The 509,765-nt window shown below is 40.7% G+C and overlaps 36 protein-coding genes, 3 long non-coding RNA genes and 1 pseudogene across 73 annotated transcripts; 19 read left to right on the top strand and 21 right to left on the bottom strand.

Annotated features, from left to right (window-relative positions):
• The first annotated feature begins 37,091 nt into the window (after positions 1-37,091).
• Positions 37,092-43,726, top strand: fgf16 (fibroblast growth factor 16). Its single transcript, XM_044204505.1, has 3 exons — positions 37,092-38,238; positions 39,856-39,959; positions 42,184-43,726. Exons 1-3 carry the CDS (start codon positions 37,935-37,937, stop codon positions 42,427-42,429), a joined length of 654 nt encoding a protein of 217 aa, XP_044060440.1. The 5' UTR covers positions 37,092-37,934; the 3' UTR covers positions 42,430-43,726.
• A 1,555-nt stretch (positions 43,727-45,281) lies between these two features.
• atrx (ATRX chromatin remodeler) lies at positions 45,282-77,335 on the bottom strand. 5 transcript variants are annotated; one of them, XM_044204502.1, is made up of 34 exons: positions 77,115-77,335; positions 75,449-75,510; positions 75,243-75,292; positions 75,006-75,127; positions 74,823-74,903; positions 74,540-74,649; positions 74,361-74,428; positions 69,727-71,720; positions 69,210-69,282; positions 68,741-68,883; positions 68,494-68,655; positions 68,258-68,375; positions 68,049-68,148; positions 67,591-67,758; positions 67,065-67,206; positions 66,821-66,930; positions 66,327-66,473; positions 65,989-66,166; positions 65,350-65,487; positions 65,082-65,257; positions 64,870-64,987; positions 63,480-63,610; positions 63,133-63,227; positions 62,860-62,999; positions 61,853-62,003; positions 61,596-61,696; positions 60,640-60,748; positions 60,332-60,509; positions 59,710-59,901; positions 50,777-50,926; positions 48,954-49,070; positions 48,102-48,197; positions 47,765-47,893; positions 45,282-46,917 (listed from the first exon to the last, which is right to left on the bottom strand). In XM_044204502.1, exons 2-34 carry the CDS (start codon positions 75,503-75,505, stop codon positions 46,693-46,695), a joined length of 6,069 nt encoding a protein of 2,022 aa, XP_044060437.1. In that variant the 5' UTR covers positions 75,506-75,510; positions 77,115-77,335; the 3' UTR covers positions 45,282-46,692. The 5 variants fall into 5 exon arrangements, with proteins under 5 accessions (XP_044060437.1, XP_044060436.1, XP_044060435.1 ...); XM_044204501.1 differs by having other exon boundaries at positions 68,494-68,652; positions 77,115-77,326; XM_044204500.1 differs by having other exon boundaries at positions 77,238-77,279.
• Positions 77,336-80,913: 3,578 nt separating this feature from the next.
• Positions 80,914-96,725, bottom strand: kif3a (kinesin family member 3A). 5 transcript variants are annotated; one of them, XM_044205505.1, is made up of 19 exons: positions 96,538-96,725; positions 95,693-95,966; positions 95,308-95,452; positions 94,546-94,630; positions 94,284-94,389; positions 90,692-90,831; positions 90,351-90,548; positions 89,948-90,122; positions 89,750-89,848; positions 88,535-88,615; positions 86,678-86,686; positions 85,983-86,139; positions 85,639-85,819; positions 84,769-84,879; positions 83,522-83,647; positions 83,359-83,412; positions 83,152-83,220; positions 82,896-83,026; positions 80,914-81,914 (listed from the first exon to the last, which is right to left on the bottom strand). In XM_044205505.1, exons 1-19 carry the CDS (start codon positions 96,541-96,543, stop codon positions 81,866-81,868), a joined length of 2,196 nt encoding a protein of 731 aa, XP_044061440.1. In that variant the 5' UTR covers positions 96,544-96,725; the 3' UTR covers positions 80,914-81,865. The 5 variants fall into 5 exon arrangements, with proteins under 5 accessions (XP_044061440.1, XP_044061441.1, XP_044061442.1 ...); XM_044205506.1 differs by having other exon boundaries at positions 86,678-86,683; XM_044205507.1 differs by lacking the exon at positions 88,535-88,615.
• Positions 96,726-98,180: 1,455 nt separating this feature from the next.
• On the bottom strand, positions 98,181-113,753 carry sh3rf2 (SH3 domain containing ring finger 2). Of its 3 annotated transcripts, XM_044205807.1 has the most exons (12): positions 113,501-113,753; positions 112,762-113,176; positions 108,632-108,928; positions 107,017-107,112; positions 105,503-105,904; positions 100,451-100,572; positions 100,107-100,277; positions 99,985-100,016; positions 99,742-99,867; positions 99,342-99,646; positions 98,918-99,222; positions 98,181-98,785 (listed from the first exon to the last, which is right to left on the bottom strand). In XM_044205807.1, the coding sequence occupies exons 1-12, from the start codon at positions 113,533-113,535 to the stop codon at positions 98,605-98,607; spliced, it is 2,487 nt and encodes an 828-aa protein (XP_044061742.1). In that variant the 5' UTR covers positions 113,536-113,753; the 3' UTR covers positions 98,181-98,604. The 3 variants fall into 3 exon arrangements, with proteins under 3 accessions (XP_044061742.1, XP_044061740.1, XP_044061741.1); XM_044205805.1 differs by having other exon boundaries at positions 99,742-100,016; positions 113,501-113,751; XM_044205806.1 differs by having other exon boundaries at positions 99,742-100,016; positions 113,400-113,516.
• A 14,343-nt stretch (positions 113,754-128,096) lies between these two features.
• LOC122880657 (BTB/POZ domain-containing protein KCTD16-like) lies at positions 128,097-139,411 on the bottom strand. Its single transcript, XM_044205990.1, has 2 exons — positions 137,608-139,411; positions 128,097-129,351 (listed from the first exon to the last, which is right to left on the bottom strand). The coding sequence occupies exons 1-2, from the start codon at positions 138,428-138,430 to the stop codon at positions 128,900-128,902; spliced, it is 1,275 nt and encodes a 424-aa protein (XP_044061925.1). The 5' UTR covers positions 138,431-139,411; the 3' UTR covers positions 128,097-128,899.
• A 3,703-nt stretch (positions 139,412-143,114) lies between these two features.
• Positions 143,115-167,135, top strand: nr3c1 (nuclear receptor subfamily 3, group C, member 1 (glucocorticoid receptor)). The gene is made up of 9 exons (XM_044204820.1): positions 143,115-143,425; positions 144,030-145,243; positions 158,406-158,566; positions 158,812-158,928; positions 159,064-159,345; positions 159,910-160,054; positions 161,002-161,132; positions 161,618-161,775; positions 162,345-167,135. Exons 2-9 carry the CDS (start codon positions 144,030-144,032, stop codon positions 162,495-162,497), a joined length of 2,361 nt encoding a protein of 786 aa, XP_044060755.1. The 5' UTR covers positions 143,115-143,425; the 3' UTR covers positions 162,498-167,135.
• Positions 163,199-168,981, bottom strand: LOC122880071. The gene is made up of 2 exons (XR_006378826.1): positions 168,238-168,981; positions 163,199-167,452 (listed from the first exon to the last, which is right to left on the bottom strand). It is a non-coding gene; the product is annotated as an uncharacterized LOC122880071 (long non-coding RNA).
• A 194-nt stretch (positions 168,982-169,175) lies between these two features.
• Positions 169,176-171,870, top strand: fgf1a (fibroblast growth factor 1a). Its single transcript, XM_044204665.1, has 3 exons — positions 169,176-169,513; positions 170,454-170,557; positions 170,739-171,870. Exons 1-3 carry the CDS (start codon positions 169,348-169,350, stop codon positions 170,937-170,939), a joined length of 471 nt encoding a protein of 156 aa, XP_044060600.1. The 5' UTR covers positions 169,176-169,347; the 3' UTR covers positions 170,940-171,870.
• A 154-nt stretch (positions 171,871-172,024) lies between these two features.
• ndfip1 (Nedd4 family interacting protein 1) lies at positions 172,025-180,999 on the bottom strand. Its single transcript, XM_044204663.1, has 8 exons — positions 180,768-180,999; positions 179,044-179,137; positions 176,027-176,166; positions 175,807-175,894; positions 175,278-175,402; positions 174,993-175,059; positions 174,757-174,865; positions 172,025-173,508 (listed from the first exon to the last, which is right to left on the bottom strand). Exons 1-7 carry the CDS (start codon positions 180,801-180,803, stop codon positions 174,759-174,761), a joined length of 657 nt encoding a protein of 218 aa, XP_044060598.1. The 5' UTR covers positions 180,804-180,999; the 3' UTR covers positions 172,025-173,508; positions 174,757-174,758.
• Positions 181,000-181,750: 751 nt separating this feature from the next.
• gnpda1 (glucosamine-6-phosphate deaminase 1) lies at positions 181,751-184,687 on the bottom strand. The gene is made up of 7 exons (XM_044204662.1): positions 184,369-184,687; positions 183,968-184,095; positions 183,262-183,363; positions 182,976-183,158; positions 182,634-182,818; positions 182,202-182,376; positions 181,751-182,059 (listed from the first exon to the last, which is right to left on the bottom strand). Exons 2-7 carry the CDS (start codon positions 184,089-184,091, stop codon positions 181,998-182,000), a joined length of 831 nt encoding a protein of 276 aa, XP_044060597.1. The 5' UTR covers positions 184,092-184,095; positions 184,369-184,687; the 3' UTR covers positions 181,751-181,997.
• A 598-nt stretch (positions 184,688-185,285) lies between these two features.
• Positions 185,286-193,201, bottom strand: hspa4b (heat shock protein 4b). Its single transcript, XM_044204648.1, has 19 exons — positions 192,875-193,201; positions 192,211-192,268; positions 191,871-192,011; positions 190,817-190,939; positions 190,404-190,503; positions 190,118-190,251; positions 189,787-190,031; positions 189,595-189,671; positions 189,306-189,457; positions 189,008-189,114; positions 188,783-188,916; positions 188,288-188,472; positions 188,081-188,176; positions 187,508-187,663; positions 187,270-187,395; positions 187,036-187,143; positions 186,827-186,946; positions 186,413-186,574; positions 185,286-185,828 (listed from the first exon to the last, which is right to left on the bottom strand). Exons 1-19 carry the CDS (start codon positions 192,979-192,981, stop codon positions 185,622-185,624), a joined length of 2,538 nt encoding a protein of 845 aa, XP_044060583.1. The 5' UTR covers positions 192,982-193,201; the 3' UTR covers positions 185,286-185,621.
• Positions 193,202-193,971: 770 nt separating this feature from the next.
• LOC122879981 (cytochrome b-c1 complex subunit 8) lies at positions 193,972-196,358 on the bottom strand. Its single transcript, XM_044204666.1, has 3 exons — positions 196,207-196,358; positions 195,136-195,307; positions 193,972-194,153 (listed from the first exon to the last, which is right to left on the bottom strand). Exons 2-3 carry the CDS (start codon positions 195,287-195,289, stop codon positions 194,059-194,061), a joined length of 249 nt encoding a protein of 82 aa, XP_044060601.1. The 5' UTR covers positions 195,290-195,307; positions 196,207-196,358; the 3' UTR covers positions 193,972-194,058.
• Positions 196,359-197,133: 775 nt separating this feature from the next.
• On the bottom strand, positions 197,134-200,735 carry gdf9 (growth differentiation factor 9). Its single transcript, XM_044204649.1, has 2 exons — positions 200,231-200,735; positions 197,134-198,870 (listed from the first exon to the last, which is right to left on the bottom strand). The coding sequence occupies exons 1-2, from the start codon at positions 200,733-200,735 to the stop codon at positions 197,930-197,932; spliced, it is 1,446 nt and encodes a 481-aa protein (XP_044060584.1). The 3' UTR covers positions 197,134-197,929.
• LOC122879969 (septin-8-A-like) lies at positions 200,617-217,228 on the top strand. Of its 6 annotated transcripts, none has more exons than XM_044204655.1 (10): positions 200,617-200,748; positions 210,022-210,136; positions 210,307-210,502; positions 211,112-211,298; positions 211,387-211,548; positions 212,049-212,145; positions 212,348-212,516; positions 213,810-213,942; positions 214,046-214,233; positions 216,510-217,228. In XM_044204655.1, the coding sequence occupies exons 1-10, from the start codon at positions 200,734-200,736 to the stop codon at positions 216,562-216,564; spliced, it is 1,317 nt and encodes a 438-aa protein (XP_044060590.1). In that variant the 5' UTR covers positions 200,617-200,733; the 3' UTR covers positions 216,565-217,228. The 6 variants fall into 6 exon arrangements, with proteins under 6 accessions (XP_044060590.1, XP_044060591.1, XP_044060587.1 ...); XM_044204656.1 differs by lacking the exon at positions 200,617-200,748 and adding an exon at positions 206,705-206,848; XM_044204652.1 differs by lacking the exons at positions 200,617-200,748; positions 216,510-217,228 and adding exons at positions 206,705-206,848; positions 215,437-216,414.
• On the bottom strand, positions 204,903-206,689 carry sowahab (sosondowah ankyrin repeat domain family member Ab). The gene has a single exon (XM_044204658.1). It carries the CDS (start codon positions 206,687-206,689, stop codon positions 205,298-205,300), a length of 1,392 nt encoding a protein of 463 aa, XP_044060593.1. The 3' UTR covers positions 204,903-205,297.
• Positions 217,229-217,799: 571 nt separating the features above from the next.
• ccng1 (cyclin G1) lies at positions 217,800-222,189 on the top strand. Its single transcript, XM_044204661.1, has 6 exons — positions 217,800-218,073; positions 219,410-219,673; positions 219,769-220,022; positions 220,415-220,493; positions 220,677-220,787; positions 221,005-222,189. Exons 2-6 carry the CDS (start codon positions 219,410-219,412, stop codon positions 221,194-221,196), a joined length of 900 nt encoding a protein of 299 aa, XP_044060596.1. The 5' UTR covers positions 217,800-218,073; the 3' UTR covers positions 221,197-222,189.
• On the bottom strand, positions 221,393-224,731 carry nudcd2 (NudC domain containing 2). Its single transcript, XM_044204664.1, has 4 exons — positions 224,300-224,731; positions 223,652-223,700; positions 223,396-223,547; positions 221,393-222,554 (listed from the first exon to the last, which is right to left on the bottom strand). The coding sequence occupies exons 1-4, from the start codon at positions 224,486-224,488 to the stop codon at positions 222,471-222,473; spliced, it is 474 nt and encodes a 157-aa protein (XP_044060599.1). The 5' UTR covers positions 224,489-224,731; the 3' UTR covers positions 221,393-222,470.
• Positions 224,732-224,832: 101 nt separating this feature from the next.
• On the top strand, positions 224,833-232,732 carry gabra6a (gamma-aminobutyric acid type A receptor subunit alpha6a). Its single transcript, XM_044204659.1, has 10 exons — positions 224,833-225,197; positions 225,274-225,380; positions 225,503-225,570; positions 226,004-226,224; positions 226,329-226,411; positions 226,525-226,668; positions 227,521-227,673; positions 227,778-228,028; positions 229,813-230,057; positions 231,781-232,732. Exons 1-10 carry the CDS (start codon positions 225,139-225,141, stop codon positions 231,800-231,802), a joined length of 1,353 nt encoding a protein of 450 aa, XP_044060594.1. The 5' UTR covers positions 224,833-225,138; the 3' UTR covers positions 231,803-232,732.
• A 142-nt stretch (positions 232,733-232,874) lies between these two features.
• Positions 232,875-266,261, top strand: gabrb2a (gamma-aminobutyric acid type A receptor subunit beta2a). 2 transcript variants are annotated; one of them, XM_044204651.1, is made up of 10 exons: positions 232,875-233,045; positions 233,161-233,261; positions 233,691-233,758; positions 246,971-247,191; positions 255,694-255,776; positions 259,875-260,012; positions 260,232-260,384; positions 262,214-262,458; positions 262,922-263,062; positions 264,202-266,261. In XM_044204651.1, the coding sequence occupies exons 1-10, from the start codon at positions 232,972-232,974 to the stop codon at positions 264,556-264,558; spliced, it is 1,581 nt and encodes a 526-aa protein (XP_044060586.1). In that variant the 5' UTR covers positions 232,875-232,971; the 3' UTR covers positions 264,559-266,261. The 2 variants fall into 2 exon arrangements, with proteins under 2 accessions (XP_044060586.1, XP_044060585.1); XM_044204650.1 differs by lacking the exon at positions 262,922-263,062 and having other exon boundaries at positions 232,876-233,045.
• Positions 266,262-269,079: 2,818 nt separating this feature from the next.
• atp10b (ATPase phospholipid transporting 10B) lies at positions 269,080-288,392 on the top strand. Its single transcript, XM_044204647.1, has 21 exons — positions 269,080-269,645; positions 272,444-272,648; positions 272,981-273,066; positions 273,377-273,483; positions 274,537-274,668; positions 274,903-275,030; positions 275,323-275,575; positions 276,426-276,625; positions 278,033-278,197; positions 278,917-279,460; positions 279,620-279,720; positions 279,809-279,935; positions 280,057-280,241; positions 282,738-283,005; positions 284,222-284,298; positions 284,383-284,508; positions 284,605-284,805; positions 284,968-285,048; positions 285,188-285,292; positions 285,598-285,785; positions 287,363-288,392. Exons 1-21 carry the CDS (start codon positions 269,236-269,238, stop codon positions 287,655-287,657), a joined length of 3,984 nt encoding a protein of 1,327 aa, XP_044060582.1. The 5' UTR covers positions 269,080-269,235; the 3' UTR covers positions 287,658-288,392.
• Positions 288,393-288,769: 377 nt separating this feature from the next.
• Positions 288,770-295,762, bottom strand: fbxl3l (F-box and leucine-rich repeat protein 3, like). The gene is made up of 5 exons (XM_044204660.1): positions 295,625-295,762; positions 293,652-294,012; positions 293,243-293,365; positions 292,850-293,021; positions 288,770-291,106 (listed from the first exon to the last, which is right to left on the bottom strand). Coding segments are annotated over exons 1-5 (1,302 nt in total). The 5' UTR covers positions 295,627-295,762; the 3' UTR covers positions 288,770-290,462.
• A 3,351-nt stretch (positions 295,763-299,113) lies between these two features.
• atp7a (ATPase copper transporting alpha) lies at positions 299,114-313,676 on the top strand. 2 transcript variants are annotated; one of them, XM_044204630.1, is made up of 23 exons: positions 299,114-299,213; positions 300,738-300,868; positions 302,146-302,650; positions 303,273-304,049; positions 304,269-304,481; positions 304,586-304,749; positions 305,001-305,162; positions 305,353-305,429; positions 305,950-306,172; positions 306,331-306,564; positions 306,691-306,782; positions 307,373-307,500; positions 308,197-308,351; positions 308,440-308,574; positions 308,801-308,995; positions 309,200-309,382; positions 309,495-309,708; positions 309,867-310,013; positions 310,138-310,280; positions 310,666-310,869; positions 311,151-311,268; positions 311,374-311,476; positions 311,621-313,676. In XM_044204630.1, the coding sequence occupies exons 2-23, from the start codon at positions 300,749-300,751 to the stop codon at positions 311,892-311,894; spliced, it is 4,566 nt and encodes a 1,521-aa protein (XP_044060565.1). In that variant the 5' UTR covers positions 299,114-299,213; positions 300,738-300,748; the 3' UTR covers positions 311,895-313,676. The 2 variants fall into 2 exon arrangements, with proteins under 2 accessions (XP_044060565.1, XP_044060564.1); XM_044204629.1 differs by having other exon boundaries at positions 299,129-299,429.
• Positions 313,677-313,755: 79 nt separating this feature from the next.
• sfxn1 (sideroflexin 1) lies at positions 313,756-327,257 on the bottom strand. The gene is made up of 11 exons (XM_044204637.1): positions 327,112-327,257; positions 325,166-325,335; positions 324,874-325,044; positions 324,383-324,481; positions 324,181-324,256; positions 323,732-323,817; positions 323,408-323,535; positions 323,184-323,233; positions 322,844-322,893; positions 320,967-321,014; positions 313,756-316,437 (listed from the first exon to the last, which is right to left on the bottom strand). The coding sequence occupies exons 2-11, from the start codon at positions 325,327-325,329 to the stop codon at positions 316,341-316,343; spliced, it is 969 nt and encodes a 322-aa protein (XP_044060572.1). The 5' UTR covers positions 325,330-325,335; positions 327,112-327,257; the 3' UTR covers positions 313,756-316,340.
• Positions 327,258-327,917: 660 nt separating this feature from the next.
• Positions 327,918-331,496, bottom strand: LOC122879960 (serine/threonine-protein phosphatase 2A catalytic subunit alpha isoform-like). Of its 4 annotated transcripts, none has more exons than XM_044204640.1 (8): positions 330,769-331,496; positions 330,510-330,689; positions 330,120-330,329; positions 329,787-329,960; positions 329,615-329,704; positions 329,099-329,260; positions 328,849-328,967; positions 327,918-328,703 (listed from the first exon to the last, which is right to left on the bottom strand). In XM_044204640.1, the coding sequence occupies exons 2-8, from the start codon at positions 330,600-330,602 to the stop codon at positions 328,631-328,633; spliced, it is 921 nt and encodes a 306-aa protein (XP_044060575.1). In that variant the 5' UTR covers positions 330,603-330,689; positions 330,769-331,496; the 3' UTR covers positions 327,918-328,630. The 4 variants fall into 4 exon arrangements, with proteins under 4 accessions (XP_044060575.1, XP_044060574.1, XP_044060573.1 ...); XM_044204639.1 differs by lacking the exon at positions 330,510-330,689 and having other exon boundaries at positions 330,769-331,078; positions 331,169-331,492; XM_044204638.1 differs by lacking the exon at positions 330,510-330,689 and having other exon boundaries at positions 330,769-331,492.
• Positions 331,497-333,549: 2,053 nt separating this feature from the next.
• On the top strand, positions 333,550-337,198 carry atp5po (ATP synthase peripheral stalk subunit OSCP). The gene is made up of 7 exons (XM_044204646.1): positions 333,550-333,659; positions 333,944-333,994; positions 334,103-334,213; positions 334,489-334,618; positions 336,362-336,474; positions 336,663-336,749; positions 336,927-337,198. Exons 1-7 carry the CDS (start codon positions 333,633-333,635, stop codon positions 337,035-337,037), a joined length of 630 nt encoding a protein of 209 aa, XP_044060581.1. The 5' UTR covers positions 333,550-333,632; the 3' UTR covers positions 337,038-337,198.
• Positions 337,199-337,477: 279 nt separating this feature from the next.
• si:ch1073-44g3.1 (uncharacterized protein LOC797133 homolog) lies at positions 337,478-339,511 on the top strand. 2 transcript variants are annotated; one of them, XM_044204644.1, is made up of 3 exons: positions 337,478-337,733; positions 337,891-337,912; positions 338,014-339,511. In XM_044204644.1, the coding sequence occupies exon 3, from the start codon at positions 338,017-338,019 to the stop codon at positions 338,683-338,685; it is 669 nt and encodes a 222-aa protein (XP_044060579.1). In that variant the 5' UTR covers positions 337,478-337,733; positions 337,891-337,912; positions 338,014-338,016; the 3' UTR covers positions 338,686-339,511. The 2 variants fall into 2 exon arrangements, with proteins under 2 accessions (XP_044060579.1, XP_044060578.1); XM_044204643.1 differs by lacking the exon at positions 337,891-337,912 and having other exon boundaries at positions 337,480-337,733.
• A 223-nt stretch (positions 339,512-339,734) lies between these two features.
• On the top strand, positions 339,735-354,404 carry nsd1a (nuclear receptor binding SET domain protein 1a). 6 transcript variants are annotated; one of them, XM_044204626.1, is made up of 25 exons: positions 339,735-339,884; positions 340,747-340,931; positions 341,095-341,161; positions 341,541-342,400; positions 342,836-342,977; positions 343,154-343,326; positions 343,408-345,271; positions 345,440-345,564; positions 346,285-346,516; positions 346,726-346,829; positions 346,948-347,007; positions 347,111-347,335; positions 347,465-347,557; positions 347,671-347,794; positions 347,908-348,108; positions 349,222-349,401; positions 350,142-350,298; positions 350,387-350,592; positions 350,741-350,853; positions 350,954-351,223; positions 351,322-351,438; positions 351,562-351,703; positions 351,816-351,922; positions 352,058-352,262; positions 352,886-354,404. In XM_044204626.1, the coding sequence occupies exons 4-25, from the start codon at positions 341,558-341,560 to the stop codon at positions 353,686-353,688; spliced, it is 6,486 nt and encodes a 2,161-aa protein (XP_044060561.1). In that variant the 5' UTR covers positions 339,735-339,884; positions 340,747-340,931; positions 341,095-341,161; positions 341,541-341,557; the 3' UTR covers positions 353,689-354,404. The 6 variants fall into 6 exon arrangements, with proteins under 6 accessions (XP_044060561.1, XP_044060560.1, XP_044060557.1 ...); XM_044204625.1 differs by lacking the exon at positions 339,735-339,884 and adding an exon at positions 339,926-340,048; XM_044204624.1 differs by lacking the exon at positions 339,735-339,884 and adding an exon at positions 340,510-340,666.
• Positions 354,405-355,567: 1,163 nt separating this feature from the next.
• slu7 (SLU7 homolog, splicing factor) lies at positions 355,568-362,396 on the top strand. Its single transcript, XM_044204631.1, has 15 exons — positions 355,568-355,728; positions 355,931-356,099; positions 356,854-357,007; positions 357,093-357,173; positions 357,294-357,458; positions 358,050-358,115; positions 358,236-358,367; positions 358,579-358,676; positions 358,756-358,823; positions 359,838-359,977; positions 360,593-360,754; positions 360,855-360,956; positions 361,069-361,146; positions 361,346-361,471; positions 361,587-362,396. The coding sequence occupies exons 2-15, from the start codon at positions 355,939-355,941 to the stop codon at positions 361,764-361,766; spliced, it is 1,713 nt and encodes a 570-aa protein (XP_044060566.1). The 5' UTR covers positions 355,568-355,728; positions 355,931-355,938; the 3' UTR covers positions 361,767-362,396.
• Positions 361,926-367,007, bottom strand: LOC122879964. Its single transcript, XR_006378818.1, has 2 exons — positions 366,872-367,007; positions 361,926-363,920 (listed from the first exon to the last, which is right to left on the bottom strand). It is a non-coding gene; the product is annotated as an uncharacterized LOC122879964 (long non-coding RNA).
• c1qtnf2 (C1q and TNF related 2) lies at positions 363,217-365,856 on the top strand. Its single transcript, XM_044204642.1, has 3 exons — positions 363,217-363,358; positions 363,706-363,963; positions 364,622-365,856. Exons 1-3 carry the CDS (start codon positions 363,331-363,333, stop codon positions 365,260-365,262), a joined length of 927 nt encoding a protein of 308 aa, XP_044060577.1. The 5' UTR covers positions 363,217-363,330; the 3' UTR covers positions 365,263-365,856.
• Positions 366,944-387,230, top strand: ccnjl (cyclin J-like). Of its 4 annotated transcripts, none has more exons than XM_044204633.1 (6): positions 366,944-367,236; positions 367,962-368,069; positions 373,331-373,541; positions 382,580-382,879; positions 383,011-383,170; positions 383,656-387,230. In XM_044204633.1, the coding sequence occupies exons 2-6, from the start codon at positions 367,992-367,994 to the stop codon at positions 384,179-384,181; spliced, it is 1,275 nt and encodes a 424-aa protein (XP_044060568.1). In that variant the 5' UTR covers positions 366,944-367,236; positions 367,962-367,991; the 3' UTR covers positions 384,182-387,230. The 4 variants fall into 4 exon arrangements, with proteins under 4 accessions (XP_044060568.1, XP_044060567.1, XP_044060569.1 ...); XM_044204632.1 differs by having other exon boundaries at positions 366,945-367,236; positions 367,959-368,069; XM_044204634.1 differs by lacking the exon at positions 366,944-367,236 and adding an exon at positions 367,303-367,321 and having other exon boundaries at positions 367,959-368,069.
• A 7,015-nt stretch (positions 387,231-394,245) lies between these two features.
• On the bottom strand, positions 394,246-396,936 carry LOC122880177 (gastrotropin-like). The gene is made up of 4 exons (XM_044205031.1): positions 396,780-396,936; positions 396,506-396,666; positions 396,291-396,380; positions 394,246-396,143 (listed from the first exon to the last, which is right to left on the bottom strand). The coding sequence occupies exons 1-4, from the start codon at positions 396,844-396,846 to the stop codon at positions 396,084-396,086; spliced, it is 378 nt and encodes a 125-aa protein (XP_044060966.1). The 5' UTR covers positions 396,847-396,936; the 3' UTR covers positions 394,246-396,083.
• LOC122880757 (gastrotropin-like) lies at positions 394,401-395,083 on the top strand. Its single transcript, XM_044206185.1, has 4 exons — positions 394,401-394,467; positions 394,554-394,717; positions 394,820-394,909; positions 395,030-395,083. Exons 1-4 carry the CDS (start codon positions 394,401-394,403, stop codon positions 395,081-395,083), a joined length of 375 nt encoding a protein of 124 aa, XP_044062120.1.
• A 2,101-nt stretch (positions 396,937-399,037) lies between the features above and the next one.
• On the top strand, positions 399,038-410,752 carry LOC122880174 (NACHT, LRR and PYD domains-containing protein 1 homolog). Of its 4 annotated transcripts, XM_044205029.1 has the most exons (12): positions 399,039-399,456; positions 402,355-402,399; positions 402,874-402,917; positions 403,014-403,129; positions 403,365-403,428; positions 403,823-403,887; positions 404,123-404,337; positions 404,435-404,685; positions 404,791-404,913; positions 406,101-406,230; positions 406,365-406,403; positions 407,102-410,752. In XM_044205029.1, exons 1-12 carry the CDS (start codon positions 399,210-399,212, stop codon positions 407,380-407,382), a joined length of 1,620 nt encoding a protein of 539 aa, XP_044060964.1. In that variant the 5' UTR covers positions 399,039-399,209; the 3' UTR covers positions 407,383-410,752. The 4 variants fall into 4 exon arrangements, with proteins under 4 accessions (XP_044060961.1, XP_044060964.1, XP_044060962.1 ...); XM_044205026.1 differs by having other exon boundaries at positions 399,038-399,456; positions 402,358-402,399; positions 402,874-403,129; XM_044205025.1 differs by having other exon boundaries at positions 399,043-399,456; positions 402,874-403,129.
• Positions 406,840-410,776, bottom strand: LOC122880176 (annotated as a pseudogene).
• A 540-nt stretch (positions 410,777-411,316) lies between these two features.
• LOC122880175 (alpha-1A adrenergic receptor-like) lies at positions 411,317-424,418 on the bottom strand. The gene is made up of 2 exons (XM_044205030.1): positions 421,897-424,418; positions 411,317-412,527 (listed from the first exon to the last, which is right to left on the bottom strand). Exons 1-2 carry the CDS (start codon positions 422,867-422,869, stop codon positions 411,962-411,964), a joined length of 1,539 nt encoding a protein of 512 aa, XP_044060965.1. The 5' UTR covers positions 422,870-424,418; the 3' UTR covers positions 411,317-411,961.
• Positions 424,419-435,902: 11,484 nt separating this feature from the next.
• On the bottom strand, positions 435,903-476,864 carry LOC122880173. Of its 2 annotated transcripts, none has more exons than XR_006378852.1 (3): positions 476,635-476,864; positions 472,765-472,935; positions 435,903-436,050 (listed from the first exon to the last, which is right to left on the bottom strand). It is a non-coding gene; the product is annotated as an uncharacterized LOC122880173 (long non-coding RNA). The 2 variants fall into 2 exon arrangements; XR_006378853.1 differs by lacking the exon at positions 435,903-436,050 and adding an exon at positions 467,690-467,825.
• On the top strand, positions 462,071-466,214 carry LOC122880171 (hepatitis A virus cellular receptor 1 homolog). Its single transcript, XM_044205024.1, has 6 exons — positions 462,071-463,785; positions 463,973-464,311; positions 464,386-464,442; positions 464,652-464,731; positions 465,346-465,439; positions 465,597-466,214. Exons 1-6 carry the CDS (start codon positions 463,743-463,745, stop codon positions 465,683-465,685), a joined length of 702 nt encoding a protein of 233 aa, XP_044060959.1. The 5' UTR covers positions 462,071-463,742; the 3' UTR covers positions 465,686-466,214.
• On the top strand, positions 472,244-477,714 carry LOC122880170 (Down syndrome cell adhesion molecule homolog). 2 transcript variants are annotated; one of them, XM_044205022.1, is made up of 15 exons: positions 472,244-472,457; positions 472,556-472,912; positions 473,210-473,338; positions 473,451-473,618; positions 473,714-473,784; positions 473,995-474,241; positions 474,373-474,459; positions 474,583-474,669; positions 475,113-475,187; positions 475,393-475,521; positions 475,656-475,820; positions 476,204-476,256; positions 476,858-476,960; positions 477,043-477,073; positions 477,182-477,714. In XM_044205022.1, the coding sequence occupies exons 1-15, from the start codon at positions 472,397-472,399 to the stop codon at positions 477,237-477,239; spliced, it is 1,821 nt and encodes a 606-aa protein (XP_044060957.1). In that variant the 5' UTR covers positions 472,244-472,396; the 3' UTR covers positions 477,240-477,714. The 2 variants fall into 2 exon arrangements, with proteins under 2 accessions (XP_044060957.1, XP_044060958.1); XM_044205023.1 differs by lacking the exon at positions 475,113-475,187.
• Positions 477,715-504,188: 26,474 nt separating this feature from the next.
• Positions 504,189-508,384, bottom strand: egr1 (early growth response 1). Its single transcript, XM_044204924.1, has 2 exons — positions 507,673-508,384; positions 504,189-506,783 (listed from the first exon to the last, which is right to left on the bottom strand). Exons 1-2 carry the CDS (start codon positions 507,881-507,883, stop codon positions 505,459-505,461), a joined length of 1,536 nt encoding a protein of 511 aa, XP_044060859.1. The 5' UTR covers positions 507,884-508,384; the 3' UTR covers positions 504,189-505,458.
• Positions 508,385-509,765: the final 1,381 nt, after the last annotated feature.

Genomic DNA, 509,765 nt, shown 5'->3' with positions numbered 1-509,765 from the left:
CTATGCAAGTTTTTATATCTGCATCAAAGGGTTAGGGTTACTGAGGCTAAATGCCAGTTTGTGTGAACATCAAGGTACCCAATTAGACTGGTAATTAAACTTGTTTGAACATAGACTATGTGTTTTTATGGCTCACAGTTATCTTTGTGCGTCAAAAAAAGAAAGCCAAGCAGAAACAACCTGATCTCATGCCAGGAAGACCAACACAGCTGATGTCACTAGGACTGATTTCTGTTTATGAGTGTGCGACTCTCATCTTTAATATACCCCATTAATTCCTCCTCCATCCCTTCAGAGAGATGCTGCTTGATCCACTTACTCCTTTTGTTTTGAGGATTTATGATATGCCGTCATCCCCTGACGTGGCTGTCCAACACAATGCGTAACAACTAGTGTAATAGTCTCCCCATTACTGAATGCTGTGAAACTTTTCATCATGTCATGGGACCCCAGAGTCACTGGAGCATTGAACCGTGGACTTAACAGCCCAGCAGGACTGTTGATCGCAGGCTTCGTAGAGAGGCTTTGTGTGCTTCACACTACCACCTGCTCTTCCCCTTTTACGTAATGCAGACTCCCTCTCTGCAGTGCCTTCTGGGATAGGGGTGTGAGGTGAGCTGCACCCAATACTGGCCTCCTCTCTTCCATCACACATGTTTTCTCCTCTCTTTCTCTAGGCCTGCTCCTTACCCTGACATCTTCTCCCACTTCAACACATTGTCTATCGCTGGCTCTCCATCCAATTCCTGCTCTCTCTGCGCCCCCTCCCCTCCTCCTCTGCCTTTCTCTCTCTTCAGGCAACAGTGTCGGCAGCTGGGTGGTGACAGCTCCACTCTCATTCAACCGCTCACTGGAGGCAGGGAGCGGCCGTCCATCCATCAGCACGGCAGCAAACCCCTCCACTACAAAGCCATTGTGACTAGCAAAATAGTAACGGCCTTTTAATCAAAACATTTACCCCCGTGTAAAAGCAAAACACAAACAGCTCATATCAGCAGGTTGAGGCAGACTCCTCGTCTCAGAGATGTGTGTGAGCGGAGCGTGTTTGAGGTGCATTCCTTGCCGCCCTGGTGGTAGTCTACATAAACAGACAGTAGGGGCTGGAGGAGCGCCTGTTTGGGGAGAAGTCATGCGTGGCTGCAGAAAAGTGCGAAAGGACCCTGGTTTACAATGTACCACCGTGCTCGCTTACTAACTGGCAAGAGGCGCACAATGGCCGACACAATCCGGTGTTATCTGAGTTTGCTCTTGAGCTGCTGCTCACTGTTATGCCTTGAAGATGAAGTGGCACTTAGAGTGTGCATTTCATTTGACCCCTGAGACTCTCATGTCATGCAGTTGTGCTCTGCAGTCACGGCTGGTTCAGGGAATGCTGATGATGCTGAGCACTTGGGAGGGTGATTCATTAGGGAGGTGTGTGTGTGTTTCCGTGTGTGGGGGAGCAACAGGGCTCATGTGTGTGTGTGTGTGTGTGTGTGTGTGTGTGTGTGTGTGTGAGGAAGAGGAATGGAGCTATTGTTTGTTTTGTGTGTTTGGAGACTGTATGTTTGTCTCTACTTTCTTTTTTTTTGCAACACCGCAAGATGATGCGGTATTGAGTTTGATAGGATTTCCATTTCATTCCCTGCATGCTTCAGTGTCTGGACGGGGAACTCATCATGTGTGCATCCGTTTGAAGTCAGTATGGAGCACATATTGGAAAGTCTGCATTCATCTTAACATATTGTCATTGGTGTGCGTCCAGGTGATCAAAGAGTCGCTGTTTTGAGTTGCCTACATTTAGACAAAAGGTATGTGTGCAAAAATCAGACATGAGCAAAGGAGTAATTAGAGAGACAGACCAGCACAAGAAAACACAGCTATGACTTCACAGAACATGGTCACACACATCATTTGCAATTTAGCTTAACACAACACAGAAAAAGACTTAATGCATTCTACCGTTAACCTATTAACACCAATGCATTGCCCTGAGAACTGTCTAGAAACTTGTTTTGGTGCATTATGCATGTATGAATAAGTCCCATTGGAATCCGGGAGAATAATGCATGCCTTTTCTGCATCTTTTACGTCACACAGCCAAATGTTCTGACTCTGAGGACGACCGCAGAGCCTCAAGGTCTGGTTCTCACCCCACTGATGGATACGGCGGACTACAGACGTCTGGAAAGCTGTTGGGTTAGCGTGACATTAGCAAACGGCACACAGCGGAGCAGGAGAAGCCTTTAAACAAGGCTATATTTCTGCCTGGCCTCTGCTCATATTCACACTTAACAGCAGAACAAACAATGACAGGGCGGGGAGGAATTGCAGACACCTCACCCAGCATGTGTGAAAATAAATCTGCTCAAGGGTGGAGACCTGTGTGTCTTCAACAATCATGGAAATTGCAATGGCCATGCCACGGAGGAGGGCTATATGCATTTTAATGAAGGCATTTCATTACACCGTGTGCGTGTCATGCACTCGTGGGCGATTTCTGTATCACATGCTGCCTTGAAAACCCGCGTGGAGCTCTTTTCATTGCCTTGATGTAGACAGGATCTAAACTGAAAACGTATTTCATCAGTATCATTGTTCTTGATCTCTGCACTTGTCATCAAACAGATTAATTGCATTTTGCCAAGTGATAAAGTAATACATTGTGTCTATCCACAAGGCAATATTTGGAGTAGAACATCAAAGGGAAATTGTAGCAGCTTTGTCGCTTTCAAGGGCGCTTTTGAAAGCTAAAACACTGCCTGTGCTGTCTAAGCTTAACCACCCCTTCGCCACTGAAAATACCTTATGGAAAATCTGATCTGGAGATAACCCTTTTCTCCTCAGAGATAGCGAGAACAAAAGGCCATCCTCCTACTTAGACTCATTTCATCACCTCAGGTTGACTTTCCATAAATACGATTGGTTGTATCAATGTGTGTTATTTGGCTGAGTGAAAAGGAAGTGGTTGTTAAGTGCCATTGGTGAGATACAAACAGAGGCAGGGGAAAAGAAAGAGTACAGCACTGGACACACAGCTGGAAAGTCTATCGTCTCACAGGTTTAGATGCTGTTTGCCTTGTATTGTACACTAGCCTCCAGTATCCCCCAAGGACACTTATCTGTGGCGCTGCCCTCTTTCAATGAAACACAGACACAGTCACAACATACACAATACCACACACAAGGAAACATTTACTGATGAGTACAACCCCCCTTTGGATGTTTTGCTGCAGGATATGAATTTAAGTAGGTGAAGGAAATTAGAATTTTTCCTCCCCTGCTTGTATCAAACTGTTGAGACAGAGGCAGTGAAAACACATAACAGCAATAACCAGAACACGAATATGTGAACATCCCTTTTTCCCATACTGCCTCAGAAAACAGATTACTCACTGATGGTGCAGCAGGGAATAGACTGTGGTAGACAGTGGAAGGCCTCATTGGGTTCTGATGATCCAGTCTTACTGACGCAACCATGTCAGGTTCACTTGGGACCAAATCAGTCTTCTTCCACCATGGGTGTCTGTCAGTCATCCTCATAAATACACACTGCTGTGCCTATATACACACACACAATGACCTTTATATATCAGTCAGTCGCTCTCAGGATTAATGTTATGGAACTATTACAGCATACATAAACTTTAAAGACTTATTGCCTACTGTATGAAAGGCAATAATGAAAAATCCAGGTGGTGCTTGGCAATAATCAACAAATCTTATTTTCTACCTGTCCTTCCTTTGATGGTCATCCCTCACTTTCCATGTTGCAGAGTTCACACCCACCTGAGGACATGGCCCTGGTTGGAGAGAGGACAGAGGTTAACTCAAGTGTCAGCACTCTGGTACCAGATGTGCACAACTCCATCAGCGCCGGATCACGCAAAGAACTGAGCTCTGACAAAGCAGTAATGTGGCATTAAGAAAATCTGGGTGACAACAGCTCATCTGTCTCCTGCTATGGTAGCTTACAGTAATTTATGAGCACCCCATTTGAACCATACACAAATTAATGCTTTCCAAGATTACATGCTCATAAATATTCTGACAAATGCCTCGAGCACAGAGGTGAACCCATCAGTGACAATCATTTACATTTCAAAGGATGCAAAAATACTTTAATGGCTTATTTCTTCTTCCCCCTCTGAAAATTTGAGTTTGCGTTGACTGTTTTCCCAGTTCTTCATGGAAAGGGTCTGGAGTTATCATCGCGGAGGAGATTCCTGAGCAGATACTTAAGGGAATCTGTTTCCATGCTCCAATTTAACACACAGGGGCAGAGAGGCAGACTGCTAGAGTGGAATACATAGAACAGAGAGAGATGAATGTGGGAGGGAGAGAGATGAAGAAAAAGACAAGATGGCGGAGGAGTAATGAGAGCGAGGAGCAGACAGGAGGGTAAACAAAGCAAAGGTAAAAGAGATTAAGAAGATAGGTGAATGTGGGGGATGCTGGCAAAGAAACATCCAGGTATAAGGAGCAAATAGAAAGTGTATGGGGGTGGAAAGGGGCTTATTGAGTTAGTAATGAAGTCAGAGCTCCCAGTACTTGAGAGAAAGCAGCCAAAGGTGGCAGAGTCACTGAGTTGTAAACCACATTAAGGAAACCCAACCACTGCATTTAAAGCCCCCTGATAGGAACTGATGTGTTTTCATGCTCCAGGTTACCAAAACAAACGGGATGACCATGTTTTGTTCTGTTTTGCAAGGAATGTAACAGATGCAGTCTGGAGCTGCAGGGGGGCTGGTTGGTAGTCATAGCACATGTTGTTGACCTTGTCTGCAACCCCAAGAAACCTGGACCGGTCGCTGTATCTGATAACATACATGCCTTTGAAGTACAGACAGACAGACAGACAGGCAACCGTGCACGCTGGGCAAATGTGCCATTTCAAATCACTGCCCATGCCAGCGTGAACACTTCATTAGCTGACATTGCTTATAAAAACAGAAAATAATACATAAACCATGTGTCTTGCAAGTTGTTACTCATACTGTTCAGAAATGTCCTCCCAATTTGTACAACTCTGCATCACGCCTGAGGGTTCACTCTGTGTAATCAGTTGTGATGATAGAAATGAATACCAGCAAAAACCTGTCTGTTGCCATTATAAACAGCAATTTATTGTTTCATTTGATGCCGTTTCTGAATTTTGGGACTTTTTTCCCTCGAAACAAAGAGTCCATTCAGGGAGATGGCAGTTTTTGTCAGAAAAAGAAAGAGGTGGACAAATTAAACAAGACTAAGAGTCAACAGCCATGCTAGCAGCTCTGTGAGGCTGTACTTTGGCTCATCGGTTGTTGTGCTGTGCTTTGAGCTAAATGTTAGCATGCTTACAATGCTGACATTATGATTTTTAGCAGGTATAATGTTTACCATGTTCACCATCTTAGTTTAGTGTGTTAGCATGCCAGTGTTTGCTAATTAGCGTTAAACACAAAGGACAGCTGAGGCTGATGGCAACGTCATTAGTTTTGCAGGTGTTTGGTCAATGGTTAAATTTTGATCTGATGATAGCGCTAGATGGAAAGTTGTTGAATCACCAAAATTAAAACAATTTATCCTGAGGGGGATATGAATGTCTGTACCAAATTTCATGGCAATCCATCCAATAGTTCTCGAGAAATTTCACTAAAAAACAAACATTTAAACCTCATGGTGGCGCTAGAAGAAAAGTCAGGGGATCACCAAAGTCAGTAGGATTCATCCTGTGGGGACCATACATGTCTTTACCATTTTAATGGCAATCCATCCAATAGTTGTTTAGATATTTCAGTCTGGACCAAAGAAGTGGGCGGGCAGACAGACGGACATTTAATGTGGCTAAAAATGTGTTTATTAACATGTGTAAGATTCTTATGTTATAAATCATTTAAACATTTTCTGAACGAAAATCTTCCACCACTTTAATTGACCTAACATTGCCACAGGACAGCTATAAATTAATGAGTAAGTCAGTTCATCCCATATTTGTCAGTAAGTACAAAGAGTTGTTTGTTTTTGTCAACAGCTTCTTTTATCAGAAGGGGAAAGCTGGTTTCATTGAAGGTCTTTCCACTGATGTATTTTAAACGCTCCATCTTTCCATTGGCAGTGTCATGCAAACCCTGGCAGCTGACTTTGTCTCCCCTGCGTTGGATCCAGTGTTAAAGTCCCACTGCCGTCAGGAGCCACCGGCCAGACCGACAGCTGCCTGGAAAGAGAGTCTCGTGGGTCCAAACAGAACCTTAGTTTGGGTCCTTTGGGTATCAGCATGACTGTAAATCCTCATCCAGTCTATGATATCCCAAATGTTTCCAGTGCACACAGATACATTCACTCCCACAGACTGCAGACTACACCTACAGTGACCCTGACGCCTACTATGGCAAGCCATTCCAGAGACTATTACAAATTTGACAACATAAGTAATCACTGTCGAAAGAGTACAAACACAAATACTTCTTAATGTGTGTGTGATTCATTGATGGGAAACAGTAACTGAACGGGTAGAAACATGTTTCTCTTGGATAGTCATGTAGGGTTAATATTCTGAGCAACTGTTGTACGTCTGGCTTGGATTGAATTCAGGCTAAAAAGAATAGTACTACTGTTGTTTTGCTTCAGCTAATCTTCAGCAGATATTTGTCATTAGTTATAGTGTTAGAGATCAGTTACCTGATGTGGAATATATGCATTTGTGCAGAGTTGTACTAATGTAAAATCACACTACCAATGGATGTTGTTCCCGCGCAGACAAAGATATGCATTGTATATACAGCAGTGTTTCTGTTTCCATGACAATAAATTCAACCTGCCCACATGTCATCAGGTGGCTGATAATGGACATGTCTTGTAATGATGATGTCACTACCGCCATACAAAGGAGAGCTGCAGCATTAAATGGAGTGTGGAAGAGACGTCTCATTCGCAAAAGAGCTCTGTGTTGAGTTAGGGATTAGGGGGAATTAGAGTGCCAGTGTCACCTCCAAATAGTTCCTCCATCTTTTAAAGTCACATAAAAAGTTAAATCTATGCACTTGGGCAGCAATGAGAACTTTGTTACATTGTATTTTCCATTTAGATTCAATAGCCAAGAAAAATATGGCATAACCAGCAGTGCTACATCAAAGTCAGGGATTGCAAAGGGAGGAGAGGGAAAGCGACTTAGAGGGAGGAGGGGTATGGTTCATACTGCTCCTGTGTACCCCACTCCCTCTTCCCGCCCTCTGGCAAGTAACAGGCACGCACTGCCTCAGTGCACCAGTGCTGGAGCTATGAGCTGGGACGGCAGCCTAACTATTTAGCCACTGCAGCCATACACCCTTCACACTTGACACTTCTCCCTGCAGTCCCTCAACACATTAGCATAACAAACTTTCCACTTGAGGTAGTTCTCTTATAGTTCTCTTTGGATAAGCAGGGTCTTTGAGGAATGTCTGTTTTCTGGTGGTTGGACGGCCACTGATGGGACAGCCTCTAAGGTCTGTATGTGTCACTGGAGGGCTCTCATAAAGTCCCAATTGCTTGTGAAACAGCCTTTCATGTTAACTGGCTCAGAGCAGTGCTTACTGGATCTTTCATGTTCATGTTTACAATGGATCACATGACTTCTTGTATGTGAATAGGGGTCGCTCATAGTGACAAAACCACAGAGAATTATCACTTCTTTTTAGTGTCTTTCAGCTCATTGCATTGGTTTTCCGCTTCAAAACTTTACTGTTTTGGTTCACTCTCACCGCTGTAATAGCGCAGCTTCTGGCCACAGCCAACGAAAAGGCTCAGACAAACACACTGTTGACTTCTTGCCAAGAACCGACAGACAGACAAAGTTAGCAACTAGCTGGTGAACACAGTGGAGCATTTAGCAGCTAAAGAGACAGATATTTCCCTCAGGAGTTGGTGGAGACCAAAAACAGAGCTAAAAGGAGAGCAACTTGCATTTGGCAAGTGGCTAGAAACACAACTCCAAATGAATGCTAATGTTGCTGCGATTTGCTGGATGTTTAAATAGACAACTGTTTGCCAACATGTTACCAAATAAACTTAAAAGGTGATGATAATATGTCAGTGTTATGTTAAAGCTTGTTTCCGCTGCCCCCAAGTGGACAAAAATAAGTTGTTGCAGGTTTAAGTAAAGTGCAACTTAGTGTAGTGACTAAATGTCACTACTTATAATGACCTGGTTGACAAAGAAAGAAAGAAAGAAAGAAAGAAAGAAAGAAAGAAAGAAAGAAAGAAAGAAAGAAAGAAAGAAAGAAAGAAAGAAAGAAGAGCAACACTCACAGCTGTCCAGACAGCCTTGCTCAAAGGAAGAAGGATTACGCCTGTTTTGAATCTAACAGGCACTCATATCGTCTGCCCTTCAAAGACAGCACTTCTGCTGTGTCTAAAACATAGGAAGACACACACATACACACACCTCCTCCTCCTGATACATATAATACAGCGAATAAATTGCATCTTGTACCCTTCTGTCATGAATGTTCTCTTACTGATGCCCTCCGTTTTGCTGTTGCACCTGCATGTGTGTGTACCTTCCACTGTAACCTTGACAGATAGAGATGAGGGTGTGTTTTGTTTCGTGTTTTGGAGGGTGACAAAATTTGAACTCTGCTGCACGCTCTGCTGTGAACTTTTGTGTCTGGTCGTGCCGAGGACAGCTGGGGTCACAGCACCGGCCAGATAATCCCCATCCCTGCGCGCGGCTAACGTCTGTGTTTGGCCCCTAATAGAAAACAGACACCATTAATAGCAGATTCCTGCCCGTGATTAATGATATTGATTCAGTTTCCCAAGCCTGTGTTTTTCTCCTTCTGAAATGTTTCATCAGTGTTGCCATGGCCAATTAGTCTGATTGCTCTGTGCTGGCATCAAAGACCGGCTAGGAGAACGGGCCTGATGGGTCCTGGGCTGAGTGTTCGACATGCACAAGAAGGACTGGAAAACAAGCCTGATGTCTCTCATTAGAACCTTTCTCACGTAATCAAACAAGACTTAAGGAAAATGTCAGCTATTTCAGCTATGCTTTTACGTCTGCTTGCATAAATGGTTACAGGGACTAAAATCTGCCATAAATAGCCACCAGGGGATTGAGATAGGAGAGATCTCCGGGATGCAGAGGCACAGAGGTACAGAGGTAGAGGGATGAGAGGTTAATGCAGGAGTCCTCACAAATCACCTTTTATTATGCAAATTCAAATGTGCTATGGTTGATTGGGAGACATTATCACATGACTGGGTAGATTAAAATGGAACATGGAAATCTTTTCATAATTAAATACCTCATGAGGAAATGTCATTCAAAAAGCAAATGTCATTCAACAGGGGATTTACAGATGCAGCACCAAAAGGACAAGTGGAAACAATCAGTGTCTGAACCAGGAAAAGACTGACCAACAGCAACAGCATTCTTCCTTTCTCAACTTTCACATTGTCCTGAGTCACTGGACCAGCCGTGCTTTAGGACACCTGATACAGGTACACCCTCTCTTCCATGCATCATTTTCCTATTCCATTCAGTTCGAAATGCGTCACAGACATGAATGTTATAAAAACAATATTTCATAAGCTGGGAAGATACAGCATGATATGATGCCTGCCGATTTGGCCTTGATAACTGATTTTATTGTCATAAAGTACCAATCCAATATTGGGGCTCTCTTTTCCGCAAATTTGAAATCTGTATACCACACAATGCATGGAAGTGGGTGGCCTGCCATGACTGGATTGAATGAATGTAAGTTCCTCATGAAAAGAATATGGATGAATATTACAAATGGGGAAAAATACTGCCAATAAAATAATACAATAAACTTTAAAGCTGCTCTAATCAATATCAACAATGGATCAAATGACTAATGCTGAGTTCCCTTCAGCTCCATGGAGTGTTTTAACATCTTTCTACTCAATGTTTTGGGTTTTACTGCCCACAGCTTTATTGTTTTGGTTCACTCTCACCGCTCTCATTAACCTCGTTTCCAGCAGCAGCAGGCAGCTTTTTTCAGCAAAAAAGCTCTGATAAACCTACTGTCAGAGAAATAAACAGCAGACTGACGAAGTTAGCAAACAGCTAGTGAACATAGCAAAGCATTTAGCGGCTTAAGGAGCAGATATTTACTTCAGGAGTTGGTCGAGACCAACAACAGAATTTAAAGGAGAGTGAATATTGGACAACTTCAAATTAATGCTAATGGTGCTCTGTATCTGCTAGATGTGTATATACTGTTTGCTAACATGTTCACCATATCTACTTAAGTGTAAGTGTCGTGTTTACAGCTTGTTTCTCCTGCCGTCAAGTGGACAAAAAATCTGTAATTGCAGATTTAGGTATTAATACTGTAATAGTGGTGCTTACAGTGGATCATTTAGCTGCATAGAGGTTATGAGTTGCCACATTCAGTGAGTCATTGCCATTGTCTTTCCTTCACTTAATCACATCCAGTCAAATATTAAGCAGATAAAATGCTTATGGTTTTTTATTGAGTTGAGTTAAGTGTAGGGTTATCAAAACTTTTCTACTCTGACATGATTATATTTGACACATTTTATGGAAAAATGCATTTCAATCTCACTATCACCCATTATGCTGTGATCACATATTTTTTCTTATTTTGATCACTTCTTTTTCTTTCTCCCTCACTGATATTTTATTTACTGATCTCTGTTGCTTCCCACGACTTGATACGAGATTTTGCTTCTGTAATGTGTAACCAATTAAACAGAATTACCTTAGCACACAAGCTGTAGCACATGGCTCATGAGCTGTTTCTACTGGCTTTGTCGAATGTGACTGAAGAGCATGTTTGGTGTGTGAACAGCGATAGACAGGGGAGGCGGGGACTGTATGAAGGGAGGTTACTGTAGATGTTCAAGGATAATTCAGGCTTGAGAGAAGTGGGCTTTTACATGTTAATTTAAGAAAAAATCAAAATCAGTTACAAATATATAAGAGCTTGGGATAATTTTGGGGTTGTGTTGTTTCTTATACTGCATCTAGCTAATAGCCCCCAAACACTGGAGACGACCAAATCTGCTGCTTCCTGCCAGAATGATCTGTGCTTTACGGCCCAAGTGGCAGCAGAGAGCACTTTAATGGTGCTGACATTTGTGCAACATGTGGTTCACAAGTAACATATCAGAAACAGGAGCGGGGAGGGGCAGGCGCTTCCTAAAAGTAAAATGGTGCACCGTCATGGTACAGCGGCTCCCTCTGAACACGAGGACTGCATCCTACTGAGCGAGTCCAGTGTTTGTTGCACACCGTGAGCCCAAGCTGCTAACAAGGCTTTATCGATTCAGTAATGACATTCCCGTCCACTCTATCTCCACAGGGTGCCCCACCCTAACTCAATCCAGATGAGCTCCATCATGTCATACTTGGAGGGGAACCAATCTTACATGACAGAAGTGGGTGGGTATTTCTATACTTCTGATAAAAATGGGGAGAGTAGGAAAAACATTTCTAAAGGGACACTCTATTAAAGAAAAGGCATGAGGCCTTTTCCACAGCTGTTTTGCACATTGGCCTGAGTCAATCGCCGCAGCTGGTAATGGAGTGATAGGCAGTGTGGAGGCTCGCTCCACTGAGGGCCATTTTACGCTTTTCAGGGTGTTGAAGAAGTACACTAGCAGGACCGCACACACTCACAGCTTTTTGTTTCTCACACAAACGCAGACACTGTCCAAAAGAATCAAAGGCAGAAAAGAACTGATACATAAACATATGCTAGACACTTAGCATTTCAAAATACATCTGTAAAGAGTAACTTTAGTAACCCCCAGAAAATCTTGTTTTTCCTGACATCCAGTGGTTTAACATCTCACCTTGCTACAGTGACGTACAGGTGTACTCCAGCACCCCATGACATCACTGTTGGACGTGGTTACACGTGCAGGTACAGCACACTTCTGACCACAACCAACCAACCAACCACACCAACAGGCTTAAAATTTTCAAAAGACCAGTAAAATTCTGCTTATCAGCCTGTTATTAAGTTACTCTTTAAACCTGCAACAACTGATTTTTGTCCACCTGGGGGCAGCAGAAACAAGCTTTAACATAACACTGACGTATTATCACCTTTTATGTTCATATGGCTAACATGTTGGCAAACAGATGTCTATTTATACATCCAACAGAGACATAGTAACATTACCATTCATTTATAGCTGTGTTTAAATCCAATTTTCACTCTTTTAGCTCTGCTTTGTTCTCCACCAGCTGCTAAATGCTAAACTATATTCACCAGCTAATATAAAAATATTGATAATAGTTGCTTTAAGTTGAGCCTTAAATAAACACTTTTTGGTCAGAGAGGTGAACTTATTAACTTAAGCACAGAGTAAAATGACATCACAACAAACATTGCATTGTTTTCAGTTTCCAGCTGACAATGAGGAACAAGGTTCAAATATTTTGACTATCATCACTGTTCAGAGATCAGTGACACACTTTTCTTTTCCATGACTGCTGCAGCTCCAGTCCATACAGTCCATACACCAGCAGTTAGGTCTGAGCAGGCCTCTAACAGTTCAGCCTGCAAACACCCCAGACAGCCTGATAGGCCGTGTGGACTCGCTCTGTCCACCAGTTCCCACAATTTAACTGCCTGGCGTGCAAGAAAACTCATTACACGAATCTGTACTTCAAAGTTCATTTGGATTCCAGAGCTTCACGCGCACTGATTGCCTCACTCCTACATTAGAGTCATGAGCAATACTAAAACAGGCTGTAAAATTACAATGTGACTGTAATGTTTAATGCAGTTTCTGGTGTTTGCTGTGCAGCGCAAGACTTAATGTTTCCTTTCCCCACAGCCAAGCCTTATTTCAGTGCATGCTCCAGTGATCACTTTGCATTTACACTCAGTGGTGCTTTGTTCCAAACACAGACACACATCTAGAATCATCTGTGTCACATGTAATTAAGTGAGCAGATGGAGATGTAAAATCAATCAACAACAACAAACAAATGGGCCCGGGTTAAAGCAGCAGAGAGTTGCTGACTGGCCCCCAGGGGCCCAGTACACCTCTGTTGGTGCTTCACCATATTTGGCAAGTTTTGCGTGTCTCTCTCTGACTGTATAATATTCTTTCTTTTGCACAAAGCTCTCACTTTCTCATTCTCTTGTTACAGTGTCTACTGTTAATACTAATCTGTAAGGGTTTATAAACTGTAGTTATTAATGGTTAATATAATCATTTACTGATACTTTATAGAACAGTTATAAGTTATAAAGAAGAACACTTTTGCCAGGTTGTAGAAAATCCTCATCCAGCATGACACTTGCTTTGTCTTTTTAGCTAGCTCTTTAATTCTTTAGGAAGACCCCTTAAAAGGACTTAACACATTAACTAAATACGTTAATGTTAATTAAGTTGTTAATAGATGGATTTTGGTGGTACAACAGTCCATTTGAGGATACTTTGTGATGGGTTTAAGAGTTAGCTAAAAGGACGAAGCAAGTGTCATGCTGGATGAGGATTTTCCACAGCCTGGCAACCCAAAAGATGTCTTTGGAAATAGCTTGTAACTGATCTATAAAGCATTAGTGAACGATCTATTAACCATTGATAAAGGCATAAGTTACAGCTTATAAACCCTTTATAAAGGGTACCTTAATCAGAACGTGGTACCAAAACCAGCCTTGTTTACAGTACAGTTTGTACATTATCCAAAGCATTTAAAATGGTTGGAAATTGGTCTCATCCCTTAGAGAACCATGAGATCTGTTAACTAAACCAAAAGTGTGAACATCATACCAATTGAACATACAAGGTTTTCAGGAATAATAATAGCCTATATAATATAAATATTATATAATAATAATATATATAATAAATAAATAAATAATATATTCATGGACACACACTGATTCTTTCTCTCTGCCTCTCTCACTATCTCTCTCTCACACGCACGCACAGTTGCTCACACAAACAGCATGAATCTGCGGTTTCTTATTGTCTCTGTATTCACCTTATGATGGAGGATTTATACAACTGCGGCTATTTTGTTTGACTTTATTGTGCCCATGGGAGCACTTAAAGTCAATTAATATACTGAACAATAAACAGCTTCACACGGCCATTTAAAAGAAGACGCCAATGGCCTTCATCAGCCCAGCACATAAAACACCTAAACAGTAGGTTTCGCAAACCACTCTGACTTCTCCTGAGCAAAGCAAAATAACAGACAATTATCTGCTGAGGTTAGTCAAGGTCCAAGGGTTCACTTCCAGTTTTCTCTGCTGCCAAACACTAAGACTCTATTAGTTCACACCTTGTAGTGCAATGAAACATGCTTGTGCTAGTTTTACGGGTTTTGGCCAATGGTGCTCTGCATCCACACTGACCAGTAAAAATCTCAGAGTGCACAGTGGAAAGTCAAGGTAGTTGGCCCATGTGTGCAATCAGACAAAGACAGTCAGGATGGGAGAGATACAGGCACACCAAGCACACAATAATGTCACAGAGCGGAGAAATGAATCCATGGAAAAGACGCATAATCCTCATTACAAAGGGTTTGGCGTCTCTTTTTATGACACATGTGACTGGCGAACAATTATGTATTCTCTAATCCCATCAACCAGTCAGCAGCCAGCCTTCTGGAGGCTTAACCTTTGCGGTAATAATGGAATCCCCCGATCAAAACAGGAACATGTCAGGTTCCTCTCTCTCTCTCTCTCTCCCACTCACACGCCTTTCACGCTCACTGTCCTTATTACGTTACATCAAGCACCAGTCTGACAAATTAGCACATGCATAGACCAGTACGTGGAGAACAATTCATGTATCTATGTGAATGCACCCGAACAGGATAATAGTCAGGAAACAGCTTCTCATTTGTCTTGCAGGATTGGATTTGTTCACAGCTCTCTGCTTTTATTTATTTATTTATTTTTTGGTTTCTATGGCCACAGATTATTTGAGACATTTCCTGTCAGAGTAATAAGGCCATCAGTGAGTGTCTTGCTTTGTTTTAAACTGGAGGAGGAGTGAAGAAAACGGGAAGAAGTGAAGAGGTTGGCAGCAATGGCGGAAAGAAGACACAGTAAACAATAACACACTGATGAGCCCCTGCACAAGATGAGGATATGTGCTGTACACATCCTATGCGTGCATCTGATAGTCTGCACCAAAGTGCACGCATGAGTGTATAAGGTGCATGTGTGTACAGTCTTCCAGAGTCGTTAAGGATGGGGTTCGCTCGGTGACCCCGTACAGGGCTTCTCCAGCAGCTTGTCAGGGTTGGCGGCTCCTTCCCTGGGACCTCTGGCTCTCTTATCCAAATTGCAGTCAAGCTTCAAAAATAAAGAGCCCCTGAGACCCATTCGCCTGAACAGACGAACCCTGCACCGATAGTGCGTCACAAACTCCACATTGACACTTTCATGGCCGATTCTTTATATATATATATATGTATATATATATATTTTATTTTTTTTTATTTTATTTTTTTTACCAGGGCTTTGACCTCTGGAAGATTTTCACAATTGTTTCCTGCCTCATCCCCCCATTACAGTTGTTTTGTTTTTCTGTTTCTCACTCTTGATTTCTATGGTGACAGTGCGCTTCCCAGGAATAATGGAGGCTGGGGGATTAGGAGGTGTGAAGGCGGATGGATGGCTTTCTCATAAATAGGTAGGAAACTCCTGGAGCTGGGTGGATGGGGTCAGCAGATGACATGTGACATAAGCTCTGGCTCTAATTGGAGACTTTTCTATCACTCAGAGGTACAGAGAACCAGGAAACATTCACACAGGAGAAACACAGGCACCCTCTAGTACAGACCTTCATATCATCTCATCTGAACTAAAGGGGCCACTCTGAAACACCACGTAATCCCTGTTATAACCAAACATAAGGAATACAAATATGAAGCTGCACACACACACACGAACGTATTAACACTGACACACATCTCCTAAGCTCCTACAGGTAATGACATCATCAGATGCCACTTGCAGGCTTCATCACAACGAGGCGCCATGCTGACAGGATCCCATCCAGTGTAGCTCCAAATGGCATGGGAACCACACACACCGCAAAAGCCTCAAGTCAAAACACATCAAAACACTCAGCGCTCACACATGGGCAGCAGAACGGGAGGTCGAACAGAAACAAGCTTAGTGTGTTTACAGTCTGATTCGACTTGTTTGGAAGATAAGTTTGGGCCATAGGTGGGTTCACAGCGATGTTTCGCTGCAGTGTGCGGCAATTCTAACACGGTGTAATGAGGGAGTTGGATTTCGACAAGTGGTTTTGGAAATGCCAACCTCTGTGGTACAGCACTGTTGGCCTTTAGAGAATGAGAGACAGAGAGAGTGTAGCTGCTGAGTGTGTGTGTGTGTGTGTGTGTGTGTGTGTGTGTGTGTGTGTGTGTGTGTGTGTGTGTTTCTTAGAGAGCATTCGTGTGTTTGAGAGCCTAAAACATCCAGTGGCTGCTGCACTCCATACTTGCCTGACCGCGGTAACCACAGGCGAGCCACAGCTAAGCCTCCAAAGCCAATTAAAATGTTATGAAGTGGAGTTCCCTTTATTTATTTATTTATTTATTTATTTATTTATTCCTCCTGGCAGGGAATAACCAGACAGTTACTGTAACTACACAAAACTGGCTGCGAGCGTCAGGCCTCCTCCTCCCCCTGTTGCTGCCTGTGGGAAACATGTGAGTGGAGGTCCCTCTGAGGCCTGGCGGGCAGACCAAACCTCCAGATTTTTGAACAAGCCTCCTGACAGACTGACAGCAGAGAGGAGAAGGCGTACGAGCCTGGCTGCCATGAAGCAGACATCAGACTGAGGCTACAGGAAAGGCCCCGCCGCTGCACTGAGACCGACCTACACGCTGCATACCGAACATATTGCGCAGTGACGCATGGTGCACTGACCACGTAACCCTGTGCCGTCAGAGCTAAAGCCTGTAAGCACCTGTGTGTGCGTGTGCATTGTGCAGGAGGGAATCGCCTCCCTTATAAAAACATCCTGCAGGTCCAGCTGAACACACAACGGAGTCCCCAGCAGCCCAAACCTCCACACACTGGGCTGCATGGCAAACACCCCAGGAACACACACTTCTTCAGGCTTCACACACATCCCCACCCTTGTCCCCCCAACTTCCCCCAAGGGAACCACAACCATGCTTTTCCCAGGCTTTGCTCATATCGTGTGTCACAGGTGTTTAAGTAGAGAAACAGCGGCGAGGCTTTGGAAATACTCCCGCTGCCGGTTGCAGGCGTGAGGGAACATGCTTGATATTGCCTTGACAACAAGTTTATTTCTTTGCTGTTTTGCCAGCGCCTCGACAAAATGCCTCTCCCCAGGGTTTGCTGCATAAGTCCACATACAACACCAACACCCTGCAGATGACAAGGCATCACCTGAAGTAATACCCAACTCCTGATGTAATCCACCTGGCCTTTACAGCACGAGTGTGTCTCTGTTACCTGTGTGTGTGTGTGTGTGTGTGTGTGTGTGTGTCTTGAAAAGAGGAAGAGCTCTTTCTTATTTCTTACCCTGTTGTTGACAGTGTGTGTGTGTGTGTGTGTGTGTGTGTGTGTGTGTGTGTGTGTGTGTGTGTGTGTGTGTGTGTGTGTGTGTGTGTGATAAGTGACTCCTGCACTGCAACAGGAGGGATTACAGCTGATTGTGTCCACTGTCTTCTCTGGGAAAAACTGCTGTGAAATGACTCCTTTGTCTTTCTCTTCTCTCTCATACACACACACACAATCCTTCAGGGCACCTCCACCTCCTGACTGAGGAATGTTTTTCTCGCTCACCCATCAACACAGGGAAATTGTTTGTGCACACGCAGGCTCAGGAGAGACAGCTCGTAGAATACCTGTGAGCAGGAAGACAATATCTCATGTCTTAGCAGGTTGAGGAGACAAAGTAAACAGCGAGTAAGCACAGCAGGAACATGACAACCTGTTCCTAGATCAGGCGGAAAGTTCCACCGCACACACATCATTTTCCATCAGTTAATCTAGATTGCTATCAGAAAAGATCAAATCTTCAGTCATTACCACTCCCCTTGATATGGAAGATGCATAGCATGGAAAAGTCAGCTGCAAACCAAATTACAATGCAATGGAAAACCCTTTTTTTCCTCCACATGTAATTGCTGAAAAGACATGCAACTTGTTTCATCTTCTCTCAATCACGTATCAAATTGTGTTTTCTGGTAACCACTAGAGGCTGTAGTTTGCTCTGAAGTACGATTTGTCAAAATAAACAAAACACGCCCAAGGACGAGGTTGTGAGAAGGATGCTCTGAAAGGAATGAAGGAATTCAGATTGCATGTTCGGAGAGAAAAATCCAGCTTGAGCAAGACGCTCTGTCCTCCGCTGGGTGAAGAATGATGATGTTAATGGTGCTCTAGTGGGATGATGGATGTGTGAAGAATTGTGTTCCTCTAGGGCCCAAGAGGTGTGCTTCCTCACTCTCCAAATCCTCCCCAGCCCTTTGATATCATGTCTTCCCTGCAGCGTGTTCGACCCTGGCAAGAACACCAACACTTATCCTCCCTTCTGGAAGGAGTGGGAATATGGTGGAAACATGGAAGCCAGAGAGAGAATGATTCCCACAGATTTGAGGTGCAACCTTGAAGAAACACTCCTGCAACAGCTAAAACCAGACTGAACTGTATGCTCTTCTTTCTTTTAGATATTTAAAAAATATATATTTACACCCTCAGGGTTTTTTCATCCCACCTGTGCATTTTCTTATGTTATTTTATGTTTCTTCTCTTTTGTTTTATTTTATTATATGCACAAATAAAGAACTAAAGAACTGTAGCACGTGTACATTTCTGTCAATAAAGATACCACTGATGAAAAACAGTTAGTGTCTGAGGAAAAGTCAGAACAAATCCTGATGGATTGTAAAAGTGCCTGAAAAAGGGGGGAGTTCTTTGGGCTTTGGAAGGAATTAGAGATACTCATGTCTTCCAAAAACAGCTAACAGTATGATCCAGCAAAGACATAAAGTTGTGTGAGGAGCTGAAGACTTCATGTATAATTTGCTCTGCCTTGTCAATGTTCCACTTTTGATTTAAAGTTCTTGGATATGCAGGGAATCTCAAAGAGCAAGTAGCTTTTTTATCAGAATATCGAGCTAAACCTTACGTCTGCACTTTGACTTATTTCCCATAAATAAAGATAGATACCCATGGCAAAGCAGATGTAACAGCTCATATTTTTTTCACAATTATCAAAGGGGGCTGCAGACTACAGCGAGGGAACAGGGGGCGTAATTCACTTCGGAGCAGTGCATGCAGACCATCTCATATCACAAAACCTCTTTGATCTCCTGCGGTAAAAGAGGAAAGGTCTTTCCTTAGCTTGAAAACACAAACAGTGGCATTCTTTCCAATCGAGTCTACTGTATGTGCAGGCGCATATTTGTTTTCCCTTTTCCCCCTTTTTCCCAATCCCAATCAATTCTTGATGGAATTACTGCATTATTCCATGGAAACTGCCGAACATGAGCAGGTGTTTCAGACTCTCGAGCTGATTGCCAGACAGAGCAGGCCGGGGTGCAGCTGACTGTTAGCGCTAATGTGAAGTGACAGGGCCTCTGAAGCCGGGGAACAGAAGAGAGGATCATTCTACGTTTCAGAGCTGCTCTAATAGTTATCAGGTTAACCACAGGTTAAATACAAATCAGAGAAAACACTTAGATCCAACATTAGTTTTTTTACTTGACAAGTTCAACTGCAATTGATTAAAGGGTACTGCATTTCATTGCTGAATACTAAAAGAAATTATCATTGATGTATAGCCTCAACTGTATATCATATTGTTCATTTTATACAGATTTAACATTTGATGCAGGGCTAAATCAAGATGAAAGAACATTCTTGGATAAGGCTGCAATAATAAAGCAACAAGATATATTAGTGATATTTCATCCCTGAGTATACTGTGCTGAAGATAGTATAATTTGTCAAGATAATACTCTTTATAGGGTATAAATTAATGATGGATGCTGCTTCTCCTTTGTGAATAATGTAGCCTCTATGGCACACATTCATCTGTTTTATGAGCATTACAAAATATTCACAAATAAAATGTCAACCAAAAGATATTTTTCACTTTGTATGCTTTCCCATTTTCTATATTTCGGTTTGACTCTCCTTTATACAGCGATGTCAGAGACGTGAGAGTATCAACTTAGACTTGACATTTGCCCCAGTGCAGCAGGTGTTTTTAAAGCGGGGAGACACGCCATAAATCCAATGAAGAACATGTTCACAGGCAAACAAAATGTCATCAATCCGACCATCTACCAGGTTTTCGATCGAAAACAGAAACCAGCAGGAATCTCGCTCACATCTGTTTCTTGTGACGCCAACGGACAAAAGTCATGAAATCACTCACAGAAGAGGCGGAGAGGGATTGAGGGAGAGAGAGAAACAAGAGTCAAGGTGGTTCCAATTAGAGAGCTATAGATAACCCTTCATTTCTTTGAGGTTTGGCCTCGATGAACAAATGTTAAATTCACACCATTGGTTAATAGAGTCTTCCTTAATGAAAGCAGATACCTCTATCAGTCCTGGACATCATCAGCTGCAGGCTGTTTTTAGCCAGTATCCAGCCATGCTGACAGGATGAAAGGTAAACACTGGGGAGGGCGCACGCAAGGCCCAAACCTGTACTCCCTGGGCTGAACCTCTGACAGAGAATAACTGAATGACTGCCATGGCAGTCTGGACGAGGAACAGAGAGAGGACCACATCTGTTAGGCTCATGACTGGGCCGATCCACACCGAGTCTGTGCCCCTACGCAGGAGCTGAGACTAAAAGCAAAAGTCAGAGCCACCTTCACACTTCTTCCACACCTCGCCCCCTCATCCCAGCCCATCCACTTCAAATAATCCTGCATTCATCTCCCAAAAACATGATATCCCCCAATAAAAACCATGCTGTTTTTAAATCTTACTGACTGGTCACAGTGTCCAGACAATGGCACCTAATATTGCACCACAGAGCAGTCTGCTAAAAGACGACAGCACCACTCAGTTTAACTTTTTGTCAGCGTTTTAATATTCCGAGGCGGAGGACGTATGAGTGAAACCTTATGGGCCAGGTGCATCCGCAGAGCAGCGTCAGAGTCTCTGATTGAGACACAGAGAGAGGAGGCAGACAATAGACGGGCTTTGTGAGGACAATGAAAAATCCATGTGTCCACGTGGGCATTTTCAGACCCCGGGGTCAGAGATGTAAAGTTTCATAATGCCGTGATCACTCGGCAAAACCTAAACAAGCCTGTGATTTTAACATTGCTGCTCTCCACCTTCTCTGGAAAATGGCTTATGTCTGGACCTCTGGAATGTGTTTATAGACGGCTGTCCACCTGACAAAACCATCGCCAGATATATGAACTACTGTCACCAGTCACTTCAAAGGTTATGCTCATATCTTCCGAAGAAGCTGCCGCTGTGTGTGTTCTGTCTCCATCATCCTAATACTGAATTCAACAGAAGGAAATGTACTTAATACCACAAACAGAGACCACCAGGCCTATTTCCTCCTGTTTCCCACAACATGTCAAAGTCGCCCAGTATCAGGACGTCTCTTTATTGCACTGAATGTTCACTTAACCCCTACCCCGAACAGCAATTGTCCAACTGTGTCTTAGCAACTTTCTCCACATGTTGAAGCGGTGTGTGATACTCTGCATTTAAAGAGTTTGGAGGGTGGTGTCTTTTTGTTAGCCTTTCCAAAACCAAAAATAAAAGAGCAAAAGTGTAAGGAATTCACTTAACAGTGTTTATCTGCTCTAACATAAGCTGCAATCAAAGCTAACCAGCTTACTACCTACAGTAGCATTACCAAGCGTTACTTCCAAGGCCAAGGAACACGCCATAACTAACTACGTAACATTATTTTGTGGGTTAGGCTACAAGTTATGTTATTTTTTAAAAAGCCCCACTCACAACTAGCACATCCATAGTGTAGAATTTCATCACTGTGTGGAAGCTGGTCCTGGATGCTATCCGAATTTAGGCTAACATTAGCCTGTCCTGCTCTTTATTGGATTTGAGAAAGTTTACACTCCAGAAACCCCCACAAACGTTATTCAAGATAATATTGAAAATACGAACAAGTAGCCTATGTAAGCTAAGCAGCCAAACAGGGTTATAATAAAATAAAAGACTGATCTTAGCTGTTACATTTTCCTTTCATGCTTGTAATACCGAGACTAGCTAACTAACTAGCTCTACACTGCAATACAAGAACAATGTTGTTTCTCTGTTTCTGTGACTTCTACACGGATCATCTGCTGGTAAGGATGCTGACTTTTTGCCTGAGACATGCAGCTTTTAGCTTGATATCATGTATGTAGCCGCCAAGTGCATATTCAAGATCCCTTTTACAAGATTCTTAGTCAGCCAGTTACAGTGTTTGCAACATGGAGCTAACGTTAGCTTAATTAGCTAGCTAGCTACAGCTGATAAAATCTGCCAGTGAAATTTGTTATTTCAGCCAGCAAAATCAGCTAGAAATGAGAAACCTGCTTTTGTCTACCCCTGTCTGAAATGACGGACCCATTGTTTTAAAAACTACTAAGAATTGCTAGTGGTAAACCTGCGTCCGTTATAACTGTAAAGTGTATGTGTAATTCTGAAAGGCGTAGCAACAATAACTAAGTGGGGTGAAGCTTAACTCTCAGTCAGTTACACACTGGATCCTGGTAGGGAACAAGTTATGCACAGTGAATATCTAAAGAAAGGAAATGTTAATCAATCAGGTGTTCAATCATTGTCCCCTTTTCTCTCAGTCACTTCAGCTCTCTGAAGATATGGCAGTTTGTGAGAAGCACATAATTCTGAGGCGCAAAGGACTATTTCCGTCCCTCTCTTTATATACAAAGCTGCCTGCAAGTCCTCTATGAAATCCAGCTGTTGCCTTTACTAGAGCTGAGAGACTATTATTAACTATAATTAATAACCTCACTTGTGCCTCACACGCCAGTAAGAGCATGTTAAAAGTCAAAATACACACAATGCCATGACAAATAGTTCCATATTTCATCCATGATGTTGCTGTTTTGATCTGCAATGACCAGCAGAGTCTCATATCCAATCTGGTGTGGCTGGCAGCGAGTTAATGTTGTGTATTTAACTTTTTTGAAACATCAAATGAAGTCGATGATATCAGAGAATGATTTAAGTCTGATGTTGTCAGACTTTCAGAACGTGAAAAGGGCGGAGAGACCAAACCACTTGTGGACTTGAGTGTCCTTTTCAAGTTTGGAAAAGCAAATATGCACAAAAACAGCAGAAAACATACACATGTACCTCATCTCTATGCCTTAAATTAGAGTGTGACAGCTGTTCAAAGGAAATGGCTGCTGTCTTTTCCCACTGACAGATTTGAACCTGCACCCCCTGAAACCACAAAGGGCAGTCAGAGTGAGGGTTTGATTCCAGCTCAGGATTGTAAAATAGACTAAAGATGAGGGCATTGATGAAACGGGCATTCACTACTTAACAGTGTTAAATATTCGCCCACTAGAATCACACATCAGGTCACAGTTTAATAGTTGGATATTTTGGGAAATACACTTATGAGAGTTAGATGAGAAACCACCCTCATGTCTGTATGGTTAGCTTAGCTTAACATAAAATATTTAACAGACAGATGTCAAAGTAGCATCAATTTTCTCATCTAACTCTTGGCAAGAAAGAGAACATGCATATTTCAAATATTTCCAAAATGTTGAGCTATTCTTTTAGTAACTTGAATGACTGATGCCTCCTAAAGCCACATTTTGGTGGTGCAAAAGAGTAAACTAAATGCAATTTAATGCATAGCAAGTTCTGCTCGTAGCTAAATGCAGCACTTTGGGCTGCATCTTTGCATGAAAGTAATAAAAGTTATTATTATAATTAGAAATATATTCATTTGTGATCCCAGAAAGAATTCTGCTTCAGATGCAAAATCTTATCCCAATCTTAAACACTTAAGTAACAAGCAGACAAAGACCATAAAATGTACTGTTCCAATCGTTATATATATATATATATATATATATATATATATATATATATATATATATATATATATATATATATATATATATATATGCTGTCAAGTGTATGTGATTAACTTAATTTGATTTATTTCTTTTTGATGTGAGATTTGGGTTTTTTTTATCTCAACAGCTCAATAATTTTTCTAATCCTTTAATATATTATGTTTTTTGTGTTACCTCTGCAAATAAATAAACTAAACTTTCAGTTGGAAAAAAAAACCCTAACCCTCTTGGAGCAAAATGGAAAATCAGAACAACCGAGAGGTAAACCAAAGAGCCTTTGTTCGACCACAGTGTGTCTGATAACTACTTTTATCTTTGCCCACATTTTTCCCCATCTAATCCCCTGCATGTCGACTCAAACAAGGAAATGAAAACTTCTATTTGATTCCATAAATCCATTTGGCACGTAAACAAGGCCTCCTCTCAGTGTGTGATCCCAAAGAGAGGCAGCGCCTCATCAAATTACCACAGCTATTCATACCTGCCTCCCCTCTACTGGAAGGATTTAGGTAGAAACCAATCCCATCTTTCCTCAACAATCTTCAGTCTCTCTTAATTGTCCACTGTTTAACTGCTGGATTAAACAGCATCAGACACACAGCCAGCGGGAGTGAGATTAGGCTTTCTGTAAACGAACTCTAATAAAAACAACCTAAAAATGCTAAATTCTCAGATATTTTACCTTTGATAGTCTTTAAACTTTAGTCTCATACATTTTGTCTCTTTGTCTTCATCTCTCCATATATTGCTATTTAATTCTCATCACTGCTGTTTCTCGGTTGTGCTATATGAAACTTACACCAGCCAGAAGGATGGAAAATAAATTTTATAAATCAGTGCACAAAGTTTAATTGTGGATTACAACCGCCTGTTAACTGAGATAAATGTCTCTAATGGAAGCAGAAGAAAGACACTCTTAAGGCAAACTTAATAGCGTTTTTTTTTTACTGTTTGAACAAATTATAGATTTACAAAGCTTAACAAGACCTTTACAAGATGCCCCAAACTCGTGTTTTGTTTTTGTTTTTTACGTATTTAATGCTGTTTGATTTTTAAACCAAACACTATCAAATTTGGGTTCAATTTGTTCGACCTGAATAAGAATTTCATCGTTGGCCTTCATGAGCTGGCGACGCCTAGTTGCTGCTCCCTAGAGTAGAAACACAATCAACCGGTGTTGTCCAAAGATAATCAATGAAATTACTGCGCTTGTCATTTCTCATAACAAGTAAGAAGTAAGAGGGACAAGTAGCCATGAACCAAGCACCATAGTGTCTTTGCAATAGCAACAAGCAAACATCATCTCAGCTTGGCTTCGCTTGCTGACTCAGAAATAATTTATCCAGTGTGTTACAAGAAAAAAAATTGACAAATATGGGGTCAAACAGGTCTTTTCAGCATGAATCAAAATGCCTGCACTGGGTGCATTTTTTAAAGTTATCATTCTTAATTTTGACACATCCTCCGCTTGTTCAGCGCGGACTACAGGGACGGAGCAGCAAACGTTTTGGAAGAAGTCCTTTTCTGTGGGAGCTGCACAAAGTTCGTGTGAGTTTGAGGACAGCGAGTACATCCTGGTGTCCTGCAGTGCTGAAGTTTCCTCCTGCTCAGAAAATTTATTACCTTACTACAAGAGACCTACAGCTTAGCGCTGCATTTCTGTCTTATTCATGTTGCAGACTGACAGTGAGTGGAAAATCATATCTGGTTCAAACAGCTTCACGATATTGCGAGGCCCGAGGCCTGATGTTAAAAACTGAGTGTAATCAGTGCTTTGGCATTGTTATCCAATCCAAAACTACAAACATGTACATTGTTTTTTAATCATGTGAAACTGAGTACAAGATGGCATTTATGTTTGTTTGGCTGCAAACACCTAGACTGATTAAGCCTTTGTATGAGACTCGAACAACAGGTGTCTTTGTGCATATAAGGCTGCAGCGGGCAGAGAGCGGCCAGAGCTTAGGGTTTCACTCTTTGAAACTGATATGGGTGAGCTGCTTTTCTCAGGCCTAACCCCAAATCTGCTGTTGATGGACAGACCACCCAACTCTCAGCTCTTGTAGGCGCACAGTGGGGCCGCTCGCAGCAAAGGCAGCCCCCTGTCATTCTCCTTTGGGGAGGAAATGGATCAGCCGACTGTTTGTCAAGCACACTGTCAGGGTCTCCTCCACAATCAAATGGCCAGATTTCCTAAACGACGGCATTATGCTAACGGATATCACTGGAATACATGCAGTGCTTTACAAACCCAAACCTTTACATCGGTCTTAAGATGCCTTAAAATGTGACAGCAGCAGCACCAACAGAAAAAGTAAATTCCTTGCTCTTTGTTGAAGTACAGAAAGGTACCTCGTAGGAAAAATAGAGACAGTGTGATCAGTAAAAGTAGAATCCCCAAAGATAAATGACATTTTTATGGTGATCTGTCCCTTTCGCCTCTCCAGTGAAGACCATGGTTTCTCTGTTTCACTTTATTGTGGGACTTTATAGGAGGTTTCTGCCCTGTATTCTGATCAGAATAAAGATTCCCCCAGGACGTTGCAGTGCCAGAGCCGAGGATGCCAGAGCCATTGGTCAGAGGCAAGGGCCGGGGGTTAGCCTCGCTGGGCTGCTCAACTGACAGCACGTCGTCGCCAAAAGTGGACTCAGACTGAGACAAAAGATTCACACCCATCCTCTTCTCTCCAGAAGGATCCCTTCCCTAAAGTCTGATCAGTCACAGGGCGAACAAAGCCACCAAGTGCACTTGGTTTTGGTCTGTATTCTGCTTATTCCTAAATTATCTCTTACATTTGTATATTTGTAGCAAATGTTCACATATACTGGAGCAAAAAATATTAGGATGGAGGTGGGAATTTAGTTCTGGTGCGCCCCTCTTCTTTCCCTCAATAACAAGAGGAAAGGCTCGAGAACAGCCAAATGTTGAGTCAAATCCTGAGCCAAAACGAGCCGCTTGTCCTGGCACATCACACCCTCTGTCTTCTTGGACACAAACCCTGAATCTATCTTTCTCCCAGATCTTTTTTTCTGTCAGAAGACATGTTGCTACATACGTACTCACACCGTGCGCCCAGTTTTGCAAAAGGATACAAGTTGTGTTTGGCTGGTGAAGGGGGCAACCCTGTGTAAATCCAAATCCTAAACATATGTCCCCCCTGCTGGATGAGATCTGAGATACTGATCATTACTTTCATGGCTTTTCTGGGGTGAGCTCTTATGAGGGAACCCCTCCCCAATTAAAGTGGGGCCCCATGTGTCTCTCTAATCAATAAAATAGGAACCGGATCGAATAGCTCGGCCAACAAACAACACTATGTAAGCCACACAAATTAAAACCTACCCTCAAGAGGGGAAAAAACACAATAGCTGGCCTCTACTTAATGCAGTTTATGTCAAAATAAGTATATAATCCATATGCTTATGAAAGTGTGAGATGTTACAAATATTGAGAGCTTGAGTTGAGCCTTGAATTGGTGACTTTCCTACAGTAATCCAGCATCTCTGCTCTGAAATAAATCAGTCCATTGCCACATAAATCATACAGCATATTTAAAAATGGGGTTGAGAAGAAATTAAGTCCATGATTAATTTATTCTGTGGACATTTTTGTCAAAACGCTTACTTCATCCTACACTTTGTTCATTACTCAAACACATGTGGCTGACAGGTGCCCCATCTGTTAAACGTTGAGTAATTCCAGCAAAGAGGAGCAAATGGAGAGGAGTGGAGGATAAGGTACTCTATCTTCTATCTCTGATGACATCAGGGCTCTGAGAGCTTGTTAGAGATGGAGAGTTAGAGCGGCGTTGCTCGGTTTCTACAGACAGTAATCCAGCCCACCGCTGTCAGTGCCCTTTCAAAGCACTGATTACTCCATTTCCAAGGGCCTAATCTCTGTAAACAATCTCTGTTTTCATTATCTTTTAAACTGATTAGCCCTATGAATATAACTTTCCAGCGCTGGACTCAGACAGAAAAAAGCTCTGCCATATTGATGCCAGCTGTAGCTGCATGACCTTACAAGAGAAATAAAGCTGTGATACAAACACAGATAGAGGAGTGGACTGGGGGGGACATATGTGACTAAGACGTGCTTGAATAGTATGACAGACTTTGAATAAAAAAAGATTTCCTGAGGGAAAATCCTTAACCTCCTTGTGGTTTTGCACAATTTGCAGCTGAATATTATAGTCAAAACCTGGGAATAAACAAAGCCTCTACTATTTTCTCAGACTAGACTGACAGTTAAAACACAAGTGCATAAAGAGGTTTTTCGGGTTACTCTTACTACTATGTATTATCTTTAATTGCAGTGCTTGGACATGCAAATATTAAAATTAAATCTTGATTAATTTCTCTCTTATCTCAATGTCCTTCGTGCCATTGGAAATGAAATGTTGCTTTCCACCCCATCCTTTTTCTCTCCCCTCTTTCTGGACAAAGTGAGGTAACATTTGCCAGCACATGTCTCCATCTGTTAACAAACACTTCCAGTATGTTGAGAACAACATCTTGGCCCTCTGTCTCCTCCATCAGGATGTGATGAACGCAGTGCACCTGTCTCAGCCTCCAGCCTTGTTTCTGGCAGCGGAGAAACTGTCTCAACCTAACAACTATTTGCCCCCGTAACATCAAAGACGGAGAAGTTGAAGACTTCAGATGAAAACAGTGGGTTTCTGTGCTTTCTTTTCCATTTTAGCCTCCCAATACAACTCATCAACAATGAACCTGCTGCCCCCATTAGTTAGTTTGGCGTTTCCTCATTTGCCAAAAATCACTTTAAGTCAATTAAAACATCTCTGGTAGAGGAACTGTTTAATGTCAATGAGCACGCGAAAGACATGCCTTCTGTTAATCCTATTTGGTAAACAAACTTTAAGCATTCACATGCACAGGCCCGCACAGTCACCCCAAACTGTAAATCACTCTAGACAGTAAATTACCTCCACTAATATACCAGATCTGAGTGTTCACTTAAGTCAACAATAGAGGGGAGAATAACAGCAAAACTACGTCAGAAGCTGAAGCAGCCTTGATTACAGAAACTGAGAAAGAACTCATCGAATCACGCCAGGAGAGTCAGCGAGTTGGATTCAGCTCTGCCTTTTTCATCGTGACACGGAGGAATGCTTAAGAATGAAAGCAAAAAAAGGACAACCTGCGTCACCCCACTCTGAACTCCCCACTTTAATTAACTAATGTATCTCCATTTGTCATAGCGTGACATTGCATGATTCTGAGGCAATCTGAGATGTTGGCTGGGCTATGAAAGGGAAAAACATCAGCACCCTCTACTGACGAGCCGGCCAGCTTCAGGGTCCCAGCGGACTTTGATTTCATTTCCTGTGATTTGCATGAAGGTTGCTTGTCTAATTATCATCTTATGATAATGCTGCCACTGAGCTGCCTGCTAATGAGGACCAGATCCATCCTCTGAGCTAGAAAACTCTGTGCTGTTTTGCATCATTTAAGTGATTGTGACTTTTAATAAACCTTAAGGATTATGAAAATGACAACAGTACGCTTAAGTGTCAGAACCACACAAGGGCTTTAGGAGTTTGTCCTAAATAAGTGGATAAATATAGTCTAAACACACTTCTTTCACTGTTTCTAGCAACCAATATTTGGCTTCTTCTTCTTAGGGACTGTACAAAAATTATTAGGGGAAAGGAGGTGTGCTGAAGGGAGGGTAGTCAAAAAATGTTTCCTTAACCTTTTTCTCAACCCAGAGTTTTATTTTATTCTCCTTTATGAAATTTATTTTATTTGACAAAGATCCTGTCATAATTTGGTGACAATTGGTGGCTGTGTGAAAATTATTGTTCCATTAACATATTAAGGTTTAATTGGGTTATCTTGGTAGTGGTAATCCACTTTTAGTTATTAATGGTGAAAAAACCTGTACCATTTTTATGCTGTTACATTATTTTTAGATATTAAGGTGATATCAAGAGGGTCCAAAGAAAAATGCTGGGAGGGTCTTTCTTTTTACAAAGAGAAACATAAGATTCGGCCCCTACTCCAATAATTTTTGTACAGTCCCTTAAGCACTCTGATAGATGAGTTAAATAAAATTAAATAAATGACTTTAACTAATGACTTTACTCTAGGTATCCACATATCAAAGGCTATGCTGGCTAAAATAGAAGTGCAAAGCATTTTATATCACCACACATGATTAGTGAGAAAGCAAATATAAACTCTGATTCCAGGAACGGTTATCATTATAAATCCTTCCCTCCCACATCTGCTTGGACTAGAGGGGACAATAAGTCAGCGTAGCAGGTAGAAATTTTTGGGATATATTTGGCTTTTCTGTGAAAGGGAATGACTAAATATAAAGTGTGGGGTAAAGGTTTGCGTCAGCACCGAGATATTCTGAGATACGGGATGCCTGGCCTTTTTCATCTCTGTGTAACTGAACCTGCATCAGTATGTCACTGTCTCCTCGGCTTAACAAATTAGTGTGTTTGATTGATCAAAGTTTATATGAGAGCGCGTATTTGATTTCAAACAGTGAGGGGAGAAAAAGGAGGGAGGAAGGGAAAGAGGGGGGATGTAAATGTATAGACACAAGCAGAGTGAGAGGGCAAAAGCAAGGGAGGGGTGAACGAAAAAGAGAGACTGAGCAGCTGGATTGCCATGTAAATAGCTGTGCAGAAAGGTAGGGTTGGGCTCCGTGCCAAAGGCTCTACAAAGGGCTTCTAACATCTGTTTGAGGGTAGATTCCTGCTCTGTGTTGTTGTAAGAATAATAGTCTCGCTCTGAGGGCCTGTTCCCTCATCAGACAGGATCATGATCACGCATATACACTCTCTAACCCTGCAGAGCTGAGAAACACAAGTCGAGCTGTTATTGATGTTATTACACCGCACCTCAGTCATCAGCGTGGATGGACAGGTGGAATATTGTTCAGATAGTGAGGGCTCCTTTCAGCTAGTCATTGATGAAGCAGGAGCAGACTAATGTAAGACTGCAGTTAATTAGACTCGTTATCCAGCATCACTGCCTGTACAATCCTAAAGATGTCCATTCATTGATGAATCGGTGGCTGTGACGATGACCAGAAGAATCAGCGAGTAAAAAGTTCAAAAACCCAATTTATATTCTGGATAAGTAGGAAGCTCACATCATGAAATACAGCATTTAGTGTGTCAGCCCTCTGATGAAAACAGCAAAACCACAAGTTTGGAGTACGGATAATTAACTGCTAAACCAAAATGTTGGAGACAAACTTAAAATATTCCTACCAAGGTTTTCCCATCGAGTAAAAAAAAAACATAGTGGGACATCTCTGTTGGTGTGTCATGACAAGGATCTTTTTCCCTCTCCCAAGAACATATGCAAGCAATTTGTACAACAAATGTTGGTTTTAGACTGTGTTCCTTGCATACTAGTGGCTTCTCAAAACCTGCAGAACCTGGAGGGTTCCATTCGTTAGTGCTTGAAAGCAAATCAAACAAATTAATTAACACTATCTTTACATGGGGTGGCCAAGGAAAGCAGGCGCTGAAATGTTACACCATTACCTAAATTCGCATGCATCTGTCTGTGTCCCCCTCTGCGTACCCCCCAGCGCACACAGCGCCCTTGAACAAGGCCGAAGGACCACCTGTGTGAAAGAGGAGACCCTCTCTGTTATGTCTCTGCTAGGGAATGAAATAACACGGAATCCAGCTCTGCAAATAACTCACAGTGAAGATCATTTTCCACATGCTGCTTGACAAAAGGTAAAATAAGAACAGATGATGTCCTTTTTCTCCTCTCTTCTCACTGGGAGTTTATAGCCCTGCTCAGCAGCTACACTCAACAGTCCTTATACTTTGTTGTGCTGCCCTGCCAGCCAGGAGACGCAGGGGTTTGACCCCTATGGTGGCCTTGTTAACCGGGTGGTATGAGATATGAGGTCTCATTCCTAATAGCCACTGACATCCAGTCAGCCGTTTTTTCATGCCCTCACTTGGCTGAGGTTAAGAGGGGTTTGAGGAACCTGATCCCAGATCTGATGATTACGTGTGAGCCATCAGGAGCAGCAGGAGGCCTCCTTCTAAACTGGGCATCCATCACAGGAGAGGGAGGCTACAACTGGCTCCACTATTAAACATATAAAGTAATTATTGTAGGTGATTTCAATATTCATGTGGATGTTGAAAATGATAGCCTTAGTACTGCATTTATCTCATTATTAGACCACCTCTCGACCTTGTTCTGGTATATGGCATTGAAATTGAACATTTAATAGTCTTTCTACAGAATCCTTCTTTATCGGATCATTATTTAATAACTTTTGCTATTACTGTACTACACTCCATTAGGCAAAAACTGTGAAATGGCATTCCAACAACCTGGAAGAATCTCGTTCAGTTTGGCAAGATAGTCTTAAAACATACAGGAAGGCCCTCCGTAATGCCAGAGCAGCTTACTACTCATCATTAATAGAGGAAAATAAAAACAACCCCAGGTTTCTTTTCAGCACTGTAGCCAGGCTGACAGAGAGTCATAACTCTATTGAACCATGTATTCCTATAGCCCCCAGTAGTAATGACTGCAAAAATCAGGCAGATCCTGTCTCAAAACGATGCCGAAAAATTAGTGCATGCATTTGTTACTTCTAGGTTGGATTGTTGTAATTCCTTATTATCAGGCTGCCCGAATAAGTCCCTTAAGACTCTCCAGTTGATCCGGAATGCTGCGGCATGTGTGCTGACAAGAACTAGGAAAAGAGATCATATTTCTCCAATCTTAGCTTTTCTGCAAAATCCAGAATAGAATTTAAAATCCTTCTCCTTACCTACAAAGCTCTTAATGGTCTGGCACCATCATATCTTAAAGATCTCCATCCATCCATCCATTTTCTACTGCTTGGTCCCGTTAGGGGTCGCGGGTGACTGGAGCCTATCCCAGTGACTTTGGGCCTTAGGCAGGGCACACCCTGGACAGTGGCCAACTCGTCGCAGGGCTAACACAGACACAGACAAGGACAGACAACCATTCACTCACATTCATTCAATACGGGCAATTTAGAGTTATCAAATCAGTTCCGGAGAGAACCCACGGTAACACGGGGAGGACATGCAGACTCCACCCAGAGAGATTGTGTGACGTTGGTCTGGTCCGGGAATCGAACCCACGAACCCACGATCTCCTTATTGGGAGGCAGGAGCTTTAGCCGCTCTGCCACCGTGCACCCCTCTTAAAGATCTCATAATACCTTATTACCTGACTAGAACACTGCGCTCCCAGAATGCAGGGTTACTTGTGGTTGAGTCTCCAAAAGTAGAATGGGAGCCAGAGCCTTCAGCTATCAAGCTCCTCTCCTGTGGAATCAGGTCCCAGTTTGGGTTCAGGAGGCAGACACCATCTCCACATTTAAGAGTAGGCTTAAGACTTTCCTCTTTGATAAAGCTTATAGCTAGGGCTGGCTTGGGTGAGTCCTGAACCATCCCTTAGTTATGCTGCTATAGTCCTAGACTGCCGGAAGACTTCCCATGATGCACCTCTTTCCTCTCTCCTTCTCTCCCTCTCCACCTGTATGCATATTTATCCCATTACTGCATGTTACTAAATCGACACCTCTCTTCCATAGTTCTGTGCTTTCTCTCCTCTCTCCTTCTGTCACTTTGAGCAGGTATTTCTGCCTCCGGAGCAGCAGAGTCTGGATCTGTGGTTGTGGGCCACCTGCTGCCCCCGTGTTCCTGCTTGACAACTGCTACTACAGTTGTTGTTATTGGCTCTGTTACTAAAACTGACATTATACATTATTCTTCCTATAGCTGTCATTCCTATTATTATTAATTTATTAATATTAACACTACAATCACATTTCTACTATTTTAAAAATTCTAGGTGGTATTTACATAGTGCCCCCTCCCCACCAAAAAAAACCTTTCTCTCTCTCTCTCTCTCTCTCTCTCTCTCTTTCTCTCATTTCTCTCTCAAAACCTAACATGGCAGTGGCCGCCCACCATTAAGCCATTAAACCTTGGTTCTGTCCAAGGTTTCTGCTTCTTTCTTGAAGGAAGTTTTTTCTTGCCACTGTCGCCAAATGCTTGCTCATGGTGGGAATTGTTGGGTCTCTGTAAATAATATTATAAAGAGTACGGTCTAGACCTGCTCTATAGGAAAATGAGATAACTTCTGTTATGAATTGGCGCTATAAAAATGAAATTTTATTGAATTGAACTATAACCAGCTCTGTTTCACATTCTTCAAAAGCAGAAGATAAAATGTTTTGAGCATCTTGTTGATGATTTTACGCAAATAATATGCAACAACATCACAGAACATGCTTAAAGGAATTGTTTGACATTTAGAGAAATACGCTTATTTGCTTTCTTGCCGAAAGTTAGATGAGAAGATCGATACCACTCTCATGTGTGTCAAATATGAAGCTACCGTCAGCAGCTTAGCTTAGCTTAGCATAAAGAGTAGAAACAGGGGGAAAGCCCGATGGCAAAAAACACATCAATCAGCACCTCTAAAGCTCAGTAATTAACTCTAGGAAGTTGCCAGAAGAAGTAACGAAGAAGTACGAATTAAACTGACTTAATTATTTAGAGATGCAGGTAGGATAATTTTGTTACCTTCTGACAGAGCCAATTTAGCTGTTTCCTCCTGTTTCCAGTCTTTATGCTAAGCTAAGCTAACCGACTTCTGGCTTCAGCTTATATTCACTGCACAGACATGAGAGTGATATCACTCTTCTCTAACTCTCGGCAAGAAAGTGTATTTCCCAAAATGTTTAAAGTATTTCTTTAACTTAAACAATGACCCTGAGAAATACAGACATGCACCTCCAGCGTACTCCATAATCGAATCAAACACATCCTAGTCTGTACAACATACTGGCTTTATTAGTCCAAGCAGACCTTTGCTCACCCCTCTGAAGAGGACACATATGAAGTTTGTCTAATCCAAATAAACAGGTGAGGCACTTATTAGCCCCCAATTCCTGCTGCAAGTGTAACTTCATTTTCAATTTCGACTCTCCCGCTGTGACTCATGGGAGAGCAACTTCAAAGCTTCAGCCATGCACTTGGGGTCATTATCTTCATTTCTATATCCTCTGCAGGTTCTCAGCATATGGGAACATTTTAACTCAGATTTTTTTTTTGTGTGTGTCTGCAGCCATAAATCTGCCATGTCAACTATAAAATACAGCTGACCAGCAACAGATGTAGCTCTAATAGCTACCAAAAAAAATTAAATCAAAATTTACCACCTCTAGATTTTTATTCTAACACTTAATAGCCTTTAAGATTGATTTCAGTTTTGTTCACAGGAGATGGACAGTGAGCGAAAGTCAGAACATGCTCAAGAGGAGGGACGAAAAGGGGGTTAGGTGTTTCCTTTTAATTTTCTATTACTCTGTTTCACTTTCTTTCTTTCTCCCCTTCTGTCTTTTCTTTAATCCCTCTCCTTCCACCCTTTAGCTGCGACGAATCCTCCTTTCATCCACTTCTGCAGCGAGGGCCCTGGTGTCTGTTTGCACAAAGCCTGACCATCCCTGACTCCTCGTCAACCCCTTGCCCAATTCATCAAGCAGAGGCCCATAGGCATTCATCACCCCCACCACCTTTCATATCCCGCACCAGCTGAAAGCCACTGTCCCTCCTCTGACTTCAATGCAGCCACGACACACCCGTAAGATTTATAGTGGCATAATTAGTAGCAGTGAAAAAGGCCTGCATGCTTTGGAGGGTCAGTCATACTGTATCCCACTCAGAGGAGCTCTGAAAGCCAGTCACATCTGCTTCAGAATAGATTGCACCGCCACCACAAAAGTTGATGAATTAGCCAAAAACAAGAAGCCAAGAAATTTATCAAAGCAGTGACATCAAAACAATCATACATACTTCGGGTAATTTTAACATACTATTTGTCACTATTCATGGGAGCGAGACGCTGTCATGAATCCCATTTCCCTACAGGGAGGCTGCTGCTGCTTGTGATGAGCAGCTCTGAGGTGAGAACTCCCCCTCAGGATGGGGGTTTCCAAAAACAGCTTGAAGGAGGTCTAAAATAACATGCCTAATAGTTAAACGGTGTTATTGATGTAATCATGCCCTCCCCTCCCACCCATCCCGCTGTCACTGATATCTCAAGAACAGTGAACTAATTAAAACACTCCTGGAGTTTGTTTTCATTTCGATCCTCACACAGAAATAAAGTCTTCACTAAACAGCTGCGTTTTGTCTTTTTTTCCTGAGAAGCCACAAGTTGGGACCTGTTGCCCCAGTGTGCACGGAGGAGATGCAAAATCCCCATTCAATCATAAATTACACCCATTATTCATTATTCCTGTTGTGGCTTTCTCTGTGTTCTCTTTCATGTGCATGATGGCACAGCTCACTGTGCACCTGAAATATCAAAATGTTTGACATCAGTGGAGGCACTGTGGCTTCAGCTGACAGACAGAGGTGGAGATGACGGTGAAGGTGCTAATCAGTGGTGGAAAGTAACTAAGTACATTTACTCAAGCAATGTACTTAAGTACAGTTTTGAGGTACTTGTACTTTACTTGAGTTTTCAAATGTTGTGTTACTTTACACTTTTACTTTTTGTTTCACTATACTTATTTCATGGCTACAGTTAGTAGTTACGTTTCATAATATTATTTTACACACAAAACATGCAATCATCTTTTTAAAAAATGTTCTAAAAGTTAAAATTAGTTAGCTACTTTTAAAGGATCTGAACACTACTTCCTCCACTCGGACTGATTCAGAGAGGACATTTGTTTGTAAATGATGACAGTGAAGTAGTAGAATATATACCTGTATATCTTTCTTTTCACAGTGTGTGGTGCTTACTCTCCTGTTTTATGTGGCTCCATAATTACTAAGCAGCAGAGGTTTTGTGAAGAAGCAGCAGCTTATTGAAACTTTACACAGAAGTCAGGAGGGGAAATCAACATTTTGGAGAGAGGTTTATAAAGAAACATCTAAAATGCTTTTATGAAAGGACCTGTGATGACTCCAAACGTTCATACAGTCTCTGCACCAGTAGTGCCCCCCCCCCAGTAGTACAAGTGGTTAAACTGCTGGTTTGCTGGAGCACTTGGCAAACGTTGTGCAGAGGGGCGAGGAAGCACCTGCTTCCAACAAGGAGGTGGAGAAATGCTCTCATGAAAACGTCCAACTGCAGTGGTTGGCACTGACACTTCTGCAGGAGGTCGGATTGCTCTGAGATTATGCACAGGTTATTTTGATAATCTTATGGGGGAAACGTTTGCCTGATGCTTTGTGGTTTTCCTTTTTCTTTTATTTTCCAGGAGAGGCTATGGTGTGATCAAAAACCAGTCAGAGTAAATTATGGATTGCCTTTGGGGTGGAGTGGTTGTTACAGTTTATGATAGACGTAGCTTTTCGCCTTTGTGTTTCAACAATGATGATCTTTGCCTCTGCATCTGTATCGCATTTTAATGCACCACAAACTGTTGCCAGAGTTTCCTGCCCCTGGATAGGCGATGTGGTTTTATCAGACAGCCTCGGACAGCGATCAGGAGCGCAGGAGCTCTGAGAAGATACTTCTGGACTCGGATTTGCTAAGTCGGAAGATAGGTACAGCTTTCTAAGAGAGCAGTGACAGAAAGGTGTAGACAGCGGCATCATCAGTGGTAAAAGTTGGACTGAAAGTGCACGTCCAGTAAGGAAACTGATGCGCGTAAGAAGGGATGCCAGCCAGGCGTGGCTTGTGTTTGAATATCCAATGTGAGAATGCGTGGGGAGTATGTATATAATAGAGTCTTTCCATCTGATAAACACAAATATCAAACTGATGATTATAGCAAAGGACGATAAACTGAATTTAAACTGAAAGGACGCTGCTGATTTGGAGGAGCACGGCGCGCTGGGTACGCTTTATGCGTGCATGGACCGGACTTGTGTAAACTTTTTTTCCCTCCTTGAGTCACCGTACATTTTAAATGCCTTCGCTTAATTTGACAGCTGTGCACACAATGGGAGAGGTCGGGAGTTTTCTGGGGACAATCGACTTGGATTTACAAAGCTTTCCTGCACTCGGGAATATGCCCTTACCGGAGTCTCCAGTGGGCTTGAATGAGCGGCTGGGGCAGATTGAAGGGAGGCTGCAGCGGGGGTCGCCGACAGATTTCGGGCACCTCAAAGGGATCCTGAGGCGGCGGCAGCTCTACTGCAGGACCGGCTTTCAGCTGGAGATATTCCCCAATGGGACTGTGCATGGAACAAGACAGGACCACAGCAGATTTGGTGAGGGTATTTCTTTTGCGTTTCACTTTCTTAACTGTAAGAAAATCGAAATATTAAAGATTTTGTTACGTAATTTGTCTGCATCAACTGACAGAAACAGGCATATAGTTTGATTTACCATCAACGACTTATGATAGGCTACACAATTACTGACAGAGAGGTCAACGCAAAAGCAATTATCAATATTACAACATTTAATTGCAGTTTTGGGGTATTTACGAGGTCACTGCTCCCTATGTAATATATCTTGTACTATCAATTTAGAACATTTTAACTGCTGTCACTCTAAAGGTGGGTGAAGTGAGTTTAATTAAAAGGCTTTTTCCTGCCGCACATCCCCAGTGAGTACTCATTCGTGCGTCACTGTCACCTGGGCACAGGAAAGCAGAGCCACACACCTTTCTCTGGCAATCCCCGCTGCGCGTGGGGGGCAGGTGTCTCTCCTGGAAGCCACAAACAAGCCGCGCGTGCGCGTCCCGCAGTCACAGAGACAGCGAGCCCGCACGCGCCCGCAGTTCTGAGGATTTGGTACCATTAATGTAAATGGGGCGAGGTGCGGCTAGCGGGAGAACGCTAAACAAATGAGGTCAGAGGGCAGATACGCACATGTCTCGCGCCTCATATACATGCTGTCATCTCACAGGTGCAGGCCGGCTCGCGCGCTGCGGAAAGAGCGGAATAACCCTAAATTAAAGCATGACCAAGGCGGAATTCAGGGAAGGTTTAATGTTCAGACTTCAGCCAAAACAAGCCGGTTTACAGGGATGGGTGGTCCGCGTGTTTGTTTCTGGCTTCACTTAGCTTTTAAAATGCAAGGTCTTTGTCAGAGCTGAAAGCAAGACATGGCTTTGATTAGAGGGATATGAAACACACACTTCACTCCACAACAAAATAGAGGGATGTTCTCTGTCATCCTCTGGCATCAGATGAGGTCGGCGAGATGGGGACCAGGTGGCTGTAAACTGGCCTCTGCCAGTCAACACAGCCAGCTGGATCCTCTCTGACTAACCTCTGCATCACAACAGCCAATAGCTTTTAATTCTACCGGTTGTTTCCCCGCCTTTGAAGTGCAAGTTCACTTTACTGTAACTTCCTGTGAGTCAGCAGCCCACTAAACAACTTAGCCACATCTCAGCTTCATAAAAGTGACTTTTCAGTCTGTTTTAGTAGCCACTTGGGAAGTCCCATAGTCAGGATGAACACATTTATAGACACCACAACATATTAAGATTAAATGTATGTTCTTTAGACCAGACTACAAAAGCAAGCTAGAAAATCAAAGAAATCTTTATCTGGTGCTGTTCTCATCCAGTCCATGCATTTGTCTTTTCTGCTATAATCAATGAAAAAACAAGTTATTTAGTGGCCTTAAAAACAGCATTTTTTTTCAATTGTAGAATGGAGATGCAAGATGATGCTTTGTTTTTTTTCTTTGAACATATAGGAATAATAGTGACTAAAAAGGCATATTGCGGGACACAAGATGACAATAAACAATTTGCAGAGCAAATCCAGCCATCTGGTCTGCTGTCACATAAATGGAGGCCACTTGTTGCTGTGTGTTTGTAGGCTTTCCTGACTGGTTTTGTGCATTGTGTGTGCATTGTTTGACCTCAGGTATCCTGGAGTTCATCAGTCTGGCAGTGGGTCTGGTCAGCATCAGAGGGGTGGATGCTGGACTCTACCTCGGCATGAATGAGAAAGGAGAGCTCTATGGGTCGGTGAGTCAACACCCCCCACCACCACCACTACCATCACCTTTCATTCACAACCATGCAGCCCAGGGTCTCATTCACAACAAGTCTGGCACTTGATACGCATGACTTGTTTTCCAGAATACACTGTTTTCCAGTCATTCTCAGAAAATGAAACTATTTTCTCTTCTGACAATATATGCCAGTAACTGAGCTATCAAAAATAGTTTTCAGTAGCAATCTAAGAGACAGTTTGTTATCAAGGTTCCCGTACGTGGCAGATGGGAAAACCACAGTGAGACAAAACAAGTATGTGTTTCTTTTACAGAGTCTCACACTCTCCGTCGCATACTTCCTTCTCCTGCTGCTTTCCTTCAGCCTGTTGACCAGAGAAATTAATAATAAAGATAGTAGATCCAATAAATTATGACTTTTTGCCCATAAACAACACTGGCAGCAAAGAAAAGGGGGGAAAAGACCTTTATACTTGTTTTCCATGTGAAGGAACTCAAGGAAAAGCAGATTTTTAGAGCTTTAGAGAGCAAACCAACCTCTTCATTTAGTTTTGAGATATGCAGAAATATTTACATATTTTCCCAAAGTGGAGGCAGGATCGTTTGCAGTCACTCTGGATGTGTGCTGTGGGTGAATTTGGTGGAGATTACCTCTCTGTGCACAGCTGGACTCAAGTTTGTACCGCAGGGTTAAATATAGAAGAAATATCTTGTGCTTTTCCACAGTGAATTTAGAGCATCTAGTTTTTGTTTTTTCATCCTGGCTTACTTTGTCTCACATGTTTTTAGTATCTGGAGACAGAGAGAGAGGAAAGGGAAGAGATAAAGACAATGAAGGGGAAGTATGTGAGGGTTACCTGTATCAGGTGTCCCAGGGCATTACCTGAGGGCCTCTCAGGGCTCAGACTCCCCCTGGCTCTCAACATTTCGAACAGAGGCTACTTTTAAGCACAGCCATTGTGTTGAAAGTGCAGATACTGTTACTGCGTGCTATCAGAGTCTGGCATCCTGGAGCTTTGACCCTGGGGGAGGGGGCGGGTGATGGTGGGAGGCAGTGATTTGTGGGGGGGTGGGGGTAATTGCACACCTGACTGAGTCACCTGACTGACAGAGGGAGCGATGTAGACACGTCTGTCTGAATCCGAGAGGCCAGGAGGTGGAGGGGGGAGGGAAACAGGTAGAAGGGTGCTTCCGTCCCACAACCACCAGACCTTGACGAGCTTTTGATCCGATGAGGTTTGTGTGTGTGTGTGTGTGTGTGTGTGTGTGTGTGTGTGTGTATTAGGATGGAGCTGGCCCAGTCATGCGCCCTCGGGGCCGTGTTTACAGACAACAGCTTCACCACACAGCCGCAGCCAAGCAGAGCCTGACAGCCAATCAACAAAATTGCTGCTGGAATAAAAAATGACACTCTTGCACAAACACTTGCTAGAACTATAACGTGTGTTAGTACAGGCAGAGATTGACTGATTGCTGTGTAGAGAAGCTACGTCTTCTTAGCCAAAGAACAGTTAGTCCAAGGGAAAGAGTGTTCAGGAGGGAGAATGGGAGATAGTGACTGTTTGGGACACCCTCAAAAAGGGTTCATTATTGGCCCCTGGTCCTCGGTGATACCCCGGACTCGACTGAGGTTCGACCCTCTTGCAGAGTAGCCGAGCCGCCGCTGCATGACTGACTGGTCTTGGCAGGAGAACAGCTCTAACCCTCTTTTTGTTCTCACACACTCAGCCAGCACACTCTCACCTGCTGAACCCACAGCCATCGCTCATGCTGCACTGTCAGCGACAACCGAGGCTTTGAGAGCTGCTGTGTGTGTGTGTGTGTGTGTGTGTGTGTGTGTGTGTGTGCAAGAGAAGATTGTATGCCTGCTCGCTGTTCTTCTTGCATCACAGGGAGGGAAATCATTCTCCATGCACAACGAGAGGTTAACAGGTCTGAGGAATGAGTGTGAGGCGTAAGGTGAAAAGCCGCTCCTAATGAGTCATAATGAGCACCTGCCTAAGTGAGTTTCTACTGGTTCATTTCAGCTTTCAGGCGCAGTCCAAAATAGTTAATGAGATACATAAACTAGTACATCAGGAAGGGTGGAATCTGCATGCAAAGTGGCATCATCCATCTCAATCTCAGCTGCATTTTTATGTCTCTTTAATCTTGTTGCAAATAGTCTTCTCATCTCACTCAGTGCCATGTGAGCAGGACTTCAACATATGATAAATTAGTTTTTTTCTTTCCTGCAGAAGAAGCTGACAGCAGAATGTGTGTTCAGGGAGCAGTTTGAGGAGAACTGGTACAACACCTACGCTTCAACTCTGTACAAGCACAACGACACGGGACGCTTCTACTACGTGGCATTAAACAAGGACGGCTCGCCCAGGGAGGGCGGCAGAACTAAAAAACACCAGAAACTCACCCACTTCTTACCCAGGCCGGTGGAGATTGAAAAGATCCCTCAGGCATACAGGGACGTATTCCAGTACAGGTGACCAGCGCTTACGCTTGGAGAACTGATTACAGTGGGAGGAACGGAAATAAAAGAAGAGGAGAGAGGGGGTGTTGTGGATATTTTGGACCTGGTACAGAACTGTTTACCCTCAACTCCCCCTGAGGTCACAGTGTTTGCGCCTCAGCCCACTGCCAAGCACGTACGGCACTGACATAAACATTGTGCATGTTCCTGGATGTCGCTTCTTTGCCTCTGCAGTGGGCTTGGGACCTCAGAGAGGAAGGGGAACGTTATCTTGTAAAACCACTGCGGACACGGACAGAGGAGGCCTGCATGACTACCCAGCTGTGGGGCGATCAGGACGATCAAATGAGGTGCCATGTTTTCTAAATAACCACTTTTTAAGGGTAAATGCATCAATACTGAAGCAGCATGCAACGAAAAGTCAAGTCGTGGCTCTGGAAAAAAAATGAATGGTTGACTATGAGGACACCAAGAAGAGACTTTTAGGAGGTCCAAATGACGGAAAGCACTGCAGATGTTACATTGTGCATTTGTCACGCACTATACACAGTCATGGTAAATGTAAGAAAGGGCACATTCCACAAACACAGAGATAGACAGGAGAAGACGAAGGGTCATCAGTACACAAACTATGTGCCACGTGCAGGTAAAGTGACAGGTTGGGATAGTCAGGTACTAAAGAGTCTGTAAGGACAATGTGAGGCAGAACTGGAGTTTTATTATGTTGTCTTGAAAAAGATGAAAGAGGGGAATAAAATCTCTAAGATGAACGTGTGATAGATGAAAGAGCACTTACTGCACATCCCCAGTCCCAGTTGTAGGCTCACTTTGTCTCCTCATCAGAGTCTAACGATCTCATTCATCACATCTGAAGAAAATATCAAGCAGCGTCTTGTAGGAATTGTACGCAAAACAAGAGATTAAGCTCGCGACAAAAGCACTTCTCTGACTGTGGTTGTAAAGAATAAGTGATGGGCTAAAAGGATGGTGACTTGTAATGTTCAGAGTGTCAGGAACATTATTAAAAATGCAAGCAGCTGAGGTGTACATATGGGTGATCCTATTTATGAGATGTACAATATATTTATTTTCTACATATAAAGTATAAATATAAATCTATATATTTATTTATTGCAAAGACTTTATTTTGTAATGAACTTGAAGTTATCTGGACTGTAGATTCTACTGAAATGCCACAAAAAAAAAGAATAACTGCAATGAACATGACAATAAAATTGTCCTGCTATCGAGAACTCATTGTGAGAGACTATTTTTGCTTGGATAAAAATCTGATGTACCAATTAAAACCAGATATAGAATCTATGTGAATGTTGCATTTCTTTCCTTTTATTTTCAGCCATGCTAGCAACAACTGTGGGATGGATTGCCATGAAAGTTTGTACAGACATTCATGGTCCCCAGAGGGTGAGTTCTAATGACTGAGTTTTCCTCTAGCGCCACCATAAGGTTAACATTTGTGGTTTTCACCTGATAATGAACTTAGCAACATTAAAAAGTAGCTTTTATTTGTCTGGACAGAAACACTTTATGCTTTGTTGATGAACAGTACTGAAAGACCATTATTATGCAGCACGCTCATTATTATTAAAATACCTCAAATGTAATAAGTTTAAAAGCAATGGCGACATGGCAGTTTGTTCTGCTGTCCAAAAGACAGAGAGAGAACATTGGGTAAAAAGACACAGCAGATTTTATTCCCAGAGAAGAGCGCCGATACAACTCCATGCCAATTTGCCCTCATAAACCCTTTACCAAGTAATGTGCACAGGCCCTCTCTGTCTCCACAAGGTCTTAGTCAGCCTACATCCACCGTACAAAATCAGATTCCTTATGCAACTGGATCCCAACTCCTAATTGGCTTTACACATCAGCATGGATTTAGAGCAGTCATTGGTTGTTCATTGCAGGGGCCTCACAGACTCCACTGTAGTGTAGTCAATGGACAGAAACAGCTGCCTGCACAGAGAACCAGCGGGGATGTGCTGCAAACCTGGAGTGGTGGTAATCTGGGGCTGAGAGGGGATGGGATCAACATTTCAACATCTGCAATAGTTGTAATGTTTCTCCACTGGCAGATATCTGTAAGCTGTGAGAGCAAGCTCCCCTGGGGGGGAGGGAATGGAAAAGTCAAAGACATGCAGGGGAAAACCCTGGCAGACTGAGAAATGAAAACAATACCGGGAGAGGGAAAAATAGATGAAAGATTGAAGGGAGAAGAGTGGGACAAAAGGCACTTAGTGCTATGGGTGTGAAATACAGGGACACTGCATCAGGATGTATCAACTATCTGCTTTCCGACTGTTAAAGGAATAGCTCTAAATTTTGAGGAAAAAAACGTTGATTTCTTGGCGAGAACTACGGTAAACAGCTGGGCCCAGGAGACCGCTAGCTTAGCTTAGCATAAAGACTGGAAGCAGGAGGAAACAGCTAGCCTGGCTTTGTTCGGAGGTAAGATAAATCTGGCTACCAGCACCTCAAAAGCACACTAGTTAGCATGTTATAACTAATTTGTTTTTTCAAATTAAAAAAAAAAAAAGTCAAGTTGTGGTTTTACTGGGCACAAAAATTACTGGCCAATATTTTGGATTTCGCATTTTTTAGACTCTCAAATATCAATACTGGAATAAGTCAAAGATTTCACCATCAGTTGGGCTGCAGATACGTTATCATGGAGCTGTTCAATAAAAAGTTTGTGTAAGCTCTACAACATGAAGAAGCTAACCAGAATGACCAAATCACCTACAAACATCCCCCTTTATAAATTCAGTCAGTGCAAAGGAATGCACTGTAAATCACTGGTCACTATTCCAGTTCTAAAACAAACAACAAATGACTCAAACACAGGAGTTGCTCATCCTTTTGGTCATTTTATTAAATGTTATATTAAATACAAGATAATAGCAGATCAGATTCATGGCAAATCATGTCGGTGTATTTGCTAACATAAGAACATTCTTAGAGGAGGGCAAAAAAGTTTCTCTACATTTATGAAACACACCTTGTGCAAACACAGGAGCCAACTAGAGACAACAGGTGTCTCTTTGTGAGAAATGTACATATTCCTCATGATTAACAGCTACACCAGTTTAAGCATTTAGAAGCAAAAATGTGCCAAAGTAAAATACAGGTAGTCTGGGGGCCTGCCTGGTGAGACTACAGTGTCCAGAAGGCATTTCTCACAAAGCAGAGGAAACAAATCAGCCAGACATAATAAGATTTCCAGTCTTTACTCTCTCAAATCCATTGTGAAACACATTTCAAACTTTGACAGGCAAGTAAAGGGAAAAGTTTTGGGCCCTGTGATACCCGGCTGAACTGGTTGTTGCTTTGTGAGACCCAGTCACTCACCCAAGCTTGGGATCAACACAAGTGGAACATAAACAATGAACAGGACGCACAGTGCTATGCTAGACAACACGTGACAATGAGAATGATGTTACAAAAAGGTCATAGGAACCGGCAGGCAGTTTTGAACAACACAAGCATTCCATTACCATGTTCAGTGACAACTAATGTAAACACTTAAAAGCATAACAGAAAAGATTCTCAACAAATCTCAAAACTTTACAGAGCTTTTTTTAAGGAAATGAATATAAGGCCATATTTTTTTTTTTAAATAAATTTTTTTTTTTGTTTTTGTTGACTTATCAATTTCTTCTATCTCCCAAAAAGAGCAGGACTTTGCAGCACCATCAGCTGTCTGCTTTGCTAGATATTGGTGAAGGAATCTACTGGGGCTAATAATCATAAAGAGCTTTACATCAGAGCCCTGTCACCAACGACGCTGGTCCCGCTCAGGTTTAGTTAGGTATTTAAAACAGTATAAAAAACTGAGTTTAAATAATAAGGAAACCCTCTTTTAAGGGGAAAACAATACAATGCTTAAAAGCATTGGGGGTAAAACATGTCTGTCTTTAAATACATGAAAAATTAAGATATAGAACTTGAATAACATTGAGGCGGTATATACATTTTTTTTTCTCCTGTTGAAATTTCTAAGACTCCGTTCACACAGTCATTTATACATTATATTCCACCTTCTCTCAGTGAACTACAGAATAAAGAACTGGGAGTCTATCCCACTTGAGGCCCCAGTGGACAGCAGCCTAGTCTCAAAACTACTCCGTCCTCTGCTTGGTGCATCAGTTTGCTTTGAGCTCTGAGCGGTCTCACAGTGTGTTTGTTACAGAGAACTGGGCCTCGCTTGAACTGGGCCACTAGGAGCCGGCTAGCTGAGTGGGTGTGTGGTCCCTCTGACCTACAGGCCCTTGGAGGGCCCAGGATTCTTGCCCATGCCTTGATGGGAGCCCAGGCCGTGGAGCTGCTGGTAAAGCCCCAGCAGGTCCATCTGGCTGAGTCCACTGCCTCCCATCATGCCGTTCTGCAGGGCCAGCTGGTTCAGGTACGTGGCCTGGTTAGCCATGGCCAGCTGCTGCTCCTGCACCTTCCTGTTGGTGATCAGCTTCTGCACGAACATCATCAGCTGGGCAGACACAAACATAGACAGACAGTTAAAAAAACTAAAGAATGACTACTACAATTAAATAAGTACCAGCTGAACAACCAAGAACTCACTGTCCAAAGCACATGTGAAGATAACAGACAAGAAAAACAAAACTATAGTCATTGAAAACTGGTCAAATATGACAGAAATGTATCACCAATGTATAATGTTATGGCTTATTGAATTATTAAACTAAATTCTGGCAATTTTTAAGTGTATGTATGACGCTACAGCTTGAAGCACTACACTACACTACCCAGCACTACAGCTTGATGGTAGAGGTCAAGTATAGCGGTGTCTCAGAGATGTAGTGAAAGTTAAATAAGAGCCGGTAAGGGGTCAAGCTGAGCTTCATGCAGAAAACACAGATACTACTACTGCAGTTACATTTATTCAGCTAGGACTGGACAATACATAGTAGCTGTGATGTGCAACTAGGCATCAAGATGCAGGTTTTGATAATATGAATAAAATTGTTGCCCTTACTTTTAACAGACTGCATTACATTCAGGTTACACAACTTTCTGAACTGAGTGAATGAACAAATGCTTCTACCTGCTCGTTCATGATGTTCACATTACTAATGATTCACATTCATTCACATTCAATTACATTTTGAATGTGTACACATCTCCTTTAAGCACCATTAATAAAATATTGTCATTGAGAAGTATTGTGATAATTGATTTTTTCCAATATGACCCAGTTTTACCTGCTACAATTTAATTTTTATAATAAAATAGCCAAGTTTACTGGTAAAATGGCGACAGCAGATGTTGTCTTTTAGTTATCAGCTACTGTGGCTCGTACACAGAGCAGTTCTTACCGTCTGCTGCCTGGTGAGAACATCCCTGTACACGACTTCCCTGCGTTTGAGCTCCAGCTCCACACTGGCCTGTCGACCCAGAGCCATAGACTGGACCTGATTCTCTGTGAGTGATGGGTTCTCCTTCCACTGTGGGGAGAGAGAACAGCTCACACACCTCAACCACCATTACAACTGTAATAACTTTACTTGTATCATGTTACAGTCCAGTGACAGAAAGGGCACTTCATTAAAAGCACTTCTTTTGATAAATTAAGATTCTTGCTCAAAGATCAAGATCATCTTCATTGACTGAAGACTGATTTAGAAGCGGCGTTGCATACATTTCGACACTCACCACTCTGGCAATAGTATCTTCCAGTGACTCTCGTGATAAAGTCTTCAATGCATTTGTTGCTTCAATGACTTTCTGCCGTCCCTGGTTTATAAGGTCCTGAACACAAGTGAAAGACAGAAAACATGAAAGGAGAAGCAGGTGAGCTTTTCTCATTTGCACCATAAGCAAATATTTACTACTTGTCTTCGTGTAGTACATGGATGATTATTAAACCCGTTTTAAATCAATATTTCTGACAACATTGAATAAAATGAGTAATGTCAATACGCTCATAGTGACAAACCCACAGAGAATTATCACCAACTTTGCAGCTCAGTTATTTTAGCTCATTGTTTTGTTTTTATGGCCCGCATTTTTACTGTATTGTTTAGTCTCACAACTCCCAGCAACACCTGTAGGAAACACCAAATACCAACAAAAAAGCTGTAACTGATTAACTCTGCCCAGCACCAAATGACTGACAGGCAAAGTTAGCGACTCGGTGGTGAAGAAATATGCTTTCAATGATACCGCTGCAAAAACATAATTTCTCAAATGCCATGATTACAAGGACAGAAGCCAGTATACAGTATTTTTATACTCATTTGACTTCCTTATTGAAAAACAAATTGCCTCTTGGACTTTCTGTCCTCTCCCTCAGTCAGATGTGCCACTGTGTACAAATAGCTGCTGCCCCAGACATGGAGTATTACAAACTGTTGGGTGGAGGAGCGGGGCAGAGCCGGGCACGTTGGCTACTAGACTGTTGTCACAATTAGCAGTGGGGTCTGAGGAATGTGGGGCGCCATGTCGTGGGGGGAGGAGATGGGGGAGTGCAAGGCAGGAGAGGGGCATGTGGAGCTCATTACTTACCTCCAGCTGTTGGTTGGTCATGGAGGCCAAAGCCGCCACATTGTAGGAGAAGTAGTTGGAGCTGCCCATGTCCATCTGGGAGTATGTTGTCTGGTAGTTGGTCCTCATGGACAGACCCTGAGAAATGAAATACAGAGACAGAGGGGGAAGCGAGGAGACAGAGGTCCCCCGACATCCAACAAAAACACGATTAGTACACATCAATTAGGCACGTGTTAAGAGCCACCAAGGGCATGATGGGAGAAACTGTATGCCGTCACTGTGGTTGACCAGAGATTGACCACCTGATAGTTCACTTTGCCTGTCAACCTCATTCAGAAACTGGTCCAGCTCTTCACTTGATGGTCAGTTAGTAATCTTGACAACAAAGCTTTCAACTCTTCACACATATAACTTGTTTCAGTCTACAAGAGTAACAAGTTGCCTGGTATCATCTGGTATTAAACATAGTGACCTGAAGTAAACAGTCTTGTCCCAGTAAAGGCCAGCAGGATGCCGATGTTTGTGTGTAATTGAGCCTCTGCTGCAGATGGTTTTCCCATGCCCTGTAATCTGGCCATCCGGTGTGTGTGTGTGTGTGTGTGTGTGTGTGTGTGTGTGTGTGTGTGTGTGTGTGTGTGTGTGTGTGTGTGTGGTGGTGGTGGTGGTGGTGGTGGTGGGGGTGGACGTCTTTGGACCTGGTCAGAAACATTAAACAGTACAAAACCACCGCAAAACCACAACACACATGAACGCCTGCGCACACACACACACACACACACACACACTTCATTTTTGGGTTTGCTATTAACAAACAGCCACTCTTGCACTTCAGCTGCATCCTCAGATGCTCTGCAGACTTCATACATCTTCAGACAGAGACACAAAATCTAGACTTGACTTCATTTCCAAAACTCAGCGTCTGAAATCTAAATTTATGACATGAGCTTCACTAAGCTCTGTACCAAGATGAAGTCGTCCCAGAGAGACCGAGGGCTCCTGGGTTCAGTTTAGTTTTGGGCGCCTGATCATGTTCTTACAGTTTTTCCCATTTCTTGAGTTACAAATCTGATATTCATACACATAGCTTTTCCTGGCCACCACCGGCCAACCCTTAAGTTGTGAAGACATTAGCAGAGGCCGGGTTACATTCCAGTTGATTCCCCTACAAAGCTCAGAGTATACAACGTTATACCGAACAGCCTCTTGTGGATGAAAGTGGCTACTTGTGCATCTTTACTATATGACAGATTGCAGTGATGCGAACGCAATTGAAATTCTCACATTCGACCTCAGCGCCACTGTTTTTCCAGCGACTGGGAACCCTCTGTTCTCTTGAAAAGCAGAGGAGCTCTGAGGGAAAAGCCGCTTAAGGCACACAGAGGGCAGAGGAGGGAGAGTGTGTCGGAAAAATAATCATTAGAGTGAATTAGAATCTAGGATTACACGGGGGGGAAGGAGACCTGCTCCTGCTCTCTTACAACATCAGGCCCCCCCATACACTTCTCCAAATAAACCCCACTAATTGCCCATTGATTTGTCCCACAAGAAAGGAGAGGGAAGAGGAGGGGACAATGGGGGAGGTGCAAAAGGAAGAGAGAGAAAAGTGAAGAGTGAAACAAAGAAGAGGAGTCCCTAACCCTCTCTGGACCTACGTACTTAAGAGTAAGTAGCACTGACAGTGCTTGGACATCCTCTCAGTGATTTGTATAGCAGATCACTAGACTCATGGTGGGCCAAAATGACAATCACAGACGGGGGGAATGACACAAGGGCTAAGTTCAGTGTGTGTGCGCCTTTGATTTTGGAAGCATGCACATCTGTGTGTTGTTCTCCTTGCCTACCTTTTTCTCTGCTTCATACTCGGCCCAGGCAGCCTTGCGATCCTCCTCACTCAGGGCTTCCTCCTCCTTGTGGTCCAGCAGAGAGTCGTGCTCATGGTAGCACACGATCTGGTCCTTATTGTTCTGCAACATCTCAGCCAGGAAGGGATCCTACAGCCGGGAAAATGACAAAAAGAAAGAGAGGGTCACGGTGGGTTTAAAGTCATCACTGGAGGGGAGGAAGAAAAGCCACACTGGCCGCCTGAGTAATGGAGGTTACGTATATTCAGACTAGCAGCATAAATCCAGATTGCAATCAGATTGCTTTTATCAATTGCTATTAATTAAAGGATAGGTTCACACTTTTTCAAGCAAATACATTCCAAAGTTTATCTGAAGTTAATGAGTTATCCGAGTCATCAAAGTTAGACAAATTAAGTGGGTATCTTTTCGTTTTGTTCGTTTTTAGTAAAAAAAAAAAAAAAAAAAAAAATCCCTCTTTTTGTTACTCTCTTTCCACTGCAGCTAAACAGGAAAACACTGTCCAGATAAACATAAAGAGGAAATGTTGTACTAAAAAGACAATCTTTGGAAGATATCCACTTAATTTGTCCAATTCAGACTGCTGAAGCCTAATAGATTCAGATAACTGTGGATGAACTGTGATGTTTTAAAAATAGTTCTCTGGGCACTTCTGCCTTCATTCAGTGGTCACCAGTAGAAAGATGACAAGAAATGAAGGGGGAGAGAAGTGGGATGACATGCAACAAAAGGTCCACAAATCAAACCACTTTGCATTCAAAGTAGCTTCCTTGCACCAAACAACCACCACAACAGGAAATCTGCACAGAAACTACACCTCGCTTTGGTTTGAGGAGCAAGTTCTTTATCTAGCCTGCAGCTAGCAGTTTTGTATTAAATTGAAAAAACGCACCAGGTAGCGTATGGACACCTGCATTGTTACTGCAGCAAACAATACAAACACGTCAACACGACCTGAATACACAAATCCAACCTCATCTACGTTCTAACAGTTCTAATGCTTCAATTTATGGAAAAAAAGCTTGGATTTGCCTGAAAGAGGATTAAAAGGACATGTATATAAACCAAACAAAAATAAATAAATAAATCAAGGGTTTTTCAGGGCTCTGGTTTCCATGACTGCATTGTTATTGAAAACAATACCTGAGTAAAATTAAGAGAGCTGGGCCAGGCACTGCTCACACAAACATGGTTTAAATTACTCTCTGCAGCACGTTTGCTTTTCTTTGTCTCGACTTCGCTTTACATTAAACTGGAACTTTGCGATCTGGAAACAACGTCACACAGAAGTTGCATCATTAACCTCCACACGGGCCAATTCACAGGGGGCCTCTGCTCTCCTCCCCCGCCCTTCTCTGTCTCACTTTGAACAGTGACAATAGCTGCGTTTCCACCCAAAGTACCTGGAACTTTTATTCCCAGGAGCTACTTTTCAAGTAACTAAAAGGTTCCTTCAGCCCGTTGTTGTCTGCGTTTCCACCACGGTCTGAAGACCCGCAAAGATTAGGCAAATTACACCCGGAGGTTACACCCATCACACAGCTGCATAACTCTATTGTTTTAACTTATTAAACACATCACCTGCAATTCAGCATAAGGGTCTTTGCTTATTTTAACCTATGCACTCGCACCTGTTTTAAATACTGAGCTTACCGGTGTATAATGGTGAATTTGAGAGCCACTGCTTCCTCAGAGTGTTGTTAATATTAGAATATGGTAATACAAGCATTACATGTCTTTTTACATATATAGAACCACTATATACACATTTGTTTCCACAACTATTTATTTATCTGCAGAAATATGAATGTGCAAAATACAGCATGTGCTTGTGTGCTTCAGCAGGAGACATGGGACGAGGGCTGCCGTTGGTCGCAGGAGTAAACACACTAGTCTCTGCAGCCTGCAGTTCAGTGTGCCCGCCCGTTTTATCTGAAAAACACGGTGAAAAAAATAAAACAACAGTTGTGTCTCACTACGACATTAACAAGATATAATTTTGTATGATTGATTAGCTAAGCCTTGACTTAACGACTTAACACCACAATTCTACACCATGAGCGGTTAGCATTAGTGGTTGGCTTTAGCATGTAGGTAGCGTTAGCTTTTAGCTAGGATAGCAATAGCATGACAACAGTTAACGTTATAGCATTTAACAAGCAACATACCTTCAACCGACTGGTCATCCGTTTGTGTCTTCCACTATGGCTTCCAACAGCACAGAAGCTGAGCTGCTGCACCAGAGAAGGCTGGCCTATGACCCAGCAACGCATCGATCCAGACGGTCAAACCATTCCGCCGGTCGGAGCTCGACCAATCATATGTTCAGCACAGCAAGCCCCACCCCGAAAGTTCCTGTACTTTTGGAAAGTACTACCCCCCGAGCAGGGACCTTTTGGTGGGTAAAATAATGTCCCCGGAACTTAATTTAGACCCTGGTCCCTGCGGTGAGTTCCTCCAAAAGGTTCCTAGTCCCTGGGGAAAGTTCCTGCGGTGGAAACGCAGCTAATGAGTGAAGTTGCAAACAAAATTAATCATAGATGTCACTGGTATTAAGGAGGGAAAAAGACCAAAACAGAAACACCAAACTATGATATTAAGCAGTGATTGCAGCCCTGTATTGAATAAACAGAAAATAAACACCAGACCAGATGCAGTGAAAGTGGATCCCTAAAAAAAACAGGGGGGGTTGCAAGAAAACTACACAATAACCTATTTTTAGGCCTCAGCACTCCAGAGAGTGACAGATAAGGTGGCAACAGGTAGGAGCAGACAGGGCCAGAGAGCTTCACACCCGCATACCCATCAACCTCAAACACTGGACCTGGACCTGATTGTGCGCCTCATTGACACATGTTTATGTTTCCCAGCCATCGCACTTAATCAGGACAAAACCAGGCCACCCCTGAACAACCAGACATTTTGGAGCAGCGGAACAGCCAGCGATTCAACTGCTGCTTTGCTCTCTAATTAGGACATAAAAGCACAGAAGAGCCTGTTGGCCTGACTCAGATAAAAAGGCATCCTTTGTGGTTTGTACTGCCAAAATACATGAGCACAAGGTGAAATAAAGGTCAGAGTAGATGCCAGCACAGGCACTTACATTGGCACTGGTATAGATACAATATGCATGATTATGACTACACTGTATGACAAAGTCCAGTGGTGACTCAGTGGTGACAAAGGATTGGCCAGTGGCCACTCAGAGGTTCATCTGGGCAAGCTGATTTGTCAGTCACAGTTCCCCATTAAAGATAATGAATCAACAAATTTTGACCTCTCTGCTTTGCAAGTTGCCTGTTGTCCTATCTAAAGGAGAAGAGGGATGGCAGGTATTTAAAACTATGATGCAAAAACAAACAAAACTTCTCTTCTGCATCCTGGAATTAGAAATTTTAATTGTTTGAAAATGACAAACCAATTCCAGCAATATTTTTGCACAACTTGTGGTTGATTCCTAATTAAACAGATTGAGCTGGATTATGTTTAAATCAGTGACAACTACAGCCAACAGGCACAAGTCCACAACAAGAGCTGGCAGCTTCTTGCCTGTTTGCTGGCATAAACAGAAACTGTCATACTGTGAAAAACACGCAGGTCACTCACCTCCTCTGAAAAAGCCATAACCTGCTAAAGACAGACCAGACATGGGAATTTGTTTTTATTTGTCAGTTAATGCTAAAGTTTAAGCTATGTATGGGGGAAAAAAGCTGCAATCAGTTGAACATGTAGAAAGCGTAGGTTTTATTTAAATGCATGAAAGAGGAGAACTTTTGACTGCCGACCGGGTAACGGGTCAGTGGAGCTGCAGGTCAAATGACAGTACTGACGCTCCCACTGGAACCAAGTGCATTCTGGGATTCCTAAGTAATCCCCACAGCAATGGCACTGGGGTGGTCCGGTCCATCTCCAATCCTGGTGCGCTCAGTGTGTGTGTGTGTGTGTGTGTGTGCCCCGAGCCATTACTAATGATTGTAGGTAAACTGAACTGGGCTATTGTCCTCCTTATGGAGCTGCATGGTAAGCCTATTGCTTTACTTGTGGGAAGAGAGAAAGTCAGAGACGCTGGGTGGGCAGATGCTCAGGAAGAAAGAGGTAAATTACCCCACTCAACGTTTTTTTACCCTCTTGAGAAAAAAAAAAGTGGGAGCAGGGTGAGCATTTCTAAAATAAAATCTGTGAAGGATTTTTGGCATTTTGCATCACAGAGTGTGTGTTTGTGTGTTCAGATGTAATAATGGAGATGGATGCCCATGTCTGAGGATAAGCTCAATACTTTCTCCAGTTTAGACCAAAGAATCTCAACAGATTCAGTCTCAATGAGGGCTTGATAATCTGTGTAAAAAATGCCCTTTATTCAACAAAGGGTCTGCAAATGTGCGTTTAATGTAAAGCTAGCTGGAAGTCTTGGCTTCAGCTGACTGCTAAACAAGGCAAAGAAAAAGGGTCAGCAGAGCAAAAATAAAAAATCTTAGTGTAAGAATTGGTATACTATCACACAAGGCATCCAACATGCATGACATTTACCACTGTATGAAGCCCTTTCAATTCTTTCCATTGAGAGAATTTATTCTTGTACATGTATATATTATGAAAATGGCTACCCTGCCAGCAGTCCATAAATGATGTAAAGCAGTTTTCCAACTCTGCAGCTCTCACATCAGAAAGATGAAAACTTGGGAGTCGACATAAATGGGCCTCATGTAGACTTTACAACTTGGCACAGGCACCAACGCGTACTTTACCAATAGACTTTAGGTGGCGCTTAACTGTAAAAGGTCTGATGTAATTAAACACCCGCCTACATTAATAGCTCTGGGTTCTATGCAGGCAGGAGTTTTGGCCGCTTTATCAGATATTTTCTCGAGCTGAGAACATTCTCAACCATGTTAACCCAATTTCCTGCACCTAAACGGTCACTTATTGTGTTGATAATGCTTTAACCATGCTTCTACAGTAAACGATTTATTTTATTTCTGTCATTGCCACAACAATGAACCTCTACTTAACAGAGAAAATCACCACACAGGAGGAATTAAATGCGCAGGAGAGATGAAAGTTGGGGAGATTGGAAAGATGGGAAGGGAAAACAGACTTTTGATTGGATTCCAACATAAAAAAGGAAAATACAGAGTAAAGGGAAAGAAAAGAGACATAAATGAAGAGGAAAATGAACCTTAAAGTGGCAAAGTGACAGGAGATACACAGTTGTCCGACTATAGCAACTAGTTTCTGGCTGTGACTATGTCTGCCATAAACTGCTTTTGATGCACAGGTGCGTTAACCATAGCAACAGACAGGGTCAAGACAGGATCCCGACAGCAGGAATGCGAGTGGCTGAGATATTTGTAATACCTAAACATAGCCAGTCAAAACTCTCTCTTCCCCAGCTGCATACAAGTAATACACATAACCCTAGTGGCCTGCTTTAAACAGTTTCTCTGCAGAAAAGCACTTAACTACAGGCGCTGTGCCTGACATCAGGAGGCCACTCCTGCCCTCAGGAACACATTGTCTTTACACCCTCCAGGGCCTGCACAAGTCAGAGGATTTATCTAGATGTCAGTCAATTAACAAAGAAACAAAATCACGCATGTCACAAAGGGCTAAACAAAGACAATAAACATACCACATTCCTATAAAAACAAGCCTCAGCCAGCATCAGTGGGGGAGTGTATTTCTACGAGAGCTCGTTACAAGGGCCAGCCAGCTGGAGCTGGACGGGCAGGTCAGGAGGGATTCACAGGGAGTCAATTAGAGTATGATGGTTGAACTGTACTGGGCAGGAAAAAAAGTCAAAACGTGGAAATCTGTTTCTGAATAAATCTGAAGTGAGAAGCAGGCTGTGCACTAATTGTAATAGTTGATCACAAAGTGTGGAAGAGGAGAGGTGGCAAGGTGTTGCCCAGTTCCAATTCGATGTAAAGGGCTGTTCCCCACAGTCCTCTCTCTGGCCTGGTTTGGTCATTTCTCAAGTGATGTTACACAAGTAAAGCAATATCACATAAATGTGATATAAAAGTTGCACATTTTCAGACAGTCTCTTCAGGAAGTTATTCATAGTGTTGTATTCATTGTACATGTGAAAAGTGACAGAAATAGTTGTGTAAAGAAAAGGAAAAAAGAAAACTGGGTGTGAATGTCGGATTGTTGGTTTCAGAGAAGTTAAAGAAATGGTCGGACACAGCCCCACAGACAGTAAAAACTTCTTTCTACAACCATCTTATTACATGTTGAAGTTCAACAACCATACAGAGATTGATCATAGAGGCAGAGATATCAATATCTCCACAGACAAGTAGTCTCAACAGTCCAGAAGGCAGCAAATAAGGGACATGCCTCTCGTTTTTTCTCAGCAGCAACTGAGACAATTCGTGTCTCTTGCTGTTACTATCATTAGTGTTCTCTCCATCCTGCAATGCAACAAGCCCAGGCATGTTTTCGGAAAGCTGGCAAAAAGCATTCTGGGAAGTATGAGAAACCGCTTACCCAAGTAGATATAGACAGGCAGGCTGGGGGTGGGTACACCAAAAAACTAATTTACCACCCTTTCATCACAAAATAACCCCTGTAATCCATTGAACACCACTGACTGATGATATATAATGCTTACAGAGTATTCAAGGGGGAATTTTCCTTTAAGGTCAAAGTGACTTCCTATTCCTAATGAGACAAGCATGGTGTGGCTTATTGGTCCAGTCTACACTGTGGTTCGAGTGCAGCCTCCCCACAGCCTTTCAGTGTACCTGACAGAGCCTAATGACCACTGCAGCTATCACCTGCTGAGAGCACATACAGTGAGATACGCCCACAGCCTGCCAGCTTGACCCGACAGTGTACAATGCAGCAATATTTGCAGAGAACACTGCAGAGTTGTATTCCAAAATTACCATGTTTACTTCCCATTGTACATGTGGTTGCATGTTAGATGGAAGAGACAAGTGTGATGAACAGGAAATAGGTGAGGGTGTCTCAGGATGGGTGGGGAGTCAAAATCTCATGTCTGGGCTGCGAGGACCTTCTTTGTCATTAGGGGGGAAGTGCTCCTGTTTCCTTTGTCTCCAATTAGTTTCTCTGAAGAGTGCAGAAACATCTTTAAGAGAGGGGTTTAAATAATGACCCTTCATCATGCAAGGTAGACCAGAGGGAGAAAAAGAAAAACAACTTTACTGAGCTCGCTTTGAACATTTGGAGGCAGAATGGCGAGTCAGGGCAACAGATGGTCGTGATGATGGTGGGGCAAAGACGGGGTGGGGTAATGGTGGATGGGGAAGAGAGTGAGGACATTAGTAAGGACATAGGGGTAGGATATGAAGGTAGGATATGAGGTGAGGGTGGTGCGAAAATAACCATGGCAGGACATAAGCAGGTAGAGCACATAAAGGTGGACTGAAGAGGTAGGTGGGAGTGATAGAGAAAAGACAACTCTGTAGTGAGTTTTTCCCCATACTGCAAGGCTTTACAGAAGCAAAAGATGAGACAAAAATAACCAACTCAGCTTCTCGAGCATAAATATCAACCACTGACTCTGTGGCCTGTGTGACCCGAGTTTTAAAGCAATATGCCCTCTCTGGCTGAGAAAATAGCACTTCCCAGTGTGAGGAGTTTAGGAGAAGAAGAACAAAACTCCCTCTGCCGTGGCTCGAATCATTCTCTCCTTCTGTGCAGAGTGTTGTTGGCTGAAAGTGATGGAGGGTGTCTGACTCATCTTCACATCATTCCAGACGGCAAATTCCTTCCGTAATACTGCAGTCCTGCTGCCACATCATAGTTAACCCCATGGCCATAACAGGTCGGCTTGTTAAAGAGCTTGTCAGCCTCTCCGTCTTTAATACTGTGTCACATAAATGTCACTGGGCTCATTACAGATCATACACATCTAACAGGCCGCGACTCAATGAACACATCTTTCCTCTTCAAATCTCCAACTGTGCTCCGCTGCACTGGAAGTAGGCTACTCCCGGTTTAGAGGAATATGGAAGGTGAGAGCAATGATATCAGCTGCCTGCTGAATGGATTCATGCAGTGCTCCCACCTGTTAATACCTATGAAGGGAATAGCGATAAAGATCTTTTGACAGTGTAAATGGAAAACAGATTTTCCATTGAGGTGCACTGAACGGCCCCTCGACTGTCCGGTGAAAGAGCAAGCAAGTTGGATATACAGTGTTTCTTTTATCCATTCTGTTTACAGACTTCTGCCGAGTAACCCAGGTCAAACCAAAACAAAGAGGTAAAACCACTTAAGATGATCTGAATAAACCCAATATACTGCAAAAAGGCAAGGAGTGGAAAAGGATGGGAGTAATTCAAAGATCAACAGAGAAGGAATGAATGAAAAAAAGAAAAAAGAGGAGAGCAGGTTTATAGCTGGGCAGCAGCAGTGTTGCAATGAGAAGACTATTTAGTAAATAGCAGTAAACAGACAAATCTGTGCAGCTGTGTAGGGTTGGATGGCCCATGTAAGGGCTGTGTGTTCTTATTAAACCCCAGGGGGCACAAATAGTGACACAGCACCTGCATTAAGGAGAGACGAGGCGAGCGCATGATTATGAAAGGAAATGAGAAGAAACAGAAAGATCCCGGAAAGGCCAAGCAGGATACAAGCTGGCACTGAGTCTAAATAACAGTTTATCACTGAAGTGCTAAACTTCAAAAGGAAGAACATACTACTTGGTGCAAGTCTGGAAAAACAAGCTTGGCATTTCAAATGGCATTCTGTGCCATGTTTGTTGAAGGAAAAAAGACTATTTTACTACTGTTAATGGGTTTCAGGCTGCTTTTCTGCATTTCATTTGGGGATCAGTTAGATGATTTATCTAAATTTAACTTACAAAAATATGCTTGGTTTGAACATGGAAGCATATTTGAACAATCTATGTACATGCATGGCATACACATATGCATGTTTACCTTAGGGAGCAAGGGTGTGGCTTTCTTGCTCTTCTTCTCTGAGGGATCATCCAGCATGTCTGGCTCAAAGGTGTAGAGCTCGGCCAGCTCATTCGTCGTGAAGTGCCTCTCAATCTGCTGCTGGTCCACCACCCGGAATGACAGAGACTGTTTGGTTACCTGCCGGTCATAAATCTTCTCCTCCATTGTACCCTGAAAGAAGAGAATGAAATGAGAAGACAACAAGAACGACTTTACTTAAACATCAAGCGATACAGAAATAAACAGTACGGGTATTGTTTTGCCCTGCATTAGTATTACAGCCAAGCCTCACTGAAGCCACAGAGACTTACTACATATGCATGTTACGGAAACCTTTCCAACTGGTCATTTTATCACAGTTTGATTGGTTACTTACATCAAATGATGCACATTATTTCTAGATATGGATGTTCTGAAACTCATGTTGTGTCAAAAAACACAGTAGATTTTACATGAGCTGTCAAAACTAAACGCTAAACTTTCGAGGGATCATGATTAAGCACCAGAAATGGTGATCACAGATGACATGTTTGGAATCATCTCTTGGTAATTAATGGCCAATCAAACAATCTACAGAAATGACCAAAACAGATAAGCTCACCTGGGCCAGGAATCTGTATACATAGACGGTTTTAAGCTGGCCAAAGCGGTAGACTCTGAAGATACTCTGGACGTCATAGGAGGGGTTCCAGGAGGCATCGAAGATGATGACCCTGTTGGCGGCCACCAGGTTGATGCCAAGAGAGCCGGCTCGCGTTGAAATTAGAAACAATCGACCTCTGGTAAAGTATAAGAGAGCGGGAGATAGAGGTGAGTTAGTGCTTAAAAATGCACTATGGAAGCATTTACATTTTAAGCATCAACAGTGAAAAATCTCCTTATTGTTCTGTGTTGTTTAAATTAAATTACCTTGTGTTACTGGTGTCATTAAACTCTTCAGCCCACTTCTTCCTGGTGGTGGCGTTAGTGGAGCCATCCAGGCGATAGTAATCAATGTTCCTGAACCACTTGCCTTCACCTTCACAGACATGTTACAGTTAATAAATCTGCTGTGACTATTCAACATCCACATCTATGCTCCACAAAACCTTCAAAAACACACGTCACCATCAACTAGGCCTTTTCCTTGTCAAAAGGACTAAGTGTGGGTATTAGCAGACAGCAGATAGATGGTTGTGTTGGTTAGAGGCCAGCTGTGTTTAGCCTTCAAGATGGCCAACCCCCCTACCAGCCTTCATAACCAACATTTCAGTATGTTTCCAATTACGGCACTGTGATCTTTTCATTACAAATTACAAACCCTTGAGCAAACATTTTTTTGTGGAATAAAAAGTCAAGGTCTAATCATTTTCAAAATGAAAGTAAAAACAGCTGCTGAAGTTTAATTAGGAACATGACCTTACACCAGCGGCGGTGTGTATGTGTGCGTCTGTGTGTGTTTAAGGGTAATAAGCACACTGGCACGTACAAGAATACATGTTGCATGCGGGCTGTCTTACGGGTGTGAAACCTGCATCTCCATATGAAAATACTTCAGCCTTCTCCAAAGCTAATGTTAGCATTTTTTTATACTTCACACAGTTTAGTCAGTTCAAAGACTACAGTGTAAAACCACAAAAATGAACCTCGGGACAGACAACTGGGCTCCTTGAGCTCCATAAGTCAGTAGCTGGCTTATAATATTAAACACTGCTTCTGTGATTTTAGCACATCATGAAACCAAGAGCAGCTTTTCAAATCAACATTAAATATATAGGAAAGCTAATCATAGGCAAGTGTAGGATAATTCAGTGAAGTAAGGTTAATACATTGACAGGCATGTCGACTGAGTACAGTGAGAACGTCAGACTGCACTAAAAATGTACCTTTATATGGAGAGATTTTTTCTTCATCTTTAGCTCTGCAAGACAGCTCTAGGAAATCCTCAATCAGGTCCAGAGAGATGAGAGACTGACTGAACACCAACCTGAGGACACATGTGGACAGAAGACACACTAGTGTCACTTTACCACAGCGACATGTCACTCTGTGATTAACCCAAACACTTTCCAGCAACACTGCAAACCAACTGCATAACAGAAAAGGCCAAAAAGATTTTATTTGCACATACAGAGACACTTACACTTTCTCATCTACTTCCTCTGCCATACGCAGGATCTCAAAGAGGAGCATCATCTTTCCAGAGTGCTCCAGGATCTCAGCGTCAGTCTCAGTGACAAACTCCTTGTGCCAGTCAGGAGTGGGACTCCCTGGGGATGAGCCAGTGGCCTGAGCTGTTTGTGATACACAAAGTAACAGATTAGTCTTCATGATGTCAGTACAGTTTCGCAACAACAAGCTGTAACAAAGACAAAGTTTCACTATTACATATTTCTCTCCTACACTACAGCTGTGCAGTGTGCACAGATGTTAGTTGCCAAAGCAAGAATGTCATTAAATATTTCCCTTTTATTCTGTTTTTCATATGTTGATACACTCAATCAAGTTCCATGCATTTCAAAGTGACACCAGCTTAATAATTTTTCTTAACATTACAGATGTAATAATACAATGACATCTATAATATAGTGACCTTAGAATCATCGCAAAGACAGCTACATTTTTTGTTTTACCTGAGTTTTTGTTTTTCTTTAGGCCACACTCAAAAGGCATTTGTTTGGATTCGGGGTGTCATTAATGGACTCAGACCAAAACTGCTTTACTGGATCTCCTTTAACCCTTCAGAACCACAAAAACTGAATACAGTATTTAGTTCAAATTTTAAAACATTACACTGCTTATTGTTGTTATAAAACTGGTCCCTGAAGTCCGCAATTTGTGTCCAACTTCTGGCTGCCAGGCTCAATCAAATCTATATATTATATTTTTCAGACTGTCGAGGAACAAAAATTGAGCTTGTAATAAGTAGGCTGGCTTCTTCAAAGTTACTATCCATAATGACACGTGGAAATAAGTGGTAAAAGGCATCATTTGTTTTTCAAAGAAGGTGTGAGACCTGTGGTCTCTGTGTTTAAGAGTAATCATACTGAGCAGAAGCGAAACACCCCAGATATTCCCATACATGCAGTTCTGGTACCTCTAATACCCAGCCAACTGCCCATAATGTTCCCATATGTATAACAAACTTACGTTCCTCTACAGGCTCTTCCCTTTTTCGACCCTCTCCGTTTCTGCCTCGAGAGCTGGTGTTCCACTCCTTGATGACCTCCACGTCATCACTGTCCGAGTCATCAGATGCCTTCTTTTTTCCCTTCCCTTGCTTCTTTTTCCTATTAGGAAGGAGGAATGGTGGAGGAGACAGGGTCAGCAAGAGTAACAGATGCAAGTGAGAAGGGCAGTTAAATGAAGTCATTTCTGCATGAATGTACAACAAGGGGAAATGGAAGTGAAATCGTATTTTACTTTTGTATCTTTTCATCCTCAGAGGTCAGACTCATGGAGGACTCTTCTGTTTCTGAAGCAATGAACTCGTCCATACTGTCCTCGTCAAAGAAACCCTGCAAGAGAGTGCACTCGCGTGAGTCTCGACTGTGCGACAATATAGGTCAACCAAACTGAGAGCTGGATCGTGGGTAGCAGAAACGATGCATAAGGGGAAAATTATGCTGCAGTGGCAATACGTGTGTTGTTCTCCCCTGGTGCATGACCTGTCAGCACTACGTTTCTATTGTTTTCCCGCAGTGTGTGTGATTTGCGCTAATGTATTTCCAGTTTTTGAGTTAGTGTGGTTTAGTCTTCCCCAGCCCTACCCTGTTTTCTTTACTGATGTAGTCCAGCTGAAGGCACCAGGGATGGGTCCAGATTCTGCTGAGCATCTGGAAATCCTGGAAGAGTTTGGTCCCCGCGCGGCCCCGGCCCCCCTCCATAGCATTCCCCACACCTGCACACAAGGGAAAGAGTGTGAGGAGGAAGATGGATGTGTGTTTGCATTATGTACTTGACAGCGTGCCCTCAATCTCTTCATACATACAGACTAGTGTGGAAAATGTAGTGCAACAAAACTTGAACATTGATGTCTGCCCCCTGACCACCTGACTATGGACAAATTGGAGTCATTAGTCATTTTTATTTACACAAAACAAATCATTCCAAAAACCAAGTGTCAGCCATTCTTTTGACAGCAATCTCCAGTCTAGTACTTGTCTAGTTTGATCTGTTCAATCAGTGGATTTATGAACTGGAGTGAGTGGCAGCTGCTGAAATGTTAATGTTGCAACTGCTCTGTGTGCTGGCCTGCATTGACCCAGGGAGGTCAGAAGTTACGTTAGGTTTTACATAAGCAGCAGCAAAAGGAGGTAACATTCACAGCCACCCCCCCCCTGCAGACCGACTGGTGGTCTTGGGTCCAATGACACCACTGTGGAGGTCCAGAGCCACAGTCACAACATCAGCACTGTGCCCTGTGGACAACCTGGCCTAATGAGCCACAGCACATACCACCAAACCTCCATCACTCCTCTTCTTACATACAGACTCTCCTGTTCTTTGTTTTCACTTTTGGTGTAAAACTTCTGGCCCCTCCTCCATCTAAATTTCTTTCCCTTATGCCCCCACATTCCCCCCTTTTACCCCTCACCCTCTGTTCCCTCTCTCCCAGAGCTCTTCATTAGGGAGACGTGGGAAACTGGGCTTAAACCCTGCCTGCGGCACTCTGCCAGCTGCCACTCTTACACACACACACACGTACGTCCTGGGCCACATTCTGAGAGAAAAGCCCACTAAACGACTTGACAATGCAGCACGAAAAAGTGAGAGACCAGAAAGACCTTCCATTTATCTAAAAACCTTGTCTGAGTAAATGACATCCAGTCAAGAGCACTTTTAAGAGAAACAAGACTCCTGCAGTAAGCAGTAAGATTTAGCCTAGTCCTAGACCACGTATGTTTTCCAGTGGAATTCTCAATTGAATTTTGTTTTAGTCTACGACTAGGCTAAATCCCTGTCTGGGCAATCAGACCTGACCTTGTAAAAACCCTGTTAGCAGCCCCTAGAGGCTCTGCTGTTCCTAACACCCAAATAGATCAGAGTAGTTTGAACCAAGCAAGCAAGTGCCAGTGTGGCACTGCCTTTCTCAACAACCTGAGCTCATGTGCAACAAAAACACACACAAAAAAAGCTTAATTAGATCTTGGTTCTCACCTGTGAAGTGCTCCAGGTAGTATCTGTAGAGTTTACACTGGATCGGAGTCACTCTGATCGACAGCACATACTCGTGTTTGGGAGGCAGAAACTTGGTAAGCGCCGTGTAATCTTTCCTCTGTGGGAAGCAGAAATAAATCATTCTCTTTAGAGGAAACGAGAAGGAGGTCAACGAGAACCTGAGTCAATAGTTTTAACCAGGTTTTTTTTACCTGAACACAGCCGGCCAGCATCTCATAGAGGATGTGAGCCCTCTTCTTCATGATCCGGACATCGTGTAATGTGGAGTCGGCACACTGACCGTTCTGGATGGGGTTAATGAAGCGGTTCCTGAACTCCTTAATTGACCCAAGCAGGTTCTCCTTGATGAAGTTGACCATGCAGTGGTCTGGTAAGGAGACAAAGATCACAAGTTTTAGATACACCCACAACCACACAAAATCTTAGTCTAATATCATCTATATAACCAGACTGTCTCACATTCAACAAGGTTGTTTTGCAGAGGCGTTCCAGTCAGCACAATCCTCCTCCTCGTCCTGATAGAATTCATCGCCTTGGACACAGCAGATGCCTCGTTCTTCAGAATGTGACCTTCATCGCAGATTACCAAATCTGGACCTGGTGAAAGTAAAGGAGAAAAAGAAAAGGTTGTCACAGGTGGAAGTACAACTGGAGACTTATTTGAAAAAACATAATTGCTTATTAGACGGTATGAGCTGGTAACAGGTGTAACAGCAGAGTGATGCCTTTTTGAGAGGTCTTATTGACTTCTTTCACACTCTTTCAAGCTTTAATGATCAATTCAGCTTTATTGCCAATATTTTAGGCCAATTCTAATGTTTCCAATTTCTGAACTGACATGCATGCACAAAGAACAATATCAAAATCATTACCCCTAGCAGGCTCATGCAGATGCAAACATATCAAATTAACTAATCTGACTAATACCATATATGGTGTCATTTGTACATGAATGTATAATGGATGCCAGATGTGAATTTGCAATAAAAGTATAACAAAATTCCTTTGAACTAGTCATGCTCTAATGAATCATCACTTTTAACATCTCCATCACAGCTGTCCATCTTTAAAACACACAGGCATTGCACAGCACTGTACCTGGATCTACCAGTGTCTTCTGAAAGGTCTCTTTGAGCTTCTTGCTCTTGATGTTCCTGCCCTGTGTCAGGTTTCGGTACATCTCGTAGCCAATGATCATAACGCCCCCCATCTCTTGCCATCGCTGGAGGGCGTATGCTCGCTCCTGTGGCCTCTTTACTGTGGCCAGCTCAGTCACCTGGTAAACACAAGAGAGACATAGATTAAAAAAAGGAGTCATAAATCAGGGGTGTGATGAATGCACACACACACACACACACACACACACACACACACACATCCCACGGCACCGCTGTCAAATAGGAACAACTTAAGAGGTTACAAAAGCAACTCCTTACCTCTAAACTCTCGTCATCCTTCATTCCTACTTGCCACTTCTCAAACTCGTTGAGCCAATTAAGGACAGTGTTCAGGGGACAAACCACCAGAGCTGTGGTAAACTCGAGCTTCTCACAAAGCAGCAAAGTGTGAAGGAATGTTACCACCTACAGGGCAAAAACAGAACTACAGTCAAACATAGTTAGTGTGATACACACACACACACACACACACACACACACACACACACACACACACACACACACACACTGCAGACACCAATTCATTCATCAGGGTTTAACAGGCTCTAGTTGGCAGTTTACATACGAAATTCTCAGTTATTACATGTACTAATCGCAGGTTTGTGACACCTAAAAAATGTTGCATTAGGCTTCAATTGCCACAGTTTTTACAAGACTGCCAGTACCTGAAAGTAAAAGTCAATCTGAGCCAAGTAACTCTAGCGTTAGCAGTAAACACTTTCAAAGCATTTTGTATTTAGTACTTGTTTTACCTGCAGAGTTTTTCCCAGGCCCATACAGTGGGCGAGGATGCAGCCGGAGCCAGCAGACTTCTCAATCTTCTTTACAGATTCACAGCAGCAGTCCCACATGAACTGCACCCCTGAAACAAAACACAAACACAGAGGGGCTGACATTAGTCCGGAGCATCTCAGTGTTTCACATACAGGCTTGTGTTGGCTAATATTGCGGTTCAGTCATGTTGATTTTTTGTGACTGAATTCACTTTGTCCTTACCGTCAACCTGGTGAGGTTTGAGCTTTGTGACAAGGTTCCTGTGCACCTGCACCAGTGGCTCCTTGGTCTCTTCATCCTCATCCAGCACCAGCTTGGTGGTGATAGGACAGGTCACCTGGGAAGACTCCTTCACCACAATCACCTGAAGAAGGATCAGAGGTAGAGAGAAGCCATACAAAAATATGTCAGTTTCATTTTGAAAGAAAACTGTCTGTAATTATACTGTATGATTTAATCTCTTCTAATTAACAGGAAAGCAGACTTCATTTTAAATTGATACATTTTAAATTGAATCACGATTCAACTGATCACTGATCAGAAGCCTAAGACAATGGACTCTAATCAGACCTATGCCACACCTTTTCTTTCTCACACTTTGATGAGTACATTTTGGCGTTTAATTACTTGAAAGAATGAGGTCTTGAACATTTTACCCGGCATGCAGTATTATCAGGAGACCACCCAACCCTAGTGTTGAGAATATGTCAGCTCAGGGCTTTGACCACACAGCCCGTTTCATTTTTACCTCTCGAAGTTTCTCCCTGAGTGCTTCTCTCTCAGCTATACGTTTCCTCCTCTCCTCCTCTTCTTTTAGAGCATCTCTCGTCTCTGTCCGCAACTTGTCGTCCTTGAGGATTTTGCGGATCTTTTTGCGTCCTTTGCGGTCGTCTTCATCTTCATCTTCCTCCCCGCTCTGTGGAAATTAACATTAAGTTCAGCCCTCTGATCTTCAGCCCTTAGGAAAAAAATTATTCACTTCCTATGATCAGTAGCCAAGCAACCCTATGATTAATTTGTGCCCTCAATAATCTTCACAACACACTCCAGGGGTAAGTTCAAATAACATTTTATGTGTGCCATGCATGACTTGACTAGTAAATGTTATGTGGGTCCAGCTCCTCCACCTGGCAAATCCTACCATGGAAAAAAAGAAACTTTGGGACCGTTCAAGACTGCTACCAAGTGTTCTGCATTTTAAAACACCTTCTCATTGCTGGAAGAGGAATCCTGAACTTTGATCCTGCGTCGTTTCTTCTTCTGCTTGTAACTTCTCTGCTTCTCCTCATCCTTCTTCTTTGCAGCTCTACAGAAACAAAACACAATTCACATAAGAACGAGCAGCAGAGATCAATCCAGATCCAGTGGCAGTAATAAATTACTGTTGTTGATTGGTTGGAATTCTCTTTTCTCACCTGGTCTTTCGCCGCTTCCCCTCGTTCTCTGATTCACTAAGCTCCTCGCTTATCCCTGACTCTGCACTGGACTCTGACTCTTTCCCAAAGTCTGAGTCTGAAGAGTCATCGCTGCCCACTGACAAAAGAAAAAGACAAAGAAACAAAAGTCACTTGCCGGTCTCACAGAGCTCAGAATATTTGCACCCATATTGTTAGACATGACAAACCGGGCAAATGAAACATTCGGAATTAACCTTTCTGCCCTGACTTCTTGCCGCCCTTGTTCTTTCCTTTACTGACAGCTTTCTCCTCTCCTGATTCACACTCACTCAGCGAGAGTTTATGACGAAGCAATTTGTGGCGCCTGCCACGCTTTTTCACTTCGACATCAGAACTTGAGTCTTCTGAATCCTCTTCTTCAAAGAGACAAACAGTTTGAGACAGTACACAATAAAAGAGGCTTATTAGAAAACAACTGGGTATATTCAGCAAATATGCTACCTTGCTCTTCTTCATCCTCATCTTCTTTTTTAACTTTCGTGGAGGACTTTTCATCCTCATCTGCTCCTTCATTATCAGAGGAGCTCTCTGCTCCAGAAGAGTAGTTGGATTTTATTTGTGCGAGAAGCATTTTCTTCGCAATCCTACAGGAGAAAGGAGGGAAAAGACACAAAAACAGACAGTCAAAACGGGGAGCGGGTCTTCACATTAATCACATAATATAAATGTGCTTCTACAAAAAGACACATGTTAAATAATTCCTTTCTTGAATCATGTGACTTATTAAACAAATCATTGACTGTCCATTGAAGTGATTTTCTGCTCCTGCAATTTACTATATCTACACAGCAATTTACAAGTGGAATATTACAGGAATGTGATATCAATTTCGATTTTTAACTTTAACTTACAGAACTAAGATGTTAAAAAAAATTATCTAAAAATAATCTATATATCTGTTATATAGTACCTGTTTTCAGGATCATCATCATCATCATCTTCACAAACCCGAGAGACTTTCTCTGTATCATCCACTTCATCTCCTACACAACAAAAAAAGCACACACTGTTAATGGAAGAGCAAGTAACTCATTAAAGGAATAAAATTAAATTTTAGGAAATATGCTTATTGGCTTTTTTGCAGAGAGTTGCCTGGCAAAACGTTTACACTTCAGTTTTGTACAGCTTAACCAAATGTTCGTGAGTGAGCTTTCAAGGTGCTGGTAAGCAGATTTCGTGACTTTAGGACAGAGCCAGGCTAGCTTTATGCTACGCTAAGCTAACAGGCTGCTGGCTCCAGCTACGTGTCTGCTTTACAGGTATAGTGTAGTATCATCTTTGCATCTAACTCCTGGCAAGAAAGTGAATGAGCGTAGTTCCCAAAATGTTTAATCTTCCTACAACTTATGGGCAGGTTGGCTAAATTGGGTGATTGTTAGCCAGACGCTAAGCGCCACTAAACAATTCAAGTAATTAAACCAAATTACCTGAGGATTGATGGAAAGGTCCGCCATCTCCCACAACATTATCCTCCACAATGGGTTTGATCTTTTGTGCGTCACTGTCCTCTCCGGAGTCACCTTCACCTTGCTGCTCCTCCTCCTCATCCTCACTGGAGGATGACTGCAGCTTGGAGGCTGATTTGGGGCTCCTTCCCTTGCGCTTCTTTTCATAAGACCTTTTCCGTTCAGCTGCCTTCCTCTCAGGTGAGTTTTTGTCTTCCTCTTTTGCTTCATTTTGTTTCTTCACACGACTAGATCTCCTCTTGGCATTGCCCGTTTTACGCTTTGTCTCCTTCTCCTGGTCAGAGTCAGAGTTCAGGGAGTCTGAGCCATTCTGTTTCCTCTTCTTGGACGTCTTTTTACTTTTGTTCTCCAAGTCTGAATCAGAGTTTTCAGACTTCCTTTTGCGTTTGGACGCTTTGTCTGTGTCCTGTGTGGATGTGTTGTTTAGTTTGAATAAACGCTTTTTAGCACTTGTGCTTCCCTCTTCCTCATCTGTGCTGTGGCATGCTGCAGCTTTCTCTATCAGTATGTTAGGAACTTCGTCCGAGTCAGAATCCACCATCTTTTTCTCTAAAGCCTTGGTCTGTTTCCGATCCTCTTTTTTGGTGTTACTGGATTTCTTGGAGGATTTGGTCTTGCCCTTACTATCTTCCTCTGACTCCGAATCAGAGGACTCTTCCTTGCCCTTATTCTCAGCCTGCTTCCTCAAGGGAGTGGTCTTTAATCTACTAGAGCGACGGCTGGGTGGTGGGCTGTCTGTCCCATCTACTGTATCAGAAGCATCGGCTTTCTCCTTGCATTCTTCTTCTTTACACTTTTTTGCAGTCTCTTCATCTTTTTCTCTGTTTTTAGACCTGGAGGACCTTGACCCACATGTTGTCACGACTGGCACAGGAGTCAGTTTGACTATGAGGTTCTTCACCTTGGGCTGAGGGCGTTGAGAGTCTGTTGAGTTTCCATTTGACTTTGTATCGGTGTCTGTGACCAATTCGGTGTCAGTCTGTGAGAGCATGTTGGAATCTGCAAGACTCTCCACCATCTGAAAAAGCTCTTCGGGAACCGAAGGAGGCACAGACATAATGTCGTGATCTAGGGACATTTCACCAGCTGACACTAGCCCATCATCACAGACTTCAGTTTTAATTGTCTTTTTGGTTACATCAATTTCTGTTTGGTTGTCTTTCATTTCAGTCTCATCTGACACTTGATCATTGTCCACGTCCTGCTCACTATGCTGGTCCCCGACCAGCTCTCCATCCAGCTCTCCGACCGGCTCCTCTGCTGCGTCTGCCTCATCAACTGCATCTGCCACAATATCCACATGGTCGTTTTCTACAGACGCCACAACATCAGTGCTCTTTCTCACAATATGTTGCTCTTCGTTACCATTCTGCAACTCCATGTTTCTGAACTCAGGCCCCAAAGCTGCCTCCAAAGCACTATGGGCTTTTTTCAAATCGGCAAGTACGGCCTTGAAGGCTTTCAAATGCCGATACCTAATAGATACCTTATCCCCCTGCTCCTCGGCTGTCTGCTGGATGAACTGGATGAACGTATTGTTCAGACCAGTTGTAGTTTCAACAAGCTTTTTTGCTTTCTTTATAAGTTCTTTCGGTACCTGCAGTTTTTTGTAGGAGAATGTCATGGTCCCTGAGCCTTCGATGTGTTCTTTTCCATTGACAACTGCTTTGTGCTCTTTGACTGCTTTGTTCTTATGTCTCTTGCTGTCACGTTCCTCAGTTTTATCTGGTTTTCGTTGCTTGTGTTGAACAAGTTCTTGTTTTTCCATGATACTGTGACATTTGGAGACCAGATCCTGTAGGGGCTCTGACCTGCAGACATAGCAGTGCCACTTTGAGTTTTCATCAGTAATGACTGACAGCTCCTTCCTGCCCAGGTTGCGCAGGATGCACTTCTTGCAGAAGGCGTTGTTGCAGTAGTCACAGCAGATGAGCTTGCCACCTTCAGCACACCACCTGGGGAGGAAGATTTCAACAGAGTTTTAGGACATAAAGCAAATGAGTTCTTCAAAACCTTAAACAGTCACACCTACTTATACTAAGGTTTACACTATTATTGGTACTTGGATAAGGATTGTGCTAGTTCTTGCTAACCCTCTACTTAATATTTTTCAATTTTGGCACAACAGATACGTACTGACACTCCCCCACAGACTCTCTGAGCCGCTAACATTAGCTCAGCTAGAACACAGGTACCACACAGAAACTTTTATAAAAGGGCCATGAATGTGCTTCTGACTGTCAAAGCTCCAGTGTGTTTTCAGCGTGGACTCAGAGTCTGACAGCAGCTGCTCATGCAGGGTATATGCAAATTTTTTAAGTACAAATTTAATAACTTTTTAATACCTCTAAAAAGGAAAAAATAATACCATTACCGCCGCAAAAGAAATCGACAAACTACACTACAGTATACACCATTATTGAGTTATATTGAATTTAAATGACTGAAATAGTAAGTGCACATTAGTTAACATAACTACCTTCCCATTAACGAAAATAAAACTATATGGTGGTAATTTGATGAATGGTAGCTGAGCAAGAGCAGCAGTGGTGGAAGTATTCAGATCCTTTAAGTAAAAAAAGTATGAATACCACACTGTGAAAATACTCAAATACAAGTAGAAGTAAAAGTAAAAGTTTCAAGAGTAAAAGTACTCATTCTGCAGTAAAATGTTCCCTGTCAGTGTTTTACTAATATATCTGATGCTTCTGGATTAATATTACTGCTGCATTAATGCATATGTTGCGTTTTACTTCTGTAGTTGTTTAAGGTTGAACTAATTTTAACTACTTTATATACTGTTGGGTAGTTTAATCTACAGCAATGCATCATTTTCTACGAGATCATCATATGTTTGTGGCGTCGCTGTCCTGTGAGGACCACGTATCTCTAAAAAAAAAAAAAAAAAAAGAAAAAGAAAAAAGCGGCATGAAAAGAAAAGACTCAATTGAAGTAGAAGTATCTTGAATTTGTACTGTACATGAGTAGCCTAAATGTACTTATTTACATTCCACCACTACAGAGCGGACATATACGCAGTAGATAAATCATCTCTAGTACATACAGCCAAACTACCAGTAGCAACGTATAATTTTGGGGTGCTAGCATAGCGCTTGTGCTTTTGAGATTTCATGTGAGAATCCGTGCTTACCATTATCCCAAGTTTGAATGTTTTGCGACAAAGTTCACATCGCGCCTCGTACAAATCTCTGGAGGTTCTTACTGAATTTGAATTTGCCCTTGGCTGAGCCTGCATTGCTTGCTCGCAGCGTTGTGTTCTTGGTGTTTTCCTTTCCCCCCGCTGCAGCCCTCAAATCAGATGCTGGATAAACATGTTGTTCTCATATGTTAAAATGAGGATCACAGCCTGTACACAAGGCGTACTACCGCAACCTACCACGCGGAGTGTACGCTACCTATTTAACATAGAAACAAATAGATATTAGACGTTGTGGAAATGGTCATTGTTGTGAGATATAAAATACCGGTAAAATAAAACAAAAAACTGAAGGAAAAAAAATAGAAATGCTCATTCATTCCGCCTCAGATCAAATTATTCCAGACATTTTAAGACCTTGAATATCAAAAACTAAATTTAAGACATTTTAAGACTTTAAGGATCCGCCGGGACCCTGTCATGGCTAGTTAGCTGTCTGTCGCTCACTCTGGTCAGTGTCTCCTTACTTCCTATGGCACACATGAGGCCACGCCCACCACTACATTGTTTGTCCTGCAGTCCTCTGCTGCATTTTTTAAATATGCTGGGAGGGAGCGAGCTAGCAGAATTTGGGGGTAAAGTTACACTAAATATTCATCTAAAAACTAATCATCAAAGAACAATGGGGGGGAAAAAAAGGGTCAGAAATATTTCTCCAATATTTCATCAAAGGTTCTGTATTTGTATCCGAGATTTTTAACATTAACATAGCAGCAAACAACTATTTTCAATGTAAAGATATAGTGGAGTAATGGTGTCCTGAGCAGAGAATGACATCACACTCCCTCAGCCTGTGTCGTTATCCGAGCTTCTCTGTTCATTGTTTTGGTAGCTGGTCCGGCCACGCGTGCATGCAAGCCCCTCCCAGTGAAAACGTTGGCTTTGTGGTGAGCGATATAACAGCTGGTTCTTTTCTCATCTAACGCAGGCAATTAAGGATTTATATCAACCAAACCAGAGTTTGATTGTTGGAATAGTGGAAAGACTAACAAAGATGATTTTGGTGAGTTTTATTTTGTTTCTGTCCAGTTTGAATGAAGTGTGTTTTACGATGATCTGCAAGGTAAAATTGCTGTTTTTCTTAATGTAGTCTGGTGGGCCATAGCACCCATTTTTTGGGGCTGAGATGGTGGTGCTCTAGTGTGACATTTAGTGGCAGTGAATGCTGCATACAGCTCCTTTAAATGTTGCTTTCAAATGGGCATTCAAATCATAAGCCGCCTGCGTCATACACTTTGAATACACAAAAAATGCCCAGTCAAGCCTACAATGTTAGAATTCAGAATGTTAACTTTTTACTTCTATTGTGTATCTTCTTGTCACTATGGTTTAACATATGAACCATAATGTTTCATTGGTCTTGTGTAAAATGTTGTACCTGCACTGCTCATCCATCCCATCAGAGTCTCTGTTGATGTCATCACTTGTGTAATACTTGTAGCATGACTAGAGGAAGAGGAAATAATGCAATCACTACTAGCTCATGAATGGAAAGGCTGAAAAATGGCAGTGTGGAACTCATGAAAATATGTGAAATGTATATTTGAACATCCCTACCTTGCAAATAAGTACTTTGAGCACAGGATGCTCAAACACAGAGTTGCGCTGAAACTGGTTCACTTGTTTTCCACAGGCAGTGCAGCTTACCTTCTTCTGCAGGCTATCATCTGTGACAAGGAGGGAAATTTACAAAAAAAATAAATAAAATAAAAATTCAGTAATCAGTTTTTTCCGCACACATTACTTTCAGGCTATGCAGTTCAGTTACATTAAAATTGTATGCATGCTGACTTTATCAACATACCAAACATATAGTTTCCAAATAATGAAATGAAATCACCTGTATGTTTCTGTTTGAAATCCACTCTGAGCTTCATGGCACCTTTATTTTCATTCCCAGCTGGCCTCATCACTAAAGTACCTAATCAGAGGCAAAAGCAAAAAAGAAAAGTCTCCCAAAATCAGCATCCTATTCAGCATCAACAATATATTGATCAAGACCAAGAAGTATCTCCGTTCATACCTTTAGATACGCCGCCTGTGTTACTGTCTGAAGGATTGTCAGAAGTGGCACCTGCATTTTCACTTTCGGCCGAGGCGTCTGATTCATTCAGTTCAGTGTGCTTAGCTACAGTAGCAGGCTTCCTAAAATGAGTTAGCACATAGCTTTAATATTTTAAGCTGTGTCTATGAGAACTCTTGAGAACATGCAACTGCAAACAAAACATTAACAGCCACATTTAAGAAAACTACTTCTCACCTCTTGTTACGAGAAAAAGAGGGCTTCATAGTTTCTGTTGAGCTACCAGGCTGGCAGGAATAGAGGATTTATTTTAATAGCTTAACAATTAAGAACAAAACACACCAAAACAGTAAAATATGTGCCTTTTAGGATAAGTTTCCCATATTGTCAACATACAGAGATCAAAACACATTGTTTGACTGCTTAAGAGGCTGCATACTTACCTCCTCTGCTTTTTCTGCCATTTGGTCTAGGTTTGATTCAGAAGAAGGCAGACTCATTTTACCTGGTGAGACATTTTAAGATGCGTTTCCCGATGAGCATACTGGTAAATAAAGATGTTGTATCTGAATTACAGAGATTTGAGTTTGAAGAAAAAAAGACATATCTACATGTATTACTATTACCACACAAGATCCACAAGAATGCTGTGTTATTACTGTCAAGGTAGTGCAGGTACTGATCAGTACTTGATATTACAATAACACTGTTTCTGTAGTTCCATTGTTGGGGTTTAACTTTTCACTGTTTGTGTATTTCATTTATCTCAAAGCAGCTGAGCTTGAGGCTTTTTTCCCCCTCCAGGGTGTCTGGTACAAGACACAAGTCTTCAACTGACTGACAAGCGAGAATTACACACATATTGTATAAAGACTGATACAAATGTAACAGGCCAGGACAATAAAACAGGAAATAAACAGCAGCAGTTGATGAAATGATTGCCAAAAATCCACAAATTTGATCTTTTCCTAAAAGACTATTTTATAATTTTTCACTATACAAGACAATTTCATTAACAAAACAAAGCTATGTGAACATTTGCTATATGCATATAATATGTTCAAGAATAATTAGTAACTAATTACACAGAGGTATATTCCCCTGGAAGTGAAACCAAGTGGACATGATGTCTCCAGACAGTTACTGGCAATGTCAAAGTTACAGACAATGTTTGGGTTTTTCTTGTTAGTCAGTAGGGAAAAAAACTCCAATAAAACTTCACCAAATTCCGTCAATTAACTGTTAATAAGCAGCACTATTAGATAATTTGTGTGATTATATTACATTGTATTGATGAGTGCGTTACATACATTATTTTACGTGCATGTAAATTACGTGCATCACTCCTGAGACAGAGACACCGCTGTTTATTTTGCGTCATCATAATGTGCAGATGATATCGCTGTGAGCTGTGTTGAGCTATCAGCAAACAGGCCTAAAATGTATCCAAAATCCTGCGTCAGTCGAATAAAAAGAGTCCACTGGCATAACAAGCAGCGCACGCTTCTGTATCCTCAACGCAGCCTTTCCATGTTTTCACAACACAGGAACTCCTGACTATCAGGGATGCCAAGTTTAGGCTTGCTAACATTAGCAGGGTTAGCGATACCCGGCGATGGAGAACGACTTCTTTTCACTGCCCCACGTTGCCCTGGCAACATTGCAATCTCGACAGTGCATACAGGGTCCAATGCATGGGCATGCACCGAAAAATGCATCTACAGGCCTCCCCTCTTTCTGACGATACCATGGCATGAACCAGCGCGCTAACCGCAGCCTGGAACTACCTAGCTAGTAGTATCCAAAGCAGCAATGCAACATTTAGCTAGCTAGCGACAATACAAACCAAGTAGTTGCATTTTTACAAAAAAGCGTCTTTTTTTAATTTTAGTTACTTTGACAAAAATACTGGAATACGCATATGTACGTCTGAATCTGCGTGTGTACGAACTTAAACATTGCCGGCTGCGCAGCAAATAGCTACAACTCAGCTAGCCTAGCTTCCTAACTAGCAATAGGCACTCATGGCCCGGTTCGCCGCTAGCGAATGTAGCAGTAATCAATGCAAAATTGACTTGTCTAAACAAACAGGCTAAACAGTGTCCCTACCTGCTTTTCACCGTCGTCATTTCTTGGTTAACAGAGACACGTTTTGTTTGTGGTACGGGTGGCCCAGTTCAATCCAATTTGCAGATCTACGGTGGTACGGAAGCAAGAATAGCCACTGAATACCTAAACAACTCCGGTCAGGGGAGACAAAGCAAGGGGACCATCTTGCCGGATGGCTGTGGACGCAGTAAAATGGCGCATCTAGCCTAAATCCTGTGAGCTTTCCTATTGGCGGACCGCTTCAGATGCTCTCCCGCGCTGAGTGGTCCAGGCTCAGCTGAGCTCATTGATTCGTGCAGCGGAGGAGAGAATGATTATTTTCTCTGGGAAGTACAGCGCTGCTGGCTGTATTTCGATTTCATTAATTTGCTGATACAGTGAAAGGCGCGCTGTTTTGTTTCTTCATCCACGCTGTCAACATGATGTTGCAGTATTAATAGATACATAGCATCACACAATAACAACATAAGCACACAAAAAAAGGATAAACGCGCAAATAACCAGTGGTGAAAGAAGTATTCAAACCATTTAATAAAGTCAAAGTACAAATACAACAATTTAAAAATACTGGGTTACAAGTAAAGGTCCTGCATTCAAAATCCCACTTGAGTAAAAGTATTATCAACAAAATGTAGCCTACTTAAGATAAATACTATCTTAAAATAAAAGTACCCATTATGCAGAAAAATGGCCCTGTAACTGACAGTATATTATTAGATTGTTAATACTGATGCAACAGCGTGTAAGTAGCATTTTACTATTAGCTGGTTTAAGTTTAGCTAGACCTACTTGTAACTACTTTTTATAAAGTTGGGTAGTGTGGTCCAGTGAATCCCAACTTAGGGGTTGGACTCAACACAAAGGGTCACACGATACATTTGGCATGTCTTTAGATGATTAATGAAGTAAGAAAGAAGGAAAAAACAGAGTTCTGCTGTACACATTTGCGTTCATGTTTTGGAGTTTGAACTAAATCTTTGCTGAGAAGTCTGGAGGGGAAATGTCTCTTTTAGTGGACCTGCTAACAACTCATAGACACCTGAAACATCACAAGTAGCCCCAACTAAACACTGCTTTTCTGCAAAGGGTCACAAGCCAAAAAGGTTGGGAACCACTGCTTTAATCTTTAGCAATGGATTATATTTCATAAGCTTTTACGCTTTTTATGAGAAATAGTTTTCAGAAGTTTAACATTACAACTTTCTAATTGCACAAAAGTAAACAAACATAATTATTTGGAGCATGTCTGCCTGTCCTGTGTGGCACTGGTACTTCTTTAAATAAACTGCACTGGTGTGAATATTGTGACTTCTAGACATTACAAATATTGCCTGAAGATGGGGCTCTTCTTCAAAGGTTGAAGAACCCCAGCTGGGGTTGAAATATACCACAGTAGAAATAGTCAATGTAAAGTGTGGAGATGTGAATGTGCTAGAGTGTGCAAAGATATGAGATAAAACTTCCATCATATAAAACAAGTCAAAACAGAGTCACTCTTCTGCTTGTCTTGTCAACAATTAGTATTATAACAGTGAGCCATGTTTCCAAGTTACTGACTTCTCCAATGATCAGTTTTAAAGAGTTTACCTTCGGGGATCAATAAAGTATTTCTGATTCTGATTCTGATCAGTCAGCCAAATAAAATAAATGTATTTTTAATTTATCATCTGTATTTTAAGAATGACAGATGTCAGCGGGTGTTTAACTAAAACAGCTGTTGTGGGGTCTTATCACCCAGAGTAAAAATTAAACCAAAGCAGATAGGAATTGTTTGTCAGTCACATTTTCCTCTTCCTAACAATTAAAATAAAGCTGAAAGCATGACTCAAAATATTTCCCATGTGCCTACTCAGCGCAGTCATTGTGACATTTAACCACAGGTGTTACTAACAATATAAATTACATTAATAATGTCTGCATGCTGGCTCACTGTCACACACTTTCATAGAACGGGGTCATCATTCATTTCATCATTTCCACCTGCGCTTTTCTGCTGTGACAAGTCAAAATGTAGTGTGAAAAATGTCCATAAGCATTTCAGTTTAAAGATACACTTCATAGTTTTTCACAGTGAAATCATAGTATTTGGTTATTAGATGGTTTGTTATTCTCTGCTCTGTGTTCATTTCTATTTCTACACATTAGGACAACCTTCATAAGATGTTAACACAAGGTGATGACCAGCAATTCTTCAAAAAGAGTTTTGCTGATTAGGGATTAACAGGTAATTCCAATCTTTACCTCAAGTGGAACATTTGATAGTAAAACAGATACACATCATCCTTTATTCCTTATTTGGTATCTTCCTTCTCTGACGTGTCTGTACATTGCGGTCTCAGAGTGTGAGCTTGATGACTATAAGTATTAGCAGTAGTAAGTGTGTAGGGTATTCAACTTTTCTGCTCAACCTGACAGTGCTGGCTCACAGTCTCATTCAAAGACATGAAGAACTTTAATATTCAAAGACTTGCACTGGTGGCGGTGATTGTGATGGTCTGCACAGAATCAAGCGTAGTAAATACTAAACACTTGCTGAATCTAATTCATGAAGAAGCAGAGAATTTGTCCAAGCAAAGTGTGGATGAGGTAAGAAAACAACAAAACTACACATGGTTTGTTTCTTTGTTTGTTTTATAACATACTGACATTCTTATCTTGTCATTAAAGCTGCAGAATGCATACATAGCAAAGATATCAGGAGGTGTGACCATTTGTGTGGTATGTTGGAAACATTTTATAATTATTGATTATTGCACACAATGGCATTTGACATTTGTCAGACATAGTAGATGTAATTTCCACACTTTGCAGTGAACTTGTGAACTCCTCAAGATTAAGCTTTGCTGGTTTCTCTAGATTAATTCAGTCCTAACTCCAGTTTGTTGGACACCAGTACTAATTGTGCCTTTCTCTTCACAGAAAGAAATCTTCTGTATGGCTGAGAAGGCTCTGAATGCTACCACAAGCATACAGTTAAAAACTGAAAAACTCTACCGCCACTTGCACGCGTACAATAACAAGGTAAAAATGAATTCAATGTGATTGAACATGCTTTTTTTGTCCTCAACCAAACCAAAATTCATAGTGACTCTAAAAGGCCTCTTTTCTAACAATGATTATGGTCTATAGTGTCAAATATGTTGTGTATCATTTTAGTTCTGTGTTCAAATAGATCCTAGTGCACCTAAAATTTAAATTTTCAAAATGATTTTGTTTCAGACTGGGATTACCAATTGTACCATTGACTGCAACGTGACCATACCTTTTAAGAAATTTTTGAGTGACATCATCAAGTGTTCAGCGAACGGGAGTCACAATATAAAACAACCCACGACCACATGAATTATTTGGAGTGATCATATGTATTATTTAAGTGACACCTTTAATATACATAAGTTATTTTTATTTATTGTAAAATGTAATATTTATTTTTGTAGCATTTGTATTTATACAACAATAAATTATAATGTGACAGTGGTTTGTTGTTGAAGTCTCTTATTTTTCACAGCCTGCCTGCTTATAATGTTTTAGGTATCAGCAATCCACCCTTACCATTTAAGTAAAACTGTTCAGTCAACCAGCTGTTTTACACTGAAGAACAAGACTTTTGAACAAGAGGCTACTTTTTTAAGATACTAATTACTTACTGGGTTTAAAAATTCTCCAACAGTAGAAAATGCAATTAAAAATAAGCTGTTTATGGCTGTTACGTGCCATTTAAATTTTTTTTCAAAGCACCAATATACAATTAGGAATATCACTGATTTAATAATGAAACACAGAAAGAGCAACAAGAATGTGAGATAAAACGTGTAAAATAATTTAATAAATAAAATATCCGGGGGTTTGGTGGATGTAAACATTTGACATACATTATGATACAAAATAAAAGTCAGTTTGCCTCCACATAATAAAATTTTATGATCTCCACAAAAGCCTCATACTGGTGCATTATACTAAGGCATACAGTATGTATGGTGCATTTCAATATAACACAAAGTGTTCTAAATAAAAAGATGACTTACTTAGAATAGCAAATGGCACTAACATAAGAGCTGCATGCATGCCCCTATGCTTCTGTCCTAAAAGGAAAAAGTATAAAACACACTTTTCATTTACATACTTGATACTACATACTATCTTCTCCTTGTTCCCACCACATTAGCCATTAGCATATATTAGTTTCTCTCCATGTTAATGATTTCTTGTGTTCAGTGGAAAGAAACATGGAGGCTACAGCTTGTGCTGTGAGTAGAATAATTAGCTTGAATTTAAGTGAAAATGCACCCTTAATTAGAATTCAATTATAATGTATTCATGTCAGCATGGGCCCTTTAATATGAATCAGTTTCTCACATGTAACAACAGAAGTTACGACTTAAATCAGAGAGCTGGTCATATTCAAAATCAATGATGTTTCAAGTGAAATAGGTTTTATGGTAAATTCCTGCTTACATAAAAGAGTTTAACTTAAACAGAGGCTGCGGCCGCCGAAATGCGTTCCAAAGCAACATTAAAATGTTGGACATCCTCAAAGCAGTCTTACTATAATGACATACAGGTCCTCTTAGCCAAGAGGTCTTAATCCTATCATAGGTGCAGCTCCTTCACATTTAAAACCTTACCAGCTATACAGTGTATTTAGATAATCTTTTAAATAATGTTCAACAATAAATTCTTCAAACTCAACTACTGACTTGTTTTCCTAAAGTAACATGAAAGTTGCAACCAAGCTCTCCTCTACGCCGTCTTCACTGCAGAAGGGATTCGATCACAGCGTCTGGCTTTGCAGATCTTTTCCTGTGTGGAGATGGGTACATGATAAATGTTATCAACAACTTAAGGGAGCTTTCAGCGTCCTCATTTCTCAGAACAACAGTATATTATCATGATAACTCTTCATATCGTCATACTATAAATAGACAAATTATACAGTGCAGCCAAACATCGACAACTTATAACTTGTCTGTTTACTCGTAGGAGTATTTGATGTAGTCTACAAGTTGAAATGGCGAGGAACTAAATTGTTACTAGCAAGTAAAGTTGCCGAAAACCAGCTAAGTGTGTGAACACATTATCCCAGAATCAGGTTTTTGCTTTAATTTACACTTCACTTCATGTGTCTTAGGCAAATCAGATAAAGATCTGATATGAAAAAATGCAAACATGAAGCATTATTGCAATTGTTTAAAGCCCCTGAAGTGACATTGAAATTACGCTGAAATCAGCCATCTCTCGCCCTGTCACTTGATAAGCAATGGCAAAAAAATAAAAAAATGCATGAAGAAAACAGGAGGCGTTCAAGTGCTGTTGTAGCATTCATGTGATCTCTGATCAGTACAACCACTGAATGATCTGTATGGGGGAGGGAGCGGCGTCAATGAGAGCCTGTGACGACTCGCAAGTCATCCATGTGTTTGTTAGTTGAGGGATAATTATGAGCTAGCCTGCAAAACAGTTATTTTTGCAACTTAACTACTAAACCAAACAAGTTATTGTTCTTCTTGCACTTTTTAAAAGTTACAAAACAGCTTCAGGTGCATAACCACCAACTCAAACTTGTGATCTGAGCAATACATACCTGTATATGCGGACAAGTGTAAATGAAAGTGCATTAAAACACATCAGCATAAGAGATTATTGAAATGACAAATGTAAATGTTGCCAAAGACTGATGGAAGAAACAAGCTCTGAAAAACTACACGGCGAACTGGTATATTAGTAATGCTCAACAGGATGTGGAAATTCAGGCTGTTTGCAGTCTGTGTAAAAGTAGATTACCTTCGCCCAGTCTTGGGTCGACCAGTCTTGCCACTTTTAGAGGTTCTGGGTCTCTCTAGTTTCATTAGTGACTGCCGCATGCTCTCCTCTGTGTAGGCCAGATACACATGGGACAGATCCACCTCAAATGGCTGCAGGAGGCAGGGACAGAAGAAGAGTGAGGCCAACAATACAACGATAGAATCTCCTACCAGAGACTGTCATTACACAAAAATAATCTCAGGCAGGAACAAACAAAAATGTACAAAGAACTCACATCTTTTTCTTTTTTGTCTGGAGCAGGGGTCTGTTTTCTCATATTGTTGCCAGTGTATGCCACACATTTCTGAAAGACATAAGATAAAGTACAAAGACACACATTACGGAGAGGTAGTCCTTAACTCAGAGTTTCACCTTTCAATTGGTGTCAATCAAACTGCAAAATGCAACGTGTGTATGCATGAGTTATGCAAAGTGAGCTCACCAGCTGCCATTCTCCAATGTCTTCATTCCAGTGCACATAATTCTCTATCATCTCCTACACAGGAAAACATGAGAAAATATAAAAACTAGAAACAAGGACAGACATTGTCACTGATGCAAAGCCAAAGCCCAGTAGTGCTACAAATGTAAGTATACATACACACCTGGTATTCCTGGGGAATAAAGTTGTCTATGATGAGCATCTGGAGCCGCAGCTCTCGACTCAGCTGGCGGATATTCTCCAGGAGGCCCTCGATCTCTCTGTGATGCTCTTGCTGCAGATCTGCCATCTAACAGACAAAACACAACAACCACAGTGAATTTGTTATGGTCCCCTGATCAATCAAAACTAACTACAACCATGGGTCAAGTTTCATAACTTATCGATTTTAAGTGGTAATCCTTAAGATTTACTAGTTACTGGTGGTAACAGCAAATGCGGTTTAATACTAATGTTACAGCTCCCAGAATTCTAGAGGCAGCAAAACAAACTATTGTCGTTTTAATAAAGAAGTCAGGCAATAATTGGCCTTTTCCCATCATACTGTAAGCAACCGTGATCTGATTTTATGGTGCACACGGCAGGAGTCTGTGAACAGCGAAAGTGAACGGCACTGGTTACCTGGCTGAGAAGTTGGAGGTGTGCAGCCTGTCGCCTGCAGCTCTTCCTCTAATAGCTCACTGTGGCTGCTCCTGACTGTTCCATTACTGCCTGCAATATTTCAAACTGATCCGCTGTCAAAAATTGCTGAAAATGACCGTTGTCTTGTTTTGTAGACGCATTTTTGATGAATGATAGCGGTCAGTGTCAAGCTCACTGAGAAACACATTGCATTTCCTGTGATATCGTAGAAAAGGTTTCAGTCGTAGTCATCTGGACACTGTTTTCATAATCAAGACGTTTCGGCTCCCATCCGGAAGTCATTCTCAATTGTGAATGACTTCCGGATGGGAGCCGAAACGTCTTGATTATGAAAACAGTGTCCAGATGACTACGACTGAAACCTTTTCTACGATAGAACACTCCTGGACGAATGAGGGACTACACCGTCTTATTTCCTGTGATACTTCATAATAAAAGTCAACTCGTGTTTCGCCAGTTAAATGTTTTTAATGTGAAGCTGAAGCAAGTGGAAATGTTCGGTTTGCATTAGCAGTAACTTAATACAGCATTTCGCCCAGTTCGTCTACCAGCTCAATCACCATTGTGTTACCTCATTCGGCGATAGACAGTGACTTAACAGACATTTATTTAAATGAAAATCTTCGAGATTGCCAGATTAAGCTCTGATTAAAAAACTTTTCTATAGGAATTCAGTCTCTCATAACAGTCTTGGGGCAAACCGGCTGCCCTGACAGGGACTGTTAAATATATGATCTCTCTCAGTGTCATTTTTTATGTTATGCTTACTTCTGATTTGGCAGCCATCAGCATCGTCCATACTTTCTTCAGCTTCTTGGTCTTTCCTTGAGCCTCCTCCTGCAGGCTAGTGTACTTCTCTTCTATGTCCAGACGTTCTTGCTGTTTTAAGGTGAGAGACAGAGAGAGGGATCAGTGATTATGCAGAAGCGGTCTAGCAAGCTGTAGTCAGTGGTCATGACTATGAAGAACCTATTTAGATAAAAGGCAGAGGTCAAAATTATGTATGTCTTAAAACTGTTTTTGAGCATAAAAGAAATCGTTTTCAAATTCTGACACTTGCATCACTTAAAGTGAAAGTGCTTCTTTACATGAGAGATAGTGAGAGAGTGACTAGCTTCTAACCATATTTTGCAACCACAATGATATAGCCACTTCTGCATAAATCAAGCATATAGACTATGTCTGGTGTTTCTTACTCACTGTACCGCATGGCAGAGTTGTAGACAGCTGATGTTGCATGTGTGGCTGAAGATGGTACTACTTTAATTTTGGAAGTAAAATTTTTTATGCCCATAGAAACACATTTATTTATTTTGGTCAAATTGTTAATTCAGTTGTTTACTAAAGAAACAAACAAATACAGCATTAAGCATTTAACTCCAGGGTGATCAGTAGACATATTATTTGGTTTCAACTTTAACTTCATTACAGTTACAGTATGATAGTGGTCGGAGTTTTCAATATGATGTAACCAATGCTCACATTCATGTCATTATTTCATTTCATACTGCAGCACGAAGTAAGCACTCGTCATCAGCTGATCCACTTGTATTGAAGTGAAGTATTTGGTAGTCGAATTGCTTTTTGAAAAAAGTTTATTGTGCGGATCCAACCATGCTAACTGTCATCTAGTCTTACCTCTTTCTCCTCCAGCTCCTTTCGCAACTGCTCCGCTCTCCTGCGACGTTCTTCCAGTTCATTGTTGGACTCCTGCAAAAGCTTCTCCTGCTCCTCAGCCTTGGCCAAGAGGTCCACTCCACCCACGATCACCTTCTTCTCTAAGGCTGACAACTTCTCCAGCAGAAGGTGATGCTCCTGCCTAAAAGGTTAGAGGTAGATAAGGTATTATATCAGCAGTTATCACATTACCACATCGCCTACAATTAAAAAAAACATTACATATTATTTGATTTGTATCATCATGAATACCACATCTAAAAAGTTCATCAAAAGTACAAATATGTTTTTTTTCATGGACTCACTGGGCTTTAAGAAGGTCCTTCTCCCTTTTCTCCAGCTCTGCTCTTGCCTTGTTCCTCTCCTCCTCTTCCATGTCCAGCTTGGCCTCCAATGCCTTTCTTTCCTCTTCAATCTTTGCCTGCATCTCCACCATCTTGTCTGGGGAAACCTTCTTCCTCCCTTAAAAGAGACACACAGGGAACCATACTGTCTTTAATTGACAGGTTGTTTTAGATGTATCTTCCCATACCAAGTACTTGTCAGTGTATAGGTTAGAATGCTTTAAATGCAGATAAATTCATTTTTAATCAGCATTAGTATTATTTAATATGTGCGGTTTTAGTTCATAAATGTGTACTACAGAAGTCCAATTCCAATCTTTTTTAATGGAGGAACCTCAGTCCAAACAGTGACTTGCCAATGCACAGTATTAAATAATTATTGTTAGTGTAAGCAAAATTTGAAAATAGGGGAAACTATATAAAGTTTAAGATTCTCTTAATGCCATGGTGGTTATGAAGATGGAGAACATGAGACCCATGGGTGTCATATATGGACAGACAAAAAAATGTTAACAGCGATTATACAATAATCTGTTATCTGATTAGTCAGAGTTAGTGAAATAGCTACTGAAACACACAGAGGCCGTCTGGATAATTTTGCGAGTAGAGACACCATTGCTACAGGACAGCAGGACTATGTAGATTCTTACACCAACCTCTTTCTTCTTGAATTAAGAGAGGTGTATAGCAAGCCAGACAGGCAGCATTTGTACCAGGAAGAGGAGAGAGAGAGACAAAGAGCAACACATTACAGAGTGATCTCAAAAATCTTATGACTCTACAGAGTGGACCACCACATATGGGACAAGGAGTGGGAGAAAGACTGATCAAACAAGTTTCAGTAATAATAAAAAAAAGCCGTAGGAGAAGTGACAGTGAATAGACATGAGGCAAAAAACTAAAACAATCACTTCACATAGTGAAACATGATGTGGGTGAATTACGTCTTTGAGGTACTGGAGTTACAGATAACACAATAAAGCCTGGCAGAGGTGTAAGCTGAAACTGAGGATATGAAATTGTCATGCAGAAACAGTCTATGACATCAAAACTGTGGTTATTTAGGTCACACCAGGAACCTTTGCAATCATTTTCATGTAAATCCTAACAATATTTGGGACATGAAAATTCAGGAGTGTAATCAGTCGCAGTGGGGGGATCTGGACTGTGAGCCAATAGGAGTGGCAGAGACACAGGGAAAGTATAAAGCCCCTTTCACACATGCATTGTAATTCATAAATGATCCAGGAAAATTCCCTCTGGCAATTAGCCTACTTCGGATCTTAAACGGCTCAAGTGTCAATTAAATGAACAACATTAACAGAGAAGGTTACCATGAAGTTTATTTACTTTGGCTCTTGAAAAACTCTTCAGTGAATTCCTGAATTAATAATGCAATGCAGACTAGAAAGAGATCACATGCCTCCTTCTAATTAGGCTGAACAACCTTCTAAAGTTGTCACTTTAAAAATGTTTAATTTTAATAATAGAAAATATGTAGCAATTTCAATCTGCATTTGGATCTGGATCTGTATTATAACACATAGTGACAGAGAATTATAAGATACATGTAACAAAAAGAAAATGTTAAGAAAAAAAGGGTTTTCTGATGTTTAATTAAATACACATTTCCATGCAGGCTGTATATAACTGTATTATAATGTGAATCATGTGCACCCTTCTTCAGACAGCTATGCAATTTCACATACTATATAATAAGTACAAGGATAAGAAATTAATTAAGCTTAAGAGAAAGGAAATACTACAAATGACTCAAGCTGTAGAGCAGACATCAAGTCATCAGGAAAAACCCCTACGAAAACCCCCTACATACACTACACATAAAAAAATAACACTTTAGTCAAGTTTCTCTCAATTTTCAACTCTCATGAATTGTTGGAACTGTTTACCAAATATAAACAGAAAAACTGTTAAAGCTACAAACAGCATGCAAATCAGGAAGTAAAGAGAGAAAAAAAAATGTTTTTAATGGAAGCAGTCTGGCTCCTGACAGAATTTATAAAGTAGACTGCAGAATTCTCTGTTATATTTAATTTATGCCAAATTGATCAGGAACATCTCTCGAGGGGAGCTACCGGGTGTTTTGACAACTATTGGAGATGCTTAAGTGGGGGCAAGTCTCCCAAAGCACTGCCTGAGGTGAGCAATCAAGTAATGGAGATAAACAGCCAATCAGCTGCAAAATATGCTTTCTCATCATTTAGACTGCCTGTACAGTATGAGATCTGATACATTCTTCATCCTTGGTGTCATTATTTGTAACTTGATATCCTTCAGCAGCGATGCCACCATGGTGAGAAGAAAACCTGGATTGTTGATTGAAGCGACCGACTCAACATGGAATTTTTCCGTATAAAGGAGCTCAGCATAAACGCCAAAAACTCTGCCTTATATTTATATTTTAATCCAGCAATTTTACGGGTGTTATGTATGAAAAGGGCTTAAGTTTGTGGACAGGTGGGTTGGTAGAGCAGAGTCCTGCTCCAACTCACTATTCTGAGGTTTGTCCTCAGTGGGCAGTGGCACTGAGGAGGAGAAGGCAAATTCTGAGCTATCGCTGCTGCTGCTGCTGTCTGGAAAAGAAGCAGAGGAAGCACCATTCTCACCAAAGCCCACAGAGAGAAACAGGTAGAGGTAGAGACAGGAAGCTCTAGGAGCTGTTGGTTTGCAGAGCTTAAAGCAAAATATAGGTGCTTTATGTAGGTCTAACAAATCAGGCAGCTGTGGGTCCACGCATGCAAATTACAGATACAGCACCATACTCACAGAAGCTGAATTATTTTGTTATTATTAATTCAGTAACCTGATACTATAGTACTGGAAAAAATAATAAAGATAACTGGAAAATATAAAGAGACCAACATAAAAAAAATCCTAGACCATGGCATCACAGGAACATTAGTGTCAGTATTGCAACAAAATGATGACTTAGGCCCTGATCATACAGGCTGCGGTTTTTGCAGTGTGAGGTGTCTTTTTCCAGCTTTGTGCGCAGCTACTGCGCCCTGGGCGCCTCGCGTTTTTGCAGCAGCGCTCTGAATGCCTTGAGTTGAAAAAACTTCAACTTAGAGCAGAAAAGCGCCCGACGTCATTTGCATTTTTCTCCCCATTGTCCAATCGGATCCGATTTGTGAATTTACGTCACAGCAAAATCCCGGTTAGGTTAAGGACAGGTGATTCGGTCGTTGCCTAGCAACAGTAATAAAAAGAAAAAAGCAGCAAGCTGCTCATTTTTCTTTCTTTCTTTCTCTTTTTTTTTTTTAAATTGTAGGCTTCAACAACAAAAGGCAATGTGGTGCGCCTCACATTTTGCAACCTACAAAAAGCGCTCTGTCTGATCAGGGCCATTATGATGCTTGTTCATCAGTATTTAACATTTTCCACTTAAAAACAGACAAGAAGAAGGTGAGAATACAAGGGGAACTCCTAAATGACAACAGCAGTGTGTTTATGGAAGCCTGTTAACAAAAAGTGGAGCCTAACTAGTGACTGATAATGAGGAACTGAATGCTGACTCAAATTACAATTAACATACTGATAAGAGATTAAGCTAGATATACACAAACGGATGTATACCCAACCATTTACCAAACCGCAAATTAAACCACTACATGAAATAACACATCCCAGAAGGCTTATGAAGATTGTGTCAGCAGATTCTTCAGTCATTTGCTTAATCTATGTGTGCATAAATGACAACTTCTTACCTCTTCTTCTCCTGCGGCCTTCTCCTGCCTCCCCTCCTTCATCATCACCTTCATCCATCTCTTCTGATCCACTACCCTCTGAGCCAGAGATCTCTTCACCTAGAATTACGCAAAACAACATTTTAAAACGACATGAGTCAGTCTTTACAAAATACTTGTAATCCAAACAGCACAATCATTTTTTGTGCTGTTCATTACCTTCCACCAGTTTCTTCTTTAGCTCCTCAATCTCCTTCTGAAACTGCCGCAATAGGGCATCTTTAGGATCCTCATTGATCCTGGCTTTGTTTTTGATGTTTTTAGCCCTATTAGCGTAGCGCAGGGTACTGATGGTCTCATCATAGTTATAGTCTGCAGGGCCTATATTTGCACACTGGTGGGGAGAAATATGTCATTTAAAAAGTGAGGCAAAAACTGTAATGTCTATGTCGAAATGTATGTCTGTATGTCAAAATGCTAAGAATTTACAAATGCTGAGAAAAAGTAAATTTTCACATTTATTGCTCTCTGAAATGAAGCTTTTGTTACTTAGAAAAACACCTCAGTTTAAAAAGTGTATTTTTGTGCAACTCATGCTTCTGTTTTCAAACATTCACTCTACCATCATGGTCTTGGAGTTTCCTCCTAGTGAATCCTGCAGCAGACGGGTTAGTTTAGAGTTCCTGTAGGGTACGTGTGTGCTCTTGCCATCCACCAAGGCAGAGATGACATTACCCAGTGTGGAGAGAGAGAGATTGATCTTTGTTGCTTCCTTTAAACGCTGACCTGTGGCTCCAGTCTTGCCCTGTCTCTCTGAACCCTGGAGAGGTAGAGTGGCAGATTAATTGGTGTTGGTTTAGATGGATTGTGTGCGATAAGGCATATATTAGTTGTATCTGTATCATTTGATTTTCTAGGAAGTAGTTTATTTTTACTCAGAAATTTCTGGCCCCAGATACATACTGCAAGATCAACCAGATGAAGTTTTCCCATGCGGACATGCTGGTTTCCATCCACACCCTTCTCACTGCACTCGATAGTGATGGTGAAGATAGCATGAGAACGGGAGCTGTGTTCATTCATGTTTGTGGCACCGACAGACCCTAAACACAGTGAAATAACATTTGATCAGGCAAGATGACTCATATGAGTATGTATGACGACATACTTATGTACATACTATTTTAGCCTGTCACAACCCGGCTCAAGGCTAGACAAAGGAGGACAGAACATGCAAGAGTTGTAACTAAAAATAAGTTTACATTACATAACTAAAGGGAAATTAATAAAAAGACAAATGAAATACAACAAAATCAAACAGCCAGGAAGCCAGGAGAGAGAGAGACTGGCTGACTGTCACCAGCTTACAGTATATCTTTGCAGTCAGACCTGAGCTGCATCTCCCCAACGACCCACCCCCACCCACCAGGGTCCTGGAGGGAGAGGCCAAGGCTTTCCACAAGGATATAGAGTAGCCAGCCAGTGTGAAAAAGTCATGGGAGGACCATCATGGGAGGACAAACCCCTACATGGGATGTACCACCGGAACATAACTGAAGTGGCTGATATCAAGAAATCCTACCAATGGCTAGAGCGGGCCGGACTGAAGGACAGCACAGAGGCACTCATCATGGCTGCACAGGAGCAGGCCCTGAGCACCAGAGCAAGAGAGGCCCAGATCTACCACACCAGACAAGACCCAAGGTGTAGGCTGTGCAAAGAGACCCCTGAGACAATCCAGCACATAACTGCAGGGTGTAAGATGCTGGCAGGGAAAGCATACATGGAGCGCCATAACCAAGTGGCTGGCATAGTGTACAGGAACATCTGCACGGAGTGTGGACTGGAAACCCCGAGGTCAAAGTGGGAAACACCTCCAAAGGTGGTAGAGAACGGCCGAGCCAAGATCCTGTGGGACTTCCAGATTCAGACTGACAGAATGGTAATGGCGAACCAACCCGACATTGTGGTGGTGGACAAACAGCAGAGGAAAGCCGTTGTGGTTGACGTGGCAATACCAAGTGATGGCAACATCAGGAAAAAGGAACATGAGAAACTAGAGAAGTACCAAGGGCTCAGAGAAGAGCTGGAGAAGGCCTGGTAGGTGAAGGCGACAGTGGTGCCCGTGGTCATCGGAGCACTTGGGGCAGTGTCCCCCAAACTGGAGGAGTGGCTACAGCAGATCCCTGGAAGAACACCAGACATCTCGGTCCAGAAAAGTGCAGTACTAGGAACAGCAAAGATACTGCGCAGAACCCTCAAGCTCCCAGGCCTCTGGTAGAGGACCTGAGCTCGAAGGATGAGACCACCCACGGAGGGTGATATATATATATATATATATATATATATATATATATATATATATACACACACACACAGTGGTGTGAAAAAGTGTTCGCCCCCTTCCTGATTTCTTATTTTTTGCATGTTTGTCACACTTAAATGTTTCAGATCATCAAACAAATTTAAATATTAGTCAAAGATAACACAAGTAAACACAAAATGCAGTTTTTAAATGAAGGTTGTTATTATTAAGCGAAAACAAAATCCAAACCTACATGGCCCTGTGTGAAATAGTGATTGCCCCACCTGTTAAAACACTTAACTGTGGTTTATCACACCTAAGTTCAATTTCTCTAGCCACACCCAGGCCTGATTACTGCCACACCTGTTCTCAATCAAGAAATCACTTAAATAGGACCTGCCTGACAAAGTGAAGTAGACCAAAAGCTCTTCAAAAGCTAGACATCATGCTGAGATCCAAAGAAATTTAGGAACAAATGAGAAATAAAGTCATTGAGATCTATCAGTCTGGAAAAGGTTATAAAGCCATTTCTAAAGCTTTGAGACTCCAGCGAACCACAGTGAGAGCCATTATCCACAAATGGCGAAAACATGGTACAGGAGTGGCCGGCCGACCAAAATTACCCCAAGAGCGCAACGACAACTCATCCAAGAGGTCACAAAAGACCCCACAACAACATCTAAAGAACTGCAGGCCTCACTTGCCTCAGTTAAGGTCAGTGTTCATGACTCAACCATAAGAAAGAGACTGGGCAAAAATGGCCGGCATGGCAGAGATCCAAGACGAAAACCACCGCTGAGCAAAAAGAACATCAAGGCTCGTCTCATTTTTGACAGAAAACATCTTGATGATCCCCAAGACTTTTGGGAAAATACTCTGTCGACTGACGAGACAAAAGTTAAACTTTTTGGAAGGTGTGTGTCCGATTACATCTGGCGTGTGGTAGTGTGATGGTCTGGGGCTGTTTTGCTGCTTCAGGACCTGGAAGACTTGCTGTGATAAATGGAACCATGAATTCTGCTGTCTACCAAAAACTCCTGAAGGAGAAGGTCTGGCCATCCGTTCGTGACCTCAAGCTGAAGCGAACTTGGGTTCTGCAGCAGGACAATGATCCAAAACACACCAGCAAGTCCACCTCTGAATGGCTGAAGAAGAACAAAATGAAGACTTTGGAGTGGCCTAGTCAAAGTCCTGACCTGAATCCTATTGAGATGCTGTGGCATGACCTTAAAAAGGCAGTTCATGCTCGAAAACCCTCCAATGTGGCTGAATTACAACAATGCTGCAAAGATGAGTGGGCCAAAATTCCTCCACAGCGCTGGAGAAGACTCATTGCAAGTTATTGCAAATGCTTGATCGCAGTTGTTGCTGCTAAGGGTGGCCCAACCAGTTATTAGGTTTAGGGGGCAATCACTTTTTCACACAGGGCCATGTAGGTTTGGATTTTGTTTTCCCTTAATAATAACAACCTTCATTTAAAAACTGCATTTTGTGTTTACTTGTGTTATCTTGACTAATATTTAATATTGTTTGATCTGAAACATTTAAGTGTGACAAAAAATAAGAAATCAGGAAGGGGGCAAACACTTTTTCACACGTATGTAACAAACGGAAGTTCCATTACATCATATTTTATTTTTAAAACATGATTTGGGGCATCTGACATTAAAAAAATACAAGTGTTCCACGGCATTTTAAACGGTAAAATTACAGTGTGAGGCTGAGGAATAGCCTACATTTTCCTCATATGACACAGGCACGTTTCTCTATCATGCTCGCATTGTTTTGAAGTGGAGGCTAGTGGTCATAAAATGTACAATCGCAATTTGTTAATCAAATTTGATTAGAATCAAATGTATATGATAAAGTAGCCAGCTGTTTGGCCGGCGCTTATGGAATACTCCTGAAAGGCCTGCTCAGAGGGTTGTCACAAGCTGAAATTCGATTTCTTGAAATTATCTTTGCACTTAAGTATTTTTGCACATAAGCCCATTGCTTAATAGTTTGCATACATTTTATTTTAAATAAAGAAATAATAATAAAAAAATGTATGTACATCAATCAGCTGAATCCTCACAATGTATATAATGTGGCTATATTTCTACTTCTTGCAAGCAAGGAGCTTCTTATTGTCTGTATCTGTCTTTTACCATGTATCACACAAATACATATCTCAGCGAAAAATAAAGACCAATGTGTGCTTTTGTGGGTAGCCGTTCCTCTCTTAATGCCATCGGTTATTCTGCTTACGATTTTTGTGGCCAAGCGTCATAATCCTGTCCATGTCGTCAGCATTGTTCACAACATAACCAGAGAGGTCTTTGATATATACGCCAACATCTGGTCTTTCTTTCACCTGTGATGAAAAAATAGAGCATTGTCATGGAAAACTATCAGCATCAAAGATTAATGCAAGCAAATCTATTCAGCCATTTTCTGCAGGTTTTCCAGTTTGGAAAAATGACTGTAGTGCTCTTTATGATAGATTTATTAATCACTGAACTCCTTTTACCTCTAGCCTCTGCAGTTGGTCCTTGCCCAACAAGTCCCGCACTTCCTCATTGTAAATCTCCAGGTATGAAACACGGACCAAAAATCTGTGGAAGTTAAATGTGTATTCAAAGTCATGTTAAATGCTGAAATGTAAAACTACAAATGGTAAAATAGGCCTTGTAAATAAAATGTTTCACTCATAACTTGTGCCCCCTGACAAGAGTTGTTTACATGGGAAAAAAACTGCCTCCCATTACAATCTAATCAGAATAATAAATTATCTGAAAGAAATTCACTTCATTTAGATGAAAATGTGTTCTTCAAATGCTTTGTCCAAATACTTAATATGTTCTGAATATACATGAGCTCCCTCACTTGAGTAAAATTAGAAATGCAGAACTCTCTCCACCAATACGCGTTATTTACAAGTTTGCCTTTCTCAGAGAGACCAGTGATGGTTTTACTCGCCTTTAATTCAGTAAGACTCATAACAGTACTTTCAGATGAAACTGTTGCATCAGTACAATCCCAATGCAGTTTACCAAAAAGTGTCATGCTCTTTCCACAGATTACTTTATTTCAAAAGGTTGCTTGTGGTGGAGAGGACATATTAGAAAAATAAACCAGACATCATCATTCACTTTATTTGGCGCTAATGTAAACACTGGGAATTGTAAGCTGGACTAATTATCTGTGGAAGGAAAAGAAAAGCGTCTTATTTTTTGTGTAGACAAAATATTTTTTGCCAATTTTGCTAAATGCTGATTGATTGCTTTCTTACCTTGTGTCACCCTCTGCCTTGGCAATGTGACCAAAAATATGAGCAAACGAGTTTGGGATTATCCCTCTAAGTTCTGGCACTGCCCTCACACCCTCCATAGTGAATGTTTTTCCTGTGCCAGTTTGTCCATATGCAAAAATGGTGCCTGAAATGGACAGCAGAGAATCAGTGCCAGTATGGGATATTAAACGTAAAGTAAAAATAATTCATAGTCGTTATCATATTATATTACAGTTAATAATGAAAATACAAATTCGAGGATTAGATTCATAAGAGGCTACAAAGTGCATGTTAAGTCTCATGGTTGATGCAGTCATTACACTGATGATGCATATTTTACAGCAATGGTTTATTGATAATTATGATAATGTCACATAAATTTTACCATTGTATCCCTCTAATACTGAGTCAATGATGGGGCGGGCTGTGAGATTGTAGACATCCAGCTGTTTGCTGTCTGTTCCAAACACGGTGTCAAATGTGAAGGTCTTGGGAGGCTCCTGAGGAGTCTCGAGTTTGTTAACTGTTATGGTTCCACGAATCTCGTCAACAAGGACGGCCTGTTTGTGGCCCATCATCTTCTCTTTCTGGTTGAGGGGGCGACATCTCACCACCACCTTGACGTTATCATTGATCTCAGGTTTCTCAAGCTTATTGCTCTGGGGGGAAAACCGGACCGTAATAAAAGACACAATGGTTATACCATGGCATGTAAGCTAATATGTAGTAATAATTAACTAGCAAACCTACAATTTCAGTTAACCAACATGGACATAAGGGCATAACTGTTAAGCTGTTTAAAGTGAATAACACCAAGCAGTCAGTGTGCAGCTAGCTTGCTAAGTGACTCGTCAAAATGTTGTCAGAAGCTAGCTAACGTTAGTCAGTTCATCGTTATCTGTTATGCCTTTGCCGGGTTGCTAGGCAGGCAAACGCCACTAACGTTGACGATAACGTTAGCTAACTGACTAACACAATAGACGGACAACGGCTAATTTGGAGAAGTATGTTCTGTGAAACCCCCACATTGTTAACACGTTATGCTAATTATTTTGTGGTGACTGGTAAAACCCAACGTTGGCAACAGTATACCATTTCCTTGTATCCTACACGAAAGGCAACTGGTAAGCTAACGATGCTAACCGGTTAGCATCACATCAGTGAGGTCGGAGGAAGGGAGGAACCCCTTTGCAAACAAAACAAAAAATGCTAACAGGCGTAGCGACTTACCGGCATAGTGAGAATGCAGAGAGGCGATTATAGTAAACGTATACTGACAATTAAATGTTTGTAAAGCTTTGTTCATCTGATTATAGGTTACCCGAAGAATTTAAATGCCAGCGCAGTGCCCATATCATCAAATGCTCACATCCGATCCTTGTTGTCAGATCTGTGTCAAAGTGCGCATGCGTTGGGAAGGTTTGGAAGGTTGGGGGTGCTGCAATGTAATAAATGGCATCATTGCGTTCATGTATTTCATATATCGGGAAAACGGACATGCATGGGCAGAGGTGGGAAGTATCAGCATACCTTTACTGTAGCACTTACTGTAAGTGATTCAGTGCAGTGGAATAAAAGTACAAAACTCCACTACATGTACATACACCTGATGGCCATGACCCGATTTACAGCAGGTTTGGACCCCAGTGAAAAAAAATGCTGGGTCCCCATTAACCCCCATACCTCCCACTCTCTGTGCATTGTGTATGACATTCCTATGCTGGAGTACTGCCTGGCCCCAAGTTTGCTGTGTATTAGTTTGATTATGCACATATTCATTTGGCACAATACTGAAATATTATATAAAAAGTTCTCGAAACTAGACTTTTGACTGATAAATAAACCGATAATAAAGTTGGCCATACGGATATTAGCTTATTGCAGATATATTGGTATCGTGTGGCAGATCAACTTGCAACAAATTGCAGTAAAGAAATTCCAAAGAAATGATCGAGTTGATTTAGGAACAGTGTCAAGATTACATAGTTTTTCCCACAGAAAACACTGAAAAGTAATTTTTTTCGACTGTTACATCTCCCACTCAGTTCAAATCGTGGTCACAACTAAGTAAAACATTTTCTTATGTTTATGTGAACAAAAATAAATATTCACATACAAGGTTACCCCCCCATATTGATATTAGCCTCAAAAATCCAGTATCAGTCGGGCTCTAATTTTAACATAGGGAACCTCTTCAAGACACATTCAGGCAGGACCCACCTTAAGCCTTATTATGTTAACTGATGTTATGTTAACTGTGCTTTAGTGGTGCATTTATCACATTTTTAAAATATTTAAATGACCACATACCAGTCGGCAAACAGTGTACCAGAGGACCCCCAAGACACTTGTAGGTAATCCAGCCTTGCTGATGGCTGTAGCCGCAGGTTTCAGAAAAACTCCCAAAACATAATATTAATTCATATTAATCACGGCTGTTATGGACGCAGTTCTGATCATAGACTCTCGAGTCCAATCATATCAATGCGCAGAAAGAAGTCCTGTGGCAAAAAAAACGTTTTAAAATAATTTTTTAAGTTAAAATTAAATCACTATTTGGTGTCCAATTATTGAGTTCTTTAGTAAGTATCCGTGTAATAACCGGGATAATGTACAGCGAGCCGGTCAAATTGCGAAAGGGGTTAATTTCGCAATAATGACTCCCCAGGAGCCTTAACTCAGCTGCAATATTAAAATAGTTCTTGCATGAGTATTTTAACATGCTGCATGAACAGGTAGACCTACTTTTACATATTTTCATTTGCAGTTGAAGTTTCAAATGCTGGCCTTTTGCATTTAAGAAAGGATCTCTCCATTATGGTATTGTTGTTAGTTAAAGGATTACACATGAAGCAAGACACCAAACTACTAACTTTCTGGAAGTATAGTTTATTACCACATAAGCAGTACAGATATTTTACCTTATATTTTCTCGAAATATATTTAAATATAGTTTGTTTTCTTTGCGGGTTTTGACAAAGGCACTAACCAATGCGTGTAACATGAGTATTAAACAAGGAACAGTCATTAGGTGGGTTTTTGTGCAAAATCTTATAATAGTACATGTGTAACAAACATGCACATACGTTGAAGGACACACAATATATGTTTAATTTAACCACACTCTCATATGCACTCAGGACAAAAAATAAACACCTTCTTCGTAGGATAGTCATTTGGCAGTATTAACTGTTGGACCTCAACACGCATCTTGTTGTTCAGCAGGTCAGTCAAGTCATTTGGCAGTTTGAACACATGGAATATAGAAATATACACTATTACAGTAGTAGTACACAGTCAGCTGAGCCTCTCGAGGGCTTGAAGAATACTGCTATGAAATAAGCCTGTACGTCCACTGCTCTCCTGAGTAACCAGAACCCGTCCATCAGATCGAGGTCTGTGGACGAGAACGAGCTCTCCTTGAAGCAGACTGAGCTCTGAGTCCGTCTGGGTTAAATGCGTAGTGGTCACTCTGTGTCTGGGGAAAAAAGTAAAAGACGCCAGAGGTTTTTGTCTAGTCCGTCAAAGCAATAAAACATTTTCAAGTCTACTTTGGCTGTCTGATAATGAATCTGCTCTTTATTTTCAAAGACATACAAATCCAACGTACCTGCTGGGGCTGAACTGAGCTGACGCGGCTGATAGCGACGGCTGTGACGATATCAGTTTCTGCGGGTTAGAATTTAGATCTGAGATGGTTGTTTCAAGGCCTTTCCTGAGAATAGGAACTTGTCCTTCTTTGAGAATGATCCCTGGTCCGTCTCTTCCCAGGGTGAGCGATGGGGCCCACACTTCCAATGGAGGGGGGCCAGGGCGGCAGTTGGAGGGAGCCTGATTTCCTGACGACCACGAAGAGGTCTGACGTCTTGGAGGAGGGGAGTCTTCATCTGTGAGGAACCGCACTGACTTTGCCGCCTAGGGGAGTAAAATATTTACTGTAAGGCACATGCAGAACAGTGATCATAGGAATAGTTTAAGAAAAATAACAAATGCAAGCTCATGTCTCTTGTGAGAAATCATCAATATGACATTACCTTGTCTGTATTATTCTTGTGTGAGTCAGGTCTGACTAGGATTGAGTGAGGCCCATTGGAAGGCTGTCTGTCGTGCTGAAATGTTGCCTCATGTGAAGCAGTGAAGTCCCTGTCCTTAAAGACTGCAGCAGCAGAGGGCGCTGCTGGCTCACTCATCCAGCCCAGTGGTCTTCCAGAGTTGGACAGGATGCTGCTGTTTTTCTTCCTCTGCAGGGCAGGTGAGTAGCCGGACGCCTGAACTTGTGCAAAGTGCTGTGAGTTGGACGGGGTGTTCAAGTTGGACGTATGGGATAAATGGTTTGAGCCTGAAAAAACATTTTAAAGACATTATTTGACAACCTGCCAAAATCTCTAATTTAATCAAGCAGTTCGAAGATAGATGTGGTTGTTTAACACTCACCTCTATGAGGGTTAAAGACACGCCTCACAGTGTCCCAACCTTGTGCACCCTCATAGAGGGACGGTCTTCCAGCACCAGCGGATGACATTGCATGCTGTGCTCCATTTGGCACAGATGGGACCTGTCCTGTTGAGTATATCTTTCCATCAGGGTTTACCCTATCAAGAGCAAGGACCACAGCAGGATTCTTGGCAGCTGTGGGTTTCTTTCCAGCTACTGTGTTGTACTGTGAGGACGCGCTACCTGCTTTGGTCTCCAGGAGTCTGGCCGAGGTTCTGCAGTGAGGCAATGAGACACTTTAGTACAAACTGAAGAATCTACTGTTTATCACTTGTTATTGTTTATTTGACCCAAGATCCTCTCACCTGAGCACAGGCGAGATGTAGTTGCTGGGCAGAATGCCCACTTTGCCCGTTCTGAGCGACAACCCACGCAGCCAGCCTTCTTTGAACTTTCCGTACACTCCCACCATCTCTCCTTTCTTCAGCTCCAGTTCCTCTGGCTGTCGTGGTTTGTAGGAGTACAGGACGGCACACCTGAGCAGTCACACAGAGGGTTTGTCTATGTTACTACAACACTTTCTACAATATATATCCAGATTATGCTGCCTATTTTATGAGTATTTGAGCGTTTCTTTTTCTATATCTATCGTGCACCTGTGATCTGACATTATCATACCATTAATATAGTGTTTAAAACAGTGACTCACACACTGATGGAGAGCTGCTGCGTGGAGGGGTTTTTGCCGTCTGCAGAGACAGAGGACATTTGGGGGTTCACCAGGGCCATAGAGATGGTGGGTGGAGTCTCACTGGTCATCTTCTTCTCTCTCTATTGGGATGGATTCAAAATGATCATCATATGGAATGCAAACGGTGATGCATGGCACATTATTTAAGAACACAATATGAAAACAAGAGTCTAAAGCAATGATTGTCATTCATGGCAAAAGTGTTGAAATGGTCATACAGATACTTGAGAACTGTGTTTGGTGTTAGATTGAGATTCAGTGAAAATACAGATGTCATTTTGTTTTTTTTACTTCATTTATATGCTGGTTTATATCCCTTTATCAAAAGGACAAGAACCGACTGCTGTTATTAATGTCAGCTCTAAAATGATTGGCAAAAAAACAAAGAACCCTAGTACAGCTTAATACTGAACAAGTCCTCAAAAAAGCATATAAGATTATCAACGACCCCGCACATGTCCTCTACTTTAAGCTAATGCTATCAGGAATGCGTTTTAGATCTGTATAGACTGAAAAATGCACTTTTGATATTTATTGATGTACTGTAATGCGCCTTTGTGGTGTTGGATATTGTTGGCCACTGCCATTAATTCCATGTGTATTTTAATTATTTCTAACATTGTCATATATTTTTTTTTATGTGTGTAAATGAACTGTCTATGTGTACTTCTGATTGTAAACTTGCTTGCCTCAAATTGCCCCTTGAGCAACGAATAAGTACTTTGAGTTGGATTTAATTGAATAATTCGGCATGCCAACATGCTCACAATCACAATGCTAACATGCCGATGTTTAGAGGGTATAATAATGTACCATGTTCAGTGTCTTAGTTTAGCATGTTAGCATGCTAGCATGTGATAATTACAAAAAAAACACAAAGTACAGCTGAGGCTGATAAAAATTAGTTTTGTAGGTATTGGAGAAATTAAAATTTTGACCCGATGATGGCAGTAGACGAAAAGTCAAGAGATTACTAAAGTTATTACAATTTATCCTTCACATTAACGTGTAGGACAATAATGTGTGTACCAAATTTCATGGCATTCCATCCAAAATTGTCAAACTGCTGGAGGAGCTAGAAGAAAAGTCAGGGGCTCAGAAAAGTCATTAACATTCATCCTCTGGGCATCATAAATACATGTACTAAATTCCACATTATTCCATCTCATAGTTGTTGAGATATTTCAGTCTGGACCAAAGTGGTGGACCGACCAGAGAATTCTGTATTAAAAAGACAGTAACTTTAGAAGAGATCTACTTGATTTGTCTCCATCACTTACATTGAAAGCATGTTAGGAAGGGATCTTTTAATGGCCAGTATGAGCAGGAGGGATGATTACAGCAAGCAAAAACTTTGTTCTTAGCAAACATTTTAAGCTATGTAAAATACAGTAACGATAAAAATATATATAATGGCCCGACAAATCTTCATAGATCCAAGCTGAGAGCTAAGAAACTCTGACAGTCAAGCAAGTCAGCAGGCTATCAGGACAGGAGTCAGGACTGACAAAGATAGTGACTAGCAGGAAGTGACACTGAGGTGTGTCTCACAAATGTTAACGCCACACTCTTAGCCTCCACACCTGGCTGCAGTACACCTGTCCACTTCACAATGTAGCTTTTTTTTGACAATTTGAACCTCTTCTGGAAACACCCAACCTTCTTCTGTCGTGATGATATCCACTCCGACGGCATAGGCTCACACACTTTAAATGACAATGTATTCAACGCTGTTTTGAATCCTCCCTCAACCTGACTACCTTTTACTGCATGCCCTCAATAAAAATAACAGTCACGACTATCGGAATACTAATAATCTTATATGCTTGAATAACACTGCTCCATCTCTGCTGACTAGCTGTATCCCTGCTTAGCTTCCCTCTTCCTGTAACTTAATTATGTTTTGTCTCCTCAATGTGAGGTCTCTCTCAAACAAATTTATCATGTCCAACAATATAGATTTTTTCCTGGTCACTGAGTCATGGCTGGATCTAGCTGATACTGTCACTCTTAATGAAACCTGTCCCCCAGAATTCTCCCACCTCCAACAGCCAAGACTGTCTCGCCGTGGAGTCAGACAGTCATTTTTAGAAACTCATTTAAGTGTGCCCCAATAGTTTTACAACCTTTGAGGTTTAAGTTTTGTTCCTTTACTCTTGTGTTTTAATCTACAGACCTCCAAAACTAATTTCTGGTTTCTAATTTCTGAATTCTCTGAACTTTTATCAGTCGTCATGCCCCAACATGATAGAGTTCTTACTGCTGGTGATTTTAACATTCATATCTGTAATCCCACTCCTTCGTCTTTTACGCCACAGCGAATCATGTGCCTCCATCTAACCCTGTCCTCTGCATCCTCTTCACCCACACCAATTAACTTCATGTCCTCTCTCACTACATGTCACTACATCTCACTATATTTTCCTATATCTGATCACAAAGCTATATTAAAGATTAAATACATTAGAGATCTACTGCAGCCCTACTGTATGTCACCAGTACAGTAGGTCTCTAAGGTTGTCTGATCAGGGTTTGTTGATTTGTTCCTCGCTCCAAGTTTATAACTAAAGGAGACTGTGCTTGTGGAACTCTCTCCCTTAACATCCGTGGACACCTTTAAAAAGCTTCTCAAGACACACCTGTTTAGACGTGCCTCTGCGTAATTTTTTAGTAATTTCTATTTAAGGTATATTGTTTTTACTCTTCTTAAGTCATTTTTTTATGTTTATTGCCTTTTTTTATTGTGAAGCACTTTGTGATGTTCTGCTCTTGAGAGGTGCTATATAAATAAACCTGCTTACTAACTAATCAAACATTAGAATAATTGCTGATTCATTTCCTGTCAACTAATCAATTAATCAACTAATCATTTCAGCTCGATTATAGTCAATTCACATGGTAACTAATTACAAATAAGCTTTTTGTAACGACAATATCAGGTTTTTTGGTGTAGCAGTGAAGTATGATATGGAATTTAACTTTTGGTTCATTTCCATCCTTACATAATGATGCAAATATTCCCACTAATACGCATTATTTCATCCACAGTTGGTGGGAAGCCGCATCTCTCTGTGAAACAGTGGAGCCAGAGGTGAGAGCTGATGGGACGCAGCACTAAGAATAGCACACACGCTGTCTTGGTCAGTGGGGAGCTCAGCCTCGGCTTTAGGGACAGAGCCCTCCGCTCCTTTAATAAGGGAAGTGCGTGGCTTGTCTGCTATTACTGGCCCACTGATGTGAAAGTGAGTGTTACCTGCTTAGTGAAGAGGAAGGAGTTTGAAGGCAGGGGAGAGAGGGGTCTGTTATGTAACCAACTTCACCAGTGACTCATCATCATCAGCATGAGAGAGATAAGCAGACACACTGAGGGACTCTCCAAGCCTCCCACTCTCTACATCTATCTCTCATTTTTCCTCCTTGTGTTTTGCCTTTTTGCATCTCACACATTTCGTGTTCTGTTTCTCTTCCCAGCTCTACGCCATCATCAGTATTTCCTCTTCCTGTCTTATCTCTCCCATTTCCTGCTTTCTTAAGTCTCCTCTACCCCCCCTTCCTTTCCTGGTTTTTCTTCGACCTGCATGAGGCTTAGCATTTTTATGCTCTGACATGTATAACTGCAGGGTAGAGCAGTGAAATTTGAACTGAATTTGAAGGAAATCATTATCTCAGGGGGCAGGGCACTTGGCAGCAGGTTATATCATTAAACCTTGCAGAGGCTTTTATGTTGCCAGTGCAGTCAGGCACTAGCTGGCTATGACTTTATGCAGTATTCACAGTATTTTATTAGATTGTTTCTACTGTAAATGAATGGCAACGTGTCCAGCTAAATACATAAAATTGTTGATATGAAATGTATCCCTCAAAACTTAAGCTAAGGTGATTAGAGCTAAATAAATTAATCTTCTTTTAGCATTTTCACAGCATGTTATTTTACAGTGTTTCTATCATGTTGCTTCTGATGGTCATCTAAACATATCACAAAAAATAAATAAAATGCCCCAAAATAATCCAAATATTGTTTCATGGAGATGTTCATCATCCATCCATCATCCTGCCATGTGATACAGGCTGTATGAAATATGCAGCAAGTATCATGTTGGTCACATGAAAAGAGTGGATAAGAAATTTATCCTGATTGCTTGAGACAAATGACAATTTAGCAAATGTTCCTAAATTATAATCAGAGTTTTAATTCATAGATGCCAAAGGCAGCCCTGAAAGAGCCACAAGAAACATTGAAAAAACAGTAAAAACTGTCTGTTTCAAGAGTGTTAGTAACTTTGTCACACGCACTCTTCTTGTGAGTAATTCAGATGACATGAGAGCAGTAGGGTGAGCTCGGTGTTTCAGTGGCACTGTACTTACATTTGGCCTCTATGCGTTTTACACATTTGTCATTCTATCAAATGTTTAATTCAAATGAGCTTTCCTCTTTTCTCTCCAGCTGTACTGTTTTGCCTTTCAAAAATAAGACAGTTACAAAACTTCCTCAAGTACTATATCTATATCTGAGCTGAAGAAAGAAAAGAGGACATACACTCAGTCAGACTGACATTCATCACTGAGGGGAAACCCTGGCTTATGTCCCAGGACTCTTGATTAAAGACCTTTCAAAGTTTCGGTCCACTCACCTCCAGTCCTCACGCCTTTCATATCTAGCCCTTTTCCACATCTGCATTGTCTAAATGAGAGCCAGTTAATAATGCATCAGCCAACATAAGGGCGATGCCTCTCTCTCGTTCATTCCTTAAGCTTAGTGTCATAGTTCCCTCCCTGTACCCCTGAGGACAACTTGATCCCTTAGTGACTCAAATACAACACATCAATTATCTCCCAGAAAACCGGCATGCCTTTTTTTAACCACATGTTTTCTGTTAAAACAAAAAAAATCACTGCCATCAAAACAAAGCCATCACAATTTAGCTCAAAGATTATGAGAAAGAGGAATCTGATAACTTTATCTCATTAGTATAGCATGGATAAAGGCAGATATGTTAACACATGACTCACCTGTAACAGGTGTCTGGTTGTAGAGTCAGAGTGGCGTCTTATTCGCTGATAGTTCACTCTAGAGGGGTGAGAGAGGCCCCGGGCAGCAGGATGCACAGAGAGGCGGTGTGACAGACCCTGACGGTTGATGCTGTTGAAGGTGCTGATGTTGGTCGTCTCTGCTTTGGTAGTCTGATAAAAGTTGATGCTGCTGGCTGCGGGCTGTTTCCGCTGGTTAGAGAGGGGCAAAGCATTGATGATGGGTGTCTTTGCTGGGACTTGAGGGACTCCGTAATGGGTGGTCCTATTGGATATGTGAGTGGCCTTGTCTTTGCCCCCACTCCCAGTCCGATGATGAAATTCTGCTGAGTCACTCCCCCTCCGATTTTTTCCTTCTAGCAGTTTGGCAGCCAGTGAGTTTGGCTGAAGGAGATGAAAACAAAAGAGAAACCATAGTGAAAGTCGGGATAAAATCCTAACACAGAGAATAATCAATCCTCAGTCAAGAAAATCCTCTCCAACTCGCTCCTACCTGCTACTAGCGCCTGTCAACCTCTGCTCCTGCTGATCAGCGAAACGGCTGTCTAAATACACCTACTTATCACTACTCCACTCACCCCTACAACTTGTTGGACAGGCAGGCAGGCAGACAGGAGCATGAGTACCAGCCAATGAGCCAGGAAAGGTTGACTGGTGCTGAGAGAGGAGCTGCACAGACAGGCAGGCAGACAGGCAGACAGACATGGCAGGGTTAATGCTTTCACTCCCCACGGTGATGTGCTGTTATGCCACCCAAGCAGAGAAAGCATTACTGTGTCTTCACGCCTGGCTGCACGACACAAGAAGAGGCAGGCTCAGAAAGGAGAGGGGAGAGGATGAAAGAACAGAGTACGGAGGTAGAAAAAGATGAAGAGCACCACTGAGGCGGCGCTTCAGGAGAAGACACGGGTGGACAGGAGACGAAGGGAGACGTAAGAGGAGGAGAGGACTAATAAGGAGGAGGAGGAGGAGAAGAGAAACCAAATAGAAGGAAAAACTATAGCAAAACAGATGACAAGTGAGAGAAGTAAACAAGAACTGAATGAGGCACCACATTAACCCCACTGTAGGAACAAATACAATTTTCCCCGGCAGGGATGAAGTTAATTCCTTGAGGCAGAAAGTACAGAGGAAAACAAATGACAGTCAGCTAGCTAAGCAAGCTCTGAAAACCTGAGTAAGCCACATAGTCACACACTAATGAGCAGCTGCAGACACAGCAGGGCTTCAGAGATTAGCTCTCTGCCTCAGCACTTTGCAGCGCAGGAGTGACATTTACAGATGAATCAAAGATTTGAATGAAAATCAAGGTAGCGCCCTGACAGTGACCTGGAATTAATGATATCCAGCAATGACATCTATGGTTCAATTCATTACAAGAGCTACACCATCAGACCAAAGTACCAAACGGCAGGTGTCAACCTTGATCACGCTGAAAAGGCCACAAGCCACATTCAAACAATGAAGGATGGAAGAGAGAACTAAGAAGAACTCACCTCTATAAACTGCAGAGGGCAAATTCCAACTTTCTCCCCGAGCTTGGCTTCAATCCAGTGTTCATCCACCCGTCTGATGACAGTAAGGATGTCTCCCTGTAAACCAGAATAAGTAACAGACACATAGAGAGAGAACTTAGACAAAGTGCAGAAAAGGTGAGAGGCAGAGAAACCATTGGAAAACGAAAACAGGATGCCAGGTGCTTATAACAGAGTGTGGTCGCCCTGGAGACTGAGCACTCAGCTCAGAAAAAACTCAGAGCCCTGCGTTTTTCCTGCAGCATGTGACATCAACTCCCTTTGTGTCTGCAGGCCCGGTTCTTTCTGCGGCCAGCCTCGCTCTAAAAACCATTGGACCATCTGCATTAAAAACTGAAGAAAAAAAAAGCTGAGTGCTAGTGTGCTTTAATGGAAAGCACCCAAGTACTGAGGCCCTTATATAACTGCCTCAGAAACCCAGGGTTAGTAACAACCACTGCAGCAGAGGACTGAGCCTCCAGCTCCACAAGTCTCTCAAAGCAGTGAAAAGAACAAAAAGCAATGACCATTATGTATTAGTACTATTGGGAACTTCCTCTGCTATACATTATCATAGACTACTACAAGTTAATGTCCAAAAAAAGTGATGCTGAATGTGTTAAGTGGCCATTTTTCTAATATTTGTGCATGTGGTAAAGCTAATATGCTAATCTGCCAAGGACATCAGATATTTGAAATATTATAAAAAGGCAGCTAACAATTGTTTTCAGAATTGAGGAATCTATCCATTAAGTTTTCAGTAAATCAATACCATAGGCCAAAGTGATGTCTTTACATTCCCAAACTGGTCTGATCAGCAGCCAGAAAGTAATAATTTATTATGATATTAACCAGATAAAGCAGGTAAACAGGTAAATATTTTAGAGCTGCAACGATCAGTTAATCAATCAGTCAATCGACTGAAAATGAATCTGCAACCATTTTGATAATCGAATAATTGTAAAAGTAATTTTTTAAGCATTTTTTTAGGCACATGTAAACATTTTCTGACTTTCTTACTCTTTCATGATAGCAAATTGAATATCTTTCGGTTTTGGACTGTTCGTTAGACAAAACAAGACATTTGAAGACATTCACCTTTGACTCTGAGAACTTGTGACAGGCATTTTTCACACTTTGCTCACTTATAGAAAAAACGATTAATCAGGAAAATAATAATCGATAATGAAAATAATCTTTAGTTGCAGCTTTAAAATTTTTGGTATTTTTTTCTCTATACATGATTGAAATGAGCACTAGCAGCATCCCTAAATGTTCTAGCCAGGGTTTCCCCAGGTAATTGTTTAGCAGAGGTTGTTAGCCACCCAGATCCTGATGCATCTCGTCTTAAGATCAATTTAGTTAGCAGATGATGGCCTAAACAATAGCAACACTCATTACATACAGTATAATTAAGTTGAACCTTTGCTCTTTCCTCCTGAAGGTTACTGTTAAGTTTAATCATTTCCTTTCTGCATTAATCAAAGAGTAGGAAACCCTGCAAGTATTTTAAAAGATCAAGTGTACATAAAGAAGACTGAACCCACTGAAAATAAACTACTGACTGAACACAGCAGGAAAAGCTTGATAGTCAGACCTTGAGGAAGCTGAGACAATATTTACTGTCTTCCAGATTCATTCCTTCGGGGTTAAAGTTGTGCAGCGCTCTGCAGAGAGCCGGAGGTTGGGACTGCTGGAGGGGCTGCAGCTGAGGCACCTGGCTGACGGCCTGCAGCGTGCTGGCAGTGACAGACGCACCACTACTGTCAGCGGCGTTTCCGTGGTGCCAGTTCTCATCCACTTTGTTTTTCGGGGTGATATTGTTACTAGGCGTGAGGACCAGCTCTCCTGACGAATCACCTTGCTGGTTACGCATCAAAGCTCTGAGAGCAAGCTGAAGAACAGACGAAAATCACATATCAGCTACTGTATGTTCAAATGAAGTGGTGGATTTATTTTACATGATGATGCACACAATGCTGGTGAAACACAATGCTATTTATTTTGTCCTTAACCGCGACACACTGTGTACAAGGTTTGGTTAACAAGAGACAACAGGCTGAAACATCTATAAAATGCTCCGGTCCAGACCCATGTTACAGTCAGGATAAGGGACAATCAGTGTGTCTCATTTAGTTCAACACACTCTGGTGTTTGTTTGCAGGACATTTGTTGATAAGAGTGCAAGGTGACAAACCTCTTGATGTTCCTAACAGATAATTTTCTGCTGAACAGACATAGATGTGTGATGTTCTTATCCGTTATCTCTATATGCAGATGTGTTTAATATGACACATCCTTTTCCCCTTTTAAGATGATATCAAGTATTGACTCGAGCTTTACTGTAAATGTCTTTTTTTACACTTTTTCAGTGATGTTGAAGGAAAACAGCACAAGAACACCCAGAAAAACTCAATTATTTTCCGCAATATTTCTAATATTATTTATAACGTTTATTACAGAACACCCAAAAATCTCACTGAGCAATACTGCTTGGGAAAATCATGAAGTTGCTTTATATAAACAGATTTGAACAGATGTTTTCAGGAATTTAAATAACAACATCTAATAATGCGTACACATAAATCAGGTTCCTCCTCCTGAATGTATCTGCAGAGCACTATGTTGTTGTTTCTTTTAAATGAACTGTTGTGAAAGGACAATGGTGGAAGACATTACAGGACATTACATCGTTTTGCACTGGAGATTTCTGAAGTATGTGTTTAAAACGGCAGAGTGATCACAAACTCTCCCTCATGAACTTGGCTGAGCTGTTTGAACTCTGCTCGAACTCATGCTATGGATAAGGTAGTTTACAACAAAGTAAACTCTTAGACGCTCTGAACAGTTTATGCACAGGACTACTGAGAAGACAGGTCTCTGTGTTTCTCATCACCTCAGAGAATAAAACATCAGCATAAAATGAAAACTGCGTAATGATTTATTGACTGAAGTATGATCCTTACATCTCTGTTGGGTTTGAATTAGGTGACAGACCTGCTTTATACAGACAAATGATTTTTAAACATGCACCAAAAAAAACACTCGCTCCTCTCACTTTGTCAATTTCTTTTAAGTTGTATTTTTATATAACTCCTTAACATCCTGAAAATAAAATGAGACTGAATGACAGTTACATTTTTTGAAAACATAAAAGACTCTCAGGGTTAATACCTAAAAACTGAAGTCTAATTTTATTATCATCCATGTAGATTTTTTCTGACAATAATATACACCTGTAAAACAGTAATACTGAACAATAATCAAATATTAAAAACACTAAAAGAATTCCCCAGGGCAGCTGTCTAGGACCTCTCCTATATTCCATATTTACAAATGATCTGCCATGTGTATTAATAAATGCATGCATGGGTATGTATGCTGATGAAACTACACTGTATGTATCTGCAGAAAATACCAAGGAGCTTAAAAAAATGCTTCAAGAAGAGTTGATGCTGGTTTCTGAAAACAGGCTGAACATGAAGGTTGAACATCTCAAAAACCAAGAGTCTAATATTTGGCTCCAGGCAAGCTCTAAGGACAGATCAAGAGATTTGCATCTCTTTGCAAGGGATAGATACTGAGCAGGTTAAAGAGGCCAAATTGTTGGGTGTCACACTTGAGGGAACGCTTTCATGGTCAACTCATAGCAGATTACTGTTACTGCTAGTACTCAAAAACAAGAGCTTAATAAGATCCAGCTCACTCAAAACAGAGCTGTCTGCCTTGCACTTTACTGCTCAATGAGGGACTGTGTGGAAGGAATGCACGCCAGGCTGTCACGGATGAGGGTGGAAGAGAGACTGGCATGTAGCCTGGTCCAGTATATAAGAAACATCTGTGCCTTAAGAGAGCCTACATGCTTATATTCACAGCTAACACACACCAAAGATAGACATTATTATAGCAAACTAGCACTACATTCAACTCAGATTACAAGTAATGTAATGAAACTAGAAACTAAGAACAGCAATTATTCAGAAAGGAATCAGTTTAGGCTACGTATGAGATTCTGTATGCAAAGGTTGATTACACTTGTGGTGCTAACTTGGGCAATGCTTCACTGTACACTAGTAGTATTGTGTATATATTTATACTATATATACACACCTATCTTACTAACTCTATTTGTTTTAACCATTTACCGTTGAGGTGACTATGAATGTAAGAGAACCACTATTCTCTCATATTTTTATTTCATTTTGTTTTGTTGATACTGTGGACTATCTATAATGTGATATTTGAATGTCTTGTTGTATTTTGTGTGGACTCCAGGAAGAATAGTTGTTACTGCGGTAATAACTAATGGGGATGCTAAATAAATAAATAAATCAAATGGCAATGTTAATTAGTTTGAGATATTCATCCTCTGCATAACTTTTACTGTATCTTTATCAATCCTACACCTATTGCACTGTATAGTAAGTGTTTAAAGTTATAACAGAGCTCTTGTGTCTGAGGACAGGGAGAAGAACTATTGGGGTTCTTTATGATGTGAGAAGCAAATCATCCTTCTGCGTCTTAAATGCACCTGTAGAGTCATGATAGACACCATTCGTACAGGTCTGAGGGGATCTCATCACTTTGGGCCCGGGGTAACAATGACTCACACTTTGTCAGAGGAAACATTTTGGTAGATAGATCACACTGCTTTTATGTTTCACACAATTTCTTACTCATCTCATAACACCCAATGCTTATTAGGTGAAAAATCACACTTAAGTTTGGTGAACTCCCAGTGGTGAGTAAGTAATTCAGTAGGTCAGCGATGAGACAAACGGCCCTATTCTACGAAGTGCAAAGGAATAAATCAATGAGACAACATAGGCGAGAAGACAATAAATATCACATGAGTCAATATGAATGTCAGCCGTCAGATCGCAAGACTGAGATTTTGCCATACTGATAATACCGTGATAGCTCTCCCTTTAACATGTTTGGGTGCATTAGGACATTGTGGGCAATATTACAAATCAATGAGCAGACTACTTTATGGCAATATTGGATTTTTTTAAAATGATTTGAATCAATGTGATAAAAGTACTTTGATTTGTCAGATATTTTGCTGGATTAGCCAAAATGGTGATTCGTCCATTAAAAGCTTCTCAATTGATTTTCCAGAAAATGTACAATATCATATATATATATATATATATATATATATATATATATATATATATATATATATATATATATATATATATATAAAAAAATAAAATACTGTACAGCAGCAGAAGACAGAGGCTTCTGGCGTGGGGACAGCTACTCAGCCTGGGATTTTGTATTGCTGTTGTGTTTTGACTTTGTGTCTATTAGTAGTCTTGATTTAGTGTCTTGGTTTTTGTATGTCTTCATGTTAATAAATCCCACAGATTTGGTTGTCTTCATTTCTGTGGTTGGTTTGGGTCAGTGGTGGAGTGTTGTTTGCCCCATAGGGCCGCCTAAGGGTGGGGCGTAACAAAACCGCTGAGCCAACAAATCAGTCTATGTTGTAAGAGAGAAATCCCTTTGCACAGTTGCACGGTGTAGTGTGTTGTATGGTTTTCTTATAGTGAAACAATTATTGCAGGTTATGGTCATCAATAGATTGTGTGATATCAACTCAATGTATTGTAACAGAAACAAAAACTCAAATCATAATTTGCAAGACCAAATAAATTGTCACCCAAAGTAGAGACAAAGTTTGGTATAGCTATGCAGAGCGTTAGGCTGGGGTCGTGCACTGACCTCATTGTGCACTTGCTTCTCTCTGTGTTGACCCTCCTGCTGTTGCTGACCCTCCCCGGCCAAGGACAATGTGTAGCGGGCTGTCTGCCTGTCCCTGCTGGGCCCCGGTGAGCCCTGGAGCCCCTCCAGGAGCCGCACTAGCAGGAGGTTTACAGGAAGCTCCTCCACTGTCCTGCCCGGGACAGGAGTGTGACACTCCGGGCAGAGCAGCTGGGAGTGGGCTGCCTCCTGCCTCTGCAGGCAGGACATGCAGAAAGTGTGCTGGCAGGGCAAAACCTTGGCCGACACATCCAGCTGCTCGAAACACAGAGGACATTCCAGCAAGGCCGTTAAAGCCAGCTCCTCCATTTTAAAAGGGCCACCTCTCTTTGGGACTAGGGCTTCTGGTACATCTGAAACACTGTAATCCACCATACTGGGAGAGACAAGAATGAAAAGCAGAAGATTCAATGGCAGAAGTTTATTCTACAATGAAAGAGTTACAACATTACTGATCATAGTCCTCCTTTACTGTATAACAAACAATAAAATAAGACTCGAAGATACCACCATAACTTCAAATAGTTTGATAAGGTGGAACTACTAAGATAAGACGCTTTGTAAACATTACAGCTGCTCGCTTACAGGTGTCAGCTCACCTGGTTACACAGGTAAGACAGCAACAGGAAATATCCGCAGAAGACGAACTATTCCCATATTTGCCTCAAAAACACCGAGTGCAGAAACATGTAGTACTTACACATGTATCTGCTGACTGCCAGAGCGATATTCCATGAACGAGGTTAGAAAATGCGTAATTTTCTCACCGCCGTCGCCATGACGCAGTGCGCTGAAGACGGGACGGTACGACGCAGGACAGGCGCGCGAGCTTTACGTTAGTGTCACCCACCAACTCATGCCAAAAATTATGACGACATGAAACACACCTGTGGAAATAAGACTTAAAACAAACTGGTAACAAGAGCTCAGTCACAAGCAGGCTAATTCATCAGGAACTGTATCGGATTTCAGTGTCATGTCTTTAGCAAAGTTAACCCTTAACAGCTAATCAGCTCTTGAACATACAACGTCGTTAACGTTAATGGCATCCATGGCAATGTGATAAAAAATAATACACATAGGTAAAATATTTATAAAAATGTCGTACATTTCAAGACAACAGTTTAGTATTTGCTAAACTAGTTCTTAAATAAGGATTAATTTAAACAAATTTTGAAGGGCTATTTTACATTATTTAAATACCTCAATTGTTAAGTTCTGCTCCCTAATTCAGTCTGATAATGGTTTAGAGATATTTATATATCCTTATTTCTATAATTGTTCTGTGAGTAGCCCCACTTTTATTGATTCAAACGTGTAAGAAAAGGGGAAATAAAAGCAGAGCAGTGTTTACAGCACTGTCATGTGACATGGTCTCCCTCTGCTGGTGCATTCACTGACCGGCTCTGCCGCTTCACCTTCAAGTACCAGCACAGTCCACATCAGTCCTACTGGAAACAACATGAGGAAAATAAAATAAACCTGAACTCTACCAGACAGCCATCATCCTCCATCACTTTGAACATTGGTGAGAATATGAGCCTTTGCTGGACATGCAGAGCACTCACAGTTATTGCTGGAGATGAAATGATGGTGCAGAAGTCATAATCACTGGTTTTATCCATTTGCTTTATTATTGTTTGGACTTCATTTGCACATTCCAAACTCCCAAATTCCCTTTCTTGCATCCCGAGACTAAATAATTTATCCATATTGGCTATGTAACGAAAGTTCAGGACATCTGTTTCAATTTTTTAAACAAGCATGAATATTTCATCTCTTTCTTCACGTCAGCAGAACTCTGGGAATTCTAAAAATGTGCATAATAGCTTTTACAGAGAGAGAGAGAGAGAGAGAGAGAGAGATTAGCCATGACTTATTTACATGTTCATATCAAAGCTGATACAGGCCCTTCTTCTCCGGCCTCTCACAGTTGAATGGCTCTGGCAGAGTAAAAGTGAGCCTAAACAGGACTTGATTGTAGTTCATGTCTGGATAATGTTTTGTTCTAGATTGAAACGTAACTTCTTGATGACTGAAGCGCTCCCATCTGTGAGTGATGGATCTTCTGTCATCCAATCAAAGACACAGAGGAGGGAGTGGGGTTGTTTTGCTGCTCAGAGGAAGTCAGTGCATAAGTGCTTATCAGCTGCTTACAGCCTGACGGTCAATCCGTCCTGCACTGAGGAGCCTCGGATGTTGTGGGATGAGGGACCATGTTTGATGGTTCTGATATATGGCCTATCTGATAGAGAGGGAAGGGTCTCCCTGGGGATAGCTCTGAGCTCGGTGTGCTGTCTCTCAGAATATCATGGCTTGTCACAAGTTTCTGTATACGGAGGAGTGCCTTCTTCTCCAGCTTTCATGTTTTATTTAAAATGCTGTCTTACTCAGAGAGTGCTGCTAACTCATTGAATGTGATCTGTCTCAGCATAGCCTGTCCCTCTTTTTTCGGGTCTCTTTCTCACCCTCTGTCTGCGGCTGTGTTTGATCATTTCACTGTGGTATATGTGCAGATGTGCTTCACGGTGAAAGAGGATGTGTTTCGGCAGTTTAATTTGAACAAGGAGTCAGTCAAAATTCATAATCCTTGTGCAGCAGTTTGATGAGGATTAACCACAAATTGAACAGCACTTTAGGTGCATCAAAGCCACATAATTAACTTCTCCCTTTCAGAGGGAACTAATCCTCCACCCAGAACTTAGTCACTGTCATAGTTGCAGCAGTTCCCAGGTGCTGATTAGGTGACTCATTTTTGTTGTTTCTCTTTCTTTTCTGAAAGATGTATTGACTAGCTTCAGTAAAAGCCAGTTTTCTCTCACAAAGTAAACATGTGAGGTGGGGCTGCAGTCTTTTTCTGTGCAGGAAAAACACAGAGCTCTAGTCTAACTGGTTCAACCGGAACATCTTCAGTTTTTTGGATAACCGTTTGTGCACCTTATATGCAGGTGAGGTGTCCAGTCCAGCTGACAACAGAGTGAGATCTTAATGGCCCGCAGTGTGTTGTCACTCTGGGTCAACTGACTCAGTCATGACTCCCTGAAAGCCTGGGAATGTAATTTAGGCTGAAAATGTATGCAGAGCAGCAGCAGCCCTCCACCAGATGCTTTCTTTAACATCCATCCATAAAGCATCTTAGCAATTCTTCCACCCACAGTTTGTTCTGCCTGGTCCTCCTCTGCCAGCAGATTGAATCCTATAAATATTTCATATTTGATAAATAAATGAAACAACCTCTTTTTTTACTTCTGGGTAGCGCACTAAGTTGCTCCCCTACCTATGTATGCAGAAGCTTATTATCGCAGCTCTGACATTGCCATTGCCTAGATGAGGTTTGGCTCCTGGATATTTTCGGGTTTTTTTTCAAATATGCATCAGATGCATCCATTCTGCTGGTAACAAAAAAAATGTTTTTTCAATAGTAGGTGCTGCTGTTCAGCTGGGAGCTATTATTGAGGTAGATTTAAAGATTTCCTAAAGCATTTCATGAATTAAATATTTTGTGACCATAACGGTGTCAAAGTGTCTCAGTGTTTCTGTAGAAAAAGAATAAATAAACCATTCTGTCTTTTCTCAAGAGCCTACAAAAGAAGGTACATGCATTTCTGCTTTTCCAGGAGGTACCAGAGTGACATCTTAGCCCATCATGTCATTAATGACCTCCCTTGACTGTTGGGTCCCTCCATACATTAGTCACTGGGGACGTATGCTATTTACAGCTGCCTTGCTTGTCAGACTGCGGGCGGTGTGCATCAGCAGCACTCTGGGTCATGTGACTTCATGCTACACCTCACCTTTGTGTTCATGTCTAAAAGGAACTCAACCTAACTAAAAACACAACCTGAGGGAAAAGGGGAAGAGGGGCGGGACTTGAGCTTTGAGCAAATCGCAGCTAAAACACCTGAGCCAGAGTAAAGTTTAAGCTGTTGCATGGGTTTTTTTGTCTACAGGAACGACGGTGCTGAAGTCTTCTGGTGTGCAAATGCTCCAGCAGCTGTTTGAGTTGGAGATGTGCATGAGGGAAACTAAAAATAGGAACACACACCTCTGAGCCAGCTGCCTCTTCACTGCCTTTGGGACTGCCTATGCGTCTCCCCTCTCTCTTCTTTCAGTCTCTTACTCTCCTCTCCTCCTGCTTACAGAGTGGCTGTTGTTACCTCTCTCTCTCTCTATTTTCCTACTTTTCTTAGTCCCTGAATCAGGCCTTGTGTGTCTGGCCAGTTCACGAAAGACCTGAAACGGTACACCGCTTCCCCTCACTGTGCTCCATTATCCAACCTGATGGGAAACTAGAACACTGTGGCACAGTACTGAAAAGGGGAAGTCTCTGTCCCATAAGTCTTGGATCCAATTATTTGAGAAGCACACAGAAGTATTTAATCCATCCCAAATAAAGATTATCTGGTGGTAAAAGGGATATTAATATCAGAAAATGTGCATTTGAAAAGGATCCTGGAAAAATGGATCCTAAAAAAACATTTTTGTATTCCGAGGTTGGCGGGACATCAAGCATGCCTTGGTGCAGTTGGAGCTAAATCTTTGTACTCTGTTCCTGCTTAATAATAAAAACGCTTCTTTCCATCTCAACATGCAAACTTCTCATCTGATATCTCATCTGATATCTCATCTGACAGTGGTCATTTTGGCATTTTCCATAATGTTTTTGCACAATAGTGTAAAAGAAAAATGCTGGCAACATGAAAAGACCAAAACTAATAATTAATTAATTCAACCTATTCTTTTCTGTGTAGCTGAAGCCTGAGCTTTTTCCTCTGTTGTCCAAAAACTATTCACTATTACAGCACCATTTAACTGGTGACATGTCCCTTCCAACCATATCACCAGACAAGAACGTCAATTATGGACAATTCTGCAAAACACCAGATTATATTTAATACTAATCTTGCTTTTTGTAATATCTGCACATGGCAAATACAGTATTGTTAATATTAGGGAGAAAATGGTTGTGGTATGTTTGGGGTTAGTAACTAAAACACTTGGGGAAAGATCACGGTTCTGATATATAAAAACACAAAAGTTAATTCCAAGTCGGAACTTGCTACACACCCATCCACCACCATCCACACCCTTTCTTTCACCTCGCTACATGAAGGGCACACCACTTCCTGCGTTGGTACTGAATGTTGGCATTGGATGTAAATCGTGAGGCGCAGAATCATCCAATGTGGATGTAATTTGTAGGGATATTCAGCCGGTTCCTTTATTACAAAGAACGTTGGCACTGTAGTTTATTTTGAGTCAATCCCTCACAAACCGTCCTGGAACCAAATGTTTATTAATCCACAGCTGAAAATAGTCCCCAGCAAATACACAATTTTTACCTGTTGAGTAACATTTGCTAAAACCTACAATATCCAGCCTTGTAAAAATGAAACTATACATTTGTGACCAGTTTTTAAAGATTTATGTCAGGAGGAACAAATGGGCTTGGGACTGAGTAGAGTAGGGAAGTCTGAAAGTATTGAGAGATGGACTAACGCATTGTTGTTTTTTGTCTTTTCAAAACATTTGTATCTTTTAAGTAGAGCAACATGCCAAAAGGCTTTTGTACTTGCAATTCTGCAGAGCATCAATTCAAAGACGAAGCAGCATTACAGACAAAGATTTGGCTCTTTTCCATGAAGGACAAAAATCAAGCAGGCCTGTCCGCATGTACGCTGCTTGGCCTATGAATAAGAAAAGAAGCAGCCTTTATTTGTCGTCCCTCAAGACTCTGCGAACAGGACAATTCTCTTTCACAAAGTAAACGCAGTAACATGATTATTATGGCCTGCCGCATGTGTGCGGATGATAAAAGAAATTCATATCTGAAATGACTGGCCGAGTTTCCTTCACTCATCTCCTGTGGAACAAACCCCTTCAATCACACCCTTTGATGTGCTTTTGTGTGTGTCTAATTCCCATTCAGTAGGCAGATACATGTGTCACACTGTTTGCTCTGTATCAATTTTGGTAAAGGACTCGGAGCATTCAAAATAGGTTACGCAACCTCTTCCTTTCTCTCTCTGCCTCATCGTTATTCATGCACATCCATTACAAAAACACATCTGTGATACTGTTACTGTTCAGGAAATTACCTGTTGGGCCAAACCTACATGATGGACGATTGGAAAAATGAAGGTTGAAGATACAAGAAGAAGTGAGTATATGTGAGTATATATATATATATATATATATGGTGTATATATATATATATATATATATATATATATATATATATATATATAAAATGTTCAAGTTGAAAATATTAAAATACTGGTAAAGCTCTTCTGTCAGTCAAGCTTCTCTATCCTGTGACATTCTTCGATAAGTGGCGGATGCGGTCATGGCAGTGATGAAAAGTGTGTCAGAAGTGATTAAGGTGACACTGAATATCTAGAGGCCAAATCACGACTCCTGTTAAACCGTGGATATAATCTGTATGCTGCACAAAACCAAAGAAATGTCACTAGTCCCTTGGAGGGGTTTCACGCATTTGTTCAAGTCTCTCTCTCACTCACACACACTTAAACAGAGGCAATAACTGAATACTGTTTTGTCATATTCACTTTCTGTCATGGTTTGAGTGTTTTCTCACTGTGTATTAGCAACACCATACGACTGAAACATGGATTTCTAAACACTGTATGTGTGTTATTTTCCTCAAGACCAACTACATTTTGATCCTGTAGAGAGCGAGGAGTCCTTTATCCTGTATGTAAGTCTCGTCTCTATTTCCTCGAGGAGCTCTGATCCTGCTTGGCCAGGTCTCTAGTCTCCTTTATCTAAAGTTAATCACACAGCAGACCTGTCCCTGACTCATGGCTGGCACCCAAACTGTGGATTTGTCACACACACACACACACACACACACACACACACACACACACGCCCCTTAACGCACTCGTTTCCTCTTCTTTCACCTTGACTTCACTTACTTGAGCCCGACGTCCTGACTGTCCAGATGTTGATATTTCTCCCAGCAAAATGAGACTTGAGGCATTAAAATAAACTATAGACAGAGCCGTAGAATAGATTTAATCAGTGTTACTGTTGAGGCTAAGCTTTGGTTCAGCTGTATAAGAAGCTTGTAGGTTAAAACCACATGAGTAAGCTGTTTGATTGTGGACTGTGATAGACTGTGGGCCGTCTTCACGAGGGTGACTAATTAACAGTGCCCTAATTTGGAAATCAGTCATTCTTTGGTCTATAAGCAGGCTGTGATTTAATACCATAATCAAAATCAAACCCAATCACCCAGGCTTTCAGGGTCTGCAGGATTATTTTTGAGTTTGTTGCTATGGCAATCAAATCCATCCCATCGTGGCATTTCCAGAGTGTAGTGAAGGATTAGATGGTGATGTCAGACATCTGTGTCAAATCCTTCTCCAGCTCATTTCAGCCATTTGTCATGTTCTTAGATGACAGATGACAGCCTGACACTAGCAGAGGAAGTGAATGTACTGCAGCTCCATGATGAGTTTCAAACTCTTGTTTATACCCCACTTCCTTTTTCCGTCTCTTGGCTTCCCAGCCCCCTGGAGGTAATATGGCCTTTGAGGTAAATACCATTTGTTTTGTGGTGTCCCTATGATGGCTGAATAATGACTTGAAGTATGTGGCTAAATGAGAGTCTGAGGCCGGGGATGGGAGTAATCTCGCCATTCTTTCTGAGCAGTGACACAGGCCAATAGAGATTAATGAGAGTGCAGGGGTCTTAGCACTTTCATTGCTACAAGAAAAGCAGCATCTGCTCCGGTCTGTGTTGTTTACACTTTTACACTCACAAAACAGCCATTTACTGGCCCTACGACACTACACAAGTCTTGATGAAAAAGAACAGAGTACTGATGATACTGTAGCCAGGATTTTAATAATAAATACTCAGGTCAGGAATCCAAGTCCCCCCATTACAACCTTACCATCCCTCACCCCTCAGAAAATTCATTGGATTTTTAGCCATGCTAGCAGCATTTGGATGGTAATTTTGGTCTGTCGATCCACCACTTTGGTCCCGTATGAAAAATCTGGATGGAAATTGAGCACAGACATTCATTCTCCAGATGATGAATCCTACTGCCTTTTCCTGTTCTGCCACCAGCAGGTTCACACTGATGGTTTTGAGTGAAACGTCTCCACAGATAGTGGATGGATTGCCATGAAATTTGCTACACACATTCCACTCACGTTGAATTGTATGAACTTGGTGATCCCTTAACCTTTTCTCTAGCACCACCCTCAGGGCAAACATTTAATGTTTCCAATACTTTACTATTATGACCAAATACTAGTAAAACTAATATTCCCATCAGCCTCAGCTATAGGACACTTTGTGTTTAGTGGTACTGTTGCCAATGTTTAGCATAACACCCTAAACTAAGATGGTGAACATGGTTAGCACTGTCACTGTGAGCATGTTAGCATGCTGGCGTTAGCATTTAGCTAGTCAATGTTAATAAATATTTCTTTCTTTTCACAGGCTTTATTTTGACCCACCACTACAAACACTGGGATATTCATGTGCAGAATTTACTCCCTGAATTTCATGTTTTCAGGCCCGATATGCTTAGCTGATATGTTTAGTGCACTGTTGATAATCACAGAGCAATGGTAGCAGGTCAGCCGATGTGGATGCAACATTCCCACCATCTGTCTGTAACATTTAATCTCTGGAAGGATTAATCTGGTACTCCGTGGGTAATATGAAGGTTTTTTACATGCATAATACCCCTCAAAAATACATCCTGCAGACCTGTACTGGAGGGTGACAATGAGGTAATTACTTCTCCAGAGAGAAGAATGCTGTTTAATGAGTGTAGCTGGGAAATAAATATATTTGGCATTAATATGCGGCTTCTGTTGTGTGGTGCTGTACACCCCCCATCCTTTAAAACAACAGATTACCACTGAAAATATATTGGATTACATTCAAAGAATTGTGACAGACTGAGAGACAATCTTCCTCACTGTGGGTTTGTGTGCCACATGATAGTCACCTCCCACCTCTGAAACCGATTTCAATTACAGAAAATTCATCAGATGTTTTTGTGAAAAGTCCGATCCTCCAATGATGATTTTTGTTCTATCAGTGAGTTTTAAGGAAGTCGGGTGGAGGATTTGTTTTGTTAAACCTGAAACCCCTCTGTCGCCTCGGAGTCAAAGTGAATCCTCAAAATTAATACTGCAATTATTTCCTTATACAGTAATAGCTGCGTAATGCATTCAGAGCAGGGTTTCTCCCTTGGCCCTCGTTAAAAGGCATGAAAGAAATTAACAGCGAACAGAGTCTTTATCTCGCTTATATGCTAAAAAGGGTTACACATATGGAAAAGTGCTCTGAAGCTATTTGAGGATGTTTTATAAAACAACGACACCTCAAGGTATGGTTCAGGCATGCAATTCTAATTGCATAGCATTGGGAAAATGTTGGGAGGAATTAAGACAATGTTCCCCTACTGATTATTTAATTAGCTGAGTACAGCACATTTTGACTGTACAAAATCTGGCTCAACAGAAAAGTGATAATAAGTGTATGATAACATCCTGACAAACTCCATCATAAAATTCAAAGTACAAAAGGTTCTTCAGCCTCCTAACAGACAGATATGAGGTGAGTAAGTCCTTGTCCATTCTCCCATAACATCATAACTGTTTACCTGTCCTGCTGTATTCATTGTCTGATATCACAGCTCACAGATAATCAGTGATTATTTTCCAGATTTATGATACAGTGTCCTATAGTATTTTATCCTCTGCAATATACTCTGTACTCTTCCTTTGATTTATAATAGCCGCTGCCCTGCTCCGCAGCACACACCACTGTGAGCTGCTTCACACTGTGGAGTAGCAGCGCTGATCAGTAGCCCTTGGAGGTGATTTATGAGCAATGGGATTTCCGGTCAGAACAGCTTAATTGAGCCTGTATATTTTCCAGAGCAGTCCTTGAGAAAAGGATAAGGTAATGAGGGGGAAAATGACGAGTGGAAGACACTTTGGCTGTAAATCAGCCTCCTTACAGCTGCTAAGAGGAAACGTTTTAAAAAAAAAACATTAAGTACAGCTGCACAAATTCTGTGGAGCTTCAAGTTCACTTGACTGACCTCATAACAAGGCAGTGGAGTGGCTTCTCTATTGCACCCTCATTTCTCTGCCTTTCTTTACCCACTGGTTGACTCTTTGTCCCAGGGGGAGCCCAGGTGAGCATGTGTGGGTCCACTCTCCTCCACTCCTTGCTTGATATTTTGCCCAGTTAGGAGCTTTGCACCTGGATTCAGAACCTTGTTTTTTGTGCAATGCAGGAGGCTGAATGGATCCCACAGGGAGTTGGAAGAATATCCAAGAATGTGTAGAGCTGCACAGATAATACAGATAACTAGCTGTAATGCTGACAGTGGTTGTCTAAGGAGGTGAATGATGATGTGTTCGGTATTGTACCTCAGTGCTGGCGCCAGAGCAGTGAGCTGAGGGAGGAGATAGGGCGCCAAAGGAGTGCAAGAGTAGACTCACTGTGGACTCAGTGCCTGCTGAAGTCAGCACTATTGACTGACACCTGTCACTGCAGTTTATAGATATATATGTGTGTGTGTGTGTGTCCGTAGTGATGAGAACAGGGCTTCTGACTTCCTAGGGCCTAATTTGAGGGAAAGCCCCTATAGTTTTTGGTCCTCAAGTGTGTATTCATGAATAAATAAATAGACTCAGTTGCCAGGCCTGCAATAAATCCCACCTTCTTGATATTAATTTCATTATACTGTGAGGTGTTTCTAATATATTGTTTACCCTCACTGATATAAATCAGGTGGACAAAATATTAGAAATAGGCTACCTTTCAGTATAGTACAACACAGCACCAAATACTGCAGCTTCCAAAATGATCATACAATTGAATCAACACCTCTCTAAAACAGTATCAACAAAAACTGAACATTATAATCTTCATGAAGGGAGGACCGTTGTATTGCATTGCTTGCATTAGATGTAGCTAGATGTACCTGATAAACTGGCAGCTGAGGATACTGTATATTACCATTTTTTTTACACTTCTAAGGGTTTGAAACCCTTTTTTATAGTCTGCAAAATTTAACCAAATCTTGGACTACCAGAAATGAAAGGGTTGTTTCACCCAAATTTACCAAAAAAAAAAATGTTCTCACTTACTTGTAGTGTTATCGAGCCATGCAGATGTTTGGTTTTACTTGCCCAGGTTTTGAGATCTCCATCTCTGAGATTTCGGTTTTGTTTGTGGTGCTCACAGCACTAAAAATCAATAAATCACATCTCTTTTCAGAAGTCAGTCCCTCGTTATCCTGAATAATAGTTTATGGGGACTAGTTTTTCAGTAGAAAGTAGTTCCAAAGAAACCAGTTCACAGAAGAGTTTGTCGATTCTCCAGAGTAACTAGGACACTATTTTTGGAAAGATATGTTTCTGTTGCATTTTTAACATATAGTTTTCAGTGCTTTAAGCAACACAAACAAAAGTCTATTCGCCTTTGTTGTATTGAGGTGGCAGCAGAAATCTTAGAGACAGATATCTCAAAATCAGGACAAATAAAACTAAAACTAACAGCATGACTTGATAACACCACAGGTAAGTGAGAATGTTTTTTGTGGTTTGGGTGAACCATCCCTTTAAATTTGGACAGCATGGTAATGGAAGCCAATTAGCACTGTCAAATAAAGTGTTTAAAAGTCCAAATTTCATGAAGGAATATGTCCAATAACCAAAAAGTACACAAATGTGAGGGTGTGTATTTTCACTTGTTGATAACAGTTAGTCAAAGGCAGAAAAATGGTGAGAATGGATTTGGCAGAATCAGGCCAGAGTCAGACCCCAAATGTGCTCCAAGGCTGTAAATTGGCTCCCATTTCTCTAACTATGTCCCTGCAGGCTCCTCATGAAGAGCACAAAATATGTAGGTTTATGTGTAACCACAGCTCAGAGCACAGTGTGGCTTAAAAGGCAGTAAAAAGGAGAAATTGACCCTGTTAACATCATAAAAGATAACATGAAATATATGTTTTTAACAAATATATAAATAAAGTTACATGAATTGGAAAACTAGGCCCCAGAGTTGTGATGCTAGAATGTAAATGTTCTGCTCTGATTATCTAATTATTTTCCCATTTAAAAAAATATTTAATAGAAGTACCTTCTGGGCAACCAGTTTGAGTCATTGTCAGATTTTCAGTGAGCCAAAAGCATTTGCAAATGATCATTATCTGTCTTTTTCCTGTACTATAGCATAGTCCTAGGAATATTCTTCTTTGCCACCATGATGAATAAATATGCAAATAACAAAGATGTGAACCTCAGGATAAAGAACTTAAGTCTCCCAGTTAGTCAGCCACATTTCCGTTCACTTCCCTGGTGTTTATAAAACTCTGAGATGTCAGTCATCTAAAATTAGATGAGTGAGCATAAAAAACGTGTTGGTCTTGGATATTTATGGCGATGCGCTGCAGGCAACAAGACCTCTCCCAGTAAGAGCCTGGGTATTTTTTCAGAAGAAAGAGATAAACTGCATATTTCATCTCTCTATTCCAGATGTCAAGCTTAGCAGAAATCATCCTGCGCCCGCCTTGATCAAGCCAGACATCTTCCACATTGCAACAACACCAGTTATCACCTCGGATTTATAACGTTAGGGAAAGTGAATTACAGTCTGTTATATAAAACAGAGCCTAATCCTTATATTCATTGTGTGAAAAATTAAATCCTGTTTGCTTGGTTTTACATCATGCCTCTATTATTCCATGTGTGAATAATAGTCTTTTCTGGTCGCCTAATATCTGATAAGCAGGGTAAATCTACCACTCTTGAATCCATAGGCTTTGCAGTAATTTTCTAATACAAGGGCAGTAATTACTCAAAAGAAAGCTGTTGTGGGAAATGCAAGGCCTGCAGGCAACCCTGCCGGATAATTGAGGGCGGTTAGCGGTGGCAGTGATGTTTTTTGATTGAAGATTTAATGTTACTTTGCATCCTAGAGGAGGATGTGGGTTATCGACTGTCTATAAAGACGCTAAGGCCAGGGCCAGGATCTGAGACTATTGATCTGTGAGAAAAGCAGAGTGGCAACGGCTGCTTTCAGGTGGTTCTGTGGGATAGGCCAGCAAGGTCACCTGGGCCAGGCCAGACCACGCAACACTGTGACGTTGTGTATATTTGATATGCAAAAAAGATTAATTGACTTTTCATTGGGGTATTAGGATTCTGATCGTGCTAAGTGCGAGGTGAAATGCCTTCCAAAGCGGATCTGGTTTTCAAAGACGGGGAAAGGGGCATTGGATTTCAAACTGAGAGACTTCATGCTGTGTTCTTGTTGAATAGAGGCTGAGAGGAAGAGATATGGGTCCGGGCGCAGAGTGGCGGAGAGGAAGAACGGCCACTATATCCCTGACAAATTCATTATGTTACAGTCCCCTTCCAGGTTTTTGCTATTTTATTCTCTGCTGGGGTATTAAGAATCTAATGCCCTTTTTTATGAGTTTCTGGAAGTCCATTCACATCCTAACCCATATTGCTTCTTAGTTAAATAGCAGTTAAACAGAGACTTTAAAACACCCTGAGATTATTTAAAACTTTCTTTTTGTAACATATTGGTGTAGGCTGATGTCTTTTCTGACCAAGATTATAGGTTTCAGTTGGTATTTATGCCTTCGCTGACAAAGGTAGAAGGGCTACAGGGGTACATGCCTTATACTTCTAATCTGATTATTGTTATATGCATTTCTGCATATAGAGCAAAATGTATCACCAAGCCCTAACAAAGCTTTTTAGTTCAAACTTGGAGGACACTCACGGTCTCAAGAGAGAAGCAGTTCTTCATCTATCATCACACGGGCTGTTTTTGGGGTTGCAGCGATATGGTCCCCAAGCCTCGCTCCCTCCTGATGCAATGTGGCAACACTGCAGAAATCTCTTCCCTAAAAATAGTGCTTTCTATAAATGGTGCTTATGATGCACAGCTATGGTTCTCTTCCCATTTCCTTGCAATCCTCTCAAGAGGATGAGGCACACATTAAAATGTCAACAAGGAAGGATCTATTTCACTTCTTAAATGACGGACAGTTTTGAGGGTTGGTTGGGGTTGGTTGGCTGGTGACGGTGGGTGCAACACAACACAAGACCTTTTGTTTTCAGCCCAGCAAGACTGTCTTTATCTGGAAAATCCAAAAAATCTCAAACCAAACTATTGTGCTAACAACATGCAAAATCCTGTCGCCTCTGACTGGAGAAACAAGGGAATATGCTGCTGTCCCCTACAGGAACATTCTGGGATTTTTCAACCTGGGTCTTGTGCTCATAATTGTGGCCATTTTGACAATTAGGTCATGTTAACTTTGCACTCGCCACTTCCGTTGTAGAAATTTGGGAGATGCGGCTCCAACATATATCCAGTGAAGCAGCGCAAGCCTCCTAAAGCTTCCCAAATAAGCTTAAATGAGTAAACACAGGAGTTAACCACCTGAATTAGCTGTTTAGCTAACTGCATATAAATCTACTTATGGGGCAACCAGCCGGCTAACCAAGCAAGATTAGCTGTTTGGTTAGTCAACTAGTTAATCTGCCTTAATATTTATTACTTATGATTTTATGTATAGAATGATCCTACTTTATCATTTCTAACCGGACCATAAATTATTATAACTATTGCCAGCAGATTTCATCAGATTTAGCTAGCTAGCTAATTACGCTAACGTTAGCTCCTTGAGTTGGTTGAAAAGGCCGTCTCCAGCTGCTGACACCCTGTACACAACCTGTAACCCCACAAAATGATATGTTAAATTCCGGTATTTTTAAACCTGGGCCCTATTTTTACACATTTTGTTGTCTAAATGACTAATAGGTACAAAAAGTTCTGGAATTGGTCCAGCAGATCGCCTCAGCCAGCAGCAGCTACCTGGGCTGCAACGTAATCCTTGGGGGCAATTGCAGCCATCAAAAATGTGTCCGCTTAAAGTGTTTGTTTTTGCCCCTGATAGGCTCAGATTGTTATTCTAAGTGTCTGGCAGCATTATGGAAAGGATCCTTACAGAGATAGACCTTTTTGTGACCTCTGACCTGTGCTGCCTGTCAGAAAGGTGAAGGGTTATCTGGCTGTGGTCAACACCTGCTGAAGGAAGTGACACAAACGGCGTTTCACAGGTATTTCCGTGCCTAGTTATGGTTGCTAAGCTATGATTGGACAATCGCTGTTCGGGGGAGAGGATTAGTGAATGGTTAGTTTTGAGAATAAGACCCAGGTAAATCTAAATGTACTGAAGGTCACAAAAAGGTCCACTATGAATAAATACAATTCTAACCCATTTATTAGCTTTTTTGCACACTTACAGTCAAGGATTAGTCAAATATCCATTGGCATTATATACTCTACCTACACAACATCATCTATCCAACACATAATGACAACATTGGACGAAAAGTTTTACAATGGCAAACAAATCTAGGCAGTGCTTTCCTCATTTAAGTTAGTCTCAGTCATAATACGCTTTTACCCATCACACAAAACAGTGAATTGAAGTTTGTTTGATATTGCATAATTATGCTAAGGGTGAAATGACATGCAGTGCCATTATTAAAGCCTACTATAAGTATATGTGTTATCAGTGGAGTAGTAGTGATATTCCATTGCTAACTCACAGCACCATCTGGGCACATCCATTGTTAAAAAACAGCTATTGTGGGCAAATGCACATGTGATAGGTTGATGAACTGAAATGATGTTGCCCCTGAGGTTGCGTTGTTGCTTCAACTAGTGATAGTAGCTTTTAGTACACCTGGCTCCCGGCTCTCTGAAGTGAGAACAGGGTTAGTGATGTAAGCCCCAACAGGAGTAACCTGATTTACACATGTGCATATCATACACAACACTGTGCATACTTTACAAATCAAGGACTCACACTGCCTTGTACTTTGTGTGCTCCGCTAGTCATGCTGGCGGGAAAGTGGCCATAGTTTTGTTTTTTTCTAATACAGTATGTGTCTTAGAGGGTGCAGTCTATTGCCTATGCAGTTAATACTCTTCATTGATGTTGACATGATACTACCATCTCTTCTTCTCTTCCTTCTTTCTTCTTCTTCTTCACACTCATATTTAGAGACGGTACTTTCTCAGGAGCTCTGATTGCCACATATACTTCCTCTCCGGAAAGTGATCAGGAATCCTAATTCGCCGGAAGTCCTGGATGCATTTCTCCATCTCCTGCTCTGGAGTCAGCTTCTCCTTGTTCGCTTTCCTCTTTGCGGCCTCTCGTTCTCGGACCCCGAAGGTTCTCACGCGAAGCATGTCAGTCTTGCGGCGCATCTCTGCCTGCTGCAGCATGTGCACTGGTCCTTTAGGCATGGGACGGTCCAGTGTCTGGATGTTGGACTGGCGTCTCACGGGGCCACAGATCACGGTTCCTTGAGGGGAACTGGCCTCCGACTGGGTCTCAGAACAGGAAGTGGAGAGCTCGTTGAAGGAAGTGCCGCTCTCTCCCTCACGCTCGCTTTTGTGGCTCTTGCAGCAGCAGTCACAGTGAGAGGACAACCACCTTGAGGGCCCACCTAGAAAACACACACACACAAACGCATTTGTCAGTTGTTTTGACCAGGTGCAGTATATGCAAAAATGCACTGTAAACTAATGTCCCAGCTGTCTGGGATTCAAGCTGTAATCAAAAGAAACAGTTGCAGTGATCAAGCAAATGCTGACAAATGCCTACACAGCAGTTTCAATGTCATACAAATATCTTTAAATGAATATCAGATGAGTGTGTGTGGGTATTTAGGGGGGTACAGATGTAAGAACATGCAAGTTGTTGGCTTTGACATTTAATTGCTGAATCTCAAAGAGCTGGTGGGCTGTGCATATTGCTTTCTCCGATAAGAGCTCAGTTCAGTACATCTCCCTAAAAGACCTTTCCCATTTCCCAAGGCAGGGCTTGTCTCGGAGCCAAAGCAATCTGCTTTGCAGTCGCAGTTTCTTATTAGAACTGTAACCTGACTGCCTTGTATTAAGAAGGTGGTGTATTATTTTTGTGTTTTCAGATCACTCAGTCAAATAAGTTGGCAAGGTGCTTTCTACCTTTAGGGAGGCAACAAAGTAGAAAAAGCAGGTAAACACATAGTATAATTTATCTTTGGTGGTAACCAGGTAGTGGAGTGAATAAATGTACCTGCAGGCCCTGCAGGTGTCCTGACCTCCTGTCATGAAGTTTGGATGAGAAGTAAGCCAGGTAGAGGATTTCAGCGGTCTTCATTTTTCCTCCTGTACCTACTTCTTGCATCATCTCACATCCTCCTACACTGCTAATTATGAACCAGAAAAACTACTGTACTGTACTGTACTGCTTGCCGGCTTGTGAAGTGATCAAGTAAAGACAGTAAACACTGCAGCTGTCTTTCATTTCCAAAAATATCCCTAAACTACGGTCTCATTTAGATGTACTAACAGGTAGAAATGTGCTGCTGCTGTGCTTGCTGTAATGAAAACAACAGTGCATAAGAAATAAACTAATGCACACAGACTGTAAAAACTGTAAAAACTCTTAATGGCTTTTTTCCAATGTGATGATACAGACTCAATAGCAATGATATCTCAGAGGGAGCAATAATTTGTCCATTACCTCCTTCCAGTGCATGCACCAATTTATACTGAACAGAGTTCAAGGGGGATTTTAACCTCTCTGAGCGCACTGTAATAATGGCCTTATCTCTGGTGCGATGATTGCATTGAGCTGATAGTGAGAGAGTCACTAACAGCTTTTTAATGGCTAATCCATGAGTAAAGAGGCCAATCAGCGCACCAATTTCCCCCCGCAGAAAATGAATCTAGCTGAATCCGGCAGCACCAGGCAAATGGATGCAGGCGCTTTAGTGAGGAGGATCAAGAGGAGGGAGGCTGAGCATTGTTTCTAAATGGATGGATGCTGTGGTCCAGGGGGGGCAAACCCGTTTAGGAAACTAGCCAACACCCAATAATAGCATCATAAAATTTTCAGGCCATGCAGGAGAATGAATTGTATTAAAGCCACTGACAGGCTGAGAAGCACCTGGGCTTGCATTTTGTTTTATAAAACAATTTGGACATGGAAATGGCTGTTGCCATATAGCCTACAATGCAAAAACAAATCTGTGTGTGTACGAACGCAACCACAAACTGTTTTGGATAAAGCTGTGTCGTGTCAAGCACTGATGTCCCCTTCAGGAAACGACTAAGAGCCTTGTCAGGAAACACAGTCATTCTGGGGTATAAACAAGTGGGTGTGTAAAATACCCTTTGGTATCTTTTCAGGGAAGCCATTGATTGCAATGTGTTTTTCTCAGATCTATACAGCCTGTCTGAGATCACATTCCAACCACATTAAAAGACTGGGGCTGATCCTCAGACCTGACTCCGGCTGTGTCAGTCTGTCCACTTCTCATAAATAACATAGGGAGGGGGCGTTGAGTTCTGCACAGAGACATGCAGGCGTGTCTCACAGGGTGTCCTCAAACTCCTTTCCATCTCTAATGAAAGCAGGGATGTTTGTCCTCGTGCCTGAGAGAGGTCAGAGCTTTATGGAAATTAAACTGCCTGGATATTAGAATAAAATGACACGTTTTTAGCCATTAAAAGGTTTTAAATGGCAGAAAAGTAGGACGCGATGGGGAATGAAGGCAGAGGGCTCTGACAAACTCAAATTCAAATGTCAATGGGTTTCCTGTCAAACATTAGTGTGTTTGTTGTGTGCCTCTAAACTGACTCATCAAGGGTGTCTGATGATTATTCCTTTAATGGCAGGGCAGCACTGTGCTTCAGTTGTAATCTGAGAGATGCTTGACACGATCATATGCTCAAGTTTGAGAAGCAAAAACTAAATAAAGAGGAACAATAAAGACTCATCACTCAGCAATTTCATGTTGTTATTGCACATAACCAGGAGGCCATAACGCAATTTATTTCAGATTTGGACTCGAGTGACCCAAAGCTGCTTTTCAAATTTGAGTCTCAGCAGTGATGTGAACTGCGCCCTCAATCTAAATAAATGAAAATAAGTTTTGAACACAAAAGCTGCCAGAGTCAGACAAAAAAACACTTAACTTTTGAATTTGAACTTTTCTGAAATAAACATACTTGCTTTTTCCCCCCAAACACAACAAAATCCTGTGAGTGGTGTGAATCATCTTCAAATGCTTCAGTTGCTACTTGGTTCTAGTACAATAATATTCTCTGGACTTTGGTTGTGAAACAAACAAAATAGGGAGAAAAAGAATTGAGTATCAGCCCTGATTAGCTTGGTGAAAAAAGCTATATGTATTAGGGGTAATACTGCCTGACAGGTTAAATATGCATATTCATTCAGCCAGCCAGGGAGTTAAGCTCATATGAGTAGAGACGCTCTGATCTTAGACACACTCTTACTTTCTCCAGCTCACATTGCCAGTTACACAAATATTTTTTTACTCTGCCACTGCCTCAGGAAGAGTGTAGTTTACATGCTTGTTAGCTCACAAATTAGGCCAGCGTGTCCTTGCAGCAGAAAAAAGGCTTGTCTTGCAAAGGCAGTGACCGTTTTTACAGGGCGAGGGAAATCCATTTCACCAAGATAGTCCTATTTGCTGCAAACGTATCACTTTAGCAGTTTGTATCCAGTCGTACTGGCCCGGCCCCAATTATCTGCTTTCCATAAGGACAATGACAGCTTCACTGGCTGATTGTTAATGACATGCAGATGCTGTCTCCTCCCAGAGTCAGAGGGTGGCTGCCCGCTGAGCGTCTGCCTGACAGGGAGATGAATAAGCAACGCAGACAGATTGAAATTCCTATATTAGCCTCTCCCTGTAGGCCTGTCTCCTGACCCAGAGCCACACCCGTCCACTGCACAAGGCGGGGAGAAAGCAAGAAGGTGTCCTGCGTATTCACCAAGCTTCTGTCATCACCTAAATGATGCCTCAAGAGGCTGGAGGAAAGATGGGGGGGGGGAATTCTGGTGCCTCGCCCCATCAAGTAGGTGATATTAAAAGAGTGACATCTAAATAAAGTACATGTAACACTAAGCTCAAGCATCAGATCCTCTTTGAATTTCTCCATCACTAACTCAAAATGTAAAAATTCTTTGGAGGCAAACTCCACCATGTACAGTAGATCCCCAACCATGTTTTCATTGGCTCTTTACACAGGCTACCTTGTACCCTCAGAAAGAGCCATGCTGACCTCTTGCGTGCCAACACACGGATCCCCTGTCTTCAGAAAACTCTCAGCCCCGCCCATATCGTGAGTTCCACCATGCAAGTAGCCTTACGTGTCTCTGGAGGAATTCCGAAAGGTGTTAGATGTCAGACGGTAAGAGCTGTTATACCTGTTCTCCAACTGCTACAGAGTGCAGATGTAGGAGAACCAGGGTAAAAAAAAAGAAAAAAGACAGTATTCAAATTATGGCAGGAAAATGCTATTAACGAGGTTCTAAGTCTGTGTTTGTTTAAAGAAACATACTCAAAGTTTGGGTGGGTAATCCATCGAAGTCCATATTTAGTATTTTTTTAATATTTGTCAAAATTGCATTATCAATCATCTTGGTAATGAAGTTCCTAGGAGGGACTGTTTTGAAAACTCTCCTTGTTGGTGCGTTCAAGGACACTCCCGACATCTGTGATTTGTGAGTCAGCAGTCATACAGTGTATTGTTGGAAAATCAAACCCAGAAGACACTCAATAAGCAAGAACGGACAGTGTGAGAGGGTTACTGTGAATTATCTTATTCTATGCATGAAAGGGTTATTATTTAGAACCTGAGACCCAATTTGGGAATGTTATAATCCCCCCAATCCCTGCTTGTAACTGAGTTATTGTGCAACAAAAACTGACAAAAAAGAGAAAAAATAATGAAATGTTCATTATGACAGATTGCCTATTTTATGCATGTTCATGTCTCTGCAAGTTCATTTTAATACTGTAGTGAGATGAAATGGAAACTAACGGCTGCATCTAGAAATCAATATAGATTGTAAGATTGTCGTAAGATTTAGAAAACAATCAGTAGTAATGTGAAGAATACTTTTTTTAGTCATTGACCTAAAACATGAAAAACCACCAGCATGGTCCTTCAAAATTCAGTGCATGCTGCTTCAAAAAATGATTGATTTAAAAAAATATATTTTCCTTTTGCATCTGCGGCTTTTCAATAATATCTGATTTACTCCCAAGGTGAGCCAGATTGTCTACTTGCACTGATGTAGTGCACAAGGTTCTGCAGCCACTGTGAGAAATAATGGCACAAGCACACACCCATGCCTTACTTCTGACCATCTTTCTGCCCGGCTGCTCTTTGAGATGTGTATGAGTTGTTCATGGGAGCACCATCCATCTCTTGTAAGCACTGCCAATCCATCCAGACTCTAACCAGGCTCTCCGGGAGCTCGGGGACGGCCCAATCTCTGCCTCCATTACCCCAGAGCAATTGATTACTTTCCCCTCCGTCTCTCCCTGCCGCCTCGTGGCCATTGTTCAGGACCCATTATGGCCACACATCATCTCATTCACAGCCCAAATGAAGACTGCACAGTTACATTAACAGAGCACACCTGGCAAGTATAATTCTCCATCTTTACTGTGCGTGTCTTCCATTTTGACAAGGCACTTTCAGATGGAAAAAGATGAATGTCTCTGATGTTACGTACCAGACTTACTGTTCAGTGATGATTTGCTCTGCCACTGTGATGTGGAAACAGTAATGTCAAAGCAGGTTATGATGTTATTTTGTCCATGAAGACATTTTCATCTATGAATTGACTGAAAGAACCTTTTCCTATTTTAGAATATGACTTATATTTTAAATTGCCTTTAAAATAGGTTTGCATTTATCTTTCTAAATTGCATCTCCATCCTGGATGACTGGAGACGAGGAAATATTTTGGGATCACAGATTGCTTTTAAATTAGCCCACACTCTCCTCTCTCCCCAGAGATAATTAGCAATAAGTAGACTGGTCCCAAACGCCAACTGGGAGGTTAGAGTTGTAAATCACTATAGCAATAATGTTGTCACTGCCAATCGAAAAAACGAAATGTCCCTATCATGCTCAACGGCCTACATTTCTGCTTGACAAATAACCTGACAGGATCATCTACTTACGGAAGCGCATTTCTGCCATTAAAAATAAAAAGGAAAAAAATGCTCAAGATATGTTAAAATTTTGACTTACTCTCTCATAAGTTTGACTTTTTTTCTCATAATTTTGATTTTGTATTTCATTATTAAGATTTTTATCTAATACTTTTTTACTTTTTTATCTCATAATTTTAACTAAGTCAAAATTTTCACTTTTATCTCATAATGTTGACTTTTATCTCAAAACGCTGACTTATTCTTTTATAATTTTGATTTTTTTATCTTGTAATTTTGATTTCAGTAAAACCTTTGACTTACCATGAGCAGTTTTTCATGACTAACTTTTCATCTATTTTTGGGCTTCCATAGCTATATGATGCTGCAACCAGCTGATCTTATGGATTTTTTGACCAAACCAGCTTCTGTTCTCTGTCCCGTTCACTCTAATGTGTGCTGGTTATCAGTTTTGATAAATTTCTCTCTGGCTCAGTTGTTTATTCAAAGAGTGAACAAGTCATACCCGGTCAAATGCAAATTATTCATCATGGCCATCAGGTGCAAAAACTCTTGTTCATGATGAATGCCATACACTGCGGCCTCCTGAGGAGAATGCCCTTTTCCTGAAAGATTCATTTGTTTTAGTCTGTGAAAAAAACAATACCATAAATTCTACTGAACAGGAGTGGATGACAATAATTGAGAGTGGAGTGTCTTAACTTTATGAGGGAACGAGTCCCCTGACTGTTAATACAATTGATACCACGCAGTAAAATGATGAATATCTACTGTGGGCATTTTGGAAACTGGAGTCCACACTAATACTGATAGTCAGTGGAGCCTGTACAAAACAACTGACGCATTTAACAAGAAGAGCAGCGTGGATGACGCTAAGGAACTGACAGGCTGGAAGAAAGTCTCTCAATTTGTTTACTGCGCTGGATTGCTCTTTTTACACTCTACACAAACCCAGCCTCCCTGTTTCACTCCATATGAGCCTGTGATTGGATGGGAGGGGGGTAACAAGAAAGCCGTGAAATGTTCTGCTGAAAACAACAAATAACAATAAAGCACATCTGTTTCGTGCCCACCCCAAAGGTGCACTTGTCTACATGCATTCTTAGTTTAGGACTACCTGCCCTAGGCCAGCCAGTGTTCCACATTCAGAATCAGGTTACAGTATTAGTTCTGAAAGTGGATGCGGGCCGCTGTGCTGCTGTGAAGCAAGGGCTCTCACGCCTGTCTACCTTTGATGTGTCCATTCATCATCCCGACTAGGCCCCTGTCTCCTAATGCTCGCTACATATATGTGTGTGTGTCCTCTCACTCTCACCTTGTCTTCTCTCTTTTAATGAAAACCCAGTCTCTTCCTCGTCTTCTGTGTCTTACCACCAAAAATATTTTCCCTCTCCGCTCCCTCGGACCCAATGAACTTTCCTGTCTGATACTTACTTTAATCTATTTTTGCTCCTCGCTCCCTCTCTCTTCTTTCTGCCTCAGTTCTTTCTCCCCATGGCCAGGTCTCATGCAACTTTTACTCCCTCATCCCTCCTGCTCAGCTGCTCTCTCCTCCATCTGCTCGCCTCCCTCCTCTTCACTTCCTTTCAGCTCGCTTCCTTAAATTCCCTCTCTCTCTATTCCTTTCCTCTCTGTGCTCTTCTTGCTCTGAATCTCCTTTCCATCCATGCTGTACTTACTGCAGTTTCTCCCCTGTCTCTTCCCTCCTTCTCCTCCTGCTCATCCTTTGTCCTAGGACAGAGTCTATTTATGGGGAAGAGCGTGAACACCTACAACATATGCTGTGCTCCAGAAAGTTGAATGACTCAGGAAAATCCTACCTGGCTGGATGTTCGTGCGGGTCAAGGCAGACCCCTCTGTTATAATTAGCCTGTATTAACAACACTATTGGTAAATCATTAGCAAACCATATGTCATGTCTTCCTCAGCTCTTCACCTCCAACCTTGACCCACCAACTAGGGTTTCTTCTGCTCTTCCAAAGGGGTTATTCAGATTAATGAACAAAGTGCTTTTTAATCGGCCATATGGTCCAACTCCTCCCTCTGCAAAGAGTGGAATGAACCATATTTGCAGCTAATTAAGGCATTTGCTGACGAACAAACTTTGTCTTCAAGTAAAAAGCAAAGCTGGTTCAAGAGCAGCATTTACATGAAACGTTGCTGCCCACTGGTGCTATATTATTCATAACCCCTCAAAATCTGAGCAATAACCCGTGTTTACTCATGACGTGTGTGTACTTGAAGTGTAGCAGTATTGTGACTCAACTCCCTTGTGGCCCGTGGGCAAGTCTGCCTCTTATCTCGGACCCAAAAGAGAAGTTTAAAGTCAGCCACTGCAAGGGATGCAAAGATTCAAGAAGGATGTGCTGTAACCCCAGCATGCCTCCAGGTGGTGTGAGCTAACACACACCAGCTTCTGCAGATCACCTCTAAATGTAGACCATTCCAAACTAATTTGATGGGTTTTATTATAAGCTATGTGGATAAACTTTTTTTAAATGAGAAAAACACCCTTTCTAATGGACATCATGCAATACCATACTGATGTGCCCAGAGGCGGGATGTGGTTATATGGGGGGAGGGAGGGGCACTTATTTTTAGTTTACATTGGCCGGTACTGTTTGTGTATAACTAACTAACTTACTTCTGGAGGTCAAAGCCACCAGTTTATCTCACATCACTTCTGAAAGTGTAGAGTAGAAATAAATCTTCACTCACGGTAGAAGATGTACTGTGCGGAATTGGACCAGACCCTATCATCCGCGTAATGACCGATGGAGGACGCGGTCAGGGACGAATTGCAGGCCACAATGTGAAAGCCGCTCTCTGACAGCATATCAAAAGCTCTCTCCAGGTGCTTGAACTTAAGGTAAAACCTGCAGGTGTAACGGTCCGGTGGTCTGTCCGAGTCCCTGTTCTCATTCAGGGCGTCTCCAAATACCTCTTTCGCCAAGCCAATCCTGCTGCTGATGAAGATCCTCGGTAACTTTTTGGCCTTGGCATCAGTTTGACTTTCCCTGCCTCCCCCGGCGCAAACGCCTTTGAAAGCGACCGTGATGTAGCCATACCTCCTGTCCAAGGAGTAAGAGGGGTAAAACCTCTGGTCGCTGCTCTGCGACGCATCGTCCAAATCACTGTAGTACAAGTCGTCTGGAAGTAGTTTTGAATCCTCGGATGACAAAAGTTTGGCCAATTCTGGCAGCTGGAAGTATTCCGCCTCTCTTTTCAACCTTCCTCTCTCGGGGAAGTGGTCAGGGAGGACAACTTGCTTGTCTCTAAGGTAATCCAACACATACCGAAACAGAAAGCCATCTCTGTCAATAAAATAACGCCCTCTAAGGTCCCGGGACAAGTCATTTGAAGACCCCTTCTTGTTAGAGAACAGCTTCCCAAGTAAAGAATTTGGAAAGCTTGTCAAGGTGGCATGGCGAGTGTAATACACCTGACCACCCACGTTTAGCTCAATAACGTCCGATGGAGGGTTTTGCACTGAGCCTTGCTCTTTTGCAGGTTGCGTTTTGCAGTTTTCGCTCAGTGCCATGTTTTTGGGTTGTTTTTTTGTTTTTGTTTTTGTCAGATCTTGCACGAAATCTCAGGCTCGATCTCGGAGCGCAAACGTCCCAGAAGTTCAGGGTGTGGGATGCAGCTGCATGGTGTAGATGCACTCAGACCCAAAGCATAGTCTTGATTCAAACTGCAGTCCTTGCATCCACTGTCTCATGACAAACAATCCAAAAGGTGTGCCTACAGTAGATCATTTAACCCCATGCGTAAATGTGCCTGCCCACGGTGCACCCTTTTTTGAACAGAATCGATTATCATAACCACTGAGCGCATCATGTTACACACATCCACTGTGATGGGTCATTAGTGTGACTTCAAAGAAATATAATCCTCACTTCACTCTGAAATTTCCCACCATCAAAAAAGCAAAAACATCTTTTTGGCTCAAGTTTTCTGTGGAAAGGTTCACCGTCGTGCGTCTGGCTTCTACTTCGATCACATCAGTCCATAGAGAAATTGAAGAATGTGCGTGCTTCCCATCATTCGGCTACTAAGCGTCACTCCTGACAACTGGGATGCTGAAACATGCTCCGAGGTTGCTCGCAGTGAGGAGGATGGAAGCGGGACTCCTGTGCGCACCCATCTCTCCAAACTGCTGAGTGCGGAAGCGTTTGGTCCGGCAGAAGGTTTAAGATAATGTTGCTCCAAGCTGTGCAAGAGAGAGGAAAAAATCGTCCCATGAAGTAATGTCTTACATCATCTTAAAGGAAAATGACATTTGCAGACGATCGACATAACGCGGACTGATGTGGGTGCATCTGTGCAGTTTTTCATGAAATTCTGATCTAGCCACGGGTGACGTGCAGCTGGCGGAGAGGATTCAGGTCTAATACAGTTTTAACATCCAGCGTTGCGGATTTTAATCCCTTCTTCTGACTCTTCACAGAGGCTTTCGCATTTACATTTAACGCTTTTAGCTGACGCGCTTACCCCGAGAGACGGGTGAGGGGTTAGGCCCCATGCATGTGTCTTGCTCAGAGACTCATCGGCAGTGACAGCTACACGTGAATAGAGCTGGTGATCTAACTATACTACTAGGCTACTCTTGAACTCCTTTTCTACCCAACTGCCCATAATGGCTCAAACTTTATATGAAATGAGCTAAAATCAAAATGACAGTTGCACTGTTCTGCATCCTTGAACCTCCAGGCAACCGAATCACTTCTCTCACTCAGAACACTGTGGCTGAATATAAAAAATGATCCCTTCCTCATCGATTTGACCGAGTGAATTCCTAATTCAGCACATCAGCAGTATAGTTTACGATGCACTGGTTAATATCTCTTAATATTACACAAGTATGTGTTTTGATGCTAGATGAACATAGTGCATCAATATGAGCTCCATTTTGGTATTCCCCCCCATAAAGTGCATGTTCCTTGCAAACTCAGTAAGATGAACCCACATTAGTGAGTAATTTTATTCTGGATTATAGTAGCAGGAGGACAGGGGTTTGGGACTTGTGTGTTAATGCTCAGGGCCTGCTCAGTGAATTTGTCATAGAGCCATCAGTATACTCCACAGTGAAGCCAAGTAGTTTAGGGCAGAAAATCCAGTTTGGACGAAGTGAGATGCAAGGCTGAATTTAAGGCTTGACAATGCATGTCATCATCCATATATGCAGTTATATATAGGTCACAAGCTAGTGTTGTATGTAAGGTATACAACAAAAGATATTTGTAGACATTTACCTGAAAATATGCATTGAAAGGTGTTTGGTAGTCTGAATCTGGGAGACTAAAGGTGATAGAATCGTATACTCATGGACCTGTTTGTTTTACATATGAAGTATAAGGTCCCTCATCTCCACTGCCCACATCACATGGAGCCACCAGCAGCACTGACACTGATCTGGGTTTCAGACTGTTTTGTACCTCGCGTTTGTTTTTCAGCTTGTTTGCTTTTTGTGTGTTTTGAAGCCACGTTGTAATAAAATAAATCAGAGGCTTTTATTGCTGCAGTGCTGGGAGAAGGCATTGATGATGGGAGAGCACCCTTGACTCGTGGTTTTGAGGAGGCAGCGGTCACGCTTTACCCTGTTAATTCAGAGTATATTGTGCTGGAGAGGGGTTGCTAAGCAGCCACCGGGGATTGAGTGGGATTCAAACAGTGGGGATTTAGAGCTACAGTGAGCATACCACTGATCTCTTTTTCGGTGATGTGCGGTTTCGCTGCTTACATTATACATAATATTGTAATGTTTTGTGGATTGTGTGACCTTAACAGTGGAGCAAATGCCCCTGTAGATAGGAAAAACAATCTAATATCATTAGATGGTGATAATCGAGATTATGGGGTTTGTTTGCTTTATTTGTTTGTATACTGCGTATGTGAGTATATCTCTGGTGTTTGTATAACAGTAAGACTTAGAGTTCATTCCCTGCCCCTTGCTTGGGGATGATTCTCTTCCCATATGTGCTATAAACCCTGTTTATTATTCATCTCACTCATCCTCCCATTAGAGCCAATTTCCCTACCTCCTGTCTTCGCTTTATTTCCTGTTCGTGCTCTACTCCCAGGTTAGATTCTATCTTTTGGAAGGGTTTGAATATCACGCAACTTCAGCATGAATAATGTAAGACAATATGGGTCCCAGCTGAGTGCGAAGTAAGAAAATCAGTATGTGCTGTAACATTAAATTGACAATTGTGGGTTTTGCAAGCTTTTGCATTATAATCTGCAGTGTGGCCTGGGCAAAAATATTAAGAAATTAAGACATTTTGAGGCAGGACAGGTTGTGGTGCATCTGCAAATCTGTCAAATAACAAATGGTTTCAAAATTAAGTTCTAAATCTCAACAAACATGTTTACGATTTATGATGAAATGTTCATTGATAGATTTTACAAACAAGCCAGTGAATGTGATGTCTTAGTTAATGTGAAAATGTACTCTTGTGCCGCCTTGAAAGCAACAAATAATACAGGCCCAAACCTCTCTGCAGAGTTATTATCCCTATGCACACAGTAATAGCCTGTCTTACCCTATTTCCTCTTCTCCCTGGCACTTTTCAGCCAGATGAAAGAGGCAGAAGAGCATGTCTTGAGAGACAAAATGTATTTTGCAGTTTTCTGGCTAAATCATAAATGATGAAAAGGTGCAGCAGGTCCTGATAAGTTAAAAATCACTCTAACCTCCCTTCTATTTGAATAAAGACATTCTTTGCTTCATACTATCTTTAAAAATGCACATACAGATTGTTTCCTTCCAAACAGTAAGGTGAAAAGGTCACCGATCACAGCTTACTGATTAATAATCGTCCAATAGGGGTTTATTGTTTACTGATGCTGCCATTTCACTGACATTGAGTGTCCTCTTGAGCCCCTAGAGGCAGTACAATAAGTAGACCAACAGGGAACTTGTAGTCTCAGAAAATTAGTTATTCATTTTATTAAATATTTCTGGTAATCATTCATAACTCATTCGTAATTCATTCGTAACTTATTTTAGTCAGGAAATGATCATTTGCACAAAGTTTAATAAATTAAATAGCAGTAGCAAATGGATTGTTTCGAATAACAAGCATTTCTTTAAGTCAAGGGCAGTGTTAAACATCTCATATTATTGCATACATAGTTACAGCAATACTCCCAACGCCATTGTGTTGCATCCTGACTGAGACATCGCAGGCTACAGGCCAGCGTAGCAAGGCGTGAGTTGCTTCAGTTTACTGTAGGACAAAAAGACAAAAGTTCTAACCTACAAATAAACACTAGATAGAAGTGTGACCTAAGCTGTTCTTGCATCCACGTTTAGACCCAACAATCAATTGCATCAGATTTGAACGATCATCTTGTGATTTAATCATAATTTATTTGTCTTTTTGACGTGGCAGATCTATAGGTGACTTCTTTTGGTCTTTTTCACAGCTAGAAATAGAAACCACCTTCAGTTCCACTGCCCAGCCCACAGATCATCATCAGCACATTTTGGATAACTACAGTGTCCATTCATAATTTTCTCTCGCTGTCCTCTGCCTCAGATGTCTGTCTGCCTGCCTGCCTCTTTTTGTCAAAAGCTCCATTAACAGCTGCAAGACAGTGGAGCCCCCACGCCGGGCAGCTGAATGAACAATCATGTAAGAGGAGACAAATGCTGACGTTTTTGATGAGCACTATGTGTTCATGCACTAAGATAGCATTACAAAATTGCACTGGAATACATTTTTGCCAAGGAAATGTGAATATGTAGCATGTCGTACTGTAATTATTGCTTTGTATTCGGTTGATTAATTGTCCTCAGATTTTATTTAAAATCCTCAAAGAGAGTATTTGTATATATACACTGTATGTTGTTGGTCATTATTGCTTTTTATATACATGCATACATATACACTTATTTTTTCACCCACTTGTATGTACATAATAGTTCTATGTTTATTTTTGATCTTTTTTAAACTTTGTTGTCCTCGTTTTTAGCTGTATGTCTATTTCTATCTTCCTGTATATTGTTCTGTGTGTAAGTACATTGAGAGCAACTTAAAACCGGAGTCAAATTCCTTGTATGTGTACACAAACTTGACCAATAAAGCTGATACTACTTCTGAGAGTTTGAGCTTGAACTCCAGCACATAACAAGCTGCAGTTACCCGGCACGGCCAGCAGGTCGCGCTGCATGTTGGAAACGGGTCTGCCATGGGCCTGGCTTGCTCAGTTCTCCATTTTGTATGTTTTTCCTGGAGGTTAGCGCCTACTTTCCTAATGGCTAGCTGCGAATCACCGTAGCTCAGCCAGTTAAACGCAGTTTGCATGGCAGTGTACAGCTAGGTCGAACTGCAAGACTGAAAACTCATTAAACACACTCAGCTTGGCGTGTTTCAGTCGTTTTATCAAGCCATGTAGGTAGGATACGACGCGTGAAGAGTAACATTTACAAACATTGAGTCAGTGTTGCGTGTTGTTGACTGCCACTTTCAACCAAAACAATGTTGACAGACGACCTGTGGACACATACCTACGATCAGTCATTTCAAGGGTAAATATGAGCTTTTATTCAGATTTGACTTGATATAAATGTTAGCTGAAGACAAATACAGCAATGTAGAACATTTAACTATGTTGGCTAGCAGGCTAACATTACTGTCAACGACATTGGACCGAAATGCGGGCACGTAGCCACTTTAACTGTTAGCCACATTGCTACCTAGCATGCCAACAGTTAGCAGTGAGCTAAAATTAACATATCTTATATTTGGGTAGAGTTTACGGCTCTCTGTGTGTGATTTGTGTTTGAACCCGTGTTATGTATGTTTACTTTAGGTATAGTGTATAGTGGCTTTCAATGCGGTCATGTGAACACTTTGCTAATTGGAATAGCTAACTGCGTTAGCTTTCTTTAACTTTGTTAGCTGTCAAGGGCGCGCAGGGGGGCATGTTTGGCAACTTTCCCCAGTCTTATATTGACCTAACGTTCGCTACTAGCTTTCTGCATGTGCACAACCTGAAACCATTTTAAATGGCATCGCAATAAAGCGGCAATAGCTGTTCAGCACGTCTGATAACCCCCGTGTAGTGTGTGTGGTTGCTATTTAGCCCTGTCTGTTAACGCTCTCTGTCTGTTTCTCCCCCAAAACAAAAAGATGGATGAAGGAGGAGTGAAGAAGATAACATATAGAAGAGATGACCATTTAAGCAAATTGGTCTACACAGAAAGCCCTGAGGAGGGAGGTCTGTTGAAAGTGGCTCCTCACAGTGCCATGTCCGTCACCTCTGCCACCCCTGTCATTCTACCATCCAGCCCGTTGATGCAGCCAGGACAGGTGCCTAACGGCCTCAGCAATAGCCCCCTTCCAGAGGAGCTCACCTCCACCTCTATCACTGCCATTGTAGGCCCCTTGTTGGAAGACCCAGAGCCCAGGGGCCTGACCAAAGATCAGAGGCCTCAGCAGCAGTTTGTCCAGACACAGACTTCCACTACGTTTGGCCGTCAAACCTTGAGGGAAAATTTGGCCCAGTTGGAGGCCAGTATAGCAGACATTACACAGTCCTCCATGGATTCACTTATTGGAGGATCACATCCTAACTTCTTTCACATGAAAACAGAGGATTTCTCCATGGATAAAGGAGACCAGGACCCCATTGACCTCGATCGTGCCTTTGAGCACACTGGGAAAGATGTGGACGTGAACCAGAAATTGTTCAGTGACAACACTCTGGACCTGCTCCAAGACTTTGAGCTCACTGGGTCCCCCTCAGATATTTATTTAGGGGATGATGCCTTCCTGTCCTCTCTGGCAGACGAGTCTCTGCTTGGGGATGTTAGCTCAGACAGGGACATAAAGCCCTCCATGGTTGAGAGCATTAACGGCAGTGAGGCAGTCTCTGTGGCTCTCAATGGCAGCAATATGACAAGTCCAGATCAGTCCAGCCCTAGCATATCCACCACTACCTCCTTAACCCCTACAACCACTATGTCTACATTGGTGAAGAAAGAAAAAGATGCTGGCTTCATTCAGCTCTGCACCCAAGGTGTGATCAAACAGGAGAAGACGTCTGCAGGCCAGAGTCATTGCCAATTGAGTGGCACGTCCTCCACAGACATGTCCAACTCTAACCCCATCTCCATCTGTGGGGTCAGCACTTCAGGAGGACAAAGCTTCCACTTTGGAGTCAACCCCAGCAGCAATGAAACTCAGCAGCAGAACGATCAGAAGCCAGTGTCCAACCTGTATCTCCCATTAACGACCATTGGTGGGCCCTGGAACAGAGGCCAGGGTGTTGGGGACAACTTGGCAATGCACAGGCCCAGTGAGGCTTTCTCAAGTTCTCACTCTTACCCCACCAGCTTTGCCAGGTAAGAAATGTAGGCAGACCACTCGGCTGTGTGGTCTGACCTCACCTTTCCTTTTAGTCTTACTAACTTGAGCTTATATATTTATGTGGTGATCCCAGTTATGTCTTATTTTATCCTCCTTTGCATTACCAGACATCTGATGTTCTTTGCTCAAAGAGCAGACGTGCTAGTCCTCATCTTTGCAACAGAGCTGTGTCCTCCAGAATATTTGAAATAAGCCTGGTCACGAGCTTCATGCACACAAATTCTAAAATCCTTGTGCTGAAATTAGTAATTTTATCAATTAGTTGATCAGCAGAATATTAATTAATCAATGACAATTTGGGTAACCGATGCTGATATTTTCTGATATATATTTTCCCATAATACAGCTGCACAGTGCACATTTTGCCTGAAGAAGGCTTGTATTACAATTAGTAAAGCAATCCAATTTAGTTGACTTATGATAGGCAGCTGAAAAGCACTATATTAAGAAAAATATATCCTGCATCACAGCTTTTCTTGAATAGTTTTTGTATGTATTTTGTATCGAGTCCTTGCAGTGTTTTTTTTTGTTTGTTTGTTTGGGGGGTTTTTTACAGACAGGACAGACACGATCACTCTTAAAGTGATCACTATAAGTGGATGATTATTATAACCAAACCTTTTTGCAGATTACCATGTAATTGACATTTGTGTGTTTATTACATGTATATAAAGTAATGAAATGGATAGCTTCGCTATTTACTGAATTTTATTGACTGTTTCAAAATACAGTACAGCTGTTTCAAACGCTTTTCAAATTACTGTACAAATTTAATTATTGTGTATAGTTCAAATACACTATACAGTAATACATTACAGTACTTTATATAAAATATAGCTTACTGTAGTTCAAATTGTAATTAGTCTATAGCCTAAAACAGTATTGTGCTCTTTTTATCCAAAATGAACACTGTAAGCGTGCTGATGGATTACTATAAGCAAATTATTTACACAGCATTCACATAGGAATGATTTAGTCCCAAGCTTTTTGATCCATATAAGCGGTTGATCATTGTAACCGTGATCGCTATAAGCGGTTTCCACTGTAGTGTTTAGTATTCATGAATAGAGGAGTAATTTGGGCACAAGTTGGACAGCTTTATCCTCATCATGAACATAATACTGTTTAAAATCACCTGAGAAATGTCACTGAAATGTCAATCTGAAGAGGTTTTTGGCTCACTGATGCTTTCTAACAGGGTAGATATTAATTAAAACTGCTGGCTGCTGATTGTTTAATGCCGCTTTATGGTTCATATGTTTATTACCTTGTGTGTTAGGAAATGGTTTCAGTGTTGTAATTGTGGTGTCTTTGACAGCTCATGTAACCTGAGTGCAGTAAACAAAGGATAAGAGAGAGGGCTTCATATATCTGAGACCAACCTATTTAAAAATGTCTTGGTTAGCCCCTAATTTAAAGATATTACTTGGGCTTTAGTAACTTGTAATGGATTATTAATCAGTGCTGAAAATAATTGTTAGTTTTTCTGCGTTGTTTATAGTTCAACTGAGGCATGCTCTGTTATCTGGTTTCACAAATGAAATACTGGCGATTCTGGATAACCACTCTCACAAATCTGGTTTTCAGCTGGTGGCGTTGGTCCAGGATTTTCCAGTTTCACTCAGTCACATGCATCATCATCAGATAAAGCACAGGATATTTAATACATGATGAAGTTATTGATCCCTGTGGGAAAATCGGGACACTGCAGTAAACAAAGTAAAAGATATACTTTATAATGACTAGAATAGAAGAAAAAGATAGAAGTAGTAGAAAATGACACAGTTGTCAAATGCCGGAAGGAGTCATCTATACATTTGTGCTGAATTATTTGTAGGGCTCTGCATTTCTCACATGCTAAGTAGACTGGATTGACAGAGTACAGGAAATGGTAGAAATGTGTATGTGATATGAGATATGGATATTACAGTGCTGTAGTCAGTGTGAAGATTCACTTCCTTATTTAAATTAAAAGGCTAATTGGTGCACTTTGTTAGGGCACAGTGGGAAAACCTTTTATTTACACTATCATCTCAGTTGTAGTTCATATAAAGATTACAGATTTCATCAAGTGGCCTTGTGCACCTGAGCTGCACTGTCAGTTATATTATACAATAACTTCAGCACAATTAATATACAGCAATATTCAGTAAATGTAATATATTACTGATAGAAGCATCTATAGCTACCTGCTATTCTTTAAAGTCCTGTTTTATAGCCACAGTAAAACACATTGTGGGCTACAAACCTCTGTACCTACTGTATTTCTGACATTTATTTTTAAATCTCTTTATTGAACTTTTCCAACATGACTTTACTCACATTACATTACATGACGCAAATCAGAACACACAGCACCATAGCTTCTATAAAAAGAAAAAAGGTATATCTGATATAATGGGAGTGATATTTTTATCCATTTTTGTGATTGTGTCAGAATGGTAACTCTATTTTTCCCTCACAGTTGATGGATAAGGAGGTGGACATTTTATACGTCTTGATAAGCCTGAACAAAACTGCTCCTTGCAGGTTTGGTTTGCGGTGTTGGTTACCATGCCAATGGAGCTTCATATTAAAATCAAGCCATTGTCCTGAGACAAAAAATCCTGGTTTGACCCCTAAGTTAGTTAGTTAACCCACTTGCTTTGTGAGACAGGCTCATGAACTCTACAGGATGTGGCTGCAGCAATAAGCACCAAGATCTGGAGAAAGGATGTGCTGTTTAAAAAAAACAGGGGAATTCCACTTTTATCCAGACATTTAATTATTTTTCTCCCAGACTGGACAAGCCTGAGCATCAGTATGTGTGTTTATGGCATTTGCCAATTCCATTGTGTTTTCCTTCTAAACCAGATAGTTTTTATTATTTTTTTTTTTTTTATTCTTAGTATGTCTTTTACTTTTCAGTTTAACGGCATGTTGGCTCTGCTCAGCCTCTCATGGAAGTATCCACTCAATGGGGGTTCATAAGGTCGTTTTGGGCAGATCTCTTTGATCCTCCAGTTGCATTATGCCAAAAATAAACCTGAGATGTACGCTGTTTTCACTTGAAGCAGATCTGTCCCCAATTTGCAGCGGAGACAGTTAATTCAACAATAGGGATGAATGAATTGTGGCCTTTACAGAATGGTCAGGTTTGTACATTAAGAAGGAAATTCTGTAGTAGAGAAAAGTGAAAAGGCTTCTTGTTCCACTGATTTACTCACGTGATTTTGCTGAATCTTAATATCTGTGAGTATCAAGTCACAGTATTTGGACTCCACGCGGCCTCACAAAGTGTCTTTTGTACAGTTATTACTTTGCTGCCCTGTAGTTTTATGGGCTCAGCTGTGACCGTCTGATCCAGTCATGAAGTGGCTCTATAGAAATTCTTCAACAACAGTGGTGTGACAGAGTTGCACGTCTTAGAGGATGTTTTGTTTGCAGTCACGCCTGTCTGCTTCACAGTATCTGACAAGGAGTGATCATCTCAAAGATTGGCACGCAGAAGTGCATCATGTCAACAAGGGCACAGCTGTGACTGTGTTTTTATTGATTGTGCAAATGATGATTGGTACCATCTTCACGACAGACATGAGATGCACCTCATCTTCTTTCACATGTGGCTTTAATTGCCTTGTCTTTGTGTTCTTTAGAGGTGTGTATGTGTGCGTGTGTTTAAACAAAGGATTATGTTTGTGCATGTGATTTGAGCCCAGATAATTTTATGTGGGTATTAGCTTGTCTGTGTCTAAGTTTAGCATTTCTCTGTGTGTGTCTCTCTAGTGAGCAGGAGTTTGTTTTTGTGCAGAGCCTGTTCGCCTCAACCTGTGTGACATGGTGGCTTTACGGTAGTTGAATGCTGGGCTGTGGTGGCTCTGGTTGTCACGTGGTTGGCATCAGGTCTCCAGCTCCTCACGCAATGGTGCTGCTGCTGCTTCCTGCTGAGGCTCATGGCACGGAGTACCTGACCTGCCGTACCCCCACAGTTTGCTTCTTTCTTTCTTTTTTTTTTTTCTAAAACCAGTTCTCTCACCAGTGCTTTCCATAACATGTCTGTTTATTTGATGCATCACAGTTTTACAATCTGACTCAGTTTTACGATCTGACTCACAAACAACCGGTTCTCACACAATGAAGAATGCTTCACCTTGAGAAATGCGCCACTTGGTTCCTATTTTGGGAAATACACACCCTCATGGTATGACAACTGGTTTTGATGTGGCATGACCTGATTGAGTTGCACTGAAAGGAAATACCTGCAATGAATGGAGAACAAATGCAGAAACATTATTCCTCTGGTAGATAATCACAGCTCATTTAGTAGGCCTGTGTTATGTAACCTTTGTTTTTAGTGGTATTTTCTCCCTTGCCTATGATTGGTCCAGCCCGTAGAGGGGAGTTCAATATGTGGGTCAGATGTAATGACTTAGCCATATATCCTGCTGCTGACTTTAGCCTGTGCCCCATTTTGTTCCTTAGGGCTCTTTGACAAAATAAATGTTGTGGACCATATGATCTATAAAAACGTAATTTATAATGCACACTGTAGCAGGGCTCCAGGGTGCGACTAAACATTTTCATTGGTTGCGACTGAAAGTTTTTTTAATTTATTTTTTAAATTTTTTAAGTATAAAAATATTTTTTAACAAACACCAACTGGGTGTGCAGTAGAGATAGGTAACGAAACCCGGTAACCCGAAATGTATTTTCTGCAGCCTGTCTCTAAGAAACATGTCCTGTGCCGTGACAGGCGCATGGCCAGCAGAGCAGCCCCCCTCCCCGCGGCATTTCAGTGCTAGACAGTGGCAAACCGAAGCAGTAAGGAGTCAGAAATGATAATAAAATGAAACACTGCTTATAATATAGCCAAAGAAGAGCTGCCTTTTACTAAATGTAATTCCTTAAAAACATTTATCTGCACATTTTATTCCTGTTTACAACCATTTACATAATGTGTTAAGAAATTGCTAATCTGTATGGGAACTGACAAAAAAGGTAGCATTTAAAATGTGTTATTGGGTGCGCCTAAAGTCAGTTATGTGCTGGTGCACCTAAATGGAAAAAATTAGGTGCACCGTTAGGCCACCAATGTAAAAAGTTAGTCTGGAGCCCTGTGTAGGTTACTGGAATTTCTTGGAGACTTTTGACTCGATTGTGTGTAATGGAGAAACGTTTGCAGGAGTAATAAAACTGGCTCACTGAATAGAGCTGTTCTCACATCTCACATTCAGACAAACCAGTATTGTTCAGCATCTAGTGTTCTCTTTATGTGCATGTTTGTGAGTAATATATGGTTCAGGTTTTCACACAAATAGGTCATTCATTCAGGCTTTCACTGAAGTCATTTCAATGGAGATTCATAACTTTAGTTCAGTTTTTCTATTTATTAATCAGATGTAACCATTCATTCTCTGCTGAAAATTAACTAGAGCTGAAACTAAAGCTGCGATTTAAAAAATAAACAAACAAAAAAACAAAGGTTTTCGTTCCACCATCACAAGGCCGTGTATGACGATTGCATGGCTAAGAACCCGACTACCAGTGTGACAAGTAGGCCGACTACCACCTGGCAGGTATCACTGACCAAAATGTTCGAGAGCATAACTCCTTATGAACGAGATTCAAAACATCACTGTGAAATTACCCAGGCAATAGCAGAGTGCATAGCGAAAGATATGATGCAAGTGCAATCCACATGTTTACATATTACATATTTACAACAAAGCTTTGAGTTACCAAAATATGTTTAGAGTGGCAGAGCCATAGTCAGTGTGCACTTTAGTTTGTGTGATTTGTTAATGTAACTGACTGGAGATCAGTAAGACTAATTTATTTTTCATATATTAATTTTCACACCAGGTCTGTTGTTCTGCAGTGCTTTGCTGTTTTTCAGATTTTAGTCATAATGATTATATTATGTTTACACGGCTTGACGTTATCAATATTCTACTGTGATTGAAGGTGTTTACAATTCAATAGCTAAATAAAGATTCATATCAATTAATCTCATTTCACTATAATATGTAGGCCTGGCCTACATGAAAGAGCGGTTTATATGTTGACTGTATCCAATGTTGTGTTGGTTATACTATAGAATGATTTATTGCTTGTGTATAGTGAATAATACAGAAGATAAGTAACTTATCTTATAAAAATCACTTACTGAATATTGGTCTAAAAAATCACAATTTGATTATTTCCCCACATTGTTCAACGCTAGCTGAAACAAGTAGTTGATTAAATGATCAACAGAAAATTAATCAGCAGCTACTTTTATCAACTTTGCCTAGTTTTAGCTTTTTAAATGTGAGTATTTTCTGCTTTTCCTTATCTTATGTAATTGTAAACTGAATTTGGGTTTTAGACTGTTGATGGGACAAAACAAACAAATTTGATGAAATTGATGAAAAGAAATTGTGATTTTCTGACATTTTAAGGACCAAACAATTCATTGATTCAATGACAAAATAATGGGCAAATTAATCAATGATGAAAATGTTTGTTAGTTGCAGCCGTCATAGTAACTGACCGATAGACCGAGTTAAGCAGCAACTCTGGCTTGCTGGCTCGGAGCCCGCCGTGCATTCCGACCTGGGCTGAATGAAGCGGTGCCTGGGCAAGTTGAAGAGCACATACGACAGTGTCTTCACTAAGGTGGTAAAATTCCAAAGAATTTCACATGTGGGAATATTGAATCAACTTTGGAAAACTGCTATGACTCACTGCTGAGTAAAGGCCTTTTCACATTATGTATTAATGAACAGGTTCATTTTGCTGCTGCAATAATAATTATTATAATTCATAATTTGGTCTCCTCTTCACGTGTGCTACCGCGTCTCATTTTGTTTTGTTCATTTTGCGTTGTTTTTTTCATTCCTGGCGTTTCACGCTAGAAACGAGCCGAACCATGGTTCAATTTGATCCAGATTGAGACCACCTCTTTTTGTCGGACCAAGGTTCGGCTGTTTGGTCTGGACCGTAGTCCGGGTGAGGTCTCACACCTGTAATTTTGATTCTGATCAAACTGAAAAGTCAGAAAGTCTGGACCAAACGAGGTAGGTGTGAAAGTGCCCTAAAGCTTAGGAAGAAAACCACTTGAAAATAATATAGTTAAAGTTTCCTTACTTCTGTCACAGCAAATCTCATCATCTTGGTTTCCTCGAATCCTGCATAAGATAAACAACTTAACATACTTTAGATGCAATATTACATAACTATCTGTGTAAACTTCGTTGACAGTACTCTTGTTAATGCATTGTATTGATGAAATGTTGGCATGAATCCTTCCCTCAGGGACAGCTGCAGTGCCTGCAGGACTTTGTAACAACTTGTTGAATGTGTGAGTTTCTTCATGACAGGCTAAGCTCAGTAGTAGAGCTGGGTATTTATTCTGTCTCAGCTTATAATATAGAGCCTTAGCAAACCATTGCAGTTACCAGAGTGATAGGCCTTGATTGGGGGCCTACGACTGAAGTAAAAGTGGTGTCTGTAACAGCTGTCAGATGTATCAGCTGCACTTTGGTTCCTGGTTTGATACATGAGTAGTTTATGGTCTTAAGTCAATTTATATATAGCTATGTATTTATATAAAGCTTATATTTAGTGTATGAATAGTCTGAGCTCTCAGTTTTAATCTTAATCTTTGGTCATAATCGCTATTCAGTGCACAGTCTTGCTCTGGCACACCCCTCACCTCTCTTCCTCACACGCCCGTCCTCTGTCTCTCTTCGTATACTATTTTTGCTTCCTGCAACCATGGGCTGAGACCTTGACTGTCAGCAGAAGCTTTCAGCTGCTGTAAATCACCTTTTATGATTTTGCTCGTGTGTGTATTATGCATGAGTGTGTAGGTGTCTGCATCTGTGTGCATGTGGGTGTGTCATGAGTGCTGTGGCAGGCAGGCAGTCAGACCACAGAGCGCTGCCGTGAAGCTCTCACTCTCCTGACCTACTTTCCCTCCCGCCTGCCCACAGCTGGCGCAGAGTGAGCGCACCAGATCAAATGCCAGCCATTCCAGTCGCTTTCGCGTTATTACCGCATTCCCCTGTAACCACAGTTTTGATTTTTTTGTATTTAGTTTTTGTTGTGTTTTGACACTGAATAGGCTTATAGAAATACCCCATATTGAGGTTAAGAAGATATAGTTAAGTCTGTGTGTGCCTTTCTTCTTACTTTTGTGTATAGTTGTCAAGTCAGCAAAATCAAACTTTGGGAGTGGGTTCCTCCCACATCCTAGTTGGATCTACTAGGAGGTATTACGGTTATGCACACATTGGCAGCAGCAAGCCTCCAATACATTTTACAGGCCAGGAAGCCGCCTCCCACCTAAACACAGTCACTAACTCCTATTATGGAAACTAACATGGAAACTAAAATCCTTTGGGGTTATTTTTCTTGCACTCAGCCATGGGTTAGGTTTAGTCTTCTCCTCTTGTGTTTAAAGCCAAGCAGTAGCTGCTGCTCTGGGCTACAAAATGTAGCTGTTATTAAAATGGGTTTGTCAATACAGCTTAAAGGAGGAGACAATCGCTCCTTGCAGGCAGTGACATGTAAGAGTATCTGTATCTCTATGGCCTGTATTATGAACCAAAACAGTGGCCATAAAAACACTTGATGTCAATGTAAAACTGCTCCCAAGGATACTATAGCTCCACTGTATTAATTTTCTGTGGCAGCATGGCTTATATTTAGCGAACTAATGTCATGTACATTCTTTCGAGGGCACACGAGGCAGATATTTTAGAAAAGTCCAACCCAGTCTTTAGCCAATCAAACCAAGTCTGTCCACTCCCTCACAGAAGCTGTGTTGTTGCTGCATGCAAGAATGATTCAGAGTGTGCAGACCAGTTCCCCTTTCTATTTTGGTGGCTTTTACCTCGGGGGAAGGAGCACTTCCTGCTGCTCTTCCCTTCCTCTCCCCTTTTCACGCTCAGTTTTGATGAAGATGAGGAGATGTTTGTCCAGTGTTGATCCACATCAGTAGCAGTGATGATTATTATACAGAAATCAGGTTTTAAGCATGCAGCCACCCAGACAGATTTTTATTTATTTAGGAGGCCACATGTCAGCCAGAGACAACCAGTTGAACAAAATAATTGTTCGTATTTTCTTCCGAGCTGACTTGTTTGTAGTGGCTGGGCCTGAAGTAGATCAAGTAGGATGATGTAAACTAATATGTGGAGTAAATGTACAAGCACAAAATGATCTGTCACACCTCAAAAGAAATAGCTGGGCATTGCAGTGATATAGCTCAGCTGATCGTCTGAGTTGACAAAGAGGCTGAGGTATATAGAGCAGGGGCCTGCCAAGCTACTCATGACACTCACGGCTAAAAGGGGATGATTAATTGTTAAGTAGGGCACTGGGCCACCGGCATTACCGTAAGTACATGAAGTGGCTTGCATCATTTAAAACCCAGGCTGATTGATCACACTTCTACTGACTGGTTAACTTTCTCAGCACTGCTCTTGTTGAAGTCGAGGCCCATCTTGGGGTGTCTCTGCCTTTGTGCTGCGGCTGTGCTCTGGCCGATAGTAAACTCTGAGGGAATGCGAGAACTTCCTGTCGATGGCGAGCACTCTCTTCAACAGATGGTTTCAGAAAGAGGAAATTCGGTCTCCCCACAGTGCCATGCAGCATTGATTGGTTTGTCTGACAATCCACAAAAACAGATTTGTAACTTCTCTTCTCTTATAGTTAAATGTCATCAACTGATTCCAAATAGAGTTTTGAGAAAATCCTGAAAAGCATTGACTTCAGGCTTACTTTGTTGTTGGAAACATATAGCGGCTGCAGTAATTGGCTTTGACCCAGTAGCTTAAATCCTTTTGGTAAAGCTGTCCTGCTGACACCATCCCAGTGGACCAGTGAAGGACAAACTGGTTACCCTTCCACACCCTCTGACATCATCATCATCATCATCATCATCATCATCGCTCTGGACTCATAAGCCTCCTCCGTCCGCCCTGTTGGTCACCACACCCTCCTTTTGGGACGTGAGGGGATTTTGTTTGTGTGTGTGTGTGCGTGCTCTCTTACCAGTGTGCTAAGGAAACCCCGCATAAATCTGTGTGTGAGACAGATGGCATACTGGTTACATCATCTAGGCAGCACAGCTTTTGTGTGAATTGTATTTATCATATGACCCTTCATCCAGGCTACTGCTGTTTGTATTTACTCCAGTATTTACTATGATTGACTGGCGACCTGTCCTCGGTGCACCTCTCACCCAATGTCAGCTGGGATCGGTTTCAGCCCCCCACGACCCTTCAGATGATCCAAGTGATTCGACCGACAAAATTCGATTCGGGCAGCTTCCCGACGATTAGGGGGCAGCCCTAGTCTGCACTAACTCCTGGCTCTAAATCTGGCTCTTTAGCTGCTAAATGATTCACTATGTTTACCAGCTAGTTGTTAACTTTCTCTGTCTGCTGTTTTGTGTTGGGTGGTCATGTACAGTGGGTTTTTAGAGCTTTTTTGCTGTAAACAGCTGCCGGCTGTTGCTGCAGAAAACGCTGATGAGATCTGTGAGACAGACCAAATTATAAAGTTATGGGCTGTAAAACCAAAACAGTGCGCTGAAAGATGCTAAAACTGCACAGTCAGGCGATTTTACTATTGGATTATCACTAATTAGCAACCTCTTTCACACACACAGCCATTTGATTCATTATTAATATAAAAATAATGATTATTGCAGCTTTAAGTCCAGTAGGTTGTTGAGTGTCCCACTGGAATACTAATACTTCAATACTCAATAAGGTTTAATATTACTTTATGGCACTACCCATAAAGTAATATAGCAGTAAAAATGCTTTTAAACTTCTTTCTTACTTGTTTCATTAATCATACATACCATGGTGCAACTTTATTTATGAATTTTAGATTTCTTGGTGAACATTTTCATTATTTATGATTCTGTGGCGAATTGATCCTAACAAAACTGTTGCAGGACCAAAGACGACACTGGTGGAAGTCCAAGAACAAAACTTAAAAAGGCAGTTCATGCTCGAAAACCCTCCAATGTGGCTGAATTATTACAATTCTGCAAAGATGAGTGGGCCAAAATTCCTCCACAGCGCTGTAAAAGACTCATTGCAAGTTATCGCAAACGCTTGATCGCAGTTGTTGCTGCTAAGGGTGGCCCAACCAGTTATTAGGTTAAGGGGGCAATCACTATTTCACACAGGGCCATGTAGGTTTGGATTTTGTTTTCCCTTAATAACAACCTTCATTTAAAAACTGCTTTTTGTGTTTACTTGTCTTATCTTTGACTAATATTTAAATTTGTTTGATGATCTAAAACATTTAAGTGTGACAAACAAAAAATATGAAATCAGGAAGGGGGCAAACACATTTTCACACCACTGTATAAATATTTCTAATGTTAATTTTGATCAGGTTGTCCATTTCAAACAATGATAAATTGTGCACACAATATGGGGTGTGATTTTGTTTATTGCTTCTGTATGAAACATCTTGGCTGTATCTACCAAACTGAACCAACTCTCACAGCTGGACCAGGAGGGTGCTGTTCAGTGAGCACCCCACTTTGTGGTGTAATCAAAAGATTTGAAGGTAAACACTCCGCGGTTTGAATTTCAGCTGTACGAAACAATGCAGAGTGCAGTCAAAGACACTCAGGAAATAAAAGCCCACAAACTATCAGCACACAGTTGTATTGAAGAGGTACATGGACTTATTGACCACAGTGTGTTTTCATTGGTGCTCAGAAAGCTCTCAGCCCTATCATGGCTAGACAGTCTCCTCTGAGGTCTCTCCCTGATGGGTTTGTTTTATCCGGCTGCTGAATGCTTCTGGGCTTGATGCTTTGATGTTTCACTCAGGTTTTCCCATCCTGCTACGCCCACTGACTGCTGGGCCCTGGCCTGCTTTCATGCTAATACCCTCATGTTGTATAACTAAGAGTGCACTTGGCTCCCTGGCTCAAATCTGCATAAGTGTGTTAGTGTGCAGTGACAGTTCAGAGCAGCTCTATTCAAATAAAGTTTGTTTTCATTGCGGTGGCAGACTTATGAACACACGGACAGACAGACACAGTTGTTGCACGTCTCAGGCCCAATGTCCTCTCAGTATGGTGGGCGTTGTTGTTGCTGTGGCCACTGGGTTAGAAAGGGGGTGTGGACCTCTGGCACATGGATGCTGCAAAGTCTGACGTCCTCTAGTGGTAGTTTTGAAAAAGTGCATCTCTAACCACTGTTGACTGGGTCTGGAAACGTTTGTGGTTCACTCAAAGGAAGAATGGCTGTTTTATGACAACCACTGCATTTGGGATGTGACCACACATCTTCAGATAATTTAGGCCTTAAAGGCCCAAACGGGCACAATGGACTCACTTTTCTTCACTCTTGATGATGGGAAGGAACAAATGCAAAGTTGAGAAAAAAACAAGCACAAGGAACACATTGACTCTGATGGGAGTATATGTATGTGTAGTCTATCTGTGTTAGTTGGTTTATTTAAAGTTTTAGTGCAGAGTTGTAAATATGAACTACAGCTGAACTCTCAAACCTGAGAGGATGCTTTCAGGAGTAGAGGTAGGCAGTATAAATGGCAGACTGTAGACATACAGTATTTGTCTTATGGATTTGGCTAAAATGTCTCTGCAGCCTTTTTGTGAAAATCATTTTAATGCAACACTTTCCACAGACAAGTCAAGATTATTGTCAATGTTTTGTCTTTGTTGGTAAAATGTACAGTATGTTTTTATGGTTAAAGGTGCCCTGTGGAATTTTCTTGTAAACAAAAGTAATGTTTACATTCAGTGTTAAACACCAAAACACATTGTGTGTATCCTTGAGGTCTAACAAACATGATGAATGCTTTTCCTTCCTCATAAAACACTTACAAAGCAGATTTTTCCTAAAAGCTTGAAATCCGTATGGTTTACATCCATGTTTACTAGCAAGCAGTTTTCTTCTTTTCTGCCTTTGCTGGCGCATTGCTGCATATCTTGGCATTACCACCACCTGTAGATCAGTGCAATAGTATGCACAAGACAAACAAAATGGGGACCTACTCATAGAAAAACAGCTCCATAGCGCTACAAGAGGTCAAAAAGTCCATAGGGAACCTTTTAAGAGAGACCGAACACCCCTGACATTTCTCTGCTCTTTCTCCACCCTCTTCCTCCAGTGCTATCTCCAGACAGGAAGGTGTCACCGCTACATCCTCGGCACAGGGAAAGAGTGGGACTCATAAAATCTGCCTGGTGTGCTCTGACGAGGCTTCAGGCTGCCACTACGGCGTTCTCACCTGTGGCAGCTGCAAGGTCTTCTTTAAGAGAGCAGTGGAAGGTACAAAGCTATAAGACATCATTATTTCCTCACTGATTGTATTCATCGCCTGTGATAGTCATTCATCACTAATCTGTGTCACTTAAGTTTGCTCAAATGCTGGAGGCATTATGATTTTAAGTTGGAGGCACGATCATTACAAAGTAAAGGACTGTGATACAGCTAATTAGTTTTTTTCCCTGGAGTGTTTTGCCACAGCAATGAAGGTAAATTACAGATTAATCTTCCTCTTCTGTGCACTTCAGGGCAGCATAATTACCTGTGTGCTGGGAGGAACGACTGCATAATAGACAAGATCAGGAGGAAGAACTGCCCGGCCTGCCGCTTCCGCAAGTGTCTAATGGCAGGCATGAACCTGGAAGGTACATATTAACCACACAGATAATGGAAAACTGTTTTTCCTTGAATTGGTTTAGTTGCTCCTGTCTCCTCCTCACCCTTTGTCTATATTTCACTTAACTCTTCCTGCATGTTCATCCCTGTTTTATCTTCTGCAGCGCGCAAAACCAAGAAGTTGAACCGCTTAAAAGGCGTCCAGCCGAGCAACCCGCCCGAGCTGACTCCTTCTCCGCCACTTGAGGCTCGATCCCTTGTACCCAAGTGCATGCCTCAACTCGTTCCCACCATGCTGTCCCTGCTGAAGGCCATCGAGCCAGACACCATCTACGCCGGCTACGACAGCACCCTGCCTGACACCTCCACCCGCCTCATGACCACCCTCAACAGGCTGGGTGGCCGACAGGTCATCTCTGCTGTCAAGTGGGCCAAGGCTCTGCCAGGTTAGTAGTGTAAATTCGTCCTTTGCAGTCGGTGTAGACTTTGTATGGTGAGATGAATGTAGTTTATATTGGTGAGTTTGCAAAGTGAAGGATGTGACACATTGAGGTTAATCTACAGCTGCAACAAGTTTCAAAAGAAAAGTGTCCATTATTTTTTACTAGTTATTTTTTGTCGTAACATTCAACACAGATATGCCATATTGCCATTGGTCTTCTCTTTCTGTAATGCCATGTATCTCGATCTGCTCCATCTGGGGCTAAGATGACGCAGACGCACATTTGGAGTGAAATCTGATTAAGGTGCTCACTTGGACAAATAAGTTAAAAGAATTGGGTAAAATGTGGTTGTGTCAACCAGAATCTGCTTCTACAAAATGTATGTGATATTTTTTGTTACATAGTATCACCTGCTTAAGATTACATTTTTACTGGACATCTAAATTATTTACTGTATTTTTATTTGGTTACTCTTTGACTCTCATTGTCACTTTCACCACCAGACCCTCTCGTACATTGTGACTGTATTGGAAGTCGGTAGAAGTTTTTCCATGTCCTTCCCCTCAGGTTTCAGGAACTTGCACCTGGATGACCAGATGACTCTGCTGCAGTGCTCCTGGCTCTTCCTCATGTCTTTCGGTCTGGGCTGGAGGTCTTACCAGCAGTGCAATGGCAACATGCTCTGCTTTGCACCAGACCTCGTCATCAACGAGTATGTATCAATCCATTTTCAGTCTATATATACGTCTAACCCTTGTTATTTAATTTGTTAACAAAAGTAGTACTACACTAATGTGTCAGTATTTTGTGTTTTAGGATTATTAACTACATACATCTGTTTGTTTATGCATATCAGTGCAGCTCTCTGCTCTGCGCTGTGTGTGTGTGTCATATCTCCTGAGAATCAAACAGCGTCTGTCAGCTGTCATCAGTAATCAGTGTTTCATCCTTCTTATAGACTCTGTTTGTAAACAGCGCTCTGAGTGTAGCGAGCAGTCGGCACAGCTACCGTGCTTAGGGCTGGAATAGGCCTTTTGCTTCATAATCACAAGCTGAAAGTTAATCTGATCATAATTAATATCTGATGATGTTATGTTCTCTATTTGTCAGTCAGCCTCCAAACAAAATTAAACTACAGTCTGTTTTTTTTTTTTTTTTTTTTTAGCTTGTTGCATTTGATTATGGCAGCCTTGAACCAATCTTTCTCAGTTTGATAGTATTCGACAATTTCACTTTTAAGGTGGTTTCATAAATAATTGCCAAGAATCTGGCCCTGGTGTTTTAATTAATTTTCTGTTTACTCTGACTCTAATTAAGGAATGAAAAAGCAACTCCTAAGCGCAACTCAAGAGTTTTTGCACAAGTTTGTCCCCACTTTTCACCCACAGTGTCATCACTGAGATGACACTCATCTGAAATATGCATTCTCAACCTTCTACTCTAACAAACTAATAGACTGAATCTCATGTCTGGAAGAATGATTTAAAATAGGATCCACAAATTGTTAGCTGCAAGACCTTGAACATTTAATCTGCAGAGATATTACGGGGAGCTGCTTCATCTCCCTGACTGAGACTGCACAAGCAGCCCCATAAATCACCTATGACTAAAGGAGAAACAAGAATGTGCTGTTTAACCATTTCTGCCTAATTCCACCAGGGAGCGGATGAAGCTGCCCTACATGACCGACCAGTGTGAGCAGATGCTGAAGATTTCCAGCGAGTTTGTCCGGCTGCAGGTTTCCCACGACGAGTATTTGTGCATGAAGGTCCTGCTGTTGCTCAGCACAGGTCAGACAGCTGACCCACCCCGCGCACCTTCTTCCACCATCACATGTCCAACGTGGTGCTGTGCAATCATTACAGAAGCCATTACTCCAATCCAATACTGTCCACAGATGCTGAGAGATAATGTTGATGTATGCACAGGACAAAACATAACATCACAGCACTTTCCCAACTCATTAACTTAAACACAGCTTATAGTCGACACAGCCCTCATCGAGGTGTGCTGGCAGGTGTGTGTCCTGCAAGTGCTTTGTGCTGCTAAATATTATTGGGAGTGCATCCTGAAAATGACCTAATGTATATTAATCAGTTTTAGCCCTTCACAGCATGGACATGATCATTTAAAATGTAAACAACGTCCATCCTCCTTTTGCAATTTAAAGCTGGAAGTTTTATGTGTGTGTATTGGCACGAACAACTCCTCTGGTACAGTACATTATCCTTATCTCTGTCCCAGAGGCTGACCTTTAGTTTCCCCTCTCCCACAGTGCCAAAGGACGGCTTGAAGAGCCAGGCGGTGTTCGACGATATTCGGATGTCGTACATTAAGGAGCTGGGGAAAGCCATCGTGAAGCGCGAAGAGAACTCCAGCCAGAACTGGCAGCGTTTCTATCAGCTCACCAAGCTGCTCGACTCCATGCACGAGGTAAAGAGATCCAGCACACAGAGACAAATACATCCTCCTACATCAGCATTGCTCGTTATCATATCATAATAATAATAAGCTATCAAAGCTATCAAAGAAATTATTCCTTTGGTAAAATAATAGGGAATGACTTACACCTGCTCCTGTGGAGGTGTGCATTTTAAGTTACATCTTAACTTTACGTTGCAACTAACTTATATGGTGTAGCCCAGTAAGTAACAGTAATAAACTCCCACTCTTGATCACAGACATTACACACTAAGATAAGTTTGAACTTACACATCGCAGGTTTCCATGTTGTATTATTATCCACTTTCACATTGACCTCAATAATTTAAAACATGTTTGCATAGCCCAATGGGATCCTTTGCATATATGATGGAATTTATGAAAGGTTCTAAATGATGGTTGTAGTTGAAAAGTATGTACCATCTCACTAGCAGTACATCAGTTATATCACATTCTAACAAAAGGTTTAACAGTATCAAGATAGATTTTTCATTTAACATTGAATGAGTGTGTTTTTATGTAAATTGTCCACTAATACGCTCTCCTCTGTGTGTCTGCAGATGGTCGGTGGACTGCTCAGCTTCTGCTTCTACACCTTTGTGAATAAATCTCTGAGTGTGGAGTTCCCGGAGATGTTGGCAGAGATCATCAGCAACCAGTTACCAAAATTCAAGGCCGGGAGCGTCAAACCTCTCCTCTTCCACCAGAGATGACTTTGCCCGTAACAGACACAATGCCTTAAAATTCCACCATATCATCACCCCCCCCACACACACACACACACACACACACACACACACACACACACACAACACCCCGCCCACCCCCACCCCCACCCTGAGGAGCGACGATAAAAGGACCCGAGGATCCGAGGCGAGGAGTGACTGATGTTTTTGGGAACAAGTATGCAACTTTGTGTAGTGGCTTACGGGTCTGGAGGGAGAGAGCGGAGAGACTAGAGATGTTAGTGTAGAAACCAGACAGCTAGGGCAGAGGTTTCGTTTTGTTGAGAAGTATTGTACAAGTAGGAAGTGTTTGTAAGATAAAAGATAATCACAAAGACAAGTAGGCTAACCATCCATGTTGTCTCAGGTTTCTTACCTTCAAATACAGAACGATACCTAAAATAGATAAAACAAATATCTATGTACAGGTTCTGATAGTATTTTCTACATTTTCAAATTGTAACAGTTTATACAATTTTCCAGGTCGTCGTTACCTGGGAAGGTAACAAAGCTTAATTAATAACATGCTCTTAAGTAGGCTTTTAGACTGTATGTTCCTGTTTAAGTTTTTATAGGAGGTTGTAACAAAATGTTTATCAGTCACATGGGAAAAAAACTGTTTTGCAGTCATTTAAAAAGCATATTTCATTGCTTTAATTGATACTTTGGACGTTTGAACAATTCTGTTGGATTGTTGATCGACGTGCACCATTCAAAGGATGATTTCTCCCACAAGCCGACCTCTTCCAGGTTTACACACATCTGTTATAAAAGGGAAAAAAATATGTGCCTTTTTAGCTTCAAATATCATCTTAGCCATTTCTTCCGACCTGTCCAAGGCATGCTTCTCTTTAACCCATCGTGGTCTACCTTCATCATACGTTGATTGTACTTTTTATGTTACATGCAGTTGCAAGTCTTCCTTTTTTTTCAATGGCTTTAGAAGTGGCAGCTGAGTCCATTCTCCGTGTGTAGAAATGATCCTTATCATTACGAAAGAATATTCAAAGCCCGCACACTCAACTCCTCCAAGTGCGATTCGAGTACTTTGTACCCTGCTAAAGGCTTTAAAAGACTGAAGAAAGACTGTTATGCTGTGCCAGTCTTTAATATAGGACTTTAGATGGAAGTTAACCTTTTCTGTTAGGAAATAGTCCAATGTTTATTTTAGCCCCCACTCCTGCCCCAATAGTCTAATAATGGAATGTGATAGATACCTGCGTCTACCAATCAGAGAAGATGGGGCATATTTTATTGTGTTTGCAAGATTGTCATTTTTAATTAATCAGGAAAACTAATTTGTAAGTTCTAACATGGCTCAAACTGGTTGGAAGATAATAGCCCTTAATTTATTTTTAGTCTGTTTTGTAAAACCGACAAACAGGCAGTCATGATTCTGCCACTGATGATCCTTCTTTGACAGTAAATCCATGCTCTCAATTAGCATCTAATTTGCATGATTAATTATTGAAAGCCTTTGCATTTTTGCTTTGCTGTATTTGTTAAAGGAATAGTTTAATATTTTGGGAAACATGCTTTCTTGCCGAGAGTTAGATGAAGAAGATTGATACCACTCGCATGTCTGTATGCTAAATATGTAGCTGGAGTCAGTAGCCAGTTAGCTTAGCTTAGCATAAAGACTGGAAACTGGGGGTAAAAAGCTAGCCTGGCTCATGCTAAAGGTAACACAACCTGCTTACTATCACCTCTGCAGCTCAGCAATACACATATCTTGTTTGTTTAATGAACACAAAAACTTTAGAACAACAATTCTGTGTTTTACGGGGATCATGTGTCTGACTATTTCGTAGCCAGGACCAGTTGCCAGGCAACCAGCGGAGACTCCAGGAAGTTACTGGTCCCTTAACGCTAAGCTAACTGGCTTCTGGTTGTAGCCTCATATTTAGCGTACAGACGTGAGAGTGGCATCAGTTTTCTCATCTAACTCAACAAGAAAGTAAAGAAGAGGATTTCTCAAAATGGCAAAGTATTCCTTTTAAAATGAACGGTTTGTATGATAGACAGCTTGTGTATACAGCACTTTGGATCAGGCATTGGCAGATTCATCACCCTTTAAACCTCCCACAGCTGCTGAAAACCTTTGACCCCTTCTGTTTAACCCTTCTGCTCCTCAGAGGGAAAACCAGAAAATATGATCCAGTTGCACCAAAATCTGTGAATAAAATTGTGTTTTTGTACAGTAATCAGTGAGGCCCGGCCCTCAAACACTCCGCTCTGGCGGCGTCTTATCATTTTTCCAACCTAATTCTTGTCTCATTTGTGGTCTGATAAACAGTAAATTCATCAAATTCAGGTTAAAAACAACAACGCATTTGGTTTTTGCAAACGGAAATGATGTAGAGCGCGGAAGTGCGATACGGTCAGTGGTCACTCAAGACGCATTATAATGCCAGGTGTGAACTGCCATACTTGGAGCTGTCCATTTGTGATCGGGTCACTCAAGATGCATGTTAATCCCAGGTGTAAACCGGGCCTATGTGGCTTTAGTACATTTGCATGTTTGTTTGTCTGTTAGGTGGTCAAGCCCCAATGTTTGAAAGCACTGTCGACTCAGAGTCACAGTGAAAGTGCAGCGTCACTGACTGGGGAGGCAGGAAAAATCAATCCTTTATTCTCTGGGAACTATTTCAGTGCCAAACTCCCATTTTGTCTGTTTTCAGTGATGCTGAAAGCGGGTCAGTGTTTGTATCAGAAGAGGAAACAAGTCTCAGTATTTAAGCGTATAAATGTATACAAATAGATTTTAAAAAAGGTCCTGAATTGTCTGCGCTTCAGTCCACTGGATTGAGATCATTGGGTGATAACTGAGCTGTATTTGCAACACTCACAAAAGTGTTGTGTGTTTGATCACACAGAATAATGTAGGTCTGTCAGTGTCCCTTTATCTGTGTTGTGTGTAAGTGGGAATTTGAAATGTGCTGCAACATTTTCATGTGCTTAGTTTGTTCATCAGTGTGTTTCATGACCCTGACATGTTTGTGTTTAAAGCACAAAATAATCCAGGTTTTTGACATGAATGTGAAACTTAAAGAGGAATTAATTTAGTTTAAAAGAAATGCTCCTGACGAGGTGATGTCCTGCCAGTTTAAAATAACTGGAGAAATATGTCAAGCGACTACAAAGGCCTCACAGGTGCATTTAATATGGAAAATGTCAAATTGTTCTGCTGTTGGTCTGTTGCTAAACTATCCCAACAAATATAAAAGCACTAATTATACATCTTGAACCGTGCTCAGGTTGTTCAAATTTGATGTCTGATTCACACAGTATGTGGTCCATGTTTAGTCGTTTGTGTCCTGACTTGAAGAACCAAAAGCATTAAGTTTGGATTCCCAAAATGTGTCTGCTTCTGTGATTTATGGTGTTTAGTTTTTTGTTAGGAAAAAAAGTTCACTTGACAGATTAGGAAAGTTTCAGGAATGTGCTGCCACGGTCGTCATTCATAACCAGGCTCAGAAAAAGGATACTTTATTTTTCTTTCTGAGGTTTATTCAGAATAGTTTAAAACCACCTTCATTAACTGCATAGTGGTTACTCATGGGTTACTTTCACATTCAGTGTATCCAAATCGCTGCTGCTGCTGCTGCTGCTGTTCATTTAAACAGGTATAGGTATACACACACACATATATATATATTATATATAATATATATAAAATTGCACACTTGCCTCTTGCTCAAAAATGTATCCTAGCTTACGTTCTTGTACATTTTTGAGGACAACTGAATATGCAATAGAAACGACAGATAATCTATCACCATCACATAAGATGTGGTTCCTTTTTTTTTTTTTCCGTTCCAGTATAAGCTATTTGCATACAGGAGATTCACATTTAACTTTATCTCTGCAGGCCAGATTTTCAGGAAAAGATACACTTAGTCAGTAATAGTCTACCAAGACTGCACAAAAAAAGCCTATTTTTTTGTTTGACTACAAGGTGACCAAAGCAAGTACAGACAAATTCAACGTATGTCAGTGTAAACTAAGTAGCTCCTACAAGACAAATGTACAGTTCGTTTGTTTTGGTTTCGTTGTTTGGTTTTTTAAACACTTTTTTTCAAATTGTGTAATACTGTGAATAGGATAAGAGTCAGTCTTTTTCACACACGACCTGTTTGTGAAAGTAATCAACCAGCTTGAATCTAAAAAGATTTGCACTACCCAAATATTGTTTGAAAATCTATTTTGTATAAAACATATGCAGACATTAACTTTTGAGAATTATCAAGGGCAGATCATATTTCACTGGTATACGCTTTCTCAAAAAAAAAACATTAGTTTTGCTCAAATTTTTTTGAATATGTACATATAATCCATTGTAAAGAAAATGTGGTGTATTTGTCTCCAAATAATAGTTTTTCTATACCCACCCTCTGTATTATTTCTCCTCTGTAGTGTGACTCCTGTTGATCTTATTCTCTATTGATTAAAGGTCGCACTGTATGTCTTTGTGTGGTACTTCTCAAAACAAGGAACTGTATGCTCATGTTTGCCTTGGTAGTAACTCGATTATTCTGAACAATGGAAACGGAAAGCTCGTGTGAGACACTTTTCATGATCACACCAAGCACTTGTTCATCAAATAAATGCGCTTTTCCATTCTGACACCTGGTTTATTGACTGTTGAAGTTTGCTGAACTTCTCAACCTTTATGTGTGGAGAGTTTGTGTTCAAGCTTCTTGTTGTCATGACTTTTTAAATGATCATGTTTAGTGCAAGTATAGTTAAAATGGCACGAATGAGGATCAGGCAGCAGAGCATTCAAACACTGGACCCTGATTAGCTGATAGCAGCAGCTCCTCTAATTCAAATGAACAAAGACTAGTTTTGACCTTAGTGGGTCTTCATCAGGGTTCAAATGAAGTACACCTGCTGAGAGGGGTCACGTGATGATGAGGAGAGCCAATCAGAACCAAGTCCAGCTGTAAAGTAGCAATACCAGTGTAGAAATTCTCTGTAAGTAAAAGTCCTGCATTAAAGATTTTACTTCAGTAAAAGTACAAGAGTATCAGCATCATGATATACTTAACGTACCGAATGTAAAAGTGCTCATTATGTGCAATGTCCCAGTTCAGTGTAATATATATTATTGTATTAAATTTATTGATGCATTAATGTGTTCATCACTTTAATGATGCGGCTCATAAAGGTGGAGCTAAATTTCATTTTACAGCTGGGTAGCTTGTTGTGACTTTTCCCCAGGATCAATAGAGTTGTATCTTAACCTATGATAACACATTAAAGTGAAGTAAAAATTACAATATTTCCCTCTAAAATGTAGTTGAGTAGAAGTATAAAGTAGCACAAAATGGAAATATACTCATGTTCAAGTGCCTCAAAATTGTGCTTGAGTCACTTTTTACCACAGAAATAAATGGACATTAATAAACTCAGCCTACATTAAACCATTGTTAAACCAAAGTTACATCATAACAATGTTTTTGTTAAACATCTTTGGTAATGTAGACGTGATGGGGGGAAAAGTCAGAATCAACCACTTTCTGACAAAGTCTCATAAATGAATAAATGAAAGGTCAGCGTGGCTTCACAAAGGTAACATATCTCCCTGTTTTCTGAACTTGTGGAGGAGCTGTTTAAAGTGTGAGTTCACCTAAATCACATAGAAAGTGTTTATTTGCAGCTGATGAAATGGTTTTAGTTTTACTTCCAAACATTTGAAAGTGTGTTTTCTCAATCAGATTCTTACTGTGAATGGTGGGTCCTCCACGAGCACACTGTTTTCTGCCAAAGTTATAGCCGTTTTGGTTCGTTCACGTGAGAGATTTCAGGATTTGGGTTTTGTTTTCTTCCCCTGTGCTCTTCTCACTGATTTGCAGTAGGCGGGGCTAAGGTGCGGGAAATGTGACGTCACGTACCTCCGTGCACCAATCATGATTTAGCATTAGAATCTGATGCCAGTTGGTCGGTTGCTTGGTCACTGTCAATCAAATCTGATCGAACCACACCTACACAGCCCTGACGAGTTTCTTCACCTTGTTGCTTATTAACTCGTGAATACTTATTGTTAATGAGAAGCCAAGTTTTCAAGGACTTTAATCCACTACTAAAGCTTCTACTGCCACCTCAATATACTGTGCTGCAGGTAAAGGGAATGTAGTTTCCTAGTGCTCAAAGAAAGCATCCCGAAATTACAATGAAAAACTCCCCAGCAATTTCTCTCGCCAGAAACAAGGTCTCTCTTTCGTCGTTTAGTTTCAAATTGTTCCTAATTAAAGCTTTTGTGGCCGGACATTTGAACATCTGGCGTCAACACCATTATCCAGGGTTTGCATCCCATCTCGAGTCCCATCACTGACTTAATTATTATTTTACCAACTTTCTCTTATCTTAACCTAAACCGTGTCTTAACCACTCTGTCGTTACCACCTAGGACATTAGGAATAAATGACTAAAATTGTAATTGTAATATTCATGATCAAAGCTACAGGCCTGGCCTGTTCTCCTACTTATTGCTTCTAGTGTTGTTTTTCCTTGTGATGAATTACAGAATTATTTTCAAATGAGTAAATAAAAGAAAAATACAAAATAATACTAATAACACAACATTACTACACTTTTAAAAAAAGTTAGATTTGAGGTCTGGATCACACTCCTCACTATTATCCCAGTGGGAGGTTGAGGCCAGGAGGAGTCGGGGACGCGCATCCAGCTGCCTGTGTGATCTCTGCGCTCGTTCACGAGCATGTAAACACCTGACCGCTGCAGGAGACAGAGTCGGCTGATTATTTTTCATAGAAAACCAGGCTCCTCTGCAAACCCTCCTGTTGATTGCACAGCTGTGTTTCCTCCGAGCAGAATGGCGGATGAGGAGGCGTTTGTATCAGAGGATCAGCCTGTGGACAGCGGCCTGCTGCGGGACTACAGGCGGCGGACTCGCCTGTACTGCATGAATGGCGGACATCACCTCCAGATCCTCCCCGATGGGACAGTGCGGGGCCAGAGGGATGACGGGGACGTTCACAGTAAGACTGCTGCAGCACACAGCGCATTTTACATCCTGGTCAGGCCTACAGCTTGATGCGTTCACTTCCTTAACTGCAGGTGTGTCAGATTCAAAGACCAGGAAAAGAGATTTTAATATAATATAATGGGAATATATGGCACTTGGCTTGTGGCGCCCAAAGCGCCAAAAAAAATACATTTGAAAAACTCAACAGCAATGTCTGTTTCCAGAAATCATGACCCGGTTACTCAAGATGACCATTAGATTTGTTGCGAGCAGTGAGCACTATTTAGTTCCTACATGAATATATATCTCCAAAACTCAGCAACTCACACCAAAACAATGTAGTTGGATAAACAGCACTACAGGGAAGAGGAAAAATGTATTTTTGATTTTGGGGTGAACTGTCCCTTTTAACTGCACGAGGAATAAAATGCAAAAGCACTGTCTTTATCAGTCCCCTTACTTGCATACTGTGATATTTTGTACAGATTTATTGTTGTATATTTGCATTTTATGTCATTTATTCCATCAAACATCTGCCCAGGGACAACAGATGAAATAAAAGCACGGTTGCCATTTATCCTTTTTAATTATCCGTTTTATACTTGAGTACGTCCGTCTCAAATGCTGGAGAGACTGACTGACATTGAAGACGTCAAGACAACAAATGTATTCAGTCACAAGAATAACAGGCTGCTCTAATATTCATTTGGCTGTCTAGCTGTCATTCATTTAGTCATTCAACTGGAGAGCAAAGATTTTAAATTGTTTAAATGTCTTCTGTCCGTTCATCTGTCAGCTGACTGAAGCTGAGAGGAAACAGCAACAATGTCTGAACTGACACACAAATCTCAGATCTGTCCTTGCTGTTTTTCGCTGGCCAGAGAAGGTGACCCATGTTTGTAGAAGTGTATTTATAGGTGTCAGCTGTTGCTTTAAACTTTTCCTCTTTTCAGCTGTTTTAAAGCTCAATGCTGTGGACAGAGGCGTAGTGGTCATCCAGGGAACAGAAGCCGAGCGATATTTGGCCATGAGCGATGAAGGGCGATTGTTCAGTTCAGTGAGTATCTACAGTAGCCCTGATGATTTCTGTGACAGTAAATAAGTACATTAAATTGAATATGAAGATGAATACAATCTTGATCTAAACTTTGGTGACAGCCTTTTTAAACTTTTAACCTCAAACCTAACAACTAAAGTTGCTGTCAGCTGTTGGTGCTTGTTTTGTGTTTCTCTCTCAGCCCACAGTAACTGATGAATGTTACTTCCTGGAGAAGTTGGAGGAGAACCACTACAACACATATCTATCTCAGAAATATCAGGAGGGCAACTGGTACGTGGCTCTGAAAAAGAACGGAAAACCTAAACTGGGTCCAAGGACTCACATTGGACAGAAGGCCATCTTCTTTCTGCCCCGACAGCTGCACGACTCCGGGGAGTGAAGACACTCGTCTCCACACACAGCGATACCTCAACACAAACGGATGTGAAGCTGCTCCAGGTTGGACTGGTTTCTGTTGAAATACACCTATTTCACCATTTTAGTTCATGAACTGGGACCAGAAGACACGAAGAAGTGGTGTGACGAGGTGCAGGCAAGACCAAATGTAGCTCTGATGCATTATTAGGGGAGGGACCAGCTACTGTTTCGTCCAAATATTAGTCTTAATGTGCATGTCATCTTCTTGTTGTTCACTAACTCAACGTCCCATTTTATTTGGCTTCTTAGTGCACAGAAGAAAATGTAAGACACAAAACAAGAAGACAGTCTCATCAACAGACACAGCAACTGAGCCAACTGATTTAATCTGAATTAGTGGTTCTCAGACTAGAGATGATTTTGTTGGATGTAGAAAGTACAATAATATTCTATAATATATATACTTTTTTTTAAAAACTCTGCACATAGTAAAGCATAGTGTTAGCACATTTTTTTGTATCTAAATAGCTTATCATCTTAAAATTGTTTCCAGATGTCAGTGACATTTGGTGGAAAGTCAGGCCAGAGGCAGGAAGTAACTCACCATTGTGACCAACAGTTGGAAAAATATTACAAATGTTCCATTTTCTTGTAAACTACTGCACTTGAATGAAGAATGACACATGTAAACCATTGTTTGAAAATTTAGCTGTCTTGGTGGAGGTCATGTGCTCCGTTTTCTGCCTTGCTCTCAAGAAGTAACGCCTCGGCAGATTAGAAGAGAAAAATATCAATGAACAGCTCGAACGGGGCTGTTAGGCCAGTCACTGCTCTGTCACAAGCTGAAAAGGTAAAAGAACTGTTTCATATTACCAACAGTTACACTTTGCTGCCACTTGGTGCCACTAATGTGTAAAATTGTACAGTGAATCATTAAACATACATACTGTAAAGGCTGTGGCTCTGTTGCAATCTTGAGGCACACATTTTAATGTTCATGCCCAGATAATGTAATATTTGTAATGGTATGACATTACATATCATCAGAGCAGATTTGACCACCAAAGCTCGATGTCACAGCAGTCAATAATCCAGACAACTGAGAAATGACGCATTAAAAGTGACATTTATTTAACACTAAACGTTTTCTGTACAGTTTCATATCAATAAAACCCCAAGGCTGCAGCTCTACATCACATAGAAATAAGCATGATGGGAAAAAGCCACGGCAGAAGTATAAAGTTAACTGATGAGGCAAACAGTCCAGTTTGCGGGACCAGACTAAAATCCATATTAATCCTTTCCATTGACAACAGTTGTAAGATCATGAAAAAACTGCATTATCCTGACATGACGTTTCCTCCAGAATGTAAAACAGAAACTCCTGCACCACTGCATCATTCATTGCTTGTTTTACATGTCCGAGACTTAAAATTATGATGGGAACATCCTCTGGGTTTTATTGGTTATGTTTCTAAAAGTGCACCTGCATACAACATTCTTTCATATAGTTTACCCACAAGATAGCTAACATCTTACACCTTATGAATCATTTAAAAAAAAAAAAGAAAGAAAGAAAGAAAGAAAGAAGAAAAAATAAAACAGATTTCCCTTCCCCATCTGTCAATTAAATCTTAAGGCAAAAACCCACCTGAAAGTGGAATTTGAGTTATTTTTATGCTCTTAGATAATTTGATCCAAATGTGTGAGGAGTGAGATCATTAACAGCTGAAATCCAGACAGCCAAGACTCTTGTTTATAAGCACAGAGCTTTTCCACTGACAAATTTTATTTCCAGGGTGGATAGTTTGACCTGATTTAATGTACAGCAAAACATTTAACAGGCAAAACCATAACTTCTGACACATGGATGTAATTTTGCTGCGCTCCACTGACATTGCATTCGAATCACAAGCATGTATGTTTTATTATGACAATGCCCTTACTGAACAGTTTCTAACAACTTAAAAGCAGCGGACAACACTGCCCCCTCCTGGCTAAAAAGGGCAACACTACTTAAAGCCAACAGGTGAGTGAAATATGTGGTAATGTGTATATCAGCATTAACAGCCTAATGAAAGCTTGCTTTTTAAGTGTATGTGGTATCTAAAAACAGCCTATAATAGTCACAATAAAACCATGAAGTAAGATTAGTGCAGATTACAAAGTGTGTTGCATGCTATGGCAAGTCTACAGTGTTGTATTAATTAATACCTGTTGGCTTCAAGTGTCGCCAACATGTAACTCTCCCTATTTATTGACCTTAAGGGCAGATGCATGCTCGTTTGCTACCATCAAATTATATAAGGCATTACTTTACATTACAGACAGATGTAAATAGCACTTAACATTCGCCACTAATGAGTACATTGAGGGACTATTACTGTTCACCATTTTCCATTAACAAAGTTTAAAAAAAAATAAAACAAGTGATAGAATTCCTGAATATTTTATTGAGAGTTGTCTTCATCTATGATTCGTCTGGCCGATTTCTGGTTTAGTGTCTTCACTTAAAATTTGAACCTCTTCACAGAGTTGCTGCTTGTGTTGGTCATGTCCAGTTCTTCCACATCCAACATCCTGAATTTGGGCTAAGAGAAGACGTACAAATTCAAATCTAGAAGTGGACCATGTCTTCAGAAATATTGGTTTAGTAATCGAGGATGTGTGGTGCACATTAATAACTCAGACTTACAAGATTAAGGCAACACTTTAACTTTAGGAATTTTCCTGGCAAGAATTATTAATACTGGCTAAAATAGTTTTTAGCTTAACACATTTTAAATCATTTCTTGTCAATAAAATATGTAACAGTGTAAAAGACAGACCAACAAACTGATCAGTTTGCACCCTCAACTTCACAATGGATCACGTTTGTTATCAGCGACCTGTGACATCATCTTAATGTTAAGCTGTTTTAAGGCAGCATTGTATAGAGGCTGTGCACCGTTTGGCTGCGCCGACATGCTGCTTGTTATGTAGCAGGAAGGGCAAGGAAAACCGCTTACTCCGCCATCTACATTGAAATCGATGCTGCAGAACCAGAGATATCGTGGCGCCTACATTACCCACAATGCAACTGAACTGATTCGAGTGTGTTATGCTAATAGCAACTATTGAAGCCTTGAGGGCTATCCTCAAGCAGAGATGAGGACCAAGCCACAAAAGGCTTTACACAACTTTACATACATACAGACATAAACAGACTGATGTGTAAAATCAGCGCAGTTCCCCTTTAAATGGAGTGCAGGTGACTCATTAGGTGGCAGGTATGATGTTAAATCTCTATCAGCTGATAATCAAACAGCAGCAGGTAGGGGAGATGCTGTGGTACACTTTAATCTTTTCACAGCGAGTGTTGCCAGACACACTGCAGTACCTTTTCAATTTGGAGTTAGCCAGCAAAAGCCATTTCGAAATATGTGTTGATTAGTCTGTATTGCTTGGTTTACATGGTATTTTGTTTATTTGCTGCACAGAGCCGTCGATTAAAGTTGGCATAAGTGGCATCATGTGCCAATTTGTGTGCAAAACATCCAGATACTAAAGCCCAGTGTAATGGGCCACTCAAGAATATGTTTGATACAGACTCAGAGAGTTGCCATACAGTGATGGTGACCCTGAGTGGTTTATTTAGTAAGAACATTTTTAATGCCATTTGACACTTGGGTGGTAAGTAATGCCAGATATTTTATTTATTTTTAAAACCAGGTAAACAGTTCAATCCCATCATCGCCTTAATCTCATCATCACTGTAATTGGAGTCCTGTGTGCATGTAAATATCTCCAACAACAAACATGGATTCCATGATGGGTGTGACCAGATGAATACACCTTACCTCTAATAGATGAAGAGTACCCTTGTTCGGGGAAGAGTGGCATAGGTGGGATCAGCCAGTTTACGCACTCTGGAGTAGTTAACAAAGCCTCTGATGAACAGCATGAAGCCTGGAGGGCAAAGAAAAGATATGTAATGCAAGAAGTTAAAATCATCAACGTAAGATAATTACCAAAATGTAATCGTGGGAAATAACAGGAAATGCTATTTGTTTATAAAACAATGTCTCTCACTTACCCAGGGCCAGGAACACCCACCACAACCAGTACTGCCCATCAAAGTAACCAGGGAAGTAGGTAGAAAACTGGAAGAAATATAAGATAGTACCTGTTAGGAGCTGTACATTGATTCCAACCACTGAATCAACCTATAAGACACGATCCCAGAAAGTTATCTTACACCATTTTTAGTCTTCCTGTAGAGTAACACAGATAAGAACTAGTAATCCCACACCTTCACACTACTGACCAGCCATTTAGCAGCCGATCTGCTAGAGGTGAATATTCACTAAATAGCTCTTACCCTGACGATAAGAACCCATTTGATGAGGGACAGGCCGAAGCCGGAGATGGCTCCATATCGGCCGGCGGCTGATGTGGTCAAACAGAACGACAAGAAGAAGCCGATCCAGTTGAAGAGGAATGCCACTGGTGACAAAAAAAGAATAATTAATGAAAAAGACAACATTTGGTAAAATAACACAAAGCTGCCATGGACCACGAACCTATAAATAGGTCATTTTTAAAGCATGACTAATAGACTGTAGGAGATTTTTTAATCAATCACAGATGTCAGTTGCTTTGAAGTAATCAGACTGGCTGGCACACATTCTTCTTCTCCTCAATCTTTTGCTAGAAAACAAACTTGCCAGTGTACTGGCATTTGCACCCAGTTAAGTCTTTAACAGCCGTTGAGAATATGCCAAATAGCATACCAGATCATATATATAAATAACTAATAACCATCTTACATAGAGCCGGCTCTATGCAAGTGAAACTGAAAGTCAGTTTACTCTTTCAGACAACTGCTGAAATGCTAAACGAGTTCTTACTGAAGAAAGTGAGCATGAAGATGCCGTCATTTCCTATTCGCAGCTGGTCAGCATCTTCGAAGTCATCCCTGGCCACAAAGTCGTCCTCCTGTACCAACAACAAGAAATATTCAGATATATTACAATAACTTGTGTTTACCTATGTTTTCTTTTGATGTTTTGTTTGAAAACTCTTAGTAATTTAATAACTTAGGAATATTTCTAAATTAGATCAATGTACCGTGACTCTTCCAGTGACCAGGGGGATGGCTGCCTCTTCTTTGCTTCTCTCAGCTTCATCATAGGAGGGCAAAGTGGTGGCAACACTGTAGGATGGAGGGTTGGGAAATCTTCCTCCATCTTCCTTGTATTCAAAGAAAGCTAAGCAAGAAAATGTGACGTTATTTGACTAAAAACTATGCATTTTACATAATTTTAGACTAGGGCGGGGTTTAAAAAAAATAAATAAAATCGATTTTCCGATTCAAATCGATCTTCATTTGAATGATCTGATATCATGATTCATACAATCAGAGATCGATCTTCGTGTCCAAAAGCTATAGCGTTTTTTTCCCTGGCAGAGAAGCACTGGCAGGGTGCTGGAGTGAAGCACTTGTGCAGTGAGAGAGAAAAACGCTGCGCGTGGGGTTTTTTTCTATGACAAGCAGATTGACATTAGCTAGGTAGCTAAAAAGAGAAGAAACACCCAGGTCAGGAAATGGTGTTTACTTTTATTTTTTCGATGTATGAGGCTGGGATGTAGCCGGTTTCCCCCAAGCTGCAGCGGGACCTCGGCCACCAGTGTTAGTTGCTCCTCTCCAGGAGAAGCTTTCTCCAGCCGCGAAGTGCAGCGAGTTGGACTCTGCGGATCGGAAGGTGTACCAAGGGTGCAATACTGGCATACTTGGGGAAACTTTACAGATTTGGCTGCTTTCACGCGCTGTGCTGCTAGCTTGGTGAACTCTTTCTCTGAGCTAAAAAAGCACATAGATGCGCCGGACGTAAAACGAAGGAAGTTCATATACGTATAAATGTGTTCACAAATGTATAAATGCGTAGAAATGTTGATACATAACCATGTGGTATTGAAGCATGAAAAACACTAAAATTCTACAACATATTATGCTAACTTACATGTATCATGGAGGTTTTGTGAGTTGAGTGAAAATCTGCCATTCAGGTATACAGGTTCCCAGGCTCACCTGACTGACTGAGTGAGCAGTCATCAAACAATCTACGTCTAATCTTTCTAACAATATGAATCTTTTTTCCCCTTTCCGTTATAGGTGATTTAAAGTGTAAGTTCTTAATGTAAACATTAATATTTTTAATAATGCACCAGGTTAGAGGGTTCCTCGTACAATTTACAGCATTAGTTCTCTGAGAATCTCTTTCATATCCAAGCAAAATGGTATTACTGAAATGTCCCTAACCGAATCCATATTGAATCGAATTGGGACCTTGTGAATCGGAATTTAATCGGTTCGGGAAATCAGTGGCGATACCCAGCTCTATTTTAGACTATCATTACAATATTTATAAAGAACACACAGGTTGTAGTTTTTCACATTAGACTCAGACATTTGTAGGAAAAATGTGAAACAAATATGCTCACTGATAAAGTCAGCGTGATGTCCTGAAATAATCCTTCACATGATATTCCTGACATCAAAATACTGAGTGAAGTTTAGTAGAATGAAGAACAGACAAATTAGACAGCCACAGTCTAGGTAATTAATGGGAAACACTGTTAATGTTATTTATTGAAGTTAGATGGCATTTCAGTGTTAACAGTGATGTTTGACCCAAAAAAACCTGATCAACATTTTTCATTAGTTTGGAGAGCATCTCCAGCCACAGTAAGTGTGCCATATTTAGTGTTTCATCGCCCTCACTATAAAGCTGGACTTAGTAACAATATATCCATTTAAAAAAAAAAAACATTACATATTTCAGCTTTATGCAAAAGTGTAGCAAATGATAAAACATGGGTTGGACTAAATTTAATTCCTCCCAAACAGACCTATAATTTATAATTTTGGCACATTGAATAACAGCAGAACTAAAAGTTAACTAATGTTGGCTGATTTACCAGCTGCAATGAAGGCCTGATTGCTGACAGACAATACTACTTACTTTCACTTCCTTCTACGTTCTGTCCCATATAAGCCAAGCCAAGACTTTTACCTGCGTGATTTGGCAGCTATCCGGGACGCTTCTTTGTGTTGTTCAAACATAAACAGCACTGAACCAGATCAATGGCCCTCACCCAGGAAAGGCTCAAGGCTACACCCACTTATGCAACATGTTGACCTATGCCCTCTTAAGAAGTGAGATTTGAAGCATCAGACCTTTCTAAAAGGGCCTGCACACAACCCTCTACATTATTCATTATAAGGCAAACAGTGTAGGACAAATTAGAGCAGAAGATTGACAGAACTATAACCACTTATTCAAGCACTGTACTTCAGCACACTTGAGTTATGAGGCATTGGTACTTTAAACATTTAAACATTTTGTGAGATTTCAGTGGGAAAATACTATAACTAAAATAAATATTTGTACTTTTTACCCTTGTTTTGAATATTTCTCTGATGGCTGTAGTTACTTTTTACTTTGCAGAATAAGGTTTTAGACGCAAAACATAGGATGAGCTCGTAATATTTGAGGCACTGTTAGAGTTTAAAGTAGTGAGAAGTATATGCAGTTGGTAAAACAGCTTCAACATTAAAATACTCCATAAAGGTTGGGGCTGTGATCATATAGGACGTGTCTCTGGAATGCAAGGCACAGCTATTAGAGAAGGTTCATACTTTGCAAGAATAATGTGACACTGTGGAAAGAATTATTCTTCACACTGATTACTTTTGTTTCTTTGCACATTTCACTGCAGTTACTTCTACACTGTGACTGCTTATGGATGCAGGACTTTACTACTTGTACTGTATGTACATAACAGATCTATGTTCATGTTTACCTGTCTTTGTTGAGCTTTGTTTCCTTGTTTTAAGCCATATGCCTATTTCTATCTTTCTGTTTCTATTCTTGGAACTCTGTGTAAATACAGTGGGAGCAATAAAAAATTCAAATTCCCTGAATGTGTACACATACTTGGCCAATAAAGCCGATTCTGATTTTAACTGAGAATTAATATGTAGTGGCACTTTTACTTATAGATTTAAATATTTCTCTCACTTCTTAGTTGTGCTTGTTCTGAGATATCTGACAGTATCCGATGGAGCTGTGAAGGTTCCTAACCTGCATTTGCTGCAGCAATGCTGCTGTAGGGTGGTGGTGCGTCCTGGGCAGGACCCTCCTGGGATGACTGGGCGGGCTCCTCCTCATTCACCAGCTGAGGAAATGTAAATAAATAACACCACAACTTGGGTAAAACCTAAATTACACCTTTTAGGACAACTTTTCTTGCTGGCTATGATGAATGAAAACGATCGGAGTACATAGAATTTCGAAAGGAAACAATATTGTAAAGTTAACCTCCAAGTATGATTGGGCAATAGGCCCGTCACAATAACTACTTTTGTTCAAAGAGCAATGAACTTGTAAGCTGCCTGAGCCCCACCCATGGTGAAACTCTGAGACGATGAGAGGACAGGAGCAGCACGACCAGAAATGACAGCAAATCAAGTCTTATAATGTAGGGAAAACCCTGCTGTTTATTCTGGCATCATGTTGGTTAAAATGTTGGTGACATCCTTATCCAAATAAACACACATGTAAACACAACAGGCAATATCATACGATATATGGATATAAACCTGATCATTTCTGCTGACCTCGATAAGTCGATAAAGTAATTATTGTGACAGGCCTTATGGGCAATATGACGATTTTTATATATTTCGTAAGATAATAGATATTTGTCAACTGTTGCCATGACATTTATACCGTGTGTAGGATTTCTGGTTGTATTAGGCCATTACAGACAATGTTGCAAATCATTGAGCGGAACTGCTTTCTGGAAATACTGAATGTGCAGGATTTTTATATCAATGTGACTAAGTTCCTTTATTTGTCAGACATTTCATTCTCCTAAAAACGGACAAGACCACCTGTTTTGAATCTGTCAAAATTATCTCGTTTGAATTTCCAGTTGACTATATATATGTATGTATAGACAGACATTGAAATTGCAATGTGAAGTTACAAGAAGATTTTATCCATGTTGCCCACCTCTACCTACCAAGTACCTCTTGGTTTGCGCACCCCACGTCAATTTAGGCCATGTATTGAACAAGCACAATACAGATCGACTGGAGGTGCTTCAAGGGAAGACATCCTTAAAAATTGTGCCGACTCTAACAGTACAGTAGCACTGATGTTGCACTTGTGTAATGTAGGCTACTGTGCAACAAGTGGTCATGTTAGACATGTCTGCAACCAAACCTGTCTCCAAATACGAAGGGTTAGCTGCACTGGTGATAACTCAGTCACCTCTGATACATCATCATAACTACATAGCCCCAGTTAAACGATCAACTGTGCACTCATGATTTCACATCAGCATCTGCATATATGTCGATAAAGGAGCAGGCTGCACCTTCACATTAGTGTTTTAATCCTGTACTGAGAGGCTGGACTGGTCACTGATCCAGGTCCGTCAGGTAGTAGGAGGGTTTTGGTCCAAGGCTAGACACTACACAGCGTTCCTGTTCAGGCCAGCCAATACTTGCTAACGTTACGAGTAACTAACTAAACGCTGCTAAAAGAAAATAGGTCACATACGCTTCAAGTTATATGTTATATTACGACCATTCATTTAAGTTTATTTCAGTGTGAGAAATTTGGTTTGATATAAGCTTAAGATATGAATCGCCAACTCAGGCCCGCCCGTAAACAAATGACGGCTGAGCTCGTTGTTTTCCTCTCGGTGACAGGCTTATGTTGACCAGCGTTAGCTGACAGGGCAGCAGCTAACGCTAGCGGTTAGCTACATTTTAGCGTGCCAGCAAACTGTTACATACCTCTTGATATCTGACGTTGCTGTTTTGTTCTGCCATTGTGGAAGAGGTGTGTAATATTCAATAAGTCCCCTTCTCACTTCAGCTGTGAAGATGTGTTAAGTAAAAGGAATCTCGCCAACGAAGTAGCAAAGTTAACGTTGCCTCCTAGTCGGCCATCTCCTTCTTTCTCCCCCTCGCCCCCTGACGCCCGTGAGGTAGCAGGCTCTGATGCTGCCTTCAAGTGCTGTCGGAATATTGGACTACAAGCACATGAACGAGTAAACCAGTATGCACAATGTAAAATATAGTCCGTTACAAGTAAAAGTCCTGTATTCACAACGTTGCTTAATAAAAAATTTAAAAAAAGATAAATATTAACAAAATGTCCTTCAAGTATCAAAAGTAAAAGTACTCATTATGCAGAATAGCCCATTCCACAGTGTTATGTTACTGTTTGTTATATTATTGTATTACCAATAATGCTGGGCTGCGTTTTAATGTTGTAGTTTGTCAAAGTGTAGAACCTTACTTTACATAATTTTTCATTAACAATGCATCATATTTTATGAGATGATCATAAAGTTTGTTTATAAAATATTAAACTGCAAAGTCACCACTAACTACAGCTGTCAGATAAATATAGTGAAATAAAAACTACTATATTTACCTATATAGTATAGTTACTGTATGTGCTTGAAGAAGTATAAAGTAGCAGAAAAATCATATTACGCTAGTAAAATAGAAGTACCCCGTAATTGTACTTAAGTACAGTACTTGTCTGAGTAAATATACTTAGTTATATTCCCCCGCTGACAACAAGGACTCTGCGCTCCTCCATTTCTCTTAAACATACCATGAAAACAGCTGAAAGGGACATTTTCCATTAATGCCAACACAAAACTGTAAGAAGCTTACAAGGAGCACTTAAAGGCAACATCTGTCATGTGACAGGAGAAACTGACTGAATACTAAGCACTATCACCAAACATACAGAGATACGGAGATAGAAAAATTAAATGCACTTTATTAAAAAGAACAAATGAGAAGCAAAGCTGTATGAACAATCATATGTAAACCTGAATAACCTGCGCAACATCAGCACCTGATTATTTCTACAAAGATTAGTTTAGGTTAACACCAAGCACTGCTTGATGTCCACAAATATTATCTCCACGAGAAGATAAAGTAATCATTGGAGTGTTTTTTTTTTTTAAAGATGCCTCATGAATCCACAGTTTGGAAAAGATCTCCTCAGTTCTTTTTTGGCTCTGAGGAAGGTGGCTCCACCAGCTTGTTGTGCACATGCATCATCCCTAAAGAAAGAACAATAATCAGCATGTTTTATATGATTCATGTCTGTTCTGCAATTAGTTTTGCTTAATGCAACCTGGGTGGCAATTTATTACAAGTCAAATATAGTAACTTAAGCACTGTAGCTTTGTGATTTAGTCTCACCTTTGAAGTACTTTACAGTTTTGACCCGTAGTTCCAGGGTGGCGTCTTCGTCACAAACAAAAACAGTCTGCGGGTGCTGCTGGAACGCAGACACTGTCCACATGTGATTCACGCCTTCCTCTATAGCTTTGTATAAAGCAAATGCCTTGTGTGCTCCAGTGATGAGAATCATGACCTGAGAAGAAATTGAAAATGTGACCTGTGGCCTGCATGACTGAGCAAGAGAAACTTGCAATTGGTGTTTTTTGATGCGTCAGGAAGATTACAAGATCATTGAGCAATGCACTGTTCTGCAACTCAAGTTCTGACAGAAACTAATGCGGATTCCTAACAAATAGTATATTTGAGATTTTGCAGAAACATAAAGCAACAGAAGCACAACACAGAACACAAAAACAGGACAGCTGGTTGACATTCATCTAGGCATCTAACCTCTTTTGCGTCCATGACAGTGCCCACTCCCACAGTCAGAGCCATGGTGGGCACCTTTGAGAGATCCCCATCAAAGAATCGGGCGTTAGCCATGATAGTGTCCTTTGCCAGGGTCTTCACCCTAGTCCTGGAAGCCAGGCTTGAACCAGGCTCATTGAAGGCAATGTGGCCATCTGGTCCAATACCTGACAGGACAGGAGGAGTAGTTTGAATTGCACTGCCACTTCAACAATGAATGCGAAATCACTTGATAGCAGAATGAGATTGAGCGCAAATCTGAAATGTGTAGTCACAGTGTAGTTGGTAATAGTATATTCATTATCAGCACTGTGACCTCCTGACCTCCGACAAAGAGCTCGATCCCCCCAGCAGCTGTTATCTTTTTCTCAAAGGCTTCACACTCCACTTGCAGGTCAGCAGCATTGCCATCTAGGATGTGGGTGTTCTCTGCTTTTATGTCTATGTGCTTGAAGAAGTTATTCCACATGAAGGAGTGGTAGCTCTCAGGGTGATCTCTGGGAAGTCCTATACAGGAATATATGACAGTTTCTTATGCAAGATCACAGCTTTCAAGAATTCCTCAATGTGTAACCATTTTATGTGGCAAGAAAGAACAGTGAAGACTTACCTACATATTCATCCATGTTGAACGTTTTTACATACTGGAATGAGATTTCTCCATTCTTGTAATACTCGATCAGTTTCTTGTAACAACCCAGGGGGGTGCTTCCTGAAGACAAGCAGGCGCTTACAATGCAAAAGTAACAGAGAGGAAACTAACAAAGCAGATTTACTCAAGTACTGTACTTATGTAGACATATTATTTTGAGTCACAGTACTTGAGTCTTTCCATTTTGGGAGACTTTTTACTATTACTCTTTCAGAGAAAACTATTGTATCTTTTTACTCCACCAAATTTATGTGATGGCTGTACTGGCTCTTTGCAATATAAAGTTTAGTTTCACTACATGCAAAAGATGTAATGACACAAAATATGATGTACTGTACTCCCAATCTGCATGGAGAAGTACGACAAGATAAGTTTGACAGTTTTTACACATCCATGCATCGATATTTTAACTTTCTGCAAGAATGTATGTACTATTAAATTTGTATATATAAAAAGGTAATTCCTTGTACACATTTAAATATAATTTGAACATTTTTCCATTACTTAATTATATAAGTACACGATGGCTATTTGTTTTCCGACACTGAATCAGCAGATGTGGGGGAAAATATTGGTAACTTTATCAGTTTTACACACTGTAAAACAGTACATCCAGCACTAAATTCTGAAACACAGCTGTACGGGGTTTCCAGCTCCTACTTACCTGTGGGGAGCCCCAGGGTGAAATATCTGTCCGGGCGAGGTTTGAACAGTAAAATCTTGTTTCTAATGTACTTTGCAGCCCACTCGCTTGCCTGGTCGTAGTCGTTGAGAATGATCAACTTCATCGTGCTGGAGGAAAAACAACGAAACAAGAACGGGTTGCTTGTCGAACGAGCTCAGCCTCGAAGTAAATCAGGACGAAACACACCTAAATCAGACTTTAGACTCCTCAGGTAACTATATCATCCAGCAACAGTAAAATGAGATCACTGTTCAGGCATTAGGGTTGCTAAACAAGCTGTGACAACTTTGACGCAACCGCGCAGTGTAATGAAACCTTTCACAGTAGTATTGGTGTCCTAATAAAACACAAAGAAAATAGTTAATTTCGTGCACCCATACCTTAGAGTATATGTAGCTTTTACTCGTAGCAGACAGGATCTGGGTGGATCATGTGATTCCTGCTGTTGAATGCAAACAGCGCTCACCGCGGAGGTGACGTCTACTGAACTTGTGTTCCTCTCTTCGGCTAATGTTAGCCAGTAAGCTAGGTAACTAGCTAATTTAGCTTGAGAAATGAAAACACAAAGTCCCCGAGGGCTTTTTATGCATCCTTAATTTACCGAAAACTGTTCTGTTGAATGGTGGTTTACAGCTTTTTTTTTTTAAACATTGCAGTCCCATGTCTAGTTACTTAGCTACACGTATCAAGAGAGCAAACATTTAGTCTTTAACCGAAAATCATTAGTTTTCCTAGTGGAACGTTAACAGTGGTTGCTAAGCGACATAAAAGGAGTACATTTTCAGTGTAAATGCCTCGTAACGTTACTTTTTCAATAATCCTCGACTCTCATTGAATCCTTGAACTCAAATTATCAGGTCCATATTTTACCCATAAAGTTACCTACATATTCAATAAAGAACACCTGTTACTAATTAGAATTAGAAATATTGAGGTCACGGGCCCCATTTACACCAGCACCACCTAAACTCTTAAAAATGTAGTGTACTTAAAATACAAATTTCACATTTGTTAATTTAACTGTTCAATTTAATTTAGTGTAAATTCAACTTATTTACATTGATGATAAATGTTTCTCTAATTCTAAGCCTCTTTTAGCTTTTTGCCTAAAAACAGTACAATTTTAAGATATTGAGTCTAAAACGATATCAGTATCGGTCATTAAAAACCCAACATGCGTAACATGTCAGAACTATGACCAATGACATGCCCTGTGTCTTCAATGGTAGCTACCTGAAAGCAATAGCTCTGTGAAGCCTGGAGTATCTTTAAACCAAAGTAATAAAGATGGTACAAGTGATTTTCAATAACTTTATTAAAACCATATTGTGACACAGACCAGAACACGTACAGAGCACACAACAGAAATAAATACCATCATGTGTACAGCGTTCATTGTCAAACAGGCTTATTGCGGCTGGCTTTTGATTTATGTCATCCAGAAAGAGAGAGGGCATGCTATGTCATCAGAGAGATACCACCAGGAGCTGGGCTAAGTGTGCTAATCACCCTGCTTTTAACTGAAGTGCAGTTCCTGAAACACTTAACCTGCTCTGATATACACCCAGGCTGCATCTCAATCTGAAACAACCAACTCCCGTTCAGCTTTTCATATGGGAGGCGTTAGGCTGCTTTAATCAAGGTCCATGTCAGGCTTGTTTTCTGTGGTTTCTGAGGTGGGGTTGCCTGTTTTCTCGGTCGTTCCCTTGTCTGCAGTTTTTTCCTGGGGTTTCTCCTGTCCGTTGACAGGCCCGTTCTGCTCTGCAGGCGTGTCCTCCTTGGGAAGCTCCACCTTGGGTTTGGGCTTGGTCGCAATGGGGTTACAAGCGGTGAACAGCTCCTGGAAAATTACACAAAGAACACAACATGTAATATTGATTTTATTAAAAGAAATACAGCTGTGTGGGGGATCTACCAGTTGACCCTGGCCCAATAAATAATTGCAATATAGGCACCAAAGTTACTCGTGTTCCTGGCAGATAGTTGACCTCAGTGTCTCATGTTTCAACACTAACATACGTGATGAAAAAGTGGTAGATTTCTTTAACAACATGTGCATGAAGGAGTAATAACAGCTGAATGAATGCTACATGAGTAAAGCTAGCCATCTGATGAATGTTACTGAGCATATTTGAAATTACTTTACAACAGCATAGAGCAACTTCACGTTGGTCACCCCAAATAGCAACATATGAATTTTCAATTCACCATTTCAATACCCAGATATCCTGCAATGGAATTCTTAGGTTTAATTAATCACTTTTTGGGTGTCACCAGTTGCCAGACACAATACCAATTTAACAATGGCTACAATGTGTATTTAATGGACAAATCTAGCTTAAGCAACACTCCATTTTAAATTTCCTGCATTCTAGTCATTTTTCTCAGTGCTTTGGTATAATGACGTTCTGAGTTGACACTCACCCTTGTTTTAGCTTGAATGTCTTTTACTTTGACAGAGGGATCCACCGCCAAGCTCTGTTTGCTTTGTTGGTTCATGGCGCTGTTCATCCAGATCATTGCATCGTTGGTCAGTTTGTCCACTTTGGTGACATCTGCCTCATCTAAATGGTCGTACTGCTCCTCCTGGAAATCAAAAGCGAAATAACAAAAGTGTTAGTGTTACTAATTACCACAGGCATTTTACTTCTATTTGTAATGATGCCTTCAGTTTGTATGTGGTGTAAAGATTAACAGGAATAGTCTAGATTAATAGTATTCTAATGTAATTTTAAAGGATACCTAATAAACATGCGTATATGAGATAAAGGCTGTTATGGGGAAAGAAATAATAATTAAAAATGCCTAAATTAACTTTTAAAAAGCCTTTAGTTTTACCTTCATCTTGTATGCTTCAACAAATTTCATATACTGCTGGATTTGTTTCCCCAACTCCTCAAATGCTTTGGGTCTCTCTTCAGCCTCTGTAAACCTCTCCTGGATTGGCTGGCCAAGTGTCTGTAACGCAGTATACATGTCGGTTATCGATTGCTTGACATTTTGATTTCTTTAGAGAGAAAAAAAGCAATTACTATAGCAATAATTACCTTTAACTCTGCCAGTTTGTCAATGTACACCTGTTTGGGTTGGTCCTCCCCATCTTCATACAGCCAGTTTTCAGTATCCTCCAGCTTTAATGACAAAGCATCTCGGTCCTAAGAGTAAAAAAAATATTTCACAATATTTAAAGGAAAGCCAAATCTGTGGTACAGTGATGACAAGGTGCTAACTTTGTAAAGAAATAATTATGATCACTAAGTCAGAAGTGGCTTTTTACTCACAGACTCACTGACAAACTTCTCCAGCAGCCCATGTAGTTTGTCCCTCATTTCGTACACATACTCTTCTACATAATTCTTAGCATCGTTCCTCTCTTTCTCCAGCTTGTCCTGCATGATCATCTTACCCTAAGGAGAATCCAAACAGCAACTGTTACCGCAAAACACTTCAAAATAGATCAAGTAATTAAAGATGACAGACAGTCAGATGGTTGGATTTAGTGACAGAAAGTTTAGTTACCTCATTTTCTACAAAAAGGTTGAGCATGTCATCTGCTAGCTGCCACTGTGGACTGTTTTCAATCGGAAGCTCCAGCACTTTTGTTTTGACTTTAGGCTTTTTGGCTTGTGGGGGCTGGTCGGACTTCTTCTCGCTTTTGCCTTCCTCTGTGGCAGTCTGAAAGGTAGCAGAGTAAGCAATAAGATTCAAAATATCACCCAAAAAAGACATGCATTGACTCAGCAGTTTATTAGTACACCTGTACAATCTAATGAAATCCATTGCATTAGCTCTGCATTAAACGCATCTTTGTGAAACATACAAAGTTTAGTTTTTGTTTACATTATGTCAGAGAGGTGCTGATTTAATTCTTCATTTTTGAGGCCTTAAGTAGTGGTATTGTATTATACGGCACCATATTGTGTTTCAAATGTCTAACCCCAATTATATACAGGAGGATGAAAAATTCAACATTAAAAGATTCTCAAAGATAGATTTTTATTGTGGGCTACTGTACTGTACTTGTATCTCCTTGTAAAGACAATCTAATAAACTGGTAACGTATTTGTTTTACACAAAAACTGAGCATCTTACCTCCATCTCTTCATTCTCACGTGGCGTCTTCTCCTCCATTTCTTTCTGACCCTCTCCCTGACCCTGCTGCTCATCCTGATCGGTCTGCATCTTGCTCTGCAGAGGAGTAATAAAAACCTGTTTTTAGTCTCAAAACACAAGTACAGATAGTAGTACACATACTGATCTGGTGCTCAGTGTAAAAGGACACTTATTAGGGTGAAGTACCTCTCCATCTTTGTCATTGGCCTGTTCTGTTTCCATGGGTTCCTCTGTCTCATCAGACTTCTGCACTTCAACCAGGGAGGCACTGGACACACTGAAGATACCATGGATGTTCACCCGCACCTTGACTTTCACCTTGGAGCTCTCCCCAGACGCCTGTGGGACAACCTTCTGGATCAGGAACTGACCTGTAAGGAAGAAATAAAACCAGAGTAATAACAGAAATTAAGAAGGCAAAACAGCTTTAAGGCTTCTCCTAATGCTATTCGTCTTGGCAGGTGAGGTTTTGCTTATTAATTTGATCATGTTAATCAACCCAGATATTTTTCTCAGGATTTTTCTCAGCGCTAAAAGGAGAGTGAATACTAGACTCTCATTTGTCAGGTAAACAGAACTATGACAGGATGCTAATTTTGCTCTGTGTCTGCTGTTTGTGTAGGTAGGCGTCTTTCTATCCCCTAGTGGTCAGAAATCACTTAGGAAGCTGTAGTTGCTTACCAATAGTGGGATCAGGGTAGGGCAGCTCATTAGGGCAGTTGTAGTAGGCCTCCAAAGAAAAAGGTTCCTTGCGGTAGAAGGTCAGCACTTTGGAGAAAGGTGCTGCGTGGTTCTTGGGAAATACCTCGCAATCACTGCAACAAATTAATATTTCATAATAATTATTACTTTCAATAATGGAGAACAGACACAGTAGGAAAATTATCAAAAACATTTTTTTTTTACCTCAACCCTTCCTCTGCAGCAGAATGCCACTTCAAGGAGATGGAATAGGGAGCAACGTCTGTGATGGAGAATTCACGCACTTTGAAGGCAGGTGACAGTATCGCACACTGTGGAGACACATCCAGTATTTCAATGAGAGCTGCAGTCATAATAAAAATGTAAAATCTAAAAACAAAAAACATCCCTTTCACATTATTTTCAAAACATTAACAGATGCTTATTCAAGCGCTGATGTGACGATTGTCTAGTGAGCAATGGGAGGGGCGGAGACCGGCTCTAAAACCAAAGTGTGATATACCTGCAGAGCACACCCTCTGGCCACGGCTTCGTCAGCATTCAGTGTGGTGCTTAACTCCTTCCCAAAGAATTTGCTGATTTTCTCTTTGACGACTGGGATCCTGGAAGCTCCACCCACTATCTCTACTGCATAGATGTCTTCCTTTTTCAGTTCTTATGGAACACAAACAGAGTTTTATTATCGCACCAACTAATGCACTTGCACACGTTCCGTTCTTTAAAAACAGAATTAATAAGAAAGATAGGTAAATAAAGTGAAGTAAATCACAACTGGGGAAAATTATACTCACTGGATTGTTCCAGGAGACTCTGCAGTGGAGACTCAACTCGGGCCAAAATGTCAGCACTCAGCTCTTCAAACTGAGCCCTTGTGCAAGAGAAAAGGCAAACATGACTTAACACTTAAAAGGACATTTAAAAGAAGACACAGCAGATATGAACCATGGATACTAAAAGCAACAAATTATTTCTTGTTGGTCTACCTGTTCAGTTTTCCACTGACATCAATGTCATTCATGAAGCACTCAATGTTAAGCGGCAGGTCAGAGGAGTTGGCACTCATCAGTTTTTTAAGTTTCTCACACTCCTGGTAGAGCCTGACCAGGGCCCTGGGCTTTGACTTGACATCAAGCTTGTACTTCTTGCCAAATTCCTCACAGAAGTACTTCACCAGTACCTCGTCAAAGTCCTTTCCTCCCAACTCTGGGTCACAAGCCGTAGAAAGGATCTATGACACGACATGGAGAAGAGGAATGAAACAAAGTCTCTCACAGATTGATAAAGAATGCACAGTATGTTGATTGGGCTACACACCTTGAGTTTGCCCTTATTAAAGGCACACACAGATGTCTGGTATCCAGAGTGGCCCAGGTCCACAAACACCACATTCCTGGCCTTCTCCTCTGGAGCAGGGAGATCCTGTTTATAGATCCCATACGCCAAAGCAACTGGAAGGAACATTGGTAAATTATTAATGAAGTAAACAACTACTGGAATCAATGTCAAAGTGTGCATTTTATGCCTATTGTTAGCCACAGCCACAGTTAGTACAACAATCACAAACATGCACATCCTTGCCCAAAAAACACCTAATACAGACCTGCAGTTGTTTCATTCATAAGCCGCAGGCAGTTGAGACCAGCAATCTGAGCAGCATCTACCACTGATCTCCTCTCAGCATCAGTGTAAAAGCAGGGAACCTGGCCACAATAGAAGAGCACTTGAAATAGATATAGAATATTTAACTTCAAGGCCCTGCACACTCACACAGGCGTTTTCAATTAACCTGCTTGATTAGACCTCTAGTCAGGCTGAAGTTGAATGGAGCTATGCTGGGAATCAGCAAAATCTGTGTACTAATAAACACAGGTGTACAGGCAACATAAGTGCAACACTTGTGTGGGTGGAGCATTTAATCTTTTATATGCTGGAAAAAGGACTACATATTTTGCCCGTCTACATATCATGTGCAAGGACAGCATAAAAAGCTGTACTGTAATATGTAATACTTACAGACACAACACAGTCAGCCACGGGCTTCTTAAGCGCGCTCTCTGCAGTCTCCTTCAGCTTTGTCAGCAGCATAGCGGTGACCTGTTCAATGCTGAACACCTTCTCTTCCTCCATGTACATCACCTTTAGTAACAGTCAAATTGTCAGATTATTACAGTGCTCCAGATGATTTCTACTATGCCGGCTCAAAATTGATGTTCTGCACAGCAAGTGACTACATGATAATGGGCCAATAAAACATAACTATCTACCTCAATCTCTAGCCAAATGTAAAACATTATTTAACCATTAAATCTAACAATAAATCACATTTCCAAACATGAATAGTTTGACTTATTTGCTTCAGTTTACATTGCTTGTAAATAATGTTCTCTGGTACCGACGTCTCAGTCTTAACAGCATCCCTTATACTTCCACTGTATCATCAATGCTACATTTCAAACTTTATCTCAGTTCAGCTTGTGATGTCACACACAAGACATTTCACAACTTATTTGCCATGTCACAGGTGTAATAAAGTGTTCTTCATCTACACATTTCTAGTGCTTGTTGGCATTAAAGCTTTTTTTGAAGAAACTCAATTAATAAGCACCAGACTTACACCACAGAACAGAAAACTAATTTGGTCTTTCAAACACAAAAAGATATTCAGGCTTGAATGAAAAAATAAATGATAAACCATTTTAATTAGCAATATATGTAATTTTACCCATTTATGGGACATGTGTCATGCTGTGTAATGTGATTTGTATGTCTATTATTTTATTATCTTTACTATATTAACATTTTGATATTATTGTTAAAGTGCGTTTTCTTTGTATCTATCGTTGGGACAGAATAATGGTTACTTCCAGTGTGCTGTCTTCATAGATTACCAGGTGTAATCAGTCTCTTTTACTTATCTCTGCCTTGATGAGTGAAGTCGAAAACAGTTGTTGTTTTAAACCCAACTGAACTTTTTTCCTCTTGCTCTAACACAGTGACTAAGGAATGTTTCTTTTCGCCAGCCAAAAAAGTATTTGGCAGGTGAATGTTCTTTGTTCTTCTCTCTCACCTTGATGCCAGTTGTTCCCGCAGGCATTTGTGCAATGTCGTAGACCAAACTGTTTTTGAGGCGCTGCACATAGGGATCTGAAAATGCCCTGCCATGAAACCTCTTGAACCCTTGGACTGTGTTCTTGCAGTTTGTGACGACCTGTGAAAAAAGAAATACAACTCACTATTAAATAATGCACGCCTAAGCAAATCATGCATTGGATTTAATTTGATGTGCGCTGTACCCATGCCTAGTACTGGTCATGCTCTTACTCAACGCACTATGGAAACACTGGTTCCTCTTTTGTCAGGTTAGTGATCATGTATCCAGTGTCCCACCACGTCCCATGAAAACATACCTGGCTTTTAGCAGCTGCACCGATCGATCGATTTCGGGGTCCAAAAGAAACACATGCTCTAAAAACAGAAAACACAATTCAGTTCTCTCTTCTACAGCATGTTTTACAATAATGCAGCTCCGCATAGGGTTGATGTATCCAGTAATGATATGATAATTGATTGTGATGATGACGATTTCACCTAATAATATATTTTTAATGTTTGCACGTATGAATTCTATACTCCTTTATCGGTTTCTGCTATGGACTATGGGTCTGAAAATGGATTGATGAAGCCGTTTTGACAGCCAGGATCCGGCCTCCTCCCATCATGCGCTCATTCATGCCTGCAGTAAATAAAATCCATCACCTGACTGGGCAGGTAATTTATTAGTCTTGAGTTTATCTCGACGACATTATTGTACTAAGACACCACAAGAAGCATTTCGCCATGTGAAGCGGTGCCGGGATTTCTTTATACTCACAATGGTTTCATTTCAGCTAGCATTAGCTTTAGCGCTCACATGCCGTTTCCTGTTGTGAAATCTATTAGCATGCTAACTAGCTACGTAGCAACGTTTGCTTCACAGATGAATAAAAGTGGATTCATTCACATTCTGTACCTGCTATCGGCGCAGATAATACAACGCAGAGCATACTCAATAATGTGCCTAATCGTACTTACGGTGTACATCGATCGCTGTATTCATTAGCGACAGTTTCAATCCCTCCGGCTCTGGCTACCGCTACATAGCAGTTCATGAACCCGACGTCAAATCCGACAACTGACATCTTCGCTAGCAAACCAAACAGTGTATAGTGCAGTAATTACAAGGAAGAACAGAGATACAGTTCGGTGCTAAAGGTGACAGCAGCAGCTACAGTGGATTTCAGTCAGCGGACGGTGATCCACCCTTGTTCTTGTTCCATGAAGCTGAGTAGCAGCATGCGGTGCGCCGGCAGATGCGTGAGAGCGTTCAGGAATTTTCTGTCTGTCGCACTGACCAATGGCGTCCGACTGCGGAGCACGAGACCCTGTTGTCGGGCGCCACCCAGAGGCAAAGGAAGTCAATACAGCGGCGGCTTTATTACTGTAAATGTGCACATAAAGCTGCCATTTCAGTTTCTTGCCCATATTACTACACCACATCCGTTATAATGATCTAGATCTGCTTTCGGTTACCTGCTAGTGTTGTGGCTCACCAACTTCCGGTAGCCTACTTCAACACAACTGCCCCATTCACCTCCATTACAACTACTGCAGATAAATGCAGATGCTTATCATCACTTGCCTTATTGTCTTAAATGTGATTTTATTTGTTAGACTCGTGACAAAGTTTATGAGGACTGTCTCACCAAGGAAATATTAAAGAATTCAAATTGGCTATCAATGCCAAACTCCCATTAATTTACATAATGTGTCAGATGTCAGAAAATCGGGGGAAATGCCCATCACACTTTCCCCGCCCCAAGGTGGTATCTTCTTCATGTTCAACCCACAGTCCAAAACCCAACAATATTCAATTTACAAAGATATAAAACAGAAAAACATAGCAAATCATCACATTGGAGATGTTGGAACTACTAAATCACTGGCATTTTTGCTCAATAAATGACTTGAGCAATTATCAAAACTGAAGGCGATTAATTTTCTGTTGATCGACTTATCACTTCAGCACTAAATTTGTATTATAACTTGTACAACTGTAGCACTGACTTGACTCCCACATGAACATTAATCCAACCACAAACAGATGGCTGAATGAAATCATTCAACACTGATTTTCACATAAATATTTTCATCTTTATTGGTGAAACATACAGAGCTGGAATTAATAACAGAGGGCAGCTTTCAGAAAGGTGAGGAGTTCATTCATCATTCTCGAAGTCAGCAGGATTCTTCCTCTTGCCCTGCTGATGGACACTGTTGCCCCAGCTGTATGTCAGGTACATGAGAATCATTGCTGCAAAAGCAAGATGGTAAGACAAATTAGCACCAGGAAGATCACTATATTTAATTGCATTCAGCCGCACCTTACTGTGCAGTAAAGGCCACGAGTAAACTCTTAAAGCTGGAATGCAGGACTTTTACATATAAAAGAACGTCCGTTACATTCAAGCCCTTGCCAAACGAGTTCACTCAATGCTGATCATCGGAAGTGATGTGCTCAAAGTCAACCAGCAATGACTGATTTGCCAGAAATCTAACTGGATAAAAAAAAAACTAATTCTTTTTTTTAAAGGGGGGAGCAACAGTAGTGACGGAGTAGGCTACAGCAACTAGGTGTATGGCAGAAAAACTTAAGAAGCGTCCAAGAAAAGTTTCTGATGCTCCAGATAAAAAAAAAAAAAAAGACAGATTACAGTCAACAAAAAAAAGCGCTCAACGGCGAGGCTGGGTTCGAAGCAGGTAAAAGGCCTATCATATGACAGAGCACGAAGGAACTCCAGGGACTCGTTATGATGAACCTAGACATTAGGTGACGATATAGTTTGACTAGAAAAAGCAAGCTTCAAAACCTGAGATCCAAAGCAGACATTGCTCACAGGTTAGAAAGAGTCAAAACTGGCCAACAGACCACTGAAATTGTGCCAAATTAAAGTAATGAAATTGTGAAGGGCCAATAAATCATTCTCAAGACAAATTGTTTAGAGCTGCTCTCTATATTTTGAAGAGGCACAAACAAGTTAAATCTTGTGCAGAAAGGGCAGAGGATAACTGTTGGGCTACAGATCCCAATGTGGAAATACTGGCAGATAATATGACAGGCCATTGCAATGTTGCAACTCAATGAACAAGACTGCTTTATGGGAATATTGTACTTATTATATCAATGTGGCAAACACATCACAATATGTATCAATATCACAGTATAAAATTTAATATACAGTGATATAGGATTTTATCGATATAATCCACTCTGAAAAGGAAATGTAAATACTCACGGGGGGCAACTTTGAAGAAAGACGTTGTGAACCGTCTCCACACATTGGGGATTCCCTTGGAGAAGTAGTTGGGGAAAGCCCTCTGCTCAAAGGGGGACAGACTGTATGTGATTACATGCCTGATCTTGGCCAAGTCTCCGAAGTGGCGGCCCATGTTCACCAGATAGCTGATCTGAGAATGACATTTTCAAAAGGGTAAATTAACTGGCAGCCACACGCATAAAAAATGTTTTCATGATTTGCCAGCTCTGTGCGTCTTGGTAGTAATAGGCAAAGCTCTTTTCAGTGCATCTTAGTAAAAGCAATTTAACCACCCTGATATTTTAGTGTGACTATTTAATAAACACCACTTTATTTCCAGCTGAACTATTAGGGCTACTAAACCATTTTAAGATACAAATGCAGTTTGCTGTTTATTCGGTCTGTTTTCATACAGAACTGGCAAGCAGCTTTAATAAGTCTAGCAATAAAAACAAGCTTATATATGTAAAAAGGGCTCTGAGTGAGACTGATTTTTAATAATGATCTTTAGGGTCGGATTTCACTTTGCGTGATTGGCTGGATATTACGTAATCGGCTAGATATTACGTAATCGTACGTGTTATATTAATTGCACTTGTTACTTAGCGACTTGTTTTAAAGATGTAGTTAGTTAATGACTGTGTTAAAATCAGCTAACCCTCTCTAACATGTCTTTTTTTTAAACAGAGGTTTCCCTTGAAAATACACGTAACGTTACAAAAAGCTTCCATGAATCAATTGTAAGGCAAGTACATATTCTAATGAAATCACAAAACAACAACCCTAAGCAAGATATAAGAGCACAGGACGAGCTAGGCTGGTTAGCCATGATAGCTAAATGTTAGCATCGTCAGCTAGCTTAGCTGCTAAGGTACAAACAGTCCTTGAAACGTTTCCTTGACTGGCACGTTAACGTGGTCGTTTAATCGAAAGAGGCCAAAATTAAGTCACTTCTATTACAATAAGGCAGATATATATACACCCCACAATCCGGCGATAAAAGCTAATAGAAGCTAAACTACACCGTTAAAGTATGACATTGAAGCTTACCGTGCTTCTGCTCAACTGTGTTTCCTAAAAACGTTCCGGTGTCCTTACTTTTTATTCAAGCGTCGGCTGGCTGCTCACACTGAGGGCGTTACCGCCCCCTGCCGGACTGGAGTCGAGCTACAGCTGGGGGGCTCTTCGGCTCGCTCTCTCTCTCTCTGTGTGTTATTACGGAGCCCCCTAAAGGTCATGGAGAGATTTTTTTTTTGAGGACTACTTTTGCATTCCCTCGCAATGTGTTTTGCGTTACCTCCGCTCCACTATTCTTGGAAATCTATTAGGAACTTGTTTAATGTGAGTTTAGACAACAGTATGCAAATGACTACCATCAGAGACTTTAGAGAACAGGTAAAGGTCACAGAAAGCCTTGAGCTGTAAAGTCATAGGGACTGAGGCTTCTGAAATGCTTCACAATTTAGCTCATATATTATGGCCTACTCATATACCACTTGGCCAAACATGTGGCCTTTTAATTAAGATTACCATGATGAATTATTATTCTACTAATTTTTCTATTTGTGCCTTCCTCAGAGAAACAACAAAAAAGCGAAGAGGGGGGACAGCATCTACAACCGTGGGGATCTACGGTATAATGCCAAAACTAAATCCAGGTACTTTTCCACAATATGGTCATGACCATGAATGAAAACATGCTTTTATCTGACCTTCAAGCCCCCAGAAAGACACAGTGATATATGTCAGAAAGGCATCTGAACGGGGGAGTATTGTCAGTCCATTTCTGGCAAGCATCAGACAACTCTTTCAGCACTATCTTCACTGATGGGGTCCCTCACACACAGTCTTACTGAAAGTGGAGTCTAGTGTGTGTAGCCTAACGTGCCTAATGTCTTTCTCGTGTTTCTTTAGTGCACAAACATTGTCCCTGTGTGGTATGAGCATGTTCAGCCACCTGTATACACACAACATTTATGCATGTTATTTTTTTATTTTTCCAACTTTCTAGAGAATCTGTCTACATATTTTCATTCTTTTGAATATTACTAAGCTGAGCACAGACACACAGTGAATTCATTCAATTTGCATAAATAGACATGACATGCATTTAGTCACATTCAACCAGTACAACTTCACAAGTGCAGTCAATTCATACGTATGCACTCACCAGGGTCATAAATACACACTGAAACCTTGACAACTTTCATTCTGGACATTATGGAGACAGCTGCCATTCAGACAGCTGTCTGTAATCCCCAGGAATAAAACGATATGTAAAAAGGTTTGATAAGAGTTTGAGACTGCTTTTTCCATATTTTGTCCAGAACAGGGCTACTTAAAACTTGCCAACTGTGTTAAATTAAAGAATAATGACAGACCACCCACCCAAAATAAGTTAACAAAAAAAAAAAAAACTTAAAAAAATCATACAAAATCATACAACTCATTTTCTTCAAGTGTGTCAGATTCAATACTATGTTTCAAATAGCAAGTTGAAGAATAGGATGCACTGGCATCCTTTGTCATACCTTAACAGAAAGGAAATAAATGTCACATCTCCACATTTTTCATTTGGATAAAATACTTTTTGTTTAAGTAAACACACCTGCTCTAGATCAAACTTCTTTCATGCACAACGATTTTATAAATTCATGAAATCACTGAGCCTGGCCACAGTATCTGATAGTCCTCCTGTGATGATTTGAGGAGGTTTGTGGTGATGTTCCATTCAGCCTGTAGAAAAGGATGAAAGAAGAAAAGACATGTTGGCTTAGCGACATGTGCACCTGGTAGCAACCATGTCTTCAAACTCCTTGTAGACATAGGAGCCATCCTCTTCAAAGATCATGACACTCAGGGGGCTGTAATGGGAGGGAATACACGAGGGCCTGGGCACAGAGGAGTCAAGCTTCTCATAGATGATGTTTTGCACCATGGTGTGGACAGGTGAACCGTAGATGAAGCCCATGGTCCTCGGGCAGATGCCTCTGCAGTACCTGGGGTTGTACTTTGGTGGAAAAACAATCCAGTGATCTAGTTTGAGCTGGCTGAACCGCACCCTGAAATCATACAAGGCACAGTCACTTGTCGGGAATTCAGAACTCGGCAGCAGCTCAGGCAGGTGGATATCCAGACTTTTATCCCCTCGTTTGCTCTTTGAAGATCCCCTCTTCCCTCTCCTCTTTCGCCCAATCCTCTGATCTGCTTTGAAAACCATCTGCTTGTGAACTGTGTTTGCTGCAGTGGCTGGCTCTTGACCTGCTTTGGCATTGACCAGTAACATCTGGTGGCCGATTTTGCTGGTGTCATTGAGATAAAGAAGCAGAGGAGGGGACCTCAGGGTGAACTTCAGTGGGCTTTTGCACCCATTACCTCTGGCTCTTTGTTCCTCTGGGCAGGTGACGTTGATGAGCAGGTGTATATTCTTCTTCTGAAACTTTAAGAGAGGCTGGAGAAACGAGGTGACGTCAACCTCCACCCAGTTCCAACTGCTCCTCCCGTTTGAGCTGGCTGTGAAGTTCACTGCGTGGTGGACCTCAGGACACAGCTGACACTGGTTTGAGTGCTCCTGCTCCTTGATACTCAGGTAGCACACGGAGTTGACAGGTGCTGCACAGTCATGGCCAAAATTGTAAAGCAGGGCCGACTTCAGAAGCTGTTCTTTTCTTCTTACTTGATCAAGGCTGTAGGAAAGATCCTGCATAAAACTCTCTGGAGGAGAGCACAAGAAAACATAAGGCACTGTGTCACCATTGCATGTCAGCCTCACAAAAGAAGAGTCATGACACAAATGTCCATGTACTCATCATTACACTTTATTTTAATTAGCCAGAATAAACATGATTTGATTTTGAGATGTCATATTTCCCTCTTCTAACAACTATTCAAAAACTGCATAAAACAGATAATTTATTAATAATACCAAATGTACTCACTTAGCGTTTCAATATTGCAATCAAGTTTTAGTGTAGAGTTTTTACAATCTCTTTTCTAAAATATATTTAATATGAAAACTTAGTAAAAATAGGAGACTCATGATAAATGGTACTGTTGAGATAATTCACCAATAAACCAGTTATTTGGCTGTTTAGATAAAAATCACTGCTCACATTTAATCTGCACTGTTGGAACAATGTTTTAAACAACACAGATTTGCTCACTTTAAATATTTTGTCCAATTTCCATGTGGTGATGAAATATTAGATTAGACATTTTTGTCCTAGACTGTGCAACATTTTGTCAAATCTGTTAAAAGGACCAAAAGACAAGCAGCTTTTTGTTTGAGTGCTGTAACATGGCACATGTATGATGCATTTCAGTCTGGCACATCAGTGTCATTATGACCCCACTAATGACTATAGATTAAGCCTGCTGTTGGGCCCCTATTCACCCTCCTTCCACCCTGTGCACTGTGTACTCCAAGTTTAAGTACAGTGAAAATAGACTCCACATTGCAAACCCCACAATAACTCCTATGCTGGAATAACACTACTTTGCCCCCCGGTTTTCTTTGTCATGTCAAGATTGTGGAAATTTGACTAAACAACTTAATTTATCTGCACCATATCTGCACATAATAAACAAAATTAAAAAGGTTGTCAAACTAGGTTTAGCTAATAATGCAGGACCCTCCTTTCATATTGTTCATGAATGATGCAAATTACCTAACAAATATGCAGTTAATTATATTACCAAAACCAGCCAAAGTACAGTGAATCTGGGGCTTTTGAGGTCCCTGGAAGTCTGGGACCCCTGAGCAGTTGATAATCCAGCCTTGCTCCACCACAGCGTTGGAAAAAGTGACTTTTTAACTTTAGTTAGGTTACTCTTTACCTTTATATAGCCTATAGGGTGCTATAGACAACAGGTCATAACATTGGAGTTGTATTTTTTTCAGCTTTTTTCTTATATCCTATGACCTCCTTTTTTGTGTCTTTGGGTGTTAGATTTTTAGAGAAATTACTATTTTATTCATTTAATTTGCCATCGAGCCTCAGCACTGTAAATGTTATATTAAAGTGTGTGTATGGTCAATGCACAGTCAGCTGTAAAGTCTGTTTTACTTACTCACCGTTATTACTTTGTGCAAGACATTCATCTTGTGGCTTGATCAGGCGGACCGTGTTGTAGATTGTATTCCCGTCCAAACCCCCCTGCACTCTGGAGGACTTCTTGTAAACCTCCGTCAGATATTTCATGTACCTGTGCTCGGGTTTCATCTTTCTCTTCAGACCTGGGTTCCACGTCGACCCTCCATGCTCTGACAGGGCTTTGAGCAGCGGGGAGAAGATGGTGCCGTAATGGTACGTGAAGTCGCCCAGGTTGTGCAGCGCATTGGAGGCAGCCAGAGATGATCTAACTAGCGGAGATCTGCAGGTGACCAGCAGCAGTAAGACAACCGTGAGAAGATAACGAAGGGCAGCTGACATCAGCATTTGTTTTTCCATTATAAACAACGAAACCAGTCCAAACTTAGAGAGACTCTCCGCTGAGAGCTCGAGGTCAACAGGACCACGCACGTGCAGCCGCTGGGATTCAACACGGCGCAGGTGTTGGCAATCAACTCTATCACTCATGTTAGTTTATCAGGTAAGGACATGTTCGTTTTCAGCCACGTTATGAGTCATCAAAGCAGCAAGAGGCTAGTTTTGAATGACAGCACGATTAAGTTGAAATAAACAATGCTGTATCCTGCATCCCTGATTCTCATCACATAGCCTTTGGTAAGCGTTTTAGGAACTTTAATGTAAAACTAGAAATTAAAAAAGCAATTTACAGCTATAGTCACAATAAGATTTAAATTAAGATGTACATATATGTATATATCTATGATCAGTATGCAAGATTTTACGTCATGGCCTTTCAAAAAACATATTTAACGCTAAACATGTTACAAAGACTGTTAATTATGCCCCTCTAACACTAACTAAGCTAGCTAAGATAGCTAACGTTAGCTATCAAATAAAGTACGTTAAGTTTGGTTTAACGTTATTATTTATATAAACTGCACAGACATAAAGTATGACTAGTGTAGATAGGTTAATGCGTTTCTTTTGGAGTTTATTTTTAACCCTCAGAAGCTAGATAATGTCAATTAACAGCTAGCTAATTTAAACTGTACAGTTAATGCCAAGGTGCTAACTGGCTATCCTTAGCCAGTGTTGCTAACTGATGTTAGCCATGTATAATATGTATGTTAATTCTCAAATTTATTTACAGCATTAACTGACAGCTTTAGAAAAAATAAACTTGTGTATTGCTAATGGGGTATTATTTGTTCTAGGGTAACAGTTAATGATTTCAGATGATTACCAGATGTGTAAGATTGGCTCACAAGGTAATAATAACGTTATACTAAAAGTCAACAATGTGCCATGTTCATTCTGGAAAAAATAACTAAATAAAGTGTATCTACTTTAAAGCTGCTGTCCACTAGAGGGCAGAAATAAGTTTCTAAACAAATACACAGCATATCATAGCCTTGGTAAATTGTACTGTACAGGGTGTATGACGTTTTATGACATAAATAGACATGGGTCATTGAAAGTGCTTGCGTTTATATATTTTGTGCAAGAATAGAAATTGAAGTTCTTTTGAATTTGTTTTACTTAAAATAGCATCACTAACAGCACAGTTGAGAAGTGTTCACACATTCAAGCATCTCTCTCTTTTTAATTGTGTGAGCTTCTGTAAAGCCTGTTAGCTCATTCTCAGTGTTGTAACAGTTATATTAACCTTGATCTGTGTCTCAAACTATGCTGCGTTGGGTCCTTGAATTAGAGGGAATTGGGCCTGGAGTATTGTCTATATGGAGCATGTAAAAGGATCAGTTTGGACACATCCAAAGTCAAGTGAACGTGTGATTTCTGTTTTGTCAGGTTTCTGAGAGATGAAGTTACCAGTCCCTTCTCTGCTTATAGTTGTGTCTATTTTCAAAGTGAGACAAAAAAGCTGAGCCTCTGGAGGGGACTTTAAAAATTTGCAGAGTACACAAAATTACTACAGAGTGTCTTTGTTTGAAGAATTTGATATCAAACACAGTTCACTGTTAATGTTTTGAAACTCAGCTGTTATCTGTCTTGTTATCTTGCCCTTTGGGCTTGGCATGTACTGTATACCTACATTTACAATGATGAACAAGTCACTACTATATTTTATGTGTGTGTATATATATATATATATATATATATATATATATATATATATATATATATGTGTGTGTGTGTGTATAAATAAAATGTTAAACAGTTATAGATTCTTAAAAAGTGTGTTAGCTTGCCACTACAACATGCACATTACTAGACTATTACAGACTGCACTTTGTAGAACGAATTGTATTGCCAAATGTACTGGAAGTAACAAATATACTAACTACTTGACTAAACAGTTTTGTTGCACACTGGAGGTTTTGCTTATCTTTGGCAGTTTGCACAGTATGTACCGAGGTATGTGGAAAGGCACACACTGCTGTAATCTTATCGTGACGATATGTTGTAATTTTACACAATTTTGTTGTCCAAATAAATGATTTCAAGAAAATTATACTTAAAAACTAACAAAATCCATTATTTTTGTATTGAAGAGGTTTGTCTGATGTTAATGCATTGTTTGTTGCAGTGAACATCAGTTTGATTATTTTCTGTGATATTATGTACATTCATCAATATCATATAGATGGAAAAAAAAATTCTACTAATATCATCATGACATCGATTTCAACCATTTCAGCCAGTTTTAGTGGCTGCACATATAAAACTAACCATTTTTTCCTCAAGCTCATGTTACACATTATCTTACTTAAACTGCTTTTGTACTTTGCAGTCTTTTAACAAACATCCACATGGACCAGTTAGTTAATTACCATTATAGGTCTCCTCACCCAATGGATAAATATTATCAATGACATGAAAAGCTAAAATAAACCTCCTTGCAGCACTGCTTCAGTGACCATTTAAACTGTAATGGTAATATTAGCATGCCCCGCCCTCTACCGGCCTGAAATATGACGAGCAAATAAAGGGACAACATTTCCCATCGTCTGTTAAAATCATCTAAGATAATCTAAAAAACCATGTAATGTGATTTATTTAGAGGCACTGACTCAAAATGAAGAAATGATCAAAAAGAGTTTGTCTGTTCAGCACTAGTCAACCACTGAAAAACAAAATAAGCCAAGATAGTACAATAAAATCTTGTCAGCTAAAGCAATGCTCATATTGTGTGGTGGAAATAGCTGTAATTGGTCCTCATGTTGTGGCCTCTGAATTTGTGTTTACTATAATGACTTTGCTTTACTTCACACCAGTAAAGTTTAAAGTACCCCCATTATCATGCTAGCAGCATACAGCTTTTTGTACAGTGGTTGTCAGGGTAGAGTTGGATAACATTGCCATTGATTTAATATTGATTGTTGATTTGAGGGGATGAGCCATTGTGTTGATTGTATGGTTTTCCTGTAATATCATCACAGGACAAGTTTAAATGTTTAGCCCCACTGTTTGCAAGGTTCTAAAAATAACAATGCCATCCAATACTTTCATATTATGAAGGGTAGCTAACTGGTCCTCTAGAGACCACTAATTGGGCTTTAAACTGGGCCGTGTGTCAGTTCCACACCATATACTAATACTAGAATATATAACTAATCTGCATATTATACCGTTTTAAAGTAGCTAGTAGTATACAAAACATTTAGGTACTTTTCCATTTTGTACTGACAGGAAATGATACAAGACCTGGACCACACTACACTATTGTTGGACAATCTTTGATGTTTGCAAATTTTGTGTGAACCGTTAAAGACACAAAGAGACATAGGAAGCCTTTCTGTGGTAGATTTCCTTTTATGATCATTCAGTTGTCTTGCAGTATTAAAGAAAGGTTACTATGTTGAAGAGCTGTTGTGAGTGCAGCTGTCCTTTGTTGGGATCATTATGCAAGCAGCTTCTTTTCCAGATAACAAGACAAAGGACATTGTTCTGACACTGTTTTGCTTATGGCTTCATTGTCTGAGCTCCAACTATTTTCATGTCATCGGGGGATTGTTTTTCTCTGGGTCAGTTAAGGATAAAAAATAGTGTTTTAGTGTTGTGTAGTGAGTTTAGTGCTGTTTTAGATTACTGTTTTCAAACATGATCTGGGAAAAGAAGGCGATTCATTCAGTAATGACAAGATGAACATTAAAATGTTTTTGAATAGGTTGGTTGTTAGTTTCCCACTTATTACTTGTATTTAGCTGACATCCTTTCTAATCAATACTAAAATGATTGATTACTGTGGGGTATTGGGGGGCATGTCTTTTTTTTTTTTTAACCACATCAGTCCAGAGAATGAAGCCCGTGTTATCCCACAAAAGGAGGCCTCTCTCATCCATTACAGCTCAAGTTCACAAAGAGATTGATAAAGGAGACATTCCACCACCCCGTCCAGTTGCCTGCTTTGCATAACTGGTCCCACAAAAGTCTGCTTTGCTTTTACTGAAGTTGAGAGGTAGCTTCTTCAAAATGTTAAAACCTACCACTATTTTCAGTATTTTCTCTGCACTCAGTTTGCTTTGAAGAACTTTAACTGATTTAATTTTGATGATCAGAATATCATAAATATATAATGATCTGCTGTGCACAAAAGAAATAAGCATTCTACATCAACAACACAATGGCGTGTTTCACACCAGTGCAGCAACTGTTTCCCAGGTATGGTCTGCTTTCATATTTCCTCGTACTTTAAAGTCATGGAACAACAGGTAACTTCTAAAGATTTATTACACATTAGGTTATGAAGGTATGTATGACTGTCACTGATTGTGTTGTTAGTAAGAAAAATAAATTAAATGGGTTCTATATAACATGTTCATTGTTAATACATGGAGTTCAACTAAAGAAAAAAAGATGATTAAATTATAAATACCATTCATAAATAGTACATCCAACCATGATACACAGTACAAGAGAGATAAAGCCTGCAATAGGTACTGAGAAAGACGCATTTCTAGTTAATTTATAGACTTTAAGTGATCTAAAGGAGTATCAATAATGGCTTAAGTTGTTTTATATTCACATAATATACAAATAGGACCATATGATCTCTTACAATTTAAATATTGTCCATCTCACAGCTTCTTTTGTGATCCATGTCATTCTCACCAGTCATGAGCGAACTTAGTTGTTGTCTTTTGTTTCTTCCCTATGTGAGGCTGGAACAGTTTACTAATCGTGTTGAAGCCTTTCGGGTGCTCTCTGTATTCTCCATCTTCTGTCTTCTCCCTGTACTTGCTCTGCTGCAGTCCTCCCAAAAGTGCTCTGACCTCAGCTGACACACCTTTGCCCAGGTAGTGGAAGGCCTTCTTGCCATCGTCATCTCTTTCATTTACATTGGCTCCATAACTTTGCACGAGCAAAACCATTACTTCAGTGTGGCCGTGTATGGCTGCGATGTGCAAAGGCGTGTATCCTCCGTGTGCTTTGCTGTTGATGTTAACGTAAGTGCCACTTTTCCTGGGGATATTCATGAGTTTATGTATCATGTCGCTGTTGCCGTCCTTGGCAGCCCAGTGCAGTGCTGTGAAACCTGACATGAAGTCTTTCTTCTGTGCCAACCTTGTGTCCTGCAGCAGCAAACCATAGATTTGTCCCCACAGTCCAGCAGCACACTTTACCAACCACTCATGAGCTAATGGCTCCAGAGGCACAGACTCTGAGTACTTTGCATCATCTCCCTGTCTTGTGGTCTTGTTTTGGGGCCTCACCTGGGGAAAGCCTGGGGGTTGCATGTCCTCTCTCAGTCTGCTTTTCCAACATTGGGAGTCACTTAGTGGGTCCTTCTTGCAAGCTGGAAAGCTTAGATTTGGCACTGATGGCGCAGAAACTTTGGTTACCAACGGGATTGGGTTGCGTGAAGTTTTCTGCTGATGCACTTGGGACAGTAATCCCTCCTGTGTTACTGGTGCAGAGTCTCTCGGTGGGGATTTTACTGCTATGACAGCGAACACAGCTCCAGATGTCCTCGTTCTGCTCGCCTGATCTCCGGAGATATTCAGGACTTTGACAGTGGTTGTGTCCGCACTACTAATGCTTTTTGAAAACGGCCTCCTTTCCTGCATACTCCCCACATGCGTATGTTTGGCATCACTATAATACTTGTCATTTATGTTTGAGGGATAGCACATGTTATTGTTCTCAATGTCAGAATAAACCATCCTGTCTGCCTCGGCTCGATGAGGAGATCTGTACGAAAAGCTCGTGTTTTGGCTCGAGAAACTGTCATCCATCTGCGTTTTCTGCGAGGCATCATGCGCCAGCTCCTTAACAAAGTCCTGATACCGTTTCTTCACGACTACAAACTTCACCTCGTCGATCTGTTTGACCACGGCGACGCTGTTCACCAACTTCTTGAAAAGGTCCCTATTGTGCTGCTTTTCCGCGGGATCACTGCAGCTGATTTGACTCCTGAAATTGTTCAGCAGCTCCGAGTTCTTCACTTTGCCTCCGTGCTCCAGTAAAAAAGACAAAATAGATTCTTGGGTCAAAGCCATTTTGTCCTGCCGTGGATGAAAATGCGAAAAGACAGTACAAATAGTTTAAGGGATGACCTCCTCGCTGCCCGTGCTCCCCTCTCTGTTGTCCTCCACCAACCTGCGGCTTCCGGCGCCTCTCCAACCAAAACCACCCGTTTTTTATTATGGCTCTCCCCGGTAAGGGCTGTTTAGGGGCAGTGCAGACTCAATGTTTTGTCTCGTGGTTACTGGATCAATATCAAAGCTGCTAAAAAAAAAAAAAAAAAATCTTGTTTGTATTTTTATTTGTATGTTTACATGTAGAGAAAAAAAGGCCATGTAAAAAAAATCTGAGTCAAATGTTATAAATTATACTAGAGTAGAACTATATTTGTATGTTTATTATATCTTGAGTTTAGTTTAATACAGCAACTTCATTTTCTATAACACTTGTTTATTTTTATATTTAATATATTTTGTTATTTAACCAACATTGTGTCACATTATATATGTGGATATTCTCCTACCATAAATCTTCATGCCTAAATGTTGAATCTTTTGCGACCTATGATGCTAAATAAGGTCCCCAAATTGAGAAATCTTTTCCAAGGCTTAGAAAAACCTTTGAATAGATCTATGAGAATTGATTTATTCAAAAAATGATCACTATTCAAACACAACAACACAGCAATGATACGTTTATATGAATGATACAAAATGGATCCCAACAAGATCTTGACAATATTCTGGAAAATCCATGTAATTCAGTGTATTCAGCACTTCTGCTGTTGTAGCCTGTCCATACTGCAGTGGTGCAAAATACTGAGATTTATTTTTTACTTAAGTAAAAGTAGCAAAACCTCAATGTTACAGTACTCCATTCAGTCCTACATTCATAATCTACTTGTAGAAGCATATAAGTATTGGAAACAAAATATTTACGTATTAATAATACTAGGGCAGCCGAATGGCCCCTGTCAGACGGTTCTGTTATATCATTAGATTATTACTAATACATGTGGCTGGTAGAGTGAAGCTAATTTAAGAAACTTTATATAATTTCAGGTAGCTTCATATTTTACATGTTGATTATACATTTTGTCTTCAAAATTAACTAATAACTGTCAAATAAATGTAGTGGAATAGAGAGTACATAGTGTCAGAGAAGATATATAAAGTAGCATTTAATAGAAGTAATATTTTGAAGTACAAGTATCTAATTAAGTACAGTTACTTCCCACCACAGCCCGACTGCTCAGCTGAGTTCCTCTGTCACCGGGTTTGCGTTGCTAGGAGACAGCTGGTGTCCAAGTGTGTAACTGTTGAATGAACTTGGACTCACTTGAAATGTGAAATTATTATTATAATATTTTTAATACTGAAAACCCTGGGACGTGGAAAGTGGCTCTTCATACAGTTTTAAAAAAAACAACCTCTGAACTGAAAATGGAGAGAAACTGTTACAAATGAATACTATACTATTTCTGTGCTAGCTTGTCGTTTACCATGGCAACAACTACAAACCCGGGGCCTGTCTGTCGAAGCAGTTATCTGAATAATGCCTGAGTTAAAAAAAAACAACAACTAATGGAGCTTGCACTAAACTCCTTCAGAGTTAGAACAAGGGCTAAAGCTATTTAGAGCTGTTGTAATGTCGCCCTCCAGCACCGAGGGGGTGTTGCCTCCAAGTGGCCATATTGAAAGGAGTGTGAGTCTGTCCCTGTTAGATGTGCAGAGCAGGTCTGGCTGAAGACAGATAATTCCTGCACACAGCCACTTCTGACGATGGCGGCCAATGAGGTAGATGTTTTCGCAGTGAGTATGCTGATGTACTGTCTGCGGGCCTGCAGTGACTAATGATTTGCTGTCTTCAGAGTAGAAATACGAATTAAACTAGCTAACCCATAGCATTCAGGTGTATGTGAGAGGAAGGTAAGGAGATGTGTGCCGAGAATGCAGCCGGATCGCTGCGGTGTTGATGAAGCTTGTTATGCCTAATGAATCGGGATAAAGACGGGTTTTCAGATACGGTTGATTAAACAGAAAATGATGCATCGTCGCCCCGTGGAGACGTGCAGGAAAAAAAAGCGCACTTCAGCATCCAACTGTCCTGCATGAAACAGCACATCAACACTTCGCTGTTTACCATGTCAACACCTCTGACAGGTGTACACAGGTGCTGAACTGACAGGACGAAACTGTGTTTCATTCAAACGCTCGGTCCGTTTGAATGAAACACGGGACAGCAGGCAGTAAGAGGTTAAGAGGATAAACTTAAGTAGCAGCCTCTTCACGTGGTAGCTAGCTCCTCAAGAATCAGCATCGCATTGCTCAGCGAAAATATAAGTACGTATCAGCCAAACGTGTAATTCGTGGCAGTGTGTTAATTAAAACGCCATCATAGCTTACAGTACGTGCCTGGTATTTAGTCTCCTGTTTGCAGGATGCATTGCAAATGATAGAAGACTTTGTTAAGTTAAGGTTGTGTGTGTGTTTGTGTAACTGCGAAGGGGAGTTATGGGTACCAGGGCAGCCAGCAGCTTGGATATCTTCCCACCCTGTGAAATAACATCTAGATAAAGAGCTCATTGTGTGTGTGTGTGTGTGTGAGAGAGAGAGAGAGAGAGAGAGAGAGAGAGAGAGAGAGAGAGAGAGAGAGGCAGAAACGGATGATTGTTGTATTGAACACATCCTGGTCCTCATGTTGAGCCTTTTGCAAGATGCCAGTATCCCAGGGTGAATCTGGTATAGGAGGAATGAACTATCTCCCAGCCTATACAGCCAGGGCAAAAATACATTCTATATAGTATGCATTATTATATACAGATTCAAAGGCCTTTCATGCATTTTCAGTGTTATATCAATGACTGTGGAAAGTATAGACAACACGATTGTTGGGAAATCTGTGCAGTGAGTTGAATCATATTTTTATTAGCTTGAATCAGGCCTCAGACTTGAAACACGGTAACAGTTGCAACATTAACAATCGCTAATCGATTAGTCGTTAAACAGAAACATAATCGCCAACTACTATTTTGATAACCAATTAACTGTTTAAGTCATTTATCAAGCAAAAAGGCCAATTTTTTCTCACATTTTATTTCTGTTTTTAATAATTGTAAGTTAAATATTTTGGGCTCTGAAAAAAATGTGATGAGGGATGACCTCATTTGCAAAGAATGCTTTTAAGCTTGAAAGCAGAATGTGGGGATGGGATCTGACAGAAGGACTTGTTTAACCATTATCTCACCATTTTATAGATTTTTGTTGTTGTTTTGTTGTTGTTGTTGTTTCCTATGATGAAATATTTCTGAAATGCAAATATTTTATTCTAATATATTGTTCGCCCTGCCTGTTTCCAAATACCTCAGAATGAAGAAAAGCGAATCCTGGAGCTCGGAGGCCATGTGGGGTTTGACAGTCTTCCAGATCAGTTGGTCAGCAAATCAGTTGCACAAGGATTCTGCTTCAACATCCTCTGTGTAGGTATGTCTGAATCCAGGAGGAGTTCATAATCCAAAGTTAGCGCTATGAACGTCACATGCATTAATGTGGAATTTGGAGCATTAATGCATCCCCTAGTCTTTCCCTCATCTCTGTTCACCATGTGTCATTTTCTCTCTTTTTTTGATTTTTTTTTTTTTTTTTTTTTTAAGGTGAGACCGGGATAGGCAAGTCAACATTAATGAACACTCTTTTCAATACATCGTTTGAAAATGAGGAAGCCAGCCACTATGGAAGTGAGGTACAGCTACGCCCACAAACGTATGATCTGCAGGAGAGCAATGTCAACCTCAAGCTGACCATTGTGCACACTGTAGGGTTTGGAGACCAGATCAACAAAGAAGAAAGGTACCGATTCTTGCAGATGTTTGTTTGACTTTTAGTCAGTTTGCTATTCAGACTGAAAAAAGGATGAAAAAAATGAAGAAACTGTCCTGCACAAAGGAAGAAAAAGATAGAATGTTATTAAAATGTTTTAGAAAACTTGTTATAGAAATCTTCAGTGCTGTTTTGATATTTGATATATTGATCTTTAAAAATTCACAGAGCTAGCTATAGAAATTTCTCTTGGTTAGATCATCTCCAGCTATTAATCATTCCCCTCACTTGCTCTGGTACTTCAGCCAACACACTTACACAGTATGGAATTGAGGAAGAGATCTGGCCCATTTCTGGCATGTGAATTGTGAGGGAAGAAAGGGAATATGGGAATGATTGGTTGAACTAATGCAATCTCAATAGACATTTGAGTGCTGCAACAGCAGGGAGTAAAAAAAGCGGGCATTCTTCGCTGCAAGACTGTAGTTGCAGAGTTTGTAACTAGGATACAGAGTTTGAAACTAGGATACTAACATGCCTCTCAAACAACAAGGAAAGCGATGTAAAATTTATTGTTCACACCTGTAAGGATAAAATAATGACGCTCATCTTTTATGTCTGTACTGTCCTTCTGTGCAGCTATAAACCCATTCTTGAGTATATCGATGCCCAGTTTGAAAAGTACCTCGAAGAGGAGCTAAAAATAAAACGCTCCTTGTTTAACTGCCATGACACAAGAATCCACATCTGCCTGTATTTCATCGCTCCCACCGGACACTCCCTGAAGTCCCTTGATCTCGTCACAATGAAGAAACTGGACAGCAAGGTGACCACAGAATCTGGTCTCTGTGTCTTTCAGCAGTTAATGTCACTTGTTCTTCAGTCTGTCACTCATATTGTGTTTTTTCATGCAGGTGAACATCATCCCTGTTATTGCAAAGGCAGACACGGTATCCAAGAGTGAACTGGACAAATTAAAGATCAAGATTATGAGTGAGCTGGTCAGTAATGGAGTGCAGATTTATCAGTTCCCTACAGAGGATGAAGCTGTTGCAGAGATCAACTCCTCCATGAATGTGAGTACTAGAAACACACAGACACACATATACAATACAATACGATACACGTGTGTGTGTGTGTGTGTGTGTATATATATATATATATATATATATATGTAAGATAGCATGCATTCTCACTTTCTCCACCACTGTATTCTTACTAAGCCCCCACCCATATTTTGGTATTGTAGCACTTATTGGGGCATTAGGCCATTTTATTAGTCTGGTTCCAGACCTTTGAATTGCTGCCTGCATTTTTCCAGCAATTCAAATAAAATAGACATACTAGTAATAAAATAAGTGAAACAGCCTGATTATCACGCTACCATTTTCTGATTGGTGTTGTAGAAAATTTAGTAAAAAGAACTGAAGTACAGCACAATATAAGGCCACACTGAATCCATAGTTGATATATATTCAGAAGCATGTTGTAATAGCAGAATGCGATTCTGGTTATGACAGCAGTAGTATTATTTTTAACCATATTTTTGTAACAATATCAGTACTATATGTTACAGACTCATCTTCCCTTTGCTGTGGTTGGAAGTGTAGAAGACGTTAAAGTAGGAAATAAGATGGTGAAAGCACGACTGTACCCCTGGGGATCAGTACAAGGTGAGTCCGCTGAATTGATTTGACACGCATCATTAAAATCCCCCAAACAGTAGAGTTGTTAAGTCAGATGCCTACTGCTGAACTATTATTCGTTTTTCACTTGCTATATAAACATGATTCTCTGTTTTTATGAGTAGAGTAAGCACCGAGTTCACTCAGTAAGTGCAAAAGGTTAAATGATCAAGCTTATTTTTTTTTCCAGTGGAGAATGAAAACCATTGTGATTTTGTGAAGCTGAGGGAGATGCTACTGCGTGTGAACATGGAGGATCTCCGAGAGCAAACACACGCTCGACACTATGAGCTCTACCGTCGCTGCAAGCTGGAAGAGATGGGCTTTAAGGACACAGACCCGGACAGCCAGTCGTTCAGGTGAAATTAGGGACAGCAGTGATGTAATGCATCTGGGCAACTTACTTCAGTGAAACTGCTAAAAAAAACTCTGCTCTTTTATGATGCTAAAACCGTGCTGATAAATGATTTTAAATTGATTAACAGCACATTAAAATCCATGTTTATATGATTTGGTGAGATGTAAATGAATTAATGCCATCTGAACACTATCCAGATGGGTTTAATTTATCCAGGGAAGGTCAGGTAACTTTGTGTATCTGTGATACAAAACGACAGACTTGCTGTGTTTTGTGGACTTTTTAAACCTCTCTTTCACCAACTTCGTCAAATCAAATCCAAGACACACCACCACACACACTCCCACCCTGGACCAAATTCTTCTCTGGACATACATGGACAAATCCATCTCATTACTATATAAGCATGAGGAAAATGAGAAATGTTTGGTGTGGGGGGGAAAGGGAATAGATAAATGATTAAACATGTGCTAAGACCAGAACAAATAGGAAAAGTAAGGAGTTGAAAAATAAAATGAACTAGTGAAAGATAAATAGAAGAGTAAAATAAACAAAGTAATTTTTTTTTTTTTTTACTTATAGGAGGTAAAGGAAAAAAGAAAGCTTTTCTCTTATTTACCAACCGATTGGATCTTAAAGGAAAAGTGTAAAGCTTTATGTGTCTATTTAGACTCTATATATGTATTTGGTTAAATTTTTCACTCATCTAAACCTTTTAGTGCCTTCATAAATTCATCTAGAGATTAGCCACACAATCTCCCTGATATTGGGGAGAAACTACAGTAAATCCAGTTCCTGTGTGTTCATGAAATGACAGATGATGTTAGTTGTTATATCTCAGATGGAGTTCAGTATTAGGTTGAACCAGCTATTTATAAATCCATGTTTGTCAAGTCCTTCTTAAAGAGACAGTTCCCATTCCCAGTCCCATTATATAAAAAATAAAAAATGCAGACATCTCTACGGCCGATATCGCCAAAACTCGGCAACTTACACCAAAACAATCTAGATGGATAAAGAGCACTACAGGTAAGAGGAAAAATATGTATTTTTGATTTTGGGGTGAACTGTCCCTTTTAAGCTCTTAGTAGCTACCAGCTGATTTCAAACTAGTTTGTGGCGTACAACCCATTTTAATTTTGTTATGCATTAATCCTCACCTTGTAAACATTACTATGTTACAACTAAGCTAAGTTTTAACTTAGAAACAGCTGGGGCAACCAGCTTCTGGATACTAATCATCTGCAAATTTGCATTAGACTGAGTTTAACATTGCTTTTACGCTGATCTTCAGCCTTCAGGAGACATACGAAGCCAAGAGGAAGGAGTTCCTTGTGGATCTGCAGCGCAAAGAGGATGAAATGAGACAGATGTTTGTCAACAAAGTGAAGGAGACAGAAGCAGAGCTGAAAGAAAAGGAAAAAGAGGTGAGGATTGACATTATCATAAAATAACTACTCATTGAAAATACGCTATATTTGGTTTGTCTCACATTGTGCCCGGTCCCATCATCATCATCATCATCTCTAGCTTCATGAGAGGTTTGAGCAGCTGAAGCGGATGCACCAGGAAGAGAAGAAGAATCTGGAGGAGAAAAGACGAGAACTGGAGGAGGAGATGAATGCCTTCAATAGAAGAAAGGTTGCAGCTGAGACACTGATGGGACAGGCACTCCAAGGCTGCTCACAACCATTTAAGAAGGACAAAGACAAGAAGAAGTAAGTCTGCTTCTCTATATGTATTTGATTTGTATTGCTGCTTAAGTGGTTTCTTTCTTACACCATGCTTGTCAGAGCAAGCATTAATGCCACTAAAAAGTAAAAACACACAAGATCTCTCAAGCTATTCCGGGATAACTGGCTAAATGTCTTACATGCATTACATTCACAAGCCATGGACTTGTATTCACTAAGCCAGTCTACGTGGAGCTGATTGGACAGAGGGGGCAGGCATATAATGTGATTAATGAGATTGTGTTATCTTCCCAGAAGCCATGTTGGCTCCGAAACTGATACAGGGACAGATTCAGACTGACACTTTGTGCCCAGACATAGTAGGAAGGGTCACAGCTTGCATGACACAGCCTGATGCTTATTTCTCTGCGGGCTGACCTGCCAGACTGTATCTCAGGCAGGGGCACTTCTGTTTACATTCGCCTGGTCTCACCGATGCTCACGCCATGTGCAACGCAGATGATACTCAGACGTCCCACACAGATCTGTAATCACTTCTGCAGGTGGAAATATTTTATGTCAGGATGGATTATGTATGCCTAAAACTTACATGCACAGTTTGAAGCTCAACATTAGCCTTGAAAATCCACAATCACAAAGGTGTCTTAATGATTAGTAAAATAGAAACAAATGTGATGAAATGAAAGCATAGTTCCCTCAAACATTTTCACTATTAATGCCCAGAGTATCAAAGGCATTAAGCCAGTGTAATGCCACACAAGATGTGACTTCAACAGGTTTCTACTGTAACCATTTTTAGTGGCACAGGCATAGTTGGTTAGCTGTGCTCTAGACATGGTGTCAGTGCTATGTGTCTAGTTGAATATGACCTTAAAGACAGATTAAACCCTTGATTTGAGTGATCAGATTGAGAAATATCCGTACATCTGCAGTTTTAATATGATTTCAGTCCACCTATGAGTGTGACCTAAATCTGATGTGGAGAAATTGGTTTACATGAAGTTTGAAAAACTTAAAAAGAAAACAATCTGATTTTAAATGTTAAAATGTCAAAAACAGGAGTTGGGGTGCCAGTCTGACTCTGAACTCAGAACATAGACCTACAACCCAAACACTGTTGCATTCCCATTTCATTCATTTATTTATTCCTTTGATTTCTACCATACCTCAAATCCTTCTTTTTGTTTCTTTTGTCCATATTGTGTCTTATTGCTTTTCCCCTTTCAGTTAATTTATGGATCAAACATCCAGGGAAACCAGGAATGTGTCTGCCATCTGCATGGGAAAAAGAGACTTACTTCCTGACACTGTATGTGTGGACAGTGACTATGCACATATGTGAGCCTGAATAATGTGATGGCTATAAGCCTCTGTGTACTTATGGATCAAAAAGGTAGCTTTGCTCAGTCTATTTAATTCGTCCCTAATGCTGACTCTGCTAGACACACAATCCGTGGACTGTTTTCATAACATGTAGCTTGTGTTATTTTATGTTCTTGCCCTGAATGTGTGTTCATCTCCTGTTGTAATTTAAAGTCTCTGTTTCTCAGTGAGACACAGACAAAACTCAATGGGAACAGAACCGGGGATTTTCAGTTACTGACTGACTTAAACTGATGGTTGTGAGTTATGTTATGTATTAACATGGAGTAAGCATTTGTGTGTATTTATACATGCAGTTATTCATAAATTGAATGGTCTCGTAGTTTATTTAATACAGAATGTCTAATAATGTACATACAAATATTGCTAATTGTTTTTTTAATTTTATTTATTGATAGTTTGAGGTAAGATAATTTAACGCCATTCTATGCAAAGTGAGTGAGTCTGGAAGTGAGTTAAATATTTTGCCTTCATTTATATTCAAATAAATAATGACAATGGAAAACCGAGCAGAGCATCAGTTCATGTGTTGGTCAGCTGAACCCATTACCCTTAAATTCTCTTCGTTCTCTGGGGCTTCCCATCACATCAGTCATTTGTATGATTCAAAACATTTCATATTGCACACTTTGTCGTCATGAAGTACCAAATGTCCACACACACCCCACTGTTTTTCTGATTTTGATTGTTTAACAGTGTACAGTATTTCTGTAAAAGCATTTATCCATTTAATTCAAGTTTCAGTTTTGTTTTTGCCTCCAGTCAGTGGCAGCAAACAGGATAAACAACAAAATGCTTATTAAACTTTATCATTTGCACTAATTTTGTAGTATTTCGTGTCTTTGTCTAGTGACCTTAATGGATATGTAGAGTTGCTTGTTCAGATAAATGACATGGTTTTTCTTTCCCTTTTATAGCTTCTTTAGTCTTCCATCTGCGTGCTCCTTAACCTCAGGAAGGAATTTGAATTAGAAGACTTTCTACCACATCAAAAGATCACAGACTAACAGTCAAGTGTATTATTTTTACAATGTGAAATAACAGTTTTATAGAAATGCACTTAACATCCCTGAAAGTGAGTCAGCCTGAAGTCTTCCATGTCTACTAAACTCTCCTTTAAGCTTTTCAGCAGTGCTCTGTAGCATGGTCTCTGCATGGCTCCTAACCTTCATTCCTAAAAGTATTAAAAGATCTTCATTGCCAAAATCTCAGTTTTTGTACTAAACCTTATGTCATCTGCCATGTTATGCTTGTAGTTTTTTGACTGATGACAATTTACACTGTGAGATATATATTATAAAGTGACATGCTATTGCTGTTAAATGTTGTACGGATTGAACATTATGATTTATAAGCACTTTAATCAGTCATAGCACAAATACTATCTTTAATCATTGTAAAAGGTGCCCTATGATACTAACATGTCAGCCCTTATGTTGTGTCAAAAAGATCTAGTTAGAAGTATTTTATAGTTTTAAAGTGCAAAAACTATATATACTGTTGTTACATGAAAAAGCCTGGATGAATATAAATTCAGGATTAAATCTCTTAATGTTAGTCGATCTATATGGTGGGTCTGTGTGGGCCTGCTTGCATATTTGTATATCCTGATGTAATAAAGAGTTACTTTATTGAACAGTGCCTTGTTCTCTCCATAACTGCACTTTTAGATAGAAAAAGTGGACAGAAAACAGGTTGCTTAAACTGTGGTCTCAGCAGGTTCGGGTTCCTTCCAGACTGTTCCAGAAATCTGCCAGCAGGCGTCCATTCAGAAAGAAGAAGAGACAGCATAGTGTCATAATGTCTGGCCTGTGAAAACAATCGGTATATGAAATTTTAGGAAGTCCTGCTGTTTTCCAGAAAATTCGCTAAGGCTTTTGCTGTTTTCTCTGTTATCCCACCGTCTCATGTAATGTTGTATACTTTTTCTTGGCCTCTATTTTGAACGCACACTGTGATTAACTGTGTCAATTGATATCGTATATGTTGTGCAGCTTTACTGTTAAAAGTAAACGTGATTTTAGTGTATAAGTTGAATATAATTTTATTGCCAATACAATGGAGACCATAAACACAGTTGGTCGCAATTTTCGGTCATGTTCCGCCTCCCCAACTGCGATTGGCCCTCTAACCTGTAAAGGGCGGGACTTAATCGTGACTGGTTGGGAGTATATCCAATTGAGATTTAGAACCAGGAATGTCATCCGGCGATGACCAATGAAAGCTCACCATGTTTGGGCATGGGCTTGGTTTTTTGCCTGCATTAAAGCCCAAACTGCCCTTTTCCCCATCGCCTTACGCCAAGGGTAGGGGGTGTGCATAGGGAGAAATTAACCTATGCTTAAAACTTTCTTTAGTGAAAGTTCATACTTACACCTTTTTGTGTTTTAAACCTCTTTTCACTCGCGTATTTAAAGCGCGCCGAGGTTTTTTTCCACTGCTGATTTTTCATTATAATAAGGCAACGTAACTTGATTCAAGGTAAGTTAACCAATCTTCCTACTATATCATGTTAACTAACCAACATATGTTTAACTTAAAGTGATATTTGGGAATTTAAAACCTTAAGACACGTCGTTATGTGGCTGTCCGTAGCTTAAAAGAAACTAAACTAAGACTGTGAACATTGAAAATGGGTGGAACGTTAACGCTAGCGGTTATGTTAGCGTTAGCAGCTAACTGTTACCTTGTTAACGTCGGATTAGTTTGTCATTTTCCTTTCACCTTCATGAATCGCGACGTTAAATTGATTTAATGCCCGCAGTTTTGTGTCTTATAGTTTTAGCCACAGTTTTAGGGTTGAAACTGTTATATCACAGGTTTGTTTTTATCGTCAGGCTCTGTGTTAGCTTAGCTCTCCATTGGTGTGTATGGCAGGGACATGTCCCGACATGTCGAAGGTAATTCCCTGCCACACAGACCCTGATCCTTTGATAAAACGCCTAATGGTGTGCCCAGAATGTCAAAATGTTTGTAAATCATATATTTTAAGACACTTGTATTGACCTTAATGTGAGAGAATACTATTAGAAATTGTGAGAAACTTTGTTTGACATTTCCCTGTTGTACCACCACCACCACCACCAGTCTAGTCCAGTTGAGTCCAGTTCAATGACAGGTGTTAGGGGAAGGCATGTAACTTACAAATTTGGAAACACTGCCGTTTCTCTGATAACGTTACTCCTGAGCAATATATAACTTTATCCCTAATCCAGACCTGTCTTATTAGTATACTACATACATTTTATATGCTGAACTGTGTTTAACCATTTTCTTATTTAAGTACAGCTGTTCAAAAATTTAACACCAACTGTAACAAAATGATAGCTATTAGCTAGGTACTGTATCTTGGGTCCATATGTTATACAATATTAACATATACACATATATATATTTAATTTATAATAATTTTATATATTTTTTCCCCCATTGGGCCATGGTATAAATTACATCGGAGTTGACATTTTGGAATTTGGTTATCTTAATATTGTGTAACTGCTGTCTTTTTCTGGTCTCAGTTCACAGATGCAAATTTGTAACTTATTTGACTGTTATAGCAGAGTGAAACAGTTAATGTCTCTACCTGCTTGGCCATCGTATCCACATTATGTTTTGTATAGACCATATCACCCAGCACGTCGTCTCATTAATGCATCTGTAGACATGCGCCTTAAACACACCTATAGTTGTATAGGTAAGGGCTATTAGGCGATTAATTGACTAATTGTTTCAGCTCTGATATATGTAGATATAGCCATTAATGCGTTTTAGTTTGATTTAGTCAGTATTATTGAGCTCTATTTCCTTATATGAACAGATGATTGACACAGTGACAGGACCCGGTGCACAGCCCTTTGCAGTTCAGCTGAAGGCCCTGACAGATCTGGAGGGCCGATACCAACCAAAGCTTAGCGGCTTGAGGCTCATTGAGGGCTCCCAGGACAATGGCCTCAGGATGACCACCAGACTGAGGGAGCTGGAGGTGAAGGACCTGCTCTCTCTCACCAGGTTCTTTGGTTTCAGCTCAGAGACCTTCTCACTGGCCATCAGCTTGCTAGATCGATTCCTCTCTGTAATGAAGGTTTGTAAATACATTCATGCCCGAAAAGTAAATCTAGTTGGCTAAAATAATAAAGGTTGTTTTATAATCTAATTTCCTTTCCCTGCCTTCCACAGATTCAACCAAAGCACCTGTCCTGTGTGGGCCTGTGCTGCTTCTACATTGCAGTGAAGTCTGCAGAAGAGGAGAAGAACGTGCCTCTGGCCAATGACCTGATCCGCATCAGTCAGAATCGCTTTACGGTGTCTGACATGATGAGGATGGAGAAGATCATCCTGGAGAAGCTCTACTGGAAGGTGAAGGCCCCCACAGCCCTGCGCTTTCTCCGCCTCTTTCACAGCCACATTCAGGAGCAGCTCGACGCTGAGAGGTAAGGACAGACAGTCACATCAACCTGCAGGGCTGAACCATGACTCAACAAGATTACATTTACTCTTCTAAAATATGTCTTCTCATATTTAGCTTTAAAGAGAACACTAGCCAAAAATACTTTTACGGCCAGCAGGCACAGTCCTATTTGAAATCATGTAGATTTTTAGACATGTGACATGTTAGAGAAAAAATATGAAAATCACCTGTTCAAAACATTACCAGTGTTATTATGGTGTTGCACTTAAGTTAAAATATATATAAATCAATTTTGTTATCTTTTTGTCACTAAATTGACGGAAGCGGATTGATGTCTAATTTAGTTAGCGCTGCCTCACATCCATCTCATATATAAGTTGCAATCTTGACACTAAAAGCATTTTCTTTTTACAGCAAGAAGATACTGAGCCTTGAGAGATTGGAGGCTCAGCTGAAAGCCTGTCACTGCTCATTTGTCTTCTCCAAAATAAAGGTAGGCCAAAATAACTGGTCTGCCAACATTTTAAAAGATGGCCTATTTCCAGTTGGAATAACATTGTATTAGATGAATTCATAATATCAACGTGGCATCCAGCAGTTCCACTTTACTAAACATTTGATCAAAAATCAAACAGCTATCATGTTGTGTAGTAATGTATACTCTGTTTCTCTGCAGCCATCTCTGCTTGCCATGGCTCTACTGTGTTTTGAGGCCCAGGAAGAACATGACCCTGAGCACACTGACAAAATACCAGAGACCCTGAAAAGTCTGCAGCAGCAGCTGAATGTAAGTACAAACTATTTTTATAATCTTAAATGCGTTGTGCACTAAACAACTTTAAAAGTAGTTTTGGTGTAGCTTTGTTTGGTTAAAGCCCAAAGATTGCTTAATGTTATGTGGGAAATGGTTACCATTGACATATGGAACAGACACTGGGGTGTTTCATCACAATTAACAATTTCTCTTCTCTCTCTCCCCCCCGCATGTTGTTTCTTCTATGCAGATCAGAGACGGGGACCTGGTTTGTGTGCGGGAGTTGGTTGGAAAATGCCTGGCTGAATATGCCACCACCAAGTGCTCCAGGCCTAACAGCCACAGGCTTCGCTGGACTATTTCTGGAAGAACTGCACGTCAGCTGAAGCACAGCTACTACAAGATCACTCATCTTCCCACCATACCTGAGTCAGCTTATTAAACCTGGGGGTACGAAGGGGTGACCTTACATGCAGAGAAAAATTACAACTGTCCCCAAATGACTTATGTTCTCTGATTGGATGTAACTTTTTTGGGTGACTTTCTTGCAGTATGGTCACCCCCATACAGCTTATTTTCCTTACAGACCTTTATCTGTAATGATCGAATTTCTTTAAGGAAAAGCTAAAAATGTTAGGATTTTCCCCAAGTTTGTTTGTTGTCATCCATTTTTTCAAGCACACTGTATTATCTGCCCCAATGACAAGGAGTAATGCTTCGTCAGAAAGGTTCATCTACTACCATCCTGCTAAGTTTTACTTTCTTGGTTGAGTTGCTTGCACAAGTGTACAGTATGTTCTTGTTTAAATCCGTACCACGGTGTTTGGTATTTCCTGGAACGGGTTGCTGGTTTTAAGCTAATAAGTATAGAACCACCTAGGTCCTCAGTCCACCATGTGGAAGAGGAGGGAGAAGGATTTTGTGAACAGCAAAAATGGAACCAAGAAATCGGGCCCGAAATCCTTAACTCTCACCCTAGGTTGCTAAACTGTCCTGAATGCACACTCCTACCCAAGGTGACGTTTTTTTGTTTTGTTTTTTTGATATGGCGAGGGTGCTCCGGTGCCGGTTTTCTCCGGTGAAGTGAGGCTTGTGACGACCCCGTCATGTATGCCTAACCATACTGTTTAGAGCTGAAATGTCATCAGCGGTTACAGATGAGTTGTTTTCACAGATTCTTGATTTGTGTGAAGCACTGCATGTATTAATTGATTTCAGTTGTCAATTATGCAGAGAACACTAAAAAAAAGTCATTGCAGTGGAAAAAAGATTGGAATTGGTATTGCATTTTTCTTTGCCAGTTTCTCTGTCTAGTTGTAGTTTCTTTTAGTGAAAAGAATAAAAATGTGTTCTCCAGTTCAAAATGGCTAATTGAATACACCATCTGGTTAACCTATGTGCTTGTACCTTTCAATAAAACTTTATTGAAAAGCCATTGCTGTGTGCATTCTTCTCATTATTAAAAGACAACACATCCCACAGGCTTCTTACAACCAGATAGAGCAACTTGCCAAATTATGCCTAAACTAAATCAGTCGAACAATAGTCCTGTAGATCACCCGGTGTTTGAGTTCTGAAGGGAATTGGCCTTTGATAAGGCAAATCTGATCAAAGGAGATCAGATGAATCCACTGTTCCTCTGCATGTCATGGATGTCCTCAATAATGCTCATTAGGCAGAGGTGAAATCTCCAGTACATAACAGGTTTTGACATCGTTACTTGTGTAAACTGGAAAAGTCCGGACCACCACCAGCAAAATTTCCGGAGATCTCTGCACCGCTGAAGTCAAATCCAGGATTCTAGCAAAGAGGAAGTGCAATTAATTTATGAGCAGAAACCCTGTTGCCACTTGTCAAGGCTAGCATACATTTTACAAACTCACACTGTATAATAGAAAATATGTGATGCTCTAAGGCTGAATCCATATCTGATTCCTCTCCACCATCATCTCTCCAGTAGTTTGAGAAGCATGGAAACAATCCACATCTGCCGCTGCTTTGCTCGTCTCAAAACATCCCCAAACCACACCTGTTACATTTCATTGTTGAAATGTGGTATATGGTGGTACCATTGTTTAATAAGGCACACTATTAGGGGTTTATAAGCTGTAAACAATGGCTTTTTTAATTTTTAATAAATCATTTACTAATGCTTTACAGAACAGTCAAACGCCATTAATAAGAACAACTTTTGGGATGCCAATTTGTTAAAAATTCCTTTGACTGGTTAGATTGTTTCACCACTTATTTCTAGAAAAGGGCTGCAGACGATCTAGATCAAAATCCATTTATTAGCCTCTTATTAACACTTACAACTGCATTTATTAATGCTTACTAACATTTATAACTACATTATTACATAACAGAAACCAGCCAAAGAGATTCTCAAAACCTGGCAACCCAAAATGTGTTATTATTAATGGCTTATAGCTGATTAATAAAGCATTAGTAAATTATTTATAAACCATTAATAAAGCCATTAGTTAAAACTTATTAGCCCTTTATAAAGGCTGCCTTATTAGAAAGCGTAACCTACCTGGCTAACAAAGTTACACCAATGTGGCCATGTGTAGAGGGAGACAGGTCTAATGTCTTGACAACATACACCATGGCCCTTCAGAAGGCACTTAATCAAACTAACCTCCCGCTGGAACCTCTCCAGTGTGAGCTTTCTCTGCATCTGGTCCTGGACCCAGGCATTCGCACAGTACTCCCCCTCCAGCAGGGAGGGCCAGCAGTTCCCTGCCTCTCTGTTAGTCTTCATCAGAATGATCTGGATGAGACACTTGTCCTCTAGGCAATAAAAAAACAGGTAAGCAGGAGTGAGATAAGGGTGGCTTTTGTAAGTTAAAGTCTAAGTCAAGTTTGAGAATGTTACTTAGAGGTATCCAACCTACCTATTGTCCATGTAGCCTCGTCAGACACGGTTGTGTCAAACAACTTTCCCTGACAGAATGTAAAGAGAAGAGACTGTGAGGTTAATACGTGTGTTCACACAGCAGTCAAAATTGAGCAACTGTGACTATTCCCTTCCTTGTTTCGCTTCCATGAATGATGATTTTAAAGTCATAGGGAGTTGTCAAGGAGTCTGAGTAGACCTAGTTGAAAGAAAGAAAGACCCTTGTAATGCCTGTATTTATGCAGCTCCCTGGAACTCGATCACCTGAGTGGAATACAGCCATCTTTGATGTTCCTGATTACACCTTTGCTTTTCCTGCTTTGAAATGTCAAAATGTCAGCTATAAGTACTCCCACATTCAATGTATAACTTTATACATTTAAAAACCCTTAAAGTCTTTATAGTGACCTGGACACAAAGCAAATATGTTTTTCTCTTCCAGATTTTGTTTGTTGGACAGTGGATAGAATTCATGAAACACATATTTTACTTTCTGCCTACCAAAAGGCAGACAAAACAGATTCAGAAAATGTAAAGGAAATCGACTTAGATTGGATCCCACATCTTCTTTATTTACACTTCTTTCTCTCTTAGATAAAAATTATGCTGGTTGGGAGAAGTCCCAAGATTAACTACAGGAGCTTACCTTGAATATTTCCTCCCCTTTGACATGCAGCTCGATGTCTCTGGTCCCCAAAAGACACTTGACCTCTTTAGCAGAAGTCCCATGAGGCACATTGACTTCGATGAAAACCTCCTCCATGGTCTGGTACCAGGAGCCCCAGGGTGTCTTGCAGGGAACGACGCCGCTCCTCTCCTCGAAGTGCACGGACATGATGCGGCTTCACACCGGCTGACAGGTCGGCTAACTTAGCTAACTAACTTAACTTCAGTTACACTATGTCTGGCTAGCAGAGAAGTTATGCTAACATTTTGCTACTCGGCCAATCTTAATCGACTGCTTTACACACATCGCCTGCTGTTGTGAACATCTTAGGTTACATTAGTTTCACTATTTTGTGGTTATGTTCTCTCTCGCCATGTTGTTGTGCCTCCCACTCTCTCGAAACTTCTTCTTCTCTCAGTGCGGATTCAGTTCCGGTTGTGAACAACATTTGGCGCCACCTGCTGTCTGATAGCATGAACTACAACAAGAAAAACAATGTTTTCTGTAAACATATGGCAGACTTTTCTCACCGATTTACTGTCATTACTGTACTGTAAACTGGTGAATTGCATTGACTTTCTTTTTCTTTTTGTTTTAATTGTTTTACTTTGGCTTTAAAGGAAACCAATAGAATTCACCGTTTGTCTAAAAATGGAGTGGATTTACTAATCTGTTAATGAGATTACCGTTCTTGCCTTCTTGCTTCCTGTGTCCTTATGCATCCTACCAATCACTTTAACGACTCTAAAGACTCCCCTCACACACTATTTTTTTAAACTATGAGTTGCTCAGAGAATTGACTGCAAATTTGGTGATAAATGCTTCCCAGGATGGCTTTCCTGATAATAACTTTAGTTACTTTTATCTGCTGGATAAGGTAAGTTTTCCCTCTCTGCTTGAACATGGGTCAGAGTACAATGAGCCTGGGAGTTTAACCTTTTGTTTCTTTGCAGTCTTGGTAATGTAAGTGGAAATGAGAAGATTTACTCGGACAACATCACTCGCATTTTGGATCGACTTTTGGATGGTTATGACAACAGACTGCGACCTGGATCTGGAGGTAATTCAGACTTTAAATCCTTTAGCCTTGTTTGTAGAGACTAAAGTAAGTACATTGTGCTGGACTATTTGTGTGCATCTTTGTTATTGTGTACATTCTACGGTTGTTAATTACCGTTGCAGGTGGTGTCACAGAGGTGAAAACAGACATCTTTGTCACCAGCTTTGGACCTGTTTCAGATGTTGAGATGGTAAGACACTACTGCTGTAAGGAGATGTATATGTGCTGACTGTGGGCGATAACAGCGCTTCAGTGACCACTGAATGCCTGCCTTATGGGCAGTCTGCCATGAGACCATTTAATGAGCTTTAATCTGTTTGACCAGCCCTAACTCCATTATTGATGGCCTCTAAATCAATATGACAACATGTCAGACAGAGGGAATGGCTGAATGGATTGATTAATGATTATCTGGGATGAGTGGCATCCATCATTGCCTCGTCATCTCTCCTCACCTTCCACTGCAAGTTGAAATGGCTCTCCAGTATTATGCATGCTGATGAATGATGGGGACTACGTGTTTGGAGTGGACAAAGATCTAAGTTTAAAGCTAAAACTTAGGGTAGTATGGTTCATAGAACATAAAGTTTTACATCCACCAATGTGTTATGTTCATGCATCAGGAGTACACCATGGACATGTTCTTCCGTCAGATGTGGGTTGACGAGCGGCTAAAATTCGAGGGCCACACTGAAATCCTGCGGTTGAACAATCGCATGGTGGACAAGATCTGGACGCCTGACACTTTCTTCCGAAACTCCAGGAAATCCATTTCTCATAACACGACCACACCTAACAAACTCTTCCGCATCATGCAGAACGGGACTGTCCTCTACACCATGAGGTGATCTTACATTGTACAGTTATTGTTTTGTTGATCCTTTGTGGACACTGGGTTTATAGAAAAGGATAAGTCAGGCTTGTTTCTGTGTGTTCTCTTGCTGTTAGACTGACAATCAGCACAGAGTGTCCAATGAGCCTGATGGACTTCCCCATGGACGGCCATACTTGTCCTCTCAGGTTTGGAAGCTGTAAGTATAACAGATGTGTTCATAAACAGAGGGAATACTAATGTCCAACAATGTCCAGATTCATAAATGTGTCTAACCTTTTGAGTTTCTCTTAATTGCCTTTGCATTTTTAGATGCCTACACGAGCAGTGAAATCATGTTCACTTGGCGGAAGGGGCCAATAGCATCTGTCGAGTGTCCCACGGAGTCCATGAGTCTTCTGCAGTATGATCTTGTGGGACAGACGTTGTCCAGTGAGATATTCAAATCAAACACAGGTAACGCTCACTGTCATCACATTGCTCTTCCTATAAGGACACTGTTAAAGTTGTACCCGCACTTAGAAGTTTAATTTAAAGAAATTCTCATGAGCTGATGAATCTGAGAGTAGAAGAAGAGGTCAAATGAGTCTCTTCAAACTCAAGTTGATATAAAAGCAAAGCCTTTCTTGAGCAGCCATCTACAGTAAGACGCTTAAGTGGCCAGACCTAATGCGTACGGTGTGCCTTAAAAAAGAACTATAGGGTTTAAAGTCCAGTGAATGCACTGACAGAGAGGAGGAAGGATGGAGTAGTGTGTGAGTGTGTGTGCATTTTGTCTTTTCACCAGAAGAAGGAGAAATGCTCCCCTGCTGTGAACCCAGCAGATTCCTAGAATAGAGAGAAAAAGGATGAGGCAGGCTCCAAAATGTAGAGATGATACCCATTTAGAAAACAGAGAGAGAGAACCTCTGTATATGTGTGTGTGTGTGTCCATGATGCACTGTGTTTTTGGTCTGTGAATGTCTGCATGCATATGTTTAGACAGAGCAGGGCAGTGTTACGCATAGTGACACTGCATGCTCTCCTCCTGCCCCCTCCTAACTCGCTCCTTCCTCTTGACTTTATCCCATTTACAAATATCTGCTCCCTCCTCCTTCACTCTTCCTGTTTGTCCTTTCGCTCTTCCTTCCTCTTGTCTCTCACATGCTGTCTTACAGTTCGAGGGCTAGTGCAGTCCTAACAGCAGCAATATATATGCTTCTCCCTCAGCAGCTATTCTGTTTCAAGGGCAGGCAAGGGCATCCATTCTGTGCTACCCTGCTCTGTCCCTCGGGGTTGCTCACTTCACACGTGCTGTTTATCTTGCAGGTCACTACTCTGTGCAGGTTGTCCATTTCCACCTCCAGAGGAAGCTGGGCTACTACCTCATACAGACTTACATCCCTCTTATAATGGTCGTTGTGCTGTCACAAGTCTCTTTTTGGATCAACAAAGAGTCTGTTCCTGCACGCACAGTTGCTGGTATGCCCCTCTTCCCACCAATGTTGGGCAATTAATGTGTACTAATCATGTTTGATATTATAATACATCTGCTATGTGTTTCATAAATGCTTGTCTTCCTCCAGGCATCACCACAGTGCTGACCATGACCACCTTGAGCATCAGCGCCCGTCAGTCACTTCCCAAAGTAGCCTATGCCACCGCTATGGATTGGTTTATTGCTGTGTGTTTTGCCTTTGTGGCGTCAGCTCTCGTCGAGTTTGCAGCAGTAAATTACTTTGCCACCATCCAGGCCAACCGTCTGAAGAAGCAGAAAGCTAGACAAGACAAGCTTGAAGTGTTGGCTACAGGCAGCGAAGATGGCGACACAGTTTCGGTGAGCAGCTGACTTTATGTCGATAATGAAGGATAAATTCAGGCTGAAATTTCACTGTCATCATTAAAACATTGTGATCACTTAATTTAGTAACAGATGTCCCAGCACCTTTCTGTGCTAATTTTATATCAGTTGTTGTAGAACTAGGAGAAGAAGACTTTTATTGGTTAAGCTTGCTGTTTCAGTTCATATATTACACATAAAACAATGTAGAATTGTAGAAAAGTGGCATTAAAATTCTAAAGCCCCTGAAAACAGTGTTTTAAATCTTAAGTATGTGTCATGACATGACAGTGCTGGCAACATAAGCAAACAACCCAACAACTGTCATTACATTTTGATTCAGATGTTGCAAAACTCCAGCAAAGCCCCACCCACTTCAGTCCAGTGAGAATAGCACAGACAAAACAAAAAATACAGAGGTCATGTGAAATTTGTTGTAACTTGTAGGATACCATCGCTCATATCAAGACACTGATCAAGAAAATAGGTTTTCAGGGCCTTTTGTAATATTTCATGGAATAGCCCTATTTATCAGGTAATACTGTGATATTTAAGTAAAACAAAGACATTAAAACTTAAGATACTGAATATATTTCATAGGTTATAGAAATAGTTCAACATTTTGGGAAATACGCTTATTTGCTTTCTTGCTGCGAGAGATGACGGTTAATATGAAACGAACCACCAGCAGCCGGTTAGCTTTCCTTAGCATAGCTGTTTCCCCCTGTTTTCAGTGTTAATGCTAAGCTAAGCTAACCAGCTGCTGGCTCTAGCAACATATTTAGCATACAGGCATGAGAGTGGTGTCTTCTCGTCTAATCCTTGGGAAGAAAGCAGATAAGCGTTTTTCCCAAAAATGTTGAACTATTTCTTCAAAATAGAAAAAATAAATGTTTTTATGCAATCCACATGTTTTTCTATTAGAACCTGATTGTCTGCAGTGATAGGAAAGAACAATAATGCAACAAGTTCCTGGTTATAAATAAGGCTATGTACATATATATATATATATATATATATATATATATATATACTGTAAGAACTGACTATAGGATAGTTACTGTATGTTCCTAAACTTGGTATGGAAGCAGCAACATCAGCTTATGCCATCACTTGAAGAAGGCGTGTGATTTATATCACGTGGCATCTCAAATTCATTTACATAGCTAATAATGGTGAATGGAGGTGCAGAGTCTCCACACTGTTGCAGAGAGTTTGATGCAGTGATGCTGATAATGAACAGGAAGCCAGCAGCTCCAGACTGAGAGAGAAATCATTCCACAGATAAGAGGTCTTTTTCTATGCATTTCCAAGTAGTCACCCTGCCTCTTCCATTCTTCCCATCCAGGGCATCACACACATTAAATAGTAATATGTGCTGTTGTAGTGCTCTCATCTCTAGCTATATGCTTTATGCTAATATACAGCGTGGTGGCTTACTGTATTAGCATAAAGCTAATTTTTAAAGCATTTAACTGGTGGTTAGATGCTTTAAAAATAGCCTCAGTGTGAGAACAGAGAACAACTCCAGCACTCCTCCTTGCATAATCTCCTAACCATCCTATGAGCATCCAGCAAACTCCATTCTATAGGGATGTTGCCATGCCATTGAGAGAAAGCTCCTCCTGTGCGAACAAACGTTACTTCCAGCCTTATATATATATATAAAACATGTTTTTTTTTTTTTCTTCACATTACCTACCTTTTTCTCTCACTGAGCAGAAAACCCACAAAAACACGATCTCACCTCTTCCTGCTTTTCCTCCCCCCGCCCCCACCAGTCGGACAGCAGCCCTCAGGAAGGCCTGAAGAGGAGAAACCACTCAGTGAGTCGCAGTGAGCCAGGAGATGCTCCGCCACTGCTGATTTTCCTCCAGCAGGGCTCAGCTTTTCCTCAAATCCCGCAGCTGGCCGGCACCAGCCCCATCGACAAGTACGCCCGTGTCCTCTTCCCCCTGGCCTTCGCCCTCTTCAACCTAGTCTACTGGTACATCTACCTGGCCAAGGACACCATGGAGAGGGCCAGGTACACTAGTCACATGAAATTTTTTATTAATCCGCACCTGAAAAGTCCCCAACAAATGCTCTATTTACTCCTGTTTGAGTAACGTTTGCTAAAAGCTAAAGTGCCCAGCTGTTTTAGCATATAACTTGGAACATATTACTTTAAAAACTATTATATACTTATATACTAACTATATATTTGTGACCTGTTTTTAAAGATGGAACAAATGAGCTTGACAGGGTAAGCCAGTCAGACAGTATAGAGAGATGGACTAACACATTGTTGGTTTTGGTCTTTCCATGGGATTTTTGACAATAATCCTTCCTTAATTGTTCTTCCACTGTATTTAGTGTAGATTGCAACAAGTTAGTCCTAACCATTTTATGTTTTGACCCTCTAAAACAAAGCAATATCTAGCTGCAGCTCCAGTTATGAAAGAGATTATCTCTCCTCACATTGTTTCAGCTGAATGATACTTATAGATCTGAGGTGGAAAAATGGTCTGGTATTTTACTGGAAAAAGTAACATAATTTTGTCTAACAGGAAACCTTTTTATTTTTGCAAACCTTAAGATTTATGCCAGGAGGCCCCAGCTCTACCATTTGGGTAGACATGAACATACACACTAGTAGTGTTTTTACCCATGTTTACTTCTTACAAGTAAGCTTCCCTTTTGGAGTTTAACCTTTAAACGTTTGAGTCTTGCGTGACAAGATAGCAGATCCAAAAAGTCTTTCATGCAAAACAGTAAGAATAGCAGAGACACACTTGGAGGGCATCCAGCATTCTTGTACAAATTAGGTAAAAAGGAAAAAAAGATCAGACAATGGACGAAGGATATTCATGCATGCTTACTTTGTATCTCAAAGAGCCACAAACCTGTCTCACTCTGCTCTAATTATGATAGCTTCAATGGAACAATAACTACCCACAATTTTTGTCAAAGACTTCTATCTAGGCAGTGAAGACATCAATAATTTCTAATGCTGAAACAGCCCTGGGAGTTGTAGGCAAAAAATAAAAGAGGAGAATGATGTTAGGTGGCGTTGTTCCTGCATTGACGCCAACACTGTGGCTTTTATCATCATAGATTTACATTACAAAAAGGGCTGGGCACTCAGTTAATTTGAGAAGAAAAATATGCATCAAGCTCTCTCCTCTTTTATAGAAAAGGTTTACCTGAGGGCCGTTTTAATGACAACTCTGTTTCTCCATGGGGAGCAGGTCTCACAGGCAAAATAAACCAGAGCTTACTTTGTACATTAAGCACATAAAAAAAAGGGACTATTCACTTTCCCGCTTATAAGTGAGCCACTTATAGAATACAAAGCTCCATGTCCAAGAAAGAAGGAGAGAGGGATACAGTGCAAAAAGACAGAGAGAGAGGGAGATGGGGGGTGGGAGGGGGTGGTGTGTTATGTAACACTGGGGGGTGCAAATCTGCTCATCATGCTTCTCATGTTCCTGTCAGAGAATGTTTATGGTTGTTTTGTTTATAACGTTCTGCAGAATAATGCGAGAGACAAGATGGAGAGCATGAGAACATCTGCATCACATCTATACCCTTTACATATTTTCTCCACATCTCTCGCTTGGTACTTTTGAAGAAGGCACTGAGAGGACAGGGAGCACAGTAGCAGTTTGGGCTGTTCAGCATACTGCAGAGTCTCTGAATGTGGAAAGAGAAAGGTTTCTGTATGCTCTGCTCACATTTTTGTGCTCTGCTGTATTCTGGTCTTGCAGGGATGCAGTTCTTAAAAACTAAGAGGACCTGGAAAAGGGCACGTGCAGCCGGAGAGACCTTCAGCATCCAGCCAGCCTCACCTCACCCTCCTCTCTGTGAACAAGCTCTCAGCAGTCACTCTGCTCTCATCTGACAGAGGAAATGAATCAGAAACTCATTTATTCTCCTGCCGCACATCTATTCATTTCACAGGCTGTGACCACTGCCCACTTGTGTTCTGATCAGTAGCTGAAGAGCTGCCCTTCACGGGCCTCAATCACTTTAAAGCCCTGCCGCGTACACACAACAACTTCTCGGGGCTCCGGACCGGGACAGGCGCCACACACGTACAGTATGCATGATGCTCAGACACACACACAAACCAAGAAACACATCAAAAAGAAGTGGATGATATAATCTATGATGGCTGTAACTGGTGGTGATGCAACAGTGAACCAATGCTTTCAGAAGCCTGCCCTCTACAGAAGCACAGCTCCCACTACAACAAGATCAAAGGCAATTTAGAGGAGGCTCGCATCCCTCCCCGCGGCTTCAAAAATGTACTCAAACCTGAGAAAATGAATTGTGGGATTGTGTTTTCCATCCCACCTTTCTGCTCTGGCGCTCTGGTGCTCCCCCTGCATTTTCAGATCCACTGCAGGTCCTCTGAAAGCAGTGCAGGGAAGAGTAGGAGTTAATACCCATGGGTGTTGATGACATTAATTTTCTATTTTTGTTTCTATGGATGGTGCATGATTGTTGGGCACAAATGTTTGTATATAAAGTGTCTACCTGTAATGGATGGAGTGTTCTTCTCTTTTTAGCCACTTAAAACATAAAACCTGAAGGAATAAACTTGATCTTAACTTGACCACTTTAACCCTCCAATGCATCCCATTGTTTGACCTTGTCAGGATGTAGACAAACTTATCTGCCATGTAACAAACTAGAATAAAACGAGCCTAAAATTAACGCTGTTGTTCATTTCTCTCCTGGCATAAGCGCTTGTTTCTTCATTACGTACAACCACTTGTCCCTTTAATATTTTTCTCTGCAATGGAAACTGCTCATCCACCATCATCAGTCTCCACTCTTTGATCTTGTGCTTGCTGCACGCATGCGCCTCTCATTGGCTCCTCTGCACCGTCTGGAGTAAGTTGGATGTGCGCTCTCCTCACTCGCATCGCGAAACCGCCTCAAAAACTGTTGCGATGGGGAGGATCAGGAAAAACCACTTTGGGATTTTGACTTTTTCCTTACTAGTGACTTTCGTCTGGGCTCAAAGGTAATCTCGTTTTTGCATCTTGTGTCCTCTGTCTTGCATGTAGCCTCTGTTAAAGCGTGCCTGGCGTGTGATATTAATAAGCTATTCTGCATTACACCACCTTTTTTCTCCCCAGCGTCAAGGATATCAAAGATCCGAGCAATATGCCTCTGGTAAAAGAAACAGTGGACAGACTGATGAAAGGATACGACATTCGGTTGAGGCCAGATTTCGGAGGTAACGAGCAAATTGAAAACGGAATGTCATGTTTTCACGCCCTCCTGACGTGCAATACATGTTTAATGAATCGCAAAATCTGCTTTAATTTACATAATCATCCCTTCACAGCCAAATAGGCCTTTCCAATTAGGCTATGAGAAATGATGTGCATATTTCTTTTGATGAGGAGATAAGACAGGCTTTTAACGTGATCGATCCTGCTCATCAATGTTTGACTATTCCACTAAAAAGATGAAATTAACAGTATTTTAAGCTCATCTGCATGATAAATATGAAGATTTTTTTGTGCTCATGCTGATGATGCACAAGTCTCCTGTAGGTGGAGGGGAGCAGAGAGGAACCTGAGCGCGCGTCACGAATTTGTTAAATTTACATGATGAAAGTATGATTCAAATATGTTGTGTTGATGCCTCCTTTCCTTCACAGGTGCGCCGGTGGCCGTGGGGATGAATATAGACATAGCCAGCATAGACATGGTCTCTGAAGTCAATATGGTAGGTGTATCTTCATGATTATTACCCCGCTTAATGTTGCCAATTGTGCCCTGGCACGGCTGGAATACCTCTGAAGTGGGCTACTTATCACGGGTCAGTGTGTGTGACTGTATGTGAGAGAGACGGGATAATCTAAGCCAGGCTGAGGCATCTTGTGAATACATTTTACTCGGGCAAAAAAAAAAAAAAAAAACATTTGAAGGCTTCCGTTCCCAAACACATCATCGCCATCCTCCTCTCAGTCTCCGCATTTGCAGCTCTGGTGTGTTGCTGCATTTGAATTCAAAACACACACTCACTGGCGCACTCGGACGCACAGCCCCGGCTGCGCGCGCGCGGAGAACTGCATGTGTGTGTGTGTGTGTGTTTGTGCTCCTGACTGCTTCACGTTGTCAAGCCTCGGTGGTGTAATTTTGTTGACACCCCCCCGCCTCCTCTCCATGCAGTTACCTACAAAATGAATAGAAACACCCTCTTCTTCTCCAAACTGGCATCATTTGGTGTTTTTGAGGCTTTTAATTCGGCGACCAATCACATCATCTCCGTCTACGTAAATGATCTTCCCCCTACTTGTCAGATGACGTAAGCAATTTGTTAATAATAAATGTCTGGTCACACAGCAGTGCAACTAAAAAAAAAAAAAGCTGTGGTGCACAAAGATGAATGTTATGTGCGACTTGGAGAGGACAGGGGGAAAAGTTCAGCAGCCCATGCAAGAGCACCACCTATTAATCCGCGTGACAGACAGACAGACAGAGAGACCGCAACCCACATGAAACTGCCGGCAATTTTAACCACTTCAGTATAGCTCTGCTGCATTAAACACACACTATTTATAGTGCAGAATAATTGGTTTTGCGCATGTGATTTTTGATGCATTCAGAGAAACATTAAGGACAGACTTTGCAGAGAATCCAGAGTGTGAGAAAAGATCATTTTTACAAAGCAGCCTCTCCATGGAGCAACATAATAGAGATATTATATAAGACCATGAAAAACAAGTTTGCCAATAGGAATGGAAGGAGAAGTGTTTTCCATGACTAACTGAGCCATTTTCAAGTTGATGTCTGGTTAATTTTCAGATTTTTAGATTTGGCAGCCTGTCAAATCTGTGTGTCTGGTGGTCACTTGAAACTGCACTGAATGAGTTTTTAGCACATTAATACAACAGCGTATGTGATGAGGAAAAGCACTGAATGGTCAGAGCTTTTCCTTTGATGGAAATGATTTATTTTGGTGGAGGATACAGCCAGAACGGAAGTGCCTTGGGGGTCCGGGGAGATTTGAAATAGAAACCCCTCACTTGCTTTCTCTCTCTCTGTATCTTTTTCTCTCTTTCTCCCTCCTCCATCCTTCCCTCCCACCACTTGGACTGGATCCCTGGCTGTGACTCTGGGCTCAGCAGCCATGTAATCCACCTCTGCCTTGCTCCAAAGGGTTATCTTACTTAAGAACTAGGCATCTATGCAAGCATTCATCTGGAAAAAAACACTGCTTCATACATCCGTGTGTGTGTGTGTGTGTGTGTGTGTGTGTGTGTGTGTGTAACTAAACACAAAACTGTGCACAAACAGTGAATGGCGACTGACGTCATGCAACTCCCTTTGGCTATGCTATGTTCATCTCGCCCATTTCTCGGAAAAGCTCTCCCTGCCAGATCTGGCACGATGGACAAATTTAGACGTAAACTTAAAAAAACAAAAACCCAAAAAACATCCAAGACCTCATCAGACTTGTGTTCCACACGTTGTTGTTACTTGGTGAAAAATCCTTCCTGCGACTTACATAACAAGTCGGATTCTCCTCCTTCTCCTCCTTTCTTCACGTCCAGCTCTCTTTGGTACAATAGAGGACGAGATTGATCTCAGAGAAATCAATAATATCACCGTGCAGCGTGATCACGAGGATGGAGTTGGTGACCTGTGCTCGGTGCAGGGCTGCTTTGATCTTCCTCATCAGGGGGGCAGCCACTTTTAAGATTAAAGTGCTGAGAGGGAAAACAACACGGAGAGGCGAGGATGAAACTGGTGAAGAACAGGGTGGGAGAGAGGTGAAGGTTACTCCTCTAATGATATCTACATCCTGGTGGAGGCAGAGGAAAAGTTACTGCAAACCCTGTGTGTTACCACAAGAGCGCTGGAGCCAGTGTGTCATTAACTCCTCAACATACAGTTTATGTTTTCTACTTAAGTGGCTTTAATGTTGGAAAAATCATCTTATTCTACACAGTATGGCATTATCATATTTATTCTTTACCAGCTTGTTCCAGTTCCTCATTGAAGCTATGTGACGTTCAAACTGGTGGGAAACATTCAAACCCAAGATGGCTGCACAATTTCGTCAAATGGATATTCTAGATCTTCTGTGCATTGTTTTATACAACACTTCCTCAAAATTTAGCCTGAAATATTTGGTATCTTAGAGAACTTTTGAGATGTCTACAAAAATTTAAAATAGTCTGTGAGTCGTCAGTATTTGGCTGCACAGCATGAGTTTGTAATGACTGGCCCAGTAGTGCTTCAGTGAGGATTAAGGGGTTACTAGACAAGGCTCTACATGCAGCACATTTTATGACTCTCCAATCTAAGGCTGTAACTAATCTACCAATTATTTTCTTGATCAATTGTTTTGTCTAAAACTGAAAAATGTCCATTACACATTACTAGAGCCCATGCTGATGTCTTCAAGTGTCTTATTTTGTCCAATCAACAGTCCAAAACCCTGGAGTTTACTATCTTCGAAAAGTTAAAAAAACAGAAAAATTAATCACATTTGAAAAGCTGAAACTAGTGACTTTTGCTTTAAAAAATACTGCAATGATGAAACAGAATTAAAAGAATGAACAGACATAAGTGCTGAGTCAGTTTCATATGTAGCAAGTCCAGGGAACCTGAAGGTGCTCTTGAAGATGAAAAAAATTGGTCACAGAAGTGAAAATGTTCTTCAGGCACTCTTAGGCAGTGCAAGGAGAGAAGTTGTATTAAAAGCCTTTATTTAGCTGGGCACATTGGTTAAAATGTCGACTCCACAGGGCGGAAATTGTAAAAACTGTACATTTAAAGTAGATTCTGATTCATCTGAGCTGTTTCTAAAGAAAACTGAATCTTTTGTTTATGATCACATCGACCAAATCCACACCAGTTACGCTTCATTCCAAATGAAGGCTGAGTTTTGCACCTACAGTGAATGAACCTGAAAGAAAATGGAGTCATTTGCTGCCAGAAGTGAAAGAATATGACTGGATTTGAAATCAGTGTGTTTGTGAGCAGGCCTGCCATCATGGCGGTGAGCAGGTTTGGGTTGTAGACAGCTGCTCGCTCCTCTAATTAAAAATAAAAATGCCTCTGGTGGAGAATGAACTCTGCATTTTGGTTCGGGGCTGATTGAAGCCATTGTGGCATTTTTCTTCTATGCTGACATGAAGGGAATGGTTGTTGAGGTGGTGTTTGAGTACCTAATGGGATTTGTAGTTTTGTTGCTTTTCTGTCTTAAGAGGTTGGTTCACATGTGTACGTGCCATAGTGAAGTGTTGTTGTATTTTTTGGTGCATTCCTGTGTGATCCACAACGATGGCCCCGTTGAGGCTCAAAGGTCAGCCATGTTGTCGGGCAATGAAAATGTGCAGGTCAGTCGGCACCGTGGTAGCAGCCTTGTCTGCATGACATTACAAATGTGCTATTTTGAGAGGGAAGTGTCCTCCGAGTCCGAGGTGTGACCACACATCCTCGCTGGGTGGGCTGTGCTGACTCACTGGGGTTAGTGCAAAATATGGCACAGATATGATATCATGGCCGAGACCACCCCCCCACCCCCCGTTTATCTCTGTCTGTTCAGCGCTGGCATCTCGCTCCATCACTCATCTCCCTCACTTAGCAGCCGAAATTGCATTTGCATAATGCTGTTTGTTTTTGCTGAAATCACAGATCCAGGAACCGAACCCTGGTTACGGTGCATTAAAAAGTGTTCTGCACACAGCCAGTGCAGCTGATTAAATACAAGTCGAGTCTGTTGTCTCAGCAATGCATCAGTGCTGCATAATAACGTCTTCAGCATACATCCATATGTTGAATATAGCTACAATATGCACAAAAAGGAGGATGAGGATTTTCACTTCTCGTCTTTTCTTCGTGCAGCTTGTTAATTACATGTAAAATACCTGAGGTTGGTGGTTGTTAAGAGGCACTGCCTGTACTATAATACTGTTCTCTGAATGTTAATTAGCTGGCTGTGAATTAAAAGATTTAAACAAACCAGCTGTGGTGGCTTCTGGGATGGAGGAATTAGTGGGGCGTGAGCGTTCCCTTTATTACGATCATTATCCTGACAAGCGCTGGTTTCTTTATATGAGTAAGGGGATCTGGCCGTCAGATAACGGGGAAGCCAATGACCAGAGTGAACACGACGCGGGCCGCGACGTTACAGTGCATCCGTGTGAGAGATGCAGCTTCTTGTGTCTGTGAATTAGCAACCATTTTGATCTTGTTTGTCCAAACTGATCCTGTTCCATTTTATTTTCAGCTTGTGGAAAATAAGCTTGTGTTATTTTTACTCAGTGTTGCCATGACAACGCAGCCTCTTTTTTTTGGGTGAATCTAGGGAAGTCAAGGAAAAGCAAATAAGGCCTCTTTTTCTAGGAACTTTGTCAAGGTTTTTAACATTTATAATCCAGGTGAAGGTTGTTCTGTCTTTGAAGATGTCAGATTTTTGTTATTTTATTTTTTTGTTATTTTGTTTTTAAAAAATGCTGACGATACAAGAAGTTTCCCAAAATGTTAATGGTTATAGTCTTAAATAGGGCTGCAAGTATTATTTTATTATTTTAAGTATTGAATTAATGATTATTGTTTTCAATTAATGGATTCATCTTTTACTCTAGAAAAACGTCTGAAAATAGTGAAAATCACAATTTATCAGAGCCACATTCACATTACTTGTTTTGTCCAACCAACGGTCTAAAACCCAAAGATATTCAGTTTACAAAGACATAAAACAGAGTAAAGTAGAAAATTCTGACATTTGAGAAGCTGAATCCAGCAAATGTTTGGCATTTTTGCATGATAAATTACTTTAACAACTGCTCGATTATCATAATTGTTGCAGATTAATTTTCTGTTGATCAACTAATCAATAAGTGTTTCATCTCTAATCTGAAATATTATAGAATCCTAATTCTGTCACTTTTGTTCTGTGGCTTTTTCTGAGGTTGCTGCAAAAATGTTCATCAAAACTACGACCCATGCACATTTTTATAAAGATATATTCACCATTTCTCAACATTTTAAATACAAAACAGATTTGGTCTCTTTGTTCATCCGGTGCAGCTTTGATTCGTCCTGCTCTGCTAACTTTGCTGAGCTTTCCAAAAAGCTTAAGACAAGAATGCAGGTTGTCCAGAACAATGTCTTTAGTTATGCTGAGTGGACACACAGAGTAACAGATTAATATGGTCAGCAGCATAATTACAGCACAAGAACAACACTTAATCCTGCAGCTTTCTTACATGCACACTGGGTTCTCTGTTTAATGTTTAGTCCACGGAGACTCATCTGAAGATAAAACAATGTCAGAAGAGACCATGAGCTTTAAAACATAATATATCTGAAAGTAAAACCTGGTAAATAAGGTTTTAATGCATATTATTTCTCAATGCTTATCTTGTGCATATCTTAAACATTAGGCAGTTAGTGTCGTATTTTTAAATGGTTATGTCTAATTTCATGTGGTTATGTGTAAATAATTGATTTGCTTTATATGTTTGTAAATCCATTGGTGGCTTTCTGAAATGCATTTCTTCTACTGCACCTTATCAAAATTAATCAATCAGATTTAAAATAATGAAAGACTATTCCTATTTTTACTTGGCCGGTTTGTCATTTGCTTTAATTATCAACACTTACCCTTGCACAGTCCCACTGCAAGAGCGAAGTTATACGCCAAGTTTTAAGTGGTGGTAATATTCTTTCATAATGGCTGGTGCGGGGGAACAAAAAAGCTGCGTGTCTTAAAACAGGGAGTAAGTTAGCCAGCTCCATTAAAAGCCTTTAATGTGCTGATGACTCCCTTAATGATTCTGTCAGGCACTTTCTCCACTGAAGCTAAGTAGCTGAAAAATGACCCATTGGAAAGAGAGTCATAAAGGCGTCCATGTTGTCACTCCCCTCAGGATGTGTATGGCCGACAACTCATTCAGAATGCACTAGCTCCCCCTTGACCCCTAATATTTAATTTGAAGCCTGTACTTAACCGGACACAGAGAGCACAACAAATGAATAAACTCAGCTTGACCGGTTGATGTGTTGTGGCGTCTCCTCCAGCTTGTAGATGGGAAGCAAACAGACAAGAGGCTGAGATGTCTGCAGACGAGCTTGTTATTGCTCAAACGTCCAGTCGTCTCCTCGTAGCCGTGCACAGAAGACATTGTTATTATCAGCACATTCTTCTCCACTTCTGCTGGAGCACGCTGCAACAGATGAAAGCGTTAGCAATATGGTGGACGTCTATCTGGTCCCGTAAAGCTGCAGAGGAAAGAGAGAAGCACACATACCACACAGTTCCTAGGTAGACTGTGTTTTTTAGCCTTTATGTTTTGTTGTAATTGGCTTTACTTCCTCCCACAGACCACAATGCTGTATGTGTGAAAATGATAATAATAATAATAATAATTGCAAACTCAACCATTTTTTTCCCTTTAAATTTTTAAAGATTTTTTCTTTTCTTTTGGCCTTATTTTAACAGAATTTCTTTATTAGCTGTTGAGAAATTACTATAAAATTAACATGTTGATGCTTAGGATTTGTATGGGGTCTGCCTAAACAAAAATATTTTAATTTTATTTGACAAAGTCATTCACAAACAAAGAAATGTACGTGTTATACTTATGTTTGGGGTCAACTGGACCCCAAAGAGGTTTAACTCCCTGTTAGACCTCTTGTGAAAAAAATGACAATAGCACAATAAATAAATTCATAATAACATTTTCTGCAGCGGATGAAATATGTCATCAGTTTAAAATCATGTTAACAAGCAATTTTCATAAAATGTAAGGGGAGACACCTCAGGCAAAAACATTGGACTGGTTAATTTGGGGGTTTTGGGCTAATTTGCTTCCTTAACATGTCTTCTTTCAGACTAGTGGAAAGAGAACACCCAAAATACACATTTAGGTGTTTATTTTACGACACTTCGTCTATTTGCCTCTGTAGATTTCTCCTAAATTCACCAAAAGTTAGCATTATGATAATGCCTCATTTGCTTATTTAAACATAAAATTTCAGAAAACCTGAAGTACAACAAATACTTGTCTTGATGTAAGTAATCAATTGGGGAAGTTTCATGGTGATATCTATTAGTTAAAATGTTTTACACTATTCACCTGTAATGTCTCCCTTTAAGAAAAGTCATGAAGTATTAAGCTGACAAAACAACGTTAAGTATGTTTTGTAAGCTGTTAAAGAGGGAGCGCAAAAAGAACATTACGGTTAAAAAGAAGAAGATAAAATGTGCACATGCTGCTTTTTTTAATCAGGCACAGAAAATTAGAAAGTACTAAAAAATGAAAATGAGAGTGACTGTATTAGTGGACACGTCTTTTCATAAACAACAAATATAAAAGACACATAGATCGAACTGGCAAGATGGTTTCATTATGGAGACAAAGTGAACACCAGCTGTTTCTTCACGTCTAAATCTACAAACAGAGCAGTATGTATTGTGTTAAGCTCGTCTATTGGCAGTTCCCTCCCATGTTGGTTGTGACAGCTGATGTAGTTGTAATGGAGGTCTTGTAACAACTGTAGCCTGTCAGATTTCTCAGGGAAACACAAATGTACTCGTTGTCACTCTGTCAGATTCTTAATGGGGGTTTGCTAGCCCAGAAACATATCTGTAGTGAGACAATGTCACTGTGCAACCAGCCTTGATGTTTTTAAGTTAGCCGGGCCTTGTTTGTATCTTCATCCTGTTTATATATTCAGTGCTGTCATTCTTCTTTTTTCCTTTCTTTTTTAATGTTGGTGCTCTCCACAAGATGTCTCCCTCACTGATGCTCACTGTGTGATGTTAATGGAGTTTCTGAGGAGTGCTTGTGACAAGGAGACTGAAGGTCGTTTTGGAGACCGACACTCCAGCATGGGATAGTGTTTTCTCTCAGTTATCTGCAGCTTTTTTTTTTGGACGCTGATGCTGCAAAATCCTCCTCACCTGCTCCTTGTCCTCCATCTTTTGTGTGTGGAGGGAGAGACTGTCAACATAACACATTACGTGTCTTGTTTATTGCTCAGAAATTATTTTTAGTCCAGTAGACAGATTGCTAAATCAAGGAAGACTCCTCAACGTACAGGCTTCTGCCTTTTTATTGTAACTTAACACTTATGTTCAGTGTCAGAGCTGCACTATCCTGAAAAAAATGTTTGGCAATGATATCATATGTGCAGATTTTTGACAGATTTTCTTTATTTGGTCTTGAAAGAAAATGATAAAAAAAATTAACCTGCAGATGTTAAGGATTTACTTTGTTTGCATGCAAACATGATTTTCCCGCTTTTTGTTTCTGCACAGCAGCAGAATAGTACAACATTTTTACCTGTCACAAAACAAAACGTTCTCCCTGACTGTGCAGTGGGGGAGAACTGGGACCAAAGTAACAGTTTTTAGATAAAGGTAATTTTAAAATATAATGTTAAAGACAGAAACTAATTTCTGTTGCGATTAACAACTCACATGTGTGTTCTACCAATACCAGGTGCTATTTTGTAAAAAATTTACAAATTCGACCCCGTCAATCAGGACAAAAGTAACACACGGGTGGGTCAGAAGGAGCACAACGGTATAAACTTGAATTGTTTATATTATTCTTGTTTTTATCAAAAATGTCTGACATGTCCTTGTTAATATGCAATTGCAAACAGATTATGTCCTTTATCTTAATAAAAAAATATTAAATTTCATTTTCAATTTTCAAGAGTTAAAGAAAATTTAACAGTGTAAAAATAACACATTTCATTTGCTGTATTACTAACATAAATTCTCTTTTTTTATTCATTGTCACAGTTGTGACAGACATAGTGCTCTGCGCCCTCAGTACATGCCTCATGGGACCAGTGCAGACAAAAGAGACACTGCGCCCACACTTCCCTAGGCAAGGATGAGCTGAATGCCTCCACACACAAGACATTCCTCATCCTTGTCCTGGGAAACTGAAGGTGCAGTGGTTTGATAAGAGTAGAGCCCATTAGCGGCAGGGTGAAAGAAACGTTCGTTGTTACTGTAGAGGGACGAAACAAACATTTGTTACTATCGTCCCGGCAATGACTCCTGACAGTTAAACCTGACTTGCTTCTATACTGAAAAACTCTGACATGGCAAACTTCAGGATGTGTTAAAGTGCTAAATAATCTGTCAAATGATCATGAAACAAAAACACAACTTGTCATTAAAAAAAAACAAAAAAAACGTATGAGTGAATTTACTTACCGTGATCCAAAACAGCTTTTTGGGTAAAACTTTGCGAATGTATGACAAATCCATGCGATTTTTCGGGGTTCTGGTAAATGTTGCGTGCTGTACGTGCTGACACAGTTAGGCATATCAGACTCGTATGGGCAATAGTTTACGTTGCAGATTTGTTTTTCTTGGAACAGTAACTTTGACTGCACAGGGTCCCTGTGTCCCTCTCTGAGCTCAAGTGATGTCCGAGCGGAGGTAAGCAGCACCATCTGTGAGGATGTAATTACACTGCCATTTTATAGCACAGCCAGGAGGCAGCGTGCAGCCCCTGGTGTTCTCCGTGCTGGAGCTGTGCATCTCTATACTCCTAAACCCCCAAACATACACAACGAGGCACTGCCCACACACACACACACACACACACACACACACACACACACAAATGAGAGCAGGCACCTTGAATCCAAGCTCAGTTAACTTAACAAGAGACACCTTTCAAAAGGTTTTGTATTTAATAGACCTTTTTTCACAGAAGACATTTTGACATGTCACAGTAGGAAAAACACAGGTGTAAATAATAAATTTAACGATGGCTGAATTCCATTTAGCTGGTTCAATTTCAGGGTCCTGGTAATTGTGCATGCTGGCTCACTGTCACACTGTCATGGCTTGAACAGAGGGACACTTGAACAGAACAGAGCCATCGTTGATGTTATTAGTAACACCTGTGCTTTTCCTAGTCAAAATGTCTGCTGTGAAAAAGGCCTGTTGCTGTGTTGAAAATCACTCCATATTTACTATATAGTCACTATATTTACTCTCCACCATTTTATCTGAGTGTCTGAATTCTGAGTGTGAAGTTTATTCACTATGTAGTGCCACCAAACAGTCCCACAATGGAGGGGAAAAAATAGTTTCCAAGTTTCTGCTAATAATCCCACATAATGCTCCACATATTATAGATGCAAACATTACAGTTGGGTGACACCAGACAAACAACAATGATTCATAAGAGTCCAAAATCTCATTTTACTGCCCAGTATAATGTAAACGATTGAGTGTTTATTATATAGGGAGTATGTGATTGTCCATACTGTCATTTTGCTATTTTGGTCTATTTAGCACACAAGACATCTATTACATGTCTGACCGTCCTGGGAGACAGGTCTCTCCTCTGTTGCTCTTCCATTTTTTCCCTGTTAAAGTTTTTTTTTTGGGAAGTTTTTCCTTTTCCAGATCGAGGGTCTAAGTTTAGAGGGTGGTGTATGCTGTACAGATTGTAAAGCCCCTTGAGGCAAATTTGTGATTTGTGATATTGGGCTACATAAATAAAATGTACTTGACTATTGAACTGACTTGACTGAGTGAACGAGGAAATGAGTTCGGAAACAGCCTATAACTAAAAATCTTGTGCTTAAATCATCAGTAAATTATCAATTTGTCGATCGAAAGATAATTAACCACCACGCTATTTTGATAATTAAAGGGACAGTTCACCCCAAAATCGGCCATAGCAATGTCTGCCGTTTTGAATATAATGGAACAATATAGCACTCGGCTTGTGGTGCTCAAAGCGCCAAAAAAAAAATACATTTGAAAAACTCAACAGCAATGTCTCTTTCCAGAAATCATGACCCGGTTACTCAAGATGATCCACAGATTTGTTGTGGGCAGTTTTATGTAGGAACTATTGTCTTTCTGATAGTTCTTACATGAAACTGTTGAGTTTTTCCAACATGTTTTTATTTTTTCGGCGCTTTGAGCACCACAAGCCGAGTGCCATGTAGTTCCATTATATTCAACTCACACCAAAACTGTCCCTTTAATCATTCGTGCAAGTCATTTATCAAGCAGGAACATTTTCTGGTTCAGCTTCTCAAATGTGAGGATTTGCTTCTTTTCTCTGTTTTATATTTTTGTAAATGGAATATCGTTTGGTTTTCAATTTTAATTTCTATTTGCAATTTTGACAAACCTTGGACTCTGGGTAATTGTGATTGGCATTTTCCAGTTTTCTGGGATCTCAAAGACTAAAAGATTTGTCAATTTAAAGAAATTAACATATTTGATAATGATAAATAATCTTTAGTTGCAGCTCTAAATTCTACCCTGTTAATGTAGTATACAAATAGAATAAAATAAGAGCTGTGACTGTCAAAAATCCAAAATGTGTGTGTGACACACCATCAAGCTCCCTTGTTACCGTTTCCACCAAAATGTCAAAGGATGTTTCACTGCAGTTAAATCAAAAAAACTGTGTGAAGCAAAAAGAAAAATACAGAGACTGGTGCTGAAAGTCCGTGACACCATATTGATACATCATTTCTGCTTAAAAACAATAACGCTGCTCAGATTGTTACCACAGGGCTCTAGTTAATATTGTTTCCTTCAGTTTTCAAATTTAGTCAGAGGTAGGGTTACAGTATCTTCCCCTCAGACGATGCTAGCTCCTTGTGTTTCTGTGTTCCTTCTTCCTCATGGTGGTAAAGACAAGTGACGTATTGCAGGAGATGCTGCCTTAGTGGGTGAAGTACACCGAGTCTGCAGGCAGCAACTAACGATCCCAAAAGTGATAGAGACATCCGATCGACAGGCTGATAATGAGACAGAGAGGGAGTGAGTGTGAGAGGAAGGTTCAGTGGGAACTCTTGTAAAACAGGATAAGGATGCGGCCGTCCTCGCTTGACTTTTCACTCCTGAAAAAATCAACATGGCAGCAGCTCATGTATTTTTAGATGCCCTTTTTATGCAGTGCTTTGGTCACGCGCACTGCATGCAATGAATGATAAGAGTTTAAGAGTGAAAGTGGCAATTGCTTTTGCAGTGTCACGCCAATGTGTGATGATAGACAAAATAAAAAAAAGGCTTGGAAACACAGAAACACTGTGATAAGTAACGCTGATGGGCGCTCAGAGTAAAAGCTCAAGGGCCTAGTTTCACGGCCGTGTTTTTTAATTTGTTTTCCTACTCATCGATTGCACTGCAATACACTGCAACAGAGCAGATCCAACTGCAGTGCTGTGTTTTACTGTGGCTGTGTGGGTGTAAGTCTTTTTTTAAGAGTGAGAAGCAGAGAAAAGAGAGAGAGAGCGAGGAGGAGATACAGTTTACTGCTACATCTCTGAGCATGTGTAAAAACAAACTGTACAGTATAGATGCAGTTTTCTCACTGACGTAAAATCTGGAAAACTGTCTCCTAAATCTCATTAGTTTGGTTGTTTATTACGCAGAATTAGAAGCAAAAAAAGAGACAGCTGAGGATGAGCAGCTGCAGACTTCTACTGGCCATTTGCATTAGAGAGAGTATTGTCTCCATAAAGCAGAAAGTGGCTTCATTCGTTTGAGTGGAAGCAGATATTTTTAGCGTGAGAAAATCTAGTCAGCCAGCTGAGAAAGTTCCCCTCTGGTTAGCGTCTAAAAATTAAGTGAGGATAGTTGAATATTAACCCCCCAACCCCCGGCCACCACAGCCCCTAGTATAGGCTGTGGCCTTTCAGACCACCAACGACCTTTTGGTTGAACTTCTCACTCTGCAGAGTCTATACAACGAGCTGTGACACATCTATGGAGACATGTTCAGATGTTAGCGTGAGCTTGACGTGTTTCTTAGTTGAAATAAAACATATTCCTATGGGTACCACCTGAAAGACTTGTTAGAAAGTGTTTGTTTTTTTGGCTTTTAACATCAGCATTACAGATTCTCACTATGGGTTTGTCTTTGAAATCTTGCACCAGCTTCACTAAATGCCCCCCCCCTCTGTCCTCCAGGACTACACCTTGACAATGTACTTCCAGCAAGCATGGCGGGACAAGCGTCTGTCCTACTCTGAAATCGCCTACAACCTGACTCTGGATAACCGAGTGGCGGATCAGCTGTGGGTCCCCGACACCTACTTCCTCAATGACAAGAAGTCCTTCGTTCATGGTGTTACTGTCAAGAACAGGATGATCCGTCTCCACCCTGACGGCACGGTGCTTTATGGACTCAGGTAAGCCTTTTACAACTGCCTTCCTATCGTGTCATGGCTATTAGTGGATTGATCACGATGCATAATGAAGTAATATGATTGTATCAGATGCATTGTGTCTGATTAAGCCTTTTTAATGAACTCTAATTTTGAATTTAAACTATTGTGGCTCTTCAATTTCCTGCTCAGCATGACACAACATACAGTTCAAGGATAATTTGGGTTTTTGTTTTATAACTTGGGTCTTCGTTTCGTAGTTTTCCATCATTCATATCTAGCTGAGATCTTGGAACGCAGCAACATTGCTAAAAATAATCCAGAAGTGCGAGCAGTCAAATCCCCAGGTTAGCTAAAGTTATTTGGAAGAGAAAATAAAATGGGAAAATGCAAAATGATTATGAATTCAAGTTTGACCAACTGTACTTAAAATATTTACAATAGTTGTGTGGACACACAGTTTTCCCGAGCAATGAGGGACAAATATAGACATTTTGTGTTCAACTGTAAAAACAACTGTCTGGGGTTTGCAACCTGGGGGTTGGGACCGCCCAATGGGTTACAAGGTCATTCTGAGATGATTAACAAGATTGGAAAGAGAGAAAGAAACACACAGCAATATAAAAAGACATATATAAACAGGATTTAAAAAGAGTTTGAAAAATGTAATAACAGAGATTAAACAGGAGAATAAAATTACAGTGCAGTGAATGAATAGTTTAACTTAATAAAAGGCGAACAGAAAAGTTTGAAACATCTATTTAAAAGAACAATAAGAGGTTAGACAAACAAACTATGTAAATGTTTTCTCAAATTGTGGCTGTTTTCTTCGGAAATGCTGGAGAATTTGACCTCTTTGGGACTTCTAACATAATTCAAACTATTGAAATGAAATAATCTGTGAAGAGACCATCACAAGCCAGAACCAGTGGTTTAGATAATGTGGTTAAACTGTTGGCTTGTTTACAAACTGTCAGATCTCAGCACTTACTTTGGTGAATACAATGTTAACATAACTATATCCATATCTATAGAACTTATGGTAGTAATAAAACTGAATTATTCTTTAACAGCTGTGTATCGAAGGAGGTATATGCCTTCATGTTTAATCCTTTCACATCCCCTGATGATCATCAATATTAATAATTGATTTGTTGTGATCAATAATAAAGCAGGGTGGTGCAAACAGCCGAACTGAGTCTGATTGTGCAGGATGGTTCAACCCTTCTACAAGACATCTCTTTGTGGTGTTGGACTGTGATGCCTCTGAGGAGACTGTCATTCATAATTCATAACTCATAATCAATAATGTAGCAGTTCAATACAAACACTGAATCTGTATTTGTACTGATGCTGCGTATTTGACTTCACAGGCTAGCACAGCCCGTCCATCACTGTGCTGCTGCCTCCTCTGATCTGTCAACTGCTCTTCGTGTGTGTGTGTGTGCGTGTGTGTGTGTCGCTTGTGCAAATGATCTCAGATTAGTGTCCGCGTTTAAAAAATGAGATCATTGTTACTAATTCAAGATGTTGCAGCATTCAGTCATTCTCTCTCTATAAACTGAGATGCCCTTCTTGCGCAAAGACCACTTAAAAAATTTAAGTATCTGCACTGCACCAGATTATTCATCTCTACATTTTGTTTCAACAATCGAGAAATGTAATTTATGGCGCTCTGACTCAATTATATAAACCTAACATATATTTTTGCATAACAGCCACAAAGCAATGGAGGCTTGGAGAGGGTTGTTGTAAATGTTGAGGGTGTGCGTGCAGCAGAGAGATGTGGTTGTTACCTCGGATACGTTGTCCTTGTCAGTGCTGGTGCCTCCCGGCTCCTCCATTATTTGGTTCGTGGGGTTTGGTCCAGGTTTTATTTGATGCTAGCAAGTCCAGACACAAGCTTCTGTCAGAGTCAGCCCGGCCAGATGCCTGTGTGCTCTGAGCACAATGACACATACCTGTAGAGACGGGCCGGCTGGTTGCAACAGCAGGGCTTTAGTGGATGTGGAGGAGATGGCTAACTGAGAGGAGACTCCGAGTCCTCAACGGGAAAACAGGTTGTACGTGAGTGCAGGACTGTGTCATTATCTGTTTGGCTATGAATCCGTTTTACTCATTATCATCAGTGTAAAGGTCAGCAGTGGTGGAAGAAGTATTTAGATCCTTTAGTTAAGTAAAAGTAGCAATACCACAATGTAGAAATACTCTACATTATCAGTAAAATGTTCCCAATAAGTACCAAGTATGCTGCAGAATGACCTCTGTGAGAGTTACATTATTATATATTATATAATTTATTATATGTAAGCAGCCTTTTATTGGTGTATTTGATCAATGTGGTGCTAAAGTCATCTACTTTATGCATTGTATCTACGAAAATGTGTAATGGAGGAGCAAGTCTGAGAAAATAAAATAAATAAACAAAACAGAATAATAAAATAACCTTGATGATATCATAGTGATTTCATCAGGGCTTGGAGACTAGCAATGTATAACAGAAAGCCTGCGTTACAAACTTGGGACATGGAGTTTGTAAACATGAGTTTTTATCCAGCGGGGAGGGTCTAATGAAAAGACTACCCAGTTGCATCATGGGAAACGTAGGAGCCAGTGTTTTTGGAGCTTGACCCATTCTAGAGACAAAAAGTCAGGCCATATCGACTTCCACTGCTTTTTTAAAATGTGTCTATAATCTTTATGGAAGTGCAATATTAAATCACAGGAGTACAGCTTTAATCTCAAACAATGAGTAGAGATGCTTTGTGGCATATTTAGCTGAATTTCATACACACTAAAAAATACAATAAATTAGATTAGATTAGATTCAATTGAATGCAGCTTACAATGTCTCCTATATTCCTGTTCCAACTCTACACAATATAAACACACTGTGCACCCCAAAACCAAAAACAAACGGTCTATTAACAACATACAAACAATTGGTTTTATATTTTTGAAATTACACAATAACACACATTTAAAATCAATTTCATTGCTTGTTTGCCTTCTTTTAAACCTCAAACACTAGTAAATATGTCACGCTATAAGATATGATGTTGTCTCACTAAATCCTTACATAATAAGCGGTAAAAGTAAACATATTATTGGCCTCAAAGGTGAACGTGGATTTGTGCTGAACTAACTGAAATTAGCTAACACCGTACCTGGGGAACACCAATAGATTAGAGTGTTGTTTAGTTTGCAGGAGGCATTAGATGTTTGTGTGTGTGTGTGTGTGTGTGTGTGTGTGTGTGTGTGTGTGTGTGTGTGAGTAGAGTCTGTGTCTATGGGTGGGTGTGTGCAAGTGGGCGAGCGTTATTTTTGGGGCGCACATGGAGGAGGAAGGGTTGTGTTGTTTACTCCTCATTCCCTGGATATATAGTGCATCCCAATCCTGCCAAATCCTGCTCTTCAATTACCAGGAGGAGCAGAAAATTGCAACAGTGCTCCCAACTGTCACTTTAGAGCTCGGTTTGACTCTCGGGGAGAGGCAGTCTCATCTAATTACCCAGACCCTGAAAAGGCTCAGCCAATAACACAGATGCCGCCCAGGACTGCGAGAAAAAGACACACATACAACAGGAAACACAAACTTGACTTAGTCTTTCATTTTATGCAGGAAAGAAGGAAAAGGCCAAAGACATTCAGTGCACGACTCCTGATGCATGTCGCTCAAAATTCACAGAGAGGGATTGAAGATGGAGAGCCAGAGAGAAAGAAAGAGACATGAAGGTCAGACTTCATTCAAAATGGAGAAATTGTTAGGATTCTCCCTCCTCCCTCCCTTCACTCTCTCTCTCTCTTGCTCTCTCTGTTAATATTGTAACTCCTTTTGTGAGAGGACATATCCTTGTGCTATGGAAGCTGACGTCCTCTTTTGTCAGGGCGAGGAGTGTTCCACTCTGCAGCTCAGTAGATGACATCGCATGGCCAGGAGGAGAAAGCTGCTGAGTGGTGGAAGAGAGGGATTTAAATAAGCCTTTTTTTCTGTCAATACGATCAATATGGGCTTAGCATCGCCTTCAAAGTTATCCATCTCTCTCTCAAACTACTGATCAGGCAGGGTGGTTTGTATGTTGTACGTGTTCAGATGTGCCTCTACTTTGAAATTAAGAAACCTCTCCTTTGATTTGGCACGCCTTGGCACACGCTGGACTCTTTTTGTTGCTACTGCAGACATTTTATTTTCAAATTTGGCAACAGTGCCTGAGCAGGGAGAGACAATCCTGCATGCCATGTTTCCTCAGCTCAACACAGGCTCTCTATCCAAAATGGAGGAAGCTTCTCCATCTTAATTTAACTTCAAACTCCATTACAGTGTCCATGTGATAATACGTCAGTTTAATTAAAGGATGCAGAGGTTTGTAACCTGCTTGCAAAAATCTTTCTCTGCATTCAGTCTCTGCTGTGACGCTCCCTCGAAATGAGATTCTGTCTGGGAATTCGTGGTGGTTGTGTTATGTCCGTAAACAAGGTCATTTGGAATAAAGGTGCACAGGCTGCCTTAGGGGGGGTCCAAACAAACACACACACACACACACAAACACAGAGCCCAGGCTGAACTGTGAGGGAACATGCACAGGAGAAAAAAACACAACAGCCTTTTTTTAGAGCTCCATGTCCTATTAGCTCCGACGCAGAGCAAATGTAGCGTGTTTGAATCTGCGTGATCTGTTAGAGCGTGGCCTCTCCTCCAGCAGGTTGGGGTGAGAGAGAGAGAGGACCGGCCCTGATATTGATGAAGAGCAAACAAGCCTGTGCTTCATGATCACTGCTGCTGCTGCTGCCGCTGCTGCAGAGGTCCACGGCAGACTCTCGCTGCAGCGGAGATGACGAGGAGGAGGAGGAGGAGGGGGAGGAGGAGAGGCAAAGACGGGGAGGGAATCCTGCAGAGAAATCCTCATCCGTCTCTCCTCCTCCCTCGTTATTAGCTGTTTATTAATTGTTAGCTTGGGTATTGGACATGCTAGCTAAGCCAGGGGATGTAGAAGCAGCTCTTGATCAGTGATGCGGAGTCTCAAACAAAAAAGCTTCAAGACTTCTGCTGATGATGTAGGTGGGCTATAAATAGGCTGTTATTTTTACCCCTGCCATTTTGGCCTCATTAATACTTTTCCCCTGTGCTTCCTCCACCACCATGATGATTTAATGGTGGTGATGGTGAGTGATGAGTGACTGGCTGGTGAGCACAACATCCCAGTAAGTTGTGCCCATAAAAGGGGTAAACTAGGACAGAAATAAGACTCCTGTGTTAATCCCCCAGTGCACCATGGCCCTGCTAACTGGCTCTTATATAAGAGCCCAGAGAGCAAGAAAAAGGAGGCAGAGAGAGAGAGAGCCTGAGTGTGTGAGAGAGAAAGACTGTGTCTCTACATCACTGTGTCTCTACAAAAAATGAAATCCTAAACTTGCCAGGCTGGGCCCAGGGGAGCTGCAAGTCTTATGTAGAAGGATTTCAAATAAACTTTGGCTCTTAATTATTAAAGACAAAGCACTCTTCAAGATAAGTTTGTAGTTATGATGAAGTTAAGAGAGGAAAGATATTGTGTTTTTACTGCTACAGTTAGTGTATTCATATTTGCTAAGCGGGGAAGAGTTTTGAAACATTTCTAAAATGTGTATAGCACGAACAACACTTCCCATATTTAAATTTTTTTTTGCTGTTTTGTATGCTTTGCAAAAAATCCACATATCACCAAGTAGTGTTGGAGGATATAATGATATACTATCAGACAATATAAATTTGTCATACTTTTTATATCATGGCAGCTTTCCCTTTAATAACTCTGGGTGTATTAGGCCATTGCGTGCCATGTTGAAAATTAACAGGACTGATTTATGACAATATTGGATATTATATATGATTTTTTGCAACAATTTGATTAATTTAATTTGCTGGAATAAAGGTGGGGTATGCGTTTCTGATCCAATGCACATCTTTTTGTTAAATTGAGCGAATAACTCACGGTCCGCTAGCTGTCCGTTCAGTGTGTGCTGAAAAAAACTCCAGTGTTTGTACACAGCCCTAGCTCTGTAAATGGGAAATAAACAAAGTGGCTCGGACCGAGCCACACAACACTGTTCCAACTATGATTTGTAATTCAGGTAACGTAAAATGACTTTGCCCACAGACATTCAGCTTACTTTCTAGTTTTCCAAGATATGCTGTTGTTGTGATGTTTGCTATAGTAGCAGAAGAGTTGTGAGTATCGCTGTCTGGAGCTGCTGTGCTGGCTCTGGGATACATCTCGTCCTCTCTGGCTGTTAGCTTCGCAGCAGCAACTGTAGGGACAGTTTGCTAAGCCACCACCTAGCTAATATTAGTTAAGTTTCTTGCTGTGTCGTTGTTCGCTCTATATCATGGTATTTGTTATGGTATTAGATTTTTCCAGAACTGCATATCCCACCTTTAAGCAAAAACCGACACACCTGTTTTATCGATAAAAAGGTTCTCAATTGATTTTCTAGAAAATCGACTATATAATGATATATATATATTATTGCATTATAAAATGACATAGTAACTTTTGTCTATTCATTCTAGTACCAATATTCCTATTTTCTTAAAACTAGTGAAAAAAAAATTTGCATAAAAACTTGTTTCAAGAATTTTCTAAATTGAGTGTCAGTATCTTCATACAAAACAGAAAAAGACAGATTACTATAATAAAAAAACAAAGTTTATTTGTATTAGAAACGTGTTAAAATGATCTAATAAAACTGGCAGATTTCTTTCACTTGAATTAGGAAAATTAAACTTTTAGGATTAAAAAAATAGACAGAAATTACCCAGTAAAATCAGATTATTTTGCTCTCAGACAATTTCTTTTGTCAACTATGAATGAAGGGACCACTAAAGCAATAAATTGATTAATTGATAACCAGCTATGGCAAGGGAAACCCAAGGGCTCAAATACTACTGGAAAATTCTCCCACAGGCTGCTATTATTATTAATGGTTGCATGATGCTATCATGTTTTATATCAATCAATGTGTGTGTGTGTGTGTGTGTGTGTGTGTGTGTGTGTGTGTGTGTGTGTGTGTGTGTTAGTGTCGGTTTGTCTGACAAGTCTAGGATGCTAGATTTAGTTCCTGTAGTTAAAATTGTGTGTCCATTCTCTCTCAGACAGCCTCGGTGGTTTTGCACGGCCTCGTGCCAACCTGTCTTAGCTTGGGCCAACTTGTCGTGTGCAACAGGAAGTACGTCGCTCTGCGTGAACCTGTGGGATGCGGCTGGCTCACACTCGGCGGCTCTTTATTACAGGATTGTGTGACCAGTGATTGAACCCTGTTCTGGTTTTATCTACTTATGGGACAAAAATTAAACCAGTGCTGTATTCCAATTCCATACTACATACAGTACATTACTAACTGTATACAGTATGTACTTATTTGAATTGTTTACTGTTCGTACACAAGAAATAAATATACTTTGCATTTTGTACTAACAGGAAATGATGAAATACGTGCACTGATGGACGACAATAATATTTCACAATGACAAAATGTATTTATTTAAAAAAAATTGCAGCTCTGTTTAGCATACTAAAAAAAACAAGTATTTTTTTGTATGAATGCTTTTTTGTATAATTAATTTTGTCACTTTTCCTGTGTGAATGCATTGCATACAAAACCTGCTTATAATTACTTTGTAGTATGGACCTGGAACATTGCTGTTAAGTGTTAAAGAGCTATAAAATGCTGCAAAGCTATTGCAAACCGTCATGTCACAGTTCATGTCTTAGAGGATCCCTGGATACCTGTGGACATCTGATGGCGAAAAAATAAAATTCACTTGGTAAATCAATCGCTACAAAAATTAATTAATTCATTCACTGAACCTTTATTTATACAGGACGTTCAATGAGGGCAGTTTATACTCTCTTTTTTTTACTGTACCTGTGTACACAGGACAATTAAAGCAAAAGAAAAAATCCAACACTTAGACAAACATTAAAACTTACAAAACTGCAAATAAAAGATGATGATAAAATGGTGAAATGGTTACAAAAATGCATCAAAGCAGCAATAAATAGAAGAGGAAAGATTTTTTGTAGCTTTGTAGGCCAGCAGCAGGAGCTGGGACCCAGTGGAGAGCACAGAAGAGAGGGGTTATAACGTGCAGTATGATGGTGGAAATGTTGAAGAAAAGCATTGTGAGTTAGTTCCAGGGATCAGCAGGAGGTTTCTTTTGAGACCCTCAAAACAGGAAATACACATAAAAAGGGCAGACAGAGCAAAGCTGATCATTTATTAAATTGTATATATTTTTTCAACTCTGTCTTCTTCTACTAGGATAACTTTAGATTGAGTTTGAGTTCATATTGATTCACCTTGATGACATTTTACATTTGAACCTGTTGTTTTCGGACGAGTGGTTCCATATCAGGTGCTCCTTAGTTCTTAGTCATCATCCTGCTTTGATGTGCATGTCGTACTCTGTAGTGAAGGTCAAATGAAATGAGCAGGGCTGCTCGTGGCTCTTTGATGAATCTTGTAATTTCCATCCCACTCTGTGTGTAGGATCACCACAACTGCAGCCTGCATGATGGACCTGCGTCGCTACCCTCTAGATGAGCAAAACTGCACCCTGGAGATTGAAAGCTGTAAGTACTGTCGTCCCTGACAACCAGCTCTCACGCCCACACGTAGACGTAGAATTAAACAGATCCCACGTACACATGCAGCTCTGAAATCTTGTTTGAAAACAGTCTGCCGGCCCAGTGGCGGCAAGGTAGAAGGAAGGTTGATAAGACTGCATGTAAAATGCTGAGAAAGGCTGATGAGATATCAAGAGATATGCATCAAGAAGAGGAACATCACTAATGGCTCACTGACTGATAACATCCAGCCTAATTAATTCAACTGCAACTGCAGTGGCTTCCCAAGGCGTGAAGGAGTTTGATTAGGTCCAGTGTTTCAGGGATGTGCTGATAGTGGATGTTATGTGCAGCTTCCTCCTGAAAACTGCCTCCATGTTTGTACAGTACAAAGAGCTCATTTCACATGGAGTTTATAATTGTATGTGATCCAGCGTTCTCGAGTCGAGGGAGGGAGGGAGCGTAGAGGAACATGAGAGGGAAAGATGAGGTCCTCTGCGTGTTTTATCTGGGTCCCCAGAGAAAAGGATTATGGGGCTGGGATGTGGTGTAGGGCTCAGTCTTTCCGGGTTTGATCACACTATTGCCAGCAGCGTTAAGCAGCACAAAAACAGTGCGGGTCAGAACCGCCTCTTGCTGCTCCTCTCCCATTATGCTCGCCATCTCTCTCCTTATCACTCTCTCTTTCCGTTTCTCATCTGCTTTCTTTGCACAGTCTCATCCTCTTCCTTTTTTCTCTACCAGCCTTTTTATCTCTCTCTCCATCACTCATACTCTCTTTTTTCTCCTCCTCCTCCTCTCTCAGGCAGCCCAACACAAAATGCACACACACACATCTCCAGTTTTGATCACCAGGCAGTATCTGCTCTCATATGGATTAACTGGCAATGGTTTTAACGTTGGAATCGCTTCATGCCAGAGCATGCTATTTTATTCAGACTAATGAGCCCAGAGAACTCTCACTTCCCTTGATAAACTTGATGCATTTTTAACAGACACAAGTCTTAAAACCCCAGATCCCCTGATACATCAGCAGCTCACTACTGCAGCTCAGGCCACTGGTCTCACATGCTGGGCTCCACTGAGCAATAATTGATTTCTACCCCTCCAACACTAAAGATTTATTGTATTGCATACATAAACATGCAAATACACACCCACATATGTATGTGTGCATATCTTAGAGCTCATACTGCATTGTCTCTCTCGTCACGTCATCCTTGTGGGACTCACAGGACAGATCAGGATGAGTACAATGATGTAACACGTTGACATCTTTCCGAAAACGTACAGAGACAACGGTCCAGAACTAATGGAGCTTTAAACTGACTGACCAGTTATACACAGGCCTTGACATACTCCTTTACGATGCTCTTCATGCCAAACCCTCCCTCTCCCAAACTTGTCAACACCCTCCTGATCCCTGCCCGTCATGGCTGATCAGAACCGAACTGAGCTGCACATCAATACAGCAGCATGGTCGACTCGGCCCTAATTGGGGTGATGCGGGGTTGTACAAGGCTGGGATGATGATAATGCAGACGTGGAGGAAGAGCTTACTGTATCTGCTGGTGTACAATTTCAGCATCAACCACATTATGCTCCACAGTTGCACCAGGGGTGTGATGTGTTCAATTTCTGTGTTTTATTTCACCCGGGCAAGAAATTGAACAATTAAAGGATCAGGCTGGTGATAATATATACTTTTCTTATTTTCAACAAATCCTGTGAAAAGACCAAAATCAACAATAAATTGATTCTACTTACAAGTATCACCTGTGTGATCAGTATCATCTTATTCCTCTGTGCCATAGTGCTCCATTAAACCTCCATTAAAAACACAATGAGCCACACCAGTGCACTGTGTGACACGTTCCTTTATTACGATAAACATGGCCACTGTAGTTTATTTTGAATCAATCCCACATACACTGTCCTGCTGCTGTAAATACTCACTAGAGCACCAAATGTGTATAACTACGCAGCTGAAAATAGTTCCCAACAAATACACAATTTACTCCTGTTTGAGTAATGTTTGCTAAAAGCTACAGTGCCCAGCTGTTTTAGGAAATTATTTAGCCTTTTTAAAAATGAGAACTATATATTTGTGACCCGTTGTTAAAGATTTATATCTTCAGTAAGAACAAATGGACTCAGAGCTGACAGCCACAGACAGGATGGGTTAGAAAGTATTGAGAGACAGAATAACACATCGTTGGTTTTGTGGGATTTGTTGGAAATACAGCATAACAAGCTTAACTGATGCAAGATATACATTCCCAGACCAACATCAGAGACCTGACAGCTTTTTTCACAGCAGACATTTTGCCATGTCACAGCAGGAAAAACACAGATGTAAATAGTAAAATGAACGATGGTTGTTCAGTCTTCACTTTCAGCGTCCTGGTATTGTGCATGCAGGTTTATGCAGAAGAAGTTAGCTGCCTGTCCACCCAATAACAACCTAACATGAGCACCATGACTAACTTCACCTTGAATGTCACAGCAACAAAGAAATATGTGTTAATTTTTAAAAATCAAAGCCTTGGAGTTTAATTATTCATCACATTTGAATAGGTCACTGCCTCTATTTTGAGTGCAAGGCAGACAAAGTAGAACTCAGAGCAGGGAGATGGCTGCTCTGTGTTTGCCTGCAACGCTGTTCAGGTCAGAGACAGTATGCAACACTGGCTGCAAACTGCAACAGTTTCCATCCATGTGCAACAAACACATCAAGCTCCTCTGCTGCTCACAGTGTTATGTAGCTTTAAAATAGCACGTGTTTGACCCAATATGACCATGCTTCAAAATGGAGAGTTGCAACTGCAGAATGTTTTGCTCCTAACATTAGTCTTTACTCTTTTATATGTATTAGAGTTGTTTCTTTTTTGTCTACTATAAAGACCCATAGTATATCCTCATATAGGTGCAGGTATGTAGAAATTGTAACTGCTTTACACTGAAAAGCTTCAGGGAAGTTTCAAAGCTTTTTTACTTTTAAGTGACTCTCCATACATCACTTTTCAAATTGTAATGTTGTTTATAAGGATCATACTTCACATTGCTGCCAGCCATTCTCCAAAGCATACAAAAATATTTTAAATAAATCTTCTACCCGCAGTTACAGCTATTGTTTCAAGTTGCTGTAAGTAGGTTATGAAAACAAACCGGTAATCCATTACAGTGAACACGTAGCAAAAATATTTTATGAACATTACTTGTTTGTATTGGTGATGAGGTTGAGGAGAACAGAGACCTTTCTGAAAACTCTTTCTCGTGTGTTTAAGGAAGCTCCAACATGCAAGATTTGAGAGTTTGTTGAACAACGTTGTATTCATGAGCTATGTTGTTGGAAAATCAAAGATAGAAAACACACAATAAGCTGACATGATTGTTGAAAAAGTATTATTTTGCATTATAAGATTGCTGTTTGGTGCAGCAAGTGATGTTTCCGGAGCTTCCAGGAAGCACTTGAACACACCACCAATACATTTTAAAAATGACCTGCTTGCTACTGTGTTATCATGCATTTATAACTGATCTCTGATGGAAAATAAAGTTAGCTAAATGTTTACTGTGATGGATTACAAATCTGAAGCAGGCTTCAAGTTGCTGTAAGTGGATTTTCATAGTGTAATGAAATAAATGTAAACCAATGGCTATCTGGAAGATGGGAAATCAATCTTAAAGTGTGTGTATGCTTTAGAACAGTGATCCCCAACCTCTTTGGCTTGTAGCACTTTAAAACAAAGCAAAGTCAGCTCACAACACTCTTTAAAGTTTGAATATTTCTTCTTTATTTCAAGCAAAATTTGAGATTCTTCTCAGATTGTTTAATTTGAATAAATTTTAGATGCCTCAAATACTAAAACAACCCTTTTTTACATAAAATAGCTACCCCTCAGATGTACTTTGTGATCCCCATGTTGGGAACTACTGTTCTAGAAAATGTTGAGCAGTATTTGTAGTGAATGAGCTGAAAACACACAAAACCACTGACATTGACATTTAACATTACTGCACTACACTATGATGTATTATAGACCATTAATAGACAATGATAATGTGTCTCATAGTGTCCGGGCTTTGGTTTCTCCTCTGCAGATGGTTACACCACAGATGATATTGAGTTTTACTGGCGAGGTGGAGATGGCGCAGTGTCCGGGGTCGACAGAATAGAGCTACCACAGTTCTCTATTGTCGACTATAAACTCATCTCCAAGAACGTGGTCTTCTCTACAGGTACACAACACAGCAGTCAACTTTGAATACTACATTGAGCTGAAAACAGGTTATTAGGAAAAGGGACATTTACTGTAAATGAAAAACATTCCATAGAAGTTAAAATCCACACACACACATGGCAGGCTCCCTAGTGTCAAGGAAAATATAGCTTTTAGTGAGCGTCATTGAGGAATATCTATTTCTATCCCACTTCCTCTCTCCCTGTGCCTTCTTCAGGTTCCTACCCCCGCCTGTCCCTCAGCTTCAAACTGAAGAGGAACATTGGTTACTTCATCCTGCAGACATACATGCCTTCCATCCTGATTACCATCCTCTCCTGGGTCTCCTTCTGGATCAACTACGATGCCTCGGCTGCCAGAGTGGCCCTGGGTAGGATCGCCTCGCCACCGCTGAACAGTGACCCTGGGAAATGACCCAAACCTAAAAGATAACAGACCATAAATAGAGCCATAAAACATACATTGAGACTTGCTTTAGCTCTATACATCATTGTGTCTGTCATGATCTCTGTGTTGTTGTTTTTTTCTCATTAGCTCTAAGCATGTGAGTGATAGCAGTGTGTGGCTGCCTGGCTAAATGTCTGTTGTTCAGAGATGACTATATGCATGACTCATGCAGAGCGAGAAGCGCTGCAGCTCGACCTTGAAGCGTGCTGTCTCTCTCTCTGCCTGTCTGTCTATCAGATCCTCTCATTGGTCAGATATCCCAGCTTATCAGAGCCAGATCACGGCTAAATTGCAGCCAAACGAAAGGTGCCAACATTTGCTTAAATGCACCTTACGCATTAGAGTTAATGTTTATACGCCAATGTCAAACTGCCACTGATACTAAAGTGAAATCTCCCTTTAGTGTTAAACTTGGGTATGACAGGAAGGAAATGAGAGGAAGAGGAAATGGCTTTGAGCTCTATGTGTGTCGTTCTTGTCACACACCATTTGTTTTCTGGAGTGGGACACATACGGGTTGGAGCCCCAGACGGTGCATTTAGAGGGTTACGTGATTTAAAGATCTGCCTCCTCCCAGCGTCCTGAGAACGTGCAGCGAGCGAGCACAGCCAATGAGAGAGATTAGGCTCCTTGCTACAGTGACACTGCTGGCTGCTGGGTTATTTATAATACGTGTGAATCTGACCAAATGCAGATTGTGCATGCAGATGACTAATGTATCAAACACAATGTGTGTATGTCAAAAAAACAGGTGAATCCTGCTGTGACTAATAGCCGATGTTTACAGTGGCAACACTGTGCTTTTTATATAGCCTACAGTTTGTTCCATGTCTATTTGGATACATGATTGGATAAAAACCCTTCTCACACACATGCACAGTTTCAGTCTCAGGAGGTTTCGAGGGATCTTTTTATCCATATGGGTTCACATTCTTTCAGGTCTGTCTGTTTGCTATAAATAAATATACTATATAATGTACGTGATAAACATGAATGCTTATGTTCACAAGCACATACTCATATCCTTTGAAGCTGAGCACCTGATCTCAGTTATTTTGAAGTAGGACAAAATCCAGTGAAGCAAGATACCCTTGTTCACTCATTCACTACTCCCTTTATAATAGATGCTCAATAGTGTACTGAATAGAGAGCAATAAATTTAGATTTCAGACATTTACACTCATCGGCATTTTGCGTCATCACTGACGCGTAGAGTCGTCCAACTAATTTTCTTATTTTTAAAATACAGAGACACATTTTTGCGCACTATATAGTGCATGGCCTGACGATGGTGCTAGACAAAAAGTTATTTAATCACCAAAACTAATATGATTCATTCTGAGGGGAACGCGAATGTTTGTACTAAATTTCATGGTAATTCATCCAACAGTTGAGTTTGAGTTTCACTCAAAACTACAAATGTCAACCTGCTGAAAGCGCTATAGGAAAAGTCCAAAGTCAGTAGGATTCATCCTCTTGAATGTGAATGTGTGTACAACATTGCTTTCATTGCATTTTAATCCAGCCAATAGTTGTTTATATATTTCAGCCTGGACCAAAGTGGGGACAGTCTAGGGACAGTAATGTGGACCGACAGATCCACATTACTGCCATGCCGCTAGCATGGCTAAACATCTAACCTTTAGTCAAACTGACAATCTTGTTTTTTTTACTGTACAGATGATGGTAAAAATGTCTTACAGCATCTAAAGACTTCACTTTCTTTCTAAACGTGTGACCTGTGGTATCCAGGGATCACTACGGTGCTGACCATGACCACCATCAACACCCATTTGCGAGAGACGCTCCCAAAGATCCCCTACGTGAAGGCTATTGACATGTACCTGATGGGCTGCTTTGTGTTTGTCTTCCTGGCCCTGCTGGAGTACGCCTTCGTCAACTACATCTTCTTCGGCCAGGGCCCCCAGCGGCAGAAGAAGGCGGCTGAGAAAGCAGCCACGGCCAATAACGAGAAGCTGAGACCTGACCCCAACAAGGTACATGTGAAGGCAAACTTCCTCTAGAGGTATCTGTGCTGTCGGTTAATGTGTGTGTTTGTTTCTGTGGGAGCAAATGACTCCTTCTCCTCTCAAGGTCAATGTGATGCTGTGATCAATGCTTGATGTCCTTTACCAGCACTCTTTACTCCTGCTCTAGCGCTCCGTTTTTCACTGGTTTAGCCTTGTGTATCAACTTTATTACTCAGACTAGGATCTGAAAGAGTGAATGCAGAAGCAATGATTGGCTTATACTTTATCTCCATATTTCTGTGTCTCTCAAAGGGCAAGGCGCCTTGGAAAAATCGCTGGCTGTGGTGCCAAAGCCTTCCCTTTAAATTTCATTCAGCTGCTAAAGTTAGCAGGAACAACAGCAACATAAAAAAATAAAACACCCTTTCCTTCTGAGTGTGGCAAGCTACGATTTCCCCTAAGTAACAGTGCTGATTTTGTATGCTTGCAGTGGCTGGTGGGAAATGTAGTTCAGAGAGATGATGCTCTGTATGCCAGAATGAAACAGAGGGAAATTGACGCATATGACTCGATGTGGGATCCCATCTTTGTGGACGATGCCGCATTAGGACTAGGCGAGCAAAGAAATAAGGTACTGGAGGTTTTGAAAGTCAAAACTAACAATGTCATCAATCTGAATCAATCCAGATCAGAGGAAAATGCTGTAGTTTTTGTGCATTTCTTTGATTTCTATAGGTTTTTAAGGCAACTTTGATCATCACTCCCACCATTGTGTTTTTTCCCTCTCTTGGTTTGCTCTTCATGCATTTTCCTGACAAACATGGCTTAGCAGTTTGATTTGTGCAGGCATTAATTTAACCTTAACATGGGCTGTACATCTAAATTGATGGGAAATGACAAATATGGCAAGAGAGAAGAAAACATCGGTAGCTTCTCTTAAGATAATATAATTTAGATACAAATACTGTACAATCTCAAAGGCAATTGATAACTCTCTTAAGACTAAGTGAAGCAATTGAAAAAATATGGATCGTCAGATAAGAGAAAGAGATCATTTGCAGTTTGATGAATAGTGCCAACTAAGTGGCTTCGCTTCAAAGTGAGTTACACAAAAACAACAAAATACAACAAGCTCCATTTACAGCAGGACAGGATTGGATTATAGGGACGTTTTTCCTCAGAAGTCAGGCTATGGATGAAGAAATGTTGATCTGAATTCACTTCCCACAACGTCTTCCCACAACGTCTTTCCTGACCTGCCCCGAACCTTTTTAGCCTCTCCTCCATCTTTGCAAAGTCCTTACTATTTCTCTCAACCTTCTCCTGTCACATTTTTTTGCTTTCTCTTTTTTTATTCAGTTTGTCTTGTGAATCGACAGAATTTTAATCACACTGGTTGAAATTCTGAGATGACAATGAAGATTTCTCCATGAGAATTAGTTTGTGGAGTGCGTTGTGCTCTACCAGGAATGTTATCTCATAGTCTTGTGGTTGTATTATCACTCAGATGTTGATTGACAGATGATCGATGATTTACTTAGTCCTTTTAAAGTGCTTAGAATTTCTCTTCACTGTAAGTAACACAATTTTTGACTCATTTGCATTACCCATTCTAGCACCTCATCAGTATTTTTTACACAGTGAATTACTTAATGATCATTATAGCTGTACTTGTTTTGAATAATCATTTTACTGGACTTAAAAACACTTTTAGATTTCCCTTTGGCAGTAACTTCTCATGCCTCCACCTGTTTTTACACCCTCACACAGATGACTCCCGACGACAACATCCTGTTCAGCACCCTGGAGATGAAGAACGAGATGGGTGGTGCCGGGGATCTCTCCCGGGGCCTGGGAGCACCCGGAGACCCCCGCAACACCATGTTGGCCTATGATAGCTCAGCACTGCAGTACCGCAGGGCAGCCATGGCCCGCCAGAACTATGGCCATAGCGCCTTGGAGCGCCACGCCCAGAAGAAGTCGCGCCTACGGAGACGGGCCTCCCAGCTGAAGGTGAACATCCCAGACCTGTCCGACGTGAACTCTATCGATAAGTGGTCCAGGATGATCTTCCCTACAGTCTTCTCCTTCTTCAACGTCGTCTACTGGCTCTACTATGTTCATTAAACCCGGCGGCGTCCGGTGGCCAGCTTGTGGCGGGCATGCAAAGAAGGGGGGGAAGGGAGAGGGGGGATTTAGGGAAGATGAGAGAAATCAAAAGAGAGAGAGAGGTGATGTGTGTGAGAGAGAGAATGAGAGATAAACAGTGCACCAACTTTTTTAGCTGGTTCATTTCAGAAAAAGTAAGGAGAATGCAAAGACTTTTGGATGGACTGCAGCAGCACCCAACACTTCAGTCAGCAGTGACTCTTTTAGGATTTGGGTAACACCTTAAAACGACTGACAAACACTCAAAAAAGAAGAGCGAGTTTTAAAAAGACAGAAATGGTGCCTGTTCCAGAATTTCAATATATCACTAATATTTGTCATTCGTAGCTTACTCTCTGTGGATCAAATATTTATGCTTGTGTTTGCATATACTTTAAGGATTTGTTTTGTTTAGTATCTATTTACTTCGTAGCCGAGCTGTCTGCATCCAGGAAAGCTTTATAAATGATTTTAAAGGAGTCATCCTTGATAGTCTATTTTCCTATAATTACTGTATATCAAAAACATCCTTTAAAAGCATGCTTATGTTTGATTTCATTTGCATCTCAGTCACTATGATGATGGAGCGCAAAGCATTTTAGTTTTACTAGTTGAGATTAGTCTGTCAGTTACCATTTTGCAGCTTTGGCTTAGCATGGCCCACCTGGGTGGATGGTTTGAGCATCGCTGGATGACAACACATGGACAGCAGGGGGCGCTCTTTTCTCTGGACATCGCTGTGGGGCTTTAATGGTGCCAATGCTGAACAGAAAACGTTTCTTCAGTTGTTGAAGGTCTCATATTATCCGGTGAAAGAGAGGGACTGTTGGACACTGACGCTTTGGCCAAGTTTATGTTTTGCTTTTGCTTTGCTGACAGAATCAAGTCCATTTCACCACGTGTTATTTTTCTAAAGAGAACATTTGACTCCTCAAGTACTTTCTGCCATCGTGTAAGGAGCTTCAAAGGCGGAGAATGGCTTTAACACGACTTAAGCTGGTGTAAGAACTTTGCTGATAGATGAGCTGAGTTTCATTGCAACCAGAGTTGCTGCATAAATATGGCAATCCACAATCATCATTATCAGTAGAATTGAATGATAGAAGTATGATGCGTTTCATTGTGATTAGGTTTCTGTTTTCTGAAAAAACTGTAGATAAACATAAATCATATTTAAAGAAAAAGAGATGATTCATTTTTATAAATCAATACTCACATTATTGTGTAAATATTATGAATTTATTCTATTTAAATGGGTCTCTGTTGTTGTTTTTGCAGTTGAATTACAGATCAAATGTTCCATTCAGTCAAAAAAAGAAAAAAGAGCAATTTAACTGAGGAAAAAGAAAAACATAATTCACAACTTTGCTGACTCTGTAATTTTTGGACTTTTCTCTCTTTTCTTTCTTTTTAATGGACTCTAAAAGCATCTACTTGCTGAAACTAAAGCACTTCCAGACACCAGTGACTTTTGGGTCAATGTTTTGTTCTCCAGAAATGACTAAACAAGGACCCCACTATCCAGGCATTGAAGTCAGGCATATTTTGTACAAAGTTTCTGTAAATTCCAATTGTAATATTTCATAATGACTGTAAATATCTTGTGTAATGATTGTCAGCAATTATGAAGATGTATCTAAATTCAATTAAAACTCAATTCAGTCTATCACTTCAATAACAGAGTACATGGGTGGCTGTTTCATGTGTCCTGCATGAATGTGCAGCTGTTCGTGATTACTTACAAAAGCCGACACAGCGAGTAGGCAAGCGAGAAAAGCAAATGTAGGGGTTAACAGAGAGATGTGAGGGCTGCAGCTGGGGATGGAGAGGCAGAGGAGTCGGAGCGAGAGGCCACAGTGGTGGTCTGGGTTGAGATGGGCTCGGCTGGGGTCTGAGCAGGGCCCAGTGCCAGCCCCAGCCTCAGGGGACATTAACGCAGAGAGCCATAGATATGGAGGCACTCTGTGGACTCAACTGTGGCCCGCTGGCTGCAGGGGCCAGAGCGCCAGTTACAAAAAAAAAGAGAAAGAAAATAAAGGGCAAGGAAGAGAGCGATCCATCCATCCATGCCTCGACCTCACTCTGCATCCTTTCCTCACTCAGCAAACCAACTGCACTGCACTGCACTTTCTTTCTGACCTGACCACTGTTACAGCCCTTAAATGGATGCTATTGAATATTTGATGGTGTAAAACACTGAATATTTAATATTTAAAAAGGGATTTTGTTCTAGCAGGGACTAATGTGCAGCTAATGTTTGATTTTGAACTTAGAGAACCAGAAGAACACAATGAGATATTAACGGATGGAGGATGTTTTAACTGAGGAACATTTTAATCTGATGAACATTATGAATTAGAAATAAGGATATAAGCAGGGAATGAGGATTTTGAGTTTGTTGAATGGTTCACTCCAGCTTGAGACACATAGAGAACCTTAAATACACAGTAGTGGACTTTTCTCACTGAGCTCAGGAAAATGAAGGGCAAATTAATATGTAACACAGAGAGAGCGAGGCTGCTCATGTGTGAGGATTTTATAGCTGAAGTTGAGATAACAGAAGAGACCCAACCCCGCTCTGAACAGGACTTCACATGGCCTGTATGTGTGTGTGTGTGTGTGATAGTGTGTGTCTGATGCTTCTGGGAGTACAAACTCTAAGTGCAAAACTACCTAAAAAGGCAAAGTGGTGTAAAAAGTGATGTAACGCGACATGTAACCTTGTTCCAGGTTTCTCCGTGCATCGGTAAAAATCAGCTCTACATTACTGTTCCACCTCAGTATAACAGATGTATTATCTCACTACAGTAGACAGATGGTTTGTGCTAAATTGGCCCTCTCGCTCTCTTTTTCCTCTTTTCAAAAAGGGCATTAGTGTTGACATGTAAGAGAGGGGGGGAAAGGCAGATGCTTTCTACTTTGTAGTGTTTCCATGTCACTGGAGTAATTAGGAATGCATAGACCTCTGCTCTGTGGAATCGTGTGTGCATGTGTGTGTGTGTTTTGTTTCCAAGAGTATTTTTGTTTCTGTGTGTGTGTGTGTATGTGTGTGTGTGTGCGTGCGTGCGCATAGTGTGGACTCACAGCTGTGACACTGTGCAGTCGGTGTGCCAGCCAAGCCAAACCCAGCCAGAGCTGACTGTGACAGGTGAGAGGGTGAGTCTGGCACACTCACGTCACGCCAATCCCCCTGCTAAACACGTATGGGATGGAAAAACACGCTGTGCTACCCTGGAGAGATGAACCCACCTGTGTCAACTGTTCAAGGACAAAACAGGAAATAATTTAAATTCTTTGATAGTAAATCACCTGCAAGGTCGAGCATGGCATCCTTTAAAAAAAGACAATAAAGGTCCATCTATCTCCATTTGCAGGTAATTTCCAATAACGCCTCTATATGCTGCGATTCAAATACCAACCAGGTACATATAGTTTGAGTACTATGGCTATAACTGTGTCTGAAATTTAAATTTAAGCACAATAATCGAGTGACCCAGTGCAAATCTGGCCTGTTTAAACTGGTTCTACAGCCTGCTCTGGAAAAGACAACATATGTCAACATGAGGAAGTGGAAGGCATCCTACATGCATGCCATCTGTGCAAGACGCTGCTTTGTTGTAGACCATCATACGTAAGAGTCTCACACTCATACATGTAAACAGATTCATTCACCCAATTCTGTATAACCAATATGATCAAACTTTCAGCCCTCGACATGCAAATCTGAAAATCTTCATAAGCATCTGCTCTGCTAAAGTGTCTATCGACAAGGAATGTTTCAAGTCCACCTTTCAAGCTTCTGTAGCTGACCTTTGACCTCTCAGTGGATGATAGGAAAGTGGACAGATCATTTTCTTACATGCAGCAATAAAGAATCATGCTAATTATTATCTTCATCTTATTAAGAACAACAATGAGGTTTCTCAGTGTCTTTAAGCATCGTGGACTGTATTCTCCATTTGCATACTCCTAAATGGGGTGTGTAAGTTCCCTCTGCTGTGTTCATTCACACTCTGCAGACTCTTCATATATGTTTGCCCCGAGCAGTCGTTGCACTCTGCTCGGTGTTGTGTTGTCAGTTCAAATCTCCTTATGACCCACTGCACCAATTTTCTGCTCTGCAAATATTAGATTGTCAGCTTATTTGAGGGCTTTGTCTTGTGCATACTGTAGTAGTGTTTTGTATTTGTATTTTTTAGTGTTACATTTTCAATTACAACATCAATATGTAAAGTATTAATGACAATAAAGACTACTAAATTACGCACGTTGGCTGACTGACTCATAATTCTGCAATGTGAAGGACTATTTCAGAGAGAGAGTTGAAAACATGCTGCCGGTTCAGTGATTCTGCTGAAATGAGATTATTGACAGCAAAATTAAAATCAGCTGAGTCACTGTAGCACTCACAGCTGATTTCCTACTGCCTTATTTCCCCTCTCTGTGAGACTTGAACAGCTCCACTGCAAGGAATGAAAACACACCTGTCAATGCAAGGGGTGGACTCAGAGGAGGACTAGGTGTGCTGTCACTTGTTGTAACCTGCCAAAAGGCCTCCTATACACACACGGAGAATCATTCAAGGAGAGGGTGGGCCTGAGGAGAGTCTCTTTAACTCTGAGCTGTAAGTGTTGTCAAAAAACAGACTGAGCAGCTATGACGTGGAGGAGCCCTCTGGCCCTGGTGAGGGATGTTCTGAGAGGTCAGAGGGTGCGGGAGAAGGACCTCCGCAACTTGGTGTCCAATCTGCCTTATGAGGGCCTGGAGAAGGGGAAGCAACCCAACTGCTTTTTTCCTGGAAATGCCATCAAGACCACCAAATACACCCTCCTCCTCTTCATCCCCATGAACCTCTTTGAGCAGTTTCACCGTCTGGCCAACATCTACTTTGTGGGTCTGGCTATTCTGAACTTTGTCCCCGTGGTGAATGCCTTCCAGCCCGAGATAGCTCTAATCCCCATCGGTGTCATCATGTCTCTGACGGCCTTGAAGGACGCCTGGGAGGACTTCAGGAGGTACCAGTCGGACAGGAAGCTCAACAACACGCCGTGCTTCATCTACAGCAGGTAACTGACTCAAAGACAATCATGTCCTGAATATAGATACAGTACGCTGTGCTGTGGCAAGTGGAAACACTCACGGTGCATTAACGGCACCTCCAGATCTGTGTTCATGATTCTTATCATCCAGCATGTTGATGTCTGTGAGAGTGTGTAGATCTGTGTGATTGTGTGCTATGTGTGTGTGTGTTTTACCTCCTCTGCATTTCAGCTCCCCGTGAGAATTTTTGACTTGTGTGGGAGATTATTCCTCTTTTGAAGAGCCTCACAACACTCTCTCATTTGATGAAATCCTCATCTGGGTGTTGCGTCAGCAAAGACAGTAAGGTTAACGGTTGTCTATTTTTGAATTACTGGTGAAAAATGAATTCACAAAGGAGGATAAACAATCCTTTCACTGCTGTGATTTGGAGTAGAGTGGGAGGAGGAGGAAGGGGGTGTGGATTTCCTCTGGATCTGATGTGAGACTGGATGCACCTCCAATGATGAATCCTCACAGATTCAACCCTCATCATTAACCAGCAGTTGCTTGCTTTCAGATTTCCCAAGAAGAGTCAGCAAGGATGTTGGGAAGTGTAGTCTCAGCTGGGGGGAAAGCCTGCATCATGTGTGTTTGTGTGTTTCTATTTGTGTGTATGTGGCGATAAGGTCCAGGTGGCTTAAGTGCAGACTCCAGACGCAGTATTTCGGACACTTCGGAGAACACTCCAGTCCCTCTGGGCCTGTTAGAGGACACTAGACGTCTCTGCCTCGCGCAATCAGATAAACAGCAGTTGAGTCATGGCGAACAGGCTCTCGTGGGTCTCTCATGGCTTGCTGGGTGGGGATGCTGAAGCTCCATTTTGGGCTTGTAAAGATTAGAACAGAATCGATTGGCTGGGATTTCTTTGAAGCATACAAATGTTTCCAAAAGAAGCTCAAGAATAAATTGTAGGCTTGCACACACTTTCCTCTTTTTCTCTATCTAGGTGAAGTTTATCCATCAGACCAGTTTCAACACATAACACACAAAGACTGATCTTAAATCTGCCACTCATCCTTGCAGTGTATGCGCTGGCCCACATGGAATGCAATCAGATGAGAGGGATTTACCTTTAATTCATCAGACCTTTACAGATGCACGCCTTTATTTCCCATCACCCTTCATTCGCATGTTGTTTTAGCATGACGTGTTTGAGCATGATGTGCCATATCGTCAGGATCATCCTATCCGTCTCATCTCTATTTCATACTCTTGTCAATCCACCTGTGCTCAAATGTACCGAACATGAAACACACCGGCTGTTAATCATGCTGATTGAATGCCAACTCGTGTTATTGTAATGTGTCTAGTTCTATTGTTGGCTCACTGCAGAGCGTTAAAACCAGTCACCACACCTCACTGGCTGTTCCAGGCTGTTGTTAAAGAGAGTTCATTTCATCTACATGTTGTATGAATGTGACTCACATCACACCAAACAGGTCATAAAGTGTCACTTTTTCCATGAAGATGAAGAAAATACTACAATTCACAAGAGCAACAAAATTCTCTTGTTATCACTTTAAAGATCAAAAGTGTGTTAAACTTAGTACAATCAGAAAATTACGATTTGATGGCAGAATTGGATGATTATACAGACAAAGACATTGTTTGGCATTGCATGTGAGATATTTAAGGCAAGAGTTTGACATTTTTGGATGTATACATATTCGCTTTCTGGCAGGAAGTTAGATGACAAGATTGACACCACTCTCATGTCTGTCTGTGAAATATGAAGCTACAGCCAGCAGTTAGCTTAGCTTAGCATAAAGACTAAAAACAAGGGGAAACAGCTAGCCTGGCTTTGTCAAATGGTAACAACAAGTTAAAGCTCACTAATAAAGATGTTTGTTTAATCCATGCAAAAACCGATGTGTAAAAAGAGACTCAAGCAAGTTTACTGGTCATGGGCAAGAAATAATCCAGCACTTAACCCCTGTAAAACATGTTGTTTTACAAATTGTTGTTTTTACACTTCCATTTTTTGTACGGATTAATATTCATTGATATTACATGCTAATTAGTGAACTTTAGAGGTGATCAACCTTCTCACATCATTCTCGGCAAGAAAGCAAATAAGCGCCCAAAATGACGAACTATTCTTTTAAAACAGTATAGGATCACATGACATACATTTTATAACCTTCTGATCGTGTGTGGGATGAAATGTGCTCCATGCATTGTGAGAAGACACAACACACTTTTGAGAAATGGACCTCCCATAACTGGAAACTGTAGGCTGAAAAGCTTTCCTGTCAGGAGAGAATATTTGCGCAACCTGCTAAGTATAATCTAAACCCAACATACTAAAAATACATAATCCCGCCCCCCCCCCCTTGTTATGTTTGGAGTGAGGTGTAGTGTTATGTGGCAGCCACCCTTTCAGGTCCTACATGCAGGGCTGCATACCTGCAGCGCTCTGTCACCGGTGGTTAGGCAGCTTGATGTGCAGGTTCAAATCACAAAGCATGAGGCTAAACATCTCCTCTAAAAGTCTCTTATTCTAAAACACACAAAACACATTTGGGCCGCTCTCCAAAAACAACAGCATTGATTTTTCATTTGGTTGTATTGTTTATTCCCTAACATAAGCAGCTGCTGTGATTTTTTATCCATAAAGAGTGAGTCAATATTTAATTTGATTGCATAGACAAAATACACCCACTATGCCAATATTGCAGTTAAAAACTGGGACAAAAATCAATATAAAAACCACCCAGGGACTTGTATCCCTTTTAAAAAATAATATGTAATGACTGTTGGCATCTGACATGGCTGATTTCAGGAAAGAGAAACAGTTTATGGAGAGGCGTTGGAAGGATGTGAGAGTGGGAGATTTTGTGAAGGTGGTTTGCAACGAGATCGTCCCTGCTGACCTGCTACTCCTGCACACATCAGACCCCAATGGTGTGTGTCTCATAGAGACATCCAACCTGGACGGAGAGACCAACCTGAAGCAGAGGAGGGTGATGTCTGGCGTCTGCATCTCTGTGAGGAATACCTACAGTACTTCTGGGCTTAATTTCTCTCCTGTCTTTCTACTTTCTTCACAGTCTTCTGAACCTCTGTGCTGCCTCACCTTTCTCCTCCTCTTTGTGATTGACAACTGTGACATCTCCTGATATTACTTACTGGATGTCTACTGTAACTATAATATGTAATTATAATGACAAAGTCAGTAATGACAGACAGAAAACACTTGTTGGACTACATACCCACCGTTGTCTTTCCTGCGTGTAATAATCATTCTGTCAGTCTGGATGTGCAGGTTAAGTTTCATTTAAAAAGTTTCCTTTCATAATGTAGTGACTTCACTTCCCAGGATCCTGAATTTGAACCTGAAAGCCTCAACAGTGTCGTGGTGTGTGAAAAGCCCAACAACAATCTGAATCATTTCAAATGTTATGTGTGAGTATCAAATACACAGATCACATGGATTCCCCAAACAGTTCCTTTGAGCCTTTCAGAGCAGCCGAGCAAAACTAATTCCAACCCACTCGCTGCACTTTCTGATGCCACCAGAGGCATTATTGGGGCTGTAATAGACTATAATCGATTTCCTCAGGAACCACATCTCTTACAGCTGGTCTATCCATGCTGTCCAACTAGCTCCTTAAAGCAGGAGAATTGCTAATGGGGAATATACAGTATAAGCAGTAATGAATATCTAACAAGATCTGACAGTACAAAGGAGGTTTCTCACTTTCTCCTGCCGCAGAGAGAAACCTGATAAGGAGAAGCTGGGTGCTGGAATTGAGAGTCTGCTGCTGCGAGGCTGCACAGTGAGAAACACGGACCACGCTGTTGGCTTTGTGGTATATGCAGGTATATTCTCCATTTTCTCAGCTGTTTCATTGCTTTGACCTTGAGCCTTTACTGTTGTCCAGGGTCATAGCCAGGACTTTAGAAATACATAGGACATGAGTCCAATTTTCCCAAGCACAGCCCCACCTACCTAAGAATATTGTTGACTCACTAACAACCAAACTCTCTAAGAATTGTAATGTACTTTTGCATATTTAGTCAAGTAATTGTTCAGTTATATTTTCTGTACATTTTGTCTCCCTACATTATAATCTGCTGCCAGGAATGTAATTTTGTTAAGCACTAAATTCCTTTAATTTTAATGTGATTTTTTTTTGCTGTAACTGTCCAATTCTGTCAAACAAGGTTAAGAGTCTACAGCCATGCTAGCAGCTCTGAGAGGCTTTAGGCACAGTGGTGTTTTGAGCTAAATGCTAATATCAGCATGCTAACATGCGTACAATGACAGCTAACATGCTGATGTTTAGCAGGTATAATGTTCACCATGTTCACCATCATAGTTTAGCGTGTTAACATTCTAATTAGCACTAAACACAAAGTACAACTGAGGCTGATGGGAATGTCATTAGTTTTCAAGTATTTGGTCATAAATCAAAGTATTGGACAACTTACAATTTTGACCTGATAATGGCGCTATATGAACAGTTAAGGGATCACCAAAATTAGAAGGATTCATCCTCTGGGGACCATGAATATCTATACTAAATTTCATGGCAATAAGACTGAGATATTTCTGTCCAAATACCAAAGTGGTGGACCATCCAAACGTCCGACAGACAATGCCTAGATCCACGCCACAAGCATGGTTAAAAACATCAGAATCAGTTTTAAAAACATGTGCATAATGTATGATATCAAAAATGTAAACTCCTCTTAATGTCATAATAAACCACCAAATTTCCAGAAATATTACAGAGGACATGACCTCAGTGTCCTCAATGGCCCTGTTTTTGTCCTTGCATTAACTGACCCAGAATAAGCACATGATTTAAGATATTATAATCCATTCCCTTGTTGGTAACTGAATCAACACCTTCTGATCCCACCTTTAAGGCCATGAAACTAAGTCCATGCTTAACAACAGCAGGCCAAGATGCAAGCGCAGCAAACTAGAGCGGAATCTGAACATAGACGTCATCTTCTGCTTCATTCTCCTCTTCGCCATGTGTCTCGTCGGAGCACTAGGTCAGTGATGAATTACATAACTTTACAAATCACTACATGGACCAGTCACTGATTAATGCTTTTACATTTATGAGGGGATGTCTAATTTCCAATAAAAACTCAATCACTTTGGCTACGGGCCCAAACTCATACCAGGAGAAGAGGGAGGAGAAAGGGGAAGGTGTGGTGCCAAAAATAGCTTTCCTCCCTGCACAACAGTCGGTGTGATTAATCCCCCTGTCCTCACACATGCAGGTCACTTCTTATGGCTGCAGGCGCTGCCCGGTGTGCCCCCTTTCCTGGTTCCCGACAGCAACGGTCACCTGGACAGTGCCAGTCTGTCTGGCTTCTACATGTTCTTCACCATGATCATCCTGCTGCAGGTGGAGGAGGTTGACTGTATGAAAGAGAGGATTTAGTGTGTTTATTATTAATTTCTTAAAATCATCAAACTCTTGCCTCGTCTCCTCTTCTTTCTCCTCCAATATCCTCTCTTTCCACCGTCTCTTGTCCACTTTCCTGTCATCATTTTTCCATCACTCTTCCTATCACTTGTCATACCATCATCTCCTTTTCTTTCTTTTCTCTGATCACTTCTTTCTCACTCTCTCCTGTCTCTCTTCTTTTCTTTCCATTCCTCTCCTCTCCTCTCCTCTCTTCTTCTCTCCTCCGCAGGTCCTGATTCCTATCTCCCTCTACGTGTCCATTGAGTTGGTGAAGATTTGTCAGATCTTCTTCATCACTAATGACGTCGACCTGTACGATGAGGAGACAGACAGCCGCATGCAGTGTAAGGCCCTGAACATCACAGAGGACCTGGGACAGATTGAATATATCTTCTCAGACAAGACTGGCACCCTCACTGAGAACAAGATGGTGTTTTGCAGATGCTCCATCATGGGCACCGAGTACCCACACAAAGAGAATGGTAATCCTTCACATTGAGACATTTTATGTAACCGAAATGAGCTGTTGCAGCACCTTTCACTGCTTTTCATAGTAGGCCCCTATGTATTTTTAGCCAGCTTCATTACCAATTTTACTTTTTGTCGCACTAGCAGCAAAAGTCTCTGAATAGTTGTCTCATCTATCCACCAGTTTTTTTTTGCAGTGTTCCAGTCTCACCTGGCTGTAGACTAAGTCAAACATGCATAATATGTTTTTGTTTGTTTTGAGCTGTTTATTACCTGTTCAGTTGGAATGCACTTCCTGGTTGGCTTTACATGTGAAACTTATTTTATTAATTTATGCTGTGTCATGATTAGAGATACATGATATTAAATAATGTTGATCTGCATTTGTGACTCTGTCTTGCACATGTAAATGCAGAGATGCTAGATTATTTTCTATATTTAAAATATACAATTTGATCAGACAGAATACGATATAAAAGAGTGGAGAAAAGGTACAAAGTAGATACTTATGAGACTATTATCTATATATTTTATTACCCTTTTCACCTAGATATTGTTTTCCATTTTTTGCTTCAATATTTGTGCTGACTAGCATCTGATTTGCTATACAGTCTAATTGTATTTCTGATCTATTTACCTTGGAGTTGCATTCCGTCTTATATAATTTTTCCCAAGGTTCATTTATTTTGGCTCATTGGAGGGTTTTGGGGGGAGTCTGTCCTTCCATCTGGGTGAGGCTAATCCAGGTCTTTAAAGTCCTTTGACACTGCAGTTGTTGTTAAGGGCTCCACATTTGAACCTGACATATATACAGTAATATACAGTACATACTGTATGTATCAACATGGTTTTTGGGATTTGCAGCCATCCGCCTAGCTGTCCTTGAAGAACCAGAGTTAGGGGAGGAGGTCATCTTCAACCAGCAACCACAACCCCTAAAAACTGGATGGTGCCTGGATACTGAGGAGACCAACCCTGAGCACAAACAACATCGCCATGGCAGCCGACACAAGAGCAAGGTCACAGGAAATGCACAGAGAGATGTGGCCTTCAGCAGTCCGCTGGTAAGATGATTGCTCAGTTGGGAAGAAAAGGCAGATATTTAATTCAGAGTGGGTGGAGTTATAGGTTTTGCCTGGCTTGATACTATAATGCAGTCAGCACAGGGTCACAGGAAGCCACCATGGGGAAATGGTCGTCAGCATTTCACTTGTTGCTCATGCAGGAGGTGAAGTCAGGTAGTAACTCTAGGCCACCTGGAGGGACCCACAAATTAGACTAATTCTTCATGATTAACAAGTGTCCTTGCCGTCATCATCATGAATGAGAAGCATAAATAAATTACAGATCAAACATGACAGTGCATTTCTATAGTGTGAACTGGACTACTACAATCAAACCCAATGTAGGGAAATGGGACGGCGTCTGAGATGCCGTGTCTTACCACTCTGTATTAATGTAAAGGGAAATTAATTAAAATTTCCTTATTGAGTTTATGATGATGTCTTTACCGGTGTACACCACAAAAGCATTATTAATAATGCATTTATCAGTATGGAAATGTAAACTGGCTGACAAGATTATTGGGATAAAAATAATAGTAATAATTTGGTGGATTCAGTTCTGGTCATTATTGTATGAGTATAATTAATCTAGTACTGATTTTACCGGAGCAGCTCCAAGCTGAAGTATTTTTTCTGCTTCTTTTCATTATATTTACTGTCTAATTTGGTAATTAGAATCTATACAAATATGCATAGAGTCATGTATGTTTCTAAGATCTAGAAACTTGAACTTTTAACCTATGACCAGTTTCAAAAAAGGAAGTTTCTTTCTTAAATATGTTCCATGTCTAAATACATACTCAAAAGACCTCAAACTGACATTTGTTTACCCAAATCTCACCCATCCTTGTGTCAAAAGGCCTCATGGTCTCAATCCCCGCTGCAGATGGCAGAGCTGCTATGGTTGCAGTGATGAGCATATCCATTTTGGCTCAAAGTTGTCCCTGTGTCTGTGAGGGGACATATGGTCGTGCTGGGCACCATTTGGCATAGACCACGGATGTCACATAAACTGTAAACGTGCACTATAGATTAGTCATCATTGTCTTGATATACAGTACAGTAGCTCTGTGTCTATTTTGGTCCACAGGGCAAAGAGCAGAGGCCTGGAGATACAGGCTGAGACAGAAAAAGTCTTGTGTTTATTCCAGCTAGGGAGCACAGAGCCCATCTTTGGTTTTCCTCATGCTGTGTCTCTAACATGGCAGAATGTTTGTATGAATGGAAACTTCCTCCCTCCCTTCTGTCCTTCCTGTAATTGTGTACATGGGCAAACACAACTGGATGAAAAGATAAAAACTTTTTCCAATCCTGTCATGTCAAATGAGTGAAAGCTGAGTGTAAGCAAGAAACAGTTTATCAACATGAGCTTTTAATTAAAAAACTGATTAACTTTTACTCCAACAGGAAACTGAGGTGATTCCAGACAGGAAGCTGCTTCAGCAGATTAGCAGGGCAGAGAGCAGCAGCAGCGGCAGCAGCCAGAAGATAGATCCCTACCTGGACTTTTTTCTGGCTCTCGCCATTTGCAACACAGTGGTGGTTTCCATGGCAACAGCTCGGAGACAGAGGGTGAGCGCTCCCTTTACTGCGACTGTGGATGGGAAGTAGAGATGGACGGCACAGTAGGAGAGGAAAGATGGACGAAGGATTTGTTCTCTTGAAACTCCCAGTATGAAAACAATGTCAAACTTTTCAGCTAGAAAACATTGTAGAGAATCTATTAATTGTCTTATTCATTATTTTAAGATTTCTATAGATCCATTAACCCGGTGTCCAGCTATTTGGCTGCAGTACTGCAGCGAAATATCCATAATTTAATCAGTAACACACACAACAATAAAGCTTAAATTCTTATTATTAACCTCAAAGATTGTGTTTCATTTTGAAAGTTTTCTTAAATTGTTTAGCTTTAAGTTTCTGCTCTTTCATCAATGGTCAGTAGCCTTCTTTCATCTTTAAAGCCCCAGTTGTAAAGATTGTGAGTCCTCACTAAATTAACCACATAGTAAAGGGAGATTTGCAGGGGCAATCAGGGTTGCCTTTATTAATTTTAGTACTCGCTGCTCTCGACTGTGCTGTTCTGAGGTCTGGCAGATGGGAGAAATATGTGGGTTTTCCCTTGAGTTTGTAATTAAAGGTAAAAGCACAAAAAGAAACAGAGTGGAAATGGATGCCAAGATTTGAAGAGTGGTTTTGTGTTATCACCATATGGGTGTTTGGACAAAATGTTGATACAGAAGTGCTATGTGACAAACAAAGCAAAGTTTTCTTTGCTTCATTTTTTTCAGGTGAGCAGGTTTTCACGCTCCTCTCAGACAAATAACCCACTGGATGCTTTGAACAACCTGGTGAAAAGGTCTGGCTCTCTTCGCCATATTTTCACCTCCTGGCAGCGCAAGCCCAAGAGAAATCGCACCATCTCAGAGGACTCAGTTATGGAGGAGGACCATTTTAACCTCCCTGTAAATATGGAGAGGTCTGGAGACATCAATGGGCTCCAAACATGTTCGCTCCACACTCCATCTCAGTGCGACAGTCCTGAAACAAACTCAGCTAATCTCAGCTATGAGGCAGAGAGTCCAGATGAGGCAGCCCTGGTGTACGCAGCCAAGGCATATGGCTTCACTCTGCTGGCCCGCACCTCTGACAGCGTGACGGTGAGGCTCCCGTCTGGGGAGGACCTGGTGTTTGAGGTGCTGGACACCTTGACCTTTGACTCCATCAGGAAGAGAATGTCTGTTTTGGTGCGACACCCAATCACCAAAGAATATGTGCTGTACACTAAAGGTGCAGACTACACCATCATGGAGCTACTTGGTACACCGTACGCAGGTATGTGCAAGTGAAAGTACAAATACACACATTTATTACATTATTTATATGTATTAGTCAATACTGAGATACCCTGGGTCATTTCATAATTCAAAATTAAACATATCTGAAAAATATCTATCTATCTATATAAATATAGCTGTGTCATATTATTTTCAGAACATCTTAGCAGGAATCAGAGGAATATAGCAGCAGCTACTCAGTATCATCTCAACTGCTATGCTAAAGACGGGCTGCGCACACTTTGCTTTACAAAGAAGGTGCATAATCAGATATATTGATATTTACCAGCATCATTTTCTTCTGCTAGAGGAGCTCTGTTTCATCTTTTTCCTGCGTGCGCTGCAGGTTGTGAGTGACAAGATGTATGAAAGCTGGTCAGTGAACAGACAGAGAGCTCTGGCTGCTATAGACAACAGAGAGGAGCTTGTTATGGACACTGCTGTGCAGCTAGAGACAAACCTCTCCCTGTTAGGTAACATACATCAGCCCAACACACATCATTCATAATAAATACTTGAAAAGCATACTTTATATCTGTGTGATAAGCTCTGTGTGTGAATCATGCCTGACTTTGCGTATATGTCCTCCCGCAGGGGCGACAGGCATTGAGGACCGTCTGCAGGAGAGTGTCCCAGACACTATCGTGGCACTGCGGATGGCAGGGATCCAGGTGTGGGTGCTGACTGGTGACAAGCCGGAGACAGCTGTCAACATCGGCTATGCCTGCAGGCTACTGGAAGAGGAAGACCTTGTGATTAACATGAGCTGCAAAAACAAGGTGAGGAGGCCGCTTTCTGCCTCACTGAAGGTTGACTGTTTGACTCAGAGCTGCTTTTCTTTACTGCTTATGTGAAATGATAAAACGTGATACATCTTGTTTGGTACAATTTGTTTTAGTAAATCAAAAATGAAATGAAAATGTTGATGTATTTAAGCAACATTTTGGAGAGTTAGATGAGAAGATTGATACCACATGTCTGTAGTGGTAAATATGGAGCCAGCAGCCAGTTAGCTTACTGTAGCTTAGCATGAAAACTGGAAACAAGGGGAAACAGCTAAACTGGCTTTGTCCACAGTTAACAAAATCTGCCTACCAGCTGTTACCAGGCAACAAGCAGAGAATCCAGGAAGTTACCAGTCCAAGAAATAGTCAGCCACAAAACCCCTGTAAAATGGCTAATTGACATTTTTACTCGTTTTTGTTCAGATTTGTTACCTTTGGACAGAGCTTGGCTAACTGTTTCCCGTCTTTATGCTAAGCTAAGCTTATCTACTGCTGGCGGTATCTTCATATTTACTGTACAAACGTGAGAGTGGTATCGATCTTCTCATCTAACACTTGTTAAACAATTCCTTTAATCTTGTATCTCTTGGTGATTTTTTAGTATATTGTCTGTTACAGAATAAGTCTGAAAGTCTGAAACATCGGATTTAATTTAAGGGTAGTTGTGCTGACTTAAACTAGTTCATCTTACATCCAGAGATCTTACCAGACCTGTCAATTAGTTGTGTTAAAATAAAGTAAAATATCGTCTACATAAAGAGATATAAAATGTGTTATGTAGGGTGATTATCTTCTTATCAAGAAAGGACAACCCTGACAAGGAGTATTATCATCATATCAGATTTAATAGGGCTGTCACTAATAAAATATTACTTCCATACTTAAATTACAGGTCCATATATTTATTGTTTTTAAAAACAATACAAAATATTAAATGATTTACCTCTCACAAATACAGTATATGCCTGAATGTTTGCACTACTCAGTAGGAGTTTTCAAAGGAATTAATCAAAAAGTAAAAATAGTAAAGACCTGGAGCATTAGAAGCTAACAAGCACCACAACGTTCTGTTGAACATTGGCCTTTTTAAACAGATTAAGGCAAGAAGTAATTTATATTTCACCTATTGCATACAGCTTGTTTCAGAGGGCAGCATTGACTTTTTTTGATGGTCACTCAGGACAAGTCATGTGTTTTCCAAGCAGTAAGTTCAGGAGGTTTTAGCTATGAGCTTGTCTCCCTCCAATTTAAAATGGCCAAACCTTTTTGACCACTTCTACATTTTAACTAAAGGTCAAACCCTCACATTTTCATCTGAGAAGGATAAGGTGTCAGGTGTAGGTCCTGCTTCTCTGAGGTCATTAAAGATCTGGTAGCACAGGAATGAGCCCTTCATAACAACCTGACCATGTCTAATCATCCCTGGCCTCAAATAGACTGAAATTACCTGTCGGCTCTAACTGATACGTTAGGAGCTTTCTGGAACAAAGGGCCTGCCGCGCTCCTCTCAGATGGGACTAGTCATTGATGATGAATGGAGTGAGATACCCCCAATACAATATCTACTGCTTTCATATCTAATTACAAGTCTAATATTCAACCCTCAGAGGAAATACCCCCTTGCTCCCTGTCCAGACTGGAGGCATTTTGGTAATGAACTATTTTTGCCACCGTAACTCGATGTCCACCTGAGGGATGCATTCCCACAGTCATCAGCCTACCACACCTAATGAAATTTAGCCAGGATTAGATAGATGGTATAAAAACAGGATGTGACCCACATTTTTTTCATCATGCCGATTTTCCTTTTGGCTAAGAGGCTGGAGTTATTTACACACAACAATGAGTCTGATGGGACTAGAGCCTCGTAATTGCTTATAGTCAGACATCATGAACATGACTCAACAGTAGAGTAATGTTATGTTTCTTTTACCAGCACATAGCATAATCTGTACTCTGCTGCACAGAGGAATAGCCTTTAATGTTGTACCTTATTATGTTACGCATTTTGCCTTTTTGGGGGGGGCTTATAAGAGATGTCACATCCAAGTTGCAGTTCAGTCTAATTAAATCAAACTTTGTAATAGGGCTGCAATAAACAATTATTTCCATTACAGATTAATTTGATAATTGTTTGAATAATCGATTAATTGTCTATAAAATATCAGAAACTGGTGAAAAAAAATAAAAGCCCATCTCATGTTTCCCAAAGCCAACGATGACATCTTCAAATGCTTTATTTTGTCTGACCAACCATCCAGAACTCAGTTATTTAGTTTACTAAAGAAAAGCAGAAAGTCTACACATTTGAGAAACTGGAAGTAGCATATTAAAAATGACTTAAAGGATCAATTGACTATCAAAATGTTTGCAGATTAATTCTCTGATTTTCTAATAATTAACAAATTGTTTCATCTCTAGTTTGGAAAGCTTCATAAAAAGTAATAACAACAGTGTGATCAGCAAAAATAAGCAGATGTTATTTTCCAGCTCACGTGCATGTCCATCTTGGACTGTACACTGGAAGAGGTGAGGAGGTACAGTGCAGATCCTCGTAATGTGGATACAACCCAAGACATCTCCCTGGTGATTGACGGACTCACCCTGACCATGGCCCTGTCATCGGACCTGCAGGATCGCTTCGTGGACCTGGCTAAGCGCTGCCGCTCTGTGCTCTGCTGTAGAGTCACACCCTTACAGAAGAGCAGAGTGGTGAAGGTGGTCAGAGAGAAACTCAAGGTCATGACCCTTGCTGTGGGTAAGAAACTTTTGTTGAGCCATTCACCTTGTTACAAATGCATTAATCTGGGACTTTTAATCTGAGTTCTATGCAAAACACTATCAAAAGAAAGAAGTTGTATAAATGCAGTAAACTATAAAAACAGTATAAAATTGAAGGTACAAAGAAATCAGGTGTTTTTTCAAGTCTTTGTTTGAGCACACAAATTGTTACTTAGATATCACTTCAAGATTATAGAGGGCCCCTGAGAAGCCATGGTGAGTGTTTCCATTTTTCCATACCAATTTTTAACAAAAAAATCAATAAATTGATTACCATTGTGGGTGTTTGAAGATATTTTAGGCTTTTTTCACAGTAGACATTTTGATGTCACAGTAGGAAAAGCACAGGTGTAAATAATCAAATGAATGATGGCTGAATTCCATTTAGTTACTTCAGTTTCAGGGTCCTGGTATTGTGCATGCTAGCTCACTGTCACACTGTCATGGCTTACTGGGACACTTGAATAGAGCCATCGTTAATGTTATTAGTAACACCTGTGATGTACTATGACGAGTCAAAATGTCTGCTGTGAAAACGGCAGAATGAGAAGGAAGGCAAAAATAGCATTTTATGGGAAAGAAATGGTTTTGTGAGAGAATGCAAAAAGTGTTGCAAGCTAACAGAAAGGTAATTTCTGTCAGCTTGGAAATCATTCCTTTATGTTTTGCAGGTTCTTTCAGGTTTTATAAGGTTCTTGATCCTGTCCGTTTTCTGAGTCACTGGTTAGTGGGGCCTTTCTGTGTGGAGCTTGCATGTGCCTGTGTGGGTTTTATGGGTTTTATGGTTTCCTCCCACAATCCAAAGAATGTCAAATGGCTGCAGCCCCTGTGACCCTCTGAATGATAAGCGAGTACGGTACAGCTAATGGATGGATGGTCCTGCTGAGACACCTAGTTCCTTCACAAGGACTTTTGGACAGAAATGTGAGGATGTATGGTGTTATCTCATGATGACATTAGAGTTAATTCAGGTCTTGAGAAATTGAAAAAAGCAATGTTTATTATATGTAGAATATGTTTGAAAATGTAAGCAAAATATCAAAAACACAGGTTGTTTTGCATAAAAGTCACATTAAAGTCCTAAATAAATGCATTTTGACATGATGAATGTATTCAGACCCACAAAGTCAGTAGGTTTTAATACATTTTCAACTGTAACTGTTGTTAAACTGATATTAACTCTGTTGCTTCAGGTGATGGTGCAAATGATGTCAACATGATCCAAGCAGCTGATATCGGCATTGGGATATCCGGTCAGGAGGGCATGCAGGTCTGAACTGAGGTCTCTGGCTTCGGAAATGTTGTTGTTTCCTCTGCTACTCTCACCATCCAAAAACCTCTTTGTCATCTGCAGGCGGTCATGGCAAGTGATTTCGCTATATCTCGCTTCAAACACCTGAAAAAACTTCTCCTGGTTCATGGACGCTGGTGCTACACTCGACTGGCCAACATGATCATTTACTTCTTCTATAAGAATGTGGTGAGTCTTGTATTAACATTAGAGCGCTCTGCTGTCTGAATTGACATATTGCCTGGATTTCTCATCTAATCATCTACAGTTTAATGTGTTTCCCAGGCCTATGTGAACCTGCTGTTCTGGTATCAGTTCTTCTGCGGCTTCTCTGGCACTGCCATGATCGACTACTGGCTGCTGATTTTCTTCAACCTTTTCTTCACCTCTGTTCCGCCCATCATGTTTGGGATAATGGACAAAGACGTTTCTGCAGAGATGTTGCTGGGTGTTCCTGAACTGTACAGGACTGGACAGGGTGCAGGGGTCAGTGACACTCCCAAACAATACTGCAACTCTTTATTCTGAGAGGAAGAAATTTAATCAGTAGCTACATGTTCATAGAATTGGGTCTTGAGCAAAATGCACAAAATACTTTGATTAGTTTATGTATTTTTTATGTATTTAAACTTGTGTGTGTTTGTTTAGGAATACAACTTTTCAACATTCTGGGTTTCCATGCTCGATGCCTTCTATCAGAGTCTGGTGTGCTTCTTTATTCCATACTTGGTAAGGGAAGCGTTTGAATTCTTCGTCTGTGATTACACATCGTGCAAAGTTGCGTCTGTCATGGTGCATCCTCTGAGTTACCAGTTGTTTTACTGGTTTTTCTGCTTTCTGCCTAAAAGCATGTGTTTTCTCCCCTCAGGCTTACCAGGATTCAGACATTGATGTTTTTTCCTTCGGAATGCCTTTGAACACAATTTCTTTATTTACCATCCTGCTGCATCTGTCAATAGAGATCAAAGCCTGGGTGAGTGCTGAACTGATGGATATCTATTTCTAGATATAATCACGGTATACTTCCAGTGAGCCAAAACTCTTATCATTAAATTGTTTCAGTCAGTATGCATTTGAAACTAATGTACCAAATGATTATTAGTATACCGTAGCTAGTATCTAGAAACTGGTAATGTAACATGTATGTTTAACATGATTTACATTAATCCACGGTGTTTTTAAATGATGCAATATAACAACAGAGAATTACCAGACAATTTTGATTAATGGGGTTGTTATCATTACACCTAATTGCTGTTTTATGCATCTGTCTTGCAGACGGTGATTCACTGGGTAATCATGCTGGGCAGTGTGGCGCTGTACTTCGTTGTGACACTTGCCTACAGCGGCAGCTGCGTCACCTGTAACCCTCCATCCAACCCGTACTGGATCCTCCAGAGCCAGATGGCCGACCCCATGTTCTACCTTATCTGCATCATCACTACTGTGGTGGCTCTGCTGCCCAGGTAACATCAGTGTTATCCTCCCTGTGTCTGTCACCAGAGGGGGGATAGTAATTTAATGTGCCCTTGTCTTTGTTACAGAGTAGCTTTTTTTGTACTTGTACTTATTTGAATACTTTCTGACATCTGTAATTCTACTGAAAGGAATTTTCTTGATGAATCTTTTTATTGTAAATTTTCCATCAGATTTACATGCCTCGCTCTACCGCATATCTTTGAAGAGCATATGAGTAGCAGATTGTGGCCTTCCCTCCCATTTTACTCATTTCCCCCTACTTTTATCTCCTGTTATATGTACAATTAAATTCTTTTTTTAAAGAAAAAAGGGGGAAAATGTCAACATGTTTCACATTGACATCCACAGAAACTAAAACAAGAAACAAATTAATTAATTTAATAAATTTGAGGATACTTATATATATCTAGGGCTGCAACTAACTATTATTTTTCTTAATCAATTTGTTATTTTGTCTTTGAAATATCAGGAAATAACAACAAAATGGCCATCACAGTTTCCTAGAGCCCAAGATAACATCTTCGAATGTCCTGTTTTGTCCGACCAACTGTCCAAAACCCAAAGACATTCAATTAACTGCGATACAAAACAAAGAAAATAAATCTGAGGGGTCCCAATTTGATTAGAGGAATAAGAAACAGCAAAATTTGTTTGACAAAATTTTTATTTATTTATTTATTTGACTTTTATGTAATTTTAGTTTTTGTTCTTGTGAAATGTTGGATGCTTTCACCCCTTTAAGCCTCTAAAAACCCCACAAATTAAAAAAATGCTACTTTATATTTCTACTTCACCACATCTAATATTGTACTTTTTGTTCACTACTTTTATCAGATAACTTTAGTTACTTTGTAGATTCAGATTAATAATACAAAATATAATCAACAAATAAATTATGATTATATTAAATGTATTATTGTAGGTTAAGAAAAGATAAGACTTTATTGATCCTTGGGGGAAATTCTCAAGCTACCCAGCATAAAGTCATTGAAATTAGTCCCACCTTTACCAACTGCAAAATTAAAGTGATGTAAACATCAATAATTATGATCCAATAATATCATATATATTATTCTGAAATGGAATATTCTGTATAAGTACTTTTATATTTGGTATTTTAAGTATATTTTAATGCTAATACTTTTGTATTGTATAGAACCTATGATGAGGGACCACAAACTAACATTGCTCATTTTTAGGGGTCACAAGTCAAAGAGGTCAGAAACCACTATTCTAGTCCTGCCTCCACCCCTGTTTAAACCCAATCAACCTCATAATTATATTATTTATGTAGTATTATTTTTAGAGTATGTATTTGACTTGCACAGATCATTAACTGCTATGTAATTGTTAGATTGTTATGGTACATAGACAGTATAGGCTGATTTGTAATTTAATAATGTTAATTGTGAAGTTCAGGAACAACTGCACCACAGCTCGGTCTTCCTCCTGGTTGCTGATGCGTCTGAAAGTGCTGATATTTAGAGGGAATGCTCTGATTTACATCAAAGGGCCGCATATTTTTCACTGGCCTACTTTCTCACCACCACACTCTCTCCCTCAGGTACATGTTTCACGTGCTGAGGAACTCTATCGCCCCCTCCCCGCTTATGCAAGCCAGGCATCTGGACCGGCTGGACCCCCCCACAAGGGACCAGTGGATCAAGGAGTGGAGGAGCTTCAGGGTCAGAGGGCAGGTCAAACGCTCCAGGCTGTCTACACCACCCTCTCCCACCCTGGAGACCCCTGCGGACATTTATCCCCAAGCTCCCAATGCCTCTGATATAATGGGGGATGAATTCACACTGAATGGGATCACTGAAAACTACACACATGAGAAACATTCGTTGGCAACTTGAAGGAATAAGATGATTATTTATTCAGAAAACTGTTAATATTCTAAACTCATGAGACACTCATGAGTGGATATATCCCGGTATAGAGTTATGTTTCATTTTTAATTTTTGAGGGAGGGTGCTTACATAAATGCAATCAGGGAGAAATACTCTTCCTCTCTGACTTGTGACAAATCATCGATTGGGGTGATGAGTTAATTTTGTAACAAAAAGCATGTAGGGCACTCTCCTCCTTACTCTCCTCATTACAAGCTGCCATAGTGAACACATAAGCCTGTTACTTTCCTGATGGGTTTTCAGAGCACACTGGTAACCCAATTAGTCATGCCACCCACCCCTCCAAAATGTGGCACTTTTCCAGAACAAAATGCTTAGCTGGTTTAATATATTCCTCTCACCTAGATACCCTAAACAGTCACAATGCATCCTGTCAGGCAAACACGTGTGGTTTAAAGAATTTCCATTCAATTTGCCTGTATAAATATATATATATATATATATATATATATATATATATATATATATATATATATTATAGGCTGGGCCTTTGACTAGTTTTGTGTATATCTGTAAAATTAGCTGTGGAAATGTGTGTGTGTGTGTCAAGCTTCATCTTATTTCAGAAGCATCATCCAGATCAAACAAGCAAAAAGGTAAATTCAGAAGAATCAGAAGAAAAGGCTTCTTAACTACAAAGTGTGATGCTTTTTCATGGAAATGAAGTGTGCACAAGCTGAATCCACTTGTAAAAAGGGCTGAGTTATCATTGGCATACTTCACTCTACAGTAGCAGCTCTGCTTACATAAGGTCCCACTGCCTCCATTTAGATCATTGCTGCTCCCTAGTGCTGAAAATGAAGAGCTGCAGAAAGGTCAAAGGGGACAAAGTCAGAAAAACAGGCATTAAAACAGCCAAGATGAGGCTTTTTTTTGTATTATAGCCACAAGAATATGTAACATTTATTTAGAATTAAATACAGAATAAGTAAAAGAAATAGCAGTTACAATGGAGCAGACCTGAGCAAAGCCTATCACTGCTGCACATACATAAAATCCATGTAAACACATGTGATAAATAATTTACATTTAATTGACAAATGAACAAATACAAGGCAAATCTTTACAGTTGTTTTAATGTATCATGTGGTACAGTGTGGCACTGGATAGTGTGTACCATGTGGTAAAAAAAATGATCATGGTAAAAATTAAACCATGATTTTTACCAAATATTACCAGATGTTTGGCACAAAGGCCTCTATTTTAAACACAGTAAAGACATCCGGTGTGTAAACCTTCATCTGCTTTAGCCAGTGCTCCTAGATGAACAGGGGTGATCATGTATGATAAAAAATAAAGTACATCTGAAATAATTAAAAATAATTTAAAAAGCTTAAAAATAGCTTCAATGAATATTGAAATATTTTTTCATTTCACGTCCTGCATCATTTCTGATGCACACTTGTGACAACATAACTTTAACACTGTTTTTACTATTACTAACCATAGGTGATGTTCATTGTATTACAGGGTCCATTTTGCTGTTTGGTTGTGTTTTATCTTATTCTTGAGGATTACTGGACAAATTCAGAAGATGACAATTATGACACATTACATGGAGATATCTGCAGTGCAGCAAGAATGGAGTTTGGTAGGTTAAAATAACTATAGTCTCATCAACTTAGATTTCAAGACTATAAGCATAGAAGAGAAGCTTTAACTGCCAATTTGAATGGGAAATAAAATCAATTTCAACAGTGAAAAAAGGAAAATGAAAACAGCTGTTGACCTGACAGAGGATCATCAGTATGAATGGTTTAGATGGTTTGGATGTCAAAGCATAAAGAGTTCAATGTGTTATAACACCATTTAAATTCTTTCAGATATTTAACGGACGTTCAACAACTGAAAACCAAATAAAATGTTGTAGTTTAGGATGAAATATTAAAGTGTCCACTGACACAAATATAAATTGACAAGAATATAAAAGACCCACTGTGTTTTACATGAAGATATAACTCTTGCTCTGACTCAACTGGAAACTCTTGTTCTCTCTAGGCTGCAGTAGTATCACTATTGTTAATGCTCTCTCTACCAATGGCTGGATACACAGTCCAGACGGGGGAAATGTAGGAAATCACCAACTAAAGCACGAGTAGATGAGGCAATTTGAGACTTAAAAAAATAAGACCTGGAATTCAATGAATAACATACACTGATTATGTGTGACAATGTAAAAGCACATGAAGGTGGAAGTGTCCTTTAAAAAGTCAGTTCAGCGTGTGAGATGCTGTTCAGGATAAATGATGAAGCGTGATGCTTTTAACATAAGCAACCAGCAGATGGCAGACCCACATCCATTACACACAATGTTTGAAAGGTTGCAGTGAGAAACTGTAAATTCAGACCGTTCTTCACAGACTGAGAGAACTTACCACATCCAAAATCTCACATCACAATATCTATGCATAGAAAGAAAAGTGCTCACAAGGTAGCCAGACGGAAATCAAGCTGCCAATGGTTTTAAATGAGAGCAACATTTCTCCATTTTCATTAACATTTACGCCAAATTCACTGCAGGTAAAAATACAAGTGGCAGTTTTAGAAATGACCCATCTTCTAGTAGCCGGCCAAGAAATGACAGATGACAGAGAATCTCCTGCCTACTTGTTGTCCAAAAAGAGCAAATCACACACTGCAGTCTGTCACAGTAAAATGTGTTAAAATGACTATCATGTAAGCTTCATACAGTAAGTGTCCGTAAAAGTCATGTACTTCATTAACAGCCCTCCACTCTGGCTTCATGTCAGCCTACCAGGTGGGCATCATATCAGGGAACCACATGCGGCCCAGGTGCTTGGACACCTCACTGTGGATCTGCTCCATGTTGTAGCTGCTGTCTGGGATCAACACCTCCTCCATGATTGACAGCTGAGTCAGCCTCCCCCCACACATCTTTACAAACTCCACAAAGCCACTGCAGGTCACTTCACACTCGCCTAGCCCGATGGCCGTCAAGCTTTTGCAGCGTTCTGCGATACGGATCAGCTCCTCATCCAGGGGCTCGAGGCCATTGGCGCACACCACCAGCTCCACCAGCCGAGGGCAGTTCAGTCCGATGCGGCCTAGCATCTCTTTGCTAACTGCCTGGCCAAAGTACAGGTGGGTGACAGGAGTCTCCTCGCAGAAGAAGGGCTCAAACTCCTCCTCATAGAGGAAGAAGTACATGACAATGTTGACCTTGGGTGAGTGTCGGACCAAAGCCTCCCAGCTGCTTCTTTTGATGGTGTGAAAGTGTGTCTGGCCGGGGTTTTCGCTCACCACGTCAATGCGCAGGTGCTCTAAGTGAACGTGTGTTTCAGAGGAGAGGGCAAGCAGCAGCTCATCACTCAGGAGATGGTAGTTCAACGCCAGCTCCCTGAGTCCATGGCACTGGTCTGCAACACACAGGATACCTGAGGACAGAAAGAGAAGTCAGAACATCTGAATGGGAACAGATGCTTTTAAAAAACAAATAATCTGCACAGCTCTAGGGATGGATTGCCATTAATTATGTACAGACATTCATGGTCCCCAGAAGATGAATCCTACTGATTTTGGTGATCCACTGACTTTCCCTCTAGCACCACCATGAGGTTGTCATTTTTGTTTTTGAATCTTTTGAAGGTCTGTTGTCTCGTTGTAATCACTTTGGTCATCCCTTTACTTTCCATGTAGCAGCATAAAGTTAAAGTTTTTGGTTTATGACCAGATATCTGCAATATAATGACATTCCCATCAGCCTCAGCTGTACATTGTGTTTAGTTAGCATGCTAACACGCTAAACTATGATGGTGAATATGATAAACATTATACCTACTAAACATCAGCACATTAACATTGTCATTGTGAGCATGTTAGCCATAGACTGTATATAATGATGTTAGCATGCTGATGTCAGCAAAGCACTGCTACAGATTCACTCTTAGTCTTGTTTGAAACTTGTTTGGCTTGCATGTGCAGTAAGATACTCACAAAGAAAAATAACATGGAGCATCCTGGTGGCCTAGGAATTTAAGAAACTACTCGTAACAAATGTCCATGTCCCGGTTCAAGCCTAGCCAGGGACATTTGTTCCATATCATTCCCCCTTCCTCTCTCTTCTCATTTCCGGTCCACTTGCTACTTACGGGGTGTATTCAATTGGTGGCCTGCAACCACCGAGTGGCCCAGCATACATAAATCTATATGTCATCTATATGACAAAATAAGAAAACTATATATATAGTGTATGGAAGTGGCTAACAAGCGTGCCATCTCGCTTCCTTCTCATCTCTGTTGAGAGTTGCACATGCACAGTTCCGATCGGGCAGGATGTTTACGGATGAAGCGACACCGCCAATCATAGTGCGGTCTTCACCTTTGACAACCAAAGTTAGCAGACAGTGAGCAATGGACTTCACATGACAATATTCACAACTTCAATTAATTTTTTCATGAAAAAACTTTATAAATAATCAAGAAATGGACACATATTCTGACTTTATGACAGCTTCAGAGGTAATGTAGAGAGCCACCACTTTTTTTTGTAAAATTAACTGAATGATTGAATTGTGGAGAATCTAACCGATCTAAGGATGTGTACCATTTCGACAAAAGTTTTAAGATGTATATGTGTATGCGCTATCTAAGCAGCTTAAAACTAGCACAAGCGGGCGACCCGGTGGGATTTAAGAGGTTTTATAGGTCCAAAGAACTTCTAGAAAAATCAGACCCAAGTCTAATTGAGACCTGTGTTTATTTGTCAAGACGTGTAGCTACACCAGGTCAGTAAAAGGGACTAGGAGTTTAATTGGGGTTCGGCTTTCAATTGAAGTTTTACGGTATGTCTCTGTAAACCCTGAAACGTAAAATTGACAATGAAAACCGTCAGTTTAACCCTGCCTGGACTAGCAAGTACTTGTTTATTTTATCATCTCCAAACCTCAAACCAATGCGTTTAATTTGCAATGAGTGTATTGCGGTAGTTAAAGAATATAATATTCCGAGGCACCACACAACTAAAAAAAAGGTTTAAATAGGCTGCTGAAAATGTCTGGCCCATCTACATTTCCTGGTTTTAAAATCTGGCCCAACTGAATTTGTAATTGAATAGCCCTTGACTGTGCTAACTAATAAAAGCAAAACAAGGAAATTCCTTTTAAAAAAAGTATAGTTACCTGCTGGGGAGACATGAGGACAGCTGCTCATCTTCAGCAACTTCAGGGTGTCACTATTGTTGGCAACCAGCACCTTCAGGGACGGGTCGTCCACTGGCGTATCATCAATCTTGATAGAGGACAGGGACTTGGAGTTGACAAACACCACTGTCAGTGCAGACACAAAGTGGGCCTGAGGAGGGATAAACAATGCTGATTAAACAAAATATATTTTTGTTTTTACCAAATAAATGTACAGAATTAGAATTGTGCAAAAATTATGGAAATTTTACCAAACTAACAGTACAGTAACTCGTTATGAGGGAGATGATTACGTGACTAATCCAGCTCTTTGTGTATAACAAAGCAATGAAAGTGTTGAGATGTGCATATGAAGCACAGGCAGTGTCTTACCTGAGACACATCCATGAAGCTGGGCCGTGCTGTGGAAATCAGCCCCAGGGTCTTTATGGTACAGTTCACCAGCTGGGAGAGAATGTCACAGGCCGCCTCTGCAGATTCTGTGCAGCTGTCCACCTGATTTACCAGCAGTGATTCACCATTTAGGTAAAAGTAAAAAAAAAACAAAAAACAAAAACACACACACAAAAATGAGGACTGGAAAGATGAAGGTGTAAGAATAATTTCAGCCTGGATGTATTAAGCCCACTAATGCCAAAACAGCTGATGCGTCATGAACATGCAGCAGATGGTTTGGATTAAGGAGGGCATAAATTGTTTTTTGAGACAGCTGTGTTGTGAAAATAGAGGAGGAGGAGGTGAAAGGAGAAGAGAAATGTACGACAGCAGGGAAGGCTCTTACCTTGAAGCTGACGTACTGCAGGTGCTGGGCGTGCTTCTTGATGATCTGCTGAATTAGGTCAGGGTGAGTGGAGCGCAGGTAAGACGTAGCCGGCTGATTGAGCTCAAACTCAAACCTCCTCCACAGTTCAGGGGTGTGAAAGACGTCATTCCAGCAGCGGCACACAGACGAGGCCCTGGCCCGGTCTACGAGGGACAGATGCTGGAAGATCTGCAGGACCACGTGGTGGGGCAGGTTACCCCAGTCCTCTGAAGAAGTCAGGGTGAAGCTGGACACCCTCTGCTTCTGTCTCTTAGCCCTCTCCTCATGGGAGGGGAAGGTCTGGCACTTTGATGTGAGACCTGTCCTTCCTCGTTTCATCCTGGAACCAATCAGCACATTGGGGGATCGTGAGATTAGGAATGGTTCAAAGTTGAAATGCAAACAGTAAAATCATCTATGCACAATCTGTAAATTTTTGGTTTGAGTCACAGTATTAAGTAACTACACTCTCAGGTTGTGGATGAAACCAGGCACAATTTTGGAGGATTGTTAATTTAACCTAAAAAAAGTTATTTTCTCTCTCCCTGCATACATAAAAAAAGGTAGTTATTTAATAACTACACCTCAAGTTACACATTTAATAAGCATATTATCTCTGCTTGTCATTTCTTCAACAGTGGTTTTAAGGATGAACATCTTAACCTCTGTTTTAACCCCATGTCCCAAGTATACAGCGGTTAAATTTGAATGAGTATCATTACTGAAAATATTTGTTTTTACTCGTTTACCTTTTAACACACTGGTTGGTATCAGCTCTAATAAATCAATAATAATCACTAGTAATTCTTTATTAAACTAACTGCTCATTTTTTCACACAACATATAGGCCTGCTTCATAAATCTACCACTAATTTCAGTGAAAATGCAAAGTGCTCATGTTCTTCCATTGTTTACTGAATTAAATAGCTATCACTCATTTGCAAGCTTGCAGATAGTTCTCTTCAATAGATCCCATGAGTTCTTCATGTTATGCACAGAGTCACACTTGAGCCCATTGCTGATGTCCTCCTATATGGTAACACTCAATCTATAATCTGGCTATTGAACAACGTTCAAAAAGAGTCCTCTTTAAACTAAAACTTGTTTTTAACACTGACAAAACTAAATGTATGTTGTAAGAACAACTGATCATCTCAACATGAAAACTGCTGATAGAACGTGCACCGAAGCGTCAATGAGTAATCGAATACAGTAAACTGAATTAAAGTGGCTATTGATCAATGGCAAACTCACCTCAAAAAATGTGTCAAAACACCTGTGGACAAATTAAGATGGAAGCAATCTTTCCCTCAGTCCCATTATATACTATACTGTAATCTATACACATGCATTAACCGCCAATATAAAAACCTTTACCGCATCTTCTCATCCATCCTAGTTCATAACTAGGGATTCCTATTTCTCACAGCATTGCAGTCTTTATCTGAATGTGAGCTGATATTCTTATTTATTTCAAGAATCATGATTGGCTCCTGCTTATTTATAAAGGTCTTCACTTCTCACTAACCAGACCTGTTCAGAGGCTTCAGCTACAGGTTTCACCAGCAAATACTGAGCTTGCAAAGTCTGCTTACAGGTATGTTGGTCCAGCCTATAAATAATAGCCTAATATACAACTTGTTTTGAAGCTTGATACTCTGGTGACCCTGTGCAGTTGCAGACAACTCTTTAAGAGCATAATTAATATTAACTGTACTACTTATATTAAAGTTATTATCCCTATATTTATATAGTGCACATTATTATTATCATAGCATTGTGTGTTTCTGTGAAGGAAAGCTCTTCATGCTAAAGGCTGAACTGAATAGAAAACAACCACCTGTGGCGCAAGGTAAACACGTTTACAGAAACCTGGACGCTGTCTGAGCACACAACAAAACACATATGATTTCAAACACAGAACAAACGCCAATAAAACAAGTGTTACTTACATGAACGGCTTAAAAACAACACTTTCCTCTCGGTTTTGTGCTCTGACAGCGTTCACTTGAAGCCATGGCTGGAGATGACTGGAGAAATGCTGGCTGTTGCTGATATAGGACAGCAGGGGCAGCTCTCATATTAAGCTCTCCTCTCGGCTTTAGCGACAGCTTGACGGGCAGCCGGTACACGTGAGCGGAGGAAAACATGGATCTGCTCGGCTGCATCTCCAACCGCCATCATGCATGCAGAAACACACAGGGTGTGCCTGCATTCTGCCTATTCCCTTATTAAAGACAGTCTACCTTTACTTTGACTCATCTCTTTTCACCTGTGTTTGTTATTGTCGTCTCGTGACCCATGAGCGGAGTGCACAAGATATGCAGGTGCACGTGTGCTGCGAAAGTAGGTCAGTGTGTCAAAGTGTACGTGTGAGTGAGGTCACCGAGGTCCGGACATATATATAAATAAATAAATAAAAATCGGCGCTATGTAACTTTCACTGCGCACATGACTGGCCTTACGAACATGGTATTAGTAATGTGGATGATACAAATCCTCTTAGATAGTTTAAGAGCAATATAGAATGGCACAAAGAAGAAGGGGCGCTCCAGTTATACAGCGTACCTCTCGAAGCATGATTGATCAATGAATGATAGGCCTGGCTACCTGACCTACACACTCAGAACAAGTCACTGCGATAATTCATTCGACTATAATTCATTGATCAATAATGAGAAATAGCTCCTCTTTTTATTTGATTGCAAAAAAAATTACATTTACAGTATTTAATTTCTTATTTTAAAGGGTATATTATGTATTGGTATATATTTAATGTCAAGACATATTAGGCCTATGTATCTTTTCAACAATTTTATACAACTTCTTTGAATCTGTGGAACATGTTAGTCATTTTTTATTTATTTTTTTGCAAAGAAATAAGTTTGAATCAAATTGGAATTTTCCAAGTCAAAAACTTTCCAGCACCTCTTTCTGCCCTTATATTGAACACACCATTTTGGTGGGTCTAGTAAAATCACCAAAAAACACCAAATTAATTATTTAAACTTATTATACACACCCAAGAGTAAGAAAAAGTAGTAGGCTACAGTGCATTTGGTAAGCAGTGTCCCTGGCTCCAAAAAGCACAGCTAACTGATTCAATTAAATTTTTTATCTTGCATTTTTATGTTGTGGCATATATCTTTATTAAGCTAAAGCTTCTCCCTTTTGTTCTACTATATTTCATACACTAGTTTTTCCCTGTCAGGCCATGTGTAACGTTTAGATTATGGCTTATTGTTTGGATGAACTTGAGTAATGAATGTTAGAACACTTGTCAGGTAATTTAGGGCAAAACCTAAAAGATTCTGCTGTTGTGCTGCTCTGCTCAATTTGTTTGACAGCGAAAGTGATTTCAATGCAATAAGAAACTGAACTGGAAAAGAGTCATTTCAAAATTGGGCATATTTGTGTCTTATCTTGTGTTGGATTCTAGTCCAGTTTTCATCTACGTGTTGGTACTGACATTATTTCCTAAGTGATTATTGTTACTCTCAAAATGCATTAAAATACATAGATTTATACTAATTCTTCCCTGGAATATTAAACTTTTGCAGATTAAATTCGATAATGTTTAATAAATGTATTAAACACTATAATTAGTAGAAACAGTAGCCTATCTTTATTATAAGATTACAGAGTGCAAGTATTATTTTAAAAAATGACTGTTGTTTGTGCTTCTGCTGATGCCTGCCTATTGTTTTGTTGATGGTTGTGTTTGTGTCCAGTGGTTCCTGCACACTGACTTGGAGGATGGCTGGAGGAGCCATCACTGTTTTGCATTACTAAGCACAATATAACATGGGTAGTCTTCCCGTTGTTCTTACCTCTATGGGCAGTATGTGACCTTTTACTGCTTTGGCAGCCCTGATGTTGTTTTGGTGTGTTTTCCATTTTGTGTTCTTGTGTGTGGCCATTGAACCCACCTTCAGCAAATGTTTCCCATATAGTTTGCCATGTATCATGTCATGATTACTACAAAATAAAACTTCCAGTTACAGTCTCAACAGATGGTGTTGTAAACACTGTTGAACAGTATCATATAATTAAGGGTGAAATGATCAATGATGCATGATGCATGGTGACAGAAAAGCCAGCATCTGCATCTTTAGACCCTCAAATACATGCAGCTGTCCCTCAAATAATATAACTGACTCATTTAAAAAATATATATGTATAATACAGTTGGCTTATTTAAGAGGAAGTGTTTATTGTTTATTCAGATCCCCTTCAGTCGTTGCCTTGGAAACAACTACTCTTCCTGGGGTCCATTCCTGGGAATCTCAATTAGGAGCTGAGCATTAAAATATCAAATACTCAGCAATTTATCAAAGTCTATCTCACATTTTATAATAATAATAATAATAATAATAATAAAAAATTGTTTTTATATAGCACTTTTCAAAACAAATGTTGCAAAGTGCTTCCACAGGGCAATAAAAGCAATACGAATGAAGCAAATGAAAAAACAATTGCTATTAAAACAGAGCAGTTATATACATAAACTGTATATAAATATATACATGCATACACACACACACACACACACACACACAGGTGCATTACTTACATATATATTCATACATACTAGTACATAGTAGGCTACATATATTCATATATGAAATACTCATACTTCACCACACATATGCATGTAAATGTATGTGCACATACAGACACATACATTGGGACAAAGTTTTAAATGTTTGGATACAGATGTTAAAGATCTAATCACTACAGGAAGTGCTTTCCACAGTTTGGGTGCCCTGATAGCAAAGGCCTGATCACCTCTGGTCACAAAATTGGACCCAGGAACAGCAAGAAGTTCCCAGGTCCTGGCAATTTTGTAACCAAGTTTTTATGTCACATTTAGGGTCAGTCAAAACTGGACGGTGGAAAGACACACGTTTGTCGTGTGTTTAAAGCGCCTCCTTGAGAACAACCAGTGTAATTTTTCTAAGCTGCAACACAGTGCAAGGTGTCTCTCAAATTATGTTAAGCTACAGTCTGACTAGTGGTGTATCACATTTCACAGACACATTGGGGATTGTCGATTCTTGACCATACAGGGCGCATGGATGATGACAGGGGGACAATAACTAGTCAGGTGTTGAAAGGGAGGGACTAAATAAAGGACAAATGACTCAAGGAGACGATGCTGCTCAAGAAACGAATCCTACTAAATATCTTGTGAATTCCCTGAGTTTTACCTGTTAGGCTCACCCTTCGTCTCCGGCCGTGTCCTTGGCAAACCCGTTGCCGTAAACCTACCAAAACTTATGATTAATCTATGAAGTCTTTACACAGTTCATACAAGAGATAGAATATAATATTGCTTAGTGATAACAGCTGTACACTACATGGGAGAAAATCATAGGCTGCATACAACACGGCCTGAGAGGTATTATACAGGGCAAAATTTCGCTATAGGCGTTGCTATGGATATCCCGCGCGCAGCTCCGCCCCTTGGCACTGACGCAGCAGTGTGGAGATGTTAGTCACGTCGGCAAGAGAAGTAGAAACAAAAACAGCTTCACAGAGGTAGTTAAGTTTTGTGTTAACAGGGGAAGAGAAGTATTACTTCAGCACTTTTCCTCATTGCTCGCAGGTAGCACGATGCCACGACGTGTCCGTTTTGTTGCTTGTAACGTAGGGTGAAGAGAAGAAGCTAGCTTGCTTGCTAGCTCAATTTAGCCATACAGTCTGACAGCCAACGTCAGTAGCCTGTAGCTCACTAGTTACTTCCCTTTGAATAAGGTAAGAGTTGTGCATTTCTTTTCATGGTAACACTACCTGTTTTTTAACAGACGACACATTTGGTTAAGAAAAGATTTAGTTTTCTTGAAAAAAAATTCTTGTTGACACCTCAGCTGACTTTAATTAGATTATACATTGTTTTGTGAGTTTAGCAACAAAAGCAGGCGACACCTAACGTTAAGTTGAACTCATTTAGCACAGTCAAGCTAGCTTACTGTTAGCTGCTTTAACCTTAGCTAAATGAAATGCAAGAGTATGAGCATCTTACTCAGTCGCCGTCACCAAATGTCACAAAACTAATTTTATGTAGACACCATAAGGTCTGCCTGTAGCTAATTATATTTAATGGTCAACTGCCTTACTCTAAAGGAGCATCAAAAACGGGTTTATGTTGACTTACGTTTGCAGTGTTAATAGTGAGTGAATTGCATTTGTCTCTCTGAGACCGATATTTGATTTGCTCCTCAGAAAGAATTGTGTTTTATTGTCATGACTGGTTTTCTATCCAATCAGTCTGTTAATGGAATTCATTACGTGTCTCAGATGTAAACCAGTCTCAAATCTGACAATTATGAGACTCATCAGTTTGTGATTAGATGGCTATCATTACCACCAAAAGGGCTATAGTCCATATGATCAAGATTGAAAACTAAGATGACCTTGTATTGGTGTGGCAGGTGTTTCCCAAAAGCTGATATGAAGCTGATACGTGTCATATATTAGATAAACACTGAGTTGATAGCAAAGTGACAGCTGAGTTGGCACCACGATTCTTGCAGGGCAGTAAGGTTACCTGGCTTTCATTCTTCCTGCAGTTGTCTGTTTTCTGTCATTGCGTCACTGAAATGGAATGAAAGTGACATAATGTTTCAAGCTTTAATCTGTTGTTGTTTGACAACAAAGGTTTGATAACCAAATTAGCCCATCCAAGTAAGGAAACAGGTTACACAAACATGTTATATAAATTGGTCTAGTTTTGAAAGCATTGGTGCAGATTCAAGATTTGTCCTTTGTTTCTTCACAGCTGTATTATTTGATTCTTTGTCAATTTTGAACCTTAATCTCCTAGAAATGGCAATAAAGATGGTAATATATGACCATCTCTTTCGATTTGAATTAAAATGAAAAATTGTATTTATAGAAATGCACAGTACCATAAAACCATATTAGATATGTATAAAGAACTCAATCTTGTGTTGTTGTTTTTTCTCCAAGATCCTACCTGTCTCTTTCATCATTTTTCCTGACTTTGTGATGCTTGCACTTGTATGTTAAACAATACATTCTGTCCTTCTTGTGTCCTTTTAGACGAAGCAATCATGACACAGAAAGTCAATTTATGTTCAGTCTCCCTTGGAGTGAAGGGTATGACTTGTGGCTCCTGTGTCCAGTCCATAGAGCAGCGCATCGGGTCTCTCCCTGGAGTGATACATATAAAGGTAAATGCAGTCTTTGCAAAGATATAAGAACACTTTTTACATTTAGTGACATTCAGAAATTCTTTTCCACATTGAGGTGCTGTTGTTAAAATTTGCTGACTTAAAATTTCTTGCATGGCACTTCCAGTTTAAAAACAGGATCTGAAATTACTACCATGGATGTTTTAACATGCAATATTAAAAGTATTATTTTAAAACGTTGTGGAAAAGGATAATGCTGTTTGATTAATCACACAGTCTTTTTTCCCTCAGGACTAGCTGGTCTGATTTACAACTAAGTAACATCAATGTAGCTATGAGACATAGCTAACTGGCAATGGTTGTGGCCTGCTCTTTTGTTTATTGTGTGTTTACCCCTCAGGCTGAGGTTAAATGAGAAGATAACGTAATAGTGTGTTCCAGATAGAGCTCTGCCCTTTGCAGGCTCATATACAGTCTGTACCCACAGGAAATGTCATTTGTGTATTAAGAGAATTTAGTTCCTTGGTCATTTTAAGTTAATCTATATAGACATGAGCGAGGAGGAGTGAATAGATTTTTCTTGGTACAACATTGTCTCATTCCTTGCCTTCCCCGTCTCTCATTCTCAGAAAAAAAAGGATAATCCAACAGGCAGGCATCATTTACTCATTTACTACTAAACCCCCACAGTGGTTTGTAACTTATGGCTCAGTCAAGTGATCCCTTCAGTGTGTCACATGTTTCCTTCTTGCTGAAGAGGAAGATTTAAGGGTCATCATGCTGACAGAACATGCTGTGATCTTACCAAGGCCATGGACTCATTTTACCCCTTTTTTGTATATTGTAAAGTTGCATTGTTGAGACAAGACAGATTCACAGTGGCTGTAAAAATGTCATTAAGCAGAAATGGAACTGAAGGAAGTGTGTGTGGTCACATAAGGCAAGAATTTTCTTTGTACAGTATCTAAATGAAATCAATAAAACTGATGACTCCACAATAAGTTATTGCACTTTGCTAAAGGCAAACAAATCTGCATTAAGTGCTTAACAGTATTATCGGTTTACTAATGTGCTTTCTACAGTTTTATCAGAAAATTCTACACATGCTGTTATTAATCTGAAGACGGAAAGCCACCTGTGGCACCTTTAGTTTGATAGTTATTAGTAGAATAAAAGGCTTCAGTCAAATGCAGCTAGTGTTAGCTGAACTGATTTAGTTAAGCCTGATTTTTTCCCCACATTTCTTTCACATTTTATGACTATATTCTGTTATGTTTACTTATTTAATAACCCATAACTTGACTTTTATTTTGTAGGTTTCTTTAGAGCAGAAGAGTGCCACTGTCATATTTGACCATAGCCAACAGAGCCCAGAGTCTCTGTCAGAGGCCATCGAGGACATGGGCTTTGAATCAAGTCTATCGGAGTCCAGCACAGCCACACCTGTCTCTACAGATACCCAGCTAATCTCCACTTCAGGCTTGACACATGCAGCCCAAAAGGAGGCTTTGGAGAAGCTATCCCAGATTCAGGGAGTGCTGGATGTCAGAGAGAGCCCTGACCAGATGGGTCTCACTGTCACCTTTGTTCCCTCCCTGAATTCTTCGCAACAGCTGAGTGAGGTGGTGGCTAGCGTAACGCCTCTGGAGATCCCCACACCCAGCAGCCCAGTGCAAAAAGGTCCAACCTTGTCCCCATCTCACACCACGGGAGGTGGGGTGACGCTCCTAAAGTTGCGCATTGAAGGAATGACCTGTCACTCCTGCACCACCACTATTGAAGGGAAGATTGGGAAACTGAAAGGAATTGAAAAGATCAAAGGTAATGTACTTGACCTGTTCACAAGCTTGTAGTCATGTATGTATTACCTCACTGTCTGAGCTAGAAGTGATGTAACACAGTTGCTGCACTATACAGCATATCTTACAGATAACAAGTATCATTTCATTGAGTATGTCAGGTTCTATGTGTGTTCACCACTGACAGATTGTTCAGTGGGATTTGACTATGACTCATGAAATCCTTTCACTGGTATTGTTGTAAGCAGTGACATGTAGAAAGATGGGATTATGTTTGCTGAGTACAGAATTGTCATTGTGTAAAACTGGTTGTGCGTACTGCCAGCTGTATGCTGTATGTTCTAGATACAGTGTTTCAAATGGAATTTAACATTTCCAAAGCACAAAAATTCTATCCTCATGACACAGTTTTATAATAATAATAATAAAAATACAAAGTGCTTCACACAGGGCAGCAAATTAAAATCAATAAATTTTAGTCCCCTTATTAAATCAGAAATAGAAAGACAATCAATACTTGAATTATCTTAGACAAAAGGATGTGCTATGTCACTTCCTGTTTTAGTGAAATGTTGGCTTTCCTTTAAAATCCTTTATGCTTTGTGTTTGTATTTTTAACTTTGTCATGTCTTTATTCTCCACAGTTGTTTTAGAGGCTCAGGAAGCTACAATCGTGTACCTGCCTTACCTCATCACTGTCCAAACCATCATCGACCAGATTGCTGTTGCCGGCTTCAAGGCGTTTGTCAAGTCCAAGCCTCGCCCTCTGCAGCTGTCCCCCAGCGAAATCGAACGTTTTGTTGATTTTCAAAAACCAACCGTTTCTTCGGCATCAGAGACATCAGAGGAGACAGAAATCTTCATAGACACGACACTTGTCACACTCAGGGTGAAAGGCATGCACTGCACTTCATGTGTGGTCAATATCCAAGACAACATCTCTATGCTGCCTGGTGTCTCGTCTGTGGAGGTCTCTCTGGAGAAGGAGAAGGCCTCCATCTGCTATAATCCTCTAAAGGTCACAGTGACTCAGTTGCAGCAAGAAATTGAGGCGCTGCCTCCAGGAAACTTCAAGACTCAACCCTGGGACTCCTCTGGCCCTCTCAGTCCTGTATCCACATCGCCCACGCCTGCCTTATCGTCACCTCGGCCTGCAGGAGTAATGCAGGCCAAACCTGCTGCCTCTCAGCCTTGTTTTATCCAGCCTCTGGCATCTGTTGTTGATATTCACATCGAGGGCATGACATGCAACTCCTGTGTCCAGTCTATCGAAGGCATGATCTCCCAAAGGAAGGGGGTGATATCAGCCCAGGTCTCTCTGGCTGATCACCAGGGAATCTTTGAGTATGATCCCCTCCTGACCACACCAGAGGAGCTGAGGGAGGCCATAGAGGACATGGGCTTTGATGCCTTCCTACCTGGTGAGAGGATAGATGTTGTGGTTGTTGAGTCAGCTAATTTTTATTAGCTGAGCAGTTTTATTCTAGTGTTTTGACTAGAGAATTGCCAAATCGCAAAAGTTTAGCTGTTTCCTCTGGATGCTCCTCAGCCAGTGGGGGTACTTGAACTGTGAGGTTGAGACATCATAGCTAACAGCAAATTCTGCTTCCCTTTTAAAAACTATAATTTGTTCTCCACAGAGACCAATTCTCTGCTGCCTGCACCCAATCCCAGTCTCTTAAAGTCTTCAAGTCTAGCACCTGTGAAAGATAAAGAGCTGGACAGTGACCTACACAAAGAAACTCCCCAGGGACGCAACGGAGACACGTACTCTAAATGCTACATCCAGATTGGAGGGATGACCTGTGCTTCCTGTGTGGCAAACATCGAGCGAAACCTTAAGAATGAAACTGGTCTGTAAAAACACAGAAATATTTAAGTTTTATTTCACCGAGGATTAATCTTAACTCATTGCTTTGACTAGGAGCTAAAGAAAAAAATCTTTAATGTTGTGCAGGTATCTACTCAGTTCTGGTAGCACTAATGGCCAGTAAAGCAGAGGTGCGTTATAACCCTGAAGTAATCGACCCTGTGAAGATAGCTGAGTGTGTGAAAGAGCTGGGCTTCACCGCCTCTGTTATGGAGGACTATGAAGGTTCAGATGGAAACCTAGAACTAGTGGTGAGTCAATGTAACGTTGCATTGACATTGTTTGTGTTGTATTATGAAGACAAGATACATTCAACACAGTAATTGATTTCCACAATATGAAATCCACAGATAAATATTTCCATCACTAGTTGAGAAGACTGTATAATTCATGCGACCTCCGTTTCATAAGATGAAATGAATCATGTCTGTTCCTCACTTCATACCCTCTTTAATTTTTGTTCCTGTTCTCTACTTGACTGCTCCTCTTCACCTTTTTTCAGGTCAGGGGAATGACGTGTGCCTCTTGTGTTCACAAAATCGAATCCAGCCTCATGAGAGAAAAGGGGATTATATATGCTTCTGTTGCCTTGGCAACCAACAAGGCACACATTAAGTACAACTCGGAAATTATAGGGCCGCGAGACATCATCAAGCTGATCGAGGTATTTATTCCTGTCCCTGTCTGTTATTTATGTATTTGTTCAGTTATTTTTAGCAACATTCCTTTTTGCATGTTAACACCAACTGATAATCATGCAAACCAGAGAATTTGTGAACATTTTAATACTTTTCTATATGAAGTGCTTAATCATAAGGGTATGAAACTTGATCAGTGGTTACTGTTATTTCTAGAATCTGGGCTTTGAAGCATCTTTGGTAAAGAGAGACCGCACTGCCAGTCACCTGGACCACAGCAAAGAGATACGACAGTAAGTAGCATTTTGTTTTTGTACAGCAAGAACACGCAAGAGCCCCCATTTATGCTTGTTTATCAATTTGAATCCATCTCACCAACTCTAACTTTGTTGATGTGGCAGGTGTGTTGTCAGATGTAGCTTGAATCTCGGTTGTACCAAATGTTTGGTTTTTTTTTAATGATGACTCAACAAATCATCTTACTACTTCTCAGAAAACAGCTCTGTTTTTAGATCTGGAAGTTGCTAAAAATGCTTGTACAGAGGTGGAAACACCCCCGCTTAACATTACTCAATGAAGTCTGTTATTACAACATCCAGTTTCTCTAGAACTCCATATAGCTTGGACCATTGGTGCCAGGGAAAATATAAATGAAGCCTTGTTCAGCATTATGTACAGTATATGTAGTATTTTTGGGTCGATGTTGGTTATAGTGATAAAGAATCAACATGTAGATTTGCTTTTCCCCTCTGTAAGGACATCACAAAATAAAATGAATACATTTCTAACATACAACTGTCTCTGCTGTCTAAGGTGGAGGAAATCTTTCCTGGTGAGCTTGTTTTTCTGCGTGCCTGTGATGGGCATGATGACCTACATGATTATCATGGACCACCAGATGAGTGTTTCACATCAACACAACGCCACAGTGGAAGACCGCAACCAGTATCACTCCACCATGTTCCTAGAGAGACAGCTGCTCCCAGGCCTTTCCATCATGAACCTCCTCTCCTTCCTCTTTTGTGTGCCTGTACAGGTAAACCAGAGGGATTAACTGCACTTCCAGGAAACGTGATATGGAAATTTCAGCAGCACACACACATTTAGATTTTGAAATAAATGCTTATTCAGGAGGGGGGAGAGAGAAATGTTTGTGGTTTAGTGAATACAAGCTTTTGTGTGTTTCCTCTTTAGTTTATTGGAGGTCGCTACTTCTACATTCAAGCCTACAAAGCAGTCAAACACCGATCTGCCAATATGGATGTGCTAATAGTTCTGGCTACCTCCATAGCCTTCACCTACTCACTGATCGTCCTAATAGTGGCCATGGTGGAGAAGGCAAAAGTCAACCCCATCACCTTCTTTGACACACCGCCGATGCTCTTTGTCTTCATCTCCCTGGGACGCTGGCTGGAACAGATAGCCAAGGTTTAGCTCATCATCATTATTGATATCTGTGACATTTAATGTTAATTTTGGAAATGTTGAAATGCAGGACCTCATTTGAATTTATTAGTCACTTGGAAATTGTTTTGTGTGCCTTCTTCCATTCAGAGCAAGACATCTGAGGCTTTGTCCAAGCTGATGTCTCTACAAGCAACTGAGGCCACAGTGGTCACTCTCAGCAGTGACAAATCTATTCTCAGGTACTCGTTGTTCTCTTTGCTCATTTCGTTTAAGAACCTTTAATATCTTTAGTTGGTTTTAGATTACAACATATCTAAATGTGTGCTGTTGAAATGTCAGTAGGAAGGTCTAATGGCATAACAAAGACAAGGCATAAACAAGCTGCAAATGATTTTCCAAAGTAAGAATAGCACAAATATTTTTGTCAATTCCAACTGGGATTCAGATTTAATCTCAAGTCTTTAACTTTCTTCTGAAAACGCCACCAGCCATCCCTTAAATATCATGATATCTTAATTAGATTTTGCAGCATTGCCCATATGTGATATGAAAAATCACAAGTCACATTAGTTGTCTGTTTTATGTCCATCACATTGGACTTTGCTTTTGTTTTTAAATGGAAAATAAAACTGGTAATGCCTTTTTGATCTGGCACTCAGATTTCAGAAATCCTGCTGAGAGAAATCCGGAATAATAAAATTGTGCTTAATTACCATATTTGCTGTTTTGAACAATATAATTACATCAATAGTGTACTAACAGTCTAGAATTGTATTGGCACTGTATTATGTACAACATTTACATTGTTTTACATCCATGTGTGTTCCAGTGAGGAGCAGGTGGATGTGGAGCTGGTGCAGAGGGGTGATGTGGTGAAAGTCGTTCCTGGAGGGAAATTTCCAGTAGATGGGAGGGTCATCGAGGGACACTCCATGGCCGACGAGTCTCTCATCACAGGTTGGTGACAGTGAGTGAAGGACCAGGTATCTATTAGTATTGATTAAGAGCTCGATATCAGTATTGGTGGTAATAATATGCTAAAATGTAAGTAATCAGGTGATGTGAGCACAAGATCTGATTTGCACACACATTCCTGCTTCGATTGGTCCCTGAGATGTGTGCCTTTTAGCTGTTTTAACATTTGAAACAATGTGAGAAATTTGCAATGAAGACACAATAAATGTACACTGACAGATTTGCAGAGCTACTTTAAAGGGAGGAGGTGAGAATCTGAAAATGTTAAACACTAGCAAACCACAAATAGATGAATGACTATTTGTGGTTTGCTAGTGTTTAACATTTTCACCACAGAGTTTATTTTGAGTTTACATTCATTTCAGTCTCTTTCAATCATGCTTTTTATCATTACATTCCACATAAGATTCTTCATTGTCGAAATCTTCAGTTTCAAGTGTCCTGTATTGCGCTATCTACAGTTGCAATGTTGACACAATCTACCACAACAGTTGAAGTTGTCACATCGTTAGTATCAGTAGTCAATCATGAAATCATTTTAGAATATGGCAGAACTCACAAACATGTAGTCTTTGGTTATTATTTGAGTCGTGGTTTCTGCCACAACACCAATATGTTCTGTTTTCTGCTGCCTTGGACTGTTGTGTTTTCTGACCAGTTGTTGCTTTGCAACTGCAGGAGAGGCCATGCCAGTGACTAAGAAGCCTGGGAGCTCTGTGATTGCTGGCTCCATTAACCACAATGGCTCTCTGCTCGTCAGTGCTACACATGTTGGCATGGACACCACGCTGTCTCAGATTGTCAAACTAGTGGAGGAAGCTCAGACTTCAAAGGTGAATTATGTGGTTTGATATCTGAACTGTGTCTACCTGCTTTGATGGTAATTGCTCAGGTGTTTGATATCTGACTTTTTATTTTTAGGCTCCCATCCAGCAGTATGCGGATAAGATCAGTGGCTACTTTGTACCCTTCATTATTGGCATATCCGTCCTTACGCTGATCGCCTGGATTGTCATTGGGTTTTTAGACTTCTCTATAGTGGAGAAGTACTTTCCTGTGAGTCTTCTTTTCAATCTTGATATCTGACTGTACCAAGCTCCTCAGTATAGCATCAGAAAATTACATCCAATTCCTTCTGTTCCTTTTTTACTGATTTAATAAAATTAGAAAGGTCTAAATGTCACTGCGTCAGATATTATTACTATTTAACCTTCTTTTCTTCAGTGAAAGTGATTGTAATTCAATCGAAGGAAAAGCTAACAGCCCCATTTTCTCCCTGCAGGGTTACGACAAGAGCATTGCCAGGACCGAGGCAGTGATCCGCTTCGCCTTCCAGGCCTCCATAACAGTATTATGCATCGCCTGTCCCTGTTCCCTTGGCTTGGCAACCCCAACAGCTGTCATGGTGGGCACAGGGGTTGGAGCCCAAAATGGCATCCTGATAAAGGGAGGAGAACCACTCGAGATGGCGCATAAGGTGTGTTAATGATGATATTCTGACAATTCTATGTAGTCAGCCAATTAACATGTAATGTAACAGACCAACTGTCAATTTAAACACATTATGAAATGGTTATGGTTTCCTAGGTTACATAACCACATGAGTCTAGACATAACTCTGATTAATTGCGTAAAAACAGGTAAAATTCAGCCATTTCTTTATATCTTCTTTTATGGGCAGGTCCAGTCGGTGGTGTTTGATAAGACTGGGACCATCACATATGGTGCGCCGAAGGTTATCCAAGTCAAGATAGTTGTGGAGGGGAACAAAATGCCTCGTTCGCGACTGCTGGCCATTGTGGGTACAGCTGAAAACAACAGTGAACACCCTCTGGGAGCAGCTATCACCAAATACTGCAAACAGGTTGGTCTCTACCTCAAATTAAACCCCAACATGGCCACCAGCAAGTCTTTGTCTCAGATCACTAGTCCACCATTTGATCTAGATTTGTAACATGTTTACTATTTGTGTGCAGGAGCTTGGCACAGACGCTCTTGGCGCATGCACAGACTTTCAGGCAGTGCCGGGCTGTGGCATCCGATGTCAGGTCAGCAACACAGAGACGCTGCTGAGACAGGTGGACAGCGACAGTGAGGATAACAACCAACGCAACAGCGTCCTCGTCCAGATCAGCGACACCCGGATGTCCACCAGCTCCCATCCACTCATCATGGACCCACAGCCACTAAGTATGTCGGGACACACGCGGTCACGTATTCAACGGAAATACTGAAACATTTTTATTTAGTCCTTAATTATAGATTTAGGTAGTGATACAGTCGCAGTAAATGTAATTCACCTTTATGTTTCCTTGCTGTTGTCTAACCCAAGTGATCTCTGTGTGTAGGCCTTGTCCAGACAGCCGCCTACGTTGTTCTGATTGGCAATAGAGAGTGGATGAGGAGGAATTGCCTGCAGATCAGACCAGATATAGATGAGGCCATGACGGAGCATGAGCACAGAGGACGCACAGCTGTCCTGGTAGCTGTAGACAGTGAGTTTAACATGAAATTTAGTCTTTTATCTTTTTGCCATAATTTCCTGACGGACTGCTAAGAGTTATGTTCTTGTCTAAAACTTACGCAGAGGATTGTATTCTTATTTTCATTTGTGCGTAGATCTGCTGTGTGCGATGATAGCCATAGCAGACACAGTGAAACCAGAGGCTGAGCTGGCAGTCCGCACTCTCACCAACATGGGTCTGGAAGTTGTGCTGATGACTGGAGACAACAGCAAGACAGCACGGGCCATTGCTGCTCAGGTATGGACAGAGTTTGGATATATAGAGCTAGGTGATATGACAAAGGTCAATTATTTGTGTAATATTTGTGACTCAGTTGCTGTATATTGGCAATGTAACAATATTTTAAGAGTGAAAATCTGTGCTTTCGTACAAACATATTTAAAATAGGGAAGAGTGATATGGTTTGAGACGAAATAATTAGTAATGTTGGTTAAAAAAAACTACAATGCTTTTAAAACAAGAAAAAAAGACACGTCAAGAAATTATCACTATATTACTGTAACCAAATTATTAGACATATCTAGTATTTTTTAATTTATTATATTTTCATTGCTCAAGTCTACCATTTTGTGTATTGTGGTTTGTGTGTTTCTGAGCCTGCCGGTCTCTGCTTCTCCCACAGGTGGGTATCAGGAAGGTGTTTGCTGAGGTGCTGCCCTCCCACAAGGTGGCCAAGGTGGAACAGCTGCAGCAGGCAGGAAAGAGAGTAGCCATGGTGGGTGACGGTGTCAACGACTCACCTGCTCTGGCCATGGCTGACGTGGGCATCGCCATAGGAACTGGGACAGATGTGGCCATAGAGGCAGCAGATGTGGTGTTGATCAGGGTGAGGGACTAGACTAGAGCAATTATTAAATATCTTTCTTGTTCCCCCTTTTTTGTTACATATACATGGCTAAAATGTGCCTAATATTTCTATAGGCTAATGAAATATTACCGGCATTTAAAAAAAAAAAAAAATTCATTAGGCTATTTTTGGTGCCCCCTCAGCACTTCGTGCCCTACGCACAGTGCGTGATGCGCGTGGTGGGAGCGGCGGCGCTGCTGAGCACAATTTATTAGATATTACTCCCCTTTTCATTGACCTCTTTTTTGTCTTGTCCGCAGAATGACCTTCTGGATGTGGTGGCCAGCATTGACCTCTCTAAAAAGACTGTTAAGAGGATCAGGATCAACTTTGTATTTGCTCTTATCTACAACCTGGTTGGCATTCCTATTGCTGCTGGTAGGTGACTGCAAAAGATGACGAGATTTATTTAAATGATGTCTTCACATTGACCATTGCAGTGATCTCAACCACAGCAGTAATATGAGCTGTGTCTGTCCACAGGTGTATTCCTTCCCATTGGTCTGGTGTTACAGCCATGGATGGGCTCTGCTGCGATGGCGCTGTCGTCTGTCTCTGTGGTTTTGTCCTCCCTTCTACTCAAATGGTAATGAGATATTGAATGGTTTGTTGAGGCCTTTTTATCTGTGTGCTTTGTTTTAACCCCCTTTTTTGAGTATATTCATCTAAAACCAATTTTCCAATAACTTTCTGTATTTGTCTCTCTCTTTCTCCCTGCGTCTTTGTTTAGTTACACTAAGCCCAGTGCTGAGAAGTTGGAGGCCAGACTGGGTAACAGCAGGCGGCAGGGCAGCCTGTCCGACGTCAGTGTCCACATTGGCATTGGCGAGATGCGTCGTCCTTCCCCCAAACTCAGCCTGCTGGACCGCATTGTCAACTACAGCCGTGCTTCCATCAACTCCCTGCGCTCTGACAAGCACTCACTCAACAGCCTGGTGCTCAGTGAGCCCGACAAACACTCACTGCTGGTGGGGGAGGCGCTGTGTGAGGAGGAGTTTTGCTAAATACGTAAGGCTTACATGGGCCAGCGACCATTTTTGTACGCTGAAGTAGACAGTAGCTGCATTTATTTGAGGCTAGGCCATGCTAAGCTGAAAGGGTTACACTGAATAACGGCCCACCCATTTAATGTAGGTGCCTCGGGGCAGCACTGTTGATTTGAAGAAAGCTTACATGCTCCTTGTTTTCTTTTTGTTCAACCAGCTGATCACATGCTCTTCAGAGCATGCTGGGTTTCCTCTCTTTCATTTGCAGACTATCTTCAGATATTTTGTTGAGGTCACTGCCCTCGGGCACACTTTGAGCATGAAGCATCTTCACAGCCTTGAAGCAGGTGTCCACATCCAGGAAGCAGAGTGATGATCAGCTCTGCCACTGTGGTCATTTGCCAGTACAATCTTGAACACCTATCCAAAGACATTTTATCAGTGGCGCCTCTTGTAAGAGTGGACACTACAGTTGTATTTTAACTCATTTTCCTTATATGGAAAATTCTAATAATACTGTTGTATAATTGTATTCCAGTGTATTTATATTACCCTTATTTATCTTTTTTTCATTATATGTTATGTGAAAAATGAAGTTGTTGAATCCAAATGCCAATTTTCATTTTCAATCTCTCAAAATGTGTAATTACTGAGAAAGGTAAGGCATAAAACTCAGTCAATCAAAAGAAGTCTTGTAACTCGCTGCAAACAGATTTTTATGCAGAACGCTAACAGAGTGAGTTGTAAATGTCAGTGTTTCCCAAGTGCCAATTGAAATGCCACCTTGGCAAAGTCCAACACATTCCAAAGATAGTCCTGTACAGAGGTTATCTTGGACTTCATGTGCATAAAGTGTGAACAGAGATAAGGTCAACAATTCGACCTGATTAAGGTTGACTGTGAATGGTGACGGCAACTATAGAAACTCTTGCCATAGATTGATAGTTGTCGACCTTCCTCATCTTTGGTTAATGATATAAGATGCCTGTCAATGAATGTGAAAGTTATTTGCTGTTAAACTTAAACAGAAGTTGTTACATGGATGGCATTGTTTGCGCTTGTATTACTTTATTTGCTCGTTGCAAAAAGGTTTTGTGTTGTGATGCAGTTTGTTATGAAAAGGCCAAATTGTAAAGGCATTTGCATTCTTTCACACCAGGCAAGATGCTATTACTGTTTCTAAGAAACTGTAAGGGATGCGACTGTTAAATTCTCTGCTTTGTCCATATGATTCACACTGTTGCACTTGATCAAAGAAACTTCTTTAAACCCAGGGGAGCCAGGAAAAACTGCAGGATCAGAAGACTAAACAGCTGTGTCCCAGCAGTTCCACCAAACAAGTTACTGAGAGACGAATGTTGATGAATTAATTAGATTGTTTAATAAAGATCACATTGTACAAATTGTAAAATTAAGATCACACCAATTACATCTTGCAATCGTAGACAGCAACTGTTCTAAATATTTTTTATATCTATCTGCTGTGTCAAATCAGGAGATAATCATTACAGTCCAGTTATTCCTTGAATTTTTGTGTCTGAACCTATCTAGTATTTCTTTCTGATAATGAAGAGCCATCAGTTTGTCCTGCCGCTATCCCATGATGCATTATGTTCTGTAGCTGTCACAGATTGCTGAGTGCAATTATGCCAGTTTGTTGTTGTTGTGCATTGCTTTGTAAAGACGTCCATAGGGCTTCAGATCTGTGTGCAGTCAAATTAAGCAAGTCCATGTATGCTGTCTTTTATAGTTCTTCTGAACATTATGTGCCTTGGAATAAAACGTTTTTTTGTAACATCACTCGGCTGTGTCCGGTTTAAACCAGAAGGTGGCGCTGTGGAGCTATCGGCTGCACCTAAACGTCATTAAACACCAGACACAAGATTTCATCAACTTTATTTCATCCAGTTAGTCTAAACATCACATCACCCCAGTGTACTGCAAAACAAGCAAATACCATTTTGTGTCATAATATTCTTTTTAAAAAAATATTCATTGTAATTAATGCAAACTGTAAATGACTTGTTCCTCTTGGGTCGATTTGTATCGCTTTGGCTGTAATGACATTTCATTTGATTTGGTAGATTGAAGCTTGTGAACATGTTATTTATTAGGAGTTAATTTAATAGTTTTGAACACATTAGAGAGGAATTGGTTCTCATTAGCGGTTAAGGGAACAGGTTTAAAAATGTGCAGCATTTGAAATCTGTTACAACATTGTGCTTTTCTGGACTAACACACCGCAAACAGCTGTAATTGGAAAATGCTACATTCAGTTACCTTTAACACTAGAATAACAAACTTCACTTCAAACCAGCTAGGGAACAGCTCCAACTCCAAAATATGTATCTCTGGTAACACTGACAATCTAAAATAAAGTTACTTGTACAGCAATATATGTCAGTAGATTTACAGTATATTAAACATTGAACACCTCACAGAAACTACACACCATGATGAGCAAAAGATGCAATTAAATCAAATCAATGTTCACAAGTGCTTACAATGTATTTAAATTTGAAATGTAAACATTAATTGGACCAAATCATTTAAACACACTGGATCCTAAAATTGTTTTTTAAAGTTTCAAAGGAGGACAGGTTGGTCAAAGATTTGCTAAATACTGCTTGTGAGTTTTGTGGCGTTAAGTCCATCTTTTTCACCCTCATCCCTGATTTTAAAATGTCCAATGGTATGTTGCTGTACAGTCTCTCTGATATTGGCCTAGAATTCAACTTCACACAGTAAAATACAGTAGCTGTAAATGTGGCACGCAAATGCCATCAACTCCATACACCAGCAGAACAACATGGCAGCCTTTAAGTTGAACGCCATCTGGTATCGAACCCACACAACACAGTTTACACCAACTGTGTCCAAACATACCAAACAGGCATTATCGTCTGAATACTGACTCCTGCAGGACAAGTACAGAACTAAAGTAACAACATCAGACTGCACCTGTTTTATCGGCTCACCAGGGACGAGCTCTGTGATATTGTGTGCTGATGTAACTGTATGTAACAACTAAGGCGTACATATATCTCACTTTAACAGCAAAATATAACGAAACCAGGCTGAGATCAAAGTAATTCTGTATGACGCTCCAGTGAATTGAAATGTGTCATTTGCGACGTTAAAGAGTCCACAGAGCAGGTTCATAATGACAAGTCATATTTAAAACACATATTGGTCAGATGGATCCTTCTGTCTATCATCCTTGCCTTGAAAAATACTATCTTGAGAATGTTTTTGGCATTTTGACTCAATACTGACATCCATATCTAGCATAGACTCCAAATGTATATATAGATGAACTATAATACCTCAAAAACAATGTGATAAAACTGCAGCATTAATCTAAAATGTGTCACTTTGTGCGGTAATAATCAAATCTCTTAGGATGCTGCATTAAGGTACAGAAGATAGATACCATACAAGTCTGTAAGGCATGAATGAGCTGTTGAGTTTTGGTGGTATCAAATACTGTAATCACAAAATCCTGGATTATCAGGTATTAGTTAAATGAGAACTAGTGTGTTTTGCTGAAATGATCATTAATAACACATTATATCGCCACCGTTCAGCTCTCCTGAGTGTAGCCTCGGTGTGACTAAATATACAGAAACAATTTCTGTAAAATTCTGGGTTAAGTCCCATGAAGCTTGTATGAGGAGTGGTTTGTTCATGCATGTTTGGCAAGCAGAATAAATAGTATGATAAACACTGATTATTAAGACATCAAATAGCACCGTGTTGGCCCATCAATGGTTGCCACCATCATAGCATCACATTTTATAGGGTGGATCCCTGGAGAATTGTTTTCAGATTCATGATTAGATGTCAAGAGGCCTCGAGGCTCACTGAACGTCACTCATTTGGCAAAATGAACTGAATTAAAGTGAATGCCATTCTCTGAAATATCACTGTCAGGAGTAGGGGTTTGTAATCGTTGATGAGGTCTAACAAAAAGTGAGTACAGATTTGGCAAATGCATGAGGTCTTTGACTAATCGATGTTAAAATCTGATTATAATCAATTATACTGCAGGTAAGAAATAAACTGACTGCCAACGACAGGTAGGAAAGTATGAAAATGGTTTGGCGGCGACGTACAATCACCAACTTAAAAAGAAATACTGCACAGAAAAAAATGTCCACTTAAAACAATCTTACACGGGCCACTATACTGTATCTGTCATGATAAAAATCACACTTTTTAATCCGGCCCAGTCGGAGAAAATCTCTAGCAGTTACAGTAAAATCAACAATCACATTGACAAAAGCAAACATCTCGTTACAAAGAGACTGACTGAGAGAGGGAGTCCTCAGATACCCATCTTTAAGGTGGAAATGAGGAGACACAAACTTAACTTTGGCACACTGAATGAGGAGGGCTGGCAGAGAGGCGCGGACTGAGCCTGCAGCTGTGCTATGGCAGTGTTTGGATGAGGGGGCTGCACACTCATAGCCCTTTGTTGAAGTAGACCCTCTCTACTCCTGGGTGCTTGGCCCGGATTTTCTCCTGCAGCTCCGGCTCCAAGCGGCTGACTGACATAGAGCTGGATCAGGGGGGAGGAATGGGAGAAATTCAGGGATTAATGGGTCAAATACAAACTGTAGGCGTATTATGCAACTTTACAGGCAGAAAAGAATCATGCAAATTTTGCATATATTCATCCATCCATCCATCCATTTTCTACCGCTTGGTCCCGTTAGGGGTCGCGGGTGACTGGAGCCTATCCCAGTGACTTTGGGCCTTAGGCAGGGTACACCCTGGACAGTGGCCAACTCGTCGCAGGGCTAACACAGACACAGACAAGGACAGACAACCATTCACTCTCACATTCATTCAATACGGGCAATTTAGAGTTATCAATTAACCTACACATGCATGTCTTTGGACGGTGGGAGGAAGCCGGAGAACCCGGAGAGAACCCACGGTAACACGGGGAGGACATGCAGACCCACGATCTCCTTATTGGGAGGCAGGAGCTTTAGCCGCTCTGCCACCGTGCACCCCACGGTGCATATATTCAACTAAAGAAAATGCAAGCTTCTGTGGCTATGATAGACTGGTTAGTATTTTTATTTTTTTATTTAAAGCACTTTTATTACTTCTTCAGTACTGTGCAGGCTTGACCAAACACACATCACTAGCCTTTTGCTGTGTCTGTGACTGGAAACCTGGGATTAGTACAAAGACAAGATGGCAAATCAATGAGCTGCACACAGAGTATGAGCGACTGACTGAGAAGATAACACAGCTTGAAAAGAAGATTGGAACACTGTATCACACATGAGCGTGAGCAATTCATTGACTCTGATTGAGCAGTTATTGAACAAGGTGCGGAGCCACCAGGTGCTAATGGACGGACTGTTATACACAGGATTACATCAAATGTAGAGCATCCCATCACGGACTTGGCTGGCATGCTCCCTTGGATGTGCGCTACTGGATTAGCTCCAAAGGCTCCCAAACCAGCCTTCCCTAATGACGCCTCTTACTGGCACAGCACCGGCGCTAGACCGAAAGCTTCAACTCCAGCCAATACTTGGTCTGACGTTGTCCGCCGCAAAGGCAGATCCAGCAAGAAATCAAGTAAGAGGCCATCAACGCTCACTCCACCACCTGAACTCCCATTGCAAAACAGGTATGACCCACCGACTCTGAACAAAATGTGTGATAATACTAACTATGTCGAACCCAGGTAAGCTAATTACACCACCAGCATTAAGGGTAACCAAAACCCAAGAAAAAGCCCCAACACCACTGCTAGGCTGAGGGCCAGAAGAAATATTGCTAACTCCACACCTGATAACTGCCAGACACTATTTTGACTGGGGACTCTATAACCAAGCATGTAAGAACAGCAAAGACTGAAAATCTAACTATGGAGGACACATTTGTCAGGGAGCTGACAGGCTAACAGAGTTAGCCTCTCTACACATCCAAGTAATATGAGGATTATTATCCACGCTGGGTGTTTTGACATTCTGCGAAGGAAGACTGGCTCTGAGATCATGAAAAAAAAAGACTTTTGTCTGCTGCTGGAAAAACTGAGCGAATGTCAATCGCAAAATGTTTTAATTTCTGGACGCATTGCAACCTTCGAATCGAATCTTTTAGCAGACTCCTTGCCCTGAACACATGGCTGACATCGGCGTGCCTCACCCATAGGGTAAAGTTTATTGTCAATTTGAATGTCTTTTGGAACTATAAAGACCGATTTAAACCTGGTGGGATTCATCCAAACATCACTGGTTCCAACCTACATCATGCTCTTGGGATTCCATACTAAAACAAGAATGCACGATTCAGCGGGACAAGGACAGCACACACAGGCAGACAGCCTGTATCTCTCCCCCCTCACCTGACCTGGTGGCCGATACAATGTAATGATGAGCACTGATAATTCTGCTTTCATTTCGAGAGCATTCAGTTTATGTAAATTCACCCAGGTCAATGTCATTACACACAAACTGTGTAGAAAAAATGGCTGCAATCCCTCCTCCTTTCCTGTTTTGTCTGACTGATAAATATGATAGTTTGGAGGACAAGCCTCTATCTGTGTTGCTACACCAGTAGTGCTGTTTAGCCAGGTCTCATCTAAAAACATTACATGGAAATTCCTTTCAATTATCGGATCATTAACCAAAAAGGATTTGTTAGCCAATGATCTGATGTTAAAAAGAGCTCATTTGAGCTGTAGGGATTCTCTCAAAGCAGAACTATCAATGCTCGTCATTACGTTGTATCGGCCACCAAAAAATTCATCGCTGTTTCAGCAGGAATTCTCAGAGATGATCTCACTTGATAACACTAGATACGACTGACCTAAATGTTCATGTCAACAAAAAGACTGACTCCAAAGCTGCGGGGTCAGCTCTGAACTTACCCAACATGTAAATGAAGCCACTCATCGGCATGGTAACATTCTAGACTTGGTAATAACAACAGGGTTAAACACTGACAATGTTTCAGTATTAGAACGACCTATTTCTTACCATCACTGTGTGTTTTTTGATGCCAACCTAATCTTAGCAAAGACTAAAAGAGCATTTCTGGTTTAAAAGAGATTCCTATGGCAAGGCTGAAGCAAAGTTCTCTATTATTATGAAATCATTTGAGTCAAACAGCTATGACTGCTCTTTAAATGACATGGTTGAAATTTTCAACAATACCTTGTCATCTGCTTTAAATACTGCTGCTCTACAGGTTAAAAAGAGGTCGACTGACAGAATCTCCCTTTGGTTAAACAATAACTGTTAATGAGATTAAGAGAATCTGTCGAGCAAGAAAATGGAGGACAACCTCGGCTCACAGTTCACTGTAATATATACAAAGAAGCCATGGCTGTCTATAACAAAGCAACACGTCTGGCAAGAATTACTTTTCCAAGATTATTACAGAGAAGGCTGGAAACTCTGGAATATTATTCTCCATTATTGACATTAATAACAATAACAAAATAACTTAAATTAGAGCCAATATTGCTGCTGATGACCTCTGCAAACCTTGTAAGAAAGATGTAACCATGTGAAAATTCACTAGTATTACATTAGCTGAACTTTGCAAGACTGCCTGTTACGGCCTGTACTGCAACCTTTGAGTTTCTCTGTTGTATCTGTGTGTCTGTGTTGTGGGCGTGGCTCTCTCTCTTGCTCTCTCTCTCACCACGGGCTCCTGACTAATCAACCAAAACACCTGCGCCAAGCCGCACACCTGCAACCCATCCACTAATCAGCACTGCAGTAAATCAACCCTGGTGTTCCTTCCACTCAGCACCAGATCGTTGTTTCAGCCCACGTGGCAGTTCATGTTCCCGGCTCCTAGAAGATATGTGGTAGTATCTTTGCTCGCTTGTACTAACCTTGCTCTCCTTGTGCTCAGGATCACTGACTTCCTGTCTGTCTGCCTCACTCAGCAACATTGCTCGCCTGCCTGCCTGTCTGTCAGCCTCACCTGGTCTCACACACTGCCACACTTACCTCCGGACTTGGACCTCATTACTACCTGTCTTTTGGCAATACATAAATGGATGAGCCATAATTTCTTAAAGTTAAACGAGGACAAAACTGAAATCCTATTTGTCGGCCCTAAAACAAAAAGAAATGCTGTTTAATAATCTGGGGAAATGAACTTGAATTAATTATTTACTGGATTAAATCTGAGGTTATAAATCTTGGAGTTATCTTAAATTGAGATCTAAACTTCAAGTAGAATCATTTAGAAATCAAAAAGATGCTGAAAAACTGATTCATGCCTTTTTATTTCAAGCCGACTCGATTACTGAAAGACACTTTTTACTGGCCTCAGAGACTTCAGCTCATTCAAAACTCTGCAGCTCGACTATGAACTAGCAGGAGAGAGCACATTAGTCCAGTTTTAGCTGCTCTGCATTGGCTTCCTGTAACATTTAGAATTGATTTTTAAGGTCGTCCTCCTCCTTTTTATATACAAAGCCCTTAATGGGCTAGGACCAAGCTACATTGCTAACTCCCTTGTTCATACTTGCCTTCAAGAACACTGCAATCATCTGCTGCTGGTTTATTGGAACAGCCAAAAGCAATTTGGGGATGCAGCCTTTGTCAATTACGCCCCAAAGCTGTGGAACACACTACCTATAGATATCAGGGAAGCCAGCTTGCTAAATATTTTAAAAAGCAAGCTAAAAACTTTAACCTTTAACTAGTGACTTTCCTGATACAGACATGAAACTGCTGTATTTTACTGTGGGTTTTATTTTCAATCTTATGTTATGCATTTTTATTTTTTTTTAAATCTTATTTTTACTATTATCAAGTGGGTTTAATTCTCCATCTTATTTTACATTAATTATGGCATTCTATCCCTGTTTTTAATCTCATGTATTTCCATGTGAAGATGCATTTTATGTATTCTATTCTCATCTTTATCTTATTTTTACTATTATTGTCAAATGGGTGATATTTTTCTTATTTTACATTAAATATGTTCATTCTGTCTTTTTATGTGAAGCACTTTGAGCTGCATTTCTTGAATGAAAGGTGCTAAACAAAGTTTATTACTATTATCATCCTCTGTATCAAGTTTGAATGTTTCACTCACCTCTTCTGAGGGAACAATGCACAGCACAGTGGAGTGGCAAACACCAGGCTGAAAAAGAAACGCAGATCTATGAAACATGCAGTCCAGAGCTTTCTGTTCTGACATCATCCGATTGTCTAAAAACACATGATTGTGTGGTCATAGCAAGCTGGATGTGTACAAGCTTTAAAATCGTCCACATACAGGTTATTAATTATTATTACTGTGATATTGATATCAGAGTTTAAGTCATGCTAGCAGCTCTGTGAGGCTATACTTGGGCACATTGACGCTTTGAGCTAAATGCTATAATCAGAATGCTAACATGCTCTCAATGACAATGTTAGCATGTTGATGTTTAGCAGGTAGAATATTTACCATGTTCACTATCTTAGTTTAGCGTGTTAACATGCTAACATTTAATAATTAGCGCTGAACATAAGGACAGTTGAGGCTGCATTAGCTATGCAGGTATTGCAAAAATTAAATTTTGACCTGATGATGGTACTATATGAGAAGTTAAGGAGTCACCAAAGTTATTACAATCCTGAGGGGGACATGAATGTCTGTACCAAATTTCATTGCAATCCATCAAATAGTTGTTGAGATATTTCAGTCTGGACCAAAGTGGTGAACCAACTGACAGACCGACATTGCCATCCATAGAGCTACGCTGCTAGCCTGGCTAATAACATGCTGAGACTGTCAATTTTTATAATTCAGTGAATATATATATATATATATATATATATATATATATATATATATATATATATATATATATGTAAGTATTTCTGATAAATACCTGACAATATCACCTCATCACTTATGACCCACTAGAAGTGTGTGGCGGTGTCTGTATCTGCAGATACACTGCCCTCTGCCTGTATTTTCTTAGTTTCTTATTAGTTTTCTGTGTACGTTTCTGGGCGTCAGCCTTTCGGCAGCGGGCAGAATGAAGCTGGCTCCTTCCTGCGGGGTTGTGCAGAGGTGTGGGGGGCGATTTTATTTGTGCTTTAGAACGTAACTGCTGTGAAACAATCAGAAAATAATGTTTTATATCTCTGATTCACTGCTTTGTTCTCGCTAACGCCGCTCCCTCTCTTCATTCATTCTCTAGCTCTCTCTCTCTCGCTCTGAGCTGGGGAGGAGGGGCAAACTTTGAATCGTTGCTTCCAAACAGCAACTGACAAATCCTATGTATTTTGCATTTAGGGACTGTTGTTGCTTATGTTTTATTGTTTGTTTCTGTTTACTATTTTTATGGTCTTATTTTTTACAATTTCTACTCCTGTGAAGCACTTTGTGACCTTGCTCTGTGAAAGGTGCTAGATTAAAACTTTACTTACTTACTTTACTCGTGCGTGTGTGTGTGTGTGCTAGTTGGCAGGATGTGCTGCTAAAATCTCTGTCATGTCATTTGAGCTGAACTAAAGGAATGTTACACGTGATTTTAATTGGTCATTTCTGAGGTCACAGGAGGCAAAGTGGAGCCAGGAAACATGTGGGAGGATATGTGGATCATTTTTCAGAGGAAGACGGGACAGGATCTGTGGTATGTAGTGAAAATTCAGAAATGTTGTAAAACTCCTGCCTGCTGACTACCACTACTACTTTACTTTTAATATAACTGAGTTACTGAGCCCCTGAACTCACACAAAACCTGGAACCACATCACAGTGAGAGAGCTTCATCATATTATCAAGACTAGAGGAACTTATAAATGTTTTGAGCACATTCCTTCCGAGATACTTCACAATAACTTGAACAGCAATGTTTAATGTGACATAAATCTATGAATTACTGGCATTTCATATTCTTGTAGCAAGAAATTAGGTTGAAATTTCAAAGGAATTTCACATGGCTGCTTATCAGGTGGACCATCTCTGACGACTCACCAGAATCCCACCAGGCCAACTTGAATAGGTGCACTCATCCATGGGAACTTCTGAAAAGACCAGGCAGAAACACGAATGAGGGGCACAAAAGCAGTGAATTCCCATACTAGAGCGGCCTCATGTCCTCAGTGCTTGTCATTCCTCTGATGTGTGATTATGAAAAGAAAACCAAGTGGCAGACACAGCGTGGGACATGAGGTTCCCACCATTTAACTTACACCTTCATGGTAATTTAAATCTGTGATGATCAAGTTGGTGTTGAGGAGGTTCCTGCAGCTAAGGGAGCCCTCTGTGCTGTAGTTCGTCTTAAAGGATGCAGCTAATTCAGAAATATGCCTACCTTCAGAAAGGCCTTCTTTTCCAAATGGTTCATTAAAAATGGGGGGATAGCTGAAAAGACACAAAATATCACTGCACAATGCATTTTCAACTAAAATTGTAAAAATATAACAAAGTTGGTGGTTTTAAATTTGGATTTTTGTTTTGCCACCAGCTGCCAGTGGGGGAGTCAACAAACATCACATCAGGTGTCTAATTGGACTGATGAAACAAAGATATTCATACCCATTCCTGGAGAAGCCATGAGGATTCTGGAGACCACAACCTGAGAGATAGCCTGCTGTGCAGCTTTCGTTGACTCTCCTAACCTGTTGTCATTCTCATCTGTTATGGGAATGCCGTGTTGAAGTTCTCTGAAGACAAGGAGCAAACAAAATTAAATCAGAGAAATCCAACTGACCTGATATTACACCTACTGAGAGGAATGGCCTTAAAATCTTTGTTTCCAGGGACATTTTCACCATTTGTGTCTTCTCAAGGTCAAAGCCAGTATGTATTGTAATTGTCGACATGCTTAAAAACGATGATGTATTTGCATGTCCTTGTTACCTTTGTCTCATCAGTGGGATGTTGATACAATTAGCAGCAGCTACAGCAGCAAATGGAACAAACCGTCCAATCAGGGGTGAGATGTGCTACAGCAGGAGAGAGGAGGCATAAAAACAGGAGGGAAGAAATGATGACTTGGCTCTGCTGTACCCTGATAGCACAACCAATTTAATCTTGCAGACTAGTGGAAGTCTGAGGTTATTGCAGGTTATATATTTCAGAAGTTGTACATGTAGGGTTTTCTACCATAAATCAGGATGTAAAACACAAAGTAAACTATAAAAGCTGACAGGACAACATGGTGATACCAGGGCACGACCCTGTAAATAATATGGCTTTTCTATGACAAAGAGACTATTTGTGCGTGGCTAGCGTCATGTCAGCAAGCCCGTGCGGCTGAGGTCCATACATTAAAATGAAATGTAGAATGGGGTTAGATGAACTGATACCTTTGTTAGTGCATTTAGTCCTAGAGCGGTGGCAACTGCCCCTGTGGTGGCAGACACATAAGCCGTGCCAAGCTGACTGCAAACAAGAGCAAGAGTCACCGGTCACATCACGCAAAAAAAAAAAAACTGTCCACACAAAGACTGTTGAATTAAAGGGTTAATATGGTGGCCGGTGTCAGTGGCAAAAACGTTCGTCTCTTACCTGACTGTGATTGGAGCATCACCGCTCCTGTTGGTGTAATTGACTATTGCGTTGAAAGACTGATTGATCCACTGCCAGAGCAACACAGCTGGAGTTGTCCTGCAACATTGAAAACCGCAGTCATTAGCAAGGACAGCGTAGAGAGTCCACAGAAGAAAAGATTGTATTTTATCAGCTTTGCTGTACAACTGAAGGTTGGATTGTACAGTCAACGTGCTGCTTTTAGTTAGAAAGTATGAAAATGGACTTCAGTAGAAAGAGTTTACATGTTTAAACATATGGAATACTAGCCTTAAACAACTATCTTTCCTTTCCAGATGTCCTTCAGTAATACATAAATGCACAAGTGATAATATTTTAAGTTGTAGGAATACTATCAGCCAAGGAAGACGTACTGGCTTTGGAGTTGGCAGCAATAGTACAGAGTTAAATCTATAAGCTTGAGTGTAACAGCCACAGTCTGATAATAAAACTCTAGTTTAAGTTCTTACTTGTAAAATGTCATCATGCACCCAGTGATCGTCATGTTCATTGGAACCTGCGCCGACATGCGGCCAATCAGGATCATCTTCTCCCCGGTGTCGGGATGGAAAGCCGAGTCAAAAACATATTTGGCTTTCCACAGTTCATCTTCTGTCAGTCCTGGAGAGACTATACCTTGCCTATGAGACAGTAAAGGTAACATTTAAAGCAAAACCATCTTATAACAGCACTGAATTTACATCCTGTTACTGGTGAATTTGCTACTGCTACAGCCGTCCTTGTAGCTGTAGCCTGGTTTACCTGTAGTCAGTGATGATTTTGTGTGCATGAGCTAGTTGTTCGTTGCTGAGGAGGATGTTCCTGGGGTCTGTGACAGTGAAGAAATGTTTAGCCCGACCTACAAATGTGCTCTGGTCCCACCGGGGCTCCTTGATGTTTATGGAAGTGGATAGCTCTGCCGCCATATTTATCTGGAGAAAGGAAAATGTTACAATAATCGTATCAGGGATTTGTCAGTGTGCAAAAGTATGTACGAACGATGCTTTGAGGTTCAAGGACTTTCAGTCGAATTCTTCTGCAGTAAATAAATGGAAGCAGAAATGGCAATCTGAGACAAACACGCTAAAGCAGAAATTCTCTGTACTGGAACATTAATGTCTGAGGGTTAGTTATCTGGAATAACTGTTTCATAACTGCATTGTATTAGGCCGATATTGACTGATGCTGTAGCAGGATTCCAGGGCCCTGCTCCAGCACTCACCCCGGGATTTACGACCTTTACGGCAGACACAAGTCAGTGATGGAGCTCCTTTCTGAATTGCCATGCTGCATATTCAGCATAATGTTGCTATGGTGATGACTGACCTGACACAAGGGTTGCAAAGCCCTATTATGCGCACACACCAACCCCCAAACTGTGGCTGAAAAGCAGCTCTTGAAAAGTGACAAAGCCCTCTGCGGGTACGTTGTGAACAACTGTGAATAGCTGAACAAAGTGTTTATTATTTTTATCACTTGAATTAGGGTTAAGTGAGCAAAGCACAGTAAGTTTTGCACTATTTGGGTTGTATTATCACCCCCACTTGTGAGTATTTCATTACAACTTCATGTATTCATGATTTCACGATCCTAAACCAGATAAGACTGGACTGCACTGAATGGACACTGCACTATCAAAAATATCAGCTTTGGGGACGCTGCATGCTCATTCTTCCCTGTGTGTGGGTCCATGTAACCCAGTCTGATCTGGTTTTTAACTATTTGTTCCATGCTCCACGTGAACTACTGGGAGACACCAAAGTGCAGCAAATCTAGGCAAGGATCTGCAGCAGCATGATGAAACTCCACCTGAAATTGCACCAAAGATGGCTGCTGGCTGCTGGATTGACAAGAAAACAGAAAAGTCTCTTGTTTGCCGACGGCTGTGGCGTGCAGGAGGCCTGCTGTCTCTTTAAATTGAATTAAACTTCATAGGATTCTCACGAGATGACAACAAAACACCGCCTTCTCTGAGCTCATCCAATGAAACACAAAATCACTGTATGAGCTGGTCTGAACAGGGGTTACAGGGCACTTCCCCTGTTAATAGCATTAATATAGCGCTAACTCACTAATGAAGGTGATGTCGGAGTGAACTTTGGACTGACACGGCCTTTGATCTCTAAACCTTCAGCTGCTTCTGCCCTCACTCTCAACCAATCAAAGGCGGCCTGCGTGGCTACACATTAACCTGCAATTCACAACATCTCCTTACAATCAAAGATATCATTCAGATACTACACGCAGCATCTCATGGCAGCCATTTAACCTTCATTTCTTGAGCATGTGACATCTATTACACAGGGAGTAGCTGCTTTCTGTCCTTGGTCGCAGGGTAAACGTGCTCTATGACTGGATACGGTTAATTGTTCAACCCGACGTAGACCAGTCAAATCTGGACTGTGACAGGAGGTGTTTCTGCATCTGAACAAAGCGATTCGACCTTTACCAAACAATAAAAATACAAGTATCATCATTTTAAAACGACTAATTAAGCACGACATCTGTCCAGCCCGATAACTGTCCAGCTGTGCGCCCCAGATTCAACTAGTATCAGCCTGCCACATCCGCACATCCAGCGGGCTTCTCAAGGAGCCAAACGCGTCTAAAGACAGTTTCCCGCCCGATCTCAGACACGAAGTGCACGCTGCACTTTTCTATGTCGACGTCTCGATGGGCCCATTTAAAAATATGGACAGGTTACTTACTGCACTGTGGGCTCCGGCGGTCCGCAAGAGGTGTCCCTGAAAGGCTGCAGCCAGCTAATTTTACAGGCAGCAACGTCAGCACAGCCACACAGCACACAGAGGCACATCCCCCAGTGTCAAGACCCGCACTGACAAAATAAAAGTCCTGCCTCAAAGGAGCAAGTCACTATGGAAAAAACATTGGAGTTGTAATGGTAAGTGGCCAGGAAAGAAAAAGTTCTGAAAATGCATAATGCCTTTTTACTCTTTTGAGGTGACAAATTAAGTTTAATTTCCCTTCGTCCCATATACGAGGCTCTTATTTTCAGCAGCGAGCAGAGCACTACATCCGTTAATGCTCGGTCATCTTCGCCGCATTGATTCACAGGCAATAAATCATTAATAACTGGTAAAACTTTCCACACACACTACTCGTTGTACATGTACACCAGTCTGGCATTAATAGGCGACACTAATGTCTTGTGAAAAAGTAAGTGTCCCTTAGAACAAACAAAGCGTTCTTTGGTTCATATAAAAACACAATAAATACATCCAATAAAAGAAAAATATAACAAAATTAATAGCAAAATGAGTCACCTATGGCTTGGTTGCAAATCAGCAGTCTTATCCCTTTCATGCTTTAAAATCATGATATACCAAATACCGGTAATAAAAATAAAATCAATTAATATTACCCAATTTCCTGCACACATTCACAGTAAGGCTGATTATCCTATTAGTGTTGCTCATCTTTTGGGTGTCTGTTTCCATCTAGTGGTGACTGGTGAGAGGGAATAATGCCACAAACAGTACCTAGAGGAAATAAATGATGAAGCAACTTCAGTCTTTATTTCATATAGCAGTGGCTTCAAAACATTTAAGTTATTTTTCTTTTTACAACTGATGTAATTTGTTCCAATATTGCCTACTTAAATGAATTACATTACCTCCCATAAGAGACAGCAGAGCAGAAAGAGAGCTACTTACACTATAACAGGGTATAAAAAAGAACATAGTCTGTCAGTGCCATGTGATAAAAATCAAATACAAAAGTGCAAAGAGAACAGATTAATTTACAACGTCTAACCCTATCATCTCACTTCACAAAATAAACTGTTGCGCTTCAGTTACAAAAAGAAAAGAGTTCACATTAGATTTACTGCAACCTTTGATTTGAGGCCATGCCAAGTGAAAGATGTAGCCTACATACTGTATATGGCAACACACTCTGGTCATCATTAACACCCTAACACAAAGATTACTTACATTTAGTTGTTATTCTCAGAATTGGTTCATTCATGTTTCCTGACAAACCAGCAGGTATTGTGACTGTATTGTTCATAGTAGCAATCATTTCTAGCATTAAAAACATCATGCACAGAGAGGAAAAAGTTGAAAGGATGGTGGTCTTTAGTTAGATGTGATAGTTTGCATTTCGTTTTGTGATTATGGCACACTTTTTTTTTTTTGGTCCATGGGGTTATGAATACATCTTTTCTCAAGCCTCTGTGTAGCCTCTATCATCCACACCAGTGGATCTTTACAGGAAATAGTCTGGCGTACGCCGTGTCACGTGGGGCTCTCCTCTGCGTGGTGCAGGGTCGAACTGTAGGCTAAAGCAAACAAAGAGCAGGACTCCTCATCAACTCACATTTGGAGATTTTTCATCAAAAAGAATTATTATTAAAGAAGGTGCCACACGAAAAATAGACACGTTATATTTGTTTAAAAAAAATATACATATAAAACTTTACTTACAAGGAGTATTTCAACGTGTCATCAAGTTCCATGATTGCTGCCTGGTTTCCACAACGATAACAATAGTTTGGTGCACTGAAGATCGTCACTACATTGCGGTCATGGCACCAATTATAACCCTAGATCAAGAGACGCTTTACTTGCATGTTACCTATTTCAAATTCACAACATGTAATGTCAAAGCTGCATCTGCAGTGTCTCCAAGGGAAAAAATAGAATTACTTTCAGCAGATAAACAAAGTTAAAGTACCTCCATTACCAGCTGGTGGGCTCTTGAAACCAAAGTTAGGCCGTTTGCGTGGTTGAAAGTCTCAGAAATGTCCTGCCCGAAGGTGTAACCAGCACCACGGGGTGAGATGCCCCAGCCACCACGGTCATCTGGGTCTGACCATAACAAGTCACACATTGGACCCTGAAACATGGAGGAAACATCAGGGTTGTTTGGTCTACATGCAAACACAAAATCTATCCTATATGTAGAACTACAGTTCTGGGATACTGTAAAACAGCAGACTTTGTTAGGCTAATTGTTTCAGCTCTAAACTTTATAATGAAATCTGATTAATGTGCATGTATAGCAGATTATGATGAGTAAAAACTGTTGGAGCATCCTTGCAGCTACATGCACCATCATACTCCTTAACATAAATGTTTTAACATCCATATGTTATGACAGCAAGTTACACAATAATCAGTCATTTAGAGGAACTTTCATGAGAAGTTCCTCTAATGTCAAATGTGTAGAATTTACATGGACTGAATTTACCTCATGGGGAACCTCCTGCAGGCGATCCAGCGCTCTGATGTGTTCCAGTGTGTCTATTGAAGGGGACAATCCTCCATGGAGGCAGAAAATCTTACAGAAAAAGAGAACATAAATGACTAGTCCCTGTATCTGCACTTTATGTCACATGCCGCATCTGAATACACAACCTTACCTGGTTATCTACCAGCGCAGTAAGGGGCAGATAGTCAAACAGATCTGTGAAGTACTTCCAAACATTGGCATTTCCATATTTCCTTAAGCACTCGTCGTAGAAGCCGTACACTTGTGTGATCTGTCTGCTCTCATGGTTCCCTCTGAGAATTGTGATTCGTTCACGGAACCTCACCTACAAAGAAAAATGCATTTATAAACAAAATGAAAGAACAGTCAGCCATGAACATTATCCTTCCCCCAACTCCAAATTCATATCCCAGTAGTAGCTGACTTGCTTATATTATAAATATATCTCACAGCAGCAGTGGCAAAGTGTCAGGTTTTTTTTTACCTTAAGAGAAACCAGGAGACTAACTGTCTCCACAGAATAGTATCCTCTGTCAACATAGTCTCCCATGAAGAGGTAGTTAGTGTCTGGAGACTTCCCCCCGATCTTAAACAGCTCCATTAGGTCATGAAACTGACCATGGACATCTCCGCAGACTGTCACAGGACATCTCACCTCCTGCACATTGGACTCCTTTGTCAGGATCTCCTTGGCCTTAAATGGAGGACACAAAAACACTGGATGATGCTGATTAACAGGTATCAGCACAAGTATGGTGCAGTGTAGGCGTGCACAATGGGCATGTTTTTTTTTTTTTAACAAGTCTTATCAAAGCTCTTAGACACTGAATATTCATCCTTTTTCAGATTGTGAAGGATACAGCAGATTAATTACAGTTTGCTGTGGTAGTGCCAGTGCACTCCAGTGGTGAAGAGGTACCAAGAGTGGGCGTAGAAAGGGAAAACATTTGCAGACATCTCCCTCCATCTTCTTGGCGAGTGGTTTCCCTTAGCAATGTACTGCACGCAGCTGCAGCCAAATGGTGTGCTCCAAAGCAAGGCCACATGCATTAGCCTGTCAATTCAGGAGATGTAATAGCTAACGGTCCTCTAGCATTGCAGAAAGCTAGCCTGCCTTCCTGCGCAAACCTTACCTTTTCACATAGGACTTTGACCTGATTCTCTGATAGCTGTTTGCACTCATTCAGTTGTTCAATCCATCCGTCCAACTCCTTGGTGAATGACTTGTCGTCCATGCCTGGTTTGCCGTCAGCTAGTGAGCCGACCAGCTTTAAAATACCTCAGGAAAACCTCTCGCTATTTCGTTACGTTTTGATGGCCCCGGCTACGCTCCGTCCTAGCAAGCCTCTCTGGTCATTCGCAGCTTGTGTGTGTGTGTGTGTGTGTGTGTGTGTGTGTGTGTGTGTGCTCCGCGAAAACGAATGCGTCAACTGCCCTGCGTCCCTGCAGTTTGGTGGGGACAAAAGTGTTTAGTTCACATGATACAGAAATAATGTACTTCTCCTTGTTAAACGACGAAGGTCACACAGTTACCTGTTTATGTCGCAAAGACTATAAAACTAGCTCAGAGAAACTGCAGACCCAACCCTGCCCACTCTGGTCCAAAGCGAGGCTGCGCAACAAATCATATTTATACTACGTCATGGCATCCCTGGTGGGCCCTGTAACAGGGGTTTAAAACTGTCTCGTTTATTTCTCCGGGCGGCTTGAATTATAATGTGTTTATTTGTATGTGATCTTACTTCAGCTTGTTGATGTTGTGTTTCCTGGATGTCAGTTATTTAAAAAGTGAAATTGCTGGTTGATCTGCCCTCTGCTGGACGAAACCGGGAACAGGCAGTACCAACAGTAACATCGCCAGAAATACACACTCACAGGTTAGATAGCTAGTTGCTGAGTAACGTTACAGCTCAACGGTTAACGATAGCTCAGATAATAGTCATATAACTGCAATCTGTGATGAAAATTTGTTTATCCTATTTACCATTTGTGGCAAGGGAGCGGGGGACAGTTTTGGTGCTCATGGGAAACCATAAGCTATTAAAGCCTTTTTTTAAAGCCAACTAGTTAGCTTAGCTGTCAAATCAGCGCTAGTAACGCTAGCTAGGTAATTAGCTACGCAACTAGCATTAGCTTAGAAATGAAGATACAAGGAAACGCAACCTAGCTATAACAGAAGTATGGCATTAAAGTTATTTGGTTTTCCATCAGGTTTTTTTTATATTAATAATGACCACTTGTAATTTTGACAAACCGGTAGAGAATTATCACCCAACTCAACTTTTAGTCTCTTGGGTAACGTTAAATTAAATGTTTCGGTTTTTACAGACTACAACTTTATTATGTAGTTCACTCTCATGGACTATTTCCAGCAGCAGCAGGCACGTTTTCAGCAAAAAAGCCACGATAAACTGATTGTGCGCCTGTCCTTCACCAAACAGCAAACAGTAGCAATAACTGGCTTGTAAAGAAAGTCTTATGGCTACATTGCAAGCTAGCTAAACACCCATTTTCTCAGGAGTTGGTGGAGACCAAAACAGAGCTAAATGAGAGTGAATATCTAATGCTTCATTCGTCAGGTGGACAAACATGAATCCAAGTTGCCCAAACTGAAAAGCCATTGGCTATAACCCAAAAAATGTTTTGATAACTTTTGATAATTAGCACAAACTCCTCTGGGGACTATGGATGTTCTGTACCAAATGTTGTGCCTATCCCTCCAGTACATGCTGAGATATTTCACTAGATAAGTGAAAACTTTGACCTTCTGGTAGCGCTAGAAGAAAAGTGAGAGGATCACCAAAGTCATTATTATTGTCTGGATATCTGTACCAAATTGCATGGCAATTCATCCAATATTTGTTGAGATACTTCACCAAGAAAAGTCACAAAAATGTCACTAGAAAATGGCAGCCAAGGTCACCAAAGTCAGTAATAACAACAATAATAATAATAATAATAAGCGTTATTTATAGAGCACTTATCAAAACAAAGTACAAAGTGCTTCACAGAGAGATAAATAAAATACCACATTGAATGATAAAATACATGAAGGCCAAAAACAAAATAAGATATATTAATAATAAATGAAAAACCAATAAAATAAACAGACAGCTCAGGTAAAATCAGGATATGAGACTTAAAAGAAGACACTGACTCAGACAATCTAATTTCAGGTTGTTCCAGAGCCTCGGGGCCTTGATGGCAAAAGCTCTGTCCCCCTTTGTTTTCATCCTGGACTTGGGAAGAGACAGAAGACCCCTACCTGAAGATCTCAAATTACGCAAAGGTTCATAAAATGTAATCTGGAGCCAGGTCATGAAGAGCCTTAAAAGTAATCAATAAGATCTTAAAATCAATCCTAAACAAACAGGGAGCCAATGTAAAGAGGCTAAAACAGGTGTGATATGGTCGTAGCTCTTGGTCCTGGTTAAAAGCCTAGGAGTCATCCTCTGGCCACCAAGAATGTCTGTACAAAATTCCATGACAATCCATTGAATAATCTTTGAGATATTTCAGTCTGGACCAAGGTTTTGTCAGTAAACGGGTTCATTCTATAAAGTGGGAAAAGGAGCTACCGGTAGTCTATTAGTAACATACGTTTGCTTTAAAGAAATGTAACTCATTCTGTCAGGTAGGAGATATCTAATTAACATTTACCATTTAACTACCAGTTGTATAAATGTGCTTTATATGAAATTAGGTCTTTCTGTCAGAATACACAACCAGTAGACTAAATGCTACTAAATTACGCTTTAAAATGAAACTGATTTTAGCAAGTTAATAGCATTTTTCCACTTGACGAAATGAGTATAGTGAGATATTTTAAGCATTTTTAAACGTTTATGGTTGTCCATTTAGATTTACTTAGATTAGCCTTTTCCCCACCTGTCAGAGTACGCTACACTCGAAAGACTACATTACCCACAGGTAGACGCCTTCCTCTCAAATGCACATGCGCAGTCGTTTGTTCTACTCTGGACAGCTGTAGGAGAAAATGGCAGCACTCATGCTAGGACAGCAGGTAAGACATTCAATGATTTTGGTGATTTTAATCATTTCACGATAGTTATGAGTGGAATTTGTATAACCTAAAAACACGTCTAAAGTATTGTATTCCCTCTGGAGATCAGGAGGTAACGCTGAATGTCCAACAAATTCACACGAGGCATTGCACTTGAATGACTGCTAACGTGTTAGCCTACAAGCTAGCTGTCTTTAACGTAAATGGTACAAAGCGTGCCAGACGTTCATCAGTTCAAGTTCTGGTTTCTCTGTGCTGAGAACATGCATTTTTTTTCTTCCTAGGTCCGCCAATTCAGCACGTCTGTGATCAGACCTGCATCAAAACTGATCAAGGTATATAAAGTCATTGCACCAAGCATAACAGCTCGTCTAACGTCACTATGTAACACAAATGGTTAGTGGTTGCAATTTAGTTCATCTCATGTGTATATGTCCTTATAGCCTCCCATCCAGGTCTATGGAGTGGAGGGCCGCTATGCCACTGCTCTGTTCTCAGCTGCCAGTAAGCAGAACAAACTGGACCAAGTGGAGCAGGAGCTGGGAAAAGTTAAAGTAAGTAAAAAATAAGACACCGAATCGCAGTTAAGTGATGTAGGGGTCAATGGATGATGGAAGTAGTGTTTTCTTCAACATTTTATCCCAAGGTGATGAGGATAGAATTGTTGGTAATTCATTTAAACAGTGTCATGAAATGAAAACTAATTAAATAATTGTGCTGTATATTTGAGAAATGAAGCATTGGGATAATGATCTGATTAGTGCCGACCTACCTGCCTTTTAGTACATAAATTCAGTTGCCTTTTGCTGTATGCCATTTTGTTTTTCAGACCCTGATTAAGGACCCCAAGCTTTCTGGTGTTGTAATGAATCCTCATGTAAAGCGCAGCATCAAGCAGAAGATTTTCCATGATGTGCTTGCAAAGGCTAAGCTTTCACCCATCACCATCAACCTCATCAGTGAGTGGCTAAGTGACCCCATTACTGCTATGAGTTTGGCCTCTGCCTTAGCTATTATTAAGATAATGTCATGCTAAGAAGACCATAATAGGCTCTTTGAGTGTATGTGTGAGTGTAGTGTTCATACATATTGTAAAACCAAAATAAGTTTGAGCCTATTTGGTTAGGTCAGTAGAGGTTACAGGTATTTGAAGTACCACAAAGTATTTCTTATGATTTCTCGCTAACACTAGTAAACATGGTGAAGAACAAAAGGTTGATAGTCCACCAGCCCACACCAGATAGTATACGAACACTTAATTGTTGTACTACAAAGTAGTCAAGTGTTTTACATTCTGTTACTTTCTTAGGTTTGCTCACAGGAACCAACATGCAAATAATTTTAAAGTTTTGTTTAATATCAGAAGTAATGTGCAGTAGTATCACAAGTACACTTAAACAAGCAATGTTTAGAAATTTCTTTTAAATATAAGTGTAACAAGTTTGGTTCCCTCACCTCAAAAGATTTATTTTTTATTGGTTGGTGCCAAATTGAAATGTAATACAGACTTGGGTAGAAGGGTATACACAAACCCTTTTCTGTTGCTGTTTTCTGCAGATAGAAGACACATAGTAAAGAAAACCATCTTCTGCAGTTTAATTTAGAAACACAATTTTATCTTGACTGTCTTTGACTTTTTTTAAGACAACTGTATAGATAGTTTAGCTTATAGGCACATTCTCAGATTGAAAGCTGCAGCTCTTAATGTCTTTCTTGGGTTCCTGTGACCCCTGGAGGACCTGTGGAGGTCACAGGGAGCTAAGGATTGTCAGACCTACTGACTACACTAGCATACAGCTGATTTGCATTTTATATATGTGGTCTTACAATCTGTGGAAGTATGGTAGTGTTTTTTTACATTTGTATATGAAACATGTTGTGCAAGATTTTCAATTAAACGGGAGAACTGTAATTGTTTAAAAACACATCCTTAAATTAGGATATATCGGATGATATTTGCCATGTTGACTGTTATCGGCAAATAGGATGTCATTCACCGATGGCAGTGGCCAATATTTATGTTGTGTCGCATCAATTTTGTGCTGGCTACTTATTTGTTGTTTAGCAGGCTAATAAGGCGTTTGAAACAGTTTTTTTTTTTTAAATATATCTTTCTACATGTGAGAGGTTATATTAATGGTTGTTTCTTAAATTTGTATGATTGGATTTATGCTGATTCAAAGATAGTGTAATGAAGGGCTGAATGACTTTAAAACAGTTTTCCTTTTGGTTTGTTTTTAATAATGAAGGTTTCTTTGTTTCCCTGGTACAAAAGGGGAATAAATAACAACAAAAACAAAATAAAAACCAGCAAAAACCTTGGCATCTGCTCAGAATTTCACAATCAGTGCATCCCTACCTCAAATAGAAATAATCTAATTTCTTAGTTCTAATCTAAGTTCACCAATTGTAAGCTCCTCATTGTATTTCCCACAGCAGCATTACTCCACAGACCCATAGGTGTGCTGCAGTATATTGATCATGGTGTAAATACGTTTTGAAGCATGTTTCTAAAATTGATATTTAAGTGAAAAATGTTTATAGCAGGACCAGTTGGATGAAATCACAATGTCTATTGATTTTTGAACTTGACAATATGAGTGCTGTACACTGTTTTCTCACTGTAAAGTTTTCTCAACTCAAGACAGTCAGTTGTTAATGCAGAGAAACGGAGAAACAGGAAGATGCTTTTTGTTTTGCAGATGTTTTGGCTGACAATGGTCGTCTTACTCTAACTGGTGATGTTATTACTGCTTTTGGCAAGATGATGAGTGCACACCGCGGAGAGGTCATCTGCTCTGTCACTACTGCTCAGGTATGAAATGGGTGGAGATACATTATATGTATGTTCCTGCACATTCTTGTTGAATCTCCTACACTTTAAAAGTGGTCACCTCAAATAAACAGTCCCTATTATGGATCAGTAACTTAGAACTAATTAATTACATTCCTTTTACTGTTAATATGTTGTATAATCAACCAATGAATATTTATCCATTTCAGCCTTTGGATGCAGCTAATCTTTCTGACCTGAAAGTAGCTCTCAATGGCTTTCTTCAGAAGGGTGAAAGTATCAAGCTTGAAACAAAGGTACAGTGTCAAAGCATGTTTCCAGAAACAATCAAATGACCATTTTGCAGTAGGTGTGAGTTTATCTAAATGTAAGTTTAAAGGTGGTTAAAAACCAGTCGGATTCCAATTTAGTGAATCAGCGTAATGTAATAAAGTTGAGAGTCCTCTGTAATTTCATCTGTCTCCTCCTCACAGTCGGATCCTTCAATCCTGGGTGGCATGATCGTCAGTATCGGGGACAAGTATGTGGACATGTCCACCAAAACAAAGATTCAAAAGCTGACCAAGCTCATCAGGGAAACTTAAGTCCTGTGGACTTAATTTTGTGAAAGATTGGAGGCCACCATCGGGGGGGGAAACGCTGAAAAATGTATATTGCTACCTGTTCCAGCACTGCAGTTGCTCCTTAAATCCAGTGTCTGTGCTTAAGTTCATATGGATGTTAATAAAAAATAATAAAAAATTGAGACGTCCTTTTGTTGTCATTGTGACACTTGTATGTCCTAACAATGACCAGTGATTATGATCTAGACACATGGTTTCTTTAGTATGTAGAGTAATTGAGAATTCTGGACAATATAGCAGTTGAATCGTTGCTGAAGTAGTGTCAATATATAATCTTGGTTATATTGTAACTAGAGGCCCAGTCTCGTTAAGTCTCTGTTAAATATGGTCTAATTTGGCAGAACCACATTGTGTAACAGTGAGCTGCTCCTACGTTTCCTGGAAGCCTCTGTGCGCATGCGCTGTCAACGCATCCTGTTTTATTTAAAAAAAAAAAATCCAGGCGAAAATGGCTGCCTCTCTCATCTAAACCTTTGCTTAAAGGATTAAATGAACATGAAATAGGCAGCAGAAATCGCAGTCCCGCTTGAAGACAGTACTGATGGACGACAGGGCGTAGTTCGTGCAGCGCCTTCACAAAGATGTGGCTGCCGGAGAAGGAAAATGTTTGCGATTCGAAATTAACCCTTTCCTGTCCAACATCCACCAACAAATAAGGTACGAGCTATTCATTTTACGTTCTTAAAATAGTTGAGCATTTTCGGGGGACAACGTTAACATTTTAGTTTTGTGCATGCCATTTTTTTTAAACTACAACTGTAGTTTACCTCGTTTTGTCTTGACATCACTTGTGTTTTTTTGTTGCAACGCTAAGAGGCCTGTTTGCTCCACCAAAAGTAAGCTTCAAAAAAATGCTTCTTTGGGTTCGTGTTTGTCTGGATATACGGTTGCATGTGTAACTTTCCTACCTAATGTTTATATTTCTGCACTCCAACAGAAAATGATGCATCAAGTGACCAGCAGCAACAGTGACTATTGTATGAGTGGACTGGCAGAGGACTGTCATCCAGCCAGCCACTTTGATTTATGTAGCACACAATCCAACAAATTCTACCCCTCTCCGACAACGCCTGGTTTGCAGCTGTCCCTTGCGGGCCTAGCCCCTTTGCCACAGGGCATGCACAAAGCCATGGCATGTCAAATGCAAGACACCCAGAACGACTTCCAGCCTCAGACGGTGAGAATCAGGGGCAGTGAGGCTGCGGGGCCCGATGGCTCTAAGAAGAAGAAGGGAATGGTGAAGTCAGGGCGGAGAGGGAGGCCATCAGGGACCACAAAGTCAGCTGGTTACCGTACAAGTACTGGACGTCCACTTGGGACGACTAGAGCAGCTGGGTTCAAAACCAGCCCAGGGAGGCCCCTTGGTACCACCAAAGCAGCAGGATATAAGGTGAGCCCCGGCAGGCCCCCCGGCAGCATCAAGAGTCTAGCTCGGCTCAAGAACCTGGAGTTCGGTTGTGACGGCGCCAAGAAACTTGACTTTAGCAACTGCAGTGTTCCCAAGAAACTGGACTTCACTAGCTGTGATGTTCCAGCTTTTCCATACGCCATGATGGAAAAAAGACCCCTCTGTGAGCCCAGTGGCAAAGTGGATGAAACCAGCGAATAGCTCTGCGGCTTTCTCTCCAGTGCTTGAAAAACATTTGAGTGCATGAGCAAGAGGATGCTTAGGAAAACATTTCTGTTGTCGGAGGAAAGAGCTATTTTTGCCATTTAGAAAAGGCTCTGACTGAGTTCTCAATGTACAGTGTTTGACATCGTCTTCATCCTCTCAGAATAAATGACTGAATTAAAAGTGTTATTCCAGTTTGGCGGAGATGCATGCATATGAATTAATCACACCGATCAGTATAGGTAAAAATGTATCTATCAGTTTGTGGTTCAAACCTCACTAGAGTGGATCTTTCTTCCCCTCAAGCTTTTTGTTCCTCCGAATTGTGACACGTTCTCTTACTCTGCTTTAATATTTATATGGCCGGGTTCTTGTGACATTTTTTACATTTATAAAAAATGCATTTTAGTACAAACAGCCAATCAAATCAGCTTTTTTCCTGCGCATGTGTAGTTGTCCTTTCTGTGTTGTCCAGTTCAATATGTGTTTTGTTCTGCGATATTATCCTGCATCATGCCTAAATTGGGAACACTGCGACACATTTTTAATTAGCTTGAACTGATCAAACTCAAGGCATAATATCCTTTTGAACACAGTATTTGTTATTTCTGCACTTTGTGAATATAGTTTTGATTATGCATTGTAACAGTTTTCGTCCCCAAACTCACTTGATAAGCACTTCCACATTTACATGTATGTTGTTATGCTGTTCATTAGGAAAAAATGACTTCATTAAACAGAAAAAAGGTATTGTGGAATATGTAATAAATGCTAATGTGTATGTATGTGAAACCAAAATAAAAGAAAGAAATTGTCTTTTCCACAGCTACTTCCTGTCAAATCGAAAGCATGTAATTCTGCCTGTAGACACAAGGGGGCCCGTGTCCCCAGACAATAGTCACCTTGTAATAATACCTTTATTTACCCCATGTTAAATGAAATTACGGCGTATTGGCAGTCATGGTCTTACTTTTTGGACGTGGTTTTACTCAGTGTGATAGCAGAAATGGTTAAAAATACTAAAATAGGCCATGTTTTAATGTAAACGCTACACAGCTATAATGGTGGGTGAATAAGTCACTTCTCGATCCTATCTGGTGTTTCAACTGGATCATTCACCAAAAAGGTTAGGGAAATGAACCGCCTAGAAATCTGAGCCAACAACCCTGATAGTATATTCAAAAAGCTGCAGAGAGGTAAGTTCCTCTGCTGTCAAGTCGGCATGTAACTGGATGGTCTTTGTTTGATCTTCAAGGACTGGCCCACTGCAGCGAGCCTATTGTGCTCTCAAAGTTTGCGTGTTTATGGATATGAATCCATTTGAGATACGATACGCGCACCAAATCCTCATTAATGTTAGGTGAGGGCAAGCTGGAGGACGACCACTGGGGTTTTTAATCGGAGCAAAACACGTTTTTTATGCCCGTTTACAGCCACACTGACTCCTTTTTCATGTTGTTTTCCTGAGCGCCTAGCGGCCTGTTTCCTCATGTCAGAGGACTCTGTGGAGAGGCAACATGGCGCACGGAGTTTGGTTTGACCGGAGAGGCCGTGTGGCTGTTGGCGCATTGCAATCATTTTCTTTTCTCGATCTCCCTGCGCTACATACAGATACACAGGCCAACACCAGGCAGTAGAGATAAGCTCAGGAACAATGGGACAGGCGCGCAGAAATGGGGCAAATTTCTCAAACAGGTCATTCATTCGTTTGTGATTATTATGCCATGTAGCTGTTGTTTTATACCAATGACTATTAGAAACTTCACCTGGATGTGCATGCGCACGTGCGTGCCTGTAAGTGTGTGTGTTCGGAGGGTGAGTGTCACGGCCCTCTGCAGACGGGGGGTTGGGTAGCAGTGCCGATTGGTTGCTGCTCACTAACACAGTCAGTCTGGGCTTGTTTTAACATAACCGGGGGCACTTCGACAGCAGGCAAAAATCATGTAGTAAATAAGCTGCTGTGGCTGTTATGGGACCGGTAGGCACACTGAATTTCGCCGCTGTATGATGTTGCAGCGTAATGGAGATTTACTTGTTATTTTGTATTTAATGTGACAGTTTTTAGGGGGCCGCCGCTGATGAGGCGATGAAGTGCAGAGAATGAGAGCTGTGCCTTGGCCTACTACTAGTGCTGCTGCAGCTGGGATTGTGCAGATCCGCTTTCACAAACCGAGAAAAATACTCGCTTGGTGCCACAGTATCAAACATCCGCTGTTGGTTTCACGGTGACCGACCTCCAAATGGTGAGTTTTTCGCGTTTTTCCACGTATTGCTAGTGTTGTGAACTTAGTCCCGATTAGCCCTTTTTTGTGACTTAATAGTAGCTTTTTAGTGTGGCTGTAGCTTGTTCGTGTGAGCCACTCACTATGATTCTGTGATGGCTCAGTGTCACCACCTCTACTACAGCCTCAGCGCTCCTCCATTGACTGTACTAGTCAGCGATCGTCATGACCCACAACCATCAGACAAAGCGGTAGGCTACTATTTTCTGATAGTTTGTGAATGAAATGTGTAAAAACAGCGGGCCGGTTGTGTTCTGTGTTTTGTCTTGTGCCGTCCGACCGGCCTCTAGTATGGAGGCCATGCAATGTCGGCTTATTTGTGTGTGTGTGTGTGTGTGTGTGTGTGTGTGTGTTTGCGCACACAGTCTATGGCTGGTATGCTCCTTTTATAGGTTTCTTTCGGACTCGATCTGATTGCCGCTCTATTTCCGCAATGTTTTATGTGTCTGTCAGCCTGCTGTATTGTATTGTAAAGTATACAAGCCTCAGTAACTCCCACAGAGTATAGTTGGTGATAAACTTAGAAGGCACATTTCCCTTATCTAACTTACCTCTTTTTTTATCTGACAGGATATAGCCGGGACAACATGAATCAGTCATATAGACCGGCTGTTAGGGTAGGCTCAGTGTTTGGCTCAGGCCAGTCAGAGCTGAGGCCCCGCAATGGTCTTGTGAGCACTTCCTATGGAAACCAATGTGGCATTGTGAGACGTGGGTCAGACCAACCGTCAGCCGTGCAACTGCCATCCTCCAGCTTCAAACAGCCAGCTGTACTGGGGCGCAACCAGTCAGACCGATCTCACTGCTACAGCCCGCTGAAGAGGCTGCAGGGCCTGAACACTGTGGTCAACAGGCCTGACTTAGAAAGGGACCTCCATCCTAGGAACCACTTACACTGTGCAAGCCCAATCAGTGATGATGACGACGAGTTTGAGGCACCATCAGTCCAGCTGCCTCCTTCCCCAGGCAATGATGACATGGAGACTATGCAGGATGTGAACAGAAATGGCTTCTCCCCTCACAGTCCTGACAGCTTGGAGCACTGTTCTCCCATCCCCAATGGCTACCTGCATTTTGAGTCCACGCTGTTTGACACCAGTGAAGTTAAGGAGGAGGACGAGGAGGTGGAGCACAGTAGTAGTGAGGACCTGGCGCCTTTTCACCACTCCCCAAAGTTGAGTAAGGACCTAACTGTTACTGACAGTAAGACCACATGCAGCTCAGGGGTGGATAAAAGAATATACAAACCTACTGTCTTTAATCTGATGTCCAAAACTATATCTGAACTCAACCCTACACTAAGCCCCAGCGCACTGCCAGAAATCACTATGAGAGATGAGTGGAGCTTGGGTGAGGAATCAGACAGTGATGGTGAACTTACCTCTCCTGTTGACCCTGGACTTATTTCACCAGCTGGCACCAACTCTAATGTGAGTCTGAAACACCTGAGATACTTACTTTATAATCTCTGTACAACCAAGGTTATCCGGGTCATGTATTTCCATGAAGAAAGGCGGTAGGAATGCACATGCGTCAAAATGATACTTAAGTATAATTTTATTATACCTGGACCACCTACCCTCTGCCAGCTGTAGACCTGTAACAATGCCATCCTAAATATGCCGTTGATCTTTCAGAAATGAATTGCACCATGTATAAGGAGCAAAAGTTTTAAAATATAAACACAAAACATTGGAATTGGATTGCAAAAGTAAATACTGCAAAAGAGGATCTTGTCTCTTAATCTGTAAATACTTAGAATGCCAGTTCACTCACAAGAGGGATTTTGATTTGCTACTAACTGTATGATATACAGTACCGTTTTTCTGCATTACATATTAAATTATTTTTATTGTCCTGGTTAGTCCAACAGCCCAAAGAAAAAGCCTCTTCCTGCAGTGAAATACTTGGAAGGGGACTTGGTGTGGGCTAAATTCAACAGACGGCCCTGGTGGCCCTGCCATGTCACCTGTGACCCAGATCAGGGGACCTACACTAAGATGAAAGGTGAGGTTTAATTCATAAAGAGTAGTGAAGGTGAGAGGGTTTGATTTGAATATGGATTTTATAATCAAATTGTTTCCCACAACTCGACCTTTATCTGACAGGTTAACACCTACCAAAGGAATTATACTGTGTGAAAGGTAATTAATAAGTTGACCATTATTTTAATTTTGTTTCAGTTCCCAGTCCCCGTCCCTGTCGGATGTATTTCCTGGAGACGATTGGGGAGATAATAGAAAGTGCCTGGGTCCCGGGGAATGTCATTCTTCCTTTTGAAGGAGGCCATCAGTTTGAAGACCTACCTGTGCTTAGACGACGAGGGAAACAGAAGGAAAAAGACTACAAGTATACGGTAAATTCATGAAATGACTGGAAAAATATCAAATAATCTTTTCATGAACATTATTTTGAATGTTATTTCTGTTCTTGGCAGATACCCAAAAGTTTACTGACTGCATGGAAAGTCAGTGTGTCAGAAGCTGAGTATCTGCTCCCAGGTAGACAAAGGAATACTGAAAGCACGCTGTCAGTATCTGTCAATGGAGAGGAGCGTGTCCCCAGCCCACTCCCTCCTGAAAAGCCACAGAGGGGGCCCTCTGTCTCTGTGGACCCGGGTCAACCCTCATCACCCAATATGGCCCCCAATGGAAATGAGCCCCATCTCATCAAAAACTCTGCTGCAGTTCAATCCAGCAAGAGCAAAGCTTGTAAGAAGAAAAAGAAATGTTTGTCAGACATATTTGGCCATATAGTTGGTGGATCAAAGGAGTCATCTACCATCACAAACGTGGCGGATCAGTTTCATACTACAACTCGTGCACTGAAAGAAGACCCAAAAGACTCACCTTATGCAGACCTGGATTCAATTCCAATGCTGCATCGTCCTAAACGCACAGCAATTTCTCCAATACAGGATATAGACAGATTGGTCCGAAAAGAACAGGGTTCAACAAAAGCTAAAACGAAGTTAAGTGAAAAAGTGAGCCATTATACAGATTCCTGTGATTCCCCTAGCATTTTAACAAATAAATTGACATCTAAAGATACAAACTCTGAACAGAGTTTCGGCAGCTGTAATGAATTGTCGCACGGTCCAACTGAAAAGCACTCTGTGAATCTTCCTGCCAGCAGTCGTCTGATGACGAGGGCTCTGAAAGCAGAGGAAGAGACAGATCTCAAAGATGCACTGGCCACAAGCCAGTTCTCAACAGATGCCCAAGCTAATGATTGTCCTGAGAATACACCTACTAATACATCCATCAAAACTGAAATGTCTCCTAACTGGGAATCGCCCAGCAATGCATCATCCTCTACAAATCATAGCTCTCCAAAAAGGCGCGCAAGGAAGCCTGATAAGAAACAAATTCGTAATGGCTCATTGATAAAGTCTAAGTGTGTAAGCTCAAGTGTACCCACTGTGCAACCTGTTAAGATCAAGACCGAAAACATTGTCCCAGATCTATCATCTCCTTCTTCCCTGTCCTCATCTTTGTCTCCAATGGATGCTTTCCAGGATGCCAAGGAACTAACATTTAAATCCCTTGTGAAGGAGGACAGCAGTGACTCTGAGTTGACTGTATTTCGGCCTGATTCCAATTATAAATTCAGTACCTTCCTGATGCTCCTGAAAGACATGCATGATACCAGAGAAAAAGCAGGTAAACCCCTGAATCTCCCGCCATCACCGGTCCTGATCAAGGAGGAACCCCTGGTCATCCCTACTTCTACAGGAGGAGACCCGCTGAAGGGTTCTTGTGATGGTTTCGCTCAAGGGACCAAAACAGAGAATGGGCAGTCAGGGAAATCCACCACTCCCCAAAACAGAGCAGTGAAAACCAAGAATAGGACTAAAGGTATAATGAGAGCTGACACCTACCATTGTGAAGACTTTCCTGTTCACTCTCAGATCGGGAACTCAGACAAGCAGCGTCGAAAACAAAGACTACCTGCCAAACTGAAACTCAGCATACCTGGCCTCTCTTCGGACCTGGCTGACTTGGCTTACGGCAGGGAGTTTGTTAGTGGCCATGCTGACTTAGCTGTTCCTGGGTCTCGTCCTCCCGTTGCTGCTGATCCCTTGGCCAGCTACCTCGATAAGAACTCAGGATCTGCAGTGGCTCCAAAGAAGCGCTGGCAGTTGGTTGAGGAGGCTGCGGAGAATAAGGGTGAAGTTATGAGTGGGGTGTCTACTGAGATGAACGGGTCTTACACCATGAGAGCAACACCAGATCTTGATCTGGGAGTTGAGAAGCAGGAGGAGAATGACTCGCAGTTCTCAGAGACAAGCAGCACAGCCGGTAAGACACAAACTGCCGCTGTTTAGTTTGTCCACTAAGAAGGTAAAATGAGTAAGAAAGTGTTATACCTGTATATTTGTTGTGTTGAGGCACTGTGGCTTGGATTGTACCTCATTTGTACATCACTTTGGACAAATGTGTAAATGTATTTTATGTGTGTTTGCGCAGGACTTGCAGAGAACAAACGTCTCCGAAAACCAACTAAAAGGCTCCTGGAGTCAACTGAGGAGTATGAACAAATATTTGTCCCAAAAAAGAAATCAAAGAAAAACACCTCCGAATTTTCCAAAATGGTAAGATGCTCGTCTTTCTTTTCACAACAACAACTGATGTAAATATGAAGTATCTTTTAGTCACTTCATTCTTGAATATTCTGTGTTTAACAAAAACATTAAATATCCAGGGGCATATGCTCTTACAGTATTTTTCCAAATCCTGTGGCAGATGTATACGTACACTGTAACTGTTAACTGTGCAGCCCACAGTATATAATGTGGTTCCAGGGAAGCTTTGAGAATATTCTATATTGTGTACATACTGTGTATAAAAGGTATGCCTTAGTCCTTTATATTACAGTACATTCAGACATTCCATTTTGCAACCCATTTCAAAAGGACGAATATACTGTATATCTGGCTAACTCAGCCGGCCGTCTCACTTGCCCTTCTCTGTAAACATAAAACTAATCTTTTAGTTTCCCAAGACTAATGGAAATATAGATTTTAGGGAATAATTTTAATTACACACCATAATAATCACACCATTCTAATTTAGTCTGCATAAATAGGCGTATCGTTCCATCAGTTATGGTCATCTTGCTAGGTATACTATTGCAAAAATAGCATCTTGACAGACGTGTAATCTCTGGAAAACATAAAATATCATTGGAACATGTTACTCTGTAGTTGATAGCATGTTATTACCCAACACAGGTAAACACAGCCTGTGTATTCAAGTCGAAACTACATATTTGATGTACTCCAATGGTGCTTGATTTGCATGTGTGTACGCAGCAGACATCAGGGATGACGGCGCTCCGTGATCTCAGCACCACACCTGGAATATTTACCTCAGCCTCGCCCTCAGCCTCGTCTCCTGTAGAGCTTACCGAGGGTCCATCAGAGCTGGAACAGAGTCCATCTGAGGATGAGCTTTCTCCTGCGGCACCCTCAGTATCTCCAGCCACAACACAACCCTCCCTTGACACAGAGACCGCAGAAGAAACTGATCTACCTCCTGAATCTGGTAAATAAGTTTAAGTGTGTCTATTTAATGAATATTATGTTAAGTCCAATATCTTGCTGTATGATGTAAAATAGACTGGTGTTGCTGGGCAGAATATTTAAAATCTTATGAAATCTTTAAAATCTAATTATGAAAGGACTGTTTTTGTCCCTGAGATGTTATTTTTGCATTTGAATAGGTAATGCATTATTGAGTTATTTTTACTTTAGAAACAGGGTTATTAATTCAAGAAAGAAAGAGGCCAAGGAAGCTGTCGCACAAGGTGCTGGAATGTACCATAGAAGAAGTGTCTGTTGCTCCTACAAAGAAGAAGGTATGTTGGGAAGTGTACTAGCCAGCTATCTTTGAGGGGGAAAAAACGACAGTCCAGTCAGTGTTTTGGACTAGCATTGGAAATGTTGAATGTATTTCACAATCTGTTTGTTCTCTAGGAACCAAAGCGACACACTGGAATTACTTCAGAGGTGAAAGTGTTAGTCAAGAAAACTCAGGTACTACAAAAGCACAATCACTATCCTCATATCCCACCAAACAATGTGATGCTGAAATATTTATTTAACCATGCTAAACGCAATGAAATCTCAAATTGGATAGGTTGGATCTGTAAAGAACGAGAAGCCTGTAGTCCGCACATCCTCTCCCCCTGCTGCTGCTGCCTCTGAGCACTCAGAAAGCAAAGATCTCCAAGGGGTCCTCACTCCAAACAGGCCTCCCAGCCCCCGAGGAGCTAAGACCCCCAAGCAGGAGGCAGAGATGGAGGCCTGCAGCACTGAGGAGAAACAAAATGTACACACTGGAACACTAACTCCTAAACCTGAGGTGTGCATGTTGTATTGTTCAGCTAATAAGTCATTGGTCATCCATCAAAGAGGAAAAGAGTCTGTAGCGTTTCATCCACGAGTATAACAGTGTGCTAGAGTGACAATATCTCTTTCTTCATCTCTGTAGGTGCTGTCTGCTGGTTTGAATGACAGCCTCTCTTCCCAAGTGGATGTAAAAGGGAAAATAGGACCTACATCCTTAAAGGAAAATGTCTGTCAGGTGAGATAATCTACCAGAAAGTATATATTTTGGCTTCTGACACATCCTTTATTTGTAAACAGGCAGATCATTAGTTTGTTACTTATTGTGTATTTGTGTGTATGTTTGTGCAGGTGTGTGAGAGGACAGGAGACCTGCTGGTGTGTGATGGCCACTGTTATGGAGCCTTTCACCCGCAGTGTATTGGTTTGTCGGTGGCTCCCAAGGGAAAGTTCCTCTGTCGTGAATGCAACGCTGGTGGGTACGCCGTGTGTCCGACACAGGGCTGAAAGCAATATGTCACTGATCATAAAATGTGTGTCCTTACATACTTAACTTAAGAAATACATAATTGTACTTGTTGCTTTCAGGTGTCCACACATGCTTTGTGTGTAAGAAGTCTGGTAATGGAGTAAAGCGTTGCATGATACCACTGTGTGGGAAGTTCTACCACACCGACTGTATACTGGCGTACTCAGCCACCCAGCCACATAACAAAGGCTTCCGCTGCCCTCTGCATGTGTGTCTGTCCTGTCACATCACCAACCCTCTCAACATCTGCAGCTCTAAAGGTGAGCTCCATCCTTTGCTTGTGTATTTAAACCACATAATAGAATAAATACGATATGTCAGAAATGGGCCACAAAGATTTGAAGCCATGTTGATTTCACGGCGTTATACATATCCTGATTCACAGAGCTAAGATCTGGGGACCATAAAGTCACTGTCATGTGACAGAAAGTAAAGTCATTGTCATATTTCTTATAACATTGAAAATGGTGCTCTACGCTCCTGAATCAACTGACCTGAAGCAAAGATTATACTGTAGCCCTGACTACATTTTTTACCTGCTTAGCAACAATATGTATGCACTAAGGGGCTAATAAGACATTCCTGAGCACCATCAGCACCACCGTGAAGTGTTTACTGTCCTACAAAATGGATCCATGTTGTTTTTACCAAACTCTTAACCTGCTATCACTACGTCACAATTTTTGGTGATCATGTACCAATTGGCTTCATCTCTTTATTCTAATCTGACATTAGTGTAGCCCATCAAGGACTTTTGTTTTAAGCACACCATCTTCAGTCCATCACACCGACTTGAGTAATAATGAGTTTAGAGGAGATAAAGGGCTTTCAGTTTTGTGAGCGGAGGTATCAGAATTTGTTTTGGTGATTAAACTGAGTGACTTGTCTGGAGCAGTGAGCTGTTGGAATAAATAGAGAGCTATACCTGATATAGTGGCTGTAAGTGATAACTCTTAGGCTTCTGGCACTGTTTCTAATGACACATGAGCAAAGATGCCAGAGATGCTTTGTTCATACAAGATCCTTGAAACAGTGCGTGTTGTCTAGGATTTTGGTAATTTGACCTGGTTCTGTAAATGACTTGCTGCACAGGATTTTGGCTCAGTAAACTCAGAACCATGGAGTGCCCTAGGCAACAGTTAAACTTGGCACATTTAAATGATTGCTTTCTTGTGCTTTGTGGAATCTCTTTAGATAATCCTGTAAAAGTGGAGTCGATTTGTGTCAATCAAGGTGAAAATGCATTTAAAGTGCTCCATAAAGCATTCAGTGGACTGAGACCATTGTGTGTCAGTTTATTGTTACAAAAATTCAATTAAATGTCCAGATAGCGTGATTAAAGCTGTCTTTGCTCCTCTGTATTTTTGTCGTAGGTCGGTTGGCTCGATGTGTACGCTGCCCTGTGGCCTATCATGCCAATGACAACTGTATGGCAGCAGGCAGCTTGGTGCTGGCAAACAACAGTTTCCTCTGTCCAAACCACTTCACTCCCCGCAAGGGTTGCAAGAACCATGAACACATCAACGTTAGCTGGTGCTTTGTCTGCTCTGAAGGTAAAGCTGGTCTTATTTCGTGGTCATTTTAACCTGCCATCAAGTTTTACTACTATGGTCATGTATAAATTTCATGTGTTCAGGTGTGAAACTATTAAATAACCTGGATCTGAATACATGTTTTCCAAACTGTCTCCATGTTTCAAATGTTAATAAAAACCATACAAGTGGCTGCTTTGGGAAATGCACTGAGCATAATGTGTTGTAAATTAATTTTAATGCCCCATCCTATTTTCCAGTAAATGCTCCCACTTGGCAAATTTATGTGTAAAAATTGCTTTTCTCTCCATTTGTGTGTTGTCTCACCACTCACAAGTCTACCTCTGAAATCCTGGATCTTAAAAGGCCAGGCAACCCTAAAGGAATATGTGAAAACTTTGCATTACTACACGTTTTGAGTTTAGCACCATCTTTACTAACACAAGGAAAACTCACAGTTGAGTTAATTTGAATGAATTACCTTATCTCCTTGTGTCTTCATTGTCTCTCTCTACTGGTTATGCCTCACAAATGTGAACAATAACTTGATTTTCCCAGTTTGTTTCATATTGTTGTAAATCAAATACCTTTGGGTTTTTAGAGTGTTAATTAGATAAAATAAGCAATTGGTAATGGTAATGTGTGATGGCCACTTGTCATAATTTTGAACATTTTATAGACAAATCAATAGAAAATTATAAGCAATAAACTAACTAATAATGAAAATAACCTAATCAGTGTGTTTTGGTGCGATTACATAGGAGGCAGTCTGCTGTGCTGTGAAGCCTGCCCTGCTGCTTTCCATCAGGAATGTTTGAATATGGAGATGCCTCAGGGCAGCTGGTTCTGCAATGACTGCAAAGCTGGAAAGAAGCCTCGTATTAAGGACATACTGTGGGTCAAGTGGGGACGTTACAGGTAAGGGTCCGGCATTGCCTTTGCTGTACACAATGGCTCGGTTAATGTGCCCGTATTTGTATTTCTGAAACCTGATCTAACTCTTTAGGTGGTGGCCCGCAGAAGTCTGTCTGGCCAAAGATGTTCCAAATAACATCTTGAGGATGAAACATGAGGTGGGAGAGTTCCCAGTGCAATTCTTTGGCTCCAAAGATTTTGTGTGGACGTACCAGGCCAGAGTCTTCCCCTACATGGAGGGTGACACTCACAACATAGAGAAAATGGGAAAGGGTGCAGATGCAGTGTACAAAAAGGGTATGTACTTGTCCATTAATTGTATCTAATGTTATTGTATTTTATATTAAAATTATGTTCCTGCTTTTGATATTAAAAAATAAAGTCTTAATTTTGATATTTAGGTCATGTTTGTTGTTTGAGTAAAGATCATGTTTTGTCTTTATAGCCCTGACTGAAGCAGCAGAGCGGTTCAGAGAGCTCCAGGCAGAAAGGGAGATGAAGCAGCTTCAGGAGGACAGAAAGAATGACAAGAAACCTCCTCCATACAGGCACATTAAGGTACTGTGTGTCACCACATACTCATTTGAGCTTTTCTAGCCTGACTAATGAGCTACTGAGATGTAAAGTAAAAAAAAAAAATCATGTCTCTGTCTCTTAGGTAAACCGGCCAATTGGGAAGGTTCAGATTGTTACTGCTGACCTATCAGAGATCCCACGTTGTAACTGTAAGGCGTCTGACGAGAACCCGTGCGGCATCGACTCTGAGTGCATTAATCGCATGCTGATGTACGAGTGCCACCCTCAGGTGTGTGCAGCGGGGGAGCGATGTCAGAACCAGGCCTTCACAAAGCGCCAGTACACACCTGTGGAGATTTACAGGACACTGTCCTGCGGCTGGGGTTTACGTGGTGTGTCGGACATCAAGAAGGTATGTCAGAAGAAATCAGATGTGTGTGACTATAATGCTCACATTAATCTCTCTCTGTTATTGATAATCTCTCTCATTCATTTTCTGTCGCTTCTCAGGGAGCCTTTGTGAGTGAATATGTGGGGGAGGTGATCGATGAAGAAGAATGTCGAGCCAGGATCAGACACGCCCAGGAGAACGACATCTGTAACTTCTACATGCTGACACTGGACAAGGTGATTCTGAGCCTGATGGCCACAAACACAATGCTCTGTGTTTGATACAGCTTAGCAACACTACTTGATTCATAATGTAGATCACGTGCTTGGTGCAAACCAGTTTGTATTTTGTTATTCCAGGACCGGATCATTGACGCAGGGCCCAAAGGGAACCAGGCTCGTTTCATGAACCACAGTTGTCAGCCAAACTGTGAGACTCAGAAGTGGACTGTGAATGGGGACACCAGGGTGGGGCTCTTTGCTCTGCAAGACATCCCAAAAGGTTTCTCATTTTGGTGTTTTGTGTTGTGTAGGATTAAGAATGCAGATTATTTCATGAATTTACAATCTACACACCTAAGCGCAGCATAGATCTAATACAACATGTACTTTAGGTGTGGAGCTGAAGTTCAACTACAACCTTGAGTGTCTTGGCAATGGGAAAACTGCCTGTAAATGTGGAGCACCCAACTGCAGCGGTTTCCTGGGTGTCCGGCCAAAGGTAAAAGCTTACGTTTGAACAGTTTCAGCGCTGCACTAGCACGCTTTCACCCTTCAGATGATCCTCTGACCATCCTTGCCTAAATGTACATCTTCAGAGAAGAGCTGCCTTGTAACCTTTCTTTTCCTTGTTCAGAACCAGCCGTCAGCTGAGAAACTGAAACTAAAGGAAGGGAAGAGGAAGGTCCCCATGAAGAAGAAGACCAAGCAAGAAGTGACCAAGGAGAGGGAAGATGAGTGCTTCAGTTGTGGTGACGGGGGCCAGATAGTGTCCTGTAAGAAGCCGGGATGCCCGAAGGTCTATCACGCTGACTGTCTCAACCTGGCCAAGAGGCCTGCAGGCAAGTAGAGGTGGAGGTTACTGTTTATGTAAGGATGACTTTGAGCCCATATTATACTACTTATTATACCACTGTTTAGTCTAAATTCTTGTGTCGCCAGACTCAAGTTCTCATCAAGCTTGCAGAGTTTTTGAATATCCTGAAGCACACTAAGGAAAGAACAGAGACCACTGGGCAGTCGTCATTTTTTCAACAATTAAAATACAGCATACATTGTTATTTATTTAAGGAATTAATACTTTATTCAATACTAAACTTTAATGTTTGAAGTTGTGTAAAATCACTGTCATATTTTGGTAATTGTAATATGGACAAATATGGATGTTATTATTGGGCTGAATTTGGATGAAAGTGGACTAAACAGCAATATGTTTAGCGACTGTGTTTTGGGCTAAATGATAACAGATAGACCAGATTTATCTTTGATAATGTGCCTGTCTGGAGACAAGCATTTTCAAACTTTTTTTTCATGAACTAATTTTCCCAATTTTGTAAGGAGATTTTGACCAGACCTGAGAAAAACTAAGTGATTTATTTTAAAAAAAATCTTACTATTGGCACCTTCAGCCTAAAAAAGAGAGATATTTTTCTTAACTTAGTAATGACAGTGATCTTGTCTCCAGGGCGATGGGAGTGTCCATGGCACCAGTGTGACATTTGTGGTAAGGAGGCAGCTTCGTTCTGCGAGATGTGCCCCAGCTCTTACTGTAAGGAGCATCGTGAAGGCATGCTCTTCATCTCCAAGCTGGACGGCAAGCTGTCCTGCAGTGAACACGACCCCTGTGGGCCTGACCCGCTGGAGCCGGGGGAGATTCGTGAGTATGTGCCCAACGCGACCTCCGTGAGGCCCGGGGCCATGGCTGTGCCTGTCACTCTCTCACTGGTCCCAGACTCTAGAAGAGCCAGTTCTGCTCCCATCACTTCCCCTGCTGGCCAGGCTGCGACGGCCGGGCAGGGACCTCCTCCTCGTCTCTATATCAACACAAAGACTGCTACCTCGAGCTTCATCCCCTCCAACAGGTCTTACACCACAGACGGGACAGAAGGGAATGCGTTTTCCACTCCTACCTCCTCCAAGGACGAGAGAGAGGACGGTGAGGTGGAGGACGGGGAGGTGTGTGGGTTAGAGGTGGAAGACGTGGAAGACGACGACGACGACGACGACGAAGAAGCAGAGGAGGAAGAGGATGACATGGAGGAGATGGAGATAGTGGAAGATGAGGAGGATGAGCCACTGTATGGAGGTGACCTGCTGGAGGAACACCACGACGATGACGAAGACGACGACGACGACGACGAAGAGGACGACGAAGGAGGGGATGTGTATGACACTTGGGGTGATTATGTGGACGAAGATGCTGATGATGGCGAGGTGGAGGGAGAGGACTTGGAGGAGTGGGAGAGGGTGGAGGACGATGACAAGTGACTCATAACTACTCAGCAAAAACTCTCAATAGACATTCAAAGGACTAAAAAGACATTTTGGTACCTACCTGAACGCGACACTGCCTTCACTTTGGTACCGCGTTGCCTTCTCATCCCCAGACTGCTGGACTGACAGTGGGGATGTGTACTGGTGCTCAAGGACTGATTCAGTTCGTCTCTTTATACTTCTCTCGTTAAGTTTATTTGTGTCTGGTGCTATTATGTTCTTTTGTTTGTTCTCTCAACATTGTTTACATTTTTTGGCCTTTTTTAATGTTTGGAATATAAGAAAAAGGTGAGATGTTTCACCTGACCAAACTGTCATCATAACGCCATTTTATGTTGTTGTTACTGTCTTAACCTTGTCTTTCTAATTACAAGAGTGATCAAAATGGTGTTCTCACTGGTCCATGTTACAGTTAAGCACAACAATACATGCTCTGTGCTTCTGAGGAATGCAAAAATAAACCCACTGGAGTTATCGTGGCTTTAGATGATACTTCTCACTACAAAAACAGTCTGTTCTTTCTATTAATTCATCCTTTTTTCCTCCAAACAGGTAGGTCAGAGCTCAGGATCGGAGGCACAGAGAAATAAAATAATGTCATGACATTCTACAATCTCTAGATGCATCACAGATATAACTAACATTTGTTTTGCATCCATCACTGCTGTCCCATTCACTAAGTTAGAAAATAAAATCAAAGTACTTATTCACTTGGTATCCAGTATTTCGTTTCCTTACATTCACATCTAAGAAATCTTATCTAAAGAAGTCTAGGCAATACTGTATATCGTAAGGCTTTATTTAATTTAGCTGCTGCAACCTGAACATGTACATGTTAGGTAAATCAGCAAGAAGTATCAGCAGTCAGGAGATAAGGAGTAAAAAAACTTAATGTTTTTACTTCTTAATTTGTTTGTTTTTTTGGTGCTCATAGTGCTTCCTGTAACCTATTTGATTATTTTTCTACTTGAAAATTTTGTCAGATGATTGTGTTTAATATTTTCACATTACGTATGGCTAACTAATAACTGTGACTTAAAGTTAGATGTCAAACTACAATCTATTTTCTGCCAATCTCACACACACATAATGGTTTATCATCATAAACCTTGCCAATCATACAAAATTCAAAGTGAGATTTACCAAGTCTGGGGGAACTGTTAATGAAGGAAATAAAGATAATAATAAGCCATTTCAATAGACAGCGTTGCTGTATGTTGAGAGTATTTTCATATTTATAAGTCATGGCAAGATTAAGATCTCAGAGGACCTCAGGGCAAAAATGAGCCCCTGGGCCCCTATTAACCCTTTGTTCCTCACACTTTCTTTGCAATGTGTTCTGTTTTTCTATGCTAGAATACTACCTGGGCCCAGATTTGCTGTGGGAGAATTTGATTTAATCACAATAGTTTAGGAATTTGCAACATAATAAGCACAACATTTTTATAAAGGTCATAAAACTGAAAGGGACCCTTTTCAAGACAGGGCCTCAAGATCCGTGGTATCAATATAAATTGAGGATTAAGGATCCACCTTAGGGCTCTTATGTCAGTTGATATTGTGTTTTGGTGCTGTATATTCCCAAACTAATTTTCAATTAATAAGCACAAACCAGTAGACACACAGGAAGCCTGTTGGTAATCCAGTAGGGCAGAGTGTGCCTGTATTGTTGTGAATGGAGCATCATTTACACTTCAGAAGTGTTGTGAAAAAGTATAATAACATCTGCCAAAGTACCACGCAGAAAGCAAAAGCACTGACTAGATAACACAATCTTGTAAACTGCAAAGGTGGAGATAGTAAATAGTGGCGAATAGCGCCACTAGATGTCGCTCTTTCCAGCAGTGACGTTACATCGGTGACACCACAGAGAAAGAAAGGACGTGACGTAGCTGTAGCTGATGTAAAATGGCGACGGACGTGTGTTAGTCAAAACACAACGGAGGGCCTCAAACACAGAGCTAGACGCTGAGAAAATTACCGTTTTTACGAAGGAAATATCAACCGCTGCGTTATTTGTTGGATCTCACTAAGGTAACAAAGTTATTTATGAAATCAGTTTATAATATATGCAATACTTTTTTCCACGTTCAAGTAAGTCACTCAGATGATAAACAGCTAGGTAAGCTGATGCGAATAAAATGCACTGACTGCTGGGTGAACACGAGTAAGACGACGAAAGGCTAGGGTATATTCGCTGTATTGAAAGCTTAATGAGGTGTATTCCTGGTGGCAGGTTCAGTCATGACCGAGCAGACTGACGCTAACGTGGGGGTTAGCTCGGAGGGGATTGTGGGCCTGGATGAGCCCAAGAAGATGACCAGGGAGGACTGGAGGAAGAAGAAGGAGTTGGAGGAGCAGAGGAAGCTGGGAAACGCTCCAGCTGAGGTGGACGAGGAGGGGAAGTAAGTTTATGTCTGCACAGAGAGTGGTCCAGTTGAGTTGACAACCTGTTCATATCTGGGTATTTAAAAGGTATAACTAGCAGAGGGCAGTGATGTAAAACATTTTTTAAATTATACTCCAGCGTTGGGGGACTTGTGAGAGACAGGCTTAAAAAAACAATGGTCAACATCAATGCAGCAGAGGCCGAGATATTCTGACTTAACTCCTAAAATACTTGATACTTTACACTTATTTAAATTTTATACTTATATCCACTTTGTACTTAATTTATCTTACCTGTACTTCTATTCCTGTGTGCACTGACGTGATAGTGAGCAGCTGTAACAAAAGAGTTTCCCCTCGGAGATCAATAAAGTATTTCTGATTCTGATGGGATTTATCATAATTACACTTTCTGACCTGTAAATAGCATTCACATCAATATCCAGGTCACAAATTTGATTTAGAAACTCAAAATTTTTTGGAAAACAAATATGGACGGCTCACCATCCAAAGTCCATTATTCAAGGGAATTAAACCCAAATTTAATGGAGCTTGTTTTATATTTTCAATGCACAGTGTTTTTGATCATACAGCCATCTTGAGTTGATGTGTACCCTCACAAGTCGTAAACATGGGAATCTTTCTCATCTGTACCACGCTTCCTATATGACGTCAGTGAGGCAAAATTTCATGCTGCCTTGTCATATTTACAATGAAGCTACTGTTGTAACATTAATATGAACCACTTGTGCTGCTTCCTTTCTTTTCCAGGGACATAAACCCTCACATCCCACAGTATATTTCATCAGTGCCATGGTACATTGACCCGTCCAAAAGGCCCACACTAAAGCATCAGAGACCACAGGCTGAAAGTCAACAGCAATACTCAACCATTGGAGAATGGTACAAGAGAGGAGTGCAAGAGGTGAGGGTGAACCAATGAGTTACTTCCATGCAGCTGTTACAAATGAACTTTACAGTAAATAGCATATTTGTTTTTCTCCAAACAGAATGCTGTCCCCACTAAATTTCGTAAGGGAGCTTGTGAAAACTGTGGTGCCATGACACACAAGAAGAAGGACTGCTTGGAGGTAATATGGACAAAGCAATCTTTCCAGTAGAGATGAACTTTCACTCATTTGTAATCCTGTACATTAGTTATATCTGACATAAATAATGTTAACCCCTGACCTTCACTTTTGTCTCCTCAGCGACCCAGAAAAGTTGGGGCAAAGTTCACAGGCACAGGCATAGCTCCAGATGAACACAGTCAGATACAGCTCGACTTGGACTATGATGGGAAGCGTGACCGCTGGAACGGTTATGACCCTGAGGAACACCAGCGCATCGTGGAAGAGTACGCCAAAGTAGATCTGGTAAGCAGTCCAGTGGTAAATTTAGCCTGGTTTAACTCTGGAGCGTTTAGTTTATTTGGTTAGTTGAGAAGAAGAAAAACAAACACAGATCTCTACCCTCTTCCAAGGACAATCTTGTATGGGACAATATGAATGAGAGCTTAAATCAAACAAGCTGTACACAACAACTTCAAACTGAACCTGTTTATTGGTATATCAACCAAATTATTATATCTGGAAACCAAAAATCCCTGATTCTTGCAAAGCCTAGCAAACATAACTGAGGGCAAACTGAAGTCACAACTGATGCTTATGTTAAGATAAATTACATCATAGAGAGAGAAAATTTGCTCAATTGCAGGTACTGGGACACAAAGCAGGTGTGATACTACTACATGGGCATAGCACAAAATTCTGGACCTGTATAGGCATTCTCTGTGGGCCCCTGCCCGCATCCACGTCTACTTATTCTAGTATCTTTGTGGGCCCTCCTCACATTACATCCTTGTATACTCCAATACAATATACTCAAGTCTATGCCCCTGTACTACCATCAGGTTCAAATCATTCAAGTGATCATCAAGTGACTTTGCATTTGTCTCTGCCTCTCAGGCCAAAAGGACACTGAAGGCACATAAGCTTCAGGATGAGTTGGCCTCTGGAAAACTGGACCAAACTGTAAGTGTTCGGTAGTGATTGTAATAATAATGGATTATATTGATGTCTAATTTGAGAGATAAAATGCAGTCTCTTGTTTAGAAGACTAACATTTAATTCTTTTGAATCCTTTCTGTGCAGGAGCGGGAACACGACAGTGAGGATGAGGATGAAGATAAATATGCAGATGACATTGACATGCCTGGTCAGAACTTTGACTCCAAGAGACGAATCACTGTTAGGAATCTGCGTATCAGAGAAGACACCGCTAAAGTAAGAGACACATCTGGAAACACAGGCCTGTTGCCTATGCTGAACTACTATTTTACTCTCGGCTTTCTAACTGTGATGATACTTATTTTCCTGTGGTGGACCATGTGGTTGTTTCCTCTCATGTCCAAGCTGTTGATTTAAGTGAGAGATGAGGTCCTGTTACTAAGTCAGACGCCCAATAATCTGAACTTCTCGTGTCTGTTTCTCACAGTACTTGAGGAATTTGGATCCAAATTCAGCATACTATGATCCAAAGACTCGCGCTATGAGAGAGAACCCATACTCCAACACCGGCATGAACCCTGACGAGTAAGTGATTGTAACTGTATTTCTTGATTACTCATCGTCTCTTACATTGAAGTAATTACTAAACCGTTTTGTCTGACAGAGTGGGGTATGCTGGAGACAACTTTGCTCGCTATTCTGGGGACACAATCACCATGGCTCAAACACAATGTAAGTCACCAAGATATTTCACAGCTCTCTTCAGCCCCCTCACCACCTCCACACTCAGTTTTGGAATTAAGATTTTCCTGATATTACAAAATCAGAGTTATAGGACTTTTTGTTTTACTACTACGAGTATAGTCTCTACTGGGATTATTGGTACCAGTGACGTAAAAGTACTGTTGGTAGCATCAAACCCCCTCTGCTTAAAATAAAAATTTGTAATCAAGGAATGTGGCATTTACACAGCAGCTGCAAGTGTGAGCGTGTTGTCAAGATGAGGCAAGTTGTCTGTGAAATAGTACATTAATAATGATTAAGGGTGGAAAAGAAGACACATCCTTAACTATTTAAGTGGTCTGAGTCGTCGTGGGCTTCAATCAGTTATCAGCTGCCTGAAGTCTCTTTGCCTTAGCTAGCAGACATAGCTAAATTAAACAATTTCACTATGTTATAATAATAATAATAATAATAATAATAATAATAATATCGTAGAAAAGGTTTCAGTCGTAGTCATCTGGACACTGTTTTCAGAATCAAGATGTTTCGGCTCCCATCCGGAAGTCATTCTCAATTGTGAAAAACTGACTACGACTGAAATCTTTTCTACGATAGAACACTCCTGGACGAATGAGGGACTACACCGTCCAATAATAACATTATTATTATTATTATTATTATTTATTATTATTATTATTAACAACAGCAATAATAATAATAAATAAATAAATAAATAAATAAAAGTAACCATATTGTTTGCATGTTACTGATATAAAAAATCAAGACTGTAAATGGGTATTGGAATTATTTTCCCAGCCACAGCATGTCTACTGTTCTGATATAACATGGTAGTTATGAGATGAGACAGCAAAGGCAGGATTGATCAGTGTGTATTAAATGGCAAATGTGATTAATTATACTTATCGGATAGACCGCACAAATTACATTCACTCTCAAACAGGTATGTAGCATGTATTTGAACTGTACCTGGTAAATAATAGTCTGTGCTGCATCTCGTGATAGTGTTTGCCTGGGAAGCTTATGAGAGAGGCTCTGAGGTGCATCTGCAGGCCGACCCCACCAAGCTGGAGCTGCTCCACAAGTCCTTCAAGGTCAAGAAGGAGGACTTTAAAGAGAAACAGAGGGATGGCATCCTGGAGAAGGTACACAGCTGACATCTTTTTTTAGCAGCAGGCTGTTAATTGCATGTCACACTGTGCAAAATGGGTCCAATAAAATCTAAGCCACAATCTGTGTCAGACTGTATAACATCAGTTTTGAAAAAAAGATCATCAACATCAACAGGTCATCAGCTCGCACCATCCATCTCCACCACTGTCATGTTTGATCATGCTTTGGCCATATCACTGACGTTTGTCTTTTCTTTTTAACTTTTATTTTAAAACATGAACTTGCTATATAAAAGCCAAAGTGGTATCTGTGTATATGTTTACTTAAACTTACATTGTATTCTGTGTCAGTTCACACCGTATTCCAATAGTTTTTAGATGTGGGTCGTAGCAGCAGTCAAATTGTGAGAATTTGGTCCCAAATTTCCGACACTGTCAGAATTTTGGTGTTAGTTGTGTTTGGTAGCCAAAGCTCTAGATATCAGTGAGTGTGTCTCACAGTGCAATTTAGTCCATTTTGGATTAAAAACCAAAGTTTTCAATATGTTTCTCTCAGCCCAAAATTGCATGGTGTATAGAGGCTTTATTATTCATAATGGCTGAAGACTTCACTGATAGTGTTTGTGCTTTTGTGTGTGTCACGATCAGTATGGAGGTGAAGAGCACTTGGATGCACCGCCACGGGAGCTGCTGTTGGCCCAGACGGAAGACTACGTGGAGTACTCTCGTCACGGCGCTGTACTGAAGGGGCTTGAGAAGGCCGTGGCTCGCTCCAAGTATGAGGAGGACGTGCTCATCAACAACCACACTGTAAGGACGGCAGGACACACTGCGGCCCCCGTGGAACAACTTCTCGCAAAATTTTGTCACATTTCTTTTGTATTCTAAAAAAAAAATCTCTTGTCTTTAGTGCATTTGGGGCTCCTTCTGGAAGGATGGCTTCTGGGGATACAAGTGTTGTCATTCCATGGTCAAACAGAGTTACTGCACAGGACAGGCTGGAATTGGAGTAGTAAGTAGATGTGCTAAGAGTGCTCAAAGGCTCTGTTTGATACACAGTGAATCAGTTTTTGTAACTTTTAGTTTTACTTACATACTGTTTTTATTCTCTTCATAACCTGAAGAACAACACTGACTGTGTCCCATTTGAAGAGGGACTGACTGAGTCTCAGGAGGAAGAAGAGCCCAAGACTCTGCTGGAAGTAAGTGACGCTTTCAAATTTAATATCTAACAGTTCCTGTTAATGATCATTAACCCCTAACTCCATAATCATATGGAAGTTTTGTTTTTGTTTTTATTGTCAGTGAACATTTAGATCTAATTATTTATCACCTCGGATTTATAACGTTAGGGAAAGTGAAAGTGAAAATGTTTGTTGTGTCAATGTTTTTAATCCCCAGATGCATCGAGATAAGATGATGAAAGAGAAGAAGAAGAAGAAAAAGAAGAACAAAAAGAACAAGAAGCACGGCTCTGACAGCAGTGATTCAGAGGATGAAGAGAAGAAGAAGGAGAAGCTGAAGAAGGTAAAGTTATTTTTGGATTTTAAGATGGCAAACAGTGGTTCTGTGTTCATCTGTCTGTATCTCTGATTTGGCTAATTCCTCTGTGAATGACCTCCAAACTGTTTCCTCCGCCCAGGCACTAGAAGCAGAGGACAAGCGGGTGAAGCACATAGACGCAATAATGCAGTTGGATGAGAGGAAGAGGCCATACAACAGCTTGATGGAAGTAAAGGCGCCCACTGAGGAGGAGATGGAGGCCTTCCGCATGAAACGCTGCCGGGCAGATGATCCCATGGCTTCCTTCCTGGGACAGTGACATCTTCTTAGTCTCTGCTGACTCCCCTGAACTCTCCCAAGCACTCGACCAGAGCCGCTGCTCGGTGGAAAAATATGTCTCAGACTCCTAAAACTCAACTTACAGCAGGAGTCTTCTGTTTGGTTACGAACATGACAGAAACTGTGTACAGTGTTTTGGTAATTTCATTTTGCACGCTTTTTGTTTTTGATGCCACGGGTCGATAGACCATAGGACAATAATGATGTGTGCTTTTGTTGTTCTTAATCAATTCCACGGATTTCCAAATTTCTTAGATTTGGGAGCAACCCTCAGTCTTAACAGTAGTTTGAGGAAAATGACATTTAGTGGGATTAATGCATCATTTTAATAAAAAATATATTTGTCTGAATACTTTGTGTTGTGTAAAAAGTTTTAATTTCATTTTTTAACAGGGACAATGCACATTGATTAACATCACTGTAAATGTGTGTTAGCCAAAGGCTTATTTTCAACCATTGTCCCTTTGCCAGATGTAAAATTAGCCATTTTATTAGCCATATGAAATACTGCTCATCTCTTCAGTGGTCATTAATGATGGATAGGGAAGCATTGTATGACATGGAGCAGAATTAACTGAAAGAATAAACTGAATAATATTTTTCTTACTAACTTCATTCTAACAAGTTCTTTCTTGTTTTGATTTGCAAGGAATAGATCTTTTTCAGCTGCAGTGGATGAATGCGTGTATTCTGTGCTTCTTAAATTGCTTCATAAGTAACATTACATTGGGTGTAAGTAGTTAACTCAGTGTTTCGCAGTGTTTCATTGGCTTTTAATATAGAGAAAACTTTTTGCCACTATCACACAATTTGAACATTATTCCAGCTCCTTTTCATTCCTTGTCTACAGAACAGTATGTGCAGGTCAGATGTGAGCTGATTGTAAGATTTTGGTGTGATCACGTGTCTATTTTTTGTTTAGTTTTTTTAGTTGCTAATAGCCAATAGAAACCATCAACACCAACCGGTTATGTAATTTCTATTCACATGGTTCTAGTTAAAGGTGAATACAGTAGATTGCTAAACACAAGGCACTGCCTCACCCAACAGCTGGAACATTTTTATTGGTCTCTCAGCTCTTGGCTCTGCATCACAGCGATAAACAAACACAACTGGTAATATTCACAGTGCAGGCCACCCTGTTGTGCTGTTTGATTTTGCACTTCAAAATAAAATTCTTGTATTATTTAAAATACACAAAGTTGTAACTTTATCATGATTATATATAACAAAACCTTTGTTCTATGCATTTTATCATGTCTGTTATATGACACCCTATTTTCCCACAGTATGAGTTTGTGATGCGTCACCACTTCAGCTGTGCAATACTGTTGTCCTGACTTGAATTTAATGACATCATAGTGAAAGTATTTTTTGGCAGTGTACTTGCTGAAGCAGGGTGGATGTTATGGACTATGATTCACTGGGCTGCACATTTCTCTGAGCGCTTCTCTTGAAGAAGCGATCTCATGCGATTATTGGAAAATCATGTAGGAAAGTTTGTGCACTCTGATGCAGAAAAAGAACTTGGATAGAGCTGAAAAATGCCCATGGGTCATAATTTCTCAACTGGTAAGTTTTTTCTCTGTGTTTTTAAAATGTCTGGTACACTCCCTTTGCAAAAACATGTAAGCATGTGGCAGTCTTTGCTTTGATTTAACCCCTGCATAATTGATGTATCATATTTCTCATTAACAGTGAGTCATAGCATGAAACTGACCACCCCATTTAGATAACAGCTACATGTTTTTTCATCTATTCTAGCTGTAGATAGTATGCATGTATTCTGCCACCCCTCTCCATTTCAGTGTAACTTTGCAGATTTTATGCTTTTGTTAACAGACATTTCATTCATCTGACTAACAACAAATGTATTGTTGTAAACAATGACTCTCCCTCGTCTTCTCGTGACTCCACAGTGACCATCATGCTCCAGATATGTGTGATGTTCTGTTTGCTGTCAGTTGTCGTCTCCCAGTCAACATATTCCTCACCCAAGAGAGGTCGCAACATCACCATCCACTCCTCCCAGCTGGTCTGCAGTCTGCCAGGCCCAGCGGGGCCAGCAGGAAATCCCGGAGCCCCTGGATCACCAGGGGCCATGGGCCCCATGGGGCCCCCAGGGAAGGATGGCCTGGACGGGAAGGATGGAGAGAAGGGAGGAAAGGGAGATGGAGGTAATTATTGACTCACTCTCTTCTGTTGTAATGCTAACCCTGATGTTCTGTTTAGGCTCCTGGGTACATAACATTGTTTTATCGGCCTGCTACTTAATGACGTTTCATAATTTGACAAGAACTGCTTACAAACACGATTTTGGACTGATGACATCTTTCAGACGTCTGCTACAGAGACACATTACTTTTGTTTGGGCTTTCAGAGACCTCAGCTGTAAAACATGATTAAATACAATCTATCTATATCTACAACTATCTATATATCTATCAAATCTATTTGTATTTTATTATTGGAGTTTTATAACCATTTATTATTGGGATGACCTCTCTGGTGACTAATTGACCCCAAATATAAGTAACGTCACAAAGTAGGATAACATAACTGTACATTTCTCTGTCTGTGACTAATAAATGGCAAACAAAAATAATATATATTCGTTGATGCAGAGCCCATATAACATATAAAACATGAAAAATGAATATTAACAGCACTTTATGGTCATTTCATATACTGGGCTTGCATCAAAGATGGTCTTTGGGACCCCAACAATGAGGAAGTACAGCCGATCAGCCAGTCTGATCTGGCCAGTGGTTGTACTGGACAGCTTCCAGGTGTGAATGTGAAAAAAAAAGTCACTCATTTTGAGTCTGTTTTCAGGTGATCCGGGGAGGCCCGGGAACCCAGGCAAGCCAGGTGTGAAAGGGCGTGAAGGTGTTATCGGCAAGGCTGGACCTCGAGGACTGAAGGGGCTACGAGGAACACCAGGGGTCGCTGGAAAACGAGGACTAAAAGGAGAGCTGGGTGACGTGGGCCAGCAGGGAGCTCCTGGAGGCTGCAACTGTGGCAGTGCAGCCCGATCAGCCTTCTCTGTGGCAGTGACAAAGAGTTACCCTAAAGAGCTACTGCCCATCCGCTTCAGCAGGATCCTGCTGAATGAGGGGAACCATTACAATGCGAGCAGTGGGAAGTTTGTCTGTGCTGTCCCCGGGGTCTATTATTTCACATATGATATCACTCTGGCAAATAAGCACCTGGCCATCGGGCTGGTCCACAATGGACAGTACAAGATCAAGACATTTGATGCAAATACAGGGAACCATGACGTGGCGTCTGGTTCTACTGTTCTCCACCTGCAGCAGTCTGATCAGGTCTGGCTGCAGATCTTCTACTCCGAGCAGAACGGACTCTTCTTTGACCCTTTTTGGACAGACAGCACCTTCACTGGCTTTCTTATCTACGCTGACCAGGACTATCTTAAAGAGGCTGATAGAAAGGCTAATGCTCAGGATGACAGTTAATAGCGTAATCCTGAAATATCTTTGTTTAATTTTAATAACTGACTTAATTTCACATGAAAATGTTATGAAAATCCACTTTTACAAAGGTTGCTCTAGAATGGTAGGCCTCTGTGAATTTCAGTTGTTTAACACGTTCTGACACCAGGGGGCACAAGGAAAGACAAAAGTCAACCACAGTTGGGGAACCACATAAAATGCTTTAATATTTCAAAGCCATGTGTTTTGGCTGCAGTATCCTTCATGGTGCTGTGGTTCTGACAAAATCTTTTAAAGTTTCTCCAATAAGTAACAGAATGATTTCCTTCCTTTAGATTTATCTTAACAGGAGCTGCAAGGTTGGCACAGGGTTTTTTGTTGCTGTTGTTTTCAACAGAAGGTGGCACAAAGCCATCTTCTTTTTAAATACACAAAGACAACATACAATTGGAAGTGAAATTAAACCAATATTGCTATATTAATTTTACAGTATAATGTATTCCTGAGCACACACAATTGACTGTTTGACAAGTGAACATAAAAACAATTCATTTCTACATTTACCTTTATTTTTTTAACATATGGTGATGCATTAAAAATTTGGCCTGACACAACTAATAACATGTTCTTAGCATGCATTACTACAATATTCCCAAAGTCAGGTCTGGGTACCACCAGGTGAGAGGCTTCCCTGGATTAACAGAAATAGTTTAAATTCACCATTTTTTATTTAGATGAATTTAAGACAATGAGAGGCCTGGATGGGAAGGGTGGAGAGAGGAGACAGAGAAGGGAACGAGATAACTATGTACTTTATGTCTTGTATTAACCTGTTTATGTAACCTTATTCATTTCATTATTTGGATAGTTTCCACATCACACTTGTAAGTTGCATATTGGACCATGATTGGCTTCCATACATGTCTTAAACTCAGATTTAAGGTAAGCACAGAGAAACTTCAAAAGCAGATAAATGTCAAAACAGCCTTGTAGAGTCAAACTCTGCACATACACCATTCTGCACAATAACATCTAAGTGAAGTAACAATAAGCAAAATCTATTTTTGAGTTGAGGGCGACTTTAAATTAGCCATCTCATTAGACAGATCAAATATTGCTCATCTCAGTGGTTATTAATGGAAGCATTGTATGGCATGGATAAAAAGTAATTGAACTAAGAGATTGAATAATATATTTCTTTAATGTTTGTATCATTTGGATAATATTTAAATTACACCTTTTCATTCTGCACATTGTTGTAACCTTCTCATCTGCTATTTTGACAACATGTCTTTGTTTAGCATTACCTCAAGCCTGCCATTAGCCTGTCCAATTAAATTAGGCTAACCTGGGTTACTATGAGAAGTATGCCTATGAAAGGTCTACTTTGTCCATGTAAACAGTGGTCCTTGGCATTAATGAACAATCGATCAAGAGTTTTCTACACAAGCTAGTGAAAAGTTCTTCATAAGTAAGCTAAATACCAAAGTGATAAAATCAAAAATAACAGAACTAAAAATAGAACAGTAAAATAATAAAATAAAGAAAATATAATATAATTCACACGTAGTATAAAAATAAAATGAAAAGGTTTGGGGACAAGTGTGGTTGTGTGTGTAGTTCTGAGACTGACCTCTAAAGGACTACAACTCCCAGGCTGGAGGAGGGACCTTCACGTCGACCGCACGAGCCTCGCACCGCAACGGCAGCAGCTGGTGCAGCCGAGGAGGTTACTTTGTTACAGCGGAGCCACCGGGGAGAAAACGGCCGAGCTAAATCTGTCGGAAAAGTGTAAACAGTTGGGGGGAAACGGCGCGACCAAACGCCTGTTGCCGGTTCTTGATGGTGGCAGGTGTTTCATGAACTTGTCAGCGGATTTGAACGTTGCCTTTTCGCCGAGAAAAATAGGTCTTTCTCAAAGTTGAGCCGAAGAGGAGTTCTCTCGTTCAGGATGTCGGACTGAGACAAAGGGGTCTGGGGGGCAATCCCGTCGGAGCGGTGAGTGTCACATGTAAAAACCACCGAGATGAAAAGTTCACCAGGTTCCTGCCATGTTGGAGAAATGAGCCGTGTTCGTGTCGAGGTGTTTAGTTTTATCACAGTGTGTTGTTTTTGTTTTTGAGCGAGGCCGGTAATATTTCTGAGCTCGGTGGGCAGTTAACTTGTGTAGCCTCTCACTGTTTGGCCGCTGTCTCGTGGTGCAGACGCGATTTGAATGATAACCAAAGTGTTGCATTTGTTTGTAATGTGTCGTTGCAGTGAACAACCACGTCAAAAGTGTCATTACTGAAAGGCTGCTTTGATTCATTTGACCTACAGCGTGGTCGAGCGGGCATTTAACTGAGCCATTTAAATTCCCGAGCAGAGAAAATGGCCTATGTAGGGGGAAGAGACCTCTGCTGTGGGATTAGCAAGGTGTTCAAAAACTTTATCAAAACGACTGTATTTCTCAAAAATTGACTGTTTTTTAAAAACAGCCTTATTTTAGTTGCCGGTACAAACACAAGCCTCTAGTTGGTTAAATCCTACAATCCATTTTAATGAGCACATTTGTAGAATAACTTTCATTCACCTTGACCCTCTCTTGCATCAGATGTTTTTCTCATCAAATATCCTGTTTGAAGACTATATATTATGTAGTTATCCTCACCCCGTTCAGCCCAGCATGCCACCACTTGAAGTGTTTTACCTTTGTCTTGTTTTGGACACATCCATCTCAGCAGGTAAAACTTGATTCTTGAAGTCTCCTCTGGATGGGAAAGATGGAGAGGGAGTTGCAATGGTGGAAAGGACAGCTAGCTGCAGATATCCATCAGTCCCTCCGCATCAAGGTGAGTCTTTTATTATTGCTGTAGCTGTTGTTATGTTGACAGTATGAGCCAAACTGTTTTGATTGTGTCTGTTTAACAAAGCCTGACATTTACTTTGAAAAACATTACAATCAGTAAGTCTGTCTAGCTTTTTCCATCCTCCAGCAACCTGATAATAGCAGTGTGTTGCACTGTATATTATGATTAAAACAACAGATAAATGAGTAAAGCTAAATAATTCAGTTAATCTATTAGTCAGTCAAAAGAAAATTAATTAGCAACTATTAACAGTTTTAGTCTTAGTAAATGTATTTTCTGTTTTTCCTTCTGTCTTATAATTATACATTTAATATCTTTGGGGTTTGGACTGTTGGTCGGACAAAACAAGACATTTGGAAAAGTCACAATGGGCTCTAGGAACTTGTGATTTTTCTCAATTTGATGACCTTTTAAAGACCAAAAATATAATTGGTAGATTTGTCAATAATGAAATAATTGTTAATTGCAGTCTGTTTGCAGCCAATTTAATTGATCAAATTGAGAGAGATTGTGCATTTTTAACTATTTGCTGACATTTTATTGATTAAATGATTGAGAAAAATGTATAGTGAAAATAATTATTATTTGCAGCACCACGAACAAGACAGTCTGAACCAGCAGGCCTCTGCTGATATTCACACCTTATTATATACAGCACATTGTATTGAAAGTTTGGAAGAAAATATAATTACATGGTCCTGTTGTCTATTTAAACATGATCTAAATTAGATTACATGGAGGAGTTAAGGCTCATTAATTGAGAATGTCTTAATTAACCCAGAAGCCTGATCATATTTCTTCCCATGTGTCACTTTAATGGAGACATCTGTCACTTGATTGGCGTCTTCGAGCTGGGACTCTGCTGCCAGCTTCACGCTGAGGGAGACGAATACAGATCAGGTTTTAGATATCAGGTGCCTAAAAGTGCCAGAGACAGTGTGCATGTGTAGAGTGAGGACTGTAGAGTATCAGATTGTGAATCGGATGTTTGTGAGCCTTATAATGAGTCATTCATTTAAACACAGTTTAATTCAGGTTATTCGTGCTGGACAGTGTCTGACTCAGAGTGAGCTGTCAATTCGAATGAAAATCTGTACGCAGAGCTGGAAACTAAAGAACACACCCACTCTTTCCTCATATATCGTAATGAGAGAGATAGTCAGTCTAATGTTAGGGTTGATTGCCCTATATTATAATTTTTGGTGACATCCCAAACAACAGGCTCACCACAGTATATACGGTATAATGCAATGCCCTCATTGTAAATGCTAAAAAATTACTAAATAGAAATATCTGATGCATATGGTGAACTGAGGAGTGCTTGAGACTTTAAATTCGAAAAGAAACACATTAGAGATGAGTGCTGTATTTAGGCACCTGTAACAGACAACGTACTGTACTGTACTGTATATTTGTCTCTGTGTTGTCTCTCAGCTTATAGTAGGTCTGCCAGACCTTTTAAGAACAGCGTTTTCTCCCGTTTCTATTTTTATTTTTATTTATGGTGTAACTCACAATTAGGGCTGCAACTAACGATCATTTTCTCGATTAATTGTTTGGTCTATAAAATGTCAGAAAATCGTGAAAAAATACTGGTTAAAATTTCCCAAAGCCCAAGGTGATTTATTTTAATAGCTTGTTTTATTTAACCAGCAAATGACTTAATCGATCAGTATCAAAATAGTTGCAGATTAATTTCTGTCAATTGATTAATCGATTACTTGATTAATCGTTGCAGCAATCTTCACAATGTATAAAGATAATGAAAGAGTTTTTGCATTTTTCCAGGAAGACAATCTTTTCATTCCTTAGAGGCATAAAGCCTTGATTTTTCTCTGCCATGAGCTACATTTACTTCTCATGGTGACCGCTGAAGTATTTGTATTTAAGGACCTAAAATCAGAAAGCTCTCAGATCCTGTCAGTTCTGTCTGTTCTAATGCAGGAACGCAGTAATTTGATTATTTAGTTATTTAATTGACAGGTACAGTGGTGTGCAAAAGTGTTTGCCCCCTTCCTGATTTCTTATTTTTTTGCATGTTTGTCACACTTAAATGTTTTAGATCATCAAACAAATTTAAATATTAGTCAAAGATGACACAAGTAAACACAAAATGCCGTTTTTTTAAAATGAAGTTTATTATTAAGGGAAAACAAAATCCAAACCTACATGGCCCTGTGTGAAACAGTGATTGCCCCCTAAACCTAATAACTGGTTGGGCCACCCTTAGCAGCAAAAACTGCAATCAAGCATTTGCAATAACTTGCAATGAGTCTTCTCCAGCGCTGTGGAGGAATTTTGGCCCACTCATCTTTGCAGAATTGTTATAATTCAGCAACATTGGAGGGTTTTCGAGCATGAACTGCCTTTTTAAGGTCATGCCACAGCATCTCAATAGTATTCAGGTCAGGACTTTGACTAGGCCACTCCAAAGTCTTCATTTTGTTCTTCTTCAGCCATTCAGAGGTGGACTTGCTGGTGTGTTTTGGATCATTGTCCTGCTGCAGAACCCAAGTTCGCTTCAGCTTGAGGTCACGAACGGATGGCCAGACCTTCTCCTTCAGGAGTTTTTGGTAGACAGCAGAATTCATGGTTCCATTTATCACAGCAAGTCTTCCAGGTCCTGAAGCAGCAAAACAGCCCCAGACCATCACACCACCACCACCATATTTTACTGTTGGTATGATGTTCTTTTTCTGAAATGCGGTGTTACTTTTACGCCAGATGTAATGGGACACACACCTTCCAAAAAGTTCAATTTTTGTCTCGTCAGTCCACAGAGTATTTTCCCAAAAGTCTTGGGGATCATCAAGATGTTTTCTGGCAAAAATGAGACGAGCCTTAATGTTCTTTTTGCTCAGCGTGGTTTTCGTCTTGGAACTCTGCCATGCAGGCCATTTTTGCCCAGTCTCTTGCTTATGGTGGAGTCATGAACAATGACCTGCAGTTCTTTGGATGTTGTTGTGGGGTCTCTGAATGGCTGAAGAAGAACAAAATGAAGACTTTGGAGTGGCCTAGTGGAGATAAGTTGAGCAAACTGTTTGCGAATGTTTACTCAACATCTGTTGCATAATAGCCGGACCTTATATGCATTCAGATGTGAATTTGATACAGTATTCTAGTGAGGCTGACAGACTTTGGAGTGGCCTACTCAAAGTCCTGACCTGAATCCTTTTGAGATGCTGTGGCATGACCTTAAAAAGGCAGTTCATGCTCGAAAATCCTCCAATGTGGCTGAATTACAACAATTCTGCAAAGATGAGTGGACCAGAATTCCTCCACAGCGCTGTAAAAGACTCATTGCAAGTTATTGCAAACGCTTGATTGCAGTTGTTGCTGCTAAGGGTGGCCCAACCAGTTATTAGGTTTGGACAAACATGCAAAAAAATATGAAATCAGGAACGGGGCAAACACTTTTGCACACCACTGTAATTGGGACAACAAATAATCGTTCAAGTAATTTGTAGGTCAGATGAAACAGACATTTAGAGTCATCAAATATTTGGCATTTTTGCTTGAAAAATTACTTGAACGATTATTTGATTATCAAAATTATGCAGATTAAATTTCTTTCGATCAACTAATCGTTGAAGCTCTCCAAAAAAAGTGATCTGAAGAGTCACCTTGGACCCTGGGAAATTGTGATGGGCTTTTTTCATATTTTGGATATTTTATGGATTTAACAATTAATCTAAAAAGGAATTGACATTTTAATTGAAAATAAAAATTATTGTTAGTTGCAGCCCTAATATTTTCTATTTTAAGATATTTAAATTGAGCAGATTGCTTTACATTTCAATAAAAATTCTCAAAGCTTTATAGTGTTTAAAAACTTCTGATGACTGGATGTTTTCAGATGTGGTTAAGCTGAAGGCACAGTAAAACTTGTAATGGAAAATGGTGGAATCAGTATCAGTTGTGTGTAAAAAGGCCTTCACACAGTGTTCAGATTTCCTGCATGGCGCCTGCTCCCCCACAGTCTCTTCCAACCTTAATGACGTTTGCTGCAGTGGTAATGCCCTGATGTGGATGTTAGTGGTGGTGTGTAGCATGTGGCAAATTATCAGACATGCAAATCAGGCAGAGGCAGCTGTGGAATCCTTAATTATGGTGCTGGTCCCCCACAAAGGCACCTCTCCACCCCACACAGACCCCCCTGGACCCCCTCCAGACTCCAGCAGCCTTCCCCCCCTTCACATCCACCCCCATTCTCCTGCTGCCCTTGTAGCCCCAGACAGACAGATGGACCAGAGGCAGAGGCTGAAGCAGTGGGAGGAGAGGAGAGTTTGGGGAGGATTGGGTGGTATGGTTGGTTGTGGCACCGGGGGTGGAGTGGCTATATGTGGATTTGGGAGGGGGGGCTACTACTTATTTCTGGATTCCATAGAAGTGTCAGTCTGAGCTTCATTATTATTTTAGTTCAGCTCAGAATAAATAGTTGCCGGTGTTGGTACATTTTTCCCTTGCAGCACATTGTGTAGTATCGTCTGTAGCTTGTATTGTTATGAGTTTATTTTGAAATGCGGAGCTTTAAAGCCACATTGGGACTGTCTGAGCCAGCCTAAGGTCACAATGTTCCTAAACAACAGTCCTGACTCGTGGATGTTTTCTGTATTGCTCCTCTAATTTAAGGACCCCTCACAGTTTGAATTTAAGGAGATTAATCTACCAATCCTCAATCTCTTATTAAATCCAAATCAAAAGCCCTAGTTTTTCCTAAGATTCACAGAGAGAAAACAACAACAAACAGAAACATTTTTTGATATAAGCAGCTTAAATACAGAGAATGTGCTGGAAGTTTTTACATTCAGCACTAAATGTTTTTTATTTCTTACTCTGAGGCAGATTTTGAAACTGGAGCCTTTTGCTCTCCTGTTTTCTGTAGCTCATTGGGAAGATACCCGAGGCTGATTCAATGCTAATGCCCTATAGTATCTTCCTCCTGCTTTGAAACGCATGCAGCTAATTGAACATGAATAGGAGATGTGCTGCGGGTGAAACCTAATCCTATATACTACTCAACCTCCACTGGAAGAACCATGCTGACCCCCCCACACACACTTAGTGTGAGTGTTTTAGACCCACAGCAGCTCTCCTGTTAGCAGTTAAACCCAGTCAGCAGGAGACATGCATGGCTCACTATTATTATGCATATTCTTTACAATCCCCGTGTTTCTCCACCACTTCTTCCTGCCCACCCTGCTTCTCACCCCCCTCATCCCTCTTCTCTTCTCCCTCTCCAGGAGCTGAAGCTACCAGTCTACCGGGCCCACTCCCCGCAGATTGGCATGCGACGGTACTTTGCAGACTTGTTGGCCATCTTGAGTAATCGCTACCAGCTATGTCCTACAGCGCGTCACCTAGCCGTCTACCTGCTGGACTTGTTCATGGACCACTATGATGTGGCTGTCAAGCAGCTCTATGTCATTGCCCTCTCCTGTTTGCTTCTAGCTAGTAAGTCCGTTATCAGCCTTCCACTTCATACCCTAAATCTTGCTACATGTTTGTTTTATCTTTTAGGTAGTTTTTTGCTTGACAGGAACATTTATTTAAAGACCAACTCTTCTTTTTTCTTCTGAAGAGTCAGACGTGTTTAAATGTATGTTTTGGGAACTGTATTTCTTAAATCTAAACTTAAATCTAGTACAGAGGTAACTTTACTAAGATTAGGTTTTGTGTTTCATCTCAAAGCATTGTATTTTAACTTTATCTGTAAATGCAGGAGAGCTACGCTGTAAATCTTCTGTGCGAAGAGAGATACCATGACTGGTTTGTGCACAGATGGCACAAGGTGAAACACTTCCTGCAACAAGGCTAATTTGAGATATGCTCAAGAGACCATGGTGGTATTTTTTCTTACAGCTCCACTTTTCAGACTGATCTGATAACCTGTAATGACAGTTTACTGTAGCTGCAACATTGGCTTAAAAAAACAAAAACAAGGTTGCGGTAGGATGACTGTGCCATTGTTTTAGGAGAAACTGTTGGGGATTATGCTTGTGTCTGCAGAACATTTTGTATGTCTTTGATCCTGGCTGTAATAACATGTCTGGGGCTTCTGCTCTTGCTTTAGTCCCATCCAGTCAGTTTGAGATGAACAAGTATCGCACCAGCCATGGTCAAAATGTCCTCTAATCAAAGGTGTGAAGTGTTTTTCATTGAAAACATGTGATTCGTTGCAGAGGGCAGCCTACCCACAATCCCCATACAAATCCATTTTGTCTTCAGGTTAATTCTCTAGTGGCACTTTCCTCTGTGATCAGTGTATGTTTTCATACCTAAAGGATAAGTATAATGACATTTTATATTTTTCTTATTGTCAACAAATCCCATAAAAAGACCAAAACCAACAATAAATTGATCCTACAAACAAATATTTCCTGTGTAGCCAACACTTAATGTATCTTATTCCTCTGTCCCATAGAGCTCCATTGTTGTCCAAAAACTATTAAAAGCACATTAATGAGATACACCATTTTACTGGGTGACATGTTGATTCATTACCATGAACACAGGCTCTATAGTTTATTTTGAGTCAGTCACACATACACTGTCTTGCTGCCCTAAATACTCACCAAATATGTATTAATCCACGGCAGAAAATAGTCCCTGACACATGCACTATTCCTCCTGCTGAGTAACATTTGCTAAAAACTGCAGTGGCCAGCTGTTTTAGGAAATGAAAAAATTAAACTAACCAATTTTTTTTACACCTTTTAGTTGTAGCGAATGGGCTTGGAGCTGAGTGTCACAGACAGGATAGGGAAGTTGGAAAGTAGGAATCATTTTGGTCTTTTCGTGGGACTTGTTAACAAAAAATATAGAATAACATGAGCCTTATCCTTTAAAGTCTGACTGAAGACATACTTGGGCATTACACTGTGCAGATTTAAAACAATGAAGTTAAAGCTTTGGATTTAAATTCCTAAATCTCTCTTCTTCCCTAGATGGATGACTGGTTGATGTTATTCTTTGCTTGTAGTTGTGTGCTTTCTCAAGCTGTCAGTGTTTCTGCAGAAGTGAGTGAAGTGATGATTTAGTGTGATAACCATTAACCAACATGCTTCTCTGCTGTGAAATATAAAAGTATGTCTTTGTGTGTGTTTTGTGTACAGCAGGTGTGTTAATCAGTCATGGTGCGGGTTGTGTGGTAGTTATTACTCTCTCTCTGTCTGTGTGGTGATTAACATCCTGTGAGGTTTTCTGTACATTAATGCAGCCCTTGGCATGATGGATAATTAGACTAATGATGCCGTCAAAGTGGGAGTCTGGAACAGGGCCTGCTCACCTGGGAGGGCTCTATCTATCTATGTATATGTGTGTGTGTGCGCATAGTCGTGCACAGGCCATCTTTGCAGTCAGAGTAGATTCTGTGGTGGGATAAATTTGAATATGAGACTTGAAAGAAATTTTATTTAAAAGCAATCTCATGAGAATCCAAGAATAGCTTTGAGAGTTTGCTCATGCAGTGATATAAATATTATCAAGCCAACATGGACAGAGGTTCTTCATCTATTCTCAAATAGATTAATCAGGTTTTGTATTGAATCTTTTGATTGTGGCTTTCAGCTAGTCAGAGTCTCTCCTCTCTGCTCGCTTGCCTCTGACTCCAGGACTCTTGGGAGTCTCTGCCATGATTGATGAAGGCTTGAAATGGTGTTTGATTCAAAGTTGTCTTGGGTTTTTATCTGTCCAAAGGTGCTGTGGAATCTGGCCTAGTTATTAAACGGCCTCCCCAGGTCCCACATACATGGTCTTTCTTTAAAATTTCAGCCTTCCGCACTCAGTTAATTAATCACTACCTCTTTTGTGCCTCTCAGCAGTCAATGCTTAATCCTGTTACTCTATTGTGTGTGTGTGTGTGTGTGTGGTTTTTGTGGGTGCTTGTGTTTGCATGTGTTTGTTCATGAATGAGCTGTTCTTCATTTGCAGGAGTAAGATTATGGTCAGTTTTTCAAACCCACAGGAATCGAGTGTTATTGACTGTTGGGCACTTATTTGGAGAATCCAATTATTCAAAGAAACCAAACTCCTGGACATTTAATGTGAATTTCAGTGGAGACTGTTTGGGTTTACACTGAATATTTCTATTTAAAAACCAGTCCTCATGCCCAATGTTAAGTTTCTATTGTGTTACATTGCATGGCGTCCTGCAGTGATCACATCAGTCTTCCTGGCAGATCTTGGTCCCTGAAGTCAGAGCTCTGCATACTACAGCTATTTGTTATGGTAAATGACATCATGGATGTGCCTTTACTGCCAGCTAGTACAAGAATGTTATGGGTTTTTTTGTTGTCACAATGTTTTACTCTCTATTTATGTATTTTGTTAAGCTTGTTTTGTTTGGCTCTTGATTATGATCATTGGATGCTCTTGTTATCTATTTTGTGGTGTGTTTCTACAGCACGTTATTGTTGAAACTGGATTTGATCTATTTTGTTCACTAAAGCAGATTCCGTGAAGGGTCTCTTAAACAAAAAAAAGAGCATCCTGTGAAACGCACAAGCAGCTTAGTCATATTGACTTCACAGTGCTCTTACATAGGCCTCCGAGCCCGGGGGTGGGGAGGAACTGTGTGCTGAGGGGCACCTGCCATATGCTCTCCGAGTCAGGCCTCAAACAAAAGCCCGTCAATGCAAGCAGGACAGCCAGCCAGACCCTTCCCAGAGAGGGGGAGGGGAGCCGAGACTGAGGGGTGGAGGTTGTTGTGTGTGCATGTTTTTTGCTAAATGAGGAGATGGTCGCTGTGGCAACCTTTTGAATAAACCTATGGACTTTTTTTTCTTGTGATAATCTAATTAAGATTCACATAGAAGTCTAATCCATTAGAGAATTTCCTATTGAAAGGGCACTGCTTTACTGCGACATAACCATATAACTGACTGGGCTCTGGTGGTGTCCTTTTACGTTTGGCTGCTGGCTCTGTTTCCTCTTCATTCTCTCACCTTGTCAGGGACAGGCAGAACGAGCCAGTCCTGGACAGGGCGGCCAGTAAAAGCAGCCCCACATCCCTGGGGGGTTGGGAAACGAGTGGAGCGGTACTTCAAAGGCAGGTCGGCTGCTGATGTTAAACAGGGTAGAAAGGGAGGTAGAGGTGATGGCCTGCAAAATGGGACATGTTAGAACTGAACCACCCAGCAGGGTGCCCTGAAATGTAGATTAATAGAGAACCCACTTCCCCCTTTATCTCCCTCTCAGAGGTTTGACAATAATTGTGATGGAACTGTTGTCATGTGGGGCCTCATAATTAAAGACATTATGTAAAGATGTACAGATGGGTTTCAAAAGTTTATATTATTCATTATTATCATATGCTACCAAAGCACTAGTTCATGTTTTTGCTTATATGAGAGATCTTCTGTAACATAGTACAAATGTTTTGAATTTAATTATATTTAGTGTTTTGTCGTGTAATGCCTGAGGCTCTGTTTGTCCACACACTCCCTGTGTCAGCCCTCATCACCCATACGGCAAGGCGCTTTACACCCTCCGTCGATGGATCCCCCAAAAACGCACCCCACACACACACAAAACGCATACATACACAGGGCTGGGTTTCTCGGATTCTCCTTGGTCACCGATGCATTAGCATCAGGGGTCAAGGGTCGGCCCAGGCCTACATTGTGAGAACTGCCGGGGCCAGGGGTGGCAACACAGAGATTCTGTGATGGAGCTGTGACCAATTTCACACTCCCAATGAAAGATGAACCAGCAAATAAAAGGAGTTTAAAGAGCAGAGAAAATCCCTCCATGGCTCTCAAGTCAAGGAGGAAAAGAAGATTGCCTTAAATCTTCACTTAAATCTTTCTTGGCAAGAGATGATCATTAAATGATAACAGTACTTAACAAACCGTTTGAATCAAATGCAGTCCTGTTGATGGATTCATTTGTAGCTCAACTACAGTGTCCCAGGTTTGAGTCTTGTAAATGTCAATTTTCCCATTTTCTTCTAGTTGTGCTTGTTGTAGTCTCAAGATATGTGTCAGTTTTTCCCTTAAGACTTTTACTAGCCACTGGTCCTGTGTTGGGGGCGCTATTATACCCCATTCCTTCGTAATAGCCTTTTCACTTGCAAATTACAGAGATAATTTACCATACAACTCATATCTGTGACATATCTGATGTCTATGTAACTGCTTGATTTTTAAAAGTAAGTATTTTTTGGGTAGACTTTTCTTTTTTTCTCATTGGACAATTAAAACTGTGTGGAAGCATTGAGTTGATTTTAGATTTCTTTTAGATGAACTATTCTGAGGACTGATTGAAATGGACTAGAATTACATGATGCCTTAATCTCTGTGTGAGAATATAGCTCTCAGGTTTCCTAACAGCCCCTATAACTCGAAACCCCCTCCCCACCTCCACCTCTCCCCCTAACAGCACACCTGGGGGGAGGCCCTGCATCCTCGCCTTACCTCTCCCTAACCCTTGACCTTTAACTTCTCCCTGTTTACTCGACCTTTTCTCATCATCATCACCTGTGGGTGCTGTGAGAAAGGGTAGATATGAGGGCTCAACAATAAGGATTGCCCGGGGCAAGTAAAATACCACGTCGGGCAAGTAAATCTAGTAACTCGGGTGTGGTTTTAAAAAAATAAATAAATAAAAATAAATAAAATAAAAAAAATTAAACACATGTATTTTTCTGGAGCTGATGAAGTAGCTAAGGAGTGAGCCCTCTCACTCGGCTGAGAGTTGCGCATACCGATCAGGCAGTCGTGAGTAGGGATGGGTACTGAAACCCGGTATTAAGCTCCTACACACACACACACACACACACAGAGCGCGGTCAGCAGATCAGACAGGACGCGGTGGAGATCACTCGAGACAACAACTACACTCGTTATTGTAAGTGCAATAAAACCTTAGTTATATTTAAAATATTCAACTCTAATCCTGTTCTGAATTTATTTTTTTCTCAAAATATGTTTTTAAAAAAGCAATTATTTAGAAATTAAAAAGAATTGATAAGACTATCGATAAGAATAGTTAGTATCAATGAAATCCTAACGATACCCATCCCTACTCACAAGTTTATTTAGATAATTTGTCACTCACTCACAGTTAAGGAGTCCATCTCTGGTAGATTTCTGACCTACTTGCCCGGGATTACAAATCAGGAAGTTCAGTTTAATGGCTGATCAAACACTGATACACAGAATGCGGGTTTGTATTTGTCTGAGATGGGATGTGCCTGTAACATGAAGTATCGATAATGATCAAGTTTTAAAAGCTGAGATTTAATTCTTGGTAAGATTCTTAGTGTTTACGTATTCATGGGTCAGATATTTCCTGATCTAAATAATAACTCAGCCAATTTTAGCCTGGATTTAGGCAAAGATCTTGTATGTCTGGTTGTAATGAGACAAACACAAATTCACATTTTAAATGGGGGGGGGAAGGGTCCTGTAGAAAAACATGTTTATGTTCCTCAAATATGTGCCTGGTATCAGTACCGAAACTCATATTAGCACTAGAGCTGAAAGGATTAGTGGCAGCAATTTTGATAATCGATTTACCATTTAAGTTGTTTTTTTTCAGCTTCTCAAATGTAAATATTTGCTGTTGGATTGTGCTGCAGATGAAGTAGAACCAGGATAAACTACCCTGTGTTTTTTGCTGGAGCCCCTAAATGGCTGCACCCCTGCTGTGCCAACTCATTGAAATGAATGAGACCGCTGTTTAGTAATACAGGCTATAATACACACAGGAGTCAGTTCTTTTTACAGTAAATCAAACCGGTTTGTGGCTCTAATCATACTGTACTTCTGTGGGTCCCTCTGAAGTTGCTTTGTTTCTTGTTTTCAAAGCATTTGGGATCCCATGTGTCTCATGTGCCTGTTCACCCAGTAATCACAGACACAATGAGGAGATTGACTTGCGTTGTGTCTTTCTTAAGATCAAAGAGGCTGGAGTTGTGTGGAGATTGGGGGCATTGATGGCTTTTTATGGCAACGTCTGTGTGGACATAGCAGTCTAGCAGCAGACAGAGAGCCCTGATCCAGAGGATATGAGGGTGAGAGACTGGGGCAAGTGTGGACTAGGCTGTGGAATGAGTCCTGGTGGGTGTAAACAGCCCTGTTTCAGAGTGCTTCCTGTTCTGGTGGAGAAATGCCATTAGTGCCTTTCTGCCAATTACCCCTGTGGCCTGTTGGGCTGCAGATCCCCCACACCTGTCCCCTCATGCTCACTCAACCATTTCCTCTCTCCTGCCCTGCTTAATAGTAGGTCGCAGCATCAGTGGTAAAACTCGCACTTGGTAGAAAGACGCACCACTCCATGAGGGAGTGGGGCGTCCACAATAGCTGTGGCACTGCAGTACAGACAATTGTTATCCACTTGTAACTGCAGCTCGGAGAAATCATTAAAGCCCCTGTTTTTAATGTTTGGCTGCTATGGTTTTAGATTAGTGGCCAAGATTTACCCCAGCAGAAGGGTTGTTGTAATTTCCAGCTGGATGCATATTTTGACAAGGCCGATACATAACTTAATAATCCTGTCCAGTGGATATAATACCAAGTGAATCTGCAGCAGCGACTGAATGGCAGTGTGTATGTGTGATTGTTAGTGGGTTTGTATTAATTGTGAAGACCCAATTTTGCTGCTGCAAATGTATTTTTGTAATCATGTTTATATAGCAGTACAGAGCCAAAGATATCTTTCAGGTCATTTAGAAACTGTTGCCGTTACATAGACAACATAATACGTTTGTTTTTCAACTGTAAAATGTCCCACTCAGTACACATCAGTAAAAAGGGAGTTTTATCAAAGGTAACACTTTTACACTTTATAAACATTTAATAAATTGATTATAACACACTATAATGTAGTTGTAAGCAGATATAAGGATATTTAAAGTGTTTATTAATGTACAGTATTTGTCAGCAATGATAACTTCTTCTAATAATATATTATTACAACTGTTTTGCTGTTGTCATTCGTTATCTGTTTATACACCAGCCTCCACTTATGAGGAGTTATAGTTGTTGATAAATACATTAATAAACACTTATCTGCTTACAACTAATTTTTTTTAGTTTCATAAACCATTTGGGGGGGGGGGGTGTTACCTCATAAAAATGACCATCTTTCTGTATATCATTATTGTATTTGCAAATATTGATATCAGCCTCAAAATTCCAGTAACAGTTGAGCTATAATTGTGGTTTCATGATAGGTCTACAATGTGTCCCCACATCTTCCTGCTTAAAGTTGTGTAGCTAAAGCACATGCTTTAGAGGGAAGTGTATCAGAGTAACCTGACACCTCCCTCATTCTTGAAGTTTGAGCAGAGGAGGCCTGTTGGACCCTTGGATTAAAGGCAGAATCGCTCCTCTTCATTGGTCACATGGACCCCTGAGGCCTCGGGGCTGTTGCCATGGAAAGGAGGATGTCTTAGAATGGGGAGGGGGCTCACCATAATGGCACTGCTGTAATGTCTGCAAGGAGGATCTGGAGTGAGGGAGAGGGACAGGAATCGGGCTGACTGGCTTTTTCATAGAAAGTGTTAGGCTTGTAAAATCCACAGTAAGCACGCCCACACTCTGTAAGCCTATAGTGATGCTTCTCTATGCTTCCCTGTTAGTGTGATAGCTTAACTTTATGGCCAGATGTTCAGTAATAGTCAGCTTAATTGCTAATGTTTAGCAGGCACTTGTTAGGTTTTGTGGAAGCTGGAGTAAGGCTCTTTAGGACTGACCATAAACCTGCTCCATGTGGCTACAGATGATAATGTTCATTGTATTACTGAGATCATCACCATATCAGGATGACTGGTTTTAACTTTGGTTCTGAACAAGGTGATATTTTCTGTTGAAATGTTTCTTTTTCTTTTTTAAAGCTAGTTGATGTATTCATTGAGGCTTTTTGATGAAGATATAATGAACATTGAAAGAATTTAAGTTCTACAGGGAGTAGGTGTTTAATTTGCTTATTGTTAGTAAATGTGACCACTGTGGCTATGACTATCAAAAAGCATCTTACCAATAAATTAGCTCCAACTAATATTTTCATTATCGCTCAATCTTTCTTTAATACATTTTTTTGTTTTGTTGCAAAAATACCATTTTTGCTTGATAACCTAAAATTGTATCATCAGATTTGTTGCTGATTAATTTTCTGTTGGTCAACTAATCTGTTAATAAACTGATTGTTTCAGCTCTGCTAAAAATACATTTTCATAGGATAATGGGTTTTTGCATTATTGTGAAAATCAAAAAAAAAAAAAATGCAAACCAAACACTCTGTTAGCAGTAATATCACTTTTTAAAAAAAAATCTTAACATCTTGTAAGCACAGCACGGTACAGAGAGAATCTTGGTAGATATAAATGTAAATTGTCATATGAATTAAACAGTTTATGATGCACACAAAAGTTTAGTGTATGGGTAGTCTGTCTTTATGAGTTGACCTTCTCACCTCAAACTGTCAAATGTGGCTGCGGAGTATTAACGGTGTTCAGTAACCTCTCTGTATTTTTGCTTTCCTTCCAGGTAAATTTGAGGAGAAGGAGGACCGCGTTCCCAAACTGGAGCAGCTGAACTCTCTGGGCTTTATGTGCAGCCTCAACCTGGTTCTCAACAAGAAGGATCTGATCAAAATGGAGCTTCTGCTGCTGGAGACCTTTGGCTGGAATCTGTGCATGCCCACACCTGCCCACTTTATTGACTACTACCTCCATGCCTCGGTGCAGGAGGGCGACCTATACAACGGCTGGCCCCTTTCCTCCCTCTCCAAGACCAAGGCTTTCATGGACAAATACACTCACTACTTTCTGGAAGTCTCACTGCAAGGTGGGTTAAGAGGAGGAAGGAGAGCTAGACTTTGCTTTGTTTGTACCAGAGGTGTTGGACATGAATGTATTATCTTGTGGTGTAAGTTTCATCAAAGAATTTATGAAACTCTTGTCTCTGGGTTCTTTCAGACCACGCCTTCCTGAGTTTCCGACCATCCCAGGTTGCTGCTGCGTGTGTGGCAGCATCTCGTATTTGCCTTCAGATTTCCCCAAGCTGGACGACCGCTCTGCATCTACTAACAGGCTACACCTGGGACCACCTCACTCAGTGCATTGAACTCATGCTGCTGTAAGGGCCACACACACACACACACACACACACACACACACACACTCACACTCTCTCAAGTAGAGAAAAAAGGTCTAACAGAAGCCAGGCTAGCAGACGAGCCTCTCGAAGTGTAGTGGGCAACGCAAGGTAGATGACATTAAGGCCCCTACCTCTATATTTTTGGTTGCCATGGTTATGGATTCTAAAATGCCTGTTGCTTTAACCAGTAGGGGCTTATAATGTTGTGTGCATCATCTGACAAAGCCTGTCCATGATAATCCTAGCTGATAGGCTCAGTGGTGTGTAATTTAACAACTGTAATTAAGTTGCACATTTCTTGGTCAGCGGGTGGCTGTGTGTAAGTTTAATTGTTTGCACATGTTCACACTAATTGTGTGGGAGTAAAAACGGTTGGTACAGACCGATCTCTGCCCCTGTTAATGGATATATGTGAGTAGCCATTTTTTCTGGAAACGATGATTTTTCAACTTTTCTTTCTACAGTGCTCATGACAACGACGTTAAGGAGGCCAACAAGACCAAATCCACTCCTCCTCACCGACCCTCCTCTCTGCAGTCTCAGCCCCAGACCTCTCACCTCTCTCCAGCGTCAGCCATCCAGAGACCAGCCTCTTCCTCCTCCTCCTCCACCTCCTCCACACCGCAGCTGCTCTTTCAGCCGGACATCTTCCCACACCTTTCCCAGCATTCCCCGTCCCTGTCCCAGCTGCAGGCACTAGCTGACGCCCAGGCTTTGGGGCCTGTGGTGAACATGTCTCAGGACTTCCTTCAAAGCCACAGGATGGGTCTCCTAACTGGGGCTCCTTCCATTACTCCTGGGGGTGGGTTCCCCTCCTACCCAAGCCTGACCTCTGGTCTCCAGCCGGGGGCTCGCGCACTGCCGCTCCAGGGCCCCATTTCTGTACAGATGGCCCTCGCTGGAGAGCCGCGCCACTGTCTGAGTATGGCCTACAGCGGGGGCTACCTGGGGGCTCATCACACTTTCACAGCGGGCTGCTTTGACAGGTGACGCCAGGAGACGGAGAGGGAACACAAACCCCTGCGGGAGTGCACTGCTATACTTCCGTCCCAAGTCCCTACCCCGAAATATCCTTTTGCAGACCTCCTCTCTCTCTCCGTCAGCTCCGCAACACCTTCAGCTTGTCCAGCTGCCCCGTCCCTCTCACAGAGACACCTCAAACGCAAGCAGAGGTCTAAAGACAAGACAGACCCGGTGGAAGTCATCACACTGACGTGACAAATGCTCCACGGACTCATGAAATACAGAGGCATTGCAAAAAGGTTGTTGCCATATTCTGGTTTTATAAATCTTATAAAATTACGAGACTGTCATCACTGTGAATGAGATGAACGCAACCGTGTGATCTAACACCCACCTCATTGAGTGCCTGTTCACAGTTGTGTGATAGCTGAGCCAATTTTAGAAGTGCACAGAACACAAAGTATCTGTGATAAGGATTTCTTGCTGCTTGACATAATTTTTTTATTTCTAATTACAAAAATGTAACACCTTTTTTAGAAAGGAAAAATTGGCTGGTATTATTTCTTGAGCCACCATTTGAGAGAGAAGGAAGTAGAAATAGAGGCTTGTTGCTGACTTGGCAGTAACCAAAGAGGCTGTGCATATCAATGCAAATCTTTGGTTGTGTCTCCTGAACGTTAGCGAACATTGATCTAACTCCTGTAGTCTCTGTTAGAGCTGAAGGGCCCCTCTGGGAATTCCTCACCACATAAGCCCTCAGAGAGGACGAAGAATTCATTGTTTTGAGCACAGCAGGTGAAGTCCACAGCTCGAACACGCCTGCAGTGTTTGTTTGTTTTTTTCTTTCCTCCTCTTGGTGTCCTCATCATCTTTTCTCTCTCATCTCCAAAGTTGAGCCTTGTGGCAGAGCCGTCATGCACCCGGGTGAAAATGTGGCTCTCTGGCAGCTGCAGGCTTTGTCATACTAAAGTTTTAATTTCAGTGACTCCGGCACCACTCAAAGAATTAATCACAAACTGATGTGACTGGACCAGCATGGTGAAGGAGACGTGGACGTTGGTTGTGTATTGTACATATGAATTGCTGCTGCCTTCTTATGAACTGTTGGTTCTGTGTCTGTGTTAATGACTCCAATGTTTACATGAACCACTAAGTATCAGGGACTTGAACAAGATTACTTGAATATGATGCCATTGAAACATACCATAGCTTTTTATTTATAATGACTCTTGTTTTTTTTCCCGTGTTCTTGATTTTTTTTAATTTCATATTTGTTTGATATAGTGTAGCTTTTTATACCAGCTTAGAAACACACCATTGATTTAATTATAGTTTTCTTTGTACCTGTTCATAGAAACTGTATATTCAGGCTCAGGTTTCAAGGCTGAAACTAGCAGCCTTCCCATTATTCTGTGCTATTATGCTTTAAAGCGGATGCTAATGCAGCATCTGTAGGGGCTGGAATATTCCCTTTCTTCATCACTGGACCATACTCTGCTTACAAGTCAGTAACTGAATGCATGAAACGGTCTGTTTGCATGGCGTGGTCACTGGTTTCACACACAAACATCTGTAGTCAGTCGACTGTAATTGCTTCCCAGACTTCTAAAGCTGTAATGCCCAATCTTCCACTTCCTGTTAAAGTATAAACACATCCAGATTCCCTGTGTTGGTCACATGGGTTGCCCACTGGTTATCATGGTGATACCTTAAATGGCCGTGGACCCCAAGTTCTGGGATGTTGTTGACTGAATTAGGGCTGCAACTAACGATTATTTTCATTACTGATTAATCCATTGATTATTTTCCTGATTAATCGTTTTGTCTAAAAAAAAATATAATAAAAGACAGGGAATAGTGGAAAATGTCAGTTATATTTCCCACAACTCAAGGTGACGTATTCAAATTACATCAAATTAAAATTAAAATAGTTTTATTTGACCAGCAGTCCAAAACCCAAAGATATTCAGTTCACTATTATTTATTTTTGCTTGAAAATTTACTAAAACGATGACTTTTGATGACTGATCAATTAATCTGTCCACCAATCATTGCAGCTCTACTGTGGACCCCAACTCCTGAGATGTGGACTGAACTGAAACCAATAGCAGCTCAGTGTTGTGGAAAATTGTGAGCTTCTTTTGGAGGAATTTATTAATAACTTACTATTTCTCACCTGAACCTCGATTTGCGTGTAGTTTGAAAGTTCTGACTTCAAACTTAAAACTGTTCTGCTGTGGACGTTGGACATCTTACCATGTCGTGCCTTTGTCCTCAGCATGTTGCTGTGCTTGAGCTGTGAACCTTAAATTCATAGTCAGACGTGCATTTCTCGGATAACACTACATGAAGCCTTCTGAAACTGCAACACACATAAATCACCAAACCTATTACAACTAGACATCTGTTTGTTTCCCCCTTTCAGTGATATCAACTTTGTTTTAATTTTTTATGTACAGTTTTGTTATATAAATATTTTTTACATTCCCTTTCAGTGTATTTTAGTTAAAGCTTGTTGTGATTATCCTGTTGAATGCTGTTGGTGTGAACTAGCTTTTCCCTTATTTTTTTTTTTTTTTGGAGTTCAACTTGCTCTTTTCCTCATAATTCATGAGCAACTTTTCACTGAGGTGTCAAAGGTGCAATATGTTGTTTTTCTGTTGAAACTGACCACAGCCATCACTGTCTCGTGTACACCACTGGTTCATCTTTTGTAACTTATTTTTGATAATTGTGTGATTTGACTTGCTGTAGCTTCCTCTAGAGGGCAGTGGGCTCTGAACACAATGAATATGTTGCACATTGCAGCCACCTCCTTTGAGTGATAGAAATTACTGAATGCTTTTGTCTTTTAGCTAGAGATTTACCATTCCCTCCCGTGAAAGGTGCTGATGTCACTCACACCAAACAACACTTGTCTAATGTGATAGTAACAAAATGACACCACAAACTTCCAACTTATATTTTTGTATTATTTTGTACCAATTTGTAGTTTTGGTTTATGTGACACTGGATGATAGAAGGGATTCTTTTATCATAATGTGCCATGGAAAAATAAACTCACAAGTGAACTGAGTCTCTGAGGGGTGTGTTTCTTCTAAGGAAGTATGACTGGAGTGCCTGCAGCTTTTAAGGAAATGATGGTTTCCACTGCACTGCACCAGTTGGTTCAGAGGGAAGACAATGCAGCCGCTCCAATGATAAGCCCAGCAGGATTTACACGCAGTCCTGCAGCTGTGACCACATGCTGTCGATGCAACACATCATTCATTAAAACAGTGTAGTACTAATCCAGACTAAAGCCAGTGGTGGACTGTAAATAATCACATTTACTCAAGAACTGTACTTGCATGCAATTTTATGGCATTTGTGCTTACAAAGTATATTCATTGTCTTCAGCTTTTTCTTGCTTCTCCACTACATTTCAGAGGAAATATACTTTTTACTCCACTACATTTATCTGACAGCTGTAGTTACTTTGCAGATTCAATTTTACATACAAAACATACGAGGATCTTATAAAATATGATGCATTTCACCAGATTAAACTGCCCAACAGTATATAGGGTTGCGTGTATATGTTGACACATCTACAAAAATAAAATGCTTCTTACAAATGAATGCATAAACAATAAAAAAAAAAAAAAGAGTCATAATAAACTCTGGCATAGGCCATTCTGATGCTGTACTTTTACTTTTTATGCTATTAGGTATATTTTCCTGATAATACTTTTAAAACTACTTTTACTTTCTGTTCTGTATGCAGGGAATTTATTTGTACTGGAGTATTTTTATAGTGTGGTATTGCTACTTTTACTCAAGTAAAGTAAAGGATGTTCTACCACTGACTAAAGCACATTGTATATTTGAGGTCAAAAGCAAATTTAATCTGACATTCCCGCACTCGTAACCATGGGTGGAATAGTATGTCCATGAGCAGTGCTACTTTTCTGACTGCAGACAAAGTGATTATTCAGCATTTGACAAACAAGTTCTGCTTATTAACTCCGCCTCCACAGCCCAATCAGAGCTTTCTTTTGTTTTATGGCATTTCGATTTATAGAAATCTATTTAGCGATGGGGCTCTCTCTCACACACAAGACATTATATTCCTATATAATGCTTGCAAATTGACCGCCCTTCTCGTGTTGGACACAGTACAGTGGACTGTGGATGTTTTTGAGCCTCAGCTCTGTTCCCTCAAATGCAGCAGAATACTCATTTTATTATGAAATTGAGGGGTTTGTGGTAGTTTTTTTCCTGAGTCAGAAATCTGGAACATAACCATGTGCAAATGCCTATTCATATCAGCTCACAGATCTTTAATTAGCATTAAGTTCGATAACAGAAAAATAACGCTACGCAATACTCCTCCACATAAGCTTGATCAAAACGTAATTAACTTGGCATACAGATTAAAGAGCAATCAGTATTTGGCACTGCTCTCCTGCACACGATTTGTGTATTTTTAACATTTGGTAAAAAATGTGTCTTGATGTTGAGATTGAAGGAACTTTTTCAAAATCTCCTATGTTAAGTGGCCACTCTGTAAAAGGAGGTGAAGAGGGTGGAGACAGCCATCAGTTTGATAATGGATCATTCTCACAGTCTCCTGCAAGCTTTTGTATGTGGGGCTAAAGAAGCAGGCTGCTGGCTTCCTTTTATGTGTCCTCGAGGGAGCATTTGGAAAAGGGTTGTTTGGGGGTGCAGGCGGGGCTGCTCACATTATGTTTGTGGTTGGTATCTCAGTACAAACTTACAATACAACATTTAGTCAGCATTATTGTAGGGTTCGTGACACTTATATCAGGACTGCTGAGCGAAATCAACATTTGGACAGACGTGTATCGTGCAAGAAGCAAGTGGGCTATCAGAGACTTCCCTTTCATGTACAGTATGCTTACACACACACGGTAGGATTTTTCATTAATTTAACTGATTTTGGGGGGGGGAGAATATGTATAATTAAAGGTGGGTCTTAAGGTAGGTCCTGCTTTATTACCTGATCTTGTGATCCTGTCTAATAGAGGAGATCTGTGTCAAAAATCTAGTTTCAAGACTTTCATTATTTCAGTTTTGTGCTCATATGGTGCATGTTCCTAAATTAATTTCTGTTTAATCTAATGACCACACAGCAAACCTGGGGCCTGGAAGTATTCCAGCCTAGAAAAACTCTACACAATGCACAGAGTCAGGGGAACGGGGGTTAAACGGGGCCCGGCAGCTTTTTTTTTGCCCTGGGGCCCTGTGGCAGGTTTATCCGGCCATGCGTTAACATAATTTTCTTACATCTACTTGCTACATGAATGAAATGTTTCTGTGACGCTTCATTAAATTGCAGACCTTTCATACTAAAGTAATCTGATAAATGCATATCAGTGTAAATCGCTGTAAACCTCTGTAGATGTAGTGGCGCTATAACCTTACCACTGTGCACTGGAATTACCATATTGATTAAAATAAATATGTTTTGTGCAGACTTGGTCCTCCAGAAACACTGAACATGTGGAACATGTAAAATAGTCCCAGGATCATGTGCTTTAAATGGTTTTAAAATTGTTCTTCCTTTATCCATCCCCTCTTTGATTCAGTGATTCAAAAGTCAAAAAGTAAAAGCAGGAGACTGAATTTCAGCTTCAGTCCAGTCTGTATCCTCGTAAGAATACATGACACAAAAGATACCATCTTTCCTTGTGATGTGTGTTGTCTCACTCATTAAAAACACAACTCCATGACAGGAACCTTGTGATATGATACCATAAGTAGGATTTTTGCCATACAACAGCTGCAAAAGCAACAGATTCTCCCTTTTCTCTTCTTCATGGTGAAATGTAGCATGTCAAATGTCCAGGACGAGTGGATGAATGTCAACAAGACTATCTGTTACAGAGGCAACAATGTCAGTGTTTGCACTGGAACACAGATTAATAAGTGGAGGCTTCTCATTCATTTTGCCACTATGCAACAGCATTCCTTCATTAAAAGAAGCAAATTGCTCACTGCTAAACAAGTACAAGTTGGATATTGAAAAGTGTGTAAGGGCAGAGGAATAAGTGATTATTATGAACATGAATAAGACTACACCGTCCCTCATTCGTCCAGGAGCGAATTCATTAACATGAATGTGAACGTACTCCAGTTATTTATTTGATAACATTTTATATTCCTCTTGCAAAAAGCATCAACTCATTCTCTTAATGCATTGAACTAGATAAACCTGTGTTGCTTTGGAGAAGCAAATTCCCTCTGGTGTTTTATTGAGGAATGAGAGCGCCTCTTAGTGGTGACATTGGAAAAATGCAGTTTTTTTGTGCAGCAGAGTCAATGTCAAAAAAGCACAACATGGAAATGACTCGTAACATTTGTGAATATAGCTGATTGGGAAACTTCTCTTTCATGTCAGTATCAACAGCGATACATTCATGGCAGCAGAGGGTTTCCTCTGTGAGGGTAAACCTGCTGGTCTTGGTGAAGGATTCTCTGTCCTACAGCAGGTCAAGGGAGAGGAGTGTTTACTGAAACCAGTTTGTTTCTAACAACCAAACTGTACAGTGTCCACGATTTGGAGCGATTTGTTTTGGGATTTTATTTAAAAGAAAGATTTTAAAGTGGAAGTGTCTAGACTGGCTTGATGAAACCAAGGTGACCTCTGCACTTTGGCTATTTTGGGAAAACCTGACGTAGACAAATGCATGTTTGAACCAAAACCTTAATTGTAAGACAGAGTTTTTCTTATCATTTTACACCACCAATTTCAAATAACTGAAAAAGAGCAAAATATGGATATTATTAATAAAAAGCGTTCTCTTCTTACCAAAACAACATTTTACTTTAAGTACTTTGGTTACATTTACATGATCTTGGGTCTCTCAGATGCTCATGTAAATGTTAGCTTGCTAGATTGCCATTTAATTTCACTTCATAATTTTCTTCACATCAATCCATCTAACCATATTCATAGACACCTTACAAAATACTGCTATGGTTGCATTTCAGTACAATAACATTACGAACCACAGTAAATACTCAAAAAAGTTGAATGAACACCTATGTGACATGCTAGCTATTGCATTGTATTCGTTTGGACAGGTGTTCATGATATTGTGTTCATGACACAGGAACCCCCCAAGGCACAGTTTACATTAATCAAATATCTATTAAAATATATTTTACCACTTGGGCCGAGCCGAGGCCCGGCCCTGCTCAGCTGCCGTGCCTGCAGCGGTTCATTTTTGCTTAGTAATGCTGACATCCCCTGCAGACATTTGGTTGAATTTAATTTATTTGCATTTTAAAGAACAAGACAAACCAGTAATAATAAGAAGAAGGAAACAGATAAAAAAAAAGTATGATGAGACCAGATACCTAACAGACTTGCAATAAAGAAAAAGAAAACAAGTAAAACTGACATAACTGACTGTATCCTAACCATTAGGAATGATGGATAAGCCTAATCATTTTTTTAAATAAAAACATGATTTTTCCTTTTTTAAATGAGTTTTGGGATAAATATTCCGCTCTGATTGTCCTGAGACCAGACATAAAGATTTCTCTCAGATTGGTCATACTGTGACCTGCTCAGTGACTTTCTCACTCTGTCCCATGCAGAGGAAAGGAGAGCAGAAGTTGCTTATCCTGTGTTCAGTACTTTGGTATTATATGCAATGTGTAATATTCTGCCTCTGTGCTCTCTGACTGTGTGAGTGTAGTAAGTATTACGTGAGCCTATTTTGGCAGGTTTAGATCCTCCAGTATCTGTGAGCACACTTTATCAGGATCATGGCACCTCTGTCCTGTGGAACATCAGCGGTAGTAATTTGGTCAATACCTTACCTTTTGTGTTCTTACCTTTTTTTGTGTGCTTTTTGTGTTTACCTTTTCAATGTACGATCCTTCACCATGTTCCGGTTCAGTATTGCTACTGCAGGCCCCTTAGGCGATGTGGCGCCTTGGTTTCCACTTCTTGCCATTGTGCGACAGATATTGGCTCAGAAAACCCTGTGTCTACCAACACCTCCTTGCTTGTCAACGGAAACGAGTGGCAGCTGATCATCTGGGGTCTCTCTCAGTGCTGTGACAGTCAGCCGAGCTTATTATGGAGCTGTGAGATTCTGCCTTCCCATCCTTCACTGCAGCATTTGGTCTTCGAATGGCGGCCTGCTCCAGTATAACGAGTACATAGGCAGGACTGTTGGTGTGGTGACAGCTGGTGTCATGTGCAGGCTGTTATAGATTCTACTTTATACATAAACACCACAGATGGCACAGTGGCTCAGACAGACTGATGTAGTTACACTTACTGTGGATTAACAGTGCTGATTTATTGATATTGATGTTAGATATTTTAGAACAGGGATGTCAAACTCATTTTACATGGGCGACATCCAGCCCAATTTGAAGTGGGGAGGACCAGTAAAACCAGTGGGGAGGACCAGTAAAACCAGTGCATAATAACCTATAAATAACAACACCTCCAAATGTTTCCCTTTCATTTGGTGTAAACAAGTACAAGTACATTCTGAAAACGTTCCCAATTAATGAACCATCCATTTAAAAAACAGATGCCTGAGATGTTTTAAGAAAAATGAATGCAATTTCAACAATATGTCTCAGTTTTTCCACATTCAGTCAGTCTACTGTGATTACATGTGCATTACAATTTAAAGATCCCTGTGGATCTACAAAGGCACAAAACGTTTAGTCACGAGTATTTTGGAACTGAACAACAACATAGTATTTTACTTCTTTCTTTTCCCAGTGGACAAATCAGGAATAGTAGTGTATTTTATTGAAAAATTGGAATTAATGACTTCTCTGCAATTTTCACACTTCGCAAAGTCATCCAGTGGGCAGGCCTGCAGGCCGTATGTTTGACACCCCTGTTTTAGAAGCTAATTTGCTTTTACACCCATTTGTTGGCTATTTGTACCAACACTTTCTCTTGGTTATTACCAAGACAATGTGCCCTAATTGCATCTGAAAAAAAGAGAGAGGATGAGTATGATTTTGTTAAATTTTGTTGAAAAGTTTAAAGTGCTTGCAGTGTAACAAAGTAATGGTGGAGAAGTTGTCACAAGAGCACACTTAAGTATGTCACTAAAACGTTGGAGATAAAATTAAATAAATATGGGCAAAAGACACCATTTTTATTCAGTATAAAAAAAGCTGATCTTATGGTGAAAACAAAAACAGAGAAGTGTACCAACATCAACCAACACGGTTCTGTTTCCCTGTCCATGCTGAAGAGCCACCATCTTATGCAAGAAAGGGGTTAGAGATAGGTAGGTAGGTAGAGATAACTATATTATAAGCCATTTTATAATCTCAAGTCATGGTAGGCTACCGCTGGGCTCTCTTGTTTGGTTTACAAACAGGGATCAGGTACACAAAATATATTAACACTGTGTCCATACAGACTTGGCCCCTGATCCTCATCATGTCTTTGTGGGTCCTTTGTGAAGAATTTTGATTTACAAAATTATCATTCTGCAATGATAATCAATGACTTTTAAAGGAATAGTTTGACATTTTGGGAAATACGCTTGATTGCTCTCTTGCAGAGTTAGATGAGAAGATCGACACCACTCTTATGTCTGTGCAACTAACAGCCAGTTATCTTAGCTTAGCATAAAGATTGGAAATAGGGGGAAACAGCTAGCCTGACTCTGTCCAAAGGTAACAAATCCCCCTACCAACACCTCTAAAGCTTACTTATTAACATGTTATATGTCATTTGTTTAATTACTACAAAACCCAATTTGTAAAAATGACAAGTTGTGGTTGTACAGGGGTTATGTGTCGGACTTTTTCTTGGCCGGTGCAGTAACTTCCTTCTTTTTTCCAATCTTCCTTCAAGGTTTAAGAAACTCTCCCCCAGTAGAGAAACTATTTACTCTAATTTCCTTGATTTATCTGGTAAATTGTGAGCTCAGCGTAACGCTCTTTAGGAACATGTTAGTGATCAATGATTTATGTGCTAAAGGTTTAGTAATGGGTAAACCTGGATGTAAATGGGTATGGAAAACATCCTGCAATTCATTTACATATTTGGCTGCATGTCTAGAAAAACACTGACTCCAGACAATTAGAGATGGATTTAAAACATTTTTTTTATATTAATTTGGTTAAACTGGTGAAAAACAGATATAAAACATTTGCATGAAGGGAGCAGAGCAGAAAGAGCATATAAAGTGGTCCCAGTCGCTTATTAAGTTTAATTCAACTGTCACTGAGTGTTTGCTTCATCATGGCTTTTACAGGGAAATATGTGCTAGAGAGCCAGGAGAACTACGAGGAATTCTTGAAGGCTCTTGGTAAGAGAGTTGTGCTTACTTACATAAATAAATATTTCAGAAGTATTGGATTAAAATGTGTTAAGTATGTGTTATTTTCTCTGTAGGAATTGAAGACCCCAAAGACACCAATAATGATGAAATTATAACAGATATCTATCAGAACGATGACTTCAGGTTGACTAAATTTCTGATGGACAAGACCTGGAACAACACATTCTCCATTGGGCAGGAGAGTGAACTGGAAACTATGGATGGCGAGACATTCAAGGTCATTTCATATTTTAGTTTAAAAAAAATGTTTTATGATATTTTAGATGTTTAAACACTGACGGTCTTTGTTCCACTGTTCCATTGTTTTTTTAATTTTTAGACCACTGTCACTTTGGATGGGGGTAAACTCAAGATTCAGTTCCCCAAATACATTTACACTGCTGAAGTGGCTGGTGACAAGCTTATTGAGGTGAGCACATACAACTTTACACCGGTGAATATGTGTGTGCAGATGTGCGTGTCAGAGATGTGACCGAGAAAGCAGCTTTTTAAAATAGCTTCCCTTTTTTTCCCCCCTCACTTTTTTTAGGTCAACACCATCGGTGCTGTAACTAACAAGATGATTAGTAAGAAGACAAAATGAACTGCTTAATTTAATGAGACCTGAAAAGGCTGCGTTAAAGATCCAACAATAAATAATTAATTTCAAGCATTCGATATTCATTTTTGTGTCTTTGTGTAAATTCATAAATACTGAAAGATGTGTCTGTTTACTTCACTCAAGACTTCAAATGACAAATGATAACAGTGTGTAAACAGGAGGCTGTTGCATCGATGCATCTATTAACTGGAGATTTCATCAACAATCACTGGTAGAGAATGAGGAAACTTTTGATAAGATACTGTTTTCAAGCAACACAATTTTATGACGCCTGCTATTAGCCACTAGTGGCCATGCTGCTTCCAACCATACCAAAATAGTTTGAGTCAACTAACTGATCAATGGTAACGTCTTTCAAGGCTTGTGCTCTCACTAAAGGGATAAAAATAGAGGAAATGATGATGAATAATGTTGATGTTATTATAATAATGGCAATAAAATTATTTTGTGCTCAAATATTGTAAATAATTAAAGGTTCAGATTATAGCATGGAGAGTCGGCATGTTTAAAAGTTTTTCTTAATGTAAGTGTGACTTCATTTAACATTTTTTCTTTGTCCTTGGGAAAACAACAGCTCCTGTTGCCACAGCTAACTTTACATTTACAGTCTCTGCACACATTCTGCAGGCCATGCAAATTAACACAACATGAATGATTTGAAACAAGTGAAAGAAAATCCCAGTATTGCTTGGCAAAACTGGCTATATTTAGGTGATTTTTACTTGATCAAACAAGAACACTGGTACAGGCGAATTGTTTCATCCTTGTAGGAATACAATACATAGAGTAGCCTAGTTTCACCACTTCTATTAAGTTAGATCTGAAATTAAAACAACAAAATACAGTCCTGTGAAGCTGAGAGATGTTCCACTTGCTCCTCACTACAGATGGTTACTTTTTTCCTCTTGCTTCAGTAATTGGAGAAAGCATTTTCATGGTGTGGTCTACTCTTTTCCATTGAAGCATGTTGAGTCTCGCAGCATTAGATCCTCTTGCTAATTCTTTTGAAAGTCACACCCTTCTCTCCTGGAATTACGCAATTCTAGAGACAGACACGGTGTGGAAAAGATAAAGATGATTTGGGATGAAAATACAACAAACTACAATTTCTATTCAGGTTACTGAAACTATTTTGAGAGAATTTGTCCCAGTGAATAAGTATTATGGGGTCAGAGTTTCATGCTCTTACCATTACGAGCTTATCTTCGATGATCTCTGCTGTGAAGTGGTACTGAGGAAACGGTATTGAAATCTTGCCGCCTTCCAAAGTGACAGGAGCCTGTAGGTCACAAGGATAAAAGGTCACAGAGGGAATAGCCAATGATCCTGATTACGTGAAAGCTTTATGACAAGTTGCGAATATGTGGCAGATTTGCTATTAAATGACCATTGTTATTAACTCACCTTGAATTTGGAGCCCATCATTGTCGCCAGCTCACATTCCTGACCAACGCTGAACTTATTGGACCAGGTCCAGTTGGGAATGGTTTGTGTCCAGGTGAAGTCGTTCCCCTCCTGAACCACCTCTGTTACCACTTTGTGGTCTGTCTTGGAATTGAGAAGCCCTGTGGCAGAGCAGGTGAAATTCCAAATACAGAAATTCAACAACATTTAAATGAATGACGACTCACATTTATCCATTTATGGCTTATGTATCAATAAACTAATTGAATAATACCTATTGCTTCCAGAAACTCCTCATAGTTGTCTTGACTCTCCAGCTCATATTTCCCAGTGAAAGCCATGACGGTGAAAGAGAAGACACGAAGTGAGGAAGGAGTTTAAGAGACAAATAAAAAAAGAGGAGTGGCCTGCGACAGAATCGCTCTTCCTTTCCTCTTACATATACCTGACCACGTGTCAGCCCCACAGCTGTGTTTTTCCAAGGCATTTTGTGGCATTGTTTTATGCTTCAATGTCGTAACTTGGCAAAAATCCTAAGTATTTCCCTGCTCCTGTCAGTGTCAGGTTTTTCAAGCAGTTTGCAAGTTTGAGCATGTCTGGGGCAGTAAAATGTAATCTTTTTCTTTCTTTGAGGTTCAGCACTGATTAAGAACTTCAAATGTGAAAATAACATCCTGGAATTGTTAGTTAGCACTTGTTAAGGCATTTAATGTTTCTTGTCGAGAACTTCCTGAAGAACTGCTTCAGAAAGGACCAACACAACTTGTATAACAAATAAAGCTCCACCAGCATAGCTGTGCACACAATGAACACCATGAGTTACACTTATGGTATGTGGTTGAGCAATTAGCGTTTGAGCAACGTGTCCATTAGCAAAAATAGCAAAACATCACAATTTCATAGAGCAGTTGAACTGGCAACCCAAATCCCAGATATATTCAGTTTAATAATAATAATGATCACAGAAGACTAAGAAAACACATTTGAAGGACTGAAACCAGTAAATTTTTCACACTTTTACAAGTCCCAGATTAATTTTTGAATCGACTAATAATTTCAGCTCTAACCTTGCACATCCTTAAAAAGACCATAATTTATAAATTAATAAATTTTAAATATTGATGAGGAGATGCTGATGGAACTGTTTGTGACTTCCTTATACTGAAACGCAGTCACACATAGGACTAGAGTAATCTGTGCCACAGTGTTTGCAAACCACTGCTTGATGTTGCTTGCTGACTAGAAGGTCTTTCACCGTGCACTGGACGGTGGCCACCTCATCATTTGATGTGAAATAAAATGTGCAAAGTGGAAGGGACATATAGGAAGACCAGACCATGTGCCTGAAAGGTGCTGTGAAATGAAAAGATAAAGTGCTCTTAGCTGAATTACAATTTGGACCTTTTCAGGAGAGCCACCTCTCTTTCAACTGGAAGAGGAATTGAATGCCGTGCTCTTATTCAAGTATCAGCTACTCTGCTAGAACCCTTATTCACCTTCTGAGCTCCTTTATCCTCCAGAAACCTTTTGTTTATTTACTGTCGCTAACACAGAGTGGAATAAAGAGTCTGTCCCTCTAAATGCTGGATGAAAAATTGATCAGATGTGCAGGTGATCCAAATATCTTAGTCATGAACACATAGAATAGCCTGGTTCACTTGAGCAAAAGATGTGTGCGTTTGTCTGTGTTCTTACCTTGTTCCTGATCTTAATCCATATGGAAGTCTTGAGTAGCCAAAAGAGCACTGAGAGTCTGTATATTTTAGCATCTACAACATTTAAATCAGTAGGCTATCATTAGGCTCCATAGCACCTATTAACAGCTGTATAATGCTCCTTATTGAAATATCCCCTTGGTCAGTGAACAAAGTCATGACAGTACAGCTGGCTTCAAGACTTAATAAGCTTTATAGTTATATTCCTGGAGAGACAGACACAGAAAGAAATGGACACAGAGACAGCTCTAAATATAAAATAGTTCCACATTTTGGGAAATACGCAGAGTTAGATGAGAAGGATGATAACACTTATGTCTGTTTGATAAATATGTTTCTGGAGCCAGCAGCTAGCTTAGCTTAACATAAAGACTGGAAACAGCTAGCCTGGCGACAAATTCTCGTTTTTCAACTTTTTGTATGGATTCAACAAACGAAATATAACGTCTTAATTAATGAGCTTTAGAAGTGTATGTAGGTGGATTTTGTTACCTTTGGACTGAGCCAGGCTAGCAGTTATCCCCTAATTCCAGTCTTTGTGCTATGCTAAGCTAACCAGCTGCTGGCTGTAGCTTCATTGGTGTGAGAGTGGTATTCTGTCAAGGTGAATTTGAAATGTATTGTTATTATAGTGTTGCGGGTAGCCTAGTGCACATAAATTACTGATGGCACCTTTTTTTAAAAATCCCAATTCAAACACTGTGTAACAAAATAAACAATTTAAAATAGTTACAGGGAACCTTAGACCTTTGCCAAATAGATAGATAGACAGTCAGACAGACATATTTGGAGTAGTCTCGGCCTGTGTGTTACCACTTTGATGGATTGATATGAATGGAAGGATCGTTGTATTTCCAACAGCATATGAAGGCACCATTTGTGTCTTCCTGCAGACACATCAGCCCATATCCACTTATGTGGGTTTCGCGGTCGGGTGGAAATCTCTAGACAAGCACGACTATAGTTTCGGATGTTTACTTTGGTGAGAAATGGCCTCCAAGAACTTAAGAAAAGCTTTAGCAGAGACGCTGGAGGATCTGAGTCGGGATGACTTGAGGAGGTTCTGCTTCCAGCTGTGCATTAAAGAGCCGTGGATTAAGACCAGCGACCTGAGGGGTCGAAACCCCATAGCGATCACAGACCTCCTGGTTTCATCCTTCTCCGAGGTCGATGCGGTGTCAGTGGCTGTGAACATACTGAATACGATTGGCTGCAAAGCGGAGGCAGAGACACTAGGTAACGTTTTTACATTATTTGATGCAGAAGGAGAAGAGTATGATCAGTATAATTAGCGATAATATACCCTTAATAACTAAAACCAAATGGATGTATACGGCTGAACTTCCGGGCAGCAACCATAGACTATAAAATATGGACGTAGTCTCCGTGATGTCACCCATAGGTTTCTGAAGAGAAGCAGGTTCACCGGCCGACTGGCTCCCAACGGGGCAAAGACTTGGAGCCTGGGTGCAGCTCAGGCGGCCTAATGAAGCTGCAGAAACCGGCCACGTTCATTATGCATTACTTAAGCCTTAAGCCATATATAAGCCTTAATATAATTTGTTGAAATTGAGTTGTCAACTATAGAGACCAAAACAGACCTGCCAACACTCCCGTGCCAGCCTCAAGTGGAGGAACTGCAGTTTTTGGCACTTCAGCTTGGCTTCATTTGTTTGCAACCAGGATATTTGACTGTTGCCTTTTAACTTTCAGTCAGTCACATAACTTCTGCTCATAACTGCACTGACGCCACCGCTGGGGCTCACTGTCAATCATCTCGACACTACTGGGCTGTGGTCTTATAGTCACAAAAACTACGTCCCATCTTTTCCTAAACACATGAAGATGTTAAGGAGAATTCATAACGCTAAGCTGAGCAGGCGGCGCCCTATCCAGGGCTGCGTTTCATTAGCACTTCTTTTTTTTTTAAATAAATCTTTATTAAGTTTCAACAGGTTACATACAAAGTTTTACAGAAACACAGCATAAATAATTCAATATAAATTCAAAACAGGAATATTAAACAAAATACAAAGTGGAAAAAGTGATAAAGTGCACAGTGAGGTGAGATATTAAAAGTCCAGTGTGTTCCAGGGGAGTAATTGTCTTTTATCCTCCTGAGGTCAGACAGCACATGTTTCACGACCATTTTGCTGTCAATGACAGTCTGCTGTAAGACCATGGCACATCTAGTTTTCCAGATCTTTGCAGAGATGATGCTGATGACCAGCTGAAACAGTTCTTTTTGTTTTGTAGGTAACTTCTCTTCAAGGAGACCATACATGACTTACATTCATACATTAGCACTTCCACTTCCCCTCATCTCTTGGTATTACGTAACAGCATATGTCGCACGCAGGCCAATTGGAGAGCAGAGGGAAAGTGGGTGGGGGAGGAGCGGGGGATTTAAATTGAACGCACCTTCCCTTGTACACTTTTAGCCCAAACTATCGCGGATCAACCACCAGTTGTAGGCTTATACTGCTTTTTACAAGTCATCAGAAATAGCTGGAGACTCATTTCAATGAGGCGAAGGCATCTTCTGCGTATAATTGCAATATGTAGGCAGTTTGTATTTAGCTGCACCAGTTTCTGATTTAGACATTTCTGTTTGTGATCTGTATCATGATTCTCATAACTATTATTGCTACGGGTTTATGATATCTTGCAAAACAGCCATTTTCCCATGCGTTTACAGATAATGTTGGGAATAAAGAAATCATACAAGCTGAACAGTACAACAAGTAAATATTAACTGCAATTTTCAGTAAAATATCAAGTTATTAATGAGATTTTCTTAAGAAGCTATCTGCTAAGTAGGCAACATTTACACTTACAACATTACTGCCACCTAACCATGGATGTATTTTCCTGCACCAAATGCATAACTGCAATGCATTGTGGGTGATATACACCTATGAAGTGACCATCGTTGTTGACTCGCTTTTATTACAAGTATAAGAATTGTCATGTAACTCAAAGCTTTATTATATTCAAATTTAGTAATAATGTCTTTAGGCATAATTGTTATAGAATGTACAGTCTTGTTATAAACAAACTTCTCTGTGTCCCTCCAAAACACAGATGAGGAGGGGCAGTGACAAAATAAATGCATAACTTTTTCTGGCTCAGCGCCACAAGAGGTGCATTTAATATCTATGTCAATAAATTTGGAAATTCCACGATGAAGCTACAATGTTCTGAAGAAGGACGTGTCGGTCATGTTGGTCGTTTGTTTTTGTGAACAGCTGAATGGTGCGTCGCTTTAAACGTTGCTGCCATGTAGAATTAGAAGAACAAGATCAGAAATATCTAATGACTAAGTTAAATTAATCTCTTTCCAGCTTTTACATAAATATTACCCCACTAAACTTTATTTAAAACTGATGATAATAATGACTTTGATGATAATTGCACCTTTGTGGTTTGAGTTTTAATGCTTTTCCTGAATTTGTTTTGTGTTTTTCATGTTCCATATTCATAAGAGCAAATTTACTTAAGTTAAGCCCTGCTTAAATATTTTTTTAAAAGAACAATATATGCGAACAATTCTAACTTCAGACAATTTGAAAGCAGTTAAACTTACAAATGTATGTCGTACCCTCAACACTGTATTGCATGGTTTCCAGTTACTCTTAAAATGTATTATAGTTATATAATATAATGTAGTTCTTTTGTAATTTATAAGTATAGTCTATTTTTTCTAATTAATTAATTCTAATTAATGTCTCTGTTGTATTCCCTTTTTATTTTTTAATTTATATGTAATGTAATTTATTTTTTCCTTATTCCTAATATAAGAATTTATATTGTATTTGCCTGTTTTTGGCTCTGCTTAATACCCCCCTGGCCTCTTCACTTCTTTAATGTTCTGAATATGTATTATGTTTGTTTGCTGACTGGGACCTTAGTTGCATGTCATTCACCCATCTCATTTCCTGTCATTGCTATACTGACAAAATCTCTAATCAAGGCAAAAAAAGGCCCAACAAATACTTTAAAACAAAAAAACCCCAAACCCTTGACTCTTTTTTGAAATGCTATACTTGGTGTGTCTGTCAGTACTAATTGTCTCAAATTAAAGTCCAACATATTTTTAAAATTGTAATGTAATACTTTGTCTTCTTATTTTAGCAGTCATGAAGGAACGTGGACAGTTCACACTTCATCCCAGGGGCAGTGAGTCATTGATTTTGTTTTTTGTTACATTGCATCGATGAACTACTGTAGAAAATTACTTGCTCTGATTTTGAATTTAACATTAAACATATGCTCTCAGAATTCGTTTTTTTGTTCCCAAATTTCAAATGCACAGTTTGAAAATATTACCTTAGTCCATTTAAAATGAATTTGTGGGTCTCCATTCTCTTAAATCCCTGTTTACATGAGTCACTTTTGTTTTGCTTAATTGATCTCTGTTAGTTACTGCAACAAGTCTTCCATTGAAAATTCCAATCAAGCATTGTAAAGTGCTTGAATGTGATACACACAACATTCAAAAAACCAAAATGACAATCTTAATGTAATATGTGATGAATGTCCATCAGCTACATTTTCAATATAGAAAGACATACTATATGTATAGTATTTTGCAATGAAGTCTGTCTTCGAACTAATCACTAATGAATATTTTTTCTTTCCGTCTTCACTCAGAGAATCACTTTGTGGATAAATATCAAATTCAGCTGATCGCAGAAGTGAGGAACGTTAAACCAATTTTGAATGAGCTCCTTACCAAGGGGGTTATTCAACAAGAAAGTTATGATAAAATCATGGCTCTCCCGACCTCGCAGGAGAAGATACGGGAGCTCTTTGTTGGTCTGAAAGCTGTTGGAGTCGGAGGCAAAGACATCTTATACAACATCCTTGAGGAATTGGAGCCACATCTTATCGAGAACATTCATCAAAAGTAAACACACAGGCTTTCACTTTGGGCTTTTTATGCAAATTGCTGTCTAACACATAACCTTTTGTACATAGATTTGTTCAAAAGTGTTGCACTGCCATACCTGCCTTGAACAGTGAGGCTAATTTACATACTAAAAATTAGTAAATAGGTAAACGTGTATGTTTCCTTTAGCCAACTAGAGAAACAGACTGCAAGGACCATGAGTAAGCAATATTGATTATCCTTACCATTTCAGAAATGTCCTGAGAGGGGGGTCGTCGAACGTCGGACATTTGAGGAATGTCACAATGGAAATGAGAGTGAGTAGATCCTAAACTGTCTAAAGCATCATTATTGACTTCTGGATTGGGTAGTTTGTGCCTCTCATCTAATTCTCTTTCAATTTTGAGACTTATGGATTGATGATTACATTCAAGAGTCAATATTTAAATTAATATAATTTAAAGTTTTAAAAATTGAGCTTTAATACCTAATTTAATTATAATTTTAAATGTAATTTAACAATAATTACCTTGTTTTTGAAGACATAAGAAATCCTTAGACTCTTTGATTGTGCCACTACAAAAATACTATCTGTACTACTGTTAAAGATATACAGTGACTCTAAAGTAAATTAGACTTTTAACCTGCTTCAGAAGTTTTTACTAGATTCCTTTAACTCGGCAAAGATGGTAAAATAAAATGTCCCCTAAGGATGACTGGATTAAAGTTGAGCCCAAAGTGAACCGTGAGGATGGAGAAGATGCTCCAACTTACAGGTAAAAAACGTCTTCAGATACTGTGTAACGGCAAACCCATTTTCACAGAAGGAAAACTAAGATCTTTTTCAGTGTTGTTACCATTAATTCCAGTGCATTATTACAATTATCATGGTAATGTTATATTTTACAGCAAATAAAAAAAAGGCAGATTTAGTTTTCTGTTTACATTGACAGTTTGTCTTTCAGTATTTCAGTGTAAAGGTGTAAAGTTGTTTTCTCTTTCATAAATTAGCCTACAGACTGAAGCAGGTAACTTTGAATGCTGTGTATCTGGCATGCGCTGGGTTTGTAAGGAAAAGGTCAGCTTCAAGTACCGGTTTGGCTCTTGGGAGGAACACACAGAGAGACTGGAAACCATGCAATACATCCCCGGAGGTCCCCTACAGGACATCACAGTCATTGATGGAAAGTTCGATGAAGTGTATCTGCCACACTGGATCTGCACAGGTAAGCAGACATCATACATTATAATAGGGAAAAAAAACGACGGAACAACTTTGATAGAATGTCTATAAAATCCTTGATGCACTTGTCTTTTATGCAGATGACAACCCTACAATTTTGAGCAAGTTTGCAGTCCTACACATAGATACTTGTGGAGATGTTGTGGAACAAGTGTCTGAGGTCACACCATCCCATGTCAAGTTGTCCGAGCCAATTTTCTCTCCAAGAGGAGTCCTGATGAAAGCCGGCTTTCCAGTGAAAATTAACTGTAAAGTGTTAATTTTCAAGACCAACAAAGCATTCCTCACACTACATGTTTTTCTGATCCCTCGTGATCCTGCTCTACAACAGGTTATTGGATACCTTACTGTCACTACATTGATTCATAGACAACAATGTTGGCTACTGTAACCTTGAAGCGTCTTTTTGCTGAGAATGTCTCTTTTTTCACCACAGACAATAAAGGAATTATCCAGTGGATACAAAATGATCGAAAAGCCATACCCAGTAAAGTCCCTGAAAATGCGCAACCATTTCATCCTCACAGCCGATAAGGACAGTGCAGAAATTTCCCCTGAAGTACGGTTTGAACTGTCTTTTAGCTAATAAATCTGAATGAAATGTGCTCCAGAAATACTGTATATAAGATACTGTACTGTCTTTTACTTATATTAGGCACAGGTTGTTAAATGGTAAAAAAAACAACAAAACATTTTAATCATCTTCACAAACATAATATGCTTAATTACTAAAAATCATTAGTATATGATTAACTGTAAACTATTACAAATAAATATGGCAAATGGCTTTGTTAGAAGATATTCTGTAATATCTAATATAATAGGTTTTTCAAAGATCATATTGCTGCGAGAGGTCATTTGTGCTAATTAATTTTGGCCTTTTATTTCAAGATCATTTAAAAGACTTAAAAGGTCTTATCTTATTATCTCACTAAATTGGTATCTGTGGGATAAAAAATGTATTAACACCATTTGTTATCTTGAGATAATGAGGACATTAATTTAAAAAAAAAACAAACCCTAAAAACAAAATGGTCAAAGCAATAGTTAGAGATTTTGGAAAAATGCTTTCTTTCAAAGAGTTAGCTGAGAAGATCGATATCACTGTTGTACGTGTCTGTTTAATATGACGCTACAGAGATGATTAGCTTAGCTTAGCTTAGCATAAAGACTAGAAACAGGAGGAAACAGCAAGCTTGGCTCTGTCCAAAAATAACAACATCTTCCCACCAGCACCTCTAAAACTGACTAAGTAACATGTTGTATCTTGGTTACTGTGCCTGGTCAAGAAATACTCCGGCTTATAGGCTCCCGTAAAAACCACAACTTGTTGTTTTTACACTGTGGTTTTTGTAAGGATTAAACATATGGACAAACATAAGGATTAACCTTTGGACAGAACCAGGCTAGCTGTTTCCCCCAGCTTCCAGTATTTATGCTAAGCTAAGCGAACTGTCGTCTGATTTACTTTATTATTACATTAGAGTGGTGTCAATCTTCTCACCTAACTCTTAGCAAGAATGGAAACACGCATTTTCTCAAAATGTCACACTCCAGTAATTGTATCTTTTGGTAAAATACAGCGCCTGTATTTCTCTTTGGCTCCCTGTCTAAAGATCTCTTCAATTTTGAATATCAACACATTTTTCTTGACCTTACTTGACAAATTACATGTGAATTAATCACATTTTTAAAATTGACCCTGGCACAAAGTCTAATTCTGCTCCTTATATATTTCTGTAACAGAGTTTAAAGCTTGTATATGAAAGCAGTGACCCCAACTTCTTTGAAGTGTTCATTGACAGTCCTGACAGTAATTTCCAGCTTACACTCAGTCATGAATCTGGACCAGTCTGGACCTGTGTGATTCGAAAAGGTCAGTGGTTATAAAATATTATTACAATAGTATATTTACGCTACCTATGTTAGTGACTTGTATTGTGAATGCAATACATAAAAGCACCACATAAACCAAATATCCATATTATATTTTTCTACATTTTATTTCAGATGACTATCAAAACACTGGTGAAATTCAGGTGATGTATGGTAAGAATCACTTAGTGAGCATATAATGAGTATTTAGAAGAACAAACAATTGTTTGAAGTGTCATAAATAGATCTTTCACTTCTTTCACTTCACTTTACACAGCTTACAAACCCATTGATCATCTTGGTATGGTATGTTATAAATGATGTCACTTGAGTCAGTGTTGGTTGGGGTTAAAAACTATGTTTGAAGATGAAAAATATCTGGGGGTGTGGAGTTAGAAAGAAGTGAGCTTACCAGACCTCTGTAGCTCGCTCCTCATCTCTGCTTGAGGCTAGCGGCTCGAGGCTAGCATAACACACCTGAATCTTCGGCTGTTGAGCTGCATTGTGGGTATTGTAATACTCAACTCAATGAAAAATGTAGTTGCTCATTGTTCATCAAATAAATAGGTATTCGTTGAGGATAAGGAGGCAAACTATCAACACAGGTTCATGGAGTTGAAATAAAATTTTGTTTTATTGATTTATTTAATCTGATGGAGAAAACAATACCCATTTTGTTTAAAAGTAAATCTCTAAGAGTCCAAAAAGCCATACTATGATGTTAAAGACAACTTTTTCAATTTTACCTGTTTGGAAACCACATGGGTCTTACAGCATAACTAAATGTTTTTTAATGTCTGTGCACTATGAACCACCTTAAAAGGCCAAAATTGTAGTTGTTCAATTGTGTTTTTATCACTTTATTCTTTTAGATCATGAGCTTGCCAGAGTGAGGTCTACACTTGTGGCCAACATGTCCGTAGAACTTATCAATCAGCTGCTCGATGACCTTTTAGAAGATGGTGTCTTGAATGACGGGGAGAAAGACTCGATACTTCAGGAGAACAGTACCAGAGCAGACAGGGTACGCTGCCTCATTGACATGGTGAAGAAGAAAGGATGCAGAGCCACGAGGCAGATTGTTACTCACCTTCAAAGAAGAGATCCTTCCCTTTCTGCTGAGCTGGGGCTGGCTTTTGGCCTACCTGTTTAGGCAGGTAAGGTCTGTGTCAGTTGAACTGTTCAATGTTATGAGCTGGGGAGGCCTTTATCTTATTTATCTTTCCGTCTTTCAGTGCCTTCAAAGTGCATGAGCTTGAGGGAGCTTATCTTTTTTTGTTTGAATTTTAACTTTAATTTAAATTTTTAACAGTAATCTGATAACATTGATGCTGTATTTTGTTAAATCAACTCAAAGCACTTGATTAAAGCTGCACTAATCAATATTTTTGTATTAATGCTAATACGTTGGTTATAACAACTTTATATGTAGATAATATAGTGTATATTAAAAATACACAAAATACATTCCAGTAGGAATCTGATGAACATAAGATTATTTTCTGGGATTAACAAATATTAGTTAATTTCTATGAAAATGAAGTACCGATTTATTTTTTGGGGGGAAATCCAACCACTTCTAACATTTACTTAAATTACATTTTGTTGCAATAACATGCTTTTGTAATCAGATTTCAATAAAAAATTATATTCAATTTTGTAAAATATGTTGTGCTTGATAGCTCCTCTGGTATCTAGTGGTGTAAGAAGTACTCAGATCTTTTACTTAAGTAAAATTAGCAATAATACAGGGTAGAAAGACTCTGTTAAAAGTAAAAGTTCTGCATTAAAGTTTTACTTAAGTAAAAGTACAAAAGTATTAGCATCAAAAAATACATAAAGCACCAAAAACAAAAGTACTCATTATGAAGAATGACCTATTTCAGAATAATGTATATTACATTATTCGCTTATCATTATGTGTGCATCACTTTTATGTTGCAGCTGCTAAAGGTGGGGTTAATTTTAAGTACAGTACTTGAATACATGTACTTATGCTACTGGTGATGCAACAAGAGCAATTAATCCGGCACCAGAGTATTTTCACTCAGAGAGCGGCAGACTCCCTTAAGGACCTCTGTCACTGACCAAGGACTTTTACATCCACTGTGTTGTGAAGTCTTTATGAATTAATTCAATTAATGTAATTTAATTTATTTGAGTAAATGTAATTGTATTCAATTAATTTATTTTAATTGATTTAATGTAATTAATTTTGATTAATTTAAGGCAATAAAATGTATGTGATGTAACTGAATTAAATTAAATTGATTTTAATTAATTGATTTGATTTAATTTATAGTTCAATTTAATTTGATTTAATGTGGATTTTTTATTTCACATTCACTGTTTTATGTAAATAAAATGAATTTGATTTAATCAAATTTAAATCAATAAATTTATTTTAATTCAATATATTTATTTATTAATTTTAAGTGGAGTAGAAGTAGAAAGTTGCAGAAAATGTATACTCAAGTAAAGTACGAGTACCTCAAAATGGTACCTATAGTACTTGAGCAAATGTACTTAATGTACTTAAAGTAAAATGAAAGTAAAAGTTACTTTCCACCACTGCTGGTATCGCTATTGTTCGAACTGTGGCTGGGCGCCCTCTTGCATCTTTCCATTGACTTTCTATGTGCACCTCCTGAAAATGCCTTTTATTGACCGTCTCACACAGATGGGTTTATGCTTCTGCGTCAGGGTGGTAAATTTGGACTAAAGGGTAATTTCGTTATTTTTAAACCTGGGCCCTATTACCTGAAATTACCCTTTAATACCAAAAAATAACAGCAGCAGTGGCAGCAACAAATACAATAATACTTAACAGTAAAAATTATAAAAGTAATTACTATGTATTTTGTTCAGGCCATAGAGGGAAATTTGTGGGGGGGAAATGTATTTAGTTAAATGAGTGTGTTTAAACCTTTCATCTATTTTTAGGCTTAAAACATTTGCAGTATATGAATCAGGTCATCTTCCTATATAGCAAGCTTGCTACATAGCTACGTTTTATGGACAGTACATATATAACAAGATTGGTGATGAAAGGGCCTCTCTGAAGGGAGCTTTCTAAAAACTGAAAAATGTACCCAGGTAATGTCACCAAGGGTAACTTGGGTCTTGAAACTACACGTTTATAACAAAAAGCATGTGTGACAAACTGGGGGTGTGTATTTTTAAAAGATGCCTACGTCTGAGTCTAATGAAAGACACTATTAAATTGCTTTATGGGAAATGTAGGCTCCAGTGTTTGACCCCCACTAGGGACTAAAAGTCAGGATATCTCCATCTCTGCTGAACCGATTTGACCATACTTAAATCTATTTTTGGTCTGTGGAACAGATGAGTAACTTTCTACTGATTGGTTATGCAAAACAAAATAAAATAACATTATCAGGCTAATACACAATGATCATCTTGAAATGGTCTCCAAGGTAACAACAGTATGTGCTTGTCTACCAAAATGTGAGGAATCCAGACCTGCTCTTAACTGCCTCCCCAAAAGCCCAGAGTCTGACATGGCTGCAAATACGTGACGGTAGTTCTTGTTGAATAAGGCACAGAGGAAAGAGTTCAGAGAAGAGTTAGCATATCTGAGCCACATGGAGGTCTCCAGGACCAGGGAGCTGATGCTGTAGCCCTTCAGAGGATGGACCACGTTCACACAGAAAAAAGGAACCAACAGATCAGGAAGACCCCCATGATCAGACCCAGTGTCTTAACAGCCTTCCGTTCCTTCTCCTGAGATTATCTTTCCACACAAGACTGGACTTGTCTGGTGGAGTCAGTCCTCATGGGGTTTGTTTCACCTGAAGCTGCTCAGAATGGTGATCGATTGCGTGGATCCACCTCGCTTGTCTCTGGGCAGCCTTGACGCTTTTCCTGTAGGCAAACAGCATGAAACCCATGGGAATGAAGAAGGAGATAGCCGAGGTTGCAAAGGCATAAGGGGCATGAAACGTGGCCAGACAGGTGTGAGTATCCTGCTGTGTGCTGCTGCTTACAACAGCAAGAGGCGACTGAGGGTACATGCCGAGGGAGACACAAAGGGAGGAGATGACCAGAGGCAGAATCCAGCAGAGCAGCAGCAGCATGGACACACGTCTGGGAGACATTCGGGCAAGGTAGTGCAGCGGGTCGCACACTGCTATGTATCGGTCCAGTGCCATGCAGCTGAGATTAAAAATGGAGGATGTACAGAGGGTGACGTCCAGCAAGAAGTGTGCTCGGCAGAAGCGCCGCCTGAAGTGCCAGCTGTCAATGGAACGCACCAGACTGAAAGGCATCAACAGCACAGCAACCAGGAAGTCCGCCACTGCCAAGGAAACCACAAAACCACTGGTGGGCGTCCGGAGGCTTTGGAAACGTGCCACTGCAGCCACGATGAAAAGATTTCCCATGATGGCAAAGATGGGGAGGCATAGCCACAGCACACAGACTTTAACAGTGGTGCTATGAAATAAAGCAGAATCGCTGCCGTCATTAGTCAGGCTGTGGTTATCTGAGGTGTTAGTCCCTGGCATGGAAATCGTGATACAAGCCATCAGCCGCTCAACTGGTTCATCAAGTGAATGCCTTTCCCTTCAGAGCGATCATGTCTTACTGGTTAATGTAAACCTGTCTCTGTTCCTTCTCCCCATGTAGCTGCATGTCCTGTGATGTGTACCAGACTGTTCTGGTGTGTTCGTGTGTGTGTGCGCATATGTCCAGTATTGATCAACTGCCCAAACAAAACCCATCAGGAGTAAATGATTAACTGGCATGTACCAGAAGTAAGTGGGCCATGAGGTAAGTGAACAGGTAGGCATATACAGTAAGATGTCTCATGGCTGAGTCGTGATCGAAGTTCCCTGTCTATATAAGCAACTAACCCTCGTATTTATCTCTTCTCTGTACTTCAAATACTCAAAACTGAGTCCCTCTCTTTACTCAGGACACACCCCCACTTAAAACAAATAACACCCATCGCTGGTCTTTTGTCATCAGATTGACTTTAACATCTCTGACGATATATATTATAATGGTGCAAGTTATTTTCACATCCAGAAAGTAGAGTTACACAGAGAGTTTGCCTCCAAGCAGCATTTGAGCAACATTCTATGTTTATTCATGTATCGATCACATTTCTAATATTGATATTCAGAACTTTTTGAACATCAAACATACAAACAAGCTATCTGATGATTGTGCGCACAGCAGATAAACCAGGTTATACTTTATTTCCACAACATACCACGAAGATATCAAGTAGGCATCACACACTTTACACGAGTCAGGTTCTTTGTCATGTTCAGTCTTTTTACAGGGCAGACATGGGTTGAAGAGAAGGCTGTGTTGAGTACGACTCTTTTCTGAAAATGTGTCCTTTTTCCTCAGAATGTCTTTTTGTTTAATCAAAATGCATGCACTGGTTTCTTTCCAGTCCCAAAGAGGGCGGCAAACTGTGATTTTGTCACTTTACTGTCCATTAAAAGAAACCTTCCTGTTTATGTCAACCACAGATACAGTAAAATAGTACAAAATACCTCTGATACAGCAGCATAATCAATACTCAGTTATCTTCACCTTACATTCACCACTAATGACAATGACAGTCCACTGACTGATGAATGATCATGGGACCATGTACAGTGAATCCATCAAACCTGTGAAATCCTACATCCACGCTCTGTTTGTGACTTTAATCCCTATAAGGAATAAACAAGTCACGTCTCAGTAAGACTCAGCAGTCACACCTTGTCATCAGGCACAATGCTGTCTTTGTTGATCCCTCCCTTGTCTCGATTCTTCCCAAAGGAGAAAGCGAAGACACCACCAGTTGTCTCCTCAGCTGGTTTCCCTCCTCTTACCTCCCCTCTCAGAGCTACTTGCTGGCAGTCTGTGGGGCTGCCAGGCAGCAGATTGGGTGTGGAGGGAGTTGGGGTGGTGGCCCCCCAGATGTATAATGTTTCCCCTTCGGGGCAAGGTGGGAGACCCTTGCTCAGGTAGCTGGGGCTCGGACTGGCTGAGGATGGCAGAGTACGCTGGCTGCCGTTCAAGCAGCTGGAGTTGTGATCCGCTGAGCCTTTGCGTGAGTGTCCAGAGGAGCTGAAGTTGGAGGAACGGTAATTGTATGCCCTCCAGCCGGGACGTTTACGCTGGTGACACTGGCATCTTAGGATGCGAATGAAGGCCAGCTTGAACTCACGGTTGTAGCAGGGGTAGATGATGGGGTTCAGGCAGCTGTTGAAGTAGCCCAGCCAGAAGATTACTTTGAAGAGGACATCAGGTGGACGCAAGTTCACATTAAAAGACCCTGGAAACAGAAGAATAGATGGCAAAAGAATAATCGTTTTGCACAGAAACCTCAAATTAACCCCTTAAAGGCATTGGAAACCTTTTTCTCAAACAGCTCCTTACTATGAACGATGGGATCCTTCTGACAAAATTGGAACAGTTTTGGTTATTTCATGTTTATATTTTAGGCCTCAGTGGACAGTTGTGGGGTTGTTGCCAATGTTGTCAGAACTGTCAATCAAATCTGATCAAACCACACCCACACAGTGCAGATAAAGCAGATTAGCTGAGTTTTTAAGTGTTAAACTCATTCATGTTAATTAAAGAGAAATACTAAAGATGAGGCTTTAAAGGATTATAATAACAGTTTGGGAAAAATGATTGTTGACTTGGATCCACCAATTGTTATCAACATTTTGATGAGAAGATCAATTCCACTCTCATGTCGGTGAATTAAGTATGAAGCTAGAGCCATAAGGCGATTAACTTGTGATTTTAGGGGGATTGGTGTTTCTTAGGGTTGCCAGGCAACCAGCAGATACTCCACTTCCACTTCCCTCTGCTTTCAGTCTATGCTAAGCTAAGCTAATCACCTCCATCTCCGTAATTAACGCACAGACATGAGAGTTGTATGGATCTTCTCATCTAACTCTAGGAAAGACAGTGAATAAAGGTATTTCCAAAAATGTCAAACTCGACATTGATCAAACTCTGCTGGTAGACCTGTCATTACAAACGCACAACTCTCAACTTCTACTTCTAGTGGAGATCCCAAAATTTCCAAAGATACCAAATAGTGTATGTCGGGCAGAATTTTGGGGGAAATGTGTATATTATGATGCACGAGACATATTTCCATTGGATGGAATGGATAGAGTCTTGTTTCAATATTTCACTCATTGGAAAGAGTTTTTTTTCTAATCATAAAGCTACTAAAGGGGGAAGATAACTCTCAATTTGGGATTTTCCTCTCCCAATACCAATACCAATATCTGAGTGACAATGCGATACCAGTTCTCTCATTTTCTCAAGTTTGTATCTCTTACTGTGTGGAAGTCATGAGGCCAGGAATTGCTGTAGCACTAAAAACTACTGTGACTGAATGAATGTAACTGATATTGGAAACAATCATTTTTGAAAAGACATTGATGAAGAAACTGTATTTAATGTGGATTGGTTACATCACGGCCGATATCTGATTGGCTTATCAGGGCAGTATTGGATCAGTGCATCCCTGCTTGTAATACACTGAGACTTTGTTTGTCTTACCTTGGGATTTGTTGATCCTCTCTGTGACTGCAGGTTATATTTTGCCCAGTAGGTGGAAGCATTGACTAAGAATAACAGGGTTTTACAGTCAGACTGCCTACAGACAGGATGTGAAGCAGAAGAGCAGAGAGGGCACCCAATTCTGCATGTTATTTATCACTAAAGAAAGACCTTGTGCTTCCTTTTCAAAAACTCTGTCACAGTTCATCTGGTGGACTTTCATAAGAATACAGACAGAGTGGGATGACCCTGAATTTCCTTTTAGATAAATGTGGGAGAGATGCTTCGCTTCGAGCAAAGGGTAGACATTTGAGTTGAAATGAAATGGCACCTTTTCTCTGAGAGGTTATGGAGGTTATGCTACCACAACATGCTTTCACTTTTTCGTTCCTGCAGATGTGTCAAGTAGCGTTGTTGGTGCAAAATATTTGTACAGGTACACATTTGGGGAGGTAAGACTCAACAAGACTTTGTTCCACAATTAGAGGCAATCCTAATGACAGCATTACAAAAGGTTCTGAAGCAGCTTTGTCATGTATGCTGATGAGTGAGTTTGGGCCATGTTAAACTGCATTAATCTATCCTTGTGGTGCCTTTTCTCCTCCTATGGCCAAGCTTAAATAGAGGAAGAATATCATACAAGCTAACGAGGTGCGAGGGGTAACAGGGAAATCATAAGCACAGCAAGTGAGAGATTAGTGTGAAAGAAAGAAAGACTTTGTGTGTTTGTCTGTGTGGGCAGATGTGAGTAAAACTGTGTTTCTTTACACCCACATTCCTAAATTAATAACACATTCCTGGAGAGACTGAGGATGCACTATAATCTCAGGCTTTCAAGTGTGAAATTACCTATGGTAAGATATTACAGGCACACAGACAGACACCTCAGCTTGCTTCTTCATGAATATCAGACCAACAGCTTTAACAATTACTTTAACCGGTACAAGATACATTATATAGTACACAGCCAAGGGGTGCAATGTATTGTTGGCTGCAAATAACGATAACAGCCTGAAGGGAGTTGTGTCCACTTAATGAGTTATAAATATCAAAAACATCCAAGTTTCCAACATCAAGTTTTTGGTTTGATGCCACAAAACCTGTGCGCATACCTGCAACTGTGCAAACTTGACCCCCCACACACACACACACACACACAATGTGATTATGAGGAAACGTCACTTCCAACTTTCATTTAACTCAGTGGCTCCTAAATGACAGCACTACAAGCAGTGTTTGTGTGTGTGTCTTGGCCTCCTGTATTGTAGATAAATGGTTTCTCTTTTTATAGTGGCTGGTATTTTCACATGCTATTTTCGCTTCTTGACGGCCACTTAAATGTGATTACATAACCATGTGAGTTATGCCTGTGATTGGGATACAGAGTACAATGGAGGGAAATGAAATCTTGGTCATTCTTTCATTTCTCTCCCTGTCTCTCTCTCCTTCCATCTTTCTTTGATAGTAGATGGTTTCAAATATTGATAACTGCCTGCATCACAAGTCTTATTCTTGTCTAGCAGATCACAATGAAAGAAAACCCAGTGAAAGAAAGAAACAAGCTGAGCTTAGCGCTCTAACCACCAAATGTTTTGTATTTTAAACATGATAAATGAACAATATTGAGCTAATCAGTGAAGTTTACTGTATGTTGATTGATCAATTAATCAACAAATACTAGATAATTGTATTACTAGTATAGTAAACAGTAATTGCAATGTAATTGAGCAGAAAGCTGTTTGATGCTAGCATACCGAGATCCCACATGTCCCAACAAATGTTTTATGTTTGTTAAATCATTAATAAATATTTCTGTGCTCTGTGCTAGACCTGCAACTAAGTATTTTTTCCATAATCCATTAATCTGACAATTATTTTCTCAATTAATAGTCTGAAAATAGTGAAAAATGTCCATCAAAATTTACCACATCCCAAGGTGATACTTTCACATTGTCCGTTTTACCAAAAACCAAAATATATTCATTTTACAATGATCTAATACAGACAAAAGTAGCAAATTCTCACACTGGAACCTGGTACAACAGAATGTTTTGCCATTTATACTTGAAAATTTACTTTAATGATTAATCAGTTATCATTTTCTGTCGAAATGTTTCTTTTTTTCAATAATTTTTTCAGCTTTATTCCATGCCATGACAAATTTATGTTACCTATCTGTTTCTTGCTTTTCTTTTTTTCCTTTTACATCACTACGGTGGCTGACAAGGGCAAACGCACTGCAACTTAAGACAGCACATGCAAATAGACAAAACACAAGCAAATTAAGAAAACGTCAATTTGACAACACATAAACAGCATTTTGAAAAAATATGCTGCAAATACACACAACGACAACGGAAGTGTTTTTCAGAGGTCACTAAAAAGTGCTGAACACGGCTTGGACACGCTTGTTGTTGCCACGGTTTGTGACCGCTGCACCTCGCGAGATCTTGCAGAGAAAAAAAGTGGAATTCTGTCAGTAATTTTAATCATTTGTGAGATTTAGTGTTTATGACAGATATTAACCTTCACTATCCTACCACCAGTGTTGACAGACGGCATGTAGCCTGCATGATAATCATATAGGTTATTATTAGACCAGAAACACACACTTTAGACAGTCCATCTGTCATCACTGATGAACCTGGTTATTATTTCTGATTAACAGTAGTTTTCCAACATTTTTTTTCATATTCCTTCAAATTTACTGTAAATTTCAGTTTACAAAATGCTTTACACACTTTTTCTTTGAATCTTCGTGCTCCTGCGAGGTAAGTGCACACTGCAGATCAGACTGCGCAAAGTGGAGAAACAGTAGCCTACAAAACAAAATAACCGAAAAACAATGAACGGATGATATGGACCCGACTTCATGAGTCACAAACCTTTTAAGTGTCCTCTGGAAACACTTCCGTTGTCGTTTTGTGGATTTGGTGGTGGTGTGTGTATTTGCAGTGTGTTTTTGAAATGCGTTGTGTTGCCACATTAATGAAGATGTTTTCTTAATTTGCTTGTGTTTTGTCTATTTGCATGTGTTTTCTTAAGCTGCAGTGCGTTTGCCCTTGTCGGCCACCGTACATAACAAACTGATGGACATGTATGTTTGGGTGAAATGGGCATATTCAGTGGCAGATTTAGTGAGGAAACCCATGAAATATCTTGGTTTAGTCAATAGTTGAGATGCTTGAGAAGAAATACTGTACATGTACTGTGAATCTGAATTTCATTTAGAAGCCTCTCAGATGGGCTATAACATACAGTGGCATCTGCAAGGGCAAACACGCAGGTATGTGGCTTTGTCTGGCTCCCAGGAAGGGCCACCTAAACATCTAGAGGCCCCAATAGAGACTAAAAGTTGGAACACTGCCAGCATCAAGCAGGATAAAAGTGTAGGAAACACAGAAAGAAATCTGGCTGACAACAGATCTTCCTGTAGCCAGATATGGTACATGTTTGTGTGTTTAAGTTTTGTGTGAACTTGGTCAATTTTTGTTCCTTGAAGAGTGTTTATGTTGATAGGCTATAGTATTAACGGCAGAGGATGCGAGGGCTCGGCTGTAAGACAATAGTATATAGATAATCGTGGGAGGGTTATTGTTGGTGGTTTCACCCCTTCTGTTAAGAAAAATGTTTGCACCTCCTTCCTGAGGACAGGCACACGCACACACATCTCACTATGAAACACAGGAACATCTCAACAAAACAAAGCATCCTGTTATTCTGACTAATTGGAAGAAGCTATGCCTATTCTGTGCCATGTAGAGCGCGCACACACACACACACACACACACACACACACACACACACACACACACACACACACAATCTGCTCTCCAAAAACTCACACATCCTGTTTCATAACACATCCACAAATATGATTAATACATCTTGATCTAAAAGGACAGAAGTGTTATTGCCCTCGCAGATTGCTTTCAATGAAACCATAGCATGAAGCCATTTCTGGAAAATTGGGTTGACATCCCAGGGACCCTCACTTTCACCCCTGCTGCCCCGTGGCCCCTCCAGCTCAGCTCTGCCCCCTCCTTTCTTGTTCATCGCTTTGACACTTAGCACTCGCATTATTTTCCCTATCCCCTTCAAAAACCATTTCAATTACCCCGAGCACAGGGGCCGGCCTGCTCATGTAACAAAAAACAAAAATATACACACACGTGTGAAATGCACACAGATGCAGTATCTCTTCCAATAACACATATACATGGAAACAATTAGTTAACACCCCAAAGTGTTGGTTTGGGCACGCTGCTTGCACCAATTGCTATTTGCGGGGCCTTCACAGGACATTAGTGCCTGCGCTGGGTGTTAAAGAGCCGTGGGACAATGAAATAACACGAGTATCCCCTGAGGATGATTTCTCTTTGGCTGAGTTGGGAGCGGCGAATAAGAGAAAACAGCTCATTGAAACACCTAAATGTAGACGAGTCCCTCCACTGAATGTTCTGTGTTCTCCATGTTTTAAAAGTTAAAACATTTTCCAACACTTTATTACTATTCTTTAATGCTTATATTAGTTCTATGTTTATGTTTCCTTATCTTGGCTTTGTTAACCTGTATGTAGAACTTAAACAATGAGTCAATTAAATGATTAGTCGATGGACAGGAAATACATTTTGATAATCAATTAACCGTTAATTAATCATCAATTAATCATCATTTTTCAAGCAAAATTGCCAAAACATTCACTGGTTTCAGCTTCTAAATTGTACTGCTTACATCATAGTAAACTGAATATTTTTAACAAAAAAAGCAATATGAAGACATCACCGTGGGCATTTCTCACTTTTTCCTGACATTTTATAGAGCAAACGATTAATCAATGAATCTAGAAAACAACTGGCAGAATAATCAATAATGAAAACGTGTTGCAGCCCCAGCTGTATGTTTTCTGTATACATGCATCTTCCTGTATATTTGTTTTCAGCTCTCTAGAGTCTTTACTCATCGCGTGCTTTATCTGGTGTTTTTTGAAGCAATAATGTGCTTATAGTAAGTACTGTAAACCTAATCTATTTTTTAATCAATCAATTAATTTATTCTGTTTCTTTTAATCAATACAATATTAGTCATAAAAAAGTATTCTGACCTAAATTATATTTTTTATGACTGCTCTGTAACTGTATAACGAATTGAAATATTTAAATATCTTTTGCATAATTCCATAAACATTTCCAGTCAGTCAGCAGAAATACATTTTATGTTTGGAAACTTTGTTATGTGGACTAGAATTTTGAACGATGTTTAGCTGCTCAACATACTGTTGTAATAGATACCTGCTGGTGGGACAGGTGCAGTTTGAAAGGTGACAGAGTGTCAATGAAAATACATTGTTGTTATCAAACATAAATCTGCTCCGTCAAATAGAAGATCTGTAAGCATTTTTGTGAAACTGTGGCTGCTTTCATTGCGTCTGGCCCATTAAAAAGCCTTGTTTGCTGAATATCTTCACTTGTCTCTGATTATTATTTTGTAATTACGATGTTTTGGTGTCATTTTTTCATATTGTGATACAAGAATGTGTTATGAAATAACTTTAGGTTTAGATATGTCACCCTTACTGACAAACAAGCTAAGTTAGGCAGCGCACAGTGAGTGTGTGGGAAGTTTTGGGCTGCTTTTTGTCCAAGGAAGCTTGCCTGGAGTAACACTAACTTAAAAACTTTGATGTACTGTTTATAATCTTGAAGTCTGTATACCTTACTTTTTCCAAGTTAAAGGCGTAAAAGGAGACACTGAAAAGGAACGACTGAAAGTGGACTGGTACCTGCATGCTTGCCATTTATGTACAAAAACAAAAACAAGGTATTTACAGAATTTGAATCAGATAGGTTGGATCAGTTGTAAAGAAGAGAGTTTCTTTAAGCTGCATATGTTCACAGGTTGAGACTTTAGGGGTCAGAGGTCACTGTGGCTGGCAGCATGCAGCCTCAGTTTAATCTCTGCAGGCTTTTAGTTCTTTAAAAATCAGCGGCGATAGAGGAGAGAGAAGCAGCTGCAGCCACATTGACTCTCAAAACATACATGTACATAAACACGCATACATTTCTCAGCACCCCTTCACACAAACAAAACACTCGTGCCATCCACTGTCACCAGCGCACACACACGCACACACCCCCAACCAGAAACCCCCTCATACGTTACATATCAGTGACAGTGTGCAGAGGAAGTAGCAGGGTAATAACAAGTGTGAGACAGGAAATCCCACTCTGTGGGTGGAGGCTAATGAACACTCAGGGAGCAACACTCAGGCAGCACCGCTGCCCTCTCAGACTTCTAGTACTGAAGTCCAGACGAGAGTCACACAAGAGAGCAGAGGCACAAACTTAAATTGAAAAACAACGTCTCCCGCAAATCTCCTTTTGGAAATAAAGGAGGCTCAAATGTTGGGAAGAGAACAGTTTCAGTGTCCTGCTTTGACACAGTGGATGTATAGCAGATGCATTATGTGGAATTCTCCACCAGAAGACTGCTGGACTTGTTTGTATACTTTTCCTTCATGCATCTCTGAGGCTAGTTAAAGATTTGCATGAAATAAGGTTGTATGGTGCTTTGTCACAATGTATCAGTATGCTGCACCAGAGACTGTACAGAGAAACGCACCCTCTGGGGTTTCTTGGCAGTTTGTTGATTAGTGTTACATAAACAGGCCCCTCCTGAACCTCAAATCCTGCCGTATCTGCTCTCTGAAGCCTCTCAGAACTAGAAATCTGAACTTTGGAAAATTACATTTGTTACTTGTTGCTTTTGGTATCTACGAATGTCTTGAGGCGAAATAATCCCCGCTATGTGACCCTGCATAGTGATCCTGCACCAGGTAGTAATGTGTGTGTCCATGTGAGGATGTGATGAGCTGCATCTTGAAGCCAGGGGCGTAAACACATTCCAATATGACCACAGTCAGGGGTGTAGGACTGGGGGGACAAAAGGGACTATGCAGTATCTTTGTGAGCCTTCAAAGATACTAGAATGAATAGCCGAGTACAGGGTCCAGAATTTTGTGCTAAGCCCCTGACCACAGTAAATGTATGCACACACAGGCACATGCCGATACACACACACTGCAACCATAACCCACAGTGTCACAAAGGATCAATACCCTGACAGTCAGGGAATCAGGCAAACGATCAGCAGCCATGCTTGTAGTTCAGACTACAATGAGCCCTTTTGTCCAGACTCCATCACTAAATAAAGGCTTAATGTTTTCTCAATCTCCCTGCCACAACGCAGCATGAGCATTTCACCACAGAATATATAGTTTAATTTCCTGTGCAGTTTTTTAAAACAGCCATGAAAGCGGGCTGTTGAATGCTTGCCAATCTCAGTGGCATCAGGGAGTCCCGACAGGCCTCTGAATCAACTGACCAGAGCAGGAGGATGCCATCTACTCTTCACTTAGCACGCTCAAGGAGTGTATTTGTTGCACCAACACATTAACTGAGACTCGGGGAATAATGCAAACATAACACTAATAATGTTTGGATAAGCTTGTAAAGACTTCCTTCTCAGTCTTTTAAAAACACGTTTGTGTTTCTCATTGTGGGTCCTGAATTTACAACGTGAGTATAGCTTTGGTGTTGTAGAGTGAATGGTGCAGGATTGAATACAGTTGGTCCAAATTTAAAATCTGTATAAATAAATATGATGCAAACTAACTTAATTACATAAACAGAGGCTGAGAAGTCAGATAAATAATATAGATCTACTCCTACTGGGCAATATATGGAATGCAGCAATAATATATGGGTGATGTTATTTTTTATTCCTGCAGTATAAAATGACCACTACAATATATCAAAGCACACTCAGAGGTTTGGTGACAGTTCAGAGGAGTAGAATGCGACCCAGGAGACTTTCCCAGCGCCAGCTATAGATATGATTTATAAGGCCTGCAGCAGCCTTTAACTGGCTCATTTTTAACTTCCTACATACATTTAGATGGCTGCAGTATCTTTTCTGCAAGTCTAATTAATTAACTGAATATCATGAAGTTTGGGTTGTGAGGAAAATGGGTGGGGGTTGTATTTTTGTAAATGACCTAACATAAGTTTCATTTATGACAGTATAACAGACCACATTATGAACGACCCGTTGAACCTACCTATGGGTAAGGCGAGAAAGAAGGGCAGCCAGCAAAGCGTAAACATGCCGACCACAACTCCTAAAGTCTTTGCCGCTTTCTTCTCCCGGGAGAATTTCAGAAGTTTCACCGTGAGGGAACTTCTCGCTTGGTGTGCGCGGCCCTTGCCGGTGACTGAACTGCCGTGCTCCTCCTGCACCTGAGAACCCTTGTGGATCCTGAGGGTCAGCTCACTGGAGTTCATCCTCTCGCGCATCACACCGGCTTCCAGGTTCTTAGTGGTCCGTTTGGCGACTATGTACACCCGGCAGTACATGGCCAGAATAACGACGAGAGGGATGTAGAAGGAGCCGAGCGAGGAGAAGAGCGCGTAAAACGGCTCCTCGGTGATGGGGCACACCGTGTCGTCCGGCGACGGCGGCTGCTTCCACCCGAACAGAGGTCCGATGGAGATGACCACCGACAGCGCCCACACCCCGAGCATGGCCAGCAGAGCCCGCTTCTCCGTCACGATGCCCGGGTACTGCAGCGGGTGGCTCACTCCGATGTAGCGGTCGATGGATATTACGCACAGGCTCATGATGGACGCGGTGCAGCACAGCACATCCACCGCCGCCCAGATATCACAGAAGATCCTGCCGAACACCCAGTAGTCTAGGATCTCCAGAGTGGCGGACACCGGCAGCACCGTGGTGCTCAGCAGCAGGTCGGCGATGGCCAGGTTGATGATGAAGTAGTTCGTCGGGGTGCGCAGGTGTCTGTTGCACACCACCGAGAGGATGACGAGGATGTTACCCGCGATGGCGAACACGATGAAAGCCCCCAGCACCAAGCCGAGCGGGATAGCTCGGGTGAGGTCCACCTCGCTGGGCTGCCTGTTGTTTCCCCCGGAGCTGTTGGTGAAGTTGACCTGGGAGGACGCGCCCGGAGTCCCGTCGAGTTCCGAGGAACCATTTTTCCACAAGTTTGTGACATTGTCAGTGCTCAGACTCATTTTGACTCAAGAGGTCCTCCATAGCAGGCTTCGGATCACTTGTAACTGCAACTCACAAAAGAGCTTTACTAAACATAAACTAAACAAGTGTCTAAATGGCCTAAGTCTGCATGGTTTAACTGCGTGTTTACAATTTCGTTTCCAAATCAGCGCTGAGAAAAATCGTTCGCTGAGCAGCCGTACAGTCCCCATGCAGTCCTTCTCTCTCCACTCTCCTGAGGGCTCAGTGTACAAGTGAGGGGGGCAGCAGTCATCTCTTGCCTCCACTGCACCACACACAGCTCTGCCATGTACTGACCAAACATACCTAAACACTAGCCTATGAAGCGCGCATGACGCATCATTACATGAAGAGCCGTGACTCCACAGAAAACGCATAACATATATTTGCATCATTTTACGCAACTGTGCGGAATGGAGTAGAGAATTCCGCGTTTTAGCTGAAGCGACTCTTTGGTGTCTTGTATTTCTTTTTCCTCACTGTGGGAGGGCGCTTAACTGGACAATTATAAGTGAAAGACTTTTGTGCCAAATCCACTTCAACGTTGTTGCCAGCTTTTAGTTTGGAAACCCTACGGACTCTATACCTCAGTGGCAGTAGAAAATAAGTGAATTTCTAAACGCGAAGGTATGCTTGAGCATATATGTCTCAGCGTAAATAACCCTTCAAATAAGAGCTACTCAGTTTCCATTTATGTGTGGTCCTCGAAAATATTTAGGATGTTCAGGGACTCAACTTAAAAGGTTAAGCCGTAAAGGTCAAATTGATTAAGTTCAAAAGTAGATAACAAAATCACATACGATCTTATCTGCTATAACAGTTATTTCTCTCCTATTTTGGTCAAATGCAGGAGTTTCTCAAAGTAACCTCATTTTGGATATGAGCTCAGTTAGTGAGGAGTGACTGATTTAATGGGCTGAGTTCAGACACATTCCTAAAACTGATGTTCCTCCTGTTTAAGAGCTTTTTGACTACTCGTGATGTAACACTGGTGGAGGACAGATACTCGCAAAACAGAATCTTTAAAGTTCAGTTAAAGTGTTTTTTATTCACCCACCAGATTGCACATTTTATTCGTGGTCCTTATTATTTGTTAGAAACATAACAGAGTCTTTATAGTATTATTCTGCATTGACTTCATTGTCTTGTTCCCAGGTATGTTTATAGCTTCAGGTTATCTTTTGAACCAGGTTATAACGATTTTAACTGATTTGTTTAAAATCAGCATATTTAGTGTGTTTATTCTCAGAAACCATTCTCCATTCTTTTGTAATAATATTAAGCTTCTCTATAAAGAGAGTCTTGTTGGATGGAAGATGTTTCTTTTTTTCACGTGTCATGCTTTTTATCCAAGCAAAACCTTGGTCTTTACTCTCTATTTCTTATTTTTTCTTTACTTTTTACATTACTTCACTACTGTGCTCATCAAGATAAGTTTTTAACTCTTCCATACCTGTATGAGTAATGTAGTAAATTATGGTGTGCAGAACTGGACATTATGTAAAAACTGCTGTTCTTTGAGATGTACCTGTTGCTGATGATTGATGATGTAGGCCTACCTAATAAAAGCTGCATTATCATAAAATGTAACTTTAACTGGTTCTACCTCTTGCATATTCAGAAGACTTGATAGTGTCTGTCTCCATAGAAACACAAAATGAACCCAAATCAAGAGCAAAGGGGAAAGTAAAAGCATTTATTTATTTTCCTTATTATAAGGTGCCCTGGAAAGCTAATTGGCAAGAGGTTCTTAAATTCTGAAATAAATAAATGAATAAAACACAGGAATGGAAACAAAAATGGACTTAAAAGAGAAAGAAAAGGCAAATATTAATGAATGTATCTTATTATGGTGTTTACCTCCACCTTCCTCTCAATTATGTCCTTCCCTTAAAGGTTCCCTGTGGAGTTTTTGACCTCTAGTAGCACTGTGGAGCTGTTTTTCTATGGGTAGGTCCCTGTTTTGTTTGTCTCCTGTATGCATGTGATGCTGTATACAGTCCAACCAATGGTTTCACACTATCCCACTGAGCTACAGGTGGCGGTAACTCGCCAAGATATGCTGTAGTACGCCAACAAAGGCAGTGAAGAGGAAGACTGCAAGCTAGCAAACATGGCTGTAAACAATTTGGGATTTAAAATACTTTGTTATACAAACTTAACTGTTGTTTGTTCAAAAGAAAACTCCACAGAGGCCTATGTCGCAAAGTTAGTCTGGCTCTCTTGGGGTTACCTTCACTGAGCCTAACATCGGGGATCCTGGATAACTTTTATCACAAAGCATGTGATCAACTGGCTCAGTTAACTCTGGTTTTCCAATCCAGCTTTGAGTGCGTTCATGTGAAACAGGCAGAGTTGTTAATTACAAGCAACATCATCAGAACCATAAATGAAGTACTTTATATGATCGGAGATGAAATGTACCCGCGGGAAAATTCAGTTATAGCGACAGCAAAAAATGATATTCAACGAGGTGAAATATATAAGAATATAATCACAACTAGATTAAAACAAGAAGAAATCATTGCCAAATATCAAAAGTAGGGTTTTAACGCTATAAAAAAGTGTGGGAATTATTATATATGTCTTTAGTATAGAGTGAGCATTTGTTTTATGTGATGCACATAAAAAAGTAATGTAAGACTGTTTCTGCTGCCAAAGCAGATATGGGAGGAGATCAGAGAAGAAAAGCACCCTAGTTAATGTCTCTGTCCGACTGAAATGTTGCATTTATAAACAGGGGAGCCAATTAACGCTGTGTGAATTATTTTTCTAATAAAAGACAACAGAGGGGATAGTTTTCATTTCAGATTTTCATCACAAAGTCGCCTCATGTCATTCTGAGCTGCAGTGATATAATAAGAGTGTAAAAGCATTGACATTGTCAGGAATCCTGTCAGGAATGAAAGAAACCTTGCGCAATTAAAATGCAGCTTTAACCATCATTACGTATTTATTGTCAGAAACCAGACAAACCTGGAGCAGCTAAGCTTTTCAACTGATCTATAAATATTGCTCTTTATAACTTGCCACTTTCTCGTAAAGACAGTACTAGTGTCCCTTTCAGGATTCTGTGAGAATGATAACTCTGTTTTTCCAGTGATCTGATTGGTCAGTAGTTGGTCTGTTGGGAAGAGTGAGCCAGCTTCGTGAAACTGAACCTGAGTAAAAAGATAGCTGGCTAGCTGACAGTTTGGTCTCATCACTGTTTCTGGGTTACCAAAAGATCTTTGAAGGTCAATTTAAAACATCTAAGCGATTTAAATAACACTAAATAACAGTAAATGAATAGGATTCATTCAGGCACCTTTAGGTTCTTCAGAGCTCAATAAGACCCCCAGATCCCTAAATGTTTTACAGTGTGGCAGCATTCCTTCAGAAAGGATTAGGCATTAGACACCCACGCAGTCTTTCAATCCTTCAACAGATGCCAGAGCACCCGGTTATTATGAGCATCTTTCTTAAAAGATGAATCACCTGGAATTATATCATTTCATATCTAAGACCGGATTTTAGTGCTGGGATGAAATACACTTCACTGCCCATTTCACTTGATTAAATACACTGAGCTTTCAAATAGCATAAAAGCTTCTGCTGCTTAGCGCGCTGCCAAGTACTCTGGGTGAGAGAAAAGTTTCATATCTTTCGTTGGAAATTCGACTTCAACAGGAGTGTCCTCCGTCTGTCTGTGTGCTTCAGAGGTAAGGATTTGCCTCAAGTTCAAGAGGATCAACTTTTCTTCTTGGCAGGGCAAACAATATAAATCTTGAATTACATAAGACGTGGAGCAATATGATTTCTTTTTAAAGACATGGCTTCTAGTTTTGTGCAGTAATTTGTCATTATTTCAACCCATTTAACATTAATCAAGTGAGATTAAGAAAGAAGATGTTTTTTCTAGACTGCAGATAAAGACATTTCCACATTTAGAATAGTTTGTTTTGTTATGTCAGACATTTATTTCTTCTTTGAGCTTGAGCGAGTTGGCATGACATGGCTCATCGTGGTATAAAACAATAGTTCATTTCATTTCTGGGCAATGTACACATCTTCTGCATTAAACTGTTTAGGTTCAACAATATTGGTTAAATGTTTTTCCTGCTGTGAAGAGTTAAGAGGTGAGAAGTCAGAGTCACTCTTTGACCTTGCGTGTCTGTGCAAGGCCTGACCTCAAACCGGTCTGGTCACAGCGATGCTGTGCCCACTGACACCATATGTTCAGCATTATCCAGTCCAGCAAGAGAAATGAATCCTTTTATCGTCACACTGAACACACAGGACTGATTTAGGCGGTGATCTGTGATAAACTGTGCAGAAATGTTTTCACAGCACAGTATGACTGCTTATCTGGTGTGAAGCAGATGATGACAAACCAGTGTTGTATTCAGGTACTTAAAGTATCAAGAGTAAAAATACTCTGCCCCCTGTGACTGATTATTATATATATGACATTATTAGATTGTTAATACTGATGCAACAGTATGTAAGCAGAATTTTACTGTTGCAGCTGGTCAAGGTGGAGCTACTTTTAACTACTTTATATACAGTCCAGTGGTTCCCAACCTGGGGGTCAGGCCCCCTCTAAAGGGTCACAAGATGCACTTGGTGGGACATTGATTAATTAATGAGGCAGGAAAAAAGAAAAAAGAAAGTTCTGCTACACAAATTTGTATTAATATTTTAAACTTTTATCAAATCTTGGAAATATTGGATAGTTTTACCTCTCTGTGCCTCAAACAGTTATTTAAATGAAAACATCTGAAATGTTTGGAGGGGAAATGTCTCTTTGGTGGAACTGCTAACAACTCACAGACATCTGAAGTGTGACAAAGGGCACCAACCAAACACTGCTTTTTTGTAAGCCAAAAAGGTTGGGAACCACTGGTTTCATCCATCAATGCATTGTATTTTACGAGCTTATCATATGTTTTTTTTTTATGTAAAAGTAACCTCACAGTAAAATGTAGTGGAGTAGAAGTATAAGTAGCATAAAATGGAATTACTCAAGTAAAGTACCTCATCACTGTACTTAAGTACAGTACTTGAGTAGTTACTTTCTACTCAAAGGAGGTATAGAAACTTTTTGAATGGATAACACTTTCCATATCATTTTCCAGTGGCTTTTGACCTGACTGGGCAACACATTTGGCACCTGGGAGGCAAATAAGTCTGGAAGTGGTTGACCATCAGCATTTATATAACACATTTTCTCATTTTAGGGCAAAATTCCTCTTATAGTTGTTTGATGTTTTTATCCCATCAATAGGTAGATAGTTGCCAGCTGGCAGAGAAGCCCACACACAGACCTAATCTATAGCGGCCCACCTGGATGAGTGGGCTCCTGCTGCCTGGTTGTGTAGTCTCTCCCACACCATATGTGGAAGATGTTGTGTAATATGCCGAGACCCAGAAAATACTTTTTTGTTGTTGTATAACTATTTTTTGGGATTAGTAATATGATTTTGAAACAACCATAAATAGACTCAAGGAGCCAAGATACAAAGATAGAGAACACGATTAGCTCCTCTAGTTTTGCCACTCTTTTCTTCAAGTACTCGTCTCGGAGATACATTTTGGCCCTTTAAAGTTACAAATAACAGGATGCACTGCGTCATGCTGTATCATGAAAGGATTGAAGCTTGTATATTTTGAATCCATCACTCAGGAAGTTTTATTCGCGTGTTTGGAGTAATATCTGTAAAAATAACCTTTATGCATGTGCCTGCAATTATGTGAGAAAAAGTTTTTCATCAGCAAGGTTAATAGTTCCTTTTTGCAACAATGCCTCTAACTTTTTCTCATTCCTTAAAACACCTTTAAAGCAAAATGACAATATTATGGGTTTTGTAACTTAACATACATATTGGTTACCTTCATCTTTATTTAGGTAAGGCCTGAAAACAAAAGTCCTGAATACAAGAGATCTTGAAACTGAAAGTGTATTGCTTATCACCAACATCTTCAAGCTCTCCATTCTCACCTTCAGGGCTGGTGTGTTGAGTTTTGGTGGTTTTGACTTACGTGTTATATCTAATACTGAAAGCACGAGGGAGAGAAAATGAGAAAAACAGAAAGAAAAACAGAGCTAAAAGGCATTGGTTCAAGGAAGTCCTCATTAGATGAAACCATTAGCACACTCACTCACTAAATCAGCATCACACACACTGTCATGTCTCCTTAGCTGACTGAGGCCAAGGTGATCCATCAGACTGGGCTGTGGAGAGACCATACTGATGACCCTGGTTCAAGCGCTGTATTCATCTGCTCTGTTGGTGACCCTGCTCACCTTCCTGGACAGAGGGCAAACAAAAAAGGGAGTGGTATCTTTGAGGCATTCTTCATGTATGTGGATGTATGTGGTAAGGTGAGAGCTGGGCTGGAGCTAATAAATAGATTTGTTGTGGTTAGTATCAGCTACTAATGACCACAGGAGGAAATCCTTAGTTGGAAGTGAAAGCAGCTTACCCTTAAAGCTGCACTATTCAATATTTTTATATTAACATTGGATCAAATGACTATGTGTAACATGAAAAGGGTCACTCGCAGTGATGAACCAACAGAGAATTATCTCGACTCTGCAGTATTTAGTTATTTAGTTAGTATATTTTGGTTTTCAGGCCTACAGCTTTACTGTTTTGGTTCAGTCTCACTGCGCTCATCAGTGTTATTTTCAGCCACAGCAGGCAGCTGTTTTCAGCAATAAAGCTCTAATAAAACCCACTGTTTGCTACCTGCTCAGCACCAAACAGCAGACAGACACAGTTAGCAACTAGCTGGTAAACACAGTGGAGCATTTAGCAGCAGATATTTCCCTCAGGAGTTGGTGGAGACTAAAACTGAGATAAAAGGAGAGTGAATATTGGACTGTGTAAATAAGCCACTGTTTGCTAACACGCTCGACATTTTAACTTTATAATGTGATGGTATATCAATGCTGTGTTTACAGCTTATTGTGCTGCCCCCAAAGAAGCCAAAAACAACAAACAATTAATGCTGCTTTAAGTAAGAGTCAAAACTTTCTTGGTATTTTTAGATTATTTCAAATTTTGCCATTTTGATTTAGTTTCTGTAATCTGAAAAATCCTTGTTTTAACCCCCTGGGGTCGCCAAACGCATCGGCACGTTTACTATCTATCTATATTTCTCCGATAATACAGCACAGAAATATGGTTCAGATATTGCCGGAATCTGTAGACTCTCCGCTTCCAAGTCATTATTCTCACAAGATTGTACGTGACTCACACAGCGAGCTAGGAGGAAGAGAAGAGACCTCTCGTCTGTCTCTCACCATACGTAACTGGTGGGTTTGTGTGTGCGCCTGCATTGGCTGAAACAAACCAATGGACACTCTGGAAATCACTAAGGACCCGTCCGTCACCTTACACTGCAGAAAAACACTGCAGTTTTCAATGAGTTGACAAGGAGAGGAAAGAGAAAATCGGTGAAAAAACACATATAAGAAGAAGAAAAAGAGGAAGACGAGAAGAGAAAATGGCAAAGAAGTACACAGCAAAGTTTTAGCAGTGATTTTGGAGAGCAGCGATGAGGATGAGGGAGCTACTGTCATTTTTCACACATCACTTTTACTGCATAAAGCTTTCCATATGTTTTATACTTTGACTGAATGATAATATTTCCTTCTGTCTTTCAACACCTTGAGCTCCCTTAGAAAAACAAGGAAGATCCCATCTGGTTACCTTCAAAGGAGCAGAGGATTCCCACCTCAGCTCATGGATGTGGTAGGCATTGCCACCTGGTAGCACATTTCCCAATAACCACATAGAAACCAAACCCAGGTCAGTGGAAGCTGAGTTAATGTTTTTGTTTCCCTGACAACACACATCTGGAGCTGCTGTTGAATGTTTCTCATTTGGGATAACATGAAATATTTATACATATCTGTCCAAGTCTTCAAAGACTGTCACTTAAAAAGGGAAGTGAAGTTAAACTGTCCTTTGGGACTTTGCTGGGAATGAATTTGACAGGCAGTGAAGGATAATAATGGCAATATCTCTGAAAAGTACGTAGAAAAACTGACCATTTACCAAATTTAGTTTCTTTTCTAGTGTCTTTTGCATTAAACAAAAACTTGAACAACCTTATATGTTATAATTTTTATTCTTATGGTTTTCATATAGCAGCTGCACAATAGATTCTTCCAGACAGTCCACAGCACTGTAGCAGTGGACTGATTATTGCAATGTGCTGTGGAAGAAGCCCAAAGCTTTTCAGCTGAAATGCAGAAGAGATGAATAGAAACAATTTAGCCCAGTTCCCCATAAGTCAAACTGCTGATTTTAGTGGCTGCTAATGTTTTATGCATGCAGATCTGCTTATACTGTTTTGCAAATGCCTTCTACTGCGAATGGAAATACCTGCAGAGACGGTGGATATTATGTACACAGCCGTGACAAGCTATCATTTAATATACTTTACAATGCGTGTATTACACATTACCTTCCCAGCTCCCTTAGCCCATGTCATATTGGAATTTGTGTGTGAACAGCAACCAGACAATTTTCTTCCATTTCACACTCCTTATCCAGTTTCTGGGTTTCGTCAGCCGCATCACAGCGAAGTTAAAGGCTATGAGAAAGGTGGTGGTCAGGATAAGGATGGATTTGATTTTAAACATCAGAGTGAGATCGATTATTTTCTTGTCAGTAACACTTTTGTTAACATAATAATAAGTTGAATAGTGTCAGGTTTCTTTCAGTGAACTGGTTATTAAACCATACTTACATTAGACCCAAGTGTTTTTTACATTAACTGCTCTTAACCACAGTAGGAGGAGAATCCTGCATATGCTTCTCTGTCTCATTTTCCTTTTCTGTGGTTTTTCCTTTTCTTTTCACAGTATTTTACCATTTTCTGTTTTCTTTATTATTATAACAGAGTATGTATGTCTGTTGGCACAATTTGTCCTATTATTGCTGGCGGTTGCTGGTTATTGTTATGTGTTGATTACATTGTAATGTGAACTTCCTCTGCAAATGCCTTGCTTATGACTGGCAATAAACTAGAACTTTGAAATCTACAGCAACAGTATTGTTGACACAATGACTGTTATCTGTCTGATCGGATCGGTTCATTTGTTTTTGTCTAATGTGAATCGGAGTAGTTTAAACTATTTGAAAATTGCTCTCATGCTTGTGGATCTTGGACCAGAGCGTTACAATATTTTAAGGACAACAAGATCCTGGTGGTTACATCACAGCCTCAGGATGGCTCAGCAGCAGGCATCAGTCAGTAAAGAGTAATGAAAAGGGAAGAAAATGGATTTCATCAATGCTGCTCAGCTGCCAGTGTGCCAGATGAGACCAAAGTGTTTTGGCTGCACAAAAGAGCAGATGAATAGTCTTTGTCTTGCTTGTAAAGAGCCTGAGGCATGATTGAGCTTATCTGGTAGAAGATAAAATGAAACACTATTTTTTAGCTCAGCTTCTCTCTGGCTTTCACTTGGTCTGCCCCTACCTCTCTCTCTCTCTCTCTCTCTCTCTCTCTCTCCCCCTTTCTCTGGACATTACTGGCCATCCAGGATAAGTTATCATACCTGCCCACACAGTCACAATGACTACCAATACAGTTATATACACCATGCAATGGTGCATTTACTGCTGCACATCGATATGGTACCTGACCAGGTGGAAATGAACAGCTGGCAAAGAGGAGATTTCCTCCCTCAGTGGGAAAACTGCAAGTGCAGCACTTTCTTAACCACTATTTATATTTGACAGAAGGGAATCGGAAGCAGTGAAGGTAGGGCTGCATCACTTAAATTTGATAAAGCTCTGGTATGGTTCCCTGGCTGACTCCATCGGAAATGCTCATGGCTACAAAGTCAGTTAGTACAGGTTGTTTGACAAATAGAAAAACAGGACCGGGGCAGGGTGTGGGTGCGAGGCTGATGGACCGTACTGTAGTGGGGTTGTAGGGAGGTGCGTTCATCAGAGGCCATTCTTGGCCAGATGATGCTTGAGGCTGGAAATGGCCTGGCAGGAACCCAGGCTCTACATACACAGAGTGCTGCTGAGTGGACTCTTTAGCAGCGTGGTGAGCCACAACCATTAGATGATTGCCTCTGAGGTTTTGTGAGGAGAGTGAGACTTGTTATGTCTTCAATGTTTCCCCTGCAGGATCATGATGATGAGGTCTTTGATCCACCACAGTCTACCACAACATCCTTGGAACTTCATAAAATTATCCTCTGCATGTTTTCCTATCAATGTGGAAGAAATACCAATGCACATGATGCAGTGGTCTCAGATGAGAGAAGCCTTCAGGTGATTGTTTGGTTTATTGCATGTAAATGAAATTGTGCCATTATTTCCCTATAAAATCAGAGAAAAGAGTTTCCAGTCTAAAAGCGTGCCATTTCACCTCCAATAACAGGTTGTTAGCTCTGCAAAGATGTGATGATTGGCTCTATCAAATAGCATGTCAGTAGCACCCTCAGGCTTTTCATCATCTAAAAATAATGTATATCGTAGCAATTTGGCTCCACGTACGAGCCTCTGAGCTGCACATCATCAGTCCATTTGAATACCAGCAATCAATTTGAATACCATCTTATTTCACCTGGAAGTAGCAAACTGTGCTTGGGGAAATGTTTTCCCCATATTTGAAGGAATGTGTGTGTATATAGGTGTGTGCTTGTGCATCTTTGTGGCTTTGTAACTTAAGATTGATTGTCACTTTGGCACAGATTGTGATTAAAGAGTGTGTAGCATGTAAATGTCAGCCTGTCAGTGTGAGTGTGAGAGTGCGTAGTGTAATGTTTGTGAGAGGTACTTTGTGGAACAAATGGAGCTGACAAACTAATATTGACATGAGAATAAGAACAGATCAGATAAATTATAGTGTTTCAACTTTCTTTGTTCATCTTCCTTTGACACCAAACCTTTAGCGGATGTGATTGAAATCAAAGTTACGATGATCACAAATTTAAACCTTTAGTTTGACTAACACATTTAGTTCTAGTGCTTATATCCGGATTCAGCCTCTGTCTCAGCCCATAAAGGTAATTAAAAAGGGGGGAAAAGGGAGTGGAAACCTTTGTGAATCGATGGATGAATGATAAGCACATCCCTGTATGTTAATCAATGTTGTGCCACAAACTAAATTTAAACTTGGCGCTGGACCTTCAGAGTTAAATGAATTCCTGTCAGTAAAAGCCACTCATTCAAATTATGCACTCACAATATATCTTTATCTTTTATGTTGTCCTGCTTGTCTCGTTTAGACAAATTAGCATGAAAAAACTTGAGGTTGAGGAAGGAAGAGAAAGTAACACATTCTTGGTAAGTTACACACATACTGCATCAGACACATTATGGATTACTCATCATGAAAATGTATGATGTGCACTAAACAAAGATGGTGAACATGGTAAACATTATACCCACTAAATATCAGCAATTAATTGTGAGCATGTTAGCATGCTGATGTGAGCATTATGGGAAAGTACAGCCTCACAGAGCTGCCAGCGTGGCTGTAAGTCTTAGTCTTGTTTAAACTCTCTTAATGTTTTAGAACAAATTAATTAATGTTCAAAACAGTGGGTTTATATAACTGCATTATATATATATGAATTGACTTATTTGTAAATATCAGGATTTCAGTTTGCCTGTAGGTTTTCATCTGACTTGCTGTTTTGGTCGACTGTTTCAAGATATTTTTTGCAGTTTGGAGTGTACTAGATGTACTTTTGGCTGAGACAGTCAACGTTTTCAGAGTAATCTGTCTCTAATGCTTCATGCATCTTTTTAGAATTTGGCTGATTACCTTGTTGGACTTGGTGACAGTTTTGCAACAGTCTGCTGTCATGTTTTCCAGTAACTTCATTTTCTTATCTGTTATATGTTTTGAATGACTGATGACGAATGATGATGGGCTTTGTTGAAAAAGAAAAAGTAATGGGTAATTATACATTACAAGTCAAGCAAAGTGCAAAAACAAAGCGGACACTGGAAATTATTTGCAAATTGAACTTCCTTCATCAGTTGTTTTACCCAGTAGGAGTGACCCCTAAATCCCTCCAGATATATATATACACACAGTATATATATGCAGTTTTTAAATAAAAAGGCAGTTCATGCTCAAAAACCCTCCAATATGGCTGAATTACAACAATTCTGCAAAGATGAGTGGGCCAAAATTCCTCCACAGTGCTGTAAAAGACTCATTGCAAGTTATCACAAATGCTTGATTGCAGACTGGCCCAACCAGTTATTAGGTTTAGGGGGGCAATCACTATTTCACACAGGGCCATGTAGGTTTGGATTTTGTTTTCCCTTAATAATAACAACCTTCATTTAAAAACTGCATTTTGTGTTTACTTGTGTTATCTTTGACTAATATTTAAATTTGTTTGATGATCTGAAACACTTAAGTGTGACAAACATGCAAACACTTTTGCACCACTATATATATATATATTGTCAGTATAAATGATGTGTACACAACACATCAGTTGTTGTGATGTTTTGCTTGATCAGCAAAGTAAAGACCCATTTTTGTTCATTGATCCAAAACACAAAGCCAAGATAGGTCACGTGACCTAAGCTCAGAAGCCTTAATGAAAACCTATTAAGTTTGGGGGAAGTGATGGTGAGTCTGCCTGCGTCAGTGGCTCTCCGTTTCTTCAGAATATCCTGTCAAAACTAGATAATACGTCCCTGTGCCTGAGGTGTTATACGAAGCCAAACAAATATAACAAACAAATGTAGCAACTGCTCCTCAGGAAGCAGGCAGAAAGGTCAAGACAGATGAGCAATGACCTGCTGAAGCTGTCTATTCAAATCGATTTCCTTCATTGAAGAGAAGGAACATGTTGCCCTCCTTCAGGTCCAGGTGCACTGTGCTCATCCCACACTCATTTTTCTCTTCTCATGAGAAAGAGCTAAAGGGCATCCAGATATTTGTAAAATCTTTCATATATTTAAAAAGGAATGTACATATCATAATTAAAAGTAACAACAAGATACTCTGGAATCTACAGGAGACCTTTCTTGTAAAGAAAACACATTTATAGAAAATAATGAGACATTTTCTGTGGGAAGAGGTTCTATTTCGTTTGGTTAGCCTGGACATCTGACATTGGACAGGATCTTTGAAAGCAGCAAGAGGTTTCTGATGATATGGCCACAGCCCTAGAGTCACTGAGGTCACACCAGGCCCCCTGTAGAGGAAGAAAAAGCTGTCAGTAAATAAAAGGGGCTTTTCCTCATCAAACATGATTCTCTTCTAACCACCCCCACCCGCTGCCTTCACTGTTTTAAAAAAATATCTTCAACACAGCTGTGGTTTAGCTGGTATGTGCTTGAGTTGAAGGTCATTGCCCCTGCAGCAGTTTTCCATCACATCTCAAGAAGCATGAATATACTGTATGACTTCAATCTTAACAGCATGCTGTTAGTGACTGTCAACAATAAAATCATGCATTCTATAAAAGAAAATTCTGTTACTCTGCAACCTAAGTCTTATTCTCTAATTGTGGTCGTTCTGTTGTCATAAGCCATTCTGGATACTTTTGTAATGCTGCTTTACCTCTTGAAGTAGCTACATACAGTATATATGAAACAATAAGTAATCAATGTTAACTACTGCAGATGAACAGGTAGGTTGCTAGTTGGCTAGCCAAACAGCTAGCTTGGTTGCCCTGTAAATAGATCCCTGTGCAGCAAAATAGCTGTTTTAACTTGCGTTTGGAAAAGTTTTGAAATGATTTATGTAGAATTTAAACCTGTTATAACTGATTTTGTGGCCACTTGAGGGCTGCAGAAATAAGCTGTGTACACATTTTATCATCTTTGAAGTTGATAAAGCGAACTTGAGCAACATAAGCTTTGTCTACAGTGACTTTTTAGAGCTTCTTGGCTGTGGCTGAAAACAACGCTATGAGAGCAAAAATAGCACCATTGTAGCTGAAAAAAAATGTGTTTTTCTCAACACCGTAATCTTGAGCTTCGCTAATGGCGGTAGCAGAGTTTTAGGCTCAGTGACCTGGGAGTTATAATTAGGCGTAACATTTGTGAGGCGTAAACATTTTTTACCTAACCAGGGGCACCCGAAATAACCCCTCCCACTTGGAAACTCTATAATTCTCCATGGATTTGTCTCTATGAGTGAAACTTTTCACATAACACGTGTCCTTTCATCTATTGTTATTTTAAAAATATTGATTATATCTTAGGAGACTGGCATTGCTTGCTTTAATATACATTCTACAAAGGAGGTGGGGTGTGCAAAGTTAGCGTTATCCACAGTCAAAACAGTCACAATTATGAGAATAAGACCCAGATTCAAAAATACTGGAATTTTCCTTTAATTGATTATCTGGTTTGCAAAGTGTGATCGGATGTAGAGTAAATAACCGTCAGGCAATCTGTATCTCTCAAAATGTTGTTCCATCTGTCAGGTACCTTAATATTACCGAGTTGTATCAGACAAGGTCACCATTGGTTTACCTTTTGGAAGCGTTATTTGTTGCTCTGATAGTAGCAAACAAGCTGCGCTGTGTTGTGTTGTGAACTGCCAGCTGGAAGATCTCATCACATTAAGTCTGAGAAGAGAGATGCTTCCCTCACTGGACAGAGTTATCATTCCCAAAGGTAGACGGTATATTTATAGGGTCATATGTTTTTGCTGCTATTATAAATCTCAGCTCCCAGGATCCTCCACAGTGTGTGGACATCAAGTGCATCTTCACAGAGGTGTCAATAACTGGCAACAGATAATGTGGATGTGCTGCTGTGAGTAATCATGAGCCGAGATGATGTGTAAGTGATTTGTGGCCGTTCCAACAATCTGTGGAAAATATCACTCCTGTGTTCCAGTTTGAGATGTTTACATAATATGCAAAGAAACATGTGGACACACACATGAACAGCAAAAAAGTTTGGTTGAAACATTGAGATAATCTCAGAGTCTTTTTGGAGGACTTGCCAAAAGGGAAAAAGTACATGAGTCAAAATAAACTTTGCATGGAAGTTTGTAAATAAGTCCCAAAATAAGGCCTAACAGATAGCTCTCTTGACATTGACCATGGCCAAACTCTATGAGGAGGGAGATATTTTCATCCTGAGAATTGTTGTGGACCATGAGATCCTCGGGTAGCGAAGAGGACCACAAACTTAGAGTATTTCTGTAGATGATCGAAAAATAGGTCTGGACCCATTCAAAGCCACTGAGAGCGAGATGGATTACCAGTGTCTGAATTCCAAATTGTGAGACATGCAGCAAAGTTTCCAAATTCAGCTCCCACTGGAAACTAATTTCAGGTGCTTTTCCTTGCCAGTGTTCAAACACCGCTATCAAAACCACTTCTGTATGGTGTCATTCATCACTTTGGTGATTTATGACTCAACCCAGGAGTGAGGGGTGAGGAAAAGTGCTCAGGCCATGATGAAGTTATTCTTTATCCCCAATTTCAGGAGTAGCTCAGGCATTAATATCTGCTCATAGAAATTTCCCTTTGAGGCCATCATCAGCAGTGTAACCCAATAAAAACAAATCTCAGCTGTGTTTTTGGATGTTGTGAAACAGTGTGAGCACAGCCACTTGGAGCACATAAATATTTAGGAAAAGCTCAGATTCTTCCATGTTGGGAACACATGATTGCAGTTAGTGCTGAGAGAGAGAGAGAAATTAGACATGTGCAATGACACATGTGTTTGCATATGTATGTTTTATTTATCTAAGCCTGAGTGCATCTACTGCATGTGTGTGGTGTCTGCATGTGTACAGTGTGTTTGTGTACTACTGGTCATTGAGACTCCAGGAAGTTACTGCGCCCGGCCAAGAAATAGCCCGGCACAAACCTCCTGCAATACAGAAAGTTGTCGTTCTCACACTTTGGTTTTTGTACAGATTAAATAAACAAGATATAATGTGTTACTTAGTGCGCTTTAGAGGTGCTGGTAGGCAGATTCTGTTACCTTTGGACAGAGCCAGGCAAGTTGTTTCCCCCTGTTTCCAGTCTTGCCAAGCTAAGCTAATTGACTGCTGGTAGCTTCATATTTATGTATTGGTATGAGTCAATGTTCTCATCTAGCTCTTGACAAGTGAATAAGTGTATTTTCCAAAATGTCAAACTATTCCTTTAATAAATGAACAGTAAAGCAGTTTGTTGATGCCTTCAAGCATCTACTTCAATCAGTTTACTCTCTACTGTATATTCTGTGGTTACAATTTTAGCATAAATCTGTTTTTGATTTTATGATCATTTCAACCAATCCTTCCTTTTCACACCAGATTCAATTTCAATTTCAAAAGACTGATCTACTCAGAGAGCTCTGTGTTCTAACACTGAATGACAACATTATTATGACAAAACCATTATACCTTTAAAAGTCCCTTTGGGCTATTGATGCAGAAAACCCAATTAATGTCATTTGCTTGACCGGCACCTAATGAGTACAACAGAGCTTTCAGACATTTTCCCCTCCCTCTGTCTTGTGCTGTTCCCTCTCTGTAACTCATACCACACCTTCTACTCTTTTCTATTCTCTCTATTCTGGCCATTTGGCAGGTGTGTGCTTAGGAAGCTATTTTCTTAATTAGAGGGAAAAGGTGCCATTCAAGCTGAGCTCAGGTAATGGATCAATGCCCTGGATGACAGTGATGAGAAACTGCTAATTTCAAGGAACATTGGTTTTTGGAGAGCCGGCAGTGTGAGCTTGAATAACAGGAAATTAATTTTCATTAACAGCATGTTAGTGATGAATTTTTGAGCGAAAAAGGATTAATCACATATTGCTTCCTTTAAACTTTGTGGAAAAGTATTAAGATATTGTAATGACATTTATTGCTGAAACTGTCAGATTGATTAATACAACATGAAATAAAATTGTCCCTGTCTCAATTTGATCCACCAGACAAAGACAAATATATTTAATTCATTAAAGCAGATAATCAGTGGCTGTATGGTGACTTGGTGAGAATGCAGAGACAGGAGGATCCGGGTTGAAACCCCCATGTTGATATTGAATCCCTACCAACTCCAAGGTTTCTGTTGTGCTGCTGATCCTGACCCCTGACCTACCAACTCCTTTTGGATGCATGACAGAGAAACCACAAAAAATACCTACTTAAATAGATAACTTTTCACAGTGATTGCAAGTATATTTCACTGCCTGTTGCCAAACTGATTTATAACACAGTAAACTTTGCTTTTACCTAATCTATTTTGAGTCCACAATCTGTTCTACTGAGCTTTTACAGATAGTGGCAAATTCTCCAAAAACGCCCTGAATTTGGTCACAGTATGACAGGAACAATAGGCCTTTTTCATGAAAGACAATCTGACATGTCACAGTAAGAGGTAACAGATGTACATAATAAAGTTAATGATGGCTGAATTCCATTTAGCTGTTTCAGTTTCAGGGTCCTCGCATTGTGCATGCTGGCTCACGGTCACTGACACTCTTACATGGACACTTGAATTGTTAATGTTATTAGTAACACCTGTGCTTTTCCTGCTGTGACAAGTCAAAATGTCTGCTGTGAAAAAGGCCTTCACTAAAACCAACTTCACATTTCACTTCACATGAATGTTTATGTGGACAATAAAGACCACCTGCTCTCAAGGACCACTACTGTTATTCAATAACTCACACACTCACAAATACAGGCACGTCACAAATTGAAGGAAAACCTGAAAAAACAGAAACAGAATGAGGGAGGATGCCTTCATACAGGACTCAAGGAGTCAATGAATGGTTTGAAGAGTATAACAATGATGTAAATCATATAGCCTTCACTCCAGTTCACATGTTAAGACATGTTATGTTTTTTTTATTGCAATTTGTCACCCATCTGTACTGTGTGTGAACTGGGCATGGGTAACACATATTAGGCCCCTTAATGGTTTCCTTATGGCTGAATATCATTAGTGAGTATTTTGAATACCTCCTAATACACAAGGTCTTGCAAACTTATTTAAAACATACATATTATAAGTAATAAGGACTGTATGATTAATATGCCACTTTGAGATTTGCCTTTCTGGAATTGGACAGCATTAATCAGAGGGAGTGAACTTAATTATTACCTTCAAAATCTTCCAGGATCTCCTATTCTAGACCAAAGTGTAGTAATAGTTGTAATTTCAGTGTCAGTATGAGCCAGCAGTAATTGCTTCTAGACCACAGCCACTGTGGTTGACTGAACTCACCAGACCCACGGCAACTGCTACACTGTGGCTCGTTGTTTGGGTTTTTTTCCTCCTCTGCTTGTCTTGGTGAGGTTTGATAACTGTTAGCCAACTTGATCGTAATCTCAGTCATGTCTTTGGCCTTGATCCTTCAGGATGCTCTTATCTTACCACCCTCAACTTTCAACAGCTTCAAGACAACCATAAACATTGTCTGGTAGGTTTTGGGCTGTTTTGTCCCATGCTGTCCACACCAAGAAGTACATTTTACAGATATAGTTTATAACACCCTTTAAACCTCTCTGGCTGCTGCTGAGATTATAAAACATACAACCCCAAGGGATATATTAGCTTGGTTTCCCTTAGGAGCAAGAGATACTGGAAAAGCATCCGGCCCCAAACTACGGAAATTCTTAAGCTAGTTAAGCATCTGTGTTCATGTTATGAAACAGATTTTTTAACAACTTGTCAAGGCTGAGATGACCAATGTTCCAGTTTGTTCAGAAATGCATCCTTGTGCCTAAAACTGCAGCATTATCTTTCTCTCTCTCTGCTACATGCAAGAGGAATACTATGTCAAGTTGTAAAAGGACGCTCTTTGGCTTTGACTGATCTCTCTAGAATCAGTCTGTAAATGTAAAAATGTTGCTTTAGAGTGGGAAGATTACACTCTACCCCTGTGGATAACAGGGTGACCCCAGATGCTCACATTAATGTTTTCTCTGCATGATGCTCGAGGAGATAAGCTCTCTATTGCACGAGCCTGTTCAACCTTTAACCCACAGACATTTTTTTTTGTACAACAAAGTCACTCAGGAGCAATTTCTTCACTACACAGTCGGATTAAACTGCAAAGGGTCCCGAGGTAAACATGTACTGTGAGGCCCTAAAGTTTGATTTCACCTGCAGAGAGTGTGTATGCACAGAGGCACTGACATATTACATTATTTGTAGATTTATTTACATGCACAACAGTGGTCCATGGCCCTGGGGCATCTGACCACTTGCCCTGAGGGTAATCCAAGCATGTACATGGACAGTCTGGTATGCACAAGGCCAAGCTTCTGTTCTCATTTGTGGCTTCCTGTCTCTCCATGTCTTCCTCATGAGTCCCAACAAGAGGCTGCTGTGACCAGCTTCCCGTGTGAAAACTGACTGGGCTTGCCAAATAGGCACTGGCTGCAGTATAGGTCATAAGCCCCGCCCCCTCCATGTTAGCAGATGGGACATGAGCCAAACAAAAAAATCTAAATACATTTTTCCCAAAGATGGTTTCTTTCAAGCATTTGATTTCTCTGCATTTTGAAACAGTGTGCAAGAGTTCAGAGGGTGGTGTCTTTTTGTTAGCCTTTCCAAAACCAAAAAGATAAGAGCAAAAGGAATTGCTGTGTTTATCTGCTCTAACGTAAGCTGCAATTGTTAGCATGTCAAGCTAACCAGCTAACTACCCACCGTAGTAGTAAGTGTTACTTCCAAGGCCAAGAAGGTGCAAACCATTAACTAACTAGGCTGCATTAGTTTGTTTCCCCACAAATGTATTTATTTATTTTTTATACTTTCAGACATTACAATCACTTCTTAACAGTTCTACAGTAAAAGTACTGCACATTTATTTATTACAAACAAGAACAGGAGCGCTGATTATGTCGCCTGTAGGAAGATTGGTTAATCTGCCACCGTTATCATTTTAAACTGCATAAGCTTGACAGACGTAACAATAGTAATTAAGGAGGGCGAGGTTTAGTGAACGGTCAATTGATCAGGTAAACCTCTGCAGGCCTTTTTCTAGAATGTAAGTAGTCAAACTGTTCATTGGAGGGATCTTTTTGATGAATTAAAGAGCAATTAAAAAGACAAAGCATCACTGTTGTGGAAATTCACACTTCACAAGAGCTGGCTCAAAGTTCAGTTCACACAGATTAAAATGAACTAGTTCCGTTTATTTCTTTGTTTTTTTCCTTTACAAAATGCTGCGAGTTTGACTCTTTAACGATTTCTTGTGATCATCATTCACTCGCAGATATTTCCCAAGACAGGTCGGATGCTTCAGCTCGATGTGTTGTTTCAAAAATCTGTGACACATCAGATTCTGTAACCCAAAACACCGGCATGCCAGATGCTGTAAAACACACAGTGTGAGCTCACGTTCACGTTCATTAGTGGCAAACTGACACGGTCAGTTCAGCGTTCACCAAAAACATATGCGTGTTCAACACTGCAAAGCATCATGCTAAAGAAAACACCAGCCAGATAGACTTTTCCAAAAAAGTTGCTCTTATTAATGGCTTATAACTGATCTATAAAGAATCACAAACATTAACTATTAATAAAGCCATTAGTTACAACTTTTAAACTCTTATTAGAAAGAGGTACCAAAGGGCTTAACATGACTCTTCATTTTACTCTTAGTCACAACAAAGGTGGCAGAACAGCAGGAATTTTAATCTCCACAGAATCCCCTTCGGTGCAGTTTTATGGTCCGAAGTGAACTAGGGCATTCAGAGGTGACCATCACTGACTCCCAACTGGAATTACCCTTTGAGCACCGGCACTAGCTGTATGAAATCAGGACAAAGCAGCAGGGGGCTTTTATGTTTTCTTGCCTGTACTCTTCTCATTTAGTCCAACAATGTAAAGTCAGAGAAGGCCCTGGACCAACATAAAGAGCTCATGTGAGCCATAAAACCACACTAACATGCAGGCCTGTGTAAACAGCCTGCCTATGGAGAATGCATCACTGACCCTTCAGTTTCATGTTGCAGCAGTCAGGAAGGAAAACGGAATTGTTTTGGAAGGCTATAACATACCATTTATCACTCATCTCTTCCACTTTCTGTATACCGGACAAGTGTGTTACTGTAAAAGTAATGGAGAATAGTCAAGTTCTTTGTGGTGCCCAGCAGAGCGTCATAGAAATTGCCTGTCATGGTTCAGAAACAGACCACATTTAATGATAATTGCTTTGATTCACAACAAAAATCTGGTTAATCTGGGTGGGTTTTGGTGTTTAATGTGAGTGACATTATAATAACACTTAAAGAACTCCTTTAAATCATTCATATATATATAAAAAACAATTCTCACAGTTTATTGCTCAGAGGCAAAATGGGCCTCCATAAAGCTTAGTTGGAATTCATATTAGACCCTACTCTCCCATAAAGCTACGAATCTCAAATAGCAACACATGTGTTGACAGCTTTGTGCTGTAGAATTCAAACCCTGACTTCGTGAGAGTCTTGGAGGAAGTGTTTCACATCACTGTTGCATAAATCTTGCATACACAGGCCTCCATCTCATCAAGCTTATGGTGGTTTTACTTAAATCCATAGCTAGCCCTTCCATTGGCTGTGAGTTTTAAAACACGTGCCTGCAGAAACAGGATCTGCAATTGGTTTTTAGCCCACTGTGTCTCTGTCCTTTTCTAGGGGAGTTTTGTATACAAATTGAACAAAACTACGCTTATAATGATCTATGTAGCTATATAGCTGTTGATGATGCTATCTGTCTTAACATACCTGTTTAAAACATGATGCAGCTATTCAAACCAAATGCAGTGCAGCTCAATTTACATAGAGAGTAATAAATCACCTGCACCTTGGGTTTGACTTGTTGAATATTTTACCTTTAGTGGTATCTAGCCGTGCTGATAGTTTGGTTTTATAGTTGGTTTAATTTCCGCAGCTTTTAAGTTATCTGCCTCTAATATTTTTGCTTTCGACCCAGTATAATGGAGGTGAGTGAAATTTAATTTGTGGTGCACACAGCATTGAAAAAGTACATTTAAGAAAATCAGCAGCAAAATGTCTCTCCAGAATCAGTGTCCCAATTACTCTAAATAGTCGACAGTTTTCATAGGGACCAGATGTTTGACAGAAAGTGGTTCCAATTAATCTGTTCACAGTGGGGTCTGTGTATTAAGCAGAATAACAGGCATACTGATGCAGGAAAGACAACTTGCTGTTAGTAAATGTAGTTTTTCAATGCTGTGAGCACCACAAACATAATTCCATCGAACTCCATTGAATTGTGGTGAAAGCAGACATCTAAGAAACAGGAATACCTGCATGGCTGGATACCACTAGAGGTGAGAAAATGTGTTTTTATTTAGTAATTTGGAGAACTGACTCCTTAAGCTTAGTGGTGGGCACAGGTAGTTTTGTCATTTCAACCAGGGAGAGCTCTTAAATTTCCTACAGACACTGTTGAGTCAGCAGACATCAGCCTTGGCCTTTAATCTGTTTTTTAGGCGCCAGAAAAGCGCTGCTCACTACAGTTACATTGAAATGAAGAGAATCAATCCCTTGGTGTCTGTAAATGTACTTGGCTAATAAAGTGATTCTCTTTCAGTTTGTACTGGCGGAAAGGGAGTTGGACTTGTTTTGGAAGTTGCCAACTTGCCTGTTCTTAAATTCTGTGAAAACTGGCCAACATCAAAAACAGGAATATACATAGCAGACAGACACTGTGGCAAATTAGCACGCTATCTTAGAGAACATATTTCAAAGAAACATTAAAAGATGTAGATCTGAGCTTTTAAGATGTGTTTCTTTTTAAGAACTTGTAAGAATTAAGCATCTTAGTTGTGCAATGATATTTGGGGGGAGCAAGTGGAGAAATAACGTCCCTGAAAACAAAAATGACTTGTGAATTGTGGAAATAGACATTGCTCATAACCGTTATGTCCCTGCTGGTACTGCATTTCTTCATAAAAGAACATTTACGAGCTTCCTGTGTTTCTTTTGTCTGTGTGCCCAATTTGGTTTATTCTGGAAAGATGTCATAGAAAAAAAAAGATTCACAGCAAAAAAGTTTGAATTTCATTTAAATTTGAAGAGATTGTTGTATATTAACATTTTTTTTAGAAGTTTTTAGTTTTTGTTGTCATAATATCTCTGATAAGGAAGTCAGTGCCTCAGCAGCATACATTCCTCACAGGCAAACAGAATGTGGTCTATTTATTCCTCCATTTGCTGGAATGCGTTTTTCATGTCTGTAGCTTGTAATCCGGGAAACAAACTACTACAAACACACAGTCAAAAACACAAGTTTGCTGGTCCTGCATGTTCTTTTGTTGTGGTTGTCATGTCGCACTACAAAAGGAGGAGATGATGACTGTACGTGCATATGTAACATGTGCTCCCCCCTAGAGAGGTTTATATTTGGAGTTTGTCTCCCCAAAATACTGAGCAAGAATGTGCCTCTAAATTTTGGCAATCAGTGAACAGAATTTTTTCCACAGCTGTCTTAATCAATTTGTCTCCACCATCTTGTACGGCTGCCATAATCCATAGCAATCATTTATATAAACAGACAACACTGGCATGGTAGTTACAGTTGAGTCAATGGTTTTTACAGGAATATAAAAATGTAAAAATGCTATACTGAATCAGTGTATATGATATACAGTAAAACAATATAATTAGTTCGACAAAACAATCCCAAATGGTCCGCTTACTAGGTTTTCCGGAGCTTTCAACTGTATCAAACCATCTTCATCAGTGAATGAAGTTTTATCTGTTGTCATCGAGATGGACCTGTTGACATGCAAGCTCAGTGGCTTTTATGGTTTATCAGGCCAGTGTGGATGAAAAAAGGCTAACTCAATTCGCCGATGAAGACCGAGTGGTACTGCTGAAAGCTCCAGAAAAAGCTCATAAGTGGACCTAAACTTGGGATTGTTTGGTCAAACTACTATTTCCAAGGTCAAGATGCTTAATATAATTCATAATTCATCATAATTAATCAATTATCTATGATTGTTGAATCCAATTTAGATGTTGTGCATTTATATTATGCCCTGCATATGATACAAATATTTCAATCCACTTTTATATTTCAAAGAATGTGATCAGACAAGCATGAGTCCTGGTTAGCGTTAGGATTCAAATGTTATTTATAAAGTAAGTATAAATAGAAATAGTAGTAATTTCTTATAGTAGAAAATAAGTTTTTACATCTAATATACTGCACATGAAAATGGTAAGATTCACATTTCTGCAATCCACAAGATCAATATTCCATAAATATAAGAAATCCAAATGTAATGCATGAGAACCAACGTAGATAGTTAAGTGGAAGTATCTAGAGAAATTAATAACTATTGATTGTTTTGATTGTTGTGGCGTCAACCTTGACTCTAAAGGTGCTGCGTCAGAGTGCAAAAGATGAATGGTCATTGTTATGAAAAAGGCTATAATACATGGAATGCACCTAATAATTTAGTTTTAAATTTAATATGCCATTATATATGTTAAGTCTCATTTTGTAGGGGTGTATTTTATTGCTCCATGTTCTGTTATGTACATTATTTGCTGATTAGTGTAGTTTTATTATCAGGGTGAAGTTATACAGTTCATGAGACTGCAGACCAACAGATTCTTTATGTTGAGAGTTATGATTTTTGTTACGTCAAGTGATAGTGTTGCAAACCAAATTATTAATCCATTATGCAGTTCGAGAATTTTGTGTGTAGTAAATAAATTCAAATAATGGTTTTCAAAGGGACAATGCAGGAAATTATTATACATACCCAAAAAATGTATTATATTCTTCTTTCTAAGTATTCTAACTTGCCAAACAGACTGTCACAGACACCCAATCAATATTAGACAAAGATTTAATATATAAAGCAGTAACTCAGTGGGTTGAAGGGTGCTCTTAAGATAGAAAGATACAGGCTTTATAGTGTTCCTGGATTGCTAAGAGCAGTAGGTCATTCAAGACCACCAGAGGCTAAGTTTAACTTGGCATGCAGGCAGTGAAACTTGTCAGAGATTTAGACCATCTTTGATATAACATGTAAACTCCTTACAGAAAAAAAACTACAATGTTGAAAACCAATTAAAGGGAAATTCCACACACAAGACCCTGCCATTTCTAAACAAAGAGACAAGCTACCCAACACGAACCTGACAGTGACACTAATGTACAAGCTAATGATACAGAGCAGCATAATTAAATTAAAATGGACAAATAATGTTCAGTTGTCAGCACCATTCTCTGAGCTCTTTTAAAAGTTATTCACACATGCAAACAAATTCAGTTAGCAAACTAAGACAGAATGTATGTCATTAGAAACATAATAGAAACATCAGGGTGTTGGTGCATTTTATTGTCAAATGTTGTGAATAATGTTTTTGCAAGCTTTGCAGGCACTTTCTGCTAATGAGAGACTGCAGCTGCACTTTCCCTTTGCTCATCTTAACTTTCTGTACTAGACAAACTTTAGCTGTTGCTCCTCATTGGTTCTTTCTCCACTTTGTTTTTAACTTCAATAAACATAAGAAATGTCCTCCTCAGGACATCTAGTACTTAATCAGTGTGAATGAAGCTGCGTAGATGTTGTTGCAGCCACAAGGTTTGTGTTTGACCAATGGCAACAGCAACTTTCAGCACTGAAAACTCCACCCTGATAGTTGCTGGGCCATCAGAAAGTAGCAGTGACGTTCGGGGCCAGGAAATATGGTAAAGGAACTAAATTTAGACCCTGTTCATCTGGTCAAAACACAGGTTAAGTGTGGGTCTACATACACTTCTGTGAGTTCTTAAAATCATTCCTGGTTGCACTGAAAAGTTCCTGTGGTGAAAACAGACTATTACAGGTACAAAATGGCACTTCCTTTAGCAGGTTTTGAAAGGCCTTGTGGGAAAAGTGGAAAAGATAAGCCATGTTGTGAAAAATAAAAGTTAAGAAATTCCTTGAATTTACAATAAATAAATAAATCCCAGATCCACTATCAGCAACAGTTTAAGAGTGTCCAGAATTTTTACTTTAAGTGAATTGATTACTTGTCAGTGCTGGAGCACCACAATCAAACATGAAGGGTAAAAGCTCTCCTATCACAATAAAAATGACAGCCTGGTACCACAGTGATATGATGATGTGCTCCACACTGTGAAGATAAGTGTCAAAAGTGATAGAGGATGTCATCAAGGACACATTAAATACTGTAACGTCAGTGTGTGTCTGATAGCTGTCCCATATCAACCTGGAACGAAACAAAAAAGCATTTTATTACACTGAGGATCTTGAGGGGCTGTTGTCATAATGTAAAAAAAAAAACGTGTACACTCACAATAACGTGGGATGCCAAGAAATGAGAGATTTCCAATGGGAGCAACTGATATTTACTGAGCTGAGCTATTTCCGGTTCTTTCATAACTGAAATGCCCACTCATCACATGAAAAGTGAGCCAGACTTTAAGTCAACGGACCCAATTATATCAATTTACTTTTATTGTTTAATCTTTGCAGCATCCAAACAAATTTAAATAATGAAATTATCTCCATGGCCACTGAACAACAAGACAAGCTCAGCTGAATGCTGTGTTGGCTCGCCACAGAAGGAAGTGCTTAGTAGAACAAATTAGGAAAAAACACATAATAGTCAGAAAAAAATCATTGTGGGCAACGAACTGCTGCATGTTTTTCATTAGATTTTTAATTTCTAAAGTCTTTTGTTTTTTTGGCAGAGCAGTTGTGTGTGAAAGATTGGCAAGAAGAAATTTAGTATTTGAGATTTTTCTGTTGCCATCCATCCGTCTGACAGTCCTCACACTGCATCCCAAAGCCATTAACACCTCAGGGCTATTACTTTCGTCCTTGCATTAGTTAAGTCCAAACACACACACAAACACAATGGACATTAAAATGTGTCAGCATGCCATTTGGGAGCAGAGCTGCTATCTTCTCTCTGTTTTAATTACTGGAAAATTACAGGAAATAGTGCAGACAAGAGTTTATGTTATTTTCTCCCACTTTGCTTCTTTCACCCAGACTCACACAGTGTTCAGGGGAGCGGTTCCCAGGCCCGGGCGCCTCACTAAATCATCCGTCATATTCAGCTCTGTTGTGCATTGCTTTGACAGCAAGAGGGCCACAGATTTGCAGCATTACCTTATCATAGTCAGACTATATCTGCTTTAAAAATGAAGGCTTGTCAGGAAGACAAATATGTTGAACATTTTTACATTTTGTCATTTCTCAGAATGTAGTGTGCGTGAATGTACTTTCAAAAAGATGATAAATGCAGCATTCAAAACAGTGGAGCTGCTTTTACCGCATACGCTTGTCTCATATGACAGTATAGCTGGCCACTTCATGTACATTTGTTTTTACAACAACAGGCATCAGTCATTATAAGATATGTTTTTAAGATGATTTTTCTTGTCATTTTAACCTTCATTGAATAGTTGATAGTAAAGAGGCAGACAGAAAGGAGGAGAGAGAGGGGTGTGACATGCACCAATCAAACCAGGGATGTTGGGGTTATACGGTAGCTGCTGTAACCATTCGGCTACTTGGGTACCCATTGCTGTTTATACATCTTTAGGAAAAATAGGATCCAGCTCAATGAAACCTGTCTAAAATAATATGCATAGAAATATGTATATTTTTCACACAAGTACTTGTCATATGCTATGAATTTGTTGCCAGGAGTCCACATTCCTCCAGCGTAACCCCACCCTACTAAACATTTATTTCACATTATATTTATTAATTGAACTGTTAAGTTATGCTTTCTGTAAATTGTATCTATCTACATGATAGACTAAATTAGAGCCCAACTGGTACTGGATTTTTGAGGCGATAAGGAGCTAAAAGAAATCTGGTAACAATATAAAATGTAGGCTCATAGTATTTTTTTTTTTTTTTACCATGATTTGCAATGAGTGAGAGATTTTGAAGTTGAAAAATAAACTTGTCAGTTTGTCTGTTTCTAAGCTACCTCAAACATATCTTTAGAACTGAAATTTCCAGTTATGTATCGCCATATACGCCAATACTTAAATATGTGCAATAGGCTAATATTGGCCGATTTATCTGTCTAACTTTAGTCTAAATGCTCCACACAACCAGGGAGATCATTCTGGTGGATAAATACTAATTACTTTTATACTTCTATATATTCTAATTTTATACTAATACTTTTATTTTAACCGTTTCCTCCCTAAAATAGTCACATTTAAAGATAGTGACTTTAAAGAATCAGCATAAACCTTAAAAAACCCACCAGGTGTAAATGATCTGTAATTGTAGAACATACACTCCTACTCGTCATTAAAATCCCAGATTGCCAGAAATAATATTGAGGACTTGACCTCGCTGTCCTCTATGGTGGCTGATGAACAGTCTCTTTCATGTTTTTGTTTTTATTAATCTGCTCTGGAACTCATGAAATGATATTTAAATATATAAAAATGAAAGTTCTTCAGCTGCAAAACACAGTCTGTGTCACACGCGGAGTCTGATTTATGAGCCTCGCACCACACTACTGTGTACTTCGGGAACACAGCAGATTTTGAGGCTTTGAAGCACTCAATGATACAAAGCTTTTCAAAAATATCAAACACAAGGTTTTAACATCATGGACGTTCCCTTCAATCCCCTCCTGGGTAATGTGGCCTCCAATTCTGTTAATCTCTTGATGAGATCAAATGATGATTTTATTGTGTATTTAAAGGTTTTGTGCACAACTGGTTGAGGTTGACTCTGTTTCCATTTGCTTCACATTAGGGTTTCCAAAGCCACTTGTTGTGTGCATGGGGTGTCACCAATTTAATAAAGAAAATTGCAGCCAATGCTTCATAATATTTTATCTTTTATTAATACTAATGGTGGCAGACAAAGAGGCTTTTAAATGTTTTTGTTGCATTTAAACTTTTTAAGGGACTCTAATCATTTTAATTAATGACTAGTAAACAATTTAGAATATTTTGTTAGATGCCAGATGAACAATGATACATTTTCAATAATCAATCAAATCCAACCTTTAACAAATTTATAATACATTTATAATACGTAATTTAAACATGAGCACAACATAAGTGCATTAATTAAACATTAATATGAAGCATTTTGCATTGTGTGGTAATCAACAGATATTTCAAATATAAAATTAGCATGATCATCATCACTAATAATCGCAGATAATGATAATTATCAATAGGCATATCAAATAATTTAAAAATCAGTTGACCATTCATCACAATTTGGCATTTTTTGTCTCCCAGCAACTCTCTACTAAACCTAACTTTTGTATTGCATTTACAGTATTTATGATACATTTCCCTGCACGGTATATTGATGTTTAATATAACTAAGATCTAGTGTGACACCATTTTGCACCACAATAAAAGGAAAAAAAAGATAACAGAGGAGGTAAAAATGAAAAAATCATCGCCTCGTTTTCTCTTTTATCAAGCCTTCTGGTACCACATCTGAAAACGATATTTTGCACAATCTTTTATTCACAAGAACATTTTGTGCGCTTCTTGTTTAAAGCTGACTCTTCAGTCCAAAAAGTTCAGAGCAGAAACACACCATGTAACCATAAGACCCGTCTTTATAGTCCCTATTGATGAAAACAAGACTTACTGCAGCCTCTCAGTACAAACACTGCTCTTTTGAAATCCACAGACCTCAGCCAGAATAAACAGCGATACAATAGAAGCTCGTACAATATCATCCCTCATTCACAGTCGCTCCCTCTCTGCTCTTATTGGCAGCGGTGTTTATTATGAGAAAGGCAGTGAAAAAAACATAGCAAAGTGTAGTTTTGACAGATGTAAGAAATCGTAAGCACAAGATGTGTATATCTGCCGGGATTTCGTGCTTGTAAGACAAATTAAATTGTTGTTGAGTTAACAGCCAGACATTTGTCCAAATCCCTTTTCTTCTAATGACTTGTTAATGTCTGAAGCTGTATACAGAAAGTGTGGAGTAAACCTGGATGCTAGGCATGACGGGGATGCATCATTTAAATTGTTCTGTAGAGTGATATCCTCTCTGGTTTAGATCATATGTTGGGGAAAAAAAAATCAATTTATCTCAGTTTCCTGTCTCAAACAGGAAATAAATAAATAGTTGCCAGTGTGTCTTGAGTGGAAGCATTTTTCTTTGCCTAATTGAAATGCCACAGGCGTCGGTGAGAAACTCAGGCCGTCCCACCAGATCAGAGGCCAAGCGAGCTGCACAGTTGCAGCTACAGTGTCTCCAAGGAGATTGCAGTGTTATTAAAAAGACGTGCCTCCATGTTTATACCCTGTCTACAGGGTGCAGCACAATGCAGCGGAGATGTGAGGTCGATTGCGTAACCTGGGAGTAATTTCACTGATTGGTCATTCAGGCCTGGGCCCAGGCTGATAGACTTCACTAGAAATCCATGAAGCAGAGCGCGAGAGGGGGAGTGAGAGAAAGAAACACACCCACCATGCACAGATGGTTTGTTAGAAAGTCTCATCAAAGTAGCTTTTCCTCTTGGCTGAAAGACAAGTTTTAAATCACTTTGTATCACTAAATATAGGCTATTTTAGCACTATTTTAAGTCTTCTACAAAGATACAGAGATGTTTCAGCAAAATCTTAAATAGCTGTTGCATGCTATTTTTAATGTAAACAACACAAACATAACCATATAAAGTCATTTTCCAAAAATGTCTTATTCATATATGACAGTCATACCAATTTATCATGATTATATTTTATTCCCAAACCTAACTGCTGAGATGTGGGGCCACCGCAACTACAAAAGCAAAGTCCATCAGGGCAAACAACACCAACAGTCAGAATAGTGGCGTTATGGAGCAAAGTTTTAATCACTGGGTCTGCGTTGTCTTTGTTCTCACTCATGTGCACAAGAAAGCAAGAACGTGATACACAGTCCTGCCAAAGTGTTTCACACTGTTCTACTGATCTACAGGTGGCGGTAATACGGCAAGAAATGCAGCAATATATGCCAGTAAAGGCAGAGAAGAAGACAGCTAGCAAGTAAACAATGAAGACGGTGTAGTCCCTCATTCGTCCAGGAGTGTTCTATCGTAGAAAAGGTTTCAGAAGATCATGTGGTATGACTGAAAGCGCCACAACAGCTCCTAAATGAGGTAAGATTGTTTTGTCAGCTGCTGTTTCAAAGTTCAAGAATGACCTTTAAAACTCAAAAAGATAAATGTTATGATAGATAAATGATAATTATTAGCCATATGGTCCATAATAAATGTTCATTAGATCCTGCCTGTGGTTGTACCACAGTACTGTACTTTTATAATGCTGTTAATCATTTTAATGGCCATTTTGAATATGTTCATTTCTGTTTTCACTTGCAAATATGTGGCTTATATAACTGCACTGACTGGGGATCGTTTAAAGTGTGTCTGATCATGTTATCGCTTGTTATTTTGGCCCTAATAGACTCCACATTGTTAAGCTGGGTATTGGTGAGTAAAATGTTATTAGAAACTAATAATAAATTAACCTGAAATGTTCTTCAAATACATAAATAAAATAAATGTCTTTACATATATGCTTAACATCTCTTCTCACTGATCTCCAGAATGTCATATCTGCCCTCTCAGGTGAGTTTCTTTCCACTGACTCGGTGCCCTCTCTCCAGCTCCCCATTGAGTCTGTACATGCAGACATTGTGTTTACTTCCCATCTTTGTCAAGAATACCCATATGAATCTAATAAACAGGGGTCATTGGCTGAAGATGGATGGTGTACTCTGTAGACAAGACGGCTTAAGGAAGAAGAAATGTTTGTATGTGATGTGTATGTGAAATTTCCCGAAATACAAGGAGTTGTAATAGATCAACCCATCCTCTGTCTCTAACAATGACTCAATCAGAGGCCATTGAATCTTCACTTGTATGTGAATATTGAATTGAATTCGACAAGTCAGAAAGTCAGGAATTTACAGTTTATACCTTTGACAGAAAAAGGCACATTCTTTTTAACACCATGATGTGGAAATCATATCATGACTCTTGAGGGACTGCTACGACTTGCAAGGCGAGGGTCAAGCGACTGATGGGGTTAGCGAATCGTTCAGTTCAGTTCAAAGACTCGTAGTAGTACTGTAGTTACTGACTAGATGTTTGTTCACTTTTTTCGGAAGCTACACAATCACATCACCGTTCAACTGTACTGTACATACCTCATTGAACGCATCACTGTTCATACTGCTGTGATGTTTGGTGCTGATTCTGACTGTCTTCAGTTGTATGTTAATATCAGTACAAAACTAGATCTATACAAGCACTGTTTATAAGGTTAATAGTTTAGCAGCCACTGTTTGCAACAGAGTAGTCAGTTCAGTTTAAAGGTTGGGTGTTAAAGATTTGTTCATACATGTAGTGAACATCTCTAGCACTACCGCTAACAAGCTAATTGCTAGCAAGTTTACTGAGAGCTGATCATTATTGGCTATGCAAGCTATTATTACAATGTTATCTCATACACCACATTGGCTGTGGGTTTCTTATATTTTCTGATTATTTATATGTTACAATGGATACATTTCAGGAGGAATTGATTATTCAAAATGATATTTTAAGGGCTGGTTGATGTAAGTCTTGCTGGACAGACCTACACATTAATGACTTTGAGAGGAAACTGTGATTATACAACTATAAAACAGAAGCTGTAAAGGAGTGATAAGGTACTGCTTTGTCAAAACTAAATAGAGCTGTTACATGCTTCTTTACTGATTACCTTCCTACAGTAAAAGTAGACAAGCTAGCAAGGGTACAGAAAAGTAGCTAACTAATATCTGCGACATTCTCTATCTATCACATAACCTTCGCCTTGCAGGTGATAGCAGTCTCACATCATATTGCATGGCATCATGAAAGCATCTACATTTTAACAGGTTACACTCATATTCAGTACGCATTGCTGTACATTTTCTATGGTTTTACAAACACCTGCTATGATTTTAAAGTATGTAAGCTTTGTTGTTGTTTGTGTGAGTTGTACTACAGGGCACCTGCACATGGACTAGAGATGAAAATGATCTTTTTTAAGCTTTTTCACTGTGCATTTTACTTGGATATTTATATTTTTGTGTTGTGGTGCTTGATAAATAAACTTTAAAATATGCCCCATATGCATGACAACAGCGAGGAAGCATGTGTGTGTGTGTGTGTGTGTGGGTGTGTGTGAACACTTGCACACAGATAGAACACAAATTTTCTCATGAACCTTGACTCTGCTGTGTTTAGCGGTGAGGACTCGTGGCCTTGGGTTAAGTCAGTCTCTGTCTGCTCGGACACACCGACAGGAAAAAAACAGTCTGATAAAAGCTGCAGGGATTTAGACAACAAGAGGACTTAAACGTTTAACCTGCACTTGCTTAACTTGTTTGGCCATGATTGTGTGAGTTTGTATCCCTATTTTGAGCTTATAGTTGACTCAAATAGGTGCACTTGTGTTCTGAAGCACAAAGCGACGTCCTATAAAGTTGCAGGCTCAGCTATCCCAAACCTGTAAAAACTAGTCCAAGTCCAAACATTTTTGATCACTGCCACTAGGGGACTTTGTGCTCAGGATAATCTTTCCCATACTGGTCCCCTGCTCATGTCCTCGCACGGTTTTCTCAGCATCTCTCTGTCCTGTGTCGGGCCATGTGAGAAATGAAAAGAGGACTTTGTTTCCCAGCGGAGAGAAAGAGTTGGATCTGTATCAGCCTCGGGTCAGGAGAACTTCTTCTCTTCTGTACACTTCTAATCATCTTTCCTTTAAGGGCATGTTTATGTTTGCACATTTTTCCCCTTCGATTGTGCCGAAGGAGACTGAACTCATGAGAATGCTGTTGGTTAAGTATCTTAATATCCTGCCTCTCTTCCTCACGCTGTGTGGAGGCACAGTCTCAGCATCCTACCTTTCACATGCCCATTTTTAGACCATAATCTGCTACAAAGTACATACCACAGATGACTACGAACATTGTCAAGTTGTAAGTCATTGATCCAGAAAAGATTGTTTGTGGGAAAGCACTGCTTGCAACTGTATCTCCCATAACGATGCTGCAATGAGTAACAATGACGGGATTCATGGCAGCGTTCCAACACACTGGGGGTGGAAGGAAAAAGAGAAGAAAACGAACACTGGGAATGTTCAGAGCAAAAGTATATTGATTAACTTGACGTCCTTTAAAAGAAGACAATGTGAATACTATTTCTTTTCCTGAAAATCCTAGAGGCAACTGTACTGCTGAATGTAAGGTGTATTTCTATCTGGGACAGATGTCCACATCCTGTCCTGTGCCAACTTCTCCATCCTTGCTGCTCATTCTTACTTCATATCTTCTTTCTTTCACTTACATCCTGTTTTCCTTTCCTAACTCACGCTTTCTAATCCTCTTTAACACATTGAGACTGAAATTCTCTCCTCCCTCCCCTTGATCTATGTCCCTCTTTCTTCTCCTCGCCCTCATCCAGCTCTGTGTCTTCCAGGAGTGCTTGGAGGCGTTTCCGCTCCCAAACTCCCCATGAGCTCTGGTCTCCCTAGTGGGATATTAATAGGAGAGAGGAGGGGGGCATTGAGAGACACTCCCAGGAGGGGTGAGGGTGGGAAGTAAGAAGTGGGGAAAGGGCCGGAGCTCCAAAGTCGCCGGGAGCGCCAGTCATAAATCCATCAATGCATGAATTGCACACACACACACACACACACACACACACACACACACACACACACACACACACACACACACACACACACACACACACAGATTAGAGTATGTTCTTGTAGAGGAAATAAGAAATAAATGGACGGAGAGAAAGAGATTGACTGAGAATAGCCAAAGAAACCTACTCTATATTCCATCTAAACTATATTTACGCTGACTTGATTCTCCCATAAAAACTCCAGAAAATTCTGAAATCATCTCTTGGAGGTGCACAAAATCTCCAGACTGTGTCTCATTCATGGTTGAGAAAACTGACAAAACGAAGAATTCTGACATGCTTACTCTTTTCATTACATCACAGATAAAGTGAATCCATGTAAAACCCATTATCTTCTGGTGATTTCATGAATTTGCCTGAAAAGCGACAGTGGGAATATTTGTCTTGTCTGATCACTGGATATGTGATAATTCTGTGTCGTCGCTGTATTTACGTTGTGTCATTCACTATGATAGAGTCGAGATCGCTGTGAGCAGAAGGTTTGCAGCATTGACTGCATATAAAGATGGACGACGCGTCTCCACTTCCTGCCACTGTACAAAAATGAAGCCAAAATATCCCAGATACGGGAGCTGCCATCTTGCACTGGTGACGTCATTTGAACTGACTTTTATAGCATCAAATAACTAGAACCAAACTTATCAGAAAAACGAACACTTGAACATACATCAGCATAAGAACTACTTAAAATGACAGAAACCATCTTTGGGGAAAAAAAATGTTGACGTGTACTTTGAGTTTTTAGTTTGGCTCTTGTCCCATCCGCTAACATGGAGGGGGCAGGGTTTATGACCTATACTTCAGCCAGTCACCAGGGGGCGATCGAGATGTTTTTGCTTCACTTTTGGGGAGTGGTCATGTCGTCCATCTTTATATACAGTCTATGGTTTGCAGTGGAGATAGCTTTGATAGTGTGTTTCTGAAAATGAGAAGACTACTGACTCTTCTTCAGCTTACTTCGTATTATCTTCACACTCAACAATCTCTACCGATATCAGAAACTTGTAGAACAAAACACAAGTGGCGCATGCAGACCAGTCACAGTTGTTGTTGTCTCCGTATCCGTCGTAGCCCCAACATGTAGTTACATTTTGGAAGAGCCACACACAGGTATACAGCTCCTCCAAATTAACAAATTAATTTGTCCACGCCGTCTACAACAACACATAGTGTTTTCTGATCTGACGACACTATCGGCAGAACAACATCATTTGTCTGTTCCTTCCAAAACTTACAAATCACCACTGAAAAATAAATCAGTTAGGATTTTGCTAGGTTTAGGCACAAAATTGACTTAGTTAGGTAAGGTTATAAGGAACGATCAGGGTCATTCTTAAAACAAATGCTGACTGCAGGTTGGAAACAGGAAATGAACAGGAGTATCCTGAGTCCAATGTTTTGTTGTCCGATCCATCCACCCCAACCTACTCCATACATTGACTTTGTCGCTGTAAATAGTCACCTGACTTCCTCCTTTGCTCCCATTATAATTACTACAGCCACTAGATGGTTATTTGAACATAAAAATATGTCATTTTGGGGTACTTGTGTACTTCGTGTGTAGGCTCCAAAGTTAGGCTGAAACCCCTTAACACACAACTATAAATACACCTTAAGGGTGAGACATGAATCGTTCAAAAGGGCCACAAGGACCTCAATATCACGAAGATGACCGCAATATTTAGTATGATAATATTTACTCTGGGAGCTGTGGTGGTCTTTTTATCTTATCTAACTGATAGTGTTGACAAGAGGAGGCAAAAACAAGCTGTCATCAGAGGTGAGCAGAGGGCAGATGGAACCTGTCAAAGCAAAATATTTGGTCATCAGGGCATCAAATGTTGAATATAAATGAATAAATAAATTCCATACTGGGAGCTGACTTTTGCGGCACCTCACAATGTCACCACTGTCTCTTTCCATTGTTCAAATGTTTTACTTTTCTCATAAATAGTATGTTCTTCTCCATTAGTAATGTTCAGGTAACAATGACCTTCTTATATACAGGCATATACATGTAAGTGGTACAGACATAATATAGACATACACATACCTCAAGAATTACATTAAACTGCCTTTTCCCCTTTAAAGTTTGTATAATTTACCATGTGGAGCGGTAAACACGTGTTAAATGTGCTTTAGGGGGAGTGATGGGTAATAGGGGGAAATATTGACAGAAGCATCTTCAGGAATGCTGTTGTCCTATATTGTCTCAAGCAGATGGTTTGTGTCTCATCAGACAAACACGTTTAGGAAGTAGAGATCATCTGATGGACCAAGGAGCTGTTTGACAGCTCAGCAAGTTTGCTTCAAAGGTAACAGTGGATCCTCCAGCGTCAGCAATATTGCAAATCGATGCCTTCTCTCGCTTGCAATGATGGATCACTTTAGGAAACCTCAAATTGACAAAGAATGAAGCTGTGATGTATGTACTATTAGTGTAGCGATCATTCTTGACTTATTTTACATTTCATGGAGAAACTCAAGATCAGCTTCTCTGTGTTTCAGTTTTGAATTCCTCCAGAAGTGGAGCTGACCAGGAAGCAATTACCCACCTCCTTCACGACTGCTAAAAATGACAGACTCTGACCTCTGTTGTCTCACTTCTCCTTTTCTGTTTGCTCCCGGTTTTATCAGACATCAGCAAAAGTCGCCCGGCCACAGATTTGTCAGTGCTGCCACTTTGGCTTTGAACCAGACCAGTTTTTCTGCTCTAAATGCCATTTTTAAACCTTTATCTTTGCAGCAGACAGACAATGGCTCCAATTTGAACCCAAACAGGAAATTAAAGTAAACAAGTGTTGACAAGTGGAGCTGGAGACAGGCCTGTCAGAGATGTGCAGATAAAGGCTGGCAAAGACAAAATATTTTTCTTAGGCTGCTGTCCGCATATACACACCCTGACGCTATGTTCACACTACGAACAACAAAGCTACAAAACAGCCAAGAGTGGCCAGCAAGTGTTGCTTAAGTGCTCGTTGACATGGTTACATTTTTCTTCCATTTTCACAGGAATTGTGGGGACTGGAAATGGTGAAACAAAAACATATGATTGGTTGACGCTTAATGGAACCCTCAATGGTGGATTTTACCTTACCTTACACTGTAAAAACTAAAAGTGCCTTGAATATCCAATAGGGTACCGAAGGAACTTAAATATATTTGAAGTGCTTCAAGAAACCATATGATGGGGTTACTCAAATAACCAACTGGGTACTCAAAGAACTTAAAACTACATTGAAGGTGCTTCAAGTAACCTTTCCATAGGATGAGGTTTCTGGAAGAACCCTTGGCAACCTATAAGCTCCTGCAGGAACCTCTGACCATCACAGTGGGTACCAGCAAGCACTTTTCTTCAGCTCACAGCTTCTGGAGGCACCCTTATTAATTTGAGTGAGTCCTCGGACACAGGAAATACAGCCTGTATGTAGCATTACTATTCCTGTAGTGTTAGCTAACGTTAGCAATGACATGTGTAAGCTGATAGCAGTATTCTGTCAAGATTGTTGGTTATGTATGAACGTATGTGTGTGTGTGTGTGATTTTAATGAAAATAATGATTGCTTTTCTTCTTTCTGGTTCACACTCTGCAGAAGAAGACTGGTCCTGCAGTCACTCCTGTTTCTCCCATCCCAACCCCCCAAGCCCTCTGGAATCTGTAACAATCAAATGTATTTTTACTTGATAACGAGCTTAAATGAATAAAATTATAAGCGTGGATTTCTGTGTTGGCTGTGAAATGACTCATCTGGTGGTGACGAGTGTACCAGTAAAAGTCATTAAATGCTATTGAAATTAATTTCAAAAGTAATTTCAGTACTGCTTTTGCGAATTCTTGTCTTGTTCATTTGTTTATTTATTGATTATTTATTTTGTGTAATGTTTTTTATAATGTTTATTATTAATTTGACACCTCATTATTGTATTCTTCTTTAAATTCTTAAGGTATTACAGAAAATAAACAGTGAATAAATTATCCTCAAATTAAATTTGATTTGGTGTTGTAATCTTTTGGTTTAGTAGTTGCAGCAGCAGCAATAATAGGCCTCAAACACCCAGAGAAGCTGAAGTTCCTTGAGGAACCTCAGACGGTTAGGAAACGGTGCTTTGAAGCACCCAAAGTGGTACCAGACCATGCTGGAAAAAGAGTTTCTCAAGGAACCTGATAAACTACCCCAAGTTCCTCAGAGAACTGATGTGTTTAAAAGGGTTCCCCCAGTGTGGCAAACTGAGGAACCCTAAAAGGAGCCTTGGGTATCTTTTAATTCAAAGTTGCCATATTGGTTGCCAAATATTAATTCAGATTGAACAAATAAACAAATGATAAAATAAATACAACAGTTTTTGAGTTTTTGTCTACTAGCTTAACATTTGCAAAAATACAGTTTCTCAAACCCAAGAATGCAAAGAACGGACATGTGTTCTTGGGGAGAACATTCTTGCTAGTCGTTCTTGGAAGAATGCACACAGAACGCTGTTGACAGTTTGAGATGATGCATCCTTGCTGGTATTGTGCAATACCCCCCAGCATAGAGGTTGCCTGCAGCACTCCAAAATAACTTTATCACACAAAACAATCAGCCCAGAATTAAATTTATTGCCAAGTAGGTTTTCACATTGAAGGAATTTGCTTTGGTCTATTGGTGCATAAATAAGCATAGTAGAGAAAAATGAAAAAATCTATAAAATAAAAGCTAATTAAAAGCAAGTACTGTAACCACAACTGTACACTAACAATGTCTATTTAAAATATTAAAGCAACAACAGTAAACTTTTATACTGCTTCGGTTTATTATTTTATTTTTTTCCTAAGTGTCCAAATTGTAAAAAAAACTTTCTGTTGTTGCCGTCTTTCTCTGCTGCTCTCCACTCCTCGCTTCAATGTCGAGAACACTTCCGGGAATTTTAACCGTTCTTGGCGAAATGCAATTGGGTGTATATTGGGACAGTACTCTGGCCGCAAAAAATGACGTTTCACAAGGATGCAAGAACACAAGTACAGACAAGAACACAGATGTTATACACAGCCATAAAGTGTAATGGCATACCTGTGAAAAATATGTCATGTTTGCGAAATACATATTCCATCAAAGTGTGGGTTTGTGAAAGCAGAACAAGACAGAAATGAAAACTTGCAGGACAAGAGAGGAAGAAGCTACACCTGCCGACAGACTGTTGAGTCAAATCGTTCCATTAGAAAAAAACTGACTGTTAAAGAGCTTTATTCTTCAAAGCAAAAAAAGAAAACAACAATGTGGTCTATAATATCATAAGGGTCTAAACTAATAAAATGGATCATTTCAAGTTTATTGGTCATTTTGAGGAGTCTCTTAAACCTAATGGAATTGATAAAGCCTTTTGTTTTCACTCATAAAGTGTAGCAAATGGGTAGAGATTTTAAACACTAGATAAAAATAAAAATTTATCTATAGAGTGGAGCGTGTGGCTGGAGGTCAGACAGGTTTGGTAAGATGAGGTTAAGCCATTTTGTGACGGAAGCAAGAGAGAAAACTCTAGTAACCAGACAGCTGTTGATAAAACTGCAGCACTGACTACTGTAATAAATCTCACAGAAACTTTGTATGAAAATCATCAAGGGGCAGGCAGAAGATTCGATATAAAACACTGTCTCCTCCTTGGCCAGCAGAGAGAAGTGTATTAAAAATAACTAAACACAGCCAAATGACAACAACAATCTCCAGTGTGCTTCCTCTATTATTACTGCTACTTCAGTTACCACTATTACTGCTGAGGATGAAACTTTAATGATCTCTGTGGAAAACTAACACGCATGCACGCATGCTATAAACAAGAAAAGTTGGCTTCTCAAGAACTGCTTATGTCAGTATATGACACTTACTCAACCATGATGTTTTCTGTGTCATCTTCCTCTGGCCACTTTTAACCTTCCTACACTGAATAAATGTGGTATTGCCTGTTGTATTTATATTTCGGACAGTCGGATAATTTCACTTATCTTCTTACAGGTCAGAGCTGACGTTTATATGGACAATAATGAACTCAGATATTGGTTTATAACAGCTGATAAGACAGATCCTTTTCCCAGTGAGCTCATTGTGTATTATAAGAATTCAAGTCCAAACGCAGACAAGACTGGTATTGATTTCCTTCCTGATTTTTAGAAAAGGGAAGTTAAACCTGCAGTGCATGATGCCGTCCGTATTGGAGTGTGTGTGGGGGGAGAAATTCATCTTATGTTCATTTAAGGACATTGTTATACAATAACCTACACACATGCGTGGTCTTTGTTATTTTTTCCTCTCAATCCTGACCCAAGGTAAGTCGATATTCTGTGCTTTTTTGTTTTCTTGTATTTGTAGAGTGCTTGTGGGTGTAAGAGCTGTGGTGTGCGTGCTTGTGTGTGGAGGAGGGTGGGTGCATTTGTGGGTTTCACATTTCAAAATTACAATTACAATCTGCATTGCATTGTACAGTTTGATCATAGTTGTTGATGTATTCCACAGTGTCTTCCAGCACCTCCAAAGTCATTGGCCTCTGTGGGCACAATGTCACTTTGTCCTGCAGGTATGACACCAAAACTCAAGGCGTCCTGAGTTTCTGTTGGGGACGAGGGAAGGTGCCCAGGTCCAAATGCTCCAATACCATCCTCTCCTCCCAGGATGGGGCTGTACAATTCAGGCAGTCCCCCAGGTACCAGCTGCTGGGCAGGGTGACAGATGGAGATGTGTCCCTGACCATCCTGAAAGCTCAGTGGAGTGATGCTGGTGTGTACGGTTGCAGGGTCGAAATCCCAGGGTGGTTCAATGACTATAAGGTCAACACACATCTGGTCATGGTGGAAGGTAATTCTCATGAAAATTGTCCAGGTTGGTTATAAACTCTGTTATCCAGCCTCAAAGTATTTTGTTTATTCCAGCTCCCGTGCAACAACCCGTTACCGAGGCCTGGACACTTACTACTACTGGGACACAAGGTGAGCAATCACCTGTGAATAAATAAATAATATGGTGATGTTGATCAAAATTGGCTCTCTCTTTTTTGCAAATCTAAATGTCTTGAAGCAGCTGTTTTATTGGCAATGTTTTGTATTCAGGGATAGAATACAGTAGTTCATTGCATTTTATTTTAAGCATAAACTTAATTTTATACGTGGTCGTAACTGACGCTTTCAACTCCTTACAGAAATATTGACAACATCTGCATCTAAAAATGTAGAAGTCGGTGACCCAACATTTGACACAATTGGAAGTGTAACAAATGAGGTATGGTGCTGTTTATTTTTAAAATGAGGAAATATAATATATTAACAAAAAATTCACAGAACAAAATGTATACAGATAATGATACTTTTTACTGAACAAGAGAACTCTTTGATGGCTAAAATTAAAACCTACAGTGTTTTTGCATCTAAAGGAATGTTTTTTTAATGAAAAATATTAAGAACTAAAGGAAAATGCACACCTAATCTAAAGAGGTTGTGGCTTACAATTAAGACTTTAAAATAAGGAGGAGAAAAGCCGCACACCCATAGCTCTGATGCTGTCTTTTTTATTTATTTATAACCAATGTTTCGGCACTTCTGGCCTTCTTCAGGAACAATTTGTCTGAAGAATGATGTGACAAAATCTATATCCTAATTAGAAACATGTCATCGAAATTATAAGTGTGCGGCTTTCCCATCTTATTTTTATTGAAAAATATAATAATTCAACTTAATGTGATTTTGCACATGTGGGTGTGGGTTAAAGCTGGAAGTGAGATATAGAGAAGATATATTACAGTTTTCAATATATCGTATATTTATGGCACATATTTCAAACTATGTGCCAATTATAATTGACCCAGTCCCTCATGATAACGTTCATTTTCATTGCAGGAAAAATTCAAAGCCTTCCAGGAAGTGGGGAACATTGGCAGGATGGTAGCTATTTTCTCCTTCACCATCATCATAATCCTCGTCTTTATTTTCCGTAAGTGTGGAATGGATTATAGTTTGTGACTCATGTACCATTCAGATTAATTTTACACATTAAAAGTGGGCGTCTATTGAACAGTTGAAGTCACAGAGTGGGTCTTCCTTTTATAGTCTGATAATATCATTTTAACATTTGCATTTCTTCAAAACAGTGAGAGGATTTCTGCCGAGGAAGACACTTCAACATCTCAACACCTCTGCTGCTGAGAACATTTATGAAAGCTTACCGATGCTTGAGTGATGGTCAACATTACGAGAACAAAGGAGTCCACAGCTTTCTATAAGGAAGTGCTTGCTGAATGTGTCTGCTTGTCATGTGCCAACTCTATCCACCTTTCAAACTCGTATCTGTTAATCATTAATAGAGCGGAAATTACCTATTTCCCCAGTAAAGCAGCTTACAGCATTGAAAAAGGCAAATGTGTGTCATATGTGGCTGAGAAGATGCAAAAATATCCTGCAGATTAATTAATAAGCTTTTATTTTCTGTCCGTCTGTTTTTCACGGCAAAACTAATCTCACAGCCCTTAAAAGCTTGTGGATGGTTCACACATGTGGACACAATGCCACCTACTGGACTTAATACATTATTACTCGACTTAACAGTTTGGTTGGGGAAGATGGGATAGAGAAGGACGACAGTGTGGGAGAAATGTCTATTCCTGCTCTATATGTGTTGAAGAAAGTTGATCTGAATTGTGTATTGAAAAACTATTCCCAGTAAAGAGTCAAATAAATAGTAAAATAAAAACACATCGTGGACAGACTCAGTTTGTGTTTTGTTTTATGAAAATGCTAAATACACACTATGCTCAGTCTTAACTTCCAGGTCCACATAAATTACATTATGACCACATTTATGTCCAGTTTATGATAAAATTGATTGATTTCACAGTGAAACACTGCACTAAAATTCTCTCATTGAGGTGAAAGAAATGTGGTCTTTCTCTCTCGTTCTGTTCCTCCTTCTCTTGTTATTATATGAAGGGTCACTCCAAATCAGATCTTGTTCCTGTTTTGGGTGTGCATTTTCTCTAAGAAAGTAAACACAATTATCAGAGGTGAAGACATCTTTTCTGAATCAGTGAGATAAATGCTCTGAAGAGGCTGTGACTTTTGTGTTTACAGCCACTTTATATTTGATGACTAATGTGAGAAAACCAGCTGAAATGCGTCAACTTTGCATGATTTTTAAAAAATCGTTGCTGCTGTATGCAACTCTCTTTTACAGGTGCCTATTGACCTGACCTGGAATTCTATTCTATTTTATGGTCTTCATCACTTGCTTTTAGTTGACAGCATCCATTTGTGATGTGCTGTTGTGTGTACCTTTCTATTGCATGTCTTGCGTGTTTCTTTTTGTATAACTTTGTATTATGTCATTGTGCTGTTTGTTTTGACCTGCCAAGAGACTACAGATGCAAATTATTTTAAAGCTATAATCTGGTACGGTTCATCAAATGGTGACATTTATGTTTTAAACTGTACATGGTCCCTTTTAAATAAAATAAATATTTCAGGATGTAATGAGTATACGTTTTTGGAAATGAAGATGAAGATGACCGTGAAGAGATATTCACTGAATTTGACAAAAAGACCGGTATTGGATTAGAATCGCATACCCCACCTTTAAGAATATGAATGGTTAAAACTAAAACTTTCTATCCCTATCACTACATGGATTGAGACCAAACAACAGAAGACAGTGTGTTGATAACCTTGATACATTCCTCTTCTGTCAGCAGAAGTTGTTTGTGTGAGCATCTCAAGGACGGCATCATGTGATTTGGAAAGATTTCAAAGCTGAAACCACACTGTAATTTGGTTTAGTGTCGTTTAGCAGGTGAACTAAATCCTTCGATTGATTCTGAGACAAGAGAGTAAAATGATCTGTTTAGGCAGAAGACACCTCCCTCTGTGTTGCACTCTCCTCTTTTGTCTACTAGGTAAGACAGTCATGAGAATGATTTACATTTCTATTCAATGATGATCGTGAAAAGTTTTTATTTAATACATCTAACCAAATATAACTTTTTGCCAACAGGACTTTCTACCTTTTCAGGTTGTGTGTCTGCAGAAAGCATCATAGCCACAGTGGGAGAAGATGTTACTTTGACATGCAACTATGATGCTAAGTACTACGGCAGGCTTTCTGCATGCTGGGGTCGAGGAGCCCTCTCTTACTGGGACTGTGCAGATGAAGTGATCAAGTCAGACAGGACCTGGGTGACCAGCAGATTGTCAAAACGCTACCTGCTCCTGGGTGACCTTGATAAAGGTGACGTGTCACTGACCATCAGGCAGGTTAAGGAGAGTGACTCAGGGTTGTACAGCTGTCGGGTAGAAATACCGGGCTGGCTCAATGATCACACACGAGGTGACTAACAGTAGTCCCAGGTGAGAGGCACACAGAGGAGAGAGAAAATAAGAGCACAGTTCAACATGATACAGTCTACCGTGGAAATAATTCAAAATGCAGCTACGAGTAATTGTGCATCGTAAATCTGTGATGGTTATAGTGGCTTGTTGGATATATTTTGTTTTTACAGCATTGTTTTTCAGCATTTCTTTCTTTTTAGCACCTCCTAACCCCTTGGTGATTGAGACAAGAGAGTTAGTTAGCTGAATTCCTGTGTTTGATGGTGGCAGGCCCATCACATCCTACAGGATTTATCTCAAGCACAAACTGGGTAAGCAACTAAAACACTCCCGACAATCTGCATAAAGTTCGGACTTTAGGAAGGTAATTATATGTTTCAAAATGTATCAGAATCAGAAATATCAGAAATACCTGTCCTTTGTACTGAAAGAAGTGCAGTGTGGATCTTATTGCATCCATCTATTGTGACCTGTTGCACAGCATCCTGGGATACTACAGTAAGAAGTGAAGTCTTAAATCCTGAACTGACTCAGCTGACTTTGGTGGATTTGCATCCAAACCTACATGCAAACCTACAAGTTTTGCATGTTTGCTTTTAACAGTGCAGGCAGGAGTAAATCTATAAAATGTTCTTACAGTTACAATGAAAGAAGCAGTCAGGCACCTTCAATTTTTTTCATGCAAAATTCTAGTTCAAATTTTGGATGTCTCTTTAAAATGTATTTTCCCTGCAGCACCAGAGGGTCCTCCTCTGGATATTCATTTTTTCCTCTCTCGCCAGTTCAAACAACTTCAAAAGTTGAGAGGATTAGGACCTCTTCAGCTGCTGACACAGTCTGGGGACAAAGCACCACAAGTTTCACTTCAGGTACTTCATGTGTTTCATAATGGAATTTTTAGCATCTCATGAACTGTTGAAACTCTTTAAAAGGGAAAATTCACCCACCCAGAGATAATTAATAATGATAATGATTTTGGAACAATACAGTGTCCCTATCTCAGAAATCACAGAATTAAGACTTGAATATAACATGATGTCATCAGGCGACATTGTTTACAGTTGGTCTATTAACACTGAATTAGTGACTCACAGACATTTTGTTTGAAATATTAATGTAATTTAAATGCCGGTGAGATCATATTCATTCTGTTTGTCTTTCAATGACATTATCACTACGATCACTAAATTAAATTGCAGGGATAAAACACAGTACACTGCATTTCATTTTAATGTTTTTTAACAGACTATTTTGAAGTAATTGGCTGTGTCAATTCCTTGCAGCAGTGCTTACGACATCCACATTCAAAATTGTAGAAAAAGCTGACCCAGAATTATTTAGCAGTAGAATTGTTGCAACTCTGGTACAGTACGTGTTTTTTTCCCAAAATGAAATATCATAATTTTTTTTTTATTATTCATAGCACAAAATTTATACAGATAATTTTACTTTTTAAAAACAGGTGGTAACGTACTCTCAGTTGACTATAATTGAAACCTCAGTGTTTTGTGCCTAAAGTAATGTTTACTATAAAAAAAATGACAGTTCATAATGTAAAATATGTGATCAACTTTTTGTGATTATGTGCTCATCTGGGATTGAGCTGAGGCTGTAAGCGAGATATAGAGTACAAAGCAATATTAAAGTTTTCAACATACAATATATATTTGAATATACTGCATATTTATGGAACATACTGATGATTGTGTGCCAATTACAATTAACCCAGTCCCTCACGACAAGCTTAATTTTCATTGCAGAAACAATTCAAAGTCTTCCTGGGAGTGGGGAACATTGGCCGGATGGTAGCTATTTTCTTCACCATCATCATAATCCTCATCATTATTTTCCGTAAGTGTGGAATGGATTATAGTTTGCCATTCAGATAAATTTTACACGTGGGCGTCTAGTGAACAGTTGAAGTCACTGAGTGAGCCTTCCTTCTTTCGTCTTATCCTAATAATACAGTCCATATTGGACGATTTTTCAAATCCGATGCCAATATTTAGTACCAATACAGGAAGTATAGAGCCCTTTATTTAGTGGGCGTGGGTGGGAAGCATGTAGTTAAATCCCATCGGATTCCAGCAATAAATGTTGTCTTTTTTAACCATTTTTACCAGAACCACCATCTTCCCCTGACCTTAACCACGTGTTTTACTGTGGTTGCCTAACCTTAACCATGGGCTAGCCCTAGTTTATTTTCCATAACTACAATCTCTCCCTAACAATAACCATATCCTGTACTTAACATTACTAGTTACTGTGAACAGACATTGTAGAAATAAATCAGTTGGCAGTGAATATTAAAAACTTTGTCACTGAATGAGTTTTGTAGAATTGTCTAATATCAAGGATTTGTCTGATGATCTACTTTAGACTCAGAATATCACTTAATATTTGCATTTTTTTTAAACCAGGGACAGTATTTCTGCGGAAGGATTCATCTCAACCTGCTGAAAACAGTCACGACAGCGTCCAAAAGCTTGAGTGACGGCCAGCAAGAACAACAGAGTCTGCAGATTTCTCTAAGGAACTCCTGTGTGAAGCAGTGCCTGTCATGACATTTGTTGACTTTATTTATGTTCTCAGCCTTAAAGGAAAACCTTTTAAACTCTTATCTGTTAATCACTATGACATTTTTTAAACCAAATTCTCTAGAGCAGAATCTTACAGGGTCCCACTATTCTCAGATTAATTAATTCACTTTTCTTGTTTTTTTCTTTTTTTTTAATCTCACAGCATGAAAAAGCTTGTGGATGGTTATTTATGTCTATTTATGTCTATTCTATATATTACCACTTTATATTTGTACATTACTCTGCACTTTATTGTTTTTACTACTTCTGGTTAGATGCTAAACAGCATTTCGTTGTCTCAGTACTTGTACTCTGTGCAATGACAATAAAATTTAATCAAATCTAATCTGATACTTGTGACACAAGGCCACAATGCCACCTACAGGATAAGCACATTATTATCAAAATATTAGAGGAGCTTCCAACCTGAATATAGTTTGTTGGTGTTTTTATTCTGTAAGAATGATGAATTGTTGTTGTCATACACACTATGCTCAATTTCAAAATTTGGGTCCATGTAAATCCCACTTTCAAAACATTTTTGTTTATTATCAAAATTGATTGATTTTATATATTTTAATTCAAACATCAAAAACAAACAAGAAAGAGTTCCACAAATGACATCATTTTCCATTTTCCACTTTTCCCCCCAAGAATTCACAGTTATGCTGAATTTCAGTCCTCGCATTCCAGTGAAAGAAAGTTGCTCACTATAAGAGTCCCTATAAATACTAATTTAGTTGAGTATTTTTTGAATGAGTGTAGCAATGTAACCAAAATTCAAGAAATCAGGAGGGAGACATCTTTTCTGAATCAGGGAGTGAAAATTCATGTGGCTGTGACTGTGTTTACTGGACATTCCAATGTTATTACTGTTGTGAGAAAATCATCTGAATTGTGCAAGTCTGCATGTTTTCTTATACTTGCTGTTGTATGTAACGTTCTCTTTTATTTCTGTCTATTTTTGTGTGTGTACCCGGGTGCACATGTACAATGGAGTTGGTGCTCTCATATAGTAGTAGTATAATCATATAGTAGTAGTATGAGTTAAGTTAAACAAATGAGTAAAGCTATCCCATAAATCCTTTTGGATTTGATGTGGAGGTAAACTCAACATTTGTGACGGTATACAAAAATGACTAAATCCATTCAGATTGATTCAGCAAATAAACCTGCTTTCAATACCACAAATAACTACAATAATAATAAAAATCTACAGCTTTGTGTTGTTTAAATATTGTAATAGTTAGTTGTACCAACTACATGTTTGTGGGAGTGATCAAAGAGGAAGTTCTGTGCTGGGTTACTAAACATCCAGATGTTTACTCAGCAGTCTAAGAAACATACAAAAGTCCACGGCCTTTGAGTGAACCAGACTTTCTATTTCATCAGTGTTATATTTCAGGATGTAATGAGTATACATTTACAAGATGAAATTATATATCCAAAACCATTGTGTGTTTGTGCTCACATGCTGACTATAAAAGTTAGCACTGAAGTTAGATTCAGAGTGTTTAGAGTCTTTAGAGAGATATTTTGAATATTTTCTACTAGAACAAATTACTTTCCCGTGTGTGGTCAGCACATTTTAACGCAGAATTTCTGTAGTTGCAAAGCTGCTCTGTTAGGCTCCTACATCCAAGTAAGAAGTTAAGAGTTTGAATGGTTAAAACTAAAACTTTCTATCCCTATCACTACATGGACTGAGGCCAAACAACAGGAGACAGTGTGTTGATAACCTTGATTCTGTCTCTGTCTAATCATCAAAATAAAACAGTGTGCCATTTCTAGAATAAGGAACAAAAACCGCAGAAAAGGAAACAGCTCCTTTCTACATTCCTCTTCTGTCAGCAGAAGTTGTTTGTGTGAGCATCTCAAGGACGGCATCATGTGATTTGGAAAGATTTCAAAGCTGAAACCACACTGTAATTTGGTTTAGTGTCGTTTAGCAGGTGAACTAAATCCTTCGATTGATTCTGAGACAAGAGAGTAAAATGATCTGTTTAGGCAGAAGACACCTCCCTCTGTGTTGCACTCTCCTCTTTTGTCTACTAGGTAAGACAGTCATGAGAATGATTTACATTTCTATTCAATGATGATCGTGAAAAGTTTTTATTTAATACATCTAACCAAATATAACTTTTTGCCAACAGGACTTTCTACCTTTTCAGGTTGTGTGTCTGCAGAAAGCATCATAGCCACAGTGGGAGAAGATGTTACTTTGACATGCAACTATGATGCTAAGTACTACGGCAGGCTTTCTGCATGCTGGGGTCGAGGAGCCATCCCCAACAGTGGCTGTGCCAATGAGGTGATCAAGTCAGACGGGAAATCAGTGATCAGCAGACTGTCAGAACGTTACCTGTTCATGGGTAATCTTGGTGGGGGTGATGTGTCACTGACCATCAGGCAAGTTGAGGAGAGCGACTCAGGGATGTATGGCTGCCGTGTGGCGATACCGGGCTGGTTCAATGATCAAAAACACCAGCTGACTCTGACGGTAGTGGCAGGTGAGACCCACAAACTATAATCTCTGAGGGGAAGGGAAAAAAGTACATTAGTATTTGTGATAAAATTCAAAGTTTAGTTACTTGAATTCCCCGCTGAAAACCGGCCTTCCCAATTTCCTAGAGAACAAGGTGACATCTGAAAATTCTCACATTTGAGAAGTGAGAACAAGCACATTTTGCTTGATAAATGACTTAAACAATAAATTGATTGTAAAAATTTTTTTTTCTGTCAATTGATTAATCGACTGATTGTTTCAGCATTACATAGCATTGTATTTAGTTATTCTTTCTTTTTAGTACGCCCTAATCCCCTGAAGGTGGAGACAAAAGAGGTGAAGGAAAGAACTGTCACTGTTCGCTGGACTCCTGTGTTTGATGGAGGCAGGCCCATTACAACCTACAGGATTGATCTCAAAAACAAACAGGGTAACTATCCCAATAACCTTAATAGAATGTGGGCATTAGGCAGCTAATTATATCTTTCAAAATATACTTTGGTATGAAGTATGGATCTTATCTATGCATTCCTGTTGCACAGCATCTTGGGACACTGCAGTAATAACTGAAGTCTCAAATCCCGAACTGACTCAGCTGACTTTGGTGGATCTGCGACCGGCCAAGAGCTACAACCTTCGCATGTTTGCTATCAACAGTGTGGGCGTGAGCGAGGCCAGCAATGTTCTGATAGTCACAACGAAAGAAGCAGGTAAAGTCAGTTATTATTTATTTTAGAAAAAATGTGAATTTCGCAGAACTAAGTTTTTTGATAGATGGTTCCTTTAAAATGTGATTTCCCTGCAGCACCAGAGGGTCCCCCCCTAGATATGCAGCTTGAGGCCCTCACTTCTCACAGCATCAAAGTCACTTGGAAGGTAAAGTCACAATTTTGAAACTTTATTTGCAGACACATTCAACAACATTTTAAAAACATGTTTTTTGATATTTGAAAAAAAGGCTATACATACTCTACATAGCATCCTTTTTTATCCAGGCTGGACATAGTTTATCCTAAATTATATGTCTAAAAAGAAAATAAGTGTTAAAAACTTTACTACTCAGAGTGTTTGTATTCTCTTGACCAGCCTCCGAGGCCGGACCTCAGAAATGGGGTTCTTCAGAGTTACAGCATTACCTACAGAGAGTATGACTCTGCAGGCAGACAGTTTAAAAGATGGCAGCACTTAAGTATGACGGCCACACAGGAACTAGAGAGCGTCATCCTGAGCAACCTGAAGCCTTCCACCAAATATGGTGTGCTTGTACAGGCCAAAACAAATGCAGGAATAGGACCTGCCTCAACTGCACCTCTCTGCTCCACTCTGGATGAGGGTAAGTTGGGAAACATGAGAGGATATTAGAATATGACTAAAAACATGAATTGAATTATTATTTATTTTGATGCCAGTTTAATATAAAAATTATTTACAGAGATTTGATAATGTATTTTATTCTGTTTCAAGATCACAAAACTTCAACAGCGTCAACTATTACGTCTACTTCCACTGCTGCCACAATGTGGATACAAGACACTACAAGTTTCACTTCAGGTACGTGTTACTGGGTTGGTGAAGCTTTAACATATTTCTGAATGATTTATTAACATCTTGAGAGCTATAAAAATAAATAAATAAATAATTACAGGAAAATGTATGTTTTTACTCTGTCCCAAGTTCACAAAACTTCAACAGCGTCAACTATTACGTCTACTTCCACTGCTGCCACAATGTGGATACAAGACACTACAAGTTTCACTGCAGGTACGTGTTAGTGGGTTAGTGAAACTCTAACATATTTCTTAATGATTTATTAACATCTTGATTCAATTCAATTCAATTTTATTTATATAGTGCCAATTCATAACAGAGGTTATTTCATTGCACTTTTCCTATAGAGCAGGTCTAGACCGTACTCTTTATAATATTAATTACAGAGACCCAACAAATCCTACCAAGAGCAAACACCTGGCAACAGTGGCAAGAAAAAACTTCCTTTTAAAGGCAAAAGCATCAAGCAGAACCAGACTCAGGATGGTTCAGGACTCACCTGAGCCAGACCTAACTATAAACTTTATCAAAGAGGAAAGTCTTAAGTCTACTCTTAAATGTTGAGATGGTGTCTGCCTCCCAACCCTTGAGAGTTATAAAAATAAATTAATTGGTTATGATTGGAAAAAAAATAATAGTTTTTACTCTGTCCCAAGTTCACACAGCTTCAACAGTTGAGACTGTTACTGCTGCCATAGTCTGGGGAGACAGCACTACAAGTATCATTTCAGGTAGTTGTACCACTAACACTGAATTAATGTTACTGTTTCTCACATAATCCATTATTCACAGCTCCAGGGTTTGTCTGTACATCACATGATCATTACAATCTGTCTTTCTGCAGAAGAAACATGTTCAAATACACAAAATTAAACTGAGCTGTATAAAAAACCCTCAGTTTTTCTTTGCTTAATTTCTCTGCTGTGTGTCTCCTAGTGCCCCCAGATCCCCCAGTGGTTGAGTTAAAGGAGGTCAACGGCAATACAATTTCTCTTTTATGGACTCCTGGGTTTGAAGGTGACAGCCCCATTACTGGATATTACCTGGAGTATAAAGCAGTTAACGGTACGAGAAAAATTCACTGGAGGAATTAAATTATTGTCACTTCACTGTGATTCAACTATGAAAGCTAAAAACTTATATTGTTAATCTTTTCAGCATTTGATAATATTATGTAAAATCTTTTTTTTTCCCCACAGCCTCGTGGGATTATACAAAGACAGTTGTAGACTTTAGCCCCGACCAGACAGAGGCCACAATAATAGAGATAAATCCCTCAACATACAACATCCGCATGTTTGCCAAGAACAATCTGGGCACCAGTAAAGCTAGCAACGTCCTCACCATCACCACTGGAGAAACAGGTGGTGTGTCTGTTTTTTTCTCACTGCCTCAATTTCATGTTACTGTGGTACATCAGGCAGAACAGGACTGTTGATTTCATTGCTTAACTCTTTACCATATTGTTACTATGATGCTGTGGTTCATGAACAAGTGGCAAAATGTTTCCTTCTCAGTTTCTTTAAGAGAGGAAGTAGTGACCTGTATTCACACTCTGCAAGGCAGCCCAAAAATATAAATGAACTACACTTTTATTATAACACAATCACGGTTCCTCAGATTACAGGAAACACATTATATGTGGTCCGATATCTTCTCAGCTCTGTTCTTTTGTAAGTTTAGCAGCTTTCTGAGAAGCAACAATTTAAAAACTTCCTCTTAGCTACTTTGTGGTTGTGTCTGACAGGCCATCAGAGGGATGATCATCTTACAACCATATCTAATGACACTCATGCTGCTGTAAGTATGAAACTAAGGACTTTAATAACAAACAATTTGGATATTAACATTGAACCCAGAGTGCTATCTACAGAGCTTTTGCCTCTTGTAACTTATTGCTTTGGTTTTACAGCCCACACATGTACTCAACGTTTGAGTCTGAGACACTCATCAGCCCCTGTAGACAGCTGTTTTTAGCAAAAAAGCTCTGATAACCTACACCAACTGTTCACTACTGTAGCTAACTACCTGCCCAGCAACAAAAGGAAGAAAAAGTTAGCGAGTAGCTAGCTGCTGAACATATTTAAGCATCAAGCAAGCTAAAAAAAGTTAAGCAATTTTTCTCAGGTGTCTGTACAGACGAAACAGAGCTAAAAGGTGAGTGAATATTGGACTTACATTCATGAGGTGGCCAGAAACAGAACTCCAAATTAATGCTAATGTTTCTCTGCATCCGCAGGACGTGAATGTACACAACTTTGCTAACTCATTAGCCAAAAACAACTCTGGCTGTGTATCTGCTAGCTTGTTTTGATGTTCTGGCTGCAACTTTAACGTTCACAAGACGAGCAGCGCTACATCTCCAGTGGAGGTAAAGCTGAACTGTTGCTCTCTCTGCTAGGCGAGCGTTGAGGAGAGTCTAAGCGGTCACTTAGCGGCCATCGTGGTGCCAGTGGTGCTGGTGTTGTTGAGTGCTGCCATAGTAACCACATGGCAACTTCGACGTGAGTATTCCTAACAGCGTAAATTTAACAAATCCGGCTACATGTCCTCCTTTAATGTGATCCTCACATTCTCTGTTTATAGGAATAAAACAGAGAAAAGGCAGCCTGAACATGTGAGTGGTTGCAGAATTTGCCTCATAGAGAATTGAGCCACTTATAAACACTAAACCGTAGCCTAATTGCCTCAACTGGACTGAACACTTACTTTTTCTTGTCTGCAGATGGCTGCCCGGTGGAGCGCTACGTTACAGAGGCTCTGAGTCACTACAAGAGCTGTAAAACTCTCAGTTAGACTACTCTACACTTTTTACACAATTCACAAATAAGCAGTAGTTTGAATTGTATGAATTCTGCGAAAGAATATTGTATATTTCTGTTAATTATGTAATTGAGGAAAGAAATCAAATCTGCTACGACTCTGTTTTGTAAACACTCACTAAAGAAGCTCTGACCACAACACCAGTGTAGTTTGGGTTTTATACAATAACTTTCCAATATGTGTTTTAACAAAGCTATTTTTGCTCACTGAGATACTGTTGCTGAGATAGCCACTACGCTATAGCCTACTATACTTATTTTTGTTGTTTCTCTCTTTCTAACAATATACTATATATCTGCTGTTTACACTTTTATTACCATCAAGTCATTAAATCACTTCTTTTATTTTTATTTGACTTTATGTATAATGTAATGGTAGCCTACTACATCTTTGCTATTTTCCGTTATGATAATAAACTTCCACAGTGTTTGTTCATTGACGTGTACTTTATTTTATTGGGTAAAACATTTTGTGTCATGTTGGTTCAACCATCACTGAGAAAATGATTTACTTAGTGGTTACCAGCCACAAGCTGTTCCGGATGTGGTGATTTAAAAATATTCTAAATGAAATCAGCTGGTAAAAGTTTAAACAGGACTGAAAGGTTGGTTATGAATGCAGTCTTGAGATAAAATTTTGTAAAAAGTTTGATTTTTTTTAAAAATCCCTCTCTCCCATTCTTTTCTTTAAATCATATTTAAATGTATACACATGGCTCCCCTACTAAAATCTTTTCAATGAAAACAGTTAGATTCACTGTCAAACTTAATAGCCTACACTCAGCAGGTGTAGGCTACATCATTTTAAAATTGAGGAGCAATTAAAACCAAACACGAAAACACCATTTCATACATTGAACAATATAAAGAAAACAGAAATGTGTGACATTTCCTTTCCGCAACTCTCAAAACCACTGAGCACCAGTATCCATCTACAACCACAAGATGGCGCCAGAGTCCCACCAGTGAGTTGATCTTCAGCGCTCCAGCGCTCACTCAGATCTCACCTCATCATCGACAGAGCTGTCCTCTGGGGTAGGCACTGCAGCCAGCTGGATTTCACTCCATCTGTCCTGTAAATCTCTTAATTGTCTTAATTAAGGAGATGAGGAAGAGGAGGAGATCTGATACCTCTGCAGAGCTTTGAGGCAGCTGCCTGCGATGGAGGTGCCTACTAATGATGGATCACAAGGGGGATACCCAAGATTGTGTCTCAACGGGGACCACAATAGCAATCAGTGTTTGTATGTGTATGAATGGGGGTTTAAAAAAGGGCTTCCGCTTCCTTATCTGTTTGTTTATATCACTTTCTACAGAAGGCCTACAACTGAGCCAGTGATGAAGGAGCTATTGTTTTTGTTGTTTCTGCATTTGCATGCTAAACTGTTACACTTCCTGAGAAATGGACTAATTGACTACAGTGGTGTAAATATGGCTTGATTACTGGTTAGCAGTACTAACCCATCACAAACTCAGAGCCGCTGACGCACAAAGCCACATTACTCTGTGTGACCGTGGCCTGTAAACACAACTCCACCACATCCCTCCTCTCTGGACTTCCTCTCATCTCTGGACCCCTCACTTCCGCTGTCCGCTGCCCTTCTCCCTCTTTCCTCTGCCTCCTCACTCTGGCTTCGCTTACACAAACACCAGCGCCTTCCTGTTCTGGTGCTTTCCTCCATCTTTCACCTCTCCATCCTCTTTCATCCATCTTCCTCTCTGCTCAAGCCCTGCTGATTACACTGTGTGGCACTTACATAAACAGAAGAAAAGCAGCAAGGAAGGTTGTGGGAAGCACTGGTTGGGTGACTTTGATGAGGTCGCTTTGATTGGCCACACAGCCAAAAACCAATTTACCTCCCAGTCACCTCCACCCCCACTCTTATTGGTTCCCCTTGGACCATTCCTGCCATCAGTAAACCACACAACAAACCAGTAGTCAATGCAACAAGGACGAGGAGTTGGGACACAAATGGAAACAGCTGATATCACTGACCTGCAGTCGATTAACAATGTGTCATCACCCCAACAATCTTGTCACCTCATCCACAGCATGGCTCCCCTGCCCTCTTTAAACATCTACTGAGACCAAACATCCATTAAGGCAACAACACAACACTCCCTATGTAAGCTATGCAGAGCTGTGTCAGCTGTATCTGGTAAAGGCTTCAGTGCGAGACTGCAGGTGGGAGATTGAGGAAGGAGGGGGAGTGTATGGTCATAATAATGGTAGTATTAGCAGTGGGGACAGAGTTAGTACTGTAATAAATCATACACTATGGTTCTGGCCACATCAAGGCACCAGCACTCAGGAAATGGAGACATTGAACGGTACCACACACACCAAAGGCTGAGCTCCACAGGAGGGGCTGGTCTCCAGGCCTTGTTGCCCCAGAACGGATGCACGGCCCTGGGCCTAAGGAGCTGCCAGATGTTGGCCCTTCTGGAGGGCCTTATGAATTTGCGAACAGCAGAGCAGATGCAAGTATTGAACAAAACAGAAATGAAAGGTGCAGGGAGTTGAGGTGGAACAAAAAATACACACAGAAGCCGTTTGTGGAAGCATGCAGAGTGCTGGGGTATGGCCTATTTACCGATGAAAGAAGCACTAATTGAATCAAGTCTTTATCCAAACCCCCTGCAAACGCAAAGGGAACTTTTCATCTTGTTAGAGCTACAGCATGCCTGTCAGTGTGCAAATGAAAACACGGCAAAGTAGCAATCCTAAAATCAGATCCTTAAGTTTTGAGTGAGCTGGAAAAAAAGTCTGATATTACAGTGACTGATAACAAACTCATTGAAAACAGTGGTGACATAGCGATCTGAAAAATCACCAGAAAATTCTCTTCATTCATGATGAGATCTGACGGTTCATTTGTGTGTGTGTTGATGTGATCTGATTAGCCAACCTGAGCCAGATGGAAGGCAGCGCACATGTTTGAAGGTCAGACATAACAGTTTCCATGGAGACATCACCAAGTAGACCAAGTAAACCAAGTACAATGCTTCCCCGGGGGACCTTCATCAGCCCATGTGTGTGTATTTGTGCGTGTTGGTGTGTATTTGCATGGTTGTGCATGTGTGTACAGTATAAGAGCATTTGTCTGGCAGTTTCAATTATCACTTTGCACTATGCTTTTGTGCATCTACATGTACAAAAGCATGAAGATTCATTTTCAGATGATTTCTCACCGCTCCTCAGTCCTATAATTGGACGAATTATTCACAAGTACATTCAAAATAAAGAAATGATTATATTTTATATAAGTTGTTAGAAGGAATCCAAGTGACTTGTGTTTTGCTTGTGACAAACACATTAAAAAATGATTTGATAAATGTAACTATTCTTTTATCTTTTGAACTGAAAGCCTTTGTGTTCAAACATACATTTGACAATGTTTAAATGCATAAAGTTGTGCAGTATTTGTGTCTGTGATACATATATAAACTGAACACATTGTAAAGATTCATCATAGTATGTTATTATTGAGCAGATATTGAGCTAAGTGGAAAATTTCAACCTTCTTGGAGGTCTAAGTTTCCATAGAAACACGCTAGACTTTATATTGATGTACTGTAGCGAGTTTATCAAATGCTGAAAAAAAAATTTATTTGGCAGCCAGTCATTGAGGACAGAAATAGCTATACTGACATGCTTGTTGCCTCCCTTTGCACACCCATAATCCTTAATGCTTTCAGATATTTCCATAAACGTTTGAACATCCAAAACCATATCTTGTACGATTCATATCACACGTCACCTCTCATTCAGGCAGCATTAAGTGTCAGAGCTTTGAACAGAGGCATGGGTCTTAATCTGTTTAAATTTACTTCCTTCTCTGTGCTAACACCACTGACTTTTGCTTTTTTATACACCTGCCCAGAGGCGACTTTTAGTAAGGAGAGGCGTCAATTTGGAAGACCTCCATCGTCCTGGCAGCTGAACACAGTGGAAGTCTTGGATCTGTTTAGGGGATTGGACCAGCTGAGCTCTGCCATGGAAGACAAGTGGCTGGCACTGTTGAATGGGAGAAAGACTGTGGAAGGATGGAGGGAGAGGGGGGTGGGTAAAGTAGAGGAGGAGGGAGGGAGGGAGAGGTAATCACATCAGGGGATTAGTGGCTGTTATTAATGGAGGATAAGGCTCTTTGCTGTCACTCTCTCACTCACACGCACACAGACGCAAACACACGTACACACACTGATGTACATACGTATACAACCCTTACATCTATCTATCTATCTATCTATCTATCTATCTATCTATCTATCTATCTATCTATCTATCTATCTATCTATCTATCTATCTATCTATCTATCTATCTATCTATCTATCTATCTATCTATCTATCTATTCCCTTGTCTGTCAGACGGTAATTCAGTTACACAGCTGCCTCCTCTCCTCGTCCGACCTCTGGCCTACGGCGATGCGTTATGATTTTGGTTTGTAATATTCTTGCTACCTACTTCATGAGGGAGAAAAATGATCTGCTCCCATGTGCAAATCTGTGTGTGTATGTGTGTGTGTGTTTGTGCTGGCATGCCACCCGTTGAAAGATGGCCATTCAATGGTGAACAAACAAGACATTTGTCTAAAGTCTTGCATCACCTCAGGGAAGACTCTGTGGAAATGTGCTTTGCCAGGTTATCTTTGCTGTTATTTTCAGTCTCCCTGTGACTCACAGGATCCAAACTTCGTAGCAAGATTTGTGCGGAAAAAAACAATCTTTTCGACACCTGTCTGTCATTTGTGCCACATACACGTGGAAGCATAATTTGACAAACTGTCTAACCTGTTTCTTCACTCCAATGCCTACACACATGAATTAACAATACACATGTACTGTATATGGCTACTCTGACAATAGTGGTGTGTGTGAAGCTGTTAAAGAAGATCATAAGAGAATAGTGTGGGCTTATTAACCTGTACAAAGCCAAACACACACACACACACACACACACACACACACACACATACACACATGCATAGGCAAATGACAGTCACAATGGCTTCTCAGTGAGAAGATGTATGGGCCCAGGCTAAAGAGGCACATTTTCAGGCTCTTTCATCAGTGAGAATTCGCCTCAGCCTTGCAGAGAAAGCCACAAAGACACCAGCATCCCACCGTGAGCCGCAGACACAGCTGCACCGCAGTTTCATCATCTGAATGGAGTTTCACAGCAGTGGCAAGGAAACCAAAGTCCCCAAGCCCTATCATATCACCCAAGGACCCCGGAGGTACAGGGACATGTCAGAGAAGCTCAGAGGCGACACAAATAAGTAAATAGGCAGAATCCAAATACAAAGCAAGAAAAACTGGAGGAGAGGATGGAGAGAGTTTGAGAAGCAGCCAGCTGTTTCTTTTGGCCAAGCAGAGGCAGCAACAAAAATATATTCTGGATTGTGGATATTTTGTTTTTGCTTCCCTCTTTTGAAAACCTTACAGTAGGAAGAGCAGAGCAACTTAACTTGTGCATGAAACTTCTTCACGGGTGCTGAATTAAGATGTAGGTACTTAAATAAATTGATACTTTGTTGCACTTTTTCCAAATAAATAAACAATGCTAAAAGTGCAACAGCCTACGTGTTTTTACATGGCTGTGTTTTTTAAATTGGTCCCTATGAACAGAGGGATCTGAAGGCCCTGTGGGGATACACACACACATATCCACAGACACACACATGCCAATCTCTGTGTCTGTCAGCTCTGTGCTCATAATCACATCCTATCCCCTCGTGTTCCCATACACACAACCCCCCTGCCTAGCTTCACTGTAGTGGGAGAGAAATGAGAGATCCCTCCAAATGCTCTCTAAGATTAAGGCTTTGTGTTTTACATGTGTTATCATTGCTTCCCTTCGTTATCCCCCTGCTTTTATCTCAGCCTCCTCCTCTAATTAGAATCTTGTCCCTTTCATTTCTCCATGCGCCTTTCTTACACCTGTGAGAGCGAAGAGAAGAAGAGCACGGAGAGGGAAGAAGAGGAGAAGAAGAATAAGAAAGAAATGGGGAGAGGAAAGATGAAAAGCGCGCCACACGGAGCGAGTGGCGGAGCGTTGTGGAATGCGACGTCTGAGGGGAGGATGAAGGCGCTTGTCACGTCTCATCACACAAACGTACACACTCACACACACCTACACACACACTCACACACACACGCAACCTGGTTGTGCAGCAGAGACACACAGTCCCGCTGAGCCGAGCTTTGAAAAGAAGAAAGTGCAAAGGGAATGAAAAAGAAGAAAGAAGAACAAGCAAGAAGAAGCCACTGTGTTGGATGTTTCATTTTGACCCATATTTGTCCTGACGCATAAATCAAACAGGCGCTGAGGAGCCCAGCGCATCTGTCACGACAGGGCGTTGAAGAAAATATCTAAGCAGATCCACATGCACACACCGCTGGTGGCATGAACCGCAATTAGGAACTGCAAATAATAAGCACAATAGAATATATACAATGTTAAGGCAAGTAAGATAGTTTTTTCTTTTTTTCAGAAATGTGAACTGCTCTAACAAGCATAAAATCATTGCCTCATGCTCTCTTTCCTTCCCTGTTCCCTGCTCCATCCCCCCTCCCCTCCCTCTTCCCTTCCCTCCTTGCCTCCAGCCAAGTTCAGCGCTGTCTGTCCCCTGGCCCACAGTGTGGCCTCCTTGGCTGTTTATGTGTGAGGTGAGGGCAGGCTGGCACTGCGCCTCTGTGTGCGGTCAGGCCGTGTTTACATCTGTCTGGCCCTGGAGCCTAGAGCCTGGAACCTGGAGCTGTGCGCCGGTGCATCCTGGACATCACCCAGAAGACTGTAGCATGACCTGGGGACCGACTCTCACTCAGGCTCAGACTGTGCAGCCTGATGAATGGCCTACAGTCTCACGGAGCCATGCATGTCCCTTTGCATAACTGACCCCTTTTTCCTACATTGCTCTTAAATCTGCCTCCAACTATCACTGTGCTCCACACTCTCCCCAGACATCCCAGTATCTTCACATAGGAGAAAGCATAAGGAGCTTTCGCCTGCATATTAAGAAAACTCTCTTTCTCTGATTGAATGTCTATATGTTAGTACTTAGGATTTGTGTGTCTGAGATATGTTTAACATGCACTAATCCACCAGAAGCAGCAAAGAAGGGAGAGAATTAAATAGCACTGGTTGTGGTACATGACAAACAGTGTGATCTGCCTTTTGTTTTTGATAGCTGATAAATATGCATATGGCCCCGGGAGTGACTGAGTTTGGGGTGGGGTGGGGGCTCAGAAGAGCATGTTAAACAATGGAATTACATCTCTGACATGCATCAACCGTAAGGCTGGGATTAAACCCAGTGCAGAGGAAAAAACAGAAAAGAAGGAAGAAGGGAAAGAAGGGAAAAAGGATAGCGATGGAGAGAGAAGCGATAAAGAACAGATCCGCTGCTTATCTATTGAAGAAATGGAGGCCTCGGGGAGAAGAGGGGAGGAAGGAGATGAGGAGGGAGGTATTGGTGGCGAAGAGAGGGGAGAGGCGGGGAGGGGATGAGGGGGGAGCGGGTCGTCATTCCGATGTATTTAATTTCTTTTGCTGTTAGTGAATCATCAAGGGGATGATCCAACAGCGGATCAAAAGAACGAGCAGGGGAACGGGGAAAAAAGCAGATTAATGCAACAGAACAAAGGAGCAGTCTCTCCAAGATGATCGCAGCTCCTCTTCCTCCATCATCCACTTACTCTCCCTCCTTCTCTGCCCGCTCTCATCTTTCTATCTTTTCCTGTTTTTCTTCACAGACAACTTTCATAAATGGTATGAAGACATGAACAAGACTTGAGAACATTGGCAGGAGTTTATCATGCAGTGGGAACAGGCTTGACGCTGGATATTCTGGCCCTCCTGACAACTCCAAAATGTTCTTGAATGGCAAAATCTGGTAGCATCTGTTTCATCTTTATGTGCTTCATCTGTGTCCTGTCATGTATTATGAGTAGCTTCCCACGGGGCTGCAGGCAGACCACTTGTTTAGTCTGAATTGCCCTTGCTGGGCGAGACTTGAACAACTTTTATGAAAAGCCTACAGATCAGAGCGGCAGATGTCCAGTCAGCATGTCCGTTTTATTTTGAATCCCTGAGTCTGCTCAGACAATGTTCATGTTTAAAGTAAAGCCTTAATCTGGACAGTTATATCCCAGGAAAGCCATAACATATTTCCCCTTGAGTAGCGTTGCTTTGTGGTGGTGTCTGAAGTGTTTTCGTGTAGTATTGTTGTTGGCCCTGAACTGCGCCTTCTGTCTTTCTGCCAGTGAGAGGAGAGCATTATGGGCCATATAGCAGAGGTTTCAGCTCTGACTACAACACTGTGGTGAAAGTATTCAGCTCAGGAGGGATTGGGATCGCAATACTGTGTGTGTGTGTGTGTGTGTGTGTGCGCAGGAAAGGTGGGTGAAGGGCTTGCCAGGTCAGGCTTGATTAGCGCTCCAAAAGACGAACGGGCAGCCGAGACAGTTTGACCATGTCCAGTTAAAACAAATATAAGAGGCCTCACTGATGCTGTTATAATCCCATTTTACATTTCACTGCACCCCTTCCCTCCGCCCTCCCCTTCCAACACTCTCTTTTTTCCTCGCACTTTCTCTCCCTCTCTCTGTCACCTTTTCTGTCACTCTGCCCAAACCGCTGCAACTCCCACACAGTTCACCGTAAAGCCTCCTCATACCTGCCTGTCTTCTCCAGATGGCAGATTGAGACTGGTGCATGTGCATGTATGAGTGTTTGTGCAAGTGAGCTGTTGAGCCTGGTTTTATTCCACGCTGGAGTCCCTTCCCCTGACTTTCCCTCCCCCTGTTAAAGTAGAATGAGCTGAAGTCTGAAAAGTCAAGTGGTGTCCAGCCAAGCTCACGGATGGTTGACGGTCAATATTGACCCTGGGCTCCATGTCTCTCTGTGGAAACAAGGAATAAACCCCAAACCCCCCCTCCATGTCACCTTGACTAGCTCACACACAGATAGGACCAAGTTGCCAGCAGAGGCTTGACCCAACCGCTGACCCTGGTCTGGGTATTTTCTCATCCTCCTGCTGGTCAAGAACAGGCTAGGAGAGGGTGTGAATCTGTTCTCAGTTTTGCGAGCCAGCAGTGAGTGATGGATTTGAGTGAGATATTGTCACTGATGCTTAAGTTTGAAGGTGCATCGTTAACTGCTCTTTGCCAAACGACTACAACAAAGTCAATCCTCATGCTCATGTACTGTACTGTTAAAGCTCAGCTTCAGTTCTGAGAGTTTGCGTGTCTGGAAAGAGACAGAGAGAAAGTAAAAAAGTATCGTACGTGCGTGCACTGATGTATCAGTGTGCCGCTGTGTGCCTGCCTTTGTGTGTTTGTCAGCACAAACACCTAACATTGAAGGAGACAGGCTGCCTCCTGACAGTTATTTGCTAGTTTTGGTCTCTCTGTGCTCTGTCTAACTTTCTGTCTCTCTTCCTCTCCCCAAATTACCCCTGGAGGACTGAGCGAGGGTAAACACAACCGCTGAGAAAAGGCTCGCGACACACTGCTTGTTATTGTGAGAAGCTTCCCTCTCCATCTTTCTCTGTTCTGTTTATCTGCGGCTTGTATGATTCCCTATTTGTCAGCCATCTGGGTTCTATAGAGACTGTGTGTATGCTTTTTATGCATTTTCCGCACAAAGCCGAGTAAGGATTGTGCAGCAGCATTACATCCCAGAGACACGCAAGACACACAAGGTTTAAATCCAAAGAAGTGTTTGTTACAGCTGGGTCAGCTGCTCTGTCAGTGCATTACAGAGAAAATTATACCGTTGCAAGAATGAAAGCGTCAGGTCCTCAGAGGGAAGGGGCGACTGCGCGTGCAAGCGTAGGAGTTTGATATTACATGAAATCATTTCAAGTTCCATCAATTATCCAGCTCAGGACCTCCTGTCAGACAAGTCGATCAGATAGATCTATAGAGATAGAGGTGTTCCTGAAGTTGCTGCAGCCAAGCATATGTCAGGCATGCATGAACACACACATACACCATAAACACAGATGTCCTTGGTTTTCATCAAAGCCCCTAATTTTCCCTGTTCACATCTTATAACCCCGCCCCCATCTCAGTCTCTCACAGCGCACCTGCACTCAATATGGGCCCCCTGCCCTCCCCACCACATCACACACACACACACACACACACACACACACACACACACACACACACACACACACACAGTTTGCAGGACCTGCTCATGTGTTCCCAAGCGGCCCTCAGCCTCGTCACCACTCTGTCTCATGTGTCCACCAACAGGCATTACACATGAGCTACACCCACCCTGTTCTCTTTCATTCAACCTGGAGTTTCATTACAACAGGATATCCTGAACATTTTACATTTCCTTCAGTTGTGCAGCAGATGTGATCGACTGGCACAAAGAGAAAGAGAGAGAGAGAAGGAGAGCTGGAAATGCTCTCAGTCAACCAATGAAGAAAGAGCCAGCTACCAGTTCACATTCATGTGTTTTCTCTTCTCTCTTCATGTTAACTCACATGCCTGTTCACTTCCGCTCTGTCGCATCCCCAAGGTGATGGCTGGCTTTGGGCCACCATGGCTCATGCCTAAAGGCTACGGGGCGAATGGGCCCGCTGTCCTTAGAGGTTTGTGGCCAGAGGCCGTCCCTCCCCATTGATTCAGACCAAACCTCAACGGCATGTTTCTTTGATGAGTTCTGTCCAGATTAGTCAGCATGAGTTGCTCTCCATCTCTATCAAAGTTCCCCAAAGCCGAGGGGACAAGGAGAGGCACTCTTTTCATAACCACTGAACCGACCTTTTGGTGTTAACATCTGGTGAAAGCCAAGTTTTTCCTTGACATACTGTGGAATCTTAGAATTTCCAAATAAATTTTGATTCTTGTTTCTATCTTGCAAATTTGATCGGTCTTCAAATCTGAGAACACACACACACAAACATGCACACAATCCCAACTCCCCTTACACTCTACTTAAAATATAATTTGTTTACACCCCCCACCAAAAAGTCCCAATGTGCTGGAATGCGCAGGGAAAAGCACTCTGAAGCCCCAGTGTGTTTGCAACCCTATAAATAAAGGTGGTGGTGGGGAGTGTGGTTGACCATAATTACACAGGCCCTGTTAAAGCCGAGGCGCGCTCTCTGTCTGTCTGTCTGCTGGTTCCCTTACCAGTCATGGCCACTCCCATCCACATACAAACACACACAGCGTGCGTGCACACACACACACACACACACACACACACACACACACACACAAACACACATTCACACAAATCCCTTTCAGATGGGATGTGGGTCAAAAGTTTTGTTTTTCTACATCTGTCTGGACTTCTAAAACATTGTGACTGCTGACAGTCTATTACATAATTTAAGTGTTTGAACAAACAACATTTTTTCTGCTTCTTTTTTTTCTTTACTGATGTACAGACTAAAATAACCACTTCTGATCTGTGTGTGTCATACTCTTGTTTGTTTTTCTAATGCATGTGTCTGTGATTGTCTAGAGAACATTAGGTTATTGATTTAGCTTGTAATCCGTTGGTTGGAGAAATTGAGTTTTTATGCCTTCAGTGGACATGTCATGGACAGCTTCTCAATGACTGCTGAGTTTCCAAAACCTTGTAATGCAATGCAAAAGCCGCACTCAGTCAGACCTGATTAGAGTGGCAAGACTCTCTGTTTTTAGCTGTTTCGCTATGTGTATTTTCATCTCTGTGGCACGCATGTTCACATGCTAAATCTCCATCTGGCCGCTGTGAAACGAAGTTCACAGCATTAGAGTCGAGATGTAAACACACATTCACACAGTGTTCTCTTTCTCGCTAAGCTGCAGAGACAGACATTTACCAAACTGTGCTGTATGTCGCGTATCTGTACCAGCCAAGAGTGGTTTTATGGTGTGTGTGTGTGTGTGTGTGTGTGTGTGAATGTGCACCTGCATGTGTGTGAATATGTGTAAGTACACACGGGCAGAAACATGTTCGTACGTCAGCCAAGATTTTCTTTCTTACACATGGAGCGGAACTGCTTTAAGCAGCCAGAATAACGCTGCAGTTTCTATAGTCTCATCCGCATGGTACAATTTGTTCCAAAGCACTTGCCTTGCTGTACAAATCACAGCCAGGCAGCCAACTATAGCTAGCTTAGTCTATTACCATCAACAGGCCAACTGCCAAGAGAAGAAACACATCCAACAGTTTTAATACCTTGTTTTCACACAAGCCATTTTTCACTCCAGCTTATAAAAGCCAAATGACAATAACAACAGCATGTACAAGAAAACCAGCCTTTTTTTTGTGTAAACTAAAGTCTTCTTAAAGCTGGTGTTATTGCAGCAGGCCAATGGTCTCTGTTCCCCCACCCTCTTCGTCCCCTTGAGGTTTGGCACAGGAAGCGTGCGGTCTGGGCAGGGTAAGACTGGATAGATAGAGCATGGTCAGGGTTAGATGTTGTTGATGCTGTTTGTCTGCACCAATGTGAATACAATGCTTGGTCCAGTTTTGCTATTGTGCGAAAAATGACACACATTCCTTGTTACACGTTTGCATTTGCTTCAAGATTCTTGCACACTGAATGTTTGAGAGTTGGATGATTTTCCCCACAGTGATAGAAATTGCTGAGAAGCGTCAGGTTAGTGTGATTACTTTCACCTCATCTCTCTGGTCCATTTATCTCAGAGGTACTCCCAAGCAGAACGGCAGTAATGTATTTTAATGCACCTCTACACGATAAAAGTTGACCGGCTGCCGCTACATGTGCCACACTTCAGTATTCATCCCCCCACACTTCGAAGTCTTATGCACCACTGTGCCTCGTAGCATTAAACATTCAGGAGAAACAAATGAAAGGCTCTCTTAAAAGCTCCAACCAATACGCTTTTACAAGCCTACTAGGCAGCATTCGAATAAAGACCGAGACTAAAGTGGTCTAGACAGCAGGAAATCCAACTTTGCAAGAATACAACAACTGAAGTTAAATGTTTTCCCCTTCGGTAGTGGTGAATGCATTGTAGTGTACCATATATATATATATATATATATATATACTCATTTGGTTTATTGCTTGCAGAAATTGAATTGGTGCCACAGAGATGCAATATTCAGATCTTAAGGGGGCTGGTGGAGAGTGGCTGGTCGGCCATAAAGACAGATGAGTGAAGGCTGGAGAGTTTGTGCAGCGTTTGATGAACGGTGATGTATCATCAAATACTTTAACTGTCTCGAACACTCAGGATCAACTCCAGTTATTCCAAACAGGGGCAATGACAAATTTCACCAGGGAAATGTGGAAAAATATGAAATTCCTCACTGGTTTCGGTTCAGAAATGACATTAGTGTTGGACAGTAAATCAAGAGTATCCAGAGGTATTTCTCCATCTGTCTATGTGCCTGTTTGTCTGTCTGTTTCCGCCTGGTGTCCTCTAGGTGTCACTAGAGAAGTTCATGGACCAGACAAGGCTGACTTATCTGGAGTGTGCGTCCACATGTGTTTGTGTCTGTGCGTGAAAAGTGAAGCTGCAGCTTTTCCTATGCACTGACAGCCTCAATCCAGTTGCCTTGGTGATATCCTCTCCCAGGTGCATCAGTCACATTCACACACACACACACACACACACACACACACACACACACACTTTCTCACTCTGTCTCTCTCCTTCTCTCAAACACATACACAACGGGACACACACCTTTGTCTCAGGAGTCGGCTCCACTTTCTCACATGCCTCGACACCCACAGCTGGCTGTTTGTGCCCTTCCCTCCAGTAGCTTAGACAACCATCATTAACACCAGTGTCCCTGTGCTGCGCTGGTGTTAGCTCCTCCGTGTCACTCTCTCCCTGCGCTGTACGCCGTGCAACCTGCTTTTCCGCAGGTGTCCAACGCATCCCACCCCCCACCCACCGCGTACTCGCTAATGAGAGTGAAAATGAGAACAATGGGGAGAGGAGCGCGAGGCGAGCCAGCTCATCTGGGCTCCGTTGATCTTGTTAATTGCGTCCGTGGACGCGCTCCGCTCCCTTTGAAGTGTGTCTGAAGAGCCCGCTTCAGAGACTGGCAATTACCGCACATCATGTAATTGCTGCAAGACAGGCAGCCATATGAGAGAACTCATGTTACTGTATGTGTGCGTCAGGGTGTGTGAGTACATGTCGACAATGTGTGTGTGTGTGTGTGTGTGTGAGAGAGAGAGAGAGAGAGAGAGAGAGAGAGAGAGAGAGAGAGAGAAAGAAAGAGTCTGATGATGGTAATGCCTTCCAAAGTGTTGTAACAGCATGTCAAGTAACATCCTGTCAAGCCACAACACCTTCAGAACAAAATCTTAACAGCTTTGATGCTACAAACAGCTGCATTTTGTAAAATGACTACTTACTACTTTGTTAAAAAATCAATTTGCACGGATCAAAAGAAATTCTTCCCCTTTGGAATTCAATTAATCTGTTTATTCTCACAGAGTGCCATTGCTGTGGTTTTAAGAGGAGACGTCCATGGCCTGTTTACATCCTCCAGTTCTGCTAATAAATGTTTCGAGGTCAGTGGAGCTTTGTGATTCTTTGTGGGGAGAATCTTGTTGTGTGTCTTCAAAGGCCACTTGAAGTCCCTTTTTATTGGGTTAATTTCTCGCCTTTGTAGACTGAAACATACTAAGTTTGGTGTAGTTTCTTTTTGTCATGTCAGACATGTTTCCACAAACCATCCAGGCAACCATCCAGGCAAGGTAGAGGCTGTATGCTTTCAGCACTGTTAGATGTTGAGGTTGTGAGGAAGGAGTGCAAGAAGAAGTTGCGTAATAGCTGTGATCAAGATCTCAGCCCTAAAAGCAGACCTACTGTAAGTATGCGTCGTACTTGCAAGCACTTACTGTAAACAGCCTGATTATTAAGCTACTGCTAGAAGTATTGTTCATGAACACGCAGCACTGTATACAAGTGGAAGAGAAGTGGATGAACTGCCTTCCCCTCTTTCACAATCAAATCATGGCCAAATAAAATGCTTCCCTCTGTCATCACAGGTTTTCTGTTTCCTGCAGTTGCTCTTATCTGGAACACTCGTCTGCATTGTAGATAGTCATTCTGCCCACATCTCATCAGATAAGACAACTAAATCAGTGGCCCATGCATCTGCAAGATAACAAGTGTTTACAGTAGGAGTAAAGGCAGAGAGAAAAGCAGAAATCCCAAATCAAAATTAATTTTTAGGAATATTATGTTTAACGTAGTTTCTGATTTGAACATAAAAAATTCGACTACAAGGCAAATTTTGGAAACAATACAAAGGCCCTGGAAGGATCGACATCTTATATAATGCCGTTTATACCATCACTGACAAAGGAATAAGTTCCAGCCCTCAATGTTAACCTTAAATGTGTCTGTCTTTCTGTCTGTCTGTCTGTCTGTCTGTCTGTCTGTCTATTCCTTTCAACCACTGATTCAACACTTTCTGCAGTAATGTATTTCAGAAGAATAAAAAGCCCACTGTTCTGTACAGAAGACCCAGCTGATATACGCTGCCAACCTGCTTTGAGCTGCAAAGCCTCTCACTCGCCCCCCTTTGCTATAAATCAGATAATGTAGAAGTAGACAACAGTAGCATGCCGCTGTGCTTTATGAGAGATACAGATACAGCAACCCTGTGCTCCCACTCCCACGTCTGAATACAACTGAAAGTGGTACAGATGAAATGTACCACTCGGGGCTAACTACAGCTGTAAGATAAATACTGTGCCACATACTGCTGTGGTGGCAGACAGGGATTTGTCTCTGTGTGACAGACCACGAGTATGCACACTATCAAACGCATAAATGCACAACAGCATGTCTCTGTGTGTGAACCATCATATATAGGCATATACTGTACATTATATTAAGGTTGTAACTCACAGAGGAACTGATAGAGGATTAAGAGTAGCTGGTAATTCTTACTGAAACAGTTGTTTTCCTCCTTTGTAGCAATAAAACAATTTCAGTGCAGTACTGTAGGTCAGTGCTCCACCGTTCACCCGTTATCTGCAATTGGATAAATTAGATACTGTAATTACAATGGGTACATGCATAGACACAGAGAGAAATCTGACATGTAATCAAGTAAACAAGAGTAAGTCACATGTACAGCCACATGCTAACCTTTGTTAATTAGCACTAAACACCAACTACAGCTGAGGTTGATGGGAATGTCATCAGTTTTGCAGGTATTTGGTTATAAGCCAAAGTATAGGAGATATTTAAATTTTGACCTGATGATGGTGCTAGAAGAAAAGTTTATGGATCACAAAAGTTATTACAATTCATCCAGAACGGGGACAAAAATGTTTTAACCAAATTTCATGGCAATCTACATAGTAGTTCAAGACATTTCCCGCAAAACCACAAATGTAGGATCCATCCTCTGGGGACCATGAATGTTTGTACACAATTTCATCTTAATCCATCTAACAGTTATTGATACATTTCAGTGGACCAATCGACTGGCAGACCGACATCCCTAGAGCCACGCCGTTAGTGTGGCTAAAAAGTCTATTTCCTCCAGCAATTTCTCGCAGTCTATGAGCAGAAACTATTGATACAAACCTGGAAGTGACATGAGCTGTAAATAAAGAAAGAAGACAGTGGACCTGGCCAATTATCAATAATATGAACACGTGGATGTCATAATTGGTTATGAAATTTCACATACACAGCCCTCTAACTAAGGAGAAGTTTGAGAAGCTTTTTCTAGCTATGAAAACTAAAAAAGGTTGTTCTCTACAAGGTCATGGGCGTGCCTTCATATCCTTGTCTGGCTGATTGTCTTAAACGTGTTAGAGTCTAAACAATCAATATATTTCATTAAATATATTCTTTTTTCAAGTAAATCAAAGTACAGTGTAACCCTCAACATGGACTTGAGAGGTGTGTCTCAAAAGAAGTCTTGGCAGACAGCTCTATGTTTGGGCAGCAGCTTGGCCAAAACAAGTGTCTCCAAATATTATGGTTATGTTATAGACAATTTGCATACATGTTCCACCCTGAGCTGTGGTGTTACAGTACATTTACTAGTCTGTAAAACCCGCCAACAGACGACTGGAAAGAGCAGGATGAAGTTAATTGCTGTATCAACACAACAGGCCCTGCTGACATATTCTCTAAAGATACAGAGAACACACAAACTTTATGCATCACATACAATATACTATAGATAGGTTAACTATTTTGACTGTGTTGCAACATGCTACATTATTTTAAAAGTGAAAGGACCAGCATAAAATAACGTAAACACACGTACACAAACACACCTAGCAAGAGGACAAGGAAAAAAAGTATTTCACTGAGGCAGCTTGCCGAAGGGCAGTCTGCCAAAAGAGTGGGAGAGAGAGAGAAACACACACACACACACACACACACACGCACACACACACACAGAGAACAAGGGGGAAGAGAGAGAGGGAGAAAGGGCAGGAAAGTCCTTACATAGCCCACAGGAAGCGCTGTGTCAGGGCAGGAAGCTCCTTGTTTGGGCATGGAGGTTTCCTGGCTGGCTAGAAGACTGACATTTCCTCTACTGGTTGGCTTCTGGAGAGGGGATCACATGAAGGCTTGAGGGAGGCTGCAGAGGTGGTGGTGGGCCGCCAGTCGGGCTGGGCTGGGCTGGGACCGCTCTCTGGTTTCAGCTCCAGCGCTACCTCCCTCCCTCTGTCTCTGCTTCGCTCTCTGTACAGCCTGCAGCAGCTAGTGGCTTATTGCTGTAGCAGACACTTCCAGGCCAGCATTCATTCTCTGCACTAATGACATACGGTATACCACTGTGCAGTCTGTAATGTAACATGGCACATGTTGCTCTATTAGCATAGTGGTGCATTTACTATATAGATCATAAAGGGGTTGAGACAGCATGATGAATATGTGGATTACATCTGCTTATAACTATGCATATGTATAACTATGACAGTTGTGACAATGAGTTTGTATTCACTATGACTTTCATGTGTATCTAGATATAGTCTGTTTATGCCAATCAAGACAATCAGTTTGTTGATTTGTCGGTCCACCAATCAGTCCAGACTGAAATATCTCAACATCCACTGGATGGATTGCCTTGAATTTTGATACTGATATTCATGACTCCAGAGGATGAACCCTAGTACTTTTGGTTATCCTCTGACTTTTCCTCTAGTGCCATCATCAGGTCAAAAATTTTATTTGTCCATACTTTGGTTTATGACCAAATAGGTTAACTGCAAAACTAATAACATTCCCATCAGTTTCAGTTGTACTTGTGTTTAGTGCTAATTAGCAAATGTTAGCATGCTAACACGCTAAACTAAAATGGTGAACATGGTAAACAGTATACCTGTTTAACATCAGCATGTTGGCATTGTTACTGTGAGCATGTTAGCATGCTAGCATTTAGCTCAAAGCATCACTGTCCCTAAGCCTCACAGAGCTGCAAGCAAGGCTGTAGACTCTTAGTCTTACTCAACATTAAGTTAAACTGTTTTGCTTTAGCGTTGATTTAAAGTCTAACTGAAATTAAATTGCAATTTGTTTTGTCTGCTACAACATACATATCTGCTCAGTAAATCACTTGCCCTGTGTTCTCCTTTGAGAAAAACTCCAGCTCCAGTATCCGTCTACGTAGATGGAGACCATATTTCAATACAGCCAATCAAATCTTGCATAAAGCTGATCTATCACAGGCCGAGCCTGCTACACAACACAAAAGCCACATTAGCTTTCCTAATAAAGTCTCCTTCCTATCTAACTCACAAACATGAACATACGTCCTGCACCTGAGCTTGTTGTTGAGTACGATTCACTAGGGGAAAGTACACCGCTAATGTCAGTTTGCAGGCTAGGTAGCTGATTAGCTGCTCAGCTGCAGCACATCAAAAAGCATGTAAACGTACGTGCAAATGTCACTTCAATCCGGTTAGATGCTGGTGTGTTCCTTACTCTTCATTAACCCTGACAACACGCTGTCTGCCCATAACAAGTAGGCTACAGCGCAAGTTTAAGTTTAGCTCTACTTTGTCTCTCGTGTAACACCGGCACTCTGGCAACCAAAAGTTATTTTTGACACATTAGCTAATGGATGGAAAATTATTTAAATTATTGCCTTTAATCTTAAGTGCTTATATTTTGAACACAGATATTCAAATTGCATCCTGTTTCCATTTGATTTGCAGCAAAGTCCAGAAGATGTCTGCTTGTTGTGTTTGAGCTCATCTCAGTTAGTTTGCCTTTAGTGATGCTGGTGGTGACCTTCGCGCTCCTCCTCACTTTGCGTTTTCTGAAACTGTGAAAATGGGTGCCAAAAACTAAAACCCAGACACTTTTCCGTCAGTGGCTGAAACCTTGTTGTGGGCTTATGCTTCATTGCTTATTGATCGGCCATCTGTGCATTTGTGTTGACAATAAACTTAAACTGGTCCCAGACAGACAGGCAAACAGACAGACAGGCAGACAGATAGACAGACAGATGTTTCCTGGTAAACAGCAAGTGCTCCAATCAGACATAAATCTGTAAAGTGACAAGTTAACTCCTGCACCTGCTCTCTCTCCCCCTCTCTTTCTCTCTCTCTCTCTCTCTCTCTCTCTCTCTCTCTCTCTCTCTCTCTCTCTCTCTCTCTCACACACACACTAAGGAACAGCAGCAGACTGAGGAAAAGGAATTAAAAGAGTGAGAGGATGGACAGTAGACAGGCAGCAGGGTGTGAAATACAATCCTAGACACAAACAATCACAAATAAACACAAGTCCTGACATCCACACTTCAACCTGAGGCACACACATAGTCATGTCTTTCCTACTGTCAAGTCTCTCTGGTTGATTACTTCATAATGCACAGCAGTGTAGCCCCGCTGTTTCATAGCATCATTGACATGGCTGGAGTGGTGATAATGGTGTTTGTGGTTGCCAGGGAAAATGTGTGTGTGTTCAAGCCTGGAAGTCATGAGCAAAGCTATAGAGGTTGAACATTGTAGAGAAATGTGCATTAGAACTCATTGAACGTGTTTGGAAAGAAAAATACAGCGTAAAATAAAAGCAATAATGTATGTTAAAGGTAAAAGTGAAGTAGAGGAAAGTGTATAGTGCACACATCAACAGAGGAAGATGGATGAGGTGTATTTGCGAACGACACAGCGAGTAAACAACCATTCATTTAACTGCAATTTCTCCTCATTTTACTGCTTTAGAGAAAGAGAGGGACCCTCATTCGCATCCTCACAGCAACTTTTAGCCCACTGGTCTAGATAGAATAACAGAATAGGGCTGGGGTCATTACTCACATAGGGGACTCTATTAAGTGGCAGTGTACAGAGCTAAATGCACACACACACACACACATGCAAGCATACACACTCACACCCTGAGGTGTAGAGAGAGCACAGTGGAGTGCGTGTGCATGCATGCGTATGGGTCAAATGTGTGGCCCTCTGTGTGTGAATTATACTTAACTGCAGGGATATTTCCGAGCTGTAAAAAAACACACACACACGAGCGACGTGCACTCTTTGTAATCTAGCACCATTACTGGCGGCTTCACGTACATTAGAGGATGAAAATGATGGAGGACAGGAGGAGATAGGGCCGCTGAAGGGGTAATTTCACTGAGGGGGCATCTGAGGTATTTATAGCCAAACGATTGAAGTGTTGAAAGCGTACAGAGTTCATGATCTGATCACAGATGTATCCTAATGGAAACAGGATAGCAAGGATACAGTAATGTACAGCTTACACTAGGCTGGGTGTTTGAGTCTACTATATAGAAAACTTTGCTTGTCTCACCTTGTCAAAGCATTTCACTGCTGAGCCAAAATTTTCCTGGGTTAAAGTTGGGTTATAGCTGTGGTCAAGGCTCATGACTTCACATTGGCAGTAATAACCTGTCAACTGTTTCACATTAGGAAGCGTAAAAGCCTACATACACACTTGACAGAGCTGACAGATGCTGACATGCCACTGCATGCAGTCACAGGCCCTAAATGAGGTGTGGATGTGACAGAGATGTGGCTGTGCTCAGCTCGCCACAGCACACACTGCTTACTGTTAACTAGCTGTTAGGGAGGCAGACAAGGGGAGACAGACATAGAGAGAAAGAGGAAAAGAGGATGGATTGCTTAGATTTATATCTATATAAAACTGCATAAAATTAGATTACATTAAAGAGCTAGTTCCACATGTTGGGAAATACATTTACTTGCTTTCTTGCTACACAGATGAGGAGATTGATACCACTCTCATGTCTGTACGGTAAATATGAAGTGGTGGATTTTGTTACCTTTGGACAGAGCCAGGCAAGCTGTTCCCCTGTTTCCAGTCTTTATGCTAAGCTAAGCTGCTGGCTGTAGCTTCATATGTACTGTATGTACAGACATGACAGTGGTATCAATCTTCTCATCTAACTCTCAGCAGGAAAGCGTATTTCCCAAAATGTTGAACTATTCCTTTAAACATTGGCAGACCCTTGGAGAGTGCTGACCTGAGAGTTTCCACTGGGAACGTTAAAACAATGTATACAATGTGCACGTGTGTGCATGTGCTGGTGGACAACAGAAGATACCAGCAGGTATCTCGGCCACTCCCACCCTCCTGCTCCCCAGACGCAGCACACTGATGACATCAGCTGGTGTGAAAGTGGCCATTAGTTCCACCTCATCACTGTGGGACAAATATAGCAGCGCAAGGCTTTCATCAAACATGGAGGACAGCTGTAGTGAGGGGGCGGGAAAGGAAACCTGGCCAGATGATGATACACATTCACCGTATCCTTCCTCCTCCCCAATTCTAATTTCTTCTACTCCCTTGTGATCACTCTGTCACCCCTGAGACTGATAACACCTTATGGCTGCAGCACATAGACACATACACATATAGACACACACACACACACACACACACACACACACACCTGTTTACCTAATTCTACATCCTTTCCACACAGGAATTTTCTTTTTTTTGTATGTGATTGAGGCTCAGGCTTTAAATGAGGCTTAGCAGCAGCCGGATGATAAGCACTGCTTTTGTAATACCTGGTGCTGTATAATGAAAGCCAAGCATCGATAGCACACAGTACCATTGTCAGTGTAAGTCAAAACTATAAAACATCAAGACAAAGGATGTCTCTTGCCACCACTGTTAGTCCTGATTCTATTATCTTTGGCCCTGAACCAGTGATATCGTGTTTTCTTCTTTCAGTTGTGTGACTAAAGCTTCATATCTGTGGCAGATTACACTATTTATTATCGACTCATTCCACAGGTATTACCTAATAAGTGAATTAGTGATTGTTTTTAGCAGTACATGAACAAAAGACATTGGACAAGATTAAGTTGTGGTCAGTGCTGATGTACTGTGGAAAAGCAGTGCACTTTCATGATTGTGTGTGTGTGGTGCATCTCAGAACAGGTGGCTGCGGTGTCGGATCAGACACCTGGCCTCCGCCTTTTGAATGACAGGTGGTGAAGTCACTGCAGGGCACATCTGGAGGGTGGGGGGGGAGACACAGATTTTGTATTAGGTCTCTGTCTGTCTGTTTGTCTCTCTCTCTCTGCTTTTGATGTATCAGAGTGAGACACAGGATGCCCTGATTTGATCACATCATTGTTCTAATCTCATTTTGTAGTGTTTGTAGCAGTGCTCCTCATGAAAAGATGCAAATGCCTCATTGGCCAGGAACATGTAAACAAAAACTATATATACTATAAACTATTTATATAATAAATTTGGTTGGAGTTATATTCAGTCACAAAGCCTGCAGACACACACACACACACGCACGTATGCTCACACATACTCACAGCACTGTAGCTCTCACCTCTAATCTGGACTGTTGTGACAACTGGGTGGTTGTTCGGAACTCTTGAACTACAGTTCAAGCAAAACCAGTGCCCCTGAAATGCATCCCTACTGCTTCATGTGAAATAAAATGGGTCATAGAAACAAGCAGATTTATTAAAAAGCAGGATGAGCTATCAATGATAGTTTTGTTGCAAAATTAGGGCAGTACAGCACTCTACTAATCTACTATTACTCTACTAATGTCCCAAATGTATGGCGAGACAATACAATAATTTACACTAGTCTCCAATCCAAAAACCTCCATTAATTTTGTTTGTTTTGTTATTGTTATTTAGCAATTGATGTCTTGCACAGTGCCGTCAGAAGCCTCTAATTTGCAGTGGAAAGCCATCTGCTGCAGAACATGTATCCCTCTGATAAAAACAGACAAGGCTCTGAGAGGCATGACTGCATTTATTTACCCAGCCTCAGAGACCCTGCTCAGGGACTGCATATGATAGTCAGACTCACAGACAGAAAAGAAAACAACTCAAGCCCACTTACTAGCCTTAACACATAAAGACTTATGAGGGCCTGTTTGCATTTCAGAGCCACCCAGGTGCCTTTTGTGAAGCTGTAGTGCACTTGATGCTGAGTTGAAGCGGTGTCATATTTGGAGGTACTTAAGCAACTGTTTTGTTGTCTGTTCAAAGCCATGTACTTCAAACAAGCATGGCTTATTAAGTAGAGCTAAAGTTGCCAGGACACCTGTAGATTATTGTGGAAGTGAGGCGTCACAAATCTCTTCTATGTGCCACAAATAATTTCAAAGATGCTTGTGAGTTGTGCTGCTCTTACATCTTGCGTGTTTTGAACAGGTACATAGCTAACACACATTTTAACTCAGATATGAAGAGCACATTTGTGAGATCTTGATTATATGCTTGAGTGTCTTTATGTGCAAAGCAAAGCATGTTTCAGGTTGGTCTGTCTTATTTCATTTACAGCATGATGGACTGCTAAATTTTGTCCAGGTTTGTCACACTTTTACTTTTTGTCTGATATTCAAACTGTGAAATGCCAAGCACGTTTCCTGAATGCTGTCTGTGTAAATGTTGCAATCTACCTGAAATGTAAGGAGGCTGGAAATCAAGCAGTTTAAATATAACCTACTTATCCCTAAAGGCTCAACAGGTGTCGAGTGCAAGAGGCAGAACAGGAGAAAGCACCTGACGACGTTATCAGCATTCCCTATTGGCAAGATAAAAAAAACATCCCAGTGAGGCAAAGCAAGGCTCTGAACATGACATCAATGGAGCATCTTTAAAAGACATTAGAGAGCAGTCCTCCTGTCATATCCCTGTGATAAGGTACAGGAATCTAGCCTTCCAGCATACAGTACCGTGTCTCTATGAAGGCGATTCTCCAGTGTCTTCCCTGCTGTGTTTAATCTCCATGTAGAGATGAAGGTTGGAGGATGGCCAATGGTGCCTACGTGCTATGCTGGGCTCTGGGTCGTCCTACCCGACGCTGGTCTCTCCCCAGTGGCCCTGGAGATGTCAAGGGGTGAGGGCAGAGGAGAACGGATAGCTGCCGCTCCCGGAGCCCCTCATTCACTCTCTAACTTGCTCACATTAAAGAGAGCTCTAATCACTGCAGGGACTTGGCCAATGATGTGCTTATCAAACGGCATATTTCAAAAAGGCATCTTAAAAGGCCCGAGGGCGAAGAGGCAATAAGAGCACATTTGTATGTGGATGAAAGGGAAAAGTGTAGACAGACCTTGCATCAGAATACAGAGGGGGGAAATCATTAGCATCTCCAGCAAAATATGCACTACCAGAGAGGGAGAGCGAGGTAGTGACAGAGAGGGAGAGAGAGGTGGGAGTGGGATGGGGTTGGAGGGTGGGGAGGGAGAAAGAATGGTTCTTTTCGCCATTCGTCCTTTTTTGTTTTACACAGTTCCCAAAAAGAATAAGAGAACAAATACATTTTTGAACAAAGACAGGGCTCTTGAAGTGGCCCGCTGGGTGCGTGAGGTGGCTCCGTTGTGGGTTAAAACAGAGTGAAGCCACAACGCAACTGCACTCCCAACTCCTCTTGCGCTCCTCTCACACCTCCCTAAACAGAACAGGCCCAGCGCGTGAGCTTTGATATGCGAGGAAGAACCTTGAATCAGAGCAAGAGGATATGATGGGCTACACAATTCCCTCATACTTTGACGGATTTTGGCCGTCTGTCTTTCTAGCATTTCGGTTATGGACTGTGACAAGACTGGTTGAAATATTGTCTCTTAACATGAGAAAAGGCTGAGCAAAGCACAGTCTGTGGTTTTCACATTGAGTAAAAGAGTTTTCTAAAAGCATGGTAGTATGAGAAAGTTGTGATGCAAAGGCTGCTGAATGGCTCTTGATTTTCAGCCAGGGACCAAAATAATGCTGTAAACAACGACAGGAAATGATAGATTTCAAGATTGTAAGCCACACATGGAGGCTTGAGATTTGCCTAAAAAAGCTGGATGTGCTTCTGAGTGGAGAACATCATTATTTAAACATCAAGATGATTTAACTCAGCATAGAAATCAACCACAGTGCTGATTTGTGTTTGTGTGATCCACTGAAGTATGTCCTCTTATGTGTGTGTATTTCATTTATTTATTAAATTGTAGCAGTGGGGTAGATTTCATCCATTGTTACCTTCTTTTGCTATTTTTTGCTGCCTTTTGCTGTGTCATTTGGGAGTGTTTATACGTACTCAAGCAGACACACATACACACACACATGCAAGTAGACACATGCATGCGAACTGTGTCAGCAGATGAGAGGGTGGTGTCCAGGTAGATCTGTTTCATGGGGACACTGAGCTTTAACCAAGGAAACACAGAGCAGAACAACAGCTGCTAACACAGCAAATTTCACACATTTACACACTTACACATCACTGCAGCAGCATGCAGACACACAGCAGGAAACAACTACATTAGTCAGTCTATAGACCTTTAGACAGTCCCTGTTTATATCGCACACAAACGTTTACATACATGTGCGCACAAACATAAACACACACGATACAAACACACACAACTCATCAGACCCAATTTAGAAAGTCAATTTGGGATCAGGAGACTAATTATCTTAATTATTTTCCTTTTCCCTCCATCACTCTCTTCTACTTGTTTTCCTGCTTTCTATTTTAGCTGTGTTTGCATTTGTGAGTATTTTGGTTGTGCATTTCACAACACAAAATTACTCCAAAGCTCAGAGAGAAAAACTTGGTTCTTGTCTACATAGGCTATAAAAACCAAGCTGTTTTATTCTCATACTCAGACATGTAGCAAGAATTCCTTGCCTAGGGAAGAGTGGCAGATGAATAATGACGGTGCGACGAGGCTGTTATTATATTCTGCTTGAAAAACCAAAAGAAACAGCGGTTAAACCTTCAGGGCCAGTCTGTTCAGCTGCACACGTGCAACAATTCAGCCTAACCTACACGGATATTGCCCAATTGTGTGTTACAGCTCATGAGGTGACAGCATCTCGCCAACCACATTTGTGGAAAAGAAGGTAATTATCATGTGATGGATTTCACCTGCAATCTGTGAAAATAACCCTGTGTATGTCTAAGCATAGTCGGTTTAAAAAATCCCTCTCCAAAAAATAATTTCTCGAACAGCATACAGAAGAGGAAAAAATATTTTTTTGTCATTTTGCCTAAAGATCAAATTCAGGAAGTCTCAAAAGTAAGGGCCAGTGTGTATCATAAAATCTAAAATGAAATGGAAATTTATATAAACTTAATATCTTCAAGAGCATGTTGGATCTAGATAAGAATTTCTCATCTTCAGTGTTTATAGGCATGGGAGTCATGCATTAGTGTTATCAGTAATACATGGTTCAATTGGAGAACAGCGATTGAAACAGAGAGTTTCTATAAGATTATCCTGTGCAGATTTTTCTAAATTTATAGGGTGGCTCTCTGTAATGTGAAGTTGTGGTATAATTCCAATAATAATCTGCATACAATTAAAATATAGGTTGATGGAGTATATTATGTTCATGTATGAGGGATGTACATGACGAAATGAAGGATAAAGTGAAATGAAGATGGTTTGAAGTTTCAATGGAAATATTTGAAAACACAAAAGAACAATAAAGAATGAAAACAAATATACATATATATTCATATTTTTATTTATATTTCATTTCTGGGAGGATATCTTGTACACCAAATATCCCATTGGCAGTTAAGCGCATTCAATGTGTTTAGAAGCCAGAAACAGTCACTTGTTTTAACAAACACAAATACAAAATAAAGATAACCACAAAATAATGAACTGCATGTATATAACATACAAAAGAATCCCATGCCTACTCAGTAGGTAACTTCAACATTCCAGCTCTTGAAGATGTGGATATTTACACTTAAGTTTTACAAAAATATAATTTATAATTTTTCTCCTTTTTTGCTTACATTCTAATGAAATGAAGCGGTGCCCTCATAGCTCGTCCCTTTTCCTCTTTCTGAGTATGACTTACATTCTGTAACAAAAATATTCCCTCAACCCTTAAGGCGAGATGCAGTGCATCCTCTCTCGCACGCAGCCGAGTCACAACATCAGCAAGGCTTCACAAAAGGCACCAAATAACGGGAGTGTTTGTCATGTTTAGTTTTTTTTTTAAATGTTTTTTCTCTCTCTAGTTTTCCATATAACCGAGTGATATGTCACATGTGAGAAAGAGAGAAAGAGATAGTACCAGTGGATGATATTTACAAACAGAAACTAACATCACTCTTACTCATGCTTGAATACTTAAGTGCTTTTTTTCAAACAATGTCAAAACGTATCACAGCATCATCACTACATAATAGAGAAAGTATGTAGAAAATATGGCCCTGCTCACTTCAAATAATACAATGCAAATATGCAAATAATTTTTCACATCAATGGTACCAAAAAATGATAAAAACGAAACATGGCACATGTACAATATACATATATGGTAGCTTATGTATATCATTCAATGTCTTTTGTACTGTATGAGTGCCTGCAAGGGCGAACGTGCCTTAGCACCACAACTGCTGGCAATCTCTTTGTCTCTTGGTTTTTGTGTACCTAATAGTAGAGACCCGTCAGTGCCGGATTCTATTCTCTTATCTGTTGAGTCCCTTATGCATTTGAAGTGTTGCATTTGTTTTACAGAGACAGAAAAAAATCCCTTTTCATCTTCTATTGTCTTTGCCCAGTCCTTGACATGTGTCTTTTTCTCTCTTTTAGGTAAATCTCAAGATTCACCTAACACTGCAGACAGGGAGCAGACAGAAAAGTGCTTTTTGGAGGGGAAAACAAAGTCTTTTGATGCTGATTTCTTTCCCCTCAAAGAACCTTAAGGAAGGAGAGGTACGGAGAGATTTAAAAAAGTTTTTCTGTTTGCTCTTTCTTAGCAGATCTCGATTGTCCTTGGGGAGAGAGTGGTCTGCATGTCTGATAGTGGGGTGGGGATGGGGGAACTGTAGATGTTGGAGGCGACTGAGGAGGGGAAGGAGGAGGCGACCTGGGACTGAAAGGTGCTGGACATGGACACCGATGGGTAGGTGGTGGCAATGGAAGGAGATGGATAGGAAGTGTGGATGGGAGAGGAGTAGCAGGAGGTGACGGGAGAGGGGTAAGAAGACACTGGAGATGGGTAGGAGGTGATGGGAGAAGGGTAGCTGGACGCAGGTGAAGCTGCTGATACTGGTGCTGCTGTTACTGCCACTGCTCCTGTCTTCTCTGCTTTCTTGTCCTTCTGCCGTAGGTGGATCTTTGTGTGCCTCTTCCTCTCGTCACTGCGGGCAAACTTGCGTCCGCAGATCTCGCAGGCGAAGGGCTTTTCACCGGTGTGAGTGCGGATGTGTGTTGTCAGGTGGTCGCTGCGGCTGAAGTTGCGCATACAGATGCGGCACTGGAAGGGTTTCTGGCCCGTGTGGATGCGGATGTGACGTGTCAGCTCATCAGAGCGTGAGAAGCGACGATCGCAGGTCTCCACAGGGCAAGCGTAGGGCCTCTCGTGAGGAGGTGTCTTGCTTGGCCGGGTGGGGTACTTGCGCATGCGGCTGGGCTTAATCAGCTGGGCCTGGTAGACACTCTTTAAGTCCTGGGAACCAGTCTGGGTGGCAAAGGCCTTGATGGTGGACAAAGGAGTGAGGGAGGGCTGGCTTGATTGACTCTGGAAGGGCTTTTGGTCAGGGGGCACCAGGCTGATCTCTCCCTGCTGCTGAGGGAAGAGGTAGTCAGGAATCATGGGCACAGGGAAGCTAGTGCTGCAGGTCTTGCCATTGGGGTAGGCTGGAGGAGGGTACTGCACTGCTCCTGGGCTGGAAAAAGCCTGGCCCTGGTCTGGGAAAATGTCAGAGTTGGGGCTAGAATAGGTCGGGGCAGCTGAGTAGATGGGGTTGGGCTCGCTGTGGTGAATGGAGGAACTGAGGCTGGAGCTCTGAGATGAGGAGGAGGTAGAAGAGGAAGAAGTGGAGGAAGACGGGATGGAAGAAGAGGAGGACGAGGTGGTCTGTGAGGCGGCAGAGGAAGAGCTGGAACTGGGGGCAATATTGCCCATCAGACCAGTGAACAGGCCCAAGATGGGCTCCGCCCAGAGGCTGTTGCTGCAGGTGGTGGCGGGCTCCAGGGTGAAGCGACCTGTGTAAGAGATGGGGGGAAGCCTCTGGGTGGGGTAGGTCTGCTCTGCCACTGGCTTCTCACAGTTGAAGGAGATATCAGGTAACGTATCTGCAGGGAGCACAGAGAAAGGGGAGACATTAATCAAACTGTCAATATCCAGAAAGAGGTAGAGGGGGAATCCTGCCAGAGCAGTGGACAGTGTGTCACCCCTCTCTTCTGTGACAGATCAGTCAAGTGCCCACGCAGAGAAACCCCCCAACCAAACTCTTTTCCCCTAAACTCTAAAACTGTCTCTTCCAAACCTCAACAAGAGCTGCTGTGCAAGCTTTCTATACTGGCATTTTCCTCTGCTCACACTCTCGATCTTTCTTTCGTTTTTTCTGTCTTCCTGTCTTGCACACACACACACATACACACACACAAACACGCACATTCTTGAAGCCCATCACAGAGCCCGAGGCAATTGATTACCGAAACTGCAGTTCAGCTGGTTTTAGGAATGCAATTTGAATTGAGCTGTAGGAGTGTCTAAAGGCATGCAGTGACTGAGCAGTGTTTGAGTCCTCTCAGAGTCGACAGGGATTTAGAGCTATCAATAAATTGGTCTTAAGTCAGATAATTTTTAATTTCCCTGCTTTTGTTCATTGTAGAATTTTATTGTAATAATGTTTTGTGTCCAGTCAGCTAAAAATCTAATTTACTTGCAGCCTGCAATTCCACTTTAAGTATAACATTTCTCACCATAAGCCATGATAAAACAAATTGATATAGACTTGTAATTAAAAATCTTAATATGTCAGCTGTAGTTATATGATCAATTAATATGTGAATTAATAATACACAGCAAAACATAAATAATAATTAAAGTTGTGCAGCTGTTTGTTTCTACCTCTTTTCTTGGTTTAATGTAGCTTAGCAGATGTGATCTAATCTTTAGTTCAGCTTTCCATGCAGCATAGAGGACCACAGGCAAAAGAAGCAAATCTCCAGCTCTTACCTCCAGCAAGGTGGTCGTACTGTTCTCCAGGCTCCCCGGTGCCAAAGCCTGCACCTTCGGGTGCGGAGGCGGTGAGGAAGGGGGTCCCTGCAGAGCTGAGCATCATCACCTCCTCCAGCTTGGGGTAGTTATCCATGGGGGAGTGAGGGAAGCTCAGGGGCTCTGAGATCTGCAGGGCTGGGAGGATCATCTCGGTCTTGGCTGCAGCCATCCTCTGCTGGTGCTGGAGCTGCAGGGCTGAGGCTGCGCTGGTGGCTGGTGAGGAGTGCAGGGAGGCTGGGTGCACGCTGACAGAGCGGTGCCTCGCAGGTGGAGGGAATCACTTAGAGCGCTGCACACTTCTGCTGATGCCGAGGAAGATGCTGTTTTCTGCCTTGCTCCGTGTTTTCCAGTTGTCCTGTTGTTTTCCTTTTTCTCTCAGAGATGAGTAAAGATCCACTTGTCTTTTCAGAAAAAATCAAAAGTGTCATTTATACTCATTCCCTAAGATTCATCAAAATTAATCAACAGATTAATCTTCTGTTTTTAAAAAAAATCTATGTATGAAATGACTTATCCAATCAGGTTTTGACCTTCTTGGATGGATGTTGTTTTGAATTGACTTTTTACGTTTGTTGTGATATTTCTCAGTAAGGGAGTTCTATGTGTTTGTCTCTCTATCGCTGCTCTAACAGTTGCTCTTGTGGACTCTCAGGGCTCTCTCTGAGCTGAGAGGTTCCCCCGCTCCTTTTATACCCTCTTGCCGTGACGTAGATGTCCATATTTGGAGCGGAGGAAGCCCATATTTAGGCACTGCAGTGGAGGACACATGACGCTGGCCTGGGGGGAAAGCAGAGAGGAGAGACTTTATATTAAGCTCTAGCAGTAAATTGCGAAGACAACGCCGCTCTTCCTCTGTCCCGAATCAATGTATCTTCATAGTAGAATAGCTCCGTGAGACAACAACATAATTCTTGCTCTCTCCCCGTCGCCCCATAGATTTGATTTGGATTTCCCATCTGTGCAGCAGGCTGCGCTGCTGCCGGAAAGCCCGGCTCCGCCGTGCCTTATAAGGTCGTGACTACATAAGGACCTATTCCGGTGGGTTTCCATTTCCCTGTCCTTATTTGGAACTTCCTGAGGCAGCGCTGATCGCTACTTGGCAGTGAATGAGAGGCTGGAGTGCAAATCATGTCCAGCTCTCACAATAACTAATGTCAGCAGCAGAATTCTGCTTCTCTGTTTAAAAGCACAGCTTCAGCTGAACTATTAGACTTTATGTGACAGACGTTGTGCAACAGACAAACTGCTTAGCCTTTTTGTTAATGTTAGAACAGCCAAGACTGTGTGCTGTGCGCTAAATAAGAACGAAAACACGTTTTAACCACAAATGCAACATGTGTATTTATGATACTCATACATTTTCAACCAAAAACAGGCAAACGTATATCCTAATATCTAACTAGATTCAAAAGTGACTTTAGAGCTTTATTTTTTAGGCTGGAACATAATTTTCATAAAGTGTTACGAGTGGATGCTACATCGCCATGCATTTCTATAGCTTATAGGCTTATTGATTATGAATAGTTAGCTGACATGTTTAATTTATTTTGACATTTGATAGGTATATAAATAAGGGTATTTCTAAGGCTATGTGCTTAAAAATATAAGACTGTGCAAACTCTGCTGGCTGGTAGCAAACTTCCTTTAAATTAACTTTCCATCTCCCTCGCTGTGTCATTGATTAATGAGAACAGATAGCCGCGGATGCTGACGAGGTGCGGGGCGATCCGTCTAATTGAGGGGTGTCCTCGGCTCAATATTCGGGGAATCTCTCTGCCACTCAGCGGCCTAATGGGCCGCATTAACAACGCTGCGCACAGCTGCCAGGACGCCTGCGGGATACCGATGTTCCCCCCGGCTGCTCCAGCCTCGGCTGGCGCGCCAGCACTCCTCGGTGGATGCTGACGGGAAATCAATGTGTTTCCCTTGCTGCTGACTGGATCTATATGCGAGCAACCTCATTGGGAAATATCGTGGGCAGGACACTTTGAGGTGGCCTGAGAGAGAGAGAGAGAGAGAGAGAGAGAGAGAGAGAGAGAGAGAGAGAGGGG

This window comes from Siniperca chuatsi, linkage group LG8 (genome assembly GCF_020085105.1).
Source record: "Siniperca chuatsi isolate FFG_IHB_CAS linkage group LG8, ASM2008510v1, whole genome shotgun sequence".
In the NCBI taxonomy this organism is placed as follows: domain Eukaryota; kingdom Metazoa; phylum Chordata; class Actinopteri; order Centrarchiformes; family Sinipercidae; genus Siniperca; species Siniperca chuatsi.
This window is presented reverse-complemented; position numbering and strand designations above follow the sequence as displayed.

Excerpts from the sequence above, each read along its gene's own strand:
- gabrb2a (XM_044204651.1), top strand. The coding sequence starts at position 232,972 with ATGGGGAGGATCAGGAAAAACCACTTTGGGATTTTGACTTTTTCCTTA. Across the intron at positions 233,046-233,160 it reads ACTTTCGTCTGGGCTCAAAG|CGTCAAGGATATCAAAGATC; the intron begins GTAATCTCGTTT and ends TTTTCTCCCCAG. Across the intron at positions 233,759-246,970 it reads TGGTCTCTGAAGTCAATATG|GACTACACCTTGACAATGTA; the intron begins GTAGGTGTATCT and ends TCTGTCCTCCAG.
- atp7a (XM_044204630.1), top strand. The coding sequence starts at position 300,749 with ATGACACAGAAAGTCAATTTATGTTCAGTCTCCCTTGGAGTGAAGGGT. Across the intron at positions 305,163-305,352 it reads ACATCATCAAGCTGATCGAG|AATCTGGGCTTTGAAGCATC; the intron begins GTATTTATTCCT and ends TGTTATTTCTAG. Across the intron at positions 305,430-305,949 it reads CACAGCAAAGAGATACGACA|GTGGAGGAAATCTTTCCTGG; the intron begins GTAAGTAGCATT and ends CTGCTGTCTAAG.
- slu7 (XM_044204631.1), top strand. The coding sequence starts at position 355,939 with ATGACCGAGCAGACTGACGCTAACGTGGGGGTTAGCTCGGAGGGGATT. Across the intron at positions 360,755-360,854 it reads TGCTCATCAACAACCACACT|TGCATTTGGGGCTCCTTCTG; the intron begins GTAAGGACGGCA and ends TCTTGTCTTTAG. Across the intron at positions 360,957-361,068 it reads GACAGGCTGGAATTGGAGTA|AACAACACTGACTGTGTCCC; the intron begins GTAAGTAGATGT and ends CATAACCTGAAG.
- nsd1a (XM_044204626.1), top strand. The coding sequence starts at position 341,558 with ATGAATCAGTCATATAGACCGGCTGTTAGGGTAGGCTCAGTGTTTGGC. Across the intron at positions 345,565-346,284 it reads CCTCCGAATTTTCCAAAATG|CAGACATCAGGGATGACGGC; the intron begins GTAAGATGCTCG and ends GTGTGTACGCAG. Across the intron at positions 349,402-350,141 it reads GTGCTTTGTCTGCTCTGAAG|GAGGCAGTCTGCTGTGCTGT; the intron begins GTAAAGCTGGTC and ends GCGATTACATAG.
- atp5po (XM_044204646.1), top strand. The coding sequence starts at position 333,633 with ATGGCAGCACTCATGCTAGGACAGCAG. Across the intron at positions 334,214-334,488 it reads AGGAGCTGGGAAAAGTTAAA|ACCCTGATTAAGGACCCCAA; the intron begins GTAAGTAAAAAA and ends TTTGTTTTTCAG. Across the intron at positions 334,619-336,361 it reads CATCACCATCAACCTCATCA|ATGTTTTGGCTGACAATGGT; the intron begins GTGAGTGGCTAA and ends TTTGTTTTGCAG.
- atrx (XM_044204502.1), bottom strand. The coding sequence starts at position 75,505 with ATGAGTCTGCCTTCTTCTGAATCAAACCTAGACCAAATGGCAGAAAAA. Across the intron at positions 75,293-75,448 it reads TGGCAGAAAAAGCAGAGGAG|CCTGGTAGCTCAACAGAAAC; the intron begins GTAAGTATGCAG and ends TATTCCTGCCAG. Across the intron at positions 67,207-67,590 it reads TCAGGGAGAAACTTCGAGAG|GTGATTGTGGTGAAGGAGTC; the intron begins GTAAAAATGAAA and ends ATCCTTCTTCAG.
- LOC122879969 (XM_044204656.1), top strand. The coding sequence starts at position 206,705 with ATGAAAATGCGAAAAGACAGTACAAATAGTTTAAGGGATGACCTCCTC. Across the intron at positions 206,849-210,021 it reads TTTTATTATGGCTCTCCCCG|AATGAAGAAAAGCGAATCCT; the intron begins GTAAGGGCTGTT and ends CAAATACCTCAG. Across the intron at positions 212,146-212,347 it reads CCCCTGGGGATCAGTACAAG|TGGAGAATGAAAACCATTGT; the intron begins GTGAGTCCGCTG and ends TTTTTTTTCCAG.
- si:ch1073-44g3.1 (XM_044204644.1), top strand. The coding sequence starts at position 338,017 with ATGATGCATCAAGTGACCAGCAGCAACAGTGACTATTGTATGAGTGGA.
- kif3a (XM_044205505.1), bottom strand. Across the intron at positions 90,832-94,283 it reads GACGCTTGGCCACAAAAATC|GGTCTGTCGGTGCCACAAAC; the intron begins GTAAGCAGAATA and ends CACTGTGTTTAG. Across the intron at positions 83,221-83,358 it reads ACATTGGAGAATGGCAGCTG|AAATGTGTGGCATACACTGG; the intron begins GTGAGCTCACTT and ends TATGTCTTTCAG.
- egr1 (XM_044204924.1), bottom strand. The coding sequence starts at position 507,883 with ATGGCTGCAGCCAAGACCGAGATGATCCTCCCAGCCCTGCAGATCTCA. Across the intron at positions 506,784-507,672 it reads GTACGACCACCTTGCTGGAG|ATACGTTACCTGATATCTCC; the intron begins GTAAGAGCTGGA and ends TGCTCCCTGCAG.
- gnpda1 (XM_044204662.1), bottom strand. The coding sequence starts at position 184,091 with ATGAAGTTGATCATTCTCAACGACTACGACCAGGCAAGCGAGTGGGCT. Across the intron at positions 182,819-182,975 it reads GATCGAGCTCTTTGTCGGAG|GTATTGGACCAGATGGCCAC; the intron begins GTCAGGAGGTCA and ends CTGTCCTGTCAG. Across the intron at positions 182,377-182,633 it reads CTGTCATGGACGCAAAAGAG|GTCATGATTCTCATCACTGG; the intron begins GTTAGATGCCTA and ends ATTTCTTCTCAG.
- ndfip1 (XM_044204663.1), bottom strand. The coding sequence starts at position 180,803 with ATGGCAGAACAAAACAGCAACGTCAGATATCAAGAG. Across the intron at positions 175,403-175,806 it reads CTTCATGCTCACTTTCTTCA|TGGCATTCCTCTTCAACTGG; the intron begins GTAAGAACTCGT and ends TTTTGTCACCAG. Across the intron at positions 174,866-174,992 it reads GTGGGTGTTCCTGGCCCTGG|GCTTCATGCTGTTCATCAGA; the intron begins GTAAGTGAGAGA and ends TTTGCCCTCCAG.
- LOC122880757 (XM_044206185.1), top strand. The coding sequence starts at position 394,401 with ATGGCTTTTACAGGGAAATATGTGCTAGAGAGCCAGGAGAACTACGAG. Across the intron at positions 394,718-394,819 it reads TGGATGGCGAGACATTCAAG|ACCACTGTCACTTTGGATGG; the intron begins GTCATTTCATAT and ends TTTAATTTTTAG. Across the intron at positions 394,910-395,029 it reads CTGGTGACAAGCTTATTGAG|GTCAACACCATCGGTGCTGT; the intron begins GTGAGCACATAC and ends CACTTTTTTTAG.
- LOC122880170 (XM_044205022.1), top strand. The coding sequence starts at position 472,397 with ATGATCTGTTTAGGCAGAAGACACCTCCCTCTGTGTTGCACTCTCCTC. Across the intron at positions 472,913-473,209 it reads GACTCTGACGGTAGTGGCAG|TACGCCCTAATCCCCTGAAG; the intron begins GTGAGACCCACA and ends CTTTCTTTTTAG. Across the intron at positions 476,257-476,857 it reads CTAATGACACTCATGCTGCT|GCGAGCGTTGAGGAGAGTCT; the intron begins GTAAGTATGAAA and ends TCTCTCTGCTAG.
- c1qtnf2 (XM_044204642.1), top strand. The coding sequence starts at position 363,331 with ATGCCCATGGGTCATAATTTCTCAACTG. Across the intron at positions 363,359-363,705 it reads GGGTCATAATTTCTCAACTG|TGACCATCATGCTCCAGATA; the intron begins GTAAGTTTTTTC and ends GTGACTCCACAG. Across the intron at positions 363,964-364,621 it reads GGGAGGAAAGGGAGATGGAG|GTGATCCGGGGAGGCCCGGG; the intron begins GTAATTATTGAC and ends GTCTGTTTTCAG.
- LOC122879960 (XM_044204638.1), bottom strand. The coding sequence starts at position 330,870 with ATGGACGACAAGTCATTCACCAAGGAGTTGGACGGATGGATTGAACAA. Across the intron at positions 329,705-329,786 it reads CTGCGCTGGTAGATAACCAG|ATTTTCTGCCTCCATGGAGG; the intron begins GTAAGGTTGTGT and ends TTTTTCTGTAAG. Across the intron at positions 329,261-329,614 it reads TGCAGGAGGTTCCCCATGAG|GGTCCAATGTGTGACTTGTT; the intron begins GTAAATTCAGTC and ends TCCATGTTTCAG.
- ccng1 (XM_044204661.1), top strand. The coding sequence starts at position 219,410 with ATGATTGACACAGTGACAGGACCCGGTGCACAGCCCTTTGCAGTTCAG. Across the intron at positions 220,494-220,676 it reads TTGTCTTCTCCAAAATAAAG|CCATCTCTGCTTGCCATGGC; the intron begins GTAGGCCAAAAT and ends GTTTCTCTGCAG. Across the intron at positions 220,788-221,004 it reads GTCTGCAGCAGCAGCTGAAT|ATCAGAGACGGGGACCTGGT; the intron begins GTAAGTACAAAC and ends TCTTCTATGCAG.
- fbxl3l (XM_044204660.1), bottom strand. Across the intron at positions 293,366-293,651 it reads TGCAGTACGTCAGCTTCAAG|GTGGACAGCTGCACAGAATC; the intron begins GTAAGAGCCTTC and ends CTGGTAAATCAG. Across the intron at positions 291,107-292,849 it reads TCCTCATGTCTCCCCAGCAG|GTATCCTGTGTGTTGCAGAC; the intron begins GTAACTATACTT and ends TTCTGTCCTCAG.
- hspa4b (XM_044204648.1), bottom strand. The coding sequence starts at position 192,981 with ATGTCAGTTGTCGGATTTGACGTCGGGTTCATGAACTGCTATGTAGCG. Across the intron at positions 188,177-188,287 it reads CCAATGACAAAGATGGAGAG|AGCAAGATGCAGACCGATCA; the intron begins GTACTTCACCCT and ends ACTCCTCTGCAG. Across the intron at positions 186,947-187,035 it reads ACAAACTGGCAGAGTTAAAG|ACACTTGGCCAGCCAATCCA; the intron begins GTAATTATTGCT and ends ACTGCGTTACAG.
- sfxn1 (XM_044204637.1), bottom strand. The coding sequence starts at position 325,329 with ATGGCGGCAGAGCTATCCACTTCCATAAACATCAAGGAGCCCCGGTGG. Across the intron at positions 325,045-325,165 it reads AAAATCATCACTGACTACAG|GCAAGGTATAGTCTCTCCAG; the intron begins GTAAACCAGGCT and ends ACTGTCTCATAG. Across the intron at positions 323,818-324,180 it reads GACTAAATGCACTAACAAAG|CACATCTCACCCCTGATTGG; the intron begins GTATCAGTTCAT and ends CTCCTGCTGTAG.
- LOC122880174 (XM_044205025.1), top strand. The coding sequence starts at position 399,210 with ATGGCCTCCAAGAACTTAAGAAAAGCTTTAGCAGAGACGCTGGAGGAT. Across the intron at positions 403,130-403,364 it reads ATCGAGAACATTCATCAAAA|AAATGTCCTGAGAGGGGGGT; the intron begins GTAAACACACAG and ends TTACCATTTCAG. Across the intron at positions 406,231-406,364 it reads GACCTGTGTGATTCGAAAAG|ATGACTATCAAAACACTGGT; the intron begins GTCAGTGGTTAT and ends ATTTTATTTCAG.
- sh3rf2 (XM_044205805.1), bottom strand. The coding sequence starts at position 113,535 with ATGGAATATCGCTCTGGCAGTCAGCAGATACATGT. Across the intron at positions 105,905-107,016 it reads GCCCTCTGCAGTTTATAGAG|CCAAACTCACTGGCTGCCAA; the intron begins GTGAGTTCTTCT and ends CATCTCCTTCAG. Across the intron at positions 100,278-100,450 it reads CAGCAGCTCTCCATCAGTGT|GTGTGCCGTCCTGTACTCCT; the intron begins GTGAGTCACTGT and ends GTGACTGCTCAG.
- nr3c1 (XM_044204820.1), top strand. The coding sequence starts at position 144,030 with ATGGATGAAGGAGGAGTGAAGAAGATAACATATAGAAGAGATGACCAT. Across the intron at positions 159,346-159,909 it reads GTGGGCCAAGGCTCTGCCAG|GTTTCAGGAACTTGCACCTG; the intron begins GTTAGTAGTGTA and ends CCTTCCCCTCAG. Across the intron at positions 161,133-161,617 it reads CCTGCTGTTGCTCAGCACAG|TGCCAAAGGACGGCTTGAAG; the intron begins GTCAGACAGCTG and ends CCTCTCCCACAG.
- gdf9 (XM_044204649.1), bottom strand. The coding sequence starts at position 200,735 with ATGAGTGATAGAGTTGATTGCCAACACCTGCGCCGTGTTGAATCCCAG. Across the intron at positions 198,871-200,230 it reads TCTTGCACAAAGTAATAACG|AGAGTTTTATGCAGGATCTT; the intron begins GTGAGTAAGTAA and ends GCTCTCCTCCAG.
- sowahab (XM_044204658.1), bottom strand. The coding sequence starts at position 206,689 with ATGGCTTTGACCCAAGAATCTATTTTGTCTTTTTTACTGGAGCACGGA.
- LOC122880177 (XM_044205031.1), bottom strand. The coding sequence starts at position 396,846 with ATGGCTTTCACTGGGAAATATGAGCTGGAGAGTCAAGACAACTATGAG. Across the intron at positions 396,381-396,505 it reads TGATGGGCTCCAAATTCAAG|GCTCCTGTCACTTTGGAAGG; the intron begins GTGAGTTAATAA and ends TGTGACCTACAG. Across the intron at positions 396,144-396,290 it reads TCGAAGATAAGCTCGTAATG|AATTGCGTAATTCCAGGAGA; the intron begins GTAAGAGCATGA and ends GTCTGTCTCTAG.
- LOC122879981 (XM_044204666.1), bottom strand. The coding sequence starts at position 195,289 with ATGGGCCGCCACTTCGGAGACTTGGCCAAGATCAGGCATGTAATCACA. Across the intron at positions 194,154-195,135 it reads TTTCTTCAAAGTTGCCCCCC|CAATGATTCTCATGTACCTG; the intron begins GTGAGTATTTAC and ends TTGCTTTTGCAG.
- atp10b (XM_044204647.1), top strand. The coding sequence starts at position 269,236 with ATGACGTGGAGGAGCCCTCTGGCCCTGGTGAGGGATGTTCTGAGAGGT. Across the intron at positions 275,031-275,322 it reads CCATGATCATCCTGCTGCAG|GTCCTGATTCCTATCTCCCT; the intron begins GTGGAGGAGGTT and ends TCTCCTCCGCAG. Across the intron at positions 284,509-284,604 it reads ACTTCTTCTATAAGAATGTG|GCCTATGTGAACCTGCTGTT; the intron begins GTGAGTCTTGTA and ends TGTGTTTCCCAG.
- LOC122880171 (XM_044205024.1), top strand. The coding sequence starts at position 463,743 with ATGCGTGGTCTTTGTTATTTTTTCCTCTCAATCCTGACCCAAG. Across the intron at positions 464,312-464,385 it reads ACATCTGGTCATGGTGGAAG|CTCCCGTGCAACAACCCGTT; the intron begins GTAATTCTCATG and ends TGTTTATTCCAG. Across the intron at positions 464,443-464,651 it reads TACTACTACTGGGACACAAG|AAATATTGACAACATCTGCA; the intron begins GTGAGCAATCAC and ends AACTCCTTACAG.
- LOC122880657 (XM_044205990.1), bottom strand. The coding sequence starts at position 138,430 with ATGGCACTGAGCGAAAACTGCAAAACGCAACCTGCAAAAGAGCAAGGC. Across the intron at positions 129,352-137,607 it reads CGCACAGTACATCTTCTACC|GTGGGCCCTCAAGGTGGTTG; the intron begins GTGAGTGAAGAT and ends TGTGTTTTCTAG.
- LOC122880175 (XM_044205030.1), bottom strand. The coding sequence starts at position 422,869 with ATGAGTCTGAGCACTGACAATGTCACAAACTTGTGGAAAAATGGTTCC. Across the intron at positions 412,528-421,896 it reads CTTTCTCGCCTTACCCATAG|GGTCTTTTAATGTGAACTTG; the intron begins GTAGGTTCAACG and ends TTCTGTTTCCAG.
- gabra6a (XM_044204659.1), top strand. The coding sequence starts at position 225,139 with ATGCTTCCCAGGATGGCTTTCCTGATAATAACTTTAGTTACTTTTATC. Across the intron at positions 225,198-225,273 it reads ACTTTTATCTGCTGGATAAG|TCTTGGTAATGTAAGTGGAA; the intron begins GTAAGTTTTCCC and ends GTTTCTTTGCAG. Across the intron at positions 230,058-231,780 it reads GACACCATGGAGAGGGCCAG|GGATGCAGTTCTTAAAAACT; the intron begins GTACACTAGTCA and ends CTGGTCTTGCAG.
- nudcd2 (XM_044204664.1), bottom strand. The coding sequence starts at position 224,488 with ATGTCCGTGCACTTCGAGGAGAGGAGCGGCGTCGTTCCCTGCAAGACA. Across the intron at positions 223,701-224,299 it reads AAGGGGAGGAAATATTCAAG|GGAAAGTTGTTTGACACAAC; the intron begins GTAAGCTCCTGT and ends ACATTCTGTCAG. Across the intron at positions 222,555-223,395 it reads TGGAGAGGTTCCAGCGGGAG|AATCCTGGATTTGACTTCAG; the intron begins GTTAGTTTGATT and ends CCTCTTTGCTAG.
- fgf16 (XM_044204505.1), top strand. The coding sequence starts at position 37,935 with ATGCCTTCGCTTAATTTGACAGCTGTGCACACAATGGGAGAGGTCGGG. Across the intron at positions 38,239-39,855 it reads ACAGGACCACAGCAGATTTG|GTATCCTGGAGTTCATCAGT; the intron begins GTGAGGGTATTT and ends GTTTGACCTCAG. Across the intron at positions 39,960-42,183 it reads AAGGAGAGCTCTATGGGTCG|AAGAAGCTGACAGCAGAATG; the intron begins GTGAGTCAACAC and ends TCTTTCCTGCAG.
- ccnjl (XM_044204633.1), top strand. The coding sequence starts at position 367,992 with ATGGGAAAGATGGAGAGGGAGTTGCAATGGTGGAAAGGACAGCTAGCT. Across the intron at positions 373,542-382,579 it reads CTCCTGTTTGCTTCTAGCTA|GTAAATTTGAGGAGAAGGAG; the intron begins GTAAGTCCGTTA and ends CTTTCCTTCCAG. Across the intron at positions 383,171-383,655 it reads TGCATTGAACTCATGCTGCT|TGCTCATGACAACGACGTTA; the intron begins GTAAGGGCCACA and ends TTCTTTCTACAG.
- fgf1a (XM_044204665.1), top strand. The coding sequence starts at position 169,348 with ATGGCGGATGAGGAGGCGTTTGTATCAGAGGATCAGCCTGTGGACAGC. Across the intron at positions 169,514-170,453 it reads GGATGACGGGGACGTTCACA|CTGTTTTAAAGCTCAATGCT; the intron begins GTAAGACTGCTG and ends TCCTCTTTTCAG. Across the intron at positions 170,558-170,738 it reads AAGGGCGATTGTTCAGTTCA|CCCACAGTAACTGATGAATG; the intron begins GTGAGTATCTAC and ends TTTCTCTCTCAG.